At 40.5% G+C, this 469,830-nt stretch overlaps 16 protein-coding genes and 3 pseudogenes across 40 annotated transcripts; 12 read left to right on the top strand and 7 right to left on the bottom strand.

Annotated features, from left to right (window-relative positions):
* The first annotated feature begins 9,058 nt into the window (after positions 1–9,058).
* LOC110991162 (uncharacterized) lies at positions 9,059–35,166 on the top strand. Its single transcript, XM_022256378.2, has 8 exons — positions 9,059–9,420; positions 9,979–10,122; positions 28,922–29,090; positions 29,451–29,557; positions 29,937–30,084; positions 30,402–30,592; positions 33,429–33,600; positions 33,915–35,166. The coding sequence occupies exons 1-8, from the start codon at positions 9,298–9,300 to the stop codon at positions 34,190–34,192; spliced, it is 1,332 nt and encodes a 443-aa protein (XP_022112070.2). The 5' UTR covers positions 9,059–9,297; the 3' UTR covers positions 34,193–35,166.
* On the top strand, positions 19,469–24,058 carry LOC147799750 (uncharacterized). Its single transcript, XM_087134419.1, has one exon. It carries the CDS (start codon positions 20,934–20,936, stop codon positions 21,972–21,974), a length of 1,041 nt encoding a protein of 346 aa, XP_086990545.1. The 5' UTR covers positions 19,469–20,933; the 3' UTR covers positions 21,975–24,058.
* Positions 35,167–36,979: 1,813 nt separating the features above from the next.
* Positions 36,980–46,251, top strand: LOC110973019 (uncharacterized). Its single transcript, XM_022223380.2, has 6 exons — positions 36,980–37,189; positions 42,339–42,643; positions 43,188–43,520; positions 43,750–43,866; positions 44,068–44,135; positions 44,615–46,251. Exons 2-6 carry the CDS (start codon positions 42,385–42,387, stop codon positions 45,413–45,415), a joined length of 1,578 nt encoding a protein of 525 aa, XP_022079072.1. The 5' UTR covers positions 36,980–37,189; positions 42,339–42,384; the 3' UTR covers positions 45,416–46,251.
* Positions 46,252–47,791: 1,540 nt separating this feature from the next.
* Positions 47,792–66,370, top strand: LOC110991223 (uncharacterized). The gene is made up of 4 exons (XM_022256494.2): positions 47,792–48,243; positions 51,921–53,189; positions 54,082–54,311; positions 63,073–66,370. The coding sequence occupies exons 1-4, from the start codon at positions 47,896–47,898 to the stop codon at positions 63,821–63,823; spliced, it is 2,598 nt and encodes an 865-aa protein (XP_022112186.2). The 5' UTR covers positions 47,792–47,895; the 3' UTR covers positions 63,824–66,370.
* A 4,034-nt stretch (positions 66,371–70,404) lies between these two features.
* Positions 70,405–103,577, bottom strand: LOC110991170 (cryptochrome-1-like). 4 transcript variants are annotated; one of them, XM_087134179.1, is made up of 12 exons: positions 103,498–103,577; positions 86,168–86,352; positions 83,619–83,758; positions 79,580–79,722; positions 78,410–78,582; positions 76,405–76,505; positions 75,319–75,459; positions 74,799–74,966; positions 74,238–74,378; positions 73,675–73,832; positions 72,555–72,748; positions 70,405–71,732 (listed from the first exon to the last, which is right to left on the bottom strand). In XM_087134179.1, exons 1-12 carry the CDS (start codon positions 103,560–103,562, stop codon positions 71,614–71,616), a joined length of 1,728 nt encoding a protein of 575 aa, XP_086990305.1. In that variant the 5' UTR covers positions 103,563–103,577; the 3' UTR covers positions 70,405–71,613. The 4 variants fall into 4 exon arrangements, with proteins under 4 accessions (XP_086990305.1, XP_022112080.1, XP_086990304.1 ...); XM_022256388.2 differs by lacking the exon at positions 103,498–103,577 and adding an exon at positions 96,719–97,056; XM_087134178.1 differs by lacking the exon at positions 103,498–103,577 and adding an exon at positions 94,683–94,831.
* A 5,794-nt stretch (positions 103,578–109,371) lies between these two features.
* Positions 109,372–134,991, bottom strand: cstf3 (cleavage stimulation factor subunit 3). Its single transcript, XM_022255564.2, has 20 exons — positions 134,832–134,991; positions 130,999–131,100; positions 129,660–129,755; positions 119,201–119,233; positions 118,117–118,316; positions 116,953–117,079; positions 116,387–116,464; positions 115,985–116,147; positions 115,659–115,768; positions 115,442–115,558; positions 115,162–115,236; positions 114,662–114,805; positions 113,975–114,077; positions 113,523–113,592; positions 113,267–113,363; positions 112,968–113,066; positions 112,501–112,672; positions 112,052–112,146; positions 111,477–111,537; positions 109,372–110,660 (listed from the first exon to the last, which is right to left on the bottom strand). Exons 1-20 carry the CDS (start codon positions 134,862–134,864, stop codon positions 110,488–110,490), a joined length of 2,148 nt encoding a protein of 715 aa, XP_022111256.1. The 5' UTR covers positions 134,865–134,991; the 3' UTR covers positions 109,372–110,487.
* A 190-nt stretch (positions 134,992–135,181) lies between these two features.
* Positions 135,182–153,942, top strand: LOC110989817 (pre-mRNA-splicing factor CWC25 homolog). 4 transcript variants are annotated; one of them, XM_022254467.2, is made up of 10 exons: positions 135,182–135,337; positions 146,786–146,863; positions 147,298–147,470; positions 149,114–149,246; positions 149,678–149,790; positions 150,110–150,179; positions 150,303–151,276; positions 151,672–151,771; positions 152,773–152,834; positions 152,965–153,942. In XM_022254467.2, the coding sequence occupies exons 2-10, from the start codon at positions 146,846–146,848 to the stop codon at positions 153,071–153,073; spliced, it is 1,752 nt and encodes a 583-aa protein (XP_022110159.2). In that variant the 5' UTR covers positions 135,182–135,337; positions 146,786–146,845; the 3' UTR covers positions 153,074–153,942. The 4 variants fall into 4 exon arrangements, with proteins under 4 accessions (XP_022110159.2, XP_022110174.2, XP_022110166.2 ...); XM_022254474.2 differs by lacking the exon at positions 135,182–135,337 and adding an exon at positions 141,259–141,707; XM_087135075.1 differs by lacking the exon at positions 135,182–135,337 and adding an exon at positions 144,898–145,196.
* A 285-nt stretch (positions 153,943–154,227) lies between these two features.
* On the bottom strand, positions 154,228–167,104 carry gorasp2 (golgi reassembly stacking protein 2). The gene is made up of 8 exons (XM_022254495.2): positions 166,852–167,104; positions 163,714–163,794; positions 162,593–162,796; positions 161,082–161,168; positions 160,542–160,672; positions 159,836–159,995; positions 157,989–158,142; positions 154,228–156,927 (listed from the first exon to the last, which is right to left on the bottom strand). The coding sequence occupies exons 1-8, from the start codon at positions 166,912–166,914 to the stop codon at positions 156,662–156,664; spliced, it is 1,146 nt and encodes a 381-aa protein (XP_022110187.2). The 5' UTR covers positions 166,915–167,104; the 3' UTR covers positions 154,228–156,661.
* Positions 167,105–168,173: 1,069 nt separating this feature from the next.
* Positions 168,174–175,415, top strand: LOC110973122 (uncharacterized). The gene is made up of 4 exons (XM_022223664.2): positions 168,174–168,522; positions 169,462–169,689; positions 170,090–172,318; positions 172,727–175,415. Exons 1-4 carry the CDS (start codon positions 168,459–168,461, stop codon positions 173,314–173,316), a joined length of 3,111 nt encoding a protein of 1,036 aa, XP_022079356.2. The 5' UTR covers positions 168,174–168,458; the 3' UTR covers positions 173,317–175,415.
* Positions 175,416–175,478: 63 nt separating this feature from the next.
* LOC110991093 (carboxypeptidase D-like) lies at positions 175,479–181,479 on the bottom strand. 2 transcript variants are annotated; one of them, XM_087135076.1, is made up of 9 exons: positions 181,077–181,479; positions 180,261–180,459; positions 179,634–179,734; positions 179,037–179,209; positions 178,441–178,625; positions 178,086–178,274; positions 177,249–177,401; positions 176,771–176,919; positions 175,479–176,606 (listed from the first exon to the last, which is right to left on the bottom strand). In XM_087135076.1, the coding sequence occupies exons 2-9, from the start codon at positions 180,436–180,438 to the stop codon at positions 176,361–176,363; spliced, it is 1,374 nt and encodes a 457-aa protein (XP_086991202.1). In that variant the 5' UTR covers positions 180,439–180,459; positions 181,077–181,479; the 3' UTR covers positions 175,479–176,360. The 2 variants fall into 2 exon arrangements, with proteins under 2 accessions (XP_086991202.1, XP_022111952.2); XM_022256260.2 differs by having other exon boundaries at positions 181,090–181,479.
* Positions 181,480–184,844: 3,365 nt separating this feature from the next.
* LOC110973107 (proliferation-associated protein 2G4-like) lies at positions 184,845–196,731 on the top strand. The gene is made up of 9 exons (XM_022223626.2): positions 184,845–184,972; positions 187,352–187,480; positions 187,694–187,799; positions 188,288–188,450; positions 188,581–188,723; positions 192,230–192,439; positions 192,844–193,066; positions 194,080–194,133; positions 194,583–196,731. The coding sequence occupies exons 1-9, from the start codon at positions 184,885–184,887 to the stop codon at positions 194,658–194,660; spliced, it is 1,194 nt and encodes a 397-aa protein (XP_022079318.2). The 5' UTR covers positions 184,845–184,884; the 3' UTR covers positions 194,661–196,731.
* Positions 196,732–197,301: 570 nt separating this feature from the next.
* Positions 197,302–253,492, bottom strand: LOC110973106 (epsilon-sarcoglycan-like). 4 transcript variants are annotated; one of them, XM_087134028.1, is made up of 14 exons: positions 237,859–238,039; positions 228,910–229,014; positions 226,949–227,103; positions 224,563–224,635; positions 219,230–219,422; positions 217,340–217,499; positions 216,073–216,278; positions 215,652–215,675; positions 212,388–212,402; positions 208,537–208,704; positions 202,704–202,829; positions 201,261–201,307; positions 199,987–200,044; positions 197,302–197,695 (listed from the first exon to the last, which is right to left on the bottom strand). In XM_087134028.1, exons 1-13 carry the CDS (start codon positions 237,890–237,892, stop codon positions 199,998–200,000), a joined length of 1,353 nt encoding a protein of 450 aa, XP_086990154.1. In that variant the 5' UTR covers positions 237,893–238,039; the 3' UTR covers positions 197,302–197,695; positions 199,987–199,997. The 4 variants fall into 4 exon arrangements, with proteins under 4 accessions (XP_086990154.1, XP_086990153.1, XP_086990152.1 ...); XM_087134027.1 differs by lacking the exons at positions 199,987–200,044; positions 237,859–238,039 and adding an exon at positions 253,462–253,492; XM_087134026.1 differs by lacking the exon at positions 199,987–200,044 and having other exon boundaries at positions 237,859–238,038.
* LOC110973105 (uncharacterized) lies at positions 230,561–431,303 on the top strand. Of its 13 annotated transcripts, none has more exons than XM_087134012.1 (22): positions 230,570–230,763; positions 246,281–248,114; positions 271,668–271,766; positions 345,025–345,157; positions 363,031–363,151; positions 366,223–366,327; positions 392,949–393,135; positions 394,778–395,029; positions 401,588–401,805; positions 405,419–405,515; positions 406,314–406,422; positions 406,843–406,944; positions 409,088–409,129; positions 411,684–411,895; positions 412,548–412,742; positions 415,406–415,662; positions 416,745–416,771; positions 417,349–417,396; positions 421,361–421,602; positions 422,571–422,716; positions 424,761–424,934; positions 426,167–431,303. In XM_087134012.1, the coding sequence occupies exons 1-22, from the start codon at positions 230,696–230,698 to the stop codon at positions 426,329–426,331; spliced, it is 4,833 nt and encodes a 1,610-aa protein (XP_086990138.1). In that variant the 5' UTR covers positions 230,570–230,695; the 3' UTR covers positions 426,332–431,303. The 13 variants fall into 13 exon arrangements, with proteins under 13 accessions (XP_086990148.1, XP_086990138.1, XP_086990142.1 ...); XM_087134017.1 differs by having other exon boundaries at positions 230,575–230,763; positions 392,949–393,072; positions 415,403–415,662; XM_087134021.1 differs by having other exon boundaries at positions 230,607–230,763; positions 415,403–415,662.
* Positions 298,142–306,268, top strand: LOC110973108 (somatostatin receptor type 5-like). The gene has a single exon (XM_022223628.2). The coding sequence runs from the start codon at positions 300,963–300,965 to the stop codon at positions 302,139–302,141; it is 1,179 nt and encodes a 392-aa protein (XP_022079320.1). The 5' UTR covers positions 298,142–300,962; the 3' UTR covers positions 302,142–306,268.
* Positions 431,304–431,986: 683 nt separating the features above from the next.
* LOC110989386 (C-type lectin domain family 19 member A-like) lies at positions 431,987–436,521 on the top strand. Its single transcript, XM_022253748.2, has 3 exons — positions 431,987–432,313; positions 432,704–432,817; positions 433,365–436,521. Exons 1-3 carry the CDS (start codon positions 432,141–432,143, stop codon positions 433,552–433,554), a joined length of 477 nt encoding a protein of 158 aa, XP_022109440.2. The 5' UTR covers positions 431,987–432,140; the 3' UTR covers positions 433,555–436,521.
* A 1,783-nt stretch (positions 436,522–438,304) lies between these two features.
* On the bottom strand, positions 438,305–447,016 carry LOC110991097 (uncharacterized; annotated as a pseudogene). The gene is made up of 4 exons (XR_015424635.1): positions 446,519–447,016; positions 445,833–446,287; positions 440,096–440,519; positions 438,305–438,909 (listed from the first exon to the last, which is right to left on the bottom strand). The product of XR_015424635.1 is annotated as an uncharacterized LOC110991097 (transcript).
* A 2,390-nt stretch (positions 447,017–449,406) lies between these two features.
* Positions 449,407–454,412, top strand: LOC110991121 (uncharacterized; annotated as a pseudogene). Its single transcript, XR_015424637.1, has 3 exons — positions 449,407–449,411; positions 449,705–449,849; positions 451,839–454,412. The product of XR_015424637.1 is annotated as an uncharacterized LOC110991121 (transcript).
* A 145-nt stretch (positions 454,413–454,557) lies between these two features.
* On the bottom strand, positions 454,558–463,299 carry LOC110991105 (uncharacterized). The gene is made up of 4 exons (XM_087134025.1): positions 462,787–463,299; positions 462,043–462,512; positions 457,807–458,240; positions 454,558–456,395 (listed from the first exon to the last, which is right to left on the bottom strand). Exons 1-4 carry the CDS (start codon positions 463,169–463,171, stop codon positions 455,948–455,950), a joined length of 1,737 nt encoding a protein of 578 aa, XP_086990151.1. The 5' UTR covers positions 463,172–463,299; the 3' UTR covers positions 454,558–455,947.
* A 1,616-nt stretch (positions 463,300–464,915) lies between these two features.
* Positions 464,916–469,432, top strand: LOC147799749 (uncharacterized; annotated as a pseudogene).
* The last annotated feature ends 398 nt before the right edge of the window (positions 469,433–469,830 follow it).

Here is a 469,830-nt window from a genome sequence, read left to right as displayed (position 1 = left end):
TCCCGACCGCCAGATGACCTTCCAGTGGGCCTGTCTCCCTCTAGAAGGCGTTTGCCAAGCCCGAAAAAGTCTGCAATGGCTGGGAATACTGGAACCAAGAGCCTAGAGCAGGAAGTCGTCGCCCTATGAAGGCAAAAGATATACCTGCTAAGGAGCTGGATGGATCTGCGGAGTCTGCAGCAGATGTTCCTGAAGCCGCGAGGGAGGTGGAGATAGTTTCCGGTTCCGGGCAGCAGGGTGAAGAGGATCTCATGGAACTGGCAGAAATAGCTTTATCTCCTACACCAATGCTGTGGGATCAAGATAATGAGCCTGCTGAGGAGCGGCCAGTGGCCCGATCTGGGGGAAAACCACGTGGGATGATTGAGATGTTCCACAGGCAGCCCACTGAGGGAGATGTGCCCCGTGAAGATACATGTAGTGGCAAGCTGCGACACTGGCCTCAACCCATGCTACCTGAAAAACTTCTACCTGGACAGGTGCTCCACGTGAATGAAACCAGGGAGACGTACCTGTACAAGGAGGAGGGACGTACGATCTGTGGCGAGGTGAAGAGGGAGTTTGACATCGTCTACTTGAAGACACTACCTCCTAAAAAGGACGTCAAATCCACTGCACCGCAGAACGCCAGTTGTCTCCGTCGTCTTATTTGTTGCAGGGATACCGGGGCGGAGGAAATCGGAGAGCCTATGGATCAAGAGGATCTGGAGAGGGCAATGATCGGCAATGTCACCAAAGTCCATGAGACATCTTCGAGGAGCGTGTTCCAGGAGGGCCGAAAGCTCACCAAGGACAAGATAACACGGGTTTTCGATGTGAATTTCCGAGCAGGATTGAGGGAGTAAAACCTAAAGAAGTGGTGTTGCCTTTAAGAAACCTTTTTACGAAAGCTGTTTATGCAAGTTTTGGCATCATGTTTTAGAGCCAGATTGTTTGGACTAGGCCCTTAGCTTAGAAGAATTAAGTGTTTCTTGGTTTTGTTATAAGACTTAAAGTTTTTAATGTATAAGTTTCCCCTTGTTCTAACTTAGAAGTGTATAATTTACCTGTGATTCCTGGAGGCACTTTTATTTCAACGACTGACTATGGTAACCTGTTTAGGAGTAAGAATGGATTTCGCTACTTTTATTTTTCAGATTTACGGTCAAAGGGACTGACCGATCTTGGGGCGTGGCTATGTAGCGAAATAGTGGGGTGGTTAGAGCGCCCTCTTTAATTATTTGCAGTTAAGCATTTATATCCCATAATCATAACCCGCGCATGGGTATATAAGGAATGCGCGCGAGCTACTCGCGGTCTTTCCTGTCTTTCTGTTGTTCGGTCATATTTGTGCGTGACGAGTTCGTACTGCTGCTTGGTTTGGCTGTCAGAGCAGAACGCTGTGCTGGAGAGTGATTACTGGGCACTAGGTTAGTGCTGACTTTATTCAGTTATTGTAATTAGTCCTGATAAGCACTCACATCTCTTTTATGGTCATCTTTTATGTAATTCAGCAGGAAACAGTGCAAGTCAAGACGTAGGTGGTGTAAACCATTTGCAAATCCACAAGCCGCCTAATTAGGAGTTGCCTATTTAGGAGTCTCCTGTTTAAGAGAGTGCCAATATTAAAATAATCAACCAATCAAATTTGAAGCCAACCAGAGTCTTTATTGAGTTCGTCCAGGAAATCCCCCAGTACCAGTAACCCACGGTACCGGCCCCCTTTCTGCCAGCCCCCAAGACCAGACCCGTGGGTGCAACTTGTTAGGCTTCGGCGCCTGGCGGTAGACTGCCTCCAAACGGACCTGCCCCCCTGGTCGCCTCTACAGCCGCTCGTCGGGTCGACCAAAGGCACGCCCGAGGCTCCGTCGCTGGAGACCGCTACATTATTATTATATTATTTGGTTTATAATAAGATATATAATAGTTAATTCAACCTATAAAAAATGAGAACATTCTTAAGGTCGGGATGACGTCACTGAGTCTTGATTCCCTCTCTGATTGGTCCATTGGTGGCTATTCCATATTTCATACCCGAAACTCAAAGGGGCAAAAATAGTGTTGTGGTCTATGAGGAAAATCTGAATTACTGACTAAACTCTTAACCTTTACGTCAAATATGCCTGAATATTCACTGTTCATGCACTGTGAGTATCTCCCACACTGTACCGAAAAGGTTTCAGTTAGTTTCATCATGTTCTGCAAAAGGAGGAAAGCATGCAAATCCCTGTACAAAGTGAATGGAGAGTTGCTCCTTTGCCCAGATAAAACGCGAGTGCAATAAATGGAACAACCTCCAGCCGCGAGAATCAGGATTTTAAGTGTTGCTCGTTCCCTAGATAAAAAGAAATACTCATAACCACACAATGTTTATTAAATATTAATTTCAAAAAATGCGGTTCAAAACAAACGCGAAAACTTATTATAAATATGATTTGCTGAAGGATTCAAACTGGGGGTATTGTGGATTTTCAAAAAACAAAAGGGCATTTCAGGTTTTTTGAGAAACGAGTTAAAATTCTTGATAAAAACTCCAGCCTGTTCAATAGCACACACATTTTTCAATTAGCGTTGGCCAATTCCGTCTGGGCATGCTGCCTTCAGTTCACTGGTGTCAGATAATTTACATTCAATATCTGATTCGCTTATGGCGACTCTGGTGACACTTTCAGACGTCAAAGTTTTCCAAATCCACATATTTCCTCTTGAAGGGGAGCAGATTTAGTTTTCCAATTTTTTTTTTACTTGCAAGCCTTGTCCTTGCCAACAAGCAGCCTCCTAACTTGAAACATGGTTTAATTATTGGAATGTTATGAAAGTACTGTTGTCTCAAAATATAATGTATATTCGTCAAGCTCATTTTCCTGTTCAAAACATCCCATATGGTGTTCTATAGCTGCCAAAATTGCGTTGCGTCGTGCAGTCGCCCCCACACTACGACGCGACACTACGACGGCTCCGTATGTCGCGCCGTGCTGTCGCGTCCTGCTGTCGCGTCATGCTGTTTCTTGATGCCGTCGTATCGTGCCGTCGTGACGTTGCGTCTTACCGGCGCAGCGTCGCATCGTGCCGTAGCGCCATTACGTCGCCGGTCATTGTATTGTTTTTATGCAGTGTAGGTGCGGCCGTTGCGTCCTGCTGTCCTGCTGACGTGTCCTGATGTCCTGACGCCAATAGAGGGCGTATGTCACAAGTCCTGGAGTAAACAATGTTCGCACAGAGGGCCTACAAGATTTGATCATGAAAAATGGTATTTATTGGTATCGAACTTAACTCTGTCTCTAAGGGCACCCCCTATTTCCACGATGCGACGGCACGCTGTGATGGCACGACGCGACGGCTAAAGGCCACGATGCAACAGGTCAATGGCACGACGTGACGGGTCGACGGCACGGCACGACGCGACGGGTCGACGGCACGACACGATGCGACGGCACGACGCGACGCAACGACGGCACGACGCAATGCATTTAACACAGCATAAAAGTGATGAGAAAGGAGGCGACGCCACGAAACGACGGCAGGACGCAACAGAGCCGTCGTAGCGTGGTGTTGTAGCGTCGAGGCGACAGCACGACGCGACGCAATTTTGGCAGCTGTAGAACACCATAATCCCAAGTTAACTTTGCAATCAAAACTGGCCGCTTGAAACCTCGAACCATATGCGTTTGAGTTCTTGTTTGTTTGCTGAAATGAGAAGCGTTAGAGAATGGGGGTACGAGATGTTGATTTGTACGCTCTCTTCACTGGACGATAGAGGCCTAACAATGATCAAGGCTTCAGCACCTCGATTGCTGCATGGGTAATTTGGAAGAACTGTTTTCAAATTCGCATCCTGCCCGTAAGCCACATGCTACATGCTGATAAGGTTTCTGGGTCAGTACTCCTGCAATTTGAAGTGCGAGGTATTTCATGTCTTGCATTTTTTTTGAAGTACGGTTTTGATTCTCTGTGTTCAAGTCCTATAATTTAATACGTTTCGATTGTTGAAAGTTCAAATAGAACTTCCAATTCCGCGTGCTTCTGTTCGGCACATACAAAAAAAGGAGGGAATTAAAAAGAAGCCTACTCGCACTTCTGAAAAGGGGGCATTCACGGCCCGAAATGAGACTTCTTTTGTTTTCTTTGGCGTTGGAAACCAACCTTTGTTGAAAAGCAAGATCTCCTTTTGTTCAATGCAGTCTAAAACCCAATATCACTGCATCCCCAAGGACCCATTTGAGAACGATGGTAGACTCAATTGAACTTATTAGACTGCTGAGAAAATCGCCGCGGCAGGATATCCATTTGACGCCGCGGTATATATAACTCGCCGCGGCGAGAAAGACAGTCAAAGAATATTATCTCACCGCTCCGAGATAGTAATAAATCGGGGGAAAAATACATGTGGCCCCTATTTATAATCCCTCTCCACCAGTGATACTCTTTACATGCATGGTACCAGTCGATTTTTACCTATCTGAAGATAAGAGTGATTTGATTGTTACGGCAACAGAGCGTTTTGTGCACCTTGAACTTAAAATGTTCTCAGGCGTGTCATGCTGTCAATTTGCTGACAGGCGTGCTCCATTATCATTTTGTCAACGTGGGTGTTTACTCCTTTAGAGGTTGATGATGCGGGTCGAATCCCATCAATGGGTTAATGCTGAAGATTCAGCCAGGTCGTTCAGCTTAAAATTGGACTGTTGACATGATTGATAATTTCTTAAAACCCAATTGAAGCTTCAGAGCTTGTCTTTTTTGCCTTTATGCTTACATCGAGTGTGATGGTTGTCAGTGTACAGTGTAGGTCAGTAGTAAGAGTGTAGTATTTATGTCCTGTGAGAAACAATTGTGTGTTAATCACAGAAGTGCTCGGTTTTTATCTTGTCCGCAGAATTTGTGTGACATACGTTCTTCGGCGATTTCTTTGCGAGAGCTTGAGCCAAAAAAATATTTTGTAGTTGAGATTGAATTTATTCTAAAACCATTTTAAACTCCAGCTGGACTATTCACATATTTTGAATGGTGAGCATGGGATACGGCTATTGCCGGAACGCTGTTGGTTAAAATCAAGGTCTTGACGGGTGAAATACATTTTCGTGTGAACAGTCGTGCGATTGGACTGATTACAGTTTTGATTGATTAAGTTTCACGAGAACGACGTTTTCCAAGGCACTCATTTTGATGAAAGGCCAGATATGGAAGTCAACGCTACTGATGGCTCCAAACCGACGAGTCCGACGGATGGTTACACCGACGCGCAGACTATCATTTTAACAACTCTGTTCTTGCTGACTGCTTTGCTGATGCTTGCTGGTTATCTTTGGGTGATCGTAACGGTGGCTCGCACACGAAGTCTCCACACCGTCTCCAACTTCTTCCTCGCAAGCTTGGCCGTAGCTGAGATAGTTGTGGCTGTTTGTGGTTTACCTTGCATGTTCACTCTCACCATAGGCCAAATATTCAGCTTCGCCTCGGTTTTCTTGATGTCGTTCGGTGTTTTCCTCTCTGTTATAGGATACTTCTTGAATGGAGTCCTCATAGCAGCCGACAAGTGGTTCAAAATTTCTCGCCCTTTTGTGTACGTCCGAGTGATGACGCGGTCCAGATGTACAGTTTGCCTAACCACGGTTTGGGGATTGACTACCGTCGGCAGTCTCAGTGGGGCCGTTGCTCACTCGGTGAATTTGAGGGTAGATGATTCAGAAGAAGTGTTCACTACCTTCTCTCTAATGGCTGTCATCTACTGTTACTTTATCATCTTGCCATGTGTCTTCGTTATCACGTTATTTAACATCTTGATAGTTCGTATCGCTAGGCATCAGGTTCGCGCCATAGCTGCCGACCTACCTGCCGCTCCCCGCACCGTTGAAGGAGCATTGGATGATGAACAGGGTCCCTCCCCTGGCAAGGAGGTCGGTATGTTTGCTGCTAGTAACCGCAAGAGCACCAAACAATTTTCCATCTTCTTTTTCTCATTCGTTCTGGCTTGGATCCCAGTAGTTGTTGTTATGCCCATTGTGCATATCACAGCGGCAGCCAGTAATACTGTAGTGGTGGTTATTCTCTTAATTGGATCGATGTTTGTCCTAAGTCAGGCTGCGTTTGGGACTCTTATCCTGACACTGCTACAACAGGAATACAAGCAAATATTAAAGGGAGACCTCCGAGCAATGAGGGAGAAACTTCATTGTGTCAGAAGACGTTAACTGGAAAAAGATAGGCCTAGCTGCCTTGGAATGGTGTCATCAGTGAGTGTGTCTCAGAAACTCTTGGCACGACTAGATATTCGATCATTGGCGGTCGTCTTGATCATTTTATAACATCATATTAAACCATTTTCATTGGATAATTTCAGACTATAATTGGACGCCCACTGTTACGAATGTTTCCGATCCACTGACCGACAATGCGCAGTGGCGTAAATCTGTGCCGGAAGGTGTGGGGGGGTGGGAAAAGATGGGGAATGACATACCCGACCATGGAAATTTGAAAAGGCAGGGTGGGGGAGATAGAGATGTGGGGGCGGTATAGAAGGCGATGTTCAAAATATTGATGAATATCTGTAATAAGGCTTTTTCTTATTGGGTGTTTCCCCTTTTTTAGTGATACTGAATGCATAGTAGTCGTGGGGAAGCCCCAAAATTATTTCTTTTCTTACTACAAGAAAATTAAATTTAAATAGCGAATATAGTATTTATCTGGCATGGGTGATATGTATCTAAAGGGTAAAGAGCCGAAAAAATGGAGCATTATGAACAGTACTTTGTCCACGTTGTTTCCCGAACAGTATTCCGATTTTGTTATTTTCTTTAGATTAGATATTGGTAATTGCCATAGTTATAAGCCGCCGTTTTGCCATACCGTTAGTTATGACCTTGAGCCTTTCCATCTTCAACCAGTCGACTCATCAAATTTTGTAAGAAAAGGAAAATAACTTGAGTCAATAATTCTCTTACCTCAGTCTAATGTTAATTTGACGTAAAATTTACATGATTTGAAAAGTATAGAATCAAATGCACTGAGAACGAACCTACATAGAGTGCATTGCATTTATGTAATTCAACGCGGTGGCATTTGATTGTTTTAACTAGATATTTCAAGATTCTCGGAAAACTTTTAGACGATTGAAATGGTTGCAATGACTCGTTTGAGATATCTGGAAACTTTGGGGGGGGGAGAAATCTTGAAATACATCGAGTGACTACAAAACATGTTAAAAATGAATTTGCATCCAGGCCAATTAAGAGGTCTTTAAGTTCATTTTGAGACGTCTCTCGCAAGTAATGATGTACATGTACATGTATCTATAACGTCGCCAAATCATGTTTCTCATTGTTAATCACAGTGTGTGATCCTACAGTGTCTGAACGAAGTTTTTGCCTTTCCTTTAAGTTTAGATTGTGACAATATCACCGACCCCTCTTGAAATTTATCGAATGTGATGATTTTAGGTATAACTTTGATATATACAATTACACTAACGATCGTTGAAATTTTCAAATAATTATGGTTTCACCAGTGGTCTTGAGATTTTAATTAGTATTTGTCAAGACTTTCACCCAGTTTAATGATAAATCATCTCATGCTATCAACATCCCATTACATGTAATTGATACCTCAACATCTCTACCAGTCGGATGGGTCTCCGTAATGGAGGCAATTTGTCAGGTTTTGGGATTCCTTGATGTACATATATACGCCACGCTGACAAATTGCCACTGTGGTCTGCCTGATTGATGGTCATATAGCCTTTTCTAATAACCTCTCGCATCGTGGACGTCATGTGTCCAATTAATGATGTTTGCGACGTTTGTAGTCAGAGGAGAAGGCGTTGTTTCAGACCTCACCCTTTTTTCTCTTCTCATTTGACGCCTCTGTGAGGCATGGCGTATTATTCTGCACAAAGAAGCCGGAAGAACAGGACACAAATCAAGTTGGCTTCGAAGCAATCGGACTGAGTAGAGGCTTCGTAGCCAGCGCCCTCGGGCTGGCCGCTCGTGCCGTTATCGCTGAGTGACTTTGTCTTTATTCAATAGACACCATGTCGTTATCTTTATTGACTTTTGGTCAGTACGCACTCAAGTTTCTTTCTTTTTCTGTCTTCTTTCCTGTAGTATCCTGTCACGAGGGCTTGTAATATTACAAAGGCAGCCTGCAAAACATTTTCCCCTTATTGCGAAGTTTTACATTTTGTGAAAGCCCCTATCGAGGGTGAGTGGGGGGGGGCAAGATGTGGATTTTCTTTTTCAGAAACAACTGTCCATTTTTCATCAGCAAAAGTTTCCTCACCCCACCCATGGAAGGAACGAGTTTCGGTGTCTACATTTTTCTGCGTCGCATTTCCCCCCGTCGATTTTTTTTTTTTGATGTTGATTTTTTTCCCGCGGCGCATGTTTTTCTCTTGGTGTTATTTGCATTTTTTGCAAAGCATCACATGAGTAACTGGACTTTACAGCTAAAAAACATTCGATGTAATCTACGACACCTGAGACTGCATTCATGTAACAAATCCTGCGTGTTACGGCACTGAACCTGTAGCTAGCTACAAGTTTAACTAAGGTTTTGGTATATAGATAATGAATGCTGCTATTGACGTAGATTATGTCACGCGTCAAAAACAATCGAATCTGTGCATGAAGCATATATTAAAACCGTCGGCCCGTTTAAGTTGAAGTCTGATTGAAGTGATATCTCAAGTGTCTCATTTTTTGGACAATATGCAGCATGCAGTTGACCAAAAAGGGCCATCAAAGGACTTGCAGAACATTGAATCGGATATTGGGAATGTCCCTTGCTCCGTTTTGTGTGACACCCATCTCAAAGAGAAAAACACAGTTAAGTTGCGGTAAGATAAGCGAACATGAGACAAAAGATTATTTAACATGATAAAAATAGCCATTTGACGCAAGCGTTGCCCCCAACCCCTTGTAGTTGATAAATAATTCTGTTTGAACAGCTGTCCCTGTGGTACGTGTCACGTCACTTTTCAGTGAGTCAAATTTGCATCGAATCAATGCCTTAAGAGAAATTCCAAAATTAGAAATCCAGATTGGTATGAAATAATTGTGCAGCTGTGCTGATTTTTTTTACTGTGGTCTTTCATTTTGTTGCCATATTAGCAATGATGCTGGCGCTTTATCTTGCTCTCTGATATTCTGAATGTATGATTTTTTTTTAATCCAGTACATTATCTGACTCAATGCGAAGTTTTTAGTTCAGAAGGAAAATTGAGCACAAGCGTTCAAAGAAATCCTTCAAACTGCGTAGATTAATAATACCTAAATGTTCAACGCCAAGCTTGATCCCATTTTCAACAGCCAAATCTAGTCAGCAATGGTGACGTTACCAGTTTCGTCTGCTTTCCTGCTGTTGGCGGGAATCGTAGCTATTGAAGGAATCGCACCGATTCGAAAAATTGCAGAAAAGGTTCCTGATAGCTACATCATTAAAGTCAAAGTAAGTAGAACGGGATGTGTATTTGCGTATCTGCCTGTCTGTATGACCATGTTGATGTCATTGTACATGCGTCAATTGCCGGATTCCTATCAATAATCCACTTCTTAATAATCTGCAATGTCGGTTGTTTTGCGAGTGTGTTTGTGAAATCTATTCGTTAAGCTGTCTTTTGGAGGTACTTCCTATCGTTAACTGTCCCTGCACTGCTAACCAGCCGGTCTAACCAAGCACACATTCCATGCACATATATCAAATGGTATGTTTACATTTTCTTCTCAGACTGTGTCGTCCATTTCGTTGGGAAATCCATTTTAATTTAAACGTCTGCTGTCCATCCGTCAGCTTTGCCCTGGATATCTTTATATAAATACATGTGCATAGTTTGATTCAAATCAGCACCCAGATTCTGACTTTTCAATTTAAACTCTTTTTCTTCAGTACGGTAACAGAATTGTTGCAATGCTCTCTGTAAAATATTGGCTTTACGAATCAAGCATTCGTTCTATCGCTGTAGAAAATGTTGTCCAGGCTAGTGCCTATTTTAACCATATTTCCTAGGATGATTATGACGTGGATGTTGTGGCTAAAGAACTCGAAGAACACGTAATCATGCATCAATCGGGGGGTAGGCTGACCCATAGGTACAAGAGATCCTTCCGGGGATTGAGTGCACATCTCCCCACCAAAGAAGCTGTCAACCTGGTGAGTATTCAGCCGTTTCATGTTGGCTACAAAAGACAGAATCACTGAAATAATTACACTGTAGGCCTATCGTCGCCATTCCACACTGACCTCAAGGATCGATCCAGAACCTAAATATTTCAATTTGTTTTATGTAACCTTTGCGTTTCAGAAGTGTATAAGCTACATATTTTTGAAGGAAGGGAAATGAAACAGACCAAACATTCGCTCCTCATTATGAAAACAAATCTCTATTTTGGAAAGATCCGCCCCCCATCCGCCCTCGACTGAGTTAATGTACAGCTGGCCATAAATTATAGGACAGGTTTTTATGAAACACGCTCACACGTTTCAGAAGAACTCCAGTAGTTACCAAACTGAACCTAAATGCCACAAAGATAGTTTTTCATTAGCGGCATGGCTCTCGGTTGGCAGACTTTTAGGACGTGGGTCTAATTTGCAAAGCCAGTTTTGGCCCGGTGTTACGGGCAAAAAGTCTTAAACCTCAAGTCAATTTAAACTCCAGATAAATCCTTTTTTCTCTTACCAAAGTATTTCACGTATGTCTTCTGCAAACCCTCTCATATTACCACAGCTATACCTTTCTGGTTTATGCTGGTTTCGTGATGTACGACATAAAGATTGCACGAGGTCCCCTTTCCAAGGTCGAGTTCGGGCGGCCTGTTCTTGACACGGGTTTCTCGAACGCTCGAACGGCAGGAACACGACTCAAAACACTGTTCTCGGAACAGGATCACACACCACCTCTTCGTCAGGGTTTTACAGGAACACACGGAAAACTCGTGAGATTTTGATTTTTGAACAGCTGCAAAAAGTAGAGAGATGGCTTCCAAATCCACAGACAATGGGAAGTTTTGCAAGATTAACATTAATTATTTTCCGTAACACAGAAATGAATGTTCCTGTTAATACAGAAAAGAATTCAGCCCATCGAAACATTAACTCTCGAATAACGTAGCCTACATGGACGCCGCCATGTTGCATATATGTTGCTTGTCACTAACTACCAGCGGTAACTGGTTGTTTGTTCCGGCGTTCGAGCGGCCGACCCACGAACAACAAATCGAGCTGTTTGTGAACAGATGGGAACATGCCGCCTGAACTCGGCCTTGTAAGTGTCTGTACTAGAGCCTAAAAGTTGATCCCTGGTGGCGCCCTTCAGGAACCAAAACGTGCAAGCATTTTAGAATTTGTAATTTTTTTGTTCAGTTACTTCTTAAAAACTCTACTCGTAAAAAGACCTTTTGTAAAATATTTGCTAGCATATCGATTTATGGAAACTGAAAAACTACCTGACCAAAAAAGAGAAATATTCTGCCAAAACTGACCTATCACTTCCAAAAATTTAAAATACATGAAGTCGAACAGTGTAATTCGGTGGTCTAATACGCAGATGAACAGTTACGGAAGTTACTCCATGGTAGTCTTTCTGACTGCAGGTAGGTAAATCTTGGCAACATTGTACAATCTCCAGTAAACAAGGAGACCTGGGAATGATACTACCGGAAGTGAAAGGTCGTTAATGAAATTTGTTTTTTACCCATCTGTAGGTGACTCCTCCTTACGAGGACAAAGGGAAAATTCTGACATGAGTGTTTCTTGGGATGGTTTCAGTTAGGAATCATTCTTCCAAAAATTATCGAACGTATACGGAAGCTCGTTAGTTATGATCAAATATTGTGTTTTGGGGCGCAAATCATGCACGGTATCATCGTACGTTTATGGACCCTAAACCGACGTTTGGCCTATTACGGATTGTCCAGGAGAAAGAAAGTCATCGATTGTTGATGTTGCTCTTTTCATACTGAAGCAAACACGTGGGGGGGGGTGTTCGAGCGAGCTACTCGTGGTAACACGACTATACTCCTGAGCGTTCGAACGTCTGGAGTACGACCCGCCAGTCAGAGACAGTATACTCTCGCCGGGGGTGGAGCATACTCCTGCACCCAAGTGTGCCATGCGCACACATCCTACACATGTGTTAACAGGAGTAACCACGCAAATGCACTCAAACATTGATTTCAGTGTGCGGTGCGTGCGAGGTGAGTCACGAGAGGGCTCATTTCATTTCATTTATTATTTCGAAGGTCAATAAAATAAAATGACCAAAAAAAAGCGCTAATAAGTTAACCTAATAACTATCTGGTAGCTCTCCAGGCGCATTTACAAAGTAACAAAACAGAAAGAAGAAAGCTTTAACACATACAGGGACAAAAAATTATAAAGTAGAATACAGGAATAATTTAACACATACACTAGACACTCGGACGAACAGGAAACAAGAAAAATTACATTACAAACACTCAACCCTAGGGGAAAAAATCAAAATCCATACAGAAACAGGACTCTCCCCCACCACCACCCAATGAAGAAATATACTATGTATGATTTAAAACAAATAACGTAAAAGATTAAACCGAAAACGGGACACAGATTACAAAAATAGCGATGGGATACAGACAGTATTGATAAAAAATACATATAAATATGTAGAGAATAAATTTAAAAACATTTAAAATCTAAATTAAAAGAATATAAAATTAAAACACATAGAACCCACTGTTATAAAAAAGTTCTTTACGTAATGTGCACACCTGGCACAAACCAGAGAAATTTAAGTTTTGAGGTAAACAAGGTGTGACTAAACAAGACACTGTTCGTTCCATTGGAAGGCAAAGTTGCCCACTCACGAGGGAATCTAACCAATAAGGAATGGAACAAAGCATTTGTTCTGGAGTAATGATAAGTGAAAACAACTTGAATCATTTGCTGCTTGTTAACCCGGACAAGATTGTCTATGTCAATCAAATCTATTATAAAAAAATTAATAATAAAAATGACGGATAAAAAACGAAATCTATTAATAAGATACGGCAGTCCAAGTCTGGTGCTTCGGAGAGGGTACTCAATGTTGACAACATTGGAATTAATGAAATGTCGCCGGGAGAGGCCCAAATATGATCTATGTAAATCTCCTTTGTACTCCCTCCAAGATGGTTTGTTGGAGAGAGAGAGAGAGAGAGAGAGAGAGAGAGAGAGAGAGAGAGAGAGAGAGAGAGAGAGAGAGAGAGAGAGAGAGAGAGAAAACTTGGGCACCAGACTGGGAGTGCGTACTCCATAATAGGACGAACAATGGCACAATACAATTTAACAAGAAGTCGATTGACTTTACAACTTACAAGTCGTCTGATGAACCCGCACATTCTGTTAGCTTTATAAACAACAATGTTTACATGCTTATTCCAAGAAGATCTCTGGAAAGCCGTTAAACCCTGGTACGCACGCAAACCACGACAAACGAGCTGCCACCCAGCCTCGTACGGTACAACGGCGAACCACAACGGATCCCTGTACACAGACTTACAAACCGAACTGCCGCATACACGTGCTTGTACGTGTACGTAACCCCACGTACGTACGTGCGTCAGCTGTCCGTATCATAATGTCGAGCCGAAAGCACGCACGTGAACAAGCTGAGAGTGGCGCAACGGCTTCACTGTCACTCGCACAGAGCAATGTTAAAAGCACATATGCTGCAGCAAAGGGTATTGCGCAACACACCGTACAGTGTCTCGGCGCACATGTACATACATGTACACTGTACATGTACGTGTACAGCAGGCCTGACGGCCGGGGTTGTCAAAATCATCATGTGGCGGGGCAAAGTTTCGATTGTAATTTTATGTATTCTTCATTGTTTAGAAGATAGGACCCGTGCTCCTTAGTGAGGAAAACAACATTTATATCAGTCTTAGTTCAATACCTCCTCTTTTCTTGGTATTGTTTCCCTTTGTTTATTTACTTTAGTTCACAAGGTCCTCTGTAAAGTTGCCTCCCGGTCAAGGCAGTTCAGAACAGCATACCAGCACTGAAGTGAAGCGTGTACATGTCCTTGTACATGCACATGTATGTTCAGAGTGGTGCGCCCTGCTTGTGTTTTGTCCTCCATGGTCTGCTCAAGTCATTGATTGGTTGTTCAAGTGCACATGTACTTGAAAGGCCACTTTTACATACTGTGTTAGTTTTGTTTTTTAGTCCTTTTAAATCTTTAGTCTTTTGATTTTAGTCCTTTCAAAGTTTTTTGTCCTGAAGTCCTTTTTTCCTTTTTTTTTTGCATTTTTTGTTCAGTTCTTCATTAATAAATTCTTTTGTGTCTTTTTTAAAAGTCAAATATTGGTGTCTGAGTCCTTATTAATTCAGTTTCCTGCGACGTTTCTCAAAGATCCTTGGTTTAGTTAGAGTTTTTGTTGTTTTGCGAGTTCCCCCAACGCCTTGGTCAAGGCTAGGGTGCCGAAGCTCACTGAGTGACAAAGTCAGGCTCTATCCAGCTCAGCAGTAACTGCCTGTGTGTTAATTCATGGAGTAATTGGACAAGGTTAATTGAAGTGACCGAGCGGCCATGGATATTCAATACTATGGCCTCTAACTCAGTTCAGTCATTTACGCCACGGACGTATATCAGAAAATCTGGACTAATGCCCTGGCTTAAGCAGCTTATAGGGATTATTGAACCATTAGCGGCATTTTCACCGAGCCAAATACAAGCTTGTCTGGCAATGCCCGCCTTTGTTCTCCCTAGCAAATAGAGAGCCTGAAAGTAAAAGGTCACGCAGCAAGCTTTCGGAACCCTCGCGCGGCCCTCCTATGATGGGGATTTTACATTGGGCCATCCTATAGGGTCCAGTCCACTAATTCAAGCCCCATTGAAAACATTCTAAAATCAGCACCGTTCAGGGCCCAATAGCATGCACGCCAACATCCCTGAGATTTCTGAAACACAAATGAAATTCTTGTCTGGTCACTTATCTTTCAATTTCTTTTCAATTTTTTGTGGGTTCAAGTTAACCAATTACATTTTTAATTATTCCCACAAAACAAAATCACCCCCCAAAAAGTGATTTTTCCGAAGTCTGATTGCAGCCATTTTTCAAGTGGCAACCCTCAACTTTCTCGGGCACTTAGGACCATTTTTCAACCGTAGTTTTCAGCCCTTCTGCCCTCATATGAAAGCTCAAAGACCCAGGGAGTTGATCCTGGCAACGATTTACACAATCTCACCATTTTGGGGGCCAAACAATCTCCTTTTTCAAAAGATACTGCGGGGGCACTTTTAATGCTAATGAGCTGGTCAGAAATTCTCACTTGAATTAGTGGTCTGCACCCCTATCACCTTCGATAATTTTTGGAAGCGCGCCATCAGAGGTCAACTTTCAGGCTCTATATGTGACCAGTCGACTTTTCCAGTCACCTGGTCCCTCTACTTTTTCAACACTCCTTATTCACTTTCAGACAACGGAATTCTTCTTTCTATACATGTACCCGGTACCTCAAGAACAGACTTCCACTATTCAACATGATTAGATGCAACCATGTGTTGTAGAGCGCTCTCTCTCTCTTCAGCCTTCACTTTGCACACCTGGTAAAAATAGCTATCAACAACACTGTGTGGTGCACTCTGTGACTTTCTAGTATTGAGTAGCGCATTTGCATATCTACAGAGTCATACATGAGCAGGCCAGCATCTGACAATAGTAATCTGAACTTAGAGTACACATTTAATGAGACATGTTATGTTGTCATGAACATGCTAGATGCATGAAACAAGCAAGCTTGTATCTTGGAAGATACAGATATTTTAGACTGTGAACTTGCTTGTAAAATGAACTTAAATTAACTAATCAAAATGTGAAAATAAATTGTGTGTTTAATATTATGTAATTAATTTTCTTTCTTGTATCTATTACAGGTCGAGATCATTGACTGTTTTTAATTTGTATAAATATAAATTCTCTCATGCTTTGAGGCATTGTACAAATTGTAAATAAAATATTGAATGTAGTATTCGTGCCACCACATTCCCTGTTGTCTTTATTTATTTGTTACTTCTTAACTGAGTCCTTATACCACTCGGTTACATATAGAAGCGAGCCAACCCGCGCAGTTTGCATTCGGCTCGGTAAAATGGCCGCTGGTTGGCTTCTATTTCATACAAAGGCGTTGCAAGTCTGAGGTTTTTTTCGTCCGTGATTCACGCACGCCGCTAAAGGCGGTGAGTTGTAAACTGCCATTGAATAGCCTAAGATGGCCGCCCAGGCGCTTCAAATCGGAGAGTAGAGCTGCCTACCCAATGTATAGAGAGCACCGCCTACAACAATTTCGTGATGCATGGTACTGTTCGCGTTTTACGCATGTTCAATCGACAGACAGTCTCATGTTAATTCTAAATAACAACTTCATTGCAGTATGAGGCTGTAGCGGCCTTTAACTTTACTATACTGCCTAGCTCCGAACATGAGCAGTAGGCAGGTCACAAGTTCGTAAGTTCAGAGTAGCCAATAAGCCATGAATCCAATCCCCTTGACTCAATTCCGAGTTCCAAGCAATTGGTCGCAAATTCTTAATAATGGTTAGCCCTGACCTGACCTCCATGAACCTAGCTATCTTTGCCAGTCTTGACCTGTGTTTACAATGGAACCACTTAAATAGTAGTCAACTGACCATCACCTTGTCTTTCTTTCAGTGCGCATCGTCACTCGTATGATCACTACCTCAACTCCGAGTCTGACCAACTCTTGCTGTAACAAAGTGTATATAGTACTCTGTAGTTGTACAAAAACAATTTTGTCTCCGAGTGCTGTAATTTTTAGAGTCTTGTGCAACCCTACCTTAAAACCATAAAAGGCTTTATCACTGACATACAAACCGCTTATTGTACAGCATGGTAATCACAGTTCATAAAACAATATTACACTTTCCCTATCGGGATAAGGGTGCATTATAATTTCAGTTTTGTATCGCAAAAATGCTTCTATAGAGCTCAAACCACTTATCACCGGTCAGATTGACCATGGAGCTATTAAACACATGTGTATTATAGCTCCATGGATTGACTAATAGAAATAAAGTCAAGATTTGGAAGCTCAATTGGCGCAAGATTCAGCTTCCGTGAGAAAGATGCATACTTTATTTTTACACACTATGCAGAGGGAGCCCTGCTGATTTCTGTCGACCTCGTATGCTCGGAACGAAATATTTTGTTAAGTCTTTATTACACACTTTTAAAATCAATTCAGGCTAGAAAGTAAAAGCCAATATGATTGGAAATGATTTTTGTGTGTGTGAAATAGACCAAATATCTGTAAAATATGAGAGAAAATGATGGCAAAATTTGTGCCCCTATACATATTCTACGGACCGCTAACCACAGACGTATGTGAAAAACAACCTGGACTTGCAACGCCTTTGTATGAAACCGCAGAAGCCAACCAGCGGCCATTTTACAGAGCCGAATACAAATGCGTGGGTTGGCTCGCTTCTATTGACACCACGGAGAACAAAGGCTAGGCGGGCAATGCCGGGCAAGCTTTGTATTCGGCTCGGTGAAATGGCTGCTAGTGGTTCAGTAAGCTGATTACTAAGGGTATTGCAAGTCCAGATTTTTTTTAATATACGTCCTTGCCGCTGACATTTTGCTACCATGGCTATTATGAATGCATGCATAATCATGATTTATTAGTACAACGTCCATGAGTTGGCCTTCAAAATCGAGATGTGCTCTCGCTTGTCTACCGCGTACACCATGCATGGACTCCTTCCTCCATGGGTATACTGAATGAGATGCGCTCCCACGTTGGAAGCGCTGCCTCCTTCCTCCCTCCCCCCGTCTTCAATCAAGGTGCGTGGCTGCATCCTTGATAATTTTTTTTATACAACACATTGGGGAAACCTGACTTGAATAAAGGCTATAATCATGGCTGATTTTTTTTTGGAGATTTTTTTTTTCAAAAAGCAGTTAGTCCGACATTTTGACAAGGTAAGCTTCTACTGGGACTAGTCCCTCCTCAAGATTGGTATTAAAACCATTTTCTCATATGAAAGTACATAGCGTGTCCCCGGAGAGTTTGACAAACTCCAATCCCGGACACTATTAGTACAGTGGTAATATAAACCGTGGTACCCTGGACACCAGTACAGTGGTAACTCGACGAAAAACACGCTGTGCAGCTGTGTAGTGGCTTCACTGGTGTCATGTTTTGTTACCCCCTGAGCCGCATCCCGATTGCCATGCTCGCTTGAATAGAGGTTATCTCCCTGCATTTTGTCCGCACAAAATGTCGCTGGTGACTTGTTGACTGTGCGTGTGAATGATAAATGTTTACATTTGGCCTGCAATGAGGGCCCACAACAGGTGGCTCACACGAGTGGTTTAAAATTTTGTGGTTTCTGGAAGAATGACCTTGGATTGCTGAACCCAAACAACCTAAGTTGCACTATGGTACGCATTTTTTGTTTGTTTTTCTTCTATTACCCGAGAATGGATACAGGCCAAAAACATGTTTTCATGCCCAAAATATGTTTTTAAAAAAATGTGGCTTTATTATTCTTTCACTGCACATTGTTTCTACAGTGGTGTAACTAGACTTGTTTACAGTTCATAATAGACTTTATGGTCGTGTTCTGTCCGAAACCCATCACTGCAGCTGCAGTATTATGTACCTTGCCGACTTGGAGAATAACTTAACACTGTAAAAATAAAACAATTATCGACTTGGCACCAACTTTGTGTCAACCAAAGCCATGCCAAAGCGAAGGAATAAGTAAACTATGACAGAAGGAATGACATTCGAAAAAGAAATTAAAAAATGGCACGTATCTACGCCTTCAAAGTGAAACTACAATTCGCATGAGAAACTACAAAATGTTCTGCCAGGAAACGCACTTCCTTTGTGTTGTAAATCAATGTAAGTGCAGTGAACGTAATGTGACCTTTTGCAGCCAGTTGAGCATGAGAGGCTGGCTCGGCTAACCGCAGACCATAATTAAGGGAAAAATCTGTAAACACATGCAGATTGCGGGAAGACTGCGAAGGTGGTGTCCTCCTGGATGTTCCAACGGAGGACTGTGCTATGGAGCTGATGCCTTTAGTTTCACTACGGTACCCTCCGTTTCAAGAAAACTTGCTGTATTCTTCAACTTCGCAACGGGCGCATTTGAGATGAGTCCTGGTTAACAATGACAAATTGTGAATAACATTGCAGAATATGGAGAAATCTTTGGAAACTTTAGCAAATTTACCCGTTAACATTTCTCAGACGATATTCCAAAGTCGTGTGTTTTCCCGTGGAGTTTCCTGTGGTGACCGAGTGTATAGGCAAATAATTCCCAACATCGGGTGTAGAGACAGTAAACTATTCCATAAATAACCTCTCGCTTTCTTCTTGTTTGTTCAACAAACAAGAACATTCCGTAGAGTCATCGACTACATTTGATAGCTGCGTAGATCATGGAGGAGGTCTGTTTTCCTTCCTCCATGCTTAGATCCAGTACATTTCCGTAGCTGTGAGAGTTATATACATGATATATAAATCCATTTCGATTCGTGAGGTATATAGTGACAAATGTTCGGCACTACGATCCATCGATGGTGACTTCATCCTCTACACCAGTATTACTTTATTCTAGAAGGAATTGTTTGACTCACTGATGACCGTTGAAGGAAGTGTCTGGTTTGGAATTGGGTCATACACAATCACTGTAATGATTGGTGTGTGAGGGGAATACCTTCCCTGGAATTAGGCAGTTTCCTATTGCGTTATGGCCGGGGGGGGTTTACCTGGGTTTGCCCTTGGGCAACAAGAACCTACACACTTCTTCCAAATCCAAACTAGAATATTATGGTTCAAGTCCAGTGGCGTAACTAAGGGGGGACACGTCCCCCCATTGAAAATCGGTAAATAGTTTCCGTTGAAATGCAGCTGCAGTTTATTTTCCTGTGGTGTCCCTATGAAAAAAAAATGTGTAGCCCCAGATGCCCCCGGTTACCCCCTAGTTACGCCACTGTTCAAGTTAAAACAAGATTTTAAAAGGTACCACTTTTTAAATGATGAACAAAAATAATAATAATGAACTTGTAACAGCAACTATCTTCCTTTTTCAAATTTTATGCGAAGCTGAAGCTGAGCAAACACGCGAACAAACAACACAGCCTCGATAAGGACGAACTAAATTTGAAAGTAGTTGACCAATTCCCACGAATTGGACAATTATTTTGAATAATTGCCTGTATGACATATGATCCTACCTGCCCTGATTTTAAACTTTTTGGTTTGTATTTATAAATACGAACAATTTCTTCCGTTCCGCATCGAGGCATAGTTCCACGCTCGAGTTCCCACGGGTAGTGGTAACCGATTCATTGCTCTTTTATACTATGCAGATGTAAGTTGAGGCAGTGGTATGCCAATACCGTCCTTCCATCCTTGTTGCACTCTAGAGTGTGACTTCGGAGTCATTTTTGTTAACAAGGTCATCTGAATGACACCACGCGCAACAAAATGTCAAAACATGTACAAGTACATGTACATGTACGTCTCCTATTTTCTTGTGACTCCGTGATTGCAGTGTTACAGTATTTTACACGTTTTACGCGAAGCTTCTACATCCGAAATTTAGCACAATATAATTGTAGCTAGAATTGGTCATTTCCCGCTCAAAGCATAGACACGTCATACACATACAAGGTCACACATGGCAGAAACATAGGTGCGGTGTGAAACTATAGTGGTGAGGAAATGCTCGATCAGTTATAAAAAAGGGGCTCACTGGCAATTTGCCCAGAACATTGAGAGGTCGTCGAGCTGGCTTCTTGAACCCAAACTGCCCCGCAGTTGTGTGTCCGTGAAATCCTGGTGGTAAAAAGCACAACTGAAATCGCTTGGCTGCACTTTCACGGTCGCAGTCGGTATCGTTGATAACTGTCACACTGCTCTTGTGCTCAACCCAGCGCTGTTAAGATTTCACGCTCTACGAACATGGCAAGTTTTAAGCGATTCGTTGTTTTTGCCTGGCTTGCTTTCATCGTGGCAGTTCTGATAGCCTCAACTGTTCTTGCCATTTTGATGCGATTTGGTGATTTCAACGGACACTCTTTTCTCCTGGGCTCAGGTGATCAGAAGCCTTTACAGAGCGGGCTTTATTACGCCGAATCTTTCTCGCGTTACTACTGTCAGGATCTGGACGTGACTGTCGCTAAGGGAAGTGGGGAGGGAGCCATATTTAGTGCCTATGCTCTCCCCTCGGTCCCCTACCCGAGCGGGCAATCTTACAAGCAGATGTTTAAGCAGACAAATGCCATTGGACCTCACAGTATCTCCTCTCCATTCGCCTTTCACCTTCACCGTGACCTAGGTGCTGTAGCCTGGATGAAAGTCCACGCTTGCAGTGTCACGACCTCCTTAATGTTGTACCGCTGCCCTGATGAGTCTACCGCAGCAGCATGGCAGAAGAGTGGCAACAGCCAGGGATGCGAGGTGATGTGCCAGTATTCCAGATGTGGAGCTGTCCAGGAGAACTATTGTTACTTCGTTGCCAGCTCTGCCGACCATGTAGATGAGTTTGTGTTTGTGCTTGCCGCACTGGAGGGCTCTCCCTTGGATAAGAGGGTTTACATCGACGGTGAGATTACACGGTATCCCTATGATCTAAGGGAGCACGTGGCCGCTTGCCTGAACACCACCCGGTGTGAACTGGCCGTCGATATGACAGGAACGACCACGGTGGTACTTGAAGTTCCCCCCGAGGTCACTGCTAACTCCATTCTACTGCAGACAGAGTGTCGGGCTCGCATCGGCATCTACTTCGCCTTCTTCTTGGGCTTTCCTCTGGCCGTAATTCTCGTCGCATCTGTGCTCGTCTTTCTCCCATGCTATATCCTCCAGAAGACACTGAAGAAGCAGAATTTTGAACTCCAAGTCAAAGGTCTTGGTGGGAACCCAAATCCCACAAGCATCCCGCCGAGTCAGCACGACGGGGCTGGACTCCTGGATAATGAGCATCTTAATGACAATTGGTGAATGTTCAGTTTTACCTTCAGATATTGTAAATTCTTGTTTACGTATCGTAGTGATAAATTACTATTCAACTTAAGTGTTAACAAAATTACACAAAAGAGTAGTTGTTGCTCAAAACTTTCTTGCAGTGTGTGCATCTAGCGTTGTTTTACTAACACATTGATATCGAATGGCAGGTTCATACAGGTTCAACGCGAAAGGACGTCAGGAAACTTCTGCAGCGAAAATTACTCGAGTTAAAATATGTGCAACTTTTTTAAAATTGCTGAACGGATATTTGATCTGACGTCACGATTTCGCGTCCGCTTTCCCGTCAAATATGAACCGTCACTTAATGTTCACTCTCGTGTCATTACTAACATCATCTCAGCCCCTTACTAATTCATCTTCGTCATTACCATCATCTGCGTTTTCACAGCCATCGTTGTGTTTCACTCCCGTATCCATCACCACGTGTTATCACACCACAACCACTATTATCGTCATCCCTCCCCACTGTACCCCTCACCACACCCACCTCACCCACTATCAATATCACTCTCTAAATTTCAAAGAGTGAGAATTCACTCTATTCGAGTGAAAATTCAATCCCTCCGATTGAAATTAAGGACCAGACGAACTGAAGTGAAATTTCTTCACTCCAGAAGAGTGAAATTTCACCGAAAAACGCTGAAAATAGCCCCTTTCGGTCTAAATTCTGAGTGATTGTTCACTCTTAAACGTCGTCCCTAATTTCAATCATTCCGATTTAGAGAGCATCATCATCCTCGTTATCCCCATCTCCCCGCTCTCGTCCGTTGTGTTTACTGACATTATCGCCACTATTTCCACTGTGCATCAACTTTGACAAAAATTTAAGAAACTGTAAAAAGTGACATACATGTCACCTTTACCACCTTCATCATTGTGATCATCTAATTAGCCCCAAATTCATCATCAATCTTTTGACCTGGTTGCTACTCCACTCCTCGTTAATAACATTCACGTTCCTTTTTTAACAGCAATCAGTGACCATTCCCGACCTCATTGCAGTCCTATCCATGGAGGAAAATATTCCTCCATGTTCTATCCTTACCATCTTTTCAACGTTTACATTTTTTCCGCTTAAGTTTTTAAGACATCATCCAGCCACCACCCTCGAATCCATTGACGTCATTATATTTCCCCTACAGAAACTCCGGTCCATACACAGAGGCCGTTCCATTAACCATATTTTTATTCGATTGGAAGCAAAATGTAGGCATATGGGGATGCACAGTGTACGTGCTCATGTAGACTACATGTACAGAGCTCATGTAAGGACAACGTGTACATGTTGGCATTTCATAGGCCTACGCCATCTTTTTTTGTCAGCTTTCGATTTTCGGGCGTTCTGGTTGTCTCAACTTACTGCAGATTGCTTTCTGTTTACTGTTGGAATCAGTGCCGCAGCTCATGGTGGTGACTTTGTGTACACTTGTTATTAAAACGTCAACTGTGAAATAGTTTGAACGCGGGAAAGGAGTCCGTAGTAGGCCTACTGCGACTAGTTACAGTGCCAATCAAAGAAAGTGTTTGGTCAGAGCTCCGTTGCAGTATGCTTATGTCTACATGTATTAACCACCAATATATCCAGCGCAGTTTTTACATTTTTTACAATGTTACGAGCATGAATATTTCTGCATCTGCATAACTTAACATATCGCGGTCAAGAAATGTCTACCAGCTTTTCCGGTTTTCCCCCAACTGTACAGATTATTTTAATTCGTTAATTTACTACATTAATGTTGATGTAAGCTGTAAGGGGGCAGGGTTTATGGTTCTTCGGTTGAGTTTTTAATTATAACTTAGATTTTTATGATTTAATTGTTTATGGGTATAGAGGTGTGTACAAACGTTTGGGAAAACAATTCTTGCGCATTTGCAATGTTTGTGATACCTATCAGTGAAGAGTTCAAAAATTCTGTTCTAGTTCGATTTATTCTATAATCCGTAAAGTGATCCTGCATAAAATGTTTCATATTGCAACGAAACATAATGACCTTATACACTAGATTTTGTCTTGTATGAGCAAATAACTAATAAAGTTAATTGAGATTTCAAACAAACGGTATTGTTTCTGTCATGACACTTCCCTTGCTGCAGTGTTTTAATTATAAATTAAGCATGAGGAATGAAATGGGCCCACATGCACACATGTTGGGAGTTCCTATTCAACATTACACTACATGTCAACTATCATGTTGATAGAGAACAAGGAACAATGCCATTGCTCTCCACGTAGTCAACAGCCAACATACAGTCAAGTGGGAGGATGCCAGAATCTTAAGACAAAGAACAATTCACCGGCACCAGAAGAACCAAGGAAGCTTTGTTTATTCAACAGACTGCGAACATAAACATTGACTCTGGTGTCCACATACACCCCATTTGGCAGTAACACCTGCGTGGACATAGTTTACCTACAGTTATTTCAATTGCCTACCACACGGCTTTTGTTTATTTCCATTCTTGAGTGTTTCGGTATTTATGCCTGGCCATCTACTATTCTAGTCAGTCCTGATGAAGATCTCCGGATCGAAACGTTGACTCTATCTTATGTTCTACATGTTGTGTTAAACTAGCTCAAAAAAATAACGATTGAATTTATGTGATTTCAAGCTATTCATGGTGACAGACAACTAAGGTGGAAAGCTTGCGGTAGCACCAGGCAAGGATACTATCTCTGTGTGAGTCTATATGGTTCACGGTTCTTTTCAGAACCATACAAACTCACAACGAGATCGTATCCTTGCACGGTGCTACCGCAAGCTTTCCGTCTTAATTTAATTTATATCTAAGAAACACAACAATTAACCAGCTATATTCATTTATCATGTTGATGTTGTCACTGACTATTGTGGTTTATGCCCTGCAGTCTTACTGTCCCTTCCTGAAGGTCTTTGTTTTACATAACCACGCTGTGCTCTGCTCTGGAAGCCTGAATGTGAGTATCCTCAGGGCAGAGCTGATAGCTAGGGGGCGGTGGTTGCTGGCTTTTTGGACTGAGAAAGCCTGAGCGTTCAAGATCGTCTTGACGGCTTCCAAGTGATCTGTACTCGCGCGTACGATCAGCATGATTCGTGACTTTGATGACGCTGGCTTGTGCCTTTGTCAAGCAAAGTGCACAGCCGCATGTGACTAGTATAAGTGCCAGTGGAAGTCCCACAAAAATGCACATATATATCGGCACTCGTGCACTGCAGAAGCCCTCAAGGTGTGTGGGATTCATGTTGGTGTTAACTGGTACTTGGAGTATAACGTCAGCGGCGGTGATGGGAACAGGTAAGATACAAGAGTTGCTGGCATTATCGCATGAAGCGTCCTTGGTGTCGAGCTCGTAAACAGAATTTATAATGTCAAAGTTTACCTGAACCGATTCGCCACCAGTGTCATGCCCAGAGGTACGATAAACGACACTTATAATTGGCTGCATTTTCTCACTGTTCCCTGTTTGCTTGGCAAAAATGTGACACTCGGTCTGTATTTCTCCGCACTTCTTGAAACTGCATGTTTTACTGTCACAAGCTCCACTGTTCGGACCGTTTTTAATGAATTTTCTGGCACCATCCTCATTCTCACATACTGCAACAGCGACGTCGGTCTGGTTGCTACACGCTGTCACTGATATGTTTCCTGATTGGGGTAAGTGGTAGATAAAGTACCTATTGAGGGCATATGTCCCTAAGAGCCCGCGGTCATGTATGTTTCGTCGGACCAGACCTTTTGCCATGCTTGCCTTGGCCGACAACGCGATGACGCTGAAGATTCCCACGGGTTCGGATCCACCGCTTGCCTGGCTAGTCAGCACCTCTGGCTTGGTTGCTTGAACATTGTACCCGGCACAGAACACTCCACTGAATACGCTGCTTTTCTGGATGGACACCGACCAAACATCACCGGCTCCGAGTGTGACCGAGGTTTTCTTGTTGTACAGTTCATAGCGAGTCACTAATCCTGCAGTCGTAAAGGCCACTACGATAACGACTAACAGCACGACAGCAGTGATCCTAGCAACGGGTCTATCCAAGGCTCCATCTTTACGATCCCGCTCATAGTCACGGTCATCCAAAAGCGACCGACTTAACGAGGCAGACATGATTTCTGTAAACCCTACCTAAGGTCTACGATGCTTCAAATCTCTTGACATCAAGCCTGCTGCCCTTACACCCCAGATAATTTTATCTCTTCATCATAATTTCACGTGACCCAAAGCAATCACGTGTTTATATTGCCAGACTTTTATAGCATGACGTGTGGTCACAGGTGCTCCAAATCAGCACGCACATCACCACTTGTATTTTGGTCCCGGGACCTAGGTCGAGCACTTGGGGGAAACGAAAATTAACGTGGTGTGCCTGCAGGAAAGTATAATATTTTACAGTAAAGCAAATAACTGAAGATGCCAGAAAGCTTTTTCCGCATATAGTTCCGTTAGTGTTGCGGGAATACGGTGACTTTTCACACAACATGAGATTTTATTACTATATGCACCAAAGTAGAATCTACATTATTCATTGGCAGACTTTGCAGTCTTTTTAATACTCACCGATATTTCTTTTACGCACCATTTATAATTTCTACCTCATCAACAATATTACTGCTTTGAACCAAAGGTTGTAACTGTAAAAACACTTTCCTGTGAGATTCTGAAAACAAGAGCGTTTTTACACTGGCGAGAGTACGAAAGAATAAGTGGTAAAAGTGGATAAAGTGTTTAACCTGTGATCTTTAGACATCTTACATTTCTAGACGGTGTGATGGCAACCTTTTTTATTAGAAGTAAATTTCAAATTCTCAATGTGAGACCTACAATTTACAAAGTAGGTCTTGCAAGTCACCCTCGCCTTGCGTTGCTTTCAACTGAATTATAACTATATATTAAACATTTTACCTTTCCTATACAATGATATAAAGTTGCGCTTTTGAGTTTGTGGTTCAAATTCAGTCACATTAGTAGAAATTGCATCCTCCGCTTCCCAAATTCTGAAAGACTGATCTGAGTCCAATGTTACTGAGGATTTTTCATTGACGGGCATCTCGATTCCTAACACATTTCCAATCACCTTTTGGTGACGCCAATGCTCCCGATTGTGAGTTAACCGTGACTATAACTTGTATACAATAAATTTTTACGGGAGTTCATATAAATTTTATGCCATTTCTATAATGAGTGCCTGTATCACGTCAGTAACGCGCCTGAACGAGTGACGTCATCATTTAGGACTTGATAGGGTTTGACCTTTACTTTAGATTATTTAAGTAGGCCTAACTGTCGCACATCTTCTTGTAATTGATCAATTTTGAGACATGATATGGGAAATAAAATTGTATATAGTCAAACAGTATTCAGTTAGTTGTTGGTCTTTCCTCGTGCGGAGGTGGGTCCCAAGAATGGCCACGACCAGTGGGTGGTTGAATGTTGCTCTCCTCAGTAAGAGGATCGTATGTTGGACTCTTAGGGTGATGGGACGTGTCTTGCAGGGTGTGGCGCCAAGTACCAACGTAGTAGCCACAGGTATCCCCCCCCCCAAAAAAATCGTGGAACACAGGCGCCTTCTAGGTGAATAGGGTTGACCGCACGGCTTGGAGTGGAACCTCCAGTAATAATTGCTTAGGGAAGAGTCAAGCTAAATGGATTTGTGCCGTCCTCAGACGCTACCACGCTGTCCATTTCATAGACGGGGTCCTCGTATTTCAACATCAATCTGGACTTGTTCGTCACCAGTGCCTTCGCCTAAGGAATAAATGACAATTATACCGCGACGCATTACGTCATTCTGGTTTTCTTTCTCAAAGGGTAATGGACATGATTTGTAGTTGTGTCTTTGACAGCCCTACGTATAAATAAAGCACTGAGATTCGCAGGTTCAGTCATCACCATGTTTCTCCAATCTGTTTGCGTCTTCTCCAGTGTCACAAGTTGAGATGATAAGGTCTGTATCGTTCCTACATGCAGTAACATTAGTTTCACCCGAGTCTGTAACGTGATAGACAAAGTACTCCTTGTTGAAAGCGTACTTCCCCATTCTCCCACTTTTGCGAAAACTCCTGACCGTGCCGTTGGCCAATTTTGCCTTATTGGACAAAGCGCATTGATGGATTCGACCCCTTCATCCTCGCCAGAATCGATAGAAATGGTCACAAGTTTGGGATGAGTGGCTTTGACAGAGTACTCTGCACAGAACACAATGCTGAAGATGTCCCCTTTTTGGATCACTTAAGACCAAACATCTCTAGCTGAAAGGGTTGCTGACGCTGGTTTGTACTGACGTGACATACAAGTGATGATGCAATGAGAAAAGCAACCGCTGTTAGACTCAGCAGGATAGAATTAAATAGCAGCATAGCGTCGTATCTGATTTAGGCTCCTCGTCCATACTGCATCTGCTACGATTATTGACACTATGATCTGCCAATAGCGATTTATATCTAGAATCATTCATGGTGCAATTTTCTCTAGTCGAAAACAAACTGTCTCAGACCGAAGAGTGAGAGAAGTAAGTGCTATGGTGCAGTTTAAACTGGAATGGAAACTCCACAGTAATAAAGATGTCTGCTACAAATGTTCATCACGCACTTTGCGTTACGTGGATGCACACTTCATCTGAAACTTGCAGGCAGTGAGCAAGGATTTTGATCTGTGCGTTTATGTTCAAGGGTTTTATTTATTGCTGAAAATGCATATGACTGAAATAAAAGCACAACTTCAGCAACTTTGTATGTTCAAGTGCTGTTCTAGGTTCAAACAAGTTCGTAAGACTTCGAAAATATGAAGTAGGGTCTATACTCCAATTTAACTGGCAAGGTGGCTCTGTTCATAGTTAAGGGGTAGTTGATGGGATAGATTGCAAAGGGGATCCATTATGTGGATTAAACTTGACAAAAACATGTATTGAGCTGCAGCTTTTTTTTTTTTTTTGCTTCCACAGGTGATGAATCACGAAGCAGTTGAATACGTGGAAGAGAATGGTATCGTCCGTGTGATGTCACTGGGTGGGGTACCAATGACACCATCTACTACCTCATCGACTACTCCATGGAATTTGGACAGGATTGACCAAGCCAAGTTACCGTTAGATGGCCACTACAACCCGGCAAGTACGTTGTGAGAACTGGGAGTGTCCTAAAATGGATGTTATGAGTTCAACCTGGTACGCAAGTGATAACGAACAGTTTAAGTTCCAGACAGAGATTATAAGAATCCTCTAGTCGTGATTTTAATCTCAGATTTGTCTTTGAGATACTACAATCAAAACGTTTGGCCCTCCAACTTACATTTGTTTGTGATTTTTTCAAAATTTATGAGCTATAATCTTTATTTTAATGAAAAAGATTGGGCATTTTCTTGGCCAAAGATGTACAAGCACCGTATGCTATGGCTATTGGCTCACAATGGCTTCATATTCAAATGCAAACTGTTCGACTTTATGCCTTTAAAACTTCGATTTGTATGTACAGATGATGGAGATGATGTGATGGTTTACATTTTAGACAGTGGCATCCTACCAACTCACAAAGAGTTCGGTCAGCGAGCTAGTACCTGCTTCGATGCACTGAATGGCACCGTAAGGGAGAAAAGTTTCAAATTAAATATTTGTTTGAAAAGTGTTGTTGCTATCGAGACGCCTATACAGTTAACGAAACGTCGTGTTCGAGTTTGGCCGGTAATTCAGAGAATCTCCAGGAAAGGTTTTGTTAAGAAACAACTATAAATGATAAACCCAATTTTCTTATAATTTACGGAAATGTCAACTTAAATTTGATAAGATCTTTCAGTTCATAAGTAAAATTCTCCATAACGAATGGTGAGTGCTTTGTACACGTATTTGGTGTAACCATCGGAGTCCATCGATATGAGGTTGAAGTTCACAGAAAGGGAAGTATTGGTACTGTACAATTTTGTCTGTTTAAAAAGGCCCCCCTCTATTTTCCCCTTATTTTCAGGGCATTGACTGCACAGGTCACGGAACTCATGTAGCTGGTATTGTAGCAGGCAACACGTATGGTGTAGCAAGCAAGGCTCGCGTGTGCAGTGTCCGTGTAATCGGCGCAAATTGTGACACTGAAGGAACCGTTGCTGACGTAGTGGCTGGTATGTCCTTCCCCCTGCTCCGCCCCACCCTATTTGCCATATTCACTAATACAGATCCTCCAGTTTATTGACTATGGAAACTCAGCGTACAGAACTTACCTACTGTCTTTAATTGACTTTAACGAGCTGTACACTGCAGTAACAAAGTCATTTCTTCAACATTATACGTGGGAAACGCAGTCTGTTAATTGTTTCTGAGGCTGATGCAAACTTCAAGTTAGCTTCAAGTTATTCGACCGGTGTTGAAACCAACAATGCGGTGCAAAACTGCTCCAAATTGTATAGGCCTTCTTTGCATTTATTTTGGCCCCGTTTAGGTATCGATTGGGTAGGGCATCATGCTTCTTCACCCGCTGTTGTCGCTGTGTCCCTCAACATGAACGGTGATCATATCCTTCTGGGTCAAGCCTTGAATGGTTTGATCGAAGTGACAGGTGCCACTGTGGTCGTTGCGGCTGGTAACATGGATGACAATGCCTGTGACTGTAGTCCGTCTGGTAACGAACAGGTATGTTATTTACTCGTTATACTACTCTCAGCTGGGTTGTTGATGGAGCAGACAGATTCACTGATGCTCCATATGCAGCAAGGTATGAGACGGAGAGAACCCCTCCTGCTTCGTGTTGGACATTGTCTCGCAGGAATCTGGGGAATTCCTTTCAGACATCTTGGGGGGGGGGATGTGTTAAGTAACAATAGTCTGGAATGTGTATAGGGATTGGGCATGTTGGGGGGTACCCCTCGGTCTCATTTCTTGCTGGGTATATGATGCTCATTCGCTCGTCGCCCACGGCGCCCAAACAGGAAGGGTTGATGGGTACAGTCCATTAATTCAAGCCCCATTGAAAACAGTGTAAAATCAACACTGTTCAGGGCCCAATAACATGCACGCCAACATCCCTGAGATTTCTGAAACACAAATGAAATTCTTGTCTGGTCACTTATCTTTCAATTCTTTTGTGGGTTAACCAATTACATTTTTAGTTATTCCCACAAAACAGATTCACCTCCCAAAAAGTGATTTTTCCGAAGTCTGATTGCAGCCATCTTTTTCAAGTGGCAACCCTCAACTTTCTCGGGCACTTAGGATCATTTTTCAACCGTAGTTTTTAGCCATTCTGCTCTCATATGAAAGCTCAAAGACCCAGGGAGTTGATCCTGGCAAGGATTTACACAATCTCACCATTTTGGGGGCCAGTCTCCTTTTTCAAAAGATACTGTGGGGGCACTTTTAATGCTAATGAACTAGCCAGAAACTCTCACTTGAATAAGTGGTCTGCACCCTGATGGCCTTGCACAGATTTCAGAGAAGATAATATGTCACACAGGGTCACAGCTAAGGACGCGGAGAGCATTGTGGGTAAATTTCTGCCATGCGCGCGAGCTCGCTCAATGAGTTACACATGCGGCGATTATTCGATATTTTTCTTTTTCTTCCTCGTTGCTGAAAACATTCTCACTAAACTTTTTTTATTGACTCAACATTTATTTCCGCTTTGCAATGTATATATCAAGTTATACACAAGGTCAATAAATGAAAGATTTATGGCTACAAGAGTGAAAGTTAAATAAGACAATGAAACACTGAAATAAAAGGGGGCAAATACGGAGGCATATTCAGAAGACAAAGTCTTATACAGAAAGGCCTTATTAAGACAACAAAAAAGAACCAGGCAAGGAAGACTAACAACAGATTATACATATAAAAAGATAATTGCAGTACAATACAGTCAAAACAAAACAAGGACAAAACAAAAACAAAGACGAAACCAATAAACTGAGATGTAACAAAAGTGGAATTACCAAAGACTAGAAACGTTAGGAGAACAAAAGGAAGATTAGAATGATAAAAGAGAAGGCGCTACCTCAGATAATCAGAAACGAGGTGTTTTTGTAGTTGCCCTTGAAGCATCCCACAGATGACTAAAAGAAGAAAAAAAGGAAAGGAAGTAGGTTGTTAATGAATGAACATGCTTATACATGAAAATCCCTGTGTGAAGTTTGTTTGTGTCAGATTAAGTTAATGCGTGAAGAGAAGCAAAGAGAGGTGCTGTATGATCCCAAGGCCGTGAAAGGGTGCATATTCTAATGGCCCGTTTTTAAATAGTAGTAAGTGAATGAAATTTCTTGTTACTTGAACGTGCCCAAGCGATATTGCAATAGTTAAGATACGGCAAAATAAGTGTGTTATAAAGCGAAAAAAATGTGCGAGCTGGGAGAAAGGAACGAAGTTAGGAAAGGACGCCTGTGTTACGGGAAACAATCTTAGACGGATGAAATGTGGTCACTCCGGATAAGCTTATCGTCCACAATGACACACAAGAATTTAGTTGAACGAACATCAGATGGTAAATAGCCAGATTTATTAAAGAAAATGCATTTAGTTTTAATAAAATTCAGAGAGAGTTGACTACACTTGAACCAGGATGAGACTTTGGTGAGCTCATTGTTCAAGACTTTGGTGAGTTCATTGTTCAGAGTAGAAACAAGACAGTCAAAACTAGGGTTAGAATAGATAATAGTTGTGTCATCAGGAAACAAAAGGAAAGATAAAAGGGAAGAGGAATAGTGCAAATCATTGACATAAATTTTAAAAAAGTAGTGGTCCAAGTATGGAGCCCAGGGGAGCTTATACGGCTTTAGAGATGAGTTGCAGTCATTAATCTTAGTGTACTAGTAGCGATTATCATGATAATCCTCCAACCGCTGAAGTGCACACCCCTAACGCCACAGAAGTTCAGTCTGGATAAGAGGATAGAGTGATTAATGGTATTCGTTCATCCAAATTGATCAAGATAACCAATGATTCGAAATATATCGCGAACAGACCCGTGATCAGTGACACTAAGTGAGAAAATAAACTACCACACTTTGCTCGTGCCAAAGCATTGCCATTGGCGAACCAAAAAATTTGCCAACAGGAAGTGATAACCTCGTGGTCACAGGTCGTACACAATGTAGCCAATCACAGTGAAAAGCCACCTGCCCTTATCAGCGCCCTGTTTGGGCGCTGAGTGACCGACGAGAGAATGATGTTCAGTGGGTTCATTTTATTTGCACCCACACGATACCACGTTGCGCCACCACTGCGGATCCTTGTGCCCGCGTTCAGTGTCTGTTTGTGGATAATTGGTTGTGCAAAGCTCATTTCCTGCCGTCTCACCGTCGAAAGACATCCCAGATGGACTTTTGTTTTGTTTCGTTTTTTGGGGTGGGGGTTGATTGAAAGAAGAAAGCAGCTTCGACTTTGAATCTAGTGGTTCGTTTGCCGAGTTGCTCCATAAAGGGATGGAATTGGATGTTTGGGAACTTTTTTAAGACAGCCCGATTTTGTTCCCGCCCAGGTCATCACTGTTGGAGCAACCAATTCAGAAGATGCGCGTTGGCCATTGTCCAATTGGGGGCCTTGTGTAGATATCTTCGCTCCTGGTGATGAGATCAGAAGTGCTACTTATACAGGACCTGAAGACACCGTGCTTGTAAGCGGAACATCACAGGCATGCCCGCACGTCGCAGGTAACAATGTCGAGCAACTTGAAGTTCAATTACAGCAAAGGCTACCTGGTCCTACATTACAGCTTACATGCCAATCAAAGCACCCACAAAAATGACTCTCACTGGCTTTTGAAGTCATAATTAGCCCTAGTCAGCCGTAGGCTTCTTCCAAATGTCTTGGTTGGAAGCAGTCCGCAGTAACACACATGTCTATGAGAACTGGTCAGGCAGTGTCTTCCCTATGTTATAGTTGTAGTTAGTTATCTTCAACTGTAGCTTTACTCTACCTCTCAAATTCACCAAACCATTTTTGTGTCCTCTTACTTCGAATCCAGGTGCTGCAGCGATCTTATTGGCAGAGGACCCGTCCCTTACTCATGCCAGTGTCAAGGCTAAGATTCTGGCCGCTGGTACCCCCGACGTACTACAGTTCAATTCAAGTAATTCCACGGAAATCCTCGAAGCCACTACAAATCTGATACTCCGTGTTCCTAGAGAGTGGCCGCCACCAGAAGCCGTACAGATCCCAGTACAAAATACTGATATTCAAAGAGAAAAAATGATGCCTGAGATTGTTGCACAATCTGTTGATTCCAAAGGGCCTTATCAGTAGAATAAAACATGTATGACCACTGTAAAACTGTTAAACAAGCATGAAAAGTTTATGTCATTTATTTTAATTAGAATGATCTGAATGATCCCTGTTCACCACGTCCCAGGTTACATCGTTTAACTGGAGCGAGATCCCTGGCTATAAGGTGTTTCAGGTTTAATGGCTTCTGACTAGCGCCCCCGGAACGAAGATATTGACAAATGGGAAGAGCTGCCAACATAGGGCTGGATAGTTCAGTTGGTAGACTACCGGTACGGTATTCTGGAGGTCACACTAGCTCAAATCCCGCTTCAGTCAATTTCTTTATTCATCTTTGTAATCATTTATAACCACCTAGTTTCCCTATATAGTTTGTTTCATGGTTTATTTTCTTTAGATTTACAAAACCTGCAGCGTCTTTCATAAATTAAGCTGTACTCTATTAGCCCAAATGAACAATCATGTTGCAGTATTATTGTTCAAAACCTTTCACAGTAAAGTTCACGAATACTTGCAACCCATCATCAATTAATTTTTGAGGGCTGCTCTCAGCTGATTGGAGGAGTTGTTATGGGATTGAAGACCCCCTGAGCCACTGACCTATGTCAATACTAGTGAAATGAGATGAACATACTTAACAGAATACCAAAGCTATTTATTATATATAACGGGTTTGCCCTTACCCAACGTATATTAATAAACACTGTATGCTCAGTGCTTTTTATTATGTTATTCAGAGTGTACGAGAAAATATCAAAATAGATTTCATTATTTTCTGGAAGCATGCCCCAGAGATTTCTCAACGTCAGTTCCGAATTAAATTTCAAAGTTTCTGTTAAACTATCTCACAAACCTATTAGTTTACCATCAAAACGTGTGTGATCTTCCACTTAGGTTCTTTGCGTACGGGGAGGGGCCTTTTTATGAGTCGGATTACTCAAGTTAGCAACTTTGATGGCCAGATGTGCTTTTTAGAATGATGAAGTACAACACTACTTCTTTGACTGCATTCATCAGTTTATCGTGTCTGGTAAATGTTCATCCATCGTAGTCTAAACGTACGTTGAACATCGAGAATCCAAGGTTTTATTTGAAACAGTATGTGTCTAAGCCTCAAGTTATGTACGAGCATGTCACCGTTGGGGGGGGGGGTAGCCCATACAAAGATGGAATAAAAATGGGAATGGAGTGACCATAAATTGCTCGTGCAGTTTTTGCGTATTATGCAAGCCCACACATGCACATGTATAAACTTTCGTCGGTGTAACCTGGATAAACCTTTTCAGGTGGAATGTGTGGAAACTACAAAGCTCTCCTGCGTACAGACAGTGTCTTTGAAATCGGAAGAGGGGTAGCCTCTAAAGACTTCCTCATAGGCTTATTCCAGCAGGCAGACTATGGACCTAGTATTAATAGCTAAACTTGGTCCTGTATTATCGCTGCACCCTGACGGGGGCTTGTCCGTGCCGAAACATATTTAAAGCATATTCATATTTACATATTTATTCATCCAAAAAACTAAGACACAGTAAAAAGTAAAAAAGATAACAGAAGAAAAGAAACTTCTGCAAGATCACCCAAAATAGACAAAGTTTCTGTCGAGGGGCTGTCCAAACTGTTGACTAAAATGAATACGGATGATTAACAGTAGTGCACCTCCAAGAGTTTGCAACGCGTTGGCCAATCACAGTGCGCAAAATCTGTCGACCCTTTCCAAACGTACAATGAGTCGACACCATTGATCTCCGTCTATATATTGGAGATCAATGGTCGACACTGATTTCGCGTATTGTGATTGATCAACGCGTTGCAAACTGTCTGAGGCGCACTATTGTGAATCGCCCGTAACCTCGAGGGTATCGTGGAGTACCTTAAATTCGTGCATATAAATATCCGTGCATCCAACTTTCTCGTCGTGAAACTCTCGAATGAAATGAGGCACTGACGTTTATTTACTCATGATCAATGATCGATAGTCACTTCGACGGTTTTCTTTTTGAAGCTATGTGCGAATTAAAAGCTTTTCCGGGAGAATTCGGGGAAAATGTGAACAGTGCATAAGCCTTACTTACTTTACAGACTAAAACAAAAATGAACCGGTCAGGCCTATACCTGTCTAGAAAATGGATAAATGATCGCTGTTCGTTCACGACCGATGTTGGACGTCCGAAAAGGGGGAACTAATGTCGACATTCGCGAAATATTGAGGGCGTTATCAAAACTGAATATGGAGCCCGAAAAAGTACTGCGCACCTTATATTTTAACATTCCTGTTGGCGACGACAGGCCCGGATTCGGTTTTTTTTTCAGTAATACCCCTAGAAAGAGAAGTTTTGTCCTATTATCCAGATAAATAACTCTCATAATATTAATGCTAAGTATGATTTAATTGAAAGAATAAAAATCCCTGCCTCATTGTAACTTCAAATTAAATTAACAAAAATAAATTAGCAAAAGGAAACAGAAAATGATGAGAAGCCAAGTTATTGCGACTAAAAGTGTTTTTTTTTCTTCAAACTGCATCACTATATCAGAGTAATTAATGCAAAAAATTCCTCTTTCAAGAAATACGGGTAGATTTTTCAGAAGCAGGGCATTACTGATGCCCGAAATGACGTTTGCAATGTACGTTCACAAATTATTGTGATGCACATTGACAGCCGATCCGATCTCGTTTACGACGACAAATTGGTAGATTTAAGGATAAATTTTGGTCAAAGTACTATGTGCGTGAATTATAAAAAAAACCAAAACACACCTCTGCTCTCTCGAAACGCTCTCATTAGCACTTCTGTAACGTTGATGGCGCTATACTGTTCACTTAATCAAAATGGCGGCCCGCTTGAGGATGTGTTCATACACGTCCCTTACTACTGAGACCCATTTGTATAAATTGTAAATTGTAGGCCTGCCTTACAAAAGTTGTAAGCCCCTAGGCCTACTTATCTTCATATGTTATTGTAGAGTATTCCCTCACCAACTTAAATGTATCTCATGTGAATGCGTTATCTGATTAAGGTAGGTGTACTAACAAATGTAATTCCAATGTTTTCACTCAGGTTTTGGTTTTGTGTTATTGTTAACGTTATTTCCTGTAGGCCCCTAATAAGGAAACAAAGTCCACTTTCTCAAACTAACTATAACATTTTGACCTTAAGGAACCATTACTCAATCCTGATAGGCCTAGTTTGGGTAAATTTTGACAATATTTAAGCAAGAAATCTTCAAATTTCTACCCGAGTTTTGCAAAAAACAACCACTCAGTCAAATCACGCCATTTTGTTCTTCATCCGGTTACCCCTACACAGGCTTTTGGGATTTATCAAAACACATCTCCATCCAGGTCAAGGCACCAGACTACATTTGCTTATTTGTCGTTCACAGCTACCTTCAGGGCAGTCATGTACGCTGCCGTTTTATCCAAACATTTCTCTCAAAAACCAAAGCCCTGTTCTCTTTTCTTTCTGACTTGAAAGAGGACATCACCAACAATTTGATTAGATATTTCGAAAAAGTAGAATTTGTTCCCTTATAATAGGAACAGGGTGCTAAAGGTAATGAACCCCATACTATGGGCCCTAGGCCCCCTAACAGTGCATTAAACACTAAACAGTTACTTAAGTTAGGATGGGTTACTCTGTTATTGCAGTAATTACAACATTTCCCGATCGAAGTAAGGATTGCTAGCTCACCTTCCTCAATTATCCTGTCCTTGTTTAACGCTTTTTAACTTGATTCAGTAAAATTTGTTTGTGGTTCAATTTATTTTCCTCTACGATGGCCTTTAAAGCACTTTGTTTATGATTAAATAAACAGAATGATTTAGGGTTCAGAGAAAAGAAAATAACTTCACCTTGTGATGATATTCCATTTTACCTGTAATTGACACCATTTTTCCAGTGTCCTCAAAGATTCCACGCACCAAGAGAATGAGATGAGAATAATTACTTTGCATCATGCATCACCTCACACTTATTAATCCCGCAAGGAATGACTTCATTGTTTCACCAGAACTGTTTTATTCCAAACTTAAATGCAGCAACAACTTTGACAATAATCTTATTATTTAAATTGGTGTCTACAGAAGGAATAATAAATAGGCTATATGTACATGTAAGTTTATATGTACCCCCAGAACTGTGGGTCCAACGCCCACCCCACTCCCACAAACTGGGAGCACTCGGACTTCGGACCCCACAGTTCTGGGGGTAGGTCTATACGGGTATCGCAAATTTCATTTTCATGGTGGACCCTTTCTTTTATAGATGTCTGAAACAGTTGATAAAAATGTCTGCTTTCTGAGTTCTAATTCGTGAAAGTTATTGCTTAGACCAGAACAATTTCATTCAAAATTTATGTTAGAAATTCTAAATGTACATTGCAAAATTCTTTAAGTTGTATAAGAAAAGCAAAAACAATTGAGACTTTAAAACAGTCCCAAATCCTCCGATCTCAATATGACTTTACATACACCCTAGGGGCTTAGGGTTAATGCCAACATAATTATTCACTTTTAATTGCCCCGAAGAGTAAAAGTACAATTGATACAAGTCTATTTTAATGGAAATTGGGGGCGCGCTCTATGCTGGCAAACAGTTTTCCAGCGCTGAAGCCCTTATTTTGATTCTTTTGTGGTTAAAATGTGTCTTTAGACACCTTTGACATATGGGAATCCAGCAATGTATATGTCCAAGGGTAGGGTGATGTTAAAAGAGATATTGAATGGTAGGTAATGACTGACACAGTGAAGGAATTTGCAATTTTCGTAAAAATTAAATCTTTTATTAAAACTAGAACTCACTGGCTACACAACATTCAAAATTTTGATACCGCGATAATAGAGTTACCATTACCGCAATGATATAGGAACCAAGTATACATGACTTAGGATACATATTGTTTATTCATATTCATTCATAGTCATAGGCCCCTACCATGCCCATGCCGATCAAGTTAATGAGTCCGGCCATGGAGCTACACTCATCTGCAAAAGCTTTGGGCCAGTTTGTTTCACTTGGATCTGGATCATGATCAGTGGTCTGTCATTGGTTCACTGACACCAAAACCCACCTACATTGTAATGGATGGAGCAAACCAGTGATAGGATGAAAGATTGAGATTCAGAACCGAGTGAAACACACTGGCCCAAAGATAATCATAGAATATAGGGCCATGCAAGAACCATGTTTTTGTAGGTGATGGTTGTGCAGTAGGGTTGGACTATGGGATTCCGATTTGGGAATGTGAGATTGTCTAGTAACCGTAAAATGTATGGCCACATGCGAATATACTTCCTACAATCACTGGTAACAATGTTGAAAGAGTTCTTTTTGAGAATGAAGCAACATGGAATGAATGGGGATGGTTGAAAAGTTGTAAGTCCAAACTGAGTACCTGGTTGGTGATGTCGAGAGAGAGTGAATTTTTCCATTGTTACACACAAGAGAAATCCAACAGATCTGGTACACGTACCAGAAGAACCAGAAAGGACAGCCCCACACAATAGTCCCTGACATTCTTAAATTTTTTGGTGGTGTACAGTTCATAATTCGAGAGTGAAGAGGGCATCCTATAATGCATAAACAAAAGTTTGTGCCCAGAAAATGAGCAGTGTCACATACAACAGTAGACGACATGCCACTTGTGCATTCCTAATTTTGCTCAAAAGGTTTTTCTATTAAAAGTAACCCTCCTATGGTTTTACAGCACAAATGTTCACAAATGCCCACAGTCACTGGTGAGCATGTAGTTTCTATATGGAACTCAAACATGCACAGGTTCAGTGTGTACACAGTAGGTTGTCAGCACAAAATGACCCAGGGTCTTTTGTGCAGTCCTCTTCACTGCATTTGGTTTACTGTACAATTATGCACATTAAACAGTGAAGCACAGTTCTTGGGCAGCACAAAAGTGCAATCTGATATTCCTGTGAGGGACAGTTAGTGCAGTGCACAACACAACACAGCCATGTTTCTTTGAGGTGCTTACTAAATGACCCAAAGAGTGACTTCAGCATAGGAGGGTTAATTAATTGAATAAGAAAAATTGTATTAATAGTCTTTTCATCCAAAATTTATTCGTGTAAAATTTCATTCTTGTTTTCAATTTAGACACAAACATGTACTTTGTGTTGGAAATATGTTGCAATGCACATTCAGCCTTAATACACATTTACAGGCACAATCCAAAATGACACATTTCAGAAAAGTCTTTTGCCGTGGTAGTGCGACATACACAGGTGTCACAGTTTTTATACAATTGTATTGGGAAACGTTCAAATTTCCCCCAAAATCATTCTTTCTTGCCTCCTCAACCTCCTTTTAAGTAGGTTTTCACCAAAAAATGTTCGAAGTTAGGGGGAAAAATAATTTTTTGATTCATAACTTCTCCCTAGAGGATCATTTTACTACCTTCAAAATACCCCAAAGAGGTCAAAGGTTGGTAACATCCAAAAGCTTGTTTCATTCTTAGTCCCAATCTTGCGAGATGGTTTTACACAAACTGAACTCTGGAGGAAAAATGAAAACATGACATCGCACAAAATCAAAATGGCCGGATGTATGTACAGCACTTGTATCATGATTATTTAGACCTTACATTCCGTACCACATACGTAGGATACTGGTGACAGCGTATTTGAAATAGATGTGGCAATTTTTGGATAGACTGTAGACAGGAGTGAGTTTGAATCTTGTTTCTGTCTTGAGTCTTTGAATCCTTATCCTGCTAATGTATTCAGCTATACAAGGATGGTGCAGGAGTGACGTCACAGGCAAGGTGCATGTGAGAAATAAAGGTGAAGAACAGGTGCCGAACAAATATTGCAGATGAAGACAATGACAAAAAAATTCAGGGTGCGGATGAAAAACTTTGTGAACCTACAGGTGGCTTTATCCGTCAGATGACTTGTAGCATGACTTCCTGGAAACTAGTTTTGGAAAGTGGCAGCACAGCAGTTTCTGGGAGCTGGTTCCACATTCGAATGGATCATGGGTGGCAGGAATATTTGTATGAGTCTATAAATGCATCTAGTACACTGAACTTCAGCTGATGGTCATATCTTATATTCTCTTGTCCTGCCACACTTAAATTATTCCGTTGTCACCTGGGGTGACAATGAATTAATCACAAGCATTGTATCGTAATTTGTAAACTGTGTGTTAATTACTGTTAGCCTTGTATGTGGTTATATTGTTCAGTCCCTCTGTAAAATTGTTCTTAGTCTGTAAAAAGGTTTTGGGAACAAAAGCATTTTGCTTCACTGAATATCTAACATTCCTTAATCACCTTCACATGTCATATGAACTTCATTAGGGTAAAATCTGTTTATGTTAATGTAGACCCTAATGTTGTCAATATCCTTTTTCTTAAACTTGTATTGAGGTGACCAAGTACATGACGTTGAAATAAGTGTTCAGAAGTAAAAAAAAGTCAAATTTTCCTGTCATGCGGTCACGCTGTCATCATTGGATGCCATCAGCCGATCTGTGTAACGGCTTGATCTTTGTGTGATCAGTTGACCTTACTAGATTTGTGGATAATTATGCCATCAGCCGATTGGTTTTCTTTCCAATTCATGGCTGCAGAAGATGTTTCAAAACAGGCATGACAGGGATGTGATGTGATAATGCCCACTGTGTGAAAACGCAGTTTAATCCATTCCTTGGTCAAGTGTCTATGTGCACTCTGGCATACAGAACTCACTATGCACGTGCGCCAAGTCCATACAAGAAGATTCTTCTCTGGACTACTTGCTCAAGGAATATTCCATTCAGTGGATAGGGATATTCAGAAAAACGAAAGTGAAATTCCTCAACAAAATCCATGGAAATCGTATATTGACTTCTTTGGACTCTCCGACTAAAAGGGGATTTGCATGTATGAATGGGAATAAGTACATGTATGTGCTTGGTTGTCTTCAACTAACATTTAAGGCTGGCTCAGGAGAATGAACCCTGATAATGCCTTCACCTGCAGCTCGGGAGTAGTTGTGTCCATGCTCCTTAATTAAACGCACATTTAAGACTGGCTAAGCATGTACTTTTTCCCTTATTATACTGTAGTACATGTACACTCGACATATGTTAATAATTTCAGTCAGTAGTTGATTTTTGTGTCTTTGTTTTACTATGTTTTCATTGACATGATCTCATTTTGTTTTAACAAGGCATTACATATACATGGCATAGTTGTCATGTCTCTCATGTGACAAGATGGAGTCACAAGCAATTGAAGATCAACCCTGTGTTATTCTGGAAGACGATGAAGACACCCACAACCTTAGTCCCAAGTCAGAGCCTCGCAGTCCATTGTCAGCTAAAATGGATCATCGTAATCAGCCTAATGCTAGTGAAATAGTGGACGAACAGTCGGTGACTGGCCAGGATGAGCCACTTCGATATCAGTGTACGGAGTGTGACTTCCATTCGACCAGCTCTCATCAGTTGGAAAAACATATCAGAACACACACGGGTACGTGGATATCAATGCAAAGTATTAGCCCTTCATGTGAAAGTCCAGCAAGTTGTGTCCAAAATTACTGCAAAAAGTACAATTTAAGCAACACTCACAAAAAAATATACCCAGTCAAACTTTCAGCATGTTGTTGTGTTATGCTGGTGTATATTAAATACGTGTAGTTTGTTCTTTGGTGTAAAGCGATTTTTGACATTTTATTTTGTTTCATTCATTAAAATGCATCAAAAACAGAGAAAAGCCCACGGATTGCCCCAAAGTGAAATCACTATACTAAGAACTGTCGTCACAAACAAAAGCCAAGACAATACATTACAAATAAAAAAGACCATGAGGCATTCTAATACATGCAATAATCATAATGATAGTTATCAACATGATATTTTAGGGTTAACTTCTTAAATGTTCTGGTAGTGATTTGCTTAAATGGCAGTCCTTAAAACTCTAAAATTCATAGACCTTCAGTTGCTGTAATTCTGTTGCTTAATCTTCTAGTGATCTGTGATTTATTTCATAATAGATCATTTCATTTCATCCTCAGGTGAGCGTCCATATTCCTGCACTATTTGTGGTTTTGCATTCTCCCAGAAAGGCAACCTAACCCGTCACTTCCGCACCCACTCCGATGAGCGTCCTTTCCAGTGCCCTGTCTGCCATTACAGCGCACGCAGAAAGGACGCCCTCATTGCTCACCTGGATACGCATCGTCAGGAACGTCTCAATGTTTGCCCCTACTGCAATACAGCCTACAAACAGAAGGCATCACTGAAGTACCATCTGAAGAGGTGTGGCTATCAGAAAATGGGCGGACCCCTCAATCAGGTAGATGGTCACGGGTCATCATCCACATCAGATCCTTTTTCATTGTATGAAGGTATGAGATTTATTCAGTCAGAACAACTTTGTATGAAATAACAACTAACGTGAGATTTTAGATCTCCACATTGGACGTACAGTCAGTGAAGTGTCTTTTGTGGCATCCAAAATCCATGGAAAGTGTTTTGGAATTAAACTTTTAATGACATGAAGTATACTTTGTTAGTATATTTTGTCAGTTCCGTCTACAGAGTCAAATATTTGGTGCTCATTTTCTGTTTTGATAGGAGTTCGATTAGAACATGGTGGGGGACCATCTTTCTCTGATAATCTGAGATCTCCATCAGATGTTGAAGTGGAACTTGCCGAGTGTGATCACGGAAAAAGAATTAAATTCAGTCATGGTGAGAATACACAAAGTGTTAATTTCCTTAAATTGTCTATTTCACTACAATTTCAGAATGTCAGTATTGAGTACATGTACATGTATGCCATATAATCAGATTGCTAGAAACATCCAACGTAAATTGAACACAGGCACAATTTGTAAGTGTGGTTTTCTTTGGAATGTTTTAATCTGTATGTAAATGCTGTATGTCTTGTAGATGAGGAGTCATCTCGAGATTCAAGCCAAGACAGGAACAGTGGTTTAACAGACACAGCTAGCAATGAGGTATTTCTCATTCTTTCCTTTGGAAGCACTGAATCCTTTCAACATTGGACCTATCCTTGTAGCATCAGTACCACTCTCATGTGAGTGTTCAACTGCAGGTGTATTTGAATTTTAGGATTTAAGTCACAACACACCCTACTGGTTGAATGCCCCTGTCCCTCCTGCATACCTGCCAACCTGTCGTACTCCTTCCTGAGGTCAGGCATCCCCACATAATAGATTAGAATTTGAAATGAACTGATGGCTCATTTAAATACCTTTTAATCTATTGTGTGGTATTGCCTGACCTCAGGAAGGACTACGACATCAGTTCTGGTCATCAGAATAGTAGAATCTATCAATGGCTGACAACAGTGGATTAGGCCACCATTGTTGAAGATTGTTGTCATACATAAATAGAACATGTAATAGTCTGATGTTATATGTCATTATAGTCTTATATTTTCAACTTCCTGAGGAAACTTTTTTCCCATATGTAGGACTTGGAAAAAGCTCTATCTAACGTCATGCAGATGTATGGTTCAGAGATGTGCTTGACAAACCGTGCCAGTACGAGCCTTGAAGGAAACATTCATGTGACACCTACAATAACTGCAGTCTACTCACAAGCACCTATGGATGCAGAACGAGAGACAGAAAACCCCCAACTTCCCTCCAAGAATCAGCCTCCTGCAAGGAACCAGATGTCACCTTCAACAAATAAACACAGCGACCACTCATCAGCTCTAAGGTACAGAGGCACCATTGATTTGAACAAAACGAGGGATTTCTTGAACAAAAGTTCCTTGGTTTCTCACGGTAAGACTGGAGCCATGCAAGGGGTGGCAGTCCAAGATGGTCTTGATGGCGGTAGTGAGACAAGCGAGTCAAATGACAGTTTGAGTCACCATGACGAGCCAGTCGCTTCCTCGAGCCACGGACACTTGCGTCAGAAGCCACACAGTTCCACTCGCCCCAGCAAAATCCAAGACAAGGCCGACTCTACCGAAACAGTCAACGTGAAATCGCCAGCTTATGATTCTCAACAGCACAGAAATCCAAGAAGAGCTGTCGCTGACGAGTCAGGGGAACAACTCTGCAGAAATTGCAAACGGGAGCTCTCAGGTGCCGACAACTTCAAATGTGAACACTGTGAGATCATATTCCTTGATCATGTCATGTATACCATTCACATGGGTTGTCATGGTTTTCGTGATCCATTTGAGTGCAATATCTGTGGGCATCAGTGTAAAGATCGATACGAGTTTGCTTCACATCTTGCAAGAGGCAAACATTTGTAGGCTAAACATATTTTATAGCATATACGTATGTTTTGAAAGCAACTCTATTTACATTTTTTTTCATTTCCTTTTTTCTGTGAACCCAGAGTTTTGAAGGTGTGCCATTTTTAGATTTATGTTAAAATTTGTTCACTCCCACTCATGGTTTCAGAGCATTTCTCTTTTGTGGTTCCAATTCTCAAACACTGCAGAAAGAACAGAGCTCCCAGAATGGTGTCAAAGAGTATGATAAAATCATCTTTGTGTTGGCTTTTTTTTAGTGCTTATAATTTATTTATTTTGAGGTATTCACTATGATTTATAAAAAGCATGAATATGAAATATGTTAGCTGATACGATTGGTAATATGCGGAAGCAAACTGCAGAACATTTTTCAGAATTTTGCATGAAAAGTAAATTTTATGGGTAAAGTGGAAAGTATTGAAGTTGAACATGTATGGATACCAAGAATGACCTGGTAAAAACATCTAGGTCGCTTCCTACATGTATGACATAATGGCTCAGCAGTATTTGACAGGCTAAAAAAGCCCTTTCACGTGATATTGTTGCTATAAGTGACCAGAATACAAGAGCATTTCTTTAATGAGACTTGTTTGTTGTCAGGGTTGATTTCACTGCAGTATTAGAAAGGTACTAGTAAAAACATGGGTACCTGTACTGATAAAATATTTTCGGGGGGGGGATCAAAGCACTCGGCAGCAACCTGACAAGCCATCAGTAGGGAAATGGGCCGATTCTGAATTAGAGAATTTCTTCTTAAATTGGAATTCACGTTCGTACATGTAACTTGCATCCCAAATTGGAAGTGAAGAAATAACAATACCTAGTCCCTTGTACTGCATGTGTGCTCATCCATTGCTTAATAATTCCCTTGTTTGTGACTCGTGTGGGTTCAACAAACAGGAATTTCTCATTTTTTTCAAGTACATGTATCGCACACTGGGAAAAAGTCAAAATCAGATCAGACGAGCGATGCTGTGCAGTGGTACTGTATTTTTCTCTGTTACTTTCAAAATAAATCATTCTACCACTTGTTTTGCCCCCCCCCATAATTTTGTCACCAATAACATGCATAAGATTGTGAAGGTAAGATTAAGGCATGGCCTTTCAAGCAAATAAAACATAATTTTCAAATAAGCTTTCACAATGATTTTTGAGTGGCGAATGAAATGTACAAGGCTGGCTGACAAGCACTGCATTACTGAGACAATGACTATCATTTGGATCACGTGAGGGCGCACTACTTTAAATATTTACATGGCGATGTTTCTGCATATAGTACCCTTGGCATACTTACTAGACCAAACTAGTAACGGACCCGTATCGAGAAGTTTATACTCTGGGCGGTTTTTAAGTAACATTTTACCCTTTACCTTTCATATTTTGAGAAGCCTGTCGGTGAATTTGGAGATGTTTTGTTGAGTCATTGTTTTGTAAGTTTGTTGGGAAAGAGTTCCGTATAGCCTATACTACGGCCAAAACATGTATCCAAAATGGATATGCCCTCATGCTGGGTCCAATGATGAGTGAAAGTAGATCTTCAAACTGGAATCAACGGGTACTATAACAAATCTTCAAGTTTTTCATCAGTAACATTAAGGGGGGTTAAGAATGTCTGTTTTAAATGTAGTTTTCACTCCTCAGTGTAGAGAATTAAGTAGGCCTTTGGCCTATTACTTTCTTTTGCCTGCACCCGCTGGTCATGCTGCTTCAAACCAACTTTAGAGTTGAGGCCGAATATCGAAGGGAGCAACTTTATTAAGGGAACTATTCTATTAAAGAAAACAAAACATTTTATTTTTGGTTACGTGCAGAACATTATATTAAAATCTTTCTTTCCTAAAAGCATGTTGACAAGTGATTCTGTTTTTCGTCTGTCTATTGAGTGTGCTGATGGAGTGACTTTGCGTGCCTTTAAGCTTTGAGGAAACGTCACTTTGGCCTGGTCATGCCTTGGCCTTACAGTGATTGTTCTAGTCAGATAGTAAGTAAGAGTAAGTGCGCAGGAACTTTGAGCAAACATGAATGGAAGGGGTATCGGCCGATTTGGGAAAGGAGTAATACACTTATCTCCCCAGGTCTAAGTAAAAGTTGGTGTCGGTGCATTTCTGGCGCATGGGCACCGATGAAACTTGAATATTGGTTGTGGTTATGAGATGTGTACCGATCTGACCGCATCCTTGACGAGCAGAGCAACTCTTATACGCCAGCATTTTGCTTCGAGTCTGTACCGTACCACTGAGTCCCTACATTCGAAACGCCCACAATTTGGCGGGAATTTCTTCCTCGCCCCGGATGATGTCTGGCTTCCAGTCTCGCAATATGTGTGTTTGAATAATGAGTATCCCTTGCACCAGGCTTACCATTGAGGTCATTTGTAATTGTTGACTGACGTGAGACGAGCAAGCGCAGCTCAGCCGGCCGAGCCAGACCAGGTGTTCTTTAACTTCAAGGAATCTCCAAAACATTGTTGATTGATCATGCCGACAACGTGTATAGCCGGTGGATGCAGCAAAACGTCGAAGGATGGTGTCAGTCTTCACTCTTTCCCAACTGATCCTACATACCGGACGATTTGGGAGGACAAAGTCAAGTTAACCAGACCGAATTGGTCCGGTCCAAGCAGTTCCTCAAAACTCTGCAGCGATCACTTCGAACCATCTTGTTTCGAGAGTGGTCTAGAATATCTCTTCGGTATCAGCGTAAAGAAAAGGCTGAAGCCTGAGGCCATACCTACAAAGTTTGCACCTGCAGGCAAAGAAAAAATGAAACCAAGGAACGAACGGCGCAAGCCCAAAGGAGCCTTCCGTAAAAGGAAGAAATTCAGGGTAGGCCCTATGCCATAGCCTAGGGCCCCTATTATTTTGATGATCATGGGCCTAGTATTATTATTATTATTATTATTGAACGTTATTTTTATAGCCTAGGCCTACTCTTGTGGTCCGAGTAACTTGGACTCAACGAAGGCGGTGTGAAGTTAGTTAGGCCTAGGCCTACTTATTACTTATTTCCTTTTTGAAATTTGTTATTCAATGTTGAACAAGTAACATTGATTCGATATTCAACGTTACTTTTAAGCTTTGGCGACCGCTTAGGATGCACATCCCTAGCCAGAGAAACAATGGAGTGCCAAAGGGACAAAAAACAAACAGCGAAACCTACATTTGAGGGCTTGTTTGACCACAAGAAATGCCATGCCCTGGGCTGCTGGGGTACAAGGAGTCTCACTGATTGATGAGAACAGATTCATTGTAATCTCCAGTCCCAGGCGGCATGCGGGGCATGGGTACTTCTAGCCCCAGACTGGGGGCCAGTCTACTGGACTTCTCCATATCCTAGGCCCCACAGCAGTCCATTTAAAAAAAGGGGACTCAGTGAAAATGCCTTCTATGAAACTCCCTTTGGGTACATGGATCTCTTACCCCATCGATAGCGCCTAGTCTGATGTATTACTTTGGGGGATTTCCAATTTGTAGAAATTCATGAAAATTTGGTTTCGATTTGGGCCATTTGTTAACTACAGCAACTAGGCCTAACTCCCGATCGCTGACCGATGCCACACACAATCTGGATCTGTTGGGTCTGGGAACCAGACAGCATTAAAGACGGTTATCCTATGTTAAAAAGTCAATTGGTAGAGTCCAAGTTACTCAGACTATCACTGAATAGTTCAACACCCCTAATACCGTCCTGCGAAGGTATCATGTTCACAGTCACTAGGTCAATGTCACAAAAAAATAATCCACTTACATGCAGCCAAGTTTAAGTGTAATTAGAACTCAGCCAAACCAGAAAAAGAGGCATTTTCTTGGCAACCCACGGTACATGTACATATAGCCTTACAGGGTTCGTGCCCAACCCGATGCACTTTTCAAGCCACTCCATGACAATTACAGCTAAATTCATGGCTGAGCATGCTGAGTGTGAGGTGGTGTGTGACTTCTAAGTCAAACATTTTGAATTCCCCAGGCAAACAGGGCTGAGCACTCACACTAAGCCATGAAGCAGTTGTGAAATCAGCTTGAAAGGTACAATGGACAAATGAACATATGTTTGAATGTGGGCATAGAATCTAATAATTCTCCTGTCATGTTTCGACGTAAATTGCAGGTACATGTGCTAACTCATTGCAGCATGTACCAACGTGTGAGAGAGGGACTTATCCTCAAAAATTCACATTTTAACAAGAACAAGATCAGAATTGCATATACAAATGTGTTGTGTGTGTTCCAAATAAAGTTTCTTTATTTTTTATTTGTAAATGGCATGTTCTTCATAAGATGGACCAAAATGCAACTCTGGATGTCATTTTTCAAAACTTCTAAAAGAGTGACTTTGATCGTGTAAAATACAAATTAGCACCTTCAGATTTATAAAAATGATTATGTGGGGATAATTAGGCACACTGTGCTCATTTGGTGGACATTTGGTTGGTTACCAGTGCAAATCAAATGGAGTTGAATTCATTTAAAGTTTTACGTCAAAGTGTTTACACAAGAGGACTTGATTTTAAAACTTCTCTCAAGAAGGAGAATTCAGTATATTTTTGACTGATGTATTTTACAGCACCTAAGAAATAACTTTTTAAAAATATAAGCCATGAAAATAGAGCGCAAAATTGACAAAAAATGATGAGAAAAGTTTGGCTCTCTTCATTCTCTTACTGTTTAAAATCACTCTCACTATACCAGCATATCTGCCAGGTCTTATACCTTTCAACCACCGAAAATTATCTTTAAGTTTGGCTGCATCAGAAATGTATAATGAGTACAATATGTTCGTTGTGAACGTCATATTTGACAGAATTTTGATGACGTTTGAAAAAAAAAAATGCATGATGGACAAGAATGCTGAAAATGCTGTCACATGTACAGTAGTGCTTGAAATTTCCATGTTCATTTTGCTGCTTATTTTGGAGATATCCCCGCTAAAAATTAAATAAAAATTAACAACTCTGAGCATTAGATTTTATTCATGAATTGTATTTTATGTCTCTTTTTTTTTGGAACGTCATTCAGAATGACCGATTTTCTTTTGAGAAACCTTGGTCCAAGAGAAAAATCGCAGAGTGTTGCCATTCTGTGCAGGGGCTCATAAATATCGAATGAAAAAGAGGGCACACTATCTGGGTTGATGTCAAAGGTCAAACAGGCCACAATGCAGTGTAACATTTCTCTAACGGTACCGCGAGAGAATGATGGAAGCCGCAAAATCGCCACAATCGGTATTTTGGACTTCAGTTTTCCAAAACGTACTAGAAGCAAATGTGATAGGTTCAATCGTAACAGGATGATGGTTTGGCAGTGCTTTTTTTTTAAACTTGTGTTATACATCTATTTGGATTTTACTCGCTATTTTTTTGTGGTCGATTTTTTTTTACACGTATGACAGAATCAAATGACGTTCATGACTGCCAATTTCGGGACCTGATTAATTGTGAGAGGTACTTTGTGATTATGATTTTAATATGTGTAAATATTATCACCTTACACCACATATAAATCTGTGTAAAATAACTGTTGGGATTATCACTCCTTGGTAAATTTTAGTGGCTAGGATTTCAACAGGTTGTTCACGTCCGTCAAAAATGCTGACGTTCAAGACTTTAATTAATTAACTCCAATTAAGTTGAAAGGTGGACAGGGTCATCATTGTTCCAGATATCAGCCATGACTTCCATCATTACATCAGACATTGGGAATTAATTCACTGCTGTTCACTTCAGGAAAAATGAACCCCCAAAGTTGAACATTATCTAATGGTCCATACATGTGTATTTTGAGGCCTGCCAAAAACACTCTACCTTTGAAAGTTTCCCTATTCACAATGCGCAACTTGATCATGTACTTGTATTAACATTTGATAATACTTGCTGCTTAAAAAAACTGGCACCGGAATACGAGACGGTTTAATCCATTTCTACTTTTCAAGAGTCTGTGTGTGCCGCAGCGCGCAGAATTTGCCATGTGCATGCCAAGTCCATGTAACTTATAAGGAGATTCTTTGCACAAGGAGTATACCATACAATGGACGAGAGTGTTCGAGAAATGACAGTAAAAATTTTTGAACAAAATCGTCAGAAATCTGTCATAGATTGACTTCTTTTGACTCTCTGACTAAAAAAGGTACATACATGTAGAAGTATTTATGATTATGAATGGGAATAAATATGTGCTTGGCTGGTCTTAGACTAACGTTTAAGACCGGCTAAGGAGACTTGTGGCTTTGGCATTATTCCTATCCCTTCTCCTGAACCTAGAATTAAACACATGTTCAAGACTGGCCAAGCAAATACATGCATTTATACCCTTATTTTAATCAGCAGATCAGGTTGCGTACGTGCCACATGCACACTTTTTAACTTTGACGTAATTTTGAAAATTACACTTTGATTTTTCATTTGTGTAATATTATCACATAGGAATTGTATTTTGTGTCTCATCAATTTAGATTGTTAGCCAGGTTTTTTAGAATTTCATGTTTGAAATTGAAATTTTGCTTGTAGATTCTAAATGAGGTTCTACCAAAGAAACAACAGATATCAGATGAAAAAACTGGACAAGATGATGGAACAGCATCAGTAAGCAGACAGTGTGAGAGCAGACTGTGTATGGAACAGAAGGCTACACAATCCTTGCCAAGTGTCCATTCTGAAAGTGGTGTCAGTGGACTTGATGATGAACATGTTGTGCCAGACGAATGCCTTAGAGGTCTGCCTCGACAATTTGTGCAGCCATCAACATCAGAAGAGTATCAGGACTCCGTAACCAACTACCAGCAACTGCCTAGCAACGAGCTGTCCGTACCACGTTCATCTGCAGTCCCTGTCAAACTGGAGAAAGCCCAGGATAATAGTAGTGTTAAAACCAAGAGCAATGAACAGTCATCCAGTCAGAGCCCAGTACATTCACCAAGTAATACCAAACCTGTGGTTAAAGCACCAATCAATGTTGTATCAAAGAAAGGTTTGTTGAGCACTGCTGCAGAACTATGTACAGCAATCCAACAACAGCAGCCAGGCAGCACAGGTAAAACTGTGTATTTCCTCGTTGATAATGCAGCCCCAACACTTCCCTCCCCGCCTCCTGTCATTTACATACGTGTAGTGAAGCAGAAATTACAGGGTAATGTTGGATCCCAGCAGCAGGTATGTGAACAGAAGCAGCTGGTGTTCCCAGGAAATCCGACAGACTCTAGACTTCAATCAAACCCAGGACTTATCAAGACTGGCTCTGTTGGACAGCCTGTACGGGTAAATGTTCAACAAGAGAGTTGTCAAGAGTCCAAGAACAATGTAGGAAATCAGCCGGAAGCACCTGAAGAGAAGCAGGAGACTACCCAAGGAGGTCAATGTGTTCCTGGGCCTAGATCTGATTTAGGTTGGATCAAAACTGAACCTGGAACTGAGCAAGAGTTGTTGAATATTAAGAGAGAATATGACAGTGGCGTCGGCTTTGATTTCACTTGCTCAAGAGAAGTAGTTCAGAGAGAAATCTGTTTTGATGGAAACAAGGATGAGAATAATGTGGAAGTCGTCGTGAAACAAGAATTATTTGAAAGAGCAGAGAATGAGAACAGTGGTGTTGGTGATCAGAGAGCTGGGGATATAAGTAATACTTGCCCTCAGGAAGGTGACCAGAATTCAGGACGTGATGAAAATGCAGAGATATTTGAAGATGATGAAGATGATGATGATGACCATTTGGAAATGGAAGATGATTCTAGGGACGAGGACTATGTCCCTGAGGTCAAAGTTCACGCATCTAGAAAAAAGGTATTCAAAATTTTAATATTTAGTGTGGGCATGATTCAAGGAAAAATCAACCAATTTTGGGGGGCAGGGAAGGGAACCTGTGAATGTTTTTATGTACAGTGCACATTAACGTTTTGCAACCTTTGTTAGGTATGAGGCTACATTTTGAGGTTTTTTCATGCTTGTGGAAAGGAATGAAAATTTATCTTTTTCTCACTGTTTTCCAGAAGCTAATTTTTTGCTCCTTTTGTTGGGGGCATGGCCTTCCTTGATACACCCTATCTACCCTTGACAAAATTCAAAGAAGATTGAGAATTAGATATTTTTCAAGATTTTTCAATGAGTTGAAGAGTTTGTGTTTAGATGTTTTTTAGGGAAGCTACCCCATTTCTTTGATGCTATAAATGAACAATGAAAACATTAATCAGCAGTTACAAATTGTGGCAGGTTTCAAAGAAATCTGACAAACTTGAAACTGACAACATGTACATGTATGTGCCTTTCCTGTTAAAACATGTTGGTCAAAGTACTCTTATGTACTGGTATGCAACAAATTCCAAAGAAATAAACTGAAAAGATGAATAAATGTAGTTGTTGACATGAGTCTATATCTCAGAAAAGCAACATGTTAGCTTTTTCCGAGCAATGAATTGGACATAAACGGGAGTGATTATGCAGTAGGCCTACAGGTACATGTACATGTGCATGTATCTTGGTAGTAAAATTGCCAGAGATTAGAGAATGTAAGAATCCTAAATCTACTCTTCCAATTGAAACTGTGGTCTGATTGCAGATTCCCTGGAAGGAATTACTATACGTAGAAGATGAGAGGTAGTACATCCAACTGTTGATGTGTCTGACTTTTTGAGTTTTCAATGGCAATTCTCTGCTAATGTTCTGAATTCCTGTGTAGAAATGGGGAGGAAGAGTTTTACGCTGCAGACAAACTGATCAGAAAGCTTCCTCAGAGCTTGAGCAAGGTCAGTCAGATGAGGTAGATGGAGAATCAAAGACCAGTGATGGCTCAGAGGGAAGTCTGTGTTTGTCATCAGACTCGGGAAGTGACATGATTTCATCTGATGATGACTGGGATGAAAGAGAACGAAGGGAGAGGCGAGTGCAGAAAAAGAAACAGGGGGAAAGGTAAGTTCATGAAACTCAAAGTTGGGGCGGGGGTTGTGCCATATTTTATGAATAATGGATGTTTAGGAGTAACTTGGTAAGGATAACACAAGATGATTTAATGAAATGGAATTGAACAATCTCACAGTCACCTCATTTAATTCTTACCATTGCACTCATAAACATTCATTTCTTGTATAACAACCCTGAATAAGTCCCAGCTTTACTTATGAATTTACTTTTCTTGTGACTGGAATGCAATGCTCTATCTACCTTCTTGTACTGTACTTCTATTTCGACATTGCTGCCACGCCTTGTGCTTGGATAACTGAATCAGTGGTGCATGACCGACAACCAGGCCTTGACTTTGAGCTGATTTTTATCAATTAGCCCATCAGTCAAGTTTATTTATTTATTTATTCCATTTCTTTACCCTGGGTATGTCCAAACAGTTACAAACTGGTTTCTATTGGGGCCCTGCGACCATTACAAATTAATAAAATTGGTACAAACTCATGATGAAAAGTCAAGTTGACAAATACGACAAACGTTAATATTTACAAATACAGACCACTAAAACACCATACACATGTGAACATTTAAATAAGGCATTAATTAAATACTGAACACGGGATGGGCAAAAACCCTGCAAAAAACCCTATGGGGAAAAAGAACACAGGGAAACTCACGATCTGGCTCTATTGAACATTGGCAACCAAGTTAACAACTCCATAGATCAGCATTTGGGACTTGGAGCGTAGCATTCTTTTTTGGTTAAAGGGACTTTAAGTGCCTTGTTAACTGAGTACCTTGTTTCACAAATCTGTGTGAATGGCATAAGCAGATTTGTCATATACTGTGGCGCCGGTGGGTTTGGCTGGTGGGGGTGCCAGCTCGGAGCTAGCTGGCTGCCCCCACTGGTATGCGAACGGCCTGCGGCTTTCCCACTTTGCGCCTGCGCAGTCCCCGTCTAGACACCTCGTGACTGGAGCTTTGTGTGTCAGACAGCCCTTTTGCTTTCGTCAAAATAAACACAGCACTTTTGCCTGGAACAGAGATTTGAGCCTGACCGAGTAGTTCTTTGTCAGCGTCAGAGCCCATAGACAGGACACGCTACAACTGGAGGCAGCGGCGAGACGCTGGATACAAGAAAATCAGGTAAATTCTTCGCCTATTCTGTGCCTTGGAGTTAGTGGATGATTTGGATCGGGTGCCGAACTCGCTGGACAGCTCAGGGTCCGGTGCTACGGGTGCCGCGAGTATGGGCATTTCTGCCAGGATTGCCCGCGTGGGAGGGGAAGGGCGGCGCCGTCCAGGGCCGGCTGCTGGCAGAGCCAGTCTCGATGGTGTCGCTGGGGCCGGCCCCTGCGCCGCGGCCATTGGCGGCAGAGACAGGGCCAGCGGCCCGACACAGGGAGACGTCGGCGGCGCCGGCGAACCGGGCCAACTACGCCATCGGCAAGCTGGCCGGCAAGACAGTGTGGGTGCTCCTAGACACGGGGGGGGGGCGTAAGTCTCATGTCGGCCAGGGTCTACTACGCGCTTGCCGGTGCTGACAAACCCAGATTGCAACCAGCTGGACTGACTCTGCGGATGGCTGATGGTAGCCCAATGAGAGCGCACAGGGTCGCCGACTTCAAACTCCAGCTGGGGGACCAGTGCACCCTACACACCTACACCGTGGCGGATGTCGAACCCGACGTCACTGTGGGGATAGACTTCATGGCTAATCACCACTGCGAGTGGAGGTGGAGTGACAACTCACTCATGGTTGATGGCAAGCTGGTTCCCCTGGAGGGGCCGAGCTGCAAGCCAGTGGGGGCACGGGTCCAGGTGGCCGAGAGCGTGGTAATCCCTGCCAGGCACAAGGTGATTGTGACCGGGAAAGTCTGCGGGGATCGTGCCCAGGGAGTGGGGATGGTGTACCCCAGCTTGGCGGCCATGGACCACTGCCAGGTGGCCGTCGCGACGGGTCTAGTGGATACCAGTCAGGGGGCAGGGCCTGTGAGCGTATTCTACCCGATGGGGAGTCTATAAGGGGAGTCTTCTTGCCATATTCGCCACCGTGGAAGAAGACACAGTGATCGACCCCAAGGAGAGTTCTCAAAAGGTGGTTTCAGAGCCGTGCCCTACAGAAGGTTCCGTTTGGAGCCCCGAGAGCGGTCCGGCGGGCCACGGTTGCCAGGTGGGTTCCTCTCGGAGCTCGGGCGATAGTGTGCCTGCCCACCTGCAGGACCTCCTAGACCTGGGAGCCGCCTACCTGGACAGCGAGGAACGTGCATGGCTGGCGAGCCTACTGGTAGAGTTCCAGGGTACCTTCACCGGGCCGGATGGCAGGCTTGGCCAAACCGACTGGGTCCAGCACCCAATTAACACAGGGACAATGGCAACCTCCTTGGCGGCTTCCGATGCACAAGTGGTTGGAGGCCCAGAGGCAGGTGGACAAGATGCTGGCGGATGGGGTAATTAAACTGTTGCACAGCCCCTGGTCTTCGCCGGTGGTCCTGGTGCAGAAGAAGGACGGGTCTGTGCACTTCTGCGTGGACTACCGGCGGGTCAGTGCAGCCACCCTGAAGGATGCCTACCACATCCCTCGGATGGAGGATAACTTAGACGCACTCGAGGGAGCCAGGTGGTTCAGTACCCTTGACTTGGCCAGCGTGTACTGACAGGTCCGCTTGGCGGAGGATGACTAGGAGAAAATGGCTTTCGGGATGCAGAGCAGCCTCTACCAGTTTACCATGATGCCCTTCAGGATCTTTAACGCTCCGGCCACCTTCGAGTGTCTGATGGAGTGCGTCCTGCGGGGTCTCCAGTGGTAGGTGGCCTTCGTCTACCTGGATGACATGATAGTTTGGGGGCGGACCTTTGAGGAGCACTACCAGAGGCTGGCCACGGTGCTGGGGCGGTTCTGGACCGCCAGGCTCAAACTGAAACCAAAGAAATGTGACTTTTTCAAGACGGAGGTGTCCTTTCTGGGCCACTTGGTGTCAGCGGAGGGGGTGCGGAGGGATCCTGCTAAGGTCGCAGTGATCCGTGGTTGGCCAAGGCCGGCGAACGTGATGCAGGTCCCAAGCTTCCTGGCCCTGGTGTCATATTATCGGCGGTTTATTGCCTACTTTGCCGAGATCGCCCGGCCCCTCCATGTTTTGACCAACAAGAGCCAGAGGGAGTTTGTGAGGACAGATGCCTGCCAGACGGCATTCGAACACTTGCAGGATGCCCTAGCTACGGTGCCGGTGTTGCAATATCCGGACCCAGGGAGGCACTACATCTTTGATACCGATGCCAGCAACTGCACTATCGGGGCCGTCCTCTCCCAGGAGGGGGAGCACGGAGAGCAGGTAGTGGCTTATGGGAGTCATATGGGAGAAACTATTGCACCACCCGGAAGGAGCTCCTGTCAGTCGTGCACTTCATGCTCTATTTTAAGCTCTACCTGTTGGGGAAGCGCTTCCTGTTGAGGACAGACCACGACTCGCTGCGCTGGCTCTTTCATTTTAAAGAGCCAGAGGGGCAGACAGCCAGATGGCTACAGAGGCTGGGGTGCTACGAGTGCGACACTGAGCGGGGCAGAAACACATCAACGCTGACGCCATCTCTCGGATACCCTGCAGCCAGTGCGAGCGTTCCCAAGAGGTTGACCAAGAATGTTACACGGGGCCGGCCCCTCCGGTGGATTTGGCCCCCCCCCTCAGAGCCGGCCGCCAGAGGCAGAAGATGAGTCCCTGGCCAACATGGACGGAGAGGAGGATGACTCAATTATGGATGGGTTTCCCCACGTCTGGGACCTGAGCAAGCTAGCTCAGGAGCAGCAGGACGACCTGGAGCTGGGACCAGTCCGCCAGTGGCTGGTGGCAGGGAGCGACCGGCCTGAGTGGGAGGACATCTCCGACCTCGGCGCCGGGGTCAAAAGCTGGTGGTCTAGATGGGACACACTGCGCCTGTTCTGAGGAGTCTTGCAAGTGAAGTGGGCGAGGGCTGACGGGGGACCCCCCACCTGGAAGATCGCCATCCCGCAGGCCAGGGTGCCCCAGGTTCTACTTCTTGCCCACAATCACCGAACTGCTGGACACCTCAGGGTCGCTCGGACCATGGTTGGACTCAGGCAGGCTCCTGTGTATTGGAGGGAGATGAGACAGCAGGCCGAGGAGTGGTGCCAGAAGTGCCATCTCTGTGGTTCTAAAAAGTCCTCTCCGTGTCCCGGGAGAGCTCCGCTCCGACAATAACTGGTGGGGGCCCCATGGATCGCCATTTACCTCACCGGACGCCTGCGCTGAACCAAGGCCGGGAACACCAGCATAATGGTAGTGGCGGACTATTTCACGAAGTGGGTGGAGGCATTTCCCCTTCCGGATCAGACGGCCGAGGCCGTGGCCAAGACCCTCGTGGAGCAGGTGATCACACGCTTCAGGACACCCTTCAAGATCCACACGGATCAAGGGCGGGAGTTCGAGGCGGGCCTGTTCCGCGGGGTCTGCCGGCTGTTTGGCATCCACAAGACCAGGACGACTCCTTTCCACCCCCAGTCCAACGGCATGGTTGAACGGTTCAATCGAACCGTGAACACCATGCTTAGCATGTTTGTGGCTGAGAATCAGGATGACTGGGACGAACATCTTCTCTACGTCCTGATGGCCTACAGCTCCTCCCAGCACGATAGCACCAGGCTCACCCTGAACATGCTCATGCTTGGGCGGGAGGTGGGACTTTCCCTGGACGTCGTAGTCGGGTCATTGGATGAGCAGATGGAGACTACCGAGGCACTAGATTACGCCGACGAGCTGAGAGCGAATCTCACCCAGGCCCACGAGTTTGCCCAGCGACACCTGAGGCGGACTCAGAGCTACCAGAAGCAGCAGTATGACCGTCGCGCCCAGGGGGCCGGGTTCAAGCCCAGTCAGGGTGTTTGGCTGTTCACCCCCAAGAATAAGGTCGGCCGCGCCCCTAAGCTGCAACGGTGGTGGAACGGGCCCTTCGTGGTGCTACAACGCCTTAACAATGTGACCTACAAAGTGCAGTGTACCGCCTGAGTGAAGCCTCAGATCATGCATCACAATCGGCTTAAGCGCTACCTGGGCGATGTGCAGCTAGGATGTTGAGAGCGCGCAGCCCACAGAGCCCTGGCCGAGGAGGCACCCTTGCAGGCAGGGGGGCAAGGAGCCAGCGGATCCAGCCCCTGGTCCTGCCCGCTGGGGCCCTCTCCCCCGTTGAGGAAGGGACCGCACTGGAACCTGTTGACGGGGCAAAATCAGGACACCTGGGCCGGAGCGGCAGTGTGTCGAGTGGGGAGAACTCAGACACAAGCAGCCAAGGAGGCAGCGCACCGGCGGAGCCATCATCGTGCGAGCCGGAGGCGGGGGCGGGTGCGTGACTCGCAAGGGGCGGCAGGTTCGTCACCCAGTGCAATTCTGCCCCAAGCTAACTCCTGAATCTCCCTCTGTTTCTCTCCCCAGGATGGACTGCTTGGCCTGCCCCCACTGTCAGCGAGTATTCCGCCAGCGGACCAACTTACGGCGACACCTGAGGACGGCTTGTCCGGAGCTGTTCACCGCCCGGCCCTATACCTGTGAGCGGGGGTGTGGCCGCTGCTTCTACCGCTCGGACATGCGGGATCGGCACCACCGACACTGCAACCACGTCCTCGTCGGCCAGGTCCGGGCGGATGATACTGACATCCTGGAGGTCTTTGCTAGTGACAGGGAGTTGGGGGGTGACGAGTTCCCCATGGAGCAGTCACCTGCCCCTGCCTGTCCTCCGGAGGGAGCCGCCCGGACCCGCCCCCAGTCAGCTGCTGCGGGCAAGCCCTCACCTTCTGGTGCGGCCTTGGGCCTTCGGGCCCCCATGGCGGCCGCCACAACCGGAACCGCCCCCCTGCGTCACTCAGTAGAGACGGGGACGCAGACCAAAGTGGAGCCCCCAGCCCCGGTTTGGAGCGGGGGCCGCCGGAGTCTACCCCCCGGCTCCTGGGTGACGTATGCGGGGGGGGCCTGCCTGCGACTGGGGGTGCGAGCCACCCTGCAGGAGGAGCGGGCCACCAGAGACGCAGACACCATGATGGACCCGCCCCTCTGTGAGCATCACCACAGCCAGTGGTGGTAGGAGGTGGCCCCCGCTGGCCTAGACCGCCGTGGCCACTGCCAATTCCAGACCCTGGTGGTTCACACTTATGAAGTCCCAGGCCGGATGTTGTACACCTTCGGCGGTGAGCCGTATGCGCAATACGGTGTCGACGCCGACTACGCTGGGCAGCCGTCCCTGGGGGGGCTTTTTACCCCTGGGAGCGCCGCCTCCGACCCGGTACCCAGAACAAGCCCTGTGGCAGTTCTGGGACTGGCTGTTCCGGCAGTCGGAGGTCCAGCGGGAGCCCCCTACACTGCCCTCCGGAGTCCGTCCCCCGGAGCAACGAGGCAATGCCGGGAGGCACCACGGCAACCGGAGTCTCCTCCACATTGGACCCCAGGATTCCCCCCCCCATGGTAGCAGAGTAGACCCGTGGAGCCCACCAGATTACCAGTTTTTGTCATAGCTTTCCCTTTGTGTAGATATTTCTTTTTTTGTTGTTGTAGTACTTGTACATGTAGTTGTTGCTTTTGCTAATTCCTCTGCCTTGCAAGCTGCGCAGGGGCGACCGGAATGGCTGCAGGCTGGCCCGCTGGGTTGCGCCGCCTCGTTCGGGGACGAACTAGAGTCCTCGGAGGGGTTGGTGTGGCACCGGCGGGTTCGGCCGATGGAGGCACCAGCTCGGACCCACATGGAGCTAGCTGGCTGCCCCCGCTGGTATGCAAACGACCTGCGGCTTTCCCGCCTCGGGCCTGCGCAGTCCCTGTCTTAGACACCTCGTGTCTGGAGCTTTGTGTGTCAGACAGCCCTTTTGCTTTCGTCAAAATAAACAGAGCAGTTTTGCCTGGAACGGAGATTTGTGCCTGACGGAGTAGTTCTTTGTCAGCATCAGAGCCCATAGACAGGACATGCTACAATAAATCCATGTACATGTAGGAGCTAATTTGTTTAGACATTTAAAAACAAGAACAGTCTTTTTAGATCTAACTCTCTCAGAAAATGGTACCCAGTTCAGTGTAGCAAACATATTTGCTGAGGGGGCGAGAGAGGTACATTTGAGGATTATCCGTGCAGCTCTTTTTAGACATTTGTTAAGAGTGGTATCGTGGGATATGTATCTTCCTCCCCACACCGTGCAACAGTATTGTAAAGTTGGCATAACTAAGCTAATGAAAAGTGTGTGCAGGCTACTTTGTCCAACATAGTTCCAGATTCTGTTTAACATACCTAATTTAGATGAGACTGTTTTTCTTACGTAATCAACATGTGGGCCCCAACTTAGTGTTTCGTCAATAATAACGTCTGTAATAATATTGGCGGTTTTCTGCCTTGAACCAGTCAACATGCTTTTGGTTTTGTTTGTATTTACCGGTAGTTCAAGTTTGTTTCTTGAAGACCAATGTAGAATTCTGTCAAGAGCTACATTCAGATTCCTGTCTATTTCATTAATACTGGAAGAGCTGCACATTAGAGTGGAGTCATCTATATACATATACAAGTTACAATTTGTTGGGATACAGGATGGCAGATCACTTGTGTAAATAATGAATAAAAGCGGTCCTAATATCGAACCCTGTGGGACACCAACGGTTAGTGGCAGAGCCTTTGATATCTTACCCTCTATATTTATCGACTGACTATGATCGCTTAGGTATGATTTAGTGAAGTAGACATGTTAAACCTTTTCAATTTTTCCAGAAGAATTTCATGGTCAACACGATCAAATGCTTCACTGAGATCTATAAACACACTACCTGTAACTTCTTATAAATTGACTTATTTTTGTTTTAGCTCACAGGAATTGTCACCAGTCCATGGGACCTTTTTTTAGCAAAACTAATCTTGACTGGCTGTTTTAAACTGTATTATTTAATCCGTTACTATGGGTCATGCTGTCAATATTTAAACTTAAAAGTTGAAGATTTGAAACTTAAAATTAAGAATGAACACACTATCAAAATTCACAATTTTTTCTTCTTTACAAATAAGACAAAATAATGACCGTTAAAACAAGTACCTGGTAGGTATTTCTCTACTAGCTCACCTTGCAAGTTAAAGAAAGCATTACCAGCCCGTAGTAGTATTTAGAAGAATTTGTATGCCATGTATGCTGGTCTCGTGCTAAGGCCGAGGCCTGTCAACAACCCATCAATCAGATGGCAGGGAATAATTCAGGTGTTGTATAATGTTGCTTGTAGATCAAAGGTGTTGATGAGATCTTCTTTTAATCAACTGGACTTACTGAAATAAAAACTATAAATCAGTTGCCCATCAAGATGGTGATTAGTTTAGAGCACTGCATCAGGGATAGAGCTTCATTTTCCATAAACACCAGTACATGTACCAAAGGAGTCATCCCGTCAGTTTTCACAGTTAATGAATGTGGATAAATACCCCCGTCCCCAGGCATGTTTTGTTCATTTGTGATAATGAAAAACAAAGATGACTCCCAACTCTGTAGGTGCTTATTATTTAATTGTATTGATGGTCTAGTCACATGGCCAGTTTAATTGAAGAGGGGGTGACTACTGTATTTTCAGAACCATAGCTAATCAAACTGATGGCTTTGGGGTAAGGATGATATCCTTTGCACATTCCCTTCAGCAAAAGGTTGATAAATACCTTTGCTTGTTGTGGCTTTTGGGACAGTTTTTACTGATTTCAGTTACATGTTCCTCAAGTGGGGAATTTGTCACCAAAGTATGTGTTCTTTTTACAGGCACTGCATGTATGTTCGATTAGAAGTCCAATTGTCGCGTCTTCCCAAAGTGTATGAATGCAAGTCGTGCCAAGAGAGGTTCCGAGAGGCAGATGACATGAGGACACATTACACTACGACCCACCATCAAGAAACTTCTGTTGATAGAGTAGTAAGTGGACCTTCAATCTCTCCAGAGGGCAACATATATGACATAGCCACTGAGTTGAGACACTGTTCAAAATGTAACAATTATTTTGAGAACATACAGAAACACCGCAATAGTCATAAGGAGAAGCGGTTTGTCTGTGAAATGTGTGGAAAACGTTTTGCCTACAAGTGTATCTTAACATCACACAAGGAGACCCACAAAGCAAGGGAAAATAGAAAGCTTCTCCATTGCACAGAGTGTGACAAGTCATATTACAAAAAATTTCAACTCATGGCACACTGCAGAGAAAAGCATTCCAAGGACACCTCCAACTTGTTTGTCTGTGAAAAGTGTGGGAAGCAATTTAAGGCCTCCAAACGGCTGAACATCCACCGACTCATCCACCTAGAAGACAAGCCGTTCAAGTGTCCAGAATGTGGGAGGGGCTTCTCCCAAAAGAGTAACATGACGTTGCACATGAGGATGCACACAGGTGCACGACCTTATCAGTGTAAGATCTGTCAGGAAACGTTCAATCATAACGTGAGCCTTAAAAACCATCAAAAGAAGGAACATGGCATTGACTGGTGGAAAGACAAGAGTAACAAGAAAGCATCCTGAAAACCTTAAGTTGGTGAACTGTTGAGAATGTTGAATGTACATATGAGACAGAGATACATGCTGTATGGTTTGCCAGGTGAAATTGATGTTGACTTTCAACTCAAAAGAAAAACAGACTATTTATAGATTAACAATGAAATCTGATACATTGTATGTGCATGTTACACTCTTTGATTTTCAGTCGCATTATTTACTAGTGACATTCATGCAAGGGTGAATTGAACCAATTTGGGAGGACAAGAACCTGTGTTTTTTTAGTTTTGCTTCTTTTTTTGTGTGATTCTTGCAAGAGAAGTATTGTATGTACATTATATAAATACATCTACAGTAAAACATGGTTTGGGGGCTAGATGGTTGCTTTATATCCCTGAGGTATTAACTAGATTTTCAACCTCCAATACCAAGGGGATTAACATCAACCATCCACCCCAGAATAAACTCTGATTTTATATTTGTTTGCCATTATATTTTCAGACATTAAAAATGCTTGTCAATATGCACAGGGATCACCTTTCCATCTAACATTTGCGTACTTCACCTAGACCAAAATACCATGGCATCTTCTTAAGTGTATAAAATCTGTTCATAGTAAAGGTTCTACTAGCATATTTGACTTTGCTCACAGATCCTGCTAAGTGCATCAGGTGATCTACAGCCAAAACGGAGACTGGCTCCTGATTGTGCATTGATTTTTGAGAATTCTGCCCTCTATTATAAATGTGTATGAGATATGGTAGTTACCGAAGCCTCCGCTGGACCATAGCACATGGTTGCTCTTCAGGAAAAAAATACATAGAAATAGAAAATAGGGAATTATCAAGCACTCAGGTACCAAGGTACAATAAGTTTAAGAATGTAGGCAAGAATATCTGGAATAAGGTGGAGGATGGTATTGATGGTTGGGGGGGTGCATCTGCATTTCTCATTCCATTTGCTCTGTACTTGTGGGAAAGGTGTGAGCTTAACTTGCAAATTAAATTTATGCCCTTCATTGCGCACTTGTCTATATAGCCAATTGCAAACTAAATTACTTCATATTGCCGTATAAATTTCTTAGAATTTACTTGCTGTTAGTAAATTAAAGTGCCTTTATGCGATTAACCTAAAGAAATTTACAGTTTTTCCACTTTTTTTCCATGTGTTCACATGGGACCCGTGTTTCATAACAGCAAAATTTTTACGGGGGAAGAAATTTTCTTGGGTGTTAAAGGAAATACCATTTTTGCCCCATCAAGTCCACATACTATCACCATAAAACCAAGTAGCAGAATAAGACAGTTGAGGATTTGGAGTTTTTATAAATGTACATGTACCAACTCTTGTGAAGTTGCCAGTCTGTTATCTGACAGTTTTTAGGAACACCCCCCCCCATATTTTGCTCTACCCTCCAGCCAAAAGCAGCAGCAGGTGTTGTTTTAGCCATTTTTTAGTGGAATCTTATATCACAGAAATTTGGAGACAAATTAACCTTCTTGAGATCAAGAAGTAAACACCATGTTGTCCAGTGGGTAGAAATTAAGACTGTAGGATCCAGTATAGTCTGGAAGCCATGGAAGGTAACCCCTAAATCTCCGAACAAGTTTTTTTTTCTGCTGATTGTTCATAATCACTGGGTTGCTTATGAGATCTAAGGTAGTGTGGACCTTTCACACTGTCTGCTGCAAAGGACTAAGATTTTTTGAAAACTGTTATTTCAATTTTTCTGCCATATGGCTATAATTTTGGGCTATATTATGTTTTGAGGACCTACATGTATGGATCCACTAGAAAAGGACAGAGAGAGAGAGAGAGACGAGTTGTTTGTACCATTGCTATTGTAAGTAGAGACTTGGGGGTTAAGGTAAAATTTGGTTCTAGGCTGCCGGACTGGTATAAGCACATAGAGTACTGTATATTTTGTATTTTATTCTGAGAATATTGTAAAATGTCCAAATGGATGGAATTAGGAAAAGTTGTGTGATCAACAAAGCCCAATATGCCTTTAGCAAGTTAAATTTGATAAAAATCCTGCACAGATTTGAATTTGCGTGAACATAATTTGAATTCTGCATACTTCAGGCACTGTTGCTATACCTCTTGATATGGGGCAAGCCTTTGCTTAGTTATATGAGAGACACCTTGCCCCAGTATGCAGTTTTCAGTGGATGAGAACGGCACAAAGGAACCAGTCCATTCCAGAGATGGTGGTCGCTATGCATGTGCAAAAGCGTGCTCCAAATCAAGAGGTACAGCAATAGTGTCTTTAGTCTGGGAAATTCAAATTTTCACTAATGTCCTTTAAGACTGCCAAGTCCCTTTAACCTAGCTGTAACCCCTGTAGGTTCACCATGGCACTGAGCTATAGACATGACCAGGAAATGACCTGGATGTTTTTTTTATCCACATTGCTACTCAGTGCAATTTTGTGGGCATGGCTGCTCACAGGGTTTTAGCTTAAAGCTGATAAATGGAAAGAAAATATAATTGTTTCATTTTATAAATTTTTGGTATGTATGGTTCAAGCCAAAATATTCATCCATAAAACTAACAGCGCGGAGGTACCAGCAACACTGAGGCATTCTTGTGCAATGCTTCTGTTTTTACAGTGTGCGTTATTATGCATATGCCAGACAGCTTAACCAGTCTTTCTTGTCATAAGTGAAGTCAAGCGGTAGAGGTGAAAGCGTCTGCTTCTCTTCCAAGATGAATCCCTGTCCCATGAAATCACATAATACAACAGTGAAGCACGGCATAAGCTACAGCAAAAGTGAAATGAACCTGCACCAGTGTTTATTACGAATGAAGCACTAAGTGTTTCTTCACTTGTCATAATTTCCTATAACTCCTGGCACTCCAAACACACCGGATTAAGAGACGCGGCATGCAGTGCATTGAATAATACAGCATCTTATTTAAATAACGTTGTGCTTTTCTTAATGTTACTCATTCAACAGCATCTGTTTCTCCCTGCAGGCCAAGTTTGGAATTGTCCTGCAGGCCAAGTTTGGAATTGTCCTGCAGGCCAAGTTTGGAATTGTCCTGCAGGCCAAGTCTGGAATTGTCCTGCAGGCCAAGTTTGGAATTGTCCTGCAGGCCAAGTTTGGAATTGTCCTGCAGGCCAAGTTTGGAATTGTCCTGCAGGCCAAGTTTGGAATTGTCCTGCAGGCCAAGTTTGGAATTGTCCTGCAGGCCAAGTTTGGAATTGTCCTGCAGGCCAAGTTTGGAATTGTCCTGCAGGCCAAGTTTGGAATTGCCCTGCAGGCCAAGTTTGGAATTGTCCTGCAGGCCAAGTCTGGAATTGTCCTGCAGGCCAAGTCTGGAATTGTCCTGCAGGCCAAGTCTGGAATTGTCCTGCAGGCCAAGTCTGGAATTGTCCTGCAGGCCAAGTTTGGAATTGCCCTGCAGGCCAAGTTTGGAATTGTCCTGCAGGCCAAGTTTGGAATTGTCCTGCAGGCCAAGTTTGGAATTGTCCTGCAGGCCAAGTTTGGAATTGTCCTGCAGGCCAAGTCTGGAATTGTCCTGCAGGCCAAGTTTGGAATTGTCCTGCAGGCCAAGTTTGGAATTGTCCTGCAGGCCAAGTTTGGAATTGTCCTGCAGGCCAAGTTTGGAATTGTCCTGCAGGCCAAGTTTGGAATTGTCCTGCAGGCCAAGTTTGGAATTGTCCTGCAGGCCAAGTTTGGAATTGTCCTGCAGGCCAAGTTTGGAATTGCCCTGCAGGCCAAGTTTGGAATTGTCCTGCAGGCCAAGTTTGGAATTGTCCTGCAGGCCAAGTTTGGAATTGTCCTGCAGGCCAAGTTTGGAATTGTCCTGCAGGCCAAGTCTGGAATTGTCCTGCAGGCCAAGTTTGGAATTGCCCTGCAGGCCAAGTTTGGAATTGTCCTGCAGGCCAAGTTTGGAATTGTCCTGCAGGCCAAGTTTGGAATTGTCCTGCAGGCCAAGTTTGGAATTGTCCTGCAGGCCAAGTCTGGAATTGTCCCTGCAGGCCAAGTTTGGAATTGCCCTGCAGGCCAAGTTTTGGAATTGTCCTGCAGGCCAAGTTTGGAATTGTCCTGCAGGCCAAGTTTGGAATTGCCCTGCAGGCCAAGTTTGGAATTGTCCTGCAGGCCAAGTTTGGAATTGTCCTGCAGGCCAAGTTTGGAATTGTCCTGCAGGCCAAGTTTGGAATTGTCCTGCAGGCCAAGTTTGGAATTGTCCTGCAGGCCAAGTTTGGAATTGTCCTGCAGGCCCAAGTTTGGAATTGTCCTGCAGGCCAAGTTTGGAATTGTCCTGCAGGCCAAGTTTGGAATTGTCCTGCAGGCCAAGTTTGGAATTGTCCTGCAGGCCAAGTCTGGAATTGTCCTGCAGGCCAAGTTTGGAATTGCCCTGCAGGCCAAGTTTGGAATTGTCCTGCAGGCCAAGTTTGGAATTGTCCTGCAGGCCAAGTTTGGAATTGTCCTGCAGGCCAAGTTTGGAATTGTCCTGCAGGCCAAGGTTGGAATTGTCCTGCAGGCCAAGTTTGGAATTGTCCTGCAGGCCAAGTTTGGAATTGTCCTGCAGGCCAAGTTTGGAATTGTCCTGCAGGCCAAGTTTGGAATTGTCCTGCAGGCCAAGTTTGGAATTGTCCTGCAGGCCAAGTTTGGAATTGTCCTGCAGGCAAAGTTTGGAATTGTCCTGCAGGCCAAGTTTGGAATTGTCCTGCAGGCAAAGTTTGGAATTGCCCTGCAGGCCAAGTCTGGAATTGTCCTGCAGGCCAAGTTTGGAATTGTCCTGCAGGCCAAGTTTGGAATTGTCCTGCAGGCCAAGTTTGGAATTGTCCTGCAGGCCAAGTTTGGAATTGCCCTGCAGGCCAAGTCTGGAATTGTCCTGCAGGCCAAGTTTGGAATTGTCCTGCAGGCCAAGTTTGGAATTGTCCTGCAGGCCAAGTTTGGAATTGTCCTGCAGGCCAAGTTTGGAATTGCCCTGCAGGCCAAGTCTGGAATTGTCCTGCAGGCCAAGTTTGGAATTGTCCTGCAGGCCAAGTTTGGAATTGTCCTGCAGGCCAAGTTTGGAATTGTCCTGCAGGCCAAGTTTGGAATTGTCCTGCAGGCCAAGTCTGGAATTGTCCTGCAGGCCACGTTTGGAATTGTCCTGCAGGCCAAGTTTGAAATGCGATAACTGTTTCTACTCCTACTTGAATTTCTCCCTTTCAATCCCATTTCTGTTCCTTATGCTTCTCCACATGCTAACCATACCCACAGCGTAACTCTGAACTTGGAAATTGCTACTGTTACCAAATTTCACTTTGCCAGCACTTCAGGGGAATGTCCCACACCTGACTGTTCTCAAGTGAAAAATGATTCATATTTGTGCTCATTCAGCTGAAATTTGCTTATGTGCACTTTTCTGTGCTGTTTCAATATAAACCAGTGTGTGTGTGTGTCCCACTAGCTCTCCAATAGACCAAACCATTCATAATTTCAACATGAGTCTGCATCAGTGTTGTAGTTGATACCATCACAAGACCAGACACAAAACCACGCACAAGTAACGGGGTGAACAATGACAAAGGAATGCTTTTGTTGCACTTCATTTGAATAGCTTGTGACTTCAATTCAGACTGGAGGTCTTGTGTGGTCTTGTGGACTACGACACTGGGCCCAATTTCACGGGGCTGCTTACCGCAAGCGAAACATCGACACTTACTGTAGCAGAAAATTCTGTGCTTTAAGCAAGCTCATTTCACGGGTTAGCAAGGAATTTTGGCTTGTGCGCATGCGTACATCCTGTGACTAAGGATTCTGTGCTTAAAGGGTTAGCGCAAAATTTTTCTGCTGGCGCGGTTAGCACAGAATGGAGATCGTAAGCACAGAATTCTGCAGTAAGCAGCGCCATGAAATTGAGCCCTGGTCTCTACCCTTTATAATCTGCATGCAAGTCCTGATCCTAGAAATGCCAAAACTTTCCGAACACCATTCTGCCATGCAAGGGTGTTTCTTGTAAGATACATCTACACATAAGAGTATTTACAATAGAAAATCTTCCTGATTATCCAGCTCATCAAAAATATTCTCTGTGGAAGTCTGAAGTACCAGGTTTAGAGTAACCATGATTCTCCCAAAAGTTTAAAATATTTTAGAGACCACAAAACAGTCTCTGGATTAAGACATTGGAGCAGATTTGCAGTGAGCCCTTTGCAAGTTTAATTTGAATGGAATCTGATACATTGAGTTCTTTAAATTCACGAGGTACAGCAATAGTGTCTTAAGTCTGGGGAATTCAAATTATCTTTATGTGCAATCAGATAATGCTGTACCAGGATTTTATTCAAATTTAACCCTGACAGTCCTCAATCCTTCACCTGTTGGAGGATTGAGGACTGCTAGGGTTAACTTGCAAAAGGCTTATTGTGGCCGACAGTGCAAGACTGACAACCTAATGGCTTTACACTGCAGACAGGCAATGACCTTCCAGCATTAAATCTGATTGGTTGTGCGTGTACATGTACTGTGATGTATAATCCTAGCAGAGAGGTAGCAATCAGACTGTGATGTGCGGTATCATTGGAATAGGAAGTAATGAAAGCTTCAACACAGCTCTAGTTGTAGCTTTCTTCAAAACTAAAACAACTTAAGACAGACCGGCCGTTTAATTTTTTTTTTAATATGCATGCACAAAAGTTAACAGCACTGCCAATTTTGTGACAAATCATCAACATTCACAGAAACCAATAGAGTTGATGGTTTCACTTCTTTTTCTAATTTACCTTAAAAATAAAGTGCATGCTTTCCTGCATAAACATAGAATATAGACACATACATGTATGTTATGTAAATGTACCGATAAACAATATTTAATACAATTTGTTAAAGATGTTAAATCTACGATAAATTATGGCATGAAAGCATTCTTTATACATACAAAAATGTCCTTACAGTTCCATCTCCAGCATGGGCCACAGTAATCAAAAATTGTTAACTTACCATCAATGGGAATACTGTAAACACATGTCTTGTATAGAGAAAAGTGAAACAGTTTACACATACTGTAGGTTTGTCCAAGGCCTCCATTAGACTTCAAACCAATCGGTCTTGAATCAGTCACATACATGTAAGAACTCTGACTTCACTACAGTGCTATCACCAGGCTCTTCTCAGAGAATGCCATATTTGTTGATATTTGATACCTACATGTACTATCGGTCATGTGACTAAGTGACCTTCCCACAAACTGGACAAAACAAGGTGGCAGTTGCACCCCCCAGCAACACCCCAACCTTACTTCTTTGAATACATTATTATCTTCTCCGAAGAATTAATTAATAGTGAAATGTCCAACAGTGGCAGCAATGCTGAGCATTTTACAAAGCACCATGCCACTGAAATTACAAGGAACTATCAGTTAAGCTTGTCATTATTACATAAAGCTTCTTTCATTTCTTTTAAGTTCACCCTTGCAGACAACCTTTTGGGTCGAAGTAAATGTGCTGGAATACTGAACTTTCTAAATCTTAATAATTTCCGACTTGGGTGAAGAGGCATGAAAATGTTTGTGTGGAAAGACATGAAAATCTTTCTCCACTTATATGTATGTTAAAATCTAAGGAGAGCCTTTCCCACTTGAAATGAAAACAAATTCCCTAGGAAGAGCGAAAGTTCCAAGACCATTTCCCATAACCAGGTTAAGTTTCAACTCAAATGTACATGTACCATGTAAATGTATCAAGACATCAAACTAAGAGAGCTTCAGAATGAACTTGTGAACAGACTCCTGGACATATTTAGAGCCTTTTATCAAAGCCCTCCTGATGATGACTGTGCTGACTCGGTGTCTTGGTCCATCTGAACTATGTCCACCTAAATGCCCAAGATCTCACACAGGTCATCTGCAGTACATTTGTCTACCCCTCTGATTGTCTCTGGGAGCCAGGAGAACTCTCGCACTTCAGTTTCATTGGATGGAGTGCAGTGAGCAACTGCAAAGTAAAGACATACATGTACAGGTATGGCCGTTAACTTGGTAGGAAGAATGTTTTGGCCTAGGCTATGTAGAGTGCCAAAGAGCTCTATGTCTGGGTGACTGCAGGTGATACATGCTGGGACATGTGACTTGGAAGTAATCACTACCGCTGAAGGTGGTAATGGTGAATGTTTGGAATTAACGTCAGGGCAGCTTTATATTTTTACCAATTTAGTTGGGGAGTGCTGGACTGTGACAATGCCTAGATTCCGAGTGACATCAAAAATTTACCAGGGCCAAGGATAGTTATGGGAGGACTTTGGTCACCGTGCAGGGTGGAAATGGAAATGTTCAAAGAAGCATTACCAGCCGCATGTTTTACTTACAAGAAAGGCTGCAGTGAAGGTATTTTTAATAAGCATGCTAGAAAATACATTTTTTTTTTGGATTTTGTCACATTACATGAAAGATGATTTATTCAATCCAATTTGACATTTTATCCTAACAATTGGAAACTGATTCAAATCTGAAAGAGTCACGTTCAATCCAATCTGATCTAAGGTCGCATTCAGGTCAGACTGAATTTGGGATTGAAAGTGCACATCCAATACAGAATGTACATGTACCATGCTGTAAATCGAGGCACCAAAACACCCTTTCAAATAGCCAAGTACATGTACCATGCTGTAAATCGAGGCACCAAAACACCCTTTCACATAGCCAAGTACATGTACAAACTAAACATGAGGTTCATTGAGACACAGGTGGATTTTCAAGTGTTGCATTTAAAAACAAATGTACTGCATAAACCCTTCAAAACATGGTCATAACTGCTTACATTTCTCCTCTAAGCTTTGGACGGTTTTGTTCATCTTTTCCCGGTTGCTTGCTGCTGCTGAACGATGTTCGACAATCGGCATTGGGTAGTCCTTACCAATGATACAACCAACCTTCTCTTGGACAGCTAAGGGAGCTTTCCAAGGCTCAAAGAGATATCTCAATGGCATGTTGGCTAATACTGGCAAAAATTTCCTACAAAATCAACATTTACAACAAATACCATTCTTTATGTCATGTTGTGAAAATGACCTTATGATAAAAAACTGTACTGATAAAAAATCCCCCCCCCATGATGCTAGATTTATTTCTATTTCAGGAAGAAATAGTTTAGAAGTTAAAAATTTGATTTATCATGGCAATATAAAAATTACCAATTTACAATGAATTTCATCATACTATCAAAAGCTGATATACAGCATCAAAAGGAGATCCACCTTGGACTCATCCCCAAAAACACTGCAACCTTACAAATTGTTTCATAATCAGATCACTTGATTAAACAAACACAAATGCCCCACTAGGCCCATGCCTAAATACACACAACTTCATTAATTTCTGATCACAAGCCAACTTTGTAGTAACTCTTTTAGAAATTGAGACCTTTACCCTTGACCTTTCGGGCTTACATACAATAGGCTTGTGATATTACCCAAAGGAATGCATAAGCCAAATTTTATGTTCCTATGCAAAGTATTTCTCAAGTAATCATGCTATAAACATTTCTATTGTTCTGTGACCTTTACCTTTGACCTTTCAGATCCAAAAGGCTTCCTGGGATTGTTAAGACCAATTTACAAACCAAATTTAAAGTTCATACACAAAGTATGTCTCAAGTTATCACACTGACAGGATTTCTGTTGTTTTAGCAATTGTGACCTTGATCTTTGATCTTTAGGCTTCAAGTGTAATAGGCTTCGTAGGATCACCAGGAGCAATCCACAATCAAATCTGAACTTCATGAACAAATCCCTTGGATTTCACAGGCCGGGCATAAAAATGGCTCCAGCCAGGCCCAACTTAAATATAACACTATGAAAATGAAGGAAAGCTGACCAGTGACCTGAAACAAGTAGGAATTCTGCTGACCTTCTGGCACTACAGACTCCAATCATTCTCACCTGACATACTCTCCATTGGGATCCATGCGACGTCCGTAACGTACCGGGCAGAAACAGTTAGGACACTGCAAGACCTTCTCAAAGGCAGAACTGGAGATCCACATCCAATTCCCAGCACAGATGCTCCAATCGGCATCGAGGAGATACTGATAGAAAACCTGATGGAAGGTGAGAAATATGAGAAGGGACGTCGTGTTGGGAAGAAATGCTACAGAAGCAATGACTGGTTGGATTATTCAACAGCCTCGTTTGGGATAAGCAATACAAGGGACAGGGTTTCCTTTCAAGCTGATCAAGTAGAAATACACGTATGCACATTTACTCTTAGAGGTTGAACAAAACAGACAACATCGTGATAACAACTGTGGTACAGAACACAAACCAAAGTAAGTTGATGCACAATTCACAGCCAGCTGTGTCAACACAGGACTGCAAACAGACAACACACTGTTTCACCATGAGTCCTTCCTCTCAGCTAATATCTTCTTGTCAGGTAGCAGGCTACAACGTGCTACAATCTCACTAACAGACAATCATGCGAATAGTCCAACACACTGCTTCACCTTGAGTCCTTCCTCCCAGCTAATCCACAGATCTCCTCTGGTCAGGAAGCAGGCCACAGCATGCCTGGCGACTTGGTGAATCCATCCTTCAATCTTTAACTGTTTCATGCAAGCATCAATCCAGGGATAGCCTGTTTCACCCTTTACAAAGATACCAGACATCACATTTAATCACTCCTCTCTTAATAATAATATGTAATAAAATAATAAACTACATACGTAATACAGCTTTTTTACCTCCTTTTCTATGAGGAGCTACTATGAAAGAAATTATGCTTCTTTCACCGTTCTGCCAAATTCTGTCAAAGATAGACTTAGTACAACACAAGAAATGTGCTGTTTAAGACTTAAAGGTTTTCATGGTGAAAGAGACTAGATTTATAGTAAAGATTGCGGTAACACCATGTATTTATCTCTTCTTTGAGTATGTGTGGTTTGCTTTCCACAGTTACTTGTTTCAAACATCACATTTGAATTAGTGACTTAATCTTCATTATCCAAGGGGTATCAAAAAGTTCACAAAGAGTGACTTCAGGCCAAATAAACCAACTCTCCACTCGCCTCTATCCATTTCTCAAGCTTCTCCTTGTCTTGATTCCAATCAATTTTCAGACAGATGTTGTTCCCATTCATGCGATCAAAGTTCTTGTTACCAACCGACATGGTATAGAAATACTCCCTCCAGATGAGTTGTGCAGTCAGGTGAGATGGAGAGATGGCGTTGTTCAGCTGTTGCAAAATAAAAGATGGAATCAAGTGAGGATTTTTACATGCACGTTGGTGTCTTCAGTGAAAAGATTCTTCATGAGAAAGGATGGTTTTACGATGCATAACTGCACCAAGTCATTCGCACATGTTGGTCATGTTTGTATCAGTTCTGGCTTCCTCACAATAATCTGTGCAATTAGTAACTTCAATGTTGTCAGTCTTAATTGGGACTGTTGGACATGTGAGAGTTGTCGCTTGATGAGGGGGGGGCTTGATGATTATCACGACTATACAAGTTTACCGGTGGATCACACAAAGTGTACAGCCATAATATCCAATTGAATACTCGGGACCTAATTACATATGCATATACCTCTGTGTATGTGTCATGGATTCGCCAGTAGAATTTCCTGACAGACAAACAACCAAACCTCAAGTATGGACTCAAGCTCATGGGTGGGCCTAACAGCTCTGGCATGTACTGGTTAGGCAAGCAGTAACCAGCTTTGAAAGCCTGTAACAACACAAATTGAACAAATGCAAAATACATGGTTTAATTTGATCTGCAGCCAAATCAACAGAAATAGTTTTTGTTATCTCCATCATGCTCACTTCACTCCTACATATAACAAGTCAGAAACAATTCACATGGCCATTTGTTTTTGCCTAAGCTAGCCAGTGCAATAGCAGAGTTTTCCTGCACTTCTAGCCACCAGAATTAGAAACAATTACTACACTCAAGCATGTCACATGAATATGAAAAACAGCCCTTCACCCAGAAGGGTAGTCACAACCAAAACTGTTTATAGAGAGAGTAGCGAAACTTTCACACTTTGGAACCAAAATGGCTGTTCATTATGCCCGCAGTACGGCATGCAGCTATTGTGTGCTAATTGTCCATGTGCACTGAAGCATAATCCACAATTTTGGTTCCAACGATTGAGACACTCATGTCATAACTCTCTCTATAAACAGCTCTGGTTACAACTCACAGGTACCAAAATGCTTGCATGCCTCTAGATTAACAGTTTTGTGCCAGACAACATGTTACCGCGCAGAAACTTCTTAAGGTGAATTCTGTATGCAGTAGTGGGTGGCATCTACATGTACATACATGTATCTCCATACGCAAGTGATTCAAGCCGTGTTTGTACAAAGAATGCAGAGGTTGGAGGTTGGCATGCATGTATACGGCGCCCTCAAGCAGTCTTGGGCCATGTCATCATTGCAAACATCACTCCACGACACTGTCTTGGAGTTTCAGCACAGTCTGTATAGGTACATGCATAAGCAGCATGACAAATGAAGATAGCCATGTACCGTAGACCAGCCACCTTGAGGTGCATCAGGGGATGTTTTATCTCACATAAGACATGAAACATACATGTATGCTCAAGTGAGATGCTACCTCAGTAATGGTTTGTCACAGGAATAATTGCCAGACAGACTAATGACTTACAGCAGCTTCTTTGCGAACTCGAACTTCAAACAGTTCCAGAGCTCTTGTCTCTCCTCCAATCCAAAGCTGTCGCTCTTGATCAGGATGTTCCATCTTTGGACCTTGAAATGAAGCAACACCTACATGTAGTCAATGCATTTTTAAGGGGGTTATAAGCCTTCAACTTGACCTTTTGACACCCAGTCTTTATATCTCTTTTATAATTCCCCACAATGTACAAAATAAAGACGTTTTAGTCGATTTCTTACTCAGTTAAAGGAACCATGCACTTAAATTTTTTAGAATCTTTTTGTGTGTATGTCTTTACCCTTCTTCAGGGTATGAAGACTGTATGGAATCTTTTTCAGAGTTGCGAGAACTGAAAAGTGCACTTTTTAAACATCCACCTTTGACCAAACATATGCGGACAAGTGAGGGCGCTGTGCCTTGACGTAAATCCAGGAAGACACTGCTCAGTTTGCACGTTTTCATATTAAAATAGTGAACTCAAAATTTGCTACATGAAAACATTTTTGAAAAAACAAGGTTGCTCCCCAACTTTTTGCCACATACTTACACAACAATAAACAGCCAAAAGAAATGAAATCCATGGTAACAGTGCTTTAAAAAAATGTAGACATTCTTTACGCACAAATCAGTGGAACATTGAGATTCGGTGCCTTGGATAGCATCATACTTTTACTCATGAATATGCACATGGAATTAGCATCAAAACAGAAAAGCTCCAAAATCTGGTTAAAATAGTAAAACAATAATTTACAATAAGGATAATTGAAACCCAAAGGTGCAATTTCAAGGCTTTTTAGTAAAACTTGATAAAACATTCTATTACACTGTACAAGGTCCATCTATTTATAGAACCTGTCCCAGCTGTACTACGTGTCAAATAATGCATAAACCCTCATGTTACATGAAACAATCCCGCACTCATCAAAGATTTCCGAACAAGATGACCCAAAGCCAACAAATACAAAAACCACAACCACATGTAAGATTGATAATTTCTTTTAGCTGCTTCAGGTCTGGAATATGCACATGTGTATCCAGAATGCAGGGGCCGCTAAAAGCAATCACAGCCTGTCAGTAATCAAGGTGTCAAGGGCACCATCTTTCCTTCTTGGCATATAATAACTGCAATTTGTGTTTACAACGAAAAATTAACAAGTCATAAATGCATGTACCTAGGATAGTTTAGCTATTTCTACTGGTTGACAGGCTGTCGTGTGGCTGGTCTTTAAATAGTTGATTTAAATGCCAGCCAGCAACAAACGTGGCCCTTGAAAAGTTACCGGTACCTGAACATTCAGGTACATAATTTTTCTACATTACAGTTCAGTTTGTGTCATTTCATTTGACAACGAACGTGGACAGGAAAAACACATACAGAATTGCAAAGCAACAAAGTTAACATGCAAATATTTTCAGTTGTATTTTGCTGAATTATACAAAAAGATATTTATAAATTGGAATGCACATGTGCCTGTCCAGTCTTCAACAAATACGTTTAAGGCCTGCTTCCAAAGCCAAGCCCATCTTAAACATAGGGCAAATTTAATAAAAGATCACTAGTCAACTAGTGGTTGGTTCATGACGTACATATGCACCTGGTGCATGTGCAGTGAAGTTGAAATGTGAATGACCCTAGTCAACCGCTGTCAGGTCATTAGGCCAAAGGTGGCTGCAGGAAGGACAAAATAACAAAATTAAAAGTGAAAATGGTCATTTACGAGTGACGCACTGTTTTTCCAGCATTTTTCTAATATACTGGTCCTCTCTGCACTGTGCCATTAAAAACGGTTTATGGCAACCATCATTGTGACCAACCTCGATAGGCTGGTCGCGAATAGTTGACTAGACTGGTCCAACCACTGTCAACAAGAGTGCCTTCAATCAGACTTAGAACTATGGTTAAATGGTCTTTGATCCAACTTTCTCATACTTGTTCAATACACAATCACACATTTATTCCCTTAAAAAAAGTCTATTTCAATTCACCTCCACGTACCTATGTCTTGAAAGCGAGGGAGTGCAAACTGACCAAAGTTGTCACAGATGGGCAAGTTGACTAAGCTAAAGTCTGGTTCCTTTTCAGGTCGCTGTGGAAGACCAATCATGGAGACTACCTCTTGAAACATGGCGTAGGTAACCGGTGGAGTGCCACCATTCCTAGCTGTGACTCTGATATGAGTACAACCAAACCAAACAATATGAATACACAAACCTGTATGCTGTGACAATTCTCCACTTGGAATTTCATCTTACATACAGCATCTTTTTGTCTTGTACATAAGTCTCGAAATTTGTTTTCCTGTTTTGTGTGTGTGTGTTGTTGGGGGGGGTGGACGGAGGATGTCTGAGACGGGATAAAGCAAAGACCTCCACAATATATTCTCGTTAAGAATGAACTTATAATGGATTACATATGTTTGAGGATTACATTATTTTCAAGACAAGAAAAATAAATGCCATGGTCGAATATTCAGTACAATGCAAATAAAACAGGGACTGGTAAATTCTATTCACACCTTTTCTCTTCCAAGGGAATTCATTTTCATTTCAAAAGTGTGAAAACGGTTTCCTACAGCGGGAAAATATAGTTTCGCACCTTTTCACACAAGTGGGAAAATATTTTCACCCATTGTCTGATGATGACAGTGAAATTAGTTGGATATCGGACATTGGACATTCCAATGTACGAATGAACAATGTCTGGAAACAGACAACTTCCCAAACCTATGTCTGATGTGAATGTGAGCCGTGTTCAATTTCAGTTACAACATACAGCTCCTCTGAATTACAATGTACTATACAGCATACATGTAGCATACACCAGTACATGCACCTCCACTGCTCAGTACATGTATCTACATGTAGGTTCATTAACCCTAATAGTCCTGAATCCTCCAATTTTAATATGATTTTTCACACACCCTAGGGGGTTAGGGTTAAAGTGCAGGACTACAACTGAACAAAGAAGTTACAGCAAAACTCACTTGAGCTGAAATGTGTTCAAATTTGGCAAATTTAACGAGTAAATATTTGCTCCAAAGTCATCTAAATTATCAGCAAGGGCAATCTCATTATGATCCCCAAGGGCACTGCAGTATCCTATTCTATTACAATATTTGATATCCCACTCTGGACATCTGACATTAAATTATCAGTCACGACTTACTCATTAGGGTCCCACAGAGTATGGGATACCCTCTCGATGTACTGGATACCACGCTCACTGCAGAGTCGCTTGACAGCATTATCACGGTCTTGCCAAATAGGCTCAGGATCCTGCTCAAAGGTTATCAAATTCACACCCCATTCCTGGTGATAACAGCCAACAAAAGTGCTCTTTTAGAATTCAAGAGGGTGACATGGGAGAAATGATAAACACTCACGCTAAAAACAGCAATGTTTTTCCCACATGAATTGGACAATACCGCAATGGACTTCTCTAAAAAAGCACTCCTTCAAATGAGACCAATTCAGCTCTTTAATAAAAATACAGATCAATGCTGCCATTTCAATATGGAAATTATACAACCCAGAATGTACGTTGGCTGGATTTGTTTCAACGGGGGCGGAACTTTTTCTCAGGAGGGGGCAAAGCACTTACACTGTATCAGTAGCAAATGTGATGTGATCAGCAAAAATCCTTCACATGGTGAGCTTTGTTAGTTGGGTGCATGTAAATTCCAAATTAATATGGACACACTCTTGTTTCCAGACACATTACATTTAGGATTCTACATGTAAGTTATCTACAGTATGAATCTAATTTGTCTAGAATCTTTGAAAACAGAACAGTGTCTAGATCAATTTGAAGTTGATACGTACCAAAATGGCAAAGCTGACCTTGTGAAAGGTTTTCATAGCTCACATCACAAATTGAGAAGCTATTAGCTGTGGAAAAGGATCAACTCCACCGTATAATCAAGCAAGTCGTGATTTCCTTTTCCTTTTTCTTTCTTTTTTTTCTCGTTTTCTTTTTTTCCTCTTCCTAGGGGTGAGAAAGTGCCCCTTTTCCATCCTACCCTCACAACGCCCACTCAACCAACTCCTCCGAGTACTTCGCACACACCCATACATTATCAGTAGACAGAACATTAACACGTGTCTGGATCAAGGATAGGAAAGCCTAGACCTCCCCAAGGACTACAGACATGTACATATACATATAGCTCAGGGCCTGCTAGTTTTGCACAGATCCGGATTGCAATCAGTGATCCCACATTAAACCTGCCTAATGGATGGCTTGAACCAGCCTTGGGATCGTCCATCCAGACCCAGATGGCACCAACAGGCCCTCAAAATCAGCAATCTGTAGAATTGCCACTTAAGTTCTTGACTTCATACAGTACACCAATATATAAGACCCTTGCAAGCACACGATACTACGGCTAAAGAATAGCATAAGCTGGAACTGTATCAGGACAAAGCGACTTTAAAATCTTAATAGATGGTACTATGGCAACAAATAGTGTGAGTACATGTACAGTATAGACACAAGTACTTTACAAGCTATAAGTACATGTACTTACTCCAGGCTTGTAAAAATTCAGACCACAAAATATATTGCTACAGGATCAACATATGAAGGAGGAATAGAAAGTAGGAAATGATCCTATGATCCACGTTACCATGACTACGCTTTCCCAGATTCATCTATTTATGCCGTAATGATATTCTAACACAAATAGCAAATCTCCCATCCATTAAACATTCATGCAAACCTAAGCTACAGTCAGATATGTTTGGCTGTACATGTATGTTTCTGCCCCCCCCCATTCTTTTGACAAACACATGTAAATATGTACTTGTACAAGAACATCAAGTTGGACTACCGGCAATTATGCTCATCCCTTTGCAAAAACAGAGCTTCTCCCTACCTCTGAGAGATATTCAATTTGCTTAAATTGCAGTAGGACACTACAGCACACCTTAGCCACTATAAGCTACCCCAGTACCATTTCACCATATTACAGCTTCATGTCACTATTTACTGCATTCTGGAAACTTCACAAGGCTCTCGGGCCACCTGTTGGCATGGGTATCATTTGGTTACTCAATGAATTGGTCTAAGTGTAAACTACTTCGCTAAATTTTTCTGTTCAATTTATTATAAACCACATTGTAAAAATGAATGTTTCCTTCACACAAGGCAAAAGAGATCAGCCAAAGACATCTTAAAAACAAAATTCTGAACAGAATTCCAGGCACAGAACCTTTTTGACGGGTGAATGTCCTGAAGTTACTATTACCTTGGTGGACTTGTTTATCATCAATTAATCCTTTCATTAAAATAAGTATTTTATAAGGAAAATCTGGCTGTTTAATTGACCGAAATTGTAATCAAAAATAGAACAATTAGTGGATTGAAACAATAATTGAAAACTTGCAGGTCTACAAGGTTTCAAGACCAAAACAGTCATGTCATGTATGGGAGTGTACATGTACTTAGTACCCCGCCGGTAGATACACTTTGGTACATGTACATGCAGTGATACATTGTGCATATGAGCAAGTGCAACTCAAGACCTACGTGTTTGTACCTGTATACATGAATGCAACTGGTGACCTAGAAATTAAACATCTATTTAAGGTGCTACTCCAATTTTAAGGGGTGGTGATGAGCCTACATTGTATGCATCTCCACCCTACCGGTACCTCACACCATACCCGGTACAAGCATGGAGGAATCCACCCTACCGGTACCTCACACCATACCCGGTACAAGCATGGAGGAATCCACCCTACCGGTACCTCACACCATACCCGGTACAAGCATGGAGGAATCTACCCTACCGGTACCTGACACCATACCCGGTACAAGCATGGAGGAATCTACCCTACCGGTACCTCACACCATATCCGGTACAAACACTGAGGAATTCACTCTACCGGTACCTCACACCATACCCGGTACAAGCATGGAGGAATCCACCCTACCGGTACCTCACACCATACCCGGTACAAGCATGGAGGAATCTACCCTACCAGTACCTACACCATACCCGGTACAAGCATGGAGAAATCCACCCAACCGGTACTTCACACCATACCCGGTACAAGCACTGAGGAATCCACCCTGCCGGTACCTCACACCATACCCGGTACAAGCATGGAGGAATCTACCCTACCGGTACCTACACCATACCCGGTACCAGCATGGAAGAATCCATCCTACCGGTACCTCGCACAGTACCCGGTACAAGCATGGAGGAATCCACCCTACCGGTACCTCACACCATACCCGGTACAAGCATGGAGGAATCCACCCTGCCGGTACCTCACACCATACCCGGTACAAGCATGGAGGAATCTACCCTGCCGGTACCTCACACCATACCCGGTACAAGCATGGAGGAATCCACCCTGCCGGTACTTCACACCATATCCGGTACAAACACTGAAGAATCCACCCTACCGGTACCTCACACCATACCCGGTACCAGCATGGAGGAATCTACCCTACCGATACCTCACACCATACCCGGTACAAGCACTGAGGAATCCACCCTACCGGTACCTCACACCGTACCCGGTACAAGCACTGAGGAATCCACCCTGCCGGTACCTCACACCATACCCGGTACAACCACTGAGGAATCCATCCTACCGGTACCTCACACCATACCCGGTACAAGCACTGAGGAATCCACCCTACCGGTACCTCACACCATACCCGGTACAACCACTGAGGAATCCACCCTGCCGGTACCTCACACCATACCCGGTACAACCACTGAGGAATCCACCCTGCCGGTACATGTACCTCACACCATACCCGGTACAACCACTGAGGAATCCACCCTGCCGGTACCTCACACCGTACCCAGTACCAGCATGGAGGAATGACATCACAAAACAGGACTTTTCCACACATTTTTCAAGTAATTGTGGGTGGGTCTTCTAGACCTGCATTAAGGGGACAATTTCTTGTGTTAGGAAACTACGAGTAAGAAAAACATTGTGGGGATGAAATTTGAAATGTGGGGACAAAAATTTATCCGCATCACGTTGTTGGTCCCCATAGCATTACAGTATGTTTCTCAACATGACCGTGTGTGGTTCCCATAACCCAGTGACAAGTACATATATCACATGCACTGTACATGTACATGTATGTGTGAGTGCATGAACATGTGTATAACATGATGTACATGTATCCTCGACAGAATTTGCTTGATGTTTCAGAGTAAGATTCTCATGTATCCTACCTCAATCAGTTGGTCAAAAATAGTGCAAGGATCTCCCTTGAAGGTATACAATCTCCCACCAACTTCTTTGAGTCTTCTGTCTATGTCTTCCAAGGCTTCATAGAGAAACCGCCATCGATTGAAACCACACACTTTGGTCCCTGAGAAATAACGATACCAAGGGAATTGCATGAAGAATAAGTTCATAATGTACATGTACATGTAGCTAAACAGTATTTCTGTTGATTTTGTTGGTGTAATGTTATGGTAATAGTCCAGGTACTGGGACATGTACATGCCAGTGTAAAGTGGGTTTTTTCTACTGTTAGTGGCATACCAAGTCCAAATTGCAGGGCAAAAGAGGGGAGCCCTCAGTCATGTTCTGGCATACGTGTACATGCGATTTCAAACAATATACCGGTACACACAAAACTCTCTGAGCGCATTTTTGAAGCTTTGAAGGCGTGCACTGGTACCATATCAGTATCTCTCCAAACAAAATAATGAGACTAATAAAATAAACATTTGCCTATTAGAGGAGATTCTCAAGGCAAAATAAGCGATGAACCGAATAACTCAACAAGGAAACTGCAGTGTGTCATGCACTGGCGTTCAGTGAACCTCAGCTTGTATGGAACACTTGTCATGCTCTCATCAAAATCCGATTAGATACATGTTGTACTGTACCTGTTGATACAAATGCCTCCACTGCATATCAACAGATTCCGACAAGCTTAACTGTAAACAGGGAAAACTGAGAGATCTAAAATGCCAAATTATTTCACATGCAAAATGCCTTTTGGCCACACTTGAGCTGCTGGTGCGACTGTATGCACACGCATTTCTTTGACTGATATTGCCATATCATGTACACGCAAACAACTCGGTTTTAAAATCCTATTACAAGTACTTGTAGAAGGCAATAATATTTATTGACAATAGTGTTTGTTTATAATAATAAACAAACACTTGTAAAGCGCCACCTATCTAGAAAACTAATCCGAGGCGCTAGAAAAGAATGTGAAATCAGATTGATGTCACTTGTGAACTACAAAATAAAAATGCTTTAACAGAAAAGTTTTCAAGTTTGATTTAAATGTTTCTTCTGAGATCATTTAATTTTTTTTATTTTATTTTTATTCTGGTTTATTCAATTTGGAAGGTTGTTCCACAGCACTGGTGCAGCAGATGAAAAGGCCCCTTCTTCCATAGGCAGTCTGTGTTCTCGGAATCTCAAGCAGATTCTTGTGTAATGAGCGCAAGTTGCGTTGTGGTGCATAGGGTGTAATGAGGCCACTCAAAATAACTCAATCCTTGAACAATTTTCCAGGTTAACAGGAGAATCTTGAATTCGACCCGCTCCCGGAAAGACAACCAATTTAGATGTTGCAAAACTGGCGAGATGTGGTCAAATTTATTTGATTTTGACAAGACTCGGGCAGCTGCATTTAGAGTGCGCTAGAGTTTGTCAAACTGATAAGATTTAAAAATTCTACCCTGACTGTACATATGTACCTAGTTGTAATTCAGGTACATGTACACGTGCACATGTAAAAACGTGGCACTATCTGCCCCAAAAGGAAATTAAAAACAGCCTCATACATGTACACGCACTAGAGCCAAAAAAAACTCCAGACGGGTCAGGGAAGGTGGTTTTCAACCAAGCTCATGTACGTGTACGTGTAAGTGCCCAGCACACAGGCAAAGACCATACATGTACATGTACATGTATACCGCTATGAACATCCAAACAGAAATTGGTAACATTCCGAAGGCAGACTGCATGTGAAAACATACTCTCTCTTGTTCCCGCTCAGTGGGAATACATTTACATGTATGTTGATGACATGATGTGAATGACGTACATGCACATGTATACACGTACATCCGGGAAAACTTACTTGATATTATTAGTCTTACAGCGACTATGGGGAACGATACCACACAAACTGCGAGCACATTTTTAGCCAAACTACGTGAATCTCGTACTGTATTTGTTTAATTTACATATAAATTGTCTTGAATACTGAATACAAATGTAATCACAGATCAAGTCTGAGTATTCCCTGGATTCAACGATACCTTCATTATTTTTCATGAATTGGTTCTGATTTACTTTTTGGCAGCTGTTGATCTTGACCGTACATGTCTCTTCTTTTAAGGTTTTTGAAGTCTCGCTGCCTACATGCACTGCCCGTGGGCATTATTTTTAAGTGGAGTCAGTCCACAATGTTTGCATATTGAGTGCTGGATTATGCAGTTTAAATTCAAGAAAATAAAACGTACTAAAGTGTGGGTTGAACAGATGGGCCTTTTAGCTATTACAAAATGTTGTCGATGTGTAAATGACTTTCAACACAGAATTAAAGCTACACCACTTCTAGAGGAAATAATTTGTACAGTTAAGCACCTCTGAGTAAAATATTTTACAGATCAAGGTTTGCAAGTTGAAACAATGTCAGCCCCTATGCATTAAGTACTGAACACTGCCATACATGTACATGTACATAGTGTACGAGTACCGTACATCGTAATCAGAACAATTAAATTTCTTCCATTTTGGCACATACCTGCAACCTCGCCATCAAAGATGAATACAGGGTACAACTCACTGGCAAGATTAATGGCATCGATAAAGCTAGGGTTGTCATGGAGACGAAGACCATGGCGAAACCAATGAACGGCGATGGTTCCTTTCTTTCTGTCTTCATCTGTGCCCGAGGCTGGTCTAGCAGGCATGTTGATGTTGGCAAACCTAACCACAAAACAGAAAGATGCAACCCAATGTAAAGCACAAACTAGGTACCGGCACTCTGTCTTGTCTTCATTTCAGTGGAAAGAAGGAATCTTAATACTCTGAGGTTTCACAATCAAATCCATTCAAAAAGTATTTGATTCTTAAAGAAGAGAAAAGAGTTTTTACATGTGATACCCCAATATTTTATCCACAGGGGCCCAAGATGTGCAGAACTGTAGGAGTAAACAACACTTACGTATGTATACATGTAGCCTACACACACACACATATTGCTTTTATACATTGTACACATCTTGTACGTACATGTACGGTACTTTTCAAAATGGTCACAAAAGCAAAATTTAGGCAAACTAACATCGCAAATCTTTTCCCCACGCTCATGAAAATATTAATCTGGATCAAAATGGACAAAACGTCTTTACACGTACAATGTACAGTACATATGATCAATACAAACATTACATTAATTACAAAGGTTCACAATATACATGTACATGTATCGGAACATGTACTGTAATCAGAACCAGTAAGCCTCTAAGTGTTTGAATTTTTATACATTATTAACTTTGTTCCTTCTTGATCATGGTTTACAGAAACAAACATTAACTTTTTGTCAAACTCCTGTGCAAGGTTCAATCCACAATAACAAAGAAGAAAGCAGTCACTTGACTGCTTGCATGGAGAGTTTTTACAATTTATGTTATTCGTCTACAAGTACATGTATGTACAAGTACCTTTTAACTACAACTCACATCCATATTCTCCTTAATATTATTTGAGAGGGTTTGGTTTCCAAAGCTTTTGATAGTTCTCGTCTACCTTCAAAGAAGCCTTTAATTTCACAAAATGGTTTTTATATCAAAATGAAAAAAAATTAAGCAAACATTCACATTATTTGATTAAACAAATCAACTAAATACGATCTGTGCACCTACTTGTTGTAAAAGACTGACTTTAAGATTTTAACCAGTAGCACAATGCACTACATGTACATGTAGATACCAGTTTTTATTTATCATTAGATAGGTCAGGCAAAATACAAGACAATGAAAAAATAACTATGTGACAATACTGAAATTCAATTTCTTAAAACTGCAAAACATGTACAGTATACTGTACATGTACCCTAGTTACAATGTAACAATATACATTGTAATTTGTATGTATTTAATGATATGAAATGGCCTTGCAAACAGCAGAGCTGTGTGTGCAAATCTGAAGCACATTCTTCATGCAATGTAACCTTCATCAACACAATTTTACATGCAGTGGATCTCTTAAGAATGAACAGATACATTTGTAATACTGACAATAAATGTAGTGTGAAAACTTGTCCAGTTTTTCAGACCTCAGGATTGAAGGTGGAAGGAATTCATTTCCAAGGTGTAATCCTTCAAATGTCATAACTGCTGTATTGTGGGACATGTTTTGAAAACGTAAGGGACACATAGACTGCTACATGTATGTGTATCCAAGGTGTATAAAGCATCATAGCCTGTATGACAACAGTCACAACTTGTTTTGTCTTATCTCTTTCTTGGTTTTTTCACTGTTTTTCTGAGGGAAATTGATCTTTAAACATCAGTGAATAGCGGCCCCTGCATTATCCTGTACATTACGGGGCGTGTGTATGTCTACACATGATATCAGACCACTTGTGGCTTGTGATATCCAACAGTGAATGTAACATGTGGTCATGTCACCCTGTCATGTGATTTTTGGGCCAAAGAAAAAAATTTATTCAAGACAGAGGTAGGAAAAGTGTGTACTTTATTCATTTGAGGCAGAAAAGTGCTCAAAATGTAAAGAAGGGCTTCTTAAAACTAACCTGATGAGGTCGTATTTATTTAGATTTATTTATTTATTTAAGTCTTTCTGGTAATGAAACCAAGGATTCCTCAAAAAAGCCCTAGGCACTGTAGCTTGCAAATCTGAAGAAACCTGTAGAGAGGAGACAATGAGAAGCAGTTACAGTTTTAGAGGTGGGAGGAAAACCCCAGAGGAATATTCTGAGGAAAACCCACAGAATCAGGTAGGGACTGAAAACACAATCCACATGTGGACCGGGCCAGGGATCGAATGCGGGACCACAGATGTGGAAGATGAGGAAAGAACCACTATGCCAACCTGACCCCCAAAACCAAGGATTCCTCAAAAGTGCCCTAGTCTTAGATCAGTGAATATTGTATATTCAAAAAAATTCTTGGGTCCTGATTTCAAATCAAAATTTGCTGAGGTGAGTTTTGATTATTGCAAAATTCGGCATTCCTAACACATTACCAGTCAGTCAACTGCAGTTGGTGTGATGAAAATAGTAACCACTCTCACACATGCATCATGTCAATGTACATGTACTTGCGCACTTCACCAAATTAAAAACAAATTGCTAAAAGCAAGTTTATAAAACATGTCTTAAGAGGCACCTCTGGAAATGGTCCTTGTTCATTGCCTTCTTAAAAAATGAGAGCTTACCAGAAAGAATCATTTCACAGGTCATATCGTCCGATAACTACATTATCTTTCAACCAAGTACACTGTATGCTTTTCATCACTCATTTCTAAGTTCCTTTTTGACGGCTGCAAATGACAGATTGTAGTAAGAATTATTTTCATTAAGAAAAAAAATACATCCCTAAACAATTCTAATCCTTAAGGCTTTCCTTGGTAAACAACTTGCAATCATAACTTTGAGGTTAGGAACAAGGAACAAAGCAAAACACCATGCATAATGCTTCTTGTCAACAAATCTGCAAAGTTCAGAAACATTCCTAGAGAAGACAGAGAGGGCAGATTCATTCCTATCGCTTCATAATCCACCCACTGACATAAAAAAGAAAATTTATTCTGGTAACAATTTCAACGGACTTTCAGCATTTCAATTATGTTACAATGCCATTGAATCACACCTGCATATAATAGCGATGTAATCTCCGACAGCCAGAGTTATGAATGAACTGACTACATGAAAACCTGCTCCATCCATATATTTACAATGTAATTTTTAGCCAGACAAATACACAAATGTAAATTAGTTTTTGGTCTCAAAAGACAAGACAACAACAGCTTGCAATTTCCCAGCCAGACCAGCATTCATTTGAACAAATTGGATATCATTTCAATCTCTTTGGGAAAGAAGCCTACAGATTAGAGTTTTCAATTACTTAACCCTAACAGTCCTCAATCCTTCACCTGTTGGAGGACTGAGGACTGTTAGGCTTAATGGCAGTATACGGGCATAGGTACCTGTACAGAGGGAACAGAGTCCACGGAAAAGCCAACGTCTTACTGGAGACAAGTCGCGTGAACACTCCTGCACTAAGATCTGAAGAAGGTTATGAAGGCAAAGTGAAGGACAGAAACTGGTTGGATGGAAGGCAAGCAGTAAATGCGAACACTCACTGCATCAAGGAAGTACATGTACCGGTATACTGTACATATACATGTACTGTAGAGAGCGAACTGATTTGCCGTGTCTCTCAGCCTCAGCAATCCATCAGAATCACTCCATCAGATCTGATTGGTCAGTTTCCCACTAATATCTACTGCATGCAGTCACAAGAGAGTTGGTTGTACACACAAACACAGTACATGTATGTATGAGATCAGTGGTGTTTCCAAGTTTTCAGTCAAGGGAGGGGGCAAAGTGGGAGTTGTTTTTTGCATAAAGGAATTCCCTCACACACAAACATGGTGTCTGTATGGGGAAACCTCTGTATGCACACGTACAGGTACACTAAGTTAGAGGCTACGGCGTCGGAAGTGTTGCCCCTTTCACTTTCTTTTAAAAAGCCAACAACCAAGGGTAGGGGATATTGAATGTACCAGTACAGATTGTCCATTTGAAATTGTTTCATTTACACATGATTTACATGTACATGGATTTAGGCATGTACGGTAAGATTGACATAGACAATTCCACAAATTAGGGGTCCATTTCTTTTGTGTGTCCCTGTCACATCTGACATATGATTTGGTAAGTACAAAATACATTTTCTAATTTCCAAGAGTGATGAATTAATGCAAATTACCTGCCAAACAATAGTACATGTACTAGTTTAGAATAAATTCCAGTGATATTTCCATGTCAAATAGCAAACGTCAGATGTAACAGGGACACAAAAATGTCACACTTTTGGACCCCTAATTTCTGGAATTACCCACATACCGGTATGCATAGTACATGTACTGGTGTATGTATTGGCCTATGATTCCAGTCCAAGGTTGGGCCCTTTCCAATGAACCTGTGCTGTGGTGAAATTGTTTTTGTAATTTTAAACTTTTTTCCAGATTTTTATGTTCACAAAATAGCAGTAAGCACCACACTCAAAAAAGCCAAAATTCTATGAATATCTCATTTGCATGTAAAAGTTCCTTCACAAATCACATTTTTATCAAGAAACTTCTGAAATTTTTCTATTTAAGTGTCCATTTATGTGCTCCTTGCCCCACAAACTATTTGTGGAGACATAAGTACTCCCTAAACAAAAATTAATAGTAATGACAGTAACAATTTGAGACCTGAAGAGAAAGCCCTAACAATTCTGAGAATAATGTAACTGAATTGACTTTGGCACAACTTCTTCTACATGTACGTGCCAATAAAAACCTCTTCTTAATCTGTGGGGGACATTAGGTCACTTTTTTTTCAAGGAAGAGTTTTTAAAGGGAAATGAAGCAATGTCAAAGTATAAAGAAACAACAAACTTCAGTTCTGAAATGGGGTCAGCTATAAATTTCCATCTAAATGGTATTGTCAACCAAGGAAATGACAATAGACTGGTAAACCAATGCTTTATCTGGTTATGTGGTACCGGTAGAACTACAGATGGTAAATTTCATGATTTAATTTTTTTTTCTGATGCTGCCATTGCAATCATCACAAATTCAGTGGGGAAACTAAGTCTGAAAATTGCCTGATGTAATTTTTTTTCCAATTTGTTAGAAAAAACCACCAATTACCAGATTCACTACACTAAAAATAAGAAGGTGTGACCTTAAGGAAGGAATGCCATCCCTAAAGCTACGTGTAATAAGTTTGTATGGTGAGATTGCTGACTCATGAATAGGAATAAATTTTGTACAAAATAAATTTTGGAACTTACACTGCTTGAGGTGTACACGAATATTTGTAAAATGAAAGCCTTTTCTTTACTGACTGATCAACGAATATGTAACTGCGCCGGTACATGGAATGTTGCAAAAACTGCCTTCGTTTTTACAAATATTCAGTTGACTGTAGGAATAAAACCTCAGTCTATTTTCAGACGGCATTTTTCTTTCAGGGTAAAAGGTTATGGAAAGAATTTGTAGAAGTCACATTTTTCACTTTCACAAAAGATATGCAGACATTATTTTTCCATTTGTCTGGGTTTTTGGAATGTTTGGCAGTGCACATGACGTGTCCCTATCATAAGAGTAGATACCGATGGGAGTGATTCTACCAGACAGAATTCATTGACCTGAAAGGCACAGCTACATGCACATGTATGTCATTAAGAAAGTGGGTAAGAACACAACTTGCCTCACACGATGAACATCGAACAAAAGAAGCACAGTGCAATAATAATGGACACTCATTGTTAGTCCACTGCGTTTCTTTGGTGACATGTTTGTAGTGTCACTTCCTAACAAATAACTTGAAGGGCGTGTCAATCAAGATTCCTGAATTATTCATAAACCAACTGAGGTTTCCAACATGTACATGTAAGCTTGAAAACTTCAGGCTTCAAAAAAGTAACAGATGTATGAATTGAAGGTTCCCAAGGTAATTATACATTACAGACAGACTCCTCGGCAAAACCTTCCGTAAATCATTTCAGTGAGTGGCTGGGTAGTATAAAACACATGTATGTCTCCTTTTTTGACAATACCGGTATTGTTTTGTGGATTTTTTGTTTTGACGATACTGCTATCACCATATATTGGAGACTGCAAAACACTGCAACTCTGCATGAACGTTCACCCTGATCGCAAGATGCTCATACATCTTGTGATGACTGAGTTATGACATACATGTACCAGTACATGTTCATGATGTTGTAAATAAGAAGTTTTCCATTCCAACAATGACCAAATGTTTTGTAACTGATGAAATGCATGCATTGCTAGTGTAAATAAGTCTCAAAAGTAGGTATTAAATTTCAAATGAGACGAAATTTGCAAGTCCCTCATTAACACCTATTAACTCAACTAATAGCATGCAAGTTCATGCATCACTTTGACATGTACACGTATGCCTGACTGAGAAGGAAAAACATCTAGTGCACTAACAGGGTTCATTCAGACATTGCATATTAAACAAATACTGAATGTTACACATTCATGCCATGGACAGAATTTCATTCAGTAGAGTGAAATTTTCTATTCCTACATGTACATGGCCTCACCTTGCAGAGTAGAAGATTCAATTCACTTCACCACTTCTCACCACTCCTAAACATGCAACATGACTTTAACCCTTGTTGCAGTTCTGAACTTTTCTTGGATTAATAGGGTCCCTTCTTTTGACATCACAGTCATGTTATTCCTACAAGTGGCTGCTAAAACTATGGTTAGTTTGTAACTAACTACAATCGATTTGCCAAACACTGCCTTTAATCTTTTGATTAGAGAACAGAGGATTGAGTTGTGCACTGCACTCTTATCAATACAGTTTTCACAATGTGCACTGTCAACCTGATGTTTTTTCAGTCCAGCCCATATTTTAAATTATGTTGATGATGTATTGACGGTGTACCTTTGTGGTTTAGGCTATAAATAATACAACTATGCAAGTTGTGTTGCACAGGGAGTTGACATTAGTCAGACCATGTAGGCCCTCTATATAATCACAGATCTACTGGAAAACCCCGCAAAATCTTAGACCGTTTAAACACTGGATGACAGGGCACGAGACTTGTCCGGTTATTGTTTGCCGTCCATCAATGACTCAGCATTGTGACATCATGGAATCGCCCTCGGAACATACATGTACAATGAGGCCATCATAAACAACACCCAGTTTGAACACATCGCGCTGTACCATTTTTGTATAATCAGTAGGTTCTTGCGTTTATATCCTTCCTGTGAACGTGAACATGTACTTGCAACCATTTCTTTACGTATTACGTATTGTATTCGTATTGTTTATCCTTAACTTTTTATTTCTTACGAATTCACTTCGATGAAAATCAGCACCACCACCTCTGTTTTGAAATACATGCACTATACAGTACATACAAACACAAGTCAGAAATCCAGACATAAAATTATACATTTTTTCTTTTCATTCACAAGCTCATACCAGCGACCGAGTATGAGAGGTATATGTTTTTATAGTTCAACATTCAATACGCATACAGAATAATCATGAATCAAAAGAATATTTTCAATCGCGAGTACGTCCCTCAATAATGGAGCACCCCTACGAAACATGGTACAGGTAAGCGCCTCAAATTATGCTAATGAGGCTGAATTTTAGCTAAATCAAGAAGTAATGTGAGTGGTCCATGCATTAACAAACTCACTGGACTCCAAATAGAGTCCACCTGTAAGAAGCAGAGGCTCACGACAGGCATGCCAATTCTCAAGCAGGAAGGGAATTAACAACAGTGTACAGTGAAAGAACCCTTTCTTTGGTTGAGACAGCTCTCTAAAACATTGAGGTTCAAGACATCGAAGAAGCCAATTTTATTAGTATTTCTGTCACTGGGCCTGGATTAAACTCGATTAAAGTCTCGTTGAATGATTACTTAACATGATTTTACAGTGGTGCACAACATCTGTGTGGTGCTATATACCCATTTGAATGACACGTTTTGCAAAGGCAGGTCTTGTATGACATTTTGTCTGTAAGGCAGCATGGGTAAAAAAAGCCAGTCTAAGCAATCAGAAATAAGGGAGGGAAGACTGAATATTAGACTGTTAACATGCCAAATCATGGAAATGTAATCAAAATATTCAACCAAGGTACCAAAGTTACACACTGAAAAAAAATAAGTTGCCATGATTGATTGGTTTCAGTTTGGTTTTCCTTGAGAATAATGCATTTTCTATGGGTGGTCCTAAACTTTTGCAAATGATTGTACATGTATATCCCAAGTCAGAGCCCAGTATTGACGGAGGAGTGTACCTGTATGAAAGGCCTTGTTTACAGATCTAGCCAACAGGGCATAGACAACTTGACTGTTTAAAATTTGAATTAGGACAACTCAACCATTGAAACAACTCAACTGTGGGACAATCGACCATCTATGCCTCACATGGACAAACAACTCGACCGTAAGGACCAGTCATCAATTGAGACAAGTTGACTCGCAAAAAAGAGAAAAGACTGAGGACAGATTTACCATCTCCAACACTGGCAGACTAGCAACCAAGGCGCCTTGGTCATGTTTGTATCGCGGATGGTGTGTCGCATTACCACGCATTCCGCGTCCCTGTTGCAGCCTTGCCAAATGTTGGTTGGGGTGCTGATGTGTCCTTCATTGGTCCTGTACATGCTGCGTCGCCAGAACCCTATGCATGGTATTCACATCATGTCCAGCAAGTCAACTCGCAATGTAACAAAACACCCACCACATCAATATGCAATCTATGTTTACTGCCATGTACTATGTCATGTTTATGCCTTGCACGGTTGACTTGTGTTAACAAATGACGTAATATGATTGAGTTGTCCAAAAGATCAAGTTGTCTTAACGGTCGAGTTGTCCCGAGTCAAGTTGTCCTATATCCTATGTACATACATGTACTGTGTACATGTACAAATACATGTACCAGTATCTAACGGTATACAAATAAAAGTAATGGAAGAATACCCAGTCATTCGAAAATACCTCTCTGAAATCACAGGTTACGTGGGTACGAGGTGGAAATCCCCACCCCACAGTTTGGGGAATGTTAATTTTGGGACCCCCTGTTTTTAGTTATTTTTACCAATAACAATCGGCCCTGAAAAAGAGTATTACTCAAGCAGTGTCTCTTGATTGTCATGGCTCTATTTGGGTTACATTTGGAAGAGTTATTTGGGAGCAAAATAGAACTCTTTTACCCCATGTCCGTCAATGTAAATGCACAGTCAACTTGACGCAGACTGTACGAGTTCTGGTTACATGTTCAGTTACAGTATTCTCTTCATCAATACTCTTAGTCCTCAATCTGCTTATCTCGACCAACCAGATACTGGCTTTCCCATGAAACTTTCCAGTAACCAATCATGAAACTTTCCAGTAACCAATCAGAGACAATTATTACCAAGCAGGTTTCACAATATCGCCATATGGATGCATACCATGCAAGCGCAGTCTGGCTGTTTTCTTCAATACTCTTACTCCCCTGTCAGCTCATTTCGACCAATCAGAGAGATCAGCTTTCTAATGAAACTTTTCAGTTGCCAATCATGTTTATTTCTAGTGGACGCAGTTTCCCGTAATACATGTAATTGCCCTCAAATCTCAAAACCCTGCCCTCTTTCTACAAAATTAACCCTGCAGTTCAGCGGGTCATGCTATTTAGCGTCAACAAGCGTCAACAAAGCATCAAGAAGTTATTCAAGCATATTTATGCAAAAAATTATATGTACAATATTAACTGGGCATCTACGAATAATATTCACTGTATCACATTTATCTAAAATGATATTTGAGTGTGGCAATTTGAGTGACAATGTCAAACCGGCCGCCCTATTGTTACCGCATGGACAGCAGAAAAAAGAAAGATGGCGGCCCCCTCACATCGCAAATTTTTGTTGTCGTGTGTGAATCTGGAATAAAATTCCCTGGTTTTCTTACACAGTGGAACATGTTAGCGTCTGTAAATTATGATAAAACCACTCTGAAACCTCTGGAGGTTATTTTCAAGTTGTTGACGCTTTCTTGACGCTACTTATGTGTGTTGACGCTTGTTGAAACTAAATAGCACGACCGAGTTCAGCAAAATAATATCACTGTCATGTACTTATTTTTGTAGGCGAGTCTGAAAGCTGATATAGAAGAGGGATCCTACTCCTAGAATAAGCCCTTTTCACGTTTAATGTGTACATGCTCAGAAGATTTAGGGGACAAATTCACGACAACGTTGTTGCGTAACGTTTGGTGAATGGATGCTCACAATTGTTATTGTCGTACACAATTTGTTTTCCTCTAGCTTTGTTCACTTTCTCGCCTGGGGGGGCTAATCAACATGGTGAGGGAACGGGAAATTGGCTTGTGGAGGGTGCCTTACAAAGTAACAAACTCCCACACCACCTACACAGTTCTGGCATGTCTGGGGGGAGGAAATCCCCAGAACAATGTGACTTTTGACCTCATGATAGTCGGCAACGAGGTGGATCACGCAAAGTGGCGGGGTATTCTGCAACTGAGCTGAAAAGAAAAACATTTACCAGTCATGAGAACTCGATGCGTCGTCTTGTTTTTGTACTTTCGGCTGAATGACCGAATTGGCATTTGTCATAACATCGACGTCACCCTCGAAGTCCAATCCACATTCATGTCGATGCGCCAGGCAACGCTTCATTGCAAATACATGTAGGCCTACTAGGCTACCCCGATTTTTCGCAAAACAAACATCTGAAGAAAAATATCTCTGAATGTTAACCACACTCAACCCGTTTAATACTTTGGCTTTGGCATTATCAACCAAAACCTAGCCGAAGTTGAGCCACAGGATTAACTTTCCGAACTATAGGATTTAGTATTAGTAAGTTGTAACACGCAAATGCACGCTCGATCTTTTGGTTTGTTGAGGCTGGGAACCATACCATTCAAATAGCACCTGACTACATAGCTGCAGGCAACTGTACAGCCCGTGCAGTAAACATGGTGAATAAAAAGCCCGTTGAAAAGTGTAAAACAACAAAATCCGGGGCTCAAGCCGACATTACTGGAGTCCTCAAACAAAAGTTAAATTATTGTCTCAACCCTACTCTTTCCATTTCTTTTTAAATTGTTAATTGTTCTTAATCATTAACGCAAAACAAAACCACCCCTCGAGAAGGGATAGTTCCCAAGAATGCTCCGAGCCACTTTTCTACTTTCCCGGGCACTGGGGTGACAGTTTTCCATCAGTAATTTTATCAACTCTGCCCTAGGTTGGAAGCCTCCATGCCCGGGGAGTTGATCCTGGCCTAAATTTCCACTATCCCTCAATTCTATTTTTCTAACGAAGCTGTGTGTCACTTTTTATGCAAGTTCACTGCACCCTTACAGTATTCGTGCTTTTGCTTGTCTGAAAGAAAACGAAGTTTGGTTTCAAATTTGGATGCCTGGATTTCCTTCCAATTTTTTTTATTTTCAAGGGCAGATCTTAGGGCCATGACCCCCCCCCAGGAGGCTGTTTTATTTTGAAAAATAATGAAAGAACATGATGTAGCCTCAGTCTCACCCCTGAGAAAGTCAATGAGTTTTTTCTCAATTTTTTATGAAAGAACATAGGTCTATCTTTGGCCAATTTTATTTCCCATCCAAAAGTGGGAAGAGGGCTTTCGTTTCTTGAAGGTCATAAAGACCATAAAAGGCCCCAGAAAGGCAATAAAAGGTATATGAATAAAAATCTATATTTTTCCTCCCTCCCCCAAAAGAGTTTGCCTTCCTCTCCCCCCCCCCGAAAAAAAATCCGCCGCGAGCCTTTAGTCAAGCCGCGTGTGGCACCTTGGTGCCTCAGCTGGTAACGAAAAGACGAGTGAAGCCAATCGCACTATAGGTACATGTACTAGAGTAGGGGGAAGATGCTGGGTCTAGTCCACGCCTCTTTTCCCTGTGTACTTACCCAGAAAAAAAATTAAGATTTAAAATTACCAACGGGTACCTACCCAGTAAAATTTTTCAAAACAACATTTTAAATCTCTTATTTTATGTGTGAAAACAGGTCACTGCCGCCAAGCCAAGGTCGTGACGTACTGTTGCCATGGTGCGGCGAAAATTGGAAAGTGCTTGTTGCAACAATCTACTGGTACGAGCAAGGATTGCTGATCAAACGTTGCTTCGCTCATGCGAAAAATAAAAAAAACAGCTTAAACTTGTACAGGAGAACTACCGCCATTCTCTTTTTTACTCTCGCAGGCTATGATGCATCACCATACCAAACCTTACACCAACGTATCAGGTAAATGGATGTCTATTCTGATGTTAATTTTTAAAAAGAGAGAGATAGTTTTTAATTTACAAAATCCTTGATCTGTTATTTTTAATTTTTTTTTAATTAACGACAATGGAGATATCAAGACAAACCAGTGCATGAGTTGACTAGTGTTATATCTTGCTCGAGAAAACTGCTGATGACTAATCGCTCGGAAGAAAGTTTTTAACTATCTACCTGACATGAGTAATCCGCCATCATTACCATTTTTACAAATGTGTATTGACGATAAGTGGAGTGGATGAAGTGGATGAAGATGCGGATGAAATAGAGGACTTGGAGGAGCAACCGAAACGGACAAAAAATACTGTTTCTGTGCAGTCTGTTGATGACAAACTAAAACAAGAACGTCAACCACAACGAGGCAAGCATGAGGAACCATTCCTGCCTGGGATGATGCACGTTGAAGTTTATCTAAATTAGCAAAATGTGTAAAAGAATATAACGAGATATATAACAATAGAGAAAACCGTGCTCACTAGCTGGAAATATCATTTCAAACATTTCAGCGAAACAAGAAAAAACGACAGGTACCTACACCAGATTTAAGTTATTGGCTAAAATAAAAATGTAGTGTTAAAAAAGGGCAAAAACGTTAAGAGAATTTTATAAACTTACACCGATTATCCTCAATTACTTTGTTTCCGCTTACCGTTGACTTTTTTAAGAAAAAAATAACAAAAAACGTACAAGGATGTGTTTTAGTATTTGGCAAGATATTGGTTCTAATGGTCTAATCTTTTACGCTGTTGTTGTGATAACTGCGGACCCATGCATGGTATAACAAGGCGTAAGGCAATATCCCTCATTATATAATTTTAGGTTTTTTAATGCAACGCAAATTTTTCTAAACTTTATGAAGCGGCGGCTCTACCTGCTTACCGGCTGCAAATAGCTTTTAGCCCAAGTAAGGAGGAGCGGTAGGCGGTGCTCTTACACTGTTCCTTGGTGGAGTGGGAGCCCACAGCCTAGAACAAACAACTCAGCGACTTTAATACAGCTTGATGTGATTCTCCAAGTTTTTTCAACAGATCTTTTTTTCGTCAAACATCTCCCTCGCGATAATTTTTGCTTTCTCTTAAAATATTGAACAACTTGTTCAATTTCTGCCGTGTCTTGTTTTTAATTTCCTGAATTTTAGTACTTCCACACACTCTCACGTATTCAACACAAATTCTTCATGAGAGATGTCGCCGTCGTTTATTGCGTGAGCCACGTATTCTTCTATCGTGTTTAGTTTGTCGTCGGCCAAAACTCGCATTTGATCGTGGTTCTTTAATTTCACGTTCAATCTTTTACCTGCATGCCGAAGCAAACCAAACGCTCCAAAACCTACAGGTCACTTCCAAAACCAGTCCCACAGGAGCAGAAAGAGCGACCAAGATTGCTGGGATACCCACTGTACCTGAAACAACAAACCTACGGTTTCACTCCATATTCTACGTATTTTATCGCGGTGAACAACCACTTAATTTTTTTACGTAGTTTCTCCTTTTTTCGCTCTGTCAAGATCTGAGATTTTATTTGTTCGACTTTGTGGAATCTGTAAATATTTGTTTCTTCTTTACTGTCGCTTCTTAACGGTAGAGAAAAGTAAAGGTTTTCACTCCTTTTTTTCCTTGTTTTATATTAAGCTTTAAAAAAGCCTTAAGCTTTGAAAAAACTTTAAGCTTTCAACAAAAACTTTAAGCTTCGAAAAACGACTTCTCCCCTGTTGGTTTTTTTTCAACCTAGTTCTCCATATGAAGGTCAAACTAGTTAAAGTTAAAGTCGACACTTCCCTCGTTTCTGTGAGGGCGCTCCTGGTTCTCGTTTTTTTCCTCTTGGTTGTTTTCGTTAAATCCGTATTGTATAAATTCTAAAGCTAGTCTTCTACCTTCTGTGATGAATTCACCTCCATCTCGCAGTAAAGCCACCAAGCTCGCAGCAGAAATTCGTTCATCGCTTAGTTCCCTTCAATACTATATTCAGAAATAGGACTAGGCCCTATAGTTTATCATTACTATTTTGGGGTGTCAATTTAAGTTCTGTTTCAATCATGCGCTTTTCTTTAAAACCTTTCCCTTTCATATCCGTTAACTGAATCGTGTAGGCCTAGTACTCGATGAAAACTTTTCCCGCTGGGTTTGGGTATTTCACCGATGGGCATTATTAACGGAAATTTCTCTTTCTCGAGCTCTTTCAGAGGGTCTGCCATCTGCATGCGTTTGCCAATCGATTTCGATGGCGTTGGTAATGTTAAATACCCTGCGCGGAACACAACTTTTTAATGCGCATGGATTTATAGTCGTCCAGGTTTTCATCAACGTCTTGCAACTGAAACGTCTGCTCGTTCTTACTCAAGTAAAAAGAGTGTGTTGTTACCACTTTTAAAAAGACCATTTTAAAAAGTTTTTTTAAAGAAACCATGGGAACCAATTTCAGTTACTTCCGTCGTGAACAAGGACAACTTTTTATTTGCTGAGTTTCCCAACTTGACAAAAGCTTACAAACTCCCACGTGTGAAAACAGAGGAAGCCGTCTACCGTTAGACCAGCGACCCTTTAAAGTTGTACTGTGCTTCGACGGCTTTCGGAGTTGGTTGGGATCTTCTAAACGATTAGGTGTAGTCAACGTAATCGTTCCCGGCACGCGTCTAAACTCGCTTTTAAACTAGACTTGGACGGTGTTTCAGACGATAACAGAGGCGTATACAATAACATGGCTCGCAACTTGGTAAAAGAAATTAACGTCAGGCTTCAACAACACAGCGACCAGAAATATGGCTCACTTTGGCCTCGAAAACATGCAGGACAAACTCAGACTTGGAGCCGCAGATGGAAAAGACAAAGCGATCGCCGACGCGTTTGGTAACCACTACGCGATTCCTCTGGACATCGAACTGTTAACTGACTACATTCCATTTTACTCCAACGCTTTGAAACAGCCTTCGACCTAAGAATTGTTTAACGTTTCAAAGATGTCTCCAGTATACCGTCAGATTTTTCGAACAGTGTAGTGCAAGTGAAAATTAAAGCCAAAGTTAATGTTGGCTTGCTTTGTAATCAGAGACTCAACAAACCGTTTTGAAGCGTCTGGTCCTCTATACGTCTGTTGACTAGTGCACTTACCATCACATCGAACGCAACAACGTGAGAATAACCGCAAGATTTGTGCTCGCGTCTGTTTTTCTAGTATCGATTCAGAATCTGCGTAAATCATGAAAAGTGCATCTTGCTTGTGTTTGTAGATTTTAAACTTCAAAACGGTATAGTCTTTGTCCGGAAATACGAGTTACGATGAAGCGCTGTCTATACCTTGACAATCTTGTTTGTGCGCGTCCAACTTGACTTAAAAATGAGAAAGACAATGTTAACCGAAATATATCTTGTGTTAGTGTGCCCTGGCTTCGCTAGATAGAAGTCGTGAAAATCTTTGATTCAACAACAGTGACTTGTTTCTTTGTCGGTAAACAAGAGTAAATTGATGGGTTCTTTCAAACAGTTTTCAGAAACGTACAAAGGAAAAACATTGTCTTTTGTTATTTGTACCCAAACACGTTAATAGCCAAAATTTTCCGGGTTGCTACGCAGGGCTGTTGATCCACGGGGGTGGGAAATAAGGCGTTGATAAATTTTAACCCGTCATTTGTGTTGTAAGTAGATGTTCTATCTGACTTTTATAGTTGGAGTTGGCTTGAGCTATACCCAAGGCGGCTCTCAGAATCTTACTAACAAACAGATCACAGAAAGTTGTCTTGGAAGGAGTCTCTTCATCACCAATAGAAGTAACCTCTGGTTCGTGTACCACAGGGCACTGTCTTGGGGCCGTTGCTTTTCATACTATACCTCAACGACCTTACCTCAGGAATTATATTGGAAGTTAGGCTCCTAACAGATGACTGTATCCTGTATCGAGAAATGAAGACAAGGAATGATGCTCAAGCTCTACCAGACGACATAAATACGCTCAGCAAATATGAGTCAAGTTGGCAGATGAAAATTAACACTGCAAAATGTTATACTATGCATATCACTCACAAGAAAAACCTATGTCGTCTACCTACATGATGAATGGAAAACCACTCGAGAAGACAAATAGCCATACTTACCTGGGAGTAGAAATAAATCATAGGCCTAAACTGAGTTGTGCTGATCATATAAGCAGTGACTCTTCAAAGGCAAACAAAATGCTTGGGTTACTCCGTAGAAACCTCTACAGCTGTTCTCCAAGGGTGAAGGAGATTGCCTGCAAAATCCTAGTCAGACCTAAGCTGGTATATTGTGCTAGCGTCTAGGATCCGTACTACCAAGATCACAAGAACAGACTAGCAGCACTCCAGCGGAGGGCGGCAAGATTTGTATGCAGAGATTTTCGACAAAAAAGCAGTGTCTCCTTCATGATTCAAACCCTGCGATGGAAATCCTTAGAGGAGCGTAGGGCTACGACTGTACACTCACTTTATTTTATAAATCCATCCATCATCAAGTATCAGTGAAACACGGATCATTACCGGGTGAAAGCCGAAAGAGAGGGAATTACAACACGGAAAACATCTTCTATTTCCTTTTCCCACCAATCGATACAAAAAGAGTGTTACAAAGTCACCTTCATACCCAGGACCATTGTGAAATGGAAATATTTACCGGCCGAAATATGGGAAGCTTCAAATATTGATACCTTCAAAACAAAGTTGTCTAGTATTGACATAGGGGGACCCAGCACGTGTATTAGAGTCAGCTAGCCACCACGCACCTGCAACTTAAAATGTCCAATAGTGGAGGTTGTTACAGTAATTACAAGAAGAAGACACCACCTGATGCACTCTTGGACGGTGTTTACGTGAACAATAGCCTTTTTTTATTTTTAAGTACATGTACATGGGTAGTATACGAATACAGCATGGTTTGAGGGGATGCAGTGGGAATTACTGGTCCCGAGGTGTAGGTCAGCGCGAAATCTTCCTCCATGGCGAAATAAACCATGCTGTATTTGTTTTACTACACTTTATATTCACAACAGAAATCTCACGTTACTTGTACTCACATACGCCATTGTTGTTTCTCAGCTGCTAAATTTCCATGTAATAATAGTGGAGTGCAGATGTGCATAGAAACAGGCTTCAATAGTCTGGTGCTGGCATACGTTTTGGGTCTTTATTACAATAATTATTAGGATACAACTCCAGACTGGTTCCGTAAAGATTACATGGCACAGAATACATATTTACGCAGTGGGTTCCAGAGGGATTTTTTGATGCTACCAGAAAAAAATACCGTCGCGTGGCAGCGAGGTGGATACTCACCGCTATGACGTCACCTGGTCGCGTATCATTTCTACTTCCCAGACACGAGGTGGAATCGGCCAATGAAGCGCTCCGAATTGCTCATGAATATTTGGTGTAGTAATGGCATATACCTTTTTCACCCACGTGACTAGATGTAAACGATACCACCACGTATGAACCGCCTTGGCCACGGTGATCTTATTCCTACGGGCAGCTTCAACCACGTGCAAGTGCACGTGCGAAAATTGCATGCTTGACTAGTTTATCTTGAATAAGTAGATTACCATCACAACGCTATGCACTCATTACCATCTCAACATATTAGAAGTCCAGCACGATCGTGAATACGATATGAGCTACCTCTTAACGATTCTTACTTAGTGATGCGTAAAGCGCTGTGATGGTGTTGATGGTGTAACCCGATCCTCTCTGCGTATATTCTTCGATTTGCTTCAGAATGTCTTCTCGTTGTTCTGCTAAAGTTTGATTGACGTCACGTTTGTTTAAAACGGAGGTATATTTACTTTTAAACGTAAATTTTGCCGTGACTTAGTCCCCTTGGTTAGGTCTTTCTTTGCTAAACATGGCTTTGAGTTTGATGCAAGTCAGTTGTCTCAACGCAGACGTTACTTCAACTTTGGTCATTTGCTCGTGAGAGTTAAAGAATCGCACCAGGTCTTTGTTATACAATCGAGATTGAGTTCCCAACTTCTTAAATTCCCTGGAAACCTTCTAATTTCTCTAAACTCTTTAAACGGCTCTGATGTGTTGTACGCTTTGACTGTGTTGATGCAGTCTTTCCTAAGCAACTGGCCATTTTTACCCGTGGGTACGACTCTCAACTAATTGTTTTGAGCGATTTTATTTAAGTCGTAGAAATTCTTTTACATTGAGGTTTGAAATTGGTTTTTGTTCTGTACGTATAGCACAGATATAATCTCGACGCGTGTGTTTAAGTTTGCCTGATAGTGTGATACGGTACTTATTCACGTATTATTTTAACACAGCTTTACTCCATCTGACGTAGGTTTTTTGTTATTGGTCTTTCGCCTGGTCTTTACATGCTTTTTTATATGTAGAGATTATATTTATTTAAGTCATTTTCCCCAAAAAGTAAAAACGGTGGGTTTGTTTTACACTCTGAGCACCAATACTTGTTTTCCTCGTGCTCGCATATTCAAGGCGTGCAAATCTTACTAGCTGATTTATACAGTTTGTGCTCACAAGACAAGTCGTTTTTGCAATAATCTTTACTGTGTCTATGGACCGTGTCTTGTTCACAAGTTAACCATCGTCTCCGATGGCCGAAACACGTTACGCAGCTTTTCTTCACTTTAAAGTCTGAAAGCGGGTTTTTGTGACAGTTGATTCACGTTTTTGTTGCCATTGTTTTGATCACGTCTCTTTGTTTTACTTTATTTTTTCAATAATTTTTTTTAATAATGGCTGATTTGTTTCCAAATATAAAATAAGAGAATTAAAATGCTAATTTTTAAAAATTTTACTAGGTACCCAGTGGTTATTTAACGTTTACAAAATATTTTTTTGGGGGGGGAGGTACCCAATTAAAAGAAGCGTGCTAAATCCGGCATATTCCACCTACTCTAGTATCTATGGTAGGAGATCCCAGTCCCGTTCCCACTTTTTGACATAGGGGATTACAAATATAATTAACCCCCCCCCGCAACAAACTGAATATGCGCACCCTCACAGGCTGCACCACTTTACTCTACACTTGCCCGCGTCATGATATCTCTTGGGATGGAGGCTGATCTTTCAGAAAGCATCCCACACATGTGACAAGAAATCTCCGCCTATGCCGTATCCATGTTTCAGTTCCGTACGTAGTCTCCAGATGTCTTACAGACGTGATCCGAATGTAGGGACCGGTAGCGTGTAATGAATCCGGCAGCATCCTGCCCCGAATGTAAAATGTAAACGATGCCCGCTCAATGCACAAATCAGCAGCAGGAGCTGATAGCATATTTTGGTCTTTCTTCTTGGTTACTGAAACTAACTTCTCCATAAATGGATCATTTATCTAAAATTTAACACAATAACCACCGATTTGAAATAAATTACCGTAAAATGATTTGTCGAGCATAATCATTGAAAAATAAATTACCACCCTGTGATCAACAGAGGATTATCAAGGATAGAACTTGTGTTTTATTTGCCTTCGAGCTGAAACATATTTCATGTTAAAGCATTGCTATTGGCCTGACAAAAGTTTAAATACTCAGCATTCAAATTGCAGGACTAGCTCCGGGCCCTATTTAATAGGGGCGGGGACCAGTCCAGTATTACTGCAGTGTCCGGGGTGCCACACGTCACGCGCGCTTTCTTTGAAGGCCACACCAGCTAGCTGGAAGGAAGTTCGAGCGACGACCATTCGTCAACCACAAGCTGCATTCAGCATCCCCCTGCATCCAGCATATAATGGTATTTTGTGCACAGGTTATATTGCTGTGGTTTGTCTTGGTGCATATGGAGTTGTATCCTCATGATGGAATTTTTCAAGCATCTGCTTTGCCATCATTCTATCACCTCATGAAATTACCAATTCATGATAAATATTCATTATTTCACCTTGCATTTACGAATTGATAAAGTTGGATACAGTTTGCGTGAAATGGGTAAAACATTCCACACTTTTAATAAATCACCAGTAAATTTAGCAGATGAGTTTTTTCGACGTTGAAATTGTAATTGTTAAACACAAAACAAACTTATATTGGAGAGCATATATAACTGGTGGCAGAATAGCACATGCTGTATTCTTGCTTTAAGGTTTGCTGGGTGCCTGCGTGTAGGCAGATTTTACTGCAGCACAGTGCCTTCTTTGGATTTGGGTATCAACTATATTATTGGCCGAAAAACTTAAGCGTAGAACCCATTACAATGTTTTCTATCAATGTGAACATAAACATTTCAAGCCCTTGAACAGAGCCCCATTCTTCAACTTAAGCTACAACCGAAAAGTCTATTCAGTCAGTATATTCCACTTCATTGTTATCAATATTTACAATTTCATTATTTTCCCCTCCCCCGTTATCTCCGATGTATGTCCCATCACCCTCTTCATCCCAGATCCTTTCTCCTCCATCTTCCGTCGTCATCTCGGCCGTAGGAAGAAAAACATCGAGATAGAGTTTCCTCCTAAGGCGCCCTCCATCTTTGCCGGATACCTCAATGACCCGTCTTGTTTTAGTCATTCCCTTCCTAAATGGATAAATGGAAGGCTCCTTAGACGACACTATGTGACGCTTGCATGTGGAAAATGCGTTCTTCGGTTTTTTATTTTTCACAGTAGGAGCTTTCATCCTTTGCCGTTTCTCTGTTTTAGGATATGGCCACATAGGTTTGACCGATAACTGGGAAATCGAACTGTCGTTTGAATGTGGCTGCAGTGTTAAATTTGTCACAGGCAGTGACGTTTTTTCAACAGACGGGGGTCTGACAGATGCTTGGATGTCAAACTTGGTTACGGACATCCCACTGCATACACTTCTGGCAAGATGACACACTTGAACCTCCCTTACAATGTTCAAGATACCGGCTGTGAAGTCATCATTGGGCCACAGACGCGGCACGATGGGCGTGACGTGAATCTTCGGCAACACATCTCGGAATGGTTTGCGTTCTGGTGTAGGTACCTCGGGGGAGCAACGCCGTGATGCCAGGATGCTGAACTGACCCCTTTTGGGTCCACTGTTGTCATGGCATTCTCCGAAAAATTTATTATGGCAGATACCTTGGATTATTTCCTTTTCTCCGGCCGTGAATGAACTAGTACTGCCTCGGAGGGTAGAGCTTCCTGGCCTGCTCCTTGAAGTTGAAGAAGTACGCAGTGTCGCCTTTGTTGGCAGAATCTCACGCGAACCTTTGCTGGACATTTTTCTGAGTTTCCGACAATTTGTATGATCACCAACTCAACTCTGAAACTCCAGGACGGTCTCTGATATAGGCCTATGTCCTACAGAATTGGAGAAATCCAGTTCATCCGTTCACATAAAGGAATCGGTTTAGAGAAAACCAAGTCGATATTGAAGGGATAAACTCTGCCGGTCACATCATAGGAAGTCTCGAAGCAAAATGATTTGGTATTGTTTGCAATTGAGCAAAACAACTGGGCGAAACTGATACATCGCTCACCTAACTCAATAACTGCTCGTGCATGATTCTCACAGACTTTAAACAAGTGAGCACTGTGCTCTTATTCGAGACAAATCCAGACAACTATAGAATGTCACGTCACTCGAAGTTCAGTGTAATACGGCTCCACCATCTCACCCTTTCTATAAGTACTCTAAATGTTGATTCACTTCAGTTTTACAGCCGGTGCGTCTATACGTGTCAGACCTGCCGAGTTCACGTTTCTGTTCTAATTTTAGCCCACTTCAGCTGCGCCGCTTATAAACCCAATTAAAAAAAATGTTCAAAGTCGAATGAAAAATATGCGCGTCTGCCACTGAAGGTGATACACGAACCGTCCTCTTCGGTGGTGGAGAGTCTTCATGAACACTCATGGATTCAAGAGTTTGAGAATCGCAGAAAAGCAAGCAGAAACTTGCGATAAAATGTGATTCTTTGTCTGCTGCTGCCTACTTTCACAGAAACTCAAGTGTTCCAAGGCTTAATTACAGATTTAATTTGTGGTAACAAATAGCCGCATTTGCGGGAAAATCTTGTGGTTAAAAGCTCATCTTACGTTTTCTTCCTTGCAATGGAACCAACCCGAGTAAAATTACTGAGGTAAATAACATTGTTACTTGGCAAACACGGGCAATTTACACGCATGGATAATGTTCGCCAGCTTCAGTTGACAAAAAGGCCACGCTCCAACTTCTAGACGATGCGGTATTAGTTTCGCATTTGTAGTTGCCATGGAAACATTAATCAAGTGATCCATTTTGTATGCAAGTAGCAGAAACCAACGCAAGCTTTAAAAGCCTACGAGACATAATTGGCATGTTTGATCATCAGAGAACGTCCTATTATTTAATTTTCTTCAGTTCCTTTTTTGTCCATCGCCGTAGTGTTTATGGAGGTGTTTCTTATTATGTCATTATTTCATGGTTAACATAGTTTCTGGCGGTGAAAGTAGAAAAATCTGTTCTTGTACACGGTCGAGTTTAGTACACGTTCAGAACAAAAGATATACCAAGAAAACAATCAGAGCAAAGTTAGAGTAAGGAAGGGTGTTGCACACACCGCCATGGGTGCACATCCCACCGCCAAGGGTGCACATCCCACCGCCATGGGTGCACATCCCACCGCCATGGGTGCACATCCCACCGCCAAGGGTGCACATCCCACCGCCAAGGGTGCACATCCCACCGCCAAGGGTGCACATCCCACCGCCAAGGGTGCACATCCCACCGCCATGGGTGCACATCCCACCGCCAAGGGTGCACATCCCACCGCCAAGGGTGCACATCCCACCGCCATGGGTGCACATCCCACCGCCGCCAACAAGTGTGGGCAAGGTTTACATTCTTTATTTCCAAATTCTGTGGAGATGTTATAAGTCTAACTCCTTTGGCACAAGCTTATGCCTGAAAGCAAAACACAGATGTTGTAATGCCTAGATCAAAAACTAACAAACTAATTTCCGCCAAAAAGGAGGGCTGTTACTTTTCATTGAACTTCTTTATTTGTACTCACGCATCAGTAACAAAAAGTAAAATCAACTAATTAAAAAGTTTCAGTGTGGATTCAGACACCACAAATTACTCAACACAAAACAGATCCAGAAGATGAAAATAGGCTCTATAGAGTACCAGCCTGGAACAGTACCAAACTAAAGATAAAGATATACACTTAAGAACATTAAATTGAAAATTTGAATTGTCTTGGAGCAAAATGTGAAAGTATATTCAAACTATAAGCACAGGCATTGCTAGACCAGTCTGAATGGGAAGTGTGACCACGGGTTAAGAGATTCACATAGAAGCGTAGGGAAGGACCGACGGCCATCTTAGACAAGGTAGGGTGGGGGGAGGCTATTTCAAATGACAGGACTCGACAACATTCGGACAATTTTCCACCAAAGCAGAGATTGAAGGATGCCACAACCCTTAACCTGTCTTCTGGTTACACAAATTCACCTATCAGACAAACTGCGTTGAATAGAACAATGGCTGAATCAAACAAATTCCCAACAGACTTTGAAAATATTCGACAAAAACCCAAAATTATACTGCTGAAAGTAAGACAACTGTTTAGTGTTGTTGAACAAGACACATCATCTTTTGCAAGTCTAGGGTAATGAAATATCCCCAACCCAGGTATGACCTTTGATTAAATTTTTGGATTTCACCCCACACCCTACCTTCTACTCCTGATAAAAAAAAAAAGTGACTTGGAATGATAATGGAGGTTACATGAGATCTGTTTGAGAGTGAAAGTGCACAATTCACAGCCAACATTAGATTGTTTCTAAACTTTCAACCTATCTCATGTCAAGCAAGTTAAATAGATTGATCAACAATTACTTGAAAATTCAGTCACTGAGGAAACATCAGAATCCATTCTTGAATAGAAAGACAGAGTCTTTCTTTAATGCAAATAACCTTTGTCTACATAACAAAGTTAAAATGTTCAAATGCACTGCCTTTCACCAAACAAAGGTCGAAGGAAACTGATAAAAATTCCTGGACTTAATCCAATTTTTCTGATGGGTATGTACCTGTTTACAGTCTCAAGCACCTGACACGTTCACCTTATGCTCTAGTTGGTTCCTGCTTCTACCTGACACGTTTCTGCTGTCTGCTGCGGTAGATATCATGTGCGGGGGCACTGTGCATTTCTTCGTCTTCATCAGAATCGTCATTCTTGTCTCCTGTCCGTTTGCGCTTGGTAGCTCCTTCGCCATCATTGTCTCCCATCTCACCATTTATAGCAACATCTTCAATTTGGGCTAAAATGATCAAGAAAACCAAACAAATATTACATGAAATAACAAGCAGCATCTGAAGAGGACAGAGAATACGTTAGATTAAGTTCTTCAAGGGAACTCAGGACCCTTTTTTTTGAAGCTTCCATCACTGATCAGACACACTGTGATCTCTGTTAGAGAGAATGAATAGGATGCAATGTTGTACATTGGGATGTACAATATTTAAACTAGTCATAAATTCATTTGACTTTTATCTGTTTAGAAGATTTTCAAATGGCATCCTGGAATTTGTTTTCAAAAGTAAGAACTGTCCATCATTTTGTTTCTCCCACTGGTAGGTTTTTTAACAACCAACATACCGGTACAATATCACACTTTTTGGGCCATCTGGTAATTCCACACAAACCTCATTATCATGGACAATTCCTGAACAAAAGAGGATTTTGAAAAAACAAGCAAAAAAAAGCACTACAATTACCTTTAACTTGACCTTCATTTTTTTGTAAAACTTTTTCTTATTTGTACATTACAATTAACGAAGTTGGTAACAGCATGACCAAATGTCCTCGTCCCCATTGTTCTAACTATTGAGGAAGATGAATTAGTTGGAGACGTGAAACTCAAAGCAGAAACTTGAGATGATGGTAAAACAATATGAGATATAAGAAGGAATGTGCGCGCCTGGACCCAGTGCCTTGCTGCTACACATTTACAAGTCCTCACTGGAAGTAGGCTTCTGATGGAAATCAGTGTGACAAGCCCATTCTAATATCTATTTTCGTCACTCAAAAGGGAGAGGAAAGTAAGTTCAATCAAAATTCCTTCAAAACAACTTACGCTCAGGAATTTTGCACTCTGCCAAGATCTTCATGAGGCTATCAACCTTGACAAATGGACCCTGTCCGACATATCAAAAATGCAGTTAAAGATTGAATCAGAGAATGAGCAGTACAACTGGGGGATGGGAAACTGCCGTCAGTGTGAATTAAAGTGTGCTGAGATATCGCACATGTGTAAATGTCAGAATACAAATTGTTGACAGCTGCAGTGCCCTCACATGATGAACACAGTGAACAGCAACTCAACAAATAAAAGTAGGGAAACTAAAAAACATGGGTTTACATATGTCCAATTACTTAGGTACTTGCATTATAACAATGCATTTATAAGAACCCTGAAAAGTTGCTTTTCATATTTTACATTATCAGTCACTCGTGCACATCCATACCCCACTCGGGCCGTTGAGTGACCAGAAATGGGTCTTATTTCCCTTGCCTATGGCTCATTTCTGGTCCCTCAGACCCCTCAGTGTACACAGATGTGTACTGGTGACCTCATTGGCAGTCCATCAGTGTATTTATGAGTCAGTTATCCTCCGAGGCAGTATGGTGCGTTTTTGGACCACGACTCACCTGGAAACAAGCTGGTGGAGGTAGCTTGGACACAACATGAGAAGCAGCCAAGGGTAATGGAAACACTCCCCCTGGAACAGGATGGGCACCAGGTGCTATCAAGAATAGAAATAATCAGAAATCCACATCAATTCAGGTGGGACACAACATGAGTAGCTGCAGACAGTAATGAAAACACACCCCCTGGAACAGGATTGGCAAGAGGTGCTCTCAGGAATAGAAATAAATAGACTCCTAGACTCCAGACTTCTTGACTTAAACATGTCTCAAAGGATGTGGGAAAAAGCTACGTAGGCAATGAAATTCATTTGAGACGAAATACATTCAAGTTCACTAAATTCACTGCAAGAATATTTGATCTGAAGCCACAATTTCCTGTCCATGTTTGCTTTCCCACTAGGTACGAGCTGGCCTTAATTGGCTTTTGCAGATGTGATCTGGATACATACGGGCTTGAGATCGTGGGGTAAAGGGGAGCATTTGTTGCAAATCAGGAGCAGGAAACTCTGTCTTCTTGGCATCAGCTCCTTCTTCCTCAGTATTCTCTGTTGATGGCCCCGCATCTTTTGAGACGGAAGGATTTTGGAGAACTTGTTGAATGGTGTGCCGCTGAGTGAGATCCTGGATGGACAAAATGATAAAGTAAAAACTTCATTTCAAGGGAATTATTAAGAACACAAAGAAGAAATGTATTTATTCACTATATTTATACATTACACCAAATGCAACTTTTTTTTATGATGAGGCCCAAATTTAAAAAGAAAATATTACACTTTTTGGGCTATCAACAAATAATTTCAAGAAGAAGAGTATGCATGTTGAATTACGTAACAGCAGCATTTGAAGAATGTCAAAGTTTTTCATAGTTGAGTTACTGATGGTAGTCTTTAGCCGTCTTCTTGTAAGTGTGACCTACTTTATATCCGATGGCTTTCAGTTCAGCAGAGGTGCAGGGATAGAGATCCAGATACCTGTAGCGATCTACAAGTAAGCTGGTTTCACGATCTTTGAATTCCTACAAAAAAAGGATGTCATCCATGTTAAATATTCAAAGATTACAATGACAGTAATTTCAAGGCAGAATCTTTCCTTCCTCAAATACACCTTTTATTTCAGTGGACTCAGAGATGGGCTTGACATCAGCTACAACAATTTAATGAGGGACTGCACTACTCATTCCTATTTTAATAAAGCAAAGCTGGCTGTATTACTTACATCCTTGAAGAGGGCTAGGCGTCTCTTCTCTACCTTGACGACACTTGTCAGGTCTCCACAAGTTGATTCAAAGTCCTCAAACCGCAGCCAGATCTCACTAAATAATAAAATAATCACAGTAATCACAACTGATGAAAATGTGAGCGCAGCTTCCAATAACCAACCAACTGAAAAAACTACCAACATTTTTGCTCAAAAAGGGGCTGACGTAAGGCACTAACTTAAGTCTTCCCCTTAGGTTTATGTCATTACTTACCCTGACTTTTCAACAGGCAGGGACCCTGCCGTCAAGACTCGTTCAAACAACACCCTTGTGTTGTTATCCTCTGTCAAGAGAAAATAAGGACATTGAAATGAGCTTACTCGGAGGCTGAGTTTTCAAGTTCTCAAGCTCAGCAACACAACCTGAACAATTTTATGATTTTCCATATAAAGTAGTTTTTGAGTTTTAAAGAAGCTTATATTTACTGCACATTTTCAGTTGAATAGTAAAGTTTTAAAAGAGTCCTGGTCTGGGGGTTACCTGGTAAGTACAGATTTCCTAGAGTAGTGGTGACTCATTTAACTGATATTTGGTTGAAATTATGAGTATGTCTTCACTGCCTTCTCCTACAGGGCCCCAGGAAGACAGTTTACATCTTACCTGTCCCAAAACAAACTCCCCTAACCAAACCAAAGCAACTGATATTCTCATTACAGAGCACCAACCATTCAGATGTGACAGGTAATCGATGTAGGAGAGGATGTACTCAGGAATATCTCCATACTTCTTCAATCCCAGCTCAAAGATCTTGAATGCAACTTGTTGGTCCTGAATTTGGGAAAAAAAATCCATGGCTACTAACAAAACTAGGGCTGTTTTGAGCCGAGCATGCACATCCTTGCATTGTTATGGATACCAGTTAAAATTAGACCATGCTTGCTTCTGTAACAGTATTACATTAAGCCTAACCCCAGGGGTGTATGTAAAATCGTATTGAAATTGGAGGATTTGGGACTTTTGGGTGAAGCACAGTGAATGTAGTGGTGCAAATATCTGTACTTACACTCAAGTAATTTTTTATGAAAATTGCATTTATTTGCTTCAAGATGTACACAACTATATTATTTCCACTCCTTAAACTTTTCCCGTCAAAACTTTAGCTTTTCTCAGAGTACTCACTGACTAAAAAAACTCATAGAAGCTTTGATCTAAAAGCTGCAGTCTTCATGTTTCATTTGAGTTGCAGTTAGATATTAAAATGCAAGCATTTTTTTTCAAACTTTTCTTCAATATTGACAGAGGATCGCTTACGCTAGAATATTTCAAAGTAGGCTGTAAAGAATTCATGGACGCTTGCCACCAACACAAGTAGGAAGACAATATTTATTTTGATTACAGCGTGCTGTTCTTACCTTACTGCAGTAATACTCCATGAGTGCAGCTGCAATGAAGACGTGATAGTGGACTCTGATATCTTCCCTGGCCTTCTTGAAGATTGCTCGGGCTGCCTTGATACCCTCTGCTCTACGAGTAAACTTCATGTATTGGATGTACACCTGAGATATTGGATGAGAACAGATGAATCCAAGAATAACAACTTTCAAATATGTATCTTTATTCACATTATATAAAGGAAATGCTGAAAAGAGATATGTTTAGTTTTCGTTCTTGTACAAGATCTCACAACCTATCACTTTTTTTGCCAAGATGCACATAATTTTGACATTAAGTATACCTTTCAGGTAAAACATTCAGTGGGGCTGCAATGACTTGTTAATGGGGCAGTGTTTTCAGGAGGGAAGACAGGACAGCGATAGATTACCTTGGGATTCTTTACAACTAAAAATGACAACATGAGACTGTGAAGAAGCACAAACCATGAAGTTTGACTACCATCCTTTAGATTACTCACCAGGGTAGGGTCAATGTCCTCAATGGCCAACAGCCTCTTGTAGATGTTGTGAACCTTTTCATACTTCATCCGACCCTGACATCAACCCAAAGAAAAAGAACCTTTAAAAGTTTAAAACGAAGAACATGACAAGTGGATTGAAAAATAACATTTCAATGAATGAATTGGAGAAGTGCTATTAAACACATGCAAAAGTGGGTCAAGGAGGGGACTGGTGGTCGGGGGAGGGGCTCAGGATCTGAAAAGGGGAGGAGATCAAGTGAGGGGTCAAGTAAATCACCTCTTCAAAGTCTGCATAGGCAAAGTAGATCAGCATACTCTTCTTCATCAGTGTTTGGATTGCCCTCTCATAGATAGCGGCGGCTTCATCACTGAATACTTTGGCGTTGTTCATGTCCTGAGCAACAAGTAAGCGAAACAATCCAGTAAATGAAGCGGTCATTCCAGAACACTCCTCTGATTTAGTAATTGCATGTTTATTCTGAGATGTGACTTACGCCCTTTTCTGCAAAGGATTTGCTGGAGTTTTCCAGGTACAAGGCAGCCTCATACCACACATCAGGATGATGACCAAGACATAAGAGGCACTGCTCATATGCAAACATCACTGCATGTGAAACAACAAAAAGATATACCGCTGTCAACAAAGCAACAAACTATCTGAGCACGATGCAGAAATAACCCAATACTCATTTAAATATTTGATCACTACAAATTACAGTACAAGTGATGTCCTCAGAACTTCAGGGATGTCTCCAATTCCTTCCTCGCAATGTGCCCCTTCAGTGTTCTGTCTAAATTTCTAATTCTGAGACAGTCCTACCTCTTTTTGTCATGAGAGTCTGATCCTCCGTTCTGGTAGGGTTAGTCTTTTCCCAATTGATGTACTTCTTCCACAGTTCCACCTGTTTTGATTCTTCCAGAGTTCCTGTTGGGGGCACTGCTGGATTGTTGCGATTTAGTCCTTTCGTGACGGCCTCATACTCCTACAAACCAACCGACAAATCAACCAATTTGTGAGATCAAATGCTGTATGAACAAATGCTGAAGTGGCCTTACAGCAGAAAGGAAGCATCTTACTGGACGAATCTCAATCAAAAATTAAAATGTTTTCCCAAGATTACTGAAGACAATTAAAGATATTTCAAGGAGTGCAAAGTTAAATTATTTAAAGTTCTTCACTGTTCATTTGAAAAAGTAAACAGGAAAGCATCAGTACTGTTACCTTGGCAACTCTTCTGGCATTCATGTAACTGCGGCTCCTGTCATCTATCATTTTCTTGGCAATGATAGGATTGATTCCCTGAGAATTACGAACATTGTTTGGTAGTAAGAGCAAGGGAAAAACTGATCAGGAATGGCTTTGATCTATCCAGATCTAATGACAAACAGCTAGCAGAGTCATTCTATAAATTAGGGTTCCAATGTTTTAATATCCATTACACGTGACCCACACAAATGTAATTTGACAAGGGACATATCATTGAAATTGACTTCAAACTATTTTTATTTGTTTGGCAAGTTATTTTCATAACTTTAATCACTCTTGATTAAAAATTTGTGTTCTAAACGTACAAAATCATTTGCCGCATGTGCCAGGAAAAGGAAAATACGGGACCCAAAATTTACAGAATAACCCAGCACCAAATAACCAGCCCATCCTCATCCATCCCCAAGTTTTCCTGGTTACTGCCAGTAAAATGGGACTCTCATAAAACCAAGTAAAACCTTCCCAAATCTATGACATCATGTTAAGTAAGACTGTGAGATAATTAAGGATTCAATACCTACATTTTCATATGTACAGTAGTCCTTCCAGAAAACCTCTATGTTGACCATTGGATTGACCACACCCCTCTGATACACCCTACGTACTGCAGTAATCCGTTGGTTCTCTGCATAAGAACCTTTTGCCTCCCTGACATAAGCAACAATAAAATAATCAGTAAATGTACCATCAATTACCTGATAAACCACTAGGGACCAATGGCTAAAGGTCTTCATCCATAAATTGAAAACCAGGAGTCAAAGGTTGAGATTCCACTTCCTGGGTTCGCCCATGTCAATGACCAAGGTATTTTGTCTTTACTGCTCCTGTCCACCATTGAGATGGTTTGCACACAGTGTAAATCGGTTGCAGTTCAAAACGTTAACTGAGAGTACTGCATGAATTTAAATATGGCTGTAATAAATAAATGCAAGAAATGGACAGTGCTGCTTATAGGTCCAGATTACTTCATTTCATGGATGACCACATTGATTATCTGCCAATGACTATCAAACTTAGCAGTACCCACGATATTATGGAATGATACAAGCACAAGTCACCAGAGCCTTTTTTGAGTGACAAACCTTTAAAAAATTCCCGGACCATAGAAATCAATGGAAACATCAACATTTTTCACCCACACGGTGTCATTTTGCTCAGAAAGCCAAAATGAGTGACACATCTTAACAAAGAGCTAAGCTTGCTCTTTCTAATGCATATCTGAAACAACAGTACTGAAAAAGGTCTTAAGGTTCATTTTCGGGTCACAAATGTTATCTGTAGTTGTTTCTTTTCCATTGGTTCATCTCATCCAATGATGTGTGAATATTCTGTTAATACGGCTGTTTCACAATAGTGCACCGCCAAGAGTTTCCAACGTGTTGGCCAATCACAATGCGCGAACTTTGTCAACACAATGCGCGTCTGGAAAGGGTCGACAAATTTTGTGCGTTATGATTGGCCAACGCCTTGCAAACTCTTGGTGGCACACTATTGTGAATCGCTCGCATTGTAAAGAAATTGATTCTCATGTCATCTTGATTCTAATCTTCCTTCAGTGTTCCTTTCTGTCATTTTCTGTAACCTGTCATGTTGCCATCCCAGATTTGAAGTTATTTTGTAACAGAATCAAACTCTCTGTAAATATGAGCTAGAGTTGAATTATTAATCCAAACAATCAAACTTACGCTCCCTTGAGGTATGTTACATAATCAGCCCAGATCTGGTATGAGTATATATCCATGCCCATTTTGTCCAGTGCAAAGTCGTAAGCTTGGGCCATCTTCTCACGATACGACGCGAGACCTCCTTTGGTCTCCTTCACATAAGTCAAGTAACACTTCCACAGGTCAATGTTAAGAACCTTCATCAGGCAACGTTGGAACAGCTATGAAGGTAGGGAACGGGGGAAAAATAATGCCAAATTTTACTGTTTTTTGTTACTCCTGGGCAGCTTATCGAAGTTTTTAACATTTTGAAAGAAAGCTGGGAAACTTACAAAATACTTCATCAGAGGAATTCTTGGTTTTACAAAGCGACTATTTTGAAAATTAAATATGGAATTTATTGTCCACTTTTGCTATGGTTGAGAGAAAAGGCCATTTGGAAGAGTGACGTGTACATATACACCATGGTAAAAAGTCTCCAATCCAGAAACGGTCTAGAGACAGAACAAGAAGCACTTTTTTTTGGGGGGGGAAGCTTTAAGTGTTGGAGCTACCCCAAATATTGGAAGTTTAAGTAACCTCTTAGGCCTTCTTGAGATGTGATATTACATTTTCGGCTGTTTACATGCTTTTGGGAGGAAGGGAAATGAGACTGAGCCCAAGAAAGCCCTTCATAATTTGGGGGTAAAAAAAGTCTGTTGGGGTGGAAAAATTATCTGGGAGGGGGCAGCGTGGCCCCACTTGGGCAAACCTTGATCCACCCAATAATGACACAAATACTCCTTTACTTGATCATTGCAATTGCAATACTGATGCTTTCTAACAATTTACCCAGCTTTGTCAAAAGCACGGCTGAGTTTATTGCACTGTTGGCCCTGTCTGAAGACTTTAAACACTAAATAACAGCATGAACAGTTAGATTGCCTAACAATAGTGGAACTGGTATATTCTTTAATCTTCACAGGTTTGACTCTGACAAAGCAAAATATGGAAAACACTGCGCAAAGTTTGTTGAAAAGCTTCAATTGTTTGTTTGTTTGTTGTTGCCACGGTAAAAGACAAAAAGGACAAATGTACATATAAAAAACACAATCGTAACACGTACCTTTTCCACTTTCTCATAGTTCTTGCTTTTAATCTGAAAAGAAAATGTATTTTGGACACAACCGGAGTTAAACAAATGAACAATACGCAATGATCATTTGACATATCTTGTTTATTCCCAAAAATCCAGCTCTGAGGATACAACATACACCATAAAGTATTTACCCTGCCAAGCATTTGGTATCACACGTACTTTGAATCCTCATGTTTTTCAACTTCAGGAATGCAAGGTGAGCTTGCATTTTGGTAAGACACAGCACAGCTATTGACTGAAAGACCAGCTAGATATTGACCAGCTAGATGTAAACATGGTGCCACTGTTGAAATGAATTATAATTCTTGTCGGTGGATTAGCCTAAATGTTCCTTTCTTCCTACGTACATCAGTTGTGTTTTTACCCACTCATGACTGGTAAATCTATGGCTGGGTTGTCAGTACAAAAGTAAAAGAACATAAAAACTACTGCTACATGTAAATAATAGGATAGGAAATTATTGACCCTCTTTAAAGCATTGGGGAAGATGTACAAACCAAGGGTAATAGTCCTGCTAGCTTTGGCAGGCCATAGGAATAATAGGGAAATAAACGTGGTCTATTAGTAATATTAAAGCATTTCATCTGAATCTGTGATCTATGCAGAATTTACTTCAGCAGGTTGACTTGGTGGAAATATCGCCACCAAATAAAATTTATTCTTGACAATCTGGAGGGTAAAGCAAGGTATTAAAAAAAAACAAGGGAGTCCCAGGATTTCTCCATGGAAAGTGCTAACTCGTTACAGTATCACATATCAAGTTATTTCACTGCAACTGTATTAAATGGTAACTTTTTCAAAGTGAATTCCATCAAAGGTTTCTTATTATATTGACCAAAGAGCTAGGTCAAAGTCCTGAAACTCAATAAAAAAGGTAAGTGAATTTGTCTTATAAAAAGATTAAGGATCCTCTGTCGTTACTTACTTGCCCTTGGTAATCAAAGATTTCAAAAGAAGCATATTTGTCAAATCAGGACATGTTTTTCAAACTTCAGCGTCAAATTCTGGGCCAAGGTGCTATAAATGGCTCTGACTGGCCTGTAAGAACTAAACTAACCACATGTACTTGATCCTGGCTTCAGTCAAAAAACTGAGACAGAAAATTTTAATAAAACATAAACAGGTTTGAAAGTTGAAACTTGAACTGTGAAAGATGACAGAAATCACAGCTTCAAACAAGCTTTCATCTAGGATGAAAATATCTGCGTATCTCTTCTCAGCAAATATTAAACCCTGCCTATTCACACTTACTCCTGTTGTACATCTGCTGCTATTTCAGACTATCTTCCGTAGTACACTTACTATTGTCTGAGATAGAAATTTGAAGATTTACGCACCATTGTTAAGGATTCACGTAGTTTGGATTTTTAATTTTGTACAAACTGCAGATTCAAAATCATGTTTACCTGTCTTTAGGAAGGGTGGCAGAATGAGACCCTGCCTTCAGGACATTTAACAATTAGATTTTGGAAAAGGAGGCCGAGAAATGCCATCACTTGCAATTACTTTCATATTAGACTTCTAACTGCATTTAAATCAGCACATTGACTGAAAGTTGGAGACTGTCTTGTGAAATTAATTAATTTCTGTTTTGGAAATAAACCAAGATGAAAAGTGCAGAACGATGCCAAATGTAAGCCACACTCTAATTGGATCTAAACTTTCAGCCAATCAGAGTCCAGTATGTTCAACAAGCAAACCACTTTCATCCTTACATCAGTCTGTGCAAGTTACAAATTTATCAGGGTCTGCTGATAACACATAGCATCCTGTCTGTTAACAGGCACCAATATGGAGTCAAAAGCATCCTAGATGTACTTGTGCTCCCAGGAGATCGTAACAAAATCCAGGGAATATGGTGAGATTTGGTTTTTAAACCAATCTTGTTCTCTTCCACAGGTTACGATTCAGGCAGTTAAGCGAATTAAGCCCACTTAAATTATAAGAGGACAAATGTTGGAGCAAACACAGAAACTGTAGGGCCCTAAACGCCAATATATTAGTACACATGCTATCTTGCAGTCTTAGTGTCAATTTATCAAATGGAAATGAATTTGCAAAAAGATGGCAAATGAGAAGTTGTGTTGCCAATTCAAAATTAAATTCAAGGTCCTAACACATCCAACAAATATCACACACAGAAATATATTTTCAAAGTCACTTGAATCATTTTTTTATTTCAACCCCCTTTGCCACAAGTCTTAATTATGTCTCAATTATGTCACTGCCAGACATAAATTTAAGGCACACCTGGAAATTAAATAGCGGGTGAGAAATGAAATCAATCAAATCCACAATTTTCCATAAGCAAACCAACAAAGCCTTTATCAATCATTAAAAGTCAGACATTTACTTCAAACGACTGCACTCAATTGTTAAAGAACCGCGTAGAGCTAGTGCAAAAAACTTGGCCTTCATGTTTACAAAGTGCCCTTGTCAAAGGTTTGGGTTAGGGTTAATGTACATGGAACAGTCTGTAGATGAGCACAGGATTTGAATTTTTCAAAAAAGAACTTGCTAGTTTTGAAATCACTGAATTTCCAGTAAGTGCTTCAAGACCATTTCAGGTGTTGAAAACCACACATTTAACTGGTGACTACACAAAATAAAATTCCAGTAAGAGATGTGAATTGTAATTGATGACCATAATAACCCAAATAAAAGAAAATAAAGCACAAAAATACCCTCCCCCAAAAGAGCACCTCAATTTCGTTGCAGTATCTTCAAATATACTCTGCCTGCAAAATTTTAATAATAATCATTCCTATTTGAATTAAGGACTAAAGATAACGTAAATTAAAAAGAACACCCATAAAACCAATTTGAGCACGTCTTCAAAAGCACACTTTGCACGACTTTCATTAAAGCTGTAATCACTTGAAAATAAAAAAAAAGGGAGGGCAGTGATTTGTCTGTCCGTCATACATGCATCAGTACAGCAGTCAGTGCCCACACCAGGTGTCAATAGCATTTCACATTGCTAAACAAATGGGCAATGGAGCGTTTTACTGGACATCACCGAAGTTGTATTGGTACAAGGACAGGATTTTGAGCAACAAACGTACCAGTAAACTAAGGCTGCATCCAAATCTCTTGTCTAGAGCTAGGTCTAGGTCTTCACTCCATTGAAAGTACGTGGAGACGCGTAGACAATAGACCTAGCCGTAGCTCTGGAAGCCCGCTTCGGACACGGCCTAACTCTAATGATTACAACAGCAGCTGTTTGCTGTGAGTGCAAAGTTTGAGTATTGTTATATTAAAGGTTGCTCCTGTCAAGATGTATGATTAAGGGATGATGACCATTCCAACAAACACTCAGCAGGAGAGCTGTGAGAACAAGAATAAAACTGTTTGGCTTTTCAGGGCTTTGAACACCTACACGCAACATAGGGCTGAGTCAATTCACTATTCGAATATTTGACCTTCAATTCGTTTGAATATTCAAATATTCAGTCTCACCAAGCAGCAGATTGTTGATTAAACCATATACAGATCAGTTGCAATAATGCACACAATTGTAAATTATAATCACTATTCAGTTCGTAAGTGTGACGTCACTTCAGTTTAAACCACGCCCACTGCATATGCACTGCACATAGAGGTGAATGCATTGATCGCTGAAATCATGGCGTGTCCACCTTTGTGACAAAGTCACTTATGAACCGGATAATGATAAAGCTTCTCACGTCTAGACTTGGAGTATCTCCAGCCACAATTTAGCAAGATTTAAGAGATGAACAATACTTCTTGCCCTGCTGAAAATTTCTATTGCTCTAAATATTTTCAATGTATAATTTACTTTTGGAGTCGTAAGATATGTTGCTTTTCATTTGAATCTGCTTAAAACAAGCCTCCAAAGTGCAATTTTTCTCATTTAAAACAAAAGAAAATTCTCCCTTCCTTTTCATGAAATTTGCATTGGAATAATAAAAAAAAATTTATTTGGAAAGTGACATTTGAATATTCAATATATAATAGAATATTCAGCAAAGCCCTAATGCAACAAGCAACAAATTCTCTTTTGTGAATCTTGCACTTGGTTTAGTTGTTCAAAATGCAAAACATAACAAATCGCAACTGATTAAACCTCTCCTATTTCTCAATTTTGGGGTCAAAAATCCTGGAATCCGGCCAAATCTGTTGAAATCACATCCCGGTCACGTATGCTCCCAGTTGCTATCAGCCAACCTAAGAGAAACGACTACTGTCCGAGCAACGGAACAAACACACTGCTGTAATCCCTTCACACAATTAAAAAATAACACCCATTTGAGACAAACATTCACTTTGAAAACATTTTAATATTCAGAAAAAAGGACTTCTTTGAGAAAAATGAGCAGGCCAATAAGATTATGGTTTGGGAATAAAAATCTACGCAAAGTGTGGCAGGGTCAAATGTATGACATGTTACCTGTAAGGATAAAACCTGCTGTGGGAAAAAAGTATCATGTAGTACGCTGTGCTGGTTACATGGCATGCCTTGAAAAACTGCAAACATCCACAAAATGATCAAATGAAAGTCTTTTTGCCATTTGCATATCATTAACAGTGAAATTCTCAGTTTCAACAAAATTGACATATAGATGCATTTCTCAACAAATATACTTGCAATTTCTCAATAAAAATCACAACTTAGCAATTTGAAATCTCAACACATATATCAAGTGTCCAAGTAAAGTAATACTCTTCATATTAATTTTAAAGACTTCGCTGCATAACTAACATTTTGCAAGAAATTTAGACATTCAGAACTTAATCTTTCAAACCTTAAATGTACATATGCATGTAAGGACAAGTGAAATATGGAAGCAGATTAATCTACTTGCATTCTGTTGCCTGCAAAAAGAGATAAGTACAGATTGAAACAAATAAAGATGGATGAAGCAATACTGTGAACACATTTTGCTCATTTGCTTCATATTAGCAATATTTAAGTTTCAATACTAAATACAATTCTAAATACATCATCCAGAAAAAAATAACAACAAAAAACCACATCCTTTTCATCCGTCCTCCCACTTCCCCACAAGCAAAACAAAATAAAAAAAAAAAAAAGAGAAAAATGAACCTGATTTATCGTTATGCTCTGTTTTTGGAGGTTAAGCCAACTACAGTAGAAGATACCCTTGAAATGTTAAGAGGACAATAGTGGTACATGTAACTTTCAACAACTGTGATGTGATCAAGAAGAATCGGGTTTGTCAGTAGTCCAGTATTTCTCATTTCAGATACAGCTTGAAATATAAATTCCAAACATCACACCAATCCGAGTTCCAGCGTCCACAACTTGTGAACCACACGTCTTATCAAGACAGAATTTTCAAAGCCATGAGTTGATATTGTTATTTTTAAATTCTGCATCAGCCATCCTACCACAGAGTACCGGTAGCTTTCTTGTTCGGTAGCCTTACCATGAAATGTGCTGATGATATGGCACTCTATGGGGAGAGAACTGGTACAAAAAACCATACACTGACCAATGTTGATATGACTCATTTTGCCTGATCGTATCACAATTGAACTTTTAATAAACTTCACAAGCTTCTGTATTCTTATCTGTAACGTCATCTGTGAATGCGTAAATGTACTTTCTGTCAAGTCTATTTTGCATGGATTTTGTGGAGAATGACATGTATAAACATTTGTCATTAGTGTCTACAAGATATGTGCATGTGTATATAAACTTAGATGCCCACTGCACAAATGCAGGGAAAGAGGTACTTTAAACAGGGTACATACAAAGAGTGTGTCATGTATGTATGGTTTCCCTGGAGGGAAATCACCAATCGTCAATATTGACGTCAATACATGTGACCTAATTCAGGACTTGCTCTCTGGTTGCAAATATGGCCGTCAATATTCACGACCAAAATTCAGGACTTACTTTCTGGTTATGAATATTACTGTCAATATTCGCAACCAAAATTCAGGACTTACTTTCTGGTTATGAATATTACTGTCAATATTTGCAACCAAAATTCATGACTCACTCTTAAGTCGCAATGGAATTCCCAACTCTTATCTCTGGTCGCAAATATTGCTGCAAATTTTTTTTCAAGCAAGCTAGGTAGAAATGAAGTGTTCACGAACAATGACCTACATTTTTCGGCTTGATCTCAACTTATTATTCGGCTGGGCAGTTTTCACACAATGCAGGGGGCACAACATTAAAAAAGCAATTGCTGTGTCTATAGCCGAGCAACTTCTCTCTCTACCGGGCTTGCTGGACAAAAAAAGCAATATTTGCGACCAGAGATAAGAGTCGTAAATTTGGTCACAAAAACTGACTTAGTATTCCTTGGGTCGCAAACAAAGGCTACATGCCTTACTTGGCATGCACAAGGGTTTATCCACAACGAACACAGGGCAAGGGTTCTCCCCCCTTTTCTCTGTTTGATGTAATCTACATTCAGAATTCACATCTTGGCACGAACAGAAAAAAGCCCTTTTAAGCTTGTTATAGTTGAGCTCTGAAGACAAAGGACGCTGTGTTCGATTTGGATGCTTCCATATTTATTGGAACAGATAAAATCAGAGAAAGCATGTTTTCCTTAGAGGTGCTCTTTAAATCTTCCCAAAATAAAGGGTGATAATTTTGTAGTATGTTGTCCATATTATTTCTTATATTCTCATGGCACTCAATTGCACAAATCAAACATCACACACACTTTCTTACACTTTCAGGTACATTTCACAATTAATCTCATGCTATTTACTGTCAGATGTAATGCACTCTCAATGCACATTAAGAATAGTTAGGCATGCAACTATAAAATCTGGGGAAATAGGATAAATGTTCATACAATTTGCTTTTGCCTCTTGTAAAGGCTCATAATTTTAAAGATTAAGACTAACAAGTCTAAAATTTTTTTCAACTGATTAATCATTCCTTTATCAATTAGGATTCACATGACAGCTGATTTTTTCGTACACAAGTCCTCACACACGTAGGTTTAATAAAGAGGCTTTGCTTTGAGATCATCAAAAAGCAGTATTTTCCTCTAAAATGGCATTTCATGGATGAAATGATTGGGAATGTGTCCTCTGACAGAACCCTTCACTTCGTTTGTTTAGAAGAGATGGTCTGAAGCTGGGTAGGGTATGAACACGTATCTTTTACCCTGCACAAGTCTATGTTCATAACACTTTGGGAAACATTTGTTCCTCTAAGGGCTCAATGATTTTCTAACTTTATGTTCTGCTTCCCATTTTTGATGATGCAAATTTCACTTACAACCACTACACAGGATAAAAAACTTTCCTTATTTTCATAACTCGTCAATAATACCAGTGTGGAAAGGCTGCTATTTTCATCTGCCATGGAATGAGTGAATAAAACTATCCCATATTCTGACCAACAGTTACAAACTGTGGGGGAAATGCCAAGAGGCACTTATTTTGAAAGGCAAACTCACACATACCGGTGCCCTGCATTCTCTCTCCAATCTCACACACAAACTACATGCATACCAGTGTTTTACTAGTGCATATAGATCTATGTACCATGCACATTGTATATGTGCCTGCTCTGTGTGACAAGCTGTGCTCCAATGGCAATCAACAAAGCCAGAACCACTGGTCTCTATATGCAAGTGGATATTTCATGTGCTCACTGCCATACAAAAGTGATACCTCCTTGTCTCTATTTTATGGGCCTGCAAAAACCTGCCATCTGTTCAGTGCACTACGGTGTACTACTGTACAATTACACACGTATTTGCAGTTTTCCAGGTTTTTGTGTGGTACTGTTCGGCAATTAAATGATTTGTGGGTCAAAAATAGGAAATTTGTAATTAAATATATAACAAACTGTCCACAAGACAGTCCTGTAGCACAAATGATTTCACAGTCCACTGTGACTTATATCTCAAATCTAAAGGCCAGTCTCCAACACCTTTGCATTAGGTTTGGATCTCCAAAGATGAGTGACCTCAAACCCTCAGTCTTGACATGTTATCCAGTCTGTACAGAGAGACCATCGGCTTGAACACTGTGCTGGATGCCAATGCTAGTATTGTGAACTTAATGGTGCTTACAAGCATACCCACGAAGGCAGATTGTTGCTACATGTAGGTAATATACGGGGGCTCATACTGTAAAATCTCTCAGTAGTCTTCTGGGTATTTTATGAAGTAAGACTTTACCGTCCCAAAGATATACCACTTGTCCTCTTGGAATGAATTACATTTTGATCTATTTTTATTCAACCTAATTTACAATGTAATGCATTTGCAAGCGAATACTTCCAAATGAACATTACATTCATCGTCTGTACCTAACTTTTAATGTTACTTTTAATTTGAAAACACTGTTTGCGTGAACTTCGTATGGGTCATTCCATAAATCCAAGGTCCATTTTTGCTGTCTGTCAGGGTACATCTGGTGTATGATTCCTTAAGTCTTAGCACACATTCTTTAATTACCAAAAGCGACTAAGTAATGGAAATTACCAGACAAAAAAAACTTGAAGTCAATTTCAATGATATATTCATTGGCTAATTCCACAGGTCAGGTGTAACTGGGTCAGAAGAAATGTCAAGACACTGGACCCCAAGTTTATAGAATGACCCACGTATCAGCTCATTTTTGTATGTTGTGATGTCATTCCACCAGTACTGCTCAGGGATGGGCTTGTGTGAAAGAATTGAGATCCAGTAACAAAGTCAATCAAATGATTGACATGCCCCTAAAATTCAAAGGGCTCACAATGATTCGAATATCAATCTACATGTATACTGTGGTGTTTCATAATTACTAACCAGCAAGGAGGTCAGTACTGGTGGAAAAACATGATGTCAATTGTAGATGCACCATGTGATGAATGCAACTCAAATCATTGTGAAAAAAACAGTTGCTCCATAAAGTGAGTGCAATTATTGTTGGGGTCATTCTATTTCATGAATGCTACTCGTGTTCTGGGTATTCTACCAGTATTTCATGAATGTTGATGTCGCCCAAACATTTGCATAAAAGTTCTTGTTTCTGGTTTAAAAAACCCTTAACACTGCTTGAGGGGACTTGACTGAAGTGGGCAAAAAACCCACCAGTTATACTTCCGACTACATGCATTTCAAGATGAGTAAAGAGGCTGTAATTCTTTTTGGGGTGGGGGCTAAATTTTTTTGGTACTGACTGAATGGGGTACTCAATTATTTATGTAAATTCTAGCTTGGACTCTCCCCATTTGTACCATGCAAGCTGTAAAAAATGCCACCCAAAAAAGATAAAAACTTGCCTTAGATAACCCTAACCCTCCTCAATCCTCCCAAATCCTTCAGGTGGTTTTGGAGGATTCTGGAAAATTGAGGGTGAATGGCAAAAGTGCATGGCTGATTGCGAAGGAAGCCATGCCTGAAGGTTGTGGGTTAGATAGCAGTTTTGTAATGACAGAAAAGATAACAGGATTTTTTTCTCAATAAACTTGCTGATAAATGGTTTGGGATCACATTGTAAAAATGGGTTGCTTGGATAATCGGAAGCAGAACTGGGGTTTTTTGGCCTTGGGACACCCTCCCCCCAACCCAAATAAACAAGAAAGGCATACAAATAAAATAAATGACTGACATCCAACATTAATAATTACTCTCCTTGGTCAAATATGGAAGAATGAGACAAGACACAAGAAAATGGAGGCATGAGGCAAATAACTGCACACCAAGAATCAGGAATTGACACGGAGTCGAGGCAAGAAATGGACACCAGAGTCTGGACAAACTTCACACATGACCCAAAAAGTATTATAATGCCAGTCTGAGTCACTATGGTGGTAAAGACCACCAGTCAGGACATTTGTATGACAAATGTTATTGCACTTATCAATCACTTCTACAAAGCTGAAAAGGAATGTGAAGTTTCAACAAATACATGTAACACTAATAAGGACTTGACCAAACCTACGCAAAATGGTTCAAATCCTAACTTCGTATCTTTTCTCACTTCTTACATGTCCCTACTAAAATTAATTATATTCCTGCAGATCATTTCTTTGGAAGAACAATTTTCTGGGTGAAAATTTCACACTTAATTTCACGATGATTAAAGATGAAAAACTGACATTTCTGTTATACATTATGCATTACTATGGCAAAGCTTCAAACTGATTCCCTATTTTCTGAACTTTTCAGGATTAAAGAGTAATTGTTTCCTCCGGTTGAAAATCAGTTATTCAATTACTTCGTCACTCATGGAAATGGTTTGTTTTACTGCATTTACTTACTTCCCTGGCTTGACATCAACAGAATTTCTGAAATAGCAAAGTGTTAATTCCAAACCAAAACATACAGGTGTGTCCAATAAATGCGTCTTTTGAAACAAGACACATTGGATTAAAGTTGATCCAAAAACGTCAGTGAAAACAACATTGAGTTTTTTGATGTGAAAGGATTAAAAATGAAGAAATAAAAGAGATAACAAACTGTGATATGACCTCTTGTTCAATGTACATCTTCCAGTAGCGTCCTGAATTGGTGAAGGTAGCTATAAGAAGCTCATAGAGAGGACGGGCTTTATCCACCGGCTGACTCTGTGTGGAGACATCAAAGAGGAAATAAAAACCGAGATTGGAGACTAATTGACATGTACATGGGATCCAATGGTCTCTCGCGTGTAGCTTTACACTGGTCAGTCTACCAGATGCATTAAGAGTTCCAAGCATTCTACGACACCATGCACGATATGGGACGGAGGGGTACCCCCCCCTGGTCCAATCCCTATACACACTCTAGACTATTGTTACCTAACACATCCCCTAGAAGTCTGTAAAGAATTCCTGAGATTCCGATCAAACACTGACCAACACAAAGGGGGGGTGCTCTTCGTCCCATATCTTGCATCCTATGCATTCTACAAAGTACAAAAGAAGCAACTTTGAATGACCAGCGCATGCCTACATGTCTACCTGTTTCTTCTCATTCTTCAGGATTTTAGCATTCTTTGTTGCAAGGGCTTTGTTTGGCATATTTAGCTGTTCAACCAACAGTGCACGTGATGTAACTTATAAGGAAACCTTTCATAGAATACAATTCACATCCCCTTCACTGGATTAGACTTGTTTCTGATCCCCTCGGCTCCAACAAGCCATTTGCGAGTTAAATTTGAATAAAATCTGGTACACTGAGTTATCCGATTGCACATAAACACAACAATTTGAATCCTCCAGACTTAAGACACTGTTGCTATACCTCGTGATTTGGGGCAAGCTTTTGCATAGCGACCACCATCTGTGGAATGGACTGGTTCCTTTGTGCCCTTTTAATCCATTGAGAACAGTATATTGTTGCAAGGCGTCTCTTATGTAGTTAAGCAAAAGCTTGCCCCGAATCACGAGGATATATGCAGCAAGGTATGAGGCGGAGAGAAACCCCCCTGCTTTGTGTTGGTCATTGTCTCGCAGGAATCTGGGGAATTCCTTTCAGACATCTTGGGGGGGATGTGTTAAGTAACAATAGTCTGGAATGTGTATAGGGATTGGGCATGGTGGGGGGGTACCCCTCGGTCTCATTTCTTGCTGGGTGTACATGAGGTATAGCAACAGTGGTTTTAGTATGGAGAATTCCAATTGTTATGTTCACGTGAATTTAGAACTCAGTGTACCAGATTTTATTTAAATTTAACTCACAAAAGGCTTATTGGTGTCTTTTACTCGGCTAGTCAAACGTCAAACACTTGCCTCTAAGACAGTCTGGCCTGTTCTCTTGTCGGGAATCTTTTTTGAAACGCTCCCATTAAAGTGTTTCAGCTGAGACTGACAATATTATTTATCTCACCTGTGCTTCTCGGAGTAAAATCCCCCAAGCGTCTGTGTCATATTTGTACATCTCAATTTTCTTATGTGCTTTTTTCACCTTTTCAGGGATGTACCCCCAGCCCTGTGAATCAAAGAATATTGGAATACTAACTTTAATTACATGTATAAAATACAAATGTACAAGTGTGTTAAATGCAATAAAATACATATAACTCAAAATGGCTCAACTGACATGGTTGAATATTTTTCTTTCCCTAAACTGTCGGTTGGAATGATGCTGATCACATTTTCTGCAAATGTACTGGCAAAAAGACGAGACTGCAGGCACCTGAACATGTAAACAAAATTTTCTACAAAATAAATAATGAGCTCCTTTTTTTCCCCAAAATTTTGGATGGCTGGTCCAACAGCTATTACATGTACATGTACTTAGCAATTTTGAAGAAATATGGATCAACAAGAATTGCTGGAATTCTGCATATAGACAGAAGTAAGTTTTGAAGATCAATTCTAAATCCTAGAGTGTGAAATTACGGTTGGACATTAGACGTGAAATTGGCCCATAATTATTTGCACATCGTAAAACGTATGTCATGCCATCAACCAATGTTCAATTTTCCCATGGTAGTCCATGCATGACACATAACCTGGGTACCAGGCAATATTGAACCAGTAGTGGTTGGCTGCATTTGCGCGGTTCCTCCAGTTCAATCGAGTATGGCGCATACGCATTATATTTCTGTACGTGCGATGGGAGTATACCCTTGTTGATGACCCGTGGGTCTTACTCCTGACGAACACGAGTAGCTCGCTCGAACGCAGCCCTTAGTCATAGCTCAACTGTGCTCTGAGTCCGACTGTTTCCCAATCCCCATAGTCTGAACAAAAATAATAAAAGGGTCAGGAACCCCAAGTCTACCTTTATACAATATGGCAGATCAACAGCTGGTAATGGCAGAGCAAAGTTGATTGTCTTATGACATTTTGTCTTTTTGGTCTAATTTCGCACTCTGAAATCCCATGGTGTGCTGGAAGGTACAGTGCATGGGTGCCATCTAGACCCAGTAACGAGACCTGTATTTATCTTTTTTCAAAGTTTCACTTGGGGGCCCAGTGAATTGGCCACTTATTTTGTCAGCTCCTGCATCTTTACAAATGCAAATGAGGGAATAGTCAACTGCCCTGGGCAATAAACCTTTTCAGCGTTCACAAGGATGACAAACAAGCAATGCATTTTATGCACAACCCTATGGGAGAAGCACACCCATAAAACGTTACTGTTTCCATTTTATTTCATACTCCAATTCAAGCTATCCTCTTCTCACACAGTGTTGCATTATTTGGGATAAAGATATTCACAAATTTCAAATACCAGAAACAAAAAATTTTGGCAACCCCTCATAAGACCACCAGTTTTTGTCATCCACCATGCTTGAACTAAGACTGTGGATATTAAGGAGCAACAGTATTGGTCAATCAGAATTACAACTTGTAGGTCATTTATCCTGCATTGACCAATCAGGTTTGTTTTTCAGCCCAGAGTGACTGGCGCTCTTAAAAAAAGACAATTAAGATTGATTTTTTTCTCCGTATAAGCATTCACAAATTTATTTGCTATTTTGAAAATGTTTCTTGTCCACCACGCATGCATCTGTGAAGTGATGAACAGGTACAGAAAAATTTATTCTGAAAAAAACTGTGAATTGATTTCTGACTGGTTCACTTCCTGACTGGTTTATGAATAAAAAGCATGTCTTACTTGTCATCCATACTACACTGCAAACGTTGAACAGCTTACATGTACATGTACATTGTAATTCCATGTGAAACTTCAACTTTGGTCTCACCAGGCTATTAATAGCCTAAATTTTTAACATGTTTAATTGTAATTAACCAAAAAAAAGAAATTTCACTCACACAAATAAACAAGTGGAATTAAAAGTAATTATACTACGTTTTACAAAAAGGGAAAGAGTTCCTGGGCTAGGTAAAATGCATGTGGCAAACTTTGTAGAACAGCACTATCGATTTTGTACTCAGCCTCATTTTCATTTTTTTTACCGGTCCGATTTTAAAGCTCCAGCGTGACCGTGTTGGTATTTCCTCATGTCTGAAAATAACCGAAATTATGTAGCACCACCTTTTCTATGACGTTTTCTATTATTTACATGAAATTTTTCGGCCTACGAATGTTTGAAAAAATTGTATCACTGCACTTTTATTAGGATGTGACCTGAATACCACTTTCTGATTGGCTAAGAGTCTGTCATCAGCTCTTCTCAGCTGTAAGACTTGTTTTTCTGATATCTAATGAACATGGACTTTAAAGGAATTATAAAGCCATCATTATCATATATTTTTGTAAAGATTTATATACTTTGTTCTTTTTTCAGTCTTTTCTTTAGAATTTTTTTTACTATTTATATCATGCTTTTGAAAACCTGAAAGGAATTTTTGCTTTTCGGTCACAATCCATTCCATTCCTATTGCCTGTACAAGACAAAGTCATGGCCCTAGCTCATGTCTCTTTTTCTCTATAACTTTCTTATTATTTGTCAGAGAAGGGTCATCTTGGTGTCATTGGAAAGGCTTTTTTCAAGACCTTTCCAACGTTATACATTGCAGTAGCATTTAACAACTACATGTATGAATCTTTTTACCACATATATGTACCTACATATACGGACAACATTAGATCCCCTCTGTGCACAAACCTATGAGACTTGTTTTCTAAGTAAATGCTTTGGACTCTTGACAGGTAAATTTCACTTTTAGGACGTTATCACTTTCCGATGGCCATTATAACATCTAAGGGAAAATCAGTGTTGTCTGTTTATGGAACTCTTTAGACAAAATGTAATACACCTTAAGTAGGGGCCTGGAAATGTTTTTCAAAATACTCTTTAATGTTAATTACTTACGACATGTACATAAAGTTCAAGTTCAACAACAAAACGATACCTTGTCAGGATCCATCAACCCAAAGATACACACATCTGAAGGCCCCACTTACCGATGCCTTCGTTTTAATGAAAATAAAGGAACGAACCGTGATCTCTTTTCTTGTGTCTTAATTTATTTCATTTTTTTAAACTGGTAAGGGCCACACTGGCAGTGGTAAGTTATTATAGCCTCACATTTTTATACACAATAATAAACCATCATGAAAAAAATGGGCTCAGAGGAACCTGACCTCTATCTGCACAAAATCTGCTGATGAAAGACCACTCTGCCATCTGTTCACATCACTGTCCGATCAGATTGGGTCATTTTAGTCAATTAACTTAACGTGATGCACTTCATTTTTTGCCTCTTCTGTCTATGTCTTACCGTAGCAATATTTTTACCTCAAATTTCACAATCAGTAAAACTTCATCAAACTCCTATTGCTCTGATTCATAAATCTCAATTTTGTTTATCTGCAAAAAACTTCAGATGAAATATTATTTCCGGCCGATTTTCCACATTTTTTTCGTAGGCCTACAACAAACAAAATGAATGCTTAGTTTTAGAACTATCCTAAAATTAAAAACCATGAAAATAATTTTCTAATAACACGCTCGTGGACATAGTGGATGGGTAGGTGAGGAGAGGGAGTGATGCTTTACAACATGTACAAGTAAATACTTTAAACATGTTAACGAATTTTGAGGTTTTTTCAAGTGCGCCACGTTTTTTTAGGGAGTCTACAAATTGCAATGAAGCCGGCCCAAATTCCGGACAAGATGTAGGCCTAGGCCTGCCATAATTTTGGTCCGAGTAACCATGGAGTAACGTTGGTCTTACTATTAAAAAAAATTGGCATTTTTTAAAGAAATGAAATTGAATGCTCAAAGTACTTTAATCACATACCGTGAAGAGCTCTGACCTAGGCTCTGAAGCCATTCGAATAAGTTGAAGAATGGGCCTATACAATGAAATTTAAAACGAGAGTAGGCCTACATAAAATACTCTGCACACAAGCTAAGCCCCGCGAAGCTCGAAGAATCATGACGCGTGTGATGTAAAGTTGTGAAGTCCCGGATGTCATTAATGTAAAATAATAATTGCAGAGGGCGCTGTTTCGGTCGCACGCAGACCACAGACATGTCTAGAGCTAGGTCCAAGTCTTCGCTCCATTGGAAATGCGTGGAGACGCGTAGACAATAGACCTAGCCGTAGCTCTGGAAGCCCGTTTTGGACACGGCCTCAGACGTAGACGTGCGCGCATGCTGGGCACGGGAGGTTCACATATTTGCGCATGCGCGGAGGTATTCTGTCCAGATCAATCTGCATGTAGATCTTTCACATTGGTTCACAGTAAATCTGAACAGATTTACTACGGAGAGGCTGCATTTACAATTACACATTTAATTTTGGTAAGTAAATTCTGCCTTTGCTGCAAAATTCCACCACGTCATTGTTTATTTTATATACGGACGCCAGTAATTATTCCCTGAGTAACGTTAGAGTTACACCGGGCCTCCAGTGACTACCCTCCTCTGGGCCTAGAACCATGGCAAAAACATGTCAAGAAAAGTTAGTTTGCAATGCATGCATGATCATGATGCTAATGCTGACAAACATGCAATGCATTTTATGCACAACCCTATGGGAGAAGTGTACCTGCGAAACGTTAATCTGTTTTCATTTTATTTCCTACTCCAATTAAAGCCATGCATAAATTACATTGCATGTAGGCTTGTTGTAGCCTAGGCCTATATCATCCAAACCCACAATGCATTGCGAACGTCAAAAAGGTTTATTACAGTCAACACACCGTCAACTCCTCGCAAATACAAGTTCAATCGACAGAAGAGGCAATAGAGTGTAATTATTGGACTGAAAGAGACTTTCCAGTACAGTAGCCTAGTTGGGGGTCACAAATCAATTTTCAAAATGGAATTTTTCACACCAACAAAAATTGTCTCTGGCAGCGTAGTCGTTCGCCGCCATCTTGCCTCCTCATGGAGCTTGGAGGACTGCAAAATTAAAACGGCAATTTTCGAGAGTCTAACCTGTTGATTTTTAGGCAAAATGTCCTTTTGGCAAACATTTTACTGTTTAATACCGCTTCTTTTGATTTTTAACATGTTTTGGAGGTGTTGACGCTGTGTTGATAGTGTGTTGACAGTCTGTTGCATGTTGACAGTGTGTTGGGTTATTAGTATGACCGGCCCCCAGTCCCAACTATCAACCAGGGCACAGGCGCCCTGCCCAACTACATGTACAGCACAGAGATCCAGTGTGCATGTGCCCAGCGTGTGCCAAAAATGTCATGTCATGTACAGTGTCATGTCATGAATTATGTCCAGTGTGAGATGCATAAACTTGGATAAAGTTGAGAAATTTTCTGCAGAAATTGGTCCGCAATAGTTGGGCCAGCCCAACTGCAGCACAACATCTGGGACTGTCCCAGCTACAGTTTGGATAGACATGTAGTTGGGGCATAACAAAGATATTCACAAACTTAAAAGTTTAAAGCTTGGCAGAAAAGGAAAATTCGAAGAATCCCTTCCAACAGCATCACCTCTTTTGGTCATTAACCATGCTTTGACCAAGATCATGAATATTAATGCTCTAGTATCGTCCAATCTAAATCATGACTTGTACATGTAGCTCATTCGTCCCGCGTTGACCAGTCACGTTCATTTTCAGCCTGTAGAGTGACTGGTGCCCTAAAGAAAAAAAGACAAAAGTTAAGGGTGATTTCTTCGGACAAACATTTGAAATCTTATTAGAAAATGTTTCTGGTGTATGCATCTGTGAGTTGATGAGCAGATACTGGTACATAAAAACTGTTTTGTAGAAAACTGTGAATTGATTTCTGACAGGTTCACTTCTTAGGGTTGTGCATAAAATACATTGCTTGTTTGTCATCCAAACCCGAGATATATGCGATCATACATACATGTATAAAGCCAGACCAGACCGTTCGTTCAGCTTCTCTATGAAAATGTGAAATCGAGAACTAAAAATCCTGTTGGAACTTAAGGTGCATTGAACTACCGGTACATGTAAATGGGTAGATTTCTAGATGTGAGCTCATTAATATTTTGTGATCCCATTTGGTTTTTGTAATAAGAGGTGCCTACCCCAAGGACTGCGGGATCTGACATCCGCCCCGGATCCCAAAGTTCTTGGGGTGAAAGGTGCCATCACTGGGAGGGATCATAAAGACATGTATAAATCACGAATTTGGGACTTTTGGTGCCCATTTTGGCATTATTTATTAAAAAAACCTTCAATCCCTGGGCCTATTTTGCATAGAGGCGGACAAATACATTTGAGACTTGAGTGCACAGTTCTACTCCTATTTTGGGGGTGTTGTTGGCGAAAGGTGAATGAAAAAAATCACGAGGCCAACCCCTATAAACTTGAAAAGAAAAGTGAAATTCTGGCCATAATTTTGAATTTTCAAAGAATAGCGGAAGGTCAACCTCTCCCTGAGAGTCACCAGACGGCGCTGTTTCATGTACATGTACCGGTATAGTATTGTGCAACCATAAGACAATGACCACCACCAGTTGCTATGGTATCCTGTCAGAGCATGGAATCACCTGGAGACCTCCTTTTATTGACTTTTTAGGGACTGGCGGTGAAAAAATGATAATTGCCAATTATTTCAGTCTTCATTCATCAGTTTGTTATCAACTTCATTCCCCTGGGTATGATCTTGCCGTGCCGTGTTGGTTCCGACCATACCATTACCTTGCGCAATTTAAGCCCTGGTGTTATAGAATTGAACTATCCCACTATTTTTAGATCAGGCCTTCAGTCATTGTGTTAATGCCCAATGCATATTCATGCGGGCAAGACCTACAGGTGAATACGTGGGCCCCAGCGTGTATTTTTTTGAAATACCGGTTGGCGTGCCTTTACGTTTATGTACATTCATCCTGAATAGCCATTCAGCGTCTTCTTCGAAATGTACATTGTACATACCTGTACAATGTACATGACCAGGGGCTAGTGGAAGAATATGCATGCAGCCCATGGAGTTGATGTTCGTTTGTTATACCGATGGTCCAACTGAGCGTGTTGATTGGATGAATTGGCGGCTGGCTATAAATAAACCACGTCAACAGAGGGCGCTGTTCGGAGAATTTGGTCTTGCTACCGGTACTTACGCGTCAGGGATAATTCAGTCGTTCTTAATCTAGCAATTGACAGAGGGTTACAATAATAGGAAAACGTATTTCAAGGCTTTTAAAAATGCTTGTTGTAATAGTACATGTATAACCTTTGACAACATAACAGTAATTTGCCGTGCATTTTTGAAATTGAAGTATTGCCCAATGAAAGTTCCAACAGGACATTTTATTTTTGCCCCAAGTCGAATGAAAAATACAAATGCAATACAAAATCTGAAAATACAATGTTAAGCCTAAAATACAAAAGGAACTACAAATACAAGAACAATTAATCAATTTAACCTAACCCATATTTCTAGTAAATAAGTTGAATTTTGCAGAAGCTGAATCCAATTCTGAAGTGTTAAAAGTGCCATATGACCTGAATCCAGCAAAAGCCTTCATTAACCTTAACCCCCTAGGGTGTATGTAAAATCATATTGAAATTGGAGGATTTGGGACTGTTAGGGTTAAAACCTAAAAGCTACTGGGTATAAGTTACTGCCTGAATCCTCCAAAATCTTCCAGTGTGGTTTATGACCAGTGTTATACCAAACAATGAAAAAGGCAAGAACGTCTCAGTTTGACATTTAAAAAAAAATAATGTAGCTTCAGAAAATAACTGAGATTCTGAAGTGTAAATCTTACACATTATGCTGACACTGTAAATAATCAATACACATTGACCACACCACTGTTGAAAATCACCCCCTCCATTGACAGCTGGCATTCACCAGCTCTCACCCCCCCCCCAATGCATTGGGTCACTTGCCCAGTCTCACCCTGCATGTGCAGTACAGGGCCAGTCATAAGTCACTGTCCTCGGTCACTGTGTAAATACTGTAACATCTGATTTGCATTTATGCATTTGGGGGTGTCTAATTTCCCAGCAGGTGTACATGTAAATGATGTAAGAGTACACTTCTGAAGGTCAGTGTACACTAACTAAAACTCTGTGGAGAATACATGATGTACACGTACATGTATGTACATGTACCGGCACATGTGGCCTGACAAGTGTAGAATTATAAAGTACATGTAACAACCTGAATCCTCCAAAACCATCTTTTAGCATACGTGTATGTCCCTGGTAACCCGAATCCTCCAAAATTCTCATGTGGTTCATTGAGCTTAGTAACCTGTATCCATATTCCTGCAAGGGCGAAAACCCTTGGTAACCTCAATCCTACAAAGTGCTCCAATGCTTCAACTTCCAAGTAAACTCTGTCCTCCAAATTCCTGCATTTTGCAAAGACAAATTTGGAGGACTTGGGAGGATTAAAGTTAATTGCCCTAAAATAAATGAATGAAATTATTTTGGGGGGCACTTGGTTTTCGCTTTAAACAATGGTGTGAATCTATTTATGGCCGAATCTAAAAATTACAAGGAAAAGGTAGCGGTACATGTAACTTAGATTTTGACAAACAATACAATGACCTAAAATACCCCCTTCTTTACGAAAATAAGCTTCAGTGTGCTTTTAAGTACAGTGTATTTCATTTTCATTTCATTAAATTCGGGCTGAAGTAAAATCATATTTTTGTTTCCAGGATCAGTAAATTTCTATCAATGTGGGAAGGCCTTGGATAAAATTTCATCATGCCAAGACAACACTATAAGGAGTACAACAAGGATACCTTAGAGACAGCAGTGAACAAAATAAGAAATGGGGAAATGACAATCAGGGGAGCTAGCCGTTTGTACAACATTCCCAAGACAACCCTTAATGATAAAGTGAACTACCGTTCCCTACTGCACTCCCGTCAAGGTCCCAAGCCAGTTCTGACGGAAGAAGAAGAAAACCAACTGGTTCGTTGGATAATTGGAATGTCCAAAATTGGTTATGGCCGAACCAAGCTTGAACTGCTGTCCACGGTAAAAAAAATCCTGGACAAAGATGGTCGCCCCAACCGATTTAGAAACAACACTCCTGGTAGGGATTGGCTGAAGGGATTTCTTTGTAGGCATTCTGAGCTGGCCCCGAGGATGCCACAGATTCTGGGAAGGGAACGGGCTTGCGTGACCATTAAGAAGATCCATCATTGGTTTGACATGCTTGAGGAATATTTTGAGGAGTCAGAGGAGGGCCTGCAGATTTTTGAAGATCCGATGCGCATTTTCAATGCCGATGAAAGCGGATTTCCACTGGCTGATGGACAGTCTGACCAAGCCTTGGCACCAAAAGGAGCCAGAAATGTCTGCATTCAAGGTTCTTCAGTCAAAAGCCAGATCACAGTCCTGGCCTGTGCCAATGCTGGGGGCCTGTTTATGCCACCGATGATGGTTTTTTCCGGCATGCGATTTCACTTCAAACTGACTGAAGGAGGGCCAGATGGCACGATTTTCTGTCGAAGTGAACACGGGTTGATGGATTCTGCACTTTTCTACAAATGGACAGCCAACCATTTTCTACCATTCGTGAAGACCAAATCTATCAAACTCCCAGTCATCCTTTTCGTTAATGGCAACAGTACGCACATCAATCTCCAAACGGTCGAGTTCTGCAAACAGAATAAGATAATTTTATACTGCCTCCCGCTGTACACCACACACGTCATGCAACCTCTTGCTGTTAGCTTCTTTCGGTCAGTGGAGATGCGATGGAGCCAAGACATTCAAGAATACCAGATGACTCATCCCGGGGCACAGTTGACCAAACGCACATTTGCTTCAGTTTTTCGCCTCAGCTGGGAAGGGGCAGCTACTGCAACAAATGCCGTCAGTGGCTTCAGGAAGTGTGGCCTCTTTCCTCTGAATCGTGAAGCCATTGAGTTTGGAAATCTTCAAGCTTCAACCACATACCATCTCCCAGAGCTTCATCCCCTCCCGGAGGTCGTTCAAGACCCCGAACCACCAACGAAAGCAAACAAGAACACCCAGGAACCTTCCCATCATGCCCTGGAAGGTTTTTCTCCAACGGCCGCGCGCCTAGCTCTCAATGCCATTGAGGCTCTTGTATCGCCTCAGAAACTGAGACTGTTTAGCTCTAGACGCCTCGAGGGGTATGATTTGGTAGGTGACGATTTATACAACGTTTGGAGGGCGCTCTCAGATAAGGCAGACAGAGAGCCTACAGCCAGCGACCCATCAGTTAAACCAGGTCCATCTGACAAGCCTCCCGCCCAGCAGAAAACCAAGCCTGGAGGAACAAATGGAACCTGAAACACCAGCATCCGACAATGCCCCGTCCTCAGGCCCAAAAACAAGTAATGAGCAGACAGCAGCATCATCTTCAATTTCTTCCAAGCATCTCTGCTACCCCTCAGTCTCCCTGAAACAGGGAGAACACCTGCCTAAGGCAGTTTCAACAGGACAATTTATAGCTTATTTGAAGGAAAAGGAAAACAAAAACAAGAGGAAGAGTGATGCAAGAAAAAGGAAGAGCGCAACTGGAAAAGAACCAAGAAGAAAGGAGAAGAGCGCAACTGGAAAAGAACCAAGAAGAAAGGAGAAGAGTGCAACTGGAAAAGAACCAAGAAGAAAGGAGAAGAGCGCAACTGGAAAAGAACCAAGAAGAAAGGAGAAGAGCGCAACTGGAAAAGAACCAAGAAGAAAGGAGAAGAGCGCAACTGGAAAAGAACCAAGAAGAAAGGAGAAGAAAGCTAACAAGGAAAGGTAAAAAAGAGCAAGAAAAACCTTGATGAATCCAACTCTGACGTTGACGCGATCAATGAGAACATTTGCAGCGCATGGTTTTGTCCCTACGATAACAAGCCCGAGAAGTGGATTGGGTGCAAAAACTGCCGAAGGTGGTATCATGCTATGCGAAGCTGCACAGGCATTGAAGGGGTCAAGGGCATGTCAGAAGCTGAATAAGCGGAACTGGACTGGTGTTGCAATTTGTGCTTGTAAAAATTTGCTCAAGGCATAAATCCATCAAGTGTCCAAATTTATTTGTGGCTACATAAATGTTTAATAAGTCACATCTAGTTTTGGCATTTTAATTTTACACTCTCATGGAGAGGCCGACAATAAATTGGCACAAGCAAGTACAGCTTTGAAGTCTCCACATTTTCCAACAATCAGAATTTATGAGACTGAGTGTTTTTATTTTTAATCAAGAAGTTAGTGCCCTGACGTTCCGAACTTAGTTAAGTTCAGAACGTTAGGACACTAACTTTTGGATTGATTTACATGTAGTTCAGTTCTATTTAGTCAGCAGTTTGTAGCGATCTCATCCATTTTGAGATTTTATTTTTCACTGACAACCATCAGTGCCCCTATAAAATACCTTTGTAAAATAAATGTATAAAGTACTGCATTGTTACTGTTACAATGTTTTTATCCGGTTCTTAAGTGTGACGTCACTTCAGTTCAAACTACACCCACTGCACGTGTCCTGTGTATAGAGTTACCTGTATTGATCATATTTACATGGAACGATGGAACCGGAAGTTAACACTCAACTTCAGCAATCGTCCAGTGGCAGACTGCAAATCATGGCTCGTCTACATGTATGACAAAGTCACCCATGAACCGGATAGGGTTATTAAAATATAATTCTGTCTATAAGATTGGTTTATTGGTCACAATAATAATAATTGATAACCTGGACTCAGGAATACGAGCGATTCACAGTAGTGTGCCTCCAGGAGTTCGCAACATGTTGGCCAATCATAACGCAAAATCTGCTGACACTTTCCACATTGGATTGACAGATTTTGTGCACTGTGATTGATCAATGTGTTGCAAACTCTTGGAGGCACGCTACTGTGAATCCCTTGTATTGATGGGAAACCCCTTGTTGCAGTGCATTACACCCCTAAACAAGTAGAACATTAATCTTTACATTCATTCATCTTAAGTTAAAAACGTAATGTACATGTAATCCTTCAAAAACATTTACAGTTGTACATGTACATGTGACTGCTCATGTTCTGCTGATGTGTCCACACAATACAACGGCAAAAGTAACGTGCGTGACAGTATCGTCGCCAGATCCCTAATTTTGCCACCTACATGTACTGCCAAGCCTGATACATGTAGGTTTTCAGAGTAAGTGGCGAAACAAGGGACCTTATGACTATATGATCATGCACATTATATCAGGTACAGTTCATGGTCCAATATGCACTGTCATTAATTTAATTTCAACTACCGGTAAATGTTGTCATGTTAACATGGCCAAGTTGTGCAGTATTACATGTGCAAAGACTTCCATATGGTGTCGATGTCTGACGAACTTGCTACTGGATAATGATCTGATGTGAAAAATGGATCTTGAGTTTTCCAGATGTGGAAATATCAGTGGGCATCATAGAAATCATATTGAGTCTGTGTGTGTACAAGATTTTACTGTTTGTATTAGCAATTCATTTTTTGAAATTGATATTAGTATAAACTCAATTTGGGTATCAAACTTTGATAGGAGTTATTAACACTGTCCTGTGATGTCACACTATTATTCTGTCTTGCCATTATTTTGCTCAAATGGAGCGAAGCATATCATTCAGTGTCTTACGAATGGTGCTCTACAGACTAAAGTCACTGTTTAGTTTACATTTAATTCAAAGACCTCTTTAATAATTTAGGCTCTTTGGCTGAGTTCGGACAGCTTGTTCTGGTAGTTCACGAACAGCTTGATTTGTTGTTTGAGGGTCAGCCGCTCGAATGCCGGGAACGTACAACCGGTTATCGCTGGTAGTCAGTGGCAAGCAACATGCAACGGCGGAGTCCATGTACATTCTTTGAGAGTTAATGTTTTGATAACTGGGATAAATTCTTTTCCATTTAAAAACAAACATTCATTTCTCTGATATGGAAAATTATTAATGCTATTAGGCAAAACTTTCCATTGTCTGTGGCTTTGTAATTAGCCATCTCATTAGTTAGTTCAAAAATCAAATCTCAATAGTTTTCAGCACATTCCTAAGCAACCCCCACAGGGAACCGGTGAATTATGAGCTTTTGTGCATTATAAAGCTATTTTAAATAACCCATTACAATCATTACCTTTGTCACATTACAAAACAAGAAGTTCCGGTATCAATAACACCCATGTCTGGTCGCTTACAGATCAACATTTAAGCTAAAGTTAATCCATACCATGAAAAATTTCAGTTAACGCATGCCTTGAAAAAAAAAATGAAGATAACATATCACAGAGTCCACAATTTAATCGACTGGCTCAAGGTTTATGTTACATTAAGTATCCCTTGATAGACTACATTTTATCCAGCATAGTTACATTTCTCCATCCTTAAATACGTTTTAATTCATTAGTACAAGAACTTCTTATGCAGTTCAATTCTAGCCTCCAGCACACTTTCAACCAACATTTTACTTTATCTGGCACAAGTTTCATACCATTAACCCTAACACTCCTCAGTCCTCCAACAGGTGAAGCATTGAGGAGTGTTAGGGTTAATTTCAGTGCTTACTTCACAACGTATAAACCTTAGCTAGCGTAGTCTGTGTACATGTATATAAAAACCAATGTCATTTCACTTCACCTCTGTAAAACATTTCAAAATCGGCAAACAATTACTGTTTTGGTGCTTGGCAACAAATACTTCTATGCTTAAGTTGACAGTGACAGTTACATGAATGTTTCTAGAGTCTTGATTCTCTAAATTCGCACTCCCAAAAGATGTTGTAGCAGAAGTGCCAGTGGCAGGCTTTTTGGCTGTTGTGATGATGCCACTAGACCCACGACCATGTACAAGAGTTGGCTTTGCATTTGAGACTGTCTAATGTGCGTTTCTAGTTTTGGACAGCATTTGATCTATGTCCAGTTACCTCACAGATAAGCTTTTAGGCAATATTCTCCTTTTACAGATGCAAGGCAGCACTGGCCCGAAGGGAGTGATTTGTACAGTAACCAGCGAGTCCTCCTTGTTTGCACACCTGGGCAACAACCTGGGCCAGTTTGTGATGGCCAAGTGGCCAAGTAGCATACCAAACCTGTCCTCTCGGCTGAGCCAGTGGTCATAAGCAAAAAGCGTCTGGTCATTTGTATTCAGGAGGGCAGTGATGCTCGTACTTCTTGAACAGTGTAACAATACACTGCTCTCTGTCTTCCTTGCTCTCGTACGCATCCACGACCTTTGGCTGAAGGTGACGATGTTTCAAGCTGCCATGGTTGATTTTAGAAGCATCCTCTGTGTACGTCAAGAACTTGTCACCATTACTGTCACTATTACTTTGAAGTTGCGACGATTTCCATCGTAAATTCCTCCTCGACTGTAATCTCCTCAGCTTGTTTGCGATGTACACCCAAACCTGCCTTTGCTCGCTCTTTCATAAGTCCGTCAAGTATTTCTCAGCTGTAGGAAATCTGGATCCGACAAAAACTTGTAGCTTTTGCTTTTTTTAACACAAACTAAAGCTGAACGTAAATCAAAAGCTCATGAAGCGTCTCCCCTGGGTAGTCTTCACTATTCTTCTTTTTCACCTCACATGTGAATCTTAATAGCAAGTAATTAAGCTCTTTGGTCATGTTATCCAAATCCACCTTAATGGGGCTGATGTTCAGTGATGCATTACAGACAGCTTTCATGTTGTGAAACATCTGCCAATCACGAAACAAATCAACGGCCCACTAGATTTTCCGTTCTGTACTCTTAGCAAATCTGTAAATGTAAAATATTAACATTTAAGACGTTCTCACTTTTCGTAACCCTTGTATTTAGTCTTCTCAGACACAAAAAAAGCTCTTAGAAAGCTTGTAACTTTGACGAGAATTAGGAATCTTGCAAAAAAAACTTTTATCGAAAGTACTTTTTACTTCTCGCAATAAATAAACAGCTAACATTTACCTTCTTCCTCCAATGTCCACCATTTCCAAGTCTGCGTTTGGGTCCTTATATCATTTGTAGATCCCTGCAACGTCTGCAAGGGTAGCATATCCCGGTTTGTCATCAGCTTCAGCGACCAGGGTCGCTGCCAATAGCTCGTCATCAGAAATGTCTTACGCTATTGGTTCATATTTAAGACACGCTGGCAAAATCTTCAGTGTCAGAGCGAAATTTGTTTTGTGTAAGGAAAATACCGCAATCACTGTCAGAACTAGCCATGTTAAGCTAGCCTTCAGAACGAAACTAGCAGGGTGCCGTTTGAATCACCCTATTTGACATCTCAGATTATAGCTAGAGCACAAAAACCCATAGAACAAACACAACAATGTAGCCTACGAAACTATCCCAGCACAGCTTACTTGATATCGCTTAAAGATTGTATTGTCTGCATTCGGTCACAGCATTTTTTCCAATTATACAAAAACACAACATTTGTGTAAACAGCGACGAGTTCTTAGAGGGTGCTAAGTACATGTAGGTTAATACACTCTGCAGCATGCCGTTCGGGGTGAGAATTCTCACCCATGAACGGCTCGCTCCTTGTGTATTATCCTTGATGATGTAAGAGTACATGTACATGCATGATTGGCCAATGCATGAGTTGGAAATTAATTTTGGATTTTGCCATGCCCGACGTGTATTTTAACACTGTATGCTCGGTGTATGCCCCCAAAGGCTTGTGAAAGAACCCACAAGCGTACTCGGGTGGAACTCGAACCCACGACCTCCTGCTTACCAGTGCAGACGTCTTAACCACTCGACCACTGAGCTTGCCGGTGCCGGCTGGTGGGCAGGGCAAAATCCAGAATTAATTTACATCTCCCCGGCGCAAATCCATCTTTGAAATGAGTGGGAAAATTTGATTGTTAGTTTTTGGCTTTTTAAAATTTGTTTCAGGTTGCATTTCTTCCCTGACTGCATCCAATATTCCAAAAGGCAAGTGAGAACAGCAAGACCATGGGTGGAGGAGATTTGGTAAGGCTTCTTTGGTTTTTTTCAAGAACGACATGGATAGTCAGTGATTGGATTTTATAAAGAGTGGCATATTCATTTAGTGATTTAATATTTTGATGATTGCAGATGCAACATACGGTGTTATTGTTTTTCCTCATTTCATGATTTTATTAAAATTTAAGGAATCTCGGTATTTATTTTCTGGCAAAGTAATTTTGGGAATTCAAGCATAGTTGCATAATTCTGTATTCATTTTGTTTTTCAATACGTTCATGCCAGAGATTTGTTTCAAAACCACACAAAGAATAAAAGTATTTTAGCTGGTATCTGTCTGAAAGCAGAATGTTCGATGTGAAAGTCTTGTACAGGTAAGCTGTTTCATTATGCAATCTAAAGTGTTTAATCTGTGCTGTGATTGAAACTGTTACCGGTGTTCACCATCTTTCTTCTTCCAGAATCTCAAGAAGAGTTGGGATCCCCGTCGACGTGACAACCAGGAGAAGAAGTGGAAGCTAGAGGAAATGGACAAGAACGAGCGACGGAGGTTGAAGGAGCTTCTGGAGGAGCGACAGGAGGAGAAAGACGTAGATGAGATGAGGAGGCAAGGAGAAGATGCGGGCATCATTGAGTAAGATGTTATGCAGCTGCATCTCACTGATGTACACATTGAAGACAAGCATTTCTCAACACTGACATAATAGAAGTGAACTTTAGTAATTAACCACTTCATGCCAGGTGACTTTTAGATGTGCAGGGATTTCCGCTGTCCCTAAACATGTAGGATATTTAAGTACAGCATGTCAGTTTCTGCATGCAGTACTGGGTAATATTTGGGCTGGTTTCCATGCTTGAGTGATTCCCATTGAGTTTGTACACACACACAGGCTCCTAATAATCCATGGATTTTCAGTGTTGTAGCAAACACTGCTCTCTGACATTGTTTCGGAGTTAAGTACTGATAACATGCAAATCTTGAACAGATGATTATTAAGGGTCAACAATCATAAAGTCTAACTTTGTAAATAAACTTTGGTAGTGTTATCTTGTCTTTAAAAGTCCTATTTTCAGCCCAAAAGAATACTGTGCTTTGGACAAACTCGTTGTGGAATGATACGGTTGGCAAGTGGTTAACTGTAATGCTCCTGGGTGTCTTTGGCAGAAGTCATACCTAAGCACTTCCTGCCGGGGCAATTATCAATGTTGATGATGCTGGGCCGGGATATTTATCATTTTTTCTGTTTTCAAAATTCTTTAAAAATTCCTATCTTCATTTACTGGACACTTACAAACATGTGAAGGACTGTCTGGTGGCCCCTCTAGCCTGACAGACAAAATCTATTGACGCCTGAGTATTTCAGCCAGGCCTTCAGCCTTGTAAAAAGAGCCCAGATTGTGCGGTGTTATATAACTGTCTTTTGTTCACAAACCTGGCTCGTTGTACTGGTAACCTCTTTTCAATAGGGGCCAGATTAGCATGCAGCGGTGCTGTGTGGCTCATCGCTGTGGTGGTAGAGCGCTTTTGTCCCCGGTGGTAATCCGCTCGCTCTAAATGCCCCAAACCATGGTATACTGTTTCAAAACAAGGCTGGATTATCTCCACTTTTGAGAGTGAAAAAATGTCGGTAATGACCAGCAGTCTGGTCTTTTGTTCCAAATACGTTTTTTTGTTACAAGGCCCTGTTCCCTTTGTCTGAGTTCGGAGACCCCCGCCACGCATATAAAGCATACGTGTCCAAATCCGGAATCCCTGGCAGGAAGTGGTTAACACATCCATGACCATTGTTGTCATAATGAAGTCAGTCCTGTGTATCAAGACCCAATGAGTAACATTCATGCCCTATGATGTGCTTGTTGCTTGTGGTCTCCATGAAATATACCAAGCCTCTGTAAGCATAAAAAACTGTGCGCTTAGCAGCGCTGTGAAATTTGGCCCTGGCTGGGATGTTATTTCATTAGGGCTCGCTCCTGTTGTCACAGCATTAATACATGTACACGTAGTTGATGCCGCTGTTGACAACGTGATGCAACATGGACCCATGGATCAGCACACACAGTGTTGTTTGGTTGTTCTTTTGAGTACAGGACATCGAGTTTCATTTGGACACACAAAGAGGATGATAACTTTCTTTCGAGGATGATACCGTAGGTCAATCTAAAACTGGTACTCTGACAGATTTGCTTAAGAATTGGTTTATTTGAAGCAGTTCACGAATTTGTGATATTCCACAAATCATGTTTTCTATGCTCTTTATCTTTTCTTGACATAATTAGAAAACGCAAGGATCGTGTGGACTGGATGTACAAAGGACCAGAGAGCCACACAAACCCTGATGATTACCTCTTAGGGAAGGAAGTTGACAAGGCCATCTTGGAATCCCAGAGTGGACAGAAACGGATGACTGAGGTAACTTTCAGAATGAAGCCTTCAAGTTAAACCAAACACCTAGTCAAAAATGATGCGGCACAGCCTTTGAATGACAGGGAGTGGAGGGCATTAATCCCCCATGAGCTGTTAATCCATTTACACCTAGGAATGCATACAAGGAAGGTGGAATAGGAACATAAAAGAAGTAGGATGGTTCAGGGTCTCCCAATAGGCTTTAAAAAAGTATGAAGATTTCACATGAGATCTCCCACTTCACTTGTGCTTACTGTATGTTTTTAATAGTGTCACCGTAAGAAAGTTTATCAGGAGTCTTGGCTTATGACTTCACCTCCGCTTGACAAAGTCCATAAGATGTGTGAAAATTTTACCCCACCTCAGATGGACCCAAGTCAGTTTTCAATAGATGGCAGGTTAATTTTTGACACCAGCTAATACCTCATTCTTTTCAGGCGCAAGGTGGAATTTCTTCGGCAGGATCAGTGTTTGGTAGCTCAGCTAGTATTTCTGTTGATGCCAAGGATATGGCCAGGAAAATGAGGGAGGACCCTCTGTTTGCTATCAAGTGAGTTTGGGACAATCTGACGAATAGCACAGACTTAGACATGAATGCTGGGAGTTGATTAGCCTTGAATTTGAACCAATTTGTTCTTGTCAATGACAGTTGGACAGTTTGTCTTTTAATCTTGGAAGTACAGATATAAAGGGTCGGCAGTCAACATGAAACATTACGAGTGCAAGAAATGACTCAGTAATGATGTAATTAAGCATCGAACCCCCATTCCTATTACATGTAATAGGTACACAATGATAGATATAATTTGGTTTTTGAAAAACAGGTGAAATGGCTTTGATATTCCCAGTCCAACTTCCATTGATTTCAGAAAGCGTGAGCTTAACAATCGAAAAGAGCTCGTCAGCAATCCAATCAGAATGAAGCAGCTTCAACAAATGGTAAGCTATTTCATTTTAGTCTCCTGTGCAAATGTAAGGGTAACTTCTTTATGTTGGATGAAGGAATGATCTGAGATAAAAAGAAAGTTGACATTGATAGTTGTTGCTTGTTTTTGATACTAGCTACAAACCCAAGTTGGCAGAGACAAGAAGAAGAAAAAACCCAAGAAGCACAAGGAAAAGAGGAGTAAAAAGCATAAGAAGTCACACAGTGTATCAAGCGATAGTTCCAGTGAGGAAGATGTTGCTCTTAGTCGCTCTAAGAGACAACTACACCAACAAATATTACCAGAAAGCGGCAAGGTTAAAGTTCATCGTAGAAATGAGGACAGAAGACGGGATTATGAAAGTAATGATGGTCATGTTCCTTCTGGACGAGACAAACCAAGGATGATGTCATCACTCGACCCAGCGAGGATGAAAGCACTCCTGGAACGTGAGATGTTCAAGAAGCATAAAAAACGTAGAGATGTTTCGGAGTCGTCGTCCAGTGAGAGCGACTCGGATGAGATGACTCCTCGAGATCAGGGGAGACAGGAGAAGAAATCCAGGCATTATACAAATGAGGAACACCAATACAGACATAGGTCTCAAGAAAACAAAAGGGATTCCCAGATGAGGCAGATAGAAAGGAGTGTATCACCAGAGGTGGTAAAACGGAAACATGGTGCAGAAAGTGAGAAGAGTCCAATGAAATACGGACTGCAGAGAGGAAGGAGAAAATTACATCCAGCAGATGCCCCATCACCAGACAGAGTACCTGGAGATCACACCAAGTATCATCTCTCTGAAAGCAGAGATAGACGTGGTGACAAACGCCAGGACAGGTCACCCCACAGGGTAGCTAACAAGAACCGTGAGAAACACGCAGAGAGAAGCCGTGACAGGCGTGGAGACAATAGGTCACTTTCACCAAAAAGAGACAGATACACTGACAGATACAGTGATGGAAGAGGTGAAAAACACCACAGAAGGGACAAGAGTCATTCAAGGTCACCTGTGAGGGATCATGGGAGGTCAAGAGAAAGATCTAGGAGGTCACCAAGTAATTCACCACAGAGGCAAAATAGCAGTCCCAAAAAAACAGCCACTAAAAGGTAATTTCCTAAATGGGCAGTTATTAACTTCCAAACCAGTATTGTGTAATTTTTGTTTAACTTTAAATGTTTATGCCAGCTAGTTGTCAGTGGCATTCTGTGTTATTACAGTCTGCTATTTGCATGCAAGGCTGGATGAAAGGCAGCCAACTGGAGCCATCCCCACAGCCCTCCTCAAAAAAAAAATTCCCAACATGAAAAAAACTTTTGGAGGGGTTCTATATCATTTCTCTTTTCCCAAAAGTGTGTAAAAAGCTCAAAATATAGCCTAACATGAGAAAGACCTGAAATGGTTACACAAAAAGTTTTTTACACCCCCGGGGAAAAAGTTCATTCTGGGTCCATCCTTGCTTGTATGGGATTTTGACCTCAATCAAAGTGAATCATTTCTTCAGGAAACTGACTGCAGAGGAGATGGAACAAAAGCGAGCTGAGATGATGAATAATGCCAAGTGGCGAGATGACCAACGCACGGAAAGAGTCAAAACTTATGAGGTAAAAAAAAGTTTGTTCAAAATGGCTGCTTCCGTGCCATGTTTAAGACATACCATACCATGAGGGAAAGTGTTGTGTATGTAAATGCACTGTATACAACCAAGGAGGGAAAGAAACGACCAGGGTGACAACATGTCTCATATCTACAGTGTGGAGACCATGTTGGGGAACCCTGAGGGAGCTGACCCATCGAAAACCTACATGGTGAAATTGGCAGTCAACTGCTCCACACTTGTCAGATGATGAGTGGTGTGTACATGTATAAGGAAGCATGAAATGACATCATGCCAAATATTACAGTATCATTTTTGTTGTCTCAATCGGCGCTCATGCTACTAAATCTAAAATTGGATCTAATTTGATTCTTTCATCTAACTTCATAACCACTTCATGCTGGGGTACCCGGTTTATACACAAAGCCGGGGAGCCCGAAGCCAGACAAAAAAGCTGGACCTTGTCACAAAAGACTGTACTCGGAACAAAAGACTGAGCTGCTGGGAATTGCCAACATTTTTTCAGTTGTCAATAGCAGAGCAAATCCATCCTTTCCATCTTTTGAAAGATTATACCACTGTTTATGGCATTCAGCGCGAGCGGATTACCACCAGGGACAAAAGTGCTCCAGTGATGAGCGATACAATACCGCTGCATGCTAATCTGGCCCCTATGGAAAAGACGTCAGCAGCACACTGTGCCAGTTTTGGGAACAAGAAAATTACAATCTGGGCTCTTTTTACAAGGCAGCAGGCCTGGCTGAAATACTCTGGCATCAGTAAATGTTGTCTGTCAGATTAACCACCAGAGAGTCATTCATGTGGGTGTAAAATATCAATAAATGAAGTTATGAATTTTCAAAGAATTTTGAAAACAGAAAAAAAACGAAAAGTCACCCGGCCTAACAGAATCATAATGGATAAATGGGCCCGGCGCAAAGTGGCTAAAGAATAGGTGTAGTTTTTCCTCCTTTGTGTTTAAACGCTATCTTTCGTCTTTATTGATAGAAAGAGGAACAAGCCGAGTTGGAAATGGATAAAAAGAAATCCAAACGTGCTGAATTTGTTCAGTAAGTGTACCCTGTGTTTCATCTTTTCGAGTCAAATTAATATATAACGTTTCTAACAAAGATCCATTACCTAAACTGAGTCTTGAATGTTCTGTAACATTTGTAACTCTAACCTGTTTTTATTCTTTAGGCCACTGAAGTTACCTGATAACAGTTCCATCGAGGATCGTATCCATCGGAATATCTACAGCATCCAGCGAACAAAAGCTGCGCTGGACAAGAATTTTGCCAAACGATAAATGTACAGAAAACTTCAATGACTGCGGAGTCTTTGTATATTATGTTAACAGTTTGAATTTTTAAAGAATTTTTTCACAGTTTTTAAGTTGTAACACTTGCTAGACTGTTTGTTTTTGTAGGCCATGACATTTCAATTTTAAATGTCTGGGTGAGAATCTTTGATGTAACCATTGGGCGAAATGACACGATTCACACGAGGGCATAATAATGCCAAATAAGTGAAGTGGCTCAACTGCATCAGAAATAATGCTTTAGATGGTACGGGCACAGTAGAATGGAAAATACACATTGAATCCATGTGTCGTTATAAAATACTTGGAGCGTTAGATGCACGAAGGGTTCAGTGGCCTACGCATGGCTGCTTCCAAGGCATGCATCTGGAAATTGGTCCAGGATCAGTGGATAGTTGAGACTTGGCTGCATGGCTGGAAACAAAAACTGGGTGGCTATGGCTATGGCAGCCACAACCGCAGCAGCTTCTAGAGTACTGAAGTGTGATGTGTTTTTTGAACCAGGAAGTGTAGCACAAAGGAATGGAGTAGCCACGTGTGTTGATTCATGCACTGGTTCTCATGCTGGTACTTTCACACACATATTTGTATGTGTCGTATTCACTTCAGTACTCTATACATGTGCATCTATTCCAACTGACATGTTACTCCAGGCCACAACTCGTTGATACAGCCGTGCTCAGACCTGCTGTTGGTACATGTACACGCTTGTGAAAGTGCACGCTGTTACAGACTATTCATTCCGACAGGGCAGCCCACACCTGGACCAGTGTTGGCACAAGCAATATCTGTGCTGTGGAATAAAAATACTTGTGGTCCATCTCAACCTGTACAGTAAACCAAACCAATGAAATGCATTTCATGTCTTACAAATATTTATTTTGTCATGGTTGTAGTGGTTTTATTATGATCCAAACAGTGTTCAACTGTGACACACTCCTCTTTCATCAATAATTTACGTCAGTTCAAAGCCAATATCATGGTGAAGGATATGCTGCCGAACCTCAAATCTAATGCATTATTCTTCCCAACTTGGTCAGTTGTTATGGGAATTTGTTTCCCCGTGTGGAAAATAATGTAATTACAATTCATCACATCAAGAATTGAAATGAAGCAACTCTAACCAAAACGGTTGGCATGAGTTCATTTTCAGCATACGTAATTCCTTCAGTGCATCAATTTATTTATATACATGTACATGTAAATTCCAATCACTGAGGAGACTTTTCAACCAGCAATTCTTCCATTCCACAACAAAGAATCCTGGACAGGTTTTTAATGTCTATTAAGCATTTTTACTAAATTATGACTCTTGCTTTGTAAGCATCTACATGAATGATGTTTCTTGCAGTGGAAATGAAATCACGTTTTAGACTTGAGTGGGTGTTTTGGTTCCTTTGTACTTGATAAAGTTCAACAATCAAGTTTAGATTTTATCATCAACAAATATTTAGTTTTTCAATGGCAATTTCACTCGCCAAATCTTCCATCAATATGCCCGGAAACATGTTAGTATGTAGTTTAAACTCAACTGAGCACCACTATGACAATAACATGCATCTTTGAAAATATCTTGGAAAGTTTTCTTTTTGTGTAACACCGACATTGTTAAATTTTGTGACCTGGAAGTTTGGAACTGTGCTTCAAAATCTTTCATCTGAAAAAAACAAAGATTGCCTTGATATCAAAATTACAATAAATACCTGAACATAAATTTACTGGTGCTTGAAGTTTATAAAATGGTTTAGGGGAGTAAGTTAGTATGCACGCCTTCAAAATGACATCTTAAAAAACAATTTTTTGTTACCTACAATGAAAACCTAAACAATGTTCAGAAAAAAATCTTTTTAAGTCGACATCAGTAGCTTTGAAGTCAAGAACGACTACCTCGGAAATCAGATTCAAAACTTTCTGTTTAGCCTAGAAACTAAATTCCTATTCTGGCTCCGATACATTCATTTTACATGTAGGTCCAAAAGCACTGCAGTACATTTCAAAGCATCAGAATTATTTCAACCCAACAACCAGGTCCTTCAGGACACATGGGAAGCTTTCTGTAAAAAAAAAAATCTACAAAATGAAATTCCAACAGATACGTTTTAAGATACTAAATAATGATGATGTTCAAGGCTTGCTTGTCTTGCAAATGCTTAAAATGCTGTTCTGTTGTCTTTTATACCAGGTTGAACAAGGAAAAAATTAGAATATGAGAGTGCTGAAAATAACATGAAATAAAGTACACACTCGCCATCTTTTCCCCAACAGAATATCAACAATTTCTTCCTCTCCTTATTTGAATGGCTATGACTACATGTACATACATTTCAATACCAACAGCCCCAATGGTTTGGGGCCTGTGCGTTTGTATGTCACCTCACAGTGCAATTTAGCAAGGAACTAGGTAACAGGCGGTGCCAATGTAAACAGATGCCCAAGTGCTTTTTTGTCCGACAGACAACTGAAGGCAGATGCTCACAGAATTTGACTCTGTTGGGCAGTCAAAAGAAGTCACCTTGAGGACATTTGCGAGATCAACTTTCTGAGATTGGCACAGGAATTTATGCAAACAAAGTGGTAATGCGTGCACAAAGCATTTCTAGAATTCCAATTACTGCCGAGCATGCCAATATGTTTTTTTAAAAGGATAAAATGTCTCAATTCAAGATGACTACTGATGACTTCCCGTCTCATTTAATCTTGCATGGCAATTTGGGTTTAGAGTCTTTAAAACTCGATACTTTTGGCACATTCTTTGCTCTTTACCAAAACTGCTGCATTAGGCCTCTGTGTGATGTCACAGAGGCAAAGCTGTAGAGCCAAATTCGCCCATATACTGCAAAACTAGGTATTGAATTGGGAGTCGGGGGGGTATCTAAAGCCATTTTGAAAATTAACCCCACTTTCCCAAATCTTTCATCTTCAACTAAAACATTTCCTAAGGTTTAGGTTGTTTGGCACAATTTTGAGGGATGCACTGTCAAGGTCTTGGGCTGGACCTCATTGTGACGCTCAGCCATGCATGAAAATCAGTGCTGTGGTTTAGACCATCACAAAACCAGTCACAAGATCAGACACGACCGATTACAAGCAACTGGGTGAACACTGCCAAAGGAATTCCTTTGTGGCAGTTCAGTTGAAGAGCTTACGTCTTGTGATTGTCTTACGGGGTCTTGGCTGCAATACTTATGAACATGTATGTATATGTTGAACTAGATCACACAGGAAATCATCCACAGAACTGCAAACCACTCACGCTGCCCTGGCAAACCACTCACGCTGCCCTAGCAAACCACTCACGCTGCCCTGGCAAACCACTCATGCTGCCTTGACATATTGGTAGTCACTGTCACAGGATTTTAAAGGATTGGGGAATGAATGGGCACACTTCCAAGAGAAATATTCAAAAGAAGTAAAGGATGAGTTTGCAGCTGTATCCAATATGGCACGGTGGCAGTTGGAGAATTTTGCAGGATTCCGAATGCATCCTATAAAAAAGCCGAAGGATGAAGGTGAATCGAGACTGATTGACTGACTGATTTTGGGAAAAGGAGACAAATTTTCCCTTGGAGAGAGAATTTACGAGGATGTTGTGGTGGTCTGTGGAGCTGTGCTGATGCCAGCCGGAATGTTGGGCAGGGGAGTGGGTCCAGGTATCGTGATGCCTCCAGGGAGTGAGACGGGGGGTGGCAGGGTGGTGGCTGCTGCTCCGCTAGCCCCTGGGGTGTCACCTGCCCCAGACGTGTTGACGGGCGCCACGGCCGGCATAGGCGGCAGGGAAATGTTGAGGTTGCTCAGCCCAGGGATGTTAGCTAGGCTGACTGGGGGTAACACATCTGTGGAAACTGGAAAAAAAATGGAGATACAGGTCATTTCAAGAAATACTGTAAAACCTCCGCAGAACTTGTGTTGTTCCAGTGTTGTAGTCGAGACCATCACAAGACCAGACACAAGACCATCACAAGACCAGACACAAGACCAGACACAAGACCAGACACAAGACCAGACACAAGACCAGACACAAGACCATCACAAGACCAGACACAAGACCAGACACAAGACCAGACACAAGACCATCACAAGACCAGACACAAGACCATGCACAAGACCAGGCACAAGACCATGCACTAGACCAGACACAAGACCATCACAAGACCAGACACAAGACCATCACAAGACCAGACACAAGACCATCACAAGACCAGACACAAGACCAGACACAAGACCAGACACAAGACCAGACACAAGACCAGACACAAGACCAGACACAAGACCAGACACAAGACCAGACACAAGACCAGACACAAGACCAGACACAAGACCAGACACAAGACCAGACACAAGACCAGACACAAGACCAGTCACAAGACCAGACACAAGACCAGACACAAGACCAGACACAAGACCATTACAAGACCAGACACAAGATCATGCACAAGACCAGTCACAAGACCAGACACAAGATCATGCACAAGACCAGTCACAAGTAACAGGGTGAACAATGACAAAGGAATACTTTTGTTGCAGTTCATTTGAACAGCTTGTGACTTCAATTCACACTGGAGGTCTTGTGTTGGTCTTGCGTTGGTCTTGTGTGGCCTTGTGAAGGTCTTAAGTGGTCTTGACTACAACACGGGTTTTTCCCCAATTTTCTAAAACACCATGCTACCTTCTTATCTCTCTCCAAAACTCACTTTGAGCCTTTTGACTATTTTTTTTCAGAAGGCACAGTCTAATACCAGACAGCCATAAAATAGTGAAGTAATAACAACTACAGTAAAGATGTTGAACTTGCAGATGAAGGTCAATTAAAACTCACTCTGGAAGTTCCCAGGGCAAATATCTAGCACGACACCACAAATTCTGAGAATGAAGCAGCCTGAACTGAACAATGACTACTCCCCACCTGGTGTAGTTGTCTCTGTTGAAGGCACAGTGGGTTGGGCCCCAGCATCAGCAGGATTGGGGATTTCAACAGGGGGGTCTGGAGAGAATCGCACTCCAGCAACGCCTTTCTCTATTTTACTCATGCCTTTATCTGGTGTTGATGCAAGAGAAACCTGAAGAAACAAAACAAGGAAACAAAATCCACGTTAACCACTTCCTGCCAGGGATTCCAGATCTGGACATGTATGCTTTATATGCGTGGCCGGGGTCTCCAAACTCGGAAAGAGGGAACAGGGCCTTGTAACAAAAGACCATACTCGGAACAAACGGCCAGGCTGCTGGGAATTACCGACATTTCTTCACTCTCAAAAGTGGAGATAATCCAGTCTTGTTTTGAAACAGTATACCATGGTTTGGGGCATTGAGAACGAACAGATTACCACCGGGGACAAAAGCGCTCCACCACCACAGCGATGAGCCACACAGCACCGCTGCACGCTAATCTGGCCCCTATTGAAAAGAGGTTAGCAGTGCACTGAGCCAGGTTCGTGAACAAAAGAATGTTATATAACACCGCACAATCTGGCTCTTTTTACAAGGCTGCTGGCCTGGCTGAAATACTCAGGCGTCAATGATTGTGTCTGTCAGGCTAGAGTGGACACCAGACAGTCCTTAACGTGTTTGTAAGTTTCCAGTACATGAAGATAGGAATTTTTTTAGAATTTTGAAAACAGAAAAAAATGATAAATATCCCGGCCCAGCATCATCAACATTGATAACTGCCCCAACAGGAAGTGGTTAACACAATCCGAAGTAGTTTTACCACTGCTTAATAATAATGAAGATATTTCTGCACTCATATCCTCCAACACCGGTGGTTAAGGTGCTAAACGTACACATAACGATTTAGTCCTCAACAGGCCCAGAATTATTCCTCTAACCATCTCAGCTCTCTGGAGTGTACAAAGGTACACAGGCACTATCTGGCTAATTTACAATAACCGTCTCTGCCCTCAAAGGTGGATTTATACTCCTGGGTTAAGAGAGGCAAACGGGGGAGGGGGGTTATTGGATTTCCCTAAAGTCATGGCAAATTCCTGCCACTGGATTAGAACCCCTAACCCTTAGATGAGGAATCAAGTGTACAAACCCTGACTACACATCCTTTTTTGTATCTTGGAACTCAGCAAAGTACAAACTGCAAGTTCATATAAATTGTAAACACATGAACCAATTGAGCATTTTTAACAATAGGCCATCCACTATCTATCAAGCACACTCCAAGGTTTGACAGATTTGTGATTTGTTTCAAGAGCGTACTGCCCAGGCCCAGTCTTGACTCCCAGGTTTGTCCACATCACCAGGTTACTTCAGTGCTAGATTTTGGCAGATTAACCCTGTCTTGGTAGGATTGCTAGAAACTGTCCATATTCCTTCACTGTGTTGAAAACCAAAGGTGAATTCTTTCTTCTTTAACATCAAAGGAGCAGCAAGCCCCACAAAAAGTAATGATGGATGGTCTCTCCCTTCTTCAATCGTACAAAACTCAGTTGGATTTTGAAGGATTTGGGATGGTTGTGTTTGAAGGTCAATTTGCACTTCTTGCCATTGTAAACTAGTAGTAAATTTTAAATTCTGAACAACTGCTAAGCAATTCGCCAAAGCTGAAGTGTGAGCTGCTTCTGAAAATGTACAGCTTAAATGCTTGATGTGCCCTACCAGGTTCATAATCATTCTTGCAGTAAGTACAAACCAGGATTTAGAATATTTCTTAATGAACAATTGAACTGGCTGAGTCAAAAGTTAGAGTTTAAAATGAAGAAATTGTAAAATAGTTGTACAATTTCCACAAAATGAAGCACTCACTTCAGCAAATCCATCTCCAGGTGTTACTTTGACGTTATCTACATTTTCCAGAGGAACCAGTGGTGCATTGAGATGGGCAGAGAAGGTCATCTTCCGTCCTTCAGGGAAGTAGCGTGTGGGTATCCGATGGAGGTAGCCGTACCCAATACCACAGCCTAGACTAGTGGTGGGAAGGAAGGAACATCAGTCAAATGATTTCTTGTGGGACCTGTCAATGTCATCCATTAAGGTCTCCCCTGTTGGGAGGTGGCTCACTGAACCTCATTGAGACTTTTACCCATCTGTAACTTTGTTTTAATGAAGCGTATCAACCAACATGTTGATAAAAATCTCTAGCTTTTTTTTCAAGCAACAGTATATCAAATTCAAGTTGACACACACTTATAAATGTCAACATATTCATCCAACAACTCTTTTCTAGTGCGGCTAAGGTAACGCTAAGACTGTGGTTACTGATACAAAATTCAATTCAAACATGATGATGAAGTACCCCTTTGGAGGTAAAAAAAAAAAAATTCCACTTTTTTCACTTGTCAACAAAATGACTTTAAAAAATCAAGAACAAACATGACAGCTAGAAAGAATTTAGGGTTTGAACTGGAAATACTGTTAGAAACAATGAAATAATTTATCTGTAGGTTTCACATCTGTATAGAGACTCTATAGAGACAACTGGGGCAGTTTGGAAGTGACTGTTCCTACTTACATGCCTTCACCACCCCAGGTACGGTTGGGAGTGATTGTGATTTCCCTACATCCATCCGTCTCCACATTGTACACATACAGCTTCAGGGGTCGATTCTCATGTGACTCAATAAGTGAAAACAGATCTTCTGACTGAAACACAAGAACACGGAAATTGTGCTCTATTTACAAACCCAGTTTACCGTAACATGTGCTTACAGGTTTAATTTTTTGTTCCAAATTCTTATTTTAACTACAGATGTCATACTAAAAGGCATGATTTCAGCCACTTTTTAATGTCACTTGATAAACACTACCAATGATAATGCTTAAGAGTTCTTCAGATAACTTTTTGAAGCCATACAATGAAACCTTACCCAACACTGTGATATGAGTAAAGAGGTCTAAAGGTAACTTCTGAAGTCATGTGATGAAACGTCACCACCAGTGCTACGTAGAGCTCTTCATGCAATTCAATTGCATATGATATCAAAATCTCACAAGTTGAGTTTTGTATTTCATTTGCATGGAAGGTCTCAAATCCATCAAATTATGTCCATACCTCATGTAAGATGGTGTCAGCCCCAATGATGTAGTCCGTGTTGGATCTAAACCCAGCCAAGGCAGCTGGGGAAGTTGGCTGTACATCCTGAAGCATTATGAAGTCAAACAAAACCCACATCAAACCTGTCAAATCCTTGCATCTCTTTTGTGTCATCAACAAGGTGTTTTTGCATATTTGTGGCAGGGACATTAGCATCCTTTTAAAATATATGTAATGGTGGTTGGGATCTAGAGTCTAGGAGGAATTAAAATACTGCAAAAACTAAGTCTGGGTGTTTGAAAGTTAAGAATAATGAGGGAAAATTTGGACAATATATAAAATTAACTTGTATTGTCTCAGTAATAGACCTATGCATTGATATACTGTAGTCATGCTTTCTTGACATGTACACTTTCCTATGGAGCACTGGAATCACTTGGCTCCCATGTCATCAGCACACAGGCCTATTATGCTCTCATAACAACTGGGCTGTTCATTTGAAATGAAGTACACTGTGTAATATTTCACAAAACTTTCCTATTTAGAAAAATCTATTTCTAACACTTGTTCAACATATTCTTCCAACTGAACACTACATGTACAGTGAAAATGAAATTACAGCACTGTCTTTGTGTACATGTACATGGTACAACATATGTTTTACAGCCTGTAGGGATATGAACTAGAATTGGAGTGAGACTTTGGCCGTATGATGCTTGTATGTATAGCCATACATATCTCATTCTTTCATATTTACATTATAACTACATCATGTAGAAATAAGATTTGAATTTAATTGTCTGTAGCATGTGCGACCTTGGAATATATTGGTATTTTTGTGTCCAGTAACCCGAGAGATTATTCATGTAATCTACTTCATGTACTCTCAAACTTGAGTTTAATTAACTCTGAGCATTCAATAAGACCACTGGCAGTTGAAATTAGCAGGCTGTGCTTGTGCTATCAAACAAAATTTTATACTAAAAAAAAGATTTTAATTTTTTTAAACTAAACTTTTGTCTTTTTTTTCTTCAACCCCTGGTTAATCATTTTTCAAATGAAACCATACTCATTTCCTACATATAACCAGAGACTGAGAACGCTCTCAATATAAACCCAGTGAAACCTTTTTGCACAATTACCCTGCTAGGGAATTAATTCAGGTTAATTTCCAAACCCTGTGCATGGTAAAGCAGATTCAGGAAGCGACCGGTTGTCAAACCTCCCTACTTGTGCACAGAGCAGGAAGGTCCCAAATACCCATCAAATTGTATCCACTTCAGAGGCCAATTTCATAGCAGATTATAATTAACAGTCAATTGTTAATAATGCCAAATAATTTGTGAGATGTGATCAATAACCCCCCAATCAGATGGCAGGAATTTCTTCAGGCGCTGTACCATTCAAATTATGTACATGTATTTTCTTTCACTGCTGTCTACCAATGTTCTACTCTACTTTCTATATATCCCATCCTCCCACTATGAAAACCACTATGAAATTTTCCTCCCCAAAACAAGTCAACTTACCAAAACATGCCAGACGTTCTCATTGGCCCCCTCAAAAGAGCAGAATCTGATACTGACCCCAAGTAAACCTTGACCTCCCCACCTTCTGTTAGGGGTCAGTGAGACCTCTCGGACCGATAACGTCTTGCTGCTGTAGACAAGGACTCTAACAGGCCGCTCTTCATTCTCTTTGAGAACCCTCTTTAAGGTGTCATCGTCCTTGTCCTAAGTTGAAAAGAAAAGATACAAAGTGACGACTATTCTGAAATAGTGATTCCTGAATTAGGGACCTTGAGAGTCAAGTTGGCGTGCAATTTTTCATATCTCAGGCTAAAAATTAAGTCCAACCCAATTCATATTTTTTACCATTTTTGATTTGAATATGAATTATGAGGAAAACATGTCTGAGACTTTGCCTCAAATCAATTACCACCAGTGAAAAATGCCTGTGACATCATCTTCTCCCAGGCAAAAGCATTTTATGTACCGATGTACATGTACTTCACAGAACAGTTTATGAAATGAATCTTTCACATTCAAAACAAAGAGCCTTTGCATGTGGACAGTGCTAACGTTATATGTAGGGCTGAGTCAATTTGAATGATTCATACCGACCGGCAGATTGTTGATGAACAAACTGTTTACAAATCAGTTGCAATAATGCACACTATTGTACATTATGATCAATATAATAGCTTCTCACATCTAGGAGTATCTCCAGCCACGATTTAGCAAGATTTAAGAGATGAACACTACTTCTTGCCCTGTTGTAAATTTCTATTCCTTTTAAATAGTTTAATGAATAATTTACTTTTTGCATCATTGTAAGATTTCTGTCAATTTCATTTGAATCTGCTTGAAACACGCCTCCATATGTAATTTTTCTTATTTAAAAACAAAAGAAATTTTCTTTTCCTTTTCATGAATTTTGCATTCAAATATTCAAATTTGAAAAATGTTATTCGACTATTTGATAATTGATCAAATATTCGGTTATTCAGATATTCAGCACAGCCCTATTTATGTGTACGGTAAAAGTTAATCAATGGGACAACCACACAGAAAAAGTTCACAAACATCTATTCTCTAACTATCAAATCACAACAGGTTCTATCAAGACAAGAGCCTGTACATATACCTACCAGTCTGGTATTTCCAATCCCGATGACGAAATCAAAGAAGGCCTCTAGGCCTGCTTTGTGGCCTGGTGAATTCTCTTGCACCTGAGAAAGAAGAAATAGAAAGCTTCTCATCAAAACCCTGAAAATACAACATCACCTTGGTTATTTCTAAGGATGGATTTGCGTCAGGGAGATGTTATTTTAATATCGGGTTTTGCACCCTGACCAAAGTGTATTGTAACACTGTATACTCAGTGTCTCCCCCGAAAATTGTGTAAAACCACAAGCATACTTGGGTGGGACTGGAACCCATGACTTCCTGCTTACTGTCTTAACCACTCAAACCCCGAGCTTGCCGATGTTGGCTGGCTGGTTCAAGTCAGAGGCAGGAGTGCGTACTGCAAACAACTATTTCCGAGGATGGATTTGGTTCTCTTTTATAATGAAATGAATTTCGATTCTGTTTTGACAAAATCTCACATCAGAAAGAAATTTTACAAATCTAAATGTAGATGTATTTACATGTACATTCTGGTAATAAAATCAAGGATTCCTCAGAGCTACAAGAGGTAAAGGAAAGTTCAATTACATGTACATGTACCTACAAAGTTATATCAAGCGTTGAGGAAAACCTCTGAAATAAAAAGTTTCTTATGGAATCAGAAAGTGATAGAACAAAAGCATCTCTTTTTATGATTTCATAATTTATTTGTGGCATGGTGTACATAAAAGTTGCATGAAAAACATTAATTATTCAAAATGTAAAATCTCATCCATATAAAACTTAAGTAAAGTACCGCGAAGCCTATAATTTTCATTTTGAAGATAACCTTTTCAATATCTCGATGAATAATGTGATCCCTGTTCACCTGCACTGCTTGGCATGATCAGTGACCTCTGTTATCACACATGCTAAAGTTCAGCGCAGGCCCAACAGTAAGTCAATTTAGAACTTTATAAGTCAAATGGATAGAGCTGATACCAAACCTTGCCTATAGAATGCTGATGATTCAGACGAAACAAATCACCTTACTTGGTTTGAAGGCAAATAACAGCCTGTGCTCACAATACGCTACCGTAAAGTGACACAGTTACCTTTGGTCTATGAATACATCCGTCACTGCTGGTACGCTACTCTGCATACAGAAAGGTCACGAAGCTACACAGCAGTTTATGAACCTTGGTCTTTTCTTTAATATTCTTAATTGTTATTTTTGAAGCATTCAGAAAACAGGAACCACTATGATCTATCAATCTGCTTATCTAATGCCACCTGACTTGAGAAAACATTAGTATTTGCATTTTCATTAGAATTCATGGAACTGCACTTATTTTATTAAAAAATTTGTAAAAATCTTAAACAATTGTTATTTGTTATAATTCAGAATTCATCACAATGTAAGAATGACAAAAGATTTTTAGAAACTTAACCCTTAAAAAAACACAGACACACATGCACACAGAGGCAATTGATGAGAAAAAACAATCAGAAAAACAGTTTCTAGTTATCAGTCCTGCCAGTTTATAAGTAAATGTCACAAAGTGAAAATAACTGCTCTTGGTTGTATCAGACAAACAGTTTCTAGTTATCAGTCCTGCCACTTTATAAGTAAATGTCAAAAAGTGAAAATAACTGCTCTTGGTTGTGTCATCCAGAGGTCAACATTGGAAATTTAGCAAATTTAGTTCTAGGATTCACCGAGACATGGTTCAAAGAATCCCCTCCGTCTTACATTCACCTGGATAATTACCACTTGGTTCATTCATCTCGTTCTCAAAAACCTGGCGGAGGGGTTGCATTGTTCATTCACAATTCACTGTCCTTCATTGTACGTGAGGACCTCACATTCTCTCACGAAGACTTTGAATCAGTCTTCATTGAAATTCAGAGGGACCATGCTTGTAATGCCATTGTCGGAAATGTCTACAGGGCTCCTGGTTCTTCACTAGATAACTTCAACCGCTCCTTCGATTTCTGTTTAAATACCATAACTAAGGAAAGAAAGCTGTGTTATGTAATGGGTGACTTCAACCTCAATCTGCTTAAGTGCTCTGAGCATCAACCCACTGAAGATTTCATCAACACCGTGTTTTCATATGGCCTTTATCCTTTAATTAATAAGCCTACTCGTATTACTCCTTCCACGTCTACACTAATTGACAACATACTTACGAATGCTGACACTAATATTTTATCTGGTATTCTATACTCAGATATTTCTGATCATTGTCCTCTCTTTCAGATAACGTCGTCCTGCTTTTCCAGGGCAGAAAATTCCAGCGATACTTTTCTCATCAAGAATATAAATGTAACGTCTTTAAGTTCATTTAATGTAGACCTCGCAGGTGCTGATTGGGGTGACGTCTACCAGTGTAACGACGTCGATGCGGCATACGATTCGTTTTTTCGTATCTTCTCTTCCTACTACAACAAACACTTTCCTCTTACTGTCAAATTCACTGGCTCTCCCAATAACAGTCAACCGTGGATCAATCAGTCTATTATTGACTCTTGTAATTTAAAAAATAGACTGTACAGGCGTTTTCTGCGTAGCCCTACTGAGGAAAATGAGCGTGAGTACAAGAATTTCCAAAATCGCCTTACGGCCACTGAACTCACTGATGTGCCTCTCTACAGCCTCAAGAAATGGCTAAAGATCGTGATCACAAGCAAGTCTTTTATTTCCTCTGTGTTGATCACAAAATGATTAAAACCAGTGTCGGTGTAAGAAATGAACATTATCATGACTTTTCAATTTAGCCTAATTTGGGAGTGATGATGCACAAAATGAGTGAAACAAGTTGACAACTTGACAAAATAATGTAGGCTTATGTTCAGCATATGTTAGTATGTCATCATGTACGTAGGCCTAGTAGTGACTAGTACATGTACATCACATGATGTACTGATATGCATGCTAAGTCGTAAGTGCAAGTGCCCTGCCTAAAATTTTGAACTGCTTAAGTTATTAACAACAAACTGTTAGCCCAGGAAGAGTGGAAATCTGCCACTATTTTGTACGAGCATAGCGCACCTGTGGCTAGTGGCGCTGACAAGAGCTGTCCTGCGTTTTCTCCCCTGCAACATTCGAAAGACGTTCCACCCACATGTTAAGGGTCTACATCATGTAGCTTAGGCCTAGGTCTACGTGTACTTACCCGCAAAACATGGTAACCTTCCGTACCGCCACCTGGCACTTCGACGCTTGCTTTACCGCCCATTCTCAGATAATTCACGACATAAAACACAAGAGTATACAACAAATACACCCAGAAGGTGAAGAACGGGCTAGAATCAGCAAAGGTGGTCTTGATAGGATAAAATACAACTCTTGATTTTGGTTTTTGAGCCAATAACACTGCTTGCCAAATGTGTACCGTATGTGTACGAAGTTCGCTCGGTGGTTCCCACCTGTATCTCCTTTGACAAATCGTTGTCATCCACGGGCACCAACCATTTTTCGGTCAAAATGGCTTCCTACGTGGCACTTGGGTCTTTATGCGGAATTGATTGGTTTAAAGGTGGACTCCGACGTTTTGTATCAATTTTAATTTTCAGTGGTGGGCGCCGCCTTTGCGCTGGGCGCCACCGCCTTTATTACAAATACAATGTTCTAAATTTTTAAAGTTCAATCTTTTGGAAGGCGCATTCCTTTTTACACCCTGAAATGCCCATAGTGCTTGATTGTTGAAAATAATGTTGCCTTTTTAATTAAAATACACGTACATGTAAGTTCAAAATTAACTTACATGGCCCAATTTAAGGGTGCTAATGAAATGTCTTCTACTGAGCAAAACTTTTCCTTGCGGGATGGTCTTATAAAATAAAATGGTGGCAATCTATAGAAAGCGATTTTCCTCCTTTCCAGTGAGCGCAGACCCTCAAGGTTATGGCCTATGTTTCGCTGGGCCGACCGCCGAACATATAGGCCTACAGCTAGGTTCAAAAAGGTAAGGCCATCTCACGGTGGGTACCGGATGAGGCATTTTCCTTCACCATTAGAAAGGTACAGAGTTGAAGAAAGTGAAAACTTGTTCGTAATAGTATTTTGAAGGCAGACGACCTCAACCCAAAATTAGAGTACAGAGAAGTGTTCTTCTTCTACACGAGAGTTTTAAAATAATGCCTGCTGCGGGGTTGAATCATGGAGGAACTCCTTCCTCCATGGTTGAATAGAGGGCACCCAGGCTGGCTTTCATGCTATGCCCGTCATGTCAACGGTGTCACCCACTTCAGCCCAATTACCGAATACGATTTGCACTTTTCATGGTTCACAATAAAGTTTCAGACGGGATTACGGGGAATTCGGTCATGCGATACAAAATCAAATCTTTTCAAATTCGCTGTGTAAACACCACACAAGCACCGTGCGTTTTGTACAATTTGTATGTACGTGTACACACAACCGGCTCTTTTCTTTTCATGGTGGGGTAGCAAATTGAATGCGAGCCGGGCATGCTGTGTATTGAGCGATAAAAACCTGGCTTCTCTGGAATGTGACCTTTACTGAGCCTGGAGATCGCTAGTGCACTCGGTCCAATCGCTCCCGGGCCACACAGGGAGGCGCTGAATTTGAAAGTCAACGGGTTGTTAAAAACAAACCCCAGCCGTGCAGCAGTTCACCATCTTCATAGGCACTGCATCATGCAATCCATGCACGTTCCCGCATAGCAAGTTTCCTATGGCTCGATCAGGAAGACTTAACAGGTTCGGTGGCATTGTTTAGTTTGGAATAGAAATTGGTTGACATCAAGTAGGCACAACCATGTCATTCCTTTGCCCAAGCGTGGGTCTGCTACAGTTGAAGCTCAGGAGGTTCACAAGAACAGGTACGTAAACGGTACTATGAACACGGTGAACACATGGTTTTGAAAGATCAAAGCTTGCACAGGTACATTTATTTTCAGTTTGCACCAACCATGCTTCGATCTTGTGTACCTACAGCGTTCGCGTTCTTATGTATTGTACACATGTACAGGTATGCCTGTAGTCCACATGTTGACATAACAAATTGAGCACGTCCTCGTTTTAAAATCATGTAACGCTGACAGATCCATCATTTACAAAAGGGGACGCAGAAAATTGAGGTGAATTGGAGCTCAGTTTTGTCAAGCATGTTTCTGTCTTAAACCGGTTTGGAACAGAGGAATATAACAATTATAAGACAAGATATCCCTTTGAAAAATCGACCCGACTAAATAAATACTAAATACTAGATAAAGTTATTTATTCCCAAAATTAACAAGTTTGGGTTAGGTGGAGTCAATTTACTATTCTTTCATGGCGTACACACATGATTAATAGACGCTCGCTTCGATAATATTTTATACTGGTCGAGTTGGGCTCCGTTATCAACGGGGTGGGGAAGAGTTCCATATACGGACGCCAGTCATTATTCCCTACGGTGACCTATAGTATTATGCTGCAGAAAGCAAAATCTTGTCCAGAAAAGTTCAATTAAAAGGAGGGAACTAAAAACAAGTCGTCGTTTTTCAGCCTAGGGTTTGCGCATGGGATTGCAAGTGGGGCCCGTCTAGACTTTTGGGGCTTTCGCCGGCTTGGGTCACGGGTGGTTTTTCAAGAACCGAGACCTGTAAGCCTACAGATATTTCATACAAAACTACAGGGACGGTCAGTCAGAGAACACAAATCAATCTGACTTGACTAATTGAGATTTCTAAAGCCATTTATGTCCTTTATCATCAGAGGATTTTACAGTCCCTTCTTATAGTCCCATCCACAGATACCCCTTTTCATTTTCCACGCAGGCCTTGCCACTTCAAGGTCTAGAGGCCTTCGTTCTAACATCCGAAATCGGGGCACCTCCGTCGCCTTCGAGAGAGCAGACAGTGACGTCTCCATTGCGTCACAGGGGGGTTTCAGCGCCCTCTACGGTGAAATTAATTCAGTCCGTCCAAACGAGGAACGAGACGACACCTCAGAGCGCTGTAGAGCAAATTGCGAGGAAAGATTCGGTGGGATTTATATCGGTGAAGGTAGGCCCTACATGTGTTCGTGTACATAGAATGTCAGATTAAAACAGCACAGTCGCAAATTCTGCCAATCATTTTCTAGATCTCCAACTCAAGTTATCAAATTCCGTCCATCATTATGCATACTTTTAAAAAAACAGTTATACGGCAATATCTATTTTGCGCAAGTCAGCTTTTAATTTTTCAACGGTTTTATTTCGACAACCACAGCTTAAACAGAAGAAACGACTTCCACATTATATGTGTAATTATTTATTACATGTAATCATTTATGTAAACCTACGGAGATTCGAATAATCTGTTCCTTTAAATCTATGTTATCCATTTAAACGAACGGTTCTATTTTGTCAATGTCAATTTTAAAGATGGAATGTAATATTTTAACATTGTCATTTTTGCCCAGATTCTGGTAAACCTCAGAAAACAGGAAGCAACACCTCAAGTTGCCAACACGCTCCAGACGTAGAATATTTTGCTCAAAATCCCGCCACTGTCCAGTCCTTTACTTTTTTTGAGGAGACATTTATGTCATGTCAGCATCAGTGTCTTGACAAACTGATGGTTGATGAGATGACAAACGAAGGCGCACATTTTGAACAACGAACCCCACTCCTGTCGAATTCCTCCCTTCCTTCCTCGTCAAGCAAGGCCAAGAGGGCGCCTTATAACTTGCCTAACTGGGTCCGACAGCGGCGTTGCCTACCACGGCTGGACGAGGTCGATTTCGATATGATCGATGCGATCAGTCTTGGAAGCTTGAGTATCTCCCCGTCTGAGATCGACACTCAAGATGAGAATAACAACACAGCTATTGTCACGACAGGACTAGAGAATGGGTCAAAGGTCAATTCTAGTCGTGCAAAGAGAACTTACAGTGAAGACTCGAGTGATGGTGTTTTTCAAATTCAGAATCCTTGTGAAAGCCATCAGACAGGAAAGTTTCCACGCGGTGGTGTAGGAGACCGTTCCACGTACTCGCCAAAGAAGACAAAAACTTCGATGTCAACAGATAAATTGGCTTTCCAACAAAAACCCATTCAGGAAAATGTACCTTTTAATCCACCATCGAAACTCAGACCTGCAAAGACAGTAAGAAAGTCACCCAGTACGGAGAGCCTGCGCAGACGTTTAAAGAAAAGAGAGTCGCTTCTTCGACCAAAGCAGCTGAACAGTAACCTTAGCAACGCTAGGACAAAGACGTCCTTGAAGTCAAATAAAAAAACTCTTGACGAAAGTAATGGGGCAGTTGACCCAAAGGGCACTACTCAAGTGGGAAGTCTGGTTCGATCCAAGCCTTTGTACATGCGGGCAACGTCGGAGCGCGCACTGGATCCATGTGCAATGAAGTTGCGGCTTGAATCTTCAATGGCCAGAAAATGGCGCCAAAACGGGGACAGGTCACCCCTTAGCGAGGTCACCAACGTCAGCCAGCCGCAGGCATCTATATGCATGCGGATGGAGATCGTACAACGACCAGTAATGCGGGACGAGAACCACCGTAATAAAGGCGCAAGAAAGATACTGGAGCCCCCTCAGGGTTCAGGGAAACTGCCAGCGGGGAAGCTGAGGCCGACACCTCAGCGGTCCAAGTCGGCTTACTCCAAGGATCTCACCGAAACCAACAAATCTTTTCCTCGTAGATCAACAGAAGTAACAGAGGACTCCTCTCGACCCATAAGCCTCAAGGAAGAAAATATCGACAGCCTTTTCCGCAGCAGTTGCCAGAGTATGCACGATATTTTAAACTCCGATACAGACGTCGTTGAACTAAGTGAACTTACAAAAGTAGTGAACCCAAATATCGACTCAGCTTTTATTTGTGACTCATATCACCAAGAAAACCCGGAGCAGGCCCAATACCAAGCCGACTCCTCGGGTCATATACAGCGACCACTTTTGGTAGCCACAAATTTAAAAGAAATGGATCAACAAGCCACACAACTTCAGCCAATTTCTGAAGAAGAAAATGCAATTGGTGATCACATGGTGAATGCAGAGACTGATGATCCTCAACCGCCGAAGCGTCTCATCCACAAACCAACATTTGCCGACAACTCCGTTAAGGAAGCTCGTATTGTAAGCACAACCAAGATGGCGGTCAGTCCAAATCCAAATGAGGTAGATGCTTCGCTCGTGCTACCGCCAAAAATGTTGAAATCCGCGTCTTTTACTGCACCGAGTAAGTCGAACGAAGGCAACATGACGTCTTCTAAGTCCACCACAAGATCGGCAACAAATGTCCGCGCACTGCAGACTCCTCTCACTCAACAACAGCGGCGGAAGGTGAGACGCAGACCCCCTGGCAACAGAAATGGGCACGGCCATCGCGTTTCGGCTGTGGAAGCATCCAGGGAGGATATCATAGAAGTCGTTGCCGCTATGAAAGTATCGCTGGACTCAAACAAAATCGCTCAGGAGAAAAGCAACGAAAGGCGTGAAACCAATTCCGTCAAGGACGCCCTTGGCGACGCTGTAGCTGTGTACGACTGTGAGGCGAGGCATGAAGATGACGTCACAGTCAAAGTTAGTGACGTCGTCACGGTGCTAAACAAGGACGATCCTGATTTGCTATTTGTAGAGAAACGCGCTGGTGCCAAGGAAGAGGGTTTTGTGCCGAAAAACTTCCTTCAACGTAAGAAAATAGACTGAATCGTTTTGTGACACTGAATGTTTAAATTAATCCAAAGCTTAGCTTCAGGTTGTTGAGGTCTTCTAAATAAGTCTGTAAACTCCAAGGTGGTTTCCCTGTACGTCTCGGCTTTACATGTAATCCGACTTTTGGCAATATCTGACAACTTATTGATCCAACAACTGCACGATTTAGAAGGCAGACAAAACCTGAGATTAGGCGAAGTGAGTGCATTTTAAAAGATCTACCAAAAATCTAGTGTGCAAATTGCTTCCTGTTAAATTGGAACTGTGGATATGACAACGAGGTAGTATCAATTCTAACTATTACCAGTAGTCTTGCACGATTCGTTCTTAAATATTGAACAAGCATAACAGATTTAATTTCTTATTCTTTCGTATTTTTCTACAGAAAAACCGACCTCAGATTTTCATCGAAAAGCCAGTGATAACAACTCAGATATGTCCACTGTAGAAGTTGATGAATCCGTCGACACGATCCTTGAGAAAACAGAGCTGAATTGTCAAGTTGGAAATTCCCAATCCAAAAACGTCCCTCAACAAAAACTTGCCACATTTGTTCCAGCCAATCAAATCCTTTCACCTTGCCAAGCAATGAGCCAATCAGGTGACATTTCTTCAGTAGAATGGAGTGACCAAGTAAGTTGCGCAGAAGCCCGTAGTCTGCATCATCATTCTTCAAGCCAATCGAAGATCAGGAAATGTGGAAGAAGTCATGCTGGTGTGCCTAATCGCAAGTTTAACACCAACATTAGGAGCGGGACAAACGCTGTTCTGATTGAAACGTATGTAGTGGTGAGTGATTATACAGAACAAGATGAGGACGAAGTGAGCGTGGTGGAAGGAGAAATCGTGGTGGTGAACTCGGACCAGCAGCATGAGATGGACTGGATGTGGGTATATGTACCTCGGACGGAGAGGTTTGGATTTGTGCCCGCATTCAGCGCCAGACCGTTAGGTTTTCATTTCTCAGACGTGTAATTACATATGTACATGCCTTTTTAAAACACATGTAATGCAACACATTGTACCACTGTGGTTTCATGTTCTCAAAGTTTCAGTAAAACGAATGTAACTTAGCTATTGGTGTTTATGTTTTTCGTGCAAATACTGAAGTGGACTTTTAATAAACATGTCAAGATTGGAGTTTGATGAAGAGGCCATCCATTTCCCAACATTTTCATGACTATGTACATATGCTTTTGATATATATCAATAATGACTATAATACAAAATAAAAAAAATCATTTTCCCTTTTTTTGTACTCCTTAGGCAGGAAGTCCGACTCCAGAAAATAGTACAGTCGAACTGCCTCATTAATAAGAGGTTGTTTGGACTTGGATAATCACCTTATTATAATAGGAACCTTGTATTATGAGGAATAAAAACAATGAAAACAAAGGATCGGGACCCCAAAATTTCCTTGTTCTAAGCAGAATCTTGTATTAACAGTGCTCGTCTTAACGAAGTTCGACTGTACACATGTACATGTACCCTTAATGCTCGATATAAAATATATATATATAATATATGGCCCCCGATGTCGAGAGATTGAATGAGGACAGCAAGCAAGGATCAAAGTACCTAGAATAACATAGAGTAATACTCTAGATTTAATTTTCCTGATAGAACATTTTCATTGCACAACTTACACAGTTTTGTTAAACAAGGAAGTTCGTTCTTAATTTTTTTTTTACCGTATCCTACGCAATAAGATTTAAAACATACATGTTTTAATATTCACAATGAGTAATCAACAAAAATTCATCGTTGTCTAATTTGCATTGACGTAAAAGCAAGATTACCATAATACATGTATATGTATATCGTGTACATATATTTGCAAGTTATATTTAGGCTGCTTCCAAATCCGTTGTCTAGAGCTAGGTCTAGGTCTTCACTCCATTGAAAGTACGTGGAGACGCGTAGACAATAGACCTAGCCGTAGCTCTGGAAGCCGGTTTCGGACACGGCCTTACACTACTAACGATGTCATCATTCTACATATTTATAGAGCCTTTTGCGGTGATTTGATGTCAAAGATTCCATCAAATCAAATACTACGCACGAGACATTACTGTATTTACTATGGCGTGGATCCCCATAGGAGGGATATACTGTATTCCCACTTGTTGTTCAGGAGATGAGGTATACAGTTAAACCTCGACGACAAAAGTGGTGTTCGTACAACATCCTGCATAAAACAAGGAATGTTTTATTGTTTGTCTTCCAATATTGACGATCATGTTTCAACAAGTATATTCGTAACGTCCCAGCACCTTGTTAGAATATTTGACTACATGTATATAGAAATTGACAATGAAATGAGACTATGGACATTTTAACTGTTTATACTTCAATATACATTATATCGTTCGTAATATATGTATTTTTCTCAATAAATAATACACGTATTCAGTTACCGTTTATACGCGCAGTTAACGTGCATATGCAATTATACATTAAAAAATTAAAAGTAGCGATTCCAATTATGTGCAGCTCAAAGTTAATTATCTTTTACTACCTTTTTCTGTGTGTATTGTTCAAAACATGTTTGTAGTATTTTCATAAATATGTCAAATAACAATACTTTAATAATACATATATATAGCAAATATTTTAGAATCATTCATAAATAATGCAAACATGGACACTTACGAGAGATAGAAGTATCATTTTATAAAGGTAGAATGGTTGATGGATGTACTAGTTTTGAATATTAAGCAGATTTGACGGTTTGGTTTTAAATTATGTTGTCATTACAGCTGTGATATAATCGGTCGAAATACAAATTCTTAATTTTGGGATACAATGCTCAGATAATCATTATTGCAAAGGTAGACATATTTGGAGCAATGTGTTACAGGTTTACACCCCACATGTCGAATTTCGTTGAAATGCGTAAGGGTAGGCCTTCCTGTAAAGTTCAGTCGATGACTTTGAACCCACATGGTCATGAGTGTCGATTGGCTTAAACGCCAACTGTGCGTTGAACTTGCTTGAAATGCAGCATTGGTTGACCGTGCTAATAAACGGGCGTCGTTGTACGACTTTCCACTCGACATATATCTTGCCAACTACATTGCAGAAGTCGATGTCAAAGGATTTGGGGGGGGGGCTTTGAGCGAAATGGGACCCGAGAGTAATACGCCGCGAATTGCAATATGGCGACTTGTACAAACCGACTTAGAAATAAAAATTCTGATGGAAATGCATTAGAGACGATCGGGACTTTCGTAAGACTGCCGACTTGGGCAATTTGCCTATTCATCAACAACTGTTGACTCAACTACAGCATAAACCAAATTGTGCAGCATGCCTCATAACACGAACCAAACGCTTCTCACACATAATGGCCACTCTTCCACTAGCTTCCCATCAATTATAAAATCATGTACAAACCAATGCTTCTAACGTATCGCTCACTACATAACACGTCTCCCCCACACTCCTGTCTCCATACAATTCCGGTCGTTCAGGTCTCTGGTCTGCTAACCAGCATCTTTCGGCAGTACCGAGATCGTTCTAATCCTGGGAAACACATCATTCCGTATCGCTGCCCCACGTCTATAAAAAATACATGTAGTCTCCCCTTGAACATGCAGTCCAGCACATCTCTCAGCTCTTTCATAACAGAACTCGAGAGATACTTTTATAACCTTGCTTTCGGCGCCAGCTTGTAAGCAAATATATATTTTTTCCCTGTACATATTAACTGCAATTAATTTACTTTCACTTTTGTACCGCCATGAACGCCTTTTTCTCAGGTGAATTTGTGCGTTTTATAAATGCTCTTCTTATTATGTGCGTGATATTGACAATTTATGTAGCCGAAAGCTACAGTACTTTTATTTCCAACGTATCCATTGTCTTAGTGGGCGTGGTCTCAGTTTCAAGGATGTCACTGTAACGAGGGAGCTACGCCAAAGAGATAGGCCTAGGCCTACTGAAGAGGTGATTTTTGTAAAGTTTCTTTTAGGTTAGTGGTACCGTGATGACAATATGTGAACATGTATAATTTTTACTCATGTCACTCTTGACACAGACCCCACTAGTCCAACTTGTATAAATAGCGAAAACATTGTCATGACAACCACAGTTTCCCTTGCCTGTTTGCAAACTACAGCCGTTGAGGGCGTCCAATCGGTGACGTTTTCTACATGTTGGTTGACGTTCGCGCTGAACAAAGAGATGTTCAGAACAACGGGATCGGGTGAGTCGTGATGAATTGTGAACTTTTGGTTTGAGGTGGCATATCCGTACTTAGAAACCTGTGTTAAAGAGGGAAGAAACGTTTTTATTAAGGCCTATGCCTGTTTTGTAGACTGGGGGTGGTCGATGGATTGGATGTTCAGTAAAATCGATTGGTTTAGCCATGCCTATCTTTGAACTGGTTATGCTCCATCTTCAAGAGATCATTAGACACACGACTTACTTGCAGCGTGTATGAACCAGGGAGGAGTATTTTCCAATACTCTCCCAAAGAGGTAGTGAACTGCGGATGGGGCGACTTGAGTTCGACAATCGATACACTAGCGCCCTCTATCGGTCGGTTGTCAGTGTTGAAAACTTGGCCCTTCGCGCCTGTAATAGATAAAACAACATTCAATTAAAACACTTCACGTTACGTGTACACGTAGCCTTCTACGTACATGCACCAGTATTACATGTTTAACACACAACTTTCTTGAAACGCGTTTGAGTAGGCCCTGAATTTTTTTAAATACATGTGTTCCCCCTTGATTCACGGGGAGAGAGGTGATTTCTCTCACAACAAATAAAAGTTAATAATAAAATAATAAAAGTTAAAAGTTAATTTTTAGACTCTGGACTGAGTGAGACTCGGAAAATTGGATTTTCATTCCTTCGGTGGGGAGCGTTTTCCAATTCTGAACAGTCGACGTTAGCCCTACCTCTGTTGGCCTGTTTCAGGAATTCCAGCATCGGGGATCTATTCTCCTCCCAGTACGCCCGAAGCTCCGACGCGGCCGGATATTTACAGCAAGACATCTCGACGGTGATTTCCATGCAACCTCCGAAGATGTAGTTGAAGTCTTGCATCCCACCTAGAGGATGGAAGACGCCACTTTCAATATTGGAGGATTGATTTTTTTTGGTGGGGTGGTTTTCTGGAACATTATTTAATTTACATCTATAGGGAGATGGGCATTATGGTGAGTTAGTTTAGAACACTGAGAAGCATCTTATAATTCTTTAAAATGTTAATTTTGTTTTGGTTAACAATTAGGCCAACCAGCGCCAAGAATCTTGTACATATATACGCTTTCTTGAGAAAGCCACTCCGCTAGCGCTACAATCTCTTCTCCAAGCCAGGAGCAATAGGGAGTTCTCCTCTCCAAGCCAGGAGTAATAGGGAGTTGAAACTTTGGCACAATTGTGACTGAAGATGGGAAAATTTGAGGTATTCGTTTCCTTAGCCAATTAACCACACACTGCGTTCGGATGGGCTGATTACCTTCCTGTTCGTAACTTGTCTATATCCTGCAAGAACGGGGATCTTTGTTTCTAACCTTCGGCTTCGTCTCCAGTTCAGTTTTAGACTTCAGCTTCGTGAATACAATCCTAAAGCTGATATACCAGCTAACACAGGAAATAATTCGTTCTAACAAGAACCCAAATTGTGGATTATAGAATATTGCATCCGAGTTCAAAAAGTAAACCTTGTGTGAGAAGCCGAAACTGAGACGAAGCTAAATACAATTTTAAAAAATTGCCTTGGACATGCCCACCTGCGACTGAATACCAGTCTGCCCCGTTGGTAATCCCATCCACGAATCCAGTGTCGGTGTTCGGGCTGCAGATGTTCTCCTGAACCAGATGCATCCTGGGATGTGCCTTTGAATATGTCTTGGCCAGGAATCGGAACACGTCATCATCAGGACTCTGGTGATACGCAGTGTCCATAGGCCGTTCAGTTCCTGTTGATATCCATGAAAGATAAACTTGTTTATCAATTTCCAACAAGGCTGTATGATCACCAGTTTCAATAACAATATTTATATGGAGCTGTTGGGGGGGGCAACAAATCAGACAGTAAAATTTCCAAATCTCAGCATAATAATTCCTCTCTCGCCTATACCGCACCAGGTTGCCCCGTGTCGTAGGGGTAGTTTGCCACGAGTGCCCCGCCGTGGAAGTTAGCTGAAAGAACGAACTTGTTCCCGTGTATCCAATCGACGACGGCCTTCGTTTCGGGCTGAATCGGGTCGACAGTCGGCTCGAAGTAGTCTGGGAAATTGCGGTTCAAATCGTACCCGTTGCTGTTGGCTCTGAACAGGCAGTGGTGAAGAAAACAAAAATCTTGACCCGACTCCTTCCATAGTATTTCAAATTAAACAAACGCAGACACCCACGAACACCTGAACGTTTTCCTAACTAGTTTTCAAACCCATTTTCTTGGAAAATATTTTCCTAACTGAAGAACTGAATGGTCACAAATTCCAACTTACGAGAATGAAAAGATATCTTCATTCACTGACACAGACCCACTAGTACATCCAAAGTGGAACGTAAATTCAATTTGCGGGAAAACCATGCATCTCAATCATTTTTTTTATTATGAACGGGAATCTTTTTCAAAAAAAAAGAAAACGGAAGAAAAAGAACAAGAAAAGAAACCCTTCAACATGCCTGAATATAGTTGTTATGTTCGCTTTGGCAATTTGGACAGAAAAAGCTACCTCAGATCAACACCCCTGCATCTTTGTTTGGACACTTCGAAACCGTCTGGGTTCATGGAGGGCATGATGTGGATTCGGGTGGTGTCCATCAGTTTCCTTATCTGTGGGTTTCCACCTCGATATTCCTTGAGGAGGTATTCGATAAGATGAAGGAGAACCTCCCTGCCAACAGCCTGAAGGCGAAACAGTAAAGGAAAAAAGAATCCGGCGTGGTCATCAAGGCTGTTGTCAATATAGACCCAATTAGCAGTTACCAACGCAACATTCCCCTCGTCACATCATTACTTTCGTCATTACTGTGCAATCAGTATTTAGAAATGTTAAAAGAATATACAGCAAATGGTTAAGGGGTCATAAGTACTTCACGTAAGCATAAACGCAGTGTTATTTCAATTTTTCACAATAAAGAGGGGTAGATTTGAGGGATAAAACATGTAGATTTAAAGAGAGTCCCCATTTCAATATGACATCTTTACTGCTCAGCAACATCATCAGATTGACCCTTGTTGGTTTACAACCATAGGTGACCCACGTTTGACATCAAGACCTAATGAGGGCTAGTGCATGTAGAATTTTTATTTGAAAAACTGGTCTCACCTCGTTTCCGTGCATATTACCAACGTATTTGGCCTCCGGTCTGCCTATGATGCGACCGTGTGGTTTCTTACCCGCCACGGCCACTGCCCACAAGTCTCTCCCTATAGTAAAGCATTGAGAAGTTATCGGGAATTGCGGAAGCACGCTCGTGAGTTTACAAGACAGATTTTACTGCTCAGAGGAAGGCGCGGTTTCCTGAGCGGAAGGACACATCCGTCAATCCCCAAAAGCCCATTGTTACTCTGCTTTCTTCATTTTGCGCAGCATGCATGGATGCAGTTAATTTTAATAATGAAAAAAATACGGTGCGGGATTCCTTTGAAGCTCAAATTGAGGGGAGTGAACAGACAACCTAATTTGATTACAACTTAAGAAATCACATGATCTAATTCCATTTTAAGAAGCCAGTTTCAATCTGCTCACAGACATCTGTTCAAGTTCTCCATGAATACATAGACCACGTATGTCTAACTTTGGATGTTTTACATGCGACAATCTTAGAACTTTAGAAGTAAACAATTTGGCAGTTTCTCCATTCTTTGGCATTAATAAAAAATTAAAAAACATAAAAATTACAGAGTTAAAAAACTTCTTTATAATAACTGGTAAAAATTGTAATTTTCAAACCTTGAACCGATTTTCCAATGCTGTATATGTGACTAGTATCTGGATACATGTTTGTCAGTGACGTCATCACTGACGTCAGCTGTGCATGGTTGTGGTATTCAAACTTGACAATGGGTAGGGCACAAACTCCACATGAAATCACGAACAGAAGGAAGTGAACTGCCCTTCCTGACGTCATGACGGAATTACATTCATTAATCTACAGGAAAAAAGTGGAAAAACAATTGTCGACACCATTAAACAGTTTGAATGCAATGCAGTGGCATAACGGGGGACCGGCAGCTTTTTGTTCTCCCGTGCAGTTCCCCCTAACCCCCCCCTTCCTTGGAAATCTTGAAACTAACACAACCGACACACAAGCAAAGGATTATGCTTTCGGTGTGTGACGCGGCGTACGCCCTACCTGAGAGTTACGCCGCTGCCAAGATGGCAAAATACAGAGCCTACCATAACAAGTTAAAGGCTGGAGATCATAGTCGGGCAAATAAAAAAGGTCCAACCTTTCCAAGCAATCTGTTAAAGTATCGAATTACAGAGGAAAGTTGATTGACTGATGGCGGCGAAATAGCAGATTTCGTCCAAGATGGTCGAATGACGCTCACGGTGATGGGTGGTCGATTATTTCCAACACCCATCACACCAAACACACACATCGCAAAGGTTATTGGCCGATCTGGCACTGTCCCTAAAGCTATATCACGAAAGCAGATCCAGCGCGTTCAAATGTACACGAAAAACTTCCAGAGCAAAGAAAAATTTATCATGGTTACTTGGATTTATGACCGGGTCAAGGCGCTAATTGAGAAAAATACTTACATAATCCACTTACTTTGAGGGGTGTCAGAGATGACCATCTAGACTTCTTCCTCATGCCGATGGTATACACGTCTCAAGTTCACGTGCACTTCAAAACCCATTCATAATTTTTTCCACCCTAAGCCATAGAAATAACAGCGTGACAATTTGCAGGAAATGGAAGATTCGCTGGTTCCAGACACCACTTGCCACGGCAAGGCACTGTGGGCGCCAGCGATGGTTAGACCCATGCACGTTATTAATAGTGAGCCGAAAAATGACACATTTCCGAATGGTCAACCAGGCCTAGATCCTGAGACTAATTACTACCGGGCAAATGGCTGTTAGGAACAGACGGAAATTGTTCCTATACAGACCTCGACTGACGTGGCTGTGTCAGTCCTTCCTGATTTGTCTGGCTTCCTCAACGCAATTGTGTTCCACATTCATTATTGAAAGTTATAACACACGAAGTCACAAACCGAAGCCACAGGCTCCGTAAAATAATAGTGTTTTTATTCGAGGATGTGCGCCCAGGCAGTTAATGCAACTGTTGCATGAGTCATGTCCTATATGAGGACTGGATTGCTAAAGATCGGAAGATTTTGCCTGAGCTTTGTGCCCACGGGTGGCATTTGTCAGCGACACAGCATAGATCTCAGTCAACAGGCTTCAACCACACCCTTCTTCAGAATAAACTCCGTGAAGAATTTATGAAAGTGTTGTCATTAATAAACGTTGACATACCAGGGCGGATCCAGGATTTTCCCGGGGGGCATGATCTACGGTTTTCCAAGGGGGGTGGTAAATTAAGAGCACTGATTGTATATTTTTGTCAATGGTAAAATGAACGCGGGCGCGTAGTGCAATTCCCTTATTTTGGATTCTAGACGCTCTGTGGTGCGTTTTCAGGCAGTATTACCCCTCTTTTTCCTTCTCCCTCCTTCTTTTTCTTCTTTCCTTCTTTCTTTCTTTATCTATTCATTTATTTTGGGATGAAAAGGGAGGCGTCACAGAAAGGAAATTAACTCTCTTGGGTGGGTGCACTACACATTCCCTTATTACATCGTAACACGTTAAAAAAATGCACCAACAGTTTTCATTTTTGCTTGGGTCTTTGTTGTTATTGTTGTTTGTGTTTGTTTGAACTGTATGATATAGTATTAACGAAAGGAATCAAGGTTACAAGGTTGTTTCCAAAGGAACGGCCAACATGAAGACAAAATACATACATACATACATACATGTACATGCACTGTACGTGTACAACGAACGTTAGTCCTACGTGAAATAATTGGTGTGGTTTCTCGATAGCCAGCTACAATGAACTAACTGCAGTCCCTTGTCTTTTGACGTCATTTTCGTGACAACATTCGCATCAAAATGATAGGTGGCGCGATCTGCATAGCACAAAGATCGTTTGTGTATGATGGCTACTCTGACATGTTGTCACGCCCTTTTTTACAGCGGTTTAACAGGTGTGTCTAATAAAAAAAACGGGCAGGTGGTTTTTTATTCTAACCAACTACCTTTTTTTACATGGCCTAAGACTAAGACGAAGAGATCCGTCATGTCCATAAATTGACATCACTAATGGTTCCCTGCAGTGGTAAATCAGCCAGCTGATACTAAAACGGTTTACCAGAAAAAATACTGAAGTTTTTGTTTAGAAAATACATGTAGTTAGCATTTTCAAACCAGTCTCGTTGGGTTTGAGTACAGGGTATAAAGTGATGTTCATGTGTGGAACTCTTTCTGGCCATGATAACTGTTTAAAGCCATGAAATGTGGCAAAAATACTTTATTTGGAATCTTGTCTTCCTACTATACCTCTGTGGTTTTCTACCATTGCGGACTTTATACCTTGTGTCACAGACGTGTGTTTTGTGGCTAGACCTATGATGAGGTGAGAAAGGTAGAGAATAAAGGAAAGAAGAAAAAGCAAAAGATGTCATGAAATATAGATATTATTCTATGCAAGCAAGGGAAAACCAACATTTGGAAAGAGTTCCATTTACGGACGCCACTTGCCACCCCATGCACAAATCCTGTGAGACTGGTCTGAAAATGTCTAAGTGTTTTCTAAGTGAACGCCTTCGTATTTTCCCTCCTAAATTGAACTTTTCTTGACATATTTGTCTTTCTGATGGCTAATAGGTCAATGTAGGAAATAATTACTGGCGTCTGTATATGGAACTCTTCCCCGACATTTTAAGTGATGTTCACTTCTCAAAACATTTTTGCTTGGGTCTTTGTTGTTATTGTTGTTTGTGTTTGTTTTATTTTGTTTTGTTTCCAACCAACCCGCAGCTGACTCTACACCCTCGGTGGTCGAGTGGGTTATCCGCCTTGATCAGGAGCACTCTCTCGTCGTCTGAAAAGAGCCATGTTGGTTGCGAGTGTTCATTGTGGTGATAGTGACGCGACCTTAACGCAGGCACTTCACAGTCGTTTCCGAATAGTATGTAACAATTCTAGAAGAATTTTGACAGTGTTCATATTTTGAACAAAATATGAGATACGTGCATACCTAGTTCCCTCTATATCTTCCATTAGTTTGCACTTCACATTTCTGGAAATGTCATGAAGGGGCACTGTTATGGTGAGAAGAAAAAGGGATGATTACTTGCATGCGGAAAGTATGTTTCCATTGTCACAGTTAGGACCCTGGGTAAATATCATACCGTAGAATTTAAAAGACAGACCTTCCTTAATTTTTTTGAATATTTCGTTTACCCCCCTCCCCGCCAATTGATTCAATTTATCAAGTAAGCACGCATGAAGTGTTTTCCGGGATCATGGGGGGGGGGGGAACATATCAAGCATGCTTAAATGGAATTCACGAATTGTACGATGTCCTGTTAATTTCCGCAAGAGCCGCGAGCTTGACTGAGAGAGGGCGCAATTTTCCTGACAAGGCTAACAAATACATGTACTTCCCCCCGAAAAAGCACACTTGAAAGCTGGTGTCCCCTTGTGCCCCCCACTAGTAAAATCCTAACAACGCCACTGATACTATTACCTTTTAAAAGAATGGTTCAAAGCGTAACCTATATCAGCGTCACAAATCAAATCAAATCAAATCAAATCAAATCAAATCAAATCAAATCAAATCAAATCAAATCAAATCAAATCAAATCAAATCAAATCAAATCAAATCAAATCAAATCAAATCAAATCAAATCAAATCAAATCAAATCAAATCAAATCAAATCAAATCAAATCAAATCAAATCAAATCAAATCAAATCAAATCAAATCAAAACAAATCAAATAAAAACAAAGCAAATCAAATCAAATCAAATCAAATCAAATCAAATCAAATCAAATCAAATCAAATCAAATCAAATCAAATCAAATCAAATCAAATCAAATCAAATCAAATCAAATCAAATCAAATCAAATCAAATCAAATCAAATCAAATCAAATCAAATCAAATCAAATCAAATCAAATCAAATCAAATCAAATCAAATCAAATCAAATCAAATATATTAATTAACTTACTATTACCTTAGAGCTCTATGATATTACTTAGCCTTCATAAAAATCTTACTTTTCCTTTGAATTTATTGTATTGTAATTATACAAAAATATTAAACAGAACTGAAGACCTGTCCAATATGAATCAGCCCCCTCCTGGAAACCTTTTCTTAGTGATCGATCCCCCCCCCACAAGCCGTCGTGTTGAGCCCCCAGCTTGCCCCGTGCATAAGACCTGAGATTCCAGGTCGTCCCCCTCCGTGCAAGTTTCGCGCGCGCATTGCCTCAGCCCCGCTGCATTCTGGGAAACACGTGTGTAATGAAATCACACAGACTTATTTTTCAATCATGGCGGACAGCGGGGCCGAAGAAGAGCTTACTCCAGCTTACGATATCGTAGTCACCAAGTACAAAACCATCGGCGACATTGTAAATAGTGAGTAGAAATCAGCTCAGAAAATATTGGGACGACTTTCTGGTTGGTCTGTGTGATTAGTGTGGAGGGTATTTGATGAGAATAAGACATGAAATTCATGACAGCTGGACGAGTTCGTAAGCTGTTCGCAGTTCCCGAACAATAGCCTGCATTGAAACGCGTGTTAAAACGGGCCATGTGGCCTATGTGGCAATGCGGAACTGCTTGGGTTGTTGACTTAGTCTTGCAATACGTGTTGCAATACCAATGGAGGAATAAGACTACTAGCGCACTGAAAAAATGTCTGCAATGCACTGCAGATTTTAGACACCTTGTTGGCCATTAAATAAACTAGATAGGCCTTAGGCCTATCATTTAGCCACATATAAAACATGAAATTTGTGAAAACCAAAAGAAGAACAAATGTGGCCTAAACGTTGTGAACACTGGTGAAGTAGGCCTATATAACACAATATGGTCAATCACTAATTATGCCTACCTTAAGCTAAGGCCATGTAAAAAAAATTACATGCAGTTGGTTAGCATCCGTGGCCTTTCATTTTTCAGGGGCGGGCAGGAGGTTGTTCTTTTTTTTTTCTCTTCCTTTCTCATTTAAGAGATTCAGTTCCAATTGATGCAGTTTATTGATGAAAATAATAATACAATAAAGTGAATCACGTGCCCTTTTCAAATTGATTTTGTTTAATTCATAGGCCCACATCAAGACATGAAAAATGCTGAAAAAATTTAATGATCGCGATCGTCCGCCATGTCCAAGCGTACCTTGACGAAGCACATGAGCTATGCATTGTGCACTTGGCCGAGTAGAAAGAAAGGCTGCGTGCTGGAGCTATGGCTGCTTCCGAATGACGTGCTGTGGAAAGTAGTCCTAGCTTTCGCACATAGCCCTTGCATCGGACACGGCCATGCTCTGTCCTGCTACATCCCTGGGGTTGATCCTGAGAACTGTATGATATAGTATTGACTGAAGGAATCAAGGTGACAAGTTTGTTTCCAAAGGAACGGTCAACATGAAGGCAAAATACATGTACATGCACTGTACGTGTACAACGAACGTTAGTCCTACGTGAAATAATTGGTGTGGTTTCTCGATAGCCAGCTACAATGAACTAACTGCACGCCCTTGTCCCAAAGATCGTTTGTGTGTGGTGGCTACTCTGACATGTTGTCATGCCCTTTTTTACAGCAGTTTAACCGGTGTGTCTAAAAAAAAACCGGGCAGGTGGTTTTTTATTCTAACCAACTACTTTTTTTTACATGGCCTAAGTAGGCCATATCACCTAGCCTATGTACATGTAATGTGAGCATGGTGAGCATAGGCCTATAACCATGGTCAGACTTTTATAATTTAACAGCAATGAAGGCCATAAGGTAAGACTAAGAGATCCGTCATGTCCATAAATTGATATCACAAATGTTTCCCTGCAGTGGTAAATCAGCCAGCTGATACTAAAACGGTTTACCAGAAAAAATACTGAAGTTTTTGTTTAGAAAATACATGTAGTTAGCATTTTCAAACCAGTCTCGTTGGGTTTGAGTACAGGGTATAAAGTGATGTTCATTTGTGGAACTCTTTCTGGCCGTGATAACTGTTTAAAGCCATGAAATGTGGCAAAAATACTTTGTTTGGAATCTTGTCTTCCTACTATACCTCCGTGGTTTTCCACCATTGCGGACTTTATACCTTGTGCCACAGACGTGTGTTTTGTGGCTAGACCTATGATGAGGTGAGAAAGGTAGAGAATAAAGGAAAGAAGAAAAAGCAAAAGATGTCATGAAATATAGATATTATTCTATGCAAGCAAGGGAAAACCAACATTTGGAAAGAGTTCCATTTACGGACGCCACTTGCCACCCCATGCACAAACCCTATGAGACTGGTCTGAAAATTTTAAGTGTTTTCTAAGTGAAGGCCTTCGTATTTTCCCCCCTAAATTGAACTTTTCTGGACATATATGCCTTTTTGATGGCTAATAGGTCAATGTAGGGAATAATTACTGGCGTCCATATATGGAACTTTTCCCCGACATTTTAAGTGATGTTCACTCCTCAAAACGAAGTTGAACATGCTTGGCAAATGTCAAGAGGTAGGTGTTGGACGAAAAGTGAAAACTGAAAAACATGTAGCAGTTTGAATTTGTTTGCGAATGTGTTCTGATCGGGAATGATTTTGAGAGCGTTCTGAATTTCAGTACATAACACCAGAGTTGAAAACTTCATTAATTTCTTGTGTTTTCTATCTCTCGAGTACATCTTCGGAGGGTGCTGTAAAAGAAGACATTCTGTCATTCGCTTCTATTTTTTTCTGTCAAAAACAGAAAATCATCGGTTCTGGTTTGAAGCGTTAGTAATTGTCTCTCTTTTTTTCTTTTACAATAGATGCACTGAAGAAAGTGGTTGAGAAGGCTGTTGCCGGGGAAACTGTGCGGTCGCTTTGTGAGCTTGGAGACAGCTTTATCGTAGAGGAGACCAGCAAGATATTCAAGAAGATCAAGGATTTGAAGAAAGGTCAGGGGTTGTCTTATCTCAGGCTTGGACAAATACTCATCAACAAGACAAAGTTGTGTATCCCATGATATAAATTTTCATGAGGCATACATGAAGCGTGTTGAAAATTTAAAGCCTCTGCAGTAAACGGCACCGAATAAAAATTTTATTTTACCCTCTTACAGATCCTGAGCGCTATTCGTGATAATTACAGTCCTATTGTTTTTCTAACAGGTATCGCATTTCCCACCTGCCTGTCCATCAATAACTGCGTCTGCCATTTCTCACCTCTCAGAAGTGATCCTGACATCACCTTAAAAGACGATGATGTCGTCAAGATGTAAGCACTGTAAAAGAAAGTTCTTTACAAAATCACAGCTTCATTGGTTCATCTTTTTGACCAGTTAATACTCTTTTTAGTCTTTGAAATTTCAAAGGAATAGATTGAGTCCTTTCAAGTGTTGGGTTGAAATTAACTTCATCATTAGCTCATATCCTGACGAAAATGCAAACGAGTGTACCAGGGCAAACTAAGAATTACTTAGTATTTCCCTTAAAAGCTCTGAATCCATTGGCCTGTTAATCACTGTGATATAAAAAGTGTACCGAAAAAATCAAGCCAGTCTTAAACTTACTTGTGAGTCTAAACATCGGGGTATCTGTTGAAACGCACAGAGTTTTGCCGCTTTTGTCATGTTTGCTTCATAAGTTATCGTGCCATATGCCATTGTTTGCAGTTTTCATAACAAATTTCCTATAGGAGAAAAATTCACACTGTCGGTTCTTTTAATCAATGACATGATGTTGTCACAATGTTTTTCTTGGTAGTGACATGGGTGGGCACATTGATGGTTTCATCGCGGTTGTCGCTCAGACGATTGTCGTCGGTGCCTCAGCCGATAACAAAGTAACAGGAAGGAAAGCCGATGTCATACAGGCGGCGCACACTTGCTCTGAAGCTGCCCTCAGAAAAATCAAGCCAGGAGTACAGGTACTAGACTTTGAAAAGTCTTCCTTCCTCCGACCAGATGAAACTTGCCGAGTAGTGTTTGACAAGTGTAAATGTGACACAGATATTTTATAATCTTGTACTGATACTATATAATGTTCCAACATTTCAGAATTATGACATCACCAAGCTATTCCAGACGATTTCAGAGTCGTTTGAGTGCAAGCCAGTGCAGGGAATGCTGTCCCATCAACTGAAACAAAACACCATCGATGGGGAGAAATCTATCATCCAAAACCCAACGGATGATCAAAGGTAGGTTTGCTCTCTGTGGTAAAAACTCTCCTGTATACCGTTAGGGTGAAAACAAATTTCAGATTTTGTCCTTTTATGCTGTCCATTTTGAATAAAATTGATGTCTCCCAACCAGTAAGGATTCACCAGAGCCATCTGTTTTTAATCAAAGGCCTGTGTAAGAATCTTTCACAATGTAAATCAAGAGGAACTGCCGTTTTTACCTAGATAATGTCCATTTTTGTAAGGGTGCCGAGATGAGTGACGCATCAGAACGAAGAGTTGAGTTTGCAAACTGTGCATGTTTTTCATACAAACTGAAAGTAAAGCTTTAAAAGTGGCCTGAAACAATGTGAATGGGATGCAACGACGTGGTGTTTTAGGAGGACTCAGACTCGGATTTTGAGCAGATCAGTCAGGATACTTTTGTCAGTGGGTCACAGAGTAAAGAAATATCGGCAGTTTCTTGTCATTTTTCGTGAGTTAGATTGTAAAGGTAGGTCAGATGGATATTAGCCCAACCACCCTTGGCCTATTTGACTAGGATGCACTCCCATCCTTTAAATTCCTTCCAATATTTCTAAAATATATTCCCAGAAAGTTTGACCACTGCCTCGGTCTTGTTAGATCCTTGGGCCATTCCTGTCGCATCTGTTTGTACTATTAGCAAATAATATCCTTGACCAGTTTGGATGATTTGACAGCTACTATAGGCCTGAATTTATGCACAGTTAAGTGTAAACAAAAAGGTCTAACCCAAGAGCTGAATTTATGCACAGTTAACCCTTTATGAGCCATCGGTGACTCCAGTGCGCCCGGCCCTTTTTTCCCCACACTGCTATCGGCGACCACAGTTGCCCGCAAGAACAGTACTTTATAAATGAATGAATGAAACAAACCTTTGACCCCTGAACCTTCAAGTATTTTCTGAAAGGTGAATATGTGGCAAACATTTCTCAACAGTAAAATCATGTTCATTTTTGACAAAATTTTCTGCAATTTTCGATTGAAATTCTGTGCATCCCGAGGTTCGAGTGTTCGCTAAAAAAAGGCGTGTACAATGGAAGCTTCAGCCGCATTTCGGGAGATTTTTTGAGACTTGGACTTCAGAAATTCCGACTGTGAAGGCATTTTGCAGACAATTCTCTCGATAGTGACTAATAATAATAATAATTGATATTTATAAAGCGACTAATCCATCAAGCTGCTCCCAAGCACTGTACATCAAAATATAAATAAATAAATATAACCTACATGTACCATAATTAAAATCGATACTAAGAAACTAAAAATGCTTGTTTAAAAAGGTGCGTCTCCAGCCCGGTCTTAAAACTCTTGACATTCCTAGACTCTCTAAGATGAACTTCAAGCTGGTTCCAGAGACGGGGACCAGCCACAAAAACCATCCTGTAGGCATTCTACGTGGCGTTCTGCCTTAATAACATCGATATAATTTATTGCACCAGTTTCATTGCTTTGATCCGCCCTGGTTTATTTCTATATCAGTTGTCGATTCAGGTAAGTTTTTCCTCGATTTTGATCATCGCTCCGTACTGAGGACGACCCGTGCATGCCGTTTGTACTGACATAATGCCAGCATGCACATCACATGTCATGCACCGGCGCGTGCACGCGGGATCTAGGGCCGGCCACAATTAAAACTTCATTCAATATGGCGACCCCGAAAAGGGACAGAGGGCATGCCCATGCACTAGAGGGGGTACTGGTATTCTTAAAAATATTGGGGAAACTCCTTTGTGGTCGCACTTGCGCGCATGCAATGTACATGTAGGCCTACTCCACGTCAGTATCGACAACGAAGCTCCGGAAATCGATTGTTTGTTTACAGCTCACTTTTTACCGAGGATTTTTTTTTTAGGTTTTGTGGAAAAGGAACCGAGAGAACATGCCGACTGGAACGAAACAACGGCTTATAAAGGCCCACTTAAAAATAATCAATGGAAATGCATCAACACACGATCGGTACTTTATCAAAAGGCAGACTTACGAGTTGCACGATGTCAACTTGACCGGAGTTTTCCATAACCATTTAGCAAAAAGTTAATATTTTAAAAGGATCCCCATTTCATTTAAATAAAAGGATAAACACTATTTATGATATTTTAAACTTAGTTTAAGCGGGTTAGGAATCCTTGAATTCTAATGGGAAAGGGATAAAAAACCTAAGCAAGCATTAAATCAGAGGCTGGATTTGGAAGGAAAAAATCATCCGGGTAATTGTAATTAATTAAAAATGAACATTACAATGTAATACAGGGAATGCAAATTAATAACAGCATAATAAATGCCTTTTATTGAAGGGGGGTGGCATGGTGTACAAGAACTGAATAGCTTATAGGCCTACTCATGACATGACTGGTTGTCAAAAATGTAAATCAAGGGTTTCAAAATAATTGGCCTTGGTGCCCCCTTGAGCTTGCCTGGTGCCCTGTTGAAATTTGATGAACATCATGAAGGCAAGGCCAAAGTGGCCTGCCCCTTTTTTCCCCAAGACCGAGGCCTGATTTGTCAGAAATGTTGACATGATTACGTGTTTTGTGTGATTGAAATACATGGACAAGTACCCACAACAGATGAGAAAAGTAAATTCAAGTGAGGCTGTAAAAAAAAAAGAAATGGGTGATTTCTTTTATTGATATTACATATTTAAGCCCAATAATTATATGCAAATTATTCAGTGTTTTGAAGCCTCAGTGTCCCTTTGAAAAAGTGATTGAAAATTGTGTTGTGTTTATTTCTCGTTGCAGATTAGTGTTTCTAAGTAAATGTCAAATAAAAACTTCAGGAGTGATTGAGCAGACCCTTTGAAGAAAAATTAACTATTTTCATTTAATGATTTCATATTTCATAAACTTTCTAATTTGAATAAAAAATATACGCACCAATGGATAGGTTACCGGGGGTATTTCCTCCTCAACAATTAGTTTTGTTTGCATTTTCTCGTAGAATGTATCCATCACAGAGAAAACATCCATGAAAAAAACAAAACATCAGTGAGCAATTGCTTGGGTACTTGCAATAGAAACCCAGCACCATTGGAATACGTGTGTATATGGATGGTAGCATGTTAAGGGTTGAGCATAAACAACAAGGTCTAACCCAAGAGCTGGGCACAATGCCTCCATTGCAGTCAGTCAGGCTTTTTTTGGGCCAGTCATCCTCATTCATTCACATTCTCCAAAACAGCTCAGAGGATTTCAGAGGATTGAGGATATTAACCATGCCATTGAAGTATTTCTGTGTGTAGAAAGTGAATCGGCCAGTGCTATATTTCCTAATGACTTTGCTGACAGAGCAGAAACCAAGTGGTACTTTGCTTTATTACTCAGGTTTATAAACTCCCAGCAGATGCAGTTTCGCTCTGAGGGTTTTGATTAATACTGATTACAAATTTAAAGCCTTCGTTTCATAATGTCATTACTTAAGCCTTCAACCGTTGCCTTAATTTGATGATGGTCCAAACCTTTAACCTGCCTCATGTTGCTGATGTTCCCCCCCCCAACAAGGAAAGACCACAAGGTCTCTGAGGTGGAAGTTCATGAGGTGTATGCCATTGACGTCTTGGTCACGACCGGTGAAGGGAAAGTCAAGGAGAGAGATACGCGTACCACCGTATTCAAGAAGACTGACTCGGCCTATAACCTCAAGATGAAAGCATCCAGGGTGCTCTTCAGTCAAGTGGAGAGCAAATTCCAATCCATGCCTTTTACTCTCAGGTATGAGGTCACACCATCGTCGTAGTTGTTTGGTGACTGGCTTGGTTTTTAGACCAAGACTGACCAGTTCTTCATTGGGTGTGAAAAACTATGCCACTTGATCACAGAGAAGTTCTCCCATCTTCAGAATATGAGCCTAGTATGAAGTCACTATTGTGTCCCTGGGCAAGGTACGCTACCATGATAAAAAAAGTACCCAAGAAAAGTTCAGCTCCTTCCCAAAGGGAGATTCCACCTACAGCTGGAGGCTTGTGTGCAAAATATTACTTCAACTGTCCCGAGCGTAAGACAAAGTAGCATCATTTTGGGACGCTGAGATGTTCTGTGAATGGTTAACAATGTTTATGGGCCTGTTGATCAGGGGTAATAGACACTTTTTTTTCTCTCTCTCTGGACTGACACAGGGCTTTTGAGGAGGAAGGAAAAGCACGAATGGGCGTGGTAGAGTGCGCCAGCCACAAATTATTGGAGCCCTACCCTGTCCTGTACGAGAAAGAGGGCGAGCTTGTGGCACAGTTTAAGTTCACCGTTCTGGTCATGCCAACCGGTTCACTCAGGATCACCCAAGGGGTTCACCACCCAGAGTTCTACAAGACTCAATACTCTGTTAAAGACCCTGAAATCAAGGTCAGCCAGTGTTTGCCTTCATTGGAACTTTTAGGAAAGCCACGGAAAGTACAGGGTGCTAAACGAACGAACTTTTTGTCAGCCTTGCCAAATGCAACAGATTGTAACGTTGGTCAAAAGATGTTTTGCTTTGTCATACCTGTGTCTTAAATACTGTTTTTGCATTGGCTGAGAATGATCATGTGATGGGGCGACATGACCACGTCACGCTCGCCATTTGACATCACATCAGCAAGCATAGTGTACAGTGTGCTGGATAAAAGTGTAGGGACTGCTATCCACTGCTGTCCAAAGATTCCTTTGTCCTCCGTAATTGCCCTGAAAAAAAGTAAGTGAAAAACATGAAGACAGAGATATGACAAAATATTGTTGACTGCTCTGATGTGGGATGTGACGTTTTAAAAAGCTGAAGTACGCATAGTGCCCGAGGCGGAGGGCACCATGCCTACCTTAGAGTGTTCAAGACGTCATATCCCAGATCACAGTGGTCAACAGTTGTTAACCATTGCATGTAATAGGAAAGGTAAGTAGTAGAGTACTTTGTGTAAGTTGACGTTGCCAAGCTTGGCGTTAATGCTGTTCATTGCGCAGTGCCACCATTTTGTTGCATTCTGTTGCATATAGCAGAGTGCCTAGAGAAAAACCTAATTGGGAGTTTGGGTTAGTCCAGCATGAGGGATGTGCCCAACCCGTGCTCTGTAAGTTCCTCACTGGTGACAGAGCGACATTGGGCGACATTTGAACAGTGTTGGTGTTGTTTGCCTGGTGCCCATGCAAATATGCTCCCGATTTATGCAAAGAAGCTTGTGGGTGTGTCAAGTGAAATGTGTGGCTTGGTAAAGGGCTCCCTCTTTTGTTGCCCAGTGGGAATTTTTGTTAGGCTCCAACAGCTGTGAATCTACAAAATCATGCGAGATCAGCTGTTAAATTGGGATGGATTTGGGGTGATAAAGGGTTGATGTTGGAAGTTTCAAAATCGTCACATCATATTTTGAGGTTTGTTTTCTGTTCAGGCATTGTTGCAGTTGTCAGCCAACCGCAAGGCAGCCAAGAAGAAGAGAAAGAAGGTATTTATGTCCCTTGCAGAGAAAAAGTCGAACGTTTGGTTCTCTCAAACGTAATTCATGCAGACTGATCTGAAGTTCAATAATGACTTCTGAACCTTAACCATTTCATCAGAGAGCAGGGTTCGTCATCATATAGACATCAGTATTGCAGGCTATTTTAGATAATTATTTATGAATTCATTATGCAGATAGATATCAAACTGTAAATTTGCATCTTCAGCACCCTTGTTTTTCATGTTCATAGGAAGTTTGGTCATCCAGGTTGAAATACTGACTTAGACACTGGCACGAGACCCAATCCAAGCGTCTAATACCAAGCTGTTTTTTCTTTGATGGGTATACCGTGCATTGGAGATGATACAACATGCTATGAGGAGTGTCTCAATGGTGATCGGCTTGCTTCTGCTTTCTTTCTTCATTTTCCCATTTTCATTTCTTTCTTGCCGCAGGCTGCCAGCAAAGCGGCAGATGCAGCTGAAGCAGTCGAAGACGCTGAGGCCCCGGAGCTCGTTGACGAGAGCAAGTGAACCAGTCGTCCTCCCCCTGCCCCCTCTCCTAGCTCCTCCCCCTTTGGGGACCTCTTTACATAATGCCCACACATAACAGGAGAAGGACTACAGAGATTATGAAGACGGGGTGAGTGGTGAGTTTACGACAACAGGAGGAATCGTGAGAAAGCAAAAAATTTGGGAAGCGAACGGCTGTAACGTTTGGAAAAAAGGATTCTTTTGGGGGGATTAGGTGGGTACGAGAAAGTTTGGTTCCAGTTTTTGTGTCTCGAGGTACACCAGCGTCCCAGCTCATTCTTAAATGTGTTGCACTCTCCAGAGTGTTCATTGAGGCAGTCTCACTCTTCAATGTAACAATGCCAGTGGGATTTCCCCCCCCCCCCCGGAATTTTACATTCATTCTAAGTGTGAACTGGCCAAAATAGTTGACTCTCAATGATCACGTTGATCTAAAAAGAATACAAATGATTGTTTAGTAGCAAGTATCTATTTTTGGAGAGGAGCCATAATAGTTGTGGCAAAGTAAGCCTTGTTTACAATTTGAGCAAAATCGGGTCTGAGCATTTTTTTGGGGGGGGTTTGGAATTGGCTCTGGCTTGGCAACTTTGGTTTGGCCTCTTAGGAGCATTTACAGCGGTGCCATTGATGGCCACGGTATGAGATGAAAACTATGTCAGATTTAGTTTATTGAATAAGAACCCTACTATTGTGAGTTGTATGGATTTCTGTTTTCCAACTTGTACATGAGCAAGCAAAGTCTTTGCCCACTCAAAACATCTATCTACACCAAGTCGACTCTTTAGGATGCTCTAACATTCTTTTTGTTCAGTTTGGTCGTCATATTTGAAAGTTGTGGCTATGGGTAGTGATAATACATGGGCCTATTGGAGCCACTGCCTAGAGGTTGTGGCTACTTCTTATGGATGTATGTTACTTGTAGCCACAGCCAGTTTATTCAAACATGGGTGTACAGTGTTTGGTTTCTGTTGGCTGTTAAACATCCATTGAATTACAGATATTTGAATGTGGCGCCCTCTTGTGATATTTTGCTTTTTTCTCAACTATTTTCCTTACACTCCATATCCTTTCAGCAGGATCTGGGAATGTTAGAATTAAAGCGGCAGATTTTATAATGGAGCTTGTTTTTCCCAATTTATCAGTTTGTCTTAAAAGGACAGATGGAGATTTCTGTTTGGATCTTTTCATTTATCTTCGTTTATTTACCTTCAGAATCAGCTTGTGACTCCTTTTAAAATATGTTTGTGCAGCTTGCAAAAGCTTCCGTTTTTGACATATTTCTGGTGTGAATTTGTGACCAAATCATGTGTGGAACTGATTTTCATGACTCAAGAAGTTAGAATTACAAGGTTGATTGAATTCTTAACGGCCATTTTTGTCTAAACCATTGTGTATCTTTGCCATGAATATTCTGTTCTGAAGCAGTATTTGTGACTGGATTCAAACTGATTCAGTTTTGTACCCCATTTCGAGTGTAAATTCAAGTTAGTAATATAATGGATGCGTAATCCTCATGTTAGCTAATTTTAATGTAGAAATTAATTTTTCTGAAATGGCTGACCTCAAAGAATTCCGAGGCAGTTTTCATTCTGAGCCAATTTGAATTGACTGGAGTGATTGTTGGTCAGAACCCAATAAATCTACCTCCAACTGTTGGATTTGACTCACACCAACAAATACATATAAAAAGGTCGCAATTGGAAATTGGATTTAACTGGCAATTAAACAAAAGGGCCACCAGCACAAAGTGCACTTCATCCAAAATACAATGTAAATTTCTTTTGACGTTAGCGTTCAGGTAATGCCAGCCCTATCCTAAAGACAGTCTCTATCCACAATGTCTATGGGTCACCCTCAGAAACCGCAAAGCAGATAGCTTTTGCAGCGTGGTCTGTTTGCTACCAGCAATGATTTCACAGTCCATCCATGACTGGTAGTCACATTTTTAGCGGCTTAAATTCCTGGTTTTCAGTTTCTTGGCCAAAATACCTCGGATGCTCTGACTGTAGTGGGGTTTCTTAAATGTTCTCTTGAGACAGGTCATAATAAAGACAAAGAATCTTTTCTTGAATTCCTCACAGGTGAGTTTACTTTTTGAAAAAAAAAATCTGTTGTAGATTTCAGGAACTCCCGAGTCACAGAAATGGGAGTGGGGAAGGAGGAAAGACCAAGTCTGCAAAAACCTCTCCAACATCGCAGTTGTTTTTTTACTTGAACGTCGTAGGACTGAACATTTTGTTCTGCAATGTCAAGCCTTTGTCAAAGTATTCCTAACATCGCAGTTGTTTTTTGACTTGAACGTCGTAGGACTGAACATTTTGTTCTGCAATGTCAAGCCTTTGTCAAAGTATTCCTTTGTAAAAAGCCCATATGACTTCACACTTTGTTTACATGTGCACTTTCCTATGGAGCCAGTTGGGGTCCATAGTCCACTAATCTGTTGACCCTTTCCAAGCGTGCACTGGGTCGACAGATTTTGTGCATCGTGGATCCTGTGAGTCTTCTGGTGGGAAAATTATTTAAATGCAAGAACAGACATTGCAATTAAGTTTGAATTGTTTATGTTGACAAGCTCATTAAATATTTGGATGACATTTTTATAATTTGTGACACATACACACCTGTACTTCAAAACAAGTGATTAATCTCGGCAAGTTTTTATACAGCCAGTTAGCAGACAATGCCTGTAATTTCAGTGTTTATGATTTTTACTCTGTAAATGAAAAAAATCCAAGTCTCTGACAGTTTTTTAAAATGAACTAGAATTATTTGACACACAATGTTTACATTTATTCATGCAAAATTTCACTACCAGATATTTGACAAGCTTAACGCAAGAAAAGTCTATCTTTATACAATACCATAACAACTTGAATACCATCAACATTGCACATGCACAAGTGGTCTTTGATCACCCCTACTACTTCAGCCACTTGGTATCTCCTAGGATGCTGCTGCTCCTGCTTGGTAGCCCCTAGAGGACGGACCACTCATGAACGGGGGTGGAGATCTGATCGGCGAGGGCAGTGGACGTCCTGGGGGGAAAAGCAGGAACAGAAAATGTGACTTCAAATTGGAAACAGCTTGAGGAAAAGAGGTCAGAATTAGGCCCTATCGTCCCCAAGCCGTGCCTAAACTAGGCATGTCTGTCTACAGCTTTTTGGCAAGCAGTGCCCATTATTGCTACCACAACAGTGTGAACGCTGGAGCTGACTTTATTCAACAGCTGTGCAACAAAATCATTTGAAAATTAACGAACAAAAAGGTTAATGTTTGCACAAGCAGTTGCTACATTCTAGGCACTACAATGCTTCAGGCAGGCAACTCATGTAGGGGAACGGCTGAAGAGAATGTCTTTTCAAAATGGACAATTTCTGGAAATTCAATGCAGGACACTGAGGCCATGTCCGAAACTGGCTTCCAGAGCTACGGCTAGGTCTATTGTCTACACGTCTCCACGCATTTCCAATGGAGCGGAGACCTAGACCTAGCTCTAGACAAGAGATTTGGATGCAGCCTGAGAGTCCAAAATTTTCGACAACTAGGTTTACGAGAAAGTTGCAACTTAAAAAACACCCAAAAAAATCCCTGGATAAATCGATTCCCCCGAATCATTGAAAGCGAACTGCATCTGCACAGCTCTGGGGAAGAATTCTATACACAGACATCAATATTATTTGCCTCCTGAGACAAATCAGCCTTCAGAAAGTGATAACGTCCTAACAAGTCAAATTTAGCAGTGGAAAAATTGAAGCATTTACTTAGAAAGCACTTTTTTTTGGAACCAGTCTCTCAGTGCAGATCTAGAGGGTTCTTTCAGTCAATGTCGGGAGTAAATGTCAGACACGTGAAGGAAATTGTGTAGGCGATGTCAGCAGGAGAACTAAGGCCTCTGAGGAACGGAAAGGGTGATGTTGGAGGAACTGTTTCATATTTCAACACACCCACATCATTCATGTCATGTAGCCATGTTCCTGAGCAGGAGTCATGCTATTTCCTGTAGACATGACATTGGAGTTCCCACACGGCTTTGGTTTGTACAAAACTTACCTCAAACATTTCAAACCTGTAATTTGACTTTTTACTTCTATTAAAACCAACTCAACATAATCTGGAAGTTGACTTTATAAATTTTACTTGATTCTTGATGCATCAAATTTTCTTCCTTGATCCAAGAAAGGAAGGAGGCCAGAGCAAGCTGGAAATCAGTTAACCTTCCTTCTGCAGGAACAGACACAAGTCAAAAATTCCTTCCACTTGATTTGCCCCAGTACACAAACACAGGGATCACTTGACTGATTTTGACTGACTGATCGGTTAACTTTGTTCAGAATGCACCTTTTTTGCACAGGAGGATTCCAAAGGAACGTACATGTACATGTACAGGCAATGCAGACTGCTGTAAGGTATACAGCAATGAGTGGGAATAACCTACAGCTGTTACATGCTCTAAGCAATGCTACACAACGCTAACAAATCAAAAATAAATTGTTATGAGAACATGGGATTTTGTCACGGAAATACTTCAATAAAAATGCCATCATGTCTCAGTGGTTGGGATGAAAACAGAAACAGAGGAATTGACAGTCTGACTATTGTACTTGTTAAGGGACAGAACTGTACTTGAATATTTCCTCAATTTAACAGCCTCTTGCACCGTAGACATACATGTAAACAGCTCAGTATATGCTGTGGGTGTGTCTGAAAAAGGCTTAATTTATTTGAAACACATTTACAAAGATGAATGTTCCAAAGCAAACCCGGATTATGCCATGTTTCAGATGCTGTGCTTCCAGATGCCATCTTTGAGACGGCACCCCTGGAATTTTTTGCCAGGGGAAAGAAACTGACAAACCAAAGCAAACTGTTCTGCCATTTCTTTTGCTTTTATTTCCCTTTTTTTGGGGGGGGGAGGAGGGTGTGGATGGCACCACTTTTCCCCCTTGCAAAACCCATGCTTGGAGATGATCTTTCAATGAAGTCAAAGATTCTTCAACTACAAATACGTGTACTGTGGCAGACACAGCTGACAAATAAATGGGCCAAAGTAAAATAAAGCTTGAAATTGCCCTCAGAGTATGTATAGCAAAATGGTGTAGATCAGTGAAAAGAAGAACAAAACTACTCAGGAGAAATGGAGCTAGTGAACTAATAAAATAAAATTCTCAACAAAACCATTTGCTCCAACAAAATCCAAAATCAAAACTTTCATGGTCAACAGAAACTCTGGATTTGGGCACTGTTGTTACAATTTTTCACTAACTAAAATTACTTTAGATACACGTGACTTCCTCAACTTAAACTCTGAAAAAAAATCAGAACTGACCCAAAGGATGGTCAGAATGTTAGGGCCAAGTCCCTCATCGTGAAGTGAGGTCTCAGGCCTGGATAGAGGGAGTAAGAAGCAGTTGGATAAAAAGGAAGAGCAAGACAACATGGAGAGACAAGTACGAAATATGATAGCTGGAAAACAAAGGGTCGCATGGTAAGGAAACAGAAGATGAGATGAGATAAGAAACGGTGTGGAGAATAGATGAGACAGAATAGATTAAAAATGAGGATAGAATAGGGATGATGGTGGTAATGATTGTGGTGATGTGAAGTGATGATGCTGGTTGTGATGAGAAGTGATGATGGCAATGATGGCTGTGGTGATGAGAAGTGATTATAGTGGTGATGGTTGGGGTGATGACAGTGGTGACATGAAGTGATGATGGTGGTGATAGTTGAGGTGATGTGAAGTGATGGTTTTGGTGATGTAAAGTGATGATGGTGATGGTGATGAGAAGTGATGGTGGTGATCTGAAGTGATGATCGTGGTGATGAGGTGGGATGATAGTGGTGATGTGAAGTGATGGTGGTGATATGAAGTGATGATCGTGGTGATGAGGTGGGATGATGGTGGTGATGTGAAGTGATGATGGTGGTGATATGAAGTGATGGTTGTGCTGATGTGAAGTGGTGATGCAGTGATGTGAAGTGGTGATGGTGGTGATGTGAAATGATGATGGTGGTGGTGATGTGAAGTGGTGATGGTGGTGATGTGAAGTATTGATGGTGGCGATGTGAATGGGGTTCAAGGCAGTTGGTGGTGGTGTTAACAAAACTGGTGGCTTTGATAGTGGGGGGAGATAAGATTATACATGTACACACAGTTGGTGAAGATTCAATCAGGAATTGAAAATAGGAGAGAAGATAAAGGTAGACAGAGTGATAATTCTTTGGAAGAATTGACCGACGAGAGCTGTACAAGTACAACTCTAACAACTTAAAAGCATGAACTGATACAATCTGTATAATCAGGAAGAACAGAGCTTGCCTAGACATACACGGTGAAATCTGGCATATCAACTGTGTTTATCAGAAGTCAAGGTAAAGTCAAGGTAACTATGAAACGAGAGCTGAAGCCAAGGTGTACTGAAATGCGACGTCATTTTGAACCAGAAAGTGTAGTGCAAATCAATGGAGTACTCGCATGTTGGTTCTCGTGCTCATGCATTTTACACACATAATTGTGCATGTGATGTATTCACTTTGGTACTTTGTAAAGCTGGCAGAAAAAGTCAATCACAAAATGCAATTCATCAGATGTGACATTACCTCTTGGGTTGCCTGGTTCAGACAGACGCCTGTTGTCAAACGGATCGCTGTATGAGGAAATGAAATGAAAAGTAGTCAGGCTTCCAAGATGTAAAAAAAAGAGGGAAGGGTAACGCAGTATTCTTGGATGCCTGTGAATTTGAATGTGCAAACCTACAACACAATTCATTACCATCACAAGGACTGAATCATCATTTGAAAACTGGGTGTTGTAAGCTGCCAAGCAATTCACACTGTCCAATTTGCTATAGTACAGTGTATTATACTTTGACATACATTTCGCATAATGAAATGGGGGTAACTAAAATAGCACACTAAATGTTCAAAAGATTTCTTGACAACTGTTTGGCTAACACCAATAGTGTGACCTGGTGTGAAACTTACTGATTGGTTTCTCAATATTATTTTTGCAAATTTCCCTGACATGAAAGAAAATTTTTTGAGAACTGCCCATTTTACACAAACATGATGCCTGGCAGGTGTCCAATTCAGACTGATGCAAATTTCATGTGTAGTTTCCAAGATTTCATCCTTATATGTTAATTCATGTTTACACTTGTTTACCTTCGGCCCCACCTTTGATAGTTTAACTTTGCTCACACTCATTTGCATAAGATTTGCATTACATTTGCATTAGAAGTGTGGCCATGTAAAGGATTATATAGCGATTAGGACTCAAGTGTTTTTTGGCACTTCGTGGGAGCTGATATTCATTTTTACCATTGTATTTCGTGTCGCTTTTGCCTCAATTCTCATCAAAATTGGAATGAGTTTCGAACATACATTGGACTTCTGACTCTGGCAACTGTTTGTACGACCCAGGTCGCTGTGAATGTGAGTTATTTGGAGGATTCCGATCGATCCGCTTAATTCTTCGTGAACATAGTAAACTCTGCCAAGTTTGTGACTGACTCTGTGTAAACAACGTTTACTATGTACATCGAGATCCAGTGACAAGGTGAAATGATTTGATTGAGAATTTAAGGCATTATATGAAATACACGTGTAAGACTTGTCAGTTTGATTAATGCCCACGGTCGCTACATCACAAACTAGCCCTATGATGTGAACTACAAGCATGTCAAGACTTTGCACATGCATACATTCCTGAATGTATGCACCAAGTCCAGCCCAATACTCAGAATTTTTGATGAAAACTGAAACTGAATCTAGGGACATAAAAAACATTCCAAAAACATTCCTTTAAGTTTTGAATATCTAGTTGAATTGCACGTCCATGCCACACTTGGGCCTGTGAGTGACCAGAACAGGGTTCTATATCCCTTGGTCTTCGGCCTCAGGAAATAGGACCCTCTTCTGGTCAGTTAGTCACTCAGGGCACATAGATGTGCACTATTGACCTCATAACCAGTTCATATGTGTATCATAAGGCTTGTTTCAAGAGACACCAAAGTAATCTACAAATTGAACTACTCCACCGACCTGAAGCTTGTTTCTTGATGTCCTGGGGTTGTTGGTAAGGATGGGTGCTGAGGTGGGACACGGTAGGGGGGTGGGGACGTACGACTAAACATTGGGGTGCTCGTCATGGGCAACGCATCAGGGTCACTGCAACAGAAAGAAAAAAGGAACAACCACTGATGAAAATCAGCCGATTTTATGGTGGTTATTAGAATGTGTAAACATGGGTACAAATACGGCCGCAAACATGGGTCCACTTTCTGTTACAAATGTACCATTACTATTTAACAAGCTAAAGGCAATGTTTAATCTGAGTATGCAAGCTGTGAAATTAAATAATTGGACTTGTTTTGGTAAGCATTCAAACAAAGTGCGGTAATGACAAAGTCTGAGCCCCCCCCCAAAAAAATCTTCCTACACAGGAAAATGCAAGAGGAAAGAGGTGCATTTCAAAAATGCAACATTTGCAGTTATAATGCATTATTTATGGACATTGACTAAGTGCGTTCACAGAAAAAAGGTGACAGTTTTTTTCGTCCTGATGAATTTGTGTACGCACTGTTTAAACTTGATGACTCAACATGTCTGGCACTGTGATGAAGAACCTAATGTGTATGTCCTAATGCATGTAAATCCTATTCATACATTTTACAATTTAAAAGGTCAAATGTTGCGGAAAATTTGGTTGAGCATTGTGCTTAAAGAACTACACTGGACTTCCAATTATGATCTGATAAATGTCGACTATGGCCACAGATAATCACTACATTGAGAAAATATCAAATCCAAAGCCACAGCCACAAAAAAGCTGAACTAGACAAAGCCTTTAGCATCTCAGTGGTGGCAAGTCGCAGGTCTTTGCGGGCTGAAAAAAAAAGCAAGCTGTCAACCTGCTGCATAGGTTAAAAAATCTGCTTACATGTAAAGCCAAAATGTGTTAGCTGGAAAGTCACACACTTCATGTTGCTTGAGACAAGGAAACTCAACTATTTTCTGCTCAAAACCTACATGTAAATGATGTTGGCAAATGTCGGAGGAAAATGCTCCCAACTTTCCCCCAGGAAAACACTTGACAACAATTCCTTCTCAACATCAAGAAACAAGGTCAATCCAGCAAGAGCAAAGGTTAATGCCTGAACTATCATTCAAACATGATTCAATTGTGGTTTCAAGAATCTACAAGTTGGCCTGCTGATCAGAGGTAGAAACAGTACACTGATTCTTTTTTCAAGAAATTTCAGTGAGATCTTCTCAGGAATTTTTATTATTCCAGAAACCCAACTGAGAATAAGGTGAGCTTCAGATATGCGAGTTTCCAAACATTGCATTTGGCTTTGTCTGATTTTTTCACCCCTAATTTTTAAAATGGAACTCTGATCGTGCCACTGGAACATCTGACTGTATGCAAATAATGCAACTGCATCTGAAGTTTTTCTATTTAATTTGAACAATTTAAAGATGAGCCTAAGACGATGATGAAGCTGAGTATTGGAAAGCTGCCACGATCTCTGTCCCCACCTGTCAAACTAAGAATAGGTAAAATGTTACAGACACTATCTTAGTCTGGAACAGTGTTTATAAATAGATGGCGACTCGAAACGTCGGTCTGTGTACCCAGTATCCGTTCTGATTTATCCTTAGACAATGATAAACCAGATATGCTGCACCATTCATGTTAATGCCACTGAAGCATGGGAAGGGGCAGGTTGATTGTAGGCAGACATGAAGGAAACACTGAGTACTTTCACATTGACCACATTTGCTTTAACGTCGATGAACCAATGATCAGTATAAAAAAAAAGTCCCCATGGACGAGTTTAAGAAGGTGCTAACTTTCTGACAAGCTGTAAGGACTACCCCTGTGTTTGTTATTTCTGTACCCTTGGTCTCTTTGAAGTAAATCAGGCAAAAACCCAAGGCTTTTCAGCGGCTAGTCACGGTGGCTACAGGAAAAAGGAATAGAATGGAAAGGTGGATAGAGAAAAGGATGGGGTGTTATGTTCGATATGAAACGCGATCGTTCACACTGCACATAAACCGGTGTGCGTTGTAAATAGGCAAACATGTTTGGAAAACAGGATGAAGAAAAACAGTCAAAAACATTTCTCCTTTTCCACATGTATACATAGCAGTAACAAAACTGCAGAAAACTAAGTGTTTGTTTTGATTGGTTGTTTGTTTGTTTGTTTTCTTACTCTGTTATTATATGTACGTGGTACATGTGCTTGGGAACAATGACTTTTTCAGTTCGGTTTTGCACATGTACATTAACATGTACATTGGATGTTTGTCCCAAGTGGAAATTTTCTGAACGAAGTCTCATGCGAGTGTGGAGATGAAACATTGAAAATGATTACTAAAAGGTTTCAAGAAGGAAGCATCACTTTAAATTGTGGGAAGGAAATCTGCAAAAAAAGAAAATCTACAATCAAGTAGGAACTGACAAGCTTGATATAATGTGCATACAAGGCTGGATTTGAATTAGGGTAAAAAAGGTAACAAAGACAGAACTGTTATGAAAACTGAACACAATCAACATATTTACATGAATGTCAGCCTTGTTCCAGAGAATTTCCTCGTATTCTGTAAATAACTGATTTCTTGAAATATGAGCCAGCTAGGATGGTTTGCCCAGAAACGCACTGCGAATTACATCCTAATCACAGGATGCAGTTCTTTCCTTTTTTTGATATTTTATGCTATAAAAGTTTGCACTGGCATGCAGGGTATGGGATATTTCAATCGGAGTAACACATGCATACACTCCCTATATTTCCTCTTTGGATTCACTGATAAAATGCTGTTAATGTCAAGAAACTGGATTGGTTTCAAATATGGAGTAGCGTGTGATGCTGAGGTAAGGAATGGGGGCCCGTAACTGTTTTGTGCCAACAACTGGTTTCCAATATTTCAGAGAGGTTGTACTTGATCAAAGGGGAAGCAGTAAAAGCACTTCTTATCTTTAAATCTGATTGTCACAGGGTGTATTTATAGTCTTAGTTCATGACAGAGCTCCCCAGCGACTCATCTCCCAATCTGGAACAGGAAACTTTGGAAATAGTGACTTGCGGTTCTACCGGCAGGGGTAAGAGGTCGCCGTTCCAGTCGTGTGCCGAAGCACTCAGAGACGAACCGGGGCAGACAGGGCTTCTCATGCTTATCTCTACTCCCCAAATTCCCTGATTTGACGTCAGCTTGGCAGGATATTTCAAATGGTTTCAGGAAGACAGGTGACCAGGCTAGAAGTAAAAATACTGGTCAGTTGGCAAACGAAAGTGAACTCCACAGCCTCTTGCTGAAGGAATCAAAATTAATCTGCAAATGTCAAAGTTGTGTATGCTGTTCATGTACTGGATTTATATGACCCAAGGCTCTTCATAAAAAGCTGGATTTAAGAACAAAAATTCTGGAGAAGCAGACCTGAAAAGTAGTGCATGGTAAGTGTTTTCAGTATTTTAATTTTGAAATAGAAATTGAACATAAATATGATCAAAACCAGTGTCTCCTGGGCAATAGTTGTCAGTGGAAACTTACACACATTTATTGCATTGTATTTCCAATAATCCCTTTGGTATTGGTAGGACAGATATGTCCATAAATCACAGTTGGGACAATGTAGCAATGAACTGACCTCATCTCAAAGCTTGTTTTTTTTCCCTGAATTATAAAAACTAGCACCTTCTGCATCACTTTAGTGCACTCAATTTGAAGTCTAAACACCGTAGGTCATTGTACATGTATGTGCTGTACATGTGTGTACTCCAGACAGACACCATCATCACGGAAGTTTGGTAACTATAAAATAACAAGTTTCCCTGTGAGTTCTAAGAAGAGACATTGAACTCATCTGTGATATTAGCTGTTTCTAAGAATTCATACCAGGTTGACTTAAAGTGCAGAGTATTACTCATTTCTCATGACTGTACGGAGTAACAAACAAACTTCCCTTTCTATTGACCCAACAGCGTGCTAAGCTAACATAAACATGCTTGAGAAATATGCTTAAAATAAGCACGGTCAAAGTCTTTGTGTACATACAGCAATAAATTTTCCATAATTAGTGATTACCATGCCATATTGCCCTGAATGTCACCTTTTAAACTTTTCAGTTGGGTAGTGCCTGTGTAAGAAATGAACACTGATTTGCTATAAATATGCATGACTCAACTTAACCACTCCCTGCAGGGGATTACGGATCCAAACATGTATGTTTTATATGCGTGGCCGGGGTCTCCAAACTCGGACAAAGGGAACAGGGAAAAGACCGTACTTGGAACAAAAGACCAGGCTGCTAGGAATTACTGACATTTTTTTCACTCTTAAAAGTGGAGATAATCCAGCCTTGTTTTGAAACAGTATACCATGGTTTGGGGCATTTAGAGAGAGCGGATTACCACTGGGGACAAAAGGAGCTCCACCACCGCAGCATTGAGCCACACAGGACCGCTGCAAGCTAATCTGGCCGCTATTGAAAAGAGGTCGGCAGCACACTGAGTCAGGTTCGTAAACAAAAGAAAGTTATATAACACTGCACAATCTGGGTTCTTTTTACAAGGCTGAAGGCCTGGCTGAAATACTCAGGCATCAATAGATTTTGTTTGTCAGGCTAGAGGGGCCACCAGAAAGTCCTTCATGTGTTTGTAAGTGTCCAGTAAATGAAGATAGTAATTTTTAAAGAATTTTGAAAACAGACAAAATGATAAATATCGTGGCCCAGCATCATCAACATTGATAACTGCCCCTGCATGAAGTGGTTAAGAAGGTAAGTTGGAAGTTGCCAGAGCAAACTTTGAGTTAAAGACATTTCAAACATTCTTGCAATGGAAATCAGCAGAAATCCCGACCATTTTTCCCCTATCTAATGTCCACTTTTGTCAGGATATCAAACTGAGGTAACAAACCAGAACAAAAGGTTGGCGTGTAGTTTCTATTGCATACTAAAACAAACTTTCTGCAAAGTGGTCTTAGGACTCATTTTGGGGGATCCAGCCACATACGAAAGCAGGTGAAGTTGGATCCAATAATGAGAATGACATACGCAGCCGGTGGATAGACAAAGATGGGAATGGAGGAAGTCAGTATTTCCTCAGTGACACTTCCGACAAGAAGGCAAGCTGATGAACCTAACTATCATTAACAACAGCTGCTTGAGCTGAACCAATCAAAAATGATGTCTCACTCAAATGAACAATCTCAACAAATTAAAGAGCATGTTAGTTAAATCTGGAGTCTGGAGCAGGATCAACGATAGAGGATGAGACACAGCAAAACCTCACTGCAATCCCACATACACTAGCCATTATTAGTAAGAACTGAACTGTATTTGTCTTCAGAGTTGGTTAAAGGGAGAAGCGAATTTCAAAGTGAGACAGTAAGTTTTAGTGGCAAAACTACCCTTCAGACTGTGAGACTCTGAGGATAACTCATGACTTTACAGTGAATGTTCCAACAGTATTGAAGCAAAAGAGTGAAGTGTACTTGTGCCCCATTTCTGCTCTGTGCATACACTCCCATGCAATCTTCTCCAAAACTTTTGTGCACATTCAAATGAAAATTAGTCGCGTTTGCTCTACATGTACATCAAAGATGTACAAATTGGTGTGGGTAGGCTGGCACTGCATTTCTTCTGTAAGGAAACTAGACAGGATTTTGGGCCTCTGGTGCATCCCAATTTTTGGTCTTCATCAAGAACTACATTGTAAGTTAGAATACATGAAGTCCTACAGAATAAGACAGTAAGCACAGAAAAACTTTCCTCCAAGTGGTTGTGATGAGTATGGTACACCCAGTCATCTATTCTCCCTATACTCTTCTTTCATGACCCCCCCTTCTCCCCATCCTGCTCAGGACATACCGTATGTGATGCCGCGGAGAGGACTGTACACTACTGACTGCTGGATTTGCCCCGTGGGGGATAATCGGTGTGGACGGTGAAGACGACGGGGCTCCATCACGACGATTTGAAAGTGCCCTCAGCTGCCGAGAGGCCTGACGAAGGTTTTGGTGATGGGTCAGTTGTATTCTGCAGAGAAGGGTGGCCACGGGCCAAAAGGAAAAAGGTAAGTAAAAAAGGTAACAAGCGAAACTGATACACTTTTTGTTAAAGGAGGTTTGTCAAATGATAAAAGTAAGAATTCATTCACAGGCGAGACTACTCAAAAATAAATGTCAAAAGCAGAGTTTTTTCTGACGTCACTTCTACCAACACGTCAGAATCAATTTCCTATCAAATTTCTACAATAAAACAAGAAGCTTGTTATACTTTTAGAGCACTCCGAAATGAGAATTTGTAAATTCCAAATCCTCTGGAATTCTTTCAAGTTCCAAATGCCACTGGCTTACATATGTTACAAGATTATTTAACCATCTAGTCCTCAACTATGTAAAAAATACTGGATAGAAAAGTTGAGGGTTTTGTCTGAAGTCCTTGATTATGTAAAAAATATAACCAAAGAGCTATTAAACACAAGGAGTTAGAATGAAGCCCCTACAGACTGTAATCCGATTAACTGCTCTGGTCGGCTCCATAGGCAAGGCGCGGTTACCTGCCCCAGTGCTGAAGACCCTTAGACATTCTTTGTACACAGTGATCGCCACCGCCAGGTAGCTGGTAACCCACATACTCCCCGTGTTTCACTGCGGCATACTGGAGTAAATAAAAGGTGGAAAAGATGCACGAAGAAAATGCGTAGTTCTCTTCTGTAGTCGTCAGGTGTCAGCGAGCGATCCCCGCAGATGTGCTAGACAACTCTGAATCAGTGGGGGTTATTTGGCAAAAAGTCAGACGTTTTTAAAGTCAGTTATGACATTTTGCGGTTTTGGCGGTAGCGAACAAATACCTAAAATATGAACTGCAATATTTATATCATAAGTCGCAATCCTAGTGGTTCTTACGATTAAAAGGTAGAAACATACTACAGAAATGCATTTGACAACGTGACGAGGTTTCATGCCGAGAGAGTTGTGGACAAAGACAGAATGGACAACGCATTTCCGCATGTTTGTGTGTGTTTTTTATTTTGCTCTGGACCAGCTACATTCTTTCAGTTTTCTTGCGCGTATTTTTGGAGAATTTGTATCAGTTAGTAATTCTGTTAACTGTTAAGAGAGACGTTCTGGGGATGCAAAGATGTAACCAGACTTTCATTGTCATCGGAATATCAGAATATCGGAATATCAGAATTTAAGTCTCCAATGACGGTGGTTTCCATCTCAAGGTAGCCATGTTGAACATGTGGAAGTGTTACAGACACGCATGCTCGGTACCCACAATTCTTTGCAAATGCAACTCTGAGCATTCCTTGTAGCCTGCAAGCGGCGTGGAATTTGTTTTGTCCTTGCAGTACGTACAGTGCTGGAAGTGGCTATCATTGACCCTTTTGATCTCTGTGTGCTGACTCCTTGTGTATAATAGCTCCATGATATAACCAAAGTTGGAGGATAGAAAAGTTGAGGGTTATTGTCTGAAGGGGTAAAATGTTAAATACAAACTGTATGTAAATATTGTGATAAAAGTTCTGTGTAAAATTAAATATTCTGGAACAATGATAGTAAATTATCATGTGCGAAAACTGAGACAGACACAACCTTAAAACAGTAACTTATGGGGGAAAAAAATGGAGAAATACGACAACAAAAAAGAGAAACAAAAACTGAAGAGGAAACCGCACCTACATGAATGCACATGTTACAGTAAATTCAGAAAAATAAAGCCTTTTGCTCTTGGACAGAATGGAAGGGACTACCTCCGACGAAACAGATATTACATGGACTATAAAAAAACAGAGAAATTAGAGTAGGGAAGATCTTCATGATAAAATAATAAAAAGTGGAAACAGCATTAAAATGAGTTAGTAAGTCAAATTAATCATGTGCAACAAAAGTGACATGATAAATAAAACATGCACGCAACCACTTACTCAAAAGAAACACAAAACAAAACAGAACACAACAGAAAAACAAACAAAAAACAACACCTGTGTGAAATGAAAAGGTTTTTTTTCATTATGCAAATCAAACAACTATTTATGCCAAAACAACGCCCCCTTTCAAAATGTTTCAAAATACTGGGGTACAAGGACTCTACTAGAAATCCTTGTAAAGTTACCAACAAAGTTGTTCCTCAACAGCACCCAACCGTTCCAGTTATTCTCATTCTGACTTTAGAGATTATGGATAACAGACAGGAAATGCCCTTTTCAATCTGCCTTTCTGAAGCGACACGCCTAAATCTTGAAGTAGTTTATGAATTTCGGAAAACGGCTAATTCAGTCTTAGCAACAGCATTTCTGATATGCTGCAGTTCCTGAATGAAAAAAATGAAGAACAACAATCATTCCTACATCTGCCCTTAGACTGTTTAAATTGGAGAGAGTCATCCACGGAAAATTTCAAAGTCAAAGAAAAAAAAAAAGAACATCCGTGGTATTGATTGGACTCACATGACACTGATGTGTCATTTTCTTTGGGATGTTCAGATATAAAAACGGTACCAACAGACTCTCTAGTGGTTCTGATAATCCATGCAGACTAGAAAGATGCTGCCGAGTATTCAATTCAGTACTTCATGTTCATAATAATAATAATCACTACTTATGTAGCGCATATTAAGGAATGCCTCTATGAATTGTTGTAACTTAGTTCTTTTCCTTGCTTGTATATTCTGCATTTGTGAAACAATCTCTTCAAAAATCTCTGGGTTATGGGCTCTCATACAGGGGTCAGTCCTTAGACCTGTATTGTTCTCATTCTACACGGCGCTGGGACAAATTATTCAACAGCATGATACTTCCTATCACTGCTATGCAGATGACTCCCACAAAATTAGGCAATGGAATACCGAGAGGTGATTTGTTGAATTGTAAGTTCAACATTACTTTTGGTGAGGATTACATTCTATCGCTCCCCATCTCTCAATGCATCTCACCAACCTTGTATCACAAGTAATTAATGCACTTTCATACATTTCTGTACAATCTGCTCTGATACAAAGCACCACTGTCAACCCTTTTAACCTGTAACTCTTTATCTGGTTTATCACGGCAGTCCCAACCCAAAGTGGTAATTTTTAACTTGTGGACATTCTTTTTCTTTATAAAATACAACCACATGTACTGCAAACATACGAGACACAGGCTGTGTCCAAATCAATTGGCAGTGGCTTGGAGTAGCACACATATCTATGGAAAGGGCTGTAGCCACTACCAAGTGGCTCCCATAGGGACATATGTTATCCTAAACCATAGCCAAGTAGATGCAGCCAAATAGAGGTTATGGATTGCTGGTATCTCCATGGTGTCTCAGAGGCTGTTTTTGTTATTTTAATTTAGTTACAATGAATCACAAAAAATGGAAAGCCTGACGTTTCAATCCTGGTAGAATCGTTCTCAAGGCCTTTGAGAAAGATATTTCTAGATTCTGCTAGCATCAAAATGTCAGGCCCTCCATATTTTGTGAATTGTAGTTTAGGTCCCTATAGTCAGCAAGCAGTTTGCAGCAGTTTTTGGATTACACATCTCTAGTTACAATGAATGCACAAAAGATTCACTCGAGCCTACACGTCTTGTCTGAGGTAATCTTAGCTCTGATACAGTGGGCAAAATGTAATGAGGGGAGAACAGTCGAAGGTCTACTTTCATACAAATTCTACCAAAAAGGAGAGGAAATAAGACATGCAAGAATTGCGCAGAATCGTCGCATACAAACCTGAAGAAGGTCAATCTGTGAGAATGTGCAAGGGAGGAAAGAGTCAAAGAATCAGTGGAATAGGGTGAAAGAATGGATCGCAGTGACCAACAATCAAGGCTGGTGGAGTGATAGACCAAATAGAAGAGATTAAATGAGGCTTAAAAGGCATGAGAAAATGATTAGTGATGTTTTGATCGGTGCACCACAAGAGCTTCTAACTGTGTTTAATACTCCAGCAAGAGACCATTTGAAGATGAAGCATGAGACTGTGATCCTTTCAGTGCATCATACATCACAGAGGAAGTCTAAATGAAAGTCTTCTTCTACTTTTAGACATTACATTTCAGTTCTGACTCAAAGGAATAAGTTCGTAATAGAAAACAAAAATCGTGCTTAACTTCCCATTTATAAATTAGTTTTCAAACTTTGAATCTTTTCGGGATATGATTATCTTATAACAGAGGCTAGCGAAAGCTTAGACAGAATTGATTTTGTGTGCAGTTGGAAATATGTTCCTACTTAAAACAAATGTTCAGTGGAAACACAATATTTCTAGTGAAATCATCCTGCAGCCCCCCAAACGAAGTTCTGTATCAAACTTTAACCAACTCTGGCCAACTTCAACCCAAGAAATCAGAGCAGATTCTAGCCCTCTTGGACAGAAAATCCTTGTGATTCAGCATCAGCAGCCACTGACAACACATGTACATGTATGTCATGACAGACTCCAGCACCTTGACTCACACAAAATGCACTTGGCAAAAAGCAAACACCTGTTGACAGATGAAGTTGTCAGAAAGGCCAAAGAGATCGTTTGCAATTACTCAGAAACCCACTGGTGCCAACTTAATTACTGATCAAACAGTGCTCAATGGTAAGGTTGGGATGGTACCAAGTGATTCTTGTTTAGCAATGTTGTCATTCATGAGAACACTGTGGATCATTCTATGACCACACCCAAGATGTCCTCAGGTTCAGTGTCCAATTATGTCTGATGTCCCACGTGGGAATAAAATATGAATCTGATTTTGTACTGCTGGGACAAACTTTTCCATTAGGTGCTTTCTCAGCTTGTCAATGCCGTGACTGTTTCAATTTCCAAGAAGAGAATGCCATGATTCTTCACAGTCTCTGTAAAAAGTAAATCCAGCAAGTGAAAAAGAAACACATTTGGGCTTTCAGGTACTAAGGTCAATTTTTTTATGAGTAAAGTTAAGGGAATGGAAATGACTGCACTAGTCAGTAAGTAACTGATCCCATTACCAGGACATACATGTCGCTTTTTGTCCGGATTCCAATGAACGGGTTAAAAAGACTACTTACAAAAAAAGAACCAACAATTTCAATATGTGACGGTGGATATTAAGAGATTGTACTTGTTTAAGAAATTAGTGATTTGGCAGAATGTTAAAATAGAGCAATGGAAATACATGTACATGTACTTTTAAATGTCCGAGACTAAAACTATTATGAAAACAATACGATGTTTGGAAATGCTAATAAATGCAATGATGGCAATGTTTATTATTTATAAAAAATCAAGAAAGAAAAATCAAGAAGTAAAAAAAAAATCAAGAAAACCTACATGTACAGCCCAAAACAAAAAGATCTGTGTATTTTATTAAAACCCTCATTTGGTTTTACAGCACAAATATGCACAAGTGCCCAAGGTCACTCTCTTGCATGTTGGTGCAGTGCACAACACAACACAGCTGTGCTTCTTTGAAGTGTTTACCAAGTGACCCAAAGAGTGACTTCAGCATAGGAGGGTTAACAAAATCAAATTTGTTTCAAATCTACAGCAAAAACGTTTGTAAAATTATACAGGATTTCTATATAATTTCAGACCCTGTAAAACAGTACAAACACATGTGTAAGCACTTGGAACAATTCCAAGTTTCTTTTTTGCTTTTGTATGCTCCCCACATAGACATAGCTTCTGCCGCACTGCACAGTCCTCCAGTTTCCTCAAATCATCAAATCTATTTAGCTTTAATAGAATGGACAGCAGAAGGTCATGATGTTGTAAAAATGTTTCCGATTGTTATCAAATTGCTGGGACTGACACAAGCAGTCATAATGTCAATGAACTTTTCAAAGTCACAACAAGAAGTTGTGACGTTTTCAAGGGCCAGTTCAAGTTACGAAGGGTCCAAGTATTAGGCCAGTTTCTGGTTGTTTGTTATCAGGAAAAAGGAGGGAAAAGATGACAGCAATCATCTGCCTGAAGCAAAAAAGTCACTGTAATGCATGATGCTAAACCAACATCTAAAGCTCACTATCCGCACATGATTTATGGCAATGCATAAATTAATTTTAACGCTGTCCTCCCAAGATAGATTGAAACTATAAATTTGGTAAAGGCTAGCAGGGGACCAGTGCAAATGTCACAGCAAAGAGGATATCTAATAAGGACATATGTTTCCTGCGCCAGGATGTGGTCATGGCAACGTGAGTGATGGATGGACGCTGGTGACCCATTGAACAATACAACAGAGGGCGCTGTTCATCTGTAGCAGTCACGCAGTCTAAAAAAAATTATCAAGGCAACCACAGAAACTCCTGCCAATTGAAACTGTTTCACTGTGGCATTTCTGCATCAATGAATCTTTCATACAGACTGATGCCCTTTCTTATTTCTAGGGTGCTATCTGCACACTTGATTCATGAAAATCAAAGTTGAAAAACTGACCAGTCAGTTTAAAGCTGCTGTCATTCAAGATTACGACTATGGGATATACATGTTGTTATGGGCACAGGCCACATCTTTCTCCCTGAGGTGACTCTGGAAACATTAACTCTCACCCAATTTAGAGTTGTGCAAAACGGTGACGGGTATTGGTGAAAAAAGGAGTGAAGTAACCCTTCACAACTGTTAAATGGTACTATGTCAATGCCATAGCATTCACAGGAAACAAGTCATACCGAACTTTAGTCCATGCTAAATGTACATGACAATGGATTCACACCAGAATGAGGCCAGGTAAAAAGAAACATTCAGAAATGCTGCTTGGGGCCAGTTTAACATAAAAATTATGATGGGGGAGGGAATTTATTTCAGACTTCTGTTTGCTTCGTTTAAAAAAAAAATGAACTGGACATTAATCAATATGGGCAAATAATATGATAGACCGGTTGCAGGTCAAACACGAATAAATTGAAAATGAGTAAGTTTTAGAGTTGAAGTTTATGAGTAAACACTTGAGTATCAGTTAACCAATCAGACATGGACAAATGAAAACAGAAATTAGTTTCAAGCAATTACCACGAGGAAGTACTTACTCAGGAGTTCTTGCAATATGTTTGCTGTTAGGGAAAATAAGAGAGATGAAACTGTGAATAATAGGAAAAAGAGAGTTCAAGACAAACAGTGACTTTGATGCAGTAAGTCTGGTAAGTTTTGGTAACCGATATACAACAAAACTGGGGCATTTGAATTTAAGACTGGGAATTCAAAATAAGTGTTTTTTCAGGATGATGTGCCTTCACAGTTGAATGGATGATACAGCATCAAAACACCTCACTTAGGGACAAAAGCAATGAGCACCTGTAGAGTGAGATAATGTGCTTTGAAACAGAGTAACCAACCAATAAACAATCATTTAATTTACATCGGTACTCTCAGCTAGTGTTCTTTGAGCAACACAGATTTAGCAACCTAGGTTTCAAGGCCATGAATTTAACTCTGGCAAGTGATACTTACGAACTACCCCTGAAGCTACACATCAGGACGCCCAGCACAATGACAAAGATCAATGCCACGGCCAGCGGCGGAATGACAATCAGCAGAAATTCTACCAGGTGATTGGGCGGCTCGTTGGTCAGCGCTGGAGGATGGTACTCACCGCCCAGGGTGACCGGCTTGGCGCCTGAAGGTGTGTTCAGCTGGGATGACCTGTTTGCTTGGGTCTGAAAAGAAACACAGACAGTAGCCTTGATGCTGACTTGCATCAACGTCACTTGCATGACCTTGTCTGGGGACAGTCTGGGAGGCAAAGATAGATGACCCCTGATGACATACATGTAAACTGACCGGATCATGACACAGGCATCCTATTGTCATACAAGTTTGTGTGGATGTACGTGCTGGTGAGTAGTTCTAAGGTAACTAATATTTAGCCTAACAATGTCCATGCTTGACCTATGACATGCTCCAGTTATCTTTACTCATCTCCTTATTTCATAACATACTCCGTTTGAAAGGTCGAAAGTAGATTCATTTACTTATCAGAAATCAACATTTAGTTAAAAATCAAACATCTCAACCCAAACCAACTATTGGATTACTAAAAACATACTAAAAAGATGGAATGCTTCTAAGTAACCAATGCGTGAAGATGCACTTGCACGCCCTGTGCCACGTATTGAAAAACTTCCCATGGGTCTATAACACCAACTTAACTTATAACACCAAATTTATGTACCCAACATACAACAAAACATGGACAAATCTTTACAGAAGTAAATGTTATGGACATTATGGCAAAGCAGCACTTAGACTACATCAAAATACAAGTCTCTCTCAACTGACATCACTTCCTACAGACTGTCAAATGCACTGGCATTTTCAGTGTCAAATTTTCATGATGTACATTGGCTACATGTATGCCATACATGAAAGAAATTTCAAGCAATGTGTGCATTCAGAACATTTTGTAAATTGTGCGGATTGGTGTCATTATACATAAACGTGTCGTTTTTGTTTATGAGAGGGATCTATGAGGGGAAAGAGCTATGTGCATATAAGTCCAGATCTTTGCCAGTTGCAAATACATCTTTGCCAGTTGCAAATACATCTTTGCCAGTTGCAAATACATCTTTGCCAGTTGCAAATACATGTGTAAGGCACAGACTTGCACGTTCCAACCTCCAAACAAATCTAGTTCAACTTGTGACCTTTCATGGATAACACTGTCAACAACTTAACCTCTTGACCTTTCACGGTTGGATTCTGTTTGCTATTTGCATACCAGTTCTAAGCGGCACCAGTCAACCGCAAATGTCGGCGGGAAAACACTGCCCAGTTTCAACGGCACGTACGCTCCATTGACGCAGTTGCTGGTTGCCTCTGCGTTCACTCCCAGTAGCTCTGGGGAAAAGGGCGTTGTCGAGCCAATGGTCACGTAGACACTGATGAAGAAAAGAAATTGAATGAACACAAAGCTGGTGCATATAAAAAAGCTGAGGGTTAAGGAAATAAAACAGTGAGCGGTGACAAGTGAACAAGGATGGGGAGCAAACTTCACAAGACTTCTCTTTGCCTAGCAGGGGGATATTTCATAGGCATTTTAAATTTATGTTGATTTCCATTGTTGCGGGATCATTTCCTGCAAGTTCTACCTCTAAAGTTTGCATGCTCTCAGATGCACTTAGAACCAAGAAGAGGCTGCTGATTCTTTGAGAATTAGATAGGTATTTACATAAAGGTTGTGAAGGAATTTGTTGTTCACAAAGTGACACATAAGCTGTGAAGTTAATCAGTAATGATGTACAGAATGTATACCAGCAATTTCCTTTTATATTAACAGAATTTGCACGGAAATGGAAGGCACAGATTTCTTGTACTGGTGCTTTGAGGCAGGAACCAGCAAATTGTTCAATTTCCTGACACTAAAAATAGCTATAAAAAATAACTATAAAACATGTAATCTCTCACTTCAACACCTAATCCATACATTTGGGCTTAAAAAATTTAATACAAAAGGATGTGGTTGCTCACTGTACTTTATGAATCTCGTCAGATTAAGGCCACACATGCAAGAAATCAATTCAACCTCCCCCTCTCATCAAAAGGAGGTACAGGAGAATAAAGTCTAATACCAGTCAGCCATATTGCTCCCCTGACAATCTTCAAGACTTGAAGACTGTCGATGTTTGATATGCTAAGACAAGATGGTCCCCATGCCATCTACTTGAACCTTCGACCATCTCTCCCCCCCCACCTCGCTGCGGATAATGTGTCATTCCTGCCAAAGGGAACAGGATGTTCCTGCGGATTAGTTCCTTCCTAGTTGCAGGTAGATGGTGTTACGGATCGGCTGGCAAAGCGCCCCTGGATTTGGCTTATTTTCAATGGGAAACCTCAAGGCATGCACAGAGCTATCCGAATACATCCCTGACCTCATGTGCAGACTGCTCGCCAAATATAAACCAATACACTGCGAAACATGCCACTACATGGATAAAAATAAGTGACATACAAAGCAACCAAACATAAATTTGACAAGTAGAAGACTCTCCCAAGTTTGCCTCTTTACTCCTCTACAATTTTTACATGTACTTCAACTTCTAGTTTTATCCCAGGGCACAAAAGTTCCTTGCTTGTTCACCAGCTGCAATTTCTTCTAAGGAGTCTCATCGTAACATACATGTACTTGTACCCTCTTTCCCCAAAGCTTTTTTCTTTCCTTAGAATTGTCCCCGAACCTAAAAAATCCCCATGGAATGCAACAGTTGCTAAGCTATATCTTCCACAGTCGTGTAAAATTTAAAAAAATTTTCTGGTTTATTTAGAAAGATCTGAGGGTCAGGCTTAGTGATTCAGGATTTGCTATTCGGCCAATGTCATGAAGAACTTAGCCTTGCACGTTAACACCAACTTCATTGAAGAGTGCACCACAAAACAGGAATCCTTGCTCAGCAAAATGTAACCCATTCAAATAGAGTGAATCTGAAGTCAACATAGCCATGTTGGAGTTCCAGACGCAACTTAAAATCCAAGTACCTTTGGGTCATTAGTTTCATGAAAATCTACACGGACCTTAGCCCCAACTTTTTTTTACTAGTGGGTGCTAGGTACCTGTACAAATGCCAGACAAGCCAGGACTGAACAGTTTCAGGACCTGTTTCCCATGACTCACCCCTCCTTCCCCGGCGTGGGGTTTCCAAGCTCAATCGAGTCGGATGGTGGCCTCAACCTGTGGATGACCAGGGGCGTCTGCGTGGACCAGACCAAACCTGACCTATTGAGGAAGTCTCGTTGGCGGATTGCTGAGAGCATGTCGCCAACATTTTGGTTGCTGAGGAAGAACGTAGCAAGGTACTTTGGAGTATCTGTGGAAATGTAAAAAAAATCTGTATTTTGCAATACACTGATGGGATCATTTCTTGAAAGCCAAATTTCTGAAAATTGATATTTTCCTCAAAAAAAAAAAAATAGGTACTGGTATAATCACATTTTCCTATATTGGTGGGTGTGGGAAAAGGTCATACACTGACCTTTCTTAATACCAGTGACATTTGTAAGCAGATGTTATTATTAGACTATGAATAAGGTACTGTATCTCTGCAAGGCTTTGCAAGTACCGGTACTAACAACCCAAGCCAAGGTTCTTTCAGTGGTGATCAGTGGCAATGTGTCATCTAAACACAGCATTTCAAGAACATGAAACTTAAAGGAGATAACTAAATAGACTTGGCCAAGAAAATAAAGTGAATACTTTCAATTGGCAGTTGGCCAAAACAATCCAAAATCTCTTTCAAAACCAATGATTAATATTCAAATAGTGCCAAGTTTGACAACAAAAGAACTATTTCAATCTCTTTTCCCTTTTTTCACCCTTATCTGTCTCAACCTGTTCACATTTCCTGCCTGTGAAGAACCTCAATTGGATTTCTCATTGCTTTGGTCATCAGAGCTCTCCCGCTTTTCTCAGAAACATTTCTAAAGAGTGAACTTTTCGACTTAACAAAACCGTCTTCATTCTTCCTGATGTTATTAAGATAATATATGACCAGCTCACGTCGTACTATTCCCTTCCGTTGCTTGGGTTCACAGAAGTTCTTGACCTCTTATCAGAAGGTCTGAGCTTTCCTACATACCAAAATATATCCTAACCTAATTTTCTGTTTCAGTTAATGTTTAAGACTCTTCCAAAATAACCGTAAGAAATACTGCAAACTCTTTAAAATGGGAAATTTCTTGGGCCTGTGGAATAGAAGTTCTTTAAAAGCAAATCACAACAGGGAAGGAAGCATCATAATATACACAGCATGTAATGAAAACTTGGATAATGTAAGGTTGTTGCCTGCTGTCAATCATGAGGTCAGGGTTCCAGTCTGCAGAATCATATTCCTTGTGTCCCCAGGCAAGAGACTTTGCCACAATAGCATCATTGCAACTTGGAAGAAACATTATGTGGGCAGAGTTGGTTACTTTCATGTTGATAACAGACCAGGTATGATAAAAGGACTTGAATAGCTATTTTCGCCAAGTGTGCGGAATTAGAAGTGCAATACCGCTTTTTCTAAAACGTGGTTCTTGATAAGAAATTTAATATCTATAATGTCATACAAAAGACCTTTACAAAATGGCTCACGTACAAAAATACTATGATCACATATATGTATATTTAGTATACGTGTATGTCTGTGGACACTTGAAATTAGTGTAAATTTCAAGTGATATTAGAATCATAATCATATTGATAAAACTGTGAGAACATGAATGATAAAAGTGGTATGTCTGATTGCTGTGGTTCCACTATTCATTTTGGGTCTAATGAGTTGACTGCACTTTTGAAGGCAGAAGCTATCACAATCCTGGTACATGTAATTTAGTTTTAAAATTTCCGCTCCAAGGTTGAAAATGAATAGTCCAGGAAATCATGGCAGACAGAAGGGTTCAAGAACCAATCAACAGATGGGTAATCACAGGACACTTCAATGCCACCCGTTGACAGGCTAACTTGGTGTCTGGACTAACCAGGTGGATCAAGAAGTCTGGCCACTTGACCACTGGGTGAGAGTGAATGGTCAGTCTTCAGGAACCCACGCCATAATCACATGAGCCTCACCTAAGCCCTGTGGGTTCTTCCAAATTGCCAGCTTTTGACGGCATTTCTTTAAAAGCCCTGTGTGGCTGTTGGTTCTTGTTTGAGCTCAGCAAGATGAGCTATTGGTTTCCCCTGAGGGCCTGCCTTCCTGTTATCGTCTACATATGTCTTACTTTGCCTTGGGGTTTTGGAGTAAGGGAGGACAAGACTAATATTTAAGAAAACTTGTTTTTTGGAAAGCTCTCTGGGATGTTTATGTCTGTTCTGTGCTTAAGGCGGATACAGTGGGTGTTCAAGACCTTTAGTCTGAAGATTTCAACAAGCTGCAGGCTGAGAGCAACATACAGGCCTTGGGTAGTAAGGAAGAACATTTAAGTGAGAATGCACCAACCAGCGATTACAGTAATCTTTGCTGAAGACTCCTCTGTGACCGATTCTCATTTTCCTGGTTCAGACTTCAGACTAATGAAGTCACACGGGAGTGGAATCTTCACATTTGACTTTTTTAGAGTATAGGTCACAAAACTCTTGTGGGTTTAAGATCCAGATTACCACCACCAAGCAGGAGACGTCTTTTGGCTGACGGAATAAATATGAACCATGTTGACTTTGATTTGGCTACTTCCTCTGAATGTTGTTACATGCGATCAGATGGAGGACACATGCTGAAGCAAACCTTCAGATGCTGGATGAGCTCAACTATCTGTATATTTCTATTGGAACAGTTTGCTTTGGTGAGGCATCTGAGTTCGCTGCTTAAATTATTGAGAATCAAATAACTACCGGTGCAGTTGACTGGAATGGTGTGAGGGGATTCCTGTTGGATGATAGAAGTCTTTCACCAGTCTGAGACAAACTGCTGTGTTTGTCACAGTTGATGCATGAAGAATAAAATCTGATTGGTTGCTGCCCTGGGTAATGATACAGCTGTAGGTTGTTGACAGTGCCTACCAATCAATGGAGCTCTGACACAGGAAATTGAAGAACAGCATAAAAGTTGGCAGCTCCCTTGTCAGATTTAAAATAAGTGCTAAGGATCATTGGGCTTAAGTACCTGTCGGAATGTTCAATCTCCAGTCACTGACTCACCTTGTCACTGCACATTAGCTGCTCATGCTTTGTTAACATCATTCACACTTATTGGAAAGATGGGTGTGACTCAAGACAAAACTGCTACAACATGTCCTAATGGGATGCAAACCCCTGTCTTCACGGATGGGTAAGTGGTCTTACAATGTACTATCCACTCACAGCTACATGTACTTAATATAGCCTTCATTTTGCCATCTTCATCAAGCTAATTCTTGGACTCCAGGCCTCTTTTTTGCAGCTTGAGTCATAAGTGTTTTAAACTCACTTCCAAAAACACACAATCTGTGTTCATGGGAGTTACTGAGTATGGAAAGAATTTATCAGCTGTGTTGTAGCTTTTCAGTTTCTTATAAGAACAAAAATATAAGGCAACAGAAATTATGATTGAGCACACACACATAGAAAACCAAGTACCACTTCACCCTTGGTTTTAAATATGAATATTTATTTTGATTGAGTTTGGTATGAGTAGAGAGAAAAATGAAGGCAGGCAGATTAAAGGCTGCTGAGACTTTCTGCCTGATGATGTTAAAAATGACAATAGGGAAACCCAACTTGCCGACAGATGGTTGCAACAGGCTGGTATCTACCAAGATAGAAAATCTTACATGGATAGTACATGTAAGGGGTCATCCATTTTTGTCAACACTTTCACCAGCGCACAAACCGCATGCTGGGGGAGGGGATGAATTGGTTGCGTACGCTTTAGAAACATGTTAAAAATGATGATTATCAAAGACCGCCCAACTATCACCCTCAACTATTGCACTTGTGCAGACAGTGCACAGGACTCTGATGCATCATTTATACAAGTTCGGACAATGGCTGTTTCTTAACCACTCGATGATTTTGCATGGTGTCATATAATTATGAAAAAAGTACACACAGAAGTACCAGGCAAAATTCACTAACGTTGAAATCACAGCCCTGTGTGATAGTCTTTGAGCAGCTTCCCCCAAAGCTCTGCTGCACAGTGCGTGCAATGAGGTTTGGAACCCAGACACAGGTGTATTTTACAGTTTATTTATGTACGCATTTTCCCTTGTGTGGAAAGGTGCCCTGCTAAATGCGTGCTTAATACACACAAGTTTGTACATATACATAACGATAAGTAACATAGCTGTATACTTTTACCACTTTTTATAAGCTTTTGTGAAGGAAAAAATCAAATCAAAGGTACATTTGCTGACTGCTATTTTTGGCCACAAAAAATGGACACTTTTATTTTAAGAAAAAAGAACCTGTACATCGGGCAATTTGTCCTTAATTTTACTTGCCCGAACTGAAAAAAGAAATTTCTCCCTGGCAATCTGAAAACTGTGAATGTGGAGACCTGTCATGGACATTGTTTTTCCTCCTGCCACTACTCTCTGGTTGTCTTCTGCACATTAACAGCCTTACATTGTGAGTTACAATGGGTCCTCTGGCACCACAGAGAAATCATCATTTTATTTTGTCCTCTTTTAGAGGGGGGAAGGGGGCCAGGAAAAACAGTACGCTTTGTACGCATGTGAAAATGACGACAAAAACGGATGACCCCTAAGACCACTTACACATCTGTGAAGATAGGGGTTTCCATCCCACCAGGGCTGGTATCTACCAAGCACATGTACTTTCCATCCTCAGTTCCACTCGGGGCCAGAATATCTAGTAGATTTAGTGGGCACAGTACATTAAGCACTTGTGCCTAGTGGTTAGAAAATGTGGGACCTTCGAAAGTACCAGGGTGCCATAAGACACACAGTTTTTGGTGTCAAATGTTTCAGCATCTACCGGTATCTTAGAATTTTCAATATTTGGAAAGCTGAAAAGTACATGCAGCTTATGCACGCTTGGCAAAGCCTACACCATCAACAGGAAATCTGAGTCCCCAGTGCTTTAACAGTGCTATGAATCTGATCCGATGCCTTGGGCGCAGAAGTTCTTAGGGTCTACCAAAAATGCTTCTTCAGGCCCTGGCTACATTGAATTTATTCCTCTCCGACAATTCAGTTTACAACATTTGGATGGTATCGGGAGGGCACAACTCAGCCACTGTTACTTCACATTGGATAATGTCCCCATTTTTTTCACGAACAAAGAATAGGACATTGGCTTTCTGCATACTGTTGGATTTTGGATTATTCAGGACAGCATCTAGCAAACATTTGAAGGGAATATGAGTAAACAATTTAAGTTTTAGATTTGAACTAATTCCTAAGGTTACTGGAACATGTACTCAGAAAAAAAGCATTAATTATAAGATGCATGTACAGAAGTACCATGCATGGGGGTCAGGGTTCGCTTGGTAACCAAAAAGGCCATCCATACAGGTATGACCTGCATACCTGAGTGGTAAGTTACTGATATCGGCACCTTGACACGAGCAGACTGGTAGGTGTCTGTGTTCAGGGCTATGATCTGTCAAGACAAAAGGACAGATAAAAATCATGAATCACTCAAAAGTAATGTAAATAATAGACAGTTTATCAAATAACGCACAACTGCGGGTAATTTCATGAAATATTGATCTGGATGACTGTTAAGCTGATACCGGCAAACACAGCTTTGGCAAAGTACCAGTATTGGAACATTTTCCATATTCCATTTGCTGAAAATAAGCAAAGCTTTAATTCATGACAAATGTTGCTTCGTGACAGCATGGATTGTGATTATACTCTTCCCAAAGCTCCAAAATAGTCTGTGCTTCCTGCAGAGGCGATGGGCAAAGTTGTATGAAGGTCTGGTCACCTTCAAAGAAAAGCACTGAAGTGCATTATGTACAAGTTTGCCTCTACTGAAGAGAAGATATGCCAGTCTACCAAGCTGCTTGAAAAATAGCTGGAAGTTTGCCACGTAAGGAATAAGGTTTAGAGGAGTAAGCTTCAAACTCAGAAGACCAATTCCCCACTCTCTATTTTTGAAAATAAAATCTGGTGCAAGATTTGGCTCTAAGACAATAACAAATTCTTGTGACATGAGACAATATACACTCTTCCAGAATGTAAGTAAACAAGCCCCACACTGTCAAATGTTATTGCAACAATTTATACTTTTTTTAATCAAACAATCATTTTCCAAATAAGCCTTCTTAAAGTAGCATGTACCCAGTTACATTTCAACAATAATCTGAAACTCCAAGAAAAATCCCATATTGTAAGAAACAAACCACAACACACATGCCCACACTCACACTTACCTTACAGTGTATGTACATCTACTTATTGTGGACATTCCTTTCTTTCTGTGCAGTTAAGAAAACTCAGTGAAAATATTCATTTTTCTTAGAACTGGGAACATGATTTTCAGCTGGCTTTTTGTACAAGGTTTCCTTGCCTATTCCTCTTCCGACAGATGACCCCTACCCCAAAAGGCCTCTAAACCCCTTTTTCAGAGAAGGGGAAATGTCCGTTCCACAGAATGTCTTCCTTTCCTGCATTGTGTGGACATCTTTTGTTCACAAGTCCACACTAGGTATACAAGGTTAGCGCGCACACACACACAAGTGTGTATTTGCCTGCAACTGGGGACCCCCTATTGTTCCTCTTTTGTTTGTACTTTAACTTTTTTAGAAGACCACCCATATGTTTTGTACACAGTTGTCAATCGGGGACCCTCTGTCAATCGGGGACCTTATTGTCCTCTATTGTTCAGGGTTCCCAATTGAATGCAGAAACAAACTCACCCACACACAAGTGTGTATTTGCCTGCAATTGGGGACCCTCTATTGTTCCACTTTTGTCCATACTTAAACTTTTATGGAAGATCTCCCTTACTGTATGTCTTGTACACAGTTGTCAATCGGGGACCCTCTGTCAATCAGGGACCTTATTGTCCTCAATTGTTCAGGGTCCCCAATTGAATGCAAAACAAACTCAACGCTATCGCACCCAACATTATGTGGACTTCTTTTGCGCAGAGGTCCACACTATGTATGCCATGCCTGCACACACAAACCGAAACACACACAGACGTCTCCACAAGAAATGATGACATCATCTGTCCAAAACCAGTCCCTGCCAATCACACAAAGAGGCCAAGACAATGTTGGACATTTCAACCCTGAGGGTTTCAAACAAGCATCTGACTCTCGTCCCCTGAGGACAGACACCGAAGCATAAGACAGAGTAGTACAGATGTCATCTGGCCTTTCTCCTTGAGTCTTGTGACTTGAAAGGGAAATTGCAAAGGACAGCTGTGGAGGGTCAGGGAACTACTTAGATCCTCCACTCTTCCTCTCATTCTGTTTCTATGGACTGCTACTACCGGAAATTTGCCAAAGAAACAACGTCATAAGACCTGAACATCTGCCAGCTTGTGGAGTTCAAAAAGAAAGGACATCCCCAAATCCGTTTCTGTCACAATGAACATAGAGACATACAATTTCACACGCAAGAGAGTGAGTAGTCTTGAAGTGACCTTCAGAAACTACATATTCCCCTGTACCATTAAAAAATTGCTCAATGAAGGTCTTTTGTGAAATCTTGAGGACATTTGTTTTTACATGTATGTGAAGTTCTTAGAAGTAATTTATTGGTAGAATTAAATAAGAGGCCTCATCTTTTTTCTGCAGAAAATAAACAGACATGTCTGCTATAAACAACCCCCCACAAAAAATCATATTATGCCCCCCAAAACTTGCCACCAAAAACATTGTACTTCAATGTCTGATGTTAAATTTGGTTAAAACATCAATAAATAAAAACTTTTGTGTCATGTGAGCACTCACCATACCTCAAGAGTGATGTCGCCAATATTATCTGTATCAGGTGTGCCATACATGTAGGCCTGACAGGTAGGGTCTGTCTGGATATATCTCAACCACTCAGGAAGGCCTGGTTTGCCAATAAGGGAGGGCTTGTAGATAAGTGGGCCGGGCTGGTTGGGCCCTGAAATGTCATGGGTCAGGATAAGAGAATTGTTAGTGTTGTAAATGTCATTAGGATTGTTGACATAAATTGACCATTTCAAAAACATGTTGTAATGTGAGTGTACATAACTACGAACAGAACTGTTTAGATTGAACCACAGACTATGCAAGCAAGTATTGTTGTCTTCAACACTTCAGTAAACACAGGAACATCATAAGTTCTCTTACAATGGGAAGGACTTTCCTTGAGAACAATCTAGGTAAAAGTTTGGCTTCCTTTTTAAAACGAGAACGTGGGAGGAAGTATGACTGTGCTTGATTCAGAACTAGCAGGTGTTCTGAGTGCTAAGGCCACTGCCTGTTCAACATCAAATGCTTTCTCACAGGCATTTCAGCAGCCTTAGTTGAACCATTTTGCAAACCCCAATTGTCATTCCCATGTTGCCATTGGCTGTAACTTTCACAACATATATGTACATGGTCAGTGACTTCTTTTTACGATTTTTATTTTCAATGGTTCACTCTGTACTGTTCACTCTGTATTGGACAATTCCAATTAAATCAGAACAGTTGGCAGGTATCTCTGTCATAGGACGCCATGTTTGCAGGAAAATTACAACTGCGAATTCAAAATTATCAGGTGTGAGTGCTCCTAATGTGTAAAATGTTCTTTAATACACAAAAGCGCATTGATCCAATTGCCTTGGGAAATATGGCACTGCACATCCAAAATACCAATGCAAATGGCAACGCACAGGAAGTGATGTCATATGAGAGACCTACATGAATATGTACACATTTAACCAAAACACATAGAGCCATGTTGTCCACTATCAAATGCTATCCTGGATCAGAATATTTAGGCAGTTTTCTATAAAAAGCATTGTAGTCTGGTACGGTAGTTGCAAGTGATGTTTCAAAATCCTGGAGTGTTCAGTACATTCTGGGCGCCTAGATGTATACAAAATGCAGCCTACCGGTACCTTAAATCCATTGTATGTATTGTCTGAAGTATTCTCTAGACTTTTTCACACAAGAGGCCACTTTATTAAGATCATTGGCATGAAAGTGAGTCAAATTCCCCCGAGGTGTGGGGATGATGGGGGAGGGATGAGTAAAGATCTTGTATTTTAGACCTCCAACATGCCCAGGGTTTTTCCCACTGGTCATCCGCCGGCCTGCTAACCATCAGCAATCGGTATTTAGTCACTCTCTCATGGTCACCAGGGGGAATCGGTTGATGAAATGGGAGCAAATGAAGACAAAAAGATGCAAACTGTTAAAGACTTTATTTCCTATCTAGAGGAATGGAGATATTGCATGGTGGAGAAAGTATGAAGGGAAGCGAGTGATGAGGAAATTAATTTCACCTGTGATGGTACACTTGAGGAAACATTTCCTTGCAATTTTGCGGCAACTCAACACGGCTACTGCCAAAATGTAAGCAATGTGGGATGCAGTCTAAAATTTAAAAGTGGGGAAGTAATTTAGCTTGAAGGAATTCACCTTACAAAAATTGAAAACGAACTCAATTTTGTGGGAATGTTTCCCCCTCCCCTTTAGTCATGCCCTCCTTCTGGTTCATCCTAGGATAGTAACCACGCTTGACCCAATAATGCTAAATCTGGTGATATTCAATATCTATAGGATCTTGTTCATCAGGCCATGACAGGTCTCTTGTCCTTGCAGAAGATTTCTATTGGATTGCTGTGTTTTGATCCAACTGATTCAGGACATTTCTTGGAAAACAAATGTGAAAAGACTTCAGGATAAGAGGTAAATAGTATCTGCAGGTTCAGAATCAACAGAGCGTTAGAATATTTACCCAAGGAGAACGGTCCGAAGAAGTTTTCTTTCTCAAAGACATACTGGAAGTTGATGCCGACTGTTGCCTCTTCGCCCCTTGACAGAGAGATGGCGGACACAAAAGCTGTGGTAAAAAGGGAACAAAAGGATACAATACAATTGTTCAACTAGGTCTTTTCAGTCATAATATTTCATTTCATATTGTCCACATTTTTAAATGTATGCTGTTGAGGGAACAACTTTTAGGGCAAGTTACTGGATGTCCATTGTTTGGGAAAAAAGTCTGGGAAGTATTCTCTGAGCTAGCAATACTCAGTTCAAGCCAAGCTGGAGCAGGTTTCAGATGCACTACGTGAAGTGACTAACTCTAAAACAGATGTTTTATCCAGTTGAAACACTTTCTAATGCTCTGTACCTAGTGTCAGAAACGGCACCATGTCTTTTGTACTCTGATGTTGTCTTCTGGTTGGGAACTATCAACTATTGCCTTGATAATTCTTGAGTTCCTTCTACCATCCTACACTACATCGAGGAATGACAGCAATTCCCTTTGAACTGTGTAAATGTCTGAGCACTTAGTGTTGTATTGTCTGGTATATGCCCGGCCTCAACGTGACTAAGACAATACACCACACGTTTTAAAATCACATATTTTTTCTTAGAACCAAGGCTGAAATTGAAGTCAAGAATTCTTTTAAAAGGATGCACAGGAGCAAAATTTTAGAAAGAAAAGGAAAATCCTGATCAGGTTTTTCCTTCCGATAATGAAGTACAAAAAAAGTACATGTAGTGGGTATTTTGATGTGCTTTTTTTCCCCCCAGTCCTCTAAGGCTACAAACGTGAATCCTGTGCTGCTGACTCATCCCCGGTTTGGGGATTTGCTGGCAAGGGACCAGAAAAGCCAAATCAAACACAAATTCACTTTACATCTACCGTACAATGCATTAGAGGGAAAAAAATTGGCAGAACAAAAAGACAAATGTAGCAGGAAGACTTTCTCCACAAAAGTGCCTAAGTTGTTGGTAACATTTAATTTTATTACAAATTTACTGCTAATTCCTTTCCTGATTCTGGACAAATTCTCTGCACCAAATGGTCAAGAATGAAAGTTTACAGCACACTGTTTTGTAACCTGTATAAAAGTTAAAAGCAAAGCTTAACTGAAAATCAAATTACCAACATGTGGACTAGTTTTATTGCTACAGGAACAAGAGAATGGAAGATGTACCAGCACATGTAAACTGGATTGGTTGGTAAATGAATGGGGAAAAATTCAAATTCAATTTAGGCATCTTCTGTTCTTACAAATATTAATGCACTGAAAATCGTTCCTCTTCAACACAAAGTGCAGACAACACTAATCCAATCCTGAAAGTCATGGCATTTTACCAGCAAGAAACTTGCCAGTAACTGTGTTCTGGATAGGATGTTCCATTTACATCAAGAAGGGGTGTGAACTTCACATAAGAGAGGGGTCGGTCTAGAGGATTTTGTTTCCACTGGATAGGAAGTACACGCAACTTTTTCGGCGACAAACTACAGAAGCAAACTGCTCGCAGCTGATGACTGATCTTTTTTCTTCAGTGAAGAGGAAGAGAGAACGATGGAGTGAGATCCATAGGGACAGGATAGGGTCACCGCTTAGTCTAAAGCGACCCGTTACCAGCCTTGCCTTCTGGGTCCCAGTAAGGTCTTCAGTGCTGGACTTGACAAGAGCAGCCAAGGGCTAACGGACGGGCATTCAACATTGTTAGGATTTTTTTTTTGTTTCTGTCTTTGTTTTGGTTTTATACAAAATCTTGTCATGATGGCAGTTGTTATGCGCACATTTCTCCCTGTCCAACTTGGGCACAAGAAGGCGATACACATAAGGTTAGTTGACTTGCTTATCAAATTTCTACTCAATCATGTACTAGCAGGTAAAGTGCATGCGTAGGCATGGAGAAAGGAATAAAAGGGACCATGAGACCACGACATTCATCAATTCTGCTACTGAATCTTCAACTGTTTCATGGAGTACCATACTTGTGAATTGTGTGAAAATGATGGGTCATTAATGTCATCATAATCTTTCAGCAGTTTATTTGCATGTGCGTAGAGTGCAAATTCCTCTACATGCCTTGAAAATGAAATCATGGCACCAGAAAAGCAACACAAATTTATCCTTATAAGGTTACAGTTTGGATTTAATGTTCTAGCTACTAATATGATGAAACATGGCATACATGTACAGATATGCAAACTCGTCTGTCTCAGCCATTCAATGTTGAAGCTTTCTATTACAATTACACGTAGTATTTGTGCTTGAAAAAAGTTGATCTCCAGGACCTACATGAATATTACAGGTATAAAGACAAATGCATGAGATTGATTGTTGGAAATGATTTTTTTTTTCTCAATCAGAGTAAAGGTTGGTTTGATGTACAAGGTACATCTATTTTGTTGAGAAAAAAGTCAACAAATTGAGAAGACTAAATATCTAAAACAAAACCAACTCAAAACCCTCCAAAAACTACTCAGAACTTCAAGACTTATTCTTATTACATGTATATCATTCTTTTGACTTACTATCTTTCTACACTTGTTTCACAGTTTGCGACTGGAAAGTAATTTCTTTGACTTCAAATTCATTTAGCTCAGGTAAATGTACACTATTTATGTACCGGTACCCCAACTTGTGTCCAACAATACTTCCCTGGAGGCAACCATGGAAGGGGAGGGGGCATTTCAAGGTTATGTCTGGTACAGGTACATGTGTGTGTACGAACTGAGTATCCCCTCCCCTCCCTTAGGGTTGGGCTGATGGGTACCATTTCAACTGGATGCCAAGTGCACATGTGAAATCTGCACATTTCCACCATTTGAACTGAAATTCATTGTGCATGCTCAAATCAGTGCACCCCATTCCAAGCACGTATGAACCTGAGCGTGCATGCGATTAGTCCCCACCGAAGGGGCATCACCGTTAAACAAAGACCCTTTCCTGTTCACACGTGGCCAGAGACACAGCAGTCTCACCATGACACAGCACTACGCCTTGGCTGGACTAAGACGTAAGATTTACCAGGGTCCTGTCCAAGTTCTTTTGAGGGATCATCTTCTTACTGGCCAGCTGTTGGGCTGGTCAAAGGCATGACCCAGACAGCTTTCCTCTGACCAAACTTGAATCCAACAAAAGGCCCAACAATACACAGGGAAAGACACAAAATAATCATCACTTCACTGGGACAGGTCAGTCCACAAGAATTCGTCTAACACATGATACAGGGTCATAACAGCATTTCCAAATCTGAATGGACTGATTTCTAGCTTTTGATTACCTCGACAAAAGTTACACATGGAGACACGGTAAAAACTGATGAAAAATTCGGGGAAAAATTTCAACAATTATCATTTTATAATTTTGAAATCATTTCCAGGCTAACACTTTTACCAGACATCATTTGGGCCAGTTTCATGTAGTTGGAAACGTTGGATTACGTTTTGCCTCTTTGTGTCCTTTTAAAGTATTCTCAGTTCCACATGTGATTGTACCAACACCAGGATATCATACCTGGTATATGTACTTCATACATGTATACCCATGTATACACCTTGTACTCGTATGTGCTATCTATGTACCGGTACTGCATAAAGAGTTGCCATGTATGGAAGTTAGAGTTACATGTAGCTGTGTATGGATGCATAAAATTGTACAGGAAAAGGTGTGGTTCAGATCAAAAGGGAAGTATTCCCTAAGCTTCTTACATGTGTAGACGAGAAAACTTGACGTCAATTACCGGTACGTATCAAGATTCACAACCATTAATGCTCTTTTTAAGAGACTCCCTGTTAAGGCAGAAACATTAGTTACATAGGTGTCGTGAAGGGGGGGGACTCCTGCCCCGCACCAAAAAAAGAAATAAAAAAAGCAACAGAAGTGGGAAAAAAGATGAAAGGGGATGAAAATCAGTAAATCACCCATCTGCTTGAAAAACATCAAAGAAACTGACCACTTTCGTTATCACTGCATTACTGATTATGCAGTAATATCATGTGCAAAAGGAAGATTCCATGGCACATGTACACATACATGTACGTCATGTCCTCAGGACTGGGGCCATCTAGGTGCAAAAATTTACCCTTGTTGTGGGTTTGCCTCAGAGAGAGCGGTAAATCATGGTGATTAGTCATACTTCCTGACATGGTCAGCCCCGACTTATGCCACGGTACTGTGTAACCACCATGCACGTGCACAACTAAATACACGTACACTGTACATGACGAATACACAGCTAGCGTAAGTACATTTGCTACAATGGCCACATGTACACAACGTACGTGAGGAACCTGATCAGAAGCACAGTCTCTATACTTTACTGAACTGACTCACTTGTCCACGAATCTTAAAGTTAGTCACAGTTGCTATACAAGATAATTTACCATCGTGTACATGTAAGAATCAAACTGTACATGTACATCACATGAAAGCCCATTATAAACAGAACAATTCATTATTGAAGAAGCCAGAAAACTGCAGGTGTACTTCCATCCCCCACCACAATTTTCCTGAGTGCAATTCCTTAGCTGAGCTCTCTGAAAACTGCATATTCAAAGAAATGCACAATATTTCTTGGTCTCATTTCTGGGTTTCTTCATCTTTTTCTTATGAATGAATTATTTCTGGTAATGAAACCAAGGATTCCTCAAAAGTGTCCTGGGAACTGTACCTCATAAGCCTGAAGAAACCTGTAGAGAGGAGACAATGAGAAGCACTTACAGTTTTAGAGGTGGGAGGAAAACCCTAGAGAAGAACTTTTGGGGTAAAAGTTTAAAACCCACAGAATCACGTAGGGACAGAAAACCAAATCCACATGTGGACTGAGCCGGGAATCAAACCTGGACCACAGAAGTGAAAAGTAAGGAAACAAACACAATACCAACCTCACTTGGTTAAGAAATTGCCGTGTCAAATTTTGACAAGCAGCTTACCATCTAAGCAATTAAACTGCCCACTGATAATGCTCAATGCAGTTTTAACCAATAGGTTGTTTAAAACCTGCCAAAATAAGTTGCATACCTCAGGTTGAGACCCTGCGCAAAATGTATCTCATCAAATCCTCTGAAATTTCAAAAAAAAGTTCCACTGGACAGATATATTTGGACATGAACTTCTTATCAATTTCTTTTAATACAATACATCATGTCAGGCGGAAACATATTTAGTGTTATGAACTCTGCAAATTTTTTTCTGGAAATTATAGCTACTAGTTAGGGCTGAGTCAATTCAAATAATTCACTATTCGAATATTCGACCTTCAATTCGATCGAATGTTCAGTCGTATTGACCGGCAGATTGTTGGGGAACAAAAACCATATACAAAATCAGTTGCAATAACACCCACAATTGCACATTCTAATCATTACAATAGCTCTCACATCTATGAGTATCTCCAGCCATAATTTAGCGAGATTTAAGAGACGAATAATTCTTCTTGTCCGGTTGAAAAGTATATTTCTTTTAAAATTTTTAAAGAATAATATACTTTTTGAATTGTTGTAAGGTGTCTGTCGTTTTTCATTTGAATCTGCTTAGAACAAGCTTCCACAGTGCAATTTTTCTTAGTTAAAACAAAAGAAAATTCTCCCTTCCTTTTCATGAATTTGCATTCGAATATTCAAATTTGAATTTATTTTTCGATTTTGATAATCGCTCAAATATTCGGATATTCGGCACAGCCTTACTACTAGTACTAGTAAATTATCACTGTATTCCTTTAAGGACTGTCATACATGTACATTTAGGAAAGCATACATAAAGTACAGCAATATCTGACATTTTCTACAGAATCAACTAATAGTGCAGATCTACCAATCACGGCTGTCAGTTATACCATATAGAGAACTGACAGCTAGCACGGCTACAACAATTGCAGCGCTTATAGTTATGGCAGCAATTTCCAAATTACTCTCTGGTTACATGTACGACCTTCACTTTAAGCATTACCAATCTCCAGGTTTGGAATTTTAAAAATCTACAAATGCTGTGGTACCGCATTGAGACAGGCACCAGTTACATGCATCATACTCATGGTTCTGGGATAGAGCTAGTCCAAGTAACCAGGACTCCACGAATTACCTCTTCTAACATTTGGGGAAAATGCCCAAAGGTTAAAAGAGGCAATCTCCTACATTTAGTTACCTGGACTAGGTTCTAAATGAGCTCAATGTCAAAGGTCTTGATTTGTTTTTTACTTTTCTTTACTTTTCCAATCAAATCCTTTTGCTATCTACATGTGTATGTTTTCATTTACTTTCTTTTTTCGACAGATTCATCCTCTAAAGGACTTATTAAAGGGACATACAGTTCAATATCCATTGAACATTATCAGACATTCGCTGGATTTTATGAGCTGAAATCGCACCAGTATGTTCAGCATTTACAGGCAGTGTTTTAGCTAGGATTTCAAAAGTGGGAGTGCAAAATGAAAAACGGGGAGTGCAATCTTGATAAAGTCCAAAATTTGTGTGCAAACTTGAAGCACGCAACACGAGTGCGCAGCGCCAAGTCCCTTACGGCCGGAATCCAGGGCCTGCATACATGTAAGGGCCCTGGAAACTCTGCCTGTTTTAGATGCTCTCTGGTGGACTATGATGAATCTCTGACATTGTTTTTTTTAGAGTTTTGCTTTTTCGAACAACAAAATAACAGCTTTTAGAAAAAAAATTAAATTGTAAAATTGTGTGCATTGGTTGTTTTATATAGTGTGATTAAGCAGCCCTGCAACAAAGAAGCAAATAATGACAAACACCTTTGAACAGATTTCTCATAACTACTTTATTTTGTTAAAAAAAAAATAGTATGCAGGTAATAATGCAGGTCAGTACTTGACAAACGTTGACCTGCCTTTTGGTTGCAATACAGTAGATTCAGATTATTATGTGATAAGCAAACAGAAATAAATACTGATGTAAAATGAATCCCAGTATTCCTACATACATGTTTCCTTCAGCAATTTGGCTAAGAACAAGCAAAGTGAATACAAGACTCAACTTCAATGTGGACGAAAAAATACGTCATACACCACAGGCAGGCCACGTGCTCGCGCTTGTGCATAGTGCAAGAGTCTCAACATGGCATCGGAAGAGTTTGACAATTTTTTTCATCAACAAGGTAGAAGAACCTAAACAAGCATTATGCTGATTATTGACAATAACAAAGATTACATGTAAGCCAGGCCTTGCCAACTATAGCGTCTGTCCCAACTATAACGACGCGTGGCAAGGTACACGTGAAAATAAACTGAACGGGAATGCCAGTACTAGGCCCCACGCAAAATGACAATTAAAATGGTAATTCCGAAAATGATATTCTTGCATTTTCTGTTTATTTTTACTTGTTTTCGCGAGGGAGGTTGAGGGCTTAGCCGCTGCCCCATAAGAAAAAGGTTGTCTCCATAATCAGGATTTTGACTAAATGCATATCAAACAGCATCGCATTACCCTCCTAAAACACAGCGCGCTGCCTTTGTTCGGCCGCGTATTTTGTGCACAAACAATATGCGATGTCCTATCCCATATTGTTTGATCTCCATATGCGATGGAGATCAATGGATCACAACTACCGGATACATGGTGCTCAGGAATCAGTCATCGGCGCGTGTGTGCCAATATGGCATGCTTTTTGTGAATGATCTGCTTCGCTGGTGCGATCAGGCCAGCACACCGTGACGTCGCCTCCAGAACATTAACATTCAGTTCAAATCACTATTTGAACAATATGGTGACATCACGCTCGACAACAAGACCGTTTACGATTTGAAGGGGAAATACCTCCTTTCTTCACAAATGCGTTTAAACCTTATCATCATCAGGGCCACCTGGAATCTCTGATTCTCATTAGATCCTAGCCGGGCGACTTAGACAGTTTAAAGACCATTTTTAAGGAGAATTCAGAGGACTTTGACTTAGGGTATGAGCTATTTTGATTGAAATGAATTAATGGAAGCAAAAGCCTATGGAAGGTACTTAGACCCTTGCCTGGCCTAGCCCCACTAGTGTGGCACGGACTCTCACTCCTGATCTATCCTTAGCCACACATCCGTATACGCAATTTCGTGTCGGCATATTAAACATTTCGGCGCACCCACTTACATGTATCATCATGGGTGCAATTTCTTTTGCACACGAACATGATCCTTGACCATTCCGCTTTCTAAAAACCATTTATTGAATGATTTCACTCACGTTATTTAGGTATTTTCCAGTCTTTTTGCCTTTATCCATTCAATCTAAAGGGCTTGCTCTCACTGTCGCCATCTTTAAAATAAGGTCGTTGAACATTACGTCACTTTACCCCTCATCGTTTTGACGGCTGTTCCATGTCACGACATATGTAATAAGCGGACTGGGCGATAAGATGCTACAAGTACCAATGGGCTCTTCCATAACTTTGGCTGCAGTTTAGATGTCTTGACATAAAACAGCCGTCAAGATGATGCGGGGTCAAGTGACGTAATGTTCAACGATCTTATTTTAAAGATGGCGACTGAGAAAGCGTGCCTGTTAGATTGTATGGATAAAGGCAAAAAGACTGGAAAATACCTGCATAATGTGAGTGAAATCATTCAATAAATGGTTTTTAGAAAGCAGAAAGGTCAAGGATCATGTTCGTGTGCAAAAGAAATTGCGCCCATGATGATAAGTGGGTGCGCCGAAAATGTTCAGTATGCCGACACGAAATTGTATATACAGATGTGTGGCTAAGGATGGATCAGGAGTGAGAGACCGTGCCACACTAGTGGCGCTATGCCTGGCAATGTACAAATGTTAAAAAAGGCGATTTGTAGGGTCAAAGTTTAGCAAGTTACTCGGACAATAAGAAATAGCCGGCTACGTCGCGTCATGATGTATGAAGTAGGCCTAGGCATGCTTGGCCTCCGTGTACAATCCGCAATCGTAAGACGAAACTAGAATAAAAATGCATACCAAAAACAACTGCACAAATAAATGCACAAGCCATAGTAGTCTTCAAACTGATAAGCTTTTCTTCTTCTTCACTTGATGACGGTAAATACCAAAAAAGAAGCAAAATCTTGCGTCTTCTACTAAGAGCTACAACACTGCAAGTTCAACGGAAAGATCTTGTTATGTTGACCTCGGCTGGACGCAACCACTTTTGATAAGGGGTTTCCAAATTTGATGATTTCGTTTAAAGGTGATACCTGTCCAATTTTTACAAAAGAACTATTCATTTCAGAAGTAATTATAAAATTTCAATATAATTAGCTTTGTTTTAATCTAGATTTCATGATAATTTAAAATATCTGTTCTCAAGAAAACACATATTCTGACATAATACTCCTTTATGAAAATACGTTGCGTCCATTGAGGTTTCGATAAGGTCAGAGACTGATAGCTTCTTGTCAGCATCGGAATAATCGATAAGGTAAAAAGTGAGGGGTATGTTGTAGCGATTACAATTCCGTTTAGAAAACGTAGCCTAAAGGTAGACTTAACATTATTTTTAAAAATGCGAAGGACATTATTTCATCGCTTGAAATGAATTAATATTTGAACACAAGGGCAACGTCGAATATCTAATCTAATCGATTATCGAAATAGGCCCCTAGTTCGATTTAAATGTCAATATTACACACTGCCCACCTTTCAACAAAATGGTGGTGGAATAGTAAGCAGACAACGGAAGGGTTGTCGCGTTGGTAGAACATTTATGGGGGTGTTTACATGCATGTTGCCGGCTTCCTTTCTTCTGTAACATCCTGGAGTGGTAGCGTGTGACTTCTGTGTCTGTTTAGAGAAGAATAAGCTTCTAATTTCGAGTTTCTTTGTGATTGAACTGCGTTCAGCGAGGTAAGTTGATTTACACCGTGTGCATGTATGTAAGCGTGCGATATGCCTTGCGTTGTCAACTGCAGTACGTACCGGTTTGCTGCGCACATGACACACGATGACATGGATGAGCCCGAGAGGGGGATTTCGTCGCTTTACAGTTTGCATACATGATATACATCAGTTATAAAGTACATATAATGAATATAATAAACAGGAAATAAGACACAGAACTCATAAGAAAACACACATTAAAACAATTCAAACATGTCAAAATTTATACTAAATACATGAAACTTCGAATCATTTCATTTTAAAAGAACTGATAAATCCAATTATCAATAGATAAAAAAGACTGGAAATTGTGAACAATGTCTTCAATCAGATACCATGAAAAGCAAAGACAAGTCTTTTTCTTCCTCCTTGATTCTTTCAAAATGCAAACAGAAATTTTGTTTCGACCCCGAGCTGAAGTCCAACGACTATTCTTTATTGCCCACCTCATTACAGATGTTGTCAACGTCATCAGGCATCTTGTGGGCGAAGTGGTAAATGGGTGAAGTGGTAAATGAGTGAAGGGACTTTACCTGAACATGTACCACCAAATGAAATAATGATCTCCAATGTACATTTTCTCATAGGGACCGAGTTAACTTGGGATCGAGTTGGTTACGGACTGAATTGACCGGTACCCAACTACCCGTTTCATCTTTCAGTAGCCTGATAAAAATATGTACCGGTAGCTGTCTGAAACGTACTTATGCAGGAAGGATGTTCCTACTGCATGTGTTCTTTCAGTTTAATTTTATGTTCATGTTGTCCTGAGTTTTTAATTTTGCACTTTAATTTCCCTCCCAGTTGGACTCTATTTATCCTTGATTTCTATTCCTGTTTACTTTTTGAAGGGTACTGCTGGTCATCATGGTCAGTCATCTGGTCATGCCAGTATGACTGTAAAATCTTTCCTTTTGTTGTTTGTGTTTGTGTCGGCGGTCATCCCTGTCTGTGTTAAAAAAGGAAAGGGTTCCCCTCCCGGCCACCACCTCAGACCTCGTACACAAAGCATATGGGACATGGCCAAAAAGGTTCAAGTAGGACCCTGCATGTAAATGTACAGTATTAAACTTGAGTTTGTTTTGACTTCTGAATCATTGTTTTGGTAGTTTTTAAGCCATATTTATATTTAACTCTTTTGGAAAATATTTTTATTTGCAGTGGCAATTTTACTTCCCCTTGTACTGGTCCCTGAAATCGCGAGGCTGCAGAACTGGCAGCAACAACACACATGTGCCAGTACTTGGAAAGTGGGTCTCTGACCGTTCCTTTGAAAACTTCCTGCAAACCGAGGAATATAAACCATAAAATAGCACTTGATAAAAAGACAATGAAAGAAAAAACTGACAGTGATGGGAAAGGCCTAAAAAGATTTGGTATCGCCACTGTTCACTTGATCACTGCATTGTTTCAGTGACTATCAAAAATTAAATCCTTGTCATACATGTACTCTAGGTGTATTAATCTGATGCATGTGCATTCCTGCCAGAACCATCATAGCGCAGAATTTTGGACAAGTACCAGTTACCGTACAAGTTCAGAGTCACTTCCTGTTTTTTTTTTACTAGTCAGGACAACAAACCATCTCTGGAAGCCCTTCCATGCCACATACTTTTTTCACAGCTGTTGTAAAAGTCCAGTTGTTTCAAAAATTGCTGGATCAATTGGAATCATACACATCTGCGTCTAATCTGTGTCTCTTAATTAACGACTGATTTATATGTGCATGTACACTGTACCTGTATTTTTGAACAATCACCTGTACCTGATATACATGTACATGTGTACCTGACGTATGAAAAAAACCCCAAAGTATTTCCTGAAACTTTAAACAGAAATTGATCCTAAAAACAAACAAATCATTCAAAAAAGATCTTTCTGTACTGGTACTTGTATTTGAGAAAAAAATTGGAGAATTACAATGTAGTTTTTGTACTTGACAGAAAAATGTATTGTTCTCTTGTCTCAGTGCATTTGACATGTTTGATGTCAAGCACCAAAAGTTGAGCTTAAAAAGAGCCAGAGAAACACTCAACCTGCTGGTGCTGCTGATGTTCTCATCTTTTCATTGTGTAAATAGTACTTGACCTAGACTGAAACCTCACTTGAATGATAATCTGCATAACAGTATCATAGCAACTTGGCTCATATGTTATCTTGTTGCCCCCAAATTCTTACATATTTTCAGGAAACAGTAAAACTGATAAAACACTTACATTTTACCCGCTTACTGGAGATTTCATTTTTATCCTATCTTTGAGTGCTTAACCACATAGTAAATGCTAAGGTTGAATTATAGCACATGACTTGGCACATCTGGCTTTTTGAAAAGATGGCCTATTTAATTCTTTGCTGGCAGTATAAGGAAAGAATAGGAACAAGGAAGTGGTTATTTCTGTAGCAAACTTTGAAATGTAGAGGTTTTTTGACTGGCCTTTTCATGTGCTCAGTCTGTTTTTTGGTTTTCAAATTTGTGAGATTTTTAGTTCTGTGCATTGAAAGCCCGAAATTTACCAGTAAGGCCTAGATTTATTTTGATACAAGCTGACTTTCTTTAGAAATGGAGTTCTTGCTGTTGCTCATTTCATAAGGCCAAGTCATAAAGAAAATCAAAAACAAAAAAAATCTTGGGAAGTCTATGATTCCTCCATAATATTCCACTAGTCCTGCCAGACGCAGCACAGTCCATTGCTGATTATGATACCATCACTGCATTTGCGCACATATGAACATGTACATGTACATGTAGTTCAACGTTTAAACCTGGTCTTATGGGTACAAATGTAAATATACCGATCAATTCCTATGGTCTACAGTTTTGGAAACTGTTAAAACCCATTAGTCAAAGAGGCATTTAGCATATACTCACATGGTGCATTATGATGACATCACACCTTGTTTACATTTACCCTTCTCTGTGGGAGCCAGGTGGGGATGACAGATTCCAACAAGCCCATAGGAAAGCATAATGTAAACAAAGCAAACAGTCATCAGTGTATACTGGGACATGTACATGTAGGTCTTGGTTTTGTTGTCAGTTCGGTGCAATGCAAAGCATCATTTAACAACTTCTGAATCAGATGACAAGGCCAAGAGATGTTTTTCATTTTCTCGAAATTCACCGTATTCACAAGAGCAAAAACTTCATCAACATTGTAAGTTATTAAACGTGGGCCCCAAGATTTTGAGCAATTTTGTCACTTCAGTTGAAAAAACTGGCACAGATGACAAATGGTCCATCCTACAGTACCGTGGATGAACTACCATAATGGAGTGGAATGGCCAAGTACATGTACCGTACATTGCACATATATGATTGGTAAAGAGCACAAGTGTACATACATGTAGATGGATCTTCACTTTACCACTTCCAGGTTTTGTACTCAGTCTGTCTTAACCATCCTGTCCACTAGAATGGTAATTCCAGAAATTAGGGGTCCATTTTTTGTCCGTCCCTGTATGTACCGGTATGTATGATTTTGTATGTTTAGAACACATTTTCTAATTTCCAAGAGTGATGAATTAATGCAAATTGCCTGCCAAACAAATACTGGTAGTAATAGTTTGAAATCAATTCCAGTGATATTTCCATGCTAAATAACAAAGGTCAGATGTAACAGGGACACAAAAATATCCCACTTTTGGACCTCTAATTTTTGGAATTACCCATAAGTCAGAAATAATGTGGTACCAAGCCAAGTGGAATTCATGACAGAAATGACTTACATGTAGATTTGAAGTCAATCGAAAAGAAAACAGACCCTCAGTTGTACTGTTTCAGTTTTGTGGTTTATTATTATCAACTTATCAAACTCTGTATGAATTACATGTTGTTGGATTAGAGTTTCCCTCAAGTGTGAGTCTATACATAATGCAGTGTATGCAGTTTCACAACTTCAGTGATTGAACACCCGCTATTGCTGGGTATTGTGTCGTGACTCATGTTGAGTGGGACGTTACCGTGATGAGTCCTACATACATGTTTGTAATATTACACAAGCTACTGCAGGGTAGAGCCATATGCATACATGCACAGTGTGCACGCACCTGTGTATGCATTGCAATGAAGTGACATTCATTCTGTTGATGAGAAATTGTTGGACAAAAATAATCTATGGAGATATTGATTTGACATTCTGAGAGAGTGCAGCCCTCACCATGGCTCATTTCATCAAGAATTTTGGCCTGCCTTAGTTACAGGTAGCTAATTAGTACAAGTATTTTACCATGAACCCTATTGAAACTTACCAGGGGTATTGTAAAATAATTTGCCCTTCTGCATTTGTATGGATTCGGGTGTAAAAGTGATAAATGAAGGGGGGCTCATGTGGATTCTTTCCATCATGTTGGGAAATATCTTTAAAACTGAAATTGTCTCATGAATGTTTATGATTACTGTACCGGTGTACTGTACAGAACAGCTTGGACTGTGTATTCAAAAATGTTTTTAAAAACCTTTGTTTTTTATTGAGGATTCAAATGATAATTTAAAATCCTTGTATATAGTGACATACAAGTACCTGGTACATTAATGAACACAAAATACCGGACATAAAATATTCACATGTTAATTTTCAAAAAATAAAGTTACATGTATCTAAAAAGCCAAATGAGCTTTACATGTACATACATCTGATAAGAGTAGATGTACATAAAACATACAACATCCAAAAATACTCCTCAAAAAAATCACACCAAAATTGTAGAATTATACATGTAGTACACTCAACCGGACAGAGAGAAAGGTAGACAACCCATCCAGCAACCAGAAACAACCAGCCAAACCACATCACCATACTAACAGACAAATAAAATGTACACATGTATGAAGCACTGAACGTAATTCAAATGTTCGACGTTCCATGCAATCAAATATTCAGATTCAGTCTTGCCGTATTCCCAGAGAAACAGAAACAAATTATGCTCTTGAAATTGTGAGTTTCAAGGCAAGGGTCTATCCCCTAGTCAAAAGAAGAGGCTGGGAGTCTATGTTTTGTTTTGTTTGTTTATTTTGTGTGTGAAATTTATTCTCTTTATCCCAGTGAGATCACACACGTACTAGTTTACTTTAAAAAGTGTAACATTGTAGAGTGTTGGATATTTGCATCAGCTGCGTTTAGATTGACACAACACCCTGTTGCTTCTAAGATGTATTTTTGTAACTAAATAATTTGACTTTGTCCTTTTTTTCATTGATTTTTTCTTCCGAATATTTAATTTAAAAAAATGTACAATATGTGAATAATAATAATATTCAAATATGTGATAATCCATTGAGAATACAAATATTGAAATTATTAACACAGCCCCAACAACTACTGGAAAATGACATGTACGTGTACACACGTACCCATAGGTGTACTGTTGAAGACTGTGCGAAGAAGCTACATTGTACATGTATGGTATTCAAGTGTCAGCTGTCTCGTGTCTACAGATGACAATAATTGAAACCCTTCATGTAACAATGAAGAAGCGACACAAGGTCAGTTCAGGTGAAGCCTTATTGTGTTTCAGAATCATAAGAATTCCAAGCGTACCCATCATGCACAATAGTTAATAGAATACTAGTCATTAACCACACTGGACAGCAATCAAGATTTAGCAATCCTTTAGGTGTCAAGCCAGCCTGCTTGTGTGGTTTTGCTGAACACATTAGCTTCAGGGATTTACGCATATGGTACCGATACAATTACATTACGTAAAGGTACATGTACCAGCAAACTACAGCTGAGCCCAGTACATTATGTTTCTTTGAAGAGTGTACATGCAATGAAAATCATGTTTGGGCATGTGCAGTAGTACATGTACATGTACACTACATTTAGATACATGTACATGTACATGTATTGACCATGTTGACCCTGATGAGAGTATTCATGGAGTACATGTACATGGCATGTGCCTGTACATGATGTCACAGGTGCATGTACACATACATTAAATTTACATGTACATGTATTTCTGTAATCAGAGACAAGTTGTTATGATTTGGAAATGCTACGCATAAAAACTGTAAAAAAAAAAATAATGTCTTGAGAAATTTGGTATTAGTTCTTTCCAAAATACTTTCTCACAAGCCAAATTTATGCTTGTTACAATTACAATTAGGGTACAATATTTAGCATCCAGACCTTATTCTATTCGTACAATGTACATGTACCGGTACATAAATATTGTACATGTATATCAGCAAAATTTTGTAAATTGCAGATACCGTACATGTAGATGTACTTATGTACACATACATGTACATGTATACCGGTATATGTACAGTGTACTGTACTTGGCTAAATTTTGGATGACAGTCATATTAACTAGAAATAAAGTCTATTCAGACAAACTGAACTTCGAACAAAAATCGAGGATTTTGTCCCAGTGGACAATTCTTGCTTCAGGTTTGAATTTGACCATGTGTGAGCTGAAATTTGTTTCACAAGAAAACTCTTAAAAATAAGATAAAAGGAACAGAGAGAAATTTAGTATTTGTTTTTCTGGGCAAAAATGATTACTTTGCCTCGATCAGATTGCACACTGCATTGTTTCAGCCTATCTCTGTTGATACAAGCTTCGTGGAATAAATTATGCAGGTAAATTGTGTGAATTTCCTGTGTTTGTACATGGAATGTTTTCACAAACAGAAAGACAATCTCTGTTCATTTAGAAAATGCTAGCAAATTGTTCCAAACCATTTTGCTGTCTTATGCACCAGCTTGATTAAACTTGGCATTTTGTGTGGCATTGGTGCTAAATGGAGAATGATTTGTGTGTGTTCCTAGAGGTATTTACTCTTTGCTTCAATGTGTATTTACCCACCAGTTCTATGCTTGTCTGACATTTTGCACAAAATTCTGTGCATACTGATTATTTCTGCCTTTTGTACCAAATCTCGAGTGCCACTCCTAACATCACAAATGTTTCACACTGTGTGTGTGTTTTCAGCTAAAATTGGGCTAAAACATATGCCCCCAAACCTCCAAAACGTCATAACAAAACCCAAAAGTCCCAGTACTCCTTACAGTACCAGTAGCTGTGCAGTCATCTGTTGGCCCACTGCTATTTCACGTATAATGAATTGGAGTCATGTGTAAAAGGTTGTTTTGTTACGAATAGGCGTTTCACACAAACTTTGTTGGTTTCATCAGTTGTCACAGATCACTGAACTTTAAAGAATGGAAAATGTACGTGTACGGTGGACCGTACATGTAGGAATTCACATGTACATGTACATTTGTACTAGTGCTGTACATGTATACATACATGTACATGTTGCAATGTCGATTGTGGCCAACTTATACAGTGCTTGTACATGTACATGTACGGTACATCTCACTTGATAAACACGTACAGAGCTTCAAATTATAGTGTAAATTATCTTCTGCCTGGCAGAAAGGTATTCAGGCAATTTTCTCTCACACAACTCACATCACACAACTCACAGTTATGCTGTTTTTTTGGCATCACTGACTTGTCACTGTTTTTCTTTAATCATCCTGTCCATCTACAGAGCCCTTGGGAATGATGAGATAGAGATGTCAGCCACCATGTCAACCAGAATTGGTGGCAGTGCTGGTAGCGGAGGTGGTGGTGGAGGCAGTAGCGGCAGTGTCAACCTTGAGAAGAGATCCTCTGTTGCTCGGGAGATGCACGTTACCACCACCCCAGGAGCCAAAGTCAGTAAGTTACGCCACCTGTTTGAGGCCCCGGCCCAAGAAGTAAAGCCCCCGTATAAGTCCAAGATCAACACGGCCAATGGTGTAGCACACCCTGCACATCGACCATCTAGTCAGGAGTTCAACTTGAACATATTAGCACATCAACAGCAGAATGAGGACCAATATGAAGAGAAGTCGTCAGAGAATAAAGGCGATCCTAGAATGCGGTTCCAGAATGCACGAATGCTCTTTGAAACCACTAACCGGGCCACAAGTCCACCAACAGCAAGGAAGAGCTCATCCACAACAGCCAAGCAACCGCTCAGTCCACCAACCAGTCCTCATGTCAATAAGAAACGCTACAGCCGTAATACATCTACAGAAAGTACAGGGACTTGTAGCTCCGGTGAGAATGAATCTCCGAAGAGAACCCTTGCTGGACGGCCGTCTCCTGTTGAGACTCCAGAGAAACCGTCACGCCGCTTCGATGCCAAGGTATCCGATAGTACTAGCACACGCAATACTGGCCCAATATCCAAAGTAGTCCAGGATTTTTACTCACCAATCCAATCAGCCAGCACAGATCCAGTTCACAAACAGCCCCCTCATGAGAGGACCAAGCCTTCGCCTCCACCATCACCAAGAACAACAAAGCCTCTCCAAGGCATTAGTGTGGAGAATGGAGGGATGGAGGGGACCGCTGATGATTTCACGGAGCCGGCAGTTGTGCGTCGTGCTCGTATGCGCTCGTGTTCACCTGAAGAGGAGAAGAAACGTCGTAGCCTGGATGATCCTGTGCCTTTTGTACGGAAGGAAGTAAGTCCCACAGATATTCATCATGTTCAAGCACCCAAGACCAAGACCGCAGTCTCTGCCTCATCCCTCATAGCCTTAAACCAGCCAGACATTAATTTACGTGAAAAACTCGGTCTTGATCTTGAAGGAGGGACACACATGGAGGAAAGGAAATCTCCTCTTTCTCCAACTTCTCCCACGGCCAGGAAACCTGTGGTTATGCGTTCGGCTGGTTCCCAGCACAAGCTACGAGCAGGCATCCGCCGTTACTCTCGGGAGTATGAGGAAGATGACAGCGAAGAGATATCCTCTGAATACAGCACCCAGGCTTCCGCCTCTGACACTACTGTTGAAGAACGTGAGATCACCGTGTCTGCCGCAAAAGCCGAGGAGACCGAAGCGAGCCCCTTGCGGGATTCAAGCATCGAGTCGACTCGGACTGATGCCCCTGGTAGAGGCTCCCATCTGGGGGAATCCCATGTCAAGGCCAACCTCCGGACTGACACCGATGCCAACTCAGATGCTTCCACAACATTCCACTCACCGATGGGCCAAGTGGATGAGCCAAACGTTACTGCATCCACCTATGCAACCACTTGTCAGAGTCCTCAGAGGGACCAAATCAAGAGCAGGGACCTTGATAAACTAGAGATGGCAATGCAAACCAAAGAGACAGCGATAATCGACGATGAGGATGAAGAAGAAGAGGAGGAATCAGAGGAAGAGACAGAGGACCAAGAGATGGATACCAAAGAGCTGGAGCTGCAGCTGAGCCAGGAGGCTCTGAATATCATAACTGGGAGGGGGAAGTCTTCTTTCATTGAGATTATCGATTCAGCTCAGGAAGATGAAGACGAGGATGAGGAGGCAGCCAAGAAAGTGCTACCACAGGTAAGGAATTTATTAAGTGTTGTGATGCTGCACACTTGCACCTGTTACATTCATCCCTACAGGTACATGTACATGTACAGGTAGTAACTCGTGATTGTCTCATTGATACCTCACAGAGGTTTACATGTACATGTATTCATGTGTACCTCAGTGTTACATGTACCTTATGGCAACTTTATGGAATTTTTGTTCAAGGACAACATTGCTGGACTTACTATGGTCACTTCTGGACTTACCTTGCCATAAGGTTGAAATGCATTGTGGAGACACCAGTACCTCACTGTTAACTCATTACCTAAAGGCTTTCTAATGACTTATGATGTACATGTAATATCCTTAGCTTTTTAGTCATACTCACGGGATAATGTTCAGTACACGTACATGTATACAATGTATGTACATGTACATGTATGTATGGTTTACGAGTATGTACCGGTACCAGGATATGCTGGGTACAATGTACATGGTACCTGTGCCTGCAAATCACATATTGATGCCATCGTCTTCAGGCATATACATGTACATGTACCCCGGTAGCAGTACCGGTACCATACACCTGTTACACCATAGACTAGTTACATGTACATGTACTATGCTTTACGCAAAATATGCAAAACTTTACTGAACACATGGTACATGTACATGTGAACCCCTTTTTCTTGTACTTAAAACTATTGGCATGTATTGTGTCATACCGGTACATTACCGGTAAGTTCTTGCCGGTACAGATACGTTACATTTGTAATTTGCATAGAACATGTGTCACATGTACATGTATATATACAGTACATGTACCGGTACATGTATGCACTGGTAACATACCGGTACAATGTACATGTACAAGAATGTGCAGTATGCCTGCAGGTGCAAGTGCATGTACACCTACAGACATGTACAGGGTGTCCAAGAAAAAACCAAACCCTGAGGAAAGGGTTTAATATGCCCAAACCATGAGATATGATTATAATGTACATGTATCTCTGAAAAGTAGAAGCAGTATTCTTTCTAATAATACCTTGATGGTATCCCTCCTGTCATGCATGACTGAACAGCATTGTCTTGAAAATGGGGCATCCGAACTCAGTTGTAACACTTTGGATGCATTCCAGGAGCCATTGAGCAAACTCCGTCTCCTCCTGAGGTCTCCACGCAAAAGTTGGTAGCGGATATGCATTCAGGTATGGATGGAACTGCAGGTCTAACTGCGTTATGTGGATAAACGAAGAATGGGACAGTCAAGGTCCATTCCTCCTGCAACTGGTTCCCCTTGGCTGTTCGACAAGTTGCTGTCGAACGGCAGCAGTGTTTTCAGGAGTTCGGCACTGTGCGCCTCCTTCCCGAATGACCCTTATTCAAATTAAGGCTTGTCCCATGTTCTCGGTATTTGCGCACATTTTCCCAGATGGTCGACTTTGCCGGTAGATCCCTATCAGGGAAGGCTTCCCTAAATGCAGCTTGGGTGTCTTGAAAGCTCTTGTTTTCAAAAAATTTTGTCACGACAAACACTCTTTGCTCTTTGGTAAGTTGCACTATGTTGCAGACTTGCTGTCATGCTTCGAACACTTTTCAACACTGCACTGGCCTACCGGTACCTCAGGGCAAGTCAACACATTTAAACCAGATTATTGCATAACTTGAAAGTGACAAAAGGCAATCTTCCGTCCTTAAGATGACCTTTGGTTGTCACCTTCAACCAGGACAACCTCATTCACTGGTTTATCCAAGTGAGTTAGGATGCCCCATTTTCAAGACAATGCTGTTCAGTCATGCATGACAGGAGGGATACCATCAAGGTATCATTAGAAAGAATACTGCTTCTCCTTTTCGGAGATCCTTATACATTATACTCATATCTCATGGTTTCGGCATACATGTACATGCATTAACCCCTTTCCTCAGGGTTTGGTTTTCTCTTGGACACCCTGTACAATGTACATATGTACATGTACATGTACCTGTACAGATTGTAAACTCAACGATTGACTCAGTGGCCAAAGGTTATTACAGGTATGAATCACAGCGTACCCAGTATGGCTAACTGTTGGGGTTGCATGGATATTGACTGGTAAATATTTCACACCTTGACACAGGTCGCCACCCATCATCAGTTCTTCATAAAAGCGAACAATAATGCACTAAGGCCCCATGTACATGTACATGTACCGGTATGCCTGTAGTATTTACTGCTTAACATTCAGCCTAATATCGGCATAGTTGATGCTTGGTACATGGTGTTCACACCATAAAAATTATTAATAGGGAGAAAAATGGAAACAGCTGTGTACTGTACCGTTTATATAGTCTCTTTTATTGTTTAAAAACATTGTCTGCTGTTGATATTCAGATGTACCGGTACCCGTCCCGGGACCGGTACTCGTACATGCGTACATAAGGAAATTAAGCTGATAAAATTAGAAGTTTGGAATGTACTGTTCATGGGAATAAAACAGGTACAGGTGCATACATGTACATTGTGCCGTACATAATGTATGTACTGGTACATGCATCCTGGTACAGTATACATGTAGAATTTTTCTTTTTACATGAGGTTTTCCCGGGGATGGAGTGTCAAATGAAATCCCTTTTTAATGTAAATTGTGTCCTGGTAATTTTGAAAAGTTTTTACTTCTAAAAATGGTCTTTCTATGAAAACTACTGGTACATTCCTCTATGCACAACACCATGGTCATGTCAACTGGCGTTTGTACATTTACTGGTACTATACACTACGCGTATCATACTGCTTTGATATTATTTCCAGAGAGTAAAGTTATGGTTCCTGTCCCTGGCTTGATTGGAAAAACAATTCAGTAGTTCACTGTTGCTGCAGAAAAAAGTGTAACAACCCAGGCCTTATTCCAAGGGTTTGTGATAATGCTGTGACCAAATCGATATGGACAACTTGAGTACATCCTTACCAGCTGGCTTGGGGTTATCAGTTATCAACTGGTATCCATGACAAAAACCTTCAAGATGGATTAGAGGTTGTATCCAGATTGGGCTGACCTGATATTTCACAGGGGCTAGGCAGGTCAGTTTATTGCCCCTGGCCCCTGGGATTGAGAAACAGGAAAAGCAGTAGTTAAGGGATGTTTGACTTCATAGTTTACATTCAGTGAGTGGTTCTTATTTGTTCTGTGGATAGATACTTGCTGGTGTACATGTACATGTATGTATGTACTGGTACTGGTAGATTTGTTTGTTTTAGGCCTGCCCAAAACATATTGATAACGAAAGTGCAGTGCAGGTACATGTACATGTATTAGGGATACATTAGGGAACTTCACATGCACTCTGATCTAAAGTGAGCAAGTTACAATGTACAGACATTGTAAGTTACACCATAGAGCAAGGACATTACACAGAGTTGTAGTTTAAAAGCTCACTCCTGATAGCATTATTCTGGGACCTATGTCTCAGGACAATTAATTCCAGATCACAATTTTAGAATGTGCAGTTATTTTTTGATTCCCTGTGCTTGTCAGATGTAGAAAATTGTATAATTTAGTGCAAGTTACATGTACCTACATGTACCATACATATATTCATGTACATGTGTGTTGCTGTTTGTCGTGACCCTTGGACAGCCACACAGAAACTTGCTGTTGAGATCTGTTTGTCTGAGATAGTGCTCGCCCCACATTAGACTTGAATCAAGTCAGACTTCCCGTTGCTCTTCTCTGGTCAGCCATCCCTTCACTGTACACAGTACATGGTCATCGCACTCGACTGCTCACGTAACTTCTTATAAGGCGCCCTCATTTGATAGCCTTTCCGCAATATCTGGTATCAACGTCAAAGATATTCAATGTGTGTCACCAGTCATGAGTCCGACTTGGCGGATAAGCCAATAAGACCCCCTGTTGGTGATATGTAGTTATTCATAAATCCATATGAACGACATGATCCTCCATTTTATAATGCACGAGTATATGGAATTTCTACCAATCAAAGTAGTCAGACTTGTAGACTTGTTCATGGTAATGGAGACAGTACATGTACCGGTACATGTATGAATGATGTAAAAACAAGTCTGGCAATTTGATTGGCTGCTACCTCTTTTGGTAGATGAGCTACTTCACTGTGTAGAAATGGTTGGCAGATTCGTCAAGTCGCGATTTCTCAACTCCAGTAATAAGTGGACACGAGAGGGCATGAAGTAAGTAATGCCACGCAGTGCCTCCATATCCAAAGCATACCGGTACATGTAAATGCAGACGTCACGGAGGATCCCAACTTGAGTCAAGTCTAGCCCCACGTCTATAATGTACATCATGTAACAGGATACTCACTGTTTTTCACAAGTTGCGTTAAGTGATTGTACCTGTACCACAGTATTGTGGATGGGTCATTGCATTGTAGAAGTTGTCTGCCTTACATGTGAAAGAAAATAATTTGGACTGCAGGTTACCCCACTTTTCTAGCTGTCTAGAGGAGATATTTCGATTGAACAAATTTAAATGGGCAATGATTTGTGGAGGCGGTAAAAAATTATTTTCTAGAATGGAATAGTTCACTGCACGTTACCAAACCTCATTCATGAGAGAGCTTTCTCAGCCTGAAGACCATTATGGTCAGACAGATGCATGCATTAATTAAAATGGCAGCTCCTTCATTTCCTCCCCCCCCCATTCAAGATATTTAATACCTTAATGTTCTGCCAGACTGGTGCCTGCCATAACCATTGTGGAAGCGACATCCATCAATTTGTCAAGTCCACTCTTTCCTTCGGAATCCATTATTGAGTTTACCCAGGAGTCCCAGTGGTGTAAAGCAACAACTCTGGAGCCATTGTTCAGGTGCATCAGCCACAGCTGCTGCTCCTCGTATCTCAAATCTTGTCTCGTCCCGCCTCCCGACGCCTCCTCCCATTACTCCTAATACCACCTTGCCTCTGTTTCATCAAACATCCCAGCAGCTATACCATTAGGAGAGATGGTATCAAGTTATGCTCTGATCCCACATAGCCCTTGGCATCAGAGAAGAAATAAGCATTTACCAAAAAAGTAATTTCAGGGCCAAAGTGTTGCGGTTGTCAAAAATGATTTGCTGTTGTTTTGAATGGAATGGCAAAAGAGACACTTCAGGATAACTGGGCCTTTGTGATTTAAAAAAAAAATGAAAAAAAAATGGGAAGAGTTTACTAAAGAAAGAATAATTTCAAAATTACAGAATGGAAATTTTCTTTTGTGATACCAGCATACACCATATCGCTGCAATTTTGATTCAGAGGAGATGTTACACTGTACATTAACTACTGGTACTGGGACATACATGTACGTATTGATTACACCATAAGGTTGATTACACCATAAGGTTGATTACACCATAAGGTTGCCTTACTCACCAAAGCATTTCCACATGTTCTATGAGGATCCTTCCAGATACTGCCAAAATCCAGCATTCTCCAGTAACCTACTAGTATCAGCAGGTTCAATTATAAGGAATGGACCACTATTGGTATAAGTTCTGAAATTCTAGGAAAGCCAGGTCACAGTGAGGTGTTGAATTTCTTGGATTTGGACAGATAAATTACGCTGTACATGTACATGTATTTTGGTCACAGAAAAATTACATGTACATGTGTGTTTTTATATGGGAAGTAATAATACTCTCCCCCGTAATGTTTTAACTTTTAGGGATTTTCATCGGAGAATTTGGATTTTGGAAACATATGGACTTTGAAGTGCTTACTGTACCCGGTAGATAAATTATACGTACCAACCGATATGATTATTGTGTTCTTTAGTATATTATGTTAAACTTTGTTTAGCCAACTGGTACCAGTACATATCATTAGGGGGGTGATGTACATGCATGTACGGTAAGTACGGGTATTGCAAAATCCTCAATACATGTATGTACATGTACATGTACATGTACCGGTAGTTGAATGGGACTGTGATTTTCATGTACATGTACATGCACCGGCAGAAGTCAGTCATTTCTTGGCACAAAATAAAATGAGGATGTTAAAATCCATATCAGAAGCTGTATAATTAAATATTGTAAAAAAAAAACTTTGTGTGCAATGTACTCACAAAGTTTGAGACTACATGTATTTTTCACACCAGCACTTGAATAGCTGTGCAAGTATTGCGCTGGAGTGGAAGCTCTTAAAGTTTACCTGGTACATGTACATGGGTACCGCTCCATACATGTGTACATGTACATGTACATACATGTACATGTGTGTTAATTCATATTTAATAGCAGTCAACAGAAGTACAGTACATGTACATGTAGTACTGGTACAGTACAGTATGCTCTAGCTTGTAGTCTGTGGGATAGATAAATTACCATGGTTTCCAGCTCAAAAAAGGCATGTGCAATTATTTGTTATGGTTATTAAAAATAGTTGGCATTCATAGCTACAGTCGTCATGTCAGCTCCCGTTACAGTTTTGATCATTAACCTGTCAAGCTGTTGTCATTGAAATGAAATTGATGGTCAGTGTTTTGGCAGAATTGTGTGATTGATTTTGGTAGATTATTCTGGTAAAGTGCAAATATCCCATATGTACCTACATGTACACATACATGTACACGTCGCATACATGCACACTGTACATGTACATGAATGTACAGTTGAATTCTAGAGTAAAACTGCAGTGACTGGAACGTTTTATGTTGAAGCATAAAAAGTCGAAAATTGAACCAAATACGGTATTTTTTGTGCATGTGTAAAAAGTTCAGGTACCATACCTGTCCCATACATGTAGCCTATTTGTACAGTTGATGTTTTCTACTGTATTTGATAAAAGGAAGTTAAAGAAGAGATCTGTCTAAATATTCACCTTGCTCATAGGAACAAGATGACAATACATGTATGCACTGAAAATAATACAGTGACAGAAAATATACGTTACAGGTAACTACAAATTGTAATCATAAAAAATAAGTATTGATGAAATGGAATACAGATCCCAGAAAGTTCCTTTAATGTTCCACCAATACTGGCATCTTAAGTTGATATTTTGAGCATAACGTATGAGTACATTCATGTACATGTTCATGATGTTTTACAAGTGTGCATACCTTAGTAGGCCCTTCTGGTACTTGGTATGCCAGACAGGATGTCTGTACTCTGTAGGGCCGTTGGTAATATTGGTGTGACAGGACACACTGCCCCTTCCTGGAATCCAGTGTTCTAAACTTGGGAGAAAGCAAAGTGAAGGGTTGCAACGGGGAACCTGAAAAAGGAAGAGTTTATCTTCTTCAGACTGTCCATGATCTTCCCAGTCAGAGCTGGCATTGAGCCTATCCTTCAATTAGTTTGTGCCTGGTACAGATGACCTGTGGGAGGACCCAGACACACCCAGCCAGTCCAAGGCCAGTAGAGGCAGTGCTAGTGAGGACTTCAAAATCCACACTCAGGTATTCCAGAATCAGAGAATCACCACCCTCCAAAGAGGAAGATTTAGATAAATCTTTTAATCAGTTGTTTTTATTCCTTCCAAAGAAATTTTATATCCTTCTCCTCCCAAGGTCCCAAGGTACATGTACATGTACCTGTAGTGTACATGTACAACTTTAGGGTACATATACATGTACCCATGTGAAGAACATTCTCTAACATTTCTCTGAAGGCCCACTGGTACATGGCCACACTGAACCAACACACTTTCAGACCGTTTTGTCTTACCAATGTGAGCAGTGTTCTTATAACACCATACTGTAATAAATTCCAGAGCTTACATGTAAGTCTTTTCATTTGTTCCATTCATCATCTTTTTTAATGCCGTGTTGCACATTAGGATTTGGGGATGAATTTTGTTCCAGCTAGCCCTAAAAATTACGATACATGTTTGTCACAAGAATAGGCCTATTGGATATTTTACAAATGATACCCATCAACTTGTACACGTACATGAAAAATGTCAGTGGGAGTCAAGTTCATCAGGATGTTTGGAGAAACAAACAAGTTAATGGATATTGTAGAGCGTGAACCAAATCTGTTCTTCATATGAGGATGGACGTCAGTACATGTACATTCATTGTTCTGCTAAATACCGGTGGATCTGGAATGCATACATTTGCTTTCAGTAGAACCTACATGTACAGTATACCTTTACATGTAGCCTCAACACTGGTGGAAGTTGACTGTATACCAATTCCAGTTTTCCCACCTTGGCTTTTTTTTTCTTTGGAAGAGCAGACTTGAGGCCATTAGGGACAGACGTTAATAAAATCGACTACATGTACCGGTACAATGTACATGTACCTTCACCTAACTCTACGGATTCTAGATATTTTATTGAAGCTTGTAAACGTTCTAACCTTTGGTCAGGATGAGTCATTAAATTTCAAACTCTTTATTAACTGACAAAGTACATGTATGAAATCAGTTTCAAGTGAAACTGATTTCAAGTGAAACTGATGATACATGTAAGGAAAGCTCAGACTTACATTACACTAATGTACATGTACATGTAGGTTGAATTGAGTGTGAGGGACTGATATTTCTTGGCATAAAGGACAAAGTGTAATGTGACTTTTTAAAAATATCCATTTATGTGAATGAAATACTTCATCCTAAATTTATGCAGTGACTGGATCCTAATTGGTGTTTAAATCAGCTAGGAAGAAATAAACTGAATAGTTAAGATAATGGTGAGCCTTTAAAATACCTGTCAATGTGAGGGACGGACAGCACAAGCGTGAGCGATAGACATTATGTCAAGTTTCAACAAAGCTTGTTTACCTTGCTCTCAACCTTGCATTAATGAAACTGTACTATTTAAACATTTTTAATGTAGGTATCAGTACTAGAACTTTTTGTCAAAAGGATTGTACATGGGTAGCTTATTTTGCAAGGAAAATTTATCCTTAAGTGACCGATGTCTTAAGAGTCAGACATGGGGAGGACAAATTGTTCCTCACAAGAATTAAAATGCAATAACTGCAAACAAAAAACCTGAGATGCAAATTATTTTGCATTTGAATATTGATTGATAATTTTCAATAAATACCGTACATGTACATTTTATAGCCATTTGGTTCATTATGGATATAGACTGGGAGAACCAGTTTTGATACTAACTCGTTTGGGAGAGAGGTCTTGTCTTATCAAGGTCTTGGTCTCGGGAGGGCTGGTTTCGGTCTCGAAAGTGCTGGTCTCGGTCTTGGCCTCAGACTTCAAGGTCTTGGATACAACACTGGTAGAATCCCATTTAGTTGATCACAAAGAACATCATGATTAATGGCTGTGATACATCAAAGAATGTGCGGTACATTCCTATACATGTACGTTACTAGCAATGTACATCTTCAAAACCTTCAGACTGTATCCCTGGCACATTCACAGTACGTGTACATGTATATACATGTGTGTACATGAACTTGCAAGTACACTGTACTTGTACATGTATGTACACTGTACATGTACACATACACTGTACACTTTACTTGTACTCATGTTCAAGTCTGAACTGGTGCTTTGGTGAGCTGTACTGATAAATGCTCGTCTTGAACTTAAGATACACCTGTATTACTTGGTTTGATTCATTATGGCAACTTGCTTCAGATAAAATGTTACTTTTGCGCAGGGATTATTCATCATTTATATACAGCATGGAGACAAAGTTGGGGGGGTGCTTGCCCGTCCCTCTGAAAGATGAAAAGCCTCTTTAGAAGTATACGCGTAATCCATTCCGACATGTACACGTAAACGTACATGTACATCAACCTTATCTCATGTTGCACTCTATGCCTAGACAGTTGGGAGGGCAACAGTGCACAACACTGAAAGATGAAAAGAATCAGAACCAAAATGTTTGAAATATAAACAACTTAAATCACCTGTCAAATTGACCATAAATTAATCATTGAATGGAAGCTGTTACAGTACATGTACATGCACCATAGTCAGCAATATACATATACATCTATAGGGAGTTCTACTGTTTTGTTGATCTCTGCATTTTCCTTGTTTTTGTTCAACTTGTCTGTAATCATGCTTCATTTTCTCAGTTTACCATACTTTGTACCTTTTTATTATTAAATGTTGCAAACTTATTGCAACTAAAAATAGTCACTTTTTAGTCAGTTACAGGTGTATATGTAATGTATGTACATGTACTTTTACAGCAGCAAAATTATGCGCTTAGACAATTTTGTCAGTTTGGACCACGTGAAGAAGAAAAATATACAAGTATGAAATGCATATGGCCAAACCCATTGACTTCTTTGCCTGGCCAAGCATTTCTCTTGAATGTACTGGTACGTGTACAATATTGTGACAAGTTGGCCTGCATTCCTGATTTGGGATTGTTTATTTTGCTTTTTAGAAGAACTTTTGATGTATGGTTAATGTGTCTAAACATTTTGGGGTAATAGAGGGAACATATACACGAGCTAGCTACATGAAGGGTAGTGTAAGAGAGTTGATAAGCTATCCGGTGGGAAGACTCGATCGTTATTCATGTAGGCATGAACCTTGATGAGATACTTGTACCTTGTATACATTAACTGTGTTCATAATACATGTACATGTATACATGGGATGTACATGTACATGTACATTACCATTCTGTCAGAACTACTCTTGAAACGTCGATTTGTACTAGATGTGCTGGTACATGTATGGTGTTGGAGCAAAAGATACATACAGTACGCAGATGCACAGTTTGTGGGTACATGTGCATGTATATGTACTTTACGGGTACATGAATGTACCGTACTGGTACATGTACACTGTATTACATGTACATGAATGTACGGCACAAGACAAGCCGTTGAATTAAATACATAATATTGTACTTACAGGTCATCCATGATACTTACATGTACCGGTACATGTATCAACATTTTACTATCAGTATCCTGAAATATCAACAAACTCCCACAGGCATTACATTGTTGGAAAGTGCCCATTATTAAGCATACAGATACATTGTATGCATTTTTGAAAATCTTCATGTTTTAAAAATACAAAGATTCAATATGAAAAAATACTGTTTAGACACGTTATTGATAAAGAAATGTTTTCTGATCAATGATATTCTCGTGCATGTCTCGGCACCAGGACAAAATTATGTTGGTATAAATGGAACGCTGCGCCATGATGCCAAAAGTTTATAGTGAAATGAATGCTACCACACGTTATATAGTAGAGACTGTTAGTGGCAATCCGCCGATGCCAGAATGGCTGAAAGGAGTCTCACTGACACATATATGAATATTGATAGATGTATTTCATGGTCAGCCAATCCCAGCACAACGATTGCATGGTTCCAGGATGTGTTTTACACAAGAGGCCTTTGCTTCCAGCTGCACCGAAGAATGCCCACACCGAAACTGTTCGCATGTACATGTACACGTACACACATTAACGCAGGAACGCAGTGTGTACGTACCAGGCTGCGTCACGGCTGGTAGGCCTACAATACATGGAAAGTACATGTACATGTAGGCCCTACCCGTACATGCATGATGCATGCAAATCTTACGTATGTACTCTCCATCGGAGCCAGCTCTCAGTGCACGACTGGTGAATACATATAACGCTTGCCTTTTCTTGATTTTTTCATGTTTTACATCTAAATGAGAATACTAGTAAAAATCAACATTTTACGTGACCCCAAAAGTCGTATGTGCCCTACAACCTCCTCCTCCCCATCGTACGCTTTGTACGACTGTGAAAATGTTGAAAACTTTGGACAGCTCCTTGGTACCAGTACATGAGTACATGTACATGTTGAACACCCATTCTCCCAACTCTGGAGGATCCATGTTCATGTACTAACATTTAAAAATGTTCAGAAGAATCAAAATTGAATGTGTGTGGTAAAAATACAATCCTCACGATTGGCTGAATTGTTCAGCATGTACATGTAACATGTACATGCTGCACATGTACATGTACCGGTACCATACCGGTACATGTATGCTTTATATATGTACACATACCGTACGATCACAATCTTACAAACATTGAAGTTTGAACTTATTTAATTTAGACATCCTCAGGCCGTACATACATGTGTACATTGTGCATATGCAGTTTTGACAAATTGAATTCATTCAGGTCACTCCAGCCAAAAAGTCTCCAATTTGAATATCAAATCAGTCGGGTGACTTTTTGGAGAAGGTCTGGGGCGATAAAAGGCGCCTGAAAATTCTACCAGCTTGCAGGCATGTTCAAGACTGAACTTCATTGTCTGGTAATTACCTAGCCTCAGAAGGGGTCTTTCCTGTGAGATCTCAGAGGTCTGGCTTGCTGGAGGTGAGACATAGTGAGAGAGGCCAGGCTATGGCCTGCAGGAGGATATGTTCAGCACCAAGATCAGCTCACAGTAATTGGCAGACTAGTTCATGAATGATTTGATGGACCACATTAGAGGGGTTGGACAGAAACGTAGTTATTACCAGACATATCCAATTCCCCCCTTTGTGTACCGTGCACGGAAATTTGAAGATTGAAAGAAATGAAAGGCTGTGGCACAAAACCCTGATCTTCTTACAGACTGAAACCTGTCAATCATAAGCCATTTACTTTAAAGCAATGACTCTCTGTTGATAAACGCACGTGTATGAATTAATACACGTATTTCTTGTTTTTAAATTTGCCATCAACTTACTTGTTGGGACAGACATCCCCCAAGATGCAGTCTATTACATGTACAGTAGATGTATTTCTGGCCTTATTTTTATTTTTTACAGTTTTCTAATATTTTTCTACTTACCAATGATAAATTAAATTTATTTCAGTGTACAAAATTCCTTGATAGTAGGTTGTCTCTAAGAGCTCTGTGATAGAGTACTATTGCACCTGATCCCCAGCCTTTCAATATTTATTGTTCATCTCTTGACCTGAGTGACCTTACTGGTCATCCATTTTTTTTTCAATGCATCTCACTTCCCCAGGGGGATAAACTTGTCATCTGTCCCTCCTGTCTCCTGCTTATGCTCTCAGCTTTATTCCAGCCTGTTAATGAGATTGGAGAAGATTTCATTGCTTTATATTGTATCTACGGTAGTGTGTGGGTGTTGCCAGAAGGAGTGAATGTATTGCTCTCACATAATCTAGGGTATAAACAGTCACATTTTAACCCACCCCAGAAACAAAGAAATTAACCCTAACCCTCCTCAATCCTTCACCTGTTGGAGGATTGAGGAGGGTTAGGGTTAATAAATAAAACAAAAAAATAGAAAGGGATTTTTGAAATCAATTCATCAATAAGATGAAATGACTTTTGAAATCTGAGTTAAGATCGTGATTATTTTCTCAAAGTTTTTCTGTAATTTAAAAGAATTTCACAATTTTTCAAGATTTCTATCCAGCTGCAGGTCTTTTGTGTAATGGGGACATGCATTCTGAACTTTCTAGTACCGGTACATGCACATCATAATATGCATCAGTGTGCTCATAAATGTTTATTCTGTACGCACCATTTACTTTTACTTTCATTAATTCAATCGACTATGGTACACTGATTTTACTTGGAATCTTTGCCCAGCTTTTTGTACCAGTAGATTTAATGCTGTTCATAAAATGCCTTGCGTGTGTATACAGTTTGTTAAGTGCAGGTACATGTTTATATGTACCTTTGTTCTGTACATGTGTACATGTACATGTGCCGGTATACCGGCACATGTACATGTACATAGGAGACGGGACACTTTGTACCACAAAAATCTGGAGTGAAAAGAATATGTATCGAATGTACATGTACAGTGTGCGTGTGCATGTACCAATACGCAATAGCATATCGGTACTGTATTTTAAAAAGGTAATGCATGAACAATGTACATGTACAGACAGGTTTACTGATTCATTGTATGCGTATCATGAATATGTATAAAATACAGAATGTGAGCCTACATGCACCGTACAGTACATGTACTTGATGCATAACTGAACAATAAATAACTTACACACATGTACATACAAGTACATTGTACATGTGCGGTATGTTCCCTTTAATATTGCCCAACTTTTTCCAGTCGTGTACATAGTGTATGGTGCAGCACACGTACATGTACCTGTGTGTTAAAGTGCAATGGACAAGGGCCTCAAGTTCAACTACATTTCATCATCTGGGGTTTTGGAGGTAATGGTAGATAGATTGGCCATCTCCAAAGCAATATATCATGAATTTATCAACACAACAGAACTAAGAGGCAATTTCTTTCCACAACCAACTTGGCCAATTTCAGAAACACACAAGGTCTAATGTTGTGTTAATTATGTGTTGATGATGTAACGGGGAGAAAGGCACACAGACATAAATGAAGCATGCATGAAGATTCATGTAAACTGGCGCTGTTGTGGCCCAAATGCATTAAAATGAGGAGTTTTGATGATGCGCAGAAAATGCACAATGTTATACATTTATATCCTAGATGCATAAACTTAAAATATAACTCTTAGCTGGTCAAAATAATTGTGAAATTTGTTTCAAAATGAAGGAGTAGGAGATGTTAAAGGTGGAGGGGAGCGTAACTTGCGTGGCATACACGTACATGTGTGGGTGCACTTGTGTTCTCATGCAGTAGTAGCAGACTATGCCTCAGAGAAAAATGCGGTCCGTGTTGGAGTACCCAGACCTAAATCTTGGGCTGAATCGAGGGCTACCGTACCTTGTGTGTGTGTACATGTGAAGCTTCTAGAAAAAAGACAGCGACCCATGCGCATGCTTGTTTGCCGAGTCTACGTTGTCAGTGTGTCAAAGAAAAAGAGCTAAACACGTATCGGAATCTTCTAGTGGAAGTGACTAGATTCAATTCTTATGACACTAACTATAATTTCCTCGGTGATGAATGAGGAGGACAGCACGGAACTTATCCGCATTGCGGGGCTGTCTGGGTCGCAAACCTGGTGGCATAGTGGTCCAACAGCATAGCACCGTACACCGGCAGAAGCGACAAGCGGAGGAGTCAGCGAGGCTTATGTGTCGCTTTTCTAAATTTTCCAGCATCCACAGAAGTGGATGCTGGAAAATTGTCTAAGCAGTCTTCCAAAAACCCTTTTACTTATTTGCGAGACCTGGGAAGGCTTAAAATCTACCCTTATTGCGTTGTCTGGGGACCATCAATTCAATGCGTTATTGCACGTACGGAAACGTCGGGACCAGGTCTTAGTGTACAAGATTCCTGTCTGAAACTACAAACTGTACAAGGTTGGGCTACAAATCAACAAATCATGCACTTAAACTAGATGGATGGAACAATTAACGTATTGGACAAGAACCATGCAAGAAAATTGCATTTTGAGCATGCCTCAACTACGAGACTCGCGTGTGAAGATATGCACTGTTTGCCGCTGTATCTCCCCATGATATTTAGGATCACCTGCATATTATTACTGCATAATGAGTGTTTCTGAAATCAGCGGAAAAAGGACTCACAGAAGCCCACTTTTGGACTTTTTTCTGTCATAAATGGGAAAACTGTTTCATTTTTTTCATGTTAATTTTGGAAGATGATCTTGTTACCTGTTATATAACCTTTAATTGGGGAAAAGAGGGTTTCTTTTCAATACCTCTTTAAAATTACAAGTCAGGCTCCTGGCAAAAGTGATACATGCTTGTGTACATGTACATTGACAAATACATGTATTACTAAGGGAGAGGATTTTCTGAAGCTTGGTTACCTCTTGAATAGGGTGTGGCTTTTAAAGGAATGAGATTGGTTCTTGTTCATTACTTATGCAGTGCATGTGAAGGTGTGAATAACAAGTTCTAAATTGCACGTCCACAGAACATCTTCCAAATTTTATATATGTACATGTACATTAGTAGATGTGATTATTTTATGTAGGCTACAGTGCACATGTCTCGTACACTGTACATGTACCCTTGGTCTTTCCACACATGTACTGTACGGTATCAGTGCTTGTATGCATGCTATTAGATGAAGGCCTATCTTTGCCTGCTGTTTTGCACAAGGCTTTACATGTACATACTTACATGCATGGCTAGCCCAATGCTACATGTACGATGCACGTGTGTATGAAGTAGGTTAATTGCAGTTGGCTTTAATGACTTGAAAAAGAAATGAAGAAACTTGCATAACATTCACATGGCAAACAGTTTTACTGCTGGTATGATTGAGCGAATGGACCATGAGTCACAGACGAATAACGACTCTAGCAAGCTCCATCTCATAAATAACCAAGTACATGTACCGGGAAGACATTAAGTCACATCTGGTGAGGCCTGTGCACTTCATCCACTGTGCCTGATTGGGATGTCTCATTTTCGTGATACACTGGACATGTACGGTATCTTGGGCTTGTACAATGTTATGTCACAGTGCACACCGTTTGAGACAGATGTTGCTTACACAGTGAAGAATACGGGCATTTCACAGTAGTGCGCCTCCAAGAGTTTGCAACGCGTTGACCAATCACAGTGCACGAAATTTGTCGACCCAATGCGCATTCGGAAAGGCTCGACAAATTTCGCGCATTGTGATTGGCCAACGCATTGGAAACTCTTGGAGGCGCACTATTGTGAATTGTCCGTATTTTGCAGAAGTTTTGAGAGTGAAGTGTCCCACGGGTTAGAATGAAAAGGGTTGTACATGTACATGTACAACTTGGATTAACGATATGAACCTGTACCAGTATATTTGAACTTTGAACCCAGAGCTTGCTCTTTACAGTTTAAATAGTCTGTCAATACGTATCAAGCTTAAAAAGTGGCTGGATTCTGTTGTCTTTAATCTTGCAAATCCTTCCAAACTTCCAGTACATTTGGAAGGATCATCTGATAGGATGCGCATTATTGGAGTACTACAAAGCTGTATTAAATACAGGCATCAGTGTGAATTCAACAACCCTGGATCTGTGAACCAATGTACATGTACTAGTACATGAAAACATATTATATATGTTTGTACATTGACACTAGTTACGGTTACATTTTTAAAAAAATTTGTGTGAAAGAACTTCTGGTATAGATATGCAATGCTGGCATCTCTGTGGTGTCTTAGAGGCTGTTTTTTGTTTTTTAAAATGTAGTATGGTAACAATGAATGCACAAAAAGTTCATTCGAGCCTATCCAAGTCATACAAAGCTCTTGCCCTCTGAGGATGCGTTAACGCACAACCTCTATTTTGTGCACATTAAAATGTAAACGTTTACCGTACCGGTGCATGTTCATATGCATTCTGAAAATCAGTGGTACCATTAATGTGGAAAAAATACTCACTTATGACTTAAGACAATTTGAATTTGGAAAAATGTGAAATCTTTGATGGCAGGACAGTGCAACAGTCATGAGATTCACCTTCAGTGAGCGAGGTGGCTTGACCCAAGAAGACCAAGATATTAGATCCGAATGACGAGACTGAATGATAGACAAGCTTCCTTTGTCCCACTTTCTTCTCCAGAAATGTCAGGAAGAAAAAAAAATGGAGTCAGTTTCCTCTGTCTCTGATATCATGCCTTGCTATACCGGTATGTAGCAGTACTGTAAACAGGTTGGTTTCACCCTGTTCTTTCTCTATGGTGATACCAACCCATGATGATCCCAAATGAAACCAATGAATAAAAATGGGGGGTGTGTTCAATTAATAAAACATTCACAAAGGACTTCAGTGTACAACATTACCTGAAGCCCCGGTATATGTACATGTAAGGAAGTTGGTGGAGCTCATGCATAAATACATGCACGTACATGTACAGTGTATGTATTTTTAATTTTTTGTGTGAGGGGGGATGGGTGAGTATAAGACGGGTACATCTTTAGGCTCACAGACTCTCTCGACACAGAAAAAAATTCTGTATTATTTTTGTTGCAAAGAAAATGTAAATTTTTGGTGTCTTTTGTGTGGAATGTATGAAAAAGGGAGGGACACACGAACTGGTACATGTACTGTAGAAATGTACATGTGTACTGGGGCTGCATGTGTGTAAATTATGCATGTGCATGTATTTACAATGATGGGTGTTGGAGCACATACATGCAAATGTAAATTAGTATCACTTTGTGGCCAAATATAGAATTGCTCCTGTGGCAGTCTCTCAGTTATCACACAAAAGCTGTTCCAGGATGCAATCCCGATAGTGTAATATGTAAACACAGTTATAGGTCTCCTGAGAAATTAATGTACCTTGTAAAGTACCTGAAGACGGACCTGAATAGTGTCTGGTAATGCTTTGTTCCTGGCCTCTCCCTACTCCCCTACATTTCCTCTCAGGACACAGCCCACTGACCCATTTTTTCCCCCAATTATGGTACCACCAGGTCTCTCCTTTCTGGTTTTTCTGTTATGAGGATGAATCATGACATTGGTGGGGATTCCTGGCAGTTATTGGCACTTGATGGGGTCTGATGGGACCCAACTTCATGCACATGTATCTCTTCAGGGTCCAGCCAACTGTGAAATTGACAGTTTTATTAGGATGATGTGTACAGATCTAGGATCTCGGCAGACAAAGATGGGTCATAAGAACCAAGGGTGTACATGTAGTGCATGCCCCAACAATTATGGTATGTCGTTGCTGAGATAAAACTGAACTAGACCCACACCTCACAGCTTGTGAATGTGTGGGCATGTACATGTACATTGTTGTACATTGCTGTACATGTATACTTCATTGCACACTTTCCCTTCTGTCACACACGTACTGGTATTATATGTGCATGTATGACGTATGTTCTAGCAAAGGAAGACAATGTACATAGATAATCATACATTGTAGCATTTCCAGATGTCCAGTACATTGCAACTGAAACTGAACCCAGTTAATGACTGAGAATAATTGCGAACAAAATTCTGTTTATATTCCTGAAAAACGTGTGAACTTTTTCCCATTTGTGAAAAAAAGCTGTGAAATTGTATCAACTTGTGACAAAAAGGTGTGAACATTTTTCCCCGTTGTAAAATAAGTTGATGAGTTCTTTTTTCACAGAGGACAAAAAGTGAAAATTTTTAACACTGAGGGGAAGATTTTTCATAATTTATGAAATGAATATTCATATTCCCGGATGGGAAAATGTGTGAACATTTTCCCTCTTGAGGTTAATTTTCATTTGCAATGTACATGTACCTTACATGTGAACTGTATGCACCAACCATCAGTCATAGACCATGTGACCATGTCAAGATATGTCTAGTCAGTATGACGACTTCATGGCAATGTGAGTTACAGTGTTCTGTGCACCTAGCGCATCACACGCTTGAGTATTTCCTGTAGTTTGATATATTGGCTCTCAATGTTTGTTTACATTTTTCTTCTTAAGCCTTTGCACCTCTTCATTTGAGAGGTTGATACCACATTCAGATTCTTCATTTCCCCGTACATTGCACATGAAGTAGATTTATGTACATGTACACAGAGGTTATGCCTTGCTGGCGTCTCCATGGAGTCTCAGAGGTTTTGTGTTATTTTGATTTAGTTACAACAAATGCACAAAAGGTTAAGGCCTACTTGAGTCTATCCAAGTGGTACAAAACTGTTGCCCTCGTAGGACACATTAACACATAACCTCCATCGAATGTTGAACTTCATGTAAATTCTCTGTACTTCGAATGAATTTAACCCATAATTTCTATTCTAATCGGGTGCTTAGTAGATCACAAAATGTACATGAACATGTACACGTAGGATCTGGTGATCTGTGCAAAAAGCATACTGGTACATGTACGTGTGTACAGTGTACATAATGTGTACTTGCCTTGAGCATTTCTCATGAGTGTGTTTACTATTATTAGGGCAGGATAGCCTACATGTATCATGTAGTTACATACCATACCTGCATACAAATATGTACATTTGTACATAATTTTGTTTTAGAAACATCCTTCTTGACTACTGGAAAGCCTTATGTAACACAAATTTCCAGGGAGTTTGTCAACCTTGAAAAGTCATATTGATTAACAGTGACCAGTTTCAAATAACAGACAGAAGCCAGCCTTTGTTAAGAACAGCTGAGATATTATGCCATTTCTTTTAAACAGCCATACTAGGCATAGAACTTCTTAATGTACATGTACATGTACTGTACATGTACATGTCCAAAATCTCTAGTTAAAGACATGTTACAAGTATATATAGTACAGTAACATCACAACAGGACCTCACTTGACCTCAGTGTCCTTAGGAACCCAGACACTAAGCACCTGTCATTGAGATGGTTGATTGACAGCCTTATTGACTGGCTGTCAGTGGATGGTAAGGGCTTACTAGGTTTTATGTACAGAATAAGTACAGTGACCCCCTCACCAGCATACGGTACAATGGAACATGCAGCTCTTGGTTTGGGAACAATGCTGTAGAGTTTACATGTGTCCAGTACATTGAAATACATGTACAAAGTGTACATAGAGACACCTAAGGTATGCGTTTGTGTTTGTGAACATTGGAGCCTTTAAATATTAAATGGACCCTGTACTATACCACTTCATGTACATTCTCCACACTTGAACTGATCTTTTCTGAAGTACCGCGGTGGGGAAATGCAAACAGTTTGAGCTAAGTTTGGGAAAAACACCTTTCATTCCACCCGCATCAAAATTTGAATCCTTGTTGAGACATTGCTGGGTTCTCTTGCACGGTACTAAAATATTTGGGTGTTTTCAAAATGCTCCCATGTGAACAGAAACTGTACTTTCCCGAGTTGAAATTTCCACTCAGTGTCCCTCATCTAAAACCCTTCAATTTGCTGCAGAATATTACACATTAAAAGGGTCCTTTCTGAGTAATTTCCAGATATCCACATTTATGCTTGTGGTGACTTGTTCATCTTAACTGCTTCTAGGAGACCTTTTCAGCCCACTCTTCTGTGTCTCCACAAGGCACCAACTTGAAGCACACATGTTCAGATACATGGGCATGTACCAGGTACATGTACATGTTGTAGGCTCCTGGGCACAACTGTAACGAATCTCTGTGTGGCCACTGAGTGACCATAGCAACCAAGCCGCTGAAAGTACACGCACAGTTCAGAGGAAGTTGTTGTGGCACCCTGAAACTTACATCATTTTTGATACCAGTAGGTGTAAGGTTCTGAGGTTTTTTGGTTAGAACGTGTGGTGTAGTATTCTCAGTAGCAGCAGGATCCTCATCACCACTGTGACCTCCTCACCACCATCGGCACTAACCACCTTCATACCCACAACCATACTCAAGATCAACTTTACATTGTACATCTCTCACCATACAACCACCCGACCTCCAGTCAGCCGTGACCAACACTGTCATTATTACCAGGTTATTGCTGTGAGTTCCATTGCCTGAATATTGGGATCCAGATTGAAAAAAGGGGATTGTGTGATAAGTCCCTTGACGACCTATCATCACGTGCAGGAAGGGGTGTATTCTGTGTGGATCTCAGAACAAAACTGCAGCCCAGAAATGTGTCACAGACAGCACTTTTTCAGTAATGACCTCTGTCTAGACAAACCCAGTGGGAATTGTGTCATAAAGCCGACCCTGAATTATTCATGCCACAATCACTGAATACAGTCTATTCATTTCCCTTCTTGGAAAACTCCATGCTAAAAGTTATGAGGAAGTGAAATTGCTGCAAGTATACTTTTACAAGTATGTTTGTACATGTATACTTCATTTAAAAAAAGGTGAAAGCATTTGTGTTGAGATTGATATGAGCATGACATCATAAAAGAAGAGGCAAATTATTGTACATTGTTTTGTTTCTCTAATGCCGTTTGTTTCGCCAAACATACGGTAACATGTATATGTGTCAGTATTTGCTGGTATGGAAGGCCTTGGGAAAAACATGTTACACATGATCAACCTGTACACGCTACATTTACCAGGGAAGGAAATGATAACCTGCTTCATTTGCAGTATAACCCAACATCATGTACGTTGCAGTGAGCTTATTGTTTTGGAAAACTGCTCAATTGTCGGCTTGAGTCATTCCAATAAAAATATTATGTTAGATGAGAGTTTTGATTTCTAATTTCGCTTGACTGACTGTGAAGTGCAGTAGTGTTATTATTGCATTGACCGCTCACAGTATTTTAAACATCACTGGTATCACTTTCATGCTATTGCAAGTGCCTTGCTTGTTTTACATACTGCTACATGTATATACGTGTGAAGATAAACAAATTATGTATAAAAACAACTACATGTACAGGTACGGTTCAATAGGAACCCTGCTATGCTAATAAGCTCACACACAAATGTATAGCGCTTCATTAAGTCATTTTGTTTTGTTTGGGAAGAACTCGGAATCAGTTTTGAGAAGACCACCAAAAACGAAAGGATCGAAGTTTGAAAGATATGATTTCCAATACAGCACAAATGTAGAGGAGTTTTTTCTGTTGTTGTCCACAAAAAGTACAAGTACTTAGCCTATAGTTGTTCACAAGGCACTTCTTTCTGTGGCAACATACCGGTACTGATCCACGCACATGTACATCCCTTGTGCCATGTACATGTATGTGTCCACATGTACAGAATTCATTTTGCTGATCAAAGTGTTGTCCAGATGAAGTGGAGATTGGGCATTAACATGTACATTTTCTGCTCACTGTGATCTTCAGTAACTACAAATAATTTCATGCAGAATGCCAAAGGTTGCAACGCTGTACCGATGTAACGGTATATGTACATTTATGTACCAGTATGGGATAACCTGCAAACTCTAGGTCTGCAGGTGTTGGAGTTGAAAAAACAATGTGTGTCACCATCCTGATTGCTACATGTACATGCATGTAGGACCTACAGTACGTCTGTGTTTCCTGTCCGAGGTTATAAACCAGTGTTTTCTTTCCCATCTAACATTGTCCTTAGGGAGGGACATTAGATTTTTGTATCACCCTGGAAACTGCATCCTTTTGGATGTTCTGTTTACGCTCTAAGTCAGTTTAACTTGTGGCCCAAATGTGTGTTCTTCTCTTTGTGTTTCTTTGAATCATGTTGTGTTAATACAACTTGTGCCATGGAATACTGTGGCTCAACAAGAACTGAACTGGTTGTGTAGCAACTATAGAGGGCGCTTGTCATTGGTTCTACCGGTATAAACTTGACAGAGCATGCAGATTTGTGTTGTGTTGTCTGCAGGTTAGACAGTAAGAATCCAATTTTTACACATGCTCATTAACCTAAAATACATGAGGACTACAGAAAAGGCAAATATGTGTACATTGCAAAATGAATTTCAGTTTGGTCCTTTCTTGTACATGTACTACAGGTAATTGTTTACTGTTGTGAAAAACTAAATAATCCTACTTACTTAGTGCCCAAATAGGCTAATCTTCAGAAGAACTTGGATCCCAACACCTGAGCAGACATTCTTGAGTCATTGTCTAACCAACAGGATGTGGTTTTTCAGGAGTCTACAAGATATCAAGATTAGTGGCCTAGTCTAGATTTCCTGTCTTGTTATTCGGCTGCATGTATGCCACATTCTAAAATTGCACTTTTTACGACTGTAAATTGCCAGATTAACAAAATCATAGCTATTTGAGAGAAAACTCCCTGTTAGATTTAATAAAAAGCCTGAAAAAACAGATCATTTTATTGTTGGCACTGCTATAACCCCTGTGCTGTATGTTTGGTGGATTTCTGTGGATCTCCTGAACCAAATACTCGGTAATTATGTGTAATTCTCTGTTATCTCATCGCAGACACATGTTGCCGAGCTCTCTGCACTGTCCGACACCGATGAAGAGGATGTCTCCAACAAGAGGACAAGAAAACTCAAATTCAGTAAGGCCCCCATCAAGGTGAGTTTCTTTGGTGTTACTTGTGTGTAAGAACAAAGTTACCGTAATTTTCGGAATATAAGCCGCCTGGTGTATAAGCCGCAACAGGCAAAAATCTGCAAATTTAAAGTCGGCGTATAAGGTGCACTGCAGCGCTGATGATCCAACCACAAAGGTCAACGTACTGCATGCTGAAACACCAATACAGTATGTAGAGTACGCCAATGGTTCCACTACATGTGCAATCATAATAAAAATATAAAGCAAAATGCAAACGAGTGTCACCATAGAAAGTGAATTGAAGTACTCCAATTTGACATTTTTTTGCGGGCTGGAAGGTGGTCCTGCATGGGCCGTACATGTATATCAGCTCTAGCCTTTTTTTCAGCAGCCAGAGAAAGTTAAACGGTCGGGGACATACATATACAATAACTTGGTAACTCAAAGTTAGTTAGGTTGAGGGATCATTTCATGTTGACTATTTCTTGCCAAAAGAATAGACTTTTATTAAAAATACCTCTGTAACTGTCCACAGCACTACATCCAGTTATCTTGAGGTTTTTGTGACACCGATAAAAAAAAACGCTGCCAAATCGCTTCAAAAATGAAACATCTGCCGCGAGACCTTAGTTTGAGTCATTACACAGGAACCTTTTGTGTTGCACGTATGCTGCATTGCACACACACGTAAGTGTGTATTTGCCTGCAACTGGGGACCCCCTATTGTTCCTCTTTTGTTTGTACTTTAACTTTTTTAGAAGACATTCCATATGTTTTGTACACAGTTGTCAATCGGGGACCCTCTGTCAATCGGGGACCTTATTGTCCGCTATTGTTCAGGGTCCCCAATTGAATGCACAAACAAACTCACGCACCTCATGCACCACTGCAGTCGTGCAAACCCTGTTTTTTAGGCTAGCCTGACTGCTACCGCTACCGCAGACCCATTCATGGACTCTTTCCAATTACCATGTGACCACAGAAAGTGTTGTATGACCCATGTGAAAAAAAAAGATGTTCAGTGGCGTGTCATGCTGAACACGGTTGGCGAAAAGACGAAAGATCTGCCACACAAAGATGCACCATTGAAGCGGTTGATTTTTATTTAACAGTAGAAAGAAATTTTTAGGTAATAACAATAAAATGATCTTAGTAAAATGATTATTTGTGACTCACCATCCCAAGACCAGGCTGAAGTCAGTATTTGTGATTTCGGACAAATTCCTCTCCTTCAGCTCTTTTTTTTAACAATTTAAGGTGATCCATGTTAAATCCAAATTCTGTCTGCAGTAAGCTTCTTACGGGTAGTAATAGCTGTAAAACTCCCATGAAAATCTGAACAGTGGAGGTTCCACTATCTGAGGGTTATGATGTTACCGACTTAAACCTGGTTTGGGAGGGTGGGTCACATTCGTCTGCAAAACATACACCACAAGATTGAATAAAAAGCAGGAAAATAATCACTGGATAATCTTGCCACAAAGCAAGTAAAGTTTAAGATTATGTGCACGTTTCATGTATGTTTGTGACTCCATGACTCGGGGAATTCCGTTAACAACCCGAAATCCGGACAACTCGGATTTTCATTTATTCTCCGAGGTTCGAGATTTCAGATATAAAACAAAAATATGACTGTGCCACCTGTGTGTGGTATTCATAGTGCGGCTGCGGCTTTTGTGACTGATTTTATCCTTCAAAGTTTGCCATATAAGCTGCCCAGCATATAAGCCGCAGAGACATTTTTCAGCATGAGAATCAACGTATATGCTACGGCTTACAATCCGAAAGTTACGGTACATTTATTTATTTTGTTTAGGCAGGCACAACATATTGACAAAACCAAGTTTTAGGCGGAGGAAATAATTAATTACCTCATGTGTATGATGTTCAACGCTATATAAAGTGAGGGAATTTGGAGACTGATCAAGAAAGAAATCCACAATCAATGAGGAAATCAGGACCTTCCCAAAATCTTCAATCATCTGTAGTTTCCTGCAGAGCTGCCAACTCACCCAGATTTGAAGGAAGAAGACTCCTGGCAAATCAGTCAATCTTCCGACTCCTGACCCATCTTAAAATTTACAAAGATTATCCATTTTTATGTAGATGTTTAATTACATGTATATGTATTTCTAAATGGTCTGTCTGAAAGTTAAATTTACATGTAGCATAAAAATACTCTAATGTGATTTATGCCACTTTTTTAAACTCAAAATCGTGTGCCTAAAACGGTCGTGAGAATTCAGCTTTCCAGATGATCCCAGCTTTTTTTCCCCTGGATATGTGAACCCTGAATTTCAGCTTTTTTGTACACCTGCTCTGTACAACATCATGGAATTTTAGAATTTCAGCTTTTTTGTAAACCTGCTGTGTACAACATCATGAAATTTTTTAAATCTCAGAATCTCAGGTTTTTACAAGTTTTTTTTTTTTGGTGGCCAAACTGGCCAGTCACATCTCTGATAAAATTAACAAGTACAGTTTTGTAACTTTGTTCGGTCATTGGCAGTGTACCGCAAATTTTGTGCTAGTGGACACAAAACATGGATTCCACACTGTCAAACTTCTTAGTAGAGACCAAGACTCCTTACTAGTCACGTACATGTATGTGTACATACTCTTCTAAACATGGGGAACACCAGACTACATGTATGCATATTTGGAATGTTGATAGTAATATACATGTACCGTTAATGGTATGTTGAGGAGATAATGAATCTAGCATGTACCACTATTTTGGGTCTGGAATCAAGTCTGCACAACTGGTAAGCTGCAGTATTATGCCCTTTTGAGGGTTGAAAACCTTTACCAGTGAATAGCCTGCTACCCGTTACATGTAAGTCTCACCAATTGTATTGTAAGACAAATACCATATGAACGATATTTAATGTGATTCTTGTACATGTGCACACGCACACTGATGTACTGGTATAATAGAAATGGCCAAAACTATACCAAATGAAGACCACCACAATGAAGGCCGGGCTCCAGATTTGCTCATAAATGCACCAGAGAGCTTTTAAAGTCAAAGTGTGTTGTGGCCTTGCAAGTTGTTTCTTTCCCTGCAGGTTTGAAAACCCCAGGTAGAACCACTAGGTTTTACACACTTATTTATGTTGGTGTTTCTCAGAAAGGGTGAGGTGCTTCTCAATAAGGACAAGGAATGTAAAAGCTAGAAAATGCTGCGGATTACTCCATAGAAAATCTTAAATAAAATAATATAATTGAATTTATATAGCGCCAAATTACCAGAGGATGAAGGGGCTTCCAAAATAAAGAGAACAATAGAGAGACAATTTATTGTGATCTGTGGAAGTCATGGTTCTTGAGAGCAGAGTTGAATGATGATACACTGTCTGAGTTCCTAATGTGATGGGGGTAAATTGTTCCTTAGGCGAGGGGCAGCTACAGAAACAGTCTGTCCCCAGCCTTCTTTTGAGACTTAGGGATGACAAGAGTGAGAGTCAAAGTAACGAAGGAAATTAAAATATATCAGGCTACTTGGAAGAGAAGAGAGATATGTGTAGTCTGGTGCAGAGTTTGTAAGTGATTTGAAGGTGTGGACTAATGTACGGAACTCAATATGTTGATTGACTTGATGGGCTAGAAATCAGTGAAGTTCTTCAAGTACAGGGGAATTATATGTGTGTGTTCATGTATGTGTGGATTTCTGGACAATTAACCTGATACATCCAGTTTGAAGTTCTTGAAGGCCAGATATTTCATTCTTAGAAATGCCATTGAGTTGGCAATTGCAACAGTCCAGCCTGGATTGGTGTTAATGAGAGCACACGCTGCATTGCGACATGCTTGGAAGCTCAGAAATTTAATTTGACTAAGATTGTACATGTAGATATGCCAGTCTAGGCAAGTGACAAAGTGAAGTGATATGACCAGACATACTCATGTCCTGGTCGAAAACAACACTTAAGTTTCTTACCAGGGGAAAGGAAGTATTTTAGTTTTATCGAGATGAAATATGAAATGTTGGAGAAGGGGAAGAGGCAATAAAAACTCTGTCATGTCTGTGTTCATCAGGAGTTTATTAGAGAATTAACATTTTGAACACTCCGAGGACGTCGGTGAAGAGCGCAGAATGCATTGACCAGCTGTTTGGGTTTAAAGGTCAAGCATAACTGAACATTGTCAGCAAAAATGTGACACTGTAGTTCATTTGAGTACTGACTGACTATTTGATCGGTAGTTGTGTGAGTAGTAATAACAGAACCTCAGGGGACAAGACATTTGAGTTTGGTTTTGGTAGACAGAGTTTCCATCCCATGGACCTGACTTGTTCAGCTACACATAAATGAAACCAGTGAGGGACAACACCATGTTTGTCTGGAATGCAAAATTTTCCCTGACTCACATAGTCCAAATACATGTATCTCCCTGATTGGTGTTTTCTAGTGTTAGCAGCTCTGTATCCTGATGACTACGGTAGTTCCCCAAGAGAACTGTCACAACCATCTTGTTGTTTGATAAACCTAGACTTCCCAGTGAGGGAGTAACAGCGCCACCATCTGGTCACTTTATACCAATTTGTAGGCTCTGATGTACACGATGCATTCATCCATTCACTCTGCTGCCATCTGGTGGCCTCCATGAGCCAGTCTCCACACTCTACTGGTAGTTATTGAGCCTGCTAGATTACATGTATACATGTACAGTACCTGTCGACCCTTATGCATTTAAAGGCTTTGTACTTGTTAGCACTTGCTCTTTACGAACACAATTGAGCTTTGACCAGAGCTGCTTTGAAGTTGAGCAATGGGGAAATGGTGAAAAATAAAGAGAAAATGGTCATGCGTACTCAACCTTGATATTTGTATACTACTAATTAGCTGCCAGTATAACTGTTGCCCATGTACATGTATCAGTACATGTACATAGTGCATTAAGTATGGAACCCTGTACTGTGTTTTTGTTGCATATCACGCAATCGATTCTTGACCTAAAACAATTTGCAGTCTACTATTGAGGCATAACAAGTTTATATGGATTACGGTATCATGGACTTCTTTACATGTATGAATTCTTGTCAGATTAGGCCAACAAAAAATTCTGGTATTTCTGCTTCCAATTACATGCGTCTCAAAAATGGGGTCGGTCAGCCTGTTCAGTAGGTTAGAAAGTTGTCTTTTTTAGTCAATTTTTTGTGCTGATTGAATGGCATGAATGGGAATGAAAGCTACCAAAAATTGCCACATAAGTAGCAATGTAAAAATTTCTACAGTCGACAATTCTTATGAATTATGGACAATTCACTGTCCGTTCACAATGTCCGTGTATCACATGGTAAGCATGCATGATGCATCCAGATGGGGAGTGATAAACCTTGTGTCATGGCAGGAAATTGTGTAGAAACACGCTCGCCTCAAATACGAGCAAAATAATCCCTCAAACTCGTGACCACAGAAAATACATACATAGACAAGAGCAGAAATCTTCTTGCAACATCAATGTGTTTTGGACAAACAGCTGTAGGGTTGCATGCGTGTATGGCTGTTGTAGTGTAACAGCGTTATTTTGACCGGGATGTATACATTGATTGCCACATTTCCATTACACATTCTGCACGGGCACGGTACGTTAGGAACCAGCGCAGCATTGCTTTAAGGCATTGAGCTTTGCGCACGTGGTTTCACCATTGTGACAGCGAAACACAAAGGGAACCCATGAAAATAATGGAGGTTTCTTTTCAAAAGTTGCAAATGTAAGTAGGAAAACATGTACAAACATACTCGCAAAAAGGTTGTTCAGAGGTGTTTTGTGAAGACATAAAAGACAATAGGATTTGGTTTTTTGGGGGGGGGTGTTTTTCTGAATTACAGAAAAACATGTTAGGGTCACGCCAAAAAATTGGGGTTGGTCTGGAAACCGGAAGCTGAAATTTGTTTGGCCTTACCAGTCTACACTGCCTTCAGCCTGTACATGTAAGCCTTTGAACAGTTTAGCTGGAATATTTTTAGCAGCACTCCAACATCGAGTGCTTTTCTTATGTCAACTCCTAGTACCAGTATTTCTGACTGGTTGTGATTGAGAGTTAGCTGCAGTACATACACCTGCCCTAGTCGTGCATAAAGTCACAAAATGGTCGTATGGAAAAGAAAACAAAAATTCTCAGGATACTGGCTCTGGTGCATGTGTACATGCACTTGCAAGAAGAATTTCGTTTTTTTTCCTCAAGTGTTTTTGCAGATAAGAGCAGTGGACACTGTTAAATCCATTTACAGATGGTAAAAAATGTATGCAGTGTTATTCTCTCTTCATTAGTCAAGCCTGGGTACATTGATAGTGTTGGCCAGCGTTCTCCAGGTACCGTCCCTCAAAGGCAGTGTAGTGTTATTTTCACAGTGCCTGATCATTACTTAAGCGTTCATTTTTGGACACATCATTAAGTCCCGACAGCAATCTGGTGGTGGGCCGCTCAAGACCTGCACTCGGTGTCATGTTGTGAGAATATCCTTGCATATCGGCTAATTACAAACACCTCTTTGTCTGTTTTAGTTTGTCGCAATTGCAAGTACAGAGGCATTGTGGGAGCAGATTTGCTGGTGTGAAGACAGAATCGTGCAAGCTTTGCTAAGACTGGCATCTTAATTACATTCATGAGATTCAGTGACCATCATCTTTGGCAGCAGGACGGCTTTGCAAGGTCAAATCACGTTGAAAACAACTTTTGCAGTTTCCCCTCAATGCACACCTTTTTCCGGTTACCGGTGGTCGATATTAGAGAGGTCACGTTATCCATGAATTATTCCTTTGAGAAGATTACAGCACATGTTGAAGCATTTGATTGATTTTGCTTTTAACTTTACATCCAAGTCTTTCTGTGCCTCACAAGACAATAGTCAGAAGAAGTGCATTTCTGATGTTAGTTTTCTGTCTGTGGTGTACGTACATGTTATACATGTACAGGGCTTGCCCTTTTTTTTTCTGACAGTAGCTCGCCGGGCGAGTAAATTGTGATTTGTACTAGCCCATGAAATGTGTGAAAAAAAATAACAATTAAAGCAGGTTTTTGACTTAAGAAGGTTGGTCCACCAAGACGTTTCTATCAACCGCTATCACGTGGGGTGATAGTGGTTCGTGGGTAGACTGGTTCCCGTTCCCTACTCACTCACCAGGCATAATTGTCCAATGAGGGGCTTGCGATCAGTGGTACAACAAAGTCACTTACAAACCAGATTGCACCAGTCTCTAGTCGCAGTATCGGTTTTTGATATCTGGTTCCCAGTACGAATTGTATGTTAATTATATTGGTCATGTATAGGGGTCACTGACTATGGAGAAACTATCATTGATGCGTTGATAATAGGTACTAGGTACAATGTACACGTAGTCCCAGCACACAATACGGGATTCTGGGTGCGAGTTAGGAGCGATGTTGGGGTTTATTTGATTCCAATAAAATAAAGTTACATTCATGACAGACAAAAGGTAAAGCTTTGAAATCAAGACTTCGTTTAATTTTCTTTAATTACATCAGAAAAACAAGGAACGTGTACATATTTTAACTCGCCCACCAGACGACTGAAGGAAGAGTTTTGACTCGCCCGTGACTGTTTTCACTCGCATTTGGCTAGCGGGCGACCGCTAAGGGGAAACCCTGATGTAACTCTTCCTCATTATATTGTAATGCAGAATCCTCTGAAAATGATTCCCATATGTCAGATCCTAGCCTACATATGTACTGGTATCCACATGCCCATATCTTCCAGGTCATTCCCATTGGTGAATCATTTGTTCTCAAATGCTTGAATTAATAAATTGAAATAAGCAAATTCTACTCACCAAACATTGTACAGCACAACTTCACAAAATGCTTTCAGTGGCAGCGTACCATAGTTTCTATCCTTTGAATTATTAATTTGATAAAGTGAATTTTTCTCACCAAAGTTTGTACAGCAGAACTTTGACAACATACTTTCCATGGCAGCTTACTGCATTTCCTATTTCTGAGGCAAAAGCCTAGATGTGGGTCAGTGTTAAAAAGAGCACTACAGCTTCATCCAAAGAAACCAGCTCCTTTAAGTCTAAACCTCAAACACATTACCGAGGAACTGAAAGAATCCCTGTGAAAAATTGCTTGAAAGGAAATCTAGAAGAATGTTTGGGCCTTATTAATAACCAGAATTACTCACCTTGTGGTGATATTTTGCCCTTTGGTGATAGTCAACAAACTATGGCCAGTAGAATATTTTTTGTCGGTCTGCTGGCTATTTGTCAAACTCTTTCTTTATGGGTGTTTGCTCAGTGGTGTCTTGCAGGTAATGTTCAACCCCAGGAATGGTTGATACTTGTAAACAGTTTGATAGATTAGTTAAGGTAGCAAACTCTGTATGGACATGATGCCATGCTTGCGTACATGTCTTTTATGGCGCATCCTTTGTTCTGTTACTTTGTGCTACATCTTTTCACTTGTTGGTAGTGTAGGGTGTGATGCTACTGACATAAATTCCTCAAGGAGCCATTTCTTTTCTTAAAATTTGACTATTATGCACTGAAATGAAGCGTGACCAAGTATATTTTCTTAACACTGCGAGTAGTGAGTAACCGGACTTGTCAGCGCTCAGCAGCACAAACATCCAAGTGTGTGGAATCAGTAGGATTGAAATTGAGCTTGAAATTAAATCCTGAAAATGGGTCAAACTAATGTGTGCATGTATTTTACAGTTTGAGTGAAGCCACAGTTTGTTCGTTTAATGCTTCTAAATCATTTACTTGAATAGGTAAATGTACATGTCGGCCCCTTAAAGGAATTTAAATTTGATGAGCTGTTTTGAGAACTCCTTTTACTTGCTTGACTTTATGGAGGAAGTTACCATACTTAAACCTTTCAAGATAACACTTGTGTAACCAGCCAGTATGTACAATGTGAAATTAAGTGGTAAGATCTCTTTGAAACTACATGTACATGTGTGAACGTACACAGAGTAATGTACAAGAAATCACTTTGTATAGTAATATAAGCAGTCTTTGGAAAATTTGGATAATTTCTAAGTTGGATCTCTGAGGTTAGTACCATAGTTTCACATACATGGTACTGGTATGTTGTACACCTTGAGATCATCTCTATTATACTTTAATTTGTCACGGTGTACTCGTATATGTACTCACAAGTACAGGAACACCATACAAGCCTTTCACCCCAATTATCGACCGATAACCCCTACCTTTATGAGCATTGAGTTTGATTATCACAGCGGTCAGCACACACACTGACTGCCAGGGCTTGATTGAACGCAGATCCCATGGCCATTATTATTTAATCAGTGTGGCAGTTGCCCGCCATCAATTAAGAGTCCGGAGGAAAAAAGTGAAAGAAAGAAAAGCAACCTGCACTGGGCCTTTTAAATGTCATGGAACCGCAGATTAATCATGGCACAAGAAAAGTGAGGGAAAAAGTTGAGCAGCTTTGGAATATCAGTTTACAGAACGTGATTCCCGTCAAATTGATGCCTGGCAAAAAGAAAGGAGGAAAGAATTATTGAAGGACGCAAAAACGTTAAATGGCTAACTCGCTAACTCCTTTTGGTTCAACACTGGCGTTGAACCGGGTCATTTTTTTCCCCCTCGTAGGAGATTCATTTCTGTAGGATTAATCTTCAAGGATCTGTTTACTTTTGATGACTTGATGAATGGAGGGTGCAGTGCTTTTGAAGAGAGCTGGTTGGCAATTTGGGTTTGGATTTCATGTTTTGCTATTTCTGAGGTCATTTCATTGACACTGCTGGCACTTACACTACAGAACTGTACTGGTCTTTTGGGAATTGAAGATTTATTTGTTTGTTTTTTTCTCCTAAGGGATAGGAAAAGCCCTATCTGGGTATTGCAGATCATGATACAGAAGAAGATTAAGTCACATTGCATTCTATTTTGAGACCAAGTAATGAAAAGCAGGAATAAAACAGCTCCATACTCCAGTGCTTTGGAGTAATTTGAATGAAAAGAGAAATGTGTCGATAACATTAGCTCATCACAATTAAAATACCCAGATAATTGGTACATGTACTTCACAACTCTCATGAACTAGTCACATCCACAGATCTTTGTGTAATCTTAGAGCAGGTTTTGAACTCTGAAAGTACCTGTACACTTGAAAGGATTTGACTTTGTGCCAGGCTGAACTTAAGAGATGTTTGTAAGAATTGAATTGTGTGGTAGTTGTACTATTGGAACATATCCATTGAAAAATATGCGGAATGCTCTGAATATTGATGCCTAGAGTACATGTGCATCTCTCTGGAAAACAGCGTGTACAGGTGTTGCTGCACATTGCTTATGAGAAACTATTTCTTGACAAAGGTGTCCATAACATTTGTTGACTGTTGTGTAGCCTGGGAGATGCTTGAAGTTGAACGTAAATCAGCATCCAGCCCAGACACTTGGTCTTTTCTGAGATCTTCAAAGTTACCTTCATCCATAATAAGATGTTTTGTAAACTGTATGAGCTTACATCTTTTTTAAGGAAAAAAAAAGAGCCGACACAAAAGCACACCACACTTCAGGCAAGAAGTTGTGATGTACATCGAACAGCCTGATTAAGTGTGCACCCAGTTTCTGCTCTCCTGAATGCCAGCGATCGATCGGCGGTGTCTGTTGTTGCAGTTAGCAATGGCACCTTCAATCTCTGGCATTTTCAAACTGTCCAAAAGACCACTGCAGAACTTGACCTTCAGTGTCAATTTGAAACTGGCTGGGGGAAAAAATAGTGTATTTGCGTCAGATACCCAGTGTGCAAACAACCGTATACATGTATGCGCCTGCATGACTAGATACGCGCAGCACAAATTGGATGAAATTTCTTAGCTTCCTCTCTGACTATCACAAATTCAATTTTTCAGGTGGCCCTGTCTAATTCTATAACCTTCACTTATTATTCCATCGTCAAATAATGTTTGTGTTTTTAGTTCCCCTGATTATTTCATCTTTGAAAAAGGCAGTCAACCTTTTGTTGGCTGTATTGCTGAATAACAAGTTTACTGAGCTGTTTTTGATTTTTTATTTTGCATTGGTGAATATCAGTGTAATGCACAAATGCAATTTTTGATGAGTAAATACATGGCATTTCCATGGAAGTCGCTGATTACAATGCACAAAAAGCCACTCAGCTACAAGGAAAAGCAGAAACTGAAACTGGGACCAGATATGTTGGTGATTGAATAAATGTGAAAAGGTACATGTACGTACATGCAATTGGTCACATTATCAGTCAAGAGTATTACTACATATGGGCACAGTGACCTTTCCCTTTGGATGCAATTTTTGTCCAAATTCAACTTTAAATACATGTATCTCAGGTTGGCAACAACAAATTTTAAATCCCATTGATACAAACATGCTTTAGAACTTGCAGTTTACATGTATGTCTGTAGTCAGGTTTTTTGCACAGCCAATCAAATTTGTGCAATTGAAATTTCGTTAGTGTTTTTGATCCACATGGTGCTGGTGCTTAAGAAAAGCACCCTGCAACATGGAAACACCCATATAATCCATTGCAGGCTGCTAGAACAAACCTTAGGATTGGTCACATTGCACAAGATTTGTGACGTAATCGGCCAAATATGGTAATAATCTAGACTGATTATGCTTAAATAAGGATGGGCTGTAGAAAAACAGGATATAGGCAGGAATTCACAAAGTATTGACTTATTAAATGTGTTTGACGTCAAGCACGTTCTCAAAAGTCAGGAATTGAGGGGCATTAAGAAATAACCAAAGTACGAGACCATTGTAATTTCATCATTTGATACTGCATGTGAATTAGTTTAAAGTGCACATAGCATACCCAAAAAATGCCGAAGTCCAACACCTGGATTTCCAGTCCATGTCATTTGAAGGACTCAGGTCCATGTTTCTTTGTTAACATTCACTTGACACAACAAGCTCTGTAAATGTTTTCCACATAATGGAGCAGTTAGTAAAAAATTCCTAATGAATTGGAAACAAAATGGGGAAAAAAGACAAATACCTAATACTAACATTTCTTTACCTACATGTAGGTAAATTTGTGATGTGTACTGTTTTTATTTATTGATTAATAACTGATTGATTGAGTGATTGATCTAATAATAACCTGACTTGTGTACAGTCCTACTAACCCACTAATCCAGGTAATTCCTCCACCTGAGTTCCTCGGGGGAAACTCAGTCAAAGTAACCATTAACATGACCTGGCCCTTTTCCTTTTTCCTGTCAGTCACAATCGAAAAAAAAAAATTCCCTGGGGAGTTAGCTTGGCCATCACTTGGAGTGGAATTATTGGAATTACTAGGCAGCTGGTTGTCAAGACTTTCCTTGTAGGTTATCTTTCTTCTGGTGTCTTGTCTTGGTATCTGAAAGTCCCCACCCTCAGACTTTGTTTCCAGTTGCTTATATCCTTCCAGTTGTTCTTTTTAACAGGTCTCTGTTCAACGTAAAAGCAAACAAAATAACAAAAAATTGAAAAAAAAAAAAAACTTATTTTATTTGACCTCAATGAGTAACATCAGCATAGTTGTTTCACGAGTTCGATATGAGAGCATGACTTAAGGTACCGGTATAATGCAGAGTAGGATATCTGAAGCAGTCATTAATGGATTTTAGTAAATAACTTCCATTCAGGAAGTTACAATTATTGGTAGTTTTATCAATAATTGCATGTGTTCTCTTTTCCATAGCCACAGCAGCATTCTTATATATTCTACATGTACTTTTCGTATGATTTGAGGATTCTTGGAGTGAAGAGCTGAGAATAACATCCTTCCACAATTATCAGTATAGTCCCAAATCCCTCAAAGTAAACAGCAATTAATTCTGGGTTTTAAAATGTCATTATTTACAAAACATGTATGGGGCACACATGTACATGTACATGTACTTAACTGTAACCCTAACAGTGCGAAATCCTCTGATTTCAATATGATTTTACACATGATTTTACACACACCCGGACCTGTCCACATTTGTGCACGCACGATAGCAGTATGGCTAATGTGTTTTAGTGTACACAACCTTTGCAAGAGAATTTTTTATAAAGTTTGATCACTTACATAGTTTGATAGTTGATTGATGATCATTTTATTGACCAGAATTCTCTCTTCCCTTGATGCTATAGCAACCAAACTTCCATGTGAGAATTTTATGAATGATGCAGCTTTGAGCATGAAAGTCGTTGTATTCCAGAGAGAGCTTGCCAGAGTTTATACATGTAGATGGATGGCAATCTGGCATTTGGACACTTCTAATATTAGCTGCAAACGTCATTACGTGATACAAACACGAAGAGTCGCTAACTGCTTTACGCACACACTGACTCGCTTCTCTTGATGGAGCAGCTATTCATGCAATTTGAAAAGGGTGGATAGGAGCCATTGTTGAACTAAAGGAGGGGGCGACTTGGAGAAGCCCAGCAAATATCAATGTATTGAAGCCGTTACTGTGTGGCAGTCGCCTCTTTCTCCTGACAAACGGTAGTCGTCTGAAGAAATAAAAGCCAGTTGCGTAAATTGTGACGAAGCAACGCCTGCTTTCCTGGGACAAATGCTTGATGGTCAGGCTGTTAGTGAGTGTCATCCCTCCCTTGAAAGATCAAGTGCGATTTCCTTTTTTGTGAGCTGTGGTATTGTGCTGACCGAGGGGCTGTCGTTGGTCGTAAATGGGGCTCTGCACTGCAAACTGGATCACTTTGTGTCTGTTTAAATGTAATATTGTCCACGCAAAAGCCTCTTGTCACTCGAAGGAACATCACAAACGTTGACCGCTCTGCTCTTTCCATTTAGTATAATAGGTTGGAAGATCTTAGCTTTGCCACAAAATTATCTTGAGTTTTTTTAGATTTTAGTCACACTATCCCTAAGGCACTTTTCTGGATTCTCTAAATGAAAAGTAAATTTAAAGATAGCAATTTCATATAGCACTAACCTGTAAAAGTAGTGCTTGAAAAGTTAAAAAGAATTATTATTCTTTGTGAAAATTCTAAATTTAGATTAATTCAAGAAATGGATTGGGAAAGATATGATTTATCAATTGTGTAAATGTGAACTATTTCAACGATGTCAATACGTATATTTTTAATCATAAAGTACAAAATGTAAGTGTGAAAAACAAGTTTTGTGCGTTAAAGTCATCAGAGTGAGTGATGACATGCAAAATGAATAATGTAAGTTTCCTTAAAATGCCACCCTAATGTACAAACTTATTGTTCCATTTGGTCATCTCCTATGGACAACCAGTATCAATTATTCAATATGCAGAAGCAGCTGACAAAAGCGTTTGCCCATGACTTGATCACTCATAGGTGGGGAATAAAGAAAACTGTGTAAATCACTTTCCGTGCTTCTATTAAAGTCATCCTTGAAAAGGTCCTCATTTAACAACGGAAGGCAAAGACCTTTGTCACATCTGGCCATTCCTCCAAAATGACGTCACCCACCTTTAAATGACGTCAGAACTGGGGAGATTTTTTTTCTTGTTTTCCGATTTAACGTATGCAGTGATAAAGGTTGTCTAACTGGGAAGAAGGGAGGGGGACTGACATACCACCTGGTGCAAGTAGAGGGAAGAGATCGCTCATGCAAAGATGAAATCTTAGAAATCGAATCATTTACTTCAGGTGAAGAGATGTCAAAAATAGACACTAGTCTCAAGTTGTTTTATGGTACGTATACATAAATATTCACTTTAAGCATTTGAAAAGTCACACAATTTGGAGTGCTACCGGTAGGAACTCTGGGAATGATGGACTGATGTGTTCACTGAAGAGTTAAACATTTATTCAAAGCCCAAGTTGTATACTTTTTCAGTACATGTAAATGATCTTGAATGACAGGGAGTTACAGTGGTACGATGTGAAAAAACTAACAAGGAACATGACAGTACATGTACATGTGTTTGGTGTATCGGTTCCTAATATAGGACCCCAGGCCCCCAATTCTGTAAACAGGCATTAGTGTGAGAAGAGACTGTTCATGCTTGCCTGTTTGGCTTTGTTGCTCATTGATACCGGTACACTAATCAGACCGTATTCCTACATGTACCTTTTGTAATGTTTATACAGGAAGTTGCTTTAGACAACAGTGATTAAAGAAAACACATGAGTCTGTTCTGGAAAAACTCTGTGGCGCCCAAACTTTGCATACATCACCAAAAGATTGGAGGAGACAAATTGGAGACGCCAGTCTGTGTGAATGATTGATACTTAATATTTGCTGTTGGCCAGGGAGTCCCCCCCCCTTGACCTTGAACCATCACGACATTTGCTCCTCCGAGAAAACCTCGGTGAGCGCAGCGGTGCATTACTTCCAGCATAGACAGCAGGTGTTAGACTTAGCAGGGTTTGTTTTCATTACATTTCAGAGGTAATGTTGTCCTTGCTTGACAGGGCAGAAGTAACAACATATTTGATTTTGTTTTTTTTAGAATATTGCATATATACATCTTTGAGTATGTGCAGAAAGTGGATTCTGAATAAAAGCTCTGAAGAGCTTGACTCTTCTGGAATTCCTCAATTAGAAATCACGTACCACGTGTCTTGCAGAAATATTGACATTTGTTAGCCCTTCATGACAAAATAAGCATGAAGTTGCACTCCACTGTTTCCTATTATGACGGTTCAAAGTCTAAAATTGAAGGGAAGGTCAAGTTTTGGGTTTTGTGATGTTTGAAAAGACTAATGCATTTTCTATTTAATTCCAAATTTTTAGCTGGATCGGATATTTAAAAATGTAATTTTCTTACCAATTTTGACGATAGCATTATTTGTACCTGGTCAAATCTTAATGTCTGTGTACCTGGTCAAACAGCCACTGGAATAATGTCACATTGTTATCATTTTACTCTAAGTGTTACGTACAGTACATGCACTACTAGAAAGCCCTTTTCCTGTTGAATTAAGAAATCACAATAATCACAAATTTCTACTCATTCATTTCCTACTCAGCTCATTTTGTGGTTGCTATAAGCATCCGTAAAAACATGTTCACCATGATGTTGGCCCGTGTTTAGATAGGGAAATGTAGTTCGTGAACATGAAGCATGTTGGAAGTCATTTGCATAACTTCCGTAAAAACATGTTCACCATGATGTTGGCCCGTGTTTAGATAGGGAAATGTAGTTCGTGAACATGAAGCATGTTGAAAGTCATTTGCGTAACTTCCGCCAATCATACCAGTAAGTCATGTGATATGAATAATGCATATCCTACATTTATTACCATGTCTGTTGCTGCCCAAGACCTTACAAAACATCCAAGACCTTCCTGTGATAACGATTCGTAAGGTGATTGTGCCCTGTACAACGGAAAGTGTTTTCAGCCACTAGCTGGTGGCTTCACATGCTGTTCCCAACTGCAGCCCAACAATTCAGACCGTAATTTTATACTTTTATATGTTCAAAACAGTGACAGTCGGAAAAAAGAACTAGCTTTTTTATGCTTCAGAGTAATTGCTAACATGCTCCCAACAAAAATGGAGAAATGGATTTGGCAACCAGAGTTTAATTTGTGGCCGTTACCTTCTTGTACAAAAATCTACTGGCATTATATGTGGAACCAAATTAGAATGGACCTGTTTTTTCCTTTCTGGAATGTTGAAGACATGTTTGTGTGTAGTCATTGAGTACTGATTGTACTCGTACTTCATGGTCATATGCACAGTGTCTTCTGGATTATGGTAGATGGATGAGGTTTGGCATTTACGTGATCACGACTCTTACAGCAAAGCGCTTTCAGCCAAGCATGAAAAACTTACCAGGACCAGTACCTTTGACATTTCTTGTGGACGGTTGGCATTTTGAACAATTTTGTGGACTGTTGGTTTTCATTTGAAGCTATTTTGCTGCAGATTTTGTGGGGAAAAAAGCCTTCCTTTGGGGAGTTTCAGATTACAGTTGTTTGAATAAATAAATATGAATATGCATGAGCTTCAAATCCCAACTATTTCTTTGTAATTTTGTGGCAGTGGGATTGTAAGAAACATTGTGTAAGGAAAAATTTAAAATTTAAGAGGAGCAAGTGTGTACAGTACATGTACATGTCGACAAGACACCTGGCGAAATGACATGGATAGATTACCCTCTTCATAATATTTGTGTAATGATAAAGATTAGACAAGTGGTGTTGGCGGTCTCCTTTACGTGTAGATAAAAATCCAGCAATAAACCTGAGTAGAAGGTGTACGTCAGCGTTCTAGAACCTGTCTCAATGAATCCACCTCACTAGAGCACCACTTATCACTATATCCATCAAAATTGTACCCCAAGGATACTGATGATTGGAATCAGTGGAAAGGACTGGAATCAATGGAAAGGACTGGAGTCAGTGGAAAGGACTGTCTTATATATAAATGCATGTTGCACATAAGACTCTTTAGCCCCATGCAAATAGACTGAAGATTTGATAAACTTGACTTTTAGTCCCCACTGACTGTCATTCTACGGGGTTTATTCGGAGATTTGATCCAGGAAGTACCATTAGGCCAGCCAGGTGATTGGGTTAGCAGCTAGGTGTACAAACAGACAGAGAACCACTCATTCATGATTGGAAGAAGTGTGTGTAACTTGATAGCATCCATGAGGTTGCAGAGGTTTAGGGAGTGTGTGTTCTTGTATACACTGTACATGGATGGTCAAAAAAAGTACATGCACACATCCCTCCCAGATGGGCCTTTCACAGCCTATTGTTGGGTGTGTGAACAGAAATGCACACTTTCGTTATGAAACCTGGCAAATGGTAGGATCTGTCCTTCACCCATAGCATGACTGTTATAATGTCTTGGCTTCTATGAACTAATCTTCAGTGTCTGTTATGGAGATAAATGGTTCTTTTGCATACTGACATGTAATTGGATCAAACCAACTTTGTTGAAGCACCGTTGGAAATGTAAATGAATCAACCACAATCAAATTATACTCATACCTGAGCCCTCTCATATTTCATAATCTGTTCGCAACTCGGAGAAATTAGCCAGTCGTTTTGCCATGTGTCTATCGCCCGCCCTCTGGGCAGACTTTAAGTAAAAGTACAGAGGAGGTTAAGCATGACGATGCCTGTGCAGCAGCCCTTTGGCTCTTCCAGGAAATGCACTGTATCTATGTAATTGGTTAAATTTGCATTACAAAATTCTTAAGGAGCATTAACATGGAAGTCAGGACTCTGAAACGTGACTTTAACTGAGCACTATAGAATTCTTTGAAAAGTGTGTTTTTAACCACTTCTTCCAGATATTGATGGAAATGCGGTTTTCATCTTGCCAGCACCGTCCAAATCAATTTTAGTGAATGCAGATCTTCATAAGTCATCTTTATGCTTGTCACTGTGAAGCCTTCCCCAGTTCTACTTGTTCTTAGAAATTCAATCACCCTGGCTCTGGAAATTACAGTTTAAGTCCCTAGACATTTTGGTTTACTACCGGGTACGTTAGCAGCTGATTGAACATCGTTGAGTCTCTTTAAGATCTGTTGTCTTTTGTCCATCTCTCTGACACCCCAGAGAAATTTGGCAAATGGAGGGTAAGCTTAACATTGACCTGAATGATTCACTCTGAATCTCCAAGCACTGTGGGCCCCTGTGTGCACAAAACTTAATGTGTACTTGGGGGGAAAGGCCTATTTTAACATGCTTGTTTTAAATCCCATGTGAATAATCCTTACTTGCATGTCAAAGACCACTTGTGAGACTTTTGGATCTGTTAGAGTCTAGACTTGTGGATGGAGAGGACACACTTGACAGGTCTGAAGGACTAAGCGATATTCCCTGGTCTGTAGTCAGAGTTCAGGAGGATGCATATTTTTCTTTTTAGTGTGTCACTCTTGATGTTTCAAATTTGACAAGTGAAAATATATGAACATTTTACATGTACACATAATTGATGAAAAAAAATCAAGGCGAATGATGCAAATTAAAAGATTGAATACACCTAGAAATTAGAATGTGTTTTGTGGACGTACATGTGCATTCGATCCAAATAACAAACTGAATAATGTTGGCACTCCATAGCAGTCTATTTGTAGAATTGAAAATTTGGATGTCCAACTTCACGTGTGATTGGATATTTGAAGATTTGGTTGTACTGAATTCCCACGTAAGCAAAAGCAAAAAATACTTTGTCAAAATTAAAACAGAAAAACTGGAAGGACGGTACATGTATTTTTGGCCTTATTGTTAGCTTGTGCATTCACCTGCCTTTGAGTTGACTTGTTACAGCTTGAAATATGCTTTAGAATGCAATTTTGTTACCAAATGCTTATAATTTAATTTTCCCCTTTTGTTTTATTGATTTACCCACCTGAATAATTGATTGTGAGAATCAATTGAATATCCAAATATTTGAATAATCAGGAAAGCCCTACAGCACTTGATACGTATATGTTGGCAGTCATAACATGCTGCTGAATGTGTCGCATTTATGTACATGTGTATGTATGTATTAGCTGATTCTTCAGTATGAGATTGATTTGGAATTTTGTATCTCAGGTCACGGCTTTTTGTTTCTTGAGCAAGAAATTGCCTGCTGGTGAGATCTCTATTTCCTTTTTTGGCAAGTGCACAATGGCTGCTTCTTTACACGGCAAACATTTACAGTATTTTCGCACTTTCGAAATTTTACTTAGATCTAGTGTATCAAAAGTCATTGAATGTAATTTGGATGGAAATGGCTTCCAATGCTGTTAATTAATTTAAGCAAAATTATGTCCATCATACATGTACACAAACAAACATGTTTGCCAACAAAAAAATCTCCAGTCACATTGTGTATAGTGTATCGTCTTTTTAAACATGGGTATGGGTACTGTTTTGGTACCTCTACGAAAAAAATGTGATACAGAAATTTTTCATATGGCACATTGAATGTACAGGTAAATATTAGTTGGGATAGCTTCTGGGAGTTCATCGTTTCTGCAGTTTATTGCAGTATTTACCAGTATTTAGAGTGAGACAGTTGCACAGTTCCAGTGAATCTGTGTCATTGATACCAGCATACTTGTTATCTAGGTTCCTATTTAGGTGGTGTGTTTTACATGTTGTAAAGGAGATGAGAACCAGGCCAACTACAGGGCTAGATTCCTCTTTGATTGGCCGTTAGTGAATCCCTAGCAGAGATACCATTGTGAACTCAGCTTTCCTGTCAAGACAAGCATTGTCCATCAATCAACTATGGGTAATGCATGAGGTGAAATTTCAGTCTTGGGGTGCTTGGAAGTAAGAAAATGAAGAGGAAGAGTTAGTGTGCTTGTATGAAAACAATTTAAAAAACTTCATGAATGATGAGTTTCTAAGAAGAACCATTACACTTAATTTGTCAATAAATCAGCTTGGTATGCCTCTTCTCATCTGTCAAATTATGAAAGAGATTTTAGTGGTGTGTTACAGCTTACGGAAACAGGATATTTATGGTTTTGACAAGTATACTGTAATAGTCCTTCTGAATTTTGGAGGTTGCATGTGATACTAATGAAATATTCAGTAGCAAAGCACGTGGTACATGGCCATGGATGATTTGATATTTTTTCTTTACTTCCCCAGGCCTTCACATATGAACGTTGCATACAGAAATTGATTAACCCTAACACTCCTCAGTCCTCCAACAGGTGAAGGATTGAGGAGGGTTAGGGTTAATGATGTTCTCTGTTCGAACATGCTAACTTGCATGTTCATACATGTATATAAATATTCTAAGCTTTGTCCTTCATAGTGCTAGTTAAAATTACTGGAGAAAGAAAACATTGGTTGGAGAATGTAGAAAGAATAAAGCCACTCGCATAGTACATGTACATATTAATAAACAGTTTGATCTACAATTTTTAGTTGAATGCACCCTACCAAAAAGTTTCAACATCAGTTTTGCATGCAGTATTTCCAAATTTGTTGAACTTCCAAAAGATGAAATGTATACAGTAACATGCCAACCATTACATGTACATATGCATTTTACATATGTCCAAGTATAATGTGGTTTCGGATACTGAGAGACAGTGACAGTAGAGTGTGCATGTACTGGTACATGTTATGTTCTTCCATCGTTCATGTGGATTCCCTGCCATTTGTGATACACAAATCAACTCATTCTACTGGGAGAGATGCTCATCAAATAACTGTCATCTCTACACTGCAAGGTTGTTTCCCACAGGGATTTCGACTAATTCAGAAATTCTCCATACATGTGCATGTATGTGAGTGTGCACTCTACTCCTAGTAAGACGAAGAGCCAACTCAAGTAGTATGTCTTTGTAAGTTCAAGTTGACCTCAATTCATGCCCCACTGGTTATCTGGTTCACATTCACATAACGGCTTCTTTCCAGACTGAGGTTTTGATCCCCCCCCCGACTCTTCTTTAAACTGTACCCCTTGGTCAGGACTTCAAGTGCTTGCTATTTTTAAAGTTGACATTTTCCTTCACATTGCAAAAATAACTGTTTATTGACCACAGTGTGTGGTACATGTACGTGTATGTTATACATGTACAAAAAGTTCGTGCACTCAAGCAGTGTTTGTTGACAATTAATTGTTGATGAATTCAACATAAGCTTCAATGTTTCCTGAAGTTTCTCAGCTTCAATTGGTATTTTGATTAGGTAAACCTCTCCCTCGGTGTATACAGTTGGCCTGTAAAATGGCAACTTTGGCCTGAATACACGTAGTGTAAGATTTCATACATTGAATGCTACATGTCTGAGCAGTCATTATTAAAAAAGCAGGTTTTAATGGGAAACAAGTGTAAATCATCTTCAACATCGAGATCCGATGCAAACATAAAAAGAATATGTTGGCCTACATGGTACATGTAGTGCATGTACCATACATGTATAAAACATGTTTAATGGCATCCTATACATGTGTCCATGTATATGTACATGTACAATGTAGTTATGCCTTAATTAAATGTCTATACACCAGGTGGAATGCAAACATACAGGTTGTAGTGTACATTGTGTCATGTCATTTGCCTTAGTCTGTCCAAAGATGTGGTTACAAGGAGCTATTAAAGTCTTATAGCAATACCACATGTGCCAATTGGTTTGCCATGTGACATTTTAATGAATCAATCAAATTGCTGCAAATTGTAACCAGAGGGGTGTTGACTTTGAGATGGGGCAATTCTCAACCTCGGGGAATTACATGTACATTAACATGTACCACAGGAATTTAGGAGCATTTGGACCAGTAACTGCAACCACACATGCTCCTCCGCCAACAAATTTGAAAGCTCTGTGTACCAATATGGCATGGAGCATTAAACTAGGGGCAGTGTTGTGCATTTTCAGTGAATGAATGGATTTGTGCAAAAGGAATAAAAAAGGTCACCATGCGAAATGTCGTGTTATTGTTTCATTTATATTCTGTCAGCTGCTTGACTGTGTAAATAGACATGTAGATGTGTCTTCTCATTTTAATGAACGTTTTAAGTTGCTTAATAACAACATTGCGTGATTCAAAAATAGATAGATAGATGGATGGATGGGAGACAATTCCAATTAAATCCGGCTTGTTGACTCCCTGTAAATTTTGGTTGATTTTTCCCCAAAATTCTTTTATAAACAGCAGCAGTTTTGTTTGGTACGTGTTTGTCATCTTTACAACTCAATAACTTTCTTGATAAGAAGTTGGCAACTTTTGCAGTAAATTAAACCTCAGTGTTGTTCAGGTGACTCTGAATGATCTGGAAAGTGACTTGTAAGAAAAACATACAATAAGGTCTTGCGTCCCTTCTAACGAGTGGACCGTCGGCACACTCATTTAATGCATGCAAATTGCCGTCTGTCCATCCTTAAATCTAATAATGCCACCTCTGGAGTCTGGGCAGGGGGTTCAAAATTGCCCCCTCAAGTGTGGCGTGTTTGTAAATCTGCTCATATCTGACAAGCATTTGTTTTGGCTTTGGAGGAGTCGTTGGCCGGGATAAAGTTTGGTGTTTTTCCAGTGCCTCGGATGGACCAATCAAACGTTGTGCTAATCTGCCCGGGATTCAGACCTCCCCGTCAATTTCATGCAGGCTGCCAAAACATGCCTAATATGTATCTTCGTTCCTTTTTTTAATATTTGACTAGAAATATAGGTCATAGTGGGTTAACAGTCAAATTGATGCATTTGGAAGACAAAGTTGAGTAGACCAGTTTGCAGCCAAACTTTAGTGGTCAGTAGTAATATCCCAATCCACCAAATTTTAAACCAGATAATAAGTTTTGAGCAGAGTTTAGTTACCTATCAATCAAGTTGAGGCCATATGGCAGCTTGACCTCAAATTAAAAAAAGAAAGCTGCCGTCACAAGATATTGTAGTAGCCCTCAATCATTTTGGTATCAAAGATTTCTTCCGTGCCATCAGCATGCACCCTCCCCGTGCTCCTGGATCCCTCTCACAGTTACTCTGTACAGGTATCTCCTCATCCTCTCCACTAGCTCCTTGGCTCTCTTGTCCTGCCTGATTGATTGCACCTTCATGGTGGTAAGTAACAAGCTCCTCTTACATGTACATCATAGTTGGAAGTCGGGCACCTGTCAGCCCAGTGTCAAAATTGTCCCAGTTTAGGAAGGAACCAGTGACAACAAATTGTTTAATCTGGCAACCAGAATTAGATGCCATCACTGTGGTGATGCCTGCACAGGTTGTGTCTTTCAAATATCCCTGAGACCAGTACATGAACAGTTAAGGTGTTGTGACTTGGCAAATTGCATGCACCACTAAATACAGTGATGCCTCATTGAATTCGTCTGTAGTCATTTCAACTGGTACAACGTTGCGTTTCTTCTCTTTTTTCCATCTCTTGATTTACAACTGGATGTCTCTTCTCCATCAAAGCCCTTATCAATTCTTCCAATTAAAAATGCTTCGGTTCGATGATTGTGGTCCAACCTTAAAACTTCTGCCGATTAAGGAGTTGTGCCATTTGATCGATTTGGTCAGAAGAGGCAGCAAACTATGATGACTTCATTGCCTTGTTTCCTCCCTCACCATGGTGCCATCTGTGTGATTTATTATTTTGCTTTACATTACTTGTCCACTCGCCTGGTGTTCCTGTCTTGACTCTTTAAATCACCCCTCCAATTACAACATGGTCTGCCCCCTTCTCATCAATGCAATGAAAACAAGCGTTTGTTTGGGCTAGTATAAAATACGATCCACGGGATTGAATTAATATCACAGACAGGCCAGCTTGTACCACACATACTGTGCTCACCATTCCAAGTCCCTATCAATTATTAAAACTTTTTCTTCCCCCCCCCATGCTTTGGCCAATGCCGGCAAGGACCCCGTTTGTTTCAGCAAGGACGCGTGCGATTTGGCCAGTAATATTTCATCGGTCCACGCTCTAATGCCTGCCTAAAGTGAATACTGGAGATGGAAGTTGGAGGCTGGAATGAGATTTTTTTTTAATTAAATGCCAATTATGAAATGGCTGGTAGCACTCGACAGGGCTATTGGATTACAGCATAGAGTGGATTTCATAGCCTGCCTGTGGCATTTCATTTGTAAGTTGATGTGCTGTTTGGATGCCTATGGGACCTGTATGCATCACAGTTACTTTGTATCTGTGTTTATTTGTGTACTGATGAAGAAGAGATCATTGACAGATAAATTGAACACTGTGATTACACTCAACTGCAAAATGCGAGTGAGAAAAAAGAGACAAAAGAAAGCAAGTTGAAGGAAAAGACAAACGAAGAAATCCTTGCAGCATCACAACTTTTTTGCACTTTGGTTTAACTACAAGTAGACGTTTGCGATGATCACGTAAGGTACATCTGCTTATACGGGTAATTAAGACAATGCATAACTGCTTTTTTTCATAATTACACAGTGTATTTTATTTCAAGATCTTTGTGGTTCTGGTTGGTTGTGGAGGAAAAAGAATAAAGAAAGAAAGCATTGTTCTCCTGAAAGATTCAAACTGTTTCATTAAATTTTGTTTGATTCGGCACAGAATAAATATAGGTGATAAACCTTACTTTCTCCCTGTGACTGTTCAGAGGATTACAGTTGGGTTTTGTATGTTATCTGGAGTTTTTGTTAAGGTTTAATTTTTTGTTTATTAATTACTTTGTGTGTCCACTCATTTTTACTTCTTAGAATAAAACCTTCAGCTAATTTACCAACTGTCAGCTCTGACAAATGGGTTAATGAACCGAGAAAAACATGACATTTAGCCAAAGCAAAATCTTCCTCAGTGCAACCTGTTCTCAGTGGGCGAGCCATCCCCTCAGCAACTAAAGGATTAACCTGCTTTTGTGTGATATAAATCAACTGGCAAGTTAATTATTGTGGGGGCTTTATCGACATGTTTTTGGTCAAAGTCTTGACTAATTTGGGGCGGCAGATGACAGAATTATCAGTTAGGAGGTCTGTGAATGGAAATGCCACGGCATGTTAGTTTGATCAATAAAGGTTTGGTAAATGGGCCAGGTGGTTAAATGCTAACAAAATGTCATCTTGAAAGGATAGGGCCCGACCTGCTCCCCAATTTGTCCCTCTCCCCCCCTCGAGCTGAGAAAATAAACCCCCGCATCTCTCTAATGTTAGAATCATGCCAAGACGTGATGGTTTGTAGGGCATGCGTGACTGCCAGTGTCCATGGGAGTGACTGTCCAATGGTGTTAAGGGGTCTAACCAAGGATTGATCCAGAGCCTCGTTTTGGAGGCCAACATTTTTATGGGATGGGAGAAATGTCTGATTTGTGTGTGTGTGTGCATAGTCGTCATTGGCTCTCTCAAGTGTTGAGCTAAATTTGGGAACTTTTTACGCATTTTGAGGAGGTAAGGAAATGATATACATGTACTGTACCCTCCAATCGCCCTTATTTTAAGGTCCATTTGTCCACCCCACCTCCAAAGAACCTCCAGTGGGTTTTGTCCTACAATAAAGTTATGCAGTCAGCCAAACTTATCCTTTAACCTTGTGGTTGTTGTCACAAGGGTTTGTCTTTGAAGTGGAGGTTCCTTTCTTCTTTATTCTCCAGCACACCCCCCAAAAAACCCCTTTCTCCTGTTCCTTAATAATCATGTCATCTTTAGTGGGAGGATCTAGGCAGTTAAATTTCAGAAAAGAGAGGACACAGCCTCATTTTATCTTTCGAGGCCTTCTCATTGTCATCATCTCCATCTAGAAAACCGTACCCATTCATAAGAATGGTAGCCTGACAATTTCCAGGGTCAAGGGATGTGGCTGCACCGTGCTTGCATTCCTCAATTCCTGCCATCATTGAAAGCAAACACCCTGGGAAGATAGTCTTGTTTAAAGGCAGATTAGGTGAACCCCAACCTCCAGGATTAAAAAAGGCTTATGATTTTGGGAGTGAGGATGTGTAGCTGGACACCATGAAGGGTTTTTCCATTCCTCACTTTTAAGGTCACACTTTTCTCCCAGTCAAGTTGGTCTAGTGACACCTGTCCTTCGGATGTATAACTTACAGGAATGTTTCAGTTTTTAAAATCAAACTTCTGGAAAATCTGATATCTTGTCAGATTCAAAGGGCTCTTCACTGGTTTTTCGTAAACTTGGTGTCTTTATATAGCTGTTCTCACATTCACCTGAATTAATTTGGACTGAAAGATTTCCACCTACAGATATATTCCTGTGTCTTTCTAGTTCTGTGTATTCTGCATGTACACATACCCAGCACTTGACACCCCTCTGATATAATTGATCATCCCATGGCAGTGACAAGTTATTTGCATATTAACTTTCCCTAAACCCCGCCTTCCTCCTGCTGGCTCTCCCTTGTCCAGTCAAGCGAGGGCAGGCTTGGTGAGCCCTGTTTGTTATATAGGGGAGAACCCTGGTTGCAGCATGCATTCAGTCAGTCAGTGCGTTGGGCAACCAATAGAGCCAGCTCCACCGTTATCTTTTACGCAGTAAAAGACAGAAGTATGTAGAAGTTCTTTGCCTCATTGCTTCTTGAGCAGAATTGAATGGACTGCATACAGTTCAGCTGGGAACATTGACTAAAAAGTGGAGAATCAGCAGCCAGTATCTTACAGTTCGATGCCAGAAACTGTTTTCTTGGACAGCACCAGTGTGGGGACTCGACCAACCCAGGAAACATGGTTGTCTTCTCTCATCAGTTTTGAACTTTTTTAAGCTTCTCATTTACGCTGATTGCACTTGCTAATCATGCTGCCCTGCTGGGAACTTGAATGGATGACAAGTAGTGCAAAACAGCATTGGCGGTTCTCTCAAAAAACTTCACAGTGATTGTCAAATTATCCAAAAGAGATACCTAGACTGGAACGGCACATGTGCGTCAGAGTAAAACGACATGAATGGTTTTCATTATCATTCTCAGCCCAGCTCCCACAAGACTGAATGCGGTTTTTGAAATATGCCCTAAATTACCAGCATCTTCGATGTGTTAGTCAGCATGAATCTCTGAGTGCAGAACTATGCACAGCGGGACAGACAAAGCCTTGCCCATGCTTTTCAACGAACCTCACTGCATGACGTAGCGATACTTTTCTGATTAAGAACGTGAATTTTATCCGTCTATTGACCCAACAAAAGCACTGCTGCCATCCTGTGACTGGGTTACTGACTGCGACGAGCATCCTTCCGTTTTGTTGGCATCTGAAGAGAAAATCCTGTAACACGATCTCAACTGTTGTACTTGATGATATGCCAGGTCATAGACGTCACCTCTGCCAAAGATAATCCTCCAAGCCGTGAAGTTACATATTCCAGGCCAAGCATTTACTGTAAAAACACAGCACCAGCCGACCCACGGGGTGTTTGTTCCCAGCACTGACTGGAAACTACACGCTGTGAGATCCTGTGTCCTTTCAGATGCTATTTAAATCACCTACGATTCTAAGGTTTCAGCAGTCTGCCGTTGGTGTTTGAATGTTACTCCGAGGGAGGGCTATTTAGACCGAGCTCCTTCATTGTTGAGTCACATGTGTACAATTGATCCCGGTTAAAACTTCTACTTCATGGTTTGCCTGCAAGAAGTCTGTCACGTGCAGGGACAGCCAGTTTTCCAGTTTTGCTTTGTATTTCAGACTAATTTTTGCATCCATCCATTTGGAGGGAATGTTTTCAACCAGGCAAACTAGAGGAAAGCGACATTAAGGCTCACTCGCCCAGTGACAGTAGACGGCTAACTTGATCTATCGCACGGGGTAATCAATTTAACATTGATCCTATCGACGAGTAAGTCAATCAGTCTTTTACCAGTGGCCGGTAGCAAACGTTGGATCCTCCATCATTACTTTCAAAGCCGCCCGTATGAAGCAGTGGACGTGAGTATATATTGCCAACCCATCTGCTGCTACAGTGAAGCATACCCCCCCCACAAACAGATGCTAATGAAATCCCTATCATCACTGTCCATTGAAATCAGCCCAATGGGCTGCTTTTTTTGCAACTGTGACAAGAGAATTGAAGACAGTTCATTTTACTGGAAATTGTCGCCCTCAGCCGGACACAGTTCTCCTTCCGTCAGAAGAAGCTGAAGTACATGCATTTTCCTCAAACTATTTTTACCCTGCAGGGGAAATTTGAAAAAAAGTGTAAAGAGCTTGAAAATCAGGAGGAGAACAGATCAAATTCTCTCTACCCATTAGCCCCGGGATTTTTCAACATTGTGCAAACGGCTGCAATTATCACAAACATCTTCGGCACTTTCTCTCTCTCTCTGAAGCCAGCCTTGGTGGTAAGTGCTTTCTGTGTATTGACAGAGCAGTTTGGGTTACTTTCATTTGTCCCCTGCCCTCTGCAGATCTTGAAATGTTGCTGAGAAAAACAGACTTGAACAAAATAGTGACCAATCTGTGTTTTCACTTCCTAAATGATCAGCTCAACCGCACTGATTGACTACTTGTTTCACAGTCTCTGCTCCTGAGAAACTCCGGTATCAACCAATTTCACAGATCAGTTTGTCATTTCATCCAGTCTCCCACTAAACTAACAAACACGACGGCCTGCATCATGAACCACGACGTGTAAATTACACATACTGTTAGTCTTCAGTAACACACTGTGGAGCTAGAAGAACTGAACAAAAGTCAGTGTTGGTCACAGATCCTGTTTACTCTGGAGAAGTTTTATCCGCCCTTTGTCCCTTGTCCAAATATGTTATTGTATATGTCAAAATCAAGTCTTTGCCATATGCTTGTTGACTACGGCGAACAAACAACCACCAGAAGAGATTCACACAGGTTTTTGGGGCTGAAAATATTTGTTGCCACTGACTGGGCATATTAGTGAAAACTGTCAGACTTGAGTGAAGTTTGTGATTGTATTGAACATGGCATTGGAGAAAGCCTCAAGCATCATGTTGACCACCACGGGATACACAGAGGAGCTGGCATTGGGAATGGGATTGAACAACTCAGATTTGGATGCTCCACACCCCTTATCAGGCCTTCAGGGTGTGTCCTTCATCGTGACATGTATCCTGTGCAGTATGGGATTGATTTGTAATGGCTTCATCATTGTCATACTGATCCGATTCCCCAACATGAAGACCCTAGCCAATAACTTCATCCTTAATCTGGCCCTGGCGGACTTCTTCTTCATGATCTCCTACTTGTTCATGGGCCACCAATTTAAAGTTGGTCAGTGGGTCTTTGGCACCTTCCTGTGCCGTTTGATTGTGCCCTATGATGCCATGACCCAGTTCGTGGTCATCGACTTTGTCATGATCATGAGTGTGGATCGCTACTTTGCCATCTGCCTTCCCATCAAGTCCATGAATTTCCGCACCTTGCGCAATGGCCGCATCACGAGCGGGGTAATATGGTTGGTCGCGATACTCTCCACACTGCCCATGTGGATCTACACCGATCATGTTTGCTTTGTTGACAAGTGCGTGTGCCTGGCTAAGGTCTCATCTGCTCCCATTGAAGAATCCAACAACCGCTGGTGGATCATCTACACTGTCATCATCGGATTCTGTGTACCGCTGGTCATTATTTGTATCTGCTACCTTCTTATCCTTCACCAGCTCTTGATCAACCCAATGCAGGATTCTAGCTGTAAGAACACCAGCCGACGAGCTGCTCGTCGGGTGGCCATCCTGGTCATCTGCATCATCATTGTCTTCATCCTCTGCTTTCTCCCCTTCTACGTGGTCCAGTTTATCATCACCACCTTGGAGTCCCACACTAATGCCCTAGCCATATCCAGCATCATAACCTTGCATCTCATGTACTCCCACAGCATTATAAATCCCATTGTCTACACACTGGTGGGTGAGAACTTCCGCAAGAACATTGCCTTCATTTGCTGCAGGCGGCCACGCAATGCTACCGGTATGTATTCCCGCCAGAGTAGCATGCGTACGTCAAGCTTTCACAGTCGCCGCATGCGCAACTCCCTGAAATCCACCAACAGCAACGATCCGGCAGGTTTGCGCCCCCACAATGGGTACTATGTACATCTGGACACCAGCCAACACCGTGGTGCCAGGGAAGATCCAGTGTAATTACGTGTAAATTATGTAAATTAATGTACATCAAATAGCACTTTAACTTGTACATTTCATATAAAAAATAATGTTTAGATAGTACTTAAAATCTCGAGTGCCATGTACAGTACATGTGTATTTCTAGTTGCTTGAAAAGTGGCTTTTTATATGTAAATAAGGCAGCAAGTTATTTAAAAAAGTGAATGTACATGTATAATGTAGTTATAACCTAAAACGAAGATACAGTACGAGGTTGAAGTGCCAAAATCATTCAATACCGGTATGTAGCGCCACACGTAGGTCACATTTTCCATGAACTGCAGTCACTTTTAGTATATTTGGGTGTTATTATTGTATTTTTGCCCATTGATTTGTGCTAGTTGTGTTGTTGTTAAAAGTTTGTTTACGATTTTGGCATGGAAATGGACTGTCCAGCATGGCAGTCTACTAAGCCTAACTTTTTTCTCAGCAGAAATCAGTCACCAACCCAAAACCACCTGATTTTTTTTTAATTTGTAGTTCCCCGTTTGATGATGTTAGCTTCAGTCAATTAAGAACAAAGCATATGTAGCTGAGCAGTGTCTCCTATTTGTGGGCTGTATGAGATCAGGAGCTGGTCTGTTCCATTTGGAATGGGATTCAGATTTTCAGAATAAAATTTTGAAATCTGATATGTGCCTGTGCTTCTTATAGAGTACTGAAGTGCATAAGTCATGTGCACATTTGTGTGCAAAAGGCTCTGGTGCAAGAACCAGTATGTTAAACCAACATGCTCACGTACTCCATTTCGTTTGGACTGCACTTCCAGGTTCAAAATGACATCACACTTTGGTACTCTATAGGACATAAAGTTCTCTCCTTGTAACGATTTTCTTTTCAATTCATGTTTGTTCAAAAACATGGTTTTATGGTAGATAATGCTTAACAGATGTGTATATGTACCTGTACATGTGTGTTGTTTTCGATTTTGTGAAAGGGGTTGGGACCAACAAGCACAGGCAAACCTTCCAATGTTCCCCACATTTCCACAAAGGATCTTGTAAATATGTACATTGCAAAATTTCACATAAAGTGCAACTTCAAGTAAATATGTGTAATTATCTTTGATCGAAAAGCTTTGCTTGGTGTACAAGGCATGAAGAAAAGAAAAGTCGTCATGGTGTACTCTGAAAGCAGAAATCAGTGTAATAAGTAAATATTATGCACAATAATTATACACAAATTTTGAAGCCAGTATGCTCTAGAAAATCTTTACGCCTAAATGTATCCTGGAGTGACTTTGTTTTCACATTATACACGTAGTCCAATCTGCAACAATCTCTCCAATCTCAGTTCCCCACTAATGGCTGTCTCCAACACTCTCCAAATGACATTTAGAGTGGGAGTTCTGTAGGGGTCAGCCAGTGAAGCTTTCTGTAGAGATTGATGTCCAGAATTTTTACAGGTTCAAAGAATCTGCCGTTGGATCATTGTGTGTAATTTTGTTGGATCCAGGAAGCTGCTTCTTCAAGTTGTCGTTGAGTTGGGGTGACAAGTATCTCATGATTCCAAAGTTTCAATGTTTAAGGTGAAAACTATGTTTAAGCATGTGTTCTTTAAGAATTGGGTAAAAAGGTACATTAACTCGTCTGGCAAGGTCACGTGCATCCCATGTCTCCATAAAAGGTAACTGACGTCTGACCAAACAAAATAGTCAATATCTTTATTAATTTCTCTAGAAATGCCAAAACGTCTGACAGTTTACGTCCATGTAGCTCAGAGGTTTCAAATCAATACAACTCTTAGTTGAAATATGTAAGATTTCATCACAGAATTTACTATTTCTGACATCCTAGTTGGGTGCAGGATGTACGTGTACATGTATACAAGAATTAATCAATGTAAGTTGCATAAAGGTTCTGTCTACCGGGTTTGTCAGATACACAAAGTAATAAAAATGATTGAAAGTGTGCAGTAGTGTAAATCTTATAAGATATGTAAATTGTAAAAAATAGATACTTCTATTGACAAAAATATATATGTGATTTTGTTTTTATGTACTATGTTGAACAAAGAGTTCTATATGTGAGGAACATTTAAAAATCTGGCAGCTAATAAGTTATGATGAACTGTGGCATATTATTATTGACTGTAAGTGCAAAAATTGCAACTAAAAGTAAGAAGGATGGAAAAATTGAGAGTAGGCTTTTTATTTGAGACAGATCAAGTGAGGTACTGGATCATGTGTCAAAGTACAGGTTAATTTTGAAGTCAGTGTGAAGCCTGAAAAACTTATTGGTTGATTGCATGAATTACACCGCAATATTCATCTTTTTTTCCATTGAAACACTCAGTACTGTGACAAATATCCATACTCTCACATCTTATGCTCACAAAATTTCCAGATTTTTCTAAAGGTGGCCCCCCTTTCCTTTGTAATTGAGTTTGTTTATAGAACTTTTGTCATCATTAACATTCAAACTTGTTAGTTTTTCCTGTCGCTTCCCTGGGTTTTGAAAGAACAATTGAAAGAACAATTTTTTGTGTTTTTTTTTAATAACATGAAGCAAATTTGACAATCCAGCTGCTCTTTGCAGTGTGACCAATGGATGACAGTGTAAATCTGTGAGGCAGTGGTAATGTAGGCCTACAGATAGTATGACCAGTGTGACATTAAAAGTATATTCCATACATGTACCCTGTAAGAACCGTACAATGACCTACAGTACCCCTTACTTGCCCTGAAGGGTATGTGTTAGAAAGCTGTCAGCTGGAAAGAAAAAAAAAAAACGCTTGCCATAACCTGCCAGATTCATGTGTATTTCTTGAGCTCGGTTGTGGTTGTTGGAAAGCCAGCGTCAACATGTACCCCCCGTAGCTGTATGCATGTGGGTATTATGTTCCTCTGCACAGCACCAGTTTCATGTACTGCTGAAATGGGTTAGAATAACACAGATCCAGGTGAAATTTCCTGGAGGCTTTGTACTCCATCAAAGGATTAAGTCCCCAATCCCCTCCTCCCTCCCCCCCACCATGTCTGACAAGGCTGGCCACTGAATTGACTTCTCTGATTCCGATTGGAGAATGGGGCCATGGAAGATTGTGGTTTATCTGGAGCAAATGTATTGTGTGTCTAGTGTAAATGTTGCAACTCAAGGAGATAAGGACGCAAACAAGAGTGGGAGGGGAAAGGTTATGAGTGTTTGTGTTGGGGGGTGTGCTTGGGTGTTAGTGTGAGTCTTCATGTGGAGAGAGTGTTGAGGACAGAGAGTTTAGGCTCATCACGCAAAGTGAGTTTACAGACATGTTGCTAGTTCTGTCAGGGTGTATCAATGCAGCAACTGGTCTGCAGGAGAGGACGCTGAATATCAATGTAAATTAGAATCAACTCTCCACCCACCTTCCCCGGCAAAGTTCATGCTCAGAGCATTTTTCAAGCACAATGAAAGTTTGTGATATCAAACACCTTGGCACAAGCGTTAAACCCCAGTGCTTTGGTTAACCTGACCCAATCAGATGGCCTCCCGAGAGCGGATGCCCGACAAAGAGATGTGTGGGAAGGACGGAAGAGCCAGAGTAGAGTGTCGAGGAGATAAAGAAAGAATGAATGGCCAGAGAGATGATGGAATTGTATTAGGAGGGAATTTGGAGTTAGAGGAAATTTCAAAAGAAACTGAAAGAAGGTTGTAGAGTATCCTAGGTTCCATTAGTGCTGAGAGTTTGGGTAATAATGGATGCAGAATTCTCTCACTTTTACTTTTTGGGGGAAGGTAGGTCGAGGACTGTGAGATAATAACATTGGTGTTTGCATGAGAAGGAAAACCTTGACACTAAAGTTAATGTAGGATGTACATGTACAATGTACTTGATATTCCAGTCTGTGGTTTAGTAATCTATCCAGACATATATATTAGCAGTATCTATTAAGTGTGCAGAATGCATTGCTCAGTGTGTGGAACAGCAATTTCAAGTCATTTTCAGACAAATGATTTCAGGAAGCCTGGTTTTTTTTCTCGTAGTTCACTGTTGCCAGTGTAAATGTCACCAAGACACTAAGTGCGCCTCTTCTACTGTTTGCCCATGAGTGATAAATTTGTTTAAAAACTCGCCACTGGTAGGGTACATTGTTTGAATGTTAATAAAACTCTATGATGTGGAGAATTGTATTACTGTGTCCACATTGACATATGTTATTGGTTTCCAGGTTTTTTTTTTTTTGCAGTCGGTAATAGAAATAGTTTACTCATGCGAAATTAAATTGTTAGGGACTGTTTGCTCATCTGACTAATCTTAAGGAAAACTTTCTTTCATGAGATTTTCTTTTTTTTTTAGTATTTTCTCATTTCCTGACATCACAGGAGATGTAGTTGGTTACGTACAGGAGAATTCTATTACAGTTATTTCTTAACTGTAATAGAATTGCTCTCGGTAGTCTTTTTTATTCTGGTCATTTTAAATAGTTTTGAATGCATGTGGACATTTAGATAAGACATGTTAATTCCTCAAAACTTCAGGAACACCCAGTCAAGGAGAACTCAACAGCTGCACCCGTCTTTTGTTCCCTACTCAGAATAACAAATATATGTACCACAAATTTTTCAGAGATGGAGTTTGATCAAAACAGTTCCGATTTGAAACATTGGTTTTTTAAACTTTTTTCCTACGCAGGTACAGAATGTTTGTAACCAAATTCAACATATTTCCAAGTGATAAAGTAATTAATTGTAGCCAACAACACCAGCAACGAACAAACAAAAGCAAAACCAAACCTCAAAAAGACCTTGAAGTAATTCTTGCTCTGCCTTGTCTCATCTGGGAAAGATATACCGATAAATATTGAAATTTCACTTTACAGTTACAGTTTGTTGTTCATAGGAGCTCTCTGCAACACCAAACACTGCCATATTCTTATCCAAAAAAACTTCCCTGTGGCTTCTCAGCATCGCTTAACTGCCCAGGGGCTATTAAAGTCACTTGATTTATTTATTCATGTTTTTTTTTTCACCAAATATTACCTGCAACATGGTTTGTCACCAGCTGTTGCTAGGACCTCTTGGCTTGACCTCTGAGAAGGGTTTGCATCGCTGAAGTTTCAAGAACTGGTAAAAACAAGTTTACAAGTAGACCCTGGTGACTGCATGTAGGCTTGCCAGGCTGCAGTGGTCAGACAGCCGCCAGTATCTGATGACGGCCAAGGAGTGAGAAATGTCCCTGGCACCAGGCAAAGAAGTAACATGGAAGTAATCACTGTCAAATCATTTTGACGTGCATGCCCCACTGTAGGTTTTTTTTCATTGTTGGACTCCAATTAGACTTGGCCACTCTTGAGGTCGACAACCTCTGCTGGCTATATCAGGCTCCATCTGACCCAACATATTTTTCTCTAATATGACATCCTTTGGAAGGGTGGCATGAAGCAATCCTGATGGTTTCTCACATGCGTGAAGTAAAATAGGAAACAAAAGTTTCTGTTGTGCTGTTTCATTTGACAGTAAGGAATAATAGTCCAATTGACTTCGTTTGAGCACTTCATTGGTGCCTGTAGGATTATTGCTTACTATTTTGAGGCTGAACCCATTGTCATGCTAAGTATTGGTGCTGATGTCAGACCTTGCCAAGGTTTTGTACAAAATGTACCAGAGCTGAAGACGGAATATTTTTTATTTACATAGGGATGGGCAAAAATAAATAAAACACAAACATTTACTAAATTCAAGACACAAAATGTTACTTTCTCTTTGACCAGAAATGACTGGACAGCATGGATATCTTTTCCCCCTCTAAAATAAGAACAAAGATAAACTCCTAGATCCAGCAACCTTTCTCCCTTTGCCAATTTGCATCCTACAGTGCTGTCAGCAGTTGTTGCGTGCCAAACGCAACTCCTAATAGCCAATTAACAGAAACCACTCGGGGTACTTTGGTAAATTACATGGTGTGTCTCTTTGCTGGAGATGATGCTCGCTTGTCTGTGCATCCTTCAAGTGCTAAGAGACGTAACGTCTATTCATCCCAATCCTTCATTAATTGGTTCCTTATTCAATTCAGCAGATTCATTTCAGACACCAGTGATACTGGTATCTTGTGCCTTTCATGAGTAATTGGTAGGACTTAGTTGTTGGAAATTCAGGAGCCATAGAATGATATAAAAAAAGTCCATTTCGTGACAAACCAGTTCAGTGTGACAACAAGTGCTTATTTGTTTATTCTTGAAGTCTTTTTTTTCCTACCCCTTCTCCTACTGTGTTTCTTTTTACTCTTACCATCTCAGTTGTTTCCCCTGGTTGCCCTTTTTCAGATGCTTTGATTTAATCAACCTAAAGTGAAAATCCCAGATCTAGATGCACCTCTGTCTGGTCCTTTTTAGATTTAAACATGTTCTCGATTGTTCCCTTCCTTCCAAATAAACTTTGATGGCGATTGGTCTGTTAACTTGGTCACTGAACTGCTCAGTTACATTTTCCATTTTTTGGACAACTTCAGTCTTGCAATGATCAGTGGTTTTTTTTTTATGGTTTCCACTTGCAATGTGTCATCTCAAAAATGTTCTTCGTCCTTACAATGCCTTCCAGTCTCCCCCTTCTACTAAATAGGCTATGTCTTCCTGACACACACTAATTGCCCGGTTCGAGTTGCTGATATCTCTAACAGATGAGGAAGAAACTTGACTGGGAGGACCTGCCTGGGTTGTCCCCTCTCCGTCCAAGCGAGGGCTGACGCCCGTATCCAGGTCGAATCGATGACAGCACTCTGTAATAACGGGCAGCTGGTGATCAGCGAGAGAGAGGAGGAGGAAAAGGAAAGGAGCCGGCCAGAAATAACATAGATGGGATGAGCAGTCAACCTACAAACATGTTGTAGTCAAGTTGTTTTTCATCATCGTCGTCGACTTTTAATTTGCTTATTCCTGCCTACATTTTGTTGTTTTGTATCAATTTGTTGGATTCTCTTTTTAAAAAAAATGATGATGGTTTCAAGCTTTTTGGGACATTTGAGCATGTAAGCCCTGGGATATGTTTATATACACTTAATAGTTGTATATTGCAAAATAATATGTAATCATCAAAGACATACTGACTTTTTGATAGGATTGAATTGTTTAATATGCATATAAGTTCGTTGAGATTTTAAATTGTTTCGTGTATCGAAAAAAAATATTGGCAGATTCTGTGTTGTTTTTTTGCTTTACTTGAAAAGCACGATGAAACAAGAAAAGCATTCTTCCCTTTGTGACAAAATAAAAAAACTCAGGTGTGTGCTAAAGGTGAAGCCAATCAGTTACGTAACATGCTATCTGAGAAAGAAAAATAGAAGACTTTTTTAATTGCAAATGAAAACCAATGTTTGCCAGTGATGTATGACCATATGGACCCTGTGAGCAACCAATCAGCTGTAGACTATACCTTTCTGGCTCATGTCAATCTTGTCACCTGACCTTACTTTTCACTCAAGGGTGGTATTTTGCTTCTCACTGGGTGTTTAGTCGGTCGACCTTTTAATCCATACTATCGGTCAGTTTGGTGTGATACATGTAGCGTGATTAATTACATGTAGCTTTGCATCACGTGGACCAGTTCCCATCAGGATAACAAATAAATTTATCAAAGGGACCTAGGGCAGCTAACAAATTGGTTGCCATCCTTTTTTGGTTTGTTTGTTTTTTTTAGAAAAGCCACCATTATCTTTGAAAACAATCCCCTCAAGGACTGTCGGTAATTAAATTTGTCCATATGTCGATACCTGACAATCACACGTACAAACATCTTTGTCCAATGAAAGGCATGTGCCAGTGTGTGTAAAGAAAACATTTATTTAGAGAAATCAGTGAGAAGAGTTGTTGTATTTCTTGTGATCATTACATCAGCGGCACACTTTTTCTCCAACTGCTCTTAATAGAATTAGACTGCTGAGTCATGAACAGGGTCTCAACCAAATAAACCAGTCCAAAACATCCCCAGGAATCATCCTCAAAGACTAAAAATAAATTGCGAAAGTCTCTTCAGAAAAATTGTAGGTTTAATATCATTACGCTGTGATCAAATGCACAGCAAAATTGGGGACTTTTCAACCATACTTTAAAAATAAAAAGACTGTCAGCCTGGAGGGGATTGAGAACATCAAATTGCATAAGAACTGTATTAGGGCCTGACAAAATCAAGTAAGGCCCTGACTGTGTTGACAAAATATTCTCTTTCTGCCCGTGGCAAATTGTAAGAAATTTAATTTTTGGCTGTTTTTTTTTTTAGATAAGATATAACTAGATTTTTTCCACAATGTCAAGATTGTTTTTTTTTTTTTTTTATGGAAAACTTCCCCCTGGCGTATTGTGAACTGTTTGAAGTGCTGAGATGCTGAATGTTGGCTCTCTGTTCTCCTAGATACACGTAGGTGTGTAAAGGAGGACGGTATTTGGTGTGGGGATTGATGTTCACCTGTCGACTTGATCATTAAGGGGGAAGGAAAGGACTGTGGACTATGTAGAACATATGACCCTTGCTTGGTTTGCAAAGCTCTTTTTGTTTACATTTAGAACGATGCGCCTACGGGTATAGCATAGCATACCGGTATGCCTGTGTTTACAACTTTCAGTGCAGTAGACCATGGTCAAGTTAAGGGAAGATCTAAAAAACAGTTAATGCGCAAATGAAATACATCTGATGAACTACGTGGGAAGGTACATGTACGTACATGGACATTTGATTTGAGTTGTCACACACGTATGTTCACTCCCATGCCTTTGTGCACCACTTACCGGTAGTTGAGAGTTTGCACATGCACACCGTTCCGTCTGCAGATGTAGACCATAATTTATTTTTTTAAAAATACAAAGTTCGTAGAGATAACCTGATAACTAAAAATTGATAAGACAACAAAATTTGAAACAAATTCTGAAGAAGTGATTGAAAAAATTAATAAACATCGTTTGATTTGAAAGAAAATGCCCTGTACATCAACGGTCTTTCCCATTTGAAAACCATTTCTCCAGCTTATCCAAACTAACAAAACAAAGTGCCATGTGTAGTAAGACCTGATCAAAACCTTGGGTAGTAGTTTCAAGTTACTTCCAATGGAATATTTTTCACCACTTCTCCAGCTTATCCAAACAAACAAAATAAAGTGCCATGTGTAGTAAGACCTGATCAAAAGGTCGGGTAGTAGTTTCAAGTAAACTGCCAATTGAATATTTTGTATGAGAATCATTTGTCCGTAGTAGTGCATATATATGTGTGTTGATGGAGCACACGTACGTGTACATGTACGTGTACATGTGCACACAGAAATCATGGCTGTCATGACCATCAACTGACAGAGAACGGAAGTTGACATTTATGAAACTAACAAAGGACAATTTGCAATAGCTTAAACATTACATAGTATCCCCTTTCAAGCACTTTTTCAATTACCAATGTATTCAGCATGTGTGGAAAAACTAGAGAGCAGTTGAAAATGTTGATTTTAGAATACCCTTTTTTACTTTTGGAATGTAACATACACAGAACACCTTCACAATTAACTGCAAATTTTCACATTTCGACTTGGAGCATGAAAGAGATGATTGTTTTGTGAAAGAAGTGATGAAAATGAGTAATCAAAGCATCCTATTCTCTACTTCCTCTAGAACATGAAAAAAGTTATGAATTTATAGCAACACTTCACAGACGTGAATCAAGAACAAAATAAACGTTGCACACCTCTAACTCAGTGTATTATTCATTTCAGATGCTGCTAAATTTTGTTTGTAATCCATCCACGTTAACCTGAATGTTTCTTCTGAATTGAAGCACTAAAACACAACATCATGCAAACAAACAGACCCTTTTTCAAATCACATTTTTATTCAATTAAAATTACATTTCTCTCTCTTGTTGATTCCTCCAATGAAAGTTTTCATTTTTCATGCACAATTTCCTAAACAATTCTGAAAGTTTATAATTTGTCCAAAAGTAAACCATTAATTTTTGACAAAAGTTTCCTACCCAAAGCAAGATGCAAATAAGCTACACTGCACATAAAACGCTTCAAAAAATAAAACACTTCAAACAATTTTCAAAATCTAAATACATGTACATATATTATGATATTTAAAAATTACTGTTTGAAACTAGCAGTTTCATCTGATGTAAATTAAAAACTGCCTTGGCCACTGTATGGTAACAATAGGACTATGCAGCTCTTAAAGTATCTGTCCCACACTGTTCAGATGAGAGGACTATGGCAGATGTTGGTGTATATCCAGTACCAAGGACACAATCCTCTGAGCTAGAGACTTTCATCCAGTAAAATTCGTGTAAAGAAGACACATGGTTTTTCAATCAATCAAAAGAGAAAACAATTTCAAGGACATGGATATCTGGTCAATTCGTCTTGCTTGCTGAAATGTCAAATGATATTTGTTATATATCTTCAACAGATTATCCTGCTATGCTCTTGGTATGGGCAGGTTCAGATCCAAATGCACTGAATAGCACCACAAAATTGGAGTTTTCCTAACATAAGAGGATGATGCCAGTTGTGGTTTCCTATTTCATAATGTACTATCATCATAATATCATAAACTGCATTAAACGTAGCTAAGTCGTTTCACAAAAGTATTTGTGGTCGGCAATTTTCAGGGAAATAAACTACAGTAATTTTACTGCATGTACATGCCTACACGTAGCATCTCTAACCATGCAGATATTTGTTTAGAGTGTTTGTGTTTTGTAATGTACATGTAACAGAATAAACATTGGTGGTACCGACAAGGATGGAATTCACTGAAATCCAGCAAGAAAAGGATGTCAGTACCAGTCTCCAGACGCCTTACAGCATTGGTGTTAATGTTCATGGAGGAATCGCAACATGTAACATTAGGGCTAGGCCTTACATGTAACATTAGGCCTACAGACTTCACAAAATGAACTTAGCCCTCATTAGGATGACTGACAGCTTGCCATGGTAGGTTTTTGCGAAATTACTGCCATTTGATTTTGGACATTTATCACATTTTTTAAGCATATGAAAATTCCTTTTAATGGGTCAACAATTTATTTCTTAACATGAAATGGAGACTGTACGTTAGGCCTAGGCATAGGCCCTAGGCTGCTTGAAAACATCATTTGGCCTTGTGATGGGCTGGACCACGGTTCATTCCTTTTTTGAATTATGTTCTATTTTTTACTCATCGGGGGGGGACATCTGTCCAAGAGCATTTCGGTCATTCTGTAAATGTGGGGTCCAAAATTGTGTCATTTTTGTATCCCTGTTACACTTGACCTTAATGGCCTGTATAAGTTTACACAGAACTATCATTAAATTAATTTCAAGCTATTTCTATTTTTGTTTGGTAGGTGGCATGCATTAATTCATCACTCATGGAAATTACAGAGTGTGCTGCTGAACTTACTAAATCATATGTCAGACGTGACAGGGACATGAAAAAAATTGGACCCCTAATTAATAGAATGACCCATTTGCCTGGACTAGAAAAGTGTACTCCAGCTTAGATATTAAATAAAACATTTAGTAGAGTTAAACAATTGTATCCTGTGTTAAATTTTGACTAGTGAATTTAGTGAGGATTGACAAATCTGTCACTTGTTGAATTTTGAATAGAGAATTTGGTAGGGATTGACAAATCTGTCACTTGTTGAATTTTGAATAGAGAATTTGGTAGGGATTGACAAATCTGTCACTTGTTGAATTTTGTATTTGAATTAGGTGGGGATAGACAAATCCATCCCTTGTTAAATTTTGAAGAGAGAATTTGGTGGGGTTTGACAAGTCTGCCCCTTGTTAAATTTTGCACAGAGAATTTGATGGGGCTAAACAAGTTCATCCCTATCTGAAGCACACGTGTGTTTTTTGAGCTGGGTCTGTCTCTAGTTGATAACTGTGTTGTAATTGTGAGTTGTACGTGTCAATTTATTGTCCTTGAAAACAGGAAACACACAACAAAAAGGTGCACAAAAAACAAACTCTGAGAACTACAGACAAGCATTTGCAAAATTCTTTAAAAAATTGCACATAAATCATCAAAATACAAGACTTATCTGACAGAATAAAAAACAAGTGCAATTATTATAAGTACAATTATTTTCAGTAGAGAAAAGAGACTCGCATTATGGAGCATCAATTTAAAACTTTTTAATATTTAATTGAAAAAAGACGAAGTGAATGCATTGATTCTCCTTTTTTGCTGAAATGTGAAAATTTGCAATTAATTATGAAGGTTGTTACAAACATCTTTCACCCCATTTTCTCCCAAATGTCACTTATGATTCAACAAGAAACACATCACAAAATGAACTCTGAAGTCTGATTGTATTTCTATGGTATAAGTTCAGCAAACTTTACGCAATGCGGAAGATCTCCACAGATGGATTTTGGTATAGTCATTTGCTGATTAGCATCACCATTTACAAGCAACAGAAAGTGACCATGACTTTGCCGAATTTTAGGGCATGCACATAAACTAAGTGGAAGGGGTGAACAATACGTGCACAGTTATAAGATGGAATGTTAAGAGTTCACTGGCCATGAAATTCGTTCAACGATAATTCTTTTCTCTTATGTCGTTGAGGAGCATTCAGTTTGGAGCCCAGAATTGGTGCACGTCAAGTTGCCCCGTGTATGAGTGACTCTTTTAATTTTCAAATTTGACTCGCGATAAACACATGGTGTTCAGTACCTTCTCATTGTTGTGTGAAAGTTATCAGAACACATGACTCGCGATAAACACATGGTGTTCAGTACCTTTTCATTGTTGTGTGAAAGTTATCAGAACACATGACTCGCGATAAACACATGGTGTTCAGTACCTTTTCATTGTTGTATGAAGGTTTTCAGAACACATCAGAACAATAACACAACAGCTTGAGCTTCCCTTTAGCTGTAATCATCTGTGTAAAAACAAAAACAAAATAAGAGTATTTACATACAAGGAAAACCTCTGATTGCTGAAAGTAAAAATTAAATTTCTTGCTTCTAAAAAAAGGTTTGCAAGTAGTTTTGTCCAAGTCTGTACTGCGAGCCTGCATATGAAAAATCAATATTTTATTTCTTTAGTTTTATTCAATGTTCAGTAACAGGGTGATTAGATAAGAGACAAAGAGTAGAGAACTGTTCAGTTTTAAGAGTGGTAGTTATACCCATAACAAGACAAATATAACTAGGGACTGAAAAGTGAAAACCCAATCTAAATGCTGACCTAGATGGAACAGGAACATGGGGTTGTAGAGATAGAAACTAAGGAAAGCACCACTGAGCCAACTAACTTGACTCTCCCAAAATACCTGGTCTGAAGTGTAGGTAAATGTTTAAAGAAAAAATTGGGACAGTTGAAATTGATATGCCCACACCAGCAGAAGTACAAGCATTGGAATCGGTTGGATTCAAGTTTTAAACTGATACTTTTTAAAAAAACACTTGTCCCTGCACATCCAATGCAAATCAACCTGAATATTTTTGGCAAGAAAGTTTCAGTGCCTACTCAATTCCTGTGATGTAATTTAACCCAGCAGAATGGTCTTTGTACACTACTCAAAAAAGTTAAGGACCTCTTTTTATTTTGTGCATACTTTTTTTAAATAAGATATTTTACTGCTGAAGGTACCCCAATACAACTGTCCTGAATTTTTTAATTTTTTTATTCCAATGAGAACGCCATCTAGACAAAAAAAATGAAAGAACTAGGCTCCATTCATTGCTTGGAAAAAGATTACAAGTTGAGAAAAAAGTTGTCCTTAACTTTCTTTGTGTAGTGCATGTTAACAAAACTCAAACACTTTCTTCACAAAATTGAATAAACTGATGAGAAGTGGTTTTAAGTTAGCATTTTCTGTTCAACTTAATGTTGGTCACAAAACTGAAGCTACTCAGTTTCCTATCCCCACTGTGGAGGATTTGAGAGGTACTTTTCATTTGAATTAATTTTCTTTCGGGGTTTCACAATGCACTGAATTCTCAATCATTGCTTTCTTGTGATCCAACTTTCATTAGTGCATTGGTGATGTTGAACCAAAAATAATGGTATGCATGAGGCAAATGTGCTGTAGAACATGGGACAAAGCTAGTTTGGAGTTGCTTGTGATTCTGAGAAGAATCTGTTCTCTTTGAGGATTCTAAGTTAAACTCCTGGTCCTTTTTCTCTGAATCATGCATTTCAGGCACCATGTGAGCATCAGTTATCATGAGCTTTTCAGTTGAATAAAATCACACAATTTCTCTAGAGAGAGAAAAATAAAAGAACGACCCCTCTATAACGCTGACACAAACCTCTTCGGTGTTCTCCGTTACACCACAGGTGCAAACCTTTCTCTCTTGCCTGAGAAGCATGGCAGTATGATTCATTCTGAGCCACTTTGCAAGTCTCAAGTCTCTACTCAAGATTTAATCAAGTGTAGCAATATCGAGGAAAAGTGAGAAGAAAACAAAAAAGCCTCTCAAGTGACCTGTGCATACACCGCAAGGCTGCCGAAACTGACGTATCATTAATATTTCATTTAAATTCACTTTAAGTGCAGCTGAAAAAATTTACAGATGCATTTGCATTCATAATGCAGTGCGCGAGTACCAAAGATTGAAGTGCATCGGCGAACGGGACTTTTTGGTGAGAGAAATTTCCTGTCTTCAGTTGAATGAAACAGCTTTTGCCAGTAACGCTGAGCCATGCATGTTCAGTATCTGTGAAACTCTACCATCTGGTGGCAATAGTTCCCCAGCTGGGTGTCGTTATCAGTTAACAATGATTGGCACATTTTTGTCAAGGTTTAGCACTCATTTCAAAGAAAGCCGCATGAGACACAGCCTGCAGCTTCCTTTCAGTTTTATGGTATTGTGGGCTGATGTAACCAAGAGAAACAAAAAGTGGAACTGATCTGTATTTGCAATTGTTGACAGAAGAGTAATATTACCCTATTCATTACAGTCATCAGGCTATTCAATCTGTCCATTTGTTTCTCTCTTATGTTAGCTGAGATGTTACCCAATCAATTCTGTAGCGCCATCTTTTTGTCTTGACCTTCATTTGTTCCCCTTGTTGTTTGTGTTTGTTTTATGTTGTTTTATTGATAACTTATATTACTCTAAGCTGTGCTGCTCATTCTCATTCAAGCTCATTTCCTCAGTAGAAATATTTTATTGTATTTCTTTATTTTTGGTTAAACAGAATGTTTAAAACAGAGAATCCCCCCAAATCCTTTGGAATCCTGCTGATTCTCAAACACAGATTGTAAGAGTTTTTGTTGGAAATGCTGGATAAACTGGTTGCCAGCTCCTCATTTCTGTCATTGGATTCTTTCAGATCAGATTAATACACAAATATTGGATTGTAAGGATTGATATTAACTTACATGTAAGTTGTATCACAGTTGTATCTGACGTTTTCCTCATATTTTCCTGTCTCTGTATTCATATTCTGTCTCTATTGTTTTTGCCACTTTTGGGTAACAACCGATGTTTCCCTGTGCCATTAAGGTGCCTTGAAGTAATAGCATGCAATCAGGTATCCTTACTAAATTATTGGATTCACAGCTGCTTTCCATGATTGCTTCAGTTCATCACATTGCTTTGGAATGATGTAGGTTGGTCTTTGGTTGGACTGTAACTGGACCGTCTCTGTTGTACCCACCCAAACTTGATAACTCCCGACATGGTGTATTCATTAACCAATGACCTTTGTGTACTTAAAAGTACTTCAGAGTCCTTCATATATCAAAATTTCATAGATTAGGAGGCTGGTATATGATGGGTGATATACACAGCTGAACATATATTGGCTTGAGTTACCAATACATTGGCAATACCCCCCCCTCTCCATTTCATTCTCTGCTTTTGTAATGAATAATTAAACTAGCAGTCCACTGCTGATGGCTATTTAATAAAAAGAAAAAAAAACAGAGAGAGAAAAAAAATCCTATATCGTGAAGCCAAACAGATGCTATGCAAAGAAAAGGTGGCACTTCACGTCGTCCCAATTAATTCAGGAAAGTTGGCCAGCTACATGTTGTGCTAGTTATACAGTTGAGAGTGAGTGTTGGTGCGTGTGACAAGTGCTTGGTTGGTTCTATGTGAGGTGATCTCAACTTGCTCCTCCCCCTCCCACACACACACATGTCACATCAGTTAGTTTTCATAGGTATGAACCTGCTTGTCTTTTTTTTTTCATTTTGCTGATTTGTCATACCTTCATGAAATTCTAGCATTTTCTCGTGCATCCTTGGTACAGCATATGTGACTGAAAACTTTGAGGAACCAGAAATATAAACGGCCAACTACATGTAAGATTGGAATGATTTTCAGGAATTCCAATTGTGTAACTAACTCTGTGTAAAGATTTAGACACTCATTTGAAACTACTAACATTTTCGCATGGAAGGTTTTTATACTTGCACAGTGCACCTGTCCTTTTGAGTGAAGGGCTGTAGAAGACAGGTATGGTCATTTTTGGTGGGGATAATTTTGTCCAATTGTTCATCTTGAGAAAGCCCCATTTTGGTAGCAGATGGCTTATGTAATTGGCTTTCTTGGCCAAGCTGACGCAGGAATTTGATGCCAATCAAGATTGGCTGTGACTGTGACAAAGAAAAGAGGTCTGTCATTTCAAAGTTCCTAACCTAAATGTTACTGGTACATCCCGAACTCTGAATAAGACATTTTGTTTTGCTATGTTTTGTTTCTTGGTTGATGTTTTAATAGCCATGGTCCTTGGAAGTTTTGTTTAGAATATTTCTGAATCGGCATAAATCAAACCAAGTTACCCTGCACTAAACTAGCATAAGATTTTGTTTTAACTACTCCAGTAACATCAAGCTTCAGTAACAGGATTTGGGCAGGTCAGGCCTGTATCTACGTGTATTTGATACTAGTGAAAACCTACCTGAGGCTACAATGGTTGTTTGACAAAAAGGATGCAAAACTAACTTTAGTGTCTCAATTGTCCATTTAGGAGCGAATAATTTGCGACACAGTTGCAGAACTGGCTTGAGCTCCACCATTGTAAAGTCGAGAGAAAAAAATATTTAAGGAAGAGGGTTTTCAGCTACACGGTGGGAAATATCGCTTTGAGTATGTGTGGTTCTGAAAAGAACCGGTCACTCGATGTTTTGGACAATGAGTGCTCTGTCCGTCTTCAGGACAAAAAAAAATTTGTATTTTCTAAACAAAAACTTACATGCTCCTTAATCAGTTTTATACTTTCGACATTGCACTGCTTAAACATTTATAATTAAACACACAGGTCATTTGTCTTACAGAAAAATGTAGTTGGTATACTCTTAAAATATTTTGAAACGGATGAAAATGGTTGGATACCTAAATCCAAGCATAACAAAAATGACATTAAGATGATAACAGAGTATTTATGTCTTTTTGCAAGCAGACAATAGCGTCAGTCAAGTAGACGTAAAAGGACAGATGTTAAAAAAATGTAAAAATGTACATGCATGAATTAGAATACCATGAAATGACATGCAGTTGATGAATGCTAGAATCATCGGCAAAAATCACATGGAAATCCAGTGGATGACGGGTCAAACTGCTGATCATCAAGAGCCAGCTGTAGCTCGTGGCAATGTGCACTTTACTCTGTTTGCCCCTTGTCAAGTTCATTCCAATTGAAGCTTAACCCCTGGAAGTTTTATTGGATGTATAACTCCGTGGAAGCTACCTTGTGAATTTACCCTGAAAAAAATTGACAAACACATGAACCTGCATGTTCATACATGTCTGTTTCCACTCTTTCCTTTTTTTCTCTCCCCTTTATCGTTTTTGTTTGTAGTTCATAATTTTTATCCTCAGGAATAACATTGGCTCTGAAGAAAAGGACCTTCATCTTGGTGTAGATTTTTGTTAAAATTGGACAACTTAGTTTTAAATTACATGCAGGTGTTTTTTTATCTGGGGCTTTGGTGTGGATTTGTACATGTACGCCGTTTGCAATTTAATGACAACCGGTAGCATAATTGCATTTTAAGTTACTGTTATTTTTTTCTCTCAGGAAATAAGTTGTAATTACAGTTGGTGGTATTTTTGCAAACATTACAACTATTCTGTATATAAATTTAGAACCTTATTCCTCATGATAGATTCTGCAAACCGCAATTTATTTTGAAGTGACATAGAATCATTTAATCTCACTCCAATCTCACTCCATGTTGTCGGGTAAGGAAATGAAGTACTTATTTTTCCAGGCTGGGGTAGATGAAGATTTGAGATGACTTTTGTCACATCTGCAGTCCTTACAATAGCCAAGTTGCTTTGCAACTCCCCCTAGCATTCAGAGATTGGGTATCAGTGTCCAAGCTTGATATATCTCCTGGTAAGGGGCACCCTTGCCCTCCTTCAAAGGAAAGAACTGAAAGGCCAGCTGACACAATAAGCCAGGTATTGGCAATATAAAACCAGGCCTGCACAATGCCTGCCAACATTGCTCTGAAATCGAACACCATTCGGCGCAAACAGGAGATGCAGAAGTACCTGCTGAATAGTTACCGCAGGCCAGAAGCCTGAAGGCGGCAGTTTTTTTCATTACTAATAAGTCGAGTTGTTGACACTGAAAAGGTAGCTGTTACTCTCAAAAATTGAAGAAAAATCCTTGTATATTGTACATATAGGCCTACATGTACCTTTGTAGTCGATCTTCAATTATGCTTGAATACTTACAAGTACATGTAGGTCTACTCTTGCTCTGCAGACTCATTTCTGTGTTGCCCATCTGTGTGATGATGTTTATTTTAACCATCGGGTTTATTCACTTGGCATTACAACAGGTGCCGTAGTGATAAATTGGGTTGTTCAGTTGGTCTCTCATTTATGATACAATTGGTGTGACATACATAATATTGTCTGCTCTCATAAAGTGAGTTGACTGACTAGCATGCAGTTTGGAGATGTTCACTTTTGCAAAATTGAAAACTAGCAGTGATGGACTTATAATTGTCAGCCGAGCCTCCTTTATACGTGGTCATGATTATAAGAAACATGCCCCAGAGCAAGACATTTCCCCCAATCCCTTCTATCCACACACCCAATATACACGTACATGTATGAGTTGGAAAGATCTCACTGAAATGAATGCTCAAGTGTTTACCATCTATACGGCTACTGATGAGGGGTCCTCTTAATTTCAGTATCTACATACATGTACATGTACATAGACTCAAATAGGCCATTTGTTTTTGCATGCATTCTGGCAATGTTAACCAATCAGAAGCCAAGGAAGCACAACTGTTACAATTTTAGAAGTTTTTAAGGCAGGCTTTTAGCCTTGCTTAGGCTTGTACTAGCTGCATTTATTTATCTGTACACAATTTCATGCCTGTTTCTACTAATGGTCACAAAGACTCTGTTTGGGGATATTTACCACAAAAAGAGACTGTATTCAGCCTGACATCATTCATATTGACATCTGTGTTTGTGTCCTAGTCAAGTGGCAGTAAGTCGCAGATTTTTGCCTTGGGTGTACATGTACGTGTACCTTCAGAGCTGAGTGGAGATAGTCTCTCCCTAACTCTACAGATCTGGAGGGGGGGGCTTCAACTTAAAAAGAAAGACCCTGGAGTGTGCAGTCATCACAGGCAATCTAGGGGAGGTGCGGGGGTAGAAAGATGTTTCCTTGTAACACTTTACCGTTCTTTTCTTTTTCAGCTATTAATTTTCACGACCCTGAGGATTAGCCGATCAGGGCTTGGCCAATTACCAGGACTCACTGCATCTGTAGTGGTGTTTGTCAGGGTGTGTAGGAGGGGAGTCTCTATCCATCTATGCTCCTTGTCAGAGTTATTTGAGTTGCCTCTGGGTGTTTGGTGTGTCATTTTGGGTCATGTATTCTCTACTGTGCCTTTCTTCATTTGATTTTACTTGCCTCTCACGTTATGCTTGGCTCGTAATCTGCAGCTTGATTACCCAGATGAAACCAAGATTTCCCTGGTCACCCTTCCCTCCTCTTGTATTATGTTACAGACAGTCTTATCTGGAACATTTTCATGTATTTCAGTTTGTCAATAAGTCAGTCAAAATAACTCTGCAACTTCCTCCTCCAACATAAATAAAACACATTTTCTTTACAACTCCTATTTTTAATACATGTATGTTTCTAAAGTCTTTTAAAATTCATTTTGGCTCTTTGAAACAAAATGAAGATGGAGACAAAAAAAAACTAATTTGTAACCTTGTGCGTAGTGTACACTTTGTGTTGGGGATAGAGAGGGCTTAGATCTGTGTTAGGTGGGTTTTTAATTAGTAGGAGGCCAACTGAAAAAGAATATTGTACATGCAGATTTATTTGAGGATGTGTTATATTAACATGAACTGTAATCATGTGCTGGTACATGTAGGTTTTTGCTAAATGTTTGCCTCTATCTCCTTTCTTCTTTTCTGTTTTCCATGTACAACCTGTCTTGAGGTTAAAGCTTACCGCATATTGCATCTTCCACATTGAATTGAATTGTCTTCCTTCTCAAGTATGCAAGTCTTGCTGTCTTTTCTTGTAGATCTCACCTGAAGTGGCTTTTTTAGCTTTAAAAAGGCCTTTTCTTCAGTCTCTCGTAAAATAAATGACTGATAGTGTGTTGTCTTGATGAGCCGGAGTTCCTCTCATTATCAACCTTGAAATTAAAATGGTTGATGACTGTCTTCTCCGATGTGGAACATTTTATTATGGCAGGAGAAGAGACAAGCATACGAGTATGTGTGTAGGACTTTTTTCTGCTTGACACATCATCGCACATGATAAGTGTTCCTCAAGGACTGCCTCACGAGGGCCTGTGAGTTTGCCGAGGGGGAATAAACGATTCATCAGAGTTGATGTAGCGATCCATATGAATGCCATGTAAGCATCTTGAGGATTTCAGTGGTCTACTTGTTTGCTCCCTTGTGAATGTACATGTAGATCACTTCGGCCTGTTTTTAATGGGTGGGAGAGACTAATTTCAAGAGAACCGTGTTTTGCCATACTCTCCAAAAATAGTAGTTAAATGTTTTTCCTTTCCCATTTGAGTGGAAACAAATATGGAACTGCAGCTTACACCCAATTCAGACAGGTGTTCCAGAGCTGCACTGGATCAAATGGATAAGAAGCAACTCAAGTCAGTACAATTAAATTCTGGTTTCGATCAGGCGAAATTAATTTGTAGGGACTCAGTAACTTCCACAAAATCACAGGACTACTCACAAACATAAATACAAAAGGCCTTCATTGTATTGCACCAGAATTGATATCTCATATTTTTGTGCTTACCCATCCAAACTTATTTGAATCTGTGGATTTTCAGATTTGTCATTAACTCACTACTCATTTAAATATACATTTATACAAATTTGTATGGAGTTTGGCTCATACTTGGTCAACATCTAACAAGACGTCATTCCTGAGTCAGCCTGAAACACTGCAAATGGGTTCTTTCATCCACTGGTGTACCTACGGTAGTCACCCCCAGTCACTCCTGATTGCTTCATATGTTGAACATTTCATGTGCTTAATTCAAATCTTGGCTTTATTTTTATTTCGTGCAACTTTGGAAACCCTGTCTGAAAAGGGAGTCTCTGCTCCCTTACTCAAAGATTGAGCTACATCTACGACATTGTTTAGTCCACAATCCTATGCAAACTATTGATATTTGACATCTTTTTAAAGTCACACTGCACTGTTTTCCTTTGGTGAATGCCATCGCTGGATGTGTTTCTTTCAGTACAGCTTGAAACTTGCCCCCTGATGGCCTGCATCTGGAGCTCTTGGATAGGAGAAATAACACGAACAATTTTTAGAATTTGCCCTTTTTGGCTAGTTTACTTCCTTAAAAAATACCTGTGAAAATGGCCTTTGACAGCCCCTACAGTCCCAAATCCTTTCTGAAACTGTCCCGATTTCAGTATGATTTTACATACACCCTAGGGGATGAGGGTTAAATATTTACATAGTAATTCATAGAAACTGACGTATGGCCTGACCTGAAAAAAGAACATGCTAAGAATATGGCCGATTCACAATAGTGCGCCACCAAGAGTTTGCAACCAAGGCACATTGGGTTGACAAATTTCGTGCATTGTGACTGGCCAACGCGTTGCAAACTCCTGGTGGTGCACTATTGTGAAACGGCCATATTGACCTCTCACTTCTGAAATATGACAATCAGTGCAACTTGGTGTTCTTGGATGCAGATAGAAAGTCATTAGATCATAATTAGTTCCTGGTAGTCTTTCAGTAAAAGCTGCAGTAAACACAGCACAAAGTAGCTCAGCACGTCACAGTTTTTACATGTAAGCCTAGTCTAACCTTAGCTGACAAGAACTGCATCAGGTCAGTTGCACTGAATATCAAACCCATCAACTGCAAGTTGGTAACTCTTCACAACGTTGTTTGTTTTTGTTCTCATGTAAGTACATGAAGTGAGAGGAAATGTGCATGAACAATGAGACCTACAGGTGGAAGTGAAAATGCCAGAGGTGAAAATTTCTAAATAAAATTCATTTTTTACCCATCCCCAAATGACTTTTCCGCAATATTATTTGAAGAAAAGAATTACGGTAAAGTTTCAACACGACTATTTTCAGTTTGGAATCATTCTTCCAAAGTTATTGAACTCAGTAGGGCTTGGCCATATTAAAAACCCACAGACAGGCCCTGTGAGGGGTTCCAAAAGCATTTTTTTTTCAAGCTCTGTTTTTTGTTAAATCTAGAGTTGTTAACACAGTTTGTACTCTGCACTAAAAGGGTTGTGTCGTGTGAACAAAATTGCATGGAACTCATTCTCACTCAGTGACATGACTTTGAATCATCCTTTTCCCACAAGAGTTGTTTATCTGTTCTCGCTAAATGTGCAGCTCTGTGAGATATTTATGATCACATTGCCGCATGCATGGAAATGTACAGTCGAGTTCTGTGACCTTTTCCCTGCTTGCAATACCGTCAACTAGCTTGGACTCATGCCTTTCAACAACTCTCATGATGGTTTTGTTTTTTCATCCAACGCTAGCGGCAGGGGAAAATTAACACATTGAAGCTGAACATCGGGATAGTACAGACGAGATTGGGGAGGGAGGGGAGTATTGGGAAGATTGTCCAACTTGATTCAAAAAGGCTAGAGCTCGGCTTGGACACTCAGCAGTTAGTGTTTATTTCTGATTTATCCAGCAATGTTTGAGCAGTGTATTACCCTCTTGACTTGCCAAGGTGTCTATTAAAGTTCACCCAACCAAATGGTGCAGGGAGTCCCCGTTCAAATATTGGAAGAACAACTAGAAAGAGTTGTTAGTCCACCCGAGGAACTGACATAATGAGCTTGGGAGGAGTTTGGTACAGGTGTGGAAATTCTAGGTTAACAACACACCACTCCACCACGATATCGCTAATGTTAACAATATTTCTAGATATACATTTGTACAAGAAGGAACTTTGCAAACATGTTAGCATTTCAAAATTTGATCAGCAGTCCTCTTTAAAAACAAAGCAACAGACAATTTTCATCCTCACTGGCTACTCTTAGTCAAATCTCTTTCTAATCACTGACATTCTCTCAGCACCAGCCATCATCACCAGCTCACTTTCTTTTTGCCTGTCCATGGGTAAATCCCCCCTCTAAATCCCTCTCCAATCACTCTCAATCGATACCCTACTCTCCTTTATGTAGGCCACCTTGCCTACATCTTGACATGCTTTGGGATGCTAGAATTGACACTCCAGGCTCTAAGCGCTGGGCGGTGTTGAAAACCTCACCCTGTGGTGTTCCTTAGAGGAAGATGCAGTCAGCCTGTGTGAGGCCCGTGCGAGGAATAGACCAAGGTGGCAACACCCACAAAGGACTGCAGCGCTTCAGACTTGTTTGCTGTCTTCACTGAGTAGTTAAACTGCCTCATGTCACAGTGACCAAGTCCCAACTTTGTAACACTGACAAGCAATGCATTCTGCTCTGTCTGTGCTTAGGCCGCTAGCTTTAAGAAGTCATGCACCATCCCTTCCATTATTCATACACAATCCTTAGTTTTGAGATGTATGCATAATTGCATATGAACATGCTGAAATCTTTGGCAACCTATAACATATGCAGTCAGCATAAACTTACATGCTCCAGTCTCATCATCATGTGGACAAAGGTGTTGAAGAAGGGTTTCACCATTCAGATTGAAGAGGGTTTATGCTTAAAAGGATAACATGACTTTCTGCCTGCGCCATAGCTACATGTAGGTTTATGCTTGAAGTTCCTTTCCATTTTGTCCGTAAGAACTAACCTATGGTAGGTTCATCAGACATTCCAGCTTGAATATTCCAGCACCTGGCCAATCCCATTGAAATTTCACCTGGATATGGAGGTTCCACTTTTCCACTCAGGGCAATATAAAAGAAATGTACTCTCTCAGGGCTGTGGGGGAAAATGGAAAAAAGAAATGAAAAAAGTTGGACAGCGTTTAGCATTGGCATGCGTGACTGGTGAGTGAAGTGCTAAGTGACACAAGGCTAGCGCGTTACTTCTAAAGTGCGCTTCTGTAGAATGTGATGGTGCCCTCTCATCAAGAAGAACAGTTAAGTGTTGATGGAGGCTGAGGTTCAGGGCTGTTGGCTACCCAAGCATTTTCCATGAAAGAAAAGGTGTGATAAAATGTCCCTGGGAAGATGAGACAGACATGAAATTTTAATGAGAAGGCAAGTGGAGCAGTAGTAAGGAAATTGTATGCTATGTTCGCTGAGTGCTTTGAATAAAAAAAAAAGAATAAAACTCAGAAACAGAAGAGATCTTGAAAGATCATCATAACAGTGGTAAATTTGATATGATCGATGCATCTGGAATTTTATGCTGAAGAAGTCATGACAAGCTTTGTGATTTTTAAAATTTAAAACAATTGTTTTCTTTGTGAACTGAGAAGCTTCATATTATAGGAGCAAATTCTTGGCAAAGAAAAGTGACCCTTTTTTGCAGAAATGACCAATTTTAGAAGAAACCGTAGTAATGCGACACCGTGCAGTGTGTGCCCCATGTACAATGTATGTAAATTAAGGGGTCTCTGTTTGTTCAACTCCTCAGCATTCCTTTTGAAAAACAGTGTTTGTTCTTGCGTTATTGGAGAGGTCTGTATTCCTGAGGGGTGGAAAGTGCAGTGGGGTGAGTTATGAGAGCCTAGGCTGAGACATTTGTCATTTCATCCCCCTTGCCACTTGGATGGATGTCAAGGAAGCTAGAGGAGTAAATTTAAAGATGCCCGTCCAACAAGATAATTTCATGAATTCTTTTTTTTTTTTCCCCTGAGGGGGAGTAGAACTTGGTTTGTGGAGAATTATCAGGTGTGCGGATGATTTATGACAGCCGTTATGTTGAGCTTCATGATGATGACACTACCTTCTCAATTTCTTGACCTGTGTCAGAGTGGTGCATATGAATGGAGCTTGTTCAACTGCGACTAAGATCATGGAAACAATTAGTTCCCGATGTGTGAAAAGCAACACAAAATCACTTGCAAAAAGCCTTACAAGGGCTGTTTAAAATTTCATGATTGCGTGCAAGGTTATTCACAGATATGAATCTGTCTTTTATAAACTCACTGCAATCAGCCAGTTAATGTTGCTTTAATTTAATAAGGGAGAGAAAAATGCAATTTGTTTCTGAGAAACCGTTGATTTAGTCATTGATACGTTGCTTGCCTCCCGTAGGGCATATTTCAAGAGAAAAATAGTAGAGTGGAAATAGAAAGCAACATGTTACTCGACGTTGAACATTTACAAATCAGAAGGCAAATCAGACCTCTTCAAACAAGCTAGCCAGCTAGATGATTCAGTAGTACCCACTAGTGTGGTGATGTAAAAATCACTGACATTTATTTGGCTCTGTAGATCACATGGCTAATACCAGTACACCACACGCACACACATGTACATGTACAGGTACAGGTGAGATATAAACTTGTTCATAGTGCATTCTAATTTTCTGATCCACATGCCAGTTATAGCATTGCTAATGTGAGGTGACTCTTAGGCTATAAGTAAGATTTGAAGCTTTGCACGGTGGAAGTTACATGAGATGTAGGTTTGTGGGTACATCATGGAATCCATCTCCTTTGGAAGAGGTGTTGTTCTTAGAAGAACCAGTGAGTGTTCACTTGACATTTTGACCAGGATGCTCTGGCTGTCCTCTGGAAAGTCTTATGCTCTATGTACATGTACAATTGTACATGAACACAGTTCTGGGTACATGTACTTTGGTAGCTTCAAGGCATAATTGTTTGCCTTCTTCAGATGAAAATTTTAGGTTTCAACACCTCCCCCCAGGATGCCAGGAGCTATGTGTACCCTTAGAATTGCTATTATGGAGAAAAAAGAATGAATACAATTTGAAGAATTAGGTTCAGTAACCGCTGTAGAGTGTCACTGCTTACCAGACCGAGGGAAATCAGTTGTCATATTACCCATAAGTCTTGATTTTCTTCTCTACTTGGAGCCTGGATGCAAACCTAGGGTACCTGTCACTTCACCCTCACTCTGTCTCGCCAAGAGGAAACACCTTTGCTTCAAGTGGCTAGGTGCTGACCATTGGTATTTCCTATTGGTATTATGTGAATATGCAGAGAGGCTAGAGCTCTTTGCCTCAAGGACAGGTGAGGGATTACTTTCAGTAATGGCAATATGGCAATAGTGTTACATGTAGATGGTACTGTTAGTAATCTGCAGAAATCCAGAAGTTTGATTTAAAGGAGATACAGGGGAAATAGTTGGTGGTTGGAACAGGAATTGCAAAAGAGATCTGCAACGCAAAGGTGACCCCAAATCAAATGTAGTAGTTTATTGTACATATTTGTCTAGTTGGCATACTCATTGGGGATGTCAATCTACCCTGTATCTCTGCCCCCATCCTACCAAAGTCCTTACTCTCTCCCTTTCTGTGGCTGTGCTGTCCTTGTGTTTGTCAGTGTGTTTAGCCTTGCGTCGTTCTTACATGTGCATTAAGCATCAAGCTTTCCTTATCCAATGCCATGGTTCTAATTGTGTCTTTACCATGAGCATGCTGTAGCTTGCTGACTGTTCCTATATATACCTGTCTTAGAAGGGCAGGTTGATGATACTCCCGCCTGGTTGCAAAAATAGCCACACCTGTTTAAAACTGTTGAATATCATCCATTTAAATCATTTTGAAAAAACAAAATGACAAAGAGATTTCCATTCACCCGCGTAATAAAAAATATTCTTTATGCCTACCGGAAGCGTAAAGTGCTGACTCCTCTGCTAAAAGCTCACTTGCAAGCTCTGTGCTGTGATTATTAAGCTTTTACGTACATGTAGCTATCCAATATTCATCAAATCTGATACTGTTGAGAGAACTCTTATTCCTTGTCATAACCCTCTCATGTTCTCCAATCAGGAGGAGCCACCTGACAGCCCTAGCAGCTTCAAGACGTTTGAATTTCAGGTCGGAAATGATCCCTTCGTCTCCTGAAAAACTTGAAACGGAAATTGAAAAGAGTGCATCCCTTTGATGTGTCCATGTATTTGGTTTGTTTGGCCAGACACTGCATTGCCTGTGCTGCTGCAGGCGAGTGATTTCGGTAGGGCATTGTCAGTGTGTATGTTATGTCCATTTGCATGGAACGGAAGGTCAAGATGATTTCTTGTTTTGCCCGAGCTTAGAGAATGAGGTCTTGTGATTGGAAAACCGTACTGTAAATGCCAAGGGCAGGTTGAGTTTATAAGCTCAATTACTGGTACACGAATAATTGACTGGTACTTGTACATTGCTGTTTACAACCAGGGCTCAATATGATGAAGTTATCAAGTGCAAAACAGTGATAATTATGAAGCGGAGTACCAGTCACAGACCACACGAATCATATGACATCTTGGCTGGTAACCTGGTTTTGACATTAAAGTCAAAACTATCTGTGTATGTTGAATAGACCCTTTTTGTCTGAATGTTCAGTAAAATCAACCTTAGGATTAGATTGTCTGAACCTGTCACTGAGTGGTAAGATAGAATACTTGATAAATTGTGAGAAGGTTTTTAGGCACCAAATGTCTGTATTTTTTCAGACTTCATATTGAAAGATACTGAGCTCCATCAAGGATTTCACATCAGATTTGGCTGATGTCACACTTTATAACCCAACTTGTCTTCTTACAAAAACCGGAATAGCTATGCATTCAAACCCAGATTGGGTCCCTATTAAAAGGTGCATGCAAAAAGAAACTTTGTTGGGTACATGTACATCTGTGTCATAGTCACTTATGGTTTAAAGTAATTCGTGTTCATTTTTTTAAACAGTTTTTAAACATGTTTTTATGCATGTCATTTCAACTTGCTGTGTTGCCTTAACCATTGGAGTCAAACTATTTTGTGTGACAATAGAATACATGCAAAAACATCTTAGACAAGTGAAACCCTTTCAGATGTCCAACTTCCACTAAACACATGATTTTTTTTTCATTTTGTATAAGTTGCAGTGTAGTGAATATACTAATACCATATGTTAACCCTAACACTCCTCAGTCCCCAACAGGTGAAGGATTGAGGAGGGTTAGGGTTAATGCATGAAGTGGTTGTGGGTTAGGTAATGCATTATCAGATGTATCTTGTCCTCAAGATGTTTTTACACTTAGACCATATCAACCTATGTCCCCTCTAAAAAAAAACTTGTAATATCCCCAGAACTCGTACCATCACTTGGCAATATGTGACCAACTCTGTGAAAATGAGTCTTAAGTTGCCAGAGCCACATTTTGAGTTTTCATTTTTCATTCGAAAGAGCAAATGGAGCTTTTTGTTTTGACGTATCCCTCAGTTTGGCATCCTGATGAAAGTGGATACCCCATGGTAAAAAATCCTGTGGGTTCCTATTGATTTACACTGTGCAAAATTATTCTAAAGGACTTTTTACTCCAAAGTGGCTCTGGCAACTTAAGACTCCTTTTTGTAGAGTGGATCACGTTTGATTTTCCTATCAACTCCATGTATTTGTTTGTGCCGTGACAATGAGGGATAACCGTTTGTTTGTACCTGGTTTACCATTTATTAAATTCGCAACAGAAAGGTTTGCTTCTGGTAAAAGTTATTTGGGGGGGGGAGGCTATGGTACTCTGGGGCAAAAGTGCCAAGAGACTGCTGGGAAAATAAATTGAAGGTACACAAATGAAATGTTCAGGGTTCAGCTTTTCAGATTTTTGGGGGGAATTCAGAAGAATTTCTTGGAATGTTGTCATTTGCCCCTCTTGGGGAGAATGTTTCAGGGCAGTAAAGTGCAAGTTGAGAATATGCTTTTGAAATGTTGGCACACTTGAATTGAGATGGTGAAGTTCCCATTCACTGTATTGAAAGAAGAGTCACCAGCCGGCCACAAACTGCATAATGTTTATTATGAACCACAGATTCTAACAAACATCCAGGAAATTTGATTAAATCCCCGCGCCCTTCACCGTTGTCTGTTCTTCTTCATTATATTTCTTCACAACTGTTCTGAAGAGTTCACAAGAATTTGTTTGCCCCTAAAATCACATCAACTCAACATCAATTCACTTTGGTTTCTGACTTGTGTACATTTTCTGTCTGCTTACGCAAACAATCAAATGCAGTTAACTGAATTTGTGGCAGCGTTGTTTGCTGATCTGCATGACAAAGACCAGCAACCAAGGATAATAAGTACTGTATATGTAATACTTGCATTTTAAAGAGGATCGGTTAGATTGGTAGGGGAAGGTCTTCCTGTGATTTCTCCTGTGATGCCTTGTAGTTCAATCATGTTCAGTCATTTGTCATCGGCTTTCAGGAAAGTGCAGTGTTTATGAAATTAAAGAACCTGCTTCTTACTGTCCCATCCCCTTTTTTATTTTGCCCTTCCTCAACCTGTCATTCTGCTTTTCCTTTTCATTTCATCCCTTAAGTCCTTGGGCAACACCTTTCCTCTTGATCTGTGGTCAGATGCACCATCTACAGGACACCTATTGAATTATGCTGACACAAAACTTTTCCGTTTCCAATTTTAATCTGATTATATTGATTTGCCTTAAAAAACGTGCAAATTTCCGCCATTCCATGAATTCTGTTTGAACATTGTAAAAAGAAATGAAGAACTTGTCTTAAAATTTGTATGATTATAACATGCATTCCTGAAGGCTCCTTTGATACATGCTGAGCTCTTACTGAAAAACAGTGGAAAGGTTCTGAAAGGCGTTTTGCACAATATTGTTGTTTTGTTTGGCGGACGTCTTTGATACTTGGCTGAGTTTTAATGTCCCACATCGATGCCTCTGGGCATGTGTTAGTGAATATACATGACGCCGACACAGAGATTTTGATATGACAAATCATCAAACATTATCACAAAAGTTATCAAACTAATACAGCACTAAAAATCACTGGATTTTAAAATCAGGAAGTTGGGATCTGGAGGTAAACCTATTTTGGCAAGGGAAGAGTGTTTTTTCCTGTATTCCAATGAGGGATCATCGATGCTCGGCAACTTTCAAAGGCAGAGTAGCGGGCAGTTCCTGTTTTGGATGCCGCAAAATGTTGATAGCAGTGGAGGGGGTTACATCTGCTGCCCTCTGGAGTCCAGAATGTCCGGAATAGTTCCCATTTGTGATTGCTTGTGTGGTATTGACTCAAGAAGTTGGTCAAAGGGCTATTTGGTAATGTAGCCTTACACAAGGGTTGTATGCATAAGCTATTTAAATGGTAAACAGTCCTTATGTTTTGCCTAAGTGGGGAATCTGTAAGAAGTGACTTCAGTAGAAACTCTTGCTCTTATGAAAAAGAAAAAACCACAGCAAAACAGAATGCCTGAACACTCCCTGCAATATCATCAGACAGTGCTCTCTGTTAAAGAAGAATGATGAAAAGTTTATATTCAATTTTGCCGGCGACCAGCCATGCACATATTATGGAACACAGAATTATACACACTGTACATCTAGTTTTGCTTGTACATGTGTGGGGAGCAGTTGCACATAACCACTCCAGGATCAAGTGGTCAGATATCATTTATTCATTATCATTCTCACATGCGTGTAGCCTTTACTTACGTGAACCATTACAAGGGATCTCTGGTGGGGCCAGGGTAACATTTCAAAATATGGATCAACCAAGCCAGAACAAGGACCAACGTGTTAACGTTTTGTTGTTGTAACCAAAAATACAAATCTCAACTATCTGTTCAGGTTAATCTAAGTTAATTTCCATTGATGTCATACTTGCTACCAGTCCGTGTAACCTGGTTCTTGCAGTTTGTGTGGCAGACTGGAATCAATATTGTCTGCTTGGCATAAGCAAAACAATCGATGAAGAGTATTTGTTCAGACCTGCAGGGCCTGATAAGATGACTGTGGGATGATTTGAATCTATTGTTTTATTATGTGGGGAAAAGGGCAGGACAGTTTTTTTTTTCTTCCCATGTTAGTTCATGCACTAACATCAGGGGACCCATCGGAACTGAAGTGAATCTCAGTCTAGTTTGGCTGAGATTGAATTTGGGTAAGCTTAAAGCTGTTTCTAATCAAACTGACCCAACCTCAGCCTAGCCAACCCTATGCAACAGCCCAAGCCAACCCACCTTAGCCCAACTCAACCCAACCCAACCTAGCCAACCGTACCTCAACCAAACTGACCCAACCTCAGCCTAGCCAACCCAATGCAACAACCCAAATCAACCCACCTTAGCCCAACTCAACCCTACCCAACCCAACCAACCACACCTCAACCAAACTGACCCAACCTCAGCCTAGCCAACCCTATGCAACAACCCAAATCAACCCACCTTAGCCCAACCCAACCCAACCAGCCAACCACACCTCAACCAAACTGACCCAACCTCAGCCTAGCCAACCCTATGCAACAGCCCAAGCCAACCCACCTTAGCCCAACCCAACCAACCAACCACACCTCAACCAAACTGACCCAACCTCAGCCTAGCCACCCAATGCAACAACCCAAATCAACCCACCTTAGTCCAACCCAACCCAACCCACCCCAACCAACCACACCTCAACCAAACTGACCCAACCTCAGCCTAGCCAACCCAATGCAACAACCCAAATCAACCCACCTTAGCCCAACCCAACCAACCAACCACACCTCAACCAAACTGACCCAACCTCAGCCTAGCCAACCCTATGTAACAACCCAAATCAACCCACCTTAGCCCAACTCAACCCAACCACACCTCAACCAAACTGACCCAACCTCAGCCTAGCCAACCCAATGCAACAACCCAAATCAACCCACCTTTTAATACCCCAACTCAACCCCAACCAACCTAGCCAACCGTACCTCAACCAAACTGACCCAACCTCAGCCTAGCCAACCCAATGCAACAACCCAAATCAACCCACCTTTTAATAGCCCAACTCAACTCAACCCAACCTAGCCAACCACACCTCAACCAAACTGACCCAACCTCAGCCTAGCCAACCCTATGCAACAGCCCAAGCCAACCCACCTTAGCCCAACTCAACCCTACCCAACCCAACCAACCACACCTCAACCAAACTGACCCAACCTCAGCCTAGCCAACCCTATACAACAACCCAAATCAACCCACCTTAGCCCAACTCCACCCAACCCAACCCAACCCAACCCAACCAACCACACCTCAACCCAGTAGACCCAACCCAACTCATCTTCTCCCAACCAAATTGGAGCTAACCGTCAACACTAATTACATTCTATCTGGTGCAGATTTCCATGCATACAGCCATGAAACTTTTTAATCATAAAATTCCTACATGAAACAAGCAAAAAAGCAAAAACAAAATAAATATACCTGCCGCAATCAACTCACCCACACTCACGTACACTGTAGTTGCATAATGGCCTTCCTCCTGAATGAATTTTAATGAAATTAAATGTACATACTAAAGATTTATTTCCTGCCTATAGGCAAACATCCTACCTCAAGTAAACAAGATCTTAGACCGGTAGACCATCACCTTACCTTGTCAGGGTCTCTGAGATATTTTCATCCTTAACCTGCTTGCTGCACGTTGTGAGACATTAAAAAACATTGGTCATTGACTTGTTGAAATTGAGTGAATTTGATGGCATTAGTTGGAGAGTGGGGGATTACTATAGTCAGCGCCCCCTTGTAGATTTCTGAAGGTCACAATATATCAAGGCTACAGCCAACGTCATTCCTTCACTGAATAGATCAATAATTAGTTAGGCATGGTAAGCTGATTGTTGACGTTGTGTCCCAAGTACTGGGTAAGCATGACCATCGTAGTAACATGTTGAAAACCTGAACTCAATTCAGGCCATGTACAGGTCCTAGATTATTCTCTTAAATCCAGTAGAATCCATCAACAGTAGGTCATGAAGCCCACTGAATTCAATGAAATCCAAGCCTTTCAAATAAACTGCCATACCGTCCCCTCCCGCAGTTTGCTATTTCAGTGTTGGGTTCAACAGAATTATCATTTTCTGAGGTTAGTTGTATTGAAATATTGAACGCTTTGTCCTTTTGACTGTTAATGTATCTAATTCCAAATTCCATTTAAAATTAGTTTGAAAAGCTCACACATGTACATTGTATGCAGCAAGTGAACCCAATTTTACTTGGCGTAAAATACAGCACTTTTAAGTCAAATATCTGGCTTAAATTGTAAAATTCTGAAACTAATTATCCGGTGTAAGGATTTAAGGTATTTTGAAATTTGAGGTATTCATTCTTGTGCTGTGGATCTCATTGATGTTATTTTGTTCCTGATCCAACAAATTCTTCTTTTGGTTTGCTTGTTGGGTTTGGGTGGTCCGGTTTTATTTATTCAGATTGGATTGGATGCATCACGTCTGATCAGATAGAGGCAAGAATGCAGCAACATCACAAGTAACAAACTGTAGCAGCATTTATCCCTTATTATCGTTGAGTTGTGACAAGTTTGTACTTGCAGTATTTAATGTTCAGGACAAAAAGATCAGCTGCAGTGTGCTTTATTCCTGAGGTGCCGGTAAAATCATCAATAAAAGAGTTGACGTCATTCCGTGCTCTGAAAGAATAAGGCATACAAGCATCCGCATGAATGATCATCCTGAAATTTTTATCTGATCGACTGAATTGAGATGGAGTTTCTGAGCAAGACAACCTGCAGGATTTGCCTGTCTGACATCGGGCGGATGACTTGTATGTGTACAATCTAACGTCCCACGATGGGTTGTTTTTTGGAATGACTCAGAAGTAACTGTAACAAAGATGGAGACATGGCCGATTCTTGTATGCCATTGTCACTGTGTATAAAACAGTCTCATCAAGAGATGGGCCCATGTTTAAAGCAGTTTCGAGCATGCACCTTGGCACTCGGACAAAGATGGTACAGAAATTCAACATTCAACCATGCCAAGATCTGCACATGCACACAGTGAGTTCCCACCCCGAAATTCACCAGTTTCCTTTCGATTGGGACACACTTGTGTACCACTCTCCTAGATAGACACAGCATAAGCTCTTACCACTGAGGACAGCAGACTTACTAACCCATTGAGGACAGGGACACATCCTTTGATTCCTTTGTGTTGTGTTCTCTGTGGTAAAGTAAAACATGTACATGAACGTATGTAGTTTGCCGACACAGTGTATCCTCTGCACTGCTCATTTTGTGAGCAGTCATGGTGCACTATCTCTCCCTGTCTATACCTGCTTTTTTTACCGGTAGCTGTTAAAGCCAGCATTCTTATGAGTGACCCATTTTCATGTTGGTGTACAGCAATAAGACAGTTATGTGGCTTTATCGGGAGCTTGGATTGTTGTCACCAGCAAAATAGTTCATTGGCACCTTTTTAAACTGGTGAGGACAGTGCGATTCAGAAGTTCAGTATTTCCGACTCATGGCCAGTCTTTGAATTCCTTTTGCAAGGGACACTTATTCTTTAGCGGGAGGAACTCGAGTTGAGCAGTTTGTCCTAGTAACTGCAGGACTGACTTCCCGTCCACGGGGAATCAAAAACAGTCTTGATCTCTTTGGAATAACAAATCCCCCATCCTGGTGATCAATACTGGCAAAATGGGACTAATTTCTGTTGTCTGCAATCTTCCATATGGATTTTACCAAACTCAGTAGCTTTATTTCTTGCTGGGATGCAATTGGACTTCCTCCCCTCCTCCTCCACCATCCCTGGGATGCATCATCCGTTCCATCTGCCATTAATCAAACTTTCACCAGAAACTAATCGCCTGGGCCATTACCAGAAAACGTGGTAAGTCTGGCCATGGGAAGACTTTGAGATGTCTCCCCTGTGTATCCCAGGCCTTTCCTGTTCACATAGGTAAATTGGTTTACACTGTTAAGTAAACACTTGGACCACACGTAGGAGCTACGTATATGTATTCAAGTTTTATTTTATCATGGCTACGTGCGGTTTCCTTCCAGTTCCCAATCAATCCCTTGACCAGCATGCCAAACACCATTTGGCAGCAAAATGTGATTTCCGCTAGTGCTACCAAATGCCCCTCAAACAAAAATCAAAGCAAAAATTAAAAAGTTTTTAAAAAGAAGAAAAAAATAACATTTTGGCACTGTTGGCATTGGAAGACATGCCCTATGCCAGTGGAGGTATTAAAAATCACCTCCATGCCATGACAACTTGGGATTAGATCTGAGTTGATGATTAAGATGACATTGATTTTTTTTTTTTTGAGAGGAGTGCTGTTTGTGCTAGACTCAACTGAGCGTGACAGCGATATTAACAGAGGGAGCGAGGCAGCAGTGCAATTGTGAGATAAGGCCAGGGTATATTCAGGAAGCTTGGAGGACTCAGAGTATGTGTTGTTGAAAAGAAGAAAGTGGATGGGAGGACAAAAAAAAATGTCAATTTGCCCCTAGTGGGGGATTAATATTTGATACCTAGGTGTGCACATGGGGTCAATCTTTGTTGGGCTGTTGGAGTCCGGATGTTACTTCCAGAAACATCAGGTAGGATTCATAATGTGGGTTTTGTTCACAGGAGAGAGAGAGAGCTCTTTTGCCCATTTTTTGATGAGCCAAGCAGGCTAAAGAGGGCAGATTTGTCATTTAGGAGTTTGTGTGGGTTACTGTAGCTCACATTAAAGTCAAAGCAAGTAGAAAAGGTTTCTTTAGAAACCTCAAGAAAACCTTTGGATATGCTTCATTTTGGATATCCAAATTCAAAATTCAAGTGCTTTAGTTATCCTTTAAAAGCAATAACATTCTGTCACCTGCTGTCAATTCCACATGCTCCATAAGCCTTTCAGATGAGTTTTGCCTGCCAAATCTCAATACAGAGTCAATTGAGCAATTCAGTAAATGCAGTTATATTTGAAGGCAATCAGAGCACATGCGACATTATTAACCCCTGGTTTACTAGGCAATAAAATGGTCCTTAAAGCGGTTCCCTGGGGAGAGCGTTGGTTCAAACTGCCTATATTCTATAAAGTATGCTATCTTATATATAGTGTGCTCACCCATAAAATGCCCATCATTCACTGTGTTCTCCACGAGAAACCAATGGAGTAATAGAGATTGTGCATGGCGGTCATCTTTCTGGTAACTGCTTTTGGTAGGGAGGATATCACAAAAGGTCTACTCAGGCGTATCCCTGTGGAACAAACCTCTTAGCAGAAAAATGGCTGCCATGCGCTACCTCTATGTACATGTACCTTGCAAAAAGGCACAAGCAGCGTCGAGCACCATGGCACCGGTATAACTGATAGCACATGTTTCTGAATATCATGACCATAAATAATAAAGATCTGTGTTCGTGTACAATTCTCTAACAGAACGTACATCCATTTCATGCAAGTGGTGCAGAATGTATGTATAAGCATGGCTGTAGGAAGTACATGTTTGATATGGCACAAAACATAGAAAAGGGGGCCAGTTATAAATTTCTGAAAGTGTTACCACACCCAAAACATTCATGCAGGCTGTAGTTTCAATGAAACAGTTGTTTTTCCCTTTTGCTGTAAAAAAGGGATGGAACCAAATTCACCTGTCCATTTTGAACTTTAAAATGGACATTGATTTTTTATATCAAAACAGAGATGATGCTTTGTTCTTGATCTAGTCATTGCCTACACACGGTTACATGTACATGTACATTTATCAGTACAGAACAAGTAGAGTGCTCAAGGCATGATAAAGGAGTAAAACCATCAGGGAAACACTGAGAGTGTGATGGTAACTTACTGGTCCCCTTTACTGTGTTTAATGTGCTTGACGCCTTCGAGGCACCGGTAGAACTTGGATGTGGTGCAACAACAGAAATCTCCAAGCTACGAGATGTTAGCACGTCAACGCCATGAAACTTGCACAGGATTAGCACAACTTTTCTGCTGTTAATCATTTCCTTGGAATCAGCTCACAACACTTCAACTAACTGCCCCTTGGCATTATCAATTAGACCAGAGTGCTCCTGTGCAAATCGGAATAGCAGTAGAGTAGGACTCGTCTGCTCCCGCCTCTACTTATATCTCTTGCCAACATGGAGATCCCAACATCAATTCATGATATTGGTTGCCAGGAGCAGTCTGAATCACTTGATCCTATGGCTATGACTGTGTTCCTGTAGTTTCCAGGGATCAACACAGTGACACCGAGCCTCTGAGAACCATGGCTACAATCTGGTCACAATCTGAGTCCATACCATGCTGAATGCAGAACAGTTTATTAAACACCATTTAATGAAAATCAAAAACAAAAAGATCTCTCTTGATATGCATTTGACAGATTTAACAATTTAATTCATGTGAGGCATGTCGTATGATAATACAAACCAAAGTCATTATGGAAAAGTAGGGAAGGTGTTTCCATTTTTCAAGGAGGAAGACTTTTCTACACAAAATGTTACCTGAACAGCAGGCTGCTTGAATTTGAAAAGCAATGTGTGCGTCCTAAATGTTGTTGATCATTCCTTCATTATGGGAAGCAATTTAAATAATATGGTCTGACTGAGAATAGTCAGTGACGAATGTCCTAGACCTTTGTGTGGAACTGGAAATTGAAGGATTTAAAATTTAAGGTGAAGGATGGTTATTACCAGACTTGAATGGTTTGAAGTCTGCTGAATGAGAAATGAAGGACAAAGTGAAACCAGCAGTAGCAACTGAGGCGGCAGATCTACCCCTGTTGATGTCATGAAATTCACTTCAGCTCTGCATTTGCTTTAAGTATGATATGGCTAGCCTGTGGCCTTGTTGAAGGTTCTGAAGAGATAAAATTAGACAAAGACTTACACATGTAGGCTAAAGAGAAATGAAAATCTGGCAAGGTAAGCAGGGGTAAGATTTGTCAGGAACTTTTTGGCATCAGGATTTTCCTTATTTCAGGAATTTTTTGAACAATCTTTTAAAATCTAAAAAGTGCTGAGTACACCATTAAGACATTTTACAAAAGTTGATGTAGAACACAGGGAATGGGTATTTTAAAGGATACCTTTAGGCAAAATGAATGTACATGTCTACCATAGACCCTATGCTGCTGTGGGCCCTCAAAACCTCAGGTGATTATTTGTGGATGCATTTCATGCTCCACCAATGTCAGACCAGCCAGGTATAGATTGAAAGAAAGACGAGGCACGGAGAAGGGTGTGTTGCAGAGAAAAACCAAAGAATCAGTCTGGCTTAATAATCCAGCGCATACTGAATCACCAGGTTCATTAAAGTAGTGTACAATAAGTGTCTCCAAAGACAGCTCAATCAAAATGACTACAGACTGGCACCTCATTGAAGTTAATTATTTATTGGTGAATGGTTCTGCGGAAATTGAAGAAATGAAATGTTCAGATATCAATGATATTGAAAACGTTCTCAGGAAAAAGCGGAATAGAAAGGACCATCCACATGTACAACGTGCAGTCAGTGTAAAAATCTCAAACTTCCTTTTAGCCATTGATGGGAAATGAAATGGGGGGAGGGAGAGAAACTGTCGTAAAAACAGAACTTGGTTCAACATTAACAGGACTGCAGATGGATGAATAGCAAAAGAGAGGAGTGTTTTAATAGAAATGAGAGAATGCATTTGTAGACAGCCACTCTAGTGGTTCCTGGGGTAGAGAATGTTTGTAGTGGTGTGAAGATGACAAAGCAACCAATCAAAAGAGGAGGGAAAGTGTTACGTAGCACAGACGTTAGCAAACAATGGAAAACGGCGCAAAATTGCGATGCGGTGCTTGCTATCATCTCATATCCGAGGTGGTAAGATTGGAGACATCCATCATCAAACGACATACTCGGGCTCGGCCGGCCGGCCATGGTGTGAAATGGCTCGATTGTGCTCAAAAGGGCCCTCTTTTTGACTTTGTATTCAGGTTGGCGTAGCGGTTCTTGCCTCGCCTTCCACCTCTCTGGTCTGGGTTCGAATCCCGGCTCGGTCCACATGTGGTTTAGGTTTACAGTGCCTACCTGTTTCCTTGGGTTTCACCCAGAATATTCCTCTGGGGTCTTCTTCCCGCCTCAACTAAACTGACTGCTCCTCACTGTCCCCTTCAGGCATGTGAGCTACAGTGCCGAGGGCGCTTCTGAGGAATCCTTGGTGTCATTACTAGGTATTATTAATGACAGCAATTATAATAATAATTGTTGAGCTCAAAGAACTTTGAAAGGACAGAGGGAAACAAGTTCAAAGTTTCATAAAATAAAACTATGTGATTGGTTTACTACTTCCCGGCCAACCTAAGGTCATATTTCAAGCGCACATCTATGCTAAGTGCTAGAAGATTCTCCAGGGTTTGGCAAATTGACTGGTAATGGATTTAGGGAAGAATAAAAAATGTTCTTCCTGCGGTTGGTGAGACGACCTCAAGCTTGTTAGCAGGGCCTTTCTGATCAAGTTACAGGTATTCATGCATGCCTATCAGGTTCACTGATGCGTGCTACCTGACAGTACCAATAGCAGTCATAGTGAAATGATTCAACGCATGTATGCCTTACACGTATCCAGCCAGGCTGATAAGGGAAAATCTAACAGAGGGCCCCCCCCCAAATTATTTTGTTCCAGGAAGTCTTTGAGAAAATGGAGGTGAAATATCCAATCATGTTGCTCCTCAGATTGCAAATTAAGAAGGTATTCCTCAGTGATGCACTCAACCTGTAGATATTGGAAATTCATGGTCATGCAGTCATTCGGGAATATTGCCACATGGCAACCAACACCATGACAACATACACCTCACATCTCACACTCAAAGTCTGCCAACACTTTACTAACGCATGAATGTGCTAAATGAAAGCTCTGTCCTATTTCAATTAACCTGTTGGAAGAGGATTTTATTCAAAGCAACAAGGCCTCAAAATATGCTATAGACCGTGTGAATTCTGTTTTCAAAAGTCTTCTGTTTGTTAATTATTTCTGGTAATAACACCAAGGATTCTTCAAAAGCACTCTAGGCACTGTAGCTCGCAAGCCTGAGGAAACCTGTAGAGAGGAGACAATGAGAAGCAGTTACAGTTTTAGAGGTGGGAGGAAAACCCCAGAGGAATGTTCTGAGGAAAACCCACAGAATCAGGTAGGGACTGAAAAACCAATCCACCTGTGTACGGAGTGGGGAATTGAACCCGGATGCAGAGGTGCAAGGCGAGGAAAGAACCACTATGTCAACCTGCTTCCCCCTTTCAGTGATCTGAAACAAGTGAACTGCAGTCAGTTGAGGTCTTGACTTTCTGACAGGTCCATCTGTTGCATGATACCCCAACTTATTCCAGACAATCACGAGATATTTTTTCTCCTACATAACAGCTACAAGTACCTGAATATGTAAGCGCTGGAATGAAACAATGGCAAGTGAACTGAAGGCAGTGCATGAGATAGTAGAGGGTGAAAAACGATTTCACTGTGTTCATGTATTTCATAGAGGGAGGAAGTGTTTTTTAGATCCTTTTCTCTTATTCTGTATTTATAAAATTGATACATGAATTTATTCATTATAGCATTAGAAAGTAATGGTAAACACTGGCTGCAAAACATACATCAACAGGAGAAAGCTCTGAAAAAGTTTTGAAATCAGTTTTGGGAGGGTGTTATTTGATGTTTCATTACTTTGTATCCTGTCATCTAAATCTGTAAAGCAAATTCTTCAAGAAACCGTAAGCCTCTTGCAACTTTTTTGTTTTGTTTGGTTTGGTTTGTTTGTGTAATATCACTCGGAGAGCATTGTGATTGCTGGTTATTGACAGCATAGTAATCCCATGTATGTCTGCAATGTCATAGGCCACAAAATGAACATGCTCGACCTGGATAAAACTTCAGCAGCAGAACTCAAAAACCAACATTAATAATGGATCCTTCACAGCAAAGAACATAGACCTCGTTGGCAGTAATGGACTGCAACGGAAGCACGTTTAGGAAGTCGCAGAGGACAGAGTGATCTCCTGGCAGCGACCTTGAAGATTCCCCAAGCGAGGAGAGTTGGGAATGTCTGGCCAAGGTCTGATGGAATGTCTGCTGGGTAATTTTCCCCAGGGCGAAGACAGGAGGATTGGTGCCCTTTGTCTGGCAGTGATTTAGCTGCTGTGCTCATAGCAGTGACATCAATTACTCTAAAGTGCATCTTTAAGCAACAGGATTTGTTCCAGCCAATTCTTCTCTCGGCACCTTTGACCTATGGTGTTAGTTTGAAAAGCTGTTCACAAATTAAAAGCCATTTGAGCAAGCTTTTCAAAGTGATAGTTGGTGCTCATGTGCATGTACTTGTCAAGAACATCTAACAGGTCAAACAGTTATTTCTAATTTTCTAATTCAAGCGACCGCATGCGCTTAAGTATAAACTCATAAAACTTGAGCAAAATAGCCTTTTGCATTCAACTTTAGATTGCATGGTTCATTAGGGTTTTTTCAACAAGAATGAATTAAAGTCACTCAGCTCCAAATTCCTTTGTATTCAAACTACTAACCATACAGAATTAAAAAGTTGGTAGAATTTGGAATTATGCACGTGATATGTGTCGTCTGTACTGTCTTGGCCACTGATTTAGGGATATGCAAATTTTGTCAGTGTCTAGACAGATCTCTACGGCTGATTGCACTGCCTGATTAAATGTAATCAGGTAACACACCCTCCATCAATAAGTGAGCATAGATAACCCTCCAACCATGCTCTGTGATCACACAACCTTACTGCACATATCAATCACTCCACTGCCGGCTGTGCCAGCTGTAGCACTTGGATCGTTAGGTACCAACATATCTCAGCCTGTTTGCCGGTAATAATGTTTATCTAGATTAAAAATTCCATTTTTGAAGATGTTTGTTGCTGTCAATCAGTTCCTTTGTCTTTTGCCCCTCTTAATGCCTACAATCCTTGTGTCCTGTTTCATCAATTGGTTTTGCCACAAACTGTCTGGAAGTTGAAGCTTTTTACCCGTTCATTTCCCCCGGAGAGGGGCAGGAGATTTTTCATGACATTTTGCTAGTTGAATGAGGATATTTGATATCTTCCTTAGTGTGTTTGCTTTTAGCCTCTCAAGATTCAACTACCAGAACCCTGTGTTTTCCTGCCCTGTAAAATTCTCTCTTTTTCCCCGGTGTATTGTCAAGAACTGGTTCAAACCTTGTCCTGATCGTAAATATGAAACATTGGGTACGGTCGGGGCATATTTTTAAGATGGATGTTTGGAAATTAACAGAAGGGAAATGAATTTACCCCAGTTCGTAAATGCATTTATTTTCCTTTTTTCAGTTTCAGTCTTTTACAAATTTGTTGAAAAAAATTCCTGAAAGACACAGCATGCATGGCAAGTCAAGGTAGAAAATTTGTCACTTGAAAGTGGCATGTGAGACAAGGGTAGAACTTGAAAAAGTTCATAAAGCTTTGATAAATTATTTGAAGAAACGATCTAAGCATAGAAATTTGCTGGTTAGAGCCTTTGTTCTATAGGGATATGCAACAGTTACCTATTGTGGAAACCCCCGTTGAACAAATCCTCTGACCTACAAGATTGCTGCCAAACCAAATCTGTATCAAACCTGAAATATGTGAGATGTTTTCTGCTTGTTTCACTTATCATGACAATCTATAATTGATTTTACCTGTAGGTCTATGAAACGTGGGCTGTTCATGAGTATGATCGTAAAAATGAAGACATTGATCCTATTGCGGCCTCAGCTGAATATGAGCTGGAGAAACGAGTGGAGCGGATGGACGTCTTCCCCGTGGATCTTGAAAAAGGTAAACTTGACTTGAGTTCCAAATGTTCATGCCCTATGAATTGTACAATGCAGCTTTTGCCTCGGAGCACTAGACATGAAGGAAAGGATGCAATGAAGATTCAAAACCAGGGATTTACGTCCACCTGACCCATCTCTCCTATTATGCTCTCCCTCGTCATCTTCTGATACATTTCTGATTTAATGTTGTAGTAATAGAGTACAAAATTTAAATTTTGATGGTTTCATTTGCTACCTTTTTTTCAAATTTGAACAAGTTCACCTGTTAGGTTGAAAAAATAATTTTCATTTTAAAATAACTCCTTAAATGACACTAACTTTTCTGAACACCGTGTCTGCAAAACCTAATACTTTCAATCTTCTGAATTTCAGTCTTGCACTTTGCCATGCAAAAGTTAAAGTTTCCTTTTTTGTTTGCTCTTTTCTTGGGGGGGGGATCCTTACATTATTGATCTTGATGTCCAAAGACAAGTGTTTTTGTGAACATGGAGCACAGTGGTGTGAATTTGTATAGTTAAACCAAAGGTACATGTTTGAGTGAATCATCGTTTGAATTGAGTCAGTTGAGTTGGGTCGATTGTGCACACATCATTGTGCCTGTCAATTCATCACCTGAAGGAAATAGGATACCATTTGCTTTGGTGTATGTTTAGCGATCATTCTGAAAACTCTGTAACATTTACATTCGTAGAGAATGACGTTATTGATGTGAACATGAACATGAAGTGATGTACATGGTCACAAAAAGGCTTTCAGCTTGTTTGAGATCTAAGGTTATTTTGCCGGAGATCAGTGGCAATAATTTAGGCAGTCTTTTGCAAGGGATGATTGATTACTTACTATTCAAAATTAACAAAGAGATCTGGGAAGTTATACTTTAACATATATCTGTAAATGGCAAAATTTTGTGCCAATAGTTGGATTGATAAATAGGGGGAAATATTTCTGTCCTAAAATGACTTACCTGACGGGATTATGGGAGAGATAGTTGCAGCTGAGGGGTCATGATTTTTAGAGTTACTAGTAAACTTCACGTGCAGTGTAGCCTGTAAGGTTTAAGCTTTCACCAGAAATGTGTGGTGAGGAATCAGATTGGCTAAAAATCAGCCAGATTTGTGGATTTTTAGGAAGAGATATTGTTGGAGACAGTATTTTTTATTTTGAAAATTTGTAGTGTGTCTTGAATTGGTAACCATGGTTACAGATCAAACCTGGCTGTGATAATGGATTTGTCTTGTGCCAAAGGACTTAAGTTATCACTTACGGCAGCTTTGCAGGAACGGAATGACACTCTTGCGACTCCGAGCAGTCGTCATAGCTCTTCCGAGAATTGTTCCCTTGCGAATGAAATCCGTCATATTCTGGCTACATCCTGCCATAACTCATTGTTAACGTCACAGAGAATAGTGGGTTCTTGCAACCCGAGGTATAGGTAAGCAGAGAGAATAAGAGAGTAAGTTGATTGCACTGATTTCCTTGTTCTTTGACGCAATCCGTATTTGCCCAGTAGCTGTGCGGGTGTTTTTTAGGATTAAGTTGTTTCCGAGAAGCCTCCTCCGACATGCCCTAGTTTCTGAATCCCGTAGACTCCATTGTATCCTCCGCCGCGTTTTACTGAATTTAGAATTTTTGCATCTCGGCATAAGCCCCCAGCTTTGTACTTAATCCCCGTCAGTTTCGGAAATCCTCTAAGCAACATCGGAAATTGCTTAATTCGTTACCGGCCAATGCAGTTGTATGTTGTGCGAGTGTACCGGCTGCTTTGGTCAGGTGCCCGTGTAAAGAAAGTTTAGCAGCTGCTGTTCTGTGATTCCAGGAACGTCTTATACCTGTTGCTTAAGGAGAAGTGCGGCCAGGTGGTTGTATTTGTGACTGATGGACAAGTTGGAAAGACAGAAAAGGCTGGTTTCAAGTCTTGCCAGTGGGCCGTCTTGTACTTCCGGGGGGGGGGACTGGAAGCCCTCACCTGCCTTTCTGAAGGAGCTCCCTACTCTGGCCTGGCTTCAACTGTTTACCATGAGCTTAAAGCTGTATTTTACATGCTTGTCTTAAAAATTTGAGGCCACCTGATTTTTTGGCTGTAGACATATTGGTACTAGCAGGTCCCATGAGTCCTGTGACTTGAAAGTGGCCGTTTCACCTTAAAATGAAGCCCTACCAATTAGCCCCCACCAGCTATGGAGAAACAAGCCTTAAACCACTTGCACTGGATAAAAGCAGCACTGGCCGTAACGTCATCACATTTATTAAAATGCGATTCCTCCATTCAAGACGTACATAGCTGCAAACATGACTGTGTCGTGTGTCACTGTTGATCATCACCTGGAATTGCTGATGCCCCTTGCCAGGGTAGCCTACTGATAGATCCCTACACCCTCCCTTCCTTTTGATGTTGATGCATCCTCAGCAGGTGCATCTCACCATTATCTCATGCCATGGGAAGGTGTTTGTTTTTAGCGGAGGGTTTAAGTCCTCTGAATCCTAAGCCTGCTCATCCATGGGGGAGATGACACCTCCTTCTTATGTTCGGTACATGGGGATTTGGGGATTGTGGCTCACACTGCAGCTGTGAAAACTTATAGCTCAGAAGCTGAATTGAGACGGAGAGTTTAGTAGGCATGAACAGGTAGATCCTGTTTCAGCGGATTTCAGTTTCAAACTGCTTACATTTCATGCTCTCCAGACGATCAAGGCACATACAAGTTGGTAATTTCGGCCATTTTAAGCACCGGAAAGAGATAATACCATTTGAATTCCGTACTGTGTTGCTGTTTGCATTGTCAGATACATGTACGAAGTGTGTAACTCACTACTGTGTCTTTATCCATGTCTTTTAGGTAGTCTTTTGATAATCATCAAAGCAATTCCAGGGTGTTGCTACTCATGTAGAAGGAAAATTGGATATAAGAGCTGCATAAGGGAGCAAAACGGTTCATTGTATTTAAAATTCTTAGTGTTTTAGATATACATGTTCATGTACTTGAAAAGTATCTTCTACAAAAGAATTGAAATGAGGGGCATGCACGGTGGGAAGATACTCTGGGCTTTGATCGCCACCATACTCAACCAAGTTGATGGTTCAAAGTGTGTAGACAAAAGCTGGTTCTCATCCAGTGTCGCTTTCTGACCGTGAATTGAACTCAAGCCACTTTGGGCAAATTGGGGGAAGATTGTATTTGGATTGTGGCTTGAAAAGAAAAGGAAACATTGTAATAGGTTTGAGGCATAGCCGGTGATAGATTTCTCTGAATTCACAGGACTGACTGATCGGGTTGAAGGGAAAATGTACATTACCAAACTAGCACACTGTACATGTGCCCACACATGTATCGATGTACAATATTCAGTTCCTTTGGGACAGGACTGTAACTTGTACAAATTAATAAAATCATGGATTTATTAGTTTAGTTTTAGGCTGGACAACAAATATGACTGGAGTAGGATTTGGACCTATGACTTCCGGTGTTGCTCCAACTTGAGCCATCCAGCCCTATGTTGGCTGTTCCTCACGGCTGTCTGCCTAACCCCATCAGCACCACTCACAGTCAGAGCCATGCACGTAGTTGAAAAACCTGCAGAATCCATCCACCATTCCTACCCCTCCACCTCACCCCGATTCCTTACACCGCTCATCTCCCCTCATCCTAATACCTGCCTCCCCTAGCCCCCCAAAAAACCTGCTCTCACTCCAGACTTTGATTTCCATGGTTTTCTATAGGGGCCGTGTACAGTGTGAAACATGAATAATATGTTGCCATGGCATCCTTTGCTGTTGATGAACCAGAACCTTACCCAGCACTAACCCCCCCTCGACTGATACATGAACATCACCCTCACTCTACCGCACATTTCAAAAGCAAACCAGTTTCTCTCTTTGCAAGGACAGTATGCGTGTTCTAATTTGTTTTCAATCCAGTGACTACTTACATGTACCTTACTTCAATTTTCTTAGGAAGTTGTACATCACCTACCAACCTGCCTCAGTGATCTCAAGCAAAAGGTTTAGTGCAAAAGAGCTGAGGTCCTTGGGAACAACATTACAAAAAAACAATGTGGCCAATTTTGTAGCTTCTCAAATGGCTTTTACTCTCCCAAATGGGACTGTCAAATCCCCTTGTTCTCTGAAAATGGTAATTTATTGGCAACAATGCATCAAATGTCCCAATTATGGCATCGAGAATGTCCGCCTTTTGGCCCCATGAAATGACTTCTTACTGCCATATTAGATTTGCTTGGCACCATGGGCCTGCAGGTAATTTTCTGAGCATAAAGCCATTTGGCTACGAGACCATGTACCGTGTGCCCAACACTTTCTGAAACCTTGGAGAGATCGTCCAGGTGGGGTTCCAACCAACGTCATCCTTCCCGAGTGTTGTAGTCCCTTAATCTGGATGGATTGCAAAGAATGAAAATCATTAGAAGTGTTTCCCAGCTTGTTCCCTGCACATTGAGAAGACAAGTGGAAAAAGTTGTGTCAAAATTTCTCTGCTGCATCTTGAAATTACGCAGGACTCTATAGCTAGTGGCGACAGCCACCATCATACATGTAGACTCCCGTGTAATTTCAGGCTGCAGCCAAAAATTAAACACGGCAGTTGTCTCAGTGGGAAGCAAGTGCAGTGTTTGTATTAGATCGTAGCAGTGTCATTTTACATGTAAATTACAACTGCTATGAAAGTCAGTTCTTTTTCCCAGTTGCCAGCTCTCTGTACAAACAGAAGCTGTCATTGTTATACACAGCAACGGCAGTCCTTTGGTAACGATAGGAACACACTGCGTGCATGAACATGTTCTATGTTTGATGCAGGCCATGATGAGCATGCGTGACAAATCTTTGTTAGAATGTAGGGTCTTTCACAGCCTCTCCTTCCTTCGTCAGTGAGATGGTGTTTTGCGGGTAGTTATCAACGCTGACCTTTGTTTGAACTTACATTCTCTTTAAATTACACAGTGTGATGGTACGACAGAGCAGTCTATTTTTATCACAAGTCCAAATATCATGCTACACCTGCCGATTGTGGCGTAATGGTTCCTTTTTTCCTCTTGCCCCTAGTTCCACCTGTCTCACACTGGCCTCCAAAGACCAACCATCTGTTAAATTGTCGCCTGTGTCATCAGGGTGTCGTAATTTTGTTATCTTCCTTTTTAAAAATCAAACCAATTACCTCAAGTGCAGATCCAGGTTATGTTTTGGTTTCTGAGGTAGTTTGTTGTCAGTTTCTTTGTGTCTCCATGGAGCTGTGATCAGTCAAGGAGGAGAGAATTGTTCACATTTACCCAATCAATCAGTCAATCGGTTGGAAGACCTGTGGTTGTGTTCTCTTCATTACTGGAAAACAAATCAATCGAGATTGTAAATTATTGATGGACTAGTACAGTGAATGTTTCCGGTCTGCAGTCTGCACAATCATCAGTTTAGTATGTATCCTGCAGTGGAATTAAATCATCTATCTGACAATTTTAGCCAGCTTGCAAGTATGTTGATGTTAAACAGACAGGATAAAAAAAAAAAGAAGTAACAAAAGAGAAGCACACAAAGCAGCATTAAAATATGATGGAAACCTGCAATTGAGGTGTACACTGCTACAATTTTAACATTATGTCTCATTCAGTATCAAATACTTTGAGGAAGTAACCCCAAATAAAAAATAAATAGAAAGAAAAAAGAATTAGTGAAGCCTTAGTGTCCAAACCATTTTCCCAGCTAAATTTAGCAAGTTATTATACTTGTGTCTTGATTTGGTTACAGAAGAAATGTCCAATGTATATTTCTTTACAGTAATGGCACACTTCTCGGTATGAAAGGGCATGGGTTCAGCTCTATCGACAAGAAGGTCTTTCAGACTTATTTTAATTGTTCAAGATCCCAGCAGGTGCAACTTCCCGCCTGTAATTTGACAAAAACAAACATGCCTTAATTGCATCTTTATTCTTGGAATTTACTGTATGTAAGACCCTTCAGACAATATTTTGAAGTAACTAAAATCCCATGTTGTTTGACTGCCTATCAAAAATAGACCAGAGTTTGATGTAATGGTGCTTTGGGTTACAAAATTTTTGTAAAGAGGGATCTACCAAATATATACTTGTGCGTTATTTGATCCCCATATCTGCATAGTACTACAATTACTAGAAATACAAGGCATTAGTAACAAATATAGAGCCTGCTTTTTACCCATGGAGTTATGATTACTCTTGACTGTCTGCTTGTTTGTATTTAGAGCAATGCTAGATCACATTCACTGGAGGAACTACGGGTAGATCATAATCTGTTAAGTTTTTTTTTTTTTTAAGCGGAGGAAAACAAGATTGAAATCAGAGGCATGGTCTGATTTTTTTTTTTCAGTTTGTTTTATGTGTCAGTCAGAAACACTGTGGGGGCGTATTACAGTCTGAGGGTAGCATTTCCATTGAAGTCTGTGGAGTGTAGGATATTATGTATGACTTGAGTACTGCCGTTCTTGTGGGTGCGTGTTTTGGGATGCAAGCCACTCGATATATCAAGTTTTGTCTTGGAAACTGTGTTGCTGGGGCAATAGATGGATCCCGATACGACGTTTTTAGCGTCGATCTGCACTCTTCCGCGTTTGAAAACGAGGCTGTATGTGTCAGCTTCAATTCTTAATACGATCAGACGATTGAAAGTAAGGAGTCAAGACACAAAATACTTAAAGGTATGTTAAATTCAAACTTTTCAGGCTGCAAATTTTTGCGGAAGAGTCTTTCAGGATGACTCAACACGTAAAATTAAAAGAAAAAATAACGACAATTGACGGCTAACTAACGATGCAGATAAGTGCAGATGGCGCTTATGTGAAATCCCTCTATTCCTTGATGCTACACAGAGCCCTTCTGAACAAAATGTACAGATTCAGTTACTTTTTTTGACAATATTATCATATCACTGAGTCCCACACAAGTCCTAAGGCTATTTTTCTCGGGAATTTTCTTTGAGTTTGCTATCCCACCCGAGCACAACCAAGAGAGGGCGCAATTTTTTGAGGCTCCTTTGGAGGGAACTGCACTTTGCTGGTTCGCCACTAACTATGACATGTATGCATTGCAGTCATGTTACTACAAACAACATTAACCACTTCCTGCCGGGGACTCCGGGATCGGAGACGTATGGTTTATATGGGTGGCCGGGGTCTCCGAACTCCGACAAAAGAAACAGGGCCCTGTAACAAAAGACCGTACTCCGAACAAAAGACCAGGCTGCTGGGCATTACCGGCATTTTTCACTCTCAAAAGTGGTGATAATCCAGCCTTGTTTTGAAACCCTATACCAGGGTTTGGGGCATTGAGAGCGAGCGGATTACCACCGGGGACAAAAGCGCTCCACCACCGGAGCGATGAGCCACACAGCACCGCTGCACGCTAATCTGGCCCCTATTGAAAAGAGGTCAGCAGTGCACTGAGCCAGGTTCGTGAACAAAAGACAGTTATATAACACCGCACAATCTGGGCTCTGTTTACAAGGCTGCAGGCCTGGCTGAAATACTCGGGCGTCAATGAAGGTCACCTATCAACTTAGAGTAGTACCTGAAGATTACTTCGTGCGGCTATAAACGACCGTTAAATGAAATGACGAATTTTTGAAGGATTTTGAAAACGGAAAAAATGATACCCAGCATCATCAACATTGAAAAATGCCCCGGCACGAAGTGGTTAACACTCCTTACCAACATGGATCTTTTCGACCAATGAGGGGGTGCTTCTGCTCAAGGCGGATAGAAAGAGTGAACGTAGCTCTTTCTTTTTGAAGAATTACTCAGGTTGGCATCCTGATTAATATAGATATCATGTGAAGTGAAAAATGTTAATGATTTGTAATAAGCAAAAGGTTTAGAGCAAAAGAGCTGAGGTCCTTGGGAACAACATTACAAAAAAACTATGTTGCCAATTTTGTTGTTTTTCAAATGGCTTTTACTTTTCCAAATTGGTTTGTCACAGATTATACCACTGTTTGTGGCATTCAGCATGAGCGGCTTACCACCAGGGACAAAAGCGCTCCAGCGGTGAGCGATAGAATACCGCTGCGTGCTAATCTGGCCCCTATTGAAAAGACGTCAGCAGTGCACTGTCCCTGTTTCGGGAACAAAAGAAAATGACATAACACCACACAATCTGAGCTCTTTTTACAAGGCAGCAGGCCTGGCTGAAATACTCGGGCATCAGTAAATGGGTGTCTGTCAGATTAGAGTGGCCACCAGACAGTCATTCGTGTAGGTGTAAACATAACGTAAATGAAGATATGAATTTTTAAAGAATTTTGAAACAAAAAAAATGAAAAATTACCCGGCCCAGCAGAATCAACATGGATAAATGGGCCCGGCACGAAGCGTTTAACGTGCATTTTGCACCATTTTTTAAAGGCCTTTAAATCAGAACTGGCTCTAACAATTTTTGACTTGAGTTTTTTTAATCAAAGGATCAATGCAGTGAGTTTCCTGAGAAGAAATGTTTGTGCATGTTTAAAACCGTTCTTTAATGTATGAAAATTGTTTAAGTCTTTCTTGAGTTCAGTGAACTGTAAAATACACTTTTTTGAATATTCAAACTTGACCAAGCTTTTCCAGACAAGTGAGGGCACTGTAAGTTTGATGTTAATTCAGGAAGAAACTGTTCAGTTTGCACGTTTCCCTGTTCAAAATTTTAATCTCAGATTTGCTCTTTGAAAACATTTCTGAGTGAGAAAAATTTGCTTTTTGCCTTGTACTTATACAACAACAAATTGCCGAAGGAAATGGAAATCTTCAAAAGCAAAACGTAGAAAAACTAGCAATTTTTGTGCCCAAATCAATGCAACATTGAGGTTCAGTAGATCAGATAACAGCCTCAGATTAGTGTAATATTGTTTTTACAAAAAAAAATTTAATTCATCAAAGCCCTGGTGAATCTAAATTTCACAAAATCTGAATCTAAAACTTCACCTTTTCCTAAATTGCTGGCTCAAATGAAAGACGTTTTCTTTTCCTTCAAAACAGGTTTTAATTTACACTGAAACAGGATATGGAATTTAATTCTTTAGTGAGTGGATGTAGTGGAAGTTTTCAATGAATAAAGCTTTGGCTTTGATGTTTGTGAGATATTTGCCCTAAGGGGATTTTTATGAAGAATGAGAAAAATTGTTTCTCATCAGGTACCGATGGCAAGGACTATTGTGCCACAAAGGTAAAAGAGCAAAGCATCCACCACACTCTCTGTAACATTTGAGGCCAAGGAAGAAAGATGCTGTTGCCACAACAGGTCTTTTGAAGCGTCGCGTCAAATATAGCCTGAACTTGAGAGATAGACGTTGTGTATTGTAGAACAAAGGCTATCCCAGGCTCTGATTATCAGAGGATGCCCTTTTTCCTTGAGATTTCTGTCCACAAAGACCAAAGAAATCATTTGGAGTGCATTGCCTAGCAACGGGATGTAGTGATGACTCTTCATCATGCTTCTTGATGTAGTCTCTGAAACTGTGACCAAAGATTTTTGACCAAATAGTGTTTCATTTTTGAAGACTGATACCGGTAGGTAGGTTTCTTGTTCTCTGTCATACTCCCAAAATAACTGAAAAAAATTACAAAAGTTTGGTTCCAAATACAGATACATGTAAAAGACAGAATATAAGGAGTGTATGAAAGAGCAAACTTTTGACTGTTCAAGTTTTAAAAAAATGCTTGTATTGTTCGTCAAATAAATTAACCACAACAGTGAAAAAGCTGCCCTCTCTTCCATGTTTATTTTCTGTGTCATTTTTGGAAGCAATTGTATTTTTGCAATCTTTTGCTTTGGAGTCATTTTGGTTGTACTAAGGGTCTACTTTTCTGCTTACCTGTACATAGATTACCATAGATGTGAGCTTTACAGACGTGAATCTCCAAAAGTTAAGGATAGAGGTTAAGTTTGATAAATGAATCTTCTAGGGGAAGATTGTTTGCTTTTGAAACTTTAAACTTATATTTTATTGCTTAATCATTGGTTGTTAGATATTGTGTCTTTGTTAAAAATATTAATAATAAATGATATGTACACATTTAGATCTCTCAAGAGGTTGCATTTATTTTCATTGATATGCTAGTGTGATTTTTTTACAGTGGACAATTTAAAAACTTGTAGATTTTTTTATGATTTGATCAGTGTTCAATGATATCAATAAATTCAAAAGTTGTAACTGTGGCAAAGGAATCTTGAAAGGTTGACAGAAAAAATAGTCATATGACCTGGCATAGTTTATGCCTTCCTGTCAGTTTGGAATCGTACGCCATTCCAAGCTTGATAAGTTGTAGTGGATAAAAAGTCAAGGAGAAATAAACGTCTGGCTAATTTATCAGGCCACATTGTTATGGAAAATTGGGTCTTTCTTGTAGCGAGGAGACTGGAACATTGGTCGTTTGTCATCACTGTTGATCCAGTTGGTGAAAAATTATCCACGCTGCCAAGTTGACATATTTTCAATTTGGTCTGTGTATGCTTTGGGTTGCGGCCTGTACAGGAAATGATACGATGTGCATTTGTCAACAGAATGGATTAATCAGTCACGCATGATCCCCAGTCAATTTTTTTTTCCTCTCCGTAGAATCAGAAGTTCCTAGCAGCATACCAGAATGGCAGGTTATGTTAACGAGTTTGCAACATAGTGTCAGCATGTTAGTAAACCATCAGCAGCGTAACATGCTTTTATTGTGCATGAATGGTCACGTCTGTCAGCACCACACTGTTGATTCATGTCTTGATGGTTACCTGCTCATGCTGAAGATGCAGTGAACTTGTAAAAAGTTGTCTGTTTTCCTGAAAGTAATTGATTTTCTTATTCACTGGATTGTTTGATTGGCTTTGTAACTTATCTACATTTTCTTCATCTTTTTTTTTTAATTTTGTTTTTAAATTGACATTCCTATTTACAGTAGTTTTGTGGATTTACATGTCCACACATGGAAAGTGAAAGAAGTGGATCCCCTATCAAACTCAAAGACAGGTATAGTGGTCTACCCATAAAAGACACCTAATCCAAAGATTCAAAGAAGAGAAAAAGTACCTGTGACATGTTAATGCTAACAACCAATTCTGTCTTACCTGAAACACTCATTGATAGCCTGTCTTACACTTGAAACACCCGTCAACAATTGTTTCCAGGCATATGCCTGGAATCACTGTCAGCATTCCTTGTAGCCTTTTAATTTTTTTACTTTCATAGCAAAACGTTTTGCCATTAAAAACCTTACAAAATTCAGTAAGTGATTCATTCAGTTGGTTCCAGACACTTGGTCTTGTAATTAGGCACCGCTTCTAGACATGAATGCTCAGGTACTTTTCATTCAGTTGGTTCCAGGCACTTGGTCTTGTACTTAGGCACCGCTTCTAGACATGAATGCTCAGGTACTTTTCATTCAGTTGGTTCCAGGCACTTGGTCTTGTACTTAGGCACTGCTTCTAGACATGAATGCTCAGGTACTTTTCATTCAGTTGGTTCCAGGCACTTGGTCTTGTACTTAGGCACCGGTTCTAGACATGAATGCTCAGGTACTTTTCATTCAGTTGGTTCCAGGCACTTGGTCTTGTAATTAGGCACCGCTTCTAGACATGAATGCTCAGGTACTTTTCATTCAGTTGGTTGCGGGCACTTGGTCTTGTAATTAGGCACCGCTTCTAGACATGAATGCTCAGGTACTTTTCATTCAGTTGGTTCCGGGCACTTGGTCTTGTACTTAGGCACCGCTTCTAGACATGAATGCTCAGGTACTTTTCATTCAGTTGGTTCCAGACACTTGGTCTTGTACTTAGACACCGCTTCTAGACATGAATGCTCAGGTACTTTTCATTCAGTTGGTTCCAGGCACTTGGTCTTGTAATTAGGCACCGCTTCTAGACATGAATGCTCAGGTACTTTTCATTCAGTTGGTTCTGGGCACTTGGTCTTGTAATAAGGCACCGCTTCTAGACATGAATGCTCAGGTACTTTTCATTCAGTTGGTTCCGGGCACTTGGTCTTGTAATTAGGCACCGCTTCTAGACATGAATGCTCAGGTACTTTTCATTCAGTTGGTTCCAGGCACTTGGTCTTGTAATTAGGCACCGCTTCTAGACATGAATGCTCAGGTACTTTTCATTCAGTTGGTTACAGGCACTTGGTCTTGTACTTAGGCACCGCTTCTAGACATGAATGCTCAGGTACTTTTCATTCAGTTGGTTCTAGGCACTTGGTCTTGTACTTAGGCACCGGTTCTAGACATGAATGCTCAGGTACTTTTCATTCAGTTGGTTCCAGACACTTGGTCTTGTAATTAGGCACCGCTTCTAGACATGAATGCTCAGGTACTTTTCATTCAGTTGGTTCCGGGCACTTGGTCTTGTACTTAGGCACCGGTTCTAGACATGAATGCTCAGGTACTTTTCATTCAGTTGGTTCCGGGCACTTGGTCTTGTACTTAGGCACCGCTTCTAGACATGAATGCTCAGGTACTTTTCATTCAGTTGGTTCCAGACACTTGGTCTTGTACTTAGGCACCGGTTCTAGACATGAATGCTCAGGTACTTTTCATTCAGTTGGTTCCAGACACTTGGTCCTGTACTTGGACACCGCTTCTAGACATGAATGCTCAGGTACTTTTCATTCAGTTGGTTCCGGGCACTTGGTCTTGTAATTAGGCACCGCTTCTAGACATGAATGCTCAGGTACTTTTCATTCAGTTGGTTACGGGCACTTGGTCTTGTACTTAGGCACCGCTTCTAGACATGAATGCTCAGGTACTTTTCATTCAGTTGGTTCTAGGCACTTGGTCTTGTAATTAGGCACCGCTTCTAGACATGAATGCTCAGGTACTTTTCATTCAGTTGGTTCCAGGCACTTGGTCTGTGTACTTAGACACCGCTTCTAGACATGAATGCTCAGTTATTTTCATTCAGTTGGTTGCGGGCACTTGGTCTTGTAATTAGGCACCGCTTCTAGACATGAATGCTCAGGTACTTGGTAACCCTATCCCAATACGCAGCCCTTTTCTAGTTTCTGGCCACTTCGCGGGCTAATCATTTTCATTTTGTGATTTGTTTATGATGTGTCATTTTCCAGACAAAATATCTCAAAATCTCAGATTTTGTCTGTACAGACCGTGTTGGTTAACACCAATCTCCAGTTAATATCCATTTTTAATCCAGTTTCAATTTCATCATACATGTACATGTATGTTTGATAAGTTGAAGATTTACCTGCACTGACTTTTGCATTTGTAGGAATTTGCTCCTACCTTGATTCACAAATTTAACATTTTGCACCATTAAAACTATAATTAATTGGACAGCCTGTCAGTGATCTGAGCAATAGTTTCCCAGCAACTTGCTAACGGTAATGGTGATATTACCAGATGTGTTGTTCACAGGTTACGGCATTTGTTAGTTTAAAGCTCACAGTTTTGTCTCATTGCATAAATGTGTGCCTACTTTTTATTTATTTGTCTTATATTTCTGCATCCATCTAGTCATTGTTTTAGGATCTTTTTCTTGTGTGTGGGTGTGTTTGTGTGTGCAGGTGGTACATGTAGGTCGGCAATTCGTGTATTGTTTGTCAACGAGATAGGATTCGCTGTTGATTAACCCTAACCCCCTAGGGTGTATGTAAAATTGTATTGAAATTGCAGGATTGGGGACTCTTAGGGTGAAGCAAGGTGAATGTAATAATACATTAACCCTAACCCCCTAGGGTATATGCAAAATCGTATTGAAATTGCAGGATTTGGGACTGTTAGGGTGAAGCAAGGTGAATGTAGTATTACATTAATACGATTTCATGTTGTGATGTAGTGTCTTCTGTGTATTTCAAAACATAATTTACCCAGATACCACACAATCATTATTCAAATTCAGTGCTTGTAGAAAGAGGTTACAAAATTGAGAAATTGATTGAAAAGAGAAATTTATGAAATCCTACCCAAAGAGCACCCCAGACATGTCTGTACCATTATTGACATTCTTGTCACAATCAGGATATACATGTAGGTGCTTCTTAATACAGTGTGAACATTCACACGTGAACACTTTGTGTGGTAAGGCTGGTCAAAGTGGGAATGAATGAGTTCCAGGGTAATGAGGTGTTCTCAGTAGACTGTCATTTTGAAATCTGACCTTTTAAAACATTTCCATGCAACTGAAGTGAAATTGCTTAACGGAGGGGACTGCAAGTTATGTAAACCCTGAGCGAAACCATGTAGCTCTGTGGAAAGTGCTGTCACCCAAGGTAACACCGTTCTAGACACCCCTACCAAGTCTGACATGTGCTATAGTTTCTCGGCTGTCTTCTTGCCTTGTCTGTTGTCCCAAATCTGTATTGAAACCAGGGAAACAAGCCGCCTAGAAATTGCAATAGATGCAAATGCAACAGACTTCACTCATTACATTATTCATTGATCCTAAAAGCTTGGTCTATTTATATTGTAATTCCGTTAGTGATTTCTAGAGTCAACATGTTTTCAAGACCGGCTCCAGAGACAAAGTTCGTTGCATTTTAAATTCACTTACCCAGCTGTTCCCACTGGAATTCCTGAGTGTCTAGGGAGCCTAAATCTTGAATTCATTGCATGCTATCTTTGCATCAAACTTTGCTTTCACTCTCTTGACACATTCAGTGTTGATAGAGTTGGACCGCGGTCGGTTTATTGTAGCTGCTTTCTTCATAATGTCGGTTTCATACTACTCGAGTCAAACTTTGCAACCAGGGATTTGGCCACCAAGTTTTTGCCTGGATTTTTTTTGTTTTTATGTGTTGGTTTTGTAGGCTTCTGTCATGGAGGGTTTTTTAACAAGTGAGAGGAGAATCGTAATAAAGAATGTAATTGGATCCAATCATAGGAATTCAAATGTGCTCTGAAAGCATGTAATTTGTCTAGTTTGTACACATTCTGAAAGTGAACCCTTTCAGGCCTTAAAGCATTATTGGACTGATGATTGATTTGCATTTTAATTCTAAGATTTTTCTTCTGAAATGTACTTATCCTTATGTACTTATGTAAAGTGATGTGATTTGAACAATGTTCACTCTTGGATTACTGAAAAATTTACAATTTTATTATGTTTAAATATATTTACCCATTTTAAATAGAAATGACTTAATGCATAATATCTTGTAGGTTGGGTAAAAATTGGGATTTAATTTGACCGTTGTCACAAGGTTATTTCCACCAGGCCAAATATGTCTCTTTGTTCAACTTCGATGGGAGAGATTGTGTGCCCTCAGCCTCCTTAACTTGATCAAATCCTGTCACCTGATACAGCATTAAGGTTGACCCATGCCTTGTCTCATTCTTGAATCTGTGTCTTAGCCGTGCCTCCAGTCTGTCCAAGGGTCGGTATGGCTGAACAGCCCAGCTAGACTGGAGAAATCTGGAATGCCAGACCAGAGGCCGGAAATTTTTCCGTCACTATTATTGTATTGAGATGTGTGATGAGAGGCCAGTGTTGCAGGATTATGTTTCAGTCATAGGTTCATCAGTGACCAGGCATGAGTGGAAGCTTAATCCAATTTGTATGCTGCAAAAAACTGAGAGAGGATTCCTTTGGTCGTGTGTTTTGAGTTGCTTCCATAGGGCATGTAGATGGTTCAGGTTAGTGGTGAAGGGGTATCCGAACAAAACAAGCAGGCTCTTGGAGAAACTTTCTAAAAATTTGCCCTGAGGTTATCTAGGCGTGGATAAATTGCAGCAGGAAGTTAGGGAAGTATTATTGGTTTATGCAGATAGTGTTCGTGTAATTTGACTACTTAAAGTTCTTAAACAGTTTTTTGTGCACGACCTTTATGGCATATTGTAAAGTTGTCTTTGACTAAAACAAGCCATGTGATCACTGGCTAGGTACTTTTGATGATTTTATTGGTCAACTAGTCAGTCGTGCAAAGGGGAATTTGCTGTCTTGATCCAAGTCCATAGCATCGGTTAACCAGCAGTAAACATTGTGCCATTGAAGTACCTACCCGGTATCAAAAATGTTGACAGTGGGTGTGTAAATTTCCACTTGCCATGTTACTGTACTGGTAAGCAGACAAAGGTGCTGACAGAAACGAAAAATAGCTAAAGTTCTGAACAGGTTCACGTACAGTATATCAAGAAATTGTTGCCTATTGTGTCTTCTTTGTAAGGCATGTCTGTTCAGTATTCTGTCAGATTTGGAAGTGTCTGATGTCAATGTGTCTTTTGTGAATAATCCTTTGAGTCTTCATCAGAACAGTGTAGTATTAGGTTCTGATATTTGCTGCACTCAAGCAAAATTGCCATTTAGTTAAGGTGTAAGTTGCCATTTTAATTTTTTTAAAGCAGTTGTCACATCCTTACTCAGGTAAACAGAGATACTGAATTCAATCAATTTTAAGGCCGGGAAAAGCATTTTTACGAGTCAAAAGTTATTGATTACTGAACATCATATCATCAACTTCCAGTCCTTCAGCAGAGTTCTTTGCCAACACAAGTGTCTCCACACGCCCAGTCTATTTACACCATCATCATGCGAAATTTCAAATCATTTTTCCAAATAAATTGACCCCAACACTCCACTCTCTCTGGCAGTCAGACCACCTTAATATTGTACACCCTGCCAAGGAGAAACATTGAACACCAGGGGTAATAATCCAACTGTTATTGCCAGGCTCGGGGATGGTCCGTACCCAGACTATCCACAATCCCTACTGTGTCCCATTCCTAGCTGCTTTGGATAATGATCTCTCACCCTTAGTCAATCCCATTGCCTCTACCATATTGAACTGATGATATTAATTGATACATCAGCTAGGCAGAACGTGCCAAATGACCCAAAAAGTTTGTGTTTAAGCACATGACACCAAAGCACAAGCTGTGTAATATACTACTCAAAAAAGTTGAGGACCACTTTCTATTCTGTCATTTGACTTTTCCCAGAAATTGTCCATCTTGAGAAAATGTCCATTTGAATTTTTGAGACATTTTTAAAATTTTTATTGCAATGAGAACGCCATCTAGACAAACAAGAAATATAAGGACTAGACTCCACTCAATGCTTGAGAAAAAAAAATACAAGTTAAGGAAAAAGGGGTCCTTAATTTTTTTGACTAGTGTATTACAATTTTATAGAAACCTTGTATTTACACTTGTTAACCATTGTGTTGGAATGGACAGGACTGATTCAATACCTTTGGATTTACTGAAATCACATACTTGCAGCCTCCTTGTAGCTTCCTACTGATGGTTGATACATGTACTTCAAATCTGACCAATGAGCCTTCAGGACATATTGCACATGCCATAGGTTTTTTTTCACATACATTCTTAATCTACCAGACTCATTGTTTATTTCTCATTTGACATCTCAGTAAATGCAGGATCATTGTGGGCGAAATTAACCAACCTTGCTATTTGATTTCCATTATTGAAGGCCACAAACTGAAATGTCAAAACTCTGGTGACAGCCATCTGATTGCGTTGGGATTGATTCCAATTGAATTTATTCAAACGCAAATCAGTTGACATACAAAACTCGAGCAGCTTATGCCATCCCAAAGCTAGTTGAGATGGTTAGGCTTTAAGCCAGAAACAATGTGCGTTGTTGAAAAAGAACATTGAAACAAGCTGCAGTTGGTTTTATAGATCACAGGTGGCGACAATTAAAAGCAGGAACTCATAAAAATGTCCCATTGTAATTTAATTTGGGGAAATTTCATTAATAAGATGCCTGTTCAATTGAAGCCTTTAGATTCAAAGCTAGGTCAGCAAAGCTTTTGAACTAGATGCACATTTCATGAGCCATTGTATCTGGGCCATGGGTTTTATTAATTCTAGAACAGATAACAAAGTCCTGTAGAGTTGGAAAATTGTTGGTTGAAGATGAGATCGTCCCAAATGACTGAACGGTTTGGCCATGTTTCATTTGCAGGCGATGATGGCTTGGGCCTTAGCATTATCGGCATGGGGGTGGGTGCAGACGCAGGACTGGAGAAACTTGGTATCTTCGTCAAGACCATCACTCAAAATGGTGCAGCTCATCGAGATGGGAGGTAAGAATGCAGACAGTGATGAGAAAAGAAAGATAGCTTTTTGTTTTGGTAGAATTGAGTGATTTGACAAGAACACAGGCCCTTGCTGAGGTGCAAGTAAGCTCCCCCACTGCATAAATGAGTGACAAGTAACTTAAAGATTACCCGAGCATCATTAATCTAGTGTGCACGTACTTTTTGCGTTGATCTACCGGTAGATGAAAACTGGTCATGCATGAGCTATACCGGTAGCAGTGTGTGTGAATGTTGCCCTTAGCACACTGGTTGTCTCGAGTATCCCATACAGTTAAATGATGGCATGTCTACCATTTCAACAAATCAAATTGTATTTATGAATTATGCAGTCTGATTTAATTTTATTACACCTGCCCTTTCAGCTAAAAAATAGGAAAAATGGCACAGATGTGTCTTAAAGCTGAAGTAAACCGTTGCATTCTGTTGGACGAAGCTGTTGAATCTTACCAATAGTTTCCCGGTAACTGCTTTATGCTAAGCATGAAAATTCTACTTACCAGAAATCCATGTAGTGATTTCTTCCCTTTTAGGTGGTGGTAAAGCGTGAAGCTTTTTGATTCAGGCGAGTGGCATCATCTAACACTCAGGGAGTAAGATGTGATTGATTTGAGATCGAGCCCCTGTAAAATCTATTTATCTTTTCACTTTGATATGCATTACTGCCACATTAGTGCTGTCTGTCCACTTTGTTCACCCTCCCCCCTCCTTCCACCCCTGTCCAAATTATACACCTTTGCAGACATCAAAGGAATTTTACCCTACTCAGGTATTCATGGGAATCTCAATCTGTCAGAATCCTGCCGATCCTTTTCTTCATGGTCTGTGATGCCCCAAGGTACCGGCAAGCCTGCCGTGTGAAGTAACTCCCCTATTGGCTCGTCGTAGTTCAGCGTGTCATGTGGTCCGCTCACTCAGCTATACCCTTAATTTGTCTGGAGTGCCGAGCCTGTCCGCCTCTCTTTCTCACTTTCCCCCCCTCGCCGGCGTGCTTCTTCTTATTCAAGTGTGATAGCTCATCTGCCAGGCAGCGAACTCAGTCAGTGCAGTCTGGAGTCGTGTACTTCTGAATGTAGATGGCTGACCCAGATACCTGTCAGTTTGATAAGGGTACTGGGATGGCACTTGGCTCCAAGAGATTTGTTGAAAAGCTCGTATAGCCAATATGTTTATACGTGCACTTTAACTTGGAAAGCAATACAATATTCAATCAGTAAGACTTTGGGATGTGTTGATGAAGAGGCTTATACCACAGAGAAAGACCCAAATACCCCTCTGAAAAAAAAACTGGAAGAGTGATGTGATGCATAGAAACCAATTTGACTAAAACATAGTTTGTGTGCTAGTTTTGAAGGGTGATTTTGACCAGAATAGTCAAGCCATCCTGACAGCGACGTACGTACTAGCCTTTTCTCTTCACCTGAGCAATAAACGGACCAGGCGTTTGACTCACCTATTTAGAATAATCAATTAGCACTGGGTGTTAAGAAGGAATCAACTTCTGAGTGTAGATAGAAAGCTCCCACTTTACTAGTGAGTGGTTTCCACCCGGATATTGGTCAGAGTGTGAAGTGTAACCGTCCAGTCAGATGATATATGTGTACCCCGATAGAATTCTTATGTTCCACTGAGTGCCTTAACCTCCCTGTGATAGGACGATATTGCGAGGTATCGTTGTCTTGCGGTTTTCCTCTCTAGGCCTCCCTCTTGTAGGGCGTACAGACACTTCGGCTCCCAGATCAAGATTTTGTGAAGTCCCATCAGCACTGCTGTTGATTATCCTTTGCTCCCTAGTCTGTTTCACTGGTTGACCGCAAATGCTGAGAGGAGAGGCGCAAGCTGCAGTTAATTTTGAATTTTAGATGGCAGGGTCAACCAATTGAAGTCTGGAAGTACAGTTAGTGGCTTGTGGCTACAGCCACACAAAAGATCTCCGAATGGAATTAAGAAATTGCAGCCTACCCTCCTGTCTCTGGGGAAATTTGTCTTTTTTGTAAACTGGTTCAATAATGTCCAACCAGAATTGCCATGTTGGAATGGGATTCCAAATTGGTTCCTTCCTCTAATTTGCTCTTGAAGAAGGTAGGTAAATTTGAAAAGAACTCAAAAGTGCACTTCTTAAAAAAAATGTACATAGAAGTGAGCTTGCTCAGAATTCCTTATACATTCATTCTGAATTTCCATTGGTATTCTCATGGTACTGGAACCTGGTCATGTGACGGACCCTTCATGAAATAAACCCCGCAATCTGCCCATAATGCAAACACACCATTACAAAAATTAAACATACCACATTAACAAGCATGTATTTTTTCCCTTAAATGAGAGGAAAAAGTCTGGAAAGTCATCTAAGCCTCATCTAATCAAATAGGGTAGTAAAATAAGATAGATCCGCTGTCACTTTTCATTACGGTTATCAGGTGCGTCATGATAACGGTATTACTGAACAAACTGCCCAGGAACATTCAGCTTGTCCGCCAGCAAGCAGTATTCTGCACTCCAGAGCACGAAGTGCAGAGAGAGGCTAGGGACGACCCAGATGAAGAGCTAAATTGGATTTTAAAGTACTCGCCTCTAGTTACCGGGGAGAAAATCTTGGGAAGAAAGCGAGAGCAAGAAGACAGGGCTCTGAAAAGGTCACAGTGTTGCGAAGATGAACTCTGACCTTTTCAAAGAATATTACTGCTTGGGAAGACAAGCTGTACACGTAAAGTATAAGTAAATTATCAGAAAAGGGAGAAGGAAATGACACCGTCTAGTCAATCCATGGACAACATCTAAGGCTCTGTGGATAGTGTCAGAGACAAAGGCTTCAAGTACTAATGGGTCAAAAGTTTCTAGATTCGAAGTAGGTTTTTCATAGTTCATTGTCAGACTTCTGCATCAAAATTTTGGATGATAGCCACAACGTGGAGATGCGCAGATATGCTGACATCTACACGGTGGTTCAAAAATGTTGAATATGTAAATTCTGTGTCTTCTTACAAATAAAATAAAAGAATCCACTTTTAACTTAAAGTTTGTTTAGTCCCAATTTGTTCCTTCTCTTTTGGCTGCAGGATCAGCGTGAATGATCAAATCATTGAGGTGGATGGGAAAAGCCTTGTAGGTGTCAGTCAGAGCTATGCTGCCAGCGTCTTGAAGAACACCAGTGGACTAGTCAAGTGGGTAGCCACCATATATCTGTCTGTCTGTCTGTCTGTCTGTCTGTCTGTCTGTCTGTCTGTCTGTCTGTCTGTCTGTCTGTCTGTCTGTCTGTCTGTCTGTCTGTCTGTCAGGCCGTCTGTCTGTATACCAGTCTTCTTTGTCCAAAGACCCTCATGAGGATGCACATCCCTGAAATTATGTTCATGGTACGGGGCCCAGGGTGCATGACTTTGATACACCGGTCCAAGACCTCAGACTACGTGTAGGCCCCAGGCATAAGCCTCACAGCCATGATTCTGTGTGCTTAGCCATATACTACATGTAAATTTAGGTCCAGGAACCCATTTTCAAAGCCTGAGGCCCAAACTCTCAGACAGGCCAGAGTTTTCAGGCCACATGTCTGTGACTACATGTACACGTTGAAGGCCGAAGATCACGAACCTGGTGCCATAGGTCCCAGGCCAGTCAGGCCATTGACCACAAAGAGGCTACAGGCCTGAAAACTGAAGCAGCACAAGATCCCAGGTACCTAAAACTGATGTACTGGTACCTTGTAGACAGTGAACACTTGGAGTGGATTTAGTTTAGGTTGCTATTACAGCTAGTCAAATGAATGAATACAGGTAAGAGCCACCAAGATTTCATTGTCACCTTTGTGCTGTGATGGCTGTCCATTCCCTCATTAGTTTGATCGGCCAGGTTTATGTGTTTCTCAGCCCTACATCATGCAAGTGGCCATGTGGCTCCTCAAGGCAAGAAAGCATGAGATGTGCTGTCTCTTGACTTAAAAATCCACAGAGACAGGGCATGCTGACAACTAATTGTCCTCTCCAGCAAACTCTCCAAATAAACAAACGAGTAAAACGTTGCACGATGACGTGTCTATTTTTTCATGAGCACAAGAACAAGCATTTTGGTGCACATATATTGTTTCTCTCAGACTCAAGTATGAGTTCAATTTTATTCATAAAAATATGCATCTACATGTATATGTACACAGTTAACTAAGTTGGAAATATGTATCAATATGAGCACAAGTATGACAATGGTGCATTGACACGTCATCTTTTTCCCTGTGATGAGATTACCCGTGCAATAATTTCATACATCAAAAGAGTACTTTAAGAGTGCATGCTATCAGCTTGTAGATATCATTTGCAAACTTGTACCCCATGATCAAGTCCAATGTTTCATCAACAGTGGTCTTTCACAAACTCACTAGGGATGGTTTTCCTAGCGATGTTACTAAATTCATCACTGTATGCTCAGAAAGTAATAAGTGTGCAATAGGTGACAGGGATTGGGTAGATCCAAGTTATTTACAACTTTGTTTGCAGGGTTGGCATTCATTAAACACACACACATGCTTACCACTACCATTGATGTGATTTCAGGTGGCATTCAACTGTGGTATTGTCGGGCGGCGGCATGAACCTTTTTTTTTTATTTAGATTTATCATTTGCTCTCAGCGGCCTTGTTTTAATTGGCAATCTATCAGAACATTGCAGTAGTTGTTGACGGTCACGCTCTGTGTAGGTTGGATGTTCAGCATTCATGAATTGGCCTCCGGTGGCCATAGTCATCAGTTGTTTCATTGCAGCATTGCTTACCTGGCCCGAGCGTTTAATGCCATCCATAAATCATGCACAGCAATAAAGTCCTAGTCAGATTGATTTTTTATTCAGTGCTGCAACTTAAAGGTGGCTGAAGAAATTTCAGCATAGTCGTGAAATCTTACCAAAAGTTAGAGCCTTGCGATTTCTGTTTACTGTTGCTGCTTGAATTCATTTATGATCATCACAGTGCAGTGTTATTAATCTTTGGCAAATGCTCTTGTTTGTTAATTGACATGCCCCCAGAAAGTTAAATGAATCCATTTTTGTTACCCATCACCGAATCGTAATGATTCTTCCAGATTTGAAATTCTTAGAACTGTTGTAAATCACTGCCTTCCCTGACCATTATTATCATCTGGAAATTCTATTCTCTTGTATAGGACTTTTGTCTGATCAGTGGATTGAGGTCATCCACTATCTGGGTTTTAATCATCTCATTTCTGTAGGGAAGTTAGCTCAAAGTTCCATCTCTGGCCATTGTGGGGTGTCTTCATTTTTGTAAGTCGTCTTTGCCTGGAGCATGTTCAACAGGTCATGGACGGCTCTGGATGTCAAAGCTTTTGTGCCAGTCTGACAATCTGAGACTTGCCTTACAACATGTAGATTTGCCCAGTACTTTGACTTGGCCATCCAATACATCAAGAATTGTTCCTTCGTTTCCTTACCTGTCTCCCTGGAGAAAGATCCAGGGAGGGTAATTTCTTTGCACTAGGTTTGCATTACCCTCCAGTGAACTACTCCCAATCTCATTCCTCTGCCCCCTCCCCTTGGAAAAGAGGAGATCCTGAAAAGGGATGATATATTTTCTCAACTGATTACCATTCTTTGGTTCATCCCCCCCCCGCAAGGCAAGGCAGGCACCGCCTTCATAGTGAAAGCAACTGATTGGGTATAGTAAGAGCCAGGTCCCTCTCGTCCATTTTCTTGTCTGACTGTATCGAGCTGCAAGGTTACTCGAGGGTAGGCTTCCTCCTGAAGACGAGAGTTATCAATTTACAAGTGTTCACCTGATGATAATCATCCCGTGACCGTGGTCTGTGTTCTTTTTGTTCAGAATGTACAGAGCGTAGCTTTTTTTAATGAGCTTAGGGATGACTTTCTGACACCGACAGTGCATATTGTGACGATTTTTCATGTAGGAATTTCCATCCGCTTGGAAAAAGGTGCAGTTGCAGTTTCATTTTCTTTTTTTTAGTTGGCATGAAGACTTCATATTATGTGCTGCCATTCAGGGTCCCCCCCTAAAAGATCTTACAGAAACAAAAATTTATGCCCCCCCCCGAAAAAAGGCCCTCTTTTTGGGGGGGCTCCTAAACTCTGCCACTTTCCTGGACTCAAAACAGTAAAAGATTGCATTGCAGTAAAAGATTGCATTGCAGAAAACTTGAATCACAGGTTTTAAGTTAAACACTGTGATTTCATTTAAAAAGCCAAGTTGATAAGCACAGCAGCAGGAAAAACTGTCTGTCTCAGGTGTTTTGAAAGAGAGAGTACATGATTGAAATTTTGTCATGACTCACAGTGGCATAATGCACAAGCTGGCTTTGCACTGACCATCCACCTACTTAGAGATGCACAGATAACAACCAACTCAACTGAGATTTAACAGCATAGCACCAGGCCAGTGGTTAAATCAAATGGATGACAGGAATAGTTGTGTTTCTTGTGGGCCATCACCTCAGGGTGTAAGAAGATCCAGAAATGTTAGGGATACCTCAGGCATGGGACCTATGATAATAGTGACACTCACCCACTCTTTGCATAATCATTACTTTGTGTCATGTCTTCAGAGGAATCGGATGTTACATGTTTAGTGCTTGCTAGGATGGTATCTGGACACTGCAAAGCACATGTCTGGATGAGGTCAGCCTGAGCCCAGCCAGAGGCAATATTAGCTGAAGACCATCTGCCACTGCTTCATTCAGAACTGTCAGTGACCATCATCACTTGACCAGCTCTGTTGTCAGCGATTGGTCGAGAATTGCCACCACTTGTGCTACAAGCTGAAGAGATCATAACCTGCTTCCTGAAACTTTAGAGGGCATTGCCCTGCTGCTTCATGCATGCAGTCATTGCAGGTTGAGCGGTATAAAACGTGTGCAATAAATATTTCTAATAAATTACATTCTTCTCTCAGCTCTCTACGCTTTCACGACCAGGCACTGTAAATCAGTTTTCTCATCCCACTGGTAATCTGTAGGGACTAAACTATCACCTTCCTTTTTGTCCATTTGTGATCTATGTCTAAGGGTGATTCCAATATCAAATCCTTTTCCAATCATGACAACAGTTTTTTTCCTTCTTCTTGTGGCACTGTTCAGGCTAAGGTGCAGTCCAGTTGCTGTGAGGTGAAAGGATCAGGTGTCCTCTACATGGAGACTCCTTGCTGTGTTTTTCATAATTGTTTGCAGTATAAGTTTCTTATTTCTGCTTATGATTTGAGCATAGCTCTAGGAGATTTGAGATGATGAACAGTGCATGTCTTCAAGCTTTAGCAGCAAACTCATCATTCATCCTACTGAGATTTGTGACCCAAACTTGCATTTGCATCACGATGCAAGGAGATGTGGATTCCTTAGCCTCACTTTAACCCCCAGAGCTGGAGAAAGTTTAGAAATTACTAGCTACTCATTATTTGAAAAACTGATGACAAATGAGCAGATATAACTGAGATATGGCCCGAAATTCAAAGCTTTTAAGTAGTTCATTTTCATTGTTTTGTCTATTTTGTTTCCATGACTACTCATCAGCAATCAGTATGTTAGTTTTTCAGGACTCCAAAGGAACAATGAACTTAAAACGTGAACAGGTCTCCAATAGGAAGTGTAACCTTGCCCCAGCTGGAAGGGAGAGTCTTCTCCTTCAGATGGGTCAAAATTAGCATTTTTATCACCATCTTTGACAAATTGAAACAGGTTAAAATTGTCACTGTGTAGGTGTGAATCTCAATCAAGCGCACACCACCAAGACACTGTGAACCATCATTTTTCAGAACCATTCTTTGATTTATTCTTCTCAACATGAACTTCCTTTAAAGCTGTTGATGAAAAAATTCCTGGAATGAATTTGTCCACGCAAATGTGGTATTTAGAAAAAATTGCAAAAAGAAGTGGAAACCGAAACCTTTTTGCTGCATCTCACCTTCCCAAAATGCAACTTTCATCTCACTGTACGTGAAGATTAATGAGTGATAAACTTCTTTGGTGCAGCCTCTTGGAAAAGATAAATTATGAAATTCAAGTGCTAATTTTCCTTCAGGACACTCTTGGCTCAGTCTGTTGCCAAAAGCAATTTATTTTTTCTCCTGGAACGCCAGCAACATTGGTGACGCTAGAAAGATATCAGTCACATTCAGAGAGAAACTCTTCAGGTTGCCACACTCAAAAAGCGGGAAAGACAATCTTAAGTGAAAAAGACCCAACCCATTTCTGTTCAGGAACAAACTCTCTATATCTTGCTGTTTAAAGCTCACTTTTTTTTTCATGGAACCGTTTGTTCCTAACTTGAATTCAACCTGTACCCCAGCTGTCTAGATGTGAACCTTTCACCTTGAGTGCATATTGGTAGCATGACTTCGGTCATTGCCCCACACTGGTCAACATTCTGTAACTAATCACTCCAGATACAATAGAAATTTCCTTACTGGTATTTTTTATACATGTTATGTGTTTTCCTCATCATGTCGTCAACCTAGATCATACTCAGAATGTTTACATTGATTGGAAATTCTTAGCCTCGGTCAACATCTACTGTCAAGCGTTCCTCAGTGGTTTATGTTTATTTGTTTCCTCTGCTTCAACAAAACAGACAGCTGTTTGAATAAACTTGACTTGCATTCACATCTGCTCTTGAAATTCCAAGCGGTTGAAATTCCAGGTAGAAGCTTTATAGTTTGCTATTACACTAAAATTTCCCTGCCAGGTTTCCAAATCCCCATTGTCTGTTGACACCCTGCAAGGGCATGTGTGTATGTGCACTCTAAAGCTAATCTCTGGAATACCTCATTGATGAAAAGCTCTGTCCTGATACTCGGGGAAATCAAAAATCAATTTTCACTTCCTAACCCAACTTGATTGGCTCCGTTCTGCTGTGTGCTGTCTTACTCTTGGCCTTAAGTTCTTCCTCTTGTCCCATCTCTCGGCATGTGCTTATTGCAAGATGTCTTCTCTTCTGGCATTGATTTGTTCCCTGTGCCTCTTCCCATCAACCATGTCACTGTCAAGTCCCGCGTCCATCCAGCCAATTAAAGGTTGCATATCGTCTCCTGGCATCGCTGACAGATAGGGCTGATATTGCCTTCAGATGTTGGGGCAACATTCAGGACAGTTTACTGACCCGCCCCCCATCTTGTTGTTGATTGCATCCTTTTTCCTTGTTTAACCCATCCATCACCCCCCCCCCACTGACCATGTTCAATTGTCTTTCTCTTCACTCTTTTTGTGATTCACCCGTTTCTCAGTAGCCAAATCGTCTCTTGATAGTAGACCAGTTTCTTTCGAAATTTAAAGATGATTCGCCATTCCAACTTTTACGATGGCTGTTATTTCCATTTCAATCCAGATTTTTTGGACTACATCCAATTTCATGTGACAAAAATGTCCAAGCTATTCATGAAAGATTTAATTGCATGTTAATGACCCACAACATATTACATCCCAAAGTGCAGTGGTTTTACGTTGTTGGATCCAAAAGACAGATTCACCCAAAATTAGTCATTTACATTAAAGAAAACAAAAATACTGATAAATATAGATATTCCGATTTTGATTTCCTTTGGTTCATTCTGTTTGGAAAATTCCAAGTATTTTAGATTTCTGACCCCCCAATACTTTGTAACAAGATACAAAGCATCAATAGTGAGAACTGATACTGTGACTACTTTAAATACTGATGTGACATATTTCCCATTTGAATAATTTATCAGTCATTTATTCTATTCTTTATGACTCCTTACTCTGACTCCATTCTCCTAATCACACCTCAGCTCATTTAGTTCTTGTATCATCAACATTACTCACCTTGTATTTCTCATTGTGTATTTGAATCCTTGGGCTTATCACATATTTACCAAACCTCCATGCCTTTCAGTCACAGAGAAGGAAAACATTATTCACTCCTTTTCAGTGGTTCAGGTTGTCTCGTCTGATTCTCGAGGCACGGCTGTCCCTTCTCCTCCTAATCCACCGTTTTTGGTTCTTCATTCTGAGAGAGTGAGCCCCCTTAGGCGTCCAGGTGTATGCGCAACCAAGCTCTGTATGACCTTTTAGCGCTGGCACTGGCGGGCATTTTGATTAGCTTTAAACAAGGAGGCTTGAGGGCATTCCTCCTCCTTTGATGCAGCAGGGTTGCAGAGATTCCCCAGGGAGTATGTGTGATCTGATTGTGTACCCTTTTCTCCTCTTCACTTGTTCACTCAGGCTAAGTTTCTGGAACATCTAGCTTGCAATCTGGGAGCTTCAGAATCGGGTGGGTGTTCTATTGTGGTGGTTGTTAGGATCCAGATGAATTGCCCAAGTGTCCCAGTCTCGTCATACCAAAAGATCTGTAGAAATTCTGGTTAATTCCCCAGAAAGAGAGAAATTAAACATTTCTTGACCTGTTGCAGACTGAAGACAGGGAAAGGTCTGAGCACTGCCAATATTAAAATCAGTTAGGGAACTCTTACCTCTGCGTGCCGATGTACATTTAGACATGCTATGATAATTGCTTCACAGAATTCCATTCAGTTGATGGCTAGAACTGTTCATAGCTCTAGAATTTTACTCTGCAAATCACTGACCCACCTTGTAAAGCTTGGATTATTTGACTGAGTGATTAATCTTTTCCTCAGCATCTGTACAATAATGTAGCATGGATGGGTGGCATAGAAATGCCACTTTAGACAGGTTTAATCTCTGTCATGGTCCATGCCATGATTGCAGCATGTCAGGTTGACACGTATATGTATTTTACTTTCACGGCCGACTTCCCAAAATCAACGGCATCACCGGCACTGTTAGCGCCTTTTGTTTCTGTAGGGTAATAGATTTTCCTAGTTCCTTCGGCCTCACATCCCCTTGGGTCCACAGACTGGAAAGAGGAATCCATTGAACTATCAGGCCTGTAGAACAAGAGCGGGAAATTGGAGTTAGTGTTTTGATTCCAGGAATATTTGAATTGATACCGAGAGATTAAGGGGCTGCGACCTCAAGTAGTTGAAGGGTTAAATTTTGTAATGAAGGAATGCAATTGCAAAATGAACGTGTAGATGAGAACAAGCAATGTATCCATTTGCCTACTGTAGGTACTTCAGTGATTATTATTTCAAAATCCCCTTATTACCTGAAATGTCATTCAGTAACTTCTTTTAGGGTTACCTCAGAATTATTAAAGAAAATAAAAGTTTTCTCCTTAATTCAGGATTGTTCAGAATTTTTTTTCCCTTTCTTGTGGTGTGAGACAAAGTGGAAGTGGTGACCAACGCATTTTATTGTTGTCGTTTTGATGGACAATACATGAATGAGCAGGATGTTGTTTTGGATGACTGAAGGACTGATTTTGGTTTTTTCAATTTATTTGTCAAACGTCTGAATCATAGGATGTTTTGAACCGCAGATTTAAGAAGCAATTGGCAGCATGATGAAATCATTTATGCTCAGTGGTGCTAGATACTTCAAACTACACTAGGTCGTGGCATTTCTGAAGAAATTTTTTTTTCTGATATCAGAACCATGAGTAGAATCAAAGGCCATCAATGTTTATGAAAATGAATTGCAAAAATGATCAACAGTTGAAAGGGGTGGTGCCAACTGCCAAAATACACACCATGTGTAAGCTTTGCTTAAAGTCTCAGTGGGATCATAAACCAAACATATTACGTCTAACTTGGTGGTAAAAACTTCCCAGAGATGGGTTGCCATGTTGTGTCTGGATACTGGGATCCATCATGTCGCAGTCATCCACAACTTTGGCTTGGTATGACACAGGGAACATTCCACAGAGGAAGCCACCTCCCTGGGTCATTTCCTGCAGGTGCAGCTAAGCCTCACATAGTCAGCTGTGTTCTATTCTACCACAGCACTTGCTGGGATGATATCTGTCATTACTGTTTTTAGTTTGTGGTCATCGCTAACCTCTGGTGTAGAGACAAACATTATCGTGATTGGTTGTATTTCCCGTACTGAAACTGAGAATACTAAACATGAACCAATCCAAGGACTATTTCTTTGCATGAAGTTTTGTAATGAAGAAGTGCTGTTGAATTAAAATGCCATTTGTGAAAGTTAAAAAAGTTATGATGTTTTGCTGAAGATAAAAAGGACTTCATAATATTCAGAGGAGAATAATGGTGATTGTGCAGTGGAATTCCAGTAATGTGTTGTTAAAAGCACGAACCATTTCCAGACAGATTAGTTATGTAAACTGAGATTTTAGGGTGTGATTTTGTTTTTCATTTACAAGGAAATAATTTTTTTTAATTGCAAATACAGTCTTTTGATGATTTCAACACTGAGTTTTGCATACATTGGTAATTAGGTTGCAAAATGTGTCAACATTTCTATTTGAGAGATGGGAGTGTCCAGTGCAGCAGAGACACAGGAATTTCCTTTTCCTGTCAAAACAGTTCAGTCCGCCGGTTTCCTTTTGCTCAATGTACTTATGCACGTGTGTTTGTGCATGTTTGTAGTCATTCCTCGAAAGCAAAACCTGGCGTGGGACAACATACATGTGCTGTTCTGCTTGATTTTAAAGTGAAGTTGAACCTCACAGCATGTTTGTTTCATGCGAGGGGTTCCATACATTTGAGATTGCAACAGCGGACTACCAGCTGACCCAAAGGATCTGTGTTTTTGATGAACTCTGTTGTCTTATGATGTAGAAACTTGAAGTTTGTTCCCAACCACTGAGTGCAAGGAATCAGGAGTAGCTTCCATGCAGGTGTCTGCTTGTTACTGTGGAAGCCGATTGCTTCTGTGCGTACAACCCTGGGTGCTCAAATGTGGATGTGCTTGTGTGGATCTTGTGATAAATGGCATTGCTATACTCAAAGTGGAAATTTGGCAGTGTCCGTGTGGATAGTCACTTGGGAAGTTGCATTTCTTGCCACGTTTCATGATCAAAAAAATCTACTGACTTACTTGAAAATTGTTTGTCAAAAGACTTGTGTCACAGGATTCTGGAATGAAGGATGTTGGAAACTTAGAGCAATATATCAATTCAGGTGATAGCAAAGTAACTTCACCTTTTACTTGCTGATTTGCACGTTTCACCAATATGTCACTGTGTTACCCACCCTGCTTGAAAACTATGATAAAAATGACAGGTTTGGTATCATTCGCTCAAGTGCGGGAAATAGCATGAGGAAAGCCAGGGAAACACGGTTAGGAGATTGTCAAAGTGGAAAATTGTTGGTTGTCGGCGTTAGCTAGGTGACTTTCTCGAGAGGATGGAGTTGGTTGTCAGTCCAGTGGGAGTCATCTTAAGGAATCCGGAAGGGAGGAGGGGAAGCCAAACCTATCCCAAAGGAATGCGACCGGATTCCATGGATCTCAGTCGCAGACGGCTACAGCTAAGCACCACCACAGGGAGGTATGTCCAAGAACAGAGGAAGTTGGAGGGAAGTCCTCCCTAGGGGCTCCCTCTGTTGGCTCCAGTCAGAGATCACTAGGCCGAGATTGCTGCTTCGCTTGAGCATAGCCTAGTGAAATCTAAGGGTCTGTTTGTTGTACATGGATTCAGGATCTTGACCAGTGATCCTAATGCTGGTTTGCACATCCATGAGGTAGGTTGTGGTGTCAAGAAACCAATGACAGATCACTGATTGCCATCCAGATCGGTGTGAAACAAACAGGACCTATAGCTTTTTGGAAGGGGCTTGCCAGCGGATAAGCATGATATCTTCCAAGTTGAATAGTGAACTTCACTGGAAATCTCTCTTTACATGCCACTCTAAGTGACAGTGTTAAATGCGTATGTCCAAATTTTAGTGAAATTTCTCTCCACACAGAGCTGAATCTTTCCTCTTTTCTTTCTTTCAACATAAATTAATAGATTCATATACATATTTGTTTACACTTTAAGCCATGAGTATGAAAGATGTGTTTAGCCTGAATCAGTGAAGTGAGTAATAACTCAATTGCTTGAAGGAATGTGGCTTTCATAGGTGACTTTTTCTTTTCTCTCAGGGGTTGTCCTTTAAATACCCAGTTGGCGCTTTGCATGAATAATTTAGGGCATGGTTTGATTTATAAATGCAAATGAATTGAGGGTTGGACAAATAGTGTGATTAAGCCAGCTGTTGCAATTTTTTTGTGTGAGAAACTGACCTGAATGCCCTACTCTCTGGCACATCACAATTGCAAAGCGATCTGTGTGCACCAAAATGGTGCTTTGTTTGAAAACAATCAGTCTAGTAACCTGTACCTGAATGCAGGAAATTGGGTGGGAAGTTAAGCTGTAAGCTTTCAATATGCCTGCCTGTAAGATGTTATGCACTGATGATATCTCTCTGTGTTTACATGTGCACTTTGCTTTGGAGCCAGTGGGTGTCCACGGGCCACTGAACACCTACAGGAAAGCACACTTACAGTGTGGCCCCGTCAGTACAGAAATCTATACATGTACAGTTTTTCCTACCACCAGACCTTCTGCAGAAAGTGACAGTAATGATCAGTGACATCTCGTTCACCTTAGAAATTGCTTGCAGTAATCCAGATCAAACTGACTGCATCATTTGTTATGGCAAAATATTTGCACATAATGACTTGTACATATGTGACATGACACTTCAAAGCACTTAATGTCGTTAGCTCAAGCAGCAGGTGAACATGGGTCAGCGATGCCTGCTCTTCCAATATGCTAGTGCTTGGCACTTTCATCCCGCATCCCAATCATTTTTTGTCAAGGTCTGTTGCCCGTAGCAATTGATGCTGATATTCTCATCATTTTGAGAATGACATGTGTTTGGATAGAGTGCAGTGTCATAATTGCATTTGCCAGCATTGCTCACTCATGATCTAATATTTCCTTAAACGAAAAATCGTCCTCGAAAGATACCACTTGTTTAAAAATGTGCTGAACATCAGCCTATCCTGTCAAGTACTGCACACTCACTTAGATTTTCAGTGAATTCTCCAATATCCACAACAATGAAGGAACCCAACCACGTAAGTTAGCTTTCCCAGTGTACAGCATCTCATGTACATGAAAGTTACCTTTTTGGACACATGTCATCCTGTGTAAGCTAACCTCCAAACTGCACGACATCCCGGATAAAGGTTGCCTGGCTGGAGGATTTTGGAAGGCTCGGGAATTGACAAAAGGGAATATATAACTGAGTAAAATGTGATAACATAGCAACATGTAATGCAGCCTTCACACTTGTGCCTGTATGCAGATAAGTTGTCAGAGAATGACTGTGGTAGATGGTGATTTCCGGAAAGAATTTGTTTCTCGAGGAAAGTTTTGCAGTTAGTCAGAAATCTGGGGCAGTAGTGTTTGTCTCTTTTGTATCCTAATTTTTGGGTACACTAATGTGAATTTCAGAAGAGATTGATTTTAAAAATAAACTTCAGGGGGAAGAAAACAATGTATTGGAGCATCCTGTGTTTTGCCAAGTCACATGATTGAGGATTCTAGGGAATCATTAGGTTCAAGGACAAGACAAGATGAATAACTAGTTGTATCATTCAGCCTGGTTTCCTGCACACCTGGTTCCCTTGAAGTATTGAGGGTTATAGCTAATTGATCAAGAGACTACCTTTTACATTAACAATGGCAGCAGTAAAAATCCATGTACATGTACCTGGAAGATGGGTTGTGTTGTGGCACTTATTGCACAGACTGTCAGAGATGCAACATTGAACGTGTTTCATGTCACAAGGCCATCCGTTTAAATGTCTCTGTCAGTGTTATCACTCATTTCCGACTAGACAGATACATGAAGACGTCAGTCAGCATCTTCATTGGACCTTATTACATCGGAGGTCAATCCCCCCCCTCCACTTCCAAGCCTGTAGCACTGTGCTCAAAGTTATGCAGCATATCAAGACCTCCCATATATGGTGGAACCAAGCCTTGCAGCTCACTTCACTTGCATTCTCTACCAGTTATCATCTCTGCAAAACTTCCTCTGCATCAGTTTTTTTCCTCCTTAGTGGGTTGTTTTGCCTGAGTGAACCCTGTATATTGCCAGGCTGGATATGTGGATGGCATCAATTTATAAGGAATGATGGCTGAAACAGCTGTCTGCCCAGCAAGGTAGGAAGTTATTATGTGATAGATTCCTAGGTATTTTCTTGTTCTCTGTTGATGTTCTCTAGGACAGATTTGTTTCTCCGGGATCCTCTTGTAATTGTTTTCCAGTCTGGGGCCGGTATGTCCTGTGGGCCCTGCCTGCTGACTTGGTGGATTCCTTAAGGACTCTTCTCCACATTTCAGAGGGATGGCAGCGTGTCACATTCGCCGCTCACCAACGTACAAGTTCATGTGCCTTCTCAGTCTGCTCGGACATTGATGGCAGAATCATTAGGCCTCAGGAATGTCTTAAAAGGGATAAACAAGAGAAGCTCGTGTTTGCGAGAAAGTTTGAATGGTCTCTCTCTTTTACTCTGTCTTGGAGATGCTGACCTGACTTCCTGGCACCTCTTTTTTTTTTTTCTTTGACTACCGCACTGTCTCCATCTGCTATCTTTTTTCCATCCTTCCCCCCCCCACCCTGAGTCTGCAACTCAACTTGTTTTTCTATTCATCCATCGAGCAATTGCAGTTGAGCTTTTTATTCCGTTATCTTTGTTAGTGTCTCAAGGAGCATAGGTAACATTCAGTGGCATAGCTGTCCCTGGAGAGCTCTCACTTCTTCAACTTGCAGAGAGATGAAATCTTTCAAAATCTAATAAATATGTCTCACTTGATCATGGAGGTTTGGAAGTGAGCAAATTGACACATTAGAGAAAGTTGTGAAGTAACCCAAGACGTGTTTTGAAGTTGGACAGCGTTTCCCTTGTTATTCTTTCGATTCAGCGAATTTTTAGGTTTCAGAGTGAGTAGGAAGTTGACCAAGGGCACCTCGTTAAAAATTACCTGAAGCAATTTCTTGCAAAACAGTATCTGAGGGGGGTGTTGCTTCCTGACAAAACAACATTGGGGTAGGGGTTTGTGCTTAAGATTAAACCAGCAAGTCTGCTCAGATTCACCCAAAAACGGCAAGCAACTGGAGAGAAAGAAATGGCAGCTTGTATATCAAGCATTGCTTTCATATATCATTCTGTGACTAAATGATGTTTACACCATTGTCAGGAACCACGGGAGGGAACTACAGCTTTAGGGAATAATCTTACAACCTAAACATTGTTTGGGCATTCCAGTAAAGATTAGGACCTTTCCAAAGTAACAGCTTGTAAGATTCAAACATTCAAAATATGGAAATACTGTCAACGCAACTTCTCCCTTCTTTTCTGTGTTTTCTGTCCACTGACATTTTCAGATGGTAAACTTGAAATCGTCTTCGCAGATTGAACTTCTCCAAATCTTTGCCCTTTGAAGTGTTTTCCTAAAAAAAGTCAACACGGTTGCTTGTCCAAACACAGAGACCTAAATTTATATTTAATGCGGTTTTGCATGTTTTTAGACCACAAAATTCCGAAAAACAGATTAGACCTTAACAAGTTGACTTCCAAATATAAAACTCTTTAATTTCACTATTTACAAACATGATACCCTTGCGGAGGACTTTGTGGCATGCCCCAAGTGGCCTTTGTTTTTGACACTATCACAAGAGTTAATAGTAACAATGAATTTTTGGTTGGTTGAAGAAGGTGGATTTTCTTAATCCTATCCTTTCAGAAGCTCTGCTGTCAACTTTCAAATTGGGCAACAAAGTGTTATGAAATCCTCACCACTTCCTCACGAAGGAAGGTTTTGTTGATTTTGAATTGTCTTTAATGTATACAGCAACGTCTCTCATCAGGATTTCCTAGAGACGCACACTGCAAAGCCACTGTTTTCAATGGGTTATCCAACCTGACAGAAATCTTCAAATATTTATAGTTTTTCCTACGTTGAGAGTGGGCTTTAGCAGCAAATACAGTGTTGAGTCATTGAAAACTGTTTAGCTTCTCTGGGACTAAAAATAAATTCCAGCGTTTTAATTGCAGGGTGTTTTTTTGCCCCAGCCAGTGAACATCATTATTTGATTTTTTTGTGATATGTTTTTTTTATCAGCCTAGAGGGTATTATACAGAGTGTTTGCTATCTTTACAGTTTCAGTTTTTTTCAAGTTAATTCTCAGGAAGTGAGCAACGTAATCCCCAGTACAATTTTGTACAGGTGCATAAATATATTGAAAACTTCCATCATTAATTGGCCAGTGTGAAATGAGAATGGCTAGAGTTACAGCTTGTTTTTCTGAATCATTCAGACATCACTGGTTAGACCCGAGAGGTTTTCAGATTGCGTTACTAATCACTGTTTATTCACACCAAGGGTAATCTCCCAGCCTGCAAATGTGTGATTCTCCATTTTCCAAGACTTCCTCAATTATTCAAGTGTTTGTCACTTCAGCACCAGCAAGACAAATTTTAATTTCCTGGTCAGCAGTTAATATGTCACAAATTAACCGAAATGTACACCCAAAAAAAAAAAAAATTATGAAAAGCTCATCAAACTACCTCTGGCTGACGATGCGGTGTGTATAGCTACCTCATTCTAGAAACCGATATCTTCATCTTGTCTCCACATGCCTCCAGTTAAACAAGGCACAGTGCTAATTGGCTCTTTTCAACAGTTGCATCAGAAAAAAAAAGGCGGGACTTGAACCACAGACCTTAAATCCTGTGAAAACCGTCTACTGGTCTACCATCTGAGCTGTTGAGTTATAATTGGGTGTGATCTTGTCTTAATCAGAGTACTGCTGCATTGCCATACGTGCTACTGTATGTTACTAGTGATCATTTCTGATATCAAATTGCTTGCATTGTATATGGAAGTCCCAACCTCTTTGTGACGCTGGTCATTTTTCCTGTAGCAGTGCTTGGTCGTTAAGTTACATGTACATAGACATTGTCAGTTTAAAAAGGTTGAGAGTCAATTTATACTCAATAAGTTCACTCGAGTCAAGTCAAATTTTTTTGTTTGATCTGTTAATTTGAGAAACATGTGTTTTAACATCAAAAACTGTCATTAGGGTGTTTGTCTGCAATTAGTTGAGCAGAATCCAGGCATGCAAGGTAACCTGTGTGGTAAAAAAAACTCCTTGAAGGATTAAGATTGTTTTCTTCCATTGCTTATGAACCTTTAATTGCATTCCAACAGAGTTCATGGGTATCCTTGACCTTTACTGTGCCTTGACCTTGTCAACTTGGATGGATATAATTGCTACTATCACATTCATTATTTGTCATTCATGTTGCCTGTAACTCAGTAACCCTTGTTGTGTTTGACCCAGCGGTTGTTTAATTTGCCCTCCTGTTGGCAACACTCATGCCAGGCGAATATCTGGGATGACGATGGTGGCATTTGGCCGTCACCTCATATCAGAGGTCTCTCCTGGCAACTGCCTCTCAGGTTTACAGTGTAATGTGAAGTGGCTGCATGGTAACTTCTAGTAGTAAGAAGAACAGGATGCTTGGTGTTTCTCTCTGGGTTTTGTTCTTACCTCTTTTTTTTAATTTCATCTGGTCTTTTTTAATTTACTGAAAATACTTATTCTTGTTTAATTTCTTACAGTATTACTATCTAGCAAAATAATGAGGTTGTAGCATGTTAAGTGAGAACATGAATAGAAAAGTCAATCTGGCCTAAGAAAATCCTATCCACACAACAGCAGCAATAAATGTAGCCCGACATAGCAAACTGTGTCTTGTCACTAGATCAACTTTATTGAGTTAAAGGCCTTTATTTTGCTTATAGAGGGATCCCAATACCATGCATTGAACATCGATTTGCGCTCTTCTGCATTTGAAAGCGAGGCTGTATGTTTCAGCTTCATACGCACATTGAGAAGGGCATGATGCTGTGCCTACTGCTCCCGATTCTGATTCGTATTATAATCAGCCGATTGAAAGTAAGGAGTCATGACACCAAATACATAAAGGGATTTTAAATTCAGACTTTTCCGGCTGCAAGGTTTGGTAGAAGAGTCTCTCAGGATGACTCGACGGGCGGCTTGAGAGTTGATGTGATCCTAGGTCCATTGTTACTTGTCAATATTACATGCATTAATTTTGAGCTATGTGTATGCAGCCAGAACCTAAGATTCGTTACACCAAAAGAAAAAATAACGGCAATTTACCACGAACTAACGCACCTGTGATGGTTGTGCATCTGCATGTGTACTGCATGTACTGTGTCGAGTCCACAGGCGCACGCGACAAAGTTCAGCACAGAGAGCCTCGGTTTTGATGCGGATATGCGCAGGAAGCACTAATGTGAAATCCCTCTATTGAGCAGAGGTTCCTCTCCTAGTGTCTCTGCTTGGTCCATGGGCTGAGGTACATGTACTCTTCATGTATGATATTCTGGCTGATCGCCATTCAGTATCCAGCTTGAGTAGGTTTACATCTTTTAAGTAATACAGTATTTGTATAATGTGCTCTTCAAATGTTGGAATTTTTAAAGCCTACTCATCATCATCTTTAACGGCAGAATTTCACTAGTAACGACAGTAATACTCCAACTGGCACAGTAAGATTGCAGTTTCCTGAATTCCTTCACTTATGCGAAGAAGCTGCCGGCTGTTATAGGCTCACTTTTCTTCTCTGTTGACCCATCCATACAATGGGCTCATTGACTTGCTTTCACTGTTTTCCCTTGTGACTTGTTGATAAAAGAAACCATTCTTTCATTAGCAATTCAATATTCAGAGACAGCTGTCACACCTGAGTTTGAGTTGTGTCAACCATCATGAATAGAAACCATCCTTCATAAGATTGCATGCTCCAATTACTAGTTACAGTAAGAGATGGTGTATCTACAGGGGGCCCAAATGCACTTGTGTTAATGTGATAAGGCTTTATAACTTCAGTAGAGATTAAGTACATCATATTCTGTGCAAAGTACAACTAGGTATGCTCATTTTTGCAAATATATTAAGTGTACCTATATCTTCCAAATTGTACTGAAACTGAGTAGCAGTTTACAAATAGGAATCAGTTTTGTAAGGCCTACGGGAATTGTTGTCAAGAATTATTGTCAAATGGCAGGCAAGGTACCAAACATAGAAATGTTGCAACACAGGCTGATTGAAGCTGTAAGTTTACCAGTACACTTAAGGTATGCACAGAATATGCCAAGGCATTTCCAGACATTTCCAGACATTTAAAATGTTTTCCTCGGAAAGTGTTAGCGTTTACGTGTCCAGATAGGAACATAGCTCGAACTTTGTAATTTCATTATGCTGCATGTTATTCAAGGATTAATTTGATCGTAAGTTCCACTGACGCATGAGACCGAGTGTGCATCTGTCAGTCATAACTTGGAGATTAGATTATCAAAAATAAACATCAGATATGATACGTATGTGCCTTTGCTTTTTGTGCGATGTGCGTCACTACTATTGAAGATTGACCGGTAGAGAGGCAAGCATTGCATATGTTTTCACCAGTTTAACATTTGTAAAAACATTTCTCATCAGGTGTGTGCATGTTCTAGGTCTGTGCTTCCATTTTGGAGTAGCTCTTATGTTACAAAAAGAGAAAAAAAATGTGTTTCATATGTCCTGAGGTACACAAGCATGCATATATTTCACTAGTACATTGTACATGCAGTCTGAAACTAAGTAACCTAACAACCACTATACGTGTGCCTTCATGCACATGTACATGGGCCTCTCTTCCCATATGTGTGTGTAGGTATTTTCCTTTTTCTTTTACCTTTATTTTTTAAAGTTGATTAAGGTACTTGTTCTAAGTATCTATAATACAGTGAACATATGAGATGGATGCAATGTATAGCACTTAATTCACTCTAGAGTGCCAAGATGTGACCTTGAAAGCAAGCATCTGTGCTAAGACTGTGTCCAAGGCTTCCAGCTTGTTGAAGAGTGTCAAATCAATCATAATAGATAGAAACAGCTGCTGTAAGACCCCTCCTTAACTCCTCACCTAGGCATCATGAGGACAGATTTGAGTCAACCTAAGATGGATTAAGAGAGATTTGGCTGCGAGAACTCCAGACACCTCCTCTTGACAAATGAAGATGCTTCATGATTGACCAATCCTGTAGAGAGAATTCCCACGCCACAGATTAAACAAGAGATCTGTTGCGATGTCACAAGTACTATCAATTGTTATCTCACATTTGGAGTAGACACATGTACAGTACTTAGATGTACCTCAACCATCCGACATTTCATTGTGCAAGGCTGTGTTGACTGCACAGCTAGTTGACTTAGCCAAAGCCTCCATCTGTAGCTGGGACTGGAAATCGCACATGTGCACCAGTGGCTTACAGTTGAAGCCCCCTCCCATAGACACATGTAGTACACCTAGCCATAGTCAGTTGCTTTGGACAGGAGCCTAAGTTTCCTGCCATGAATCAAGTAGATGATGTCTCGACAGTTCACAAACATGCAGAAGAATGTGGCACTGACGCACCAGGACTTGGTACACAAATTGGCACACAAATTCTGCACATCATGTGTTCAGGCATGCAACGTTTCCTTGGATCAGCTGATTTCCTCATTTTTCACTTCACACTCATGTCATTGAAAACTGAAAAATGCTGTACAAAGTCTTGGAATTTGGAATTGGAATTTCCTCCTCTTGTTTTGTCAAAGTCCAGGTTGCATGCCTGTGTGTTGACAATCATTAGTAAGAGTCATAAGTTAAAGTGACACTTACGAACAATTCAGTGCAGCTTCTGGCATTGCCAGGATTTGTAGACTTCATTCCGTGTTGACAGTATCATAGAGATGCATACACCACCACTCTAAGAGAACCTTCTTGTGACTGAACTGGAGACAATAGATTATTAAAATGCTGAAGGTCACTCTTATTCTAAACTTAAGTTGGAATCTTTATTCTGTCATTTGTGCTTGCATTTTGCGAGTCAGAAATTGTCTTTGTCTTCTTTTTATTTTTCAGTAACTTTTATCAAACTCTTGTCTTTAAACACTAAACTCCTGAAATTCAAATAGAAAAAAAAGAGAGAAAATGGCTTAAAGTATCCCACATTCATAGTCTTGTTCTTTGCTCTGAGCAAACAAAAGTCAGTAACAGTCAGATTCTACAAAAAAATACCAAAATGTTTTTACTATAGCTCTTCACACCAAGACAAAAACAGTATCCCTTTCCTTCTTAAACTTTTAAATTACTCTTGTGCTCATGTGACAAGCCTATTTTAAAGTGCACTGCCTCAGGATATCATCTAAGTCTTCAATATCTAACACATATTGAACATTCTCAGAAAATTCCATTGGTTGAAAAAATCCCGAGCATTTTCCCCGACCAGACCTCTTGAAATTGCACCGCAGGTGTATGCGTTGCATTGGGCATCGATAACTGGGCCACAAAATTGAAATGCCTGACATGTTTGTCTTGTGCGGTCCTGAGATACATGCATGTAGCACTGAAGGCAACTACGACTGCTGTAAGCTATCGCACATGAAGTGTGCCATTCACTTGTAGAGGTGAATCTATTCCGTGGTGAACCACATGCCAACAACATGGTCACGTGTCCGTGGGGATCTCCTGTCTCTGTTGATTTGCGGTCATGAAAAGCCGTGCCATGGAGTGGGCGTTAGTAGAACTATACCAATCAATTGTTGGAAGGATGGTCTTCTGTTCAAAAGATGTCACACAGAGCAAGACGGAAGAAGGCTGCTCACCCAGACTTCCTCTCCAATTGATCAGCTTTCACCTCCTTCCCATCCCAGCTTCCAAACCCTAATCTCAATCCTTAACTCACTCATCACCTGCTCAACCTTCAATTCAACCCAAGCATCCACCCCACCCCATTCCTAACCTAATCTACACATCCACCCCTAGCCCATTCATCCACCCCCAACCTAAGCTACACATCCACCCCTTACCCATTCATCCACCCAAACTGACATATCCACTCCTACATCACCCATCCACCCCTAACCCTCCTATCTACCACTAACAGCCACTTATCCTTAACTTACAGGTTTTCTTTCCCAACTGCTCATCCATTCCAACCTATTTTTACAGAGTCCACCAATTCAACCAACCATCCACTCCCTACTTCAACTGCACCCCATCAATGGCTTCTTCTATTTTTGGGGGTGATGCATTCCAGCAAACCAGGGTTGCACCCAAAACCTGATCTCCTGAATGGATCTGGTGTGTTTAGGAATTAATAAAATATCCTGCCCATCAGTCAGTAACCTTGTCACTGGAGTTCCTTTATTAAAATTGTCTCCTTGATGTTTCAAGGTTTTGGATTCATTTAAAGGGGCAGGCATGGATTAACTTTGGTAATGAATGTGAAGACCACCTTTGTAATGTCACTCAAATCATACCATCTCACTAGTTTGGCATTCAGGGACTAGTCACGTATTCATCTAATTATTTGCATATATGCCTCAAGGTGGGTGGATACTCGAGCTAACTCGAGCTCGATTAAAAAACAAATTTAAAAGAAAAAACAAAATGAAAACTAGAGCAAAAACTCCAGAGACAAAGGATTATAAAGGATTAGCCTCCACAGTCCATTACTGAACTGCCTAGAAACCAAATCCTAATTCTGTGGTTTTGAAAATCTGTAAGCAGTTCTATCCATCCAAACTTAACAGTGCTTTTCAGTAAAGTCTATTTTTTGGGCTTTAACATTTGCATTATTTAGTCACTTCTACTTAAGATTGAACAATGTGTGGAGGAAAACTTAGGAACAAATGACTTGTATAGTTGGCCCTAGTGTTTTACCTACGTACATTAGAATAGTATGACATTCCACAGCCCCAAGGGTATGATGATAAAGTTGTATGTGAATGGTTGAAGAAAAATCATTCAGAGATTCTTGACAAAAAGTGTCAAGTTAATTGTAAAGATGAGATTTGATCCAGAGATTAGAAGAATCAACAAAGTGTGAAATCACGTAGGGTTCACACACTCTTGTGAAAGAGAACATGTGGAAGAAAGTATTTCAGCAATTTGATTTTGGTGCAGAGAAATGTTGACAGGAAATATTTGAAAGCCTGTGCACCTTTTCAAAAGTCAACACATGAGAAGTGTTTTGATTGGTCCAAAGTTTGAAGCAATCCATTGTTGCCCACCGACATCCATAATGGAAACATTAATGTGAAACTTGCCTCCACCTCATCTTCTGCTGTTATTTGTCTGTCACGATTATGTAGATTTTATTGGGTCGGCCACATGGACTGATCACTTCGCCTTGTTATTCCACAGTCAATCAGAGCACTTCTGACTAAAATAAACTCCTCTCCAGCATGTAAGGAATGCCCACATCTTGGTGCGTGTTCTCATCGGTCGGTCTGTCACAGTCTGTCGGCATTTTTCCCCCTTGATTCTGGTGTGTTGAAGCTGACATGCATTAATGTCATGAAGGAGGAGGGGGGAATTTGTCAGACCTATCAACTGAGTGATGGAAATTACCAGGGCCAAAAGTGAAGATACGGGGAATTTCTGAAATGAATTTAGGAAACTTGTTGTGAAAATACCTCTTAAAGCTGTGCCATGTGCTTTTTCACAATCTGATGAGATCTAACTTATTGACAGGAACTTGCAGGGACAGAGGATTATAAACCATTTACACACCCACCAGAAGAGACAAGTGTGGATCCAGTTGGAGTGTCAGGCCTCAATTCTTTTTTGCTAAATGCAATTAACTATGTGAAGTTTGCGGTGACACCATGTAATCAAATTCTCTCTTTGAGTGTGTGTGGTTCTGAAAAGAACCGGGGTTCACTCTGAACCCCGGTTCTTTTCAGAACCACACACACTCAAAGAGAGAATTTGATTACATGGTGTCACCGCAAACTTCACATAGTTAGTACTTTCGCCATGCATAGCCTCAAGTCTTATTTAAATGCAATAAGTTTGTGCAGAATATTATTTTATAAAGCATCTCTTACATAATGTTCCCGACAGACGACCATAAATCAGAATGTCTCTTATTGTTTGGAACTTTCATTTCTTCACGCTATCCATTGCGATGCAAAATAAATTCAGCATTAACCCAAAAAATTGGAGCGTCTGCAATTTCCCAAGAGCGACATTAGCCGTAGCCTAACATTAACGCGCCTGTATCTCCAGCTGGTCAATATTGGCCTCGACCAGTTTTAATTGGTCCAGGCATGCAGTTGTCAAAATAGTACAACCTAATTGGCCACAGGCCCAATCATGCTGATGATTATTGGGCCCACATTTGTACTCCGTACGTGTTGGCATTTAATCAAGGACTTCTTTCGCAGATAGCACTTTGGGAAACTCTGCCGCGATAATTGTAGTCACATGGCACCAGAACGAAACACTGGAGTGCCTTACTTGCTTTGGTCAGTGGCAATACATCATGTGAGTGGAGGACAACTCCCTGTGCTTGTAGTCTTAGAAAAATATTAACTGGAAGGGTTTCTCTCTCATTGCTTGATATCTGGCATGACCTGTTGTTGTCAACGAGTCAGTTTGAACAAGGAAGCAGGGTTCAGATTAATTGGGCTGCATTTGAGCAGAAATTGATACGTGTAGGTTCATGTATAACAGCCTGAACTAGCAACATCTTTGTGCTTAGCAGATATGTGTGTAAGTCAGACATTTTCAATAGTTAGCAAATTCTGCTGCAAACTAGGGCCATGTCCAAATTGTTTTGGCTAGGCTAGAAATAGTATTTCGCCTATGGATAAACACTAGGAGGCGGCTACATCCATTTCTCATAGACTTAGGTGTTACCGATAGCCATAGCCAAGTCAGTTGCACACAACCTCAGCTTTCTCATATAGCAGTACCTTTGGTCTATTACATGTAGGATAAAAAGAGTGATTCCTGTTAGAGAGGACTGAGTGATTGGAAGTACCTTGACATTTGTCCAATAGATTGTTCCATTGATTTTAGTTGAAGTCACAGACGCAGTTTATAGTTGCAGTTCAAATAAGGTTCAGTGTAACTAATTTTCAATTCTTACCATTGTACTGATTTGTTTATATATATGTATATATTTTTCAGATTTTTCAAACTTTATTTTTGGGGGATACATTTTAATAGTCTTTTTTTTAGTGTATTGTTTTAAAGCATCTTTTGAAAGAAACTCTATTCAAAGGAGTCTTACCAATTTCTTAAATTTATGTAGAAGCTTATTCAAAATTTTACGTTAGTTCACATTGTACTCGTACTATTTTTTCTAACTGCATTCTTTTGAAGTTGAAGCACCCTGTACGTGTAGGCCGGTTCCTGTGGCAACAGAATCTCAGGTCAATCTCTCACTTACAGGAAGTGGCTGTTTGTTTGCTTAGATCACATGACATCACCTTGGTTCTCGGCCGCAATGATATGGCAATATTAGCTGAGACCGATTACAGGTTCTGGAAGGAATGAACAAAACAATCTGAGAAATCCACAGGTTCTAATGGGCATGGCCCTCTGTTGTGGTATTAATAACAATACTCAGAAGCCAAGCACAACTAGATCGAGACATTTCAGATGGTCTACAGTGATGTCACTTGGGTTGTGTCATCCTTTTTGCCACTCAGAAAGAGTTAATTGTTTCAAGAGCAATTCCTTCTTTTCAGTAGTTAAGAGTACAGACATTGGCATGTTGGAATTCTGGTATCAAAGCCTGGATTTTTTTTTTTGTTAGCATGAGCAGAAGGGTGTTGTGAGAGTTACACAGGAAACTAGAGATGTGTCATTCCATTACTGAGAGTTTTGTTAGTTAGAACTCTTACAACAACAAAAAACGGTTTTCAAAAATGAAATATCAAATAAAAGACACCAGTAGTTATGTGAAATATTTTTTCACTTTTCATTGTTTAAATTTTTTCACAAATTAAAACCGCAAATCAGCTTGACAAGGAAGTAGACACATGTTTGGATTCATTTGCTCAAATTCAGAACATTCTCGTGTCAAATTGGAAATAAGAAAAATCTCACATCCTCAGATATCAACAGAACCAAAAATCGCTCAAAATCTAAATTTTGGAATTACTCCAAAGGAACTGCTACATGATTTTCCCCTGCTACACATTTCTACTTCCTCAATTGAAATGAAGGTCAATTGAGGACAGACACTGCAGACCACAAGCACACATGGCATAAAAGAAACAAAACAAAAATGGACAGTTTATAAATTATATGACACATTCTTAAAAAAGATATTTAGTGCAGTGGCCATGTTGTTTTCATTACCTTTTTTATTATGTATGAAGCTTGTCAGGAACATAGTTGCCGTATATTGAAGTGATTTATAAAGTACGCATAACCTTTGCCATAATAGTGCTATGGATTTTTGGTTTAATGCGTTCAATAAAGCTAACTTGTTTTGTTTGATGATTCATCAAGGAGGAACAGGCCTCAACATAATTACAACCTTCACATGCCTGTGCACTGTACATGTACATGTCTATAATCGTTCATGATTCAAATGAAGACATGGGTTTGTGTCAACAGAATGGCCCTACGCTACAGTAATTGTGATTGAGAGCTGACTGAAAGACCAAGATAGTACCTTGACCTTTTCTTCTTGGTAAAGCGCTCTGGGGTACTTCATTTTCTGATATTGGCCATCATACTTGATTGCTGTACCCTCTAACAAGGTTCTGTACTTCAACCATTCAATTGTCCAGAAATCAATTGTGAAGAGTTGTTCTAATTGAGGTCAGCTGCCCCAAGAAATTGACAGTCACGATTCATGTTTCAAATGAATATGGAGGCTTCTTGAAATAGGAGAACTTCTTTTGAGGGTGTTAGAAGTTAGAATATGATTGATGAGGAAACAAAACTTCTCTGATCTTATTTTCAAATGCCATGTTTTTGTTTGTTTGCAATTGATAATTTTTGGTCATGCTGGTCGATCAATTTATTCCGAAACATCTGTTGCTGGCTGCGTCAGTTTCCATTAAGTAGGAAATGCCATTGGTTAGAACAAGTAGTCATCTGCTGTGAACAAGTCGGTATTACGTCAAGCAATGTCAGTTAATCTTCCCAGAGTGAGTGTACTCCCTCTGGCAGCAGAGGGGGGATCAGGCACGGAAGTGATTAATTATTAATTTAGGCATTGTTTTGTGGTCTCTTGCAAACACCTGTCGTCTCCAGGAGGGGGGGATTTCCCACGTGGCACACAATTGAAAAAAATGAATATAAATGAGGTCGTTTAATGCATACATATCCTTCGGTTTCTCTTTTCTTTGGTTGATTTCTGATTTCATTATAGACTTGAAGGGTACTGCGTCAGTGGTTTTAATTCCATTGAGTCTCCACTATTACAATATCTAATTGGATTATTATTGGTATCTCAGAGACAATTTGAAGAAAACCCTGAACAGTTGATGGTCATGTGGATGTTAATTATTCTTCCATTATCTGAAGGGCTGTTTATTTTCATGTATAAATAGATTTAATCAAGCAGTCATTAATGTGTACCCTTGGCTAGTCTCCAGAGGCATTATTGTGTGTGTACCATTCATGGTTAATTTTGTGATATTGATTGTCTACTTTCTACATGTCCACTTGGTCAGTTGGTATGTTTAGTAAATGAGACAGATATTGATCCTTAATCGGTGTTGTTCAGCACTGTTACCTTTTTCATCAAAAACAAATTTTTTAGGATTTTTTTTCAGTACTAAATTTCCTGATGTCTCCATGCCCCATTTATTTTGTCTTCTCAGAAGAATTATGTCTAAAACCCAAGGCTGTGTTACAGACATGTACCATACCAAGGCCATTTGTCATTTGATTTCATTTTCAGCTGAAAATGTGATGGCGGATTTGGTTCTATAAATGTTCATTTCTCAGTCTTCATTTTCAAGGGCTGTCTTGGATCTCTGTTTGTGTAGTGCTGTATCTGTGTTAGGATGGCATAATTATGTTAATTTTTGATGCATTTGGCCATTGCTTTGCATTCCATTCTACAGATTCTTAATCGGTCGCGAGAAGGACAGTGAAAACAGCGAAGTAGCTCAACTAATCTCCCAGTCCCTGCAACATGACAAAGCCATGCGGGAGTCCGCCCCCGTGGAAAGCCCCTTGGAGTCAATGGTATGGCCCTATAACTACAACAGCTATAGCCCCTCCTCTCTCTTCAGGAGAGCCAATGGCTTTGTGAGTATACTGTCACATGTGGCATGATTGACCTGCCTGTGGATGGTTACCATGGTGACATGCTGGTGATGTATTGTGGTAGATGAGTGATGTTGGCCTGTGTACAGTACATACAAGAACTTTCAATAATACAGTGGAAACTATGTCTTTGATGTTAATGCATGTTACATGAATGTCACTCAATTTGCATGCCATTTTGACACGTTGGACCCTGACTTGGACTTACCTATCATTGGAGAAAATCATTTGTACTTTCTGATTGTACACAATGGCAGATTTCATTTAGTAAGCTATTTCTGCAGACTGTCTACTGCCCTCTATAGTTTGTTGACAGAGAGAAATTCTGAGCTTTGTAGTTAAGCCCAGTGTCTGACGTTATCTTGGGTCCATGGGCATCACCGTAGATAGGAGGTTTACCTCCCTGATAAAACATGGGGGAAAAAATAAGAGAACAAAAAAGTAATTAAAAAAAGACACTGGGAAAAGGTTTTAAAAAGCCTGTTATCATGAAAATGTTTCAGAATTGTTATGCTACATTTTTTGTTATTCCAAACCCTGCCACCCCAGAAATTCTTGCATTGCTTATGTTTATGTTGATCTTACTGCACTAATAACCCCTTGACGACGGGAATTTCTTCCCGAAAGCCGACTGCAAGAATTCCAGCCTCGCTTGGCCACGAAGGCCACCCGACAAACGGCAGGTTCTCGGTTTGTGGCCCTGCGTGCTCCGCACGCTTTGAATTACATGGTGAAAAGGCTGATTATTTGGCGGCATGCGGCTCTACTCAAGCTTCCACATTCCCATTGCCTCTTTTCAAAGTGGGGACTATTGTGAAGCTGGTGATTATGATGCAAATTCGGTCTTTTCATTTCTGGGCTACGCACAAAGACCAATCACCATATATACAAGAGCCAGGGTCTGCCTTCTTTCACCGTGTTCGCTCGAGCGTGGGCCAAGAATAATAGCTGAAAAGCGGGCTGAGGATCTCAATTTTTACGGCGGCTCTATCCACGTCCCGGCACAAAGGGGTTCAGTAACCCTTAATTCATGTACATATTTTTCTGACCATTACCACCACCATTGATCTAGAGGGGGATGTGCATGTATTTTCAAAGTGACTCAAAAGAGACAGATTGAATCAAAATGCAAATGGTGAGAGCAAGACTCGCATAGATAGAATGTATGAACAAGTTGACTCTAGCTGACTTTACTTTATCTCGGTTCTGTGGTTATTCCAATATTTTGGCTAGTGCATGGATGTTATATTGTATTGTGGTTTAATAATTTCTTTTTGGAAAAAAATGTGCAGATTTTCAAGCCTTATGTTTACTTAGGTTTTTTTTTTTTGGTGGTCAGGAGGGTTTTGAGGGGTGTGTGGAAATTTGATCTTTAGTTCTCTTTTACTTCCATTTTCCTTTTATTCCCATTCTTGTTTATCCTTCCCAGTAAATTTTTGTATCATGTTTTTGTTTTCTAGGGGTTGTTTCTTTTCTGTTCTGTTTGTTTATTTGTTCTGTTTTACTTTCTTAGGCTGGCATTATTTCTCAAGAATTCCTGTCTGAAATCAACCTATAACAGGTTCAGTTGTAAGTGGCCCCCCTTTACTCCTCTGTCCTACTTCATTTCTTCACTCTACCCCAGACCTCACCAGACGATGACAACATGAAGTTGGATGCTCTGAATGAGTCCTCAGAAGGCGATGAGGACAGCCGATTAGTCATCGACACATTTGAGCTGGACGAGAGCATGAGCAGTGGCTCGGCCAGTAAGCCAACGTCGCCATCCTCTGACCAGCCGTCAGACCAGGCCCTGGCAGACATGAGGGTCAAACTCAAGGAAGCCCAGTACAAGAATGCTGTAGCCGAGGCAGAGATAGCCAAGCTGAAGATACAGGTAGGCAGGGTACCAGACAAGGGTCACACCAGGAACCAGTTTCTAGGATGTCAGTCACACCATTTGAAATGTACAGTGTGAAGCTGACAAAGTACTCTTGGTAGGCTGATAACATTAGTCTGGGTAGCACAGTTGGTAGAACACCTGTGTGTTGTACTGGAGGTGGGTTCTAATCCTGTTTCATTCTTCTGTTCTTGTGTAGGCGACCCTAATTGACCACATGTCCTGGCAAACTGACGGCTAAATGATATTTATTTCTCTTGATCATCGCAGACAGGAACTGGCCAATCTGTGCTGGATGCTAGCGAACAAAACTATGGAAAGATATGAGTTGGTACACACTAGTCCACCACAGAAAAGACAGAAGTTGAAGTCTCCGGTTTTAATTCAATTCAGATCTGTCCCCACATACCCGCTGTCAGAAATCATAGCTTCTGAGATGTTTGTTTGTGTATGCAAGCCAGTATGACATGACCGGGGACAGAATGGGAGACAAACTTTGATCACTAGCCATTAAACACGAGATAATGAATGGAGAGCTTCCTCCGATACGCTCATTTACGGATGCCACAGGGCATTTTCTCTTATTAGTGTGGACATCACGTCGTCAACCTGGCTCCATCTTCTGTGGAGAAATATAAATCAGCAAATGCGACTTCCTGAAAACTGCAACCTGTCCAGGAATAGTCAGACCACAGTACAAGTCATACAGATGTAGAATAATACTGAGCTACTGACGCTGAAATCAGATTTACTCTTGTTGGCATTGTTTCAAAATGTTAATAACGGTAAGCATTCAGTGCTGTCCCTGTCCAAATGAACCATGGCAGGCCCCAGTTTCCTTCTTACCCTACGGAGGAAAAAGTAGGAGAAGAAGAAGAAAAATGCGATCTTTGTTTCCGCTGAGCTGGAGAATGCCTAAGTGGTTTCTCCATCCGCCCCTTGCAATGTTCAGAGGGACATCACCGGAATGAACAGTACATCCTGCTGTCGGGGGACCAACATTGTTCCCTGCAACCATTCCCGCCTCCATCACCACACCTCCACTCCATCCTCCGTTGCTGAGCCGTTTTTTTTTTCTCTCTTCAGACTTGGCTGGCTTAGAAGCATTATTACCAGGAAAGGTTTCAAAAGAGCAGACACTCTTACTTAGACGCATCATCAATGATGTCTTTATCTGTCTGCATCAGTATGTCTGTTTGTCCTGGAGAAGCCAAGTGGGTGTGTCCCACCCCTTTTCTGTTGTTACAGAGAGGTTTTCCTATAGTTTTTTTCAGATCTAGGCATAATCCGCCTGGAGCAGAAACACTCACCTATCGGCTGAAAAGAGCCACGTTGGTCAAAAGTGTTCAATTTGTTGATAGCGATGAAACCGTGACACATGCATTTCCTAGTCATTCGTGAACCAACAAAGTTCAGTTCTGACTAAAGGAGCTTCCGTTGCTGAGAAAATAGCGCCCTCTCTTGGTTTAGCTTGAGGCCCATTATGCAAACTTGACTATTTAGTATTGTAGATTAAACGCGGTTGCATTTGATGTTTCCTGCACTACAAAACAGCCCCTCAGATTTGTCTCAAGACTTGAAAGGACAAATTCAGCTTGAAATCAGTCTAAAGATTTTCAACCTGAAGAATAAAAGCAGGAAGGGGATAAGTGCTTGTACAATTCCCACTGACGCTCAGTGTACATACGTCGGGACATCTTGTATTTTCCAGAATGTATCAGGTCACAATCGTAGTCATCTACACAATGTCTTGGAGGGAGCCTCTGTCATTCACTCTAGCGACTGGTCTACTTACTAGCCTGAGGTGACTTGCCCACGCCATCATCCCATCCTTCAGTAAATACCCATTTTGACATGCACAGACCTCCGATTCAATTTGAGTTGGTCACAAATGTCAGGTCAGGAATCGTGTTGCCACCCACATAGACAAGCCTCAAGTCAGGGGACTGTTGACTTTGTGGGGTTCTTCGCAAATCCATTAGACTGTGGTTACACGATCGCCTTTGTGTGTTCCCCTGAAGGCAGGGCTAACCGTCCCTTTTTAGGAGGTTGCCTCATCATAGGCACCAGTTCTAGAACCCAGACACCAGTAGAGTTGTTAGCTGAAAGGCTATGTTCAAAGTGGGCAATTTTTCTAGAGTTACCAATAATTTGTCAACCAACAACTTCATTGGATGTGAACACGGGCTCAGCTATATCAACCAAAATAGCCAGGAATTGACAGATGTAAGAGTTAAAGTATATTTTCTACGTTAAAGTGTGATTTACACAAATTTGAAGGATTCACCGTTGCCAGTAATCAGCAGAGAAACAATAAGAAAACTGAACTGATCTCCAAATAGCAGCATGAAAAACCGCAACCTAGGATTTTGACCAGTTCATAGATCGATCAGCAGTTGCAGCTCAATTCTTGTCAAAGTTTTAAAGTAAAATTTTCAGTCTTAAGGCCGGTTCATTCTTCATGCGAAAGCAAAGCAAATTTGACATCACGAAACATTTGCAGCGAAATTTGCTAGAGTTGAAATGTGTTCAACGTTTTTTAATTCGCAGCGTGAAAATTTGATCTGACATCACAAGTTCGCATTCATTTTTGCTTTCACCCGTATGAACTGGCCTTCAAATTGGTGTCAACATTAAGTTTGAGCCCCTTACTATCCATCTCTGTCCACAGAATTTGTTACCATCAGTCACAAAAAAAAATACAAAAGAGAAAGGACGAAGAACAACTCTGTCCTGAATTTTTAATATGCGTCCCATTTAATGGGCTGTGACATCCTTGCATTGAATCAATAAAAGGTGCCCACTTTCAAATGGCCAAGCCCGTTTCATGAGTGATGGGATGCTCAGCAGAGATGTCAACCACGCCTAATGACTGCTTCACTCAAACACCTTTTCCCATCCTAGAGTTGTCATCAAGGAAATTAAACATCCCAACCCATACCCCCAACATTTTACCGACGTACATTTCCTTCTTGTGTTATTATGTGCTTCTTGGAAAGGATATCTAATATCTCTTTGTCAGTTTTCCTCCCTTACTAAGGTGTGATTTTGTTTTCACAAGCAGCGCCCTGAGTAATTGGTTTCAATTTCAAGAATTTGGAACTTGGAGTTTCCTTTCTTCAGACGGCTCATTTTGTGTGAAGTAGAAAAAGAAAGTGGCTGAACTTGTGTAGTAGAGTTGCAGCAATACTGATGACTGGAGATGTGGAGTTTTCGTTTTAAATACTTTTAAAGTACCTGAGACAAACACAAAAAATGTGTCTCATGCCAGTTGTATGAACCTTGTTAAGGCTTGTTTGGACTGTGCCTTGCTCGTATAAAGTTAACCCGGTAAAAAAAAAAAAGAGTTTGGGGGGGCAGTTTGGGGATACAGTTATTTGTTGCAAAATGAAGAAGAACAGTCACGGGAACCATAAGCAAAACTCTAGCCTGAAACAGTGTCCAGGGGTTAGACAAATAAGTATTCTCTCCAAGATCCTTTAACTGCATCTTCATGATAGCAAAGCATTGTTCGTACCACAGCTATATAATGGAAACATGCCTTGGACTGGATGTTGAGTCCCTTGATCTTTCAGTATGGACGTACTGATAATTGTCTCCATTTCACCTGACCATTCGTCCTTCTAGATATGCCAACAAACTTGTATGGCTTATCAACCCCCTCATTCTTTGCACACACATTGCAGTCCTTCTGGCTGTGATACGTGGGTGTTTTCCCAGACCCTGAAATTTTCTCGTCAATTCCAGGCCATCCCGGTGACAGGGAAAAAAACACAGCACTAACTAGAAAGGTCTCAATTCAAACAAGCAAAGAAAATCCTCGGAAGTTGAAAAACAAAAACATGTCCCTTCAAAAACACATCTTGTTTTAATGCCATACTAGCCAACTCAATCTAACCCCTTATTTTAAAAATTGCCTCCTGCAAATGATGGAAGGCAAGCTTTTACAGCCTGTTCGCTAAACCCCATTAAGCATTCCTCCGCCCCCTCAGTGCAGTTTACTTTCAACCATAATGGATTTGCCGAACAGCACCCCTGGATTTGCTCAGATGTATATTTTATAAATGTGAGTGTGGGCCATATCAAGTTACTTTCAATCTTCTCGCTCCCAGTATTGTGTCAAGGGTGTTAAAATAGCAATTCGGTTGTTTGTACTTGTCAGAAAACAAATCATAAATATTCAATTTGTAGTTGAACAATTTTTCAACTTGGGTCCGTCTCCTAAAAGAAATAGGGGAATAAATTGATGTTTAAGTGTGTGTGGGCTGTACTAGTGGACACCCCCTCATCTCATGCTGAAGAGAATGTGTGCCACAAGAAGGATGTTGGTTGGGATTTGTATTGATTGTATCTGCTCTGGTCTTGTCAGACATTCAAGTGATGGAAATGCGGACAGTCCGTGCCCTTGGGGGTCACATTTCCCGGAGGTCAACTAGTCTGCTAATTCTCCAAATCTGGATGGCATGCGTCTGTGGGACATGCAGGCCAGTCCAACGTCACCTGTACACTGCTTGTACATGTTGAATGCCCTCAACAATCTATCCACACAGCAGATGTACATTGGCTTCATGCCTGTCCTTGCTGGCTAGTTGTTGGCATCTCTTTCTGGCTACTAATCTGTTAACTTCAAATTTTTTTTTTTAAACGACAAAATTTGTGTTCCCTTCCAACACATTCTCCACGAGTCTGGGCGTCATGTTGGTATTTCGAACCTCATCATTAGCATATAATAATTCAAAGATGCAGTGCCATTTTTTCCTTGCTCAATCTGCCTTCACTATAATATTCCCAGGATCAAACATCTTGGTTATATCAGTGGTTGTGGCTGAATTCCAAGCCTTCGTCCTGGCATCCCCACTACTTATGTTTTGGTTCAGGCCTTACTGACAACAAACTGAAAAGAGGCTTTCTTAAAATTCTAAGCAAGTTGCCAAGCTATCCGTCCGCTCTGCATTGATCAGCACATATCAGCACACCCACGGCCGGTAACCCAATGCCTGCTCCCTTTTTATCTTTGCCATAGCCAGCCCCTCGTAATATGAATATTCTGGGAAAGTCAACCCTCCTTGTTTGCTGATATTCAATACAAAATGAAATGCAATCGGGGCAAATCAAGCTGCAAATTGCCACTGAATGATTTCATCCAGAACTTCATATTTCGGGGGTGTTTATTTCAAATTTGAATGGCACCGCGACTCTGTGGCACCTGAACGTGGTAATCAGTGTGATTTTTTTCCTGTTCCATGCCAAGCCGCAAATGTCATTATTCTAATGATCTCCCTTCCCTTGCATTCATGCTGCCAGATCAGAAAGCCAACCGCACATTTTTTTTGGCTACTTCATTTGATGTCAGTTTTGCAGGGCGGCGATTGTTCCCTTTTCCCACTCTAAATGTCACACGACTCGGGGCGTTTAAGGCAATTCCTGGAGGTCCCCGTTTTTCTTCCCCAAATTGCTCTCCCAAATGAGAAGAGATCCATTCCATCTTCCCCCCAGTGTTTGGCGGCCTAACGTCTGAGAGATGCTTTGATGTCCTGGTTTTAATAACCAGGAGACGATACGCTGGAGTGGCAGGAGGGGGAGGTTAATGGTTCTGAACTTTACGAGAATGTGAATCGTTGTTGAAGTCTTTCCTCGAATACGGAGAGAGAAAATGAGCCATTTTAAAGTACTTTTTAATTCTTCTTAAAATGCGGCCGTCAAGCTTGACTTGTGCGAAGAATTTGTCAAGCTGTTTGACACAGGTTTTCCAACAATTTGCCAAGTTGGCATCGATTTACTATACCCAACCTCCAATACTTTTTGAAGTTTCTATGCAAAATACACTAATTTGTTTCTTAAAAATAATAAAAGCAGACACATTCCTGGGCATGTGGTAAAATGAGATTTGTGTTTGTCAATGAGAGATCTTATTGAAGCCAGAACTCCTGAAAATCAGGCCTCTCAAAATAAAATTTAGAAGTACTGATGATTGCAGAATGACTTTTGGCAAACAAGTAAATGTTTGCCATGTCATTGCTTGGGTTTGCTGGTGGAATGCTTTGGTCTATTTATATTTTCCAACATTTTTACCAGCAGTTTCTTGCCATGTTATGTTTTTGCGATCCAGTTAGGGAATATTGCGCTCATGTCCTCAGGCAAAGACACTTGACTGTATTTTTACTGTGATTTCTACCCGTAGAAACATACAGCAACCTGTTTGGGGCAAAGTTGGTAATTCTTTGAGATTAATAATGGAATGAGCTCCTTACTCTTCTAAATCATTTTAGTAATGCTCATAACAAAGGAAACAGCTGTGATAAGACTACTGTAATACTTAGGACACTTGCAGAGAAGATGACCATGGCAGAGAAGGGAACTGTGACGGTGAAAAAGTCACAAAATTGATGATTTCGATTTTATGATTGCCTTTCTTGATCATATTCTTTGACACATATTGTTTGAGATCAACTCCTTTACTCCCCTCTGTCGGGACAGAATAAAACTGTTCTTCAACCAGGCTTTTGTAGCCATTTATCTGATCAGTGCCGCCTTCTTCCTTCTGTTTCCTGTCAGGTCATGCAGGCTCAGGGTTGGGAAGCCGAAGAGACCAGACTCAAGCATCAGATTGAGCTCCAGGATAAGCGACTGACCCTCCTGGATCAGAAGCTGGAGAAGACAGAAGCCGAGCTGAACGAGGTCCGCAGGCTGCTGGAGGAAAACCAGAATCAGTACTCTGTGCTGGACAAGAAGTATCACAAGGCCAAGAAACTCATCAAAGACATGCAGAACAAGTAAGTTTGTGGGTGCAGAACTATGTGAAATTACTACAGCAGGTAAGATTTATGGCAGAGGGATTACAGTCTAGTTCCTCGGAATTTCAACTTTTTTTCTGAAGAGGTCCCCAAAGTCTTAGCATTTATTCAAAGCCAGTCCTTAAAACATTTTACTCATGACTATGTGTTCCGTCTCCCCCCCCCCCCCCCGGAGCTGGTGTGGAACTTAATTTCCCCTTTGTGTGGGAGTTTGACGGGCTTTCTTTGACAATTTGTCCTTGTTTTAGGATTTCAATAGCCTCTAGCAATGATGAGGATACCGTAGTCAACAGCTTGAAATGCATCCTGAACGGAAATTACAGATATGACGGTCTTGTCTTGTACAGTGCAATGTCTTCTTGGTTTCCAATCGCTCTTGGTCAGTGCACTTCAATACACGCTAGGATTTTCATTTGACCCATTTGTAATTATCAGGGTGAACCTTTTTTTTTTCATAATGACTTCTAGAGTGCGCCACAGTAATTGTTCACTGCAGCAATACAGAAAACAGGCTTCAGAAATCTATTCGAATGAGGACAATAGGATAGATGAAAGGTCATGCCAATATTAAATTCGGTCTTGTTCTGCTGGGCTCTTCACCTAATCAAATCTTAATCCCAAATTTTACTCTTGGGTCCAGTATCTTTCTATTGATTTTTTCAATTGCTACACATAGTCCTGGAAGCCAGTACATAAAGTACTCTCTTGGTGGACACAAAATCCAAATGCATTTGTCGAAAAAGGATGTGGAATTACAGCAGTCCCTTTCAATTTAGAAACAAAAGATGCTTTTTGCTCATGAGAGAATCAGAAAGCAATATTAACAGTGTTTTGGCGGTGTGTTACAGCCATTTGCAATGTCTTCATTCAACAAATTGATGGCTTTCAGTCTGAAGTATCTGTGACTGAAGATTAAATTATAAGCAGAAGGTTTTTTATGGTTGGAAAGCCAATTTGGATACATGTATTGTCGTAGAGTCCGACTACTTTTTACAAGGGAGGTACTTGATAAGGTCAAAATTCTTTTCATGGATCAATTTTCAGCTGAATGAGAGAATTTTATATTCTTTGCATTTGTTAATGGTTATATTCAGAGTGAAAAGTATGGAATTGTTATAGTCTAATGTGAATTAACCTAGTCCTTCATTGCAGCCATCAGGTACATCTTATGAGTCATTCTTTGTGACTTTGTTGATTGTACAATGCCTAGAGAATATCTTGCACTAGACTCAATTAAAGCAAGACTTAGGTTTGATCTTAGGCTATTTGTTCGAAAGGTTGGTCACCCAAATGGATTATTGAAGGTATCAATTTCTCACAACTTGGATTTTAGAGGACTAGTTGGAAAACTTCACCTACAGAAGATATAGATCTTATGATTTCAAAGGAAAAAAGAAATCTAGATACGGACTGGGACTCTCCCAGAGGTTGTAGCAGTGTAAGGGAAAAACTGAAGTCATACCACAGTATAACACAGATGCTGTTGTGGATTGTGAGGAGACTGCAAAATGGTTGGCAGCCTATTCAACCAATCACAGTGTCACGCCTTCGGCAAAAGTCTGCAAAGTTGACTACAGCTTGATCTTGTTTCCTCTCCAATCTCTTGGCTGGCCTCCAGATCTCATTTTCTTGACTCGGATACCGAATTGGTTACTTGAGCGGGCAACGGGAACTGAAGAGATTCCAGGCTTTCCGGTGTCTGTTTTTTTAATCCGTCACTCATACCGGATACCTGCCCAGTTTACCATGTACTGCTTGAATTTCATGTTGGAGAGAACAAATTTTCAAAGTGTTGTTTGGCATTGTTAACATCTGTTACTGCCCTGCTCAATTACATGTACGTATCACTCCAACAGACTTTTTGTGATGTGTTATTTTAAGTTGAGAAAACTGGGTTTTGTCTCTGGCGTGCACAAATATTAGAGGGAGAAAGATTCTACTTGAACTGGTTCTACCATGACGTGAAAGTATCACTGTAGCAGTTGGTTTTGTATTCACTTTAGACCTATTGAGAGCAGACAGTGCACTTAAATGACATTATCTTTTGTACTGGGTTAGTTTAATTTGCCCCTCAAGCAGAAGCACTCCCTCATCGGTTGAAAAGAGCCATGTTGGTTGGGAGTGTTCATTTTGTTTGGTAGTGATGCAACCGTGATGCGTGCATTTCCTAGCCGTTCGTGAACCAGCAAAGTTCAGTTCTGACAAAAGGAGCCTCCGTTGCTAAGAAAATAACGCCTTCCATTGGTATTAATCGAGGCCTTCTTTTATTCTGTATGTGCAAGGCATGTTTTAAAATGGAACAAACTGAAGTCTGTACCAGTAATTGTTTTTGGTTTTTTTATAATGAATTAAATAAATACATGTTATTGCAGTGGTGTCATCATGAGTTCCCCTTCCCTTCCTGGAGGTCCATTTCCCCACCCCTGGATGCCCTTTCCACTTTTGAAATGTGTACATGTACAAGCCACAGGTCATTGGCTTTCAGTGCTTCCATGAAAAAAAGAGTTCCCCCTGGCTACCCCCTAGAATTTCCACCATGTTACATAAATGTGTACATGCATTTTAAATTTTGAAAAAGGAGAAAATTGAAGTCAAAATTAATTGTGATTCTTACACTTTGCTTGTATGGACATTGTAAAAACATGTCAAAGTTGTTTACATAAAACTGTAATCAATATTTGTGTGGGACACGTTCTCTGCCTTTTCAATATCCTGCATGTATAAATACACCAGGCCTAAAATACTAAATGGCTGAGATTTTCAACGTTAATAAATTAAGAACTGCCGTGCTTAAAAAAGGGCCCGCTTCCAATATTTATTGCTCCTAACATGATAGCTGAACGTTGGTGGCCTGTCAGGAAAACCACTTAACCAGGGTCAGCTTGGGTTTGGCTGTCTTTCTGATCCCAGAGTTTCGCTTCCACTTGTTCCTCATGGCTTTTTTATTTTCTGCTGCAATGATAAGATTGTCATCCTTAAATGAGGTGCATGCTTGCTTCAGTAGATGGCGATTTCCAGCACACTTGCCCATGTTGCAGAGACAAGTTAATATCCTCCACTTAGTGAGGTGGGAGGGAGAGGCTCGGTGCCTTTAAAATAGGTTCAGAGAATTTGCGCTTCACTGAGGAGAGCAGGGCACAAATCTGAACAAGGAAACCACAATATTCAGCAAGTCAGCACTGACTCAGTGTCTTTCCACAGAAACCTAACCTAGTGCACACAACAAGTGAAATCAGTGTAAAAGGCACATGTACCTGTAACGTGGAAAATGTCTTGGTCATATATATAAACTGACATAAATCCTACATTAAAGTCAAGTACTTGCCCTCCAACTTACACTTTTGAGTTGAGTTTATAGAGGGAATGTTTTTCTAAAGTGCAGTATGAAGTGATCTTAGAAGAAACATTTCCACTGGTTACCTCCAGCTTGACCCTATCTGGGTAATAAAGGCTAAGTGCAGCCCTCAACCTAGTTGTGTCAAGTTTGTTGCTAAATCACAAAGAAACGTAAGCAGTAGTTGATTGGTCATGAGTAAGATTGTATCTTGCATCATTTGTAATTGCTTTTCTTGTTCTCGGTCCCCCCCAACAGGGAAGAGGAGTTTCAGAACAAAGAGAAGGCGTTTCAAGAAGAGAAGGAACGGCTGCAAGAGAGTCACATGAGAGAAAAGAGGACATTACAAGAAAAGGTAGCGGTTGTAACATTGTGGACAGATGAAGAGCTGACTAGTGTGACACACAATTGCTAGTATCTCAAGTGTTTTATGCTAGGCTTGGCACTGTGCATATTGATACCTGAACTCATTAACATAATATATGCAAACATTACACTTTTCTCCATTTTGAATGTTATCTTAAGTTTTCAGTTGCATATTTTTCTACAATTCCTTATTCAAACAAGTACACATGTATGTACAATTATTTTTTATCTTGTTGATACTAGAGTGAAAAAAATCAATGGTAAACCTACATTTTTACCAGGAATGCTTCACTGTTTGTTGGTACTCATGATGAGTGAAGAAATCACACACATCATGTGTGGTTGGCGTACATAACAACATCAGCGGGTCAAAGTGCCTGCTGAGAGCTTGTTCTATTTGCAATTTTCACAAATGGTAAAAAAATTACTTCACATCTCGATCCCATTCCCCAGTCCTAAACGAATCAAATTCCAAGGCCTAGTTGGTTTCAAGTCTCTGTAGACCAGCTATCTTTGTTTTGCCAAGGTCTTCACATCCTAACACTGGTTGCATACACTAAGTGATCTTCATTTACTGCGCAGCTGTGGATAAACGTAGATTGTGGAAATTGTCCTGCAGAGAAGTTGCCAAGGGTAAACCATACAAAGCGTAAAGTAAAAAAATAAAATAAAAATAACCACAGCAAAGCAAAACGAAACCAAACTGAGTAAAAAACCACCCTACCCTGTTGAGCCTTTCTTAATGTACCAATCTGTGCTGATTTATTTTGCCAACATGACAAATTAGATTGATGAGCTTGAACTGAAACTGTCCAGTGAATCACAAAGGGTCCGAAGTCTTGAAGGATCTGACGGGATTCAAGCTGACCAAGATTCCAGCTCACCAGACAATGGAGGTAAACAACAAGAAGTGCATGTATTGTCCACAATTTAATAACTCATCGTGTTCAAAACAAATGGTTTCTCCTGCCCTGTGAAATTGATTTCAATAATCTACTTTTAACTTTCATTTCACACAAGTAACACTTTTTTTTTGCATCTTGTCAACTAATGATTGATCTATTTATTAATAGTAATTTTTAAATCTATCTCATTCTTTGATGTATTTTGTGATGAAAAAACCCTTGAAGTAGACCTGGCTTTAAGATAATGAGGGTTTGAATTAAAAGAATAGGTATTGGTACTGTGACTCCAAACATTATGCAAATGGCTGCATTGCTCATGAATAATGCATATGAAATAACTGTTGGCAACATCCTCTCATGAATGATGCATATCATACGCCATCTGAACGCCTGCCTCAAACCATTGCACAGATGAAGGTGTCATCTTGATACGGCAATCAGCTTTACCATCCTTTGAAGACATTCTGGATGCGGAGGGAGGCAAAGCCATCCTCGTGGATGACTCCCCCGAAGGTGAGGTGAACTCCACCCACTCCATATCACACCTTCGTCCCATCCATAGTTTTATCTTTTCATCCCCCATCACATACAACCATTCATGTTCAGCACATTAACATGACATCACACACTATTAAAAAATTACACTGTGAAATGCACAATACGTCAGGGCATGTTTGGGCAAGGTCTATACTTATATATATAGTAACCAGGTTTTATTTACCTTTTCCCCCAAATAACTGGAATTTGCTCTGCCTTTGTCCTGATTTCTTTTGAAAAAAAAAATGATCATACTCAAATTTTATGTACAAATAAAATTGTAGTTGTTTTATTTGTTAATTAAAATTTGTTACATTATCATCAGGAGTTTATTCAAGGGCAGATTCAGAACCAATTTTCTGAGGGGGGGCAAAGATTGTAATTTTTTTATGTCATGTTTTATGGCCTTTCATAGGGTAAAGACTAAAGTTTCTGCTTTTTACATGCTTTTAGGAGGATGGGAAGGAAAAAGACCCCAAAACATTATTTTCTGCCAAACAATGGGAGGGGAATAATTGAGCTCATGGGGGAGAATCCCCCCATGTATTTTAGAAAAATTCAGTCTGAATAATTTGTGCATATGAAAGTACTTTTCTCTAGGCATCAATTTACTTAAACAGTTTTGACAAGTACCATGTAGCATTTTGGCATGAGATGCAGTAAAAAAAAATTGACCTATTTGAAAGTGACCTTTGTGGGTTGAATTTAAATATCATCAGGTACGCCTATTAAAATATTGGACATGCTTTATCTAGAGACAGGTGCCCAGCAACACTGAACATTGTTTTCAATGGTGGACGATGGGGGTAGAAGACTTTCCTCAAACCGCGGGCTACAGCAAAAGTGCATTTAGTTGGGGGGGGGATTCCGAATTGGCTATGTAAGCATTGTAACTGTGCCAAATCCAACAAGATTGTATGTGATTTACACTAAACCTTGAGGGTTAGGGCTACAACAACTCGGAACACCAGACATTATGCTAATTTAACATACATGCATCATTGATAGTGATCCTGATCAACTGAAGACAGGTGCATGCAGGCTTTTCCATATTGAAAATTCATTTGAACTCGTAGTCATTGTATAGTTGTCAAGCTGGAACACAGGGAAATAACAGGTGGTGCTTTTTGGACACTAGAGGGCAGTGGTAGTTGCTTCCATGGATTGACTCATGTGTCTAAAGATGCAGTTTGGCACGGTACAAAAGGTATCAAGGACTTGGTTTAAGATCACATTTTTTTTCTAAATGTTCTAAAATATCTGGAATTTTCTGAAATTTCCACACAACTCATAAAACTTCTAGAAATCATGCTATCCAAAACTCAATACAGATTTTTTCACATACCTGTTTTTTTTTCCTAGCGGATGGGGCTGTAAATCTCTGGATTTGCATCATGCTGTTAACTTTCATTTACTTATGCCCCTCATTTATGCAATTTTAGTTTTTCTATTTCATCGACTTGAGCAGTCATTTTGCAGTCTTTCCAAACAGAAGTTGCCTGAGTGAAAGAGAATCCTTACTTAAACCCATTTTTTGTAGGGATTTTTTCTAGGAGGAATAAGGTTGAAGTTTTAGAAATGCATTGGTCATGATACACTTTTACCTTTGAGTGATACATTTGCATGCATTACTGGTAAGAGTATCCTGTCTTCATTGTATACATTTACAAGCAAAATGCAAATGTTGAACACAGTACCAGGGACAACAGAAAACTGTTCATTGGGTGGACATGATGCTTGAAGTAATATACATGAAGGTCCTTTGGTACCGGTGCCCTACGTACATTTAGCGCCCTGTAGCATTCATGCCAGGGTCCATTTGAATCTTTACACATCTATGATCAGTGCACTGAATTCAGTAAGTCAACAGAGAACACAATGTTTAGTACCCATATGTTTAGTTCTTGATAGTTGGTAGTCATATGCCACTGGTAGTGTTTTATGTTAGCTGGGTATATATTTAGCCATCATTTGCACACTCTAGCTGCCTATTGGTCAATTTTCATTCTCCTATTTAACCAGTCTCCTTGTAGTCTTTTCACTCGTCATTTCCGCTCACTTCTTGCTCTTTCCCTCTTTCACTGTCCTGCCCAAACGCACGCCGGTTTTTGTTTTTTAGTTGAATGGGAATGGGACTTTGACGGGGACCAGCTAATGTGCGGTAAGCTTCACCTTGGCAACACTTCTTTTTTCCCCTCTCATTCTTTGTGTAGATTTGCTGTTTTCATGTATTCTAGATGTTGGATGTGTAGCACACCTTACAAAATAGACTAAGTCATCTTTGCGCTTAACCTGTAGCCTAACACAACAAAGGTGAAAATTGTATGCTTTACATGTTATATGCAAACCAAAATGATTAAATGTAGAAAATTCTGACCTAACATTTTTATTAGTGGGAAATACATCTCAACCATTAAACTTGGTTCCCATCCATTGGAATAAACACTTTCATCGACCTATTACTCTGTGGCTCCAAGATATCTTTGACTGCCCCAAATCCTTTAAGTTAGAAGTACATCCCTTCATATGTAATGATGCCTCCCTTTTGCCTATTAAATGAAAAAAGTGTATCCAGGCAAACAGGATGTTACTTTTAGTACACTGGATAAATCCACTTTCAATCTAAATGCAAAAATAGGGATTTAAATGGTTTTAATGAACTTACAAGTTCTTTCCATAGCAAAAGAACATTTCTAATCTAATTTAAAGGTTTATTTCCCCTCATGTATCATTCCAGTGTGGATCAGTGGCTTTACTCCGAATTGAATTAGAATCTTGAATTTCATCCTTGTTTAATTGACATTCATTGGCCATCATGATTCTCTAAGGATTTTTATGGCGACTGTTTCAACCCAGATGCTACATCTATATTGAATTTGCCCTGGATAAATGTACCAAACTTAATTTGAAAAACTCTTGATGTGCCTTATCTCATCCCAACAAAACCCACCCTCGGCATTCAGCCCATACTGCACTCTGTTGACATTTCAAACCAATTACCTGATGCACAGTTTTGCATAATTTCGAAAGTGCTGTTTTCCATCTGTCTGCCTGCTTACACCTGAGAGCAGACAGCACCATTCGCCAGTATCAGTGAAAGAAATCATTTTGATTGGGTTTTAATGAAAGAACCAAAGCCCAACCAAGTAAATAATCCTGGCTGAGAATGCTGTCGCCACACATCTGTCTGATTGAACTAGTTATGAAGATGTTGATTGCCCTTCGTGTCTGGTTAGTCAGTAGTCCTAAATGCCCTGTATACATGCCTGCTCAATTACACAGAAGACACAGTAAATGCTACAGACTAGTCTGTGCTTGCCTATACCCACACCAAGAACATTGATACCCTCTGGCTGGGGGAAATAACCTGACCGTTATTGCTGCTTGTCAACAGAGCGCCATCGGAAATCATCAGTTTGAAGTATTCCAGATATTACCTCATTTCAAATGTAACCATAGCCATACACAGCACCTGCATGGCCAACTTAAAATGTACAAATAACAAAGAAGGAACACAGTCCAGTCAAAATAAGTCTTGTCCAAATCTCGGAGAGGACTCTTTCCAAAACTATGCAAATCAATATGGATTCTTGCTGAACTTGTGAAATGATGGAGAGGACTCTTTCCAAAACTATGCAAATCAATATGGATTCTTGCTGAACTTGTGAAATGATGGAGAGGACTCTTTCCAAAACTATGCAAATCAATATGGATTCTTGCTGAACTTGTGAAATGATGGAGAGGACTCTTTCCAAAACTATGCAAATCAATATGGATTCTTGCTGAACTTGTGAAATGATGGAGAGGACTCTTTCCAAAACTATGCAAATCAATATGGATTCTTGCTGAACTTGTGAAATGATGGAGAGGACTCTTTCCAAAACTATGCAAATCAATATGGATTCTTGCTGAACTTGTGAAATGATAGTGAAACTTTTTGCTGCTGGTTAATGTGAGCTGTGCATGTTACGTTTTCAGGTTATTGTGGTTTTCTAGGCTGCTTTTGTTTGTTTTTTGTCTTTTAGGTTTTTTTGCTCGTGCTCTGTTTCAAAATTTATGCCTGCATTTTCGTATTGCATAAATTCTGGAATACCTAAAAGTTTTGTTGACACAAGTATTTTCTGAATGTTTTTCCTTTATCTTTTGTTTGTTGGTGTGTTTTTTTGCATGGCATTACTCTGTTAGTCTTGAAACCCTTTCATTCATTTCTGCAAACTTTTCTTCCCAATCCACTTCTCTTTGCTCGACCTCCCATTGCACTTTTAGTCTGTATCGCTTGTTTGTGTAAGTTTAATGGAACTGTTGCCACTGCTTAATCAGTTGGTTCAGTCAGTTTTTGTGATTGATGTAAAAAGTGTTGCAGATTTCAGCACCATAGCAACAGTCATCAACTAATCATCCCCAAGTTAGCTCAAATCGGGAGGATGTCCGGTCAAACTTTAGATAGTCTTTATTACATTGGACAAGAGCGGTCATGGAAATTGACAAAAAGCATTGATCAGATCAACACCTTTCATCAAAATCTGAACCAACAAAGTGAAGTTGTCAACTGTCATACTCAGAACAATCTTGCAAGGACTATTGTTTGAGAAAAAAATTCTAGAATTGTCACTTTTTTCACGAGGAACAATACTGTCCCACTCTTCTTACATTGCCCGGGTTCTCCACTAAAATAACATCCCGTTTATCATTTGGGTTTTTTTTCCTGAACACAGCTCCTATCATCCCACTGGAAAGTGGCCTGGATTTCTCTCAGGCTCCGCCCACAGAAGTGGAAGTGCAGCCAGTGGAAGAGGAGGAGGAGGGAGACGAAGACGATGAGGATTCGTCCGGAAATGAGGGAGGCTATGACGTGTCTCAGGACCCAGAGGAGGCTGATGAAAGGGAGAAAAGCCTAGAGGCTGACTTGAAGGAAGCCCACATGCTGGTAAGGAATGGAGTTAGAAGGGATTTACCTTAGGCGGTATAGCCCAGATTCTGTGTGCGGGGGAGTTGTTTAAGGTCGTGGAGGTAAGTAGCAGAAAGTTTCACTAGCCACTTTTTCACTAGTTTGTGAAGTAGTGTTTCAGGGAATTGTGTGGGTCGAATCATAAAGTTTTCAAATAATGCATTCATTGAAATTTTCACTTCCGGATACTTCAATGCATGTGTCAAATGACACTTGCACTGACAGTGTCAATTCTAGGCATTTCAGCTCTGTTTCTGTGGATGGTTTTGACCCTTTTTGGCCGTGGTTCAACACGGGACATGGATGTTTGGAACTTGTTAAAAACTCATGACTGTCATGGTTTGATAAAGTCTGAGGTTATCTCCATGGGAATGGGAATGTTAGATCTGGCAGAGTCCATTATTGTGTCAATAGAAAGGTCTCCTCCAAATTCAACAAAAAATTGATTGATGCTTCCATCGGAATAAAAGTCATATGGATCATTTTCAATGTACAGTATTTGTGTCTATTAATAGTATTTTAATAAGATTACTGTTTAAAGTAATGGGTAATTTGTTTTGATTGCAAGAAGCATAGACAAGACTTGAGTCTGACTCGTCTGTCCCTCTTGCTTTCATGTTTGTATCCATAGCAACAGCAGCAGGCATGGTTTGAGCACATTCCAGACACCGACATGCTGGACACCAGCATGGAGAAATCCAAGATACAGCTGGTGACAGGCAACAACAGCATGCTGGCCAGTCGCAAGAAGCCCACCAAAGCCCACCTTGCCCAGAATGCACTGCAGTCACACAACTTGGTCATGAAGCAGCCAATCACAGAGGAGGTAAGGGAACCCAATGTGATTGGCCAGGAACACGGACACAGCCTCTGTGCACTCCTCAATTCTTGCCTAAATTGATTCTACCAAACTCAGGCCTCGATCTTGGGGAAAAAAGGGGCAGGCCACTTTGGCCTTGCCTTCATCAAATTTCAACAGGGCACCAGGCCAGCTCAAGGGGGCACCAAGGCCAATTATTGTGAAACCATTGATTTACAATTTTGACCACCAGTCATGTCATGAGTAGACCTATAAGCTATTGCTCAGTTCTTGCACACCATGCCATCCCCCTTCAATAAAGGCGTTTATCATGCTGCTATTATTTGTCGCATTCCCTGTATAAAATTGTAATGTTCATTTTTAATTAATTACAATTACCCGGACGATTTTTTCCTTCCAAATCCAGCCTCTGATTTAATGCTTGCTAAGATTTTGTATCCCTTTCCCATTAGAATTCAAGGATTCCACTCCGCTTAAACTAAGTTTAAAATATAATAAATAGTGTCTATCCTTTTATTTAAATGAAATGGGGATCCTTAAAATGTTTACTTTTTGCTAAATGGTTACGGAAAACTCCGATCTAGTCGGCATCGTGCAACTCATAAGTCGGCCTTTTGATAAAAGTACCGTGTGTTGATGCTTTTCCATTGATCATTTTTAAGTGGGCCTTTATAAGCTGTTGTTTGGTTCAAGTCGGCATGTTCTCTCGGTTCCTTTTCCATAAAATCACAAAAAAAATCCTCGGTATAAAGTGGGCTGTAAGCAAACAATCGATTTCTGGAGCGTCGTTGTCGATACTGACATGGAGTAGGCCTACATGTACATTGCGTGCGCACGAGCGCGACCACAAAGGGGTTTCCCCAATATTCGCATCAATATCAGTACCCCCTCTAGTGCACACGCATGCACCCTGTCCCTTTTTGGGGGTCACCCTATTGAACAAAGTTTTATTTGCGGCCAGCCCCCAAGATCTTGCGTGCACACGTGCCGTGCCGGGGCATGATATGTGTGCTGTGCATGCTAGCATTATGTCAGTACAAACGACATCACGGGTCGTCCTCAGTACGGACGGAGCGATGATCAAAATCGAGGACAAACTTACCTGAATCAACAACAGAGATAGAAATAAACCAGGGCAGATCAAAGCAATTAAATTGGTGCAATGAATTATATGGATGGTATTAAGGCAGCACGCCATGTAAGTCGGCAAGCAGCACTTCGGCATTTCGAAGTCATTATTTTTTCGAGTTTAGACTGAGTGCCGACTTTGCCAGAGTTTACAAGTTTATGAATTCTTAATCCCTACTTTTTCTGGAAAACAGGTTTTCAAGCTTCTGACACTTTGAGCCCACCTGTAAGATAGCATCCTTTTAGCATTTCTTTATACGATCGTGCGATCATGACGGCATGATTTTGAGATAAAGGCCTAGGCCTAGCGAATGGTCAAAACTTATTCTTAACACAATAAGCGCTCGCCTGGTTTCCGACTTAGTTGTGCAAATTTGCATTCAAAATACGCTGCTCACCGGTGCAGAGCTGATAATGATATCCAAGGCTGCGTTCGCACGGTTACTCCAGATAACCCAAGTGTGGATGCACGGGTCAGGCGTATACTCCTGGTCCTCTGTGATGGGGAGTATACTCTCGCTGACCCAAGGACGGTACTTCTGCCGAGTAGCTCGCTCCAGTGCAGCCCAAAAGGTTGAACTCGCCTCAATTCGGAATCTCATTGCATGCATTGGCTTACATGGTACACTCTCATTACACATACAGCCGGCTGCAAAGGGGGAAGGGCACGCTGGCCAAGGTGGCCGCGCGATGTGAGTCTTTTGGAAGGGTATTACGGCCAACTTGGAAGGGCACACGGTAAAGATCGAGGCCTGCAAACTGTGTCAAGTGCAAAAATAGAGATGACTCAAGATATAAATCATTTTTCATCATCTGGACACCTCCTGTAAATAAGAACTGTTCCACTTTCCAAACTGACCGATATCTTTTCCTTGCAACTCTTCTCTCAAGGTAATTGATGAATCATAAGTTTGTGTCCTGTGGAAGCTGGCTTATTTTAACCAGGCATTTAGGGTGTCAAACTTGGAATCACTTTAGCCGAAGGTAGATGTGTAAACAGTGAAACCGAAATTGTTATTTTGATTGCAGTTCACTCTTGCTTTTGCCCTTACATTAACAGTCTGTTGTTTTGAAGCACTACAGGGAACATTGTTTGAGTAACATGTATCGAGAGGCTGTTTTCAATCACCTTTTGATTTTGTTTCTGGGTCTGGTCAACTTTTGAAACAAGTCTTTAATTGTTTGTGTGGTACAAATCGAGCGTTAGTAAAATCATCGACACAGTCACTGTCCATCCAACTTTGATGAGTTGAATCAGTGAGATATACATCTACTTGTCCGAGTGCTGTGCATTCTTTTTCTTCCTAATTGTAGAAATGTGACAGGCCTCCCTCTGTCTTCTGCTTTGACTTTCTTTATGAGAAGCTCCTGAGTCAACTGAATCACAAACCGTCGATAGTGAGTCTGTGGTCTGCCCATCCTTTTCAAGCTTGCCTGACCAGCTTGTTGCATGCTTGAGATGAATCGCTGCATGCTGTCCAAGTTCTGATGGGGCTGTTAACCATTTCCGTGTCTATTTTACTTCCCCCAAATTCTAGCAGCGAAGCCTAGATCATTTGACAAGCAATGGCAGCCCCAGACAAGGCAGGCATCCAGTCTCTGTCCCGAATCTTCCAGTGAATGGCTCCCCCCTGCTGAGACACAGAGAAGTGTCCAGTCGGGGCTCTCCCACTTCTACCAGAGTACAGGTGCTACCAGGGGGTGCCACAGTGCCATCTAGAGATGTGAGATCATCACCCAAAGTGCCTCCAAAAAAGAAGAGTAAACCAGATATACGGGTCACGACTGGTGAATCGTCGTAAGTTGCCCTTGGTTTTTCTCTCTCTCTGCTCAATTTCCTCGAGAGTTTTACTGCTTCATTGGAGTAATTCTGGTTTAAAAGACATACCAGCAGGTTAATATCGGGTTTTTTTTCTTGGAACCTTGGAATGAGAACAGTGTCTGAATTTGACTGTATCTGAATAACATTACAACGGCTGGATAAGTCACATGGCGCCTATGGTATGGGGGGCCGCTAATTCGCGGCTATGGCTATTTGTCATAGATACATGTGTTTCTGCCAGCCACAGCCAAGTTGTTCAGACTCAGCCTTAGTAAGAAGCAGTATCAGATGACCCTTTTTTTTTACTTGGAGTTTGTTCTTTCAGAAGAGCTCTTAGCAGGAAATTTGATACCACTCTCCAAGCAATCGCAAACCAAAATTGTTATCATGGAGTTTTACCGTCATTTAGCACAACCACCAAATACAGATTGATTACTGTCATTATAACTTATACCTGTCATTTTTTTCAAGTTCTAAATATTATTCACCGATTCATCAGTGACCATAAAACATTTCTGAAGTAATGGAGGCTTTTTTTAATGTTATTTTTAATCCTTGCATTTTGTTGCACTTATTCCCATTGCATTTTCTTGCAAGCTAGTCATTCTTCTTTATGGTTCTCCCAAAAGTATGTCCCTGTTTCAGGTCATTAAACGTTTCAAAGTTTTCTCAGGGAAGTTCTTGCCGTAGTCTGGGTTAAAAAGAACTCCAAATCAAAATGGCAAAAGTTCTCTGTCAGACCTCACAAGCTGGCCCAATTTTGAAAGGCTATCTCTGTCTGTCTTGCGAGTTGATTTCTTTGCACCGCATTATTCTGCTAGCGATAAAATGTGCACATTTGTAACAAAGCCAATAATTTCTCTTGTTGGGTGCAGTACTGGTTTGCATTTTTAATTGTAGCCCTCAAAAATATCCTCCTGAAATCCTGACATCATTTCTTGGTTGCTTTCTTCCTTTTCCTTTTTGTTTTCCTGCCTTCCCTTTTTCTTTACCTCTGCTTCTTCATCTCTTGGCATCTTACCCCCCCCAAAAAAATTGAAAACCTTGGCTGTCCTCAGCTTTACATACAGCCCCTGGATCCGCAGGTAAACACATCACAAAACACCTGTCATCCGTCTCTGTTAGTCCTTTCATTTCAGTTCCTTTTGGGGTTTTTTGTTTCTGGTTATTTTTTAACCCTGGATTAGATTCCCCAAGATTTTGCATGCTTTTCTGTTTGTTTGAGGTTTTTTTTGCAGTGAGCATGGCTGTTTATTTTTCAAGAATGTGTTTGTTGTTTTTCACATTTTTAAATTTGATATTTCAGTCTTACCCTTGCTCAAAACCAACAGAGTAGCACATTTGTCAGGTTTGTCTTTTTGCCATGTACATATGAATGCTGTATTGTAAAGAGTTAGTTTGGTCTTCAAGAAATTTGGGGGCTCTTGTTTGACCCGATTGGTTTTGGTTTTTTTTTTCATTTTTTAGTGGAAGAGATAATTAAAAATAATATTTTCTCAGAAGTTAATGACAAAAATTGCACAAGTCTGGCTCAGTAACTGGCAGGAGAGAAGACACTGAATTTCAAGTTTTTGCTTCGTAGAATATCACTTTTCTTCACATTAATGTCAAATAATGACCCAACCCGTCCTGTATCTCGTTATTTTGGGGCCAATATACTAGCAACCCTGTAGAGTACCATATGGACGCCGTCTATAGACAGCTGATCAGGTAAGGTACCCCGTCTCCCATCCATGCATCCAAGTACAACATCTGGATTGTTGTCCTTTTATTTTTTAGTCTGAGATTATGAGATGAATCTTTCTTTGATTTGTAGGGCCTGCTGTTGATGATCGTCATGCCTGCAGCTTTTATTTTTTTTCCTTTTAGATGATGCATGTTTTTCTTGATGTAGGAAGGTCTTAAAATTTCCCTTTTCCATCCGTCAATGAATTAAACAACCTGGTATTTATAATAGTGGTGACCCATTGTTGGCACACGTTGTTAACATTCCAGAAATGTTTTTGTGTGTTTATAAATCATACTTATTGGTGAATTGTAGTATACAGATGATGAAGATGTCACTCGTCCACTTGTCCACAACTTCCATATATTTTCAATGCACCTCAATATACCATGGATAAATTCAGAGTGTTAAATGGAGCTTTTGAGTGACTGAAAATCTTCAAAGCCAAGATTGCCCATTCTTTCCCTATATTCAGATGGTGGATAAGATTTTGTCCAATCTGATGAATCATTGGATGGTTGTAAGGAGAGAAAATCAAGGAGTAGTTGATAAGTTCACATGCAGCAACCAGAGTTGTAGCTATGCTGGCCAGCACCGGCCGGTGCTGGCCACTACTCAACATTACCTGCCAGCACTGGGGATGAAAGTGAAGCTTGCCAGCCAGCACAAATTAAAATGTAACTGTTCAGCATTGAGAGAGAAAATGGGTTGTTTTTATTTTTCAAAAATTGTCAAGAACAGCCGGCACTACAAAATTCCTAGCTACAACCGCGGCAGCAACCTGCTATGTGAGATTACCTTGAAATATTATTGGACTTGCATAAGTTTCAATTTTAGTGGCGGTTGGAGATATAAGTCTTGAACTTGTGTTTATAATTAGTCAGACAGTAGATTGTTTCATTTTGCAGTTCCCTGATAATGTCAGGCTTCTTGGCAAGTTTTGCCAATCATACCTCTGCTTGCTCTCTACATCATCCAGAATCTTTGGTATCCACTCCTTTCTTGACTCTTTTAAGTTTCCATTCTGACTGACTTTCACTATGATTTCATTACAGAGCATGTTTGGAATGTTGACTGTACCATTAACTTTGAGTAGACTAGGAATAGTATGATGGAAACTGGTGTCAAATGTGAGAGAATCCAAAATGTCAGATGAATAATAAATGTTTATGAGTGCAGTGGAAGAATCATTTCATAACACGACAGATTGAAACTTTTTGCCGAGTGGCAGGAAACATTTTCATTATCAAATGAAATTATTCTTTCATTGTGTGAATGTGAAACTTTTGTACACAGCTCTTGAATACATCCTCTGTGTTTCAAGTCACGTTTTACTTTCACAAGTTCATGTAAAAGCTTGACACAAGGTTTTGACGTTCCAAGTTGCAGCTGCAAGTTTGTCCCTTGTTTTGTACTGCACCTTCCCTGCGTTTGCACACGGGGTACAGCATTCTTTGACTGTGTGAGGTCACACATTGAACTATGTACAGGGTAGTCACAGCCTCTACCGCGCACATAGTTTGTTATATTTTATGGGTATATTTAAAAGCTGCGCCGTTGAATAGATTAAATAAGAAAAACCGCACACAGTAGACGACTCATCATTCAGACGAAGGGGATTTATGCAGATATTGTATAGCACATGGTCCTATCTGGAGTCAACATGAGTTTGTGTACTAATTAAAGTGGTTTTGAGGTCCTTTTTTATGATGTTAAGTTTAACATTCTCATGACCTTAAATTCTGTTTAAAGGAACTTTAAACTGCCATTGCATAGATTAAGCGCATTATTAGCTTTGGCGAGGCTTGTTTCAAGGTGGCTCGCAGAAATTCCGAACAAGAAACAGTGATGTCACCTGAAAGAAACAAAGTACAAAGCAGCAGACAACATTCTTGACAAACGCCATTTTTTCTCATTATTCAACAAGTCCCTCACAACTGTGCATCTCTCTTTTCACAATTTAGTGGAAAGCACCCATTTTGAGTTTCCTGTGTTTTGGAGGCGACATAAAATTGTCCACTTATTCTTTGCCATTTTTAAATCAGCCCTGATCCAACTACCCCCTTCGCTTCTCATTTGATCAGAAGAATGACGTCACAAAGTCATAACTGAAGTCTTAAAAATGTCCAAGCAGAGATCCAAGCAGAAACATGTTGCTGGTCAGGGTGGCAAAAACCACACCCCCGGGGCCTGTTAAGTTACATAACCTTGCATATGTATGCTTACCATCAACAATAAAGGTACAGGGTATGCCTCTACCAGCATGCATATTGCACTCTTGAACTTGTCCCCGGTAACAGTGGATACTGCAACTCTGAATTACAAGTATAATTTGGATTCCAGAAAATTGGTGTCATTCAGCATGTTGTTAGAGTAACTGAATGCGTTTGCATTGATTGAAGAATGGAGAAATTGTGCATGCTCATGGTCATTCTGTGTACACGTACTGTACATGTCCAACACTGCTGCCAATGACGGTATAATTCAACATGATGGCCTCTAGCAAAAACCTCAGATACCTTGTTGACTTGGTTTCAAAACACAACACACTGGACAGTTGCATGTTCAACGATTCAACCTTTTTCCCATCATGCATGATTGAATAAGACTAGCTGGTGAGAACAATTTGCTATGTGTTTTACATTGATAATGAGTTGCATGCATTGTCATATTACAATGCAAACCGGTAATAGAATGTCCAACATGCTAACTGTATCCCTCTGCTTGTAAAAACCACTGTTCTTTGACAATACATATTTTTTGAAGGGTCGTTGGAAGAAATTCCCAATAAAAGTGTCATGAAAATTCGAACAGATTATTTTGAAATAATCTCTCTTATTTTTTCTCTCTCGAGAATAGCAATTTGTCCTGCATTTTCACATTTTAACACATGGAAGATCTTTCATTTTTAATTTCAATTTTCAGGTAGATTTTTGTTTCATAGAGGTTATATGTTAACAAGTCCTCAGGGCGAGAGCTTTGTATTACTAGGATAGGCTCGAGTTAACCTTTGGTGCATTCATTGTAACTAAATTAAAATAACAAAACCATCCTCTGAGACACCATGGAGATGCCAGTAACGCATAACCTCTATTATCTTCCTATTTCTTGAATGTCTTGATCTTTTCAGGTTTATCATTCAATTATATTCCTCTGTAGTCAGTTTATGTTGTAGAATTTTTGTTACATCACCTTACTGAAACTTGACCATTCATGTTCATGTACTGTGAATGTGAAATGTTTGAGATGTAGTTTAGTGAGAGAACGACATGTTTTTGTTGCATATTTTTTAAACAACGTGAGACTGTGGATGCTCAAAGCCTGTGTAAACAGTGTCCATCACTTCCCCTTTCTGAAGGTTTTCCTACAATCACCATCAAAGGGCAAGAGTTGCTGTTCAAAATGCAGAACTTTACAATGGCATGTTGCAAATGGTTTCACTGTTTCTAGACAAAACAATTCTCGATGCCCGCTTGCTACTTTAAAGAAAGATTATTACTTCAGCACATTGGTAGAAGGGCAAACTCTGTCCTTTATAAACTGCTTCTATCTTGGTGACAATTCAACATTGAGACTTCCAATATGGATTGAGTCCACTTGTGAATTCATTTCTTTTGAGTATTTTTCCATTAGGAGCTTCCGCCGGATTTTTGGTTTATGGAGGCCATCATAAGCAAGATGGCACAATGATTATACCTATACTTACATTTAATGCTACGATATCGTGCAGTCATTCTTGCCCGCTTTCTGTTCAAAGATTTTCAAAAAGCTTTTGACAGCCACGTTTGTTACAAATATCTCCGGGTTTCAGAGAAGTTTCAATACAAATTTTCCTTCTATTCTGTACAATACACATTCTAATCAAATGTTAGTCCCTTCTTCAACCCCCCCCCCCCCGAAAACAAGAATTTGGTCTGTAAACATTTGGTCACTTTATCTGTGTAACAGGGAGTTAGCAAGTGAAGGCAAGTCGGGCCAGACGTCACCCCGTCCCATCAAGTCAGATCTTCCTCCTGCGATGCCCATTCTCCGTCTTCAACCCCCTGCCTCCTCCTCTGAGGGCTTGGGTGTGACCTTATTGTCCACCAGGTCACTGGAACAGGAGGGTGAAGGTCAGGGTGGTCAGCGAATGTCCAGTCCACCGAGTCCGGTGATCAAGGGGACGGCTGACGGTGAGAGAATGGAAATAGGTAGGTAATGATTTGAAGAAGTGCTTCTAATGAAACTGATCCGTTCATGGAGGATATGTATCCGCAGTCTGATAATTCATATTCATAGTGACGATCGACAGGTGTAACCCCCAAGCATTTTCTTTGTCTCCAGTGGCAGACATTTACATGTCTCATTTCCCATTGGTGGACACACCACACAGTGACCTTGAAGTCTGTGGAGATGGTCAGTTTGTTGAACTTGGTCACTGTGACTGATCTATTGCTCTCTGATCATGCCCTATCAGAGTGTTGCAAACTGTAATGAAGCAGTGACATAGACTGGCTCTCTGTAGTCAGTATTTGTTGGATTTGGCTTCATATTGAAAGTTGGAAGATTTTGTAGTGCAGTTTAAATTTTTTTTTTCAAAAATCATATCGTCTAAGAAACATCACTTCATCCCTTCATTGTGCTAGACTTATAACTTTATGTACACTTGTTATGTGAGTGTTTTGTTGCCATTCTTTGGCTTATGTTTCCAAGGATTTCTTTCTTATTCTGTACCCATGAGCAATGAGCCTGATTCAGTTTGATGCTGGGATTAAATTTTCAGCAGTATTTTGACATTGAGGATTTATTTTGTCATTTTCAAAGTTTTAAATTGTGTTGTTATTTTTTCTCACAGTTTACCAACATTGCATTGCAATGTCTACAAGTAAGACCAGCCAGAAGTTTGAAATTCCACTTATTGAAGTTTCTTGTCATTTCAGATGTCATTTCTTCAAGCAAAATGTTGTTTTTTTTAAATGAATTTTCTTTGCATTGTCACCGTAGAAGATTTGAAGAGCTTTAAAAGTGGCTTTTAACGTCATTAGTTTAGGAGTACTCCAATAGTGTTTCCCCCAAAGGTTTACAGAAAACTTTTCAAAAGTGTTCCTAGTTGTTTACTTGCATGCAAGCCAAGTATCACAGCGCTATTCAAGAAATGTTCCTGATGACTATTCCTCAGACCAAGAGACAACCTATACCACCAAGAGTTCAATCCCTGTAGCGCCGAGCACGGACATCTTTGACTCTATGCCCATGAGCGAGACTGGGGGAAAGAAGAAGACAAAGAAGACTGCTAAGTATCAGATCTCGGCGCCTCTGCAGAGTGTGAGTAGAACAGTCCCCTTGGGTGTCGAGATTAGATGCTTAAAGATGGGCTGTAGTGCACCCGCTTTGGTCACACCCAAAGTGTGGCCTAGTAAACTCCGCCCTGACCTTCTTTTTTTATTCCAAAGGCTTTCATGTAACACCTAAAGCTGGTTATTTCCCTTTTCACACGACGACAAAAAAAATTGCTAGGTTTGAGAAATTTTCTCATGCTTGAGAAATCTTACGGAAGTGCCATCGTGTGAAAGGTCGCCAATGCATGAGAGTGACAGGCATTCCTGGTGAATCCTTGAGATATTTTGGAGGAGGTCCGGGCCTACGACAAAATCTTCCGCTAGCGGAAATCTTCCGCTAGCGGAAGATTTCTCAAGCAACCCATGCGAAAGGGTCGTGTGAATGGACGCACTGTTTATTGTACAACGTCCCCTGCGATAACCTACACAGTGCGCATGCGTAGTGACCTGCAACCCCACACTGCATGCGCGCGCCCTTTAACTCCGATACCTTTCTCTGTAGCGTCGTTTCAGGTATGTCCTGAAGCAGTGATGAAGTTGGTGCTTAGTGTCTTTAAACAAGGCTCTTAATACACAGTTTGTGCATGTTCATGCTCACCCTGCATGGCACTGGTTGGTTTTGGTGTCAAATTTTACACGGTTGTTGAGTGCACGCATTTACCTCACACATAAAGCTTTGCACAGGAAAAAAGTTGGTCTCACCTGATTTTGGCTGGTTTCAAGTTGCTATTAAGGGGTCATCCATTTTTGCCATCCTTGCTATACAAGAATAGGTCGATGAACAAGGGACCATTTCCCATTAAAGCGTCCTTAGGCTCTACATGCTTTCCCTGACCCTTAATCAATCTGAATGAATGGCATTCAGTCCAGGTATCCAAAGTCAAATTGAACTTCAGTAATTCTAGCTCTAGTGATCCTGCAATAAATCAGATTTTCAAATCAAGTATTCTCCTGTGGATGGATGGATTTATATGGATTTTTTCCCCCATGAGACAACTGGATGAAATGGAAATGCAATAATTCAATGCAGATTGTGGGGGGGGGCAGGTAGAAGCCTAAGTATATTCAGAGCCTAGTCCTGTTTGGGAAATGCAAACAAGTTGGGCTTAAAACAACTTAAGGGAAATACTAATTATCATTAAATTGAAATATTTTTCGATAAGTACATTAAATAAAGTTGAATAAAGTAGAACAACTAAGGAAAAACGTAAGTAAAAACTAAAATGGAAGCTGGACTTGTCCATACCGTTTGTAAAGATGCCGGCAGAGTAGACAGATAACAGACCAGTAATCAAAGGAAATTTTTGATATCAGATTTTGTTTTGTTGCCTGCGCCATCATGCCTCATATGTGCTCAGTGTAGCGCTGTAGCTGTTGGCAAGAGTCTTTGTAGTTAGATGAATGCTTTTGCTTGAATAGCAAAAGAGAGTTGATATTTACTCAATACCCAATCACAGATTGACATGTGGTAAGCTTGTTTATACATGGCCTGATACCAGAGAGTTGATTTGGTGAATGTGTGCTACCTTCTTGAGGTAAGCTGGTTGATCATGGTAAAGAAAAAAGGGCATATAAACAGAAACGTAGCGTTTGGAAATTCAGTCATTGAGCAACTATGCTTGATAGTTTGCCTGTTTCACCAAATTGGTCTTACACAGACTAGTTATAAAAAAACAGGTGTGCTTTACAGGTAACTGTCCTTGTCCAGACCTAACTGTTCAAGCATGAATTGACCAGGTTGGTTGATTGGTGGATTGTTAACTGGTTCCCACAAGGTAGCCAGTCACAGTAAGCTTTCTTTGTTTTTACCTGCAGTGACATAATTTGGGGGAGTGTGGAACCACTTAAACACCGATAACTTCACTCATATTTTGACATTTTTCCATGGTTTGACCTAGTACAGTTCATGGAATAGTAGCTCTGAGTAACAATTGTTGCAAATTTGCTTGCTCATGGACACAAGATCCAGTATAATCTGAAGATCCTGTCGTACAATGGAAGGTTTCATTTTACCCTTCTTTGTTTCATAGATGGAGCCCGGTAGGAAACCTCATCAAATCGAGGATCGTCCAATCACAGAGTGGAACACAACGCATGTGTCCCAGTGGCTGATGGGTAACAGCCTCGATGAATACATTACTGAGTTCACAGCCAACAACATAACTGGGCCAGTTTTGCTTACTCTAGATGCTGCCAAACTCAAGGTTTATTTTCCTTTTTTTTCTGTTTCCTTTATTTTGATATCATTAAGGCCATTCTGTACCATATACTTATTTACATTAGATATCTAGGTCTGTTTTCATTGTCCCTTTAACCGCTTCATGCCGGGGCATTTTTCAATGTTGATGATGCTGGGCCGGCATGACTATCATTTTTTCCGTTTTCAAAATCCTTCAAAAATTCATCATTTCATTTAACGGTCGTTTATAGCCGCACCGAATAATCTTTAGGCACTACTCTAAGTTGACAGGTGACCTTCATTGATGCCCGAGTATTTCAGCCAGGCCAGCAGCCTTGTAAACAGAGCCCAGATTGTGCAGTGTTGTATAAATGTCTTTTGTTCATGAACCTGGCTTAGTGCACTGCTGACCTCTTTTCAATAGGGGCCAGATTAGCGTGCAGCGGTGCTGTGTGGCTCATCGCTGCGGTGGTGGAGCGCTTTTGTCCCCGGTGGTAATCCGCTCGCTTTCAATGCCCCAAACCCTGGTATACGGTTTCAAAACAAGGCCGGATTATCACCACTTTTGAGAGTGAAAATGTCGGTAATGCCCAGCAGCCTGGTCTTTTGTTCGGAGTACGGTCTTTTGTTACAGGGCCCTGTTTCCTTTGTCCGAGTTCGGAGACCCCGGCCACCCATATAAACCATACGTCTCCGATCCCGGAGTCCCCAGCAGGAAGTGGTTAAACAATTCCTATCAATAGTCCCTCGTCTGTTGATAAGTGAGTCTGGAATTATTTGTCCATGCATTCAGCTTTGGAAACTGCATAGACAGAAGGTCCATTCCAGTTTTAACAGAAGTTCTATTCCACACCAGCAAAAAATATCTGAAATTGACTTACAGAGGCAGAGAGACTTACTCTGTGTGTAATTCATGTGTTTTCATGTGATTCAGGTTTTTTAAGACTTTATTGAGGCCTGCATAAAACAAGTAATGTTTGACACGAAACAAAAATTAACTTCATTCAATGACAGATGGAATGGAATATTCAACCATTATTCTTGCCAATACACTACAAGTATTCATAATTTGTAGAATATGGCTTCAAAGTTGATAGTCCATTCTAAACTGTAAATCTAAGAAAATCGGACCACTCTTATTGGGTTTAGTGTGGAGTGTTGCACGTAGCCTTTGCCCATACACGATGAGCTCAGCGATTGCAGGTTTTCTTTTTAAGAGCTATTACCTTCATGTACGATTGCTTTATTTTTCTCCAGACATTGGGAGTGACAAGCAGTTCTGACCGTAGCCTCTTCAAGAAGAAGATCAAAGATATGAAGGCACAGGTGGAGAAGGAGAAGAAAGCCATTGCTAAGGAACACAAAATCCGAGAGAAGAAAGAGAAAAAGGCTGCCAAGAAGCTCTTTTCTACTGCCCAGTAGAGGAGTGGTCACAAGTCCAGATTCTTCTCAAGGATATCACACTTGAATCGGTACAGTAACCTGACCGAGGAAGTTGCCATTATGAGAACAATCTGAGTCATGTGGGACATGAGGATATGACCTCAGAATATTGTCACATGGGATGAGGTGACCTGTAGTCTGACCTCCAGATTGAACTGTGACCTCGAGTATAACAGCCTCATGACAGCATTGTCATGGGTGATGTGGAAGTCTGATCCCTGGATGGTGACCTTGGCACTGCAACCTTAGGCGATGTGTCCAGTAGTATGCTCTCTGGATTGACCTGTGACCTAAGGAGGGTGACCCATATTCTGACTTTGTGATGTATGACCTTAGGTCCAGACACACAATTGAATTGTAACCTGAAAGAAAATGAGCTAGGACAGACTTCATGAGATGTACGTAACAGGAAGCGTCAACTTAGCTGCGATTCGTGTGTAGCCATTGTTAACACTTGACCTCGAGAGTGACCTTTGTACTGTAGTCTGCATTCTGAGGTCAGATAGCAGGAGAGAGTCTTAAGGTGTGTGACCTGAGAGTAGTGAACTCAGTAGAAACGACCTTGGGCCATTACCACAGCAGCTTTGACCTTGAATACCTGTACGAGAGAATGACCTCTCCTGATGTCTTTATTGTGTTCTTCTGGACACCAACATTGTGTGCACATTGGGCTGTTAACCTAGAAAAACACCTTTTGCAGTTCCACAGAACTACAAGGATATTGCCTTCAAGAAAATGACCATGGGGAACCTCCTTCAGATAATGAGTTACAGAAAGGGCCAACCTTTAATGTTGATATGTGAGGACTGAGAAACAGCCGTTAAAAGCGATTTTCCAAATGTGACTCAACAACACTGTCATCTTCCAAATCAAAGTGAAGAAACCAACTGTGTTCTTAGTGTGCATGTCTTTGCAAATGTTCTTGAAGTCCTCTTTCCCTGCATTCCGGTTTCATGTCACTGAGAAATCGTTCCTTACCTGCCTAAACGCTGTCTATCGTTGCAGCTGCATCCTTTCTTCAGCGTAGCAGCTTTCTATTAATTTGCAGCTTACAGATAATTTTGAGTTGAAGTCAGTGTTATTTGTCAAGCGCTTTTGCAAATTTTCATTCTCAAGATAAACTGCACAATAAGTCAAAGCATGCACAGAAGTGTAGATATTGTAGCCAGTGATCAATGCGAAGAAAAAAATTGTAGCTTAGAGAAAGTTGTTTATTGACTCAGATTTGTGTACAATTATTTCGAAGCCTAGTAATATATATATCTTCTGGTTTATTTTTGATAGTTGCTTTGTGTGAGTCCAGCAGAAACAGACAAATTATTCAGTGTTTTGTATAGCATGATTTCGTGATTTTTTGTTTTTATTACTGAGTGATTTTGTCAATCACAGATTCCTTGTCACAGTTTTCTTACCAAATACAGTGAACTGAAATCAATTATGGGATGTATTAGCTCAGAAATTAATGACTTAACAATAGTTGTTGACAATTTTGTCAGGTTGTGTGACCACCAGCATGCTCAGAATGGTGCAATTTATCAATACATCACAGCAAATTGGAATTTTACTTTTGCTAAGCCAATTAGATTTGAACAATAAGTGAAGATTCCAGGGAGCCCAAGTTTCAAGCAACAGAAGAGAGGCTTCAGTTATTATTTCAATTCTTTAAGTTTATTATTTCTTTTTTAATTTCTGAATGGCCCTTTCAGTACAGATGCAATATTCCAAACACCGTCGACACACTCGTTGGCCATCACTTCAACTTTATACTGGATGACATTCCTCCCACACACACCTTTTTAAAAAAATTAGTAAACAGCACAGGAAAAGGAAGGAAAGAAATGGAGAACAGAATAAAATAGGGGAAGGCGAATTCCATTCCGTTGAAAATGGCTAGAAGTTTCCCCACCACTGTCGATGGTTTGTCAGTCTGAGAGCCCGCTCTCTCTCAAAAAAGCTGTATGCCCTCTCCGAAGAATAACCTTTGGGCATAAACTTTGATATCTGACTGATGTATGAATACTCCCCTTTGGGAGGAATGTTACCTGATTATTGGTTTAGAAAGAACACCCAAAAAAGAGCTGTGATTGCCATACAAAAATTAGTTATTTCATGAAGAAAGAGAGAATTAAGCAGTCAGAATCTGATTTTCAAATATCAACTCTTGCCTGGTTTGACGAGATCGCGCTGAGATATGGAATTCTCTCGGTCTCTACTGTTAATTACTGGTAGGGTGCAGGCCGCCTACTTTGTCTTACAAATACACCATATTTGCCATACTAAAAAGCATTACATTTATGGTAGATGCACACATACGTGTTCACTAATTTACAGTATATATTATGTTTTTATATTATGTACCTTTTGATACTCTGCTGCCTGTAGCAAATTTGGCAGATTTTTTTTATATGATTTGATAGTTTTTGTGTTCAGAGTTTGTAGATTTTTGTTAGACATTTCATGTTTTGCATAATCAACAGTGTGAAGAGTCTCAATGTACTTCGCAGTACTAAGTAGGAGGAAAACATTTATTGTGGCTGTCTTTCGGAGATCTGCTGAATTTAATGGTATGATATAAATAGCTTTGGTGGGGAACAATTTGCTGGAGAAATTGAAGAATAATATATTATTTGATATTATTTGGATTTAAGTTTTTACTTTTAGATTTTAAAATTTTCAGCATTAATGTTCAAAGATTGGGTGCAGTCACATACCATTAGCCACGCTGCCGATTCATACTTTTAGGTATAAGGGGCTTAATCTATTAACAGCCTAGCTCAATCTTTTATCTGCACTCTCGTTATTTTTCCATATCATGCCTCTCCACTTTTTAATAATAGTAATATTAATATGTCTTAGCGTCTTGGATACCAGAAGTGGCTGTATGCAGAGCGTGAGGGCGCTTTACTTTCCTGCAAAGTGGTACTTAGCATTCGGTTGTTTCCTGCGTGCCTAAGAAAGATGTGGTTACCAACCACAAGCAGGCGTAAGGCAGCAGAGCAGTACACAGCATTTTCTCCGTTGCAATTTCGCTCGACCCTGTCGTCCTTCAGAGGAGGGCAATCGGATGACCTCATTTTTGTCGAGCACTCCCTTTTTTTTTTCCTTCTTCTTTTTTTGATGGTGTTCGTTTGAACAATATAGCACGGGTCAACATCACGTGCATGTGACACGTGCGTGGAGTAGGGACAGCAGGGAGCCCCCAATTTCCTTCACCAAATTTTATCAAAGGCATTTGGTCTTTCAAGTGCGCTGTAAACTGTTGGGACAAGCTAATATTGCCGTTTGATATTTCGCTTTTACTTCATATCGTATATTTATTGGATCTGTCTGTGCTTAACTGGCGTTTCAACTACCACGAATAGTCAAGTAGAATTCTGCATGACGTAATGTACTGATCACCTTTGAGGATGTAAACCTTGTTCCATTGTCTTGTTAGCTTGCAGTTGTCCTATTTTAGCGAAGTGTGTGTTAAGTACCCGTCCAGTGTGCTTGGTATCAGCCGTTTTTACTCAAACCTTTGAAGGTTTGCCTTAAGGTTTTGATTGTATTGATCACCCCTTTCTGTGTGTGTGTTTTGTTTTGTTGGGTTATTGGTTTTTTTCTTTCTTAATTTTCCCCGACTCTGCCGTCTTTCGATAAAAGAATGATTTACTTCATGCAATAAAACTTTCTTTTTATTCCCGGCTTCTTTTAGTCTGATTCCGGAAGGTATGCATGTACTTCTGGATGACCATGACTTCATGCCATGGCTCCGGTTTGCCCAACGTAATCGACAATGTTAGACTGTAGTAGTTATTTACTTTGATTTTATTTGTGTATCTCTACAACGGAAAGAGTATCCCGTAAGTTTTGAGAAACAAAAATGTGAATGGTGACGAGATGTTAAAATCACCCGTTACGATGCTGAAAAAGGAGCACAGCTTACGATACTCGTAAGCTCAATTTTGGTGCTGAATCACTATTGATATACTCGTGTCTCGTGATTGGTTACTCGGTTGAAATACTTAACGAATCACACAGTCTTCTGATTTCAGTCTTGCTCGGGATAGGTTAGACGATTTAGTGAATGAGCGACTTATGTGCATGCATCCATTTGCCCATGCGCTTAAGCTCGTAACAGAATCCGAAGTGAAAAACCTTGTAAAATACGGTATATTTAGAGGTGTATATTTCTAGTAGTAAGCTACATAAGGGAGTTAATCACCGTGTACAGTGTATACGCGTTTAAGAAATGCATGTATATAGTGAGTACATGTATTTCAACATCGTGGTACTAAATTCCTATTATCTTAATTCGTACAAAGTTATGCCCTGTGAATCTGAAACCCAACCCAATTTTTCTATCAGTTTTATAAGCTTGTAATATAATTCTTTGGAATCGTGGTTTTTTTCGTAATTGGTGATTTCAAAACCAGTAGCAGTGTACAAAGACTGTACTTAATGAGCACTTAACACTTGTGTTGTATTATTTAATCACGTGGGCTTAAATTATATTTAGGTCTGAAATCAGTGAATGTCGGCGAATTCGGATCGCTTGTCTTCTCCAAGACGTGGATATTTTCTTTCTGTCCAACTAATCTTTCATTAAAAGTTCTCTTGTATTGGGCACTGTGTATTCCAAGAAAAAGTTGGTGTAGAAAATAATGAACAAAAAATAATATAAGACGAGACAACAAGCAAGTCATTAGTGTGTATGTATATCGTTTCTATAAGATTAACTGTGTTAGTTTTTGAAATTTTAAGAAAATCGTTTCCTCTCACGGGGTTGGAATGTGGGTATTTCCAATATTGGTTTCGTGTTATGAACTGTCGAGTACACGGGGATGGTTGGTATCTGTGGTGTGTATCTTGTTTTTAATGGTGTAGGGTTTTCTTCATAAGTGAAATTCAGTGAAGGGTGGATATTAATGGCCAATAATAAATACATGACCACCATCGTCTAGATATAGAATATCTGTGTAGACTGTCTGTTTTTTGCTTTGCTCTTTTGACACAGTGATGATTTTTCAATCTCTTCTTCCTCTTCCTACAAATGAAACAACGGTTGGTGTCAATTACACGTTTTGATAACCTCCTGTGCATTGGTGGGGAGAAAACCATTCAAGTTTCTCGGGAGTATATTGATCAAAATGTGCTTGGAATCGAAAACAATATCAAAAATTGCAAATATAAAATCGGGCGGTATTCTTGCAAAGATACACATGTACTCTCGACTGCCTGTGAAATATCAGTGACATGATTTTTATCCTCGTACATTATTAACTTTCAATGGCACTCGTACCATTGCCATGGAGCTGTTAATCATGATTGGTGGATACTGTTGTGCCACTTGTCCCTGGGTACGTTTCTCATCTCAGGGAGTTCTGATGCTGGGTCAACAGAAATGCTTCCACTTTGTGAAATACTCGAACAAAAAACATCCTTCAAGGGTTTTTGATGACGTTCTACAACACAGTTTGAAGTGGCAACTAGGCTTGGAATAAATGTGACATATTATGCCGACAAACAATTTTTGTTTTGTATTCTTGATTTATAAAGCGATGAAATTATCAACCTTGGTATGACCTGGAAATTTCAAATGAATCATTAACTCATGCTTGTAACTGTCTCTTTTCTTACTTGTCAATTTGTAATATGACATTCGAGCAAGGCTGCGCTAACTTTCGATGACACTGCATCTGCAAAGTCTCCATTCTGTGGTGTATTGAAAACTAAGCGTGACTCTACCGTCTGATAGCAAAGCTATATTATATGCAGGATTAGTATACTGCAGCTGAAGGAGACGAGGATGAAGGGTCAGCTATTTGTTTGCTGTTTGCTGGTGGTAGCGTTGTTCTCTCGGCCTGGAGAAGCACTCTGCCTCTGTCCAACCTGCCCCAACGGATGGCGGCTCATGGACGGGTACTGCTACCGATTTTTCCCTCAAGACAAACAATGGTCCAAAGCAGATGAATTCTGCAAGTAAGTTGGGTCATGGTATAATAGATTTGTCTTGATGTTTTTGTTGGTCAGATAATACCCTAGCCTACTCGCCCGCTTCCTGCAAAGCCTGGATTCTTAAATCAAGCCCCAATTTTACTTGAATGCTTAATTGATCTAGCTAAAAAGTGCTCACAATCATGAAGAATGTCGAAAAGCTTTGTTAATATTTCGAGAAGGGTAAGCCTCGAAACTTATGGGGTGACCGCAAAGCATTTAAAATCAGGCAGAATTCTTACCTTTCATACTGTTTGCCCGGCAACAGAATGAACATGTCTTTTAGGCCTATGTGTGTTTTTCTGGTTTTCGTCCTTTCTGTTTATGAATTTGATTCTAATGCAGAAATTTGCCTTGTTTTTTCTTCTAATCCAGTAAGTTTAACAGAAGCAGGTCATCCTCTTTGGTGTCGATTCATAGCGGAAAGGAAAACAAGTTTGTCGGCAACCTTGCAGGAAAGAGACGGTCTTGGATTGGGCTCCATGACAGGTGAGATAACATAGTGTCATTGATTTGAAAGGTTTAGACCTTAGTGAAAGAAAACGATTAGTGTGTCTTGATGAGATGATTGACTTGAGTCAAATGGAGGGGTTTCTTATACATACTCTCCAGAAACACTAGACACCATTTATCTCATTCAAGTAAGGGAACCTTGGAATCTCGGGTGGACGATATTATGCAGTAAGGTGCCGGAACCACAGGAATGAGACACCACAGACGTTCCTTTATCCATAAAACAGTGTTAACACATTTGACATCACTGTCAGTCTCATGCATCATTGTCGCTGTCCCTACAGTCTCATGCATCATTGTCGCTGTCCTTACAGTCTCATGCATCATTGTCGCTGTCCCTACAGTCTCATGCATCATTGTCGCTGTCCCTACAGTCTCATGCATCATTGTTGCTGTCCCTACAGTCTCATGCATCATTGTCGCTGTCCCTACAGTCTCATGCATCATTGTCGCTGTCCCTACAGTCATTTTTTATCAATGTCATTCACATAAACGTCTCACTCCTTCAAAACAAATCCTATAGGTACAGCGAGGCGAAATTTATGTACACGGATGGGTCGCCGTTTAACTACGATGCATTCCTTCCGGGTGAACCTAACAATGCAAACGGGGAAGACTGTGTGGAGATCAAGTGGAGAAAATGGAACGACCTGAAGTGCAACTTGCCTCGGCCATTCATCTGCAAAATGTGGCCTTCTTACGAAGAAAAGTGAGACTCAAACACAGTGTACCTTAGCCCCGAAAGCGGGAAATCTCGGTATTATTCAAATTTACACCATACGTTACATACTTTCAAGGGTTATTTGATTGTTCTCCCAGTGGCCACGCGTGGAATGCTCCTTTCTTTACGGTCCCTCTTATCGGATTCACTAGCTGGGAATTATTCATCCTCTGAATTTTCGTGAGGGGAATCGTTGTTCTGATTGTTCGTAACCAGTGTTGCATAGGCTTGCAGGCCAATATACAGAATTGAAGTTGCTAAAGTCCAAGGCAAAGTCACGTTTTCCCATTTGAAGTGCCTGGACCGGTTTTTGTGCGAGTCACGTCCATTATTGTGCATATTGAACTTGCCAGTCGCGGAGGGATTGAGGTCAGGCTCCCGAAAACAACCACATCGGTTAAACTGACGAGCTCACTGGGCCGAATAACTGACCGCAGTGAATGAGCCGTATTCAAGAAAAAAAACACCACCATTTTAAGCGTCCCAGACTGATGACAAGTGCTCTAGACGAGGTTTGACGAGGCTAGTGTTTTATAAGATCTTCGCATATGCGTCTGCCGTAAACGGCTACGGCCGAAGAGTATGTGTCAACACTCTGCTGTAAAGTAGTCCGCACAATAAGCAATGCACTACATGTGCTGTGGGTTATTGCTTTATTTGTAAAGAATCTTTACTAATTTTGTATAGGATATTGGACTACAGTATAGACCTTCACGAAACCATGCACGTACCGGTAGCCTGTATTATTTCAGTGAAGAGTTGAAAAGGTCAACAACTGAGCTTGCATGTGAAGCCGCTCTTTCGAGTGGACGAACGGCCATTATGATGGATCCTTTGTGAGAGTAGTACAGTTCTTGCCATTTCCTAAAATGGGTTTGATTTCTCTAATAGGCTGCAATGACAATTTTGACCCCCCCCAGCAGTGGTGTGTGGGGGCGGGGTTCCTCCCTTGAATGACGTGTTGCCTTTTTAATTCAAAGGGCCGCATTTTAAAAATGGTACTGCCGGCTTTCAAGGGGTGAAGGTTTTTTCACGTTGACAAAATTGGACAATCATTTGCAGAAAAAAGCACCATTTTGGCCCTCCCATGGTCCCAAGACCTGGATATGCACGCGTGCGATTTGCGTATTGAAATTGCGTGTTGAAATATCTGGGAAGCCAAGTCACCCAACACCAAAAAAGTACCGTAAAGGAAATCGAGACGGTATATTGCATATTGCTGCCACATGTAAATGTAAAAAAAGTAGAAAATAAAAGAAAAAAAGGAAAATCGCCCACAATGTTCTTTATGATAAAATTAACCTCTGCAACACAGTAATATCAACAACTGACTTTGTTTTCCCACACCAACTTCATACCGTTTTATTTGTCCACCGACGATTTGTTTAAAATTGCGAGCTATTGGTCATTCAAATCCAACACATAACTTACGATTACGCTACTTTGGTCCCATTTACTATATTATTCATCAAGTCTTAAATTTATATACGATTTTAACACAGGCCTATCCTAAAGGTGTGATTTAGGGTATAAAATATTTTGTAACCATTGCTCAATCAAATGTACCCAATAACTGATACGGTGAAAATACAAAAAAAAAACGAACAAAACAGACCTGAATTTAATGACTTACCATTGATACGTGTAATAATGATAATGTTACTGAGTATAAGCAAAAGGGTAGTTGACATTTTCATAAACTGAGTAATTTATTAATCTCAACTGATTTAAAGACCACTATATCATGAATTTTGGCATAAACTAATTCTACCTTCACCTACACATATTTGATAATCATATCAACCTCGTGAATTTTTTGCATTTTTTTATCCTATTAAAAAAAAGACTCTGATCCGACATCATATAATGAAATTATTTCTTTTGCAATGTGGCACCCTATTCTGTCGTTAATTTTGAATTGATTGTTTTGCTGTTTAAACTATGCCAGTATTTTTGCATTTTGAATCTTACAACAGCGTTACAGTTACATGTGTATACGTTTTTTGGCGTTTTCTGTTTGAAAGTCTGTTTTCTGTTTGATTGTCTGTGAGCTACACCCTGTTTAGATAAAAGTGTTATAGTTTGCCAAGAACCGAATTTCCAAAATATTGTGAATGTATTTTACTGCTATAATTTGTACTTCTTCAACATTCACCCTACGTTACAATACCACAGGTGAAGTTCGATGCTGGTAGGAGGAAAATCAAATGACTGTAACGCTTCGATTATAAAGGAGATACAAAACGATTTCTGTAATCGAAGATAATATTTGTAGTACATGTGTCTGTAAATGCCGACAATCTTCAGACTTCTTGAGGAGTTCCCCCCTCGGCAGGGGTGATCCCCTTCTTAAAGGTGATAGCCAACAGTTCTTGACTGTCCTTGATGTCTGGATACTGACTCAGCTCATAGGTTTACTTGGATTCCGAGAACATAAATCCGGATGCCCTGATTTGCGACGTTTCACTTACATTCCCGATAGAGACCACTGCAAATAATCAGTAATAGCGTTACCATGGTCACCGGATTCGCCTCTGTGGGAATGTGCACACTTGCCGGACTCTTTTGTTTGGTAAAACGACACATTTGTGAGTGAGCTTGACCCGAAAAACAATTTATCTGGGAGATGTCTGGGCAAACAAGACCGTAAACGTGAATTGGTGTGACTGGGAGTATAAAGTGAAAGTCAGCTGTAACTGTCATGAACTAATTCTCCGATTAATATTAAACGATTAAACATTGTAGCAAAGTCATTAATAATACATCAAAAAGTCATGAATAATATCGTCACAACGTCATGAATAATTCATCACCTATAAACTCTATTACTTTCACCAATACAAAAAAATTTGGCATAATATGCGTCACAAAATTAGAAATAGATTTTTCACCGCCACCGTTTACTGTGTCTAAAAGTGAATGAATAAATAAAACATAGTATTAGAATGAGGGACGTCTACATATTTTCCCATAGATTCAATTCATTTTTCCTTGTTTAATGCACCGAAAACCCTATTCATGATATAGAAATGTGCACATCTTGTCCGATAGCATAGTTATTGTCCAGGCTGTAAGAATTATTTCTGTTCAATGATCTCGCAAAATTTATCATGCACGCCACATTTATGTTCAATAGATGGCACCCACTGCTGTTTACAGTAATTCTCTTGAAACAATGTAAAGTTTTAAATGCAGCGACTTCTGTTTTTTTAGTAAAACTATAGAGGAAGGACACAGAAGGAGTTGCAACTCTGGCACCTCAAAGGTCGAGTTCGGGCGGCCTGTTCTTGACACGGGTTTCTAGTTCTCGCGCTCGAACGGCGGGAACACGACTCAAGAACACTGTTCTCGGAACAGGATCACACACCACCTCCTTGTCAGGGTTTTACAGGAACACACGGAAAAACTCGTGAGATTTTGATTTTTGAACAGCTGCAAAAAGTAGAGAGATGGCTTCCAAAGCCGTGTGGACCATGTAGACAATGGGAAGTTTTGCAAAATTAACATTAATTATTTTCCGAAACACAGAAATGAATGTTCCTGTTTATATAGAAAAGAATTCAGCCCATCCAAACCTTAACTCTCGAATAACGTACATGGACGCCGCCATGTTGCATGTTGCTTGTATATGTAATAACCGGTTGTTTGTTCCCGGCGTTCGAGCGGCCGACTCTGACCCACGAACAAATCGAGCTATTCGTGAACATACAGGAACAAGCCGCCCGAACTCGGCCTTTAAAGAGTCAGACAAACAATATAAAACATTCCGAAAATGCCTGATTACTGCCTACATCTTAGCCGGACAAGCAGGGCCGGTAATATCCTAGCAATACTAGTATTTTTTGCTTGCAATTAATTATAAATTATTGCTGTGACAAGGCAATAGAGGGAGAAAAGTCCCTGATATTAGACCTATCTTTGCCATCGTAAATAAACTTTTAAAATTTTGATACACTGTTCAATTATCCATGCAAAGTTTGTAGGTTTATTTTCCTCCTTCCAATACACTAGTGTTCAAAAACTATGTACGAATTTGGCGGAGACTGGCCAACAATATGTTGACTTTTACTGGAAAGCTAAGTTCATAAGTAACAAAATGCGCTATTTCATCACAGGGAGTGATCGTGAAATTTCATAAAATACGCTTTTGTACAAATGCAATAATAAAAATGATTCAAACAAAACACAAAATCTCGTAAACAACCAGACTATTCATTCCCACAAAAGTTCCAGAAGAGAGAGCTCTTTAGGGGCAATGACTGCACATATAGATTTAGGGCACACAGCGTAATGCAAGCAACTGCGCAAGCATTAAATTTAATGTTGTCATGAGATCATACCAAGCACCAACAAAGGCATGAAAACTCAGTTTCCTATACCTCAGTGCTCAACGTTTTAAGGATGTATATTACCAGCCACAAAATATGTCATAAAATTTAAAATAGATTGTTCACCGCCACCGTTTACTGTGTGTAAAAGTGAATTAGTCAATGAAATATAATATTAATCTGAGACGTCTACATATTTACCCACAAATTTAATTCATTTTCCCTTGTTTAATGCATCGAAAACCCTATACATGATATAAAAATGTGCATATCTTGTCCGATAGCATAGTTATTGTCCAGACTATAAGAATTATTTCTGTGCAATGATCCCGCAAAATTTATCATGCACGCCATATTTATGTTCCATAGACGGCACCCACTGCTGTTAACAGTAATTCTCTTGAAACAATGTAAACTTCTGTTTTTAATCAAACTTAATTCTTCGCACGCAAAACGTCAGGTAAAAAAAGTGACCGCTGTAGTGTGAATGAAATCACACTTTTGCATATATACTTGTGCGTTCCAGAAATATATTTGATTACTGGATATTGTAGTGTAGATGATAGCAATCTTAGGCCTCCTGGAGGAGTTCATCCCACATAGCAGGGATGATCCCCTTCCTGAAGGTGATATCCAACAATTCTTGAGTATCTTTGATGTTTGGATACTGGTGCAGCGCCCACTTCAGGTAGACCAAGAACTCGCTCCAGTCTACCTGTCCGTCCGCATCCATATCAATAGCCTGCAGAGCTTGTCTAGTATCGGAGCACCGATAGCAGGCGAAGTATGGTGCCATGAAGCCGTTGTAGAAAGAGTCGTAATGCAGCATCTCGTCTCCTTGCACCTCATCCTTCAGGTCCCAGGTGTCCCAGATCTTTCGGACTTCGGCGAGCATCATCTCTGAATGGGTGTCGTTCATCTCCATTTTCTCTATCATGTCTCGCATCTTCTCAGTAAGTTTGCCTCCAGCACGATCAAAGAGGAGAGCCACTCCGACCAGACTCATGTACTCCTCCTTCCTAGAGGGAGTGGTGCAAGTTTGAATACAGCACAGTCAGCGTCATAACATACTCTTTGGTCATGACAGGTCTCCGGCCAAATACATGGAGAGACCAGTTTGCTAGGGTAAGTGCTTAGCCTGGTACATGCATTTCAACACTTGTAATGTAACTTGTATTAGGAACCTTGAATGACTCATGGCTGTAACAGTATTTCGGGATTGACTGATTCTTACTAACGACCCTGTATTATATTATGTGAGCTTCTTGTCAATTTCCTTCTGTGTGTTTTCACAGTATGGTCATTTAAGATTATGCTCCCCGAATCCACTTCAACGATTTAACACTCTGAAATGCGATGGAGCCTGACTATATTGCTGCAATTACAGGAATCACTTGGAATTTTTCACTTTAAAAATATAGATAATATACCTTTAGGAGTTACATGTGGGTGGGAATCTATAATTTGCCCCTACTACATTATTATTATTTTTTAAAATTATTTTACAGGTTCACCTCACTTTTGATTCGATGGCTAACTTTAGAATAAGGCCTGCTGCTGCATAAGTAATAGCACGAAGGAATGTGAAATTCTGAAATCCTGCAAATTATGTTTGAGGTTGGGGACTCCTCAAAGCGCGAGCGGAGTCTTGATGGACTGGGCGAGTTTGCTCGTCCCCCAGTGCCCAAACAGGGCGCGCGGCGCTGAGAAAGGCTGATGGCTTTGCACTGTGATTGCACCGTGACTTCACATTGTGCACGACCTGTGACCACGAGGTTGCCGGGATCACTTCTTTTTAGCGAAGCGTTATTTCAGTGTTTGGTTCGCCAATGGCAATGCTTTGGCACGAGCAAAGTGTCGGCTATGATAAAACATGACCTTGGTATAATCACAGTGTGGTAGTTTATCTTCACACTAAGTATCACTGATCACGTGTCTTTTGGCGATACATTTCAAATCATTTGTTATCTTGTGTCTTCTGTTATGTCGTGTACACGAATTACTAAACCAGGTCTACCCAGTTTGTTCTCATGTCCTTGAAACATAATAAGTCACTTTCCTCCTCTTTGACATTGCTGGTTCTAACTAGACCTCCCTTGACCATTTCATTGTGGACATTTTGCCTTTCCATTGTCAGGCAATTGTGAATATATAACAGATTCGGATTTTTTAAATCCCTTAACAAAAAGATACTTCCTGCCTTACCTGTTGTTCCGAAGGTCTTCAAGCATGACTTCTTTCATCTTGTGAGCCTGCTCAAGAGTGAACTGTGGATCGTCTCCAAAAAGCTCAACCATCCTCAAGCGGATCATCTCATCAGAGGCTGAAGAGCTAATCCCCTTGGGAGCTTCTTCCCCGACAAGTCAAAGTCCTCCTTCGCCAATCCCAAGACGAAATCCAGGGCTCTCCCACCGTACACAGGCTGCTTGAGGTGAGGCTCCCGACCCGTAGTGATTTTGGTCACGTTAGTGGCAGCCTTCCTCAGATACGAGCAGTTGTATTTCTTGAGAATCTTCTTGTTGCCGAGGCGGATGAGGTTCATCATGGTAACGCATGTGGATGCGTTGCCCATGGCAGCACCGTCGATGCAGATGCTGCCCCAGGTTCCATCAGCGCCATACATCAAGCTCTACAATGTAAAAACAAACGCAAAGTCTAAAGCTGAAATATCATATAAGGCTACTCATTCTTTATTTATCTTTGAAGTTTATTAAGTTTACATGGGCATCGCTAGGTTTTCATTCCCTTTCATATATTTTTTCTTTTTCCCTTTTTCCTTTTTATCTCCATCTTGTACCCCCCCCCGCCCTTCCGTGACTGGTCGTGCCATTTAGCGTTAACTAGCGTCAACAATGCTTCAACACCTGAATATACCCTTTTAAGATTTGAAAACTGGTTTTGTTACATTGAAGAGACTTCAATCTAACATCTGTAACTGTGTAAGAAAAATGGTGAATTTGCTTCCACATTCTTGCAGGAAATGAGAACGAACACGGAACACGAAAATGTGATGCATTTAATATGATTTTTGGAAGCCTAATTAATATGAGTCTTGCATAATAACACAACTTTTTAGGTAAATATGCTTGAATAACTTATTGGCGCTTCGATGCGCTCGCTGACGCTCGTTGACCAGCGGCGTATCCAGCTTGTGGTGTCGGGGAGTTCAAAAGCGCGAAGGCGGCTTCGGGTTCATTCAACATGATTTGGCGGAGAAGAAACATCAAACGCTTACTCGCCGTCTTGAAACATTGCCTTATAATTTCATGGTGTTGGTCCGGGTTTTTGCTAATATCTGATAAATAAATGAACGATAAATTTTCTTACCAATAAAGTATTCCTTGTTTAAAAAAAACCGTCCCCCTGGTTAGAGTTCACCTACCTCAACAAGCCGATTCATGAGTTGGTTCCAATCGGCTGAATTGGCTTACAATCATATGACCTTTTGGTTGGTTCTGGATTTTACCTCCGATTTGTTCAAAATGGAGATTTTTCTCATTGATTTTTGAATAGGGTTGTATTTTCATTTAGTATTTAGTAGCACGTGCATTATTATCTCGTGTTTCGATAGCTGCGCAGGACTTATAACACTTTGTGAATTTTTTTTTTACTTTTGTACCAACGGCCAACTATATTTAAGCAGCCACTTGTAGGACAAACATGACTGTGACGTCAAAAGAGCAGACCCTGTAGTTTGTCATTTGTTTCACGATGTCTTTATTTGAGCCATAAGGGTATCTTGGTTTTTCTCTATCGTTATAGTATAGTCGGCTAAAAAGCATCCAGAGGACACATCACACCAACTGTACATGTATGAGGTTTACGCCTCGCGTGGGGAGTTTGACGCAAATTTAAAACAACCCATTAATGAGAATATTGCCCGACTGCCTCCTTGAATGCTGACACAGATGTTGCATTGACTAGAGATTGTGGCACTTTCCTTGGTTGGTAGGTGTGTGATTTCAGTATAGTATCAATGTTGCTTATGTAGGGATTTGAAACACCATGTCAAATAATTGGTTATGTTTTGTCCATTGTTTACGTCGTCTACCTCTATTACCATAGTATGTCTTCTGAAGATGGAGATGTATTCCAAGAGAGCTGATTGTGCTCCAAACGTATTCAATGCCCTCAGTGCCGTTAGTTAATGCTCAGAACTACACGTATAATGGTTTTTAATCAATTTGTGGCATTTCCCGGCTCAACTGTCAGTATCGTCTGGTTAAGATTGGGACAGGCGTTTGGATTGATGTCACAAGATACCAATACATCAATCAGGAAAGTTGCAGATGTCTCTCCAATAGTAAGCAGTGTGGTTTTCAAGATATCTTAGCCGGGACAATTTGTGACACAGATTTACCTGTGAGGATTTCTGTACTGAGCCTTTACGTAGTCCAGATAATTACACTGTAAAATAATACTGTTAATTGAGCAGTATTGTGCTGTAGTTTTTGCAATAATAATCTACCGTAAACAAACATGTTTGTGACACGTATTTTCTGTGCTTTTATGAATGCATTACAGTAAAGTACTGTGAAAATGTACAGGAAAATATTTACAGTGTATAATGAAACAGTTAACAAAAAAACCACCACTGTCCAGGCACTCACTTGCATGGTACTTATTGTCAAGCGCACGATGGGTTTAGATGCACTCAAAGCAATGATCTATGCACACTTGACTGCGCGGAGCTTCTATACGTATTGAAAAGTTCTGTAACAATACTTTTGATACGGAATATGTGGCAAGGGGGCCCCCACGCTATTGTGTCTTATGTTGGGTTTACAGTATCTTTGGAATTCCTTTCAGATTTCCAGGGGGTGCAGTAGGAATGATGCGTGACATTAGGGGGCCCCTTTGTCACATATCGTACTTGGTACAGCTTGGTATGGGCATGGAGCTGCATGTATTATACACAAGATAACAAGATAGAGTTTCCTCCAACGCCAGAATTTTAGCATTCAACGTTTAGCAGCATGGATCCACATAACATCTACATAATAGAAGCTTGCCATAAGTGTAGAGTGGATATCAATTACAAAGTCAAATGTCACTTATCGGCAAGACATAGGGGAAGAAATGCAACAGGACTTTTGAGGAGCTGCTACCATTGGCATATGAAGCAAGGTATGAGACGGAGAGAACCCCCCCCCGCTTTGTGTTGGTCAGTGTTTAACTGGAATCTGAAGAATTCTTTTCAGACATCTGGGGCATGTTTTAGGTAACAATAGTCTAGAGTGTGTATAGCGATTGGACACGTTGAGAGGCACCCCTCGGTCTCATTTCTTCCATTGGGGCGCACTCAAACTCAAAAGTAGGGTAAACAGGACGTTTTGTGGCAATTCAGTGTCTTCCTTTTTCCAACAGAAGGTTGCAAATGTTTTGAAAACTCAAAACAAACAAATTTAAAGGTCTCATAAAAAACAGTGGCATTTCCCTGCTTCGACAAAATGTTCTCATCATGTCGGGCGTCATCTGCTTTAGCGTGCGGCTGAAGTAATCAGTGCAAATGTGTGTCATTAGAACTAACGTGTGTTCAAAACTTCAAAGGCGTGGAAGCCCACTTTCTACAAAACATTGGAGACAGGCGCATAGTTCGTGGCCTTGAAATATTTCTATGCCAAGTGCTCGTCCTAACTCTATACAATTGTGTTTGAGCAAATAGCGGAATACTTAACTGGCTTTCATCGTGGCTTGTACAAACACGTTTGTGCCTCGAGCTACACAATCAGCTTTTTAAAGTCGTTACTTTTTTTCTAAGTGACGGGGCTAGATAGAGCATGAAGATAGGGAGTATGTATGGTGTTAGAGTCTGAAACACATTACTTCAAGAACGCGTAGATATCTCAAAGTGTTTGACATAAAATACTCTTGAAAGTTTGACAGCACGACTACTGGTTGGTTCCTGGCAGATTCGCAACGGAACCCTCGACACCGTTGAGTCCGTTTCCTCTCTCAGAAAATGTACGACACAGATTCAAGCTGTTTAGTTACAAGGTTGAATTGACCACAATAGAACATGGAAGCACGCTTTGTGTACATGAACTGGGACAGATCCAGGGTTTTTGCGGGGGCGGTCGGTAAATTTTGTTTGTACAAGGGAAGGAAGGTTAGTACATGGAGTTGTTGCTGTTGAAGAAACGATTCAATCTCTTTGTTCTGTCAACTGTGCACATATTACCCCGACATGTTTTGTGCTTTGGGGTTTTTAGTTCATTCCAACCTTTACATTAGACGTAGGCCCCTAAATTGGTAGTGAGCTAGGGAAGGGAGTGACGGTGTCGGTCACTTCACCCCGTTGCCACTTTGCCCCTGACCACTTCGCCCCATCCCCACCTCGCCCCATTTCAACCTCGCCCCATTGATTATCATGCATTCTTTTTTCAGCTTTAAGAGAGGCACATGCAACAAATAAAAACGGTTGGAGTACTCAGCCAAGTCGGAGGTTCCGATTCAAACACGGCAAATGTTAGGCCTAGGTCTGGACCGCAGGTCGCATATATTAATATTATCGTATCATCTCTTCACCAGAATTAAATAATTACCAGAGACAAAGCGGAGATCGTGTGGTTTTTGGTACCTTTTTTTTTTTAGATATCCGGTGCTGTCTTCGAGAGATATGTCACACAAAAATAATTCGAACACAAAAATACCCCGAAAGAAAGCATTAAATAGAAGAGAAGGGGAGACTTGGGGATTTTTGTTTCATTCATTAATCCAACCTTATTTCGGCAAGGGTGAATTGTACAACTTATCAAAATGCGCAGCTTCACGTAATACGGGTCCATTTGTTTTTTATATGCCTCTCATATCCATTAGCGGACCACAATTCAAGGTGGATGTGAAAGGCAGCTGAAAACACTCCAATCAATATATAACCGCTTCACTGACTTCCATTTACTCTAAAGTTGGCTTCGAAGGATGCCGACTTAGAAACGTCCCGTCTATGAGCCGCTGAACTATTCATTACAAATCTATTCAGCGCTGGCTTGAGATTATGACGTCAAAAACGTGTCAGAAACAGCCTAAAAATGGGGGACACATCTTTCATATTCTTCCCATAAATAATGTGAAGTGATAAAAATGTGAAGTGGATGACAGTGACAACCAGAATGATGTAAATATTGTACGGAATTTTGTAGGCGATTTAGAATAAAGAGGATATCGTAAGTGACTACGTCATACACGCGCCCGGACGCGCCACGATTTGCAGGCTCCCGTCGAACGATCGCTGAAGTTGCACGCTAACGTCCAGTTCCATGTTTCCGTGTAAACGGCGATCAATGCAGGTAACTCTATGGCCGTTTTCCCAATACTCAACTTCGTCTCCGTCTCAGGCTTCGTCCCCGAAACCAATCCCTGATTTCGGGACTGAAGCGTTTAAATCAAATTGGATTACGTAAGTTTTTGCTCTCTTGAATCTTATTTGATGTTTTGTAGCACTATTAGACTAATTAGTGCGCTTAAAGCTTCAAAGTCAGGGAGTAAAAAACAGTTGAAGCCTGAGACGCAGCTGAAATTGAGTATTGGAAAACGGCCTATGTGCAGTGCATGTAAAGTGGGCGTGGTAAAACTGAAGTGACGTCACACTTACAAACCCGTAATAATAACAACACGCTCGAACACGGAAGGGACAAAGTGGAGATGGGGCGAAGTTGCGGCGGAGAGAAGTGGGGATGGGGGCGATGTGGATAGGGTGAAGTGACTGTAAAGTCTGTGAACACAAACCCTTTGAGTTCTACATTTTTTTACAAAAGCACAATAGAAAATCAACGTTCTAAGGCCTTAAGAAACTTAAATATGAGCGAAACAAAAGAAAGGGGAAAAATAAAAGACTCATAGGCCTATGAATGTCTACATAACAATAACAATCTTGCCCTTTGGCCTTCTATGTATGCTCAGTAACTAACAACTTTTCATAAAGACAAAACACTGAGCTTACATCGAGCTGTGAGGTGTCTGCATAGCCATACTTCTCGTGGATGTGTACCAGCAATTTCCCATCCCAGTTGTGAGCGTCCATGATCTTACGGATGTACTTGGCCCAGCTACCGCACTCCTCAGGCATACAGGTGCCTTTGGCCTCCTCGAACAGCAAACCAAAGGGACGGACATCCTCGGGCATCTCGGCCAAGAACTTGACCATCTGGAAGACTGTGTGCATGATATCGGTCAGATCTCGCAAGTTGACGAGGACTTTGGCGTCTCGATTCAGGTTGTCGTACACCCACAAGATCCATTTTTTGACCATCGCGCACAGGTCCTCCATGCTGAAGCGGCTGAAGTCGTACACCCCATCGCCGAAGTCCACCTCTAAGATCGCGTTCCAAAGCCCCGTCTCCTTCATCTTGCACAATCCTAGGACGGTCTCTGTGTCTGGAATCCTATCTTTTGTGCCTTTGCATAAAGAATAAAAATAAGTAAACCATAGTGACATGTTTCCATTTTAATATTTTGTGCCCAAACCCCGAAAGCCTTTGCTTATGAACGTTTTTTGCTTGTCTCCGCTGCCTTGCTTTGATCATAATGACTGAGATGGATCTTGATTTACATTAGGATTGTGTTATACGTAAAGAGGTGTCTTTGAGTTAGGATAGGTTTGTTGGTTAGATTGGAATGAGTTAAAACCCAAACAGTGCGATTGGCTGGATTTGAACTTCACAATATCACACCTACCTGCAGTTACTTCAGAGAAAGCTACAGCCCTCTAGGGTTCTCGCCTTGTTGCACCAGCTTCTTCACGAAGATGTCATCCACGCGTGTCATGTGCGAGAACGCGGCAACGATGATGTCGCTGAATCCACACCGTTTGACTTCATCGAACACCCGCCACTTGTCCTCCAGAGTATGCCCCCGTAACTGCCCCACGGTGCTCTCACGGATCGAGTTATCCAGGACGAACAAGTCCATGTCACGCAAACGGTTGCACTTTTGGATTTCTTTGTCAACATAAGCGGTGTAATCTACCGCGAGTTTGTCCATGCTCTGAACATGCTTTGTGTAAAAATCAGTCATAAATTTTTCCACGCTCTCCATTTTGTTCTTGAGAAACTGGAGGTAAACAATAACTGTGTTAAAAGTGGGCCATTTCATGTGCTTTCAGATGAATCGGCTATGATGACGCCAACGGGCGTTCTCCACATAGCGTACTTACGAACAGTGTTCTGAGATTACTTTTTACGAACGCCAAGTGCAAAAGCAATACAGCTGGGCAACGATTCGAGATGGCAGTAGCCTTATTAGAAAACTGAATAACAATTTGGTATTTATGGATTGCATATATGATGTTGGTATTTATGGATGGATTCATCCATCATTTACACTGTAAAAAAATTGTGTACCCGAACAGTTGTTTTTCTGTTGAAAATGTCAATAAACAACAGGAGATATTACTGTTTTCGGAGTATTCTGTAAATAAACCGTTCCACTCTGTTCACTTGCCACACATTTTTTCTATTCTCCTTTGTTCGGTTACAGACAGATTAGATTAAACTTCTGTCCTGGAACAAGAAACGTCATGTTATTAGCAAGCTGTCTGTCCCTTTTCTGTTCATACAAAGTAACATCACTGTTTCCTGAGAGATATTCCTCCCTTGTTGCACAAGAATTCATGCAGGCTGCATACAGCCAATGAGAACCGAGGACAAAGATAAGTAAAGCTTGGCACCCACGTAGTGATGCAGGTAAAATTCAACAGTGGCTAACAAGAAACCTCTGGATTCCTGTTTATTAAAAAAATGCCCTCGACTGACAAACACAGTTGTTTTCTAAACCCGACAACCGCACTTTTCCAATAGCAGTCGTACAACAGTAGAATATCTTGTTAGTGTACAGAGAAAAATTGACAGTGGAATGTACTGTACCAAAAAGCAACTTCAGTAATGCCATTTGACAATAGAATCTATTGGTATTTAACAGACAATTTTTAACAGGGATATTTAAACCCCAAAAGAGATATTCACATAATATTGTATAAATTAGTAAAGTTATACACATAAATTTCTCACGACCATGTATTTAACCGAACGATTTAATTTTCCGTATCGCGAATGCTTTCAATTTTATGCAAGAAAACTAACGTTAGGCCTAATTATGTGCCTAAGTCCGCTATCTTTGCTCTTGACGTTCTCCACTCCACCATAAGCAAGGAGAGAAAGTCCAACCTCTTGTCGTTCAACGTTCGTGCTTTGCAAGAAAGCCGGGGGGTTTCGAATACGTCCAGTACGTCAGTACAGTGGCGTATCCCGTAGGGGGATATATGAAACATGTATAATTATGGAAATGTTTGCGGTAACACCATGCAAGAATATCTCTTTTATGAGTATGTGTGGTTCTGAAAAGAACCGGAGGGTACTCAACATTAGTACTCTGTCGGTCGTTGGAAGACTGCAGAGATCCCAGCTGCTTCAACATTGGGAATTCATATTCGTTCCACTAATATGGCCTTTTCTAGGTCTTATGTAAAATCTAACTTTTCAACAAAAAAGTTTGAAGGTGAATCTTGAGACAGTTTTTTTGTCCAGTCGACGGAACTTTGTACAGAACTTTGGCGGCCGGGTTCTTACAAAAAGTGAGCAGCATAGGAAGGGAAAAGTTTTCAAGGGCAATAACGCGGATAAAGGCTCTGAACATTTTTTTCTCGTTTTTCTTTCTTTTCGTGTTTTAAATATGGAAGAAGAATCACACACAACGCCTTAAAATAAAAAACCGACGGCACTAACTTTTCCAGTGCTCCTATATTGATCACTCGTGACGCAAAATAGATTTACTGTCAACTAAAAAGAAAATCACGCACAGGTACACATCCTATGTGCATCGATGAGTTTAAAAGTTGACTGTACTTACTGGTAAAAGGCAGCAGAGATTGCACCGAAGAATGGTGATAGATAGTCTTGAATGCTCACAAACAGAGTGGAATGACAGAAACGAAACTGAACGGCAAAGCTATAAAAAATGTGTGTGCACCAAAATGAATAGGAATGTCAGAATCGGAAAAAAAGAAACCCCAAAGGAAGCAAACCCGTAGGATCTGTGCGAATGTGACTACCAGTACGTTTAATTGGAAGGGAAAACCCACAGTAATCATTGCAATTAATCGTACAATTCGTTAGACAAATAATTACCTTTGCGTGTATATGTAAAGCTTTGATTGCTGGGGATTTTCACATGAGACATGAGAGAGAAGAAAGTTTAGTTTTGTTTGCTACATAGCCCAAATTCCTCGCATTCCCAGTCTCTCTACCTTTGTGCTTTTACTTTTTGTTGAGCACTGGACCATTACCCATAAAAGCGCGCGTCTTTGCCCACGTCTTTGCTGGGGAAGTGGGTTAGCGTAGCGGCTCTTTCCTCGGTTTGCACCAATGCGGCCCCGGTTCGAGTCCCGGCTTAGCCCAGGCTTTAAGTGCATTTGGTTTCAAGTCCATAGTCGCTCTCACAGGTTTTCTCCGGGTACTCCGGTTTCCTCCTGCCTCTAAAAAGTGGACCTTCTTCCTGACTCTGTAATGTGATGCTGATTAATGACGTGAATGAATAAACGTACAGTTATTGGTGGAGATAGCCTGAGTTGCTGAAAGCGCCATTAAAACCAAACATCAACAACACGTCTTTACTTCAGGCTCATGCAGTCGCTGAATATCCGTCGCTGTTTCTCTTTTACTTCATGTGTTGCACAATTCCCACCCTCCCCTACAATTCTGCTTTGTCTGTTTTTTTTTCTTACAGGCATGTCGAGCTTTAACTGCTTCAACTGCAGCAACACGTGCCATTGGTCCAGATTCTGTCTATTCAAGTACTCCAATGCCGCACGTTATGAAGAGCTGCCAGAGACATCCCCAGTCAATTTGCACTGCCCTTCCGCCCCTTTACTCCTTCCATCTTCGCTGCAACCTCAGAACTCGGAAAAGAACCTCAAGCATCCTCCAAGTCTTACAAAGCTGACAAATTTTCCGACATAATACAGGTACATTGTGATCGCTATCCTGATTTAAATTCAGACACTGTTAATGTCAAAGGTAGACTCAAGTTGCATGTTGAATTTTGGGTCAGTATTGGTGTACCGAATATGATTCTGTCCATCATAAGGGATGGTCTTGTGTTATGGTTTTCAGAAGAACCTCCATCATATTTCCTCCCAAATTACGCTTCAGCTCTCCATAATTACGGTTTTGTCACAGACTCGGTTACCGATCTCCTGGCTTCAAATAAAATTATCGAGATAGGGGGCCCCCACTTATGTCACTAGCCCTCTTTCAGTGGATTGTCAAGCCTCGAATAAAAAGCGTCTGATTTTAGATCTGAGTCAGTTGAATAACTTTATCACAAAATATTGTTTCAAATTCGGAGATTGGAAGATTACCTTGCACTCTTTTGAGCCAAATGTTCTATTATTTTTATTCGGTCTCTAATCCGGCTATCATCATGTTGACATTCATCCTCCATTTCTAAAATATTTAGGCTTTTCCCGGATTATAATCCTATAGGTGGCATTTAGAAGTATTTTCAGTTCACAGTTTTGCTGTTTGGACTAACTTCTGCTCCTTTAGTTTTCACAAAGCTAATGAAGCCCTTGTTTCTCATTGTCGTTCATGTGGCATCTTCATCGTATTGTATTTGGATGATGGCTTAGTTGTTGTTCCCCGTTCCAATTATTCTCCTTTTGAGCAGTCTAAATTAGCCGCCGATATATCGCTTCATGTAGAATCGATCTCTTGAAAGCTGGTTTCGTTTATAGCATTAACAAAAGTAAATGGAACCCTTCCTCATCCATTGTTTGGTTGGGCACGTCTTGGGATGCTACTAGTGGAATTCTTAAGGTTTTGGATCGTCGTGTTCACAAACTTCAATCGGCTATTGTTTCCTTACAATCACCCCCCAATTGTCTGGTCAGGAATTTACATTCTGTAGTTGGGCAGATTATTTCTTTATCTCTTGTAGTCGGTAATGTCAGTAGAGTAATCTTCAGCAATTGTCAAATCACCATAGCGATAGCTAAAGATGAGGATAAGATCATCAGACTTAACAATTCTTGTCTATCTGAGCTTGAATTCTTGCACAAGAATGTTTCTCGTTTAAACCGACGTTTTCTATTTCCCCAAACGAACAAAATCATCTGCTCAGACGCCAGTTATTTCGCCTCGGGAGCGGTTATTTGCAGTAATGGTCAGATGGCTCGTAAAAACGTTTCCTCAGATGACAAATCAAAATGTTCAACTTGGCGGTAGTTGGAAACTGTGTTATTTTCGTTACGTTCTTTCTTGCCATTGACCGCGAAATCGCTTGTCAAAGTTTTCACAGATAATAAGGCGGCTTCCAAAATAATTGAAGTTGGCAGTATGAAACCTCATCTCCAGTCTTTGGCTTTGGATTTTTTTTATTTTTGCTTAGAAAACTAACTCTATCTCGAAATTGAATGGATTCCCTTCTCTTAATGGGCAAGCCGATTTTAACGAGCAAGCAAATTATTATAAGTTGATGATTGGGGTCTTTCTGATCATTTTTTTCAAATCCATCATTGATAGGTGGAGTCCCTTAACCGTCGACTGTTTCGCTTCCTACTATAATGCAAAATTTCCTCGTTTCTTTTCCAGATTTTGGAATCCGGGGGCCGAAGCCATTGACGCTTTTGCGCAAGACTGGTCCGCTGAAAAGGTTTTATTAGTTCCTCCGGTTTCCTTAATTCCACAGGTTCTTTTTCATTTACGTTCTTGCACAGGAACCGGTGTTCTGGTTTTCCTTGGTGGCCGTCCAGCCCTTTTTGACCTTTATTATGGACAATCTTCAAGCCCTTCATAGTAGACAGGATTACAGTGCCTGGAAATTTGTACCTAATTCACGGAGGAAGTAAACATTCTTTGCTTGGCTCATCTGAATTTGAGAGTCTGGTGGGCGCCGTCAAAATTCTGATTGTTGTATATATTGTCCGGTAATGCTATCCTTTGTTTTTATACAGATCGTTCTCCAGCAACCTTTTTGGCTAGAATTTCCACCTGCAATTTCCGGTCGTAAGGAGCAATTGTTGTATGAGGCTATTGCTTCCAAGTCGGAGGGTACGTACAATTCATATTTTTACGGGTGTCAACTTTTTATAAAATGGTTGGTTAAGAATAGATTTCGTCTTTCGTTTCCAATAAGGGAAGATGTTTTGGCAGTTTATTTTTCTGAAATCAAGTCCAGGTCCAATTCTGATAGTGTCGTTGCAACAACTGCTGGTGCCATCAAATGGCTTCACTCCTTAATGAATGTTCACACATCAATCATGTAGATTCTCCTCTTGTTCAACAAATGCTGATTAGTTTCAGAAAAGATCTTCACCACCCTCCGGCTCAAAAGGTTCCTTTAACTTTGGAGCAACTTAAGCAAAATATTGGACATCTTTGCCAAAGACGATTGTTCTCTTATGCAGTTTCGTCCTGCATGTTATGTGTGTATTAAGTATGCTTTCTTATTAAGACATAATGAAATTACAGAAATGAAATCATATTACGGTTCTTCCCAACAGCAAAGGTTTTAAGATTTTCATTCCTAAATCCAAAAACTGATAAGTTCAGGCAGGTTAACGTGGCGTTTATTCCGTTTTCTCAAGAGAGTCATTCGCCATTTTGTATTTTGCTAAGGTTTTTGCACAGACCCGGTATAGGTATTGGGGACGACAAGTTTATTTTTACCCCCCTTACATTTTGTTCTTCCACCAAATCTTACAAGCGTACTCGGAACAAACCACTAACGTACACTAGGTGCAGAGAATTGTTTTTAGATGCTCTAAAATCAATTGATATCTACGAAAAAGGCCAATCTTTGACAACCTCTCAGTGGTGCAGTTTATTACGAATTATCCGTATTCAAAGGACAGAGTCAAGGTTAACTTCGCAGGTTCAACTTAAACATTTCTTTTACTTGTTTCTATTTATTTTGGCCTGAAATTTGTTGTAATTTGATACCTTGTTACGTCATCAATTACTTGTAATTTTAATATGAAAGGGCTGCGTAGCACCGTGATCAGAATATTCACAAGAATATAATATATAATTAGTTTTCTGAAATATATATTTGCAATATATTTCAGAGCGCTCATTATATGTTACATTCTTGTAATTTTAATACCTGGTAAGTCATTGTGACGTCACAAAAGCACGCACATCTTGACTTAATGTTTCTTTAGTATTACGTTTCACATTAATTTCCTAAACCATTTAAACCATAGGCCCCCACCTACTGCTGTATTCATGTGAAGGGTTTCTAAGCATTTAAAACATACCTGAATGTCTTTAAAATATATTCAAGTATCTGCCTTGATTGGCTGGCTGGTGTGGCTCGCATGTTCGTTTGTTTGCTTTTAGTGGATTTTTTTTTTTACAGAGGTGATGATTTCCTCTTTATTTTAGAACCATACAACTCCCACATGCAAATGCCTTTCAAACTTCTCAGAGAAATGAACTTTGTGTGGACGGATCCATTTACGTCTTCGCAAGTTGCGCTGTATGCTTGCTGGGCAAAGCTTTTAGAGCATTCGCCGACCCTTCTACTGATTCCTTCCGGGTGAACCTAACAATGCAAACGGGGAAGACTGTATGGAGATCAAGTGGAGAAAATGGAACGACCTGAAGTGCAACTTGCCCCAGCCATTCATCTGCAAAATGTGGCCTTCTTACGAAGAAAAGTGAGACTCAAACACAGTGTACCTTAGCCCCGAAAGTGAGAAATCTCGGTATTATTCGAATTTACACCATTCGTTACATATTTTCAAGGGTTATTTGATTGTTCTCCCAGTGGCAACGCGTGGAATGCTCCTTTCTTTACGGTCCCTCTTATCGGATTCACTAGCTGGGATTTATTCATCCTCTGAATTTTCGTGAGGGGAATCGTTGTTCTGATTGTTCGTAACCAGTGTTGCATAGGCTTGCAGGCCAGTATACAGAATTGAAGTTGCTGAAGCCCAAGGCAAAGTCACGTTTTCCCATTTGAAGTGCCTGGACCGGTTTTTGTGCGAGTCACGTCCATTATTGTGCATATTGAACTTGCCAGTCGCGAAGGGATTGAGGTCAGGCTCCCGAAAACAACCACCTCGGTTAACTGAGGAGCTCACTGGGCCGAATAACTGACCGCAGTGAATGAGCCGTATTCAAGAAAAAAAACACCATTTTAAGCGTCCCAGACTGATGACGAGTGCTCTAGACGAGGTTTGACTAGGCTAGTGTTTTATAAGATCTTCGCATATGCGTCTGCCGTAAACGGCTACGGCCGAAGAGTATGTGTCAACACTCTGCTGTAAAGTAGTCCGCACAATAAGCAATGCACTACATGTGCTGTGGGTTATTGCTATATTTGTAAAGAACCTTTACTAATTTTGTATAGGATATTGGACTACAGTATACACCTTCACGAAACCATGCACGTACCGGTAGCCTGTATTATTTCAGTTAAGAGTTGAAAAGGTCAACAATTGAGCTTGCATGTCAAGCCTCTCTTTTGTGTGGACTAACGGCCATTATGATGGATCCTTTGTGAGAGTGGTATAATTCTTGCCATTTCCCCAAATGGATTTGAATTCTCTGATAGGTTGCAATGAGAATTTTAACCCCCGCACCCCACAGCAGTGCCGTATCGGGGGAGTTCCTCCCTTATGGTAAGACAAAATTAACCTCTGCAACACAGTAATATCAGCAACTGACTTCGTTTTCCCACACCAACTTCATACCGTTTTATTTGTCCACCGACGATTTGTTTAAAATTGCGAGCTATTGGTCATTCAAATCCAACATAACTTACGATTACGCTACTTTTGTCCCATTTACTACATTATTCATCAAGTCTTAAATTTATATACGATTTTAACACAGGCCTATCCTAAAGGTGTGATTTAGGGTATAAAATATTTTGTAACCAGTGCTTAATCAAATTTACCCAATAACTGATACGGTGAAAATACCAAAAGGAAAAACGAACCAAACAGACCTGAATTTAATGACTTACCATTGATACGTGTAATAATGATAATGTTACTGAGTATAAGCAAAAGGGTAGTTGACATTTTCATAAACTGAGTAATTTATTAATCTCAACTGATTTAAAGACCACTATATCATGAATTTTGGCATAAACTAATTCTACCTTCACCTACACATATTTGATAATCAAATCAACCTCGTGAATTTTTGGCATCTTTTTATCCTATTGAAAAAAGACTTTGATCCGACATCATATAATGAAATTATTTCTTTTACAATGTGGCACCCTATGCTGTCGCTAATTTTGAATTAATTGTTTTGCTGGTTAAATTATGCCAATATTGTTGCATTTTCAATCCTACAACGGCGTTACATTTACATGTGTATGCGTTTTCCTGCGTTTTCTGTTTGAAAGTCTGTTTTCTGTTTGATTGTCTTTTGTTTGGTAAAACGACATATTTGTGAGTGAGCTTGACCCGAAAAACAATTTATCTGGGAGATCTCTGGGCAAACAAGACCGTAAACGTGAATTGGTGTGACTGGGAGTATAAAGTGAAAGTTAGCTGTAACTGTTATGAACTAATTCTCCAATTAATATAAACCGACTAAGTGGTAACAAAGTCATGAATAATGCATCATAAAGTCATGAATAATACACAGCACAAAGTCATGAATAATTCATCACCTACAACTTAATCTATCACTTTCACCAAAACATAAAATTAAAAATAGATTGTTCACCGCCACCGTTTACTGTGTGTAAAAGTGAATTAGTCAATGAAACATAATATTAATCTGAGACGTCTACATATTTTCCCACAAATTTAATTCATTTTTCCTTGTTAAATGTACCGAAAACCCTATACATGATATAAAAATGTGCATATCTTGTCCGATAGCATAGTTATTGTCCAGGCTGTAAGAATTATTTCTGTTCAATGATCACGCAAAATTTATCATGCACGCCACAATTATGTTCAATAGACGGCACCCACTGCTGTTTACAGTAATTCTCTTGAAACAATGTAAACTTCTGTTTTTTAATCAAACTTAATTCTTCGCATGCAAAACGTTAGGTAAAAAAATGACCGCTGTAGTGTGAATGATAGTAATCTTAAGCCTCCTTGAGGAGTTCATCCCGCATAGCAGGGATGATCCCCTTCCTGAAGGTGATATCCAACAATTCTTGAGTATCTTTGATGTTTGGATACTGGTGCAGCGCCCACTTCAGGTAGACCAAGAACTCGCTCCAGTCTACCTGTCCGTCTGCATCCATATCAATAGCCTGCAGAGCTTGTCTAGTATCGGAGCACCGATAGCAGGCGAAGTATGGTGCCATGAAGCCGTTGTAGAAAGAGTCGTACTGCAGCATCTCGTCTCCTTGCACCTCATCCTTCAGGTCCCAGGTGTCCCAGATCTTTCGGACTTCGTCGAGCATCATCTCTGAATGGGTGTCGTTCATCTCCATTTTCTCTATCATGTCTCGCATCTTCTCAGTAAGTTTTCCTCCAGCGCGATCAAAGAGGAGAGCCACTCCGACCAGACTCATGTACTCCTCCTTCCTAGAGGGAGTGGTGCAAGTTTGAATACAGCACAGTCAGCGTCATAACATACTCTTTGGTCATGACAGGTCTCCGGCCAAATGCTTGAAGAGACCAGTTTGCTAGGGCAAGTGCTTAGCCTGGTACATGCATTTCAACACTTGTAATGTAACTTGTATTAGGAACCTTGAATGACTCATGGCTGTAACAGTATTTCGGGATTGATTGATTCTTACTAACGACCCTTTATTATATTATGTGAGCTTCTTGTGAATTTCCTTCTGTGGTTTGTGATGAATGAATGATTTTCATTCAGCCTATGATGGCTAACTGACCTATACCAAGAAACGTGAACCCCCAAGAATTTGGGGTTCCTGTTCCTTAAACAGAATTCCAATGTCTCGTGTCGTTCATCTAGGCTATATGTCTGTGTACGAAATCACGTCCACTGTTGTGAATGAGTCCGAATCTATAATTTACCCTACTACATTATTATTATTTTGTTATAATTTTACAGGTTCACCTCACTTTTGATTCGATGGCTAACTTTAAAATAAGGCCTGCTGCTACTGCACAAGTAATAGCACGAAGGAATCTGAAATTCTGAAAGCCTGCAAATTATGTTTGAGGTTGGGGACTCCTCAAAGTGCGAGCAGAGTCTTTGTGGCTACTGGGCGAGTTCGCCCAGTGCTCAAACAGAGCGCTGGGAAGGGCTGATGGCTTTGCACTGTGATTGGCTACATTGTGTAGGACCTGTGATCACGAGGTTATCACTTCCTCTTAGCTTAGCCTTATTTAATTTTTTTGGCAATGTTTTAGCACGAGCAAAGTGTCGGCTATGATAAAAAATGACCTTGGTACAGTCACAGTGTGGTAGTTAGTTTCTCTTCTCACTAAGTTTCACTGATCATGTCTTTAGACGATATATTTCGAATCATTCGTCTTTGATCAATTTTGCATGAATGAATAAATTGTAGTGAGAGTATTTTCAGCAATAAGGAAGAAAAAGAAAAAACCGAGCTTATCGTGGTCGGCTGGCTGGTTGGAATCAATTGTAGCAGCGGGAACCGCGAACAACTATTTCAAGGATGGGTTTGCGCCGGGGAGATGTAAAGTAATTTTGGATTTTTTTTACTAGTGCAGACGTAAGCAGGAGGTCTTGGTTCGAGTCCCACCCAAGTACGCTTGTGGTCTTTTCACAAGCCTTCGGGGCATACACAGAGCATACAATGTTAAAATACACGTCGAGCAGGGCAAAATCTTAAATTAATTTACATCTCCCCCGCGCAAATCCGTCCTTGGTTTTAACTAGACCCTCCCTGACCATTTCATTGTGGAAATTTTGCCTTTCCATTGTAAGGCAATTGTGAAAATTTACCAAATTTGATTTTTTTTAAACCCTTCAACAACAACAAAATACTTCCTGCCTTACCTGTTGTTCCGAAGGTCTTCAAGCATGACTTCTTTCATCTTGTGAGCCTGCTCAAGAGTGAACTGAGGATCGTCTCCAAAAAGCTCAACCATCCTCAAGCGGATCATCTCATCGGAGGCTAAAGAGCTAATCCTCTTGGGAGCTTCTTCCCCGAAGAAATCAGCCAAGTCGAAGTCCTCCTTCGCCAATCCCAAGACGAAGTCCAGGGCTCTTTCTCCGTACACAGGCTGCTTGAGGTGAGGATCCCGACCCGTAGTGATTTTGGTTACGTTAGTGGCAGCCTTCCTCAGATACGAGCAGTTGTATTTCTTGAGAATCTTCTTGTTGCCGAGGCGGATGAGGTTCATCATGGTAACGCATGTGGATGCGTTGCCCATGGCAGCACCTTCGATGCAGATGCTGCCCCAGGTTCCATCAGCACCATACATCAAACTCTACAATGTAAAAACAAACGCAAAGTGTAAAGCTGAAATATCATATAAGGCTACTCATTCTTTATTTATCTTTGAAGTTTATTAAGTTTACATGGTCGTCGCTAGGTTTTTCCTGGGGCCAACCACTCGTTCGGGGGGGGGGGGGTAAGCACTCATTGGCTATAACTTGATAATCTGTTAACAACGGGAGGGGTTAGCGTTAATAAATTGGTGATTTTCATCCCGTTTCATAATGTTTTTCTTTTTTCCTTTTATCTCCATCTTGAGCCCCCTGCCCTTTTGTGACTGGTCGTGCCATTTAGCGTTAACTAGCGTCAATAAGTGTCAACACACATGTAGCGTTGATAAAGTGTCAACACTTGTATGTACCCTCTAAAGATTTAACAAGTGGTTTTGTTACATTGAAGAGACTTCAAGCTAAAATCTGTAACTGTGTAAGAAACATGGTGAATTTGCTTCCACATTCTTGCAGGAAAAAGAGAACGAACACGGAAGACGAAAATGTGATGCATTTAATATGATTTTTGGGAGCGTAATTAACATGAGTCTTGCATAATAACACAACTTTTTGCATAAATATGCTTGATTAACTTATTGGCGCTTTGATGCGCTCGCTGACGCTCGTTGACCAGCGGTGTATCCAGCTTGTGGTGTCGGGGAATTCAAAAGCACGAAGGCGGCTTCGGGTTCATTCAACATGATTTGGCGGAGAGGAAACATCAAACGCTTACTCGCCGTCCTGAAACATTGCCTTATAATTTCATGGTGTTGTCCGGGTTTTTGCTAATATCTGATAAATAAATGAACGATAAATTTTCTTACCAATGAAGTATTCCTTGTTTGACGCAAATTTAAAACAACCCATAAATTTAAATATTGCCCGACTACCTCCTTGAATGCTGACACAGATGTTGCATTGACTAGAGATTGTGGCACTTTCCTTGGTTGGTAAGTGTGTGATTTCAGTATAGTATCAATGTTGCTTATGTAGGGATTTGAAACACCATGTCAAATAATTGGTTATGTTTTGTCCATTGTTGACGTCGTCCACCTCTATTACCATAGCATGTCCTCTGAAGATGGAGATGTATTCCAAGAGAGCTGATTGTGCTCCAAACGTATTCAATGCCCTCAGTGCCGTTAGTTAATGCTCAGAACTACACGTATAATGGTTTTTATCAATTTGTGGCATTTCCCGGCTCAACTGTCAGTTTCGTCTGGTTAAGATTTGAACAGGCGTTTGGATTGATGTCACAAGATGCCAGTACATCAATCAGGAAAGTTGCAGATGTCTCTCCAATAGTAAGCAATGTGGTTTTCGAGATACCTGAGAAGATTTCTTTATTGAGCCTTTATATTGTCTAGACAAGAACCGCCACTGCCCAGGCACTCACTTCCATTGAACTTATTGTTCAGCACACGATGGGTCCAGCAGAGAATACAAAGGAAGTATTCCACACAAAGCACTGATCTATGCACACTTGACTGAGCGGAGCTTTTAGTACATTTGATACGCGATATGCAGCAAAGGGGGACCCCGCAATTGTGTCTCTTCTTTTGTGTTTACGGAATCTGTGGAATTCCTTTCAGATTTCCAGGGGTGCAGTACGAACAATAGCCTTAGGGTATATGGCTTGTGCATCACATTAGGGGTCCCGTTGCCGCATGTAGTGTTTGGTATAGCCTGCTATGGATTGCACCTCCGGCAGTACAAGATAACAAGGTAAGAGTTTTCTTCTGAAGCCAGAATTTTACCATTCAACGTTTTGCAGCATCCGCATAGCACAAGCTTACAATAAGTGTGAAGTGGATATCAATAACAAAGTCAAAATAGAGAAATATCGGCAAAATAGAGAGAAAAAAATGCAACAGGATTTTTTAGGAGCTGCCATCCATTGGGGCGCACTCAAACTCAATGTAGGGTAAAAGGCCATTTTGTGGCGATTCAATGTCTTTAAATCCTTTTTCCAACAAACGAGGCAAATATCAGGCTTAGACCTCGACTGCGGGTTGCATATATTAATTTTATTGTATCATCTCTTCACCAGAATTAAATAATTGCCAGAGACAAAGCGGAGATCGTGTGGTTTTTGGTTTCATTTTTATAAATACCCGTTTCTGTCTTCGAGGGGAATGTCACACAAAAGTAATTCTAACACAGAAATATATCCCAAACGAAGGCAAAAAAAGAAGGGGAGACTTTGGGAAACGTTCATTTTTTGTTTCATTCATTAATCTAACCTTAGGGGTCCGGACAACTCGACCGTTTGCCAACTCGACTTCGGACAATTCAACCCTTGAGACAACTAAACCGTTTGCCAAGTCGTCCGTTAGGACAACTCGACTTTGACAGAGAGACAACTCGACCAGTGAGATCTAATGCAGTCGTTTTCCCAGTTCAAGGTAGCGAAATTATTCAGTCAGATTGTAGCTCTACAAAAATCCTCGAATTCCAGTGAAATGTGGTCACCGTCCACTTGTGTGATAGAGATACCACGGTTACCACCAAATCAGTTTCAAATTTTAAACTTTTAATTTGGACGTACGGGATCGACGGAAGTGGTGACACTTTTTCTCGTTCTGGATCGGTTTCCGGAAAGAAACCACGCGAGCCTCAAATATATTTTCAGCCAGAACCAGTGTAAAAAGCTTATTTCCTAATGAAAAATTTCTCAATTTAGAAAAACCTTGTTAATAAATAAGAATTCCAATGAATAAAAAAAATGGATCTTGTGTAAAGTTCGACTCAACCTTTTCAGCTGCACAGCGTGAGCCATCAACGATACTACATCGTGCTGCACATGCACAGCTGACAAACCCATTACGTCACATACATTTCTGGAACGTCCGTATTAGCGAGATGAGTTCGCAAAGCATATTGCGCGCATGCACTTAATGCGCGATCCAAACTAGGAAACAATATGCGTTCAGTTTTCGGCCACTTTTAATAAAACGTACCTTTGAAACTCATTTTGATTAAACAGACAGTAGATGCAAGTGTTTATATGACTGTTGAGTATGAAGGATTTGGGATCACTCGTAGTGAGTGAGAAATATCGCCATACACTATTCGTCATTCGTCCGAGAGCAAGTTTTGTTCAAGAAGAAGTTTACATTTCACTTTGAAACCAGAATCTGTCTGAGAATGTAGAACTAGAGGACAACACCAAGGAGGTAATTTTTTTTATTTCAAGCGATCCGGAACTAGGAAGACGACTGTAATTAATATGGCCGGGTATATACTTGCAGCGTGGGTGCAAGATCGGTTGCTTGCGCAAAGATTGACTTACTACAGCAACCATTTTTATAAATACCTCAGAAATTGGGCTTGTCTAATATTCTACTACATGAAATTCCATCCTATCATTAAGGTATACAGTGTATAGTATTTTACACTGTGACCTCAGTAGACGACTGGGCTGAGCGGAGAGTGTTCCAACAGACGACTTGTCCCAACGGACGACTTGTCTCTCCCTTTTACGCACAGACGGTCGAGTTGTCTCAACCGTCGAGTTGTCCGGATTCCAGTTGGCAAACGGCCGAGTTGTCCGGACCCCAGCTCCCCAACGAGCTACTGAACCGATTGTAGGTCAACTCGCCCCCTGGCAGGCTCACCCCTTACCGACTCGCCCCTTACCATCCCGCCTCCTAGCCAACTCGCCCCCTGGCCGAGTCGCCCCTAGCCGATTCCATCAGGGGCCTATGCATGAATGTCTACATAACAATGACAATCTTGCACTTTGGCCTTCAATGCACACTCAGTAACTAACAACTTTTCATAAAGATAAAACACTGAGCTTACCTCGAGCTGTGAGGTGTCTGCGTAGCCATACTTCTCGTGGATGTGTACCAGCAATTTCCCATTCCAGTTGTGAGCATCCATGATCTTACGGATGTACTTGGCCCAGCTACCGCACTCCTCAGGCATACAGGTGCCCTTGGCCTCCTCGAACAGCAAACCAAAGGGACGGACATCCTCGGGCATCTCGGCCAAGAACTTGACCAGCTGGAAGGCCCGGACGGGCACTGTGTGCATGATATCGGTCAGATCTCGCAAGTTGACCAGGACTTTGGCGTCTCGATTCAGGTTGTCGTACACCCACAAGATCCACTTCTCGACCAGCGCGCACAGGTCCTTCATGCTGAAGCGGCTGAAGTCGTACACCGCATCGGCGAAGTCCACCTCTAAGATCGCGTTCCAAAGCCCCGTCTCCTTCATCTTGCACAATCCTACGGGGACGGTCTCTGTGTCTGGAATCCTATCTTTTGTGCCTTTGAATAAAGAATAAAAATAAGTATGGTGGCATGTTTCCATTTTAATATTTTGTGCCCAAACCCCGAAAGCCTTTGCTTATGAATGTTTTTTGCTTGTCTCCTCTGCCTTGCTTTGATCATAATGACTGGGATGGATCTTGGTTTACATCAGAATTGCGTTATACTTAAAGAGGTGTCTTTGAGTTAGGATAGGTTTGTTGGTTAGATTGGAATGAGTTACAACCCAAACAATACGTTTGGCTGGATTTGAACTTCACAATATCACACCTACCTGCAGTTACCTCAGAGAAAGCATACAGCCCTCTAGGGTTCTCGCCTTGTTGCACCAGCTTCTTCACGAAGACGTCATCCACGCGCGTCATGTGCGAGAACGCGGCAACGATGATGTCGCTGAATCCACACCGTTTGACTTCATCGAATACCCGCCACTTGTCCTCCAGAGTATGCCCCCGTAACTGTCCCACGGTGCTCTCACGGATCGAGTTATCCAGGACGAACAAGTCCATGTCACGCAAACGGTTGTACTTTTGGGTTTCTTTGTCAACATAAGCGGTGTAATCTACCGCGAGTTTGTCCATGCTCTGAACATGCTTTGTGTAGAAATCAGTCATAAATTTTTCCACGCTCTCGATTTTGTTCTTGAGCAACTGAAACATGTTGGCTCTGGGTGGTTGGTCTTCTCCTGATGGAATGCACGAGTTTAAATACTGCACAAGGACTAAGCTATCAAACTCTATATCCCGTCCTATTGACACCACCGGTCTTATTGGTGCTATGCAATAACAGTGTTCAACGTGGGTCATGTCATGTGCATTCAAATGAATCGGGTATGCTGACGCCAAAGGGCGTTCTCCACATAGCCTACTTACGAACAGTGTTCTGAAATACTGATTACGAACGCCAAGTGCAAAAGCAATACAGCTGGGCAACGATTCGAGATGGCAGCCAGTAGCCATAGAAAACTGAATTTAAAAATTTGGATGTTGTATGAGTTGGTATTTATGGATGGCATTTATGGTGTTGGTATTTATGGATCGATTCATCCATCATTTACACTGTGAAAAATTGTGTAACTGAACAGTTCTTTTTCTGTTGCAAGTGTCAATAAACTATTGTAGATATTACTGTTTTGGGAGTATTCTGTAAATAATTGCTCCGCTCTGTTCCACTCGCCGCATATTTTTCCCGCTCTTCTCTGTTCGGTTACAGACAGATCGCTATTGAATTAAAGTTCTGTCCTTGAACAAGAAACGTCATGTTATTAGCAAGCCGTCTGTGCCTTTACTGTTCATACACAGTAACATCACAGTTTCCTGAGAGATATTCCTCCTTTGCCGTATAAGAATTCATTCAGGCTGCATACAGCCAATGAAAACCGAGGACAAACATAAGAAAAGCACCCACATAGTGATGCAAGTAAAATTCAACAGTTGCTAATAAGAAACCTCTGGATACCTTTTTATTTTACTGAACGGCAAAGCTTTAAAAAAGGTGTGTGTGCACCAAAACGGAAAGGGATGTCAGAATAGGAAAAAAGAAACTCCAAAGGAAACCAAACCGTAGCAACTGTGCGAATGTGACTACGGGTTGACAAAAATGAGTAGGATTTGCTGAAATTGGAAGGGAAAACTTATGGATAATCTTTGCAATTGATCGTACTGTTAGTGAAAAAATAATTAACCTTGCGTGTATATTTAAAGCTTTGATTGTTGGGGGTTTTCACATGAGAGAGAAGAAAGTTTGGTGAATATAATGTGTAGTTATGTGCGTTAATAAAACTGCTTCGGTTCATGCCTTGTTCTTCAAAAATCTGCCGTCCAGTGTGACTGAATATTCGAATGTTCGACTAAATAGAAGGTCAGTATTCGGATATTCAATTATTCGACTTCAACCAGCCTTACCTTCTCGACAAACATCGCGAATAATTCAAGTTTCCTGCGCGCGCAGCCTGTGAATAAGATTTGTCAACCATTTCCCACAATATACTGCGAAAAAGGCAAATCTTTGGCAACCTCCTAGACGGTTTTTTGGGGTGGTCCTTTTTTTTTTCGATCTAAATATCTTCAAAAAAGTCGTTCTGTAACTCACCAAAACATTGAAGGGAAAGTTTGAAATTGAAAGTTTGAATACCGGTTGACCCCAGCCTCGTGGATCCGCGCCTGATACCCTACTGTTGCAGCTATTTTGCGGTTGAAGAACCTGCACTATACAGAGTTTGTAGAAGGTATTCAACCAAACCCTAGACTTTGTCGCGACCATGCAGATTATATTCAACTTAGATTTGAAAGGATCAGCAACTGAATGAATTTGTATAAGGATGGTTAGTCTCATTTTCGTATGCCACACTAAAGGCCACAATGATGAATCGTCTGCCAGCCAGTAGAAAAAAGAAGACCTGCTATGGTTCAGTATCCTATACAAAATGAAGGTTCTTCACCAAAAGAGCCATGGAAGGGCATTGATCTGGAACTGTGCGACTACGGCCATGGCCTAAGAGTAAGATAGTGTGTGAATGGCTCCTTATTGCCGTAGCCACGCAGCAACAATATACATATTGGTTATTGTTATTTTGGTGAAGAGAGGCCTACTTCATTGATTTTATATAGGATGCTGAACCATAGACCTTCACCAAACCACAGTCTGCATTAGTCAACAAAGAGTTGAAAGGGACAATAACTGCTCTCGTGTATTACCAAGTTTCTTTTTCTGAAACAGGAATGGTCAAAATGATGGATCCTCTGTCAGTGTGAGGATCAAGGCACAGTTATTACCTATTCTTAACAAGGACTCTGTCGGCAACGACAAGGTAAATTCATTACCCCAAGCGGCGGTGGCGTGGGGACAATTTATTGTACTTTTTTTTTAATAAACACGCCAGCACATTAAAAACGGTAAAACCACCTTTTATTTGAGTGTAGATTCTTTTCACGGGTGAAAGAATGAAGAGTCGCAAACTGTCTGACCGATAAAAACCATTTTGCCCGTCCTAGTGGACCGTTGACCCGATATGCCACTCCTGAGGTATGAGTTTTTGATCCAGGTCAAAGCCCAGAATTGTTGACAACTTTTTACATCTTGCACTAGCAAACATCCGACACTGGTCGAATAATTATATTTAAGACAAGTCTAGTCAGAACCGAGAGAGAACAATTAACTTTTCAAATGGACCGAAGCACACTTAAAGACAATGATAATCAGGTATTACACATTGCAAGAATTAATGATGTGCACATGCACCAATTTGTGCTTGATTGATACGCTGGGCCAACAGGTGTCAGTCTAAGAACAGATGAGGCCAGGTAATGGGTCTCAACTTGGCAGAATTGAGAATTTAATTCTCGATATCAGGAAAGGTAGGGGGCATCTAAGACCTGTCTTTAGATTTCAAACTGAAGTATTGTAACGAAAATCACTTCCATCTTTCTTTTACCGACTTATAGTTTCCTCCACTGCAAACTAAGAATTTTACTTGCTGACAATGTCAGTTGTTCCTTATTCTTAGCGGAATCCCACCGCTGCCATCAAAAACTGTAACGAAATCCTTTTAACAAGGAATTCGCTATAGTAGAGGGAGTACACACAAAATAACGTCAACTGTCAAAGGAATTAAAAATGGTCGCCACTCGTCATACTGTCTGACATTTATTCCAAGAAAAGAATGACTCAATTCAAAATTTTTCTGAGCTGTTTACAGTTTGGCAGTGACGATTCAACAAAAAATGTAACAGCAATAAATACTGTGACGTAACAGAGGGCGCTTGGCGAAGGGGTGGGATGAAACTAGCCACACGGTAACAAGGGCAGATGTTTATGCGCGCATCTGGTGACACCATTATTCAAATCCCAAGAACAGGACTACAGTGTAATCCCGGAATATCTTATTTTAAAGATAGTACAAACCAGCCTCGGTCAGTCTGTGAAATATTTCCGCCTAGACCGCTGAAGCTTTCGAGAAAACAGAAAGATTTTTCTCTTTCTTCGCGATGGTAAGCCGACCATAGTTTTAAAGTTCGCCTCGCACATAGACTTGACCAAGTCGGGATCCTCATTGACGTAGTCAGCGCTTATGATTCGGTATGTGGATGCTGCCACGGTGTTACTTGCTTTGCGCCCTCTTGTGTCCTCTTCATTACTGCGAGTTCTGAAATCTCGACTTGACGAATCTGCAGACCGTTTGTACACAGCGAATTAGCTCATCTAACAAAAGTGGTAGCAGACAATCAAATTACCGGCATTGTTTTTACGTCGTTCTTACCCCATTATAATGGACGAGTCTATGAGTCTGACTACTTTGATTGGTGACGACTCCGTGTACATGAAGCAAGATCATGTCGTTCTTATGCAAATTTAGTTTTGTTTGTTTGAGCGGCCGAAATACCGGAACGGGCGAATACTACCTTTGGATGGAATGCTGTGGTGTTAGCTCATTCCACTCCCTTGTGCTTGATTCAACTATTTCCATTGTAGTGATTCCAGGCGTATACTACTTATACGGCGTGCATATTGCCGAGCTTTTCACTTTCAGGCCAACGCTTCATGTCGAGTATCGACCACACTTTCTAGCTCTCGTTTATGCACGTTAAATTCTTGTATTTCTAGTGCTTCGTTTGTTTGTTCTTTATATTCCAGGCGTGTCAAATGATGGCTGTTTTAACTTCATAATTCACGGACATTGGTTCCGTGACTGCCCCTTCGCCTTTAACCCTACAATGCCGCACCGAGTTAGACCCAAAGCACAGTCGGCACTCCCGCTTGGGTACATCAACTACCATACCAGAGGCATCCCGTAGCAAGCGCCAAACATTCTGCGACCTGTCTGTGCCTTCGGTCCTGCAATTGAGGGACCCGTCTCAGGATATACAACCAAGTCAGCAATCGCCGATAGCAAGCCCTCTTCTACATGATTTCACCTGCCCTAAGGTGTCTAACTTGTATGGCAAGTTCAGCGACGTATAGGAGGTAAATTGTGATTATGAATCATGTTGTGCTACGGATATCCCCTCGGATAATATTAATGTTATAAAGGAAGGTTGCATGAGCATTCCAGTATTGGCAGAAGATAGGTGCCTCTTCAATGATAATGTCGGTCATTGAACAAGGATATCGAATCCCGTTTATCACTCCACCCCATTGTTTATTTTCTAATAACAATAAATCCGCTATTCTTGAAGATGCCTCTGTGGTGGAATCTATTTTGAAATTGTTAAACTCTGGTAGGATCGTTGAGAAAACTGTTCCTTCTTTCGTGGTTAATCCATTGTCCGTTGCATATCAACCTACCGGCAAACGCAGGCTTATTCTAGACCTCAGTAAAATAAATGAATTTATACTGTAGATTTCATTTAAACTGGACGACTGGAAAATAGGTCTTCAATTCTTGTCCAAAAATGCTCACGTTTTCTTTTGATTTAAAGTCCAGATACCAACACATTGATATTTTTGCCGATAACCAGAAATATTTAGGTTTCTCCTGGGTTATCAATGATGTTAGAAGGTATTTTGAATTTACAGTGTTGCCATTTGGTCTTTTATCAGCTTCATTGCTATTTACTATGATGATGATGAAGCCTCCCGTCACTCATTGGTGTGCCGCTGGTATTCTTGTCGCAATTCATTTGGATGATGGGTTTTGTGTTATTCCTTTGACGTCAGGTGACAGTGCACTGAATCTAAGTGTGGCTACAGGTATTTCATGTTAAAAATGATCTAATTAGAGCTGGCTTTGTATATAATATCGGTAAAAGCTATTGGAATCCCACTTATAAAATTGAGTTGCTCGGTATGACTTGGGACACATCCTTGGAAACTTTGCAGGTCCTTCAGAAAAGGATAGATGAAATTCTCCACACAATACTGTAGCAGAGATTAAGGGGTCGGACATAATCACAACAAGGAAACTACATTCTTTCGTGGGACAAGTTATATCATTGGGTCCAGTGGTAGTTAATCTGTCTAGGTTAACCCACCCGGAACTGCCAGTTTACAATAGATGGAGCCTCCCACGAAGACCAATAGATAAGTCTGGATGAAAATTGCGTCGCTGAGTTGACATTTTGGGAGAATAATGTCTCCCCCCAAAATGTAAGAAACATATTCACATCTGGCAAAGTAAACAAAATAATATGTTGTGATGCTAGTGCTGTTGGTTCGGGGGCAATAATACGCAACGATGTCCACACCGCTCACAAAAACTGGAATGTTGAAGAAGCTAGGATGAGTTTTAAGTGGCGAGAGTTGAACACTGCTGCTTTTGCGATTGCTTCTTTCATGCCCATAATTTCTAATTCAAAAATATACGTATACCGACAGCCAATCTGCAGCATATATTGCAGAGGTTGGAAGTACGAAACTCGATTTACAAAAACTTGCCATAGGTATTTTCAACACTTGTATTATGTCGGATTGAAGACTGGAAGTGGAATGGATTCCGAGATCTATGAACGATCAAGCAGATTGTGTTAGTATATTGGTTGACACGGACGGTTGGATGATTTCACCACAGTTATTTGACACTATAAATGATAGATAGGCCCTTTTACAATGGATTGTTTTGCAGCCTTTTATAATGCAAAGTTACCTCGCTATTTTTCAAGTTTTGGAATCCCAAGACGTCGGGCATAGATGCATTTGCTCAGGATTTGGCTCATGAGAATTGTCTCCTGGTACCACCGATTGTATTGATTCCCAGTGTTTTAAAGTATCTGAAGTCTTGTAATGGTAGAGGAGTACTTGTATGTCCATGGTGGCCTTCCTCCCCATTTTGGCCGTTGCTTTGGTCTTATTATACGCCCTGGGTGAAAGATTTCATTTCTTTGGAAGGTCCAGATCTCTTGTACTTGGGCAGGAACAAGAATTCTCTGCTTGGATATAGTCCATTCAATAGCTCTATTTGTGCAGTATATATTGATTGTGCATAATTTCAATGAAATCTTTCTTTTGGTTTATAGATCATTCTCAAAGTTTTGGGTTGGGATTTCCTGGCAGATTGGAACATGGCAAGAGTCACATGTTTCAGAGCGTTTTATCAGCAAAGGCAGATGCAACTGTAGTAAGATACCTTTATAAATGTAGAGGGTTTTTGATTTGGCTAAAGGAACACGATTTTCCTCAGAAACTCCCAGTTGAAGATAGAGTAATAGCTTCCTTTTTTGATGAAAGATTGCGAGCCGCCAAATCTGACAGTACAATAATAATCACATCTTAAGCTATTAAGTGGTTGTATTCATTGATCAATGTCGAACACAATCCTGTAGATTCTCCTATGTGGCAGCACATAATATTGACTCATAAACGATCTCTGCACAAACCTCCTGTT

Source organism: Acanthaster planci, linkage group LG03 (genome assembly GCF_054643075.1).
Source record: "Acanthaster planci isolate LZ-2023a linkage group LG03, COTS_SCS, whole genome shotgun sequence".
Lineage (NCBI taxonomy): Eukaryota > Metazoa > Echinodermata > Asteroidea > Valvatida > Acanthasteridae > Acanthaster > Acanthaster planci.
Note: the sequence above shows the minus strand (reverse complement) of the source record. Positions and strands in the feature narration are given on the sequence as shown.

What these genes read in the sequence shown, in the direction of transcription:
- LOC110989386 (XM_022253748.2), top strand. Translation starts at nt 432,141, where the DNA reads ATGAAGGGTCAGCTATTTGTTTGCTGTTTGCTGGTGGTAGCGTTGTTC. An exon ending in AAAGCAGATGAATTCTGCAA is followed by an intron (nt 432,314 to 432,703) that starts GTAAGTTGGGTC and finishes CTTCTAATCCAG; the next exon opens with TAAGTTTAACAGAAGCAGGT. An exon ending in TGGATTGGGCTCCATGACAG is followed by an intron (nt 432,818 to 433,364) that starts GTGAGATAACAT and finishes CAAATCCTATAG; the next exon opens with GTACAGCGAGGCGAAATTTA.
- LOC110973105 (XM_087134021.1), top strand. Translation starts at nt 230,696, where the DNA reads ATGATGGCAGTTGTTATGCGCACATTTCTCCCTGTCCAACTTGGGCAC. An exon ending in TCAGTAAGGCCCCCATCAAG is followed by an intron (nt 271,767 to 345,024) that starts GTGAGTTTCTTT and finishes TTTTACCTGTAG; the next exon opens with GTCTATGAAACGTGGGCTGT. An exon ending in TGAAGGAAGCCCACATGCTG is followed by an intron (nt 411,896 to 412,547) that starts GTAAGGAATGGA and finishes TTGTATCCATAG; the next exon opens with CAACAGCAGCAGGCATGGTT.
- LOC110973108 (XM_022223628.2), top strand. Translation starts at nt 300,963, where the DNA reads ATGGCATTGGAGAAAGCCTCAAGCATCATGTTGACCACCACGGGATAC.
- LOC110991093 (XM_022256260.2), bottom strand. Translation starts at nt 181,131, where the DNA reads ATGAGGAAGAAGTCTAGATGGTCATCTCTGACACCCCTCAAA. An exon ending in GTAATATGCACGGAAACGAG is followed by an intron (nt 179,210 to 179,633) that starts GTGAGACCAGTT and finishes TTTCGCCTTCAG; the next exon opens with GCTGTTGGCAGGGAGGTTCT. An exon ending in AGACTGGTATTCAGTCGCAG is followed by an intron (nt 177,402 to 178,085) that starts GTGGGCATGTCC and finishes TCCATCCTCTAG; the next exon opens with GTGGGATGCAAGACTTCAAC.
- LOC110991170 (XM_022256388.2), bottom strand. Translation starts at nt 96,852, where the DNA reads ATGAAGCGTTGCCTGGCGCATCGACATGAATGTGGATTGGACTTCGAG. An exon ending in GCATCGAGTTCTCATGACTG is followed by an intron (nt 86,353 to 96,718) that starts GTAAATGTTTTT and finishes TTTTGTGGTTAG; the next exon opens with GTTTGCCAACATCAACATGC. An exon ending in AGCTTGAGAAATGGATAGAG is followed by an intron (nt 74,379 to 74,798) that starts GCGAGTGGAGAG and finishes ATCTTTGTAAAG; the next exon opens with GGTGAAACAGGCTATCCCTG.
- LOC110973106 (XM_087134026.1), bottom strand. Translation starts at nt 237,892, where the DNA reads ATGGCTTGTGCATTTATTTGTGCAGTTGTTTTTG. An exon ending in ATCAGTAACTTACCACTCAG is followed by an intron (nt 219,423 to 224,562) that starts GTATGCAGGTCA and finishes ACATTTCCACAG; the next exon opens with ATACTCCAAAGTACCTTGCT. An exon ending in TCTCCGCGGCATCACATACG is followed by an intron (nt 202,830 to 208,536) that starts GTATGTCCTGAG and finishes TTTCTGTTGCAG; the next exon opens with TGACCCTGATGCGTTGCCCA.
- LOC110991223 (XM_022256494.2), top strand. Translation starts at nt 47,896, where the DNA reads ATGCCGACAACGTGTATAGCCGGTGGATGCAGCAAAACGTCGAAGGAT. An exon ending in TTCACGCATCTAGAAAAAAG is followed by an intron (nt 53,190 to 54,081) that starts GTATTCAAAATT and finishes ATTCCTGTGTAG; the next exon opens with AAATGGGGAGGAAGAGTTTT. An exon ending in AAAAAGAAACAGGGGGAAAG is followed by an intron (nt 54,312 to 63,072) that starts GTAAGTTCATGA and finishes TTCTTTTTACAG; the next exon opens with GCACTGCATGTATGTTCGAT.
- LOC110973122 (XM_022223664.2), top strand. Translation starts at nt 168,459, where the DNA reads ATGTCATTCCTTTGCCCAAGCGTGGGTCTGCTACAGTTGAAGCTCAGG. An exon ending in CAGGAGGTTCACAAGAACAG is followed by an intron (nt 168,523 to 169,461) that starts GTACGTAAACGG and finishes TTTTCCACGCAG; the next exon opens with GCCTTGCCACTTCAAGGTCT. An exon ending in GCCGAAAAACTTCCTTCAAC is followed by an intron (nt 172,319 to 172,726) that starts GTAAGAAAATAG and finishes ATTTTTCTACAG; the next exon opens with AAAAACCGACCTCAGATTTT.
- cstf3 (XM_022255564.2), bottom strand. Translation starts at nt 134,864, where the DNA reads ATGGCTTCAGAGCCTAGGTCAGAGCTCTTCACG. An exon ending in TTTTACTCCGAGAAGCACAG is followed by an intron (nt 129,756 to 130,998) that starts GTGAGATAAATA and finishes GTCTCCACACAG; the next exon opens with AGTCAGCCGGTGGATAAAGC. An exon ending in TGAAAGCCATCGGATATAAA is followed by an intron (nt 112,673 to 112,967) that starts GTAGGTCACACT and finishes TTGTCCATCCAG; the next exon opens with GATCTCACTCAGCGGCACAC.
- LOC110991105 (XM_087134025.1), bottom strand. Translation starts at nt 463,171, where the DNA reads ATGTTTCAGTTGCTCAAGAACAAAATCGAGAGCGTGGAAAAATTTATG. An exon ending in CAGACACCTCACAGCTCGAG is followed by an intron (nt 458,241 to 462,042) that starts GTAAGCTCAGTG and finishes TTTACATTGTAG; the next exon opens with AGTTTGATGTATGGTGCTGA. An exon ending in GAAGACCTTCGGAACAACAG is followed by an intron (nt 456,396 to 457,806) that starts GTAAGGCAGGAA and finishes CACTCCCTCTAG; the next exon opens with GAAGGAGGAGTACATGAGTC.
- LOC110973019 (XM_022223380.2), top strand. Translation starts at nt 42,385, where the DNA reads ATGGAGTCACAAGCAATTGAAGATCAACCCTGTGTTATTCTGGAAGAC. An exon ending in TCCTTTTTCATTGTATGAAG is followed by an intron (nt 43,521 to 43,749) that starts GTATGAGATTTA and finishes CTGTTTTGATAG; the next exon opens with GAGTTCGATTAGAACATGGT. An exon ending in CAGACACAGCTAGCAATGAG is followed by an intron (nt 44,136 to 44,614) that starts GTATTTCTCATT and finishes TCCCATATGTAG; the next exon opens with GACTTGGAAAAAGCTCTATC.
- LOC147799750 (XM_087134419.1), top strand. Translation starts at nt 20,934, where the DNA reads ATGGCAAGTTTTAAGCGATTCGTTGTTTTTGCCTGGCTTGCTTTCATC.
- gorasp2 (XM_022254495.2), bottom strand. Translation starts at nt 166,914, where the DNA reads ATGGGCGGTAAAGCAAGCGTCGAAGTGCCAGGTGGCGGTACGGAAGGT. An exon ending in CTGGAGATGGATTTGCTGAA is followed by an intron (nt 158,143 to 159,835) that starts GTGAGTGCTTCA and finishes TTGTTTCTTCAG; the next exon opens with GTTTCTCTTGCATCAACACC. An exon ending in AACAGAGACAACTACACCAG is followed by an intron (nt 156,928 to 157,988) that starts GTGGGGAGTAGT and finishes TTTTTTTTCCAG; the next exon opens with TTTCCACAGATGTGTTACCC.
- LOC110989817 (XM_022254467.2), top strand. An exon ending in GACAGAAACGGATGACTGAG is followed by an intron (nt 149,247 to 149,677) that starts GTAACTTTCAGA and finishes CATTCTTTTCAG; the next exon opens with GCGCAAGGTGGAATTTCTTC. An exon ending in GACCCTCTGTTTGCTATCAA is followed by an intron (nt 149,791 to 150,109) that starts GTGAGTTTGGGA and finishes CATTGATTTCAG; the next exon opens with AAAGCGTGAGCTTAACAATC.
- LOC110991162 (XM_022256378.2), top strand. Translation starts at nt 9,298, where the DNA reads ATGGTGACGTTACCAGTTTCGTCTGCTTTCCTGCTGTTGGCGGGAATC. An exon ending in CGTTGCTGACGTAGTGGCTG is followed by an intron (nt 30,085 to 30,401) that starts GTATGTCCTTCC and finishes GGCCCCGTTTAG; the next exon opens with GTATCGATTGGGTAGGGCAT. An exon ending in GTCCGTCTGGTAACGAACAG is followed by an intron (nt 30,593 to 33,428) that starts GTATGTTATTTA and finishes GTTCCCGCCCAG; the next exon opens with GTCATCACTGTTGGAGCAAC.
- LOC110973107 (XM_022223626.2), top strand. Translation starts at nt 184,885, where the DNA reads ATGGCGGACAGCGGGGCCGAAGAAGAGCTTACTCCAGCTTACGATATC. An exon ending in GACGATGATGTCGTCAAGAT is followed by an intron (nt 187,800 to 188,287) that starts GTAAGCACTGTA and finishes TTTTCTTGGTAG; the next exon opens with TGACATGGGTGGGCACATTG. An exon ending in CCAAGAAGAAGAGAAAGAAG is followed by an intron (nt 194,134 to 194,582) that starts GTATTTATGTCC and finishes TTCTTGCCGCAG; the next exon opens with GCTGCCAGCAAAGCGGCAGA.